Source organism: Penicillium vulpinum, assembly GCF_028829585.1.
Source record: "Penicillium vulpinum strain IBT 29486 chromosome Unknown utg000002l_segment0_segment0, whole genome shotgun sequence".
Classification (NCBI taxonomy): Eukaryota; Fungi; Ascomycota; class Eurotiomycetes; order Eurotiales; family Aspergillaceae; genus Penicillium; species Penicillium vulpinum.
Genome location: NW_026643242.1, coordinates 1,369,001 through 1,909,899, shown reverse-complemented (window position 1 = coordinate 1,909,899; position 540,899 = coordinate 1,369,001). Strand labels below are relative to the sequence as shown.

Sequence of the window (540,899 nt, the reverse complement as noted above, 5' to 3'; positions counted from 1 at the left end):
AATATTAGCAGGTAATATTGTAATGCAAGGGTCGTGAATCTGGGAGCGCTGTGCGACACCAAGTTTAAAATTGGCTGTTACGTACCTTTCCCTTCTGAGAATTTTCTACACAGGTCAGAAGGAAGGCGATGGCCTGCTCCTCGGGCGTATTGACAGAACTCATTCTGGTACAGTGTCGAAGTTTGAGTCGGACTTTGTTCGATGTAGTGAAGCACGTGGCAGTCGAAGTTGGATAGTTCGGATGTGAGAGGAGCGATGGAGGCAAGGACCTTCAGTTATCTTTAGATAGTCCTTCAACGCGTTTCGCTTGATATGCTCTCAACCAGCAGATATTGATTCCTGCTTGAGAACATCACTCATTTTGCCTACGCCTTTAGCTAATAAGGAAAATATTAACTAGCAGTGATGAAAGTACCTTGATTGATCTGCCCTTCATATAATTTGCAAGAAAACTTTGATATGTTTATATTTTCTAGAAGAATAGTCAACATAAAGAAGTTAAAAACGTTCATACCAAAGGAGTCAAAGTTCTTATGTACATATAGATCTTAATGCGACATGCCCACATTATCCATGGGCTATCAGTGCAAAATAATCCCAAACCAGCCTCAACATAGGGGTAGATATTGATGAATTTCATTCATAATGGTGCAAGCAAACAGTAGGATTGAAGTTAACAAAGGGGTATCCTATCGAATAAACAAGAAAAATACCCGCAAGCTGCATATCACAGATGGGTAGAAACAGGATGCTCAGATCTTGATATGAATCTAAGAGAAATATTCGGTTGACAAGCGTTATAGTATGTCTGCCATGACAGATTCCACGATCTTTCGCTTGTATTGCGATAAAGCCTGGTCCTTCTTCTGCATCTGAGCACGGAGTCTTGTGTAACGCTGCTTCCATGTTGCCTCGGAAACAGGCTGGCTGGGATCGTCATCATCAAAATCCAGATCCACCGTCTTATTGTTGTCAATATTTTCATGACTCGGACCTATAGTCGAGCTTGCGTGGTCAGACATAATAGTCCCCCCCACACTGGGATTGACATTTGCAAGTGTGATTTGGATCGAGAACTGGCTTGAAGTTTTGTATTCGTGGGAGATTGTATAATGAGCCCCATTGAACGATTCTTTAGAGGCAGGAGCACTCCTATTTCCATCACTGCTTGGGACGGCACGTTCAACCTTGACAACCAGTGGCCCTGGGGTAGCGCCTGTGAATCCAAAATGATGACCAACGCCAAGATGGAAGGCCAGCAGTAGTGAAGGAGTGCCAAGTCGGAATTGTGAATATAGTGAAGACAAATTGATCACCACCGCTGAGGCCAGCGCACCCGCCTCGTTGGGAGCGAGAGTCCCCGTCCGCCCTATCAACTTAGCACGAAGAAGGTCTGCAGAAAGTGCATGAACCATGTCATCCATGGAGGGATTCTGGGTAGTGATCGTATTGCTTTGCCCACTGGCGGGAGGTGCTTGAGTAGTGATACCATTCTTTGGGGTATCTGTGACGGGATAGTTTCTGGAACTATTGGGCCCTTCAGAGCCGGGAATGACAGCACCATTCACACCGTTAACTAATAGTCTCGGTGGGGTGGCAAGTCGAACTGGCGCCCCTGAATGTTGAGGAACCTGCAACTGAAGTTTGTTGGGCCTCCCCTGAGAGATAGATGTTGGAGGTGTATTTTGAGATGGCGTCGGAGGTTGATTGTGAGATGGGGTCTGAAATATTTGGGGTGTATTTCTGTTAAGGGAAGGAGCTTGAGTATTAGGATTGGGTGCCTGTGATGATTCCCGACTAGGATTGACCTGGAAGGTAGAAAAGGAACCCGATGATGACCCTTTATTTGGTGGCCTCCCGCGGCCTTTCCCGGCTGACAAGCCGTTGCTGTTCGGCCAAGCAGATGAAACTGCAGGGCCATGTCGCCTCCTAGAACGGCTCTTTTCGCCAGTTGATGGAGTGACTGCCGACCGTGGCTCTGCAGACATGAGGACCTCTGATGGTAGATGACTGCGGGGAATGATAGCAGACTGTGGATAATTAGCAGGAGAGGCATCCCGTTCAGCGAGTCTCCAGCGTAAATCTTGATTTTGCTGATCTGGCCCTGAACCATTTGGAAATGAGGAGGTAGCCGATATCCAGGGGTCATTTTGTTCCATATCATCAGGAAATGCACTGAATGGAATCGCACTCTGTGGGAATGTCACCGAGTGGGACTGGAAACTACCCTGCTGTAGGGCGCCCACAGATGTATCCAACTGGGGCCGCTTGATCGTTTTGTCTTCTTCACTGTACCTGTCCTCGACCCTTTTCCTTCCCCGCTTTGGCTTCCATTGTGGAACAAGTGCCCTGAGTGCGAGATCTTCTTCCAATAATACCCCATCACGGGATTCACTGACGAAAGGGCCAGATGGCGGTAGCTGTGTATAGTAAGAATGAGGCAGTCCCATACAATATTCAAAGAAAGCATCAATATGCATAGCACGCATCCAACGCTGGGCGAGATTAGTACGATAGATATGGACTAGAAGTTTAGGAACAGACATACTTTGAGCCGAACAGTGTACTGCTGCACCTTCTGAGTGCTTTGCTTCTTTTCAATGCAGGGTGGTTCGACACCCAGTTCAATTGCTAGTTGAATCCATGTCTTCAACTCTTCATTCTGTAGCCGTCTTCGAATGAGCCCGAATAGGGTAAAGATGTTGAAGCTTTTCCCATCACTCCGTGGTAGACACCGGAAGGTCTTTCGCAGATCTGATGTGTCAACCGAGGATGGAACATTAGGATTGCAGTACAAGATAAATGAAACATATGCATCATCAATCGTCTCGTCAGTGATATCCCGTGATGGAAGAACTCGGGAATCTGCGTGATCAGCAGGATCTTTCATCGGCTGATGGCGATGAGGGTCAAAGACTGGCGGAGACATGGACGTCCCGGAGCGATTGGCCGATGATGGGGGTATAGCAGAACGCATGCCCCTTGGGGAAGACTGTAAGCTCCTGGGAGTTTCTCTTCGTTGCAAGGGAGGCGATTTGTTGATATCTATTTGGCTGCGAGCACTTCCTAAGGAGGAAGCACTCTGTAGCGTCGATTCCAAGGCTGGAGGATATCGCGCATATTGTTGAATGACCATTTGCGGTCCGCCGAGCTCACCTCGGTTGGGGCGATCGGTGGAGTCCATCATAACAGGAAATGATGTTTCCATCCGAAACTTGGGGATTCGAAGAGACAGGCCTCTATATTTAATTGTAAATAGAGCTAGGAAAGCGATGCAGGCAAACAATCATGCGGATCCTGGGTCGCATAGGCAAGTCGTCATTATCGTCAGATCAGGAACCGCGGCATATATGTAGGCTATCTTCAACACAAGATGTTCGGTGTATGGATACAAAGAAAAAGAGAAGGAAATTAGATTCTGAACAGCAATGCGCCGATGGTGTAGGGTTCCAGGAGATTTCCCCTCGAGGTGGCTGGAAGCGCCCATCTTTAAAGCTCAAGCTGAGAATCTATTTTGGGGTCATCTAGTGCTCCCCAATAAGGACTAGTGTTGTAGCCTGAGGGCGGGGTTCCTGCCTCGCTATCACGTGTGCGCTAGCCCTCAATAAGCTTAGCGTCAATTGGCACATTCCGAAGGTGTGTTATCGATAAGTTTGTAGTCTTGGCATTCTTGGTGTCTTCGACCTCATCCGTCAAGAAACCGGACTCACCCGGACTGTTGCAAGGGTCAATTTGAACAACTTTGATTGCCAAGCTATTGCATCTGCTAGCCAGTGATAATTTTTTTCTGCTCATATTGCTGCACGCGCGAGTTCGTGCGTACAATGTGGCTCGGGTCTCTGCTACCCACTCTCTTATCCTAGCGCGATCTTATCCGTCATGGCGCCCTCCAGTTCGCGCTCAAGGTCCACTCGCCCTATGCGGTCCAGCCGCACGAAGGTGCAAACTTATCACGAGGAAAGCTCATCTCAAGATGAATCAAGAGGTTTGCCCGTCTCAAGGCGTGCCTCATTATCTCTTCGTTCGCGCAGCACCACTCGAATGCCAAGATCCTATCGCGAAGATTCGACAGATGCTAGTTTCGATGGAGTGGTGGAAGACCAAGAGTCCGAAGGTATGGTAGCTGCACCGGTCGACGCACAAAACCCGGATACTGAATCTGTGCCTACTCGCCCTTCCAAACCCTCACGTCCTCGACATGCTACAACCACCTCGAAGCCAAAACAGACTAAACGATCGAAACCTAGCAGTCAAGTTGGGAGAGCCTTGCACAAACGTGCCAAGGTAGATGAGGATGACCCGATATTCCTGGGATCGGGTGTCATTCCTCCCTGGCAAACTCTTCCCTACCAAATCCTTCTTGACATTTTCCTGCGCGCATCGCATCCACTACTCGACGAAAGCCGTTCCACCCGTAATGACTCCGTCAAGTGGCTTGTCAATGTTGCTCTGTTGTGTCGAAGCTTCCATGAGCCTGCGCTGGCCGCACTCTATCACTGCCCCCTCTTCTTCTTCCTGCCTACAAGAGCCATGTACTTCTCTCTTTGTTGGCACGCCCACAAGGGTCCCTCTCCATGAACTATGCTAGCAAGATCAAGCAACTCCATGTTGAGGTTGAACCAGTGCTCATTTACAAAAGTGGACCCTATGGCTACTTTGACCTTGCTCAATTGATCGAAAAGACGCCTCGTTTACACACGGTACGACTGTATCACAAAGATGATTACACGGTCGGAATACCCCCGTGGCATATTGTTCAATCAAAGTGGACCTATCCAGATGCTGTTTTTTCCGCCATAGAGAGCCGTGGAATTACCCTTCGTAGCTGGGATTGGAACAGCCGCTTTTTAGAAACTGGTGATCTTGTGGAAAAAATGGTGAAAATGCACTCGCAGCAGGCCTTTCAAGGTCTTAAAGAGCTGAAGTTGCTCCACTTCGACAATCCCAACGAAGAAACATCTGCCGTCAAAGAGGCTGGCCTCCTTGAAGCCCTTGATATGCTTTCTGAGCTTGAGCGACTGCATTTCATTGAAAGCTCATTGGTTAGCGGGGAAATTCTGATCAATCTACCAAATACTCTCCGTTCACTTACTCTGAACAACTGTGATCGATTGTGGTCATCAGATCTTACAGCCTATCTATCTTCACATGGCACCAATCTCCGAGAGCTCAGTCTAAGCCACAATCGCCATCTAAACATGTCTTTCATCCAAACGTTGGGTCAGTACTGTGAAAATCTTGAAATTTTCAAAATGGACCTTTCTATGCATGATGCGTCCAGCTATCACGATGTCGAACCGCACTTTGAAGATCTGCTTGTCCAAACTGAAGTTCCTACATGGCCAGTGAAGCTCCAAGAGATCGAGCTCACTCAGTTACGCAAATGGGATGATGTTACTGCGGAAGTCTTTTTCACTTCGCTAGTGAATGCGGCACCCAAGCTTCGCGATCTACGTCGATTGGTCATCAGTGCAATTCTGAAGATTGGCTGGCGTGACCGTGCCACTTTTCGTGAGCGATGGATCGGCCTGCTCGAAAAGGTTTTCCTGCGACGAAGTACGCCACCAAACCCCAACTTCCGCTCCCTTCAAAAGCGCTTGCTCAAACCCACCATATCAATGACAATGGATGAACTTGGTGCTAGAGTTCGTGATCCATATCCACGACCCTCCACGGCTGATAGTGGACCGTCGACTTCCTCCAAACGCCAAAGCACTCGATTGGCACATCAAAAATCCAACGAAACTGACGATGCTGCTAGCGGTTCTTCGTTAGTGGGGACTCCGCAGCCCGAAACTGGAAAGAGACAGGGTATGTGCGATATTGTGAACATTCGGATCGACAACCAACGACCAACTGAGTTGCAATTCAACGAAAATGATTTTCTTGACGATGAACTCAGCGGCGACGAAGACTGGGATGGCAACGATGATGACTTCTAGCTAACCCCATCTAGCTAACCACGGGATGTTCAAGGTAACAAGTTATGACGAAGTCCCAGCAGAAGTGCCTCTTTGTATGTATAATCATGTCGTTTCTCGGGGGTCTACCATGCGTCTGGACGGCTATGTTCATTTTTCTTCTTATGCCGATATGTTTTCAGGATCTGGCGCTGGGTTGCTTATTCATGTGGGAGGGGGGATAAACAGGAGCTAATATTCCAAGGTTTGATATTGTATTACAATAATACTCCGTGATTTATGAGAAGAATAGCCGACCAATAATGCGGTCTCTGTCCTTGACGATATATGTATATTTGACCCAAGCTGATATTTGGGACGTTAAATGTAAGAACACTCCGACGCCGTTATAGACGACCTTTTAGATCACAAATTGTGCAGACGACCTTTCTATGTATGACGTTTGCCAACAATTTGGCTCAACATTCCATATTCCATGATTCTATTGCCTGATATGTATGTATCTTATGTATTTTATGTGCATATACAACTTGTTGACTCGGTCTGTGCACGGCGATCAAAGGCCAACCTTGCCCCACAAGATCTTCTTATCGGCCCTCGTTGAACTTTGCTTCTGTTTATCCCACATCTTTGCCCCGTGTATATTTGCGTTTTATCAGATCCAGAATTTGGATGTCTTGTGCTCTTCCTTTTGTTATTCTGACATCGGTTGGATCCTGTTAGGTCCGACATGGCGCCTGAGGCCCCTGCGGACACCGCAGGCCCGTCCTCCCCACCACCTCAACTTCCAGAAGGCTGGTAAGTCACCCTGGAAATCAAAGAAACTACCCGCTACCTAGATGTATTCTAACAATAATATCCGACAGGCTCGCTCAGTGGGAAGGTGTCCGACGAAAATGGTATTACGTACAGCGGACGACCGGAAAGTCGCAATGGGAGATTCCGACCGAACCAATCGTCCTGACCCCGTCAACAACACCGACGCCGAGCGGAGCAGGGCCATCGCAAGAGCCAACGTCGCATCCGACAAGCAACAGCACTCGAGGGATGGAGTCCGTGGATACAATCGCAGGCGGGACGTACTCTGCGGCGGACAGTGCGAGAATTTCCGTAGGGAATCGCGCTCATTATGTCTGCGTAAGCATTGCAAGAATGGCACTGATGGTGGGATAGAACTCCCTTGGCTCCCAGATATATGGGCAGTCGGACAATCCAATTTATGGGTCTTCCGGGGTACCGGGTTGGTATTCGAATCAGACGGGTCAACATCTGCCCGGCGGATATCAGCAGCAGCTTGCTGCAAACGCAGCTGGATATGGCCCGGTATGTTCAAATGATCGACTCTCACAGATATTGATTGACTGTGGTGCTTATTTACCTCTAGAATTCGTTGCAGCAGGGTGTTGTTAGACAGATGAATGGTGGTCAGCCAGCATTTTATGGCAACCAGACACATCCAGGTTATCAAATCCCAGGTCCACACCACATGGGCCAAAGTATCTCCTCACCAGCATGGGGTAATAATCCAGGTACATATCAGGGACACTCAAGCGGTTACAACATACCACAACATGCACAACCCTTCCAAGGGGTTTCTACTGATCCTGCTGGATTGCATATCCACCAGCCACCAGCATCGTGGGGAATAACCAAAAATCCGCAGGGGCAAATGCAAATGACAAGGTCAGTGGGTGGAGATTCCGTTTCTCAGCCACAGTGGCAATTGGAGTCACAGCAAGGCCATTCGAACGCTCCTGGCGAAGGTGTCCCGATGAACTTACACCCATCAACCCTGCCTAAGCCCTTCTTTGGGTCGTACTCGCCTCACCAGGATGCAGAACCATCTTCGGGAGAATTTGTTCGCCGTGCCTCGAATCCTACTCTTGTCCGGGAAGGGCAAGCCTACCAAACTTCCATGGAGAGCTTCCCCAACCATTCACCACACGCCATAGCTGAACAAGGTAGATTCGGACAAGGCCAGCCGGGCACACGTTCCCACTCGCAGCATTCTTCCATGGACCCTTTATTGCAGGGATTCTCACCTCTGCAACATGTACAGAGTCAATATCAACAGCAGCACATGATACGAACACAGACAGGATCCCACCAAGTCAATCTTACCCAAGGCCATCAGCAATATCACAACCCGTTAGTTCAAGTCGGTGCCAACCAATACCTCTCGCAGCATCAATTTGGTCCTGGCAGTGGGCCGGCGGGGTTCCCTGAAACAGCGCAGGCTCACCAAGTTCCTTACCACCAGTCGAGTCATTATCCCGAGCATCGCGAACAGACCCAGGGGGAGACAGGAAGAAGTTCGGAGTCACACTTTGTCAGTGGGCCGTGGGCTTCAACACCGCCTTCTGCTGGACAGTTGTAAGCACCAATATGTTTATGTTCATCGCTATGGTCAAACGGAAGACGTGATATTATTTCTTTTTTTGAGCGGCTTCTATGGACATGTTTATCTTCCTGCGCTGTTTGTGTTTCAGTATAGATTCCCAGGTCGATAATTTGTTACTTGAATTGAGTTTTATACCAAACAACATTCGATCCAACTACCACAAATTCTGTTGCTCGAACGCGAGCTGTAAGCACTACACGCTCAGATGCTAGGGGCATCCTTGAATCTGGAAGTAAAGCGACATACATAAAATCCTATCATCTGCTGGGACGTCAAAGATAGGTCCCGCTTCTAGTTCTTATAATACTAATAGCTGATCTCAATGAGATATCTTTTAGTGACTTTCTAGCGTTATCTTCAATTTCTTTTCGAGTCACAAATAAGTCGATTGATGCTCAGGTGGAGGAAATCAATCAAACGACGTGGGAGGGTGATTTTCAAATTTCTGCTCATCTCCTCTCCTCTACTCCATACACCCCTTCTTCTTTCTGCAACACCACCATTATCTCTCAACTCTCTCGATTATTGCTCTTAGCCTCACAAACATTTCCAAGCATTTTATCAACATGGCTCATTCCTGGGATCACGAGAGAGACAAGCAGGTAAGTTTGCTGATTATATGAGGATAGCAGCGACAGCCCTGGGATGCTAGTACCCGGGCTGTTCTTACGCTAACTGACCCTTTGCTGCTCGTATTGGCAAGCTCATGGTATCAATGGTTGATGATTGGTAGTTGCTTGTAGCCATCTTGGCTGTCCATTCTCCACTGGATTTCGCTGCAATTGCTAAAGCGATGGGACCAGGTGAGTACATCCTACCAAATCTAAACCCACTTCTAGAATTCCTACACTTTCTCCTATATGAGCAAATTTACCCTGCATGATCATCATAAAAATTCATCTGACGGGGTGTAGGCGCCACCACTGCGGCTGTGAGACAGCATGTCCACGGACTGAAAGCCCGCCAAGGCTCGCAGTCTCCTACCAAGGACAAGGCCGACAAGCCCAGTCGTGGCCGCAAGACTACCAAGGCCGCCCCAAAGCGCAAGAGTGCCTCGCTCTCCAAGTCTGAGAACGATACCGCTGCCGATAATCAGGATCAGGATGAGGACAATGATGGTCACGAATCCAGCGGAAGTCCCACTAAGCAGCGCAAGCTCTAAGAGCTTCCGCTCCTGAGACCTGGTAGCGATTGGGGTGATAACTTTGATTCTGACATCTATGGAGTGGTTTATGCGGCATTGCAAGGGAAGAAATCATATTGCTCTTAGCTAGGTCTTTCAGATACCTTATCAACATGGTATTCTTGATTTTCAAGACAGCAGATTGTTCGTGAATGTGCTATTGTAAGAAAGATGTAGATTGCCATTGTTGCACTAGCTATGTTGAACCTACTATGTGACAGGACGCAAGCCTAAATCCCACATGTCCTGTAGTATTGGTTGGAATCGGTCTAATCAGCTTCCCACGGGACACGGGCAACTTAAGCACTCAGTTCTCTTATACCTACCCGTCCTTTCCAAAAGGTCGTGCTTCACATTACAAAAGCTAGCGCACATACTGCTGTATAACTTTTGTATATTTCTTGATAGATGACTCTAGAAATCTACCAAGGAAAGGGATATCCCTGCAAAATCTGTAGATACGTGAAAAGAGAGAAAGAGAGAGGAGAACTATCTACAGGAACTGGGACTTCAGCACGATTTCGTAAAAGGAAGACTAGTTGGCCCCATCTCCAGGTTGCATATACACATGTGTGGAATATGAAATCCCATCCGAAAGGTCATTGGTGATGCTTATCTCAATCCTGTTTGGTACGTTGGTAATCCTCCCCAAAGCTGTGCTACTGCCTTGTTGGAGTCCATGGAGCCAAATCGGCCATACTCTATTCTGATTAGGAAATCATCATAAGGCCTCTGCCATCCAAAAATAAGGACTGTAAGATATATTACGATGATGGAAACCACATAGGGCAGAGCGTCTCGTAAAGGTCCACCTTCGGAGAGCAATGATAGGATAACCATTGAGAATAGAATAGAATTATGGCCAGAAGATTAAAAAATGAGGACCGAATGAAATGACTACGCCGTAAATATGTTTTCGATCTTACATGCTTTGACAATCATGGATATGGTTTGCTTATTTTACCACACTTTCTCTACGCTAACATTTTGCCAACACTCCCTCAGCGTATTGATACATTACGTCTTTAAAGCTGCGTCAGTCATCTTCACCACTGTCTTAGAAGAAACATGGCATCGCTCTTGTGTGGAGAACCTTGAATGACTTCTTTTGGCTGTAAGGCGTTCTCACCCCTTGTATCACGAACTAGCTGCAAGCAGGCGATGTGTATTTGATGTGCAAGTTCTGCAATCGGCTTGTAGAAATTGCAGAAAATGCAATGCGATTATGGCTCTCCAGCTATTCAGTTTCCAAACACCCAGATATGACTTTTTTTCATTCTCAGAATGGCTAGACGGCAGACAGTCAGCCAGATAGGCTCTGCTAAGCCTATGTGGCCCCCTGACATTTCAATGATCTACAGAGGCCTGGGTGATCTTTCTCCATCTTCTTTTGCTGCATTTGAACACTTACAATGAGATTCTGACGATGAAAACGAGTAATGATGTTTCGAATTTCCTGGTTGTAATCTTCTGACGTGCTTTGCGTGTTCAAGCTCACCGCCAGGCCTTTCTCTTTATTTTCTGTCCTGTTTCTAAAACGATACTGTGAGCTTAGGAGCCAATGGTAATTATGTACCCTGCTTTAGCTTCGTTGGATCTCCATCTCTAATACTAAAGACCGAGAAATTCGCATAGTGTGGTTACTGTGACTGGTAATTCTCCAGGTAGTCATACTGCAATAAACAACGGCGTGATGGAGGGACATCAATACAAGTACTTCAAGAAACAATTGACAGCGAGCTGGGGAATTCTGCATGAAGTACCGCTAAGAAACAAAATTGGGGGAGTAATAACGGATCAGAGGAGCCAATGTGTGATTAGTACCCGACTACTCCTTGCTCCACCCTACAAAAACATACACATTGTAGTGGGGGACATGGTCTTCCACTACTATCCGCCTGCACCGATCCTCTCATTTGTGCAAAAGGGATAATTTATGTAAGCAGCTAGTGCAACTAGTGCTTTGGAGGTTACAAGTAGTAGATAGTTTACAGATTGACAATACACTCCTGCACCTCTCTTGGTCGACTTCTTGGTTTGCCGTCCCGGTTTGCTTTGTATGCCATGGGAGATATGAAGCTGAATTGCGAGTGCCGAATCGACCCGTATGCCAGAGAGCATACTGCCTTGAGCGTTCCCCTCTTCAACATGTAGGATATGGACAGAATATCAGTATAGAAGGATGAAGTATACAACAATGCTAACAGGGACAGAGGCAATACTTGATGGGACACAGACTAAATATTAGTATAGAAGGGCGAGGTATCTATTGAAGAGGGGAACGCTCAAGGCTGTGTGCTCTCAGGCATACGGGTCGATTCGGCACTCGCAATTCAGCCTCATACCCGACTAGCATACAGAGAGAACTGCGGGTACTCCCCAGGGGCTGCATTCCGAGAGTTGTAGGGGTGTGTTATTCTCAATCCGTATCTACTGGCTAGCCCTGGATGTTGGTTCAGGTCATTTCTAACTTGACACGCTTCTTCGGACCCTCGCATGCTAGATCCCCTAGGCTACTTCGTGTTGATAGAGTGTTGCATATGTGTGTTCATTAAATATTCAGTACTCAATATCTAGTACTAGTAGCCACACTTGAAATAAGGCAAATTGGTAATTACTAATAACGTATAGTGTCGGATAGTCGTCGAAAAAATAATATTAGAGGAAGAACGATAGACGAAGGACAGTTACGTGATTGTGCACCTGGGCAATGATAGTTGAGAGTTCAGACTTCGTCCGAGCATTCATCTTGATCTCTCTTCTCCAATTGTCATCGTCCTTCAGCTAGAAACATTTTACTGATTCCACCTCGTTTCGACTTGCACTCATCCCACCAAAGGTGCGTTCATTCCAACTTATGCTGGGGTAATTTTATGCTGCTGGTCTTCTCAGGATTCAATTTGCGTTCTTATTCTTTGTTCACAGATATACTAATATCGTTTGCTCTAGTTGACTCTGAAGGCATCATGGGTATTACGTGGAACGATAAAGCGGACGCCAAGGTACGTTCACACCTTTCTTCATCATCGATTTATCTATCATTCGTTTTATATACTTGAGTTTGGTAATTGGGGTTAGCCGCTGAGTCACTTGGTCGTCTTAAGGCCGGACATGGACGGGCTCGAGACTGACCAAGTGACGATGACCCATGACGGTGATTCCTTGCCTGCATGGTTTTGACATGTTTTCTGTTCCCAGAATTAGACAGCTGTCCCTCTATCTTTGTTTTTTTGTTTCAAGAGTTGACAATCTTTCTTTTTAGCTGCTGGCTGGCGTGCTTGCTCTTAGCCGCAGTCCCATCGACTTTGAAGCTCTTGCAAGATACATGGGCGAAGGTAAGTGCTGCGCTGAGAACCCTCCAGTCCTATACTGCAGTCTTTATTCATGAATCCTGGACGGTAGCGCCCATCCTTTTTGTTACGCATTTTATTTGTGGACGTCACCCACCTAATACACATACATTCCCTATGTATGCACATTTTCACACTCTTGATCGCACTATGCACTTGAGTTATGCGATCTTCATTTATTGTGCGCGCTCCACAATTTCGCCCATTTGTTTTTTTGCCGTGCACAATGTGATCAGGAAACCTAGCGTCAATCCTTCATATCCCCTTCCCTGCTTATTCACGCTGATACATGAACTGCGCTAAACCAGTCCTATAGGAGTCACCGTTAGTGCCGTCCGCCACCGCGTCACTCGCCTTAGGGCTAAGGCTGCGGAGATGGCTGGTGACAGCGGCAGCATCCCTGCTCCTGCTTCGCCTGTGAAAAAGCGCCAACGCACCCCAAAGAAGTCCGCCAAGGCCGCCGCCGCCCAGTCTAAGGATGTTGATACCGAGTCTGGTGGAGAAGGCCCGGCTCCTAAGGATGACGAAACCGATACCGAGGATGTGGAGGGCAAGAAGCGCAAGATCGAGCACGAGGACTCTGAAGAGTAAGTCCCTGCCAATTGTGAGGATGCCACCAACCTTTCAGAGGGCTAATTTCGTTTCACGCAGTGTTTCTTTCCTTGAGGATGATATTAAGGACAAAGAAGCTTCATTTGACTTCTAAGTGCCGCCATCGAGCTCGCGCTTTTTCACAACGGAGCCACTTTGCGTCGACATGGTGAAGGTGTTAGTATGCTGATGGTATCCGGGATTATCGGGGGGGGGGGGGGGGGGGGGGGGGGGGTTCAGAATATCACAACTAGGAGGAGCATATGCAATGGAACAACTTACAAGGGGTCATGATACGGTGGATTTACAGCGCATGGCAGTGGTCTCGGCTAGTCGGGTCATTTTGCTTGCAATACGAGGCGGTTACTGATCCCACTGATCTTCTTTTACCTTCCTACGGCAAGAATGCAATAAACGTAGATAAAAGGACGAAGAGAGAGACTCGATTCAACTGCGGGGCTTGGTGCACGTAAACAAATTGGCACCTTTCCATTTTCTTTTTTGGATCTTTTGGATTTTTTTCGTGGAAATCAATCGAGCCATATACCCCTTGTTGCGGAACGAAATGTCAAAGTTGATAAAGACAAGAGGTGAGGCGACAAAAGGCAAGGCAACCCCAGAAAAGGCATAGCGCAAGTTTGAAGATCGATGTTGGGGACTGAAGGCACCAGAACTTCGAACAACTGACATGAATCCTCGTTCCGACTGACAATTGGGCTACTTCGACACCCGGTCAGAGTAATTTTCATGATCCTAATTATTCTTCTCGGTCCAGTCCACATCCTTCCCGTTGTCGGAATCGAGTGGCTCTTCCTTCACCTTGGGGTCAAAAAGGCCCAGGTCCATGCTTTTATTGATGGGGGAAGCGGCAAGAGCCTCGTCCTCAGAAGGTACGTCTTCTCCCTTCTTGAACTTGGCTTGGCCGTGCTGAGCGGTAGCAGCCCTGGCGGTGCGCTTGCTCTTTCGGGAAGGGCCAGCAAAAGTGGAAGCTTCCTCAGTCTTTTTGCGTGGGGTAGGCTTCTTGGGAGTGACCGGGCTAGAAGTCCCGGAGGCAGTGGCACTGACGCTGTGACTGGAGCTTCGGAGGCGATTGTTCTCCTTGATCCGGGCGAGACGCTCCTTGATGGCACGGGGGGTAGGCTTGGGCTTGCCATCTTGGGCAGCTGAGGGAATGTTAGAAGGAACGTTTTTGGTAATATGAAAGATGATTGTGACTGCAGGATGAAGAACTTACGCCAGGCCTCGGCGACCTTGGCCGCATCAACTCTTAGTTGATGGGTCTCAAGGATGGTTGTAAGGAGCTGTATGAAGTGTGGCTTGTTAGTCACAGTTGTCAATACTAATGTGCATAGTCCATGAACATTGGACGAGAGATGACGAGAGAGGGGGGTTCCAGCAGAATTAGTAAATGAAAGTTGAAGGGGAAAACATAGCTCGAGATAATCAAATCGAAACTGAATCTGAAAGACAGCTTATATGGCTATACAAGAAAATCTGAACCTCTCAGGGGCAGGTTTGCCTGGCCAGACACAGTTCAAAATCCAAGGCCAACCAAGAAGATCAGCATAGACTGATCCTCTTGGCTTGGGCAATGAAATCAATCGATAAGTAATAGTAAAGTAAAGGATAAACTCACGGTTTGGTCGGCCACGGAATCCCATTTGACCTGAGGCATTTTGAATGCTGGGTTTGAAAAATGTGTTTAGAGATAAGATGAAAGGTTTTTTTCTTTGCTTAAGATGACTTGATGCGACTTGAGCCAGCTTCAGGTAGTGAACAGAAAACGTTGAAATGTGGAGGAGGAAAGAAAAAAGAAGAGAAAGAAAAGGAGACAAGCAGGCAATTAAAGGGTTCAGATTAATGCGTTCTATGGCCAAATTCTCTACGCTTAGTCGTTTACAAACGATACAAACGATCCTATCAGATGATAAGTCCACCTGAGTGAATAGCGACATGTGCTTAGTCGGCATATAAACTACCTAGGTAGAAGAAGAACTACATTGGAGGTCAGATCGTTCTTTCTTGATAACCGGGTTGAGACCTGTAGGTACATGCATACGCCTTCCTACTCATTCATAGAGTTCCTACGGCTTTTTGCTGCTACATCCGTTGGGATCGATCATCAATTTTGGCAAGATAACAAGGTCTCCCAAATTGAGATATGTCTCGACAGTGAAAGTACCACTATAGACTGGCTTGAGAAAGCCCTAACACTAGACCTGATTAGACAATAACTACATCGCTGAAGTGTATGACGATAAATGATCCACCAACGCGTCAGTGCAACCTCTGTGATTTGCGATACATTTAAGGATGACAGCAAGGAATTTCAAAGTGTTGCAGGAACCCAGATGATGGTTGAAGAGAGAAGAAAGCTGGACAGAGGGTGGGAGTATTGTCCGCCAGAATAGTACATATTTTTTTTCATCTCATTTAAAGCAGAACTATGCAGGTAGGCAATAAGACGGACGGACGATTTCATCCCTAATTACTCACGCATCACTCAAATCCCTAGTAAAATTATTCTAGGCGTTCCTCTGGGAATTTTAGGCCCATTCATTTTGAAACACGCCTTCTCGTAATCCGAGTTGGGGTCAGTGGTAAGTCATCTTGCTCGGATAAGTTAGGTGACGCAAGAAGATCATTGCTGACTTTATTCTCTCCACGCTTAGATCTTGTGAAACCGCGAGCATGGCTCTCCGGCCCGTCCTTTTCCACTGGCTCCCGGGCACGGTTGAGTTCAGGGGGAGTTCCTTTACTCGGATGACTGAGCTGCACGTTGTCATGAGCTGAAAACGAGCCGGACAAAGGGTTGTGGCTCGTCGCGATTGTCCCATCGGATGAAGAGGCTAGCTGGTGACGCAATTGTTTGGGGATAATTTTGGCGCGTCTCGTTGTTGAAGGAGATCGGCGACGATATCTAGGTTGCGATGCACGTTGGGGTGATCTTGATCGGGGGCGGGATGGAGACACGCGAGGGGATTTGAGATTCCTACTTGTGTCTTGGCTTGAATCCTTGACACTTGAAAGCGAATTGCGCTGTGACCAGTCGCCGACACCAGGGCTTCTTTCAAGTTGAGACAACTCGAGGGTGTTCGAATCCTGCAGGTGCGGAGAAGGCTTGCTCTGTGGCAGCACGGGGTGTTCGCTGTCGCGTAGACCCTGTCGTCGTGGGGATTCACGAACAGTGTCTTGATGACTAGGCTCAACTACCGAATCCTCAATTCCGAGCTCGCTCGCACGAGAGGCATCCAGTCGTCGCTCAATTTCCGGGGACTTCTGATGCCAACCTGCGGCCCGCCGCTTCACAGACGACCATGAATACTCACGACCAGTCTGTTGATGAAACTGCGATGCAAGCTTCACCCAGAACCCTTTCGCTTGAGGCTCATCATTGGACACAGAGGGCAATTCTTGTTCATAGAGTCTCCTCAGAAGACTCTCTTGGGCAAGGGTGAGTTTCTTGCCACGACCTGTGCTGGGGCGGTTATCAATTACTATATCGCTGATTTTGGTCCCACGGGCTGATGCAAGATCCATCGGGGGCATCGCTGGAGCAGAGGCCTGATTGTGGGGTTTGAGGTTTGATTGGCGATCATCTGGTCTTGTTTGGCATGGGGACGCCACGCTACCATCCAAGTCGGAATACTTGGCTTGAATATGAATGGGCAGTTCACGGTTAGACCCACAGATCAAGGAGATTAGGAATGTCAGTGGCTAGATTCTAGCCAAAAGTAGATCCCCTAGAAGTGGGTCGGAAAGGTCGGAGGCGCGTTGCGTCGCGTCTATCCCGCGTTTTCAGTGCTGACACGTGATTATCACGAATTGACTTGGTATCTATGCAGGTTTCGGGGTTCGGTCTTTCCCGTTATTTATATTGTTCCCACTATCAAAATACTTTGATCACGTTTACTTGAAATGCTTACAAAATCCCCTTGGGATGAATGAATCTAGGCACAATACTATCAGCGGTCCATGAGTGAATATTGCCAGTGGGAATTCGGGCAATCAATACATACAAGAGTTTGTTCATTTTGGCTCATTTGACAACCCGAACAGCGATTTAAAACATTTTGCAGAGTACCAACCTTGGAAGTTATTTGGATACACATATACAGCACGAAATTAGGGCAGAACAGCTGCAGTAGGGCAACCTTGCATGAAAGACCGACAGAGCACGTGAACCACGTGGTCACAGCTCTAAGTCGACTACAATGGAACCATCTGTTCCTATCTGCTATTTAAACTATTAGCGCTTCACTCAAGGACAACCTCGAGCACCTCTCCACTTGTGAAGAGGAGTGTTGCAGGACTTATGCTAGATATCGACTGGGGGCAATTGGCTTTGGGCCTAGAGACGAGGATACCTCAATGCTTCAGGTATAGAGCACATCCCAAGACAACACACGATATAGTAGATCTCGCCAAAAACTGGATCACTTCTGCACATAATGTGAAAGTATCCTTGATTAGCTGGATAACATGTAACAAACTTGGCACCTACTACTTTTTACGATTTTCTTCAAATCGGATATTCAAATTCAATATCAGGGGTATAAATAATAACATACATACATCAATCAAATAATTTGTCACTCAATAAATAATCTCTAGAATACCTCCACAAATGCCAAAGACGAGGAGAATTTCATTTCATGAGCATTCATCACCTCGAAGGTCAAGTCTAGCCAAGCCACCTAATGGCATAGCTGAATCCATTGCGCAATAATATCCTCCATATCATGTGCAATGCCCCACTGTGAAGATAAGCATCGGAAAAGCTTCTGCATAGAATTGAGCTCATAAAGCAGATTCCTGGCCGCACCACCAATTGGAAGCGGAAGCGAAGAAGCCTCATTTCCATTCTCGACAAAGCGCTTTGTATCGGAGCCAGATAGAGGTCGGATATCCTTGTGGTCTAGATTCAAATCTGAACGGGACAGCAAGGCGTCTTGCCAAATGATGTTGCGAGGCAAATTCACAGTGGCGGCTCCTGCAAGTGAAAGGACGACGTATATTGTCGCCGCTGCGAACAGCGAGCTGGGCATGTGCACAACATGCGCACGGCCACGTGGTAACTGCTCCACAATATCTTGGATAGCAACCGCATGGAGGACGGCTCGCCGTGCGTCTTCTGAATTAGCCCATTTGGCTAGATCGAAGCCTGGGCGGACGGTTCCGCTTCCACTGGAGATGTGTTGAACAATGTTGTAGCGCGAGCAGACATGATGGGCAAGGACGGTCGAGTTGACCATTGTATCTAGACAGACTGTGTGCCAACGCAATAGAATTTCGAGTCTCTCTGCCGCGGCGAAGTGGATGCTCATGGATATTGTCTCATGGACTTGAGCTAGAGCTCGCCGGACGTCTGATTTGGTAGGAACTCCTACAGCTAGTTCATTATCGTCAAAGTCGGAGATCAGAGACTGAAGCCCTTCTAACACAACACGCAATGCGAAGGCGGAGAAGTGGTACTCTAGAGAACGGAAGCTCCCAACTGGTGGGAAGAGGGAGCGGAAAATCATTCTAAACGAGGACTGATCCGGCTTTTGGGGGTGCATATGAGCTAACCATTCATCTGCAGTGTTGGCATCGAAGGCTTCTTCGCTACTCGGGAGACTGAGTGGGTTTGCCACATGACGAGAAGAGGCACCATCAGTCGGCGTTTGAGCCATGAGCCCGTCCAGGACATAGTAGGCTAACAGGGTGCGCTGCTGGATCTCCCGCGCAGACCAGATCCGCCACTGGTGTTCTTTTTCTGCAGCGGGGGCATCGATCGAGGGCAGGTTGTCCATTGAGTATGGCTCGCTGTCATACATGCCGCAATGTCTTGCCCATAAGAAGCCCAGCGGATGGAAGACCTGGCTGGTGGTTCGGATTGCGCGGTTCTTGGATAGCGCCCCGTAGATCTGACCCAACAGGGCAGTGATCATCAACTGGACACCCTTGCAGGCATCATATGGGCCATTATGTGTGATCAGGGACTGCCATGAAGTTGAGATTGCAGTATGTGCTAAGCGCCATAGGGCTTCGCCTTTTGCAACCGCGTCCTTGGGGCCTAGGTACAAAGAGCCGATGGCGATGGCATTAAGGAGGAGAGCATGCGTGCATTCTCGAAAAACGAAAGTAGCACGATGTAAAATTGGGAACGTGGGGATGAAGCGGACGAAGAACATGTGGAGACATTCATCAAGGAATACCGAGGTGATGGACGTGGCTTTGACGGCGGCAGTAACACTAGATGACTAGAGAAATGGATTGTCAGTTTCTATCAAATCTCGGTTAAAATTTGTCTTCATCGAGGGTGCTTGAACAGCCTGGCTTCCTCTGACAAAATACAACGCTCAACTCACCGAGCTCGTTACCATTTCTGTGACATCTCGCACTGCCTGGTGTCCTCCACCGGACGGTATTGTCCCGACAGAAGAGCCGGTGTCATCGAATAAATTCGGAGACCCAAAGTGCATACCATTCATATCCTGCACGACAGGTGGAAAAGGCAAGGTACCCAGCGGCATCTGCCATTGCTCTGCCGTATCCGAGGACATCAAGCTCTGAAACAAGTTTTCCGAATCAGGCCATACCAATGCATAGTCCAGCTCCGAGGGAAAATTCTGCATACTCGCATGATTCCCAGTATGAGACTCGTCCCAGGAGTGACTCGTTGCTGAGGTTGACGCCGGATCAGCAGTAGAAGCACTACTCGTATCCCAAGAAGCGAGAGAATCTAAAGAGATAGACTGTGGCGCCAAATGAAGCTCCAACGAGTCATTCTTTGTATTTAAAGCACGAGAGTGCAGCTTTTCATGGCGATTAAGAGCGTCTTGTCGGGCAAAGGGCCTTCGACACTCTTTACAGACATATGGTTTAGATCCCGTATCTAAGCCTTTCGGTTAGCTGTGTGTTTCTTTTTGGGCTTTATGTAGGGATCGACAAGGACTAGGGGGTCTGGTAGATAAGAACATACGGCAACGCTCATGTCTCTACGGGGACCCGTTAGCTATTGTGCATCACTTGGCGGTCCCTTTCCCGTGGGGAAGCTGGATTTGAAGCCAAATCTACTCACCCTCAAGTGTTCAGCCTTGGAGAATGCTTTTTGGCATACTCGACAAACCAGTTTCTTGCCTCCTAGCAGTGTAGATGGTGCCGTCATTATCTCCATCGAGGCCATTTTTTATGAGGAGAAGGAACAGCATGAGAGTGGATTGTGGAGAGATGATTGTGGGGTGTGGGACTGCTTATGCGATCACGGAAATTATATTCCAAGGGTACCAAGGGCTTGCCCCCTAAATTGTCTTGAATATTACAGAGATCGGGTTCAAATGTATATTTTACTGTACGTGAATAGGATTGGAGTGAAGCAAAATCAAGCAATTGAATTGTGTTTTGAATCAAAGCCAACTATCCCACCTTGGAAACGTTTAAGCGTTCAAGCGGAAATAAGGCGTCGTGACATTACAACTAAGAAAGTGTGGCTGCTGTACGGAGTAATTCCCCCAATTTCTCTTCAGACTCCGACGGATCAGCATAGTACTTACATAGATCAAGTCCTATTATTAGGACGTATCAGCGTTGCGCGGCTTGTGGGCAGGAATGAAAATTCTGTCCCGATTGGGGTTTCATCGGCTGAAAGGTGAATCAAGTGAAATATATCGCTCCGGCCTAATTGCACCAAAACGTCAAAATGCAGCGACTTTCGGTACTTGGTTCGGGATGAAAAACGGTACTACACAGTACAACCTTCATCGGCTAACCGTGTTCAAGTGCCATAGCGATGCATTTTGCACGAGCCCATGACCGCAATTTCTTTAGCGGCATCCTGACTCGCTAGTATTATAATTTCCAATCAGGAACTGTGGAGTGCCTCCGCGTTTCTCTCCATTTTCTCTCCATTTCCTCACTTCAAGACCCGCAACAGAGCCCGGTGAATGTAACCCAGGCGTAGGAGATCCGAGTTTGAGCAAACGCCGTAGGAGTTGTGTCTTTGTTGTGCACACTAACCCTAGCATTTTTCGAAGCATGTTGCTGGTTTCATATGCCCAGCAGAGGCTATTGTATAGTAGCCCCCAGATCGGCTATCATTATTGTTCCCCCCCCCCCCCCCCCCCCCCCCCCCCCCCAGTGCCCTCGACTAACTCACCGCGAGATATTACTTTCTGTATTTCTCTCACTCCCTCCGACTAGTCTCACGATCGTCAACACGCCAATTTGGATCATAGATAGAGGGTAATTTGAGCCTTTTGATGCTTCTCTGATTTCACTTTTTTCGTCGGGAACGTAAACAATATGACGCCCTTCGAATTGCGACCGACCTCGTGTCGACAAGACGAGGTCGACGTCGAGGACGTGCCAGGCAAGAAAGCCGACATTGGTTTTATCGAGAGCGCAGGAAATGGACGGACACTCACCTACATCGAGTCAAGGACTGATGGTCTGCCAAAAGCTCACCGAGACTATCTGATGAAGCGACATGGGACTCTGGAACTCGATCCTATTCCCGGAATGAGTTCAGCTGACCCTTATAACTGGCCCGAGTGGAAGGTAAGTCAATATTCTCTTTGGTATGAGATGACTTCGTTGCGAATGATCTTGAAACAAGTCAAACGCAAAAGATCCCGTCGGACAGAAGACTGATGTATCAACGCCTAGAAAATGATTAACCTCATCCTTGTGGCCTTCCACGCTTGCATGGGTACATTTACTGCTGCCGCCATTATCCCCGCCTATCTAGACATCTCCATAGAACTAGGCATCGGAATGCAGGATGTTGCTTACTTGACCTCTTTACAAATCGCCATCCTTGGAGTTGCGCCTCTGTTCTGGAAGCCGCTGTCCAATCGGTATGGACGCCGGCCTATCTTCCTCCTCTCTCTCATCTGCAGTCTCGTGTGTAATATTGGCTGTGCCAAGAGCGCCACATATGCCTCTATGGCTGCTTGTCGGGCCCTTGTGGCCTTTTTTATCTCGCCTGCCTCCGCCATTGGCAGTGCTATCGTGATGGAAACAACCTTTAAGAAAGACCGCGGCCGTTACATGGGTGTTTGGACACTGATGATCACACTGGGGGTCCCAGTTGGGCCTTTCATTTTCGGCTTCGTCACCTACCGCGCTGGTTATCAGTGGATCTTCTGGATCCTCGCAATGGTAAGTTCTCATCACTCAAGTGGTCAGTAACCTGTTCATGAGCTGATAAATCCAAAGATCAACGGTGGCCAGTTCATCTTGTATCTGTTCCTCGGGCCTGAAACCCGTTATCTGGGAGGCGGTATCGACAGCAAGGAGTCAGCTAGAAAGATCGAGTACATGTCACTGCGACGGATCGACCCCACACCATTCTCATGGTTCGAGTTCGTCCGCCCACTGACAATGGCTCGATACCCATCAATCCTCATCCCAGCATGTGCATACGCAATGGTCTTCCTCTTCGGCAGCGTTCTCACAACTGTTGAGGTACCCCAACTCCTGCAGGAGAAGTTTGGGCTCAACTCTGAGCAGCTAGGCATGCAGTTCCTAGGCGCAATCATAGGCTCCCTAATCGGCGAACAAATGGGCGGTGTGCTATCAGACTTCTGGATGAGCCGGCGCCGCCGGCGTATCGACCGCAAGGTCGAGCCAGAATTCCGCCTGTGGCTCAGCTACTTCGGTTTTGCGCTTTCCATCATCGGCGTGATTGTCTTCTTGGTCTGCACGCAGGAATCGCCAAGTGGACACTGGACCGTCTCACCCATTATCGGAACCGCTATTGCCGCTGTCGGGAACCAACTTGTCACCACGGTGATGATTACATATGCTGTCGACTGCTTCCCGCAGGAAGCTGGTAACATCGGTGTTTTTATCACCTTTGTCCGACAGATTTGGGGTTTCATTGGTCCTTTCTGGTATGTCTTCTTTCTCTCCATTTTGTTTTGCAAGGTCGTTTCTAACGTCGGCTTAGGTTCACTCCAATGTTCGAGAATGCCGGTGTTGCTCCCAGCGCGGGAATTGGGTCGGCGCTGATTGTCCTCGTCAGTGTGATTCCCACCATCTTCCTGCACTGGCGGGGTAAGGTTTGGCGTAGTGAGGAGTAAAAGCACTCGAACAGGAATTAGCTTTGGTTTCGGTGTTTCGAATTCAGATATTTTTTGGTCATTTCTTCAGGTCTGACTTTGAGAGCATCGGTGGGTATGATAAAGGGATTTGGTTCGCGTTCGCATTGGTTAAATTAGACTCGGCGTCGGCATTGAACATCGTACGGTGCTTCTAGACTATATATAGTTGGCCTATAAATTGCATCATTCTTCAAATAAATTCGGTAAGCGTGAAAATAAGTAACTATGGTCAATATAGAACAGTAACACCAAGGATACTGGTGAAATTCTGTTCAAAAAAAATATTTCATTGTCCGCATGGATGTGTATAGAGGCATCGGAGTCTGGTAGCGCCAGTAACGACAACATTAATGCAAAGAAATGAATAAATATTAGGCGGAGATTCAATGGCAATGGGAATCTAGCAAGTGTTCTTACCAAAAAAACACCCTCCCCATGGTAGACTGTATTTTAGGCAAATGATTCCGACCTGGTATAACTCTGTGGCGCGGAAAGCCATCGCGGGTCAACGAGGCCCTGTGACACCACTACTCCGTACCAGGTGAACATTTCGGCTTATGGCTCGGATGAAATATTTTCAGCTGAGCACTACGGAGTACATACATTAAAGCGCAGAAGTGCTAAGCACAGGACCCCTAGGGCGATGTGGCGGGAGAGATTTACTCCGCAGGGGGGAATTTATATCCGGTTGAGCTTTGTAATTGATTCAAGCTCCTTGGGCTTCTCGATACAGACTGTTCAAAGGCTCGCATTTTTGAGGAATCTCCTTGCCTTGTGGTTAAGAGCTAGGAATTAAATATGTTGTTTGGAGTCCGATGAATTTCATAGTAATTTGTAGTCGTATTGATCTATCCAAGGTGGCTTGGGAGCATACCTATGCATGGATATGCAGCAGATCACCTTGCCCAGAGTTTACTTGCTTGCAGTATGCATGGCATTTAACAGTTGTCAGAGTAATTGCAAGCTTCATTGAATATATCATATGTAAACAGAGAGCTATTGGCTTAATAAATCACATCTATCACTTTATATTCTGGGTTCGTTACTGGTTCTCGATCTTGTTGATAAGTGTTCCAACGTGGGGCAGCAGCTCAACAGCGAACTCGTCGCCAGCCTTGATGAATTCACTCGGCTTCTTGGCTGCGCCAACACCAGGTGGGGTACCTGTCAAAATGATTGTACCAGCAGGCAGGGTGGTGCCTTGGGAGAGGAAGGCGATCAACTGGGCGACATTGAAGACCAGGTCGCTGCAGTGAAATTGAATGTTAGTTGGTGTTATACTGTATACCAGAAGTAGCGCAAAGCAGATATAACGTACGTTAAGGGACAGTCTTGCATCACTCTGCTGTTCTTAAGACCACGGATATGGAGCTTGCTGGCATCGGGGACGAGAGCAGCGGAAACGAGGACGGGGCCTATAGATATCGAGTCAGTGCAAAGCTCTTCTGAATAGTACGCAGACTTGATTGACATACCAATTGGGCATGCGCCATCAAAACCCTTCGAAAAAGACCACTGGCTCTGATTCATCTGGGAAGTGCGGCTGGAAACATCGTTCGCAGCTGTGTAACCAAGAACGTAGTCGAGGGCGTCGGACTCTGGCACGTCCTTAGCATCACGACCAATGACAATAACCATCTCAGACTCGTAATCGCCGGTTTTGTCCTGCTGCGTAATCTTGGGCAGAACTGTTGGCGCAGGCCAAGGATCCGCCAGAGAGGCGGCCGGCTTCATGAACAATGTCGGGACTTCGGGGATCGGGAGAGACATCTCTTTCGCGTGGGAGGCATACTTTAGTGCGCATCAGTGACTTTGTTTACCTTGAATGTTCCTGATACCTTTGGAAACTCACGTTCAAGCCAATACAGCGAATAGTTCCAACTTCGCTCTGCGCCAAAGGGGACAGAATGCGCTCGATGGTCTCCGTCGCATCAGTCACTTGGCCAGGGCTCAGGACTGAAGTTCCAGAGAACGGGCGCACTGAAACCTCCTTGCCCTGATAGAGAGCCAAACCGACATCCAACTTGGGATCCACGGGCTCTCCGATTAGAACCTTGGTGGGGTTCGATTTGGGGACAAAGCGCACCAGGCCTATTTTCCGTCAGCCTGGGATCTGGTATCATATAGATAGTTCTTACGCGAGAAGGTAGATGCGATTTTGGACATGGCTGTATGAAATGGCGAATAGAAAGAGGATACAAGCAGATTAAAGCAAAAATCCCAGATATAATACAAGCTATCGAGACCGATCGCGGAGTAAGTCTACCCCGGCACTGTATAAGCCGGAGGGGCAGCCTCCCACAATGTGGGGAAGTGGGAGCACGCGGCCAATTTCAGTTTGGAGAATAAAACCCTGGCGATTGTCGCGTTTTTATCGCGCTTTTGTAATTTTTATTCCTATCTCGCCGGCATGTCTGCTCCTAAGGGTCCCTTCCACCTGGTTACTGTGAACACTGCGCCCGAGCGCGCCAAGCGCCTCATCGGCCGCGTCGCCGAGGCTCTGAGCGATCGGTATACTATCGTTCACGTCGACAACTGCGAGAGTAAGGATACTGAAAGCCACTGGGAGTGAATTTCGTTTGACAAAATATCACACAGAAATTGAGGACGTTGAGGCCAAGGTCAAGCAGCACAACCCCGAGGTTCTGGTAAGTCCGACTTCGGGATTTCGGAGCATCCCCGAGCTAGAATTTCACATTAACGTCCTAAATAGTTCAGCGCCTCTATGTGGTCCGCCGAGCAGGCTCAACAGATCCACGAGATTGCCCGCTCTGTTCGACCCAATATTAAGCTTCACGCCATTCCCGAGGGTTTACAGGTCGAGCGTGGCCCTGATGCTATTGTTGAATATTTGGTTGAGAAGGTGCCGGTGCTGCTGGACAGCTAGAAATTGTAAATATGAACAAGTATATATCTATACCACAATAAATGTTTCATGACTGGTCTTTCGGAGTTGTTTCAGTGACGGAGACAGAAGACCCTTGCTTTCGCTTCGCAATGTCCAAAACATGCAGTGCTTTTGGTTTGGCGCTCCTGTCTATGTAGTCTCAAATTGGGTTCCCTCCTCCCACTCACCCCCTCCCCCTTCCCTCCCAGTTCTATAAAACATTACTAGGTTCTCTGATGATGAGGCCTGAGACCAGGTACCCATTTATATCGACATAATGACTGCCAAAAGACAGTCATGTGAAAATCATCCAGTCCCGTGTAATCCTGTGCTCCCCTTAGGCCACTACATAGGTACTCCTAAGGAATTACACCAGAGCATTTACCCACTAAGCCAAAAGATTACAAGGATAAACAGAACATCTGTCTGTCATTGCAGCGGTATATATATCCCGCAACTGTATGACGTCGTCTTCGTCAGGAAGACATTGTTGGCATGGGCCCAAAAGCAAAGCACCAACTCGGGGTGCCTCAATGCATTGGTGATTCTAAGAGCTTTTTGAAAATTGAGCCAGCAAGTTGCAAAGCTTGATGCACAGCTTGGTGCACCCACCAAAACAGTGGCATAGGGATCATATTCTGTATGACTACTAACCACCTGGCACTCAGCCTCCTCAGCCTTCTCGGCCATACTTTGGCAATGCCGCACGCCGAGATCTCAGAAGCAACCATTTGTCACCTGAAATCGTGGATCCATCAAGCTAAACTCGAGCGACAACCCAAAATCCCCAAGCACTCGACCGATACCTGATCAATACGACCATTAAAGTTGTAGTTGCCCCAAGGATGGACATTTAATGGCTTTCTGTCCAATGGTTATCTGGTGAACACGAGAACCATCCCGCTTCAACCCCTTGGCACCTTGGCATTCAGGGTCAATTAGGTATAAATCCCGTGTTACCACTTCAGCAAAGTATAGAACGAATCCTTTTCATGGCCAAAGCGCGTGCTCATACACCCATGCCCAACCAGGGCAATACCTATTTTTTCTGCTTCTCTTGTTTCTTCTTGAGTACCTATTCAGAACGATGAGCTGACAATCTCTTTCTTTATACTCTATAAACTGATTCGTGATTTTGAGTGAAATGTTACTTCGCCACCCTTTTGTCACGGTTCTTGCCTTACTCGCTTTTCCAACGCGAGCATTATCACGAAAAGACGGTGGTGGCTCTAGCAGTGACACCGACAGTGACAGCACCAGCTACACCAATAGCCACAGTGACTCCAGTGACTCCAGTGATGGTGATGACATTTCTTCATCTACTTCATCATCCTCAAGCCCACTCAGCTGCACAGATTCCCACCGTCTGAACTTCGAAGATCTTCAACCTTCGCACTACGACCCATACAATCGGGACCCACGCCGGGGTCATGCTAGTGCTTACAGCGACTTTGATGGCGTCTTCTTCAAGGGCGAAGCCAATCTCGAGTACACAATCGTAACACCACCCACAAATTTTACCGAAGGCGACATTGTTAGTTCATCCTTGATCACATGTCCAGTTGGTAGACAATCCATGCGCATGCTAGGCGCTGCATGGGTTGCTGCCAAAGCTCCTACTCCTGCGGGGCCCGTCAATCCCATCACGCTGGGGTTCAAGGCTTGGAAGAGCAATATACGCGTCGAGGATATCGACTATTCGTACAGTGTGTGTAAGAATTTGGATCTCATACGGCTCATCACGACGGTAGACTTGATTACAGAATCTGGAGTCCAGGCCATGGATACAGTTGCATTGAACATCACTCAGGCGGCTGATAATAGCAATAAGATCATGTTCGATGGGGTCTATGATCTCAAAGACTGGGCAGATAGTAAGAGGGACCTTTTGCAACCAGAACGCTATGACAATGCCGGCCTTTATGATCAAATGATTACTCTTCCGGATAGTTTATGCTCCGAGCGGAAAAAATTGGGCAAGATCCTCATTGGATGGCCAACTGGAACACATATCAATGGGTCTATGACCAATGAAACCCTTGAGCTGAATTTCTCTGGCACGACAGTTACTGGGTTTGAACATATTTATCCCACATGGCAGGACACTGATACAAAGGTAAATGTGACTTTCGAGTTCACATTCAGGGGTAGCTTTGATGCCGCGAATTCCTCGCAGGTGGTTCTGGCAGGGGCATCGAGCCACAATGCGTCACTAGTCAGCTTTGAGAGGGCGACTGGTATTGCCACTGCCACAAGTCTTTCATTATACTGCGTACTGCTATCCTTTTTGGTTAGTTTTGGGATGATCGTTGTATGACCAAACGATTTTGGAGGAAATATGTCTCATCAAGTTCTCGCCAATAACAGTCATTTTTCGTTGCCATCGTGTAAATTCCACAAAGAATAACCGAATTTATCCTATCCCCGCCTTTCTACAAACATCTTTACATGCGAGTAAACCCGATATCAATTGGATACGTGCCCTACTATCAAATTGAAGACATCGCAAATCGCAATAAAAACCCTCACATGGTTAGTATCCATCTTTGCCGATAACAATCCCGTAGCAAGGACCATTCTTGCTAAACATGACCTGCAAGTCCTGGGTGATAAATTCGGGAACCTCCCAAGCGGCAAAATGACCTCCATGGTCATGTTCACTCTGCCGAGCGATCGGACCTAGGCCTGCAGCCCAAGAGCAAGGAATGACAGAAATTTCACGAGGGAGGTGCGCAATTCCTAGCTTCACATGCGGGACATATCCAACCAACGCCTTATAGGACTTCCCCTTGATCATTCCAGCATGCAAGGCCTCATAGTATATGCGGACAGTAGCCGCGGGTCCGGCTACAGAAAACCAGTAGATAGATATCCAAGTTAGGATCTCGTCATCAGTCCAAGGATATGAGTCTGTCCAGTCATGCAGCTTCTCGTAAATCCAGGCCAACAACGCAACAGGGCTATCTTCTAGTGCTGCGCCAATAGTCTGCGGCTTGGTGCTTTGGAGTTGGTTGTAACCAAAGCCTTCTTGTTCAAACCATTTGCTTCGTTCACGGCCTGCCTTTTCCCGGTCATTGTACGGCAGCAATGCGTGTTGCAGAGCTGCCCATGGGTTATCGGTAAATTTAGGGGGGTTGGCTAGCACCATGTTGATATGAGAAGCTTGGCAGTGCTCGGGGTATAGTAGACCAATGGTTCTGGTAATCCAGAATCCCCAATCTCCGCCCTGAGTCACTATGTACATAACCAAGTCAGTTTCGCGCATGGCTGGCCTATTCTGGTTCTGTTCAGGGCATACCATATTTATCATAGCCTAGCTTAATCATGAGTTTGTGTAGGACTTCGGCGTATTGTGCAAGGCCAAACCCACGACGAGTCACTCCTGAAGAGAAGCCGAAATTTGGCAACGATGGAGCCACAACGTGGAATGCGGGATTGTCGCCGTCGCCTTTCAGCATCGGCAACAGTTTTATGACTTCAATGAATGATCCCGGCCCTGTATGTAGAGATTTGAGACTGCACTGCAATGGGAGATTGATGAACGACATGTCAGAGGACATCAATACTTACATCCGTGGCTAAAAAGCAGCGGAATGGCGTTCTTGTTAGTGTTGATTTGGTGAACATCTACATGTTGAACCTGGTAAATATTGAACCTTTGAGAATCTGTATTGCTCAAAACTCACAGTGGATGTCCAAACTGCCAAATCCATTTACCTCGATCTGCGTTTGATACTGGGGCAGCTCATTTAATTCAGCTTCCGCCCTCCGCCAGTCAAAACCATCCTTCCAATATTTTGCGAGTCGCTGCACTTCCGTTACTGGAGTTCCAAAATCCCAAGGATCTTGCTCGGAGGACTCCAGCTGGGTTGGGAATTTGGAAAGTGCTAGACGCTGCTGAAGGTCTTGGAGACTCTTATTAGGAACAGAAATCTTGTACGGTTTCGGTTGGTCAGCCATGGTGATAATGTAATCTTATTTAATCGATGAAATTAGAAGCTGGTTGAGGGTGGCAGGTGGCATCTCTGAAGAGGGTTTTTGAATTTTGGTGAGATGACGTCGGACGCAGATCCAAGGCTGGTAGTTTTGAGCCGGGGCTCCCTAACGGGGTCTACACCGCTAGTCATGGTAAGTGGACGGATAATTTAGGCAGCTGCTGACGCCAGTTTTGGGGGTTAGTTAGGGTGCCCGGGGCCAACAGGCATACTTTTGTCCCCACAGCGGCATTAGAGATACCCCCCCAGGGCACTCCACTACAACGCCAAAGTGTGACATGTAAATTTTTGCTATCACTAACGGGTCATGAACGGGACGCTTAGGGGCCTAAAATGGTTGAAGCCTAGGCTGGGTGGATCCCCCCCCGTTAGGTAACCCCCAATCTTCCCTAGCTAGACCCCCGAACGTGGGGCCCCTGGAGCCCATCAAACTAGATTAGTCAGCAACCGGCTGGCGGGCATTTCCTTGGTTCCCCGGTCATTGATCTGACTCTTGATACTTCCAAGGTTCCCATTCCCAACCCAAAATCAGAACATGTTCTCTCTCCGGACGGTCACACGTGGTGTCCCAAGCCTCCGGGCTTTCTCCACAGTCCGTGTCCTGCAGTCTGAGCTAGCATACCAAGTCTTTGGCCCAGAAAACGGTCAGACTGTCCGAGACCCAATCCTGATTCTACATGGACTATTTGGATCAAAGCAGAATAACAGGAGTATCGGCAAGTATGTTTCATGACTAGATATCTAAACGAAACTTATTATCTTACATATCTCTCAGGGCTTTGGCACGGGATCTGAAATGTCAGATCTTTGCACTGGTAAGTTTCCGCTTGTCCCCGGAAAGACAGAGAAAAATGGCATCCCAGAATGCTAAACAAATCTCAACAGGATTTGCGTAACCATGGCCATTCTTTCCATGCTCCCGAGCATAACTACGGTGTCATGGCAGAGGATGTGCAGAAATTTATCAAACAGCAAAAACTAGACAAATGCGTCCTGATCGGGCATTCCATGTGCGTGATCATATTCCTTATGTTAAGTGCAGCTCAGGCGCACGAATTATCTATATTGTGTGCTCTTCTCATACTAATAATTGGTGAAGGGGTGCGAAAGCTGCAATGGCGGTAGCATTACGCGCACCCGAACGCGTGTCAGCTTTGATCCCCGTTGACAACGCACCGGTGAATGCAGCACTGCAGAGCGATTTCCCCAAATATGTTCGCGGCATGCAGAAAATCGAAGCTGAGAAGGTATCAAAGCAATCTGATGCTAACAAGATTCTCGAGGACTATGAAGAGGTAAGGTGTTCATCTTTTTGACGGATAGGGGAGAAAAGGTGGCCATGGGCCTGGCGCCCCATGGTAATGTTTTGCATGCTAACATTGCCCAGTCTCTTCCAATCCGTCAATTCCTTCTTACCAACTTGATACGTTCCGAGGAAGATAACACACTTAAGTTCCGAGTGCCGCTATCTGTCATTGGCAGTTCGTTGGATCATATGGCCGATTTCCCTTTCAGAGAATCTGATAACCTCCAATACAGCGGCCCGACACTCTTTATTCGCGGCACTAAGTCTAAGTATGTTTCGGATGACGCTGTGCCGGCCATTAAGAAGTTCTTCCCCAACGCGCAGATTGCGGACGTCGAAGCGGGCCACTGGCTCATTTCTGAGAATCCAGAAGCCTTCCGCCAAGGTAATTTCCTCTTCTCGATAATCACTAATAGTATTTCATGCTTACACGGTGATAATAGCGGTCGTGAAGTTTTTGGAGTCGACATAATCGGGTTATAGAGGTCACGTGATTTAGAGATTAGACGTATGTGTTTGTAGGGAATTCAATGTACAATAATAATATGTAATAATAATTCACCCAGTAGTGTGCTGGGTGATATCGATCTGAATAGTAAATCGTATCGCAGGCCAGGTTTTGAACCTATCGACCGAGTGGCGAAAACATATCTATCAATGCTTCCTCTAAAGCTGTCTCACGTGGGTATCGATGGTTCGTTCACATGGCAAGTCGTAATTCGAAGGTGAGGGAGGGGGAAGAAGCCCCGGAAAAGAGACCCACGGTCAGAGATGTGGAGAACATGAGATCCCTGAGATCAGATTTGGTGTAGCTCACTCATCCTGCTTGGTCCGCTTTCGCTTCTTGGCTGTTCTGTTTGGAGCTTTGGAATTCTCTTGTGCCTGTTCCGCTCTCTTCTTTGCCTTCTTCTTGTCCTTTTTGCTCAAGCCTGGAACAAAAGATGCCGGGGCAGAAGAGCTAGGAGCCGGCGAAGACTCAACTACCGAAGAAGATTCAGTTGTGTTTATTTCGTCGTCAGAGTCTGTTACAGAGGACACCCGCCGCCTTCCTTTCAAGTTTTGAACCTGACGAGGTTCGGCGGATTTGCCAGAATATGGCGATGGATGACTATTGCTTGGTCCACTGAGCGTGTGTGAGGGCTGTGGAGCGTGCATCACAGGGTAATTTGACCTCGAAACGCTTGTTGTGAAATTGTCGGTCTGACCCTTCCCGTTGAGCTGGATCGGATACCCACCTAGAGTAGGGCCCTTAGGGACTGTGCTGGGTGTTGCAACAGGCCTTGGAGTAAAAAGACGGTTGTTTGGTTGGAATGGAGGGGTTTCCTGTCCATGGATGCGCTGCTCCATTGGTTTATCGAGAGCATTGGAAGTGGGTTCTTCATTAAAATCGAGATTCGTTGTTGCTGCTCCAAGTGCCTTGAAGGTGTCCTCGGCGTTCCTCAAACGTTTGATGTACATATTCACCTTATCCCTTAGCTCAATGAATTCCTCTAATGATACTGGTGGTTTCCAATCTTCAAAGGCTTTCAGCTGTGTCCAGAGTTCATCAAGGTCCTGATCTTCGATTGAGTTTCGACCTTCCAGGTCTTTCAGTTGTGTCCGAAGTGCGTCAAGGCCTGCATTCTCCGCTGTGATTTGGCCTTCTAGGACTTTCAATCTTTTTCGGACTTCGTCAAGACCTGTGTCTTCCGTTGTATTCCGATTTTCCAAGTCCTGCAGCCGTCTCTGGAGTCGATCAAGATCTGTTATTGTATCGGTGCTGCTCACTCGCGCGGCTTTATTAAGCTTGTCGATCTCTTGTCGAACCTCTTGGAGTTGCGAGATGTGAGCATTAAGTTGGTTAATCAGTGGATCGATGTGACGCGTGTGCTGGGTGATTGTTTCAAGTTCTTCCACCTGCTCATCGGCCTTTTGAGCAATGCCTCCGATGGTGTCATCTTGAGCCGTGATTCTGTTGTGTAATTCGCTCCGCTGTTCAAGATTCTTCTGCAACTCAACACTGTGCTCATTGATAAGTGTCTCGATCGGTACAAGCTTGTCGAAAAGGTGCTTGACCTGTTGGAGCAAAGTCGGCAACTGACCCAGAGTCTGGAGTTGCTCAGGTGACACCTGTGCTGCTTGAGCTGCGCTATCCTGGGCGTTGCGTGCGTCTGCCTGAGCCTTTTCCGTATCCGCCTTAAATCGGTTCGTATCTTCCTTGAACACCTTCGTTTCCGCCTTGAACGCGTCTGCATCTGTCTTGAGCGCAGAGATTCTGGTTTCAATTTCGGCTCGGTAGGCTGTTAATTGTTGACTCAGTTGATCAATAGAGGGGTACATTTCCTGCATGGCACGTGCCATAAGACTGACCAAGTCGGCTGAGTGGATGTTGTTCCATCGTTGTTCTAGTGACCGAATGGCCGTGGAGTGAGCTTCGATTGTACCCTTGCAGTTTTTTACAGTCTCAGCAAGATCGGAAAGTGGAGTAAGGCGGGTTTCGAATCCATCAAGTCCACTTTTCAGATAGGTTCGGAGCTGCTCCAAGTGCCCTGGCAAGGAAAGTTTAAATTGGTGAACGCTGGTGACGAGTGTCGTTTGCTTTTTGAACATTTCCTCGGTTTTCGTAGCCAGGCCTTCCACTTTTTGTGAAGTATCATCGTATTTTTCTTCGAGTGTGTTTTGCCTTAACTCATGTTTCCGGCGGAGGGTATCCAACTCGGATAGACGCATGACGTCCACATCCTGATGAAGTTTCTTAATGTTGGTGAGAAGCTCCGCATGGCTTTGTATTTTCTTTTCCAGAGACACTACTCTTGTAAGTATCCCGCTATGGGGAGTTGGAGTCCTTTCTGATGAGAACTGGCCGCCGGTACCACCATTTTTTTGCTGGGTTATAAGCGAGGCCAGATGATTTTCTTGGGCAGTAATCTGCTCCGTGGCCTGCCTCATTTGAGCCTGCAATTCAATCTCAATTTGGGAAACTTGAGTCGATGCGCTATTATTGAGATCATGTTGCTTATCATTGAGAGATCTGAGATCGCTTTCAATGGCAGAGAACTTGACCTCAAGTTGTTCGTTCGTATTTTTCAATTTCCAACCCAGGTCCGAAATATCGATCTCTAGCTGCTTATTGGAAATATTCCGTTCTTCCTCGACAGTGTCCACCATCTGCTTGACGGCAACAACCTTGTCATCAAGCTTCTTGTCGGCAGCTTTCACTTCGTCCTCAAGGCTTGAGATTTGCGACGTGAACACACCGTTCCGTCTAGATTGATCAGCAACTGAGTTCGCAATTTTCTTGATATATTCTAGTGCATGATCCAATCCTTTGGGGTTATTGAGGGCCTGTTGCACTTCGTGTAGCCTTCCTTTGAGTTCGGCGATATCTTGGCCTTGCGTGTCCACCTGGACTGTTCCGATTTCGGCATTTCCTTTGTTTGAATCCTCGCTACCGGCGGTTGGGCAATGGCCTTGCACTATCCCTTCGACTGTAGATTCCAGACTCGCGACCCTCTCAGTTATCTTTTCGATCTGGGGCTGAGGCTTCGACTGCCGCAATGTCGAATTGATTTTGTCCTGCGCTTGGTTGGAGAGCGATCGATGCTGGGTGATCGATTTGACATGGTTGGCCAATTCATCTTTGGCCGCATCGAGCTGCTGCTGGAAGAGAGTGATGACGCTCGGATATTGCGGGGATTGCTTCGCCCTCTGTAGATTTTTGGAGATAGAAATTATTTCCTTCTCAAGTCTCTCTTTCTTTTCCTCGGATTGGTTCACTTTGATCAATGAATTGACCAAATCTGAGATGAACAATGCGCCTTGGTGACTAGGTGCACTTTGTTTTTCTGTCGATGTAGGGCCCGGGGCGCTGTCAGGGATCGAGAGTGGGGGCACATGTGGGAGCGAATCTCCAGCAGGTCTCTGGATGAAGGTAGGTTTTGCGGGAGTGGTTGGGTGTGTCTGTTGGGCGTTTGACGATTGAGAATCAGTAGATTGCCTAGGGATACCGACAAGCCGAGGATCCTGCGCCTTGGTTGGGAGTGGCACAGAGGGGAATCGGCCCGAGAGTCGCTTGCGAGGGTTAGGGTTAGGAGAGTCAACATCCATTCTGCTGGCCATATTCCCTGAAATGAATGTATTGCAAAATACTCATCGTATTTGCAACAGAGCTGAAGTGTGGTTACTGGGAGGTTGGCTCATAAGATGCAGTCTGTACCGAAGTCCTATGATGGGACACTGAAGGCACAATATTGATTTGTCGATGTACGATAAACCCGTGAAAAGATAACAGAAGGAGTTTGTAAAAGTGCAAACGCGTTCACCGCGCGAAAACCTATCGGTCAGGCACAGTCCTTGTAGGTATGGGTATTGTTGAAAATGGCTGGCTGGCTTCCCCTAAGTTGGTCAAGGGAACCAGAAAATTCTGATCAAAGACGCGATGAGTACCCAATTAATTCAAGTGACGCAGATACAACAATGAGAAATCAAGTCAAACGGGTTCTTGTTTCTTTGATGGATTATTCTGCCGGGCGGTGTGGACACTACGATCTGCGATCTGCCCTGACTCTCTCTTCTCTTTTGCTTTTCTAGAGCTCTAGCGCATTTTACCACCATAATCTTCCAGTTTAAGATACATTTCTACCTGGAAATTTCCAAGTATGGCTGTAGTGAGTTACAATACTTCTGTGATATTTCCACGGTTGCTGACACTAAAGCAGCCAATCTCAACTGTCGCCGAGAGCAAGGAGCTCCGGGGACTGAACCTCATCGCCGCCCATTCGCACATCAGAGGCCTCGGTGTCGATGCAGACACTCTTCAACCTCGGACATCATCCCAAGGTCTTGTGGGCCAGGAAAAGGCCCGGAAGGCCGCCGCAGTGATTCTGCAGATGGTGAGGGAAGGCAAGATTGCCGGTCGCGCCGTTCTGATCGCAGGACCTCCTAGCACTGGAAAGACAGCAATTGCAATGGGCATGGCACAATCCCTCGGACCAGACGTACCTTTCACCATGCTTGCTGCTTCTGAAATTTTCTCAATGGAGATGTCAAAGACAGAAGCCCTGACTCAAGCATTCCGGAAGTCCATCGGTGTGCGCATTAAAGAAGAGAGTGAAATCATTGAGGGTGAAGTTGTGGAGATTCAAATTGACCGGAGTGTTACTGGCGTAAGTGAATTCTTCACGCCGAAATCACTGAATGGCATTGGATACTGACTACCTGCAGGGCAATAAACAAGGAAAGCTCACGATCAAGACAACCGACATGGAAACAATTTACGATATGGGAACCAAGATGATTGATTCAATGACCAAGGAACGAGTAATGGCAGGAGATGTGATCTCGATCGACAAGTCATCCGGCAAAATCACCAAGCTCGGTCGGTCGTACGCACGCTCCCGAGACTACGACGCCATGGGCGCCGATACCAAGTTTGTTCAATGCCCTGAAGGCGAGCTTCAGGTTCGCAAGGAGATTGTTCACACCGTCAGCCTCCATGAGATCGATGTCATTAATTCGCGTTCACAAGGCTTCCTGGCCCTCTTCTCCGGCGATACGGGCGAGATTCGGAGTGAAGTTCGGGACCAGATCAATACCAAGGTAGCCGAATGGAAGGAAGAGGGCAAGGCAGAGATTATTCCTGGTGTCCTTTTCATTGATGAAGTTCACATGCTCGATATCGAGTGTTACTCCTACATCAACCGTGCTCTCGAGGCTGAGTTGGCCCCTATCGTGATCATGGCCAGCAATCGCGGCCAGTCACGCATCCGCGGAACAACCTACACCTCTCCCCACGGCCTACCCCTTGACTTCCTTGATCGGGTTGTTATCGTCAGCACACAGATGTACTCTGGTGATGAGATCCGTCAAATCCTCGCCATCCGAGCGCAGGAAGAAGAAATCGATCTTTCGCCTGATGCTCTCGCTCTTCTCACTAAGATTGGTCAGGAGTCGAATCTGCGTTATGCCAGCAACATTATTACTACTTCGCACCTCTTGAGTCAAAAACGCAAGGCGAAGGAGGTTAGTGTTGATGACGTCCAACGCAGCTTCCGATTGTTTTACGACCCCGCTCGGAGTGTGAAGTTCGTCAATCAATATGAACAGCGTTTCATTGGTGACCAAGGTGCCGTTAGCTTCATTGCTCCTACCAATGGCGACGCCATGGAGCTCTCTTAATTAGGTTGCATGTTTTAGTACTGGGCTATTCGGTGGGCAGTTAAGCGGGTCGAAAAAACTACACTGGATCTTGATTTTTATTTTATTTGTGTCGCATCAAAGGATGTATGATAGGACTGGCGCTTGTTAAGGTGATTTGGCCTTTGAAATTCAATTGCAGTCCTCTGTTCTGGAGGATCTGATATTAATATTTCATTCATGAATGGTATTTTGAGTAGCCAAAACAATATTGTAGCTGCCCAGGTGACATTGGGGAATTATGTTACAAGAAGGTGCCACTACCGCTCCATGGCCCTGGATCTCCAACTCGGCGGAACTCAACACCTTCGCCAAAGTAGCCTGCGTTCTTCCATGAGTCCATCATCGCACTGTCATATGGCCCGTGGGCATCCCCTCCATCTCTAGCATCAGACCACCGATACTCCCACATGGCCGGACCTTGCTCAGCCACTCCATTCGCAGGAGGGTCGACCCAGTCGTCGCCTGTGTCGTTGCGGTACTGCCGTGTGAGCATTTCGCGCTCTGTGTCGTAAATGTCTACTTGGCCACGGCCCATCAAGATATCAGCGGCGCCAGTAATAGAATCAATTGCCTTCTTCCGGGCCAATTCGTTGGGGTCCTCATCTGCCATCTCAATATCCTCGGCAGCGTTCTTCTTGTTCTTCTTGTTTTGCCACTTGGGCTTTCGGCGAAGGCCTTTGCCCAGTCGGGCCAGTGCCTCGAGTATTGTTTCGCCTCGTTCGAGGTGGGTGATGATCGTCTTCAGGACATCCCCTGTCAAAATGCTGTCGTCTATTCGATCCTTCTCTTTGCGCTCTGCGTCGCGTTGATCAGCAGCCTCTTTGGCCTTTTTGATATCCTTCTTGGAAACACCCTCCAGCCACGAGTCGTAGGCAGCGTCGGGGTCTATTGCTTTGCGGACATAATTTCCTTGGTCGTCGAATCGTCCTTCCTCTTGCTCTGCTCGCATATTGAAGGCATCCAGGAGAGGGGCGTGCTTTTTCTTCCCACCCGCGCCAAGTTCCTCGTCTACCTCTTCGTCGACTCGTGCGCGTTCCTCTTCCCCAACTTCACTGCCACTCTCATCTTCCTCGTCATCAATTTCATCTGCACCCTTCCTCATATCGACATGCAGCACTCCTCCACCTTTTGAAGAAGCGACTTGGCCCTCGATCTCATCGTCTCGTAGGAAGCGAACGGACTTCTTGTTTTTGTTGATAACCTCGTCACCGTCGACTTCCTCTTCACCGAAGTCTTCTTGTAGTTCCGCGAACATATCATCATCTTCTGCTTCCGTGGCTTGTTTGCGCTTGGGTTTCTCTTCTGTGCGCGCAGAAAACCCCTCGTTGTCGCTGTCCGAATCGTAGCCTTCGAGATTAACCGCCTTGCGTCTGATTCTCTGGCCACGTCTGCCAATCTCATCAGCGTCTAGCACTGCATCTTCTTCGGGCGCATCAGCTGCAAGAGCTGAGGGGTTGCGAAGGTCGAAGCGGGGCTTCTTGTGCTCTGAGGAATCCTCGCCGTCGTCATTGTAGTTGGTACTGGCAAAATCTTCGCCTGCGCGCTTGGGGCGTGGTAATGAGCTCGACATTGCGCTTTGATTGGGTATTTCAGTTGAAAAAAAAAATGAGATAAATTATCTTGCGCCAAATTGAAGTGTAAATTCACTTCCGAGAGAGCTGATTTCCTTGTCCGGGGTCGGAGCGGAAAATCATGGCGGAGCGAGCTGCGTCACTGATGGCGATCCAGAGAGCGGCATATGTACCTCAAATAAACCCGATCTTACTTACAACTTTCTCTTCCCATCTTGAGTCTTTTAAACTCTAAGAATTTGATATGGTGAGTCAACTTAAACTTAAACTCTCCGCCCTCTCCCAATCTTCACCCTCCTAACAAACAGCTTTAGTACCGAGCTGGTTATTGGTCCGACGACCCCATGGATGGGGTCCTAGGTGCCGGCATGGCGCGCCCGGGAGCTACATCCCGTCGCTTCGATGAATACTATCGCTGCTATCCAGTGGCGATGCTTCCTGGTCCCGAAAGAGAGAATGTCAACCATGGCGGCAAGGTCATCATGCCTCCCAGCGCATTGGACAAGCTTACCCGACTTCACATTACCTATCCAATGTTGTTCGAGCTTCACAATGGTGCAAAGGAAAAGATGACACATGCGGGTGTCCTTGAGTTTATTGCTGAGGAAGGAAAGATCTATTTGCCATTCTGGGTGAGAAAGACAGACTTCCCAATGTGCTTTGGCTGTACTAAGACTCCGTTCTCTACAGCTGATGCAAACATTACTACTGGAACCTGGCGATCTTCTTCAAATCAAATCGACAGACCTCCCTCCTGGCCAGTTTATCAAACTTCAAGCACAATCAACCTCCTTCCTTGATATTAGCGATCCCAAAGCCGTGCTAGAAAACGCCTTCCGGAATTTCTCATGCCTTTCCAAAGGAGATGTCTTCACTTTTTCATACAACGATCAAGTATATGAGATGGCAGTGCTAGAGACGAAGCCTTCCGGGGCTAAGAATGCTGTATCCGTTCTAGAGACCGACTTAGAGGTTGATTTCGCCGCTCCGGTTGGATTTGAAGAACCACAGCGGACTAGCGGGACCAGCACGCCCGGTAGCGTTATTAGCGGGGGAAAGCTTCCAGCTGGTGGACTATTGCACCCCCATGGCACCATGGCGCAATCGATCAACTACCCCGCCATTGCCCCCGAGGCCACCGATGCTGCCACAGGTGCCCGTGCAGCATCATCCAACTTTTTGTCTGGAGGACAGCGTTTGAATGCTAAAAAGGGCAGCAAGGCTCCCACTCCTAACCCTTCTACTCCTACCCCTGGTGCCTCAAGTTCCTCACATCTACCTGCAACCCGAAGAACCAATGGCCCGCAACCACTTCGACTCCCGCCCAATCAGCTATTCTTCGGGTATACCATTAAACCTGTCAAACCCCGTGATGAGAATGGACAGGTTGTCCCAGATGACCAGCCCAAGTTCCAAGGAATTGGACAGACTTTGCGTGGAAAGCGAAAGGATTTGTCCGACTCTACTACCCCCTTGGGAAGTGAGGCTGAAACCCAAAAGAGCAAGGAAAACACTAAAAAGTCCGACGGTGGCGGTCGAACTTTGGGGAAGCGCTAATGTCTGCAACGATCGATTCAACTACGCTTTCGTGATTTCTCCTGGGCTTTTAGACGGTGGAAATCTCTAGATTCCGCGGCCGGGATTTCCTTCGAGAGCATAGCAAGGTTCAATATGGCGTTGGGGGAGTCGTTTACTTTCGTTTGAATACATAAAAGGCCTTGCAATAAAATTCAATACCTTCATATTTCTCGTAGGCATTTCCATTCTCCGCGTTCTAACTTTGAGTTCAAGCCAGCGATAATTTTTTCAGTCCTTTTGACTCCAAATGCCGGAATGTCGGTAACTTTTACCACCCTCCGAGGATTGAGGATTTTCTCATGTCCCTACGAACAATCAAACATGCCGTCTGTACATCTCTGCACACGGGTTCAACTAGAAAGTAAGTCATGCTCGTGGTCAGAAACGGCATCTTATACTTCGGCTAGTGCACACGGCTCTTGGCAAGCCGAGGATCGCCGTCCACAGGCCTGAAACTCGACTACACTGTATCCCAGGCCATGTACCCGGGATTGCATCATGGCTACAACAGCTGGAAACCATTTGGCGGCATTTGTCAAACTGGCCCCGTCAGTCTATCTCCAAGACTCGCCCAGCCCAGGCGAGAAGGCTGATCGGCCGGTAATATTCCTTGCTTTTTGGATGAATGCACCCCCGCGCGCCCTAGCGAAATACGTAGTCGAGTACAGACGGCTAGTACCATCAGCGCGAATCATCTTCGTCAGAAGCTCGTCAAATGACTTCATATCCCTGAGGACCCAGACCCGCAGAGCCCGCCTCATCCCTGCCGTGGACGCAATGCGCGGTCTAGTGACACTTAAGAATCCAGTTTTTGTGCACTTCTTCTCGAATGGAGGCATGTCGAGCACGGCAAGCCTATTGCAAGCCTGGAAGAATGCGACGGGAGCCCCATTGCCTGTGTCCGCAATAATCCTAGATAGCGCACCGGGCAGTCCAAGCCTACGAGCGGGGCTCAAGGCTTTCTCCTTTGCACTTCCGCGGACATGGTTATTGCAGCTACTTGGCAAGAGCTTGCTTTTTGTTTGCTTGGTTCTCTTCAAGTTGATCCATTTCTTTTCCATGTTTCCGGAACCTATCTCCCTTGCCCGAAAGCTCATCAATGATACCTCTTTGGTGCAAGCGGCTAATCCGGACGAAAATCTCCGTCGTTGCTATATCTACTCAGATACGGATGATTTGGTGGACTACCGTGATGTGGAATCTCATGCGGTACACACCGAGGCTGAGGGTTGGGCGGTGCGCCGTGAACTGTTCAAGAACTCCCCTCACGTTGGACATATGAGAGCCGAGCCCGATAGGTATTGGGGCATTGTTAGAGAGTACTTGGGTGCTTTGGTATTGGTATAATTACCAATTCCTTTTCCCTTCGCCTTGCAGGCTTGCTTTGACCTTGGGAAGACTAGAGTGTTACATGATAGACAACCTGATGTGCGCCAACTATACATATCTGCTTGCCTTCATGCATAAACTCCATTCATTTAGGTCTTCTACCCGTAGCTATAAAGGCGGAAGGAACAGGAATTTGCTTCCATCGAAGCTTTGGAGGTCTTGACCACATAGCAAAATTTCGCAATTCCATGGTCATGGCGTTAAATCACTATGACTGATACCTCAAGAGCCCCTGTGAGTACGCCAATTATTAGAAACAAAGAGGGCTCAAAGGCCCGGAGCCAAGTTCCGCACTTTCCGTCTGGAGAGCATCAACCATTGCGATATACCCCTAAGAATCGAAGACGACGACACCCCTGCATCATTATTTTAGCTCTCGTTTTAAGTGTTCATGCCTTGATTTGTTCCATTATTTTCCCTTTCAACCATCACATTTCACTTATTTTGATGCCTGTGTCCGATATTGTGCAGGCCATTACAAGATAGATCTCGTTAAAGCAGGTTTGGGCACCCTTCATTGGCCCTATACTATTCTGACTGGGCAAGATAGATTATCCGATCATCATATCACTCTTAAAGACTTGCGTTGCTATATATTCTTGACTGAAGGCAACGATGTTCCAACACAAACCCAGCGAGGCGAACTTCCTCAACAGCCAGGCAGATAAAGACTACCGCTTCGCTCTTCCGGGATTCAACCGGCCGCTAGACTTTGCTCCGCTCGAGAAAAACATATATGGCGTTGAAAGTCGGAGTATGTTTCCATCTGCGCTGGATGATAGGGACATCGAAGCAGGATACGTGGAGTAAGTGGAGAGTCCCCAAGACCCGAAAGGTGCTCAATGCTGAAGATTCTCCTAGCCTACCCGTATTGACTCTCCGCGAGATCCATATGGTAGAGTTCATGGAGTACCTGACTGATATTCCTGAGTGGTGGAAAAAGGTCAGTTGTCCCCAATACAGCTGATACTGACCGTTCCGCTGAAATCGTTTCAGGTCTTTGACCCCAAAACACAAGAGGAGTGGAAAAAGGCCGCCTTGGACAGTGGCAAAGACATTACGCTCAACATGGCTGAATGGATTATTGACGAGCTTCAATTTAAAGCCATGATCTATGAGACCACAGATGTTGTCGCCCTGTACAGCGGCGATGTCACCAAGTCCGACACGAACTTGCCTGATTCACTCTTGCGCGATATGTGTACCCAGTTCAAAGTGCTAGAGTACGATTTTAAAGAAATGCAGTACTACCATCCAGGAGGTCTAGGCAAAGAGCGTGACCTCATTTCTATGGCATTGTACCCGCTTGTTTACGGCACGAGTCGCATTCTCACCGACAGGATCATTGGGCTTGATGACGCCCTCAAGTACGCCGGCAAGGGCGAGGTGATCCCATGTCCAAAAGATACTGGAATAACCAGAGAAGATATTGCCTGGCGCGTCTCGGCCCGGTCAGATATCAAGGTTCGACCTTACAGCCGAAATTACCAGATCCTTCCTTCAGACTGGGAACTTCGTGAGGATGGCCAATGGCATATAGCCACATACATCAACAACCTGCACCCAGTGAAACATAGGAACATCTACAAGCTCCTCGAGCAGGCTTTCAATTGCGTCATTCCGCAGTGGAACGCAACTTTGACTCCCCTCAAGGACATGCTTCATTCCCGAGCTCGAATCGAATACCACAAGGCAGAGTATTACCCAGTCCCAAAGGAAGTTACTGCCCAGGCACCTCAGATACAGCCAAGAGAGGCTCAAACTGAGTTCGACGAGCGCATGGACAAGTGGAGAATGGAAAACTACCGGGCTATCCAACCTGACGTAGGCAAGTTCATTCCCTGGGCAGTTCCACCCTGGTTGATGGACAAACTGCCCAAGGATCTGCCCAGCGCCGTTCGGATTGAACGAGGCGTTGATCTCAACCGGGACTACAAGGAGCGTGGATTGCAAGTGATCACACGTTTATTGGGTGTTGATCTAACTCCAGAAGACCCGTCTTTCGAGACAGACTGGCATGTCGAGGGCACGATGGTGAGTTCAAAAGCTCCAAGGATTCCGCAATATTCGGTAATAACAAAACATAAACCAGAACGAGCACATCTGCGCCGCAGCCATCATATCATACGACCACACCAACGTACTCGACCCATGCATGCAATTCCGCAACATGGTAGAATCCGACATGCTCTCAGAAATCGAGCACGAGCCAAACGACTTCATCTGGCTGCGACAAGTCTTTGGTTTGGAAAACGGCGAGCCGGCCATCCAATACCCAGGTTCGATCCAAGCTGGAGTAGGCCGGGTGATCATGTACCCGAGTACTATACAACACAAGTTCACACGCTTCGAGTTGAAGGACAAGGCTAAGCCTGGGCACGCACGCGCCATGGTGTTTTTCCTTGTCGATCCTAATATCCGTATTATCTCAACGGCCAATATCCCGCCGCAGCGTCTGGATTGGGCTAAGGACATACCGGAGACTAAGCAAGGGGTTAAGGCAGATTTGGCAAAGGCGGCCCTTGATAATATGAAGTCCAAGGGTGATATGCCGATGAGTTTGGAGGAAGCTATGGATACGAGGCTGAAGGTTTTACAGGAGGTCGAGGAGTTTACTCGCTATCAGCATGTGGCGTACGAATCGAATGTTTTGATGCTGTAATTTGGGTGTGCTTTCTTTTCTTTTCTTTTCTTTTCTTTTCTTCTTTTCCTCCAGTTTTTTTTTAAAAAAAAAAAGTTGAAATTTTCTTTCGTGTAGATTACTGCCGAGCTGTTTATGTCGATCCAAGGCGCTGTGGGTGAAGCTCCGGCTATGGTTTACAGAAAAGAATAATTGTGTAGGTAAAGATGATATTAAATCGCCGCGCTATGCCATTCATTCGTAAGACCAAGTATGCACATGTCCCATTTTGATATCCCAAACTCCAAGCGACCCCAAAGCCAAGTCCAGAGCTTAACGGCCCTTCATCTCAGGGAACTCATCATCAAGCTTCAGACGAGCCGTAACGTTCATACTCATCAGTTCTTGAATGAGAAGTTTGGCAGCATAGGGAATAACCATCTTCACAACGGAACGAGACGACTTGCATCCAGGGCACCAGTTCAAGTAGCCCATGAAACCACACTGTTCGCAGACATCCACCTCGTGACGATCAGACGAAATCATCAGACGCTCCAGCAGAAGCTGACTAGTACCGTACGCAATCAAACAATCACGTTCCATTTCACCGAGACGCAAACCTCCGTTACGCGAACGACCCTCTGTGGGCTGGCGGGTGAGAGTAGCAGTGGGACCCTTGGCACGTGAGTGCATCTTATCTTGAACCATGTGCTTCAGTTTCTGGTAGTAAATGGGACCAGTAAAGACGTAGAACGGCAGAGCCTCGCCAGTGATACCGGAAGTGAGGTAGTCCTTGCCACCATAACTGAAACCTTTCTCGATCAGGATCTGGGACATTTCTTCGACGGGACTGCCGCCGAAACAGGTACCGTAGCCGTGGTGGCCGTTCAGAACACCTGCTTTACCAGCAACCAGCTCCAGCATCTTTCCGACTGTCATTCGAGAGGGGAAACCGTGGGGGTTCATGATGATGTCAGGATTGATGCCTTGGTCAGAGAAGGGCATGTCCGCCTGGTCTGCAATAATTCCAACAACACCCTTCTGTCCGTGGCGAGAAGAGAACTTATCGCCGACCTCGGGGCGACGGGTTTGGCGGGTCAGAACCTTAATGAGTTGGGTCTCGCCTTCAGTGGCAGATACCAAGACCTTATCAATGTAGGAAGGATCCGCCAGCTTATAGGTCATGGATGCATCGATAACATCTCCACCACCAACGTCGGAGCCGGTGAATCCCATGGAATTCTGTACCCTAGGCGTGACCTTGTTGATGTAACTTTCGCCGCTATTGACCATTTCGCCGACTGCAGCCAGGCCATCGGACTCGAGAAGCGCATGCTTGCGGATTGGAACGCCATTCTCGTATGTTGGTGCTCTGAGGGAATCCTTGGCTCCGTTGGGGTAACTCTTCAGCGTCGTGACAAACTTGCGGAAGACTTGGCAACGTCCAAAGCCACGGTCCACAGATCCCTTGTTCAGGACCAGAGCATCCTCAATATCGTAGCCAGAATAACTCATCACGGCAACAGTCGCGTTCTGACCCGCAGGTAGTTGATCGTACTTTGTCAGCTCAATTGTTCGTGATTTAACCATTGGCTTTTGTGGGTAGACCATGAGGTAAAGAACAGAATCAATTCTCTGGAACTGATTGGAAGCAATGGCGCCAATGGCTTGCTTACCCATGGCACATTGGTAGGTATTACGCGGGGACTGGTTGTGGTGAGGATAGGGGATCAGGCCAGCAACAGCTCCAAGGACTGTGAATGGTTCAATCTCAAGATGGGTGTGAGTATTTGTGATATCCTTCTCGTAGATGGCGATGTAGGAGTCGTTCTCCTCGTTCACATCAAGATATTCAACGAGCCCTTGCGCAAGGAAGTCGTCGAACTCCATTTTTCCATCACGCAGCTGCTCGAGGTGGTGAGCATTGACAAGAGATTTGCCGTTCTCCACGACGATAAGCGGTCTGCAGATTCGTCCATCGTCGGTCGCGACATGCACGGCTCGCTGGTGATGATTGATGTAAATGCTGACAAATTCTGAAACCCGGCCCATGCGGCGCAGTCTTCGGAAAGCATTGAGGAAGGACTTAGGACGTCTGGTCAAACCAGTCGGTGTACCGTTGATAGAAATTGTGTAAGCACCCCGAGCATAGAGCTGCTGTCCACCAACGCTCGATATGTCTTCGATGCCGAGCATGAACATCAAGTTTCGCACCGGTCCTTCTTCATCGTTGGTCGTGATATGTGTCATGAGGGCCAAGTTCTTGACCAGACCACAGGCCTCACCTTCGGGGGTATCTGCAGGGCACAGCATTCCGAACTGGGACGGTTGCAATGCACGAGGACCACTGACCTTACGGGTCTTTTCGAACTGACTGCTAATACGGGTCATCATACCGAGAGCGGCAATGTAACTCAATCGGCTGAGAACGTGAGTTACACCGGCACGCTCCATGCGGAAACGCTTCAGGCTCCAGTTTCCTGTTGAGATGGCTCGGTTCATACCCTGAGTGATATGATTTCCATGCATAGTCACGATAGTCCAAGCATCAAATTGCTCGGCCCGATTGCGTTTGTTCAGGACTTTGTCGATGTTCATCTTGATATCAAAACAGAACTTCTTGAACAGATCTTCAAAAAGAAGGGCTAACATTTGACCTGCCAGCTCCAACCGCTTATTTCCAAGATAATCACGGTCATCCACTAGGGCTGGGTCGCTCTTTGCCATCAAAACGCGACGAGCCATGTGAGCAACGTAGATAGCCTTGGGCCGGAAGTTCATATCTTTGACCTCAATATGAGAAATAATGACAGACGCAATGGCCTCAACTGCCTCTTGTACGTGAGTCTTGCGATAAGCGGCTTGTTTGCGGTTGATCTTGATGCGACAACCGATCCACTCAAGGGCTTGTTGTTGGGTGTAAACCTCGACGTTGATGGCCTCTTCGAAATTTATGGCGAAATCATCTTGATACAGACTATCGTCACCAGTAACCATTTGCATCATTTCCTTGTCGGTGTGGATGCCCATAGCTTTGAGCAAAATGACGATCGGAATGTCTTCATTGAGCACGTTGTGCTTGACATAGAGTCTACCTTTTTTCGAGACAATGTAACTCTTGGATTTGCGCTCGTTGGAGGAACTGTAGATGTTAGTGATGGCAGAACAGAACAGTTCGGACATGGACATACCTGGTAACCGAGGCCTGGACGATATCTTTCTTTGGGTCGGTTTCGACAATAATTCTGTTTTTGCTCAATTGTTCTTGGACAAGAATGACCTTTTCTGTTCCGTTGACGACAAAGTAACCACCGGGGTCAAGAGGACATTCATTGAGGACGCTCATCTGAGCAGGCGTTTTATTCGACAGCACACACTTAGAACTGCGGAGCATGATCGGAATTCTTCCGATGGGGACCGCTCGTCGGATAACCCTTTGCCGGCCACGGACATATTCAAAGTCAACGAGAATGGGTGCAGCGTATGTAGTGTCTCGTAGCCTGCACTCTTGCGGTGTGATTGTGGATTCGAAATCAATTCCACCATCACCTTGCTCGTCAGCTCGTCGAGGCGAGGCAACGTAGATATCGGTAAACTTGATGTAGAAGTTGTGATCCACATCACTTCGAATTGTGGAGCTTGACTCGACAATCTTCTTCATTTGCACTTCCACGAAGTAGTTATAGGAGTCAAGGTGCTGCTTCACCAGCCCTTTGACCTTGAGGAAGGCTGGCAGCAGATTCCATTTGTCTCTGGCCGTATCAATCGGGTCTGTAAGTCCCTTATTGTAGTAAAATGGTTCCAAAAGCGCATCGAATGGATCTCTAGCCTTGAAATTCGAAGCCGGTTCAACCTTTCTGGGTGCGGAATGCTGGTGAGACTCAGGAACTGGGTTCGACTGGGACGAGCGCTTGCTTTTTGTGGGGTCAGTCGCCGATTGGTTTCCGGCCTAGTCAAGTAGCATAGCAGTCAGTATAATTATCAGAAGTATGGGACTTGCGACTGGAAAAAAGTTTTGTTACCTCTGAAGGACGTCGCGCTCGACTGGCCGCAGAGGGCTGTGGCCTCCTGCGCGGGGGCATTTTGATTAGACAGCTGAGGTGCAGAGAGATCGATCTAAAAAAAATATCCCAATCAAACTGCGCAGTTGTCCAAAGAGAAGCTCGCAAGAGGGATTCTCATGGAGGGGAGAGATTTGAGTAATTTGGAGATAGCTTAATAAGCCGCGGGAGCTGATAGTTGCCTGAGGCATCAATCGAGCTTCATACTTGATATTAAAGAAAAGAGTACTCCGTAGTTGGCCGCGTATACAGCCTCTGTCCTTGGCAATATAAGACTATAGAAATCTGATTTATCTGGCTCAAGATGTTATCATAGACGTTATATGCAAGATAGCAGCCGATGTATTTTTTAGCATGTTCTTTTTCAATTTCGTTTTCAACGATTTTTTTTAGAAGAGATTTCGTCTCAGTCTTATAACTAGAAGGATAATTATTAGCTATAGAAGTACCATCAGGAATGGGAGTAATAGCACGGAGTAGATATGCTGGACTTATTGCTCCACGATGTACAATATACCTTGACCGTATAGATAACCTTTCTATAGATAAGTAGGGATAGTCATTGGAATTCATGACTTGTTTGTTGGTTTGATCGAAGTAAGATTCGGAGCTCTCTTGTGTGTACCTTTTTGATAGAGATGCAACAACATTTCTGGGGGGAGAGGGGTTGTGTAGTAACAGGGCACGGAAAAAGGTTGACCGTCGTGATATATATTTCGAGCCGACGCTAGTACATCATTCCAGAATGAAAATCGAAAATAAAGATACTATAATAAAGGAGATAAATATTCCTAAGTACTCTCTTAGTTATCGCATACTCAGATGATCCGAATTTATAGTCAAATCCATCGCATTGTATTCTCAAGTAATAGGGCAAGACCGAAGGATCGGAGTATACTAGCCTTAACTCCGAGGCAGTAGGAGTCTCAAAAGAATAGACGAAGAAGTAGATTTTGGGCTAATCACCAAATGCAGGCTGATCTGAAGAATGGTTTATCATCATGTCAACTTTTCAGAATGTATAGAGCACTCCGTACAGGGTTGGATTTACGAGACCTTGACAGGTTGTCAAGGATTTGTCCATTGACATGGTAGTACATTTAGTGGGTCTTTGCACATGCAGGCCAGCCCCGGACGTTTTTGTCTGCACGGACGAAGTATTGATCAGAGTTGACTTGGTTCTGTTCGAGGAAGACGATCGACAATAGTGTAATTTGTATAAAGAACAACGTTAGGTAGTAAAGAAGCGGTCACGTATAAGACAACGAGCAAAAGAGGGCTTCCACCGCATATACCAAGCACAAGGCTTCCGTCCACAGAATAAGATTATTATTAGTAACCATAGCGGCACGGCTTGTGTGGCATATGATTTATCGAATATCGGTGACACTCGGTCCTTCATGTACGATTTTCTCCAGGGATGTTATCCTGTCTGTGGCGAAATAGGCTTGACCGCAACTTTTGAAATTGCCACCCTTTATGGAGTACTATATGGACACAGACTACACAAGATTGCATTTTTCCAGAAGGATTTCCCTATCTCCGATCGAATGCAGGGATACAGCACAATGAATGGTCCTTGTGTATCAGTCACACTACTCCGTACTTGAATATGGCATTGATCGCTGTAGCAATAGGAATTTAGAAAGTATGCAATGCCACCTACACGTGGTTGGTAAGACAGTCATCTTTGCCATTCGATATATACAGTATCCTCCGAGGAGAAAATTCAACCGAAAGCATTAGCAATCATTATCGACTAGGGTATGTCCGTTATCAATAATCCAGAAGGCCTATTGTACGGTTTTTTGCAGGGGTTGGTTGAAGGGGTGGAGACTAATACTAGGGAGTTTCAGGTATTATTTGCCAACGTAGGTTTTGGGGGAGCATAATCATAGCGATTCTAGTAAGTCCATTTTACGAATGACCTTGGATTATGATTCGTGATTTTAAAACTGAGGCAGCCAGTCAATTTCCGAGGCGTAAGTCAGGCGTTGGGCATGAAAGAAAGTAATTAAAATTGGTTCAATTTGGGCGTCAATAAGTGGGTTTTGAGTCCCATTATGTCTAGAATTATTATTGGTATTAGTGCGATCATAGCTATGTACGAAGTACTCCGTACTCCGTACTTTATAGGTAGATGATACACTAGTGCACAATCGGGGTTCAATGTACCGATGTACTCCGTACTATCACTTGGGGACCCGCGGACTTCCTGGGTTGAAAATCAGCACAGACCGTAGTGAGTACTCAGCTTAGATCGAAAATTATAATATATCAGAATTCTAATCAGATTGTAGTACAAATCGATATATAGAGGGGAAAAAAAAGTGGCCCATGATTGACGATCTCCGATGTGTGAATAAAATAATAAGGATGACTGGGGTTCAGAGGATCCCCGCTCTATTGGTATGCTTGTCATTCGGTGGATCAGGGGCTCCAAGCGACGCGGATCAGCACTTGGTGGCACTTACACCGCTTGTCCTGACGTTAGAGGGCCCAGATGGTGGGAAAAGTTGAAAATAGATAAGGTATGGGAAATTCCAGAAGTATAAAAGAATGTGATATGGGGAGAAGATTCTAGGGCTATAGGGACAAAATTGATGAGAGAAAGCTACTGGTACAGACCCGTGGAACTAGAACAAAGAAAAGAAAATATTCCATGGAACTATTTTTTATTGCAATTATTGGTTTGATATTGGGATATATAATCTTTATACGGAGTACGGAGTAATTCTCTCTAATGTATATATCTCTTTCTCTCTTTCAACATGGAATACGCATATCTAAGATTTCTAGGATTCAGGTACAGGCGCCTAACCACCCTAGAGGGGGATCAGTTGTCATATCTTCGGGCACTTTGGTCACTTTGGTCTCCACAAGTGGCTGCTACGAGGGGGGCCAGATGCACCTGCAGCTGCCACGCTCTGTTGACCAGCGCATTGAAAGCTCCCCCTTACCGGAGTCCTAGCACAATGGGTTCTCTCGTGTATAGCCCAGGTTGTCCCCAGTCGATCATGGAATTGACCATTCGTAGCATCTTCAGGACCTAGCAGGACCTATAGCCCATCGATTACCCCGGGCTCTTCCCGGGATAAAAGTGCTCAAGTCGTACAGACAACGGAGGCTCTCCAATCAATAGAACCCGATCAATTTCCGAGTAACTGCTGGCCGATCATCTGCTGTGGTCGTCAAGTTGTGTCGGTAATATACTATAGTAGAGAAGTACATATAAAAAGTAAAGTATATGGAACGTGTATTGTTTTTTGGCGCCTCACCCGAAGCGTGGAAGCAACGAATATTATATAACCCCAAGAATATCAGATCAAAAGATCATTGCCGCTTAACTAAATAAAAACAAAATAGGCCCAAAAAAAGCAGAAACAAATAGCGAAAAAAAAAAAAAAAAAAAAAAAAAGAGGGCACAGTCATTTCCTGAAAAAGGATCTCCCCGCTCTCTGATCTGGACTCCCCCAGCCATTTTCTCTTCCCCTCTTCCTCTTCCCTTTTTCTCCCTCTGGAACTCCATTTTGTACAACAGTTTTGTATCGTTCGTTTGGGTCATTGTTAGGTTGTATTTCCCCGCGCGACACGCTCTTTTCGCCCGCGCCTTGATCTCTCGGTGTTCGCTAAGTCGGAGCGGTAAGAGGGAGCTTTATCCCACTCTGCAACTCCCTGCTGATCTCCGCACCGTCAGGTACACACGATATTTGCTGTCAAAATTGCCCATAGATGACTTGCGCAACTTGAAATCATATAGCACTTCTCCCCTCGACCAGATTTGACACCTCTCGAGGCGTTCATTGTGTGAGTTAAGCCATTTTTTGCGAGCGCAGATCGTCTCCGCCTGGCCCCTCAGCCCCTCTCTCGATTTCCCCTTGCTTGAAACGCCGACGACAACACACCGCCAGCCCACCCTTTCTTCCCATTCGGATATTCCCCGGCCACCGGAGGTCCTGGCGCCACAACATCGGGGCTGGTCGTAATTGCTTCCCCGGAGAAGCTCTCCTAAAAATCCGTTTTTGGCGTCAACAAATCCCTATATTTGCTGACCGGACGTCGTTTTTGGTGCGTAGTTGAACAATTCAGCTGCGCTGCCCCATGATGGCCTTCAAGCATGGGCTGAGTGAACGCCTCGACGAGCTGCGATTCCCATCCCCACGATCCCCGCCCTCGGAGTCTGCGTTCCCTGGGTACACTTCTCTTTCCCCGGGTCATTCGAACTTTGGATCGGGGTTCTCGTCTCGCCCGGCTGGTGATGTTCGAGCGAACTTGCAACGTCGGTTTACCACCGATTCAAGCAAGTTCTCGTCATGGAATTATCTGAATCCAAGCTCGGGATCTGGCTCGAGCTCCGGTTCTGGTTCTGGCCAGATGCAAGATCCATTGGATTTGTTGTCTTCGGTAAGATTCATATTTCTTTTTTTTTGAGTTAGCAAATATCCCTCTGCATTGAAACCACGCACCTGTCGCGTCTCCGTTGGATTTGGGTTGGCGATGAGTGGAGTTGGATGAATTGGTGTCGTCTTGGATGCCGGGCTGCAATATTCTTTGAAATCATATGGAGATCTTTTGAAGTTCCGCCAGTTCCCAGCATATCACTCTGTGTGAAGCTTCAAGTTGACAAGACTGTCATCATTCATCCATCGCCATTCATTCGTCACCTCATCCATCACCATTCATCCATCACCATTCATCCATCACCATTGATCGTTCTTATTTCTTTTATCCAATTGTCCTATTGTTTTCTATCCATTGGTTCTATTTTCCGTTTCATCGGTCAGGCACACTCGTCGAAGTGATTGACGACGTTGACACCTATTGGTGCTTCAACCCTGTCCATTCTGAGCCTATTCAGACTTCAAATCCATTCTTGCCTGCTAGGCTGCAATCTGGTTCGGGTTGGTATAAAAACTAAAGCTCAGCACTTCTGCCCCCTGTTTCTTCTTTTATTTCCTTCCTCATAATTTGAGCAATTGTTTCATATCTCCGGATCCGAAGTTCACTACCTGTGTCGCTCTGCTCCATTTGCCGTTTATTTTGCGTTACATTACGTTGTTTCCCCGACTTAAAATCCTGCGTTCGGTTTGTGTTTCCTCATGAAAGTGATCGTGCTCGGGGTCTAAGAAGATATCTGTCTTTTTTTGTGTCTTTTTAAGTGTCTTTCCAGCCATCTCTTGTGCATCTCTGATGAGTTTTGTCGATTGAGTTGTTGAGACTTACACTTTTCTCTCACTTTGTTCAAACTGATATCTTTCCCAAACTTCCCTGACTCTTTTGCTTGACCATATCATTCTGAGAATCATATCTGACGTCTTCAGCAGTTTGAGAAAAAGAGACAACACATCGAGTACATGCGTGAACAGAAACGCCGTTTCGAAGAGGATATGAAAATCCTGGATCTTCAGCACGCTCGTGAGAAACTGGAGATGGACCAGCTCGCTCGGGACTTGGCGCAGGCTGGCATCTCTGGCCCAGTCAGCGAGCCCACCACCCCGCCTGAGTACCGTGATACTACTGTGTCGAGTGCCTTTAGCCGCCCCGCTCGTTTCTCCACCTCGAGTGTGACCTCTTCGCCCGGCTTCTTCAATGCTTTCGCTCCTTCAACCTTGACTTCGCCCCAGGCTGCCCCCCAGCCCTCTCAGCCGTCAATTGACCGATTTGCTGGACACTCTGTTCCCGGCTCGCGCCGAAACTCCGAGAAGGACGACTTCCTTGCTGATCCTACTTCTCCCTTCCGATCGGGCCCGTCGTGAGTTGAAGCCCCATTTCTCGAGTTCTGGCATCGACAGCCTAACTAATATCTATCTAGCGTTGCTCATCGATACTCGCTCCCCTCCGGCAATCCGAATGGCCAGTCTCATCGGTCCAGTATCTCCGGTTTGAATGGAACCCGCCTTGACAGCTTCAACGTTCCCAAGTATCTTTTCCCTAGTGATGAAGACAAGCCTCATAGCCATCTCAGGGAGCTAGAACGCCTTTCGACTCCTGACATCAAGAGTTACATCAAGTTAACCGAGCCTGATGATAAATTCCCAACCCTGTCCCGTCGTGGTGACTCCAACATGGTAAGTTTTCCGTCATCGAAGCGCAAACAATCCCAAATCCTAATTATTTGCTTAGTTATCGGCGAACCCTGATGCTCATGATCTCGCGAACCCTCGTGCCCCCAACTCTGACAATTATGCCAATCACAGTCGGCACCGGTCGTCTCACCAGAGCATGCCGCAGAACATTCACAACTTTGGGCGCTTGGATCAGGTGGGAAGCCAGAATAACGAAGATCACGGCAACCCTGTCCATACATCACGCCACAATGCTCGTCGCTCTATGGGAAGTCAGATCTCCTTCCACGATGACCACCACGATGACACATCAACCCATGTTTCCTCGAGCCGACCCAATGCCCTGCAGTCGTCATACTCAACTAACGATCTGCCTACTATTAAGGGCAATGGAGCTGGAAACGCTATTACTCCACCCAAGACTCACAATGAGCACATGCATCATCACAATGCAAGCATGGGACGGATTCCTCAGGCCGGTGTGAATAATCAGGTCAAGAACGAGTTCGATGAGTCCGAGTTCTATGGTAATCAATCAACTCTGCACGCGAGCGCTCCACCCTTCGGGCCTCAGCTCAGTTCGGCTGCATCTGCTACCCATGTTCCTAGTTCGGTTGTTCAAATGGGTTTGCCATTCCAAGTCCCTGCGGTTCCTGCCTTCAATTACGGAATCCAGCCCTATGTTGGCCAAACAGCTCCGATTAATGGTCACATGCAAAACTTCGGAGGAGCATCTGCTTACAACAATGCCTATGCCGGCTATGGTCCTGGGTTCCGCTTTAATGAGCCCGCAGCCCGAGGCAGTATGGCTCAGCGTCGCCAGGAGAACGATGCGACCCAGCTTACCCGTTTCGGGAACTACCCCTTGGAGCATTACAAGGGCGAGTTGTACAGCCTGTGCAAGGACCAGCATGGTTGCCGATACTTGCAGCGCAAGTTGGAGGAGCGTAATCCGGAGCACGTGCAGCTGATTTTCAGTGAGACGTACATGCATGTTATTGAACTCATGACTGGTATGAAACATGTACCTTCTACTATTTAACTCCATTGTCAGTACTAACCTTTCTCCTTGAACAGATCCGTTTGGCAATTATCTTTGCCAGAAGTTGCTAGAATACTCCAACGACGAACAACGGACTGCTTTGATTGATAATGCTGCCCCCGAGCTGGTTAAGATTGCCCTGAATCAGCATGGAACTCGCGCACTGCAGAAGATGATTGAATTCATCTCGACCTCCCAGCAGACCCAAACAGTCATCAATGCGTTGCAGTATCATGTCGTTGAACTGGTGCAGGATCTGAATGGTAATCACGTTATTCAGAAATGCCTCAACCGCCTCACTCCCGAGGATGCTGAGTTCATTTACGAGGCTGTCGGAGGCAATTGTGTAGTTGTTGGCACTCATCGCCATGGATGTTGTGTCCTTCAGCGTTGCATTGATCATGCTTCGGGTCATCAGAAGGCTCGTTTGATTTCGCAGATTACCTCGCACTCGTTCGCTTTGGTCCAGGATCCCTTCGGAAATTATGTTGTGCAATACATTCTGGACCTTGCGGAGCCTAGTTTCACCAACCCGCTGTGTGCTACCTTTGGAGGCAATATTCCTCAGCTGTCCAAGCAAAAGTTCAGCTCCAATGTGATCGAGAAGTGCCTTCGGACTGCTGATAATTACATGAAGCGTGAGATGATTGAAGAATTCCTCATGGGCAATGAGCTCGAAAAGATGCTACGTGATTCATTTGCAAACTATGTTGTTCAGACGGCTATGGACTTCTGTGATCTCGAAACTCGCAACCGCATTGTGGAGGCTGTTCGTCCTATTCTTCCGTCTATCCGTCAGACTCCTCATGGCCGTCGTATTGCTGGTAAGATCATGGCCGCGGATACCAACAGCCGCAGCAACGGTAGCAGCGCTCCTACCAGCGGGCAGGTTACCCCTAATGAGATGAGTGCCAGTGCACAGATCCCCAAGACCTTGCTGCAGAAGCCATTCAGCTACCACCAACCTGGCACTCAGTCTTCGAGCTCATCTGGTGGATACAGCAACCAGACCTATGTACCCCAGTCCTCCCAAAGCTCTGTCTCCAACACTCCTTCGGGGCAAAGTGACACCTCGTCTGTTTACACTGCCCCTACCTCTCAGCTGTCCTCTCAGCTGTCCGTGAAGCTTGGATCGCAGCAAATCCAGAACTACTTCTGATTGGGTCTGGGACACCCACATCAGTGCTTGTCTTTCACAACCCCAGTGTACCCATAGTGAGACGATGCGACGAACTCTTTTTTTTTTTTCTTTTCACGATTTTATGGTTGCTTTTTACACTGTCATCGAACTGGGCCTACATCAACTGCACATGCCATGATCATTTATCCTATGATTTACCACACTTGCGTTTTACTGCATACACCTTTGAAGCAATGTGCCAAGATCATTGCATTTGGCCCATGTTGCATACTGCATACCTCTCATGAAGCGACCCGTGCATGATGCAGATTTCGTTGGAACTAGGTTCCTCTGCTCCCTTTGTTTCCCAACATCTTGTATTTCTTGTTTCCCCACTCCCCCCCCCTTTTTTCCCTCCCCCAAATGCTTTGCATGTCTAGGTCCTGGCCTAAATCTTGGGGATATCAGCGATGGGTTTGGATCGTTCCTTGGAACAATCTGGTATACTATTGCCTTGATTTGAGGACTGGTTCGTCCAGTTTGGGATGTTTTTGCTTGTTTTTGCCTTTCTTTTTTCTTTTTCGCTTCCACATTGTGATTTTCCACATTTATTTTTACCCAATCATCGTTGTACTTTTGCGCCTTGCTTTTCTGCGCTTTGTGTTGTGCCCATTCATTCACATTGGTTCGTTGTTGCACGTGAGTTGAGCCGAGCATGGATATTGAGGCCCTGGAGCCAGTGTCCATTGATGACCTTGGTTATTTCATGGCTAGCTTGCTGCTTCTCAGGATTGATGATGGGTGCTATTTGGTCTTTGGACCAGGTCTTTGTCATGCATGACCCTGCACACACTTTTTGCATGTATTTTAGCAAAGAATTTAAGTTTTCATACAATTTTATCCATTTCTAACCCTCGTAGGTTTCCTTATTTGCTTTGTTTTCGTACTTTCTTCAGTTTTATCACGGCATTTAAAGCGCGACGCGTGATCACGTGCGTACTAAAGTAGCCGCCCTTCGGAGGTCCAGCAATATGCCCCAACTTGCTTCTTGCACCAATCCAACCTGCAAAGGCCCAAAATAAACCGACTGGGCCTCTCATGCTATCAACAGAGGTTGCCAGCTCATTGAGCACACAATGGCCTTGTCGTGATGTTCAGATGCGGCAGTTAGCCAGTCTTTTAAGCGTGAGTTCACTATCTGATAATATCTATTACATTCGTCAATCATCCTCGGAGAAAGTGACTGACCTCTAATGCTCTTTGAACAGCCTCACGTTCCTAGTCCTCCAACATTGGTCGTCCATGGTATATCCGCGACCTGCAAGTCGACTATCCTCCGAGCCGTCCTCGCTACCCTCGAAGTGCCATATGCCATTGTCAGAAGCTCGGAATGTATCACGGGACGACATCTCCTCACAAAAATTCTATGGAATACTCTGGAGGCACTGGACCAGAAGGAAGAATGGGAGAAATCTGGCAAGGGAAGATGCGAGCACGTCAGTGGCCTTTCAGTCTTGCTTGAGGAGTGCCTGGCAGCGAGATCCGCTGAGGACCCAGGCAAATTCGTGCTGGTGCTGGATGAGATAGACAGGCAAAGAGAGGCACCACATACTCTGCTGTCAGCATTGGCACGGCTAGGCGAGATCGTAAGTCCTGGCTTTGGACAGCTTTTACTGGGTGTAGAATGTTGCGGCTAACTCCATGATCTGTAGATTCCTTCTCTCTGTGTTGTTCTGGTTGTCAGCTCGACCCCACGGCCATTGTTCCTCCAATGTGCGGCGGTTCCACACATTAGCTTCCCTCCCTATACTCGCAGGGAGGCTATCCACATCATTCTCAGTTCGGATGCGCCGGTCGTGGATGGGTTGCCCGATGAAACCTCCTCACGTGTTTACCCATATTTTGTATCTACAGTCTACGACTCATTGGTTGGACCAACAGCAGGTTCCATACCGGACTTCCGATCCATATGTGAGAGATTGTGGTTTCGGTTTGTTGCGCCTGTGGTGAATGGCGAAACGCCCCCAGGCGGAAACAATGAGTGGGATTTCACCCGGCTGCTTGTCAAAAACAGAGCCATTTTCCGACACCAGGGCGAGTCTGCGCTGGTACATCGCATTGTACCCGATGAGACTCCTGCCACTACGAAACGGACCCCGCTGGCAAAAACCGCTTTGCCTTCGGCTCTCCCTTCCCTGCCGTATTTCTCGACCCTGATCCTCACATCCGCATATCTGGCCTCGCACACACCTCAACGACTGGACACAATCTTCTTCTCCAAATTCTCCTCATCATCCCTTTCAGCCCGGAACAAGCGTGCCCACCACCGCCGGCGTTTGAAAGTCCTCTCCCAAGCCCAGGCAGAAGATAGGCAAGCCGCGAACGACTGCCCTTCAACTCCCAACAAGAAAGGAAAGCGAACCAAAACACGTATCACAAAATCAACCCTCTCCTCCGCCTTCGCGACCTCCTCGGCCACCACGTCAGCCATTGGAGGTGGCGCAGGCATCGCTGGCCCGTCTACCATCCTCACGGCTCGTCCTTTCCCCCTAGAACGTCTCCTGGCCATCTACCATGCGATCGACCCGAACCCCCCAGCAACACCACTTCGAGTTGCAGCCGTTGCAGATCGTATCTATGCCGAACTGGCAACGCTGCGACGCCTGCGGCTTGTCGTCCCCGCTGCTAGCCATAACGGTATGGCGACTAGCAGCGGGAATACAACTGCTGATGCAGGAGATAAGTGGTGTGTCAATGTCTCCGGCGACTGGGTTGGCGAGTTGGCTAAGGGTATTGGTGTCGAAGTTGGTGAGTGGTTGGCTGGTGGTTTGGACTGATTCACCTTTACTTGAGGAGTACTGTCGGAGCTGGCTAGCCCTTGTACTGGTGATTCCTTCTTGCATTTTTCAACGGGAGTTCCTGGATTGTTGGCCCTCTAGGGCTGCATTGCATACTGGTTTTACTTGTGGTCAGGTCAATTATACCCATGTTATTATTTACTTGATCGTTTGCTATATCCGTATGGTAGTAAAATGCCTGGATATATTGTAGATTGTGGCGGTGCTACAACGCCCATGATTATCGTGCTAGAACAGTCAATTTCTACGACGTGTACATAGGAGTCGACGTACAGTATATATTTTGGAGATTCGATGTCACTAATCATTCAGTGTAACTACCACAATGCATGCTTGCATGCCTGCATACAGAGAACATTCACCCTACAGCATGAATAGACCTGCTGCGTCCGAACGCCGACCTCGCAGAAAAAAAAACACTTCAAACCAAATCGCCAAGAAACACCGAAGACCATGCGCAAAATCCCCTAACCAAAGAAGTTGAAATGACAAACAGAAACAATCAGCGCCGGAATTATGTCCTTCTTACCAGGTCCACTGCTCAACTACATCATCCGTGCCGACCAACAAAGTTGGTCCATGCGGTCCTCGCCACTCCGGAGTATCATTCCCATACTCGAATCGCACACAGCTAGGTGGTGAGGAATATTTATGCTCTGCGAGAGGCGAGGAGACCTGCAGTCCGGTTTGAAGAGAGAAGATCTGGATTTTGCAGTCCCGCGAGGCTAAAGCGAGGTGTATATTAGCATCGGACGAACTAAAAACAGATTTAATCTGATGTCCAAGGGAAACATACGATTAGCCAGCAGACCGAGCTCGGTGCTCACGTCGAAGGTTGGGAACGGAAGTGAGGTGAATCCAGGGAAAACGAGATAGGGCTTCGAGAAGTCATGATGTCTACCTGCCTCTGGCGCAAAACGGAGGTCGTACATTCGTAGCTGAGGTGGATGTGAGTGTCAGCTAACACCCGTGCCGTGTTGCATAGAGAAGAAAAGACGAAGGAGCAGACAGCACTACATACTGAGCTAGGTCCTGCTGCCACGAGCCGGTATTCATCTATCTGCTTGATTTCCATCACGGCGTCATTGTGTCGGAGGCGTGTAGCACTGCCACCACTGCGTAGGTCGTGAAGGAATATTTTGGAATTCTTCTGTCCCGCCGCAATCACGTCCGGAGACATCCATTCAACTGCATGCACACTAGTCTTGCTCGGGCTGTGCTCAGAGCGTCTTCTGCTACTCGAGGAAACAGTATTACCCTTGAATGGCTTCTTCGATAGGCTCCAATTGCTACTGGAACCCTCTAGAGTATGGAGCCCTTCTGAGGTTCCTATAGCGAAGTGGGCATTTGATCCTGTGGGCTGGGCTGCAGAGCACCAGAAGGACATCGGGTAGTGAGGTCTAATCCGAATCGGATGAGAGACTGAAAAATTTGGGTAAGCGTGGTGCTAGGGGAAGGATATACAAATGGAATCATACAGGTTGGCCAGACATAGTTGCCTCCTTCATCAGGCTCTGGGAGGAGATGGGCTGAAAGGAAGCAGTCACCTTGTGGTCCTTCGTTCATTGTTGCACTGGAGTTGTTAGCAATGAAACCTATCGAATATGATTTGTATGGAGACATACAGTAGGTATCCTGTGTGGCTCAAAGACATGGAACCTATCTAGAAGGGGTGTTAGAATATAGGTTCAATGGAAGGAAGAAATGCTGGGATGAATGTACTCACCCAGTACGGCTCTTTGAAAAGCACCCGTTCCATGGTGTGATCATATCTCCACTGTGACTCGTCAACGTCAGGGAAACAGACCCTATTCTCTGGTTAGTAATAATTGACATTCGACAGAGACAAGCCCGCCAACTTACGATACAGATGATTCATATCCGCGAGCCGATCCTTGTCATGTATGTCAGCCATATTTGGAGATAGTAAAATCCAATGAAACTCACCGGCAATCAATGTCCCAGAACGTGGGTTGCGCAAGACATGTTGAATGCTGTACGAGTTAGGCCATGGCTCGAAATGATGGAGTTCCCCACGGCGTAGTTGACTGGCCTGAATGCGAGCCTGCTGTTCTTGCCTGGCCCCGGAGGATTCAATAGCCCCAATCTCTCTTTGGATATTAATCAACGGGTGTTTCAATGACACAGCCTTTTGGATCGTCTCTTGACTCTCACGTTGTCTGAATCTTGCCTTTTTTTCACGTTCCTGTGATTGATTAGCGAATGGAATAATGCACATAAGTCCCTCTTGCTGACCGTCAGCTCAGACCGCTTTCGCTTCACAGATTGCTGTGAGTATTGTGCATTTGGAGGTGCGACATGGTTGGCCTGAATCTTGAAGTACTTCTTTTTCGCCTCGTCTGTGATACTCAATCAGTATGAGTGGACACAGGAGTTGAGGTATTGTCGCGGGGTAGTTGGCCATTGTACGCGTAGATACAACAGTAGCTCATGGGCTAGGCAATACGATACAGCTTGTGTGTATGACTGGCACACACCGGCACGCGTCTTTACGTACTGCCCTCGCGTACCCCGGCACAACGGAAGAAACACATCAAAACACGACTCACCGTAATAGTACCCTGGGATGTCTTGAGGCATGATTGCAGACGAGCCGCGAGGTTGCAAAGATAAAGATCAGCGAGAATGCACAAAGAGGAAAAAGAATCCAGCTATGTTCAAGTTATCGAAATGGTCATGAGACTTCCACTTTCGAGTGTCTAGCACAAACGAACAGCCATAGTGGATTTGACCGCCCACAGATCAACATGAACAAATACAAAAAAAGACAAGTCTATTTAATTATCATAGATGCGAGAGATGCGAGACATCTCGAATCGATTTCCACACGCAGTTAACAGTATTTCAAGGTGAAAGCTCGGGAGTGACGTGAGCTTATGTAATATCAAATGTCAGATTTATGCCTCAGGCCACAGTTTGATGTCAACTACTCCGTATGGTGGAAATGTATGGGTCCAATCAATCGTATTCAACTCTCCGTATTGCTGTATTGACTTCCTGGCAATTTATACTGTCCTGATTACATAAGAAATATTACTGCATACTTAGGATTAATAAATCCTCCGGTATCCTGGTGTATCTGCGCCGACACACCCCCTCAGCGGTCCCAGTATGCTTGCTGAGATCGCTGTATCATCTTGTAATTCCTAGTCTATAAGATGGCCTATATCAACCATGTTGAGCAGTCGCACGAAGCTCTCATGCTTTTGCCGAGTGAGCAATTTGGTGAGGCCATCAGCAACCATGCTTGCTGTAGGCACCCAGCGCACCCGTATTCGACCCTGTTGGACTTCCTGGCGGAGCCAATGGTGGTGAATATCGACATATCGAAGCTTCGTTTCAAAAGCTGTGTCCTCGCTTGTCAATAAGCTGATAGTCCTCTCGTTATCACAGTCGATTGTCAGGTGGTGTGACGGAGTAAAGGCGAGGTTTTGAAGCAATCGGCGCCACCATTGGAGCTGCTTTCCTGCCTCCGATAGGCCGAGTAGCTCTGCTTCTGTGGTTGACGTTGTCACTGTGGGTTGCTTGCTTACTTTCCAGTCAATTGGACCGCCGTATGCTTGATAGATATACCCAGCTGAGCTTTTTCTATCCGGGTGGTCTCTATACGAAGCGTCACTTGCAAACTGCACCGAGTCGGTCCCAGTATTGGCTGTTCCGTACTCAATCGCTAGGTTCCGGGTGGAGTAGAGGTAGGTGATGACTCGATCAGCTGCTTGCTGGTGCTGTGGACCGGGGTTCGTGAGAAATTGCGCGAGCTTCGCGGTCGCCTTTGCAGCGTCGGGCCTAGTGATAATGGTGGCATACCCTGCTGAGCCCACCTTTTGCTGGTATAGCAGGATTTCCTTTGGCGTTGCTACCCCCTGAAAAGGGGTCAATTCCTCAACCGGTAGTGGAGTATAGACTGGTGCCCTTTCTGTCAAGTGATATCGGGTAGCAATGCTTGTCACATAGCTATCTTGACATAACCAGAGCTTCTTTTATTGCCGGTCTCGAATGATTCGTATGTTTAGGAACCATACTGCTTCTCCATGATCGGTCAGTTCCCAGTGTGCTTCGAGATCTCGCTCTAATTGCTGTGCCTGCGCCTTTGCATTGGTATGACTGGCGATTAGGATATCATCTACATAGAAGAAAACCAGTAGTCCTTTTCCCATAAAAACGCATAGGTCTTCTAGCACTTACTGTAGACCTAGCTTGCGGAGCACGCTTGCTGCTTCTTGCTGCCAAAGTCGTGGTGAAATCCGTAGACCGTATAGCGCGCGACGTAACTTCCAGCATTTACCTAGGTTTTGAAATCCCTCAGGCATATGCGTATACGTCTCTTGGTCTAACTTGCTGTTTAGGAACGCGGTGACAGCATCTCTCTGTCTTAGGTCAAGATCAAAGGCAGCAACCAAGGCAAAAATCATCCTCGCTGTCCTTGCTGCTAGCGTAGCAGCTCTCTTTTCCTCGTAAGAGATGGTTTCAAGGTCTCCGCGCACACAGATACGGGCCTTAAGCTTCAAAAGGTACCCGTCCTGGTCAAATTTGTATAAGAACACCTATAAAAGAGGGAGAATCTGCTTCCCTCGGTCTCTTGGTTTCTTAATGACCTCAAAAGTCCCCTTTTCAGAGAGGGAGTTGATCTCCTTCCTCATCGCTGCGAGAAAACCTTCCTGAAATGGGTGGTTCATCATATCCTTCCAGTATTTTGGCGGTGGTGGGAGGTCGTCTCGGTGGCGGCGAGTGTCTGGTTTCTCAGCGTATAAGCCAGCGGCAAAAGCATAGAGTAGCGCCGGCGGTTCCACTTCTTAGGTGGTGCTTGTCGCGTAGGCGAAGTCTTTTTCCTGCCTTACTTAGCGTCTACGCCTACCACTGAGTATATTGCTGGTATCCATATCTCCGATTATCTCTCTTCTCGGAGCCAGTAGCTCTGCCTGAAGTTGCTTCTCTAGTTCGTCTTCAGTGGTTTCAAGATCCGCTTCTTCTTGCTGGATCTGGTCCCTTTGATCTCCCTCGGTATCCACCCCCTGACCAGAGCCAGTATACCTCTCTTGCTCCTGCGGTGGGGTGATTGGTAGTGGTGGTAGGGGCTGTTCAATCGGAAAGGAACCTGGTAGTGCTTGTGGTGGAGGGTCTGGGGTCGGCCAATATGACCTATCACCCACCCCCTGGACTGGGGTAGTCCCTCGTTGGTTGACTGTTATCTTTTGGACCTCTGCTTGTTGCGGAACCTCCTCTTGCTGCTGTACTTGCTGAGGCTCCTGTGCTTCCTGTAGATCCTGAGTCCTCTCTTCCATTGTACTAGTCTCCTCTTGACTAGTAATTTGGTGGTTTATCACCTATGCGACCTCCTTAACGGTGAGTTCCTGTGGTCCCGTTATAGCTGGTAGTGGGATAGGCTGATATTTCTTATAATCAGGGGTATATTTTCGTGTCTCGTCAATAACTGCATCCCTGATATGCCTCACTTTCCCACTATGTGGGAACCAGATCTTCCAGATATTCGAGGTAAGGTATCCCACCACGAAGCCAATCTCTGCACGTGGGTTCATCTTATCGGACTGTACTTGCTTCTCAATCCTGCAGTACGCCAAGCTTCTATATAACCTAATATTTGATAGGTTTATCCTCGGCGCCTGTGGTGCGACTTCCTTCCTCACTTCCTCCTATGGTACCACCCACCGATTCTCGGCGGCGATATACGTTGGTGTACGATTTAATAACCATACAGCGGCGCTTGCGAACTCCGGCCATAGCTCCTTTAGGAGGTTCCCTTCGAGGGCGAGTATACGCATCCGGGTGATAATCATTCCACCTGATCTCTCAGTATACCCATTCATCTCTGAGTGCCCTGGGGGGGAGTGATATATCAGGATACCATCGCTTGTGAGACTATACTCCGCTGCTCTGCCAGCTGCTGCTTTATTGTCGTAGTGGAAGGCCTTGATTGGCAGCTTCCACTGATTTCTTGTAAGTTGTACAAACTGGTTGATGGCCAATTGACATTCAGGTTTCACTTCGTGAGTCATGATCCAGTGGAATCTCGGTCCTTCTAGGTAGAAGTGGGATATCCAGCGGTGCTTATTGTAGGCTGGCTGCAGCTGAATTAGGTCGAAATACACCCTTCCAAAACGTCCAAAGGTACGTCCAACTTGTCGTCTTGAAATCTGCCTCGGAGCACTTCCTGTCTTACAGGTCTGATATAGAGATTCTTGCTCTGTGCTTGCTCCTCCTTTATCGTCAAGAACAACGCCGTCTACCATAGTGGCAAGCTTTGCTACGGTCCGCGGTTGAATGTGTGCTAGGCGTCGGTGCCAAATTTCAGAGGAAGCCCTTGATTCCTGTGGCTTCACTGATTTCCGTTGTGCTTACTGCACAGTATATGCTTGTTGTGGCGGAGCCTCGCCTGGCTTGTCAAAGATCCAGAGATTGAATTGATCCTATAGGTTCACACAGACGATAGGTCTATCATTTGGGTCCCGTATACAGTTTGTACGTTGGCACCAGAGGCCGCCTTTCTTCTTTAGTATCGCGTACGATACGAGACTCGTATAGAAACTTGGTGAGTATAGAGCGTCGCTTAAGGTGATCTCTATCCTTCCCTTTACCGGGTGTCTCCCTAAAAGTCTGACTTTGCCTCTCCCTAGCACCTGCGTGGTACTATCTCCGGTTGTTAGGTCAATTATATTAGGTGTGAAGTCGACGAATAGGGCTCGGTTATTGCAGACATACGCACTTAATCCGGTATCAAGAATCCACCGGTCACGGAGGGAGGGCTCGCCTGCCTTTGCCACAGAGAGCACGTGCTTGCTAATCTGTATAGCTTCACTTGGCTTGCTTCGAAAAGTGGTTGCAAAGCTGACTTGGTTAGCGGATTCGGCTGGTTTTTCCTGTGCTTGCTGAGCTTGCTGAGCTTCAGCTATCACTTTATCCACCTATTGCTTCTAAGCGTGGTCCTTTCCTAACTTCTTCTTTGCTTTCTCTAGTTTCCCTTCGTTTAGGGTATACCCTTCTGGCCGAATCGCTTCGTTTAGGAGCCAGCAAGTAGCAACTTTATGCTTCGGGTGTGAGCTACCACAAGGGCAGTGTCTCTTCTCAAACGGAAGCTTCTCTTGCTTTGTTTCCGGTTTCGCCTCTTGGTGACCTTACCAGGTCGAGAAAGCGCCTTTTGGAGGAGTGGTTGATGACACCACCTATGCTCCTATCTCGCGATTCATCGCGCGGAATGATTCAAGGAGATCTCGGGTATCGTACACCTTCTTTTCCATCACTATTTCCTGGTATTTGCCTTGCCACCATATAGGTAGAACTTCTTTCACGGCGTGCAGGAAGTCCCTATTGGTATCTCCGTCCTTGATACCAAGACTAACCGCTTGCTCCCTTAGCGAGTTCCACTTTTGGAGCCACTTGTCGATGTCTCCAGTCGGCTTCTGCATTGCAAACACTTTCTAACTCATTCGGATTTCCTCCTTATACGCGGTCGATCGAGCGAACCGAGACTTCAGATACACAAGTCTATCATACGGTGTACGATATATGATCAGTGCGAGGTGGTGTACTGGGTCAAGATAGGTGAGGATATATTCATTTACATCACTCAGTCCCTTTGCTTGCTTCTCCCATCGAGTATAGCTCATTTTATACACGTCTGCTTGGTCTCTCCATTTCCTTCGATCTGTTTCGGTGCCCTCTTCAGGATATTCTGGTTGTACCGGTTCCTTTAGAGTATCAGGTCGTTCAGTTGACGGGGTATCCGGGTTGCAGTGATCCCAGACATTTTTTTGCATTGCGTATAGCTGCACCTTCGCAAACCAGGTGAGCCATTGCGGTGCATCCTTCAGTTTATCGCCCTTCATGGCGGAGAGAATCGATGCTGTTTCCATTGCTGGATGCTGTGTTGTTTTGATGTGAAACAAGGGATGACTTTCTGCGGAGTGGCTTCGTGGAGGTTTATAAGACAGTTTCTAGCAAGTTGCTAGGTACTATATGCCGATATAGTAGTCTTATTCAGTGCGAACCGGGCTTATAACTGTCAACTACTCCGTATGGTGGAAATGTATGGGTCCAATCAATCGTATTCAACTCTCCGTATTGCTGTATTGACTTCCTGGCAATTTATACTGTCCTGATTACATAAGAAATATTACTGCATACTTAGGATTAATAAATCCTCCGGTATCCTGGTGTATCTGCGCCGACATTTGATATCTCGTCCGGGGCCGCGGCGGCGACGTAAGCGCGACCATCTTTTGTTTTTGTTTTTGTTTTGAATTTGCATTTGAGTTTGAAATTCATACTCTGCATTATAATTTCCTGCATTCATATCGTTATCAGAATGATCGCGCTTTCCAATTGCACCGGATACCACGGAATACCGCGGAGCGAATAGTCAAAACATGTATCTTCACGCAAGTCGGACTCAATTCAACATTTGAAGAACTGAATATCACTTGCGACCCCAATTTGATTGTAAGCCATGTCGCTGAATTTTCTCGTCTAGGCCGCGGCGTGTTTGACAGGCGACGCAACGTCTGTTGCGTCCTCACTTGACAAATCCAGATCATTTTCAGGCTCTGATACGCCGGTATGCCTACCTGGGTATCAGAAGATCCAGAGACTTCAAATTTCCCAGGCTCCGATGGCCTTATATGCTCTGGATTGCATCATGAGCAACACCGCTCCAGGGCTGTCACTCTTTGACCCCAGGCCGCGGAACGCGTGATCATGATACGACCATTGTCGCACCGTAGCCTGGCAACTCAAGTTCCAGGCTCCGATAACCTGGTATATCTCTCCAAACTGTGCGATTGGCCGATATCGCGAGTGTCATTGCTGCGGCTTCATTGAATCCCTATAGATGAGCCAACTGTACACAGTATTGGCTCGTTCTCTATAGGCCGAGAAACGACAGTGAATATCGGACAAAGCGCAGGCAGGCGTAGTCAGGCGTCTGCAATGAAACAAGTGCTGTCGGTCTTGGTTGGCGCCTACCTGGCGCCGGTCGTCGTCGTCGTCGTCGTCGTCGACGTCGAGGGTCGCTCCTTCGCCTTGACTCTCGGCGTCTCGGCGCTCCCTTCTCTTCTTCTCTTTTTTTTCTTCCAACACTCCCAACATCTGTATCAACTCTCCTCTTTCCATCACATCTTGCCATCATCTCATTTCAACCCTGAGCATCCATTAATAACATCTTTTAGGTAAGTGTGTTTCTGGGTTATGGTTCTTTCTTCCAACTGTTGATAGTTGGTCATGTTTGCCCGAACGGCAGGGTCATCCCTTGTGCCTTCCTGTCCATCTTTCATCCAATTTTATTGTATCAGATCAATGATGTATCCGCTCATTCCTCTTGCATGAACATCCTTTTGTTTGACAGCTCGAAAGTTTGACAGTTTGCTAATATCCTTCAGTTTTTTCTGCCGCCGTTTCGCCATCATGGCCAGACCCAAGTCTGACCTGATGGATGAACGAAACGTGCCGCTTAGGAGTCATCCGCCTGACAAATCTCTGACTCAAGACGGCGCTGAAGAGGAAGGTTCACGTTCCATTAATCTTCCGCCGCATCAAGATCTGCTTCAAAGCGAGAAACCCAGCCGTTCCCAGGAACGCAACCGGTCTCTCAGCCCTTTCAAGCGGCAAGAAGATTCTGAACTGCCACCCATCCAGGCCAGTAGCTCGACACCGTTCATTCCCAAGTCGTCAACTGGCCCGTTGGATAATCCGGACTCCGCTTTCAGTAGAGAGCGGCGTTTCCTGTCCAAGCTGCTTGACACATTCCATTCGAACAAAGCCGCCATTTCTGGAGAGGAAAGCCATGCCGACAGCTTTACGGACCAAGATCGTTTTCAAGAAGAAAGGGACAAGGCTGTATATGAAAAATTCCGCGACAGCCTGAACAGCAGCCTGGAGGACGATCCTTACAATGAACCGGAAAATCAAAGTGAACAATGCGACAGCTTGATAGCCGAGCAAAAGGATCAAGTCAGACTGTTTCGTTCCAGTTTGCTTGCTGGTACCAAGGCTCAGGAAGATCGACTTGGCCGTTCCCGTTCCCGACGGACTGCGGCGCTCTCTGAAGATCTTCAAGTTGCCCCCAACATAGCTTCCGGATCTGACACGCGCACTTCCATTATCAGCGAGAACAAATATTCTATGCTTGATGTTCAAGAAAATGACGAATTTTCTCTTCCCGACACTTTGAAGCCCCTTACCTCTTTCCAGGAAGAGAGTGAAGAATCTCTGGACTGCCTCATTGATGAACTGGAAGCTGAAGATGGAAAGGAACCTGACGTAGATGCAATCACTCTCCGAGCTGGGGAAATTCGTCCATTCCCTCCTGCTCTGCTGGAAACCGACGTCAAAGAGGGCCTCAACGACGCAGAGGTGGCCATGCGCCGCAAGAAGTATGGCTGGAATAGTATGGAGGAACAGAAACGGAACCATCTCATCAAGTTCCTTGCCTTTTTCAATGGCCCAGTCCAGTGGGTTATGGAGGTAAGCAAGACTATTCATCTTTGACCACTATAGTGTGGTTGGAAAATCATATGCTCACAATCTTTTCTCAATTCCAGGTTGCAATCTTGCTCGCCGGCGGCTTGCAAGATTGGATAGATTTCGGAATCATCTGTGCTTTGCTCCTATTGAATGCCGTGGTCGGATTTGCCCAGGAATACCAGGCCGGCAACATTGTCGAGAGCCTCAAGAAAACTCTTGCCCTGAGAGCACTGGTCGTTCGCAACGGGTCCATCGTGGAGATAAATGCTGAAGAGGTCGTGCTGGGCGATATCATCCACGTGGAAGATGTGAGTTCATGGCAATTCGAGAAGTAAAAAAACGAAAGAAAGACGTTGATACTAATATTCCTTATAGGGCACAATCATTGCGGCAGATGGCAGACTTGTAGGCGACGGCGCCTACCTTCAGGTCGATCAGTCTGGAATCACAGGGGAATCGCTCGCCGTGGATAAACACGAAGGTGATCCTCTATTTGCTTCGTCGGCTGTCAAGCGTGGGACTGCGATTATGATTGTGACTGCCACTGGTGATCATACCTTTGTCGGAAATGCAGCGGTCCTAGTTAATAAGGCTGGCAATACCAGTGGCCACTTCACTCGAGTCCTGCGTGAAATGGCACATATTCTTCTGATCCTGGTGGTTTTCACTCTGCTGGTCGTGTGGATCAGCAGCTATTACCGCTCGAATCCGATTGTCCAGATCCTTGAATTCACGCTGGCAATCACTGTGGTCGGAGTTCCCGTCGGTCTTCCCGTGGTTGTTACCACAACAATGGCCGTTGGCGCATCTTATCTGGCTAACCACCAGGCCATTGTGCAAAGGCTCTCAGCTATCGAGTCGCTGGCTGGAGTGGAAATCCTCTGTTCAGACAAAACGGGGACACTCACTCGTAACAGACTGACATTGGGAGAACCATACGTAGTCCCTGGCATGAGTGCAGAAGAGCTTATGCTGACTGCCTGTCTTGCAGCAACTCGAAAGAAGGGTGGCATAGATGCCATTGACAAGGTATTCCTCAAGGGTCTCCGCCAGTATCCGTGGGCCAAATCTCAGATCATCTCGTACAAGACTCTTGAGTTCACTCCATTCGATCCGGTGTCAAAGAAAGTTACCGCATACGTACAGGCTCTGGATGGGGAGAAGGTCATCTGTGTGAAAGGAGCTCCTATGACCATCCTGAGAACCGTGGAGAAGGAAACCAACCTGTGCGAGCCTTTCTTTGCTGAATATGAGGCAAAAGTCACCGAGTTTGCCAATCGAGGATTCCGTGCACTCGGGGTTGCCCGCAAGCGCCAAGGACGACCATGGGAGATTCTGGGAATCATGCCATGCTTGGATCCACCTCGCCATGATACTGCTAAGACAATTTCTGAAGCTCAGGGCCTGGGACTCTCTATCAAGATGCTCACCGGAGATGCAGTGGCTATCGCACGCGAAACGGCACGTCGGCTCGGTCTCGGAACCAACATTTACAACGCTGAACGACTTGGTGTCACTGGCGCCGGCTCTATGTCTGGCTCGGAGGTGAATGATTTTGTTGAGGCCGCTGACGGCTTCGCAGAAGTGTATCCCCAGCACAAGTACAGTGTTGTTGAGATTCTCCAGCGCCGAGGATATCTGGTTGCAATGACAGGCGACGGCGTGAACGACGCTGCTTCGTTGAAGAAGGCAGACACCGGAATTGCGGTCGAGGGTGCATCCGATGCGGCCCGCTCTGCTGCTGACATTGTCTTCTTGGCACCTGGCCTGTCCGCCATTATCGAGGCAATCAAGATCGCTCGCCGTATTTTCCATCGCATGTACTCGTATGTGGTGTTCCGAATTGCACTGTCCATTCACCTGGAGCTCTTCTTCGGACTGTGGATTATGATCAAGAACGAGACGCTCGACCTCCGCCTGGTTGTCCTTCTCGCCATCTTTGCCGACGTTGCTACCCTAGCCATTGCTTATGACAATGCCAATTATTCTCAATCTCCTGTGAAGTGGAACCAGCCAAGACTCTGGGGAGAATCGGTTGTCTTAGGGTTCATTCTGGCAGTCGGTACCTGGGTGACGCTGGGCACCATCCTGTTGCAAGGCGAAGATGGAGGTGTTATCGAAGGATGGGGCTCACGAGATGGGGTCTTGTTCCTGGAGATTGCTCTGACCCAGAGCTGGTTGATTCTGATAACTCGTATCAACGGATCGGGATCGGGATCGGGATCGTTCTGGGCCAATCTCCCATCGTTTTACCTTATCGCCGCCGTGGTTTCTGTCAATATGACTGCAACCTTGATGGCTGCATTCGGTGCCTTCGCTCAAGCCACATCCTGGCTAACTATCCTTCGCGTGTGGATTCTTTCCTTCGGTGTGACATGTGTGAACGCACTGGCTTACATCGTGATGCACAATTCGCAACGGTTTGACAACCTCATGCACGGCAAAGGTCCTCGAAAGAGGGACAGAGAACGCTCCTGGGAAGACTTCGGTAAGTTAGCAGAGGCTCAATTCTTTCTTATATCTTTGAGACGGAAAACTAACGCATCGTAGGTCTTGACATGCAGCGGATGGCGAAACAGCATGAGAAGAGCAGCTAGGGGTGGTTCCAAAGCCCCCGGTGCTACAATGAATGGGGATGAAATAGGGATGATGAATGCGGAAATGGCATTAATCGATGCATCTTAATGGTTTCATGATATTGAGGAGGAAAGATGGATGCATAACGGACGATGTCTTGTTTCTCATAAGAGACCATGCCCAAGCGCGAGGTCTCGGGAGATCTGACCTCTACGTTACATTCTCTATTATTATCCGGCGCTGAACTGTGATTTACAGACAGGCCTTAATTCTTATCAGATTTTATTGATTCTTTTCTTCCTATTGTATAGTCTCTGCTAAAGCTTTTGATACAGTCACAATCTTGGAATGGTGCTTGCGGCGATGAGAACACCTCGAAGCCTACATACACATTACCGAAGGAATTGGCATCTTCAACCTTGGAACAATCGAAGAGTCTCCGCGGCCTTGCTAGGCAGCGCAGGCGCGTTATATGAATATCCATATTTTGCGGGTATCGCCTCGAGTATTGGATATACTCAACAGCCACGGAAAAATTCGTCCCAGGCAACGATGAAGCCAAATCCAGATATAGCAAGCACTTTTCCAGGTATGGTTCTTTCACAAATATGGAACGTCCCAAAGCTTATGTGGCACGCGGAAAGTGAATGATTCGAAACGGGGATGCAATCTGGGCAGTCCTTTATAGCTATAGGTTGTATGATTCTTGCGGCGAGTGGTGCGAAATGAATACGACTGCGTTTAACGAACACTCCAGGAGGTACGACATTAGTTACTAATTATATGCAGCTAACATGACTAGTACTACTTCCATCCATATCTAGGTATGTAACCTACAAGACCACCCGCGGATGTGTACCTGCATATTTATCCTGGGACCGCAGCCTAGTCACCTTCACAGCCCTTAGGCATCGAATAATCGCCCCAGGTAGACCAATTGCAGATTACCCAAGTGCCTGGCAACTCTTCCAGAATCTTTCAGCGTTGCCCTAAAAGGACGCTGCCAACCTAAATATGGTCTCTGCGTGGCCTACCAAGATCGCACTGGAATGCCATGTGCATCTTTGAACGATAAATAGGTATGTCTAAAAGGATGGATTGGGAAATCCTTGGCTGATGCCTGAATATTTATTCTCAAATGTCTCCATTCCCTTTCTACCGAAACGACTTATCATCTGCTGACTAGAGGAATTTGAACAATGGGTCTATCATGGACTTTATCGAATGTGACGGAATTAGTCACACAAGTATTGGCAACCCTGTTACTGACGTTCATAAATGGACATACTATGTAGAAGATATTTGAAGTTGCTGGTCTTTAGATGCCTAGCCGATATGTAAGATGACTTACAATGATTAACCACAAAACAGAGTAGTGAATATCTGTTGGAACTAATATGATAATCAATTGGTTTTGGTGTTAGTCGTCACACAATTTGGAGTTTTTAATTGGATGGTTCTGTTTCAAACTTATTGAGAAGAATGTTCTAGAACAGTGGCCGTTTGGTCTTGGCTATCGGGATGAGCTGTGCGCTCCCGTCCACATCGGAGTTAGGGTTATATATTAATACATAATTCTAAGCAGAAAGGTCCCTTTGAGCATCAACCCCAAGACTTAGCTCTTATAACCCTCCAAGAAACATACGCTTTGGGACACTCTTCAACCCCAGTTCAAATACTCCCTTCATACAAGAAAAGAGCCAAATTTCAAGCTTAACTTTAAAAAGACTGAACAAAATATTCATACATTATGCAGCTGTCCTAAATGCCTATACAAATGAGTCAAAGTTCCCTTTCAACAGCACCAACAACCGGGACCCCCGATTTCACAGTGGCCATGCCAGAGTTGCCCTCCCCCTCCGCACTATCTACGCTCTGGCTTTGATATTGACGATGGTTTACCGATATATCATCCATAATATTGAACTCTTTTGCCTCGGTGTCAGCTTCTCTCTGGAAACCCTTCTGTCGGAGGTACATCCGCCAGAAGACAAGACTGCCATGAATCTGGGCCGCGGAGAACGCCACATGCAGGACTGGCGTGACAACCTTGAAAGCGAGTCGCCACCTGTCCCACGTGCTTGCAAACAACCACATCGTCACTACCGTTTCGGCGACTGTCCCCATTGCAGTTGAGAAACAGGAGATGAGGAAGACCCTGCTGAGGAATTGATGCCGTGTGGGGAAGGTACGGTAGAGGATTATCGCGACGTGGGGGAATAACTCGAAAACGGCGTCGAATGCGCCTAAAGCCCAATTTCATTAGTATTATTTTGGGGTTTTCTTTTCGCTGCAGGACCAGATCCCTGGATACTTACCCCAGACAGTACACAGGACAAACTCGATGTACGCATCGGGTTCCCGTAGCGGTCGAAGACTGATCGCTATGGCCGCTTGCCCAATGAAGATTGTCCCGATGTGATGCATCACGGCCACGGGCGACAACTTGACGCGATAGATGAGCTCGAAAATGTATATACCAATCAACATCTGGGATACAACAACTAGGATATCTCCCAGTGTCACCACCGAGCCTTTGACGAAGGGTGTGCTGAATGATGGTCCTTTGCAGAAAGCGACACTGACAAAGGGGTATGCGGCAACAATCAAAATGATTAATTTGGTGACTCCCGCGATATGGTGGTTTATGAAGCCGCGACGGTTTAGTTCACTCATATCTGTATAGACGGAGCCATATAGACGACGGATGAGGAATCCTTCGAGGATGTAGTAGCGAACGAGGAAGAATACGACCAACACGATGGAGATAATCAAGGCTGAAAATGGGGCCAGAGTTGAGATTGGCCCGAGATCTTTTGTACCCAGTGGAACTGAGTGAGGGTGTCGTGCGAGAAGCTCCATCGTGGTATATTTGATAAGCGAATGTATTTGAAAAGAGATGAGGGAGAAGTGATAGGATTCGATAATGAGTGATGATCTATCTCAGCAAAGTAAAGAATGAAAGACGAAGCTTGTGATGTGCGTTTCTTTGCGACATACGTTGGCCACCGTCGGTTGTAGGGGAGAAACGGGGGAAGGAGTGGTGGAAAGAGCAGTGAAGATCGGGTAGGGTAACTACTTCAGGGCCCCGTGTAGACAAAGTCGACTCCACATAGAAACTGCACCGGGCTAATATGCCAATGGAAATTCGAGTATAGACTCAGCCCCATAGAACATACGAAGTTACACTAAGCTCACTCTTTGCCTTTCGAGGCAACAGATTTTTTTTTGTCTTACATTGGAACAAATTCTACACAATGGGATCTCAACTATACATTAGATTTAAAACAATACAAGAGTCTCTTGTCTCTTTAAGTCAATTCATGAAAATCCAATCGAACCCTTTTTATTTACAAAAAAGCCAAGCTTTGCGTGGACGGCAGCAAAAGCTTATGTAGTGGATACTAATGATTCTAGATGATTGGCTGTGATTCTCCATGTCCGTGACTACTATGGAGTAGCATCGGTTGCAATATCCTCTTATTTAGGCAACAGGATAGATAATAGGGCTGCCTGCCCAACCCTGAATGTACTTCATATATAATATGGCTATATTTACCAGATCGGAAATAAGTGGAAATTAGGTTGCCTGGAACCTTTCTGGGGGAAAAGTCAATTGACGATTCTAAAATTATCGTCTACAACATACGGAGTACTAATATTATAACTTCTTTCCTAGTAAATGTAACTCATGCTATCATTCATGTCATGACTTTCACTTAAGCAACTACAAAGGCACCACTTGCGACTCTAGAGGTAGGACCCTTGGATTTCGATCATGGCCCCGTAGCTAGGGTCCCAGTCAGACTGGACTTTCAAGGCTCTCAAGGTCATGCCCACGTGCATACACTGAATATCAACTAACCTCATTAGCCTTAGTCTCAGTCATAACAGATGAGGGATAATACGAGAAAATAAACCTTAAATGTGTAAGGCTTGGAACAATTCTTTTTTATATTCAAATTGTACGAAATGTGACTTGAAAGGATGTACCGAAAAGCAATATTCGAGAAGAAATCTAACTGGCTCTGCGGATATTCAAAAAAGGAAGAGGACAACATCAGTGCACATGGTAAGATATGGTTGAACAGGTCCGGGTTCTATAACAGTCCAACGTACTTTGTAGGATTCACCCCACCTCTACAGTGGATCTATTAGCATCAAGATTTCCGTATTTCATGCAAGTTGATTCAATTACATATAAATGATGACATGTTGATATTAAATTATCCTCAGACATAAAAACTAGATACATATGGTATATGAGATTGCCATGGAATAATATATTTCATGTCAAAGCTTCATATCTATGGCAGTATCATAGATTATACTGCGGTGGAGAAATGGATCAGTGATACCTTACAAGTCAAATACACAGAGCCGCGACTGATTAGGAGGTGATATGATCATTTTGACCTTTTTCAGAATGGGAGAGTGAATATTTATATGGTAGCATGTTGTAAAGATCGCCCAAAGTGATCTAACTGAATGATTAGTCGGGTCACCGTTGATTATGCGTTATAATCTGCGAGTAGGCCTTATGCATAAAGTTATTGAGGCCCAAAACAAACTGCAATATCTTTACATCTTGTTTTCCCTCTTTGCCACTAGCTTAATGGGGAGTTGCCCACGCATCAGCTTGCCCGTCGGGTTTCTCGGCAGCTCATCAATGTGGTGCAGACCACCTCGAAGCTTCTTGTATGTTGCTACTTGACCCTCGAACCAAGCGTGAATTTCATCGAGAAGAGCCTGACGCTCATTCTCCGGAACTGAAGCAATGAGAGTCACGTAGCCAATTGGCCAATCTGTTTGGCGACTCTCATCAAAGTAGCCACAAACTGCTGCTTCTAGTACTTTGGGATGGGCGCTAAAAATGCCTTCGAGCTCTGAAGGAGCAACTTGGTTACTGTTCAAGATATGTGTTAGCGTAAATTGATCCTTCCCATTAGGAAATTGGAAAGATGGAAATCTTTACTCTTGGACTTTGATCAACTCCTTTTGGCGTTCATGGAACCAGAGAAACCCATCTGCATCCATAGAGAGAACGTCTCCAGTTCGAAGCCAGTCATTGTGGAAGGATTCATTTGTTGCTTCGGTATTGTTTCGGTATCCCCTATGGATTGTCAGTCATGCTCCCATATTGAGTTCAGGGCGATTGATAGGCATTTCTCACATGAAAACTGTTGGCGCTTTGGTCAGTACCTCGCCTGGAGTACCCGGCTCAACATCTTGAAGCTTTTCGTCGACAATGCGAATTTTCCTTCAAAACCTCATATTAGAATTGATAGGTTCATTCTCAAAAAGGGGTAATGATTCGGAAAACACAACTTACACCCCAGAGAGTAAACGGCTGACGCTGCCCACTTTCTCAATCGACTTGTTGTGAGGAAGTTTACAGATGATTGTCTCGCTCATTCTAGTTCCAATAGCGTTAGGTGATTGCCATCATCTTTGTGTGAGGGATTAGATATACATACCCGTACGTTTGCACGAAACATACGCCTTTGAGTAACTCCTGCATTTTTCGTACAACTTCCGGCTGGAGGGTAGCACCAGCACTGAGTATGTATTTAATACTGCTCAAGTCCAGTTCCTTCACAAGTGGATGCTGGGCAAACGCAACAGCAACACTCGGAACAACCTTCAGTGTCGTAGCCTTCACCTTTGCACATGCTTTGATGTAACTAGGAAGGGTGAAATTTCTCATTGCAGCAACGTAGGAACCCATGTAAGCGGGGAACAAAACGGCGCCCAAGGCACCGATCATATGTGGGACTAATAAAAAACAGTATCATGTCAGATGAGTTGGATATTGGGAGAAACAGGGGGACTCTTTTCAAAATGGTCCAGGCAGCTACCCAGCTGAAGCAGTACCATCCGTAAAGATTATGATCTTCATTGGATACTCACATGGTGCAAAGAAAACCTCGCGAGCGTCACAATTGTTGAGCCAGGCATCGGTGGTTTGGCTTGCCTATAAATGTGCGATGATATTGTGATGACTGAGGATAGCGGCCTTCGGATTTCCGGTCGTGCCAGAGCTGAATAGGATGAGACAAGGATATTTGCGGTTATCCTGCCCAGACAAATCGAACGGGGGGAGAGGCGTCAATTCGGAAGCTTGATCGATGTATGAACTTGTGAACTATGGAAAAGGAAATCACGAAGTCAGCAAACATTGCTTTTGCAACAGAGTGGAGTGAGATATTAAAAGCAGGGAGGTAGAACAAGTGTTCATTAACATACAGATCCATCGCGGTCCCCCAATTCCACAATTTGGGGCATGAATGGAGGGCCCTGTTTCATTTGTAGAGCCTCTTTTACCCGCCCAGTAAATTCAGCCTCACAAGCAATGATGGTCGGCTCAATAGTAGCTATCGCATGAGCAAGCTCTGCACCTGACTAGGCGGTGTTCACTCCATTATAGCATGTCCAGTTAGTTTTCTCGAATGCTGTTACCAAAGTCTCTGGAAGTAGACTTACCCAACAACCCCACCCATCCACATAACAGTTACCACGGGGGGTTGGGTCTTCAGCGATGCAGCCATGATGATCATGTTGAGAACTACTAACAAAAAAGAGAAATCTAGGAATTTAGGATGTTATGGGGAATACGTCATATCAGCTTTTCCCCACACTTTGTATACTCACCCGGCTGCAGAGCCGTACCGGTTCACTAAAGCAGCAGCGCCGACGGCAGCTTGAGCTCGAAGACCACCATATGTCAACTTCTTGTAAGGAAAGCCCAAATCCTCGAGAATGGGATTGTCTGCTGCAACCATGTCGGGATTGTACTGAGTCAAAAACTGATGAACAGACAATCCATCTGGTACCGGGGTATCAGGAAGCGTTAAATGAAAGATTAGTTCCATGTTTGAGGAGATTCGAGACCTTTGTGACGAAAGAAAATCGTTCGAGGAGGATGGATTTGAAGCTAGGAGCTTGAATGCTGGGTTTTCAACAAGTACTGGGCGTGAGAAGATTTTTGAGACCTTGTATCTCTCCAACTTTGCCTGAACTTCATGAAATGGTCAGCTATAGAAAGCGTTTAAATAACCGGAAAGCATAATCTTATGAAGATATACTACATAATTCTAGTTAGGCACTGGTCGGGTATCGTGTCCAGTTTGGAGCTCGGTCCGAGTAATTCAACATTGCTGATTTCACAGGTGGAGATATCATTATCTATCACTTACATAGATTTATGCAGCAAAGATACATGTATTTTTAAAACAGTGCCATGACAAGTTCACCTCAACTCCTTGGTGCCTCGGAGGAGTTGAGGTGAACTTGTAGCATCTGTCACTAATGCTGGAGGCTTGGGAGTTATTGGTGGCGTTCATTATACCCCTGAGGCTCTCCGTGAGGCCCTGGTAGATCTCAAAAACGACCTTGTTGATAAAAATGCGCCATTTGGCGTATATTTACTCATTCCCAAAGTAGGAGGTGCCGCAAGAAAGACCAAGTATGATTCTCACTCCACGGCGACTGATAATATGACAGCTAGCTAATATTTGACTTTCAGTCATGATTACTCACACGGAAAGCTCGACGAGCTTATTGAAATCATCATCGAAAGTGGAGCCAAGTTGTTTGTATCTGCAGTTGGATTGCCACCCAAACATGTCGTCAAAAGGTTTCACAAGGGTGGCGTTCTTTACATGAACATGGTGGGACACCCAGTTCACGCTCAGAAGGCAATCGAAAATGGCGCAGATCTGATTTGCGCCCAAGGAGGGGAGGGAGGTGGCCACACTGGTGACATTCCTACCGTGATCCTGATTCCAGCAATAGCCGAAGCAATTAAAGGCCAACGCAGCGCATTCACGGGCAAGGATGTTGTCTTAATTGTGGCTAGAGGTCTCTTCAACGGCCAGTCACTTGCTGCCTCCCTAATGCTTGGAGCATCGGAGGTCTGGATTGGAACTCGCTTCATTCTCGCGAAGGAGTCTGGCGCTTCAGCTTACCACCAAAAGATGCTGCAGGAGACAGGCTTTGACGACATTATTCGGACAATTATCTTTAGCGGGCGAACTATGCATGTCCGTGCCACGCCCTATATTCGTCGTTGGGAGCGAAGCCGTAGGCAGGAGTTGCTTGATCTTCAAAGCCAGGCATTTTGCTCGCCAGGTCACCAGGTCACCAGGTCGTGGTAATAACTGGTAAGCATTTATCAGTAATTACTAGTAGTTAGTAGTAAATAATAGGGATTCCCGAAGAGGTCAATTTCATGTGATAATTTCGACAGATGTACCTTTTAGCTGACCAGGTCACCAGGTCATCCCTGGGTCCTTTCCCAGATTCTACGTCCAAAATCCCCTGGTTATTACTAGTAGCCCAGTAATCACTAGGAACTACTAGAAAATAGTGGAATCGTATTTCTTTTTCTGACCTGGTGAGCTGCTCACCAGGTCAGACAATTTTATCCCCTCCCAAAACCCTCCTATGGTAGCCCCTATAAGCTACCATCAACTACTCGTAATTACTGGTAAATGCTTACCAGTTATTACCACGACCTGGTGACCTGGTGACCTGGCGAGCTCCCTATTCCTTCAAAGCCGGGGCGTTATCGCAAACCAGAATGATCTTGACACTAAGCAGGATGATAATGAGATACTTGAGAATGCTCATCCTGTCATTATGGGCAAGGTGGCAGCTGTGGTCAACGAAATCCTGCCCGCAAAGGATATTGTTGAGGGTATGGCGGAAGAAGCCTGTGAGCACCTGGAAAGTGGACATGCCATGAGGAGCAAGCTTTGAGGGAGGAATGTGGGCTATGTTCTATTTGAATTGAAAACATATATATTCAGAGGCTTTTAGCAGATTGCCAGATTTAGTCTCGAGTTTGGCTTCTCCGGCATGTTTGTACGCTGCGAGGCCTGATCGATCAATACACACTTACCACAATTACTTACCATCCGCGTCCTAGAATATAAACCGGTAGCAAATTCACGGTCTAGTATACCGCGATTAGTCGATAATGACAGGTTATCACAAATACGGCGGATTGATACTAACAGGCCGCGACATGCCAATGTTTCACAATATATATCCAATTCACAGGGTTTGAAAATGAATTTGACAAAAATTTGAATAACTACATAGACATTACTGTGGTAATTGGCTTTAAATTTCGACACAAAGAGAGCAAGTAGTAAAAGGCATAGACAAGGTAATAAAGTGAAGGGCATAATGGAAAAAATGCGGTAGGTTCTAATTTGCAGCTCCCTAGCTACGAAATCTACACACTACTGATGCAATCGGGCATATTGGTTGTAACTCCCAGATTCTTCCCACATCTAGGACAACAAACTGAAGAGATTGTTCAAATTTTAGACTCTGCCCATTGTGGTTGAACCTTCTTTGCAAATGCTTCCACGCCAATCTTAAAATTCTCCCCTTTGAGTACCTGGTCCACATACGCCTCACGAACTCGTGAGGTCGCGTGTTGGATACTCGATGTCTCCCATGCCTGCCTCAAGCCCTGTCGCGTGACCAAAATGGCGTCCGGAGAAAATTCAGTGATCCGCTTTGCAATGGCCAAAGTCTCCTCCAACAGAGACTCAGGCGTCTTGGAGATTCTGTTTATCAAGCGAAGGCTCAGAGCTTCTTGCGCGGGTAGGCGACGGCAGGTCAACGCCAACTCGGTGGCAATTTGCATACCACACACTCGTGCAAGGCGTGGCAGACCGCCGGCTGCGGCAAATAACCCAACTCCTGCTTCCGGAAGACCAAACTCGGCTGTGGGTGAGGCAACGACGATATCGCTAGATCAAACATTATATATTAGTATCAAATAGCATACGCCCAAGGCACATTGAAAGAATGGCCCAGACTGACCAATTGAGACAAATCTCGAATCCTCCGCCAAGGGCGAACCCGTTCACGGCGGCCAACACGGGCTTTAAGCCTTTCCTCTGGCTCAGTCCTGCGAATCCAGTGGGTGGGTGCATATAAACTGCTTTCTGGGCTGGAGAAATGTGTTGAGCCTGTTTCGAGTTCTGTTCCTGCAAATCTTGGCCCGCGCAGAAAGCCTTGTTCCCTGCGCCGGTGATTACGGCAACAAGCAGGGATGGCTCATGGTCAAACCAAGTAAAAAGCTCAAGGGCTTCCCAATGGGCGTCTGATGGTAGGGAATTTCGCTGCTTCTCACGGTTGATGGTGACCAGAAGTGTCCGGGGTTGAGGAAAGGATACAGTATAGTGCTTTACCACGGGGGGTTGGGTCTTCAACGATGCAGCCATGATGATTATGTTGAGAACTACTCACAAAAAAAAGTGAAATTTAGGAATTTAGGATGCTATGGGGAATACGTCATATCAACTTTTCCCCACACGTTGTATACCTTCCTTCACGGTGGACTTTGGTGAGGAGTATCGACCAACAATGTACCGCGGCCCTCGGTCTTTAGTGTGCCAAGACCACCACATTCACCTAGAATTAGATGCAGATTAATGCATTTATCAAGGCATGAATGCTAGAATCATAGGAAATGCAGGTGTCAGCTTTTGATTTTGCAGTCTCAACTTACTACTAGCCAAGGCGCACCGGTGGGTACTATCCGTTATGTCGGCTTCTGGGGTTAGGAACCCATCAAGGTCTTGACCCGGCATTAAACCTACAATTGTTGGGATCCGACATCAATAATGATATGTGAACCATCCTCGTTATGCTCACGCGGTCTTGGTTAGTGGCGATTGACTGTCCAATCAAATCCATCACCGAGGTTATTCGGCAAGTATTTGGGCCTGGGCTTGAGGAGATACTGAGCCAGTAGCGGCTATAGTATAGCCATATCACGACGATGGTAATCCCAGAGAGTTAATATCCTTGGACCTTATTTCTCACTCAATCATTGGGATAATCATCTGCGCTAATTCGAGAATGTCGCGCGCCGCCGATTTGACCCCCGTGGTCATCGGAGTCGGAGACATCAAGAACAACTCCTTGAAGCCCGAGCATGCCTATGAGCCACTCGAGCTTATGCTGCAATCCATTAACGCTGCCATAGATGACAGCTCAGCGGCGAGAACAAAGATACTTTCGGCCATTGATAGCATTGATGTCATTGCTAACTGGACCTGGCCATATCCTAACGTTGCAGATCTTTTGGCCGAGAAGCTCGGAGTGAAACTGGTGCACAAGCATGAAAGTGGGCACGGAGGAAATGCGCCTGCGAAATTGTTTGATGAGGCTGCTAGACGGGTATCGAAGGGCGAATCCCGTCTTGCTGTTGTGACTGGTGGTGAAGCGCTTGCAACCTGTTCGTTTGCTCCTGTATTTTGATTTGGTGTTCTGGGAAGAGGAAGATCTTAATGAAAGAAAAATATAGTGGCTGCATTAACTGCATCAAAGCAGTCCCCTCCTAAGAATTGGACTGAAATAAGCGACCATTCTTCTATATGGGAACGGTCACAGCGTGATGGTTCGTTTAACTCGAAGACAAAATAGGGGAGATTGCTGACTCGCATCAGATCTCGGAACACTGCATTCTATCGGACTTCCTATTCAAGTGTATCCCCTGTACGAAGCAGGACTTCGAGCCCATCGCAAACAGAGTTATGCCGAAAATCATCAGGAGTCGGCAGAGCTGTATGCCAACTTTGCTCAGATTGCGGAGAAGAATCCCGTCTCGTGGAACTATGGCAAGCCTGCTGCAACAGTCCATTCCATTGCCACAATAACGAAGAATAACAGAATAATTTGTTCCCCATGTAGGTCAAACTGTTGATATACCACAGGGTAGCATTAAGAATCCCCAGATCCCCTCTTGATGAACGCCTTCAACAATGTCAATCTGGCGGCTACGTGTATTTTGACTTCAGTGGAAGTTGCGCGTGATTTGGGAGTTCCAGAATCTCGCTGGATCTACCCCCTTGGAGGTGCAGGAACCAGCGACACCAGCAATTGTACGTGCATCACTCGTCTTCTTCATTTAGTGGAACTAACAAAGATGCACGCAGTCTGGGAACGCACCGACTTTCACTCCAGTCCAAGTATCTCAAACTCGCTCGATGAAGCTCTTAGAATATCTGGTTTGATTAAAGAGGACATCGACATTTATGACTTCTACTCGTATGCCTCCTTCCCGCGATTGCACCGTTCTACTGCTAACTTGTGAAGCTGCTTCCCTATCGTCCCCAAACTGGCCGCTCTACACCTCAATCTCCCTATCACCAGAAGAAACTGCCCCCTGACAGTACTTGGTGGGTTGACCTCCTTTGGCGGCGCAGGAAACAACTATTCTCTCCATGTACGACTCCCAGTTCGCCAAATGATATGCTTCTGACCAATTCAAAATAGGCCATAGCCCAAGTCGTTCGCGATCTACGCGCTCGCCGCGGTATACACGGACTCGTTCTCGCCAATGGTGGCGTTCTGTCCTACCATCACGCCGTGTGTCTCTCGGTTCGGCCACGCGCAGGTCGATCTTCGTACCCATCGCAAGCCCCTCTTCCAGAGTACTCGCGCGATATTACCTCACCACCGATTGCAGTTAAAGCAAATGGTCGCGCAATTATCGAGGTATGCGTATCTGAATCATTGAAGCGGCCCAGACTAACAAGTGCAGACGTACACGGTTGAGTTCCAGCGCAACGGTTCTCCTGGACAGGCATATGTGATAGGCCGGTTGGAGAACGGGGAGCGCTTCATAGCGAATGCTGCCAATGCTTCGACCCTGAAACAACTGTCTAGCAACACGGTTGAGCAAATCGGTTGTACTGGTTGGGTTGAGAACGACGCGAAATCATCGAAGAACCTGTTTTCGTTTGATCATTCACATGTCTAGTTCGTCTTATGTACAACCCCCTTGTTGTTTCAGCCAGAGGGAATGCTTTTGAGAATCACGATCCATTCTGTCAATTCAAGTGCTTCCCCCCTTGGTAAATTCTTATCCGATCATGTCGCTGTGCGAGAGACCAGCGTTTGGGGGACAGTGAAATGTTACTAGAACGTCGGAAATTACTGCGAAGGAGGTCGAAGTGGAGAATTCAAACCCCAAATGTGATCAAAGTCCCCAGTGGTCGCTAGCCCTGCGATTAACAGTCCGATAGAATTCTTGAAGGTCGCTCATTCGCAATCTCATTTACCCACACGGTACAATAGTTATCCCGGCTTGGCTTGTTTGATATTGCTGCGCCCTTGACCTGCAATCTTTTAGTTCTCGGCACAACTAACCTCGCGACAGCCAATCAAGGGCGCTGGCCAAAGCTGAATAATCCACCGAAGAACCGCTTCAGGTTATCCCGAAGCCCTAAGATCAGTAAGTGAAAAGACCATTTAGATGATATATATTTCCAGGACTTAGTTTCGGTTTCCTATTGCATTTAACCCCCCGGGAAATATTTTGAGAGGCATCGCTATATTCCCAGTGTCAAAGCCTCACCAATGCACAGTGTTTAGTGTTGGACATTTGTCTTCGTCTAACAATGTCTGAAACAGTGAGAAATGAGAAAGTCGACAATGAGCCCATTTTGTTGAGCGAGGCCTCCAAAGATGAATATCCTACGGGTTTGACCCTGTGGCTCCTTGTTGGGTCGGTCATGATGTCGGTCTTCCTGATCGCTCTGGACCAGGCGAGTACGCTCAAACCCTCCCATCTCTATTTGCTAGTTTCTAATATCAAATAGACCATTGTCGGTACTGCCATTCCAAAAATTACTGATGAATTCCATGGGCTTTCAGAGGTCTCTTGGTATGGATCAGCATACTTTATGTGTCTCGGCGGTTTCCAGTCCTCCTGGGGCAAAGCATACAAATTCTTCCCCTTGAAATCAACCTTTCTTGTAACCCTCTTTCTATTTGAACTCGGCAGTCTCATATGTGGTGTTGCACCAAACTCGAACACTCTAATCGTGGGTCGCGCCATCTCTGGCGTCGGCGGCGCTGGAATCGCGACTGGCGGAACTACTATTATTGCCTTCTGTGCTGAGCCAAAAAAGCGGCCGACTTTTATGGGGCTACTTGGCATCACCTACGATGTCGCTGCTGTGGCAGGCCCACTTCTCGGCGGTGCTTTTTTAGATAAAGCGACCTGGCGCTGGTGTTTCTATATCAATCTTTTAATCGGATTTGTCGTTGCGGTCATCATTGTGTTCTTTTTCCATCTTCCAAGTGCTGTGAAGGTTCAAGCGGCTACTTGGAAAGAGAAGGTGTTGCAGATAGATCCAGTGGGCATCGTCCTTGCGATGGCATGCATTATTTGCTTCATTCTCGCGCTCCAGTACGCGGGAACCACGCACGCCTGGAGAAGCAGCGAGGTGATAGGCCTCCTCGTTGGATTTGCCCTAATTTTTCTGGCTATGATTGCTTGGGAATCGTACCAGGGTGAATACGCGATGCTAGTGCCGAGACTATTGAAGCAGCGTGATCTCTGGGCTGCATCGCCTTACCAGTTCTTCTTCGCTGGCTCATTCCTTTTACTTCTTTACTACCTCCCTCAATACTTCCAGAGTGTTAAGGGAGCCGATCCCATTCAGTCCGGTGTGGATAATCTACCTATGGTGATTGCTATCGGAATCCTTGTTCTCGCAGGCGGTATTACCGTCACCGTCACCGGTCGTCCAGCGCCATTTATGGTTCTAGGCGCGGCTATTGCGACAGTCGCGAGCGGCCTTTTCTATTCAGTGGATATCCATACCTCTTCCGCAAAGTGGATCTGATACCAAATCCTCGCAGGAGCAGCTATTGCGTTTCCATATCAGAACTGCCTCAACATTGCCCACGCAAAGGTCGATGCTGAAGATATCTCCACCGTCACTGCAATTCTGTATTGTAAGATATTCCTCGGATTTCCACAGTCATTATCTGCCAGCTAACACAAACACAGTCTTTCAAACACTTGGGGGTGCGTTCAGCATCTCGGCGGCCCAGTCGGCATTTGTCAACCGGCTCATCACTACTTTGCCCTTGACTGCCCCTGGAGTCGATCCGCTAGCCGTTTATGTTACTGGTTCCACGGAGCTTCGAATTGTATTCCCTGCAGAAGATATCCCTGGTATCATACTTGCGTATATGCAAGGTATCAAGGCCGCATTTGCCGTTTCCATTGGAATGTTTGGAACCGCTATTGTGCTGGGTTTAATTCTTCCCTAGAAGAGAATCTACAGCAATGGAAATCAGGATGTCGTTGCTATAGCATAAAAGGCACGAATGGATAGTTCGAGCTAGTACATAGTAATTAGTGTACAACATAAGACAGCAATGTATTTTGGTGAAAGAGGGGTGCCTATTTTAGTTGACATGGAAGTCTGGAAATATACATATATTTTTTTAAAAATTACCCGAAGACCAGTACTCTTGTGATTATCTTACCTAGTCCTAGGCGTGATTAGTAAACGTGCATATGTCCACGGGCGACCTCATGCACATAATCTCTCCCGCATATCAACATGTGGCGCCTATATATTGCCCAGGTGTCGCCCCGCACCCCATTTAGGTGAGATTGAAAACTCACCCACAAGAGAGCGGTCTCTAAGCCCAGAAAGTCTTGGATCTTTTACCCTTTTACTCTTTTACTCTTCCAAACGATGCTACCTCGGACGGCGGAAACGCACATACGTCAGTCATGCGACCGTTGCCATAGAAGTTGCGATGTGTCCGTATGAGCTCCGAAAACACAGGCGGATGCATACGCTGCCTACGTAGACAAGCGCAATGTGTCTATAGCGTCTCCCTACCCAAGGGCCGACCGACCATATACAAACCCAAGGACATAGATGGTGATCCACCGTCAACTCCACTTCTAGGGTTAACTCCGCCTCCACCCGCACCTCTCGGCGCGACAGCCGGCCAATCGATTGTATATTCCATCAAACCTGCATGTATTTCTGGTATCCCAGGCCTCATTCTGGACTGGGATACTCCCACAAGGAATGCAGCGGAGGATCAAGACACTGGATCGGCTGGCCCCGTCCCAGTTGAACCCTCACCTCATGTACATGGACAATCTGAACATACCGACAGACGTCGTAGCATCATTAGTATGACAGACAGCGGAGCTAGCAGCAGCGGAGCTGGTCCTGACGTCGTTATCGGGCAACTTTCCAAACTCAGCTTTCGTCTCTCGGCATTGGGTCGCTTAGCCGACGAGTTCGCAAGACCATCACGATCATCAATTCAAACCTGGCGCGAACAGGCTCCCATTGATAGTAAGCTGGTCATAGATGCTACTGCTTTTGCATCGGTTGCCTTGTGGGTTGCACACGGCTCTGCTGGCTTCAATTCGTTTGATTCGACACGAAGTTCAAACAATCGCCCAACACCGGAGCCGGAGATGAAGACACCCGGCGGTATCCTTTACTATCTCTTCTCAGCCTCGCACTTTCTGCTACAAATTATAAGAGGCCAACACTTGCATGTCGAAGACAGTGCTCTCACGCCTTCTATGCCCACGACTCCGCCATCACTCGTGGAATCCAATCCATTCGACAACGCCATTCGCCATCTATGTATCGGCTGTTATTCCTCGCTTATTAATGCTTATATCTCGGTAATAAATATTCTTGGGCATGACGTAGAGCTAAGCAATCATGGGGAGAAGGCGATACTCGGTGATATTCGGCTCATCTCTATCGTGCAGATATGCTCTTACCTCACCGAACGACAAAACCAAGCGATAGGTTCATACCTATTCGCTGAAAGCTCTACTTCTGTCTCTCCTCCACATGAAGATTCGGGGGAGAACTCACATGAACCTGTCTTGCAATCCTCCAATATTGGTTTTAGGGAGGATACGAGATGTTTGAAAATGGAAGTCCAGGAGCGACTCTTGAGTCTACAACAAATTCTGACTTTTTGATCTCTGGGGCTTAGGATACAAAATATATTGGAAGGAAAGCCTAGCCTATTAGATCATTTAGTGTTGCGAGTCCCAATGAATTCCATTAATATGGAATTCAACCCTAATTTGGGCCTTTTAGTTCCAACCGTTGGAATATTCGAGGTTCCAAGCCCCTTAGCATTTTTTTAGTAGTCTTCTCAAATAATTCTTTCAGATGTCTTTGTTTTATAGTATTGAGTACTGTAGCTAGGATGATAAGAAGTATTTGGCCAGTAAAAAGGTACATGAACACAACAGCATACAGAAACCTTCTAGCTAGCAAAAGCAATTTATTTGTCACTTGACTCATTTTCTTCCAAGTTTGTTCAACAACTCGAGACTTTGGAAGTTCCAAATGCTACCACACAATAACATGCACTAGAATACGGATGAAAGTTTCATTTTCCGCTATGGCACCCCGGAACGAGATACATTGTTCCTGCGACCCCAGTCAAGATCCAATGAATGGTAGTTTCAATTGGGCAGTGACTGTTCAGTTTGAGGATGGTGTTGAGTAGATCATACGGTCACCTAGATCTGGCTCTGGTCGGTTTTCCGGGTGAATTGAGCAACTTCTTGCGAGTGAAGCTGCAACACTGAAGTCCCTCGGACGGGTTACGGATATCCCCATGCTAGAGTTTGACTCGTATATGTAGGATCATAGTTGGGCAACTTTGATCTATTCACTGATATATAAACAGTGCAATCTCCAAAAATACAATCGGCGTTCCCTATATTCTCATGAACAAGGCGAGGCGATGGTCTTTCCAAAAGCTCTGGACAACCAGTCTTTCAACGGACTAACTGAATCTAGCCGACAAATCAAAAGTCATATTCCGATTAGATCAAATTACATACAAACTTGCTCGGGTTTCTTTGAACCGCATTGGCTCGCTTTTCGAAGAGAATGATAATATCGAGTTACGGGAATGCATATGCCGGCGCCATATTCTCCACGAATGTTATTCTTTAGACGTGCTCACTCGTGGACTTTTCGCGACAGAGTCTGAGTTCTACAATAGTCTCACAACTGCCATGGTACACCATCAGAGTCTTTCCCTCTTACGACTCACTATTTCATTGCTCCCATACCTTCTCGCAAGGACTACGAAAAATATGTAGCCTATCAGGATGCCTGTAATCTTTGGAACGACTTTGTGGCTACCGGTGACAAGACTGATTCTGCGGAGAATTGGTTGGACTACATCCTTGTGGCGGATACTCTCAAACATCTTCGTTGTTCAATGCACAAACGACCACCTAACACACACTTTACCGGATTCATTTCCTCTCCATCACCCTGATTTGAACGTCAACAATATTTTTCCTAACCATGACTTTGACATCATATCAATACTTGATTGGTCATTTTGTTCTTCTGTCCCGTTTGCGGTCCTATTGGCTCCTCCTGGGCTGCCTCAATCCCGAAATGGACTTAGCAAGGATCTTATCAATGTCTTTTGAGAGGGATATAAGGAGGCATCAAGCCGAAATTTCCATAACGGAAGGCAGCCGTTTCTTTTTCTCGATACACTGCTATTCTAGAGCATACAAAGTTTTCCTAGTCCCTTATGAGACTTCTTACCTTTGATTCGACTCGTGATTTGCGTCTTTTTCGTACCCTCTGGAATACAGTTCACCCTGGCTACTATCTTGAGACTTTAATCATCTCACAGAGACAATTATCCCAATATGTGCAACTATACGAAGAGACGCAGGCAGAAGAAAGGCCTATGTCTGAGATTCGAAAATCGGAGAGAGATTGTTTTAGAAATACCATGAATCTCACTCTGGCGCAGAACCTCGCCGTGGTTTCAGATTGTGGGTTTAGCTATAAACCACAGTTGAATCGCTTTACAAATTCAATGACGTTTATTGTAAATCCAAAGCTATGGGCATGGATATCGAAAGCCCTAGAGTAGCGCGATTTATGATCGCACTTATCAGACCCACCAAGACATCAGATTCAACCAGCGAATTCTCACTGTTGTATGTTTTGTAGCTGTGCTAAGATATATGAAAATATTTAACTCAATTATGAATTATTGTAAACTACACTACACACGCAAAGAGACAATAAACAAAATGCTCGGTTCCAAGCCAATGGCATTTAGCAAGGAGCCGGATCAATGGGAGACCAATGTGGTCACAACATAAGGGAAAAAAATGAAGGGAAACGATATACATAGCGCTGGACAAACGGAGGGAAACATCGATGCAAAGGAAACTACTGATAGACCCGTCATCGATTCCAAGACTTCCAAGGTTCCATAAAGGAATGAGAGACATAGGCGCAAAAGCAAACAATATGTAGGAGATATGTGCAGTGAGAAAGGGAAGGTGGTCATAATCAAGTCTTTGAAGTCAGGTAGTCCGCAGCCTGGTCTTTAGTCAGTATAATGCAAAACAGAACGTGAAACAGAACTTACCTTGTCAAGGTTGTAGTCAAACTTCTCCAAGGCATCTAAGGAGTCATCCCGTGTGAAGCCCATACCGGTCAACCGCTTAAGGATCAGGTCATCTTCACCAGTGTCGTTGTCCAGAGCCCATCCAGGCTGCTTCGATGTCGCTCCGTTCGAGTCTTCGCCAGTGTGGGGCTTGGAGTTATCAAGAGGCGCAAAGAGCGCATCCCATTCGTTGGAAGCCGGCTTTGGTTCTCCCTCCTTAGGTGATCCGACAGGCGGGGCGGCAGCTGCATGGACGTTGTTGTCGAAAGCAAAGAACTGAGAGTTAGATTGAGAAGCATCGGCACCGGAGACAGCCTGCTGCTTCTGGGACGGAGAGTCGAAAGAGAAATCAAAGTCAGTTGTGTTCTTGGCTTCGTAGCTCTGTGGCTCGTCGTCGTCATCGTCATCTGCTTCGGCTGCGGGTGCAAGGTTCATTCCCGCGAAAGCTGCCTCAAAATCAGGTCCTCCCACCTTCGCTCCACCAGAAGGGATGGCAGCATCCGAGAGAGAATCCCGTTGGGTCTCATTGCTTACAACTGGCGCCCCAGTGGTGTGCTCCACTGAATGAGGCGCATCCGGTGCGACGGTAGGATCAGCACGCTCCGGCAAAAGGCCATCAAATTTAGGAGGAAGATGAAGGTTATCTTCTTTGGAGGCTTCATATCCTGGAGGGCTTTGTTGTGCCCCAGGGGACGGGGGTTTGTTTGAGTTTCCCGGGACAGGGAAAGCAGCCAATTGGGCAGCGTCGATGGAATCCTGCTGGGTCTCCTTTTTGGCATTTGGCGCGGGAGGTGTGAAATTGTCATCGAATCCAAACGCACCCTCGTCGTCAGAGCTCTCATCTTCATCTTCGTCGTGGTGTAGCTCTTGAATTGGGGGGAATTCGGATGCAGCAGCTGATGTAGCACCATTTGTCTGCCCAGCTCCAGCTACAGGCTTCATAGAAGCAAATGCCTCCTCGAAATCGTTACCTTGCTGAGATTCCGACCGTTTGTGTGCCTTGCTACCAAACAGCTCGTCGAAGCTCAAGTCTTTGTTGTCTTCGACCTGGCTCTCATTGACAATAGGGGATGTCACAGGTTCCGGCTGCTGAGCAGTTGCGGCTGGGACCTCGGGGAACTTGGCCGAGGCATCCTGTCCTTCTTCCTCAAATGGAGAACGTGCCAGGGTACCTCCAATAGTCGAGGTTAGTGCACGACTGTAGTCGCTAGATTCCGCCACTGATGTAGGTCCATAGTCACTGGTAGCCGCCTGAGAAAGTGCATCGAATCCAGAGGGCTCAGGGCCGCCGAATCGACTAGCAGGAGGCGAAACCATAGTAGAAGAAGTTACGGACTGATTATCGTTGAACTGCAGGAAGTTCGGAGTCAGTTGTCGGGACTGGCTCGGAGGCGGTGGCTCAGAGAAGGGCCCAGCAGGGAATGCGCCAGGCAAAGAGCCAGGGGGAGGAGAGACTGATGGGGTCGTGACAGCAGATGTAACAGGAGATGTGACCGCAACTTGTGGCGACTCGGCGCGGAACGAAGTGGGTGGTGGTCCGGCAGCAGGGGCAGCTGCGAATGACTGTCCGAAGAGACTGTCAAATGCTCTCTGCTGATCATTCGAGACATCAGGGGATCGAGCTTGTTCACTCGAGCTGCCTGTTCGACGGAAGAAAGGGTTTGTGTTTTGGCTTGCCGTAGAGGCAGCAGGGCTTATGACCTCGGGCACACTGCCAGCCGGTGTCGCAGACTCCTCGGAATACTGTGGAGTCTCACTAGCCAGACCGTCAATTTCACCCTGGAGCTTGTCCCGTTCGCCTTCGACAGTAACTAATTGCTTTTTGTTAATGGCAACAAGGCCCTTCTGTTGGCGCGCACTAGATCGCGCCTTCTCTAGCGTCGGCTTAAGCTGGGCAACTTCGGCATTGGCCTGGCGGATCTTCTCTTTCAGGCTGGCATTCTCCTGCTCATCGGTAGCCAAGGCTGTCGAAACTTGCGCGTATTGGTTTTGCAGATCCTGGCGGGTGGCTTCCAGCAATGCGTATTGCTGTTGTAGTTTCTGCGTCTCTGCCTTAGATGACTTGAGGCGCTCCTCAAGTGCCTTGAAATTGGTAACCTCTTGCTCATACATTGACCGTGCTTGGGCAAGACGTGCCTCAAAGTCACGTTTTTGTTGCGAAGTTTGCGTAATATTTTGTTCGGCAGTGGTCCTCTTCTCCTGCACGGTATGCATTTCCTTGGCCAGAGAACCGATTTGGTTGGACAAGTTCGCGAGTTCCGTAGTCTCATTCGTCAATTTGTTTGATTCTTCAGGATCATTGTCACCAAGGAGATCATCTGATGGAGGCGGGGGGGAGCGAACCGCTGTCGGAGGTCCCGCTGATGCACCAGTGATCTGTGGCTGCAAGCTCTGGCCGAAGGTAGAAGTTGGAACAAAAGGCTTGAAGGTGTGCGATGCTGTCTGAGGAGATGCCCTAGAGGAAGGCGAGCCTGGGGTTTGGAAAGCATTATTGGAGCCTCCAGTAGACTGAGGTATCTGGGGCTGGGTGAATGGCGGCGCGGGTGAGTCGAGACCGAACAGATCATCTGCAGCTGACCGCACAGCGGGGGCGGGGGCCGGGGGAGGAGTGGGGACTGCCATTGGTGCGGGGACTTGGCGACGCATGTTGGGCGGGATGAGCGCGCGCGGGACTACTTGTGGGAGCGGCTCCTTGCCGCTACGCTGCATTCTCACCAAGTACATAGCCACAGCAAATTCTTCCCGGCTTAGCTGGCCGTCTGCGTCGATATCCGCAAGGTCCCAGATTTGAGCAAGCGTTTCTTCAGGAAGCTGGGCCTTCATGAAGAAAGCGACAGCTTGGTCTCCGGTAATGAGTCCTAACTTGGCTGTATCAACAGTCTCAAAAATGCTATCAAACTGGGCCTTCTCTTGCGGGGTAATCAACCAGTCATTCCCGGTGGCCTGGGCGGAAAGAGAGCCAAAGGCTGAGCGATTGGCTTGGCTCAGAGGGCTTGCAGTTCGCTGAGGACCAGTAAATTGCTGGGGCATGGCCGGGACGGGGGGTACATCGGGTCTCGACGTGAAAGACGCCCGTGCGGGTCCCCTTCGAGCTGCCGCCTCATACAAACCAGGCGGGAGTGTCGCTGGAATGTTGCGCAAGGCACCGGATTTATATGACGTCAGGAGATGCATGGCAATCGTGAATTCGGTGGCATCCAAGGCACCTCGCTGCTTGGTGTCAGCCAAAAACCAGATACGACCCAAAACCTCATTTGGGAGCCGGGCGCGTTCGAAGATCTGTTTTGCGATTTCCCCTATACATCAAATAGCAAACACGTTAGATGCAGTGGCACTTTCTGGGCGGTGAAGAGCTATATACCTGAGATCATCCCATTCTTGACGTCCGACTTCTCGAACAGCGAAACGAATTTGTTAGCGTCATCCGGCTGAAGTGGAGGAACACGAATAGGTCCATTGGCTCCAGGTGGAGGGCTTTTGGCTCCTGATTCCGGGATGCTTGCCGTTGTGTCAACCACAATTCCGTCAAAACGAGGCAGAGGGCCAGCTATAAATCACATACGGTATCAGCATGCGTGCCACTTGTTTCAAGAAAATGTCACTCACATTGCAAAGCCAATTCGTCGGAGGGTGCACGGCCAGCTTGAGCATGTCCAATTAAGCGCAGAACAATACCGAAGCCAGACGGGGTTAGGAGACCCCTGTTCTCTTTATCCGCAATTTGCCATATCTACACCACCAATAATTAGCCATTACTCCCATTATCGCAGTAAAAGACCAATGGTATATTCACATACCAGGCCGAGGGTATCCGGGGATAGGTGAGTCTTCTCAAAGAATGGAACGGCAATTTCACCAGTGATGACGCCAAGGTTAGTGGTATCAGCAGCCTGAAAAAGCTGGAAGAAAACGCGCTTCTCTTCCGGGGTGAGGTGGAGATTCGGGTGTCGTTGTGCTGGAAGATTGTGATCCGTCAGTTCCGCTGGGTTGCGCATAAAGAACGTGGGTGTATGAAGGGAAGGGGGTTAGTGATGACGGAGGTCGGCGGGCCTTCTCCTTAGGTGCGCCGAAGCTCTCCTGCAATTATTTTTTGGGTCTGGCAAGAAGCATTAAGTGTCACTCACTGGTATCGGCCATTGCTGTGTCCTAGGAGGAGCTTAACTCCCCGCCTTCCAATGAGTTCACAATCGTTGGGGGCCTTGAGCGACAAGTTGGAGACACGGGATGCTGTCAGCTTAGTCTGAATATGAGACAAGCATGGGTGAAGCGCAGTGTTTGGTAGAGAGAAAGGACACGAGATATGAATAAATCTCGAGCTCCAGGGAAGAAAATAAACTTCGGGAGGAATGATAGAAAGTGGCTGGAGTCGATGTCGTAGGGGACGTTTCCTGGGGTTCTCAAGGCGGTCAGTCGGTCTAGCGCCCATCCGGATCTCAACACGTTGTTGTCTCGCCTTGAAAGGGGGAAGAAGATTATAACTACAAAGAAGAATTGAAACTCATTAATAAAGCTCGGAGCTTGCCAATTGTTCAAATTGCTCTCATCGCAGTTGATTTACGTGTATTAATTGCTACTGGGGTGCTTTCCGAACCTCAAGTAGCGTCTATATACATCAAGGACAGCGTCTTTGACAATATATATCAGCTAGAGAGAGAGAAAAAAAGGCCAAAAAAAAGATGATGGTAAGCAAGCCAAAGACATTTGGTGGATTTTTTTTAAAACATCACCCAAAACAGTGATCTAATTGATAAACTGAATATGGTAGACTAACTCGGAACTATAGACATCCATTGCAGAAAAGAAGGAGAGAAAAAAAGCGTAAAATGAAGACATTCTCTTCTATAAGAGCACCCATCAAGTCTATTATATTTACTCAATAGCAAGTCTCAGATCATGTTCCCTTAACAAGCTTCATTAATGAATGCTTCGACCTTCTGGGCCATGAACGAAATTAATATCGACAATAATCTTGGAAGTCTCGATATAGGTTTCAGTCGGAGGGTGGTGGTAGTAGTAGTACATGTCTTACTACCCCTGACACAGATGCAGCCAGTGCTATGGCGTGCAAATCCCTACAACCCCTAGGACAACTTACATACTAGTCACGACCAGACAATATACCAGACTTGATTAAGCTTGCTATGGCCATATTGGTTCGCATGCATCTCTTCTCTTAAGTCTCGAAATGCGCAACACAATAACCATATATCCTTCCAAGATTCCGTACAGTGTAAATCTAGGTGTATGCTGCATGATATTAATCAACTCAGGTGCCCAACCTTGGCCGGACTATGAGATAGGAGATTTCGCGAGTCAACCCAGCTATCTATAAATTGCACACTTTACGAGATCTAGTGAAACGAGAGGGAGTAATAACAATGGCATACGTATGTAGAAACCCGAAAGTTGGATGGAACGAGGGGAAATTTCATCGCTGCTTCAGGGATATTAAAGATATATCAAACAACAAAGCCAGAAAATCATTGGCAGCAAAACTTATGTTCCCTTCTATTTGCAAGAAGCCCAATAGACGCATGAGGACCGAACCTCTAGACTCGGCGTTGGTCCCCAAGCCAACCCGTAGAAGTGGAACAACCAAGAGTCCAGAAGACCGGTCACAAAACATGGCTAATCTAGTACTCGGGCTCCAGCTCCTCATCACCCTCGATGGAGTCGGAGGCGACCTCCTCGTAATCACGCTCCAGAGCAGCGAGATCCTCACGAGCCTCAGAGAACTCACCCTCCTCCATACCCTCACCAACGTACCAGTGAACGAAGGCACGCTTGGAGTACATGAGATCGAACTTGTGGTCGAGAGCGGACCAGGCCTCGGCGATGGCAGTGGTGTTGGACAGCATGCAGCTATATATCATAATTAGTATCAGGGTTGTAATCAGGTTCTAAGACCCAAGAGAATCATAAGAGAAACTTACACAGCACGGCTGAGGTTGGCAAGATCGCCGTTGGGGACCTGCTGGGGAGGCTGGTAGCAGATACCGAGCTTGAAGCCAGTAGGGCACCAATCGACGAACTGGATGGTGCGCTTGGTCTTGAGGGTAGCCACGGCACTGTGGGCATCCTTGGGGACAACATCACCGCGGTAGAGCAGACAGGTGGCCATGTACTTGCCGTTGCGGGGGTCACACTTGACCATCTGGTTGTGGGGCTCGAAGCAGTTGGAGGTGATCTCGGTGACCGAGTGAGCCTCGTGGGCGGCCTTGTCGGCGGAGATGATAGGAGAGTAGGCGACCAGAGGGAAGTGGATACGGGGGTAAGGCACCAAGTTGGTCTGGAACTCGTTCAGGTCGACGTTGAGGGAACCGTCGAAGCGCAGGGAAGCAGTGATGGAAGAAACAACCTGAGCGATCAGGCGGTTCAGGTTCTCGTAGCTGGGGCGCTCAATGCCGAGGTTGCGGCGGCAGATATCGTAGATAGCCTCGTTGTCGACCATGAAGGAGCAGTCGGAGTGCTCCAGGGTGGTGTGAGTGGTGAGGATAGAGTTGTAGGGCTCAACAACGGCGGTAGCATTCTGGGGAGCGGGGTAGACACAGAACTCCAGCTTGGACTTCTTGCCGTAGTCGACGGACAGACGCTCCATCAGGAGAGCACCGAATCCGGAACCGGTACCACCACCGAAGGAGTGGAAGACCAAGAAACCTTGGAGACCAGCACAGGCATCGGCAACACGACGCACACGGTCAAGGACCTCATCGATCATCTCCTTACCCACGGTGTAGTGACCACGGGCGTAGTTGTTGGAAGCATCCTCCTTACCAGTGATCATCTGTTCGGGGTGGAAGAGCGAGCGGTAGGTACCGGTGCGGACCTCATCGACGACATTGGGCTCGAGATCAGCGTAGATGGTACGAGGAACGTACTTGCCCTGGCCTGTGAAGTGGGGGAGAAAGAATGTTAGAAAGTCATGCTTTGGAATTTTGCACATCCAAGGCGGGGGGACACGATGGGAAAAATCGGGTTTTTCGTACCAGTCTCAGAGAAGAAGGTGCTGAATCCGTGGTCGGGGTCAGCCTTCTTGCGCTCCTCTGTGAGGTATCCATCGGGCTATCATTCATGTTAGTCGTGGGTGTTTACCTCTCGACCAGAAAATAGGGGGTAGGGGTGCCCGAGTCAAGGTCGGGCGCCATCTCGAGTTTGATTGGAATTTCAACGTACCTGGATGCCGTGCTCCAGACAGTAAAGCTAGAAAATCAATCTTGTTAGTTTACCGAAGATTTGTCCCGCAATGGATGTGGCTATTTACCTCCCAGCAGGAGTTGGCGATCTGGCAACCGGCCTGGCCGACTGTAGAGAGCGATCATGTCAGCGCGTCCATTGAAGAAAATATATCAATTCTATCTAGCAGGATAGATGGATGATGTTGACTTACCGTTCAAACTGATAATCTCTCTCATTGTGATCGAGTCGATGTTTTTTCAGGCTAAAAAATCAGGAGGGGAAAACGGAAACCCAAACAACAAACGCGGCGGTCTGAAACTCCGTCAGGTTCAAATCGACACGGAAATGCACGACGAAAGGGGGCGGGGGTGGTCTTCGTACCTGAAGAATGGAGAAATGGACGAGAAGATGAAAGGGAAAACAAACTCGACCAGAAATGTTGTGGAGGAGGAGACGTCTGTGCTGTACAGGGGGGAACTTCGTTGTTGATCCGTTCGTTGGGTCGCGTTGGGCCTTTTGATTGGCTCCTTCCCGGTGAGGAGCAGCGGTTACTGACCGCCTCGTAGGGATCCCGTGATTACACGTGATGGACAACAGATTAGAATATAGTATTGAAAAAGAGTATATTTCGAGCTTGAATAACTATACTGGAAAATTCGAAGGTCAAACATTCAAGAAGTGTATCCAGGGGTGCCCAAGTGGTGGACTTCCCTAAGGGGTAGCGTGGTGTGATAGTATTTTGGAGCTATCTCAATACTCGGTCAAGTTCGGATCCACTCGGGGAGGACCACCTCGAACCACCATTTGCCTATATCAAAGTCAAAGTACGGAGTAAGACACACACCTTGGTACTGTATGTACTTCCTTCAGTATTTCACATTTAATGCTAATTGAACTCTAGATTATTCTAGAGAAAAAAAGGGAAACACTGCCCCAGCCGCTTCATGAGCCAAGAATAAATCACTTAAAACATCATTCGTCCACCTAAAAATCTGCCTATATTGTACAACAGACTATCAACTCTCTCATCATGCACATCAAACTCATTCCAACACTGGGCCTCATTCTCCCCCTATTCACAGCAGTGGTACGAGCCAATGTGGAAAAGACTGTCTTCCTAGCACCAGCACCAGTGAGCGTGCCCTCTGAGGAGCCAGATCTCGACGACCTAGGTCTGGAGCGTCTATCACCACAGATGCCTGTGGTGCGCACTCGTCTCAATGCCTCATTTCCAACGAATGCCGCACCCGGCGGCACAGACTCGTGGTTCTTCCTTGAAAACCTGAACCCCGGCCAGCGGTATGAAGTACGAGTATGCTGGCTAGCCACAGTAAGACCATCCATCAATCCCTCCACTCCAATCAATCCTTTCTTTATTCATATATAATACCCATCGCTATACATAAATATGACTAACACCCTCCTTAGCAACCAACATCATTCACCCTCACCACCTACCCGCTCTCAAACGATTGGGACCAAAGCGTCCTGACTTCCATGAGCAACTACGCGGCAGCCCGACTCGCAACACTAGATCCAACACTCCAAACAAATGCTATCCCCCGCCGCGCCAGTCCACACAGTAGCAGAGACCCGCTCGATCCTGCACCGACCAGTGACTCAGTCCTGTTTCTGCATGTGCGCGCTGCAGCCGATTATTTCAGTACTGACCAGGCATTGATGGAAGATGTCCCACCAGTAGCAGTGGACTTAATTCTTGATCCATTCCTGTTTAATGTTTTCCCGCGGTCGTTGGTGCCGACTGCTGGGTGGATTGTACTTATTACTGTTCTTGCGGTGGTAATTGGGAGATGGGTTGTGATAGAGGTTGGGAGGGCTGTGAATGATGCTAGGAGGCAAAGTGTTTTAGAGGAAACGAAGAAGAAATGAAGTTGGTGTGGATTTTGCATATTTTGGAGATGTATTATTGAACTAAGCATGAACTGAGCGGAGAACCCCATTAATATATATATCTTTGTTCAGCCCGGCCATTGTGTAGATCACTCAACCCCAAGAAGTGGTACACATTGATGACGACAAGGTTAGTGAATTGTAAATGACCTAATGAAAGTGGAATGGATGGGAGTTATGGCTCATATAAGCGTCCTATAACATGGACTTTAACTACATGTTCATTATTTCCAAAGGCAAAATTGTGTAGCCGACTTAGAACTATAGACCCGGACAAACAAGGTCAAATGACGGAGATATAAAAAGCAAAATTCAGATAGCATAACAAGGAAGAGCAATTAAAGACCGAAGCTGCAAAATCAGGTACATGGCCCGGGGGTGCTGGATACAGGATGCGCAACGACAGGGGGAATAAGAAAAAAGAAACAGAAAACAAAGCTATGGGCAGTGTATATGAGAGCCAGTAGGCATAAGAATTAAAAACCAAAAAAACCAGAGTTAAGTCGACTCTCCCCTTCTTTCTTTTCTTCCTCTATGCGTCTCCCAGAATCTGATTGGCATCTGTGCCAGCCAGTCTATTCAAGATGAGCCCACGCGCTACCATCTAGGTCGAACAAGATTGCGCGAAACTCTCATTAAGTCGTAGCAACATGAATACCTGAGCCATTAACAGAAATCTTGATCTTAACCTTAATCTTCAAAGAAGTTCAAGATGGCGCGGATGCCCTTAGAGCCCAGGCCATGGGTCGGGTAGGAGATGTACAGCGGGTCCTCAGTAGCGCCGAGCTTAGCACGGAATTCACTCTTGCGCACAAGGTGGAACTGCTTAGCGAGGGCTTCGTAGGTGTGCTCCAGCATCTTGACCTTGGTTCCGTGCATGTTGTGACCAGCGGTGAGCTGGGAAGTGGCGCCAGCGCCAAATGTGAGGCCCTTAACGCCGCTCTTGGAGGCGGTCTGGATTGCATGCGTGACAATGTATTCAATAACACCATTGGGTGCACCGGGGAAATCAAGGCTGTATTTGACTTGCATACCGTGGGCAGGAGATAGCATAGCCAAAGCAACGAAAGCGCAGACGACGCCGTTCTTGTCCAGAGCATAGAAATACCAACGGTGCTCAGAGTCGCACCATGGGCGGATCTCGGACAGGTGCACCTGCGTGCCCTTGCGGTTGGCCAGCCACTCACTAACACGCTCGTCAATCTTCTTGCGAATGTCGTCTGGTACCATCTCGCCTTGATTCATCGAGACAAGTTTAATGCCCTCGTTTTCAGCGCGACGCAGCTTACGTGCAATCTCGCCGTCAGAGGCGGCCTGGTTGCGCGATGGGTCAACGCGCTCTTCAGCGATACAGGACAAACTGCGCCAGCCTAGCCGCTCGCCTAGGATAGTCTCGACCTCAGGCGAACATAGGATCCACACGGGCTTCAACTTTGTTTCGCGACGTAGCCACTGCAAGAATTGCGTGATTGTGCGCGTGTATTGCTTAGGGTCGCAGGCCGGATTACCGGGAATAATTGCGTAGTTGCTGGAGCTAGGCACGTAAGCCACGGCTGCGCCTGTGGCCATGTCACGCCAGATCTTGAAGCGCTCATCGAACCAGGAGGTCGATGTAGCATCGCCGTAGTTAGCGACCAGATGCTCCAAAGGCTGCAGCTCACTGGGGTCTAAAGCTACCCGAGCCTTGTGCTCACGGTGCCACGGCGGTTCCATGGTCGATGATTCTGGGTGGCGGAGCTGTTCAGAAACAGGCTTCGCTGGGAGACTCTTGGGATCGCGAGGGAACAGTGACGTCAGCCGGATGTTGCCTAGCTTGAGGATAAGCATCACGATACGTTCTAGGCCGACACCTGCGCCCGCGTGGGGTGGAGCACCCCAACGGAAGCCCTCAAGATACTCCTCCATATCATCCGGGTTGATGCCCACACGACGCATGTTTTCCTCAAGCATATGGGGATCGTGAATACGTTGACCACCTGAGACAATCTCTTGTCCACGAATAAACATGTCAAATGAGTTGGTGTACCTGTCATCTTCGGCATCGGGCATGGTGTAGAAGGGACGTGCACCGCGAGGGAATTTGTCAAGGACGTAGTAATCGGTGCCGTATTGCTCCTTGACAAGCTCACCCAGGCGAATCTCATCACGGGTACCCAGGTCCTCATCTAGAGGTAGCTGCTCGCCGTCTTCATTCAACCAACCCGAGTCGTTCAGCATCTTGATACCATCAACAAACCGAATGATTGGCGTATGTTCGAGCCATACGACATCCTCGGAGGGAAACTGGTACTTGACGAGCTCAACCTCGCGGCGGTACTTGGTGTAGATACCGTTGAGAATGTTCTTAATCACAGCATCAAGGGTCTCAAGCATCTCATGGTAATGCTCATCAATAGCCATCTCAATATCCAATCCAGTATATTCTGTAAGATGACGGTGAGTATTGGAGTTTTCGGCACGGAAAACAGCACCGATCTCGTAGACACGGCCGAAATCAGCAGCAATAGCCATCTGCTTTGCCAATTGAGGAGACTGAGCGAGGAATGCAGGGCGGCCGAAATAATTGACCTGGAAGACACTCGCTCCAGACTCGGTAGCTGCGCCTTGCAGTTTTGGGGTATGGATTTCAATAAATTCGCGGTCATCAAGAGCAGCACGGAAAAGATTACATGTTGCGGACTGAATACGGAAGACGGATTGCGAGTTTGCTGTGCGAAGGTCGAGGATTCGGTTGGCCAAACGTGTCCGGTCAGGAATATGATTGCGGCGGCCCTCGGCCTTGTCTTCTTCAGTGGTCCGAATCTCTGCCTCGTAGACGCTGAAGGGGACAGGTTCCTCGCGGCGAACCTGAAGGTGGACTGATTCAATGGCTAGCTCGACATCATGAATTGAGCAGCCCATCACCGGAACTTCGGGTCTCTGTATAGTGCCGCGAACCGTGACAAAAGAGCCCACCCGGAGGTGCTCCACCCACTGGACCATGGCGATAGACGAGATCCCCTCCCGCTCATGTAAAACACCCTGGAAGGTACCTAACTGTTGGCGGAATACCAGGAACACTAGCTTGGCACTCATTCGACGAATGACATGCAGCCGTGCGCTGAAAAGTACTTGCTGACCCTCCATGGCAATAGTTATGTCATCGAGCCGAGTCCGCAATTCTCGTGATCGAGTGGCCGACTGCATCAAGGGCAGCTCGCCGTATCGAGCTTTCATATCTGGCGTCTCCTCAGCTGCGGCTTTTGCAATCTCCTCATCCTTCCGGCGGCGGTCGGTCTCGGAGAACATCTCCTCGCTGAGACGACTGCGCTCGCTTCGACGGTGCTGACGCACCAACCTCTTTTGTTGGTTTTTGCTCATGGCACCGGTAGAAGAATCATCAGAGACATCATCAGATGAAGAGATATACTCATTCTTGTCACGTAGGAAGGTGCCTAGAATGCTGCGACGTGGGGATGCGGAGGGCGAACCGGACCGAGATGGAATGGAACGAACTTTAGGTGGCAGGGTAGAGCGAATATTGGAACCGGAGGAGTCATCTTCCCCTCCCAAGTGTCCTCTGATGGCCTTGGAAAGAGCCCGTTTAATCGACATAATGTCAGTGTATGGGGAGAAGGGAAAGAAAAAGTAGAGGGGCTTTGTATATATAAGGCAGGGTGGGGGAGGAAGGGCCCGGAACAGGGCGATCCAATGTTTCAAATTTTAGAAGGCTTGGAGATAAAGAGATCGACAACAAAACAGGAACTGCCCCGATGGAGGGTCAAATTGAATAGTCGAATAGTACTCCGTAGACCAGTAGACTACCTAGACAGAATTAAAAGAGTGAAGTCAATAAATATATAAAAACATTCTAAACCTAGCCAGGGCCAGGTGTGATGACATCATCCGATACCAAGAAACCCTGATTTTCTTGGTATCTTGGTATGGAGCCCTCGAAAACTGGCCGCTTTTGATCTTACGTTGTACTTTCTGTGAACTATTACTCCCACAATCCTGTCCAGCACTTTTGAGGCTATTCTTATTTCCCTCTTAACATCCTCTGCCCATTTTACTCTTCGTTATTCCCTCAATCGCAAATATTTCACCGATCTTCCGGTATTGGGGTTTAAGCCCATCTTATCATTCTCGGCTTCCGGGTAACTCCGATGCGCATGCCAGATCAGTAGGACAGAAGTTACTTCCCATTGCAGCATCATGGCTTCATCTCGTTGGTGGCTCTATGTGCAGGCCGTCTTTTGGCGGTTCCTGATGCGCATTGGCATGTTCCTACATGAGATCGGCGGATCACCACCTCGACCGTTATTCACCCGCACCGTTACCTCCGACTCCGATGGCCATCCCATCGTCCTCCACTTCTACTGTCCACCAGATTATCACGAGCAGCGAAGGCTAGGTCATCGCTTCCCTGTCGCTGTCAACTTCCATGGTGGTGGTTTCACACTTGGTGCCGCCACGGATGATTCTCGATGGGCGAAAATAGTGCTGGACAATGTCGGAGCCGTAATGGTTAGTGTCAGCTACCGACGGGCTCCGGAGCACCCATTTCCCGCGGCCGTAGATGATGGGGTTGAGGCGCTACTATATCTGGCAACACATGCGGGTGAATTGGGATTGGATGTGAGCCGTGTGGCGCTGAGCGGGTTCTCAGCGGGCGGCAATCTGGCTGTCACAGTGCCCTTGCGGCTGCGTGGCAGAATATCCACAGAAGTGAACGAACATCTAGGTCGAGCCGATTCCACACAAAATTTGCTCAATCAGGTCAGCGATCTCAACATCGTTGCTTTGTTCTGTTGGTACCCGATTCTGGACTTCGAAGAATCTCGCGACCACCGTCGTGCTATGAGTCTGATGCCGGACAAGACTCTCCCTGCATTTTTCACGACCCTCTTTGATGAATCCTATCTTCCTGATTTGGCTGAACGCGATTCCCCCTATGCCTCTCCAGTCCATGCATCTGACCGTATACTGTCTGAAGCTATTCCCCGCGATGTGTTTTTCTTTATCTGCGAGTGGGACATGTTGATGAAGGAGGGTCAAACTTTCGTTCGCCGCTTAGAGAGCCTTGGTAAACGCCCTCGTGCCATGCTCATCGAGAAAGCCAAACATGCATGGGATAAGTCACCCAATCCGTGGCGGGACCAACACAGCGTGGACGTTTTGTACCGCGATGCCTGTGCGGACATGAAGGCTATCTTCGACCGGTGATCGAATTGCTTGACTTTTCATGTATTATTCCCTTGGTTTCTTAGCACTGTAGGATTTGACTTTGGCGTTTGAACAACTGGCATTCACGGCGTTGGCTATTCATAGCGTTGTTTGATGTATTTATCCTACTGTCACTTTATCAGCCTGGTCATATTGTAAACCATAGATACATACATATGTTGATATAAGGATGTATGTATGTAGTATAGTTGTGGCTACAGCTGCCGTATCAGATTCAAAGTACATAGTTAACTAACGTATTGATATATACGTAATATACACCTCGGCTGTAATATCCCGAGGTCGAAAAGTCGAAAATCACACATGTAAGCGATCGGGACCTCGGGACATGGATACAACGCCGATATCTGAACAAAAGTACGATGTGCATATGTACGATGTACAAGATAATGAATAATGTCGGCCGGATCCTTTCCCTTTTTGGTTTAGTACTCGCCTCATGCCACCTTTTGATCACAGGTAAGATATCGACTGATTACAAATATACTTAGCGATAGTTACTATAGGCGTCCGTACGGGTATGCACAATAATATTGAGTTGACTCATATTTGCGCCAGCAAAGCTGCACACCGCTGAGAGGAGTTTTTCGTGCTTACAAAAGACACGCCGGGATGGTTATCAAGACCGATCTCAGCAAGGGTCAAAGCTAAAACAATGTTAAGGGACGAATCATCTTGATTGAATTTGTGTGAACTGACCTTCGGGATTATAACTTGGCCATCCCATAGCTCTTAGTCCGTTTTGGGGATCGGCGATAAATGTGCCCCAAGCCGAACGCATCTCCTCCTGCAGCTGGCGCTGCGTATCGGACTCGGCGATCCCGGTAACTTCGGCGGATTCTCCAAAAATCATGTTAAACTCGACGCCATGGTATGCGCCACTAGTGGGGTAAAGACGGGTATTATCCCAATCGGCGTTATATTGAAACCGCCAAACTGGTGTATGTCGACGACTTCGATGGGCAGCTTCGAAATTGGATGGGCAGAAGAACGTTTGCATATTGAAGTCATCCCACTGTTCATCTGTCAAGGTAGATCCCTGGGCGTAGGTCGCAATTTTGTAGAATCCCGCTTCATTGGCATTGTGTCCGACCAAGTAGGGCTGTTTGGGGAAGACGCTAGTTAGCAGCTACATTGACCAGTATATTTGAGATGTCGGAGAGCCCACTCACGATACGGGCGAATTTCCCTTGCTGCGAAAGAAGAGTATAATTCTCAAAAACGGTCACATCGTCCACAGTGGGCTGGAAAGCGGGGGCTTTCCTCGCAGGGTTCGTGGTCGGAACCTTGACCGCACTAGCAGCAGCGAGGATTGCACTCGCATTCTGCTTTCTCATGCACGGCAGGACATCCCCTGAAGACCCACAGCCTAACTGGTCAGACACGGTATACCAATGTTCTGCTGCGGTTGTCCTGTTATTTGTTGGGAAGCTGATGGCTGTGCCGGAATGCGAGATCAAACCGGCAACTAGGGGCTCGGACTGGTAGGCGTATGCCCAATAATCAACAGCAGCACTACCACAGGACTGGCCAGATATAGTAACACGGTTTGGGTCGCCCCCAAATCCATGAATGTTTTTCTTCACCCACTCAACTGCCAAACGTTGGTCTAGTAGACCAGGGTTAGGAGGATGCCCAGGCAGACCAGGAAATCCGAAGATGTTCATGCGGGAGTTGACCGTCACAACAATTACATCCTCTGCGTCAGCAAATCCGCCTCCATAATAAAAGGGAGTATTGGTCGTGCCACTTGTCCATCCTATACTATAGATCAGAAATATGAGGCAAGAAAAAAAGTACGAAGCAAAAACGTACTGCCACCGTAAAAATGGATATAGACGGGCTTGGGTTGCTTTGAGTCTTGCTTTGACCAAACATTCAAAGTCAAGCAATCTTCACTTTGGGTATTGTTATTAATAGCCGCAAAGGCCTCGAAGATGCTGCCAAATTGGGGAGTTTTGTCGGGATAGTCGACTAGCTTCGACACCGAGTACATGCAGTCTCTGTACATTTCTGTTAACTGAAGAATTAGAAAAGCATCAACCCAGATAATGCTCACTTCCCCTAGATCGTATTAATGTCAGAACTTCATACTAATATTGAGGGATAAGATGAGATCGTACGTATTCTGAAGCGATGTGAACACCTCTGGGCGTGTAGGGTTGGGGCGGTGCGAATCGCAATTGGTCGACCGGCGGCTGCGCGTAAGGAACCCCTAGCCATTCTGTGACTCCCGGATTCTTCGATGCTTCGTGGCCCTGGATAATTCCATTCGATCCGACATGGGCCTGTCGTGCTACGGCAACCGCCGCGAAAGCCAGCCAGGTTAGTCTCATGATTCCTTCAAAGAACTCCTTTGAATTGGATAAACAAAAGCAAAGGAAGACAGGCTGTTGGAGAAACTGGGCATTTGGAATGAATTAACGACCTAATATAGCATCAATAAGGCCAAGTGGGGCTAATATAGTCCGTACAAGCAGGCCATAGGCGTTTCGCAGTGGTTTAATTAAAAATTCTGTCTCGAGTTCATAACGAATCCATTATTTGGCCCCCATGGAGTCGTCCGGGGTCACATCGAATGCCCAGTAGTACGCAGGAATGCTTCATGGATTTTGATCTCATTAAAAAAAATATAGCTCTATTGCCCCTATATCCATTAAATGCACATACAAAATGATCTTTCTGATTCAATCCAACCTATTTGACTTGACAATGTTATCCAAAGTATGGTATTTTATGGCCAAACAATTGACGGTGTCCCAGATAGGGGCTATGTACTTTTCATTACCGCGCTGGTAATGGTGCTCACTGCGGCCATTTTTGTCACTATTCGACTGGCAACGAGGATTCATCTGAGGGAGTTCGGCTGGGATGACCTTTTTCTCGTTATCGCTCTAGCGGCATCGGCCATGACAACAGCTGCTATCAATTTAGGTAATTCAGAAGAATATAACTATATGGTTCAATGCGAATGTGGCGGTGTATTCAGTGACAAGCTGACCTTTAGTTGCCAGCTGTAGTGCATGGTTATGGTAGACACAAAGCGGATATGGGAGGGAGCATAAATGTAGCTCTCAAGGTATGTAGTGATATTGGGATACCTAATGCTCGTTCAAAACTCTCACAGTCCGACAAGTGGTTTTTCGTTGCTCAGATTCCCTATAAGATTGCCCTTGGCTTTACAAAAGCTTCTCTCGTCCTCCTTTACCTCCGAATATTTATTACAAAGTATTTCCAACGCGTTGGAAAGGGCTTTCTGGTCGTTATCGCCGCATGGACAGTCGTGTCAGTCCTCATCACGACTTTTTAATGTATCCCAATCGAAGCTTCTTGGAACAGTAAGATTAAGCCCAAGCAATGTGTGGATAAAGATAGGTGGTGGTATGCATTTGCGGCAATTAACACACTTACCGACGTTTTGATCGCCATTCTTCCTATCCCCCCAGTTTGCCGTCTGAAGCTTTCGAAACGCGACCGGATTGGGTTGTTCTGTGTTTTCAGTGTTGGAGCATTGTATGTTTTCAGCTCATGTCATCTGCTCTTTTCATTGACCAGAAGTCTAATGTGTGATAACGATGAATAGTGTCTGTGTCACTAGTATCATCCGTACGGTTGCAGTATCTCAAACATCTACTGGGCTAGACCAGAGCTGTGAGTATCCCGAAAGCCTTAAAAACGAAGGGCTCAGAGAAAAGCTGTTGATCGCTTCTCAATATAGGGGATTTCATCCCTCGCTCGGTGTGGACTCTCGTCGAGTGCAATACGGGAATAATTTTTGCATGTCTCCCTATGATGCGCCGGCCGCTAAGCTTTGTGTTTCCATGGCTTTTCAGGGGCTCTACTCAGAAGGAATCAGAAAGGCTTAGCTATTTTCCCATTGAGCTGAGATGTACAAAAAGCCAACTGCGTCCACGTGGGAGTCAAAGCCAAGAGGAAATTTTACAATCGGACGTGCGAAGTGGCTTTGGCCGAGATGCAAGATAATTACATTTCTGCTACGACAGACCTAGATAAAAAGAAGCAGTGAATAAAGCGAGCAAGAGAAAAACATATGAGTAGGCTGATCTAAAAAAAAATACAAAAATTGAGAATCTCAACCAGTACTCTGTGCCTAGGTCACGCCTATCCATTTGAAAGGATAGGTTAGCATATTTCTTTTTTTTAAAGAATTTTCATCGTGGACTGAAGGAAGCGAACTCCAGCTAGCGGGGGGGGGAGGGTGAATACTAGCAGAGGAACCCAATCAGCTACTGGTCGGATTGTCGATTGAAAGCACATCGTTTCTGTGACATTTATAGGAACATATGCTTCCGAAAAGGGAAAGTGGGTCTATATCACACGTTGGTGCCTGAACTTTTGCCTGCAGATCATATAGCTTGTGACTTGTAGGTATGTACGAAAAGCAGTTTAGAGCCAATATGAAATGTATGTTGAGAATCAATATTTTTTTGGAAAAAAAAAAGAAAGACAGAGGAGATTCAGCGAAACGTCGCGAACCTTGGGAATAGAAACTTGAAGGGACACGATAATATCTATTCCAGGATTTCCCCCAAACCCTACCATGGGTTTTCTGATTTATTCAAGCAATAAATGCCATTAGAGGTGATATTGCCGACAAGACACGAATTAAAGGTTAAAACCCATTCGTCATCCTACCAGGGCCGTCGCATTCTACCTTTCTTGGCAGCGCTGATGTCCCTGTTCTTGGTGTTATGTTCAAATTCTCAAGTCCAAGATATTGACAAGTGCATGGTCTTTACATGGATGTGCCCATGGGTGGCGCCTCATCATTGGCGGAACCACATCCATAGCCAAGGGACGTGAGGTAATCATCGCCACATGGTCATAGCCATACTTTGTAGATCTTGAATCTCGCTTCCACTCGGGTATCTCAAAAATCAAAAAGTCCACTTTCGCCTAGACCTTGTCATATTGTTTCCATTTGATTTACCCATCAAAGACTCATGGGTCTGTTGAATATATATAGACACAGCTGAGGATTGTATTGCATGTAGTCACAGTAAAAAGGAAGGGATTTAGTATGTACATAAATGGAAAATGTATAGAGGTCCAAAGTCTATACAGAGACGAAACAGACTCGCTTCACTAAGTACTATGCATTCTGTAATAATGGGAACACAACAGAAACCTTGGAATACTTGTGGAATAGCATCCACCAATCAACTGTATGCATAAAGGATCAACCTTTGTTTCCTTGGCATCTAGTAGTTTTCCCTGGCAACAGGAATGTTAGGTTGAAAATTTAAGAGTGACGAAAGAGTGGAGCTAGAACATCTTTTCTCCACTTCTGGGTTTGGAATCAAGCTTTTGACAGCTCGAGGCTCATTGAAAAATGAGGACATCTCAAGCCGGAGCGATTCTACACTTTTTCTAGGTTTCTTTAATTTGTAAGCCCTACGAAAGATTTTTTTTTCCCTTCATATTTCCGTTGTGATGGGATCCTCAAAGGAACCTGACCGGGGTGCCGGCGTCAAAGGTATGAAGTTTCAAGAGATCGCGGCGAAATGGTAATAACGCTAATACAAAGATAGACACCGTAGAAGTCCCCGAAAATGAGCAACCAGGAGGCACCCAAGAAGAAGGAAGCAAGAATGATGGCATGGGCAACAACCCATCATATAGCTTGGCGGGCTCTGGCGCGCAGAATCCAAACAACAACCGTGGATACACAGATGAAGAGTACGAGCAGTACAGTGCTCAGTATGAAAAAGGAGATGATGGCCCAACCTGGAGTTTGGCCGAGCCACTCCCTCATATTGTCCGGCCGGGTATGCGCCATGGTGCCTTGCCAGAGGATCGACAGGAGGATAAAGAAGGGATGCCAGAGAACGGCCAGGATCCAGTGCAGACGCATGGAGTACAGAAACAGCAGTCGGTGGAAAACCGAATGAAGAAAGTCAACGATCCCAAAGAAGACGGCTTTTTCAATACTTGGTCGAAAATTCGTCACTATCTTCGTGAGCCACTGGCTGAATGGCTTGGAGTGAGTTTTCGATATAGCCCCAAACAAGCAACACAATTGATATGCTAATAACGATATTTCGCAGACAACTATGGCAATGACGATTGGCCTTTGTGCCACCTTATCGAACTTCACTTCCTCCGGAGAGGCAGGATCATACCCTGCCCAAAGTGCCGCCTGGGGCTTTGGATTCATGGCCGCTATCTATACTACCGGAGGTATGTCTGGTGGCCACCTAAATCCAGCCGTCTCGATATCACTGTCTGTATTTCGTGGCTTTCCCGCACGTCGATGTGTGATTTACATTGCTGCACAACTCCTTGGTGCTATCACGGCAGGGGGTATATCATACGCGATCTACCACGATGCCATTATGGAAGTCGCCAACTTAGCCAAAGTGCATCCGAGTGCAAGCGCCGCCGCTCAGGCTCTTCTCACCTTACCGAAACCATTTGTCCAACCCGTGACTGCGTTCTTCACCGAGTTTTTGGGCAGCGCAATCCTAGTTGGCTCTATTCTCGCTCTGGGAGATGATACAAATGCACCACCAGGAGCGGGAATGCAGGCATTTATTATTGGGATTATCATTACCATTGTGATCCTTGCGCTTGGATATAATACCGGAGGGTATGTGTCCGATTGCATTTCCAATTTCAAGTACGTTTGAAGCTAATTGTCTAATTATAGTTGTTTTAACTGCGCACGAGACTTTGGCCCACGGCTTGTCGCTCTCATGGCTGGATGGGGTGGCAATATCTTCCGAGAATACCATGCATGGTGGGTTTGGGGTCCATGGGTCGCAGATATCACCGGTGCATTGTTTGGTGCCTTGTTATACGACATGGCTATCTTTACTGGTGGTGAGAGTCCAGTCAACTATCCCCCACGGAGGCGAAAGCGAGCATACCGTGTCAGAGCTTTGAATTTTCGGAAGAAACTTCGTATTGGGAAAAAGAAGGTTCCCGATCTTGAACAGCGTGTTAAGGAAACCGAGGATTGAACTATCGATTACTTAAATGTATATCTATCACTTTGTATAGTTATTGTAAATATGAAAAGTAAAGTTACCGAGCCTATGAATCCTTAGTTGCTTTATGTACATATCGTACTATTAAAAGGTTTCTTAAACCCTGCAACGGTGGCGGGGACTGAGGGAAAGTTGTGTGTAAGTCGCGATAGCACCGGGATCACGCTCGTGCTTTTTCTAATAGACTCGTGGCATAACAGGCACATCTGCTACGATAGGGAGACGAAATAACGAGTAGCCTACAGTGGTCCTCCTGTTGTCAGGTTGCCAGGTGAGCTTCAGGTAGTAATAGGTTAGTAGGCACTAGAAGTACTAGTAGTTACCAGTGGGAAATATCTTACTAGGAGAGGCAAAACTACAAAGCTCACTATACGTAAGACAAAGTACGTTATATTTACATCCCAAATCAAAATAGAACAGAACATACATGATGTATCCAAGTACCAGAAAGATCAAACCTTGAATTGACCCGTTTGCGTGAGAGTTAGTCGTCTAACCAGATATTGAGCATGCAATTTCATGTGGTTGTCGCCGTTCTTCCTCTCATAGACCAGGTTGCTAGCTGATTTCGGTGTTGGATCCACCAGGCAGCTTGTACAAAGTCCATACATGGCATATACCAGACTATGTTACCTTCATACTGAGATGCGTGAGAGTTGCATCCAAACATATGGGAATAGTTTCCTTGCCGAATTCAATGTGCGAGATGCTCTGGATGATAAGTCTTTTCTGAAATCGACATGTCACTCGGGTTTGATCGTCACTATCCAGTTCCAGCACGGCTACACAATGACTTGTGTCCGATGGAGCGATGGATTTGGGTAACAGTACATGGTCACATTCATAAGTACTGGGGTATCCCATTTCTTTTGCTTCATCATCTAGCCAAATGTCGGTGATCTTGTAAATCCGCTGCTGTGAGACATCATGGACTGCCCACACACTTTGCCTGTCAATAGTAGCCCTCTGGAAATTCAGAGTAAGGTATTGTGCCACCAGACCGCTAGGAGTGCAGACCCCGTCATATGCTGCAAACGGAATGCTAGATTCTTTTGCTCTCATGAAAGATCTAGGCGCCCAGGTAAATCCTTCCTGGGTTAGTTTGGGGCCGGAAAGAAAGATGATCCCAGCAGGAAGATGGTAAACTCTGTGCAGGAACCTGGCCATGCGCTCCGTAGCTGGGAGGTTGGCTAACTCCAAAGCATCCACGTTCAGAAGACCGGATATTGCGAGAGTTTCGTCCCCGGGCTTGCTGCTCGTACGCCAACAAAGACCCCGAGCCACATCACTGAGGGTAAGCTGTGTCTCTCTATGCTTTTTCAGCCGATATATCTCACTTGCTAAGTAAGATGTCACTCCGCTGAAAAGTTCTTCGCCGATGGGAACCAAATCCTCCAGGCTCACCAGGCCGTCTCTGAATTCAAACACTAACTTTTTAGCCAGCACCGCTTCTTGTAGGGTCCACAATCTTTGCATCCAACCTGAGCTCACCACCCTGAGTAATTTAGTCTCACGAGGGGCGGATATGGAGACCGATCGGATGCCAGAATCAATAACAAGCACGATGGCAGCATTCCTGTAGGTAAGAGCCATGAGCCGGATTGCTTCTTTGCGTACATCCCTATTCTCAGGAACGCAGAGCGAATCAATCCAGAAAGCCCCACCAGGCATTAGGCTTTCTACCAGGATGCTCAATCGTTTGACCTGGCAAGAGGGCAGGCCCTTTTCAGCCGTACTGCCAAGCCCGTCTGCCCACACATGAGATATGGCAACATACGGCATTCCTGAGGCATCGCCAAGATTTATCCTGATAGGACTCGAAGCCTGGCACTGGATGACTGGGACTTTCCCTTCAGAAAGATAATCAGCACTCCGTTTGGCATGCAAAATTTGACAATTGCAATTTTGTTCCGCGTGCTGTGGCTCATAGGTATTATAATCTAGTGTATTGATCACACAGCCCTTCTCACTACAGTTGCCATGGCCAGCTGATGACTCCCGAATGACTGGCTCCGTAACGCTCACATAGCCTAGCTCGGTTAAAGTATCCGAGAGCATCGGAACCGTAAATGGGCACCAGCCCCTGGAAAGCATATCTTTGTGTACCACATTCATCCGCGCCTGGAGAAAAGTCCACGAAAACCCCTGGCGCGGGATGTTGGTCGCAAAGACATAACTTGATGACACGAGTGCTTCGGCCAGGGAACCAATCTGGAGCAAAATTTGTGCAATATCCCTTTCATCCAGTCCCGCGGCTTGGAACAGGCTATATCGGGGATGCAGCGTCTCGAGCATCAAAAGCCCGTGGGCTTTTCTAAGTGTAGTCTGCATACGCTTCGCCATATGCCGAGCTTCGTCACCGGCCCCTAGACCTTGAATACGACGCCGCCATCGGGAAAGATGACTTGGGATATTTCGACTCCTTAACACTCGGGGTGGTAAAGCCGTCGGATCCAGTTGTCTTTCACACTCATCCTGCACATATACTAGCTCGGCTTCGGGGATTTTCTCTTCCAAAATGGCCTCCAAAAGACCAAAGGTAAGCAGTGCCTGAAATCTGGCTGCATCTAGCTGAACATTGCGGCCACCACTTGTCGTAGATTGCTGTGACCGATATTGACGAACTTTTAGGTAATTCTCAAATGATACCAAGGGATATCCGTCGTGGTCCCCACCAAGCCAGCGTGTTTCGGAGAATATAAAAGGTTCTAGTACCGCCTGGGTGGATGGAGGTTGAAGGCGAGATAGCATTCTGGCGTTCACTGCCCCAAACTTATGGTCTCAGGGCGGAGTCTGAGGTGAGATTCAGAACTCTGATAGACTGAGGAGCTGGGTGAGCACCACACTTGGGTGAATATGATTCGTCCACGCAACCACTAATGCAAGCCCCAACCCAATGGGGAGGACTAAGGCAATTACCCACAGTATCCTTGTACAAAGCATACGCTAAATCTTGGCACCGTATAGCTGCATTATTAGCATGCGGGCGCATCGAGATGACTGGCCAAGGAGCGAAAATCGCCCCCGTACGGGCGCTTTTTCAATTCGTATTCCTACTTTTCCTCTGTCCGTTTACTTTTTTTGGGGTGTTTTTTCTTTTCCTTCTTTTTTTGTTCTCCCCCCGCCACCCCCCTTCGTCTTTAGCTCTTTAGCTCTTTAGCTCTTTCGCGCATCCAAACATTCAAATCAGTTGGGGCAGACCATGTAACCATGCCCTCAACAGCTGCAGCTCTTCGTCAGCAGTGGGAGGAGCCTGCCGATATCTTCACCGTGCTCCTGATAATTGGTGGTGAGATCATTCAATGTGCCCTCGGCGCCGTATCAGGGGGGACTCTGACTCCCGTGACATTCTCCTATGGATGGGCCGCCTATGCGCTCTCTGCTCTCCTCTCTACCATGGGCGAATGTCAACTCATGCCGGGAAGCCCCATTCCTAATCTCCTGGTAATCAATGTCAATACCGGTTACCCACGTGTCAATCGGTCGTGGACGCTCGGGCGTCTATTCCAGACTTATAAATATTGGATGCCGCAGGAAGTCCGAACCCGTGTCGAACACCCTATACGTATCAACCTGGACGAGGAGACTGCTCTTCCATCTGAATTCCAGACACCGATCGGCACTGGCGATGAAGCACTTTTGTGTGTGGCACCCTTGTGTGTGGCTGTGTATGACTGGGATGTCGATATGACAGAGGAAACGAAGAAGAAGAAGAAGAACAAACCTGGCACCCAGGGTCATGACTGGGTCTGGGGGCTCGGACTAGTAGTCACCGTTATCCAGTTAGGAGTGAGTATCATTCCATTTGTTCTCTATGACGATTGGCGGGTGTTCCTAGTGACTGGTGGGGGCACAGTGCTCGCTTATCTGTACGGGGCACTTCCGCAGTGGCGCAAGGAGAAATGGGCCTGTCGTAAAGGATATCCCAAAAAGCATGTGGCTTTGACAATGGGGAATGGCACCCAGCATGTTGTCATTATCCGGGGACATTCCCAGGGGCTCGACCTGGAGGATCTGGCTGGGGGACAGGTTCGCGACGCTCCAGATCCTGGCTTGAGCCGAGTGACCAATCTTCTCAGGTCAGACCGGGCCACCCAAGTTCTGACGTTTGTGTTTGCCATTCTCTGGCTTTTGTTGCTCATTACTAGTACGGGTATTGAAACGCACACTTGGTATTTGCTTGCCGTTGGCGGGATGGGAACAATGCATAATCTCATTGTTGCTGGAGCACCACGCCGTCCTGACATGTTGGGCATCCCGATCAAACTGGCTACTTCAGAAGGAGAGAAATCTGGGATAGTGAATCAGATATCATCGGTGACTGAAGCGGGGGATGGGCAGGTGGTTAAAGGAGATGGACAGGTGGCCGCAGCAGCTGGACAAGCGGCCCAACAGGGCTCCCTGACTAATGTATTCGCAGAAGTCAAGATAATGTTCACACTGATGGAATTGGAACTGGCGTACAAAGGATTCGGAAAAGCGCTTTTGGGGGAGTTCTTCCCTGGGACTCTTCGGGACTGGGAGAAGGAGTGGTGGAAGAGTGATGACGCCAAGTTAAGAAAGGATGTTCTAAAAGCGAAAAGGTCCGCGGAGTACCAAAACCGAAGGAAAAGTGCGACGCATCATACAGTGGATCAACCTTTATGATAGCTGACAACTTGACGATATTTTGAGGCGAGTTGGTAGCCATCCCTGGCCTTCTGTTTCTACTTTTTGAGGGTATATTTTCTGGAAGTATCAAATACGAGCGATGTATGCATAAATTGTAAATTAGGTTTAGATCTCAGACAATTATCTAGAGATTAAGCTCTCAAGGGCTTCCTGAGGAGCAGCCCAACGAGCTAATGTTGCTTGAATGTCTCGATTTGATGGTGATTCAAGAGCATTCCATCGGGCAGTATTACAGTTGCGATTCGGCTCCATGGACTGGTCAGAGCCGTGATTGGAGGCCGCAGCAGGGCCACCGAGACAGAACTGGCGATTGATCCATGTCTTGACCCAACCTCGAAGTCGGTAATCCACGGCAGCATATGTTACCAAATGAAACTGGCCTGATCCATGCTCCTCGACTATCATCAGTTTGATCTTTGCTGGGTTATCCATTACTGTTGCGCCGGGATGATATTCGTCAAACCAGCCGAGGACCACTGCATAGGTGATAGGTAGAGAAGATGATTCGCCATTACCTTTCGCGATTTCTTCGTCTTCTTCCCATATGGTGTTATTGAGCGCTAGGATTTGCCGCGTGGTAGATGGATCCTCGTTAGCTTTCGGGTGTACCCGTACCACGGATATGCTTTTGGCAGTGAAATTCAGATAACCATGGCCATCCATCGTCCCTCGAGGCATCCCCATGCATAAGCCCAGCGTGTTTGGGTACTCATCATCAACCAACCCGGCGACATCCAACGTGACATCCTCTACCAGGATCATCGCACTACCTTGTACACTTGTCATGGGGAATATTGGAAACGTAGATAGGTCTTTAGAAGGTGGAACTCGGAAAGCAATTCCAAGCCAGCTTGCACAACGGCCACTATTAACGATCTCACGCGCTAAAGCAATGGTTGCTCCAGCACGATCATCATTGTGGAACGCCCCTGGGTCGAGGCTAATACCAAAGAGGCCCATGATACTGTAGACCATATCAACCGGCCTAGAGGAGGTGCGCTGAAAGGCGCTCTTCCAAATCGCATGGTCTCGAATCTCATCATCGGCAGCCAGATCCTCCGAGAGTAGCCCCGCCAGAGCTCTGGCATTTGGGGTCGAGGAACCAAATATTCGCACCTGCACGGGAAATCTAGACACTTGCATGGAATTACACGAGAACAGCATATAGCCTACTGCCGAGGCTTGTATCAAATCCCTCAGGGGTGCCCGGGCCGATTGTTTTGCCACAACTTCGGACAAGACGCCCGAGTGGTCAGCAGAAACGAAGGTGCCAGATCCAGCTTTCCAAGCAAACAAGACATCAACTTTGTCGGGAGCCAAGGCTTCTTGTAGAGTCCAACCTCGGTGGATCCACGCAGTCTCTTCGTCCAGACGCACGAGACGTCCCAGGCCACCGGGAAGCACAATACACGCCTTACACTCCTTGTATATCCGATACATCCTGCGGATCTGCCAGTGTTTATCCTGGGGGTTGGTTTGCATGATGCATACCCTGTCGAGCCAGAGATAACGGACTCCGAGAGAGGTTGAGGAAAATGTGCAAGCATGCATAAGGACATCCATGCTGACCGGGTCGCCATCTTCAGCGCCTGCCACAGAAAAGGTACCTCCTACTGACAGCGAAGTTGCATTACATTCATTTCCACGCCAGGGATACGAAATCGTCGAGTAGTCGACAGGGGGAACATCGCTGAATTCGGTGACTTGCAGGACTTGGTCGTGGAGGAAGCGCTCACAGTCCACGAGGCGAAATCTACATTCCGTTCCCAGAGCGGAAATATCGAGACAGCGATTTCTGAAGGCTACCAGTGGGATATCAAAACTGGAAGACATGCTGCTCGTGATTTATCGGTCTGAGCGGGATAGTCTTGACTGGATGTTCCGGTCTCTGAGGTTGTCGTTGTAATCGGGCGGGGTTTCGGGGGCCAACGTGACCTTGGGCCATGTTGGCTTGTGTAGTTTTTTTTTAAAGTCGTCATGTAGATAGGCAGCCCTTTTAGCTCAATTCTTACTCCAACATGGGATGATATTGGGCATTGAATTAGAAGTCTAGTATTGATCACTGGCAAGGATTGGAGCACCTACTAGGAGAGTTTACCATCAGACGACATGATTCTGCACTACGTAACTACCTATGTACAAGTCCAAGACGCTACCTAGGTAGGGCGCTTGGATTGATCTAAGTCCCCGCCCGTTCTGATCCCAACGAACTCCACTACATCGTTCCAAGGTTCCCCCCACTATTCAATCTAGCCAAGGTGCCTAGCCTGGCTGAAGGTACCACATTCCTTCGAGCATATAGCTGTACAATCCATCCTCAATTAACTGCCGCCTAGTACCTCATTACCATGGAGATATATCTGGTACGAGTGCGTGAACGGCCCGAGGGCTCTCTTTATATCGATCGCAAACCCCATGCGACTACTGACGATGACTATATCGCGATATCCCATGTGTGGGGATCCCCAGATACAGTCCAAAAAGCAAGGATAGACGGCGTCTCATGTGAGCTGATTTTCATACGGGATTTTGTGGTCTACATGGGAGGATCTTAATTGCCATCTATAGGGGAGGTGCCGCTGAGTCCGGGAAAACAAGATATCCTATCGCTACTTCGCCGAGATGATATCTGCGGCGACGGCTGGTTCTGGATGGATCTTTTTTGTATTGATCAGACGGAGTCGGCCTTCATCAGCATCTCTGATCAGATCATGGCTATACCTTCCGTATACAAGTCCAGCCGGTGTGTCAAGGTACTTCTGGAGAGCCCTGTGTGCAAAGAGTGGCATGAGGCTGCCATGCAATTCTTTGAAAATGGACCCATCAACCAAGATGGCTTCCAGGAGGAGGAGCTTATACATGGAAGATCATGCACGCACCACGCTTTCGCGGATCCTTGGTTTGAGAGGCTGTGGACGCGACAGGAAGGATTATACGCAAGTGTCTTGCATTTCATCGTCCTCAGACCGGTTCAGTGTGAACGCCGTCCTAAGGATGCAATGGATGCTTGGGTGGTGCACGGGACCCTGCTGGCACATCGCTTCCGGGTAAATACCTTCCTGGTGGATAAATTGGCCTACCATGGCCTCACGTCGGCGGCCGAGGACACTGTGTTCTCACTCTATTTCGACGTTATATACCGGCATCGCGTCAACATAACGCTGGCCTATGACTGTGAGCCAGGGCCCGCTCGCAGCTACAACCCGATCAGGGATGCATGGAGGAGTCAACGGAGTACAACCAAGCCTCGGGATTATGTCCTCGCGGTATTCCCGGACATTGAAGGATACAGGGTCCCAGCCAAACCACGGGAGATGAGCTTCCCACAACTCCTGCACGACGCTATCAATCAGCCCGCAGTCTCTGCAAAGCTACAGTTTGTGTCAAAAATCTCACAAGGAGTAGCCGGGCCATCCCGAAAGGCTAAGAAGAGTTTATTGCCCTGGCTGGTCGTTAATCCCGGCAACATCGGCGAGGCATACGACACATTCACTGCAGATGCCGTCGACGCTAGTGGTACGGGCTCTGGAATAGCGGAGGCTCGAATGTGGTCTCTCCCTGGAGGTATCCAGCTACAGGATGTTGATGCCACTGCTTCTGGGCTGGAAGCCCTCATCAAGGATAACTGGGGACGTACCGCCGATATCAATCGGCATGTGGCGCTTCTCTCTCCTGCCGGGCCCTGCACCGGGGTAACACGACGGGCTGTAAGCCGAAGTAGCAACAGCGACGAGGACGCAGTGCAATACAGTAGCCTCCTGCTGCAGCTTTCACGCAAGAATTTATGCACCTCGCCGTGTCCCAATGGATGCCGGAGCAGCAGATGAGCATGCTGGAGCCTCGCACCAAGGGAGTCCTCCCAGCTGTAGACAGCGCGATGACAGACAGGGTAGGCGAGGACGTCTTTGCGAATGAGCTCCGGCGTTTCCTCGTCTGCCTGATCTGCGGTGTATCGCTGCCCACTGCAGACAGAGTGCTCGAGTTAGCGGATGTCGTGCGCGTGATGACGCCCCACGGGCCTTTGTTAGGTGTCGTCCACCGGGCGACGAAACTCGAGGCCGGCCAGGACCAGTTAAGGCTTCTTTGCAGCGCGAGTTCGTATATGCAGGGGTTTTATATTGGTCTGCTAATCGAAGGCGGGGTCTCAGTCAGAGGTCGGACTGTTATTGCAAACAAGGGTGTTTGGGACTCTATTGAAAGTTTCCTGTCACTCGGTAGATGAATGCCTCTTGGCAAGGCGGGGACATGTTAAATGCGCTGCTATAGAATTTGGTTGAATGGCTTGTCTCGGCAGGATGTGGCCCTTATCTGATGGGGTATGAAATGGAAGGAAAGATTTAGAGAGCGTGCTTGAGAAGTCCGTTCTACTGTAATTCCTACTGGGATAGAACTAGATTTTACCGGCGACCCCTAGTCGATCCAACCATCAATTGATACAATAGGGCATCTGATTTCATGATTTCACTTATTTCTCATTGCTAACTTTCCCAGTATCACTTTTCTCTGCCTCCAGAGCTACATAGATAGGGCGGAAAGTGATATTCTACCATGAAAAAGAACATTCCCTATCTTGAGCAGCGTGTTCAGGAGACTGAGGGTTGAGCTATTAATTACTTTTCATTTATGATCATCACTTTTTATGGTTACTGTAAATATTAAATTCTAAATTACTAAGTCTACGATTATGTACATAGTTAGTTGCTGCACGTACACATAAAAGGTCTCTTAACTCCTGCGCTGATGGCGGGGACTAATGGAAAATTGTGTGCAAGGATACATAGTATACTGAAGAAGGGCAAAATGTTGGACTCATCCTAGGTACATCTCTAAAGGGAAATCGTGGTACATCTGGTAATTCAAGTCAACACTCCACTCCAAGACAAAGCACTTGACAAGAGCGATGACGGTCATCGGGTTAAGGATTGGAGAAGAAGATGTGGGAATTGTATCTCTCCAAAATCCCGTCTCATCAAGGTCTGAGATTGGACTGCCCGATGAAATCGCTGCTATTTCAGTCACGATTCTGACAACATCTCCTGAATTCCCCTGGCCTGCCATAACGGCACTTGCTGCCATATCTGCCATATCTTCCTTGACAAAGCGCGGATCCCACCCTCTGGCTTCCAATCTTTCCGGCCATTTTGCCACCGCAAGACGAAGTGTCTCTGCCAAGCGGTCTCGGTAGAAATCCATTCTTTCCCTTGCAAAAGCAACAAGAATATCACGTAGCCCTCGATGAATTGACCATGACAGGAATGTCCAAGGAAGTTTATCCAAGGCTTCATTGAGCACGGCCGATTCATGCTCTGCGATGTACAAAGTCACATCACAGACGCCAGAAACTTTGTTAGGCAAGGAAAGAACCACCATGTCTTCTGGTGATTCTATTTCCGTATTCATCGGCTTCATTTGCAAGAAGTCCACCTCGTTCACTTTACCACCGATCATGTTATAAAGATGTCTTCCACCATGCGCACCTCCGAATCCTTTGGGTGCATATTCAAGAATCCATTTACCGGATGATTTGCGTGCCGGAAAAGCACACTTAAATGTATTTGATGTGTGCGATTCAATCACCCCAGCCAGCATCTGAAGGCACTTGTCGACTCTTTGCTGAAACTTTGCCGGATATAAGTCTTTTGCTGAGGCGTGAAAATCATGCGCACAAAAGTAAACACGTGCAAGGTCTCCAATGGGCCATTCCACCCGCCATTGTCCGCAGTAGGATGCGTAAGCAGCTCGATGACCAGAAGCACTGCTATAACAGAGTACCGGTCGTGCATTTGTTAGGCAGAGTAGTGTCATGAACGTCGCGCGCGAAATCACGGTGCAAGTGGTCAGCTTATGCCTTACAAGAGGGTGAAGCGGCATGCCAGCCCAGCTTTCAGTTGAGGGGGTCTGGGAAGGCTCCTCTGTAATAGTTACTATGTGGTCAAACTTCACAGTGCCATCAATTGGAAGCTTTTTCAATAATTTGTGTTGGTTATTTATTTGAGAGCCTGGGTGGATGACTGCAAGTAAAACCGACCATGCTGCCTGGCCCACTTTGTGTTATGATGATGGCAATCGACCGAGATGCACCACATTGTTCCCGCAGAGCCCATGCAAGAGGTTTGCGCTGATAACAGGCCCAACAACGGGTGGGTTGACAATATGGTACCATGGTATATGCGGCTGTCGATACCACCAGCTGCCTAAATGCAGCACGTCTCGCAGGCCATGGAATTCATCTGCTCGATCCACGATAGCGCTGAACTGGCTAACGATAGAACCAAGACCGACAAATGTTACAGCCAAGGAAAGCCATGTAGCAATCGTGGATGACACATCCATCGCGATTTTGGCCAATCAAATTTGCCAGGGATGGACGAAAAATACATAAATTGAAGGTCAATTCGGTATTTTGAACCAAAGGGAATAGATTAATAGGACTTCATAAAATTGTTGCTGTTTTAGGTCGTTATGAATACTCGGCTTTTTGATGTCAACAGGCCTCTTATATTGAAATCAGCAAAGCAAGGAACTTAAATTTAGACCCGTTCATGCACGGTCACTGAATGAGGCAGTGCTGATCGAATGCAGGTATGCAAACAGAGATATCCAATCACTCCTTCTCCCCCTATTATACACAATGCATAGATATACATTGAGCCTAGCGGCGGCGGTTAAACACCCTTAGGTTTCAGGCTCGATGCACGCGAAGAGCCTGTAAACTCAGCTGATTTGGGGCTACGGGGGCTGATAACTCCCGTGATTTCACTTATTTCTCATTGGTAACTTTCCCATTACCATTTCTGTCTCCAGGGCTCTGTAGATAGGGCGGAGAGTGATTTTCTGCCGAGCAATTAAGTCCAAACATGGGGTTAATGGGTCGCTCTTATCTCCGTACGGACCGGCCCTTTCCGGTAAAGGTGACATGGCGCTTCAGCTCATAATAACACTGTTTGGAGAAGTCGATCTATTACTGGTAAGTCTACTTGATTGATCCATGAAAATGTAACGTGGCCTTCATTCATTGGATATGTTAGTTCTATACTAAGTATACCGAGGTGCTCCACTAGTACTCTCTCTTTGCCCCTCATTGGATAACCGATATCGGAGCGCTGAGGGGAACGTGGGTGCCTGCCCCTCGTTCACAAGCTTGGTCTGATTGTGTCATTCTCCACTAACTGTCAGTGCCTGCATTGCACGTTCCTTTCCTCGTATACCAAAGTACAACAGCTAATTCCAATCAGATGTGAGTTTCTTCTAATCTATATTGGCCATTCACAATCAAGCTAAAACAAAATGCAGTGTTAAAGCAATTGTCGAAATCATGGACGAGAACATCCCCAAGCCACATGCCACGAAAGGTACGGATCGACAGGCCAATTCAAAACTCCGCGATATCTTTCTGCAGTATAATAATGATCCTTAGTTTGGACCACGCTCATAACAAATACTGCGTACCTCTCTGGGCTTTTGACCCTTGACTACTCCCTCAAAAGAGTGGGCTCAAAGTACCCGCTTGTCGTTCTCTACACAGACTCATTCCCCGCCGAGGGCCACAAAGCTCTAGATTCCCGCAAGATCTTGAAGCGACATGTACCGTATCTACTTCCGTCAGCTCCCAAGGATTTCACCAACGATGTCCGATTTTACGATTGTTGGAGCAAACTCACACCGTTCTCACTCATTGAATATGACCGCGTTGTGCAACTTGATAGCGACATGCTCGTCCTTCAAAATATGGATGAGTTAATGGATCTCGAATTGGATTCGCCAGAAATGGCTGGGAGCGGAGATCGAGTCTTTGCCGCGAGCCATGCATGTACCTGCAATCCACTTCATAAGCCTCACTACCCAACAGACTGGTGAGATAACCCTTTTCTTTCCAAATTTCTGGAAGCATTCAACCGCGAATTACAGGGATAGCTAATTTGACAATTCTGACAGGACCCCGGCCAATTGTGCCTATACCATGCAGCATGAAACCCCCGATATCGCACAAACAGCAGGTGCTTCACCCATTTCAGGGTTGGGGATACCCAATGGAGGCCTACAAGTGGTGAATCCAGCCCAGGCAACCTATGACAAAATCACTCAACAGCTTGCTACTTCTACAACATCAAATTATGACTTCGCCGATCAGTCCCTTCTTGGTGATCTGTTTTATGGTCGCTGGGTTGCACTCCCATACATATACAACGCACTAAAAACATTGCGGTGGGAAGGCGTACATGACCCCATATGGCGCGATGAGAATGTTAAAAATGTACATTACATCCTCAGCCCGAAGCCGTGGGATGACCCCGCACAGAAACAGGACCAAGATCCATCGCACGCATGGTGGATAGAATTGAATGAAAAAAGGCTGAGTGAGGAACAGGAAGCAGGTATCAGAGACCAATTTTGAGCTGTCTGTTTGAAATTTCTGAGCCAATGCTCCTGATTTGTTGCCTCCGATATTCATATGCCCCAAATGCCTAGTTTGTTGGGCACCTTAAAGACCGAAACGCAGTTCTAAACAGTATAAATTCCTGGAGTGATATGTATATTTGTTTATTTACACTCGCTCTTCCTAGTAACGTGATATATAACCTATCACACTGTGACTACTTAGACCCTCGTGAAGATCAGTATTGCCTAAATTGTTGGTTTAATTCCAGAATCATCGCAGCGAAACACTCCATCCAGATGCCTCCACGAATCTCAGCACCGCTCCAAGGGTATCAACTCAGCTAGTGTTACTGGGCCACGCCTTGAAACCGATGCAACAATGTTTCTGTTGGCACCTTTGACTGTTTTTTGAACTGTTCCGCCAAGATACACTAGTCCATTCTTAAAATAGTCTGATATACCCCTGTAACCGAAGCTTATGGTGCAATGCCTACACCAGTAACACGCTTATTCATTTATGCCCCAGCAGTTCCTTGATCTCGTCCTCCCTTGACTTATTCCTGCCTACATGGCGCTATCACAAAATGCCTCTGCTTGATTTACCAAATGAACTTCTGCAAGTTATCGCAGAGGAGCTGGAGTTAGCAAGCGATATAAATGCTTTCGCACAAACAAACACCCGCCTTTACAGGCTCCTAAATACGTATCTTTATCTTTACGATGTCAATCAACTTGGAAGTTCCGCATTATATTGGGCTACAAAACATGGACAAGAGGCTACAACTCGCAAATCACTTCAACAGGGGGCTCATATTGAGAGTATGTTCGAATCAAATCGGACTCCACTAGCGCTAGCCGCAGAAAATGGACATGAGATCGTGGTCAAGCTGCTGCTCACCACAGAGGGCGTTAATCCAGACAGCAAGGATGTTTTCAAACGGACGCCGCTGTCATTAGCAGCTGAGAAGGGACATAACGCAGTGGTCAATCTACTGCTCCTCACAAGCGGGGTCGACCCGGACTCTAGAGATCATCAAGGACAAACGCCCCTATCGTGGGCAGCAGAATACGGAAGGGAGGCGGTGGTCAAGCTGCTGCTTAGTACAGAAGGTGTTAACCCAAACTCCAAGGATCAAAATAGAAGGACGCCTCTGCTGCACGCTGCAGAGAAGGGACGTGAGGCAGTGATCAAGTTATTTCTAGCCACAGATAGCGTTGACCCAGACTGCAGGGGTTCCCTCGGATGGACGCCACTAGCGTTGGCGGCACAACGTGGACATGAGGTAGTGGTCAAGCTGCTGCTCGATGTAAAGAGCGTTGACGCAGATTCCAACAACTATCTCAAGCGGACCCCGCTTTCGCTGGCAGCACAGAGCGGACATGATGCGGTAGTCAAGTTGTTGCTCGCTATGGCGGGTGTTAACCCAGACAGCAAAGATTCTGACGGACAGACGCCATTATCTCAAGCGGCAGAGAATGGGCGTGAGGCGGTGGTCAAACTGCTACTTGCCACGAGGGGTGTTAACCCAAATTCTAAGGACTTCTTCGAACGGACGCCACTGTCATTGGCGACGCGGAATGGGCATAAGACAATAGTTAAACTGTTTCAGATACATGGGCTAGCTGGTCGAGATATTGCCAACCATTAGACGACTGATGCGGAACATCCCATTGCCGGATTGGGCTCAGATATACTAGTAATAGTAGCAGAGTATGGAGCTAATCAATCAACAACTTTCTATCCCCATGGCTACGAGGTTATCGACCAACCGCCGTCTCTTTTTTTTTAGAAGGATTATGGCGGAGGTAAATCGATGTCTCCGGAAAATGTAATGGTACTTGACATGCTAAATCTGGCGACAGACTTCCTTTATTATGCCACTTCTATATAGCTTTGCCCGCTCTACTATCTATAAATGTAGTTATGGTCTAGACTTTACGGCATCAAAGTTCCCCCGAAGGCCTAGATTCCGAAACATGGGAACCGCGGGAGCCCACGGATGGCAAAATTATACACGAAAAATATATTTGTGCTGCACCATCTAAGCCTACATCAACTTAATGATTTCTACTTCAAGGTTCATAGCCTGTGTTCTGATACTCGAAATATAGAAAGTAAAGCGACCAAAGTCGGACAACTCGGACCTCCACAATCAGCCTCAAAACGCTAGTTGAATTGGATTCAGCTATCGGTGGAGATTAAGGTACAATTCCCTTAGATCCAGCCAATAGAAGCTAATACTATTACCGGTGTATAGTGATTTAATCGCTTAATTGGACTTAAGGGACTCCCGATAAAACAGGTCTCACTTCAAAAATAGGCTTGGTGTTTAAAAAAAAACACTCAGGGGAAAGCCATATCGTGATGGACATCTCACACTCTCAGTCTTAACCTCACGGCCTTTTTAGGCCTGTATATTATTCCCTCTCTTGGCCATTCTCTTCTCCTAGGCCGTCACCATGCTCTCCCAGGGTCCGGCATTCACCAAATTTTCAACCACAAGCATAGTGATCCTATCATGTCTCTTTTTCATCCTCTATTTCCACCCCATGAGGCTAGAAACACCAGAAACCCACTCCGCATATGATCCATCAAGAGAGGGCCTTCAATTAGCATCGCCGCTGATCCCAGAAAAGATCTGGTACAAAGTTGGACCTAAAGGGTTAAACGACCAGTCACACGAATGGATGGACGATTGTCTCCACAAAAACCCAGCTCATAGCGCGCGGATCATGACAGACCTCACGGGCGACCAGTTCGTCTCACAGAAGTTCGACTATCGTCCCGATATCGTCGAAGCCTACCTTGCTCTCACGGTGCCGATTCTGAAAGCGGATTTTCTACGCTATCTGCTTCTTTTCGCCGAAGGCGGCATCTGGTCTGATCTTGATGTCTCGTGTGGCGATGTACCCATTAGAGAATGGATCCCCGAGACAATGCGGGCTAAAGCTGGTCTCGTTGTTGGGTGGGAGTTTGATGTGGGCTGGGGGGATAGTTTCATCCGACAGTTTGAAAGTTGGATGATTATGGCGGCGCCGGGGTCGCCCCATATGTTGATGGTTATTGATGATATTATGCATGCGATTCATCAGAAGACGGAGGAGTACGGGGTTCCGGTTTCCGAGCTGACTTTGGATATGACGGGGGATGTGATCGATTTTACGGGGCCGAGGCGGCTGACTCGTGGGATTTTGAAGAGCTTGGAATTGGCTCGCAATGAGGTGGTCGATATGGCGAGTATCTCGAACCTCTTAGAGCCCGTTTTAATCGAGGATGTTTTGATTTTGCCGGGGTATTCGTTTGCTGCGACATCGAATAACTACGGGAATGAGACGACTGGTCCTTCATTAGTTCAGCATCATTATGCCGGCAGTTGGAAGAATCATAATGGTGGTGAGATGTGACCAGAGATGTGTACAGTTAATGAATAGAGCCATGTGATTTATCTCCGAGGCTGGGTTTATTAGACTAGATTCCACGAAATTTCATGTAATTATTTCCCATTGAGAGCTAGATTCAGCACTATGGTAGTACACGGGTCAGAAATTTCCCAAGGATTCCACCGGATAAGTTCCGTGCTCAAGAACGATATCATCAGTCATAAGGTATCGGAAACTTTTTGTGAAAGAAAAAGAAAAGATCAAAAGATCGCAAATATGGGTGGAAATCCCGGACGCCACGCTGAAGTAACAAAAAAAATCGAAAGATCAAGTCCTGATTCAAGATAAGAGGGATCGTACCCAATTCACTCATCATCAGTCTCAGTAATATCTCCGCCGTCTTCATCATCGGACTCCTCAGCTCCGCTATCTGAGTCGTTTGCGTCGTCGAGACCTGGGATACCGCGCCACTCGACGTAGTCGCCTTCTAGCCAGCGACGGCTGCGGGGAAGCTGATAAGGATCGAAAGGGAAGTATGCATCAAGTTGATAGCCGCTGTTATCGCCAGCGCGGATCTCGCGGCCGACATGATTGAAGCGAGAATCTGAGATATTGGAAAGGCCCCTGAAGGCAGTGACGCGGATGCGCTTGTTGGTCTCAAGGAGAGGGTAGACGTATAGGAATTGGAAGTGGTGGGCAATGCGGGCGAACTCGGAGACGATAGCCGGGGAGCACACTTTGAGTGGGTTCAGTCGCGAATATATACATTTGTGAAGGAATTCTTTGATGTTAGGAGGGAATGCGACCTGGCCCGGCTCAAGCTCGTCCACCTGGTCTGGAGTATCGCCATCAATTGCAGCGGTTGTCAGATCACGCCACCGGAAACAGAAGATGTACAGCAGGGCCTGTGCGGTGGAGTAGAAAGGTCCGAAGCGACGAAGATCGGGACCGCGGCAGTTGTCCTCGTAGTCCGTACGTAGACTGTTAAGGTGTGTGAGAAGGAGATCGAAGACGTCGCGAACGACTTCTCCAGAGATATGGGCACCACGTGCAACAAAGCTGGCCAAGTATGCAGCTGCTGATTGGCGTATGATGCCAGGCTGCAGCTTGTTGAAGATAAGCTGTACAAATGTGGAGGCGAAGCGATCGATGAGCACGGGCGAGACCTGAGAGAAATGGAACAAGAGGAACTGCGAGTGACGGGATCGGTATGTAGGAAGGATGATTGTTTGAAAGTGGCTGAGGAGCAGATCCAACGCATTCTCCTTGTCATCCAGAGTGCCCGAGGTGAACGGGGGCGAAAAGTACTCAAAGAGGATATCAATCATCCCATCCACTTTAGAAATATTATCCTTGATCTTCTTGGCCCCCTTGGTGTCGTCATCTTCCGAGTCATCGCTGGCGACCGAGGCATCATCATCATCATCAGCCTCGTCGTCAACCTCATCGTCAACTTCGTCATCAACTTCATGCAAGATTGCATCGCCGACCTCCTCTTCAAAGTCCTCCATATCAACCTGAATTTCAACATCGACCTTAACAAGCTTCTCAGTGATAAGAGCCAGGATATCGGACTGAAGCTCTGGGGCATACGTGATGATTTGGATGAGATTGCGGGTGTAGGCGATGTTCGCGCTAGCTAGGTCTGAATCGATGGGGAACTGGGTAGACAAGATCGGAGAGAGTGATCCACTAGCGGCGGGGATGAGCCGCAGCACGTGGCGCATTGCCATATGAGCTCGAGTGTGCATTTCGGATGGTGAGATAACTGCGTAACCTGGCAGTCGACCGTGTCCTCGAGGGATAGACCCGAAATAGGTGGCTAACATCTTCAAGACAGGACCGAGGTAGGTACCGTGCGCCGCGGCAAGGTTGCCCAGGAACCGGATGTAGAGCTTTACGTAGGCTTCGTCTCGTCCGAGCCACTCGCTGTTGATGATGGCATGGACCAACCCGCTGCAGGAACGGTCCAAGGACGCGACATGCGAAACAAGACCAAGAAGGTGGTTCCTCAAAGATGCGTGTGTTGGCGATTCATATGCAAGCAGGCTGTCATCGCCTTGTTTTTTCGGATCGGCAGAAAAAATCCCCTTGACTCGGTCGTAGCCCTCACTCTCTGACATAGTGACATGTCGGTGGATAGCCCCGCGGACCTCCTCCCGAATGACTGCCAAGCTCTTATCTGATGAGTTGTCTTCATGTATCTTCACGTCTTGATCAAACTGAACGCGGGGTCGCTTCTTGGTGGGAGGAAGGGATTCCGACGCGTCGTCGACCTGGGATGAGGACGGAGAGAGGGGTATTTCCAGTTCACTCATTTTCCGTTTCGAGCCGGCGACCACGGAAGGACGTTTGGAGGTTTTGAGAATCGGGACTGGAGAGGAAGCCGGAAGCATTTTGGATCGAGTTAGCGTCGGTGTGGCCGGTAGCGCCGATTTGCGTGAAGTCGTGGCGGCAAGGGAGACCATGGCCGAATGTGAGGATGAATGGACGAATGGACGTAGGACGAGTTCTAGGCAGAAACCAGTATCGACATTTGCTTCTCTGCACTCTGGCAGAAATCAAACCCGGTTGGCTTTCAATTCAGTATTGGAGCTTATCAAGGACTTGTCCAAGCACACGACACTTCTTCGCGTCGATATCTTGGGGCTTATGCTACAGATTGGAATAGGAGAAAAGAGCAACAATCTGTCTGCATCCGTGGAAGTCCAGTTGTTTGAGATAAATAAAATTGGATGCAGACAGAATGGTCGAGTTGCTGAATGCAAAGCAAAGCAAAGCGAAATTTTTCCTTCTTTTCCTTCTGGCACTTGTGGAGCCCGGCGGAGCCCGTGACCGTGTCGGCGAGCCCTACGCTATTCCTAATTGGGTAATATTGAATTATGTCATCGTGTGTTCATTCCAAAAATATCGGATTTTATACATCATTGCTCTACATCTGAAGGCTTTTTGGACATGTCTAGTGGAATATATTTCAGACTCCGTATGAAACATCAATAAAACTCCATTAGACGCCTTATCAGACCCCCTGAAATTCCCCTGAAATTCCCCTGAAAGTCCCAGAATCCTCCACAAAAGACTTTGTAGGTTTCGTCAAAGGATCATATCAAGCGGTTGAACCCAAATGAGACAGGGATGAACGATAAAATGAGACCATATATTACGGGAAGAAAGGAGTAAATTCAGAAATCAGGATTGAGCGCGAGAACAAAAGGTCCTCCCATGGTATCGTGTAAAACAAGGGGCAATAGTCGTAAATGAAAGAATAATAGTTGGTGGTCGTGGCGGGCCAAGCAAGGAATATCCAGTCCTTGCAAGTCCGCAATCTCGTGTAGTTGATGACCCCGGGTCAACCGGGGTGGGGGCAGCAATTAAGTTAGAACCAAGATGTGGAAATAGGACCACGTGTGTCCTCGAAAATGCTGCCATACAGTTCTTCAACTTCCACGAGATAATCTTCGACAGAGAACTTCTTGAGCCCCTTGGAATAGAGAATTCGCTCTTCGTCATCGAGCATATTGAAGCCACCAAATTCCTCTGCAACCTCGTTCACCTGCTCTAGCTCTTTGCCGAATGGATGTGGCTCAGCCTGGAAGAATTCCTGTGATGCACGAATGGTCGGCGTGCTGCGCGTTGCGTTCAGCGGAGGCGGGGACATTCTGGAGACCGAGCGCTGGCGAGCGAGCTCCTGGTGTGACCGCTTAGTGTGGGACAGAGCTCGCTTTGGCACCAGCGGAGCATCCGTAGTTGATGAAGAAGAGGTGGAGGAGCGCTGGTGACTTGTCACCGTGGCGGTGCGCTTTGGGAAATACGACGTCATTGGATTTGCGTCAATGGGAGAGCTCCCATAAGGAGAGATGTCGGGCGAGGACATCGAAGATGCGTAGCTTTGTGGGGAGAAAGCGGTGTCGGAGTCGTCGCGCGATCCTAGTGATGAGGCAGATGAAGAGCCAGCTGATTTGACTGGGTGGATATCGGGTGCGTTGTAGGCTAGCATGTTTGTCGTGGACAACAACTGGACCGGTCCAGATATATTGCTGCGCTTTATGCTTCCTGAGTTGAGTCGCACATGCCCTTCACCACGATATGGCATAGGCGCAGACACTTCTGGGCGCTTATTGCGCCGGGTGAATGCTCTTGTGATGTTTGACATGGCGAATTCGGAGATTTAGTCAAGTTCAAAATAGGGCAACTGTGCGTTTCGACGCGGTCGGAAAGGGATTTATAAATTTACACATGCACTGTGTAAGATTTTGTTTGTGGTATCTGGTCGCGCTTTTGCGATCGGATCCGTATTTGAGTCTCGCGTGGTGAGACGATCGCGGGGATGAAAGAATGTCAGATCAACTGGAATGTCCAGTATCAGATCGTTGAATTTCAAATTCTATTGCAAGGATGCATAAAATGAATGTTGAGTTCTCTTTTGGATTTTGCGCAGCAAAACGTAGAGGGAAATAACAATCTCTTTTGTCCTTAAGGAATGGTGGCACACAAGAGGTCGGGGGAAAAATAGAAGGATAAAAAGAGTCCAGGATCTCAGATCACTTTGTATATCACGGACTTAAAGAATAGAATAAGGAGAGAATGAAGGAACAAAGACACACACAATCCCTAGGAGGTTGGAAAAAGAAAGAGAGAGAGAGGGGGGGCGGCCTGTCCCTTACGGGGTTTTCGGGCGCTACACCAGTGTTTGACTACTTTTGACTGGTAGGCCAAAGGAAGTGGATGTACGGAGTAGCCCAACAATCAGCTCTAGAATTCCCCTGGCTATCAAGGGCCCAGCTTAATCAGAGTGGTTCATCCAAACTTTGGCTATTTGCCTCATTCCACAGTATATGAATTACGCCTTTATTCTGTAGGGGGATGTACAGTCCCGTATCCCCGAGTTGATTCCAAGCCCTTCTTCCATGTCATCTTCCAGGGTTTCCGGATATGTGCCTGGGTATGGAGGGGTCATCGGGGCAAGTGGTCATCGGGGCAAGTCAGACGAGACGTGTACTTGTTCGACGTGTCCCATCTGTGTTGTCATTCCAGATCCCCCGCGGATTCTTTAAGTCTGCAGGTACACGTGAATATCGAATACCTATCCCTCCTATAAAGTGACCCCGTACTCCGTACAGCGTGATGCGATAATGCCCCGAGCATAATCTAATTGAAACGGATGCAGGTCCGGGCTCTTAGCCTAAAGGCACGGACGTTTCATCAACCACTTGTATCCGTTCCTCGCTCAAAGTAGTCTGTGGCCCGTGGTTTTTTTTTCTTTTTCAAACAGTGAAGGATCCAATCAGGGGAGTCCAACTGGAAAAACTCGGGAGGGGGCTTATTGCGAGCGCTTGCAGCTGATCGAGTTCGGGGGAATAGGAGAACTTCAAGATCGCCGAGATGGTGTGGTGTTCGTTATCTCTGGTGGATTTTCTGTGGAGTATTGGTGTTTAAATCTTTAAAGTGCTTCATCTCAGACTCCACCGGGAAAATTGTGTGGAGTGGAGTGAACCCCGCTAGGGTCCTACAACAAAATGGTTTATACGATGTATTGTACATCGTATGTTAGAAATCGCTCTTTGCTGTATTTGAATTCGGCTTTGCTTTCGCTCGACAAAGCCATTCTTGTGTTTTGATCCCTGAAATTACGGCAGTGGACACGTGATGTGGTAACTACAAATTGAAAGCCTCAGGCATTACTCTTCCGTACTAGCCCGTTACAGATAAGGAGCCCAGGTTTCATGAAGAAAGAGACGAAGTTTCAATATCAATGATGGTATTGTACTCCGTACTTTGTACATGGTTGGAACGCGTTTAAAAATAAAGACTCGGATTATGGTGTGACAGCTCCTCAGCTTTACTCAACCCCGTCTCCACTCCAGCTCCTGCTGATGCATCCACCGAAACACTGACCGCACCCTCGATGCCAGTTATTCCGTCTCGGGAACTACCTGGAGACGGCACGGGTTCAGGTTCCACCATCTGGTATCCAAAATATACTGGCGAATCCATTGCCCTGGGGTTAGGTTGATAAGCATCGTATGCATTCCCAGTACTGACCCTATTTTCCCTAGGTTGCCATGCATATGAAACTAGTCTGGAATGGGGCTGCTCTCCCAATGTCTGTGGTTTATCGTGAACAGGAGTCATAGGAATCGCGTAGCCACCTCCTGGTGTGTCTGAAACCACGTCACTTGGTTGCCCAATGGTAAACCGGTCCGACATAACTGTCAGCCAACGCTCCATATCGGGCCATTCTCGAAGAGGCAGCTGTGACCACTCTTCCATGCGAGCTTCCTTGTGTTTGAGGGCACCATCCGTCTTTGCTGGGATTTGTACTGCTGTGGGTTGTCCCATTGAACGCATCGTCATCAAAGCCCTGTAAAGGGCTGACTCGGTCGCTGCCAGCCTCTGTTCCAATTGGTTAAGGTATCCCAACGGTAAGCCTCTGGGCCTATCTGTTAGCTTCCTTCGGGTACCTGCATATATGCCTGGGTACTTGCCTTTTGCCACTCTCGGGGTAGATACATTTCGATACTTCCCCTGCGCATTGAGAACAGAACGGACTTAAAAAGATGTCAATGATTAGAAATAAGACCAGCTATTGAAATAAACGGTGAAACCGTTTTCGATTTTTGATCTTACAGTTTGCGATCACACTATTTTGCTGGTCAGCACTTGTTTTGCTGTTATAAAAGAATATCCTACTTTGCATTTTCGTTGTCTGCATGGCTCACAGGAAATCGGATTCAGGTTCTCTTCTGATGACATATCGAGTCAGTCTATACATGTGCTTTTTGTGTGGGGGGTATTCAGGTCACACCTAACGTGGTGGCAACAGGTGCCTTCCGCTTCGATCGCAATTGCCCCATTTGTTGATTACAGGGTTATGCAATGCAAAATGCAGTGTAACTTCCGATATGCAAGATGTCAGGCATAAAATCATGTGCATGGGTGGTGGTGCTTGGTAAAAGTTCCGGAGTAAGAAACCTCCGGGTATAATTGGCAGGCACGTGATACTGACCATATTTATGGTCTACTACAAAATGCAGGAAGACAACACTAAGGAATAAGGATAAAAAGATGTATTAGTACTTTTGGTTTAACTAAAATGCAACGCCATGTCATTCAAAATCCCTGCGAATTGGTTGTGATGATGCATCCGACTATTGGTCCTGTTGATATGAGACGTTTATGCGAGTCGTTGTCATGATTCTACCACCAACATCTGCCTTGTAAGTCTCTGAGTTCACCATTTCCATGCCATCATCCTGCCATAAATCATCGTGGGTGAGGTTTCTTTCAGACCCACTCGGAAGGGGCGTATGACGCGTCGCGTGTTTACTATATGGATTGGTGGTTGGTTGTGAGGAGTTGAAGAGACGCGGGAATAAGAACTGGAGTGGATGTCTGAAGACCGGTAGACAGGTGCAAATAATACCAGTGTTTGCTTCAACCACGCTCCAGATGGTGGCTGGAATAGGACCGCCTGTTGTTGTGTTAGTTTATATATATTGTGTGAATTGGATTTCGGGAAGCAAAACTCACTGGTCGGATCCGTGTCATTGGCAGATTGAACAAGGGTGGTGATTCGGATGATTGTTGTGACACAAACACTAGATGTATGAGCAGTTTGTTGGAGAGATACAAAAGGAACATGCACTTACAATGCTCCCATTCCGAAGACCACGAGGAGACCAATCTTCTTCGACCGTTGCAGCCGTAGTTGGCTCAAGGGGTATAAAGGCAGGGCGAGAATTACCAGGTCAAATATGAGATTGATGACCGAATAAGACATCCACATCCCCTCTTTATCCAGACATTGCGGGCTTTTTATAGTGATATCCCAGAACGAAGCGATGGGCTTGCATTGGAAGATGGTTAGGAAGACGTATGCCGTGCCCCAAACAGTGATCACCCCCAACCCATAAAAGCAAACTTGCCGGAAGACGCGCTGGGGAAATATTCGAAGGTATAGGCATAGGAAGGAGAGTTTGTTGACCGCAATGACAATCTTGTATACGAGCTGGGCGCCAAAGAACCACTTAAGTGCGGTTACTCGGTTGTTTTGCGTGAGGTCCTTGGAGTGTTTTCCGTATCCGTAGTGTACCGCTAGTTTTGAATGAATAACAGTTCCGCAGACTAGCATGAACGGGAGTATAGCATACCGGAGCACTCTGTCACTGTGAGAACAATTGAGCATATCTGCCATCTGTCAATGTCTTGATTCTGGTCCCGAATGCTTCAAGAACCACCCACCAGCGATGCCAAAATCATCCAATCATCTGATCCTAGATGGCTATGATGGTATCGAATAGCCAGTCTAGACAGAACAAATAAACCTGCTATAATGACCATCACAACACTACATATCCACAGCGGAAACCCCCGGTTAGGCACATCAGGTGTGCTCAATCCAATTTCGTAGGCCATGGCACATTTAGTTGGCTAGTGCAAATTTTGCGAAAGGAAAGTGAACAGGCATGATTCTTTAACATAACTTAGAAGCCATGGTACACCCCGACGATCACATCGCCCGATGGAGTTCCCACGAGATTTGAGGCAAATCATCGCTTAGATAGTATATTGGTCTTAGCCCCATAAATGCGGACCTCAGGAGAGAGTAAGAGAAAGATATGAATTTGGTTTCTGTATTAGATTAGGAGCAATATAACTATGCACAGCATCCATATTAATGGTCTCAGCCCTGAAACCAATCAAAAACTTTTAGTCCCAACTTGACAGGAATTGGAGAAATGTGATTATGGAGAATGTTCCTTTTTTGTGGATATGAACATGTATGATGTAGATCGTGTATATATTTGGTTAGGGCACTATGGAGTAGCCAATCTATTCACAAGGCAGCAATGCATTGGCTACGTGAAAATGTACAAAAAAATATCCCCAAAGCAACTAAAGAACCTATGTTGGTGTTCAAATTGGTTTTAATATATAGTAATATTTAAACTCTCCACATGGTTTGCAGGGATGTCGAAATAGTTTGTGGATGAGAGTCCCCATACCCTATAAATCTGGCGATATGACTTGACAAGAGATCTCTTGGCAAAGCAGAATCTAATATACAACATACTTCACACTTGATTATGGTATACCGAATATGAAATAGCGCTTCGTCTAGTAGGTCTACATGAAGATCGTCAGGACAACATTCCACATTGGTCGCCAAGAATTCTTGTGGCCCCATCTCTTAAGCCACCCAGCTTGTGTAGACTGTCAATGCACTCCCCTGTTCGCCCAATTTAAGCCACGATCGGCGATCCCATCGTAACTAAGCGAACTCGGAACGTTCGGATTCCCCGACAATATAGATGGTCCCGCTATGTGAGACATGCGCGAACGTTATATGTCTCTGAACTTCCGCAGTCGTTGCCCTCCTCCTTCAGGCTCATTGATAATTTCTAAAAATGAAGGCTGGTTGGAATCCAATTGGATCTGCACTGTTGCTGGCTACGTGCCTTCCCGCAGTCTGGGGACAGCAATGTCCAGACCACCCAGAAAATCACATTGGTGACTCTGTAGAGACCAGCAGTGGACTGGTTGAGGGGCACGCTGCGCCTCGCAGGCCTGCAGTCTCTGAATACTTGGGTATTCCCTATGCTTCAGCACCAATTGGAGATCTCCGATTTGAGGCTCCGGTGGCTTATGAAGCCAATGGCACTATCCACGCAACTGCCTATGTAAGATCTCTCCATTCGTTCCGTGGAATATATAGCTAACTATATCACCAACAGAGCCCGTGCGTATACTATGCCGTTACTATGATGTAGATATCTGACCAAAATTAGTGATTGTCCTGCAAATGCCGGCTCAGTTCCAGATTACCCTGGATTTACTCCACAGGCTCCCAAGATCGTCAAGTCGTTTACCCAAGCCCTTGGTACTTCACAAAGTGAAGACTGTCTTTTCTTGAATGTGTGGACCCGTCCCACAGTCTCCAAGTTGAAACCAGTCCTGCTATGGTTCCATGGTGGTCGTATGTTTATTTTGACTGTTTTGTTTTCAAATGATTGACATTTCTTGAAGGTTTCACTGGAGGCGGCGCTAACAATCCATACTATGATGGACAAGCCTTGGCTGATGAGCATGAGGTGGTGGTGGTGACCATCAAGTCAGTACTATTCATCCTACATTTATACACAATTACTAATTAATAACAGCTACCGATTGAACATTTTTGGTTTCTCTGGCGCACCTAATCTTCCCCAAAATGTCGGACTGCTGGATCAACGCATGGCAGTGGAATGGGCCCATCGCAATATCGCCGCCTTTGGTGGAGACCCGGAGCGCATCTCAATCTTTGGCCAGTCTGCTGGCGGCGCTGCCGTTGACTATTATTCGCAAGCTTGGGCAGACGAGCCCCTAGTTGCCGGTCTCATCTCGCACTCCGGAACGTCGCTCAGCTTTGTGCCCAATACCGCCGAGGAATCCGCCAGTTACTTTTACACTGCTTCCAAGCTTCTTGGTTGTGGGGATCAAACCAGCGACCCCGAAGAAGTTGTCAAGTGCGTTCGCCAGAAGCCGTTCACCGATGTCGTCAAGGCGGGTGGCAAGGTCCCGCCAGCACCTTCACCAGCCCTTCCACAGGCAGTGTTCCATCCGACAGTGGATGGAGTTACCGTGTTTGGCAACTACGCCGAGCGAGCTGCCGCTGGCCAATTCGCACGTCTGGTAAGTAAAAATCATATAGTTTAGTTCATTTTCAAAAAGAATACTAACATGCCGTAGCCATATTTGATCAACAGCAATCATTACGAACCCGGCTACTATCGCATCAGCGCGTTCAACGCAAATATATCTCTCAGTGACGCAGCATGGCAAACTTTCAATGATGCGGCTTTCACTTGCCCTAGTGGTGCGTCCGCAAGATATCGAGCTGACAACGATGTTCCAGTCTGGCAATCTCACTACTTCGGTGACTGGGACAACCTACGTCTGCATCCTAACAGTGGAAGCTACCACGGTGCCGACCTGCCTATGATATTCGGAACTGGAGAGCAAGTCAGTGGAATTCCTAACAGTGACCGTGAGAATGAATTTGCCCGGTACATGGCTTCCGCTTGGGTTGCATTCGCAAGTGATCCTCAAGAAGGCCTGACTAAATTCGGATGGCCCCGATATGATCCTAATAGTAGGTTCCTGATCAAATCCCCTAAACTCTTTATATCTAACAATTTAACAGAGAAAACACTGGTTGGACTTGCCTACAACGATGGCTCCAATGCCCAGTTGCTCCTACCCGAGGAGGTCGAGCAGGAATGTGCTGCTTTGAATGGGGATAGCACTCCCGGAAAAGGTGCCTTTTAGAAAACCTGGGGATTTGCGATTCATAGAAGTAGAAATTAATGTATATATCTCAAAAGATGTTTATAAAATAATATAGTCGAACATTCTTCAATTTTATAGATCTGACGATGCCTCGGTCGCTGACGTAATACATAACCACCCGGCTCCGGGGGCGTGGAGCGATTTCTTCCAAGAAAACTTGACTTTCAATATCTCATTTTCGAAAAATGTAATGCGTAAATCACAGCGATGATGGCTTCGCCTTCACCTGCTAGCATGCGGTTCGAGGAAAATAAGTCTGCATGGCCATATTCTTCTCGTCCAACCAAGAGACACAAGCGCACCTCCGGCGGGAATACCTCAGGACCATCACCCCGCGAAATTGGATTTATGAGAGAGTCTCAAAACGATGGATCCGCCACTTTCTTAGGAAGTTCAAGCGGGATCCATTTTATCCGTCATGTTTACCATGCCTTTGCACGTCGTTCAGCAGATCTGGACCAATCACGAGCCCGTGACAGAACCTCGGTGCCAGGCGAAGACGACCGGCTACAGCGAAATGCAGGAAGTATTCAAAGCTCGGATGAGATTTGGACAAGGGAGGAATTGAATCATGCACCAAATATCTCATTTACTTTCGACGATCTTGTTATATGGACACGCAGTTACTTCGAGAATTGGCATATGATCTTCCCGTGTCTCCACGCTCCGACAGTCTTGAAAACCATGGAGACAGTCAGTCAAAAAGGGACAGGATCAGTCAACCGATCAGAATTGATGATTATCCGCTCCATAATGTCCATTTCTCTCGGCGATAATCGACAGAAAACGTCGTCTAGATCGAAGCTCAGTCCCGTTCCTTCGGTCTTAGTCTTTCGATCCATTCAACATGTGATACAAGATGTACAAAGCCTCCTTGAAGATCCAACTAGCTTGCCATTGCTACAAGCAGCCTTTACCGCCCAACTTGCACTCACTTCTCTTCTGCGCCTGAATGCCGCCTCGCGGGTAGGAGGTGTCATCACCCGCACTGCATTCCACCTCGGGTTGCATCGGTGCCCAAGACGCTTCTCTTGCTTTAGTAGTGAAGAAGCCGATATCCGTTGTCGATTATTCTGGTCGATCTATTCCCTTGAAAGATATCTTTCTCAGGCCCTTGGCATTCCGCTCTCTATTCGAGATGACGACATCGACGTGTGCTACCCTGGTGCCGAGAGACATTCTTCAATCATTAAATTCCCCGATGATCGCAGATTGCGCTTACTGTGCCATCTTGCGAAATTTGCACGGATTCGAGGTCTGATAGTTGAACTTCGTAATAAATCTATTCTCCACTGTCACGCCAGCCAGGCCGAAGCGACTCATGTTACTGGAGAACTGGCGCAATGGTGGAATGAAGTTTATGACGATGCCAACCCCATTGATGAACCCCCAGAAGATGATCTAGAACAAGAGCCGGTCTTGCGGCGATATCACCGGCTACTCCTAATGATACTGAGACACGAAGCTATCATCTCGCTCAACCGACCCCTTTTAGCCTCTGAAAAGCCCAGTGCGGATTACAAGAATGCTTTGCAGACTTGTATTGGATCTTCTAGATCTATACTTGCGGCATTAAAAAAGCATATGTCATCTGAACCGCAATCTCCGCTCTCCTGGCCATGCTTTACATGGTCAACCTGGATGGCCTGTCTCATTTTGATGTATGCTGCATGGGAAGAGGAGTTCTCCACGCCCACTGCTCTCAAATATGCGAGAATGGGGATTGCTATTTTGGAAAACCTATCATTGCGCGGTAGCAGCTGGCCAGAAACCTGTATTGAGGCGATCAAAGGCATGCAATCTGCTTTCCAGACACAAGCATCTAGTGTCCAGAAGGCCAAGGCTAGTGCTGCTACAGTTAACGGCGCCGAGAGATTAACTCAATCTCCTGCGCAAGCTACGCCATTGACAAATAAACGGATCTCACGAATGCTGCCGGTTCAGGATGGAAATGATGAGATTGGAGATGCAGGTCTCACGCCAATTCGACCTCGAGCTTTAACGCCGAATGGATACGAAGGCCATCCAGTCCCTACTGGAATTCATCCTTTCCAATCATCAATTCGCTCTCCTATTCAAGGCCTTAGCTCCACAGAGAATTACGACTCTGCCGTTTTTTCACCCTCTGACAACATCGGTAACTTTGCCGAGACATTAGATCCTGCTGAGAACTATCTCAGTGGACACTCTTCAGCTGGTCTTGTTTTTGGCAACATGGCTGACGGAAACCCTGCTTTTAATCCGAGTTTTTCTGGTCAAGACTCTTTGCCATTTTCATCATCTATGCCCATGAACGATTTATGGAGTGTGGCTGATGGCCCATGGATGATTCACAATAACTTCTTGTGATTCCCGATACATAATTCCAAAGAAGCTATGTATAATAGTGAAGTTCGGCGCAAAAAAGTTTCCCAACGCTTTCAGTTCAGCTGGTATACATCGGGTTGTCCGCCACGCGGACATGTCTTACTCCGAGTGGGGCCCTTCATATAGTTCAACACGGGCATTTGAATCTCCGCCTGCACCCCGCGACCATTTTAGTCGAATGAGCTCGCGATGATCGGTTATGCGATAGGTTTATAGGTAGATTGCATGTGGAGACTGAAATCTGAGGATTTGAACCCGATTTCCTTTAAAGGCTCTCCACGCGCCGAGTTTGTCTTCTGCGGTCTCCAAACTAAATCCCTCGAACAACAAGTTCACCCCCAACATCATCATGTCGTCTTCAGTCGATAGTCAAAAGACCTACAGCATCGCATCCATTCCAGCCGATGGAATTGGCCCAGAGGTAATCAGTGCCGGTATCACAGCTCTGAATGCCTTGACAGATACTCTCAAGACCTTCAAGTTGGAGTTCAAGAACTATGACTGGAGCTCCGAGACCTACAAGAAGACCGGTAAATACATCCCCGATGGTGGACTCGAGGAGCTCAAGAAGCACGACGCGATTTTCTTCGGCGCCGTCGGCGCTCCTGGTAAGCAGACACACCCAATGGCTTGAAGAATATCATACTAAACACGAGAGAAGACGTCCCCGATCATATTTCCCTGTGGGGTCTGAGACTTGCCATCTGCCAGCCGTTCCAGCAATATGCGAACGTGCGCCCAACACGAGTGTTCCGCGGCACCGAGTCCCCGTTGCGCAAGTGCGGGCCCAACGATCTTGACTGGGTGATTATCCGTGAAAACAGCGAGGGAGAGTATGCGGGCCAGGGTGGACGTTCCCACGCCGGAAAGCCGTGGGAAGTTGCGACTGAAGTTTCTATCTTCTCCCGTCACGGTGTGGAGAGGATTATGCGGTTTGCCTTTGAGACTGCCCAGAAGCGACCGCGCAAGCTGTTGACTGTGGTCACTAAGAGTAATGCGCAGCGCAATGGAATGGTTCTCTGGGATGAAGTCGCGAAAATTGTTGCAGCCGATTTCCCCGATGTCACTGTGGACAAGATGCTTGTTGATGCTATGACTACTCGCATGGTTCTGAAGCCTGAGAGTCTGGATACCATCGTTGCTACCAATTTGGTGAGTTGTCCAAATGAGAAATAATTCATAACTAGGTCTGTGGACTGACGATCAATTAGCACGCTGATATTCTCTCTGATCTCGCTGCCTCTTTGGCTGGATCTATTGGTATCGCACCTACTTCTAACCTCGACCCTACACGAGAGTATCCTAGCATGTTTGAGCCCATTCATGGCTCCGCTTTTGATATTACTGGCATGGGTATCTCCAACCCCGTGGCTACATTCTGGACGGCCGCGGAGATGCTTGCTTGGCTTGGCGAGGAGGAGGCTTCCAAGCAGCTGTTGGCTTGTGTTGAGAATGTCTGCGAGCAGGGAGTTCTGACTCGCGACTTGGGTGGTAATGCCACAACAGAGCAGGTTACTGATGCGGTTGTGGCAGAGATCAAGAAACTTGCGGTTAGCAAGTAAGTTGTGTCAGGGTAGGAAATTTCGTATGAGGATGTATAAATTGAACAATCAGTGAGCAATAATTTGAGACTCAAAAGCAGCTAGTATAATGAAAATTATGAGAAATGCAGATATATTATGCTTTTCCATGTATAATCTTGGATGTAAACATTTTCCTGTCTCTCGTGATCGCCCATCTCGACCTCGACCGCCTTTCAACCTCCATCAACTCAACCTCAACCACCACAGAGAGACGTTTGAATGGAGCGCCCCGTCAAAAGAGCCAGAATCACATCAGATTCCGGTGATGGCTCAGTGTCTACGCCTCTAACGTCTTTACATAGGGCCATTAGCCCACCATTACCCCGAGGCAGTCCCGGGCTGACCGATGGTAAATTGACTTCTGGCCCTGGAGGTACTGCTCACCCTACCAAGGTCATGCATTCGCCAGTTCAACTTACGCATATTCGAGACTTACCGGATGGCAACAATGTCGACGCCATTCGACTGCGCGACATTCTCGGAGATCCCATGATCCGCGAATGTTGGCAATTCAATTTCCTGTTTGATGTGGATTTTCTCATGTCGCAGTTTGACGAGGATGTCCGGGGTCTGGTACAAGTCAAGGTTGTGCATGGATCATGGCGAAGAGAGGATACGAATCGGCTTCGTGTTGAGGTAAGTTTGCACTGACGAGACTTCTTTCAACCGGATGGACTTCATCTGTTTGACTACAAATTGTCACTGATCAAGGGCTGGGAATGGCCTGAGACTAATCTACTACTAGGAAGCTTGTGGGCGATATCCTAATGTTGAGCCTATTGTAGCCTATATGCCGGAGCCTTTCGGGACACATCATTCCAAGATGATGATTCTTCTTCGGCATGATGACCTAGCTCAGTAAGCTTTTTCTAGGCATTACTGACTGCTATGGCCTAATATATGTCTGACCAATTACATACAGGGTTATTATACACACAGCGAACATGATCCATATGGATTGGACTAATATGACACAAGCCGCCTGGCTCTCTCCACTGCTTCCCCTGCAAAAGGCAAGCTCAGTAGGATCTCAGACAGACGCAAAAATAGGCTCGGGCGCACGGTTCAAAAGGGATCTCCTCGCTTATCTGAAAGCGTATGGACCTAAGAAGACCGGCCCGCTGGTCCAGCAATTGGATAAATACGACTTTGGCGCCATTCGCGCTGCCCTCATTGCTAGTGTCCCTTCCAAAAAGCACGCCAGTGACTCCAGCTCAGAGGAGGACACACTATGGGGCTGGCCTGCTCTGAAAGACTTGATGAGCCAAATACCCATCCATCAGAAAACTACAAGCAAGAAACCACACATAGTAATCCAGGTACGTATCTCCAAAAAAAACTATCATGTAACAAACCCCCAACAAATCCCAAGATCTCTTCAATAGCAACCCTCGGCCAAACAAATAAATGGCTCAAAGACGTCTTCTTCAAAGCCCTCGCCCCAACCCCACAACCAACAACCTACTCAATAATCTTCCCAACCTCAGACGAGATCCGCCGCTCCTTAAACGGCTACAACTCCGGCGGCTCAATCCACATGAAAACCCAAAGCGCAACGCAACAAAAACAACTCCAATATATGCGTCCGTACCTCTGCCAATGGGGAGGTGATACCCTCGCCCCGGGCCAATGCATCGACCTATCCGAAGATAATCCCCCAAGGCGCGAGGCAGGCCGTGCCCGCGCAGCCCCACACATCAAGACTTACATCCGCTTCGCAGACTCAGACATGAAGACTATCGACTGGGCGATGGTGTCGTCGGCGAATCTGTCCACGCAGGCGTGGGGCGCGGCGACGAATGCGAGTGGCGAGGTGCGCATTTGTAGCTGGGAGATTGGTGTAGTTGTTTGGCCGGAGCTTTTCCGAGATGAGGGTAGTGGTGATGCTACATCTGCTTCTGCTTCTGAATCCCTAGCCGAAGGGGAATCCCCTGTGCCTGACGCTCTGATGGTTCCTTGCTTTAGGCGGGATCGTCCTGTTGTGTCTGAGGGGGTCGAGACAGCTTCACTGGTTGTCGGATTTCGGATGCCTTATGATCTTCCATTAACGCCGTATGGTGCAGCTGATGAGCCGTGGTGTGCGACTGCTTCGCATTCTCTGCCGGACTGGCGGGGGCAGAGCTGGATTGTTTGAGTCTGCGGTCTCTGAATTTAGCGTACTGGTTAGGTTTTATCTCATCCGTTCACGAGTGTGAGTCGCATCGTTATCTCGGTATTTAGTATACGTGATTGTGAGATACACGAGTACTGGGTCATGGAAAGTAGCATGTATTTGTATTCGTTGAATTCATCCTGAGAGTTCTGAGAACATCCGATTATCTCTTCTGTTTTAGATAACCCTCCCTTCCAAAACCTCACCCGAGAATATCTTCTTCGGTAGATCGCGAATCATTCTCCAAGACCAGTCCTTCTAATTGGTATTATTTATTCGTCGCGGGTACCGTACTTGGAAATATAGGTGTTGACGTAGCCGATGTAGAGCTGGTGGGCCTTAGCAGGGCTGTAGTCCTTGACCTTTTCCCAAGCGCCGTAAAGCTGCTTCTTCTATAGGTTGCAAAGAATGAACTGTCAGCTACCGGCCTTGTTTCCGAGCTCACAAATAATCTGGAATCAAACATACCTGGATATCGAACATGCCGGGCTTCTCCATAACCTCACCCTTGCCAACCTTGAAGTAGATGTAGAGGTCCTTCTTCTCCAAAAGACCGGGGGAAGTCTTCAGCATCATAACAGCCTTGGCGGCGAACTCGAAGGCCTTGCGGAGGGTCTCGGCCTCGGCGGCATCATCGAGCTTCTCAAACTCTCCCTGCTCAGAGACCTTCTCGAAGATCTCCTTCAGGGACGCGATGTCGATGCCGGCGGCGGCATCTTGGACCTCGGAGGTGAACTTTTCTTTCTTCTGGGCGGCCTCGAGGGCGGTGATGAAGGGGGTGATATCAGACATTTTGGATTTGAGGAGATTTTATTTGGGTATAAGGAGAGGTAAAAGTCAGATACGGAGGCTTTATATGTTGAGGATATTGGAGACGGTTGAGGGCGGGGTCCACGGGTATAGGTGGGGTAGCTGACACACTCACCAGTTGAACGTTTTTAAGGTCATGCCATATTAATGTACTCTGTATGTTTTGCATGCTATGTAGGCTGTAAAGCAATAGCTACATGTAGATTAAATCAGAATTGTCTTCAACGCCTCAGAAACTTGCAAGAACCACGCCACATGCAACCACTGTGGAAATCACTCGCTATGCACCAGAAGAAAGAAAAGGAATTACCCTATGTACAAATTCGAGGAATTCCAAGAGAGAGAGAGAGCGATCACCAGTCCACCGCCCATCCGTTGTTCTTGAGGAATTCCTCGCAGGCCGACTTGAGCGCATAATTGTTCCGCAGATCATGGACACTGACAGGGGCCCGAGTCAAAGGATCAACGCCCGACTTCTCAATATACTTAGTGATACCCAAGCGATCGAAACTGACTCCAGATGGTGTAATAACAGGGTCATGCATGATCTCAAATGTGATACCATCAATGAGATAGTCAGGCACAACCTAAAATCAAACCCAAACGTCAACAAACACCCAACCTCAGAAAACCCAAGTTCAAAACATACCCTTTCCTGAACCTCTCCCTTCGAAGCAATACGAAATGCCTCCCTCAAATTGTTAATCTTATTCTCCGCATCCTCCCGCAGCGCCTTCTGATCCTCCCCAAACCCGATCTCTCCGATCTCCCCGCGCTCCAAACGACCCTGCAGCTCCGCCAGCGCACGTGTCACATCAGCCTCAACGAGTGCCTCGACAGAACCCAGAGTTTGATTCAGCTCGCGTATTCGGGCAGTCTCGCGCGCAGCCCAGATCTGCTGCTTCGCGCGCAGGACTATCCGCGACAGATTCTCCGACTGGGCATTCTTCGTTGCGAGACTCTGTTGATATGCTTCGGACGCGACGTCGTGCGCTTCCTGTGGGCGCTGTAGGCCTAGGAGTGCCTGCGCGAGGTAGAAGTGGCTCTTTAGGGCGACGGGGTTCTTAAGACCGTAGAGTTCGATCGCGGCGCGGGCGTCATGTTCGACGTCGGCCCACTTGGCGAGCCTGATTCGGGTTATCGCGCGGTTTGAGAAGAAGGTTGCATCGCGGGGGTTCTTTTGGATTCTATTCCATGGTGAGGTTGTTAGTTTTGGGGGATTTGAATGATGGGTTTACGACTTTGGTTTGGGTAGTGAGGGGTGGTTGGGGAGTCGGAAGCGTCGGAGGGGTCGGATGTGATAGCTCACGCTTGGGAAAAGAAGTCTTCAGCACCGCTGTAGTCTCCTGCTTTGAAGAGCTCATTGCCCTTGGCTTTGAGTTCTTGGGCCATGATTTATGTGTGAGTGAGGCCTTAGGTTTCCCCCCGTGTCAGTGATCTATTCCCCAATGTGGGGCGGTCCACCATATAGACCTCAGCAGTGATAGGAGTGGATATAATTGTAGTTTGTGAAAGCTGATGGGAATTTAAGGACTTTTTGATCTGCAATCGCTGAGTCTAGGTACCTTTATGGTGTCTTTGTGAGTTCATCCAAATCGCATGAAACAATTGCATATGGAAACTCATAGATCCCCGCAGAAGGTCTGAGTCAGCTTGATGGACTGCACAGTCATGGATATAGTTATTCTACAGCGTATTATTTTCAGATGAAGTTGAATATAGCTATTTCATTCACTATGTACATATCTATGTGATCTTCTAATCCAATCTGGAAGCGGAAGTAACATAAGGTTCGTGGTATCATGCGCTGTGAGAAAGAAAGACATAACAATCGTACAGACAAGTCGATGGAATTTGACAGGTCATGCTCTGTCGAAAGGTTGGCAAGTTTGCAGAAAAAAACCAGTCGGGTCTTCAACACATCCAAAGCGGTTCGGGTATCGATAAGACAAGACGTAAGAGAAAGACAGTCTAAGCAGCAGCGCGGAACTGGGTCTCATAGTCGGTGATAGCCTGGATCTTGGCAGCAGAGGCAGACTTAGGATCGAAGCGGTAGTTGAGCCAATCGGTAGCGAGCTTCTTAGCCAATTCGACACCGATGACACGCTGACCCATGCACAGGACTTGAGCGTCGTTGCTCAGGATGGAACGCTCAACAGAGAAGGGATCGTGGGCAGTCACAGCTCGGATACCGGGCACCTTGTTGGCAGCGATAGCAACACCCAGACCAGTGCCGCAGATGAAGAGGCCACGGTCAGCCTTGCCCTCCGTGATGAGCTTAGCACCCTCGACGGCAGGGTGAGGATAGGCGGTCTTATCAGAGGATGAGTTGACACCGACATCAATGATTTCAGCGACAAGAGGGTTCTTCTCGAGAGTGGCCTTGATAGCATCCTTGTATGGGACACCGGCCTCGTCGCAGGCCATGACAATGCGGAAGGGAGTAGACATGATGAAGGTATAGACAAGGGTATGAAGAATGTACAAAGAAGAGTATGAATTGAATCAGATAGATGATAGAGATAGAGGAATTGTTATACAGAAAAGAAATCCTAATTTGAGAGTACACCAAGGGGTCTTTATATCTTTTGTTTTCAGCTCTTCCCCTCTCTCCTTTGCAAAGGCCCCGGCCAATCCTTGCATTTGACAGAATCATCTATCTAACACAGCCGTTCTCCACCAGTAAACTCGAATTGTCTTCCGGGCTTGATATTGTTACGCGTATTTCCTGTGTCCGGGGTGGCCCGCCTCAGCATCATAGCACCGAATAACGTGCTATGAGTGGTCAGCTCCAAAACGAGGTTAAACCGAGGTCGGATACTTTAGGAGCCTTGTTTTGGGCCATACAGGTCTCTTACCTCGTATTACACGGGATGTTTTTATTAAACCTCGCCGGCGCTGGCTTAGATTACAGCCCCAAGCTTTCACTTTCTGCTAAACCCTCAAGCCATCGATGTCAGTGGTGAACACTATTGTAGGCAAGACGGCTGTGGCTTTTTTTTGCACAGACATGTCGGTTTAACTTCCTTTTCAAATACTGGTGCCTCACGGCCAAGGGCCGGAGGTCTTGGTTTAATCTTTTTTATCTCGCCAGGATTGGTTTCTATGGCTAAGGCCTGGGCATACCTCGTATGTCTAGGAATACACTATGGCATTTATGGCCTTGGCCGCATTTCACCCACAGACGGGAAGAGGGGAATTGTCGCATTATGGAATTATTGGATTATCGAATTGACCTCATAACCCGAAACCGGGTTCAATGGCATTCTTCAAACTCGGCATTGGATATGGTAGATATAAGAGATATGAGAAAATACTCCATATAGGATATTCTATCTCCACTGAACCTCTACACTTGATTTCCCAAAGGTCGAAATGTAAATAAGTACGGGTTGTCGTGCTATCGTCCCCCGACGCTAAACCCCCATAATTGATGTGCATTGCCTCATTGCCTTATCCACTTTCCAACTCCACTATCTCCTTGTTGGTCCCCGGCAACTCCCCGGTTCTTCTGGATTGTATGTACTCCGGATTTTCCTTTTGGATCTACACTGTATGATGCTATACATTGCACATCGTGCTTTAATAATAGACACATGGGATATAGCAGACACTTTATGATCTATGTGTATGCAAAGTTCCAAGTAGAATACCAGGATCGGATTTTCATTTCTATGATTGGGGTTCTGTATGTGATAAATACTACATTGGATTTGATTGGTCTATCATGGTCTTGTCAACATTGGATTCCGGTATTGAGTACTAATGGTCTCTTACATCCCTGAACTAATTGGACGAATGTGACATCACATACTCCGTACGCAATAGTGTACTCTGAATAATGCCTCCATGTATTGTGCACTAACCTGATGGGACATCGGAGTACAGAAATGCCGCTAATGCGGCGCATTGACACCTATATGTATTACCTTCCAAGATGGTAAAAACTTGGAAATCCTTGGAAATACTTGGAATTGCTAGCATTTCACTTTCTAAAGCAACTTTTCCGAGACTCGGACGGGAACGCTAAGCCTATCCCCCCCTCCCGAGAGTTAATCCATAAACAAAACAATCACTCAACTTTTGCAACACCCCCTCATCACCATCACTATGGCGTCAACTTACCCAATTCTCCCAGAGAAGCTCCTCCTCATCTCCCTGAAGATGTACTTCACCCCAGAACGTACACTCACCTATCTTCGCGAACTTCTCAACCCATCCAACGAGATCGTCCACCCAGAAAACCGTGACAAACTCCTCCTCGCTCTAATTCCAGACTTCCTAACCATCTGGCCCTGCGCCGAGATCATCAAAGAGTACGAAGCCAAACTCACCAGCAGCGGGATTTCCCCATCCCCCTCCCCCTTCCTCCTCGGCGCGCAGGACTGCTTCTGGGAACCCCAAGGCGCATACACAGGCGAAGTCTCACCAGCCTCGATCCACGCACTAGGCTGCTCAATCGTCGAACTAGGCCACGCCGAACGCCGGTCCATCTTCAACGAGTCAGATGAGCAAACCGCCCGCAAGGCCGCCGCAACCTGTGCGCAGCATATGGTTCCGCTTGTCTGCGTCGGCGAGGTGACCGCCCCGGGCCCCGTCGCCTCGGAAGCAGTCGGTCAGGCTGTGACCGAGTGCGCGGTGCTGGTGCGCGCAGTGCTGAGTGCCATCCCGGACGACGCGCCCGTTATCTTTGCTTACGAGCCTGTCTGGGCTATTGGTCAGCCGAAGCCGGCGGGCGTTGATCACGTTGCTGCTGTTGTGCAGGGCATCCGGGCTGTTATTGGTGCCCGGCAGGGTACGGCTCGTGTCTTGTACGGGGGCAGTGCGGGGCCTGGTCTTTGGGGAAAGGGCGGCCTCGGTCAAGCTGTTGATGGGATGTTTTTGGGCAGATTTGCGCATCAAATTGACGGTGTGCGTGAAGTTGTCCGTGAGGTGGAGGAGACGCTGGCTGTCGCGTGATGATGCTGTTGGCTTTATACGGCCACATTATGCATTCCAGGTATTGTTCTTCGACACCTTGACACCTTAACATTGTGTCTTTGAATTATACAGGTGCATTGTTTACGGTATTGTGTTTCACACTATACGGTTCCTCGTCTTGGTTATACGGAAAATTACATAACACATAAACCGAAAGAACCTTGGAAAAAGCCCAAAAAAACCACAGATCTAGACAATACCAGTTATCAGAACAAAAAGTGGGCATCTCGAGAGTTCGAGCTCTCACGGAAGCTCTCACGGCAGCTCTCGGGAAGCCCATCTAGGGAAAGCCGAAGACGGGCAACCCCACACCAAATGGAGAACTTCCCCGGTTTTCTCGATTTAACCTGTCACGCGGCCGATCGAGATTTTACCTCTCAGATGACTTTTAAGGCTGTTTTTAGCTTCGACAGCTTCCATAGGCTTGCAATGTCGTGAAGCTAACTATCGGTCCACCTCCGTGCTCCATGTGGGTTTTACTGTGGACTCTGGTTTTGCACTGATCGAGTAATCCGGGTTAATTATATAACTCTAGGTATGCCGCTTACATCCCCTTTTTCATTTCTTTCCCGGTACTGCCTGACTAGGTTATTCCACTCATAATTCCAGTCAATTGAATCTCTCGGACGAGAAAATCATATCAAATGACCAACGTGGAATATTACGTACTTTTCTTATTCATATCCATGTTATTTACAGGATCTATCAAAGACCAAATGAGAATAATAAGAGACAAGAATCATAGTTCACACCGCTTATTTCTTTTGCAGCTCCTGACGCAACTCCTGCTTGACCCGAGTGACAGTGCCAACACCACCGTAGGTAAGGCCGGTGTACATCATAGCGACCGAAGCGCCGGCATTGAGAGCCTCGCGCGCCTCCTTACCCGTAGTGATACCGCCGGAAGCGAAAATAACCTTCCGCGGAAGCTCAAACTTATCTGAGTCCGTCGCAGGCGACGGGGGTCCCTGGTCAAGCAGGGCGCGGTAGCGGGCGACAAGCGCAACGGTACCACTAAACAGTTGGGGACCGGAGTAACCGCCGGTTTCCTTCAGGGTCTTCTGTTCCTCGGCAGGGAGGACGAAGCCCCGGGGCACGGGGTCGGGCCGACGGTTGGTGGTGTTGCCGACGATGACACCGTCAACGCCGGAGTTCCAGACCGCCTCGCAGATGCCGGAGATCTGCTCGTCAGAGTCCTCATCCGGGCTTACCTTGACCATCACGTAGGGCTTGGTCTTGCGCTCGACGCTCTTAGCGGATGCCACGACCGCAGTCAGGATTGCTGTGAGGGGTGCGGCGGCTTGGAGGTCACGTAGGCCGGGAGTGTTGGGGCTAGAGACGTTCACGACGAGGATGTCGGCGTACGGTGCCACTCGGTCCACACAGTAGACGTAGTCGCGCTTGATGGCTTCGATGTCTCCGTCGGGTGTGAGCTTGTTCTTGGCAACTTGCACGGCGAGAAGCTTGCCCGGGACCAGACTTCCGGGTGGGACGTTGGCTTCGCCGTCCAAGACGCGCTGCACAGATTGTTCGTGCAGGCCAAATCCGGCAGCGTAGGCGAAGTCAGATACACGCTGCTTCAGCACCTTGGCCATGTGGTCGGCGCCCTTGGAGTTGAGGCCGTAGCGGTTGATCATGCCATGTTGCGAGGGCAGACGGAATACTCGGGGCTTCGGGTTGCCTTCCTGTGGCAGAGGGGTGGTGCCACCTACCTCAACGATGGCGGGACCGATGTCGAGAAGCGCATCGGGGACGTCGGCGTGCTTGTCCAGACCAGCGGAGATACCGATAGGGTTGGAGAGGGTGTAGCCAAAGACCTGGAGACGGATATCGTCAGTGGTAGGCAATCGATGGAGTTTGGAATGCCATTACCTCAGTTGCCAGGACACCGTCACGATCCGGGTCGCCACGCTCGCGCGGGTGAAGACCATACCGGTAGAGCGTCTTCAGGTATTCCACGCCAATGTGGTGCGCATCCTCCGCATCGGGCCACAAGAGGCGGATCAAGGGCACAGCAGCGTATCTGTGGATACTGGCTCTGGTATCGGTTCCATAGATGTAGCCCACTAGCAAGGTCAAGGCCAACGAGGTACCGTACAAGGCCTTCTTAGAGCTACGGCCCGCTTTGCGAGGGATCTCCTTGGCGGCCTCTTGTGTAGCTTCCTTCGCTGTCTCCTTAGCTGCGGCTGAATCCGAGGCATATCGTGAAGCACCGGGGTAGCGCTGGGCCCGCTTTGATAGCAATGCCGACGGCCGTTGGGTGAAGCGGGAGGTAGGAAGGGCACGAGCCCGGACGCTAGCTCTCCAGGCCATTGTTGCGGAGTTACAAGCCATTTTAATTGTATACGGATCTAATTCTCTTCGCAGGCGGAGCAACGCCCGATCGAACCTACATGGCGGTTAGTACTTGCGATTGAAAGAGGATTGTCACTGTGGAGCTAGTAAAGCTTCAATCATTTTGTATTGTAAGCTAGCCAATTGGGACAGTACATACAGGTCAATATGCACCTGATAAATCACTTACAATTGTAATTGAGCACGATCCGAGGTTCTCGCACGTCCCTTACGGTTCTCGAGGATGGGTGCGGGTTCTTTGCTGCACAATCCGGGCGGTGGCTATAGGGCCTGCAGAATCTCTAGAGCGGTAGCCTTATGCTGCTGCAGTTGTTCACTTTCTCTACCCCGTACTTTTCTTCAGTTATGACTTTAGTGATTGTTGGCGACTGCAAGGTGCTTCAAAATAATTTTAATCCGTATATCTTGAAAAAAAAAAAAAAAATCCAACCTTTCTATGTAGAATGAATGAAATATATTCACTGACGATCCTAGCTTCAATTATCACGAGCTCGTATCGGGCAACGCCCAGTTATGACCAACTCAACTTCTACCTCCCACCTATTGTGAATTTTAGCTTTCCCCAATATCTGAGCAGAGACTCATCTCAAGTCTTCGTCTTGTTGGTTACTCTCAACACAGAATCGTGCGCCGAAAACCCCAGCCAGAATGAGCACACAAGGAAGAACAACCAACTCTTCAGCGGTGGGGTTTGACCATGTCTGTTTCGACGAGGAAGATGACTTCTCTGCTCGAGAAAGTGCTATTCCAGAAGCAGCGTCTCAACTACATCGTGCGAAGGAGCCCTACCGTTCATTCAACGTTTTCAAAGATGTATGTTAGCAGCCTGGTATGGATGCATTTCTATCTGGCCATAACCCTCATAAATTCAGATAATGCTCATCAATTCATGCAGGTAGCACTCGGTACAAATGCCTTCAGCTTTTGCCTTCAGATTCACCCTTCTGGGGGACTTGCTCAATCTCCAAGCCCAGTATATCACACCTTGCGCATCCCCTGGTATCGCCAAGGCCTGTATCTACCAGCCTCGTTTGATCTTTACTCTGGTGGCAATGTCGTACGTAGCCGAAAAGACCCTTCTCCTAAACCTCAAGACCACCGCGCGCACATTCACTACCGTGGCTTTGAGGGTCTGTTAAGTCTCCATGTGACGGTAGACATATTCCGCCAAGTAAGCCCTAATGCACTTCAAAATGAGCTTCTAGGCTCCGAGGAAGGTTTCCCAGGCCTTTTCAAGCACTGCTCGCTGGACATCGTTCGGGAGGGAGTTGGTAGGACTTACCGTGTTAGTATTACTAATGGTGAGCCTGTCAAAACATTCTACTGGAAAGGATCCAAGACTGCATTGTCTCTCCTTGAAACTGAAGGGAAGGCCTCCGCCCCTAGTGATGGAAACGGCAATCTTAAGTTCTTTGCTGCGGATAAACCAGATGATATTCTTGCGGTGTGGCAGAATAGAACTGATCGACAAATTTTCGGTTCCCTGAATGTTATCGCTGAGCTTGATGCTGATTCGGATGGGATTCTTGAAGGGTTAATGGTGAGTTGCCTGGCAGTGGTCATTGCAGAAAGGGTTTCCGGGCGAGGGTGGATAGGGGGTCTGGGGAAGTCTAGGAATTGATTCGAAATGATCATATATGAGAGGTATAGCAAGAGCAATTCTATACAATGAGTTTCTATTATTGAATCGACTGTATCTCCATATCGTGAAAGACCTGACATGAAGGCCTAAAATCTATGGCTACCTTGTAACTAGATGGCAAGCAACGAATCTGCCTAGTCTGAGGCACGACAGTGAATGGCCTCGTCTTCCATATGAAAGGTATCAGTATGCTACTGAGAGCGGGATGTTCTATGTAGAATTATTCCTATAATATTCCAATCCTCTTGTACTAGACGATGTGTCTTGGTCTTTACGCCAATGTGCTCACCTATCTAGAAACTAGATAATGACGGGCCGAAGCACTGTCCAAAAAACACATATCATGCCTTCCCAGCCTTGCTAAACAGCACAATCCAAAATTACAATGGTGAGATACAGGTACAAGCATATCCTTACAAAAAATTGCGCTGGTTGCTTCATTTTTACTTCGCTTTATAATCCCGTCCATGAAGAGAGAAATTGTCAACAATTATGCACCAGTCATTCATTTCACTTCTTTCGAAATAAGTATAATTCCTCATGAGTGTTTGAGTGACGTGCCTATACTAAAAAACCCTCGTTCTTCTTTTCCGTCAATTTATGTAACAAAAGTAGGGCAGTGTGTGAATATCAGTCTGTAGCAAAAAGGCGAATGCCCAGGAGCCCTAGGAATCGACCGATTACGGTTCTAGAGGGGGTTGAATTGTGTTATTTTTTATTTTTTATTATTTTTGGGTTATAGTATTGACAGCCTCTATAACCAACCAACAAACGCCGCACACTAAATGAAAATAATGATATTTCCTTCATTGTCAAGACCAAAAATATCTTAGGACTATGCCATACATACATAAGAAGTATGTCAGCCATCGCACCTACTGAGGGATTCTCAAGACCACTCTGCCATTAATCTCCGAGCGCTCCATAGAGTCCAACACATCGTTGATATCGTCTAACTCGAAGACTTCAATGTGTGCCTTCACATCGCCAGCTACAGCCATAGCCATCATCTCCTCCATCTCATCCGCTGTTCCTGCAGAGTTCCCGACAATAGTGAGACCTGTATCGGTTGGTCAGACTGGTTCATGTTTTGAATTGAATAAATAGTAGAGAAAACCCACCTTTGACAATCATATCAAATGGAGTAGCTGGAAGGTTGAATGGCTTGTTGGGAATACCGACGCAGACCAGTGTGCCAAAAGGACGCAACATATGCATACTCTGTTCGTATGATCGCTCACCGTTGGCAGTGCAGATCACAGCGTGTACACCAAAGGTTGTCTTTTGTTTGACTGCCTGGACAATGTCGACTTCGCGGTAGTCCAGGAATTCCTGAGCCCCAAGCGAAAGGCATAGTTCCTTTTTCTTACCTCCGCTTCAGAAGCACCAGGATGTTAGTTTGTTATCAAGGTGATAGAAAATGTCCAACTTGAGATATCACATACCTGTCAATCGCAATGACCTTGAGACCCTTTTTAACGGCAATTTGAATTCCCCTACAGAAAGTATCTTTGTCAGAAAACAAAGCATGTGGTCATTAAAAGCTGGGGAATATACATATGACCAAGGCCACCTCCAGCACCAAGAATGGCAAGGTAGTCCCCTGGGCGAGTCTTGGTCTTCATAATGGAAGAGTACATCGCAATTCCAGCTGTGAACGGTGATGAGCGTTTGTATCGGCGAAATACCAATGGGAAAAACATACCACACAGAAGAGGTGCTGCACTATCTGGTGAAAGCTGCTCCGGAATCCTTGTCACATGGAGTGCTGGACTGACAATATACTCTGAGGCATGATATTAGAAGTGTTCCAATGGAATCGATGACCACACGGAAAGATCAAAGACTTACGCTGGAAGGTTCCAGGTACATTCTGTAAACCATCAATGTAATCAGTAACAGAGACGATGGTGGGAGACACATGATTTGCGGTGATTAACAACTTACTGCACCAGAGTTCTTCTGATACGGGCATACGGTATGGTTGACCTCACAAATCTCGCACTGGCGACACGAGCTGTAGAGCCATCTAATAGTGAAAATGACTTCAGCGTCAGCATAACCTCAGCCAATTGGCGACAAAGGAGACAGACCTGATACCAACCCGCGTTCCAATCCACTGCTCCTCATCAACTTCTGGTCCGACTAGATGAATGTTAGTATGTATACTTCTGGACTGCGTTCAACCCGATGCAACGATAGTTCTTACCTTTGACTACTTTTCCAATACCCTCATGACCCGCGACATCAGTCAACATGGGCGTGTCACCGCGGATGCTATGAAGATCCGAGTGGCATACCCCAGAAAATTCGAGCTTGACGAGGATTTCGCCTTTTCCTGGAGTTGGCACCGGACGATTGCTCTTGATCCCCACCTTTGCGGAGACAGTGGTACTTTTGGGTGCGATAACCGCAGCGATTTGAATTGGGGGGATTGGAGCGATCGACATATTGATCTATGAATATTCAAGATCACGTCCTTAAGAAATACTGCGATGTTTAGGATGCTTGGTTTAAATAGTTCGGTAATTGAGGTCTGATCCGATAGGCGGCATTAGTCGTATCGCAGATGCGGGGGTTCGAGGAAGGATTCAAAGATAAGCAGAATCAGTTAGCAAATACAAAGGTATATTTGGAAGGATCTCGAATTTGAGCAGATTAGGCAGTTTAGGTAGGAGATGAAGATGAGAATCCAATTTATGTATCGTTCTGTAGGTAAAATATGAACTTCGCCTCTCTGGATCGAGGTCTGATTAGGCGAGGAGGAACATCGCAATCCTTGGATCGTGGCGCCCATGAGGGCGGTACATTTATTCTCTGTTGAGTCTGGTATGTAGTTGATGGTTGTTGGATCGTGGTTGATGAGGAGATTCCCCATATTGAGTTGACCATGGATTGCAGCAATGATCAATGGTACAGGACCATCCATGCTAAGCATCGCAGAAGCCAGGCCTTAACTCCCCCTTTCACACACCCATCTCAAATTGGAGTCAACTTCAGCCCCCTTAGTTCGGTCGTAAAGTCTCGTTCGGAGAATAGTAACCATACAGGGATGGCATCTCATCAAGGCAGAGAAATCGGCTTGCGTGGGAAGATGTTGCTCGATCATAAGGGATTAGCTCGATGAGAAGGTCCAGCAACCCCATTTTGGAAATCAAGGGAAGGCGTCCATCCACTGTGTGAATGTAGGTTGCAAGATTAAGAGTTGTGATTGTGGCGAGCATGTGCTATCAAATGCGAGGACGAAGAAGAAGAAGCAGGTGATAGTGAAACACTACTTTGGTTGAAGAGGAGACTTGGCAGAAAGAAAGAGGTGACAAGTACAGGATAAGAGGAAAAAGAGACCATTGAGTGAAGTTTGAATAGGAGGGAAAGACCAAGCCTCAATATCGTCTGTCATTGACCACAGTGTGCTTATAGGGAAGACCATTTCCTGAAACCATGAGGCATGGAGGCAAATATATGCAGTACCAGCCCTGTATTCCCGGCCTCTGGCTCGACATTGCAGATATACATATGAAGCACTCTTGTCATTTATTTAATATATATCAGTTAACAAGAAGAGAAGATAAGAGAAGAGAAGAGAAAAAAAAAGAATTATAGCAAAATAAGCTAATATGAATGAAAAGCGCTCTTCGTTCGCATATATAGGTATAGAGCATATATATGAATTTAATATACCAATAATAGATTATGCTTAAGTATAAGAGAAAGGCCGCTTGATCATTTATGAGTAAACGGAAGATGAATTTGATGCCCGAGGAGGACAACAAGACTGAGTACGGTCTAAACTTTTTATAGCTTTATATACTCGTAAAGTGACAATCCCGGCGTGTCTATGTCATCCGTAATCTATAGCTATAACGCCGAAAAGAAAACGACATCCAAAAAAGACATTCCTACGGGCCAGATATATACCAGCTTATTAAGTCCATTGTCGTTCAGGGCGGAGGTGGCATATGCAGCCGACTCCTCTTGTATTCGATGATATACAACTATATTTACAAATTCATGAGAGGATTAATTGTGTACATGACTACTCCGTACGTTGATAAGCGATGGACTATACAAAACGCCATTTTCCATTGCTCGGACGCCAGACCCATGGGAAACTACCTAGGCAGAAACTTCAAGATTGTAATGTTCAAAGAAAGATCCATAATACATAATAGAAAGCCGTGAACATCTACTCGTCATCGCTCATGCGAGTATCCTCATCGGCCGGCCTCTCTGCATCCTCGTTCTCCAATGGTTGCTCCTCTTCTTGAGCAACAGGCTCGGGTGGCATGCTGCTTGCAAACTTCGGATCGATGCGCAGACGGGTCAAAGCACGCTTGTAGATCTCAGCCTCATTGGGGTCACGCATCACCACCTGCATCTGGTCAACCCGTTCCTCGTGCTCTTCTTGCTGGGTAGAAGTGGGGGCGAGACCAGCCTGGGCAATGGTGCGGGAACGCTCAGGCTTGAGGCGAGCCTTGCCGGAGATTGGGTAGTAGTAAGCGGCCAATTGTCTGGTGTCACCATCCTTGGGTTTGAAGAGCGTCAAAGCGATGTCCTTTTGCTCAGTGTTGAATACCTGGGCACTGGTGGCATAAGTGCGAATACGATCATAACGGTGGAACTTGTTGCCCTCAGCGCCCTCGTTGGTGTAGAGGTCTTCGCTGTCTCTGTTTGGGTTGGACAAGTTCATGCTTGCATCAATTTTCTTGACAGATTGGGGCTTCTCTGGAAGGAAGAGCTGGTAGTCATAAGGAACTGGGCCCGGGTGGGCATAGAGAGCAGGATTTGTGTTGTGAAGGTGCACTTTAGATTCATGCTCCTGGCAAACGCGCTGCTCGGGCGCGACTGGTGTCAAAATACCAACATCCATACGCCTGTCCCGCTTGCCTGAGATGGCTGTCAAAGGCGCCTTATCAAACTTGAATTGAAGGTAACCACCAGGATCTGGGAACCCTTCCAGGTCAGGCATCACAGGGAAGAAACCGACTGGCTTCAGCTTCGGATTTTCAGGGTGAACGGGATTAGCCCAAGCATTAAGTTCTGCCTTTGTGGGGGGGAGACCACGGATATGGCTATCGGTGTCGTCTCCAGTGTGCTTGCTCTGGGGGTAGGCAATATCGAATCCTTTTTGGATGAACTTCTTAACATGCTTCGGGTCATCCACGGGAGGCTTTCCTTTCTTCGCAGTGCGTGACTGTGCTTTGATGGGTGCAGGGCGCGATCCATCTCCGGCACTGCGATCAACACCGATGTGCTGTGTACGGCGGAGGAAACTGACATTCGTATTCCTTGGGGCAGGGTTTCGGAGTTGGTCAATAGTCATGAGAAGGGGAAGGTCCGCGGGGTCCATAGGCTGAGGGTTCTCAGGTGCCATAATAGCTAGTGGGATGTTAGTTGCAGTCATGCAATTGTAGGAGATTCTGCGTTGACATACCACTCTCATCGCCCAAATGTAATCCCGGAATACCGACAAGGTCAATTGGCATTCCACCTTCGGCATCGACTTCAATGTTGGGCTCCTCACGGCGTGCCAGGTTTGATGCGAAACCGGGAGTGAGGAAGCGACTTAGTCCCTCGTGTGGGATATCGAGGAACTTGGGGGGCATGTCCGGGGGAGGGAGATCATTGCGATAACGGAGGGACGCAATGTATTCCTGGTGAAAGCCACCGGATGACTGATCCTTCTTGGATTTGGAAGACATCTTGTCGTATTATTTGCTCGCGCAGTCGACTGGCAGATTAATTGCGCATTAGCAACTCAGCGTACACCTGGACTGAGGGGACGAAAGCTTACTATAATAGACTGGAATAGGCTGCAATGAACTGGGATGTTGTCGCCTCTATATTATTGGCAAACAGCAATGGTGCCACGACTTTACAGTAGCCAGTTAGTATAAGAGCTCGATTCAGAATGGATGCGAGGGAATTGGTCGCAAACCTACCGCGAGAGGAAAGTCAATGGCTTGTAGAAAGGCAAGGACAGCAGTAGTGAGAAAAAGTGGCAATATTACCAGAATCCGGTGGTTCAGCTCGCCAGTAGAAGAGGATTATCCAGACTGACCACAAATGGAGCTGAAGGAATTGGCAAAAGCTGCCCATACAGACCAACTCCGGAGCTGAGCCTGAGAACCATTATTCTGCCTACACTTACCGCTTATCCACTGTATTGAAGGCGATATGCGTGGAATTACAGAAATGATCACGTGGAAAAGCGAAAAAATTATAGGAAGGAGAACGTTGGAAGAGGAAGTGCGTGCATTTTATCCAACCTCAGGACAACACTTGTATCTGATCCCGGGCTTTTCAGGTTCTTTCCAAGGTTCCTTTTAGCGCATGTAATTATCGATTACGATATTCAAGGTACTCCATTGTATTAGGGGAAAAAATTGAAACTCCTTTTGACAGTAATCAAAAACATGCAACTCCCACGCCGAATTCTCATAATACCATAAATAAATCTGCCAAAGTGCACTCAGTAGGCCCACATGCACTTGTACGCCATTAACCGGGGACCAAGTCGGTCATACTCCAGTCTTCCAATCCAACTATCGTTTGTACCGCTCAGTTTGCCGAAAATACTGGCTCCCTTCCACACAACGACCTGGGGATCAAGGTCTCTGGGTGGAGTCCCGATCATGATCTCCTTTGAGAAGCCAGGGCGGAGAGCCTGTAGTCGCTCCTCTAGGAAGAGATGGAACCCGCTAGTCAAGCTGCCGCCACCGACTACCATGATACCACCGATGAAATCTCGCATCTTCTTCTCGTCCGAGCGAGCCGCGTGGGCAATAGAGGTCAGGATAGCGTTGTCCAGAGCAAACACAGGCATGATATCATCTCGATCTTCCACCGCAGGAGGGCGGGGAGCCTGGGCTGCAGCAGCCGTGGCAGCGGGCGTGCTTGTGCCTCCTGCTTGGGAGGTCCCTGTATTCTCGGGTGCTGGCGAACCAGCGACCGAGGATCGAGGTGTGCCCTCCAGATCTTGAACTTTGCTTAAAGCATGAGGGTGTTGAGGCCGGCTTGGTGTGGTCTGGACATCCGGCACTGCCAAGTGAGAGTCGCCATTTGTCTTGCTATGAGAGGGGAGGGGAGGGGCCATGGCGGTCAAAATCTCTGACTGGGCCGCGGAAGTAGGATCATTGGGCGATCCATCGTAGATGTCAACAGAACGATCAATCAAGGTCCGTCTTCCAATAATTTTGTCAGAGTTGTCGAAAATAACAGGCTCAAAAACACCCATTGGCGCAAGGTGAACTTCGTCAAAAGCCTTGAAAGTATACTTTCGTGTATCTTGGCCTGCCACACGAAGGTGGAAGTCAAAGACTTGTGGAGAAACGCTAGCTTCGTTCATTGTGCAGATGTTCTTCTTAAGCTCTTCAGCCAGAAGGAAGTCGTGTCTACGCCGTAGGTTGATGTCGGCGTAGGGGAAATGATCGTGCAGCATCATCTTGACGAACGTTTCGGTCACGTCTTGGCCACCAAACTTCAAGTTCACTCGGGAGTTCTCAATACACATGCCTTCTTCCACACAACAGATCGAAGTCTTCTGCGCTCCAATATCGACAACACATGCCGAGGTGAAGCCGGCACCAAAGGTGGCTGCCAAACTCTCTTGGATGAAACATACCCGAGCGAATGCAAATTCTCGCATCAACATGTCCAAGATTTGGGTGACATAGGACTTATCGTAGAGATCCGGGATGACGAACACACACGAATACTGTGTCCAATCCTTCTTGCTCGTCAAGTGAAGCTGGTTCTTGATCGCGTCTTCGACAATCAATGAGATATCCAGGAAGAGAGACCTCTTGCTTGTATAATCCTTCTCGTTGCACCAACCATTCCGGATTGGCCAGTACAGTTTGTATCGAGGTTTTGAAGAATCTGGTACCCGCAGGGCCGGCTGTCCGACGATATACTCTGGTGGGGGATTAGAGATCTCGGTCCATTCAGCACGCATTGGATCATTGTGTTCAGAGATAATTTCTGGCACGGTTCTGCGGTTATAGTTAACAACCATCTCCTTAGAGTTTGGAAGCATTCTTCGCTTGTTCTGTCGCATGTGCACCTTCAAATCTGCAGACATGCGATTGAAATGAGACGACCACTAGCAGGAAAATTAGTACACAGCCATCTCAATAGAATTGCACTAGACATACTTCAGATCCAAAGGCCTTCTCGGGCTCCATTTCAGAGCCATCATCGTGTTTAAACCTCTTGGGTTTAGGTTCATCATGGTCTTCGGACTCGCTAGTGGCTGCTTTTCTCGCAATCACCATTGGCAAGGTCTTCGGCAGTGCGTCGCTAGCAAGTCCAATCCGGAGATTCTGACTGCCCATATGGATGATAATAACCTTGGAGCCAGCCATCTCGGTCGGGGTCTCCTCCGCATCCTCCATGTGGGCGTCGCCATCTCCTTCTCCCTCGCCTTCCGCGGTCTCAGTCTTGGCCATAGCGAGGGCACGGTCGTGATCCTTCGCTTTCTTGGTCATTTTTGTCCTTGCTTCCTCGTTTTGGAGTCGGAACGCGAGGTTTTGATCATCTCGTTTCAGGTAGTCACTATATAGCGCAATCAGCATTGAATCCATGCGGCAGATATCGGCTCAGGTATATGTACGTGTAGTAGTTCTTCTGGTTGATTGCTGGGATCTGCGGCCAGCTGGATAGTTCCATGTTATTGTCAGTCCGCTCCAGGCCTATGTCAAGTATTAGCTACTCTGTTGCTGACAGGCATATTCCACCACCTCAGTCGGGTTATCTTACCCTCATCTCGGAGGGCCTTGCCCGACTTTTTTCCAACCATGATGGTATCGGTCTGTGGTCGGCTGTCTTCAATTGAGACTAATCGCGGCAAATCTAGGGAGTGCGCCGGATGTGATTGGAGTTCCCTACTCGCACTTGAGATATTGAGAGGTAGCCGTGTAGAAGGCGATAAAGGTAAACAAGTCCAGAATATGACAGAGAGAAAAAGACAATGGGGTTTTCTAAATGAGGAGAGCTCAATCCCGCAAGATGATGATCCCCCGGTTGACCGCCCACGCCGCACAGGCCGATCGGCCAAAGAACATCCAGTGCGGTTGCCACCAGTACCTTCTTCTCTTTCATCTTTATCTTCTCTACTTATATCGTAACCTCATAGCGAGTTTCTAAGGTTGCCTCGTTTCAATCCATACGACTTGCGCGCCCCTCAACCTATCATCCTTGGCTCCATACTTGCCCGGACAGCCTGTGAACTGGACAACATTGAACAACCCGCCCACTGATTAATCATACACAACATGGGAGGTTCACTATCGCGTATCTGGTCTCTTCTCTGGTCCAAGAAGGAAATCCGGATCCTGATTCTAGGGCTTGTACGTTGTGTCTCGATGTGTTCCACGCGGGGAAAGCAGGGCCTCATTAGTGTGACAAGGAAACTAACCAACATTATTTTGATGATTTAGGATAACGCTGGAAAGACTACTTTGCTGTACAGACTCAAAGTAAGATATTGTGGCTTTGGGACTTTGGTTCTCTGGCACATTTGAATGAGATTCGTGGAGCTGACAACTTACGCCCACAGATTGGTGAGGTCGTCACCACGATACCTACAATCGGTTTCAACGTCGAATCAGTCACATATAAGAATCTCAATCTTAATGTCTGGGTATGTTTTATCTGTCCATAACCTCGTGTCAGGTCGGGTCATAACTAACATTCCTGGCTTTTAGGATCTTGGTGGCCAGACTTCTATCCGCCCATACTGGCGATGCTACTACGCCAACACCGCCGCTGTGGTCTTCGTCATCGACTCCACAGATATTGAGCGGTTAGGGACCGCGGCAGATGAATTAGCCGCCATGTTGAATGAGGAGGAACTTCACGACGCGGCATTGCTAGTGTTTGCCAACAAACAGGATCAACCCGGTGCCAAGGGTGCAGGCGAGATCTCGGAGGCTTTGAAACTGGGAGAGCTGCGAGACCGAAACTGGAGTATTGTCGCTTGCTCTGCCATTGATGGCAAGGGTATTAATGAGGGAATGGATTGGCTGGTGGTTCGTTTCTTTCCTCAACTTAACCTGCTGGTTTCCCAAACTAACTATGTCTCTACTCGCAGCAAACAATCCAGTCAGAGGATGCATAATTTTCTGGCGTTTCTATGTCGGGTTTAGAATTTCATCTTTGATACCTTGGTATTCGAGTTTCTCGCACGACTCGAAGGCCTTCTGCTGCATTTGGAGTGCTGTAACACTTCTTCCCTTCGACTCTACCTAACAGAGTCCTTGTCTTATATTCCTTCACGATTCCCGATGTCAGACCTGCAGCTTACACATAATTGTTTAATTGAATTGTTGACGCTGAACTGTGTAGAAGAGCAGTGTCAGATTCATTCCATCTGAGTTTGTAATTGGTTATTAGTATTTTGATATCTCTATCTCCATCCACCAAGCTCTTTACGACGGAAATAAGGAGCTAGCTCAGATTCTACTTGCAGACACTCGCGTGGAACTGGATTCTTTCAGTTTGATTGCGGCTGCCCGAGGGGGCTACGAATATATGGCCAGGCTCTGTTTACTACAATATCCGCAAAAGTTTGACCCGAACAAGAATCGCTACTTGTCATTGCCATCCGAGGCAACAACACCGATCTGGTCAAATTATTACGAGAGGTGGCAAACGATACTTCTGATATGGTGTGGGAAATAGATGGAAAGACGTCTCCCATCAGTGTAGCGAATCGAAAAAGGCCGACTCCCGAGAAATCACTTCTCGCGAGAAATAACATCAGCGTTAAAGCCACCGTTAATGATGGCAAAAGTCCACTCACCTCTTCTGCATGTCATGGCAATGTGGAGACGATAGGGATGCTTCTTGATACTGAGAAAATTGATGTTGACTTGCCAAACTCGTACGGTCGAACGCCATTGTCAATTTTCACTAATATCTGAGGATACCGAAACAAGGAAGCAATTATGTTCTTACTCTCTTTTGAAGCAACATCCCAAAATGAAGGATTATAACGATCGACGACGATTATATCTTGCTTAATAGATAGCATTTCTAGCAATATGAAGTTCTTTCAAATGAGTTATCTAAAAATGGAATATATAGGATAACAGAAAAGCGAAATTGAAGACTATTATTGAGCCATAGCAAGTGCCAGCTAATAAGTATCTATCCCCCAATTTTGAGTTGAGATGTTTTCTTTAGCCCACTCAAAATTTGTGGTTGCATGCTTGACATAAACTGATGCATCGGTATAAAACCTGGGTTCTCACATAATGACTGGATTTAATCAATTTCCTCTTGTAATTTCGGTGGTTGGGTTGACTTGAAGTGCCGAGCTGCTATTGTCAATGGGAAAGGAAAGGGACGAGGCATTGACGAAAGGCACCGATAGATGGGTGTAGGAATGACTGGACACAGCGTATTATATTGCGACAGCAATCGTCCTGACCAACACCGACAGAATCATATACTTCATCGGAAATGGTGCACGAGATCCCGTAAGCGATGATACTCGATGCCCAGTAGAGTGTCAGTATGTGTCCGTTTGCGATTTCAGTTGTCGCCATGTTACTTGGGAATTGACACTTAGGTCTTTTCCTGTCTTTGGGTGATAAATCCAAGGATAAGTCATCCACACTGGCTCACTGAAAACGTGTTTTTTTCGTTCCTTGAGTGCACATATTACCTGTACATGTATTAGTGCTACACAATATCGTCGAGGTATAGATTAAATACATGGGGAAGCCACCCATCAACAAACAGTCTGTGAGCAGGACCGGTAGCGTAGAATGATGGTGGATTGGAAAGGATAAGCGCAAGATCTCCAGAATGATGAATCTCTCCAGAATGATGAATCATTTAGCTGCGGGATTGTACATCTTGGGTCTGCTAGTCACCTCCTTATATAGCCTGAATAAACCACATTAGCCAACAGTTGATTTTTTAAAAAGATCTGTCTCTCAATAGCGGAGATCAAATAAGATGTTTTCGTAGAGACTGAATACTCGTGTAGCACCGAGAAGTTCCAGACTAGGCTTCTTGCCGGAGCTTAATGCTTTTCGCATTTTCTACAAGGCAGTAATATGCAGTTTTGCTCCCTGCTATTTCATCCAGTGTTGGTTGCTGTTATTATTTGCTGCCGCTGCAGTACTGAGTGCCATTGCGCCGAGAGCAGTGCGTATAATGTTCTTTTCCAGTAGGAAATTTTGAAGTATACAGAGAGAGCCACCTAGATCGCGCTGGGTATTGTTAAAAATCGAGAAAGACTGACTGTTTGGGATGTAAGATGTCCAAAAGTTCCCTTCGAGACAAGACTCGCGGGCAGTCTGGGAAAGAGCGACAGAGGTAGCCAGGTCAGCCAAAAGAGACGAATGGCTTGGACTAGTGTCAACAGAAGTGCTATTTTCCAATGCACAACGAGTATTTTTGATTATATGCATAAATAATACTTACGCCCTTTTTGCGCCGCCGGCAGGTACGGCATGCCTTCGAATGCCCCGGGACACCAAGCATTGGAAACTGGGCTGGGTGATATGTAGTGAAAGTAGGCATGCTCCACTAATTCCTTTTCTATCCAGGAAGAGTATATGGTGTAGTATCGCCATATGTCCTATGCCTTCTGTTGCTGACCAGTATTGGAGTTACGTCAGACTCGCACGGTTCCAAGGATCAGCCCTATAACTTTAAATTGGTCGGGCCGCAAGAGTCCTCGGGCTAAACCGAACAGGGAACATTATGCGCAGCATCGGAGTTGTCATCTCTTTCAGGGTCTAAAATATTCTTTTGATCCAATCACTCTAAAAAAAAAGCTTTGCATTGCCTCACCATCGGTTATTCTGCGATAACACACCCACAGGTATACATATCCCATCCTCCATATACTGGAAGTGGTGTTTCAGCCTTCGTATTTCGAGATCCACCTAGACACCTGCTCGATGATGTGGCAGTGTATTCGAACAGGTATACAAAGACGGAAAATTCCAAGCGCAACTCAACCAGAAGATAAAACAGAACAATGCTCTGAAACAACAATCCAGCTTCCACCAATACTTTCACAATGAAGTTTAGTCTCATCTGGAACTTTGCTCTCTACTCTATGCTGGGCTACTCAGGGGCTCTTGCTGGATCGTTGTGCTACGGGCCCGATATCACCAGCCGTGCTTACCATGGTTACCATGACTGTTTTTTTAGATAATTACATCACCGTTTGGGGCGGAAGTCTGTTGCTCATTGACACTAGCTTCCACCCGGATGTTGTTCTCTTTGTTGACAGCTTCCCATCAGCAAGTGGCAATGGAAGCTCGGCCACCAACGTGACAAACAGAAATGAGTTTACTGCCTTTGTTGAAAGATCGCGAAGTAGATGGAAGGAATATATATTACTTCGAACCCATTCAAGCGGTTGCAGCCGATCATTCTGTTGCTGTTCGGTGGATAATGCATGGTGTCCTCGGATCGAACTTCAAACTCTTTCCAACGTAAGTTCAAACCACTAAGACTTTTATTACGAGCTGATCTCAAAAGTTGTAAAGACCATTGGAAGCCGGTACTCCTGTCACCTATAACGGAACAGAATTCCTTGTCCAGGATGACTGTACAGGACATATTAGGGAAGCGTATATTGCCGCAGATAGTATTTCATACATCCATGCGATGGACTTGGAGGCTGTCACTGTTCAAGGATACCAGAACAGTTACAAAATTGGCACCATAATCGCCCTGGGATCGCCAACTGGTAGACTGGACCTTGGTAACCTAGGGTCACATTAGTCAATTCATGCAGCATTCATTCACTTGCCCTTTTTTCCCTCCTGCATATCAGTCAAGCTCTCTCGAAGTATAGCCGTCATGACGCGCATTCATTGACAACACGTTCGGGATAGATAGCTTCACCAGCTTTCGACTAGACGGCCACTATTGGATATTTTAGTATCAAGGTGCAATTCATTCAACCGAGCATCATACTCTCCGTGATTTGTTGTTTTGTATCTTAAGACGAGGTATAAGCAACAAAAATATAGCAAGAGAAGCTAATGTCATACACGACTACTTAATATATAAGATTTCAACAAGAACTGAAATATCGGTCTGAGAGTACAGAGTAGTGATTCTAAATATAGTTGATTTACAAACGGAATTGACAAAAATACTCCGTACTTTGTGCTTTGTACTTTATATATGATCGCGATATATTCCGGTGCTCAGGATTTACTTTATCCTCAATTGTGGTGACACTGAGATCCCATCAAATCTGGGGAACTCTCAGTGTGCTGGCAAACAAGGAGTTGATTGGCGCCCGTGGGCCGTCGAGTTTGGCCTTGGTGGCGTCCCTATAGAGGGGACAGTATACCCCACGGGCCAAGTCGATGGGACCCCAGCCGTCAATGCCAAGACTTTCGGGGGACCACATGGGAAGTGGCCGGGATGTGAGTGGCTCAGATCTCGATTATATGCTACTGCAGGAACCCAATTGTCCTTAGAGTTGTATTGGAATTACAACAAGTTGGTTTATACTACTTTCGGATGATCGACTCTTGCAATTCAAAGAGCTATAATGGATCATGTACAAGTTACTTTCTTAATGCCCGTTAATATACTTGCAATTCATGTCCATTGTACCTTCCCTCGCCCCTCCACTCCCTCTTATCATCTGCCACCTCCCATGTGTTGCCCTGATAGGACATGGTACACGCTGCCGTCTCCTCGTGAGCGGCGCGTGTGGTCAATTAGAGCTTAGAGCCAATTCAGTTTGTATTTGAATCCCTCACTCGCTTTTCTCACTCTTTGTTCCTTGCATTGCTTTTTACATATTGAACATGGACTGGATGCACGTCTACATTATCGGGGCCGCCTTATTGGTGTTTGCTCTCATCTCCCTCGTTCTTCTCGTCTCTACTCAGCATATCAAGGTCGCTAGCACTGGAGTTGGCCCTTACTTGAAATTTATCTGGGCGAACTTCCTCAAACCGCACGATAAGAAGGCTGGGGGACAGCAAGATGCGTTGGAGAGCTTCTACAAGACACAGGTGGGATCAAATGATCACCATCTTAGATATGGTTCCAAGCTGACTGTGTCAGGCCGCAATTTACGATGCCACACGTCGTCGTCTGCTCTGTGGTCGTGAGGACATGCTTGGTCTTGTCGCTGCACAGCTAAAGTACAAGGTTGACAACAAAGAAGTCAAGACAGGAAAGGCTGTCTGGGTGGATGTAAGTAATTGAAATGTTATTTTTTCGGAGTGGGCGCTAATGTATTCCAGGTTGGTGGTGGTACTGGGTAGGCATGAGAGAAACCCCGACGTGATACCGACCGAACATCTGACTTGCGACAGATACAACATCGAAGCCATGGCGGCCTTTCTTCCAGTGGATACATTTTTTAAACATGTTTACCTAGTCGACCTCTCCCCGTCCCTCTGCGAAGTTGCCCGCAAGCGATTTGAGCGTCTTGGCTGGAAGAATGTTACCGTTCTCTGCCAGGATGCCCGGTCTTTTCAGTTGCCCGATAAGGAGTTCGATCCGCGATCTAAAAATGCAGCAAGTGCTGGCGTGGACTTGATTACTATGAGCTACAGTCTATCAATGATCCCTGGTGAGTATTGAAAAGATCTACGCAACAATGATGATGTTGATTTTTTTTAGACTATTACAGTGTTGTGGACTCATTGACCTCCCGCTTGAAGTCAACTGGAATGTTGGGTGTGTGTGATTTTTATGGTAAGAAATACTCGAAGTTTTGCATGAATTTTACTCATTCAAATGTAGTTCAAAGCATTGTGGATGTGTCCTGCCGTAACTATACTGGCGGCGCTTTCAACCGCCATGTCAACTGGCTTGGACGTGTATTCTGGAGAGCCTGGTTCGATTTTGACCGGGTCAGTCTCGAAGCCGCCCGAAGAGACTACCTGGAATACAAGTTTGGTACTGTCATCTCCGCCAGCGAACGAAACTATTTGCTTGGTGGTATTCCTTACTACATATTCGTTGGTTGCCCAAAGGAAATCGAATCCACTCCATCAAGTCAATCAATTGAGAAGCTGGATGCGTCTTTCACCGAGTCTCCTTACCTACTTCCTGCCAATCACAAGCAAGAGATGGATAATGCAGTGGTGAAAAGCACACTTGAGATTCGCTCAAAGGCGTATGAGTCTGCAGTGATTAATCTGAGTGCGAACTTGCCACTTCCATCATCCTTTTACCAGAACCACCACTATCGCATTCATTACAACGACATGCTACCCAAACATACTCAATTCCAGAACGAATATATCTACGCGTTCACATGGGAAGACCCGCGAGTTGACCACCGTCTCCTGAACATCGGCAAAGACGATGTGATCCTGGCTATCACTAGCGCTGGTGACAACATTCTTGATTATCTGCAAAAGGGCCCCCGCCGAGTGCACGCAGTGGACTTGAACCCTACCCAGAACCATCTCCTCGAGCTGAAGGTTGCCTGTTATTCAGCGTTGGGTCACCGGGATATGTGGAAAATCTTCGGCGATGGCAAGCACGCACAGTTCCGTGAACTGCTAATTTCGAAACTCAGCCCTCACCTGTCCAGCCAGGCTTTCCAATACTGGCTCGAGCATAGCCAGACCTTCACCTCTACCTCTGGCTATGGCTTGTATGAGACTGGTGGATCTCGCCACGCTATCCGCATGGTGCGATGGCTTTTCAATATCTTCGGGCTCCAGGGCGAAGTTCGCAAACTGTGTGAAGCGCAGAGTATTGCAGAGCAGCGCGAAATCTGGCCTCGCATTCGAAGTGTGCTAATGAGCCGACCACTTCACTGGGCTATTGTGAGCACCGAATGGTTCGCCTGGAAGGCTGCCGGAGTGCCACGCAACCAGCGAAATATGATTGTCGACGACTTCTTCCGCCGCAACGGCTTGACTGAAGATATGAAAAAGGGGAAGGACGTTAGCGGCCAATCAATTTGGGAATATGTTGTCAATACTCTTGACCCTGTGATCAACGATACTCTGATCAGCAACGACAACTATTTCTACTACCTTTGCGTACAGGGCAAATTCTCACGGAGGTTCGTTTCGCTTTTGTGTGCCTTTCAATTTCACGTGCTAACTGCAATCATAGATGCCACCCCACTTATCTCTCTCCTCAAGCACATGTCAAGCTTTCCACACCTGGTGCATTTGATGGCCTTCGTATCCACACTGATGAGATCAACGAGGTGATCAATCGTATTACACCGGGTACTCTGACTATCGCCGTGGTAAGCATCACAATACTTTTTAGAAATATTCCTTATGCTAAATTGACATCAGGTCATGGACTCAATGGACTGGTTCGATCCTGCAGGAGACTCAGCCCCTGTCCAAGCCCGAACTTTCAACAAAGCCTTGAAGAAGGGTGGTCGCATCCTCCTCCGCTCTGCCAGTATCAATCCTTGGTACATCAAGCACTTTGAGGAGAACGGCTTCTCTGCTCGTCGCGTGGGAGCTCGTTTCCCGGGTTCATGTATTGACCGGTAAGTTTTGGAATTCTTGTTCTTGACTATTATGGACAAAGCTTATATATCTGCTTTAGCGTGAATATGTACGCATCGACATGGATCTGTACTAAAACCAAGGACATGTCCCGGCCCAATCCAGACCGCAAAATGTCCGCTCTCTCATTGACCGATAGCGCTATTCCCGCAGGCAAGATGTCGAGCAGTGTGGAGAATCTGTTGATCTAAGTATGGCGATAATTGTTTTTTGTTTCCCTTGATGTGGTTCTTTCAAATCACGCCACTTATGATACCTATGATTCGGAGTTAGATGGAGTGTTTCGTATGCTTGCCTTCAAAAGCGCAGGTGTCAAAAGTATGATCCAGACTATATGGAATTGCAATAACTGCCAACAACTTGTCCTAATAGTATCCGTCAACTTTATCTTGTAGATTCAACTATCCTTCTTTCAAAATAATTTCAGATCTATCTAGGTCGGAGAATATCTTAAGATGCGAACTCTGATCTTTAACACATACCTCTACATCTTCATATATAGTGCTATTTATGTTTCGCTAGGGCTATAAGGGCTCTATGGATCCAGACAACAGACAATCCGCCTCTGATCTTTTGAAAGATTCTTAGCTTAATACCCTTTAAATCCTAGCTAAATGTTTATATATATGCAATCAAGTTGTTATCATCATGCGATCGGGGATACATTTTCGATAAAACACAGGTTAAACAAGACTTTTGGCAAGGTTCATTATAGCGTACAGCCGGCAACTTTGTAGATCACTACAGATCACGTCCCAAGAACAGGGTATATAGCGGCCGATCCTCCAGCGCCGATTTAAGCATATTTTGGCAAGTCTAAATCGTAAAATATGTGGGCTATGTTTCAATATTTAATGAATAGATCCAATATTCACTCTTTTTCGGGCCCCAGTAGATATTGACACACTTGTTATTGCACCCAGGTATATTCGAACCAGAAAATCCCCAAATACGCCATGTCAAGATGATAAATGGCCTTGGTGAGACATCTCCTGGCGTACTTAGATCTATACCAGATTGTAGAAAAACATACTCACAGCCCCTACAAAGTGGATGCTGTATTCGAGGCCACCGCTCGTCCAAATACACAAATTATAATCCACCAATGAAGAGAGTTCCCAAGGCTGGACGTTCGTTGGCAAATGTGTTCACACCTCAATAGCATTGACTGTACTTGTCGGGAGGTTTGGGCAATCACGGTTCCGCTTGCTCCAGGTACGTCATGTCAGAGGAATGGACTTGGTAATTTGCGTTGGACATAGAGTTTTAGTGACATTTGTTATTTCAAATAAGGTCGACAGTTTGCAGGCCAGAATTCAACACTCAGCCGGTACAGCAGCAGCACATCGATCATGTTTACACTGAGGGTAGATCCTTGTTTGGGTTATATCGATGGGCATTGTTTTACGGGGCGTTAAGTAGATAATGAAGCATGATTGTATTGCCACGTCCGCATCGATAGCCCTAATAGCCCCTCTCAATCAACACCTAGGCAGCCCACAAAGTCGCCTTTGTGGAACATCGCACAGGGTTGCACAGGGCAAATGAAGCCCAGCAGAGAGTCGAATCCCCAATCATCCACCATGACAACACCATTCCTTCCAGCCAGGAGTTCTCTAAGAGAATCTTCCAAGAATCAGTTCGCCCACAAGGACTCCGAAAAGCACAGCAGAAATGACACCGACGTTGAAGGTCATCACGGATAGCATCCTATCAATTCCAATAGTTAGTAGATCATTCAACACATGATAATACACGGACACCCGCGGAGATAACCACGCACAAGAGATATCCAATCAAAGCCCTAATGCACTCGAGCAACGCACGTGTTCCGTCTTTTCGGAGACACCAACTTCCACTGGCCTTCCAAGACGGAAGCAAGTGTCTCAGGGAAGTCTTATTCCGAGAGCCACCCATTTCGAGACGTCTCATTAATGCGCTTCGTGAATACTCCTTATTTGAAGCCGGCAAAGTCTCTCCGGGATCCTCGCCCCCGGGCACACGTGCGGAGCCTGGAAGAGGGCTGGTATTTGCTTTTCGGATGCTTCGTCGTCGTATCAATGGAGCAGGAAGTAGAGGTCGAAGGTTAGATAGATCCTGAGACCAGGATTTCTCGAGTTGGAATTTGACAGCGCCGAGAAATCGGTCGAAGATGGCGAGGAAGAATACAAAGGCCAATGCGAAGACAGATTGGGTTGTGGTTGAGGTTGTCCAGCCTGTAAAGAGGATTGTGATTTGAGTGGATATTGAAAATACTGCTGGTATGATCATGTCCATGATGGCCCTAGATTGTTCACTCGCGTGCGAGTGCTAGTTGGAGTCTAGGGTCAAGTTCATGGGAATTCTCAAGAGAAGAAAGTCTGTAGGAAAGGCTACAGTGGAAGATTTGACAGTCTTCTTCACGTGGCTTTACATCATCTAACAAACTGCATATGTAAACAATGCTCTTCTCAAGATCACGGGCGCGAATCCGCTAACCTACACGTGAAATGTCTCAAAAAATAATGTTAATGTTACCTACCCACTTGAAGAAACTGTAAGTCTTTTGAAAAAAAAAAATATATTGCAAGTCAATTCATTCATTGACTTCAGGTCTAATCATATTTCACAGGTGAAGAAGACTGGAACACGCCAAAACAGCGGTCCTCTAAGCAAACAGTGATTAAAAAAAGAGTCTGGGAAAATTCATAAATGGACCATTAGCCCAGCGCTTTCACCTCTTTTATCATATCATGTCTGTCCGTTGCTCACCAAGCCAAAGTGCACATACAGATACAGGACATGCACATGCGAACTGTCATGGATATAGAGACAGAGACAGAAAAGAAGTTCAAAAACCGAAGATCTCATGAGCGGCCGTAGCGCGTCTTTCCGAAGGTGAAAGGCACGTAGCGGTACTTAATCATGTGCTGGATTTGTCGTCGCACTGAAGAGCCAAGTTAGACATATGTTTACAATAAAAATGGAATAGGGATCGTATCGGATTGCGAAAGGGGAAAACATACTCGTCAACACAAACAGAATGATCCAGTAAACAACAAGCACCGGCCAGAAGACGGGGATATCGAAGATAGCCAGCCAAGAGCAAACGAAGCCGATGGCGATGGCGCGAGTGGCCGAGTGCCAGAACTTGAACTCCGGCAGACGGCGGATGAAGGGCCGGAACTCCTCGTCCTTCTTAGTGGGGAGGCTGGGGGATCCCGCGTCACCGTCCTCAAGACCCTCGTCCTGGGTGAGAGAGGGGTCGAACTTGGGAGTTAGGAAAGCGAGGAAGAGGTTCAGGAGATAGATTCCGAGTGTGTAGGCAACTGTGATTTAAGATTCCAGTGTTAGCGGTTTGTTTATACAGATGTGCCCAGCGTCATGGATTTTCATGTGTTAGGGTTGGGGGCGCATCATATTCGCTCTGTATATTCAATTTACAGGGGCGCAATGGAGTCATACCGATATACCAGCCCTGCGCGATGAAAATGCGCAGGAAGAAGAAGAACAGGAGGACGCCAGAACCAACCCAGCGGTAAGTTGTGTAGGGGGTCGAGGCATCGAGGTAGGCTTGGTAGTGCTGCGATAGACGTATTAGCATATTGATCAGACTTTTTCATTTTCAGGAATGAGGGATCCAAAGGCTTTGCGCAATGCCATTTGCCCCCCATAAGGCACTCACTCGAGTCAGTTTAGATGTGTGCGCAGACACGGCCATGAACGGCGACTGATCGGGCTCAGGGACATCCATGATGGCGATATCAGGGAGGATGGACAAAGCACAGGGCTAGAACACCGAAAGAAAGAAAGAAAAGAGGTAAGCAAAAGAGAAGCAGTGATTAAGATAAGCTGCTGAAACCAGACATTCCAGGACAGGCACTGCGCCTTTAGGCCAGAAAAGTGTCCACCGCACACAGGCCAATCATATCAGAGATGAGTGACCAGCCACTTATACACACGTGATAGGTGGCACAAAAGAATATGTGGCGGTGTGGTGACCTAATATCTGCTAAAAGGGTTTAGCCTATTCACGTGTACCTCGGGACGGTTAACTTCGGCGTTTAGTTGGTCGCGGGGAAACCGGTCATCTATAATGTTACCGTGTAGCTTCTCTCTCCTTGCTCCGCATCATTCAATCTTAATTATCTGAACAAAAGTAATTGCCTTGTTCTTTACACATCACAATGTTTGCCCGTCAATGCACTCGTCTGGCCACTTCTCGGACATCGGTCCCCTTGACTTCTTACCTAGCCCGATTCCGCGGTTATTCTTCAGCTGCCGGTAGCTACGAGCACATCCTGACTTCGACCCCCAAGCCCGGCGTGGGATTGAGTATGCAACATCAGTCAATATAATACAGGATCGATTCTCATAGCTATAATAGTTACCCTTAACCGGCCCAAGGCCCTCAACGCACTATGCAGTCCCTTGTTCAAGGAGCTCAATGAAGCTCTGAGCAACTACGATAATGACAAGAGCATTGGTGCAATCATTATCACTGGAAGCGAGAAGGCTTTTGCCGGTATGTACATGCCCTATTTCCATTTTTCATGCCCCATATATTTCCCCCTCATCCCTTGATCCCAATGTAGATCAATCAACAATATAGTAAACTAACAACCCCACCACAGCCGGCGCCGACATCAAAGAAATGGCCCCTCTAAGCTTCTCAGCCGCCTATAGTGAGAACTTCATCGCGCCCTGGTCCCATCTCGCCACCTCCATCCGCACCCCGGTCATTGCCGCCGTCTCCGGCTACGCCCTCGGCGGCGGCTGCGAGCTAGCTCTGATGTGCGACATCTTGTACTGCACTGAGACCGCTACCTTCGGCCAGCCAGAGATCAAGCTAGGCACAATCCCCGGCGCAGGTGGCTCTCAGCGTCTGACCCGTGCGGTTGGCAAGAGCAAGGCCATGGAACTTATCCTCACTGGAAAGAACTTCAGCGGTAAGGAGGCTGGTGAGTGGGGTGTCGCGGCCAAGGTTGTGTCGGGTGGTAAGGAGGAGTTGCTTGAGCAGGCGTATAAGACGGCTGAGACTATTGCCAGCTATAGCCGTGTGGCTGTCATTGCTGGTAAGGAGGTTGTTAATAAGAGCCAGGAATTGTCGCTCAAGGAGGGCGTTGAGTATGAGAGACGGTTGTTCCACGCGCTCTTTGGAAGCAAGGATCAGAAAATTGGTGAGTTTACACCCTGCTGAGTGAGTGGGGTTGAGTGGCGGTTTGCTAACGATTATTCTAGGTATGACTGCCTTTGCGGAAAAGAAGAAGGCCGAGTGGTCCCATGAATAGATGATGGAACGACCTCATCTGGAATGAAGAAGCTGGCATTTTTCATCGCTTGTGTGTAATTCACAATGCAGGAGCTGTAGAAAAGAATACTCGTTTATAGGACAGAGCAGTATCATCTAACTCACTTCTGCCTATGCTTGTCTGCAGCCCCATCGCCTCATCCACACTCGTCCCATTTTCCGGATGCTCAAAGCGTTGCTGGTTGGTTAGCCCCAAGGAACCTTTGAAGAAGTATGCAGGAAATTAAGCTTTCATGGCATCAAAAGAGAAATCAAGATATCCTTATTTCCATCAGGGTAGCGTGTGACTTCATATGAAGATATTAGATTAATGCTACTTGCTGAAAAATACTAAATATATATATATATATCCAAGAGCCTATCAATTTGGGCCCAGAAACAGGATTAGTCGTAAACGTAAGACACATCGCATCATATCGAGTCGTGATTTTTCTCCAATTGGCTTGGATCGGTTCGGTTGTTCTTTTCCGCCCGGTAATCATCAACGACACGGCCCTCGATGGTCTCACCAAACACGTCCACCTCAGTCGTCGCAAACTTGCGAGCGCTTACACCACGCTCAAAGAGCATGTCAAGCTCGGCGAACGAGCGGCCGCGAGGCTCGGGGACACGGAAATACGTGTAAATGATGCAAAGGAAGCAGATGCCACCCCAGAAGAAGCCAGCGTAGTTTCCCCAGTCCCAAGCGCCCGGGTTCAGCATGTAAGGGGTCAGAACACCGCAGATGATAGCGACAATGTTGTACAAGTTGCGGCCAAGCACGATTGTCTTAATTTGCAGTCGGCGGGTGGAGAGTTCGGCTACAAGGGAGAAGCAGACCGTACCGACGGTCAGCTGATAGAATAGGGCCCAGATCAGCATCATGGAACCTGTGGCCAGAGAGGCTTGGTCTTTATGCTCTTTGGGGACGAGACCGAGGAAACCCATGACCAAAAGCATGGTACACAGACCACAAAGACCATACAGATACAATGTCCGTCGGCCGATTCCGAGTGTCATAAGGAACCATGCTCCGAAAACACCAACCATGTTGATGCCATATTGACCCATGGCAAAGGAGTAGGAGTTGGAGGAGCTCAACCCAGCCTGTTCCAAAAAGTAGGTCGAGTAGTTGGAAAAGGAGTTTCCACTAAGATTTTGAATAGCCCAGACCATACACACAATCTCTGTGCGGCGAAGATCGGTACCCCGGAAGCAGTCTAGATAGCTAGCACCTTTAGTGATTTTTTCCTCCAGAGCGGTAGTGTGAACCATCATAGCGACAGTCTCATCAGGGTTGAAATCTCCCTCTTTGTTGCTGGTCAACCGCACAAGGGCCCGTTTCGCATCTTCGGTGCGGCCTTTCCGAACTAACCACCACGGGGACTCGGGCGCAAGCCAAATACCAAGGAAGAGCGGCGCTGGCCACATCCATTGTAGGGCGTATGGAATTCGGTAGGCCCATTCGTCCGTCCGGCTCAACATGCTCTTAATCACACCGATGCCAATAAGCTGGCCGAGACCCCAGCAGAAATTGACATAGGTCGTCAGGTACCCTCGTAGTGCCACGGGGCACACCTCCGAAGCATAGGTAATCGTCAAAGTCTGGAAGACACCCCAGGGGATACCGCAGAGAATCTCCGCTGCGAGCAGGGCTTGCACATTCTGGGCCGTGAAGAAGATTGTAGTCCACGCACTAACAAGTATGAGGCAGGTCATAATCGTGTACCGATAACCGAATCGTTCCGAAGCCCAGCCGTTGATGAATAGACCGATGATCTCGCCGCAGTAGGCACCGTTGCTCAGACCTGCTTGCCACTGTACATCCAGATAATTGTCAGTTCCTTCATCTCTCAAAGAGGTAAATCCACGGAATTGATTGAACTTACCGCTGCGGATACTTCATATTTGTCATTGCCTATTAGTTCACCGTACTTGCGCTTGAATTGCGGGAATGCATAGAAGTTGTTGACCAAACTAATATCGTAGCCCTCCATAGCAATGCAAGTGGAGATGAGCACGCTCCAAAGAACGGCCTTAGGGTACAACCGAATACCCTGTATCAAGGTCATAGACTGCTCCTTCTCAGTGGCTGCTTTTGCATTTTGAATGACCTTAGTCATGGAGGAGTCCGAGCCCGGTCCTGCGGTCGAAGAGTAGTCATATTCGAGAGGGCCATCCACCGGCGTGATGACATCTGAGGCCTTTGGTTCAGCCATATTATATTGAATGGACGGAATGACCGAAGATAGGAGGGAATGGGGTGGAATGGAGGCTTAGAGTATGGGTTTAAAAGTTGATCCAGATGTCTGGTTCGGATGTCAGGGGGTAAAAAAAAATCAGAGTACCCACAATGCTGAAAACATTGCACGGGAGCACTGTAGGGCGGCGAAAAGTCCCTTTAACTTCCCGAGGGTAAAAGTGAATCCCGTGGCAAGAGCGAAGGACTAGACAGAATGAGGATAAAAGCCAAAGATTCGAATTGGCGGGGAACGGGGGATTTCACGGGCTGGATGCCTTCAAGCGCAAATTTTGGCGGGATGAGAAGCTTGGCGATGACCGGATGGGGCAAATGATGGGCCGTTGGCCAGAGCCTTCTTGAACCTCGTGACTAGTAACGGAGTATCTTATTTTACTTTATATACTCCGTATGGAGTAGTTGGATATTTATGTAGTACGTTTCGGTTTTGATTACTATTGGGAGGTTATAGTTTGACCATATAATTTTTTCAGAGATATTTGACACCATTTAGATAGAAAATATAGTACTGCATGTCTCACAACGCCACGTGTAATAACTATAATTCTCCGGAACCCTTGCAGCAACAAGAATGTACAAACCTTGGAAGTACTATATCATACTCTATGTAAATTGGAGTATTCTTCCAAGGTTATCATTTGCATATATTCGTATATAGTTTATATACATCATACTTCATCGGTAACAAATGCACTCAAACATATATCTACATATACGTACTTTTCTTTTTTTTTTTTTTTTTTCCAAAAAAGCCTTCAAACCCCCAAAGTTAAGGTTTTCTACTATGTAGTAAAGATGCCTGTATAATCGCCTATGTTGTACTTACATGTATGAAATAGCAATTATAAGCAATTATAAATTGTATAGATGCAAAGATCGGAAACTCAACTATAACGACATAATATAATATGTTTTTTATTTGGCCTTCTTTCTTTAGATGCGCTTCGAAATCCCATTGCTACTCTACTATAAACCAGAGAGAAAAGACTACCTTTGACTCTAGATTCTATATTTAATTCTACATCGATCCAAAATGTTCACAAATATAGATGCTTGCCACTTGCGCTTGGACGACTTCATTTCTTTGACCAACAATGCTATTCAAACTTCAGGGCTTGGTTCAAGTATGTCCACATCTCTATCATGGAATTCTTTCATAAATCTTCTTTGATCAACCCGATTGATTATAGTCTCTTTGGACAATGTGTATTGATCCAATTTGTCTTTCGAGGGTTGCTTTGAACATCTATATTTGTCTCTTTGGCGACTCGATCCATTGTAGTTTATTTACATATCTCAAAGGTTCCTTGATTGCTATGATGAAGCATTTTCTTTCAGTTTCATGGTTTCGTTAATTATTAGCCTCTAAGAACTACGAATATATAAGATACAATGCGTTTCTCGCACAATATACTCAACATTTCAGTATCAACAACAATCAGTTCAACAACACTCAGTTCTCTAACATCATCCAGTTTAATAGCGACCAATCTATCACCACCACCCAATCCATCAACAACAGCCAGTAAGTTAAAAAATAGTCCCTACAGTTGAATAATCTCAAGAGCTAACCCTACATACAGAAATGCCACGAACTCTTCGTTCCAATAAGGTATACCCTGATTATACTCCCTCTTCTGGTGCCAATAATGTTACAATAAATCAGAGGTATGAGCTCATAGATGAGAATCCGATTCCAAAGGGCCTCTTAAGCAAGGTGATTGATGATTGTCACCTCGAGTTTATAGATGTCGGGGCGAGAAGCGATGAAGACCCCAATGATCCAGAGAGAAATAACCATGCCATTCTCCGATTCACGTTCCTACGCGAGCTGACAAAGGACACCCCATACGCACCTAGTGCCACTCGGGGAGTTATCCTGGACTTGGAAGGTGAGCTCGCATACGACGAGAATACTAGTGAAGGTGTGCTTAGGATGAGGACCTTCCGATACGCAGGCGCGCACCAAGACGCGCTTCGCCAGCTACGCTTACGTGTGGTGAGTGGGAGCAAACTTGGGGATGTGATTAATATCATCCGAGACAGTCGTATGATTCTTTGTTACTTTGATGCCGCAGCCTCAACTAACTACTTGACTGGCTGTAGAGATTTTGTGTGAGTTTCCCTTTCCGATATACTTTGGGACATCAATGTGCTAACCTAAGACATTAACAGATCGCAACTGATTTATCAACTGCATAGGAACGCATTTTTGAATCTTCCGACTGGTCCTGACATTCCAGGTTACCCCGGCTCTACAACAGTTGCCCAGAGTTTCAATTGGAGATATAATAGGACTATAGCCAACGTTGCCAGTCCTGTGGTGTATGCTGTCTTTAACCCAGTATACGTGCATGTGCCCGTTCCCGGGATCAATTATACTGGAACGCGTGAGTTGCCCAGAATATATTTCCCCCTGCGCTTTGGAAGTGATTACTAACTAGGTACTGATAGGTCGTGTCATCATCTAAGAGAAGAAGGTTACCCAGTTTTCATTGTAAGTGTTACCCGTGAACTATTTACAACTATTTACAGCATTACGTTCAAGCCATCCGTTGTCTTCATTTGATTTAGAGAATATATTCATTTTAAAGTTTCTTCGTTTGGAAGTCTTCCCTTGTAAGATACCAGAGGTTAGTACGAGATTACCTCCCTATTACGCAGTCTTGCGCGGCGAGGCAGTTTTCCCCAATTCAAAAGTTAAGAGAAAAATCAAGAGATAGTTCTGAGGACTTACAATCATAGAAGGAGCATTCAGACTTCCTCAGAGGTTGATATCTCACTGCTCAATTATGAATCTACAAAGAAACCAGTAAGCTCCTATATTAAGAACCCCAAGGTGATATCAAGGTGTAATACAATAATTCGTAAATCGTATTCGAGTTGCTCAGATATCTATGCAGTGATGTGGAGTGAATCCACGATTATTTCTAGTATGAAAACAAAAGCAATGAAAAGCACTCTTACAAGCGCGCCGGCGGGGCACCAGTAACATGAGCCTCTGTGGCAGACTGGATGCGAGCACCAAGATCCGGGTTAACACGACGGAACATCTCGTAAGTGGCCTTGCGAACACGCTCATCGGCGCCACACAGGTGACCGGAGATGTTACCAACAAAGTTCTCCTGCTGGCCGGAGGTCCGGCCAAGGACCTGCCACAGGCCGTTAGCCTGGACATAGTCCTCGGAGGTCACAGGATACTGCTCGGCGATGACAGCACCGGACCACTTCTCGTGTTCCTGGCTAGCCTTGACGGGCTTGTGGGCGAGCGGACGGAATGTAGAAGGGTAGTTAGGGTTGGCGCCGTAGTTGCCGTTGACGTTCATGTAGCCATCGCGGTGTGAGGGGTTGAAGGCTTTGAGCGGGCAGTTGACGGGGATCTGCTCGTAGTTGCCGCCCAGGCGGTGGCGGTGCGTGTCGGGGTAGGAGAAGAGACGAGACTGAAGGACAGGGTCGGCGGAGGGCTCGACACCGGGGACCATGTGGGAGGGTGAGAAGGCGGCTTGTTCGATCTCTGCGAAGTAGTTCTCTGGGTTCTTGTTTAGGGTGAAGCGGCCAAAACGGCGCAGCGGCACCTCATTCTGGGGCCAGACTTTGGTCAGATCGAAGACATTCCAGCGGAATTTCTCAGCCTGCTCGGGGCTCAGGACTTGCACGTAACAGGTCCAGGAGGGGTTCTCGCCGCGCTGAATGGCCTCAAATAGGTCCTGGGTGTGCCAGTCGGGGTTTTCTGCGGAAAGCTTGGTCGCCTCGTCGTTGGTGAAGGTTTTGTTGCCCTGGTCGGTCTTGCAGTGGATCTGGACGTAGTTGAAGGTGCCATCTGGCTTGATCCACTTGTATGTGTGGCCAGAATAGCCGTTCATGTGACGGTAGGAGTATGGGGTACCGCGGTCACTAAACAGGTGCATCACCTGGTGGACAGCCTCGTGGTGGGTGGAGAGGTAATCCCAGAACATGGTGGCATCCTTCAAGTTTGTCTGCGGATTACGCTTCTGGGTGTGGATGAAGACGGGGAATTTAGCAGGGTCGCGTAGGAAGAAAACCGGTGTGTTGTTGAACACCCAATCCCAGTTGCCCTCCTCAGTGTAGAACTTCATGGCAAATCCGCGGGGATCACGGGCACTGTCTGGTGATCCCTTCTCACCACCGACGGTCGAGAAGCGAGTGAGCATCTTGGTTTTCTTGCCAACACCCTTGAGCATATCAATGATGGTCTATACATCATTAGCCTAGTGTTCCCTGCGGAATCATATAAAATGCCTAGGTAGTACATACGAGATCGCTAATATCATCAGTGACCTCAAACTCGCCGTAGGCACCAGCACCCTTGGCGTGAACCACACGCTCAGGAATGCGCTCACGGTCGAAGTGTGCCAGCAGATCGATCAGGTGGAAATCCTGCATCAAAAGAGGGCCGTTGGGGCCAATACGCTGGGCAGCCTGAGGATCCATGACCTAGATATATGGTTAGAATTTGCGATTGAGGAGGACGTGAGCTTGGCATACTGGACAGCCATTGGAGGCCGTGTAGACCGGAGTCTCATTGTAACGGTAGGTTTCTGCGAAGGAGAGGGCATTAGCTGGGTGTTCTAGGGCTGGAGTATAAAACTTACTAGGCTCGTTATCTTGACCCATGATGGCGGAGGTTGTCTATGGAGAGAGAAAAATCTTGGGTGCACTAGTGGTTTATATAGGGGAAAAAAAGGGCGTTGTGGGGGAGCCATGGAAAAGTCCAAATAAATCCCATGGCCCCACTGAATGTTGATATGGAAATCATCCACTTGTCTACGGAGTACAATCTAATGCCTCTCGATATCAATAACACGTACTATATTGATGTACAATCTATATCTGCAAATGCCACTGTGCAGAATGATCCATATCCAATCGCAAACGGGCCGATGTCATCCGATCGGGTCCACTCCCCGGGATTAGAGCAGGGAAAAATAGGTTTGTAAGTGGACTGTGGCTAGACCGACAAACACTTGGTATTCCGGGGAGGTCAAGCCATTCTCCCAATTTAGCAGTTAGATCCGACTTCCATGTCACCTGGGCAACTCAATGTGTCTCTTCTGTCGGCACAATCCGAGGTCGGCAAGCCCCGGCTTCCGACCCCGGAGATATATTCTCATATCCAACGAAATTCATTGAAATCATCTAATTCTCGTGTGAGAGCAATCCAAAATCTCCCAAAGGTCAGTCCCTCCAAGATGTTGCGCGAGGCATTAGCTGGCTGAATCCCACCTGTGCCTTGGCAAAGAGCCTGAATAGTGCTTCCCTTGGAATTGGTGCAGGAAATAACCGAAAATATCTCAAATCGTGCTAACAAAGAGCCGTTCAAAAAATAACAAAAAAAAAAAAGAAAACTCGCTCAATGCGCCAATCGCATGTCTTGTATATCGCAGGGAAGGGAGAATCAAAGCAATTTGATACCTGAGTAAATCATAAGAGTGAGTGGGTATATCTAGCACTTGAAGCTTCTCAAGAGCCTACAGATCAACTGAAATCAAGGGCTACCAAGAGTAGCTGCAAGAGTATGCATGGGGAGGAATGGGGTTTAGCTGGTAGGAGTAGGCGCCGATGTGATCGTAGGCGTGTCACTGGACTCATCCCAACATCCCCACACCTTTCCCGGGCTATGACAGGTCATAGAAGTGGGCAGGGCAGAAATAACGGTAGTCGTGGCTACAGTGCTCGTTTCGTCACGACAGCCAAACCACCCTGGGTCGTGACAAGTGGTTGTTGAAGTCACCGTGGGCAAAGTGGTGGTCAATATGGGTGCTGGAGTGGCTGTTGTGGTAGGATCATTGCACCCGAACCAACCAGGAGTCATACATGTTGTAGTAGTGGCAGTGCTCGTAAGTGATGTCGTAGTGGTGGTCGTAGTGGTAGCGGTAGTGCTTTCATCCAGACAGCCCCACCACCCGGGGGTCTTGCACGTAGAAGTTCTGGTAGCAGATGTGGTAGTGCTGGTGGTTGTAGTGGTTGTGGCCTCAGAGCCGTTGCTTCGGAAGAACTTCCAGAGTTCACAGTCGAAGCATTCTTCCTCTGCGACACACGAGGGAACACTGTCGTATTTCAAAATAACATCAGATATCACGTTCTCAATCTTGTGCGTACCAATACCGACACGCCAGCCCTTGTCTGCCACGGTGTCATACGTGCACATCTGTCCGGTGTGACATGCCGACTCCAGCGCATAGCCACCCCATGTACAAACAGAGTTGATTCCATTGCAGGTCCCCATATAGATTGGGTCTGCTGTGTGTCCAAAGTGATAGGCTCCAGTGAACTGTCGCGACTGTGGAAATCGGGAGTCATAGCCTGGCGGACTTGGCAGGCCAAGTCGAGCTGCGGGCAATGCTTCTGGGACAGCCTCAAAAGTAACCACAGGCAACCCGAACGTCAATCCAACCAGACTTGTCATTGCGCCACCCAGCGAATGACCGGTCATCCAAATATTCGCATCCGGGTAGATATCGGTAACGTTAGAGTATAGGTCCATCGCTGCCTGGTAATAACGGTTTTCGTCAGTCATAGACTCGACGATGCATGTCAAATTTGCCGTGAATGTAGCACTCTGACAATCACAGGATTGTCTCCATAGGTACGAGCCTCCTTGGCCGCAGCAACAACTGAAGAATAGATTATCGTTGACTTTATCGTTTGTCGTGGTACCGGTACCATCAAAAAGTGCGGGTGAAGTACCCTTCAGAGAAATGACAACAGTGCCATTTGTCTTATCGGAGTAGATATGTCCTCGCAAACCATCCTTTTGCCAGCCGAAGCTCCCGGAATAGTTGAATCTGCCATTGATAGTGTGCCACTGTCCTGTTCCAGGATCCTCAATGTAATCATTTGCAGTCATTTGTGCAAATGTCAAGACGGTCTTCTTGTCTGTAATATTTGGTCCAGGCACCGTGTCCATAACCCATTCTAATGGAGACAAGGCAGCCGCAAATCCCGAAGACCGCGCAGCTGCCAAGTGACCTTGAATCACGGGGAGTCGCCGGTCAGCTAACCGTTGTATTGTGAGGGGATTGGATGAAGCAAGCAAATTCGTCTCTGATGCAATATATTCTTCTTCGTGGCCATCTTCGGATACAGCTCGAAGGCGAGTGTCTGGATTGACGTCGAGTCTAACATGAAGGTCGGGCTGTTCATAGGTACCTCGGTGGAAGATATGACGCAGGGACTATTAGCAGTTATTACGGGTCAGCTAGGGTGTTACAATTTGCGTAAGACATCTTACAAACTCATGGGTGTCTGGTGTAGCTCCGGCCCCATTCAAAGGTATCTGGGGCGGGATGATGGGAACTTGTTGAGAGGGTGGATAATAGCCTGAGGCGGAGGCAGCACCTGATAATACTGCAGCCGATAATAATAGGCTATGGATGCTGAGTGTAAAACATGATTGTTTTCGAAGCATGATGGAGGTGATGATGAGGATCAATATCAAGGAGACGTGAGTCTATCGCGGTTATCGGCGAGTCATTTATCCAGTGACGCAGTGCGGAGAGCGATCGGCACGTGATGAGTACCCCCGTGACGTGACGCGATATCGCGTGAATTCAATTACTCGTCAGCTTTGGTGTCTTCTAAAATGATCAGGAAATTAATGCACTGCTTCTGATTAGCTACAATATACTTCGTGTTTGGTACGGAGTACGGAGTACTTCCGATCGCTTTACTTGATAACAGGCTCAGGCTAGAACTGGGGGGGTTCTCGGACGCGGATCGGCACAGACCTATCAGCTGCATCTGTGAGCGGAGACACGCAATTAGTGCCTTGTAGGACCCCATCGCCCCTGGCTCTAAAATGTCTGGCCCCTCTGGAAATACTAGCACTCAGCCTCATTTACATTCAGCACGGTCATTCACCAGAATGGAGGGCTCGGACATGAAATCCCCCACGCTTGAGCAAGATTCCAAAACAACACCGCTGCCGTCACCTGTCCATAACGAGGGGCAGGAAAATGGACCTGACGTATTTGAAAGACGAGACTCCGCAGACTCTGGCACCGCAGGCGATGCCCAGACAGATGATGGCTTTGTGCTTTCGCGAAGCGTACAAGACCCTTCGGAGGAGCTACCAATCGAACTAATCAGCCTGGCAGATCGGTAAGTGTGGTCGTATTGGCGTACATGCTTCAACGTTTTTTTCTGACATCCATTGCCCCAATAGCTTTGTGAATTCCCTCAGCGCCAGAGTACATAACTCGCCTCCCACCATCGAGAAGATCTCTGAGCTCTTCCAAGTTTTCTACAGCCGCGCCGAGTCCCACATTGCCACTCATATATCTGCTCTCATAACTCGTATCAATCGGGATCTTTCGCCTCAGGTTCCTACAAAAGCTATACGGGGCAGCGCACTGTCGAAACTGAGCAGCAAACGCTCCCAAGATGATGTCAGACAAGGGGCTTCAGGTCGCCAAATGTTGACAGCGTCCGAAGTAGCTGAAAGGCGAAAAGCTCGTAGAGCCCTTGAAAACAAACGAAGTGCATTAGAAGAGGCTGCCGAACGGAGGGTCTGCGAGCTGGTTTATGATAAACTCTGGAGGCACAAGAGTACATTGGATGATGTGCGAGATGAAAAGTTGCGTTCCAAGACTGCAGCTTTGCTGCTGGTCGGCATTAATCTTAAGGACCTTGGGATCGATATAGACCTTGAAGCAATCGATGAGCAGAAACAGGACGAGGCGAACGAATTCCTTTGTCAAGCCCGAGAGTATCTCGCGAAGATGAACGATTACAAATATCCCCTTGGGAAGCTTCAGCAGCTGGCAGCAGCGCACAAGGCCATCGTCGATGCTCTTACTAAACTCTTACCATCTTCCTCTTCTGCAGACGAGATTCTACCCACATTAATCTATTCACTTGTGACTTGCCCTCCTGAAGGGATCAATATTGTCAGCAACTTGGTTTTCATTCAGCGTTTCAGGTCTTCAAACAAAATTGACGGAGAAACAGCATACTGCTTGACCAACCTAGAGGCCGCGATAAGCTTTTTGGAAAACGTCGATCTTTCTACACTGCGTGCAGATGAGCTGCAAGATGGCCCTCTCAAGCCCCCTAGTGAGACGACAACACCATCCGCAGACCATATTGATCCCTTCCGGCCCACCAAGGAGACTACAACCTCGGCTGTGACGACTGTATCTGCATCGCCAGAATTGTCAAAGCCAGAAATCAAAGAACCCGTCTCCTCTACGTTACCCAAGCCTCGCCCCTCTGCCACACCACAGCAACGACGCCTCAGCAACCTTTTCCAACCGCCTTCTAAAGTCCTCGGGGCTGCAAATGATGCTGTGCGCACCACTGCCGACCAAAGCTTGAAGAACATTGGTGCTACATTGGACAGCAGTTTCAATTTTCTGTTTGGTCGTCTGAAGGAAATGCAAAACATCCAAGGACCCGGCCCCGATGGTAGCGGACCAATACTGCCAAAGACACTTGCCGAAGCTCGCCGTCTAGTGACCTTGCAGCCAGCGTCTGCCGCCAACCAAAACCTGACCCAAGGGGAGCTCGAAGCAATCAACTCCGTTTCCGTGGATGAAAGCACACCCCCGCGCAGTAGTTCAAGACTCATGGACCTCTCCAGCGGTGGCCCTACCTCTCGAGACCGAAGTGTGGACAGCACCCGAACCCAGGAGAGCGGTAAAAAGTCCATCACGACATCACTACGTGAAGACTTTGCATCAAATTCAGCCGTCAGCGCACCTACTCCGTTAGAATCAATGCGAAACTTTGGCAACACACTCAATCCTTTAAACCACATCCCGGGTATGATGAAGAACTTTGGCCGCACCGCACCAGAAACTCCTAGCGGCAGGTCTGTATCTCCATCCGGACTGGACAGGTTCAAGCCATCACCTGCCTCGGTAGACAGTACTAGTGGCCTGGTTAGCCCATCGCCCACCTCTTCATTGAAAATTGATCCTCCGATCCAGCGGTTCCTTGACACACAGGATGCGCGCGATCTCCGGATTGGGGACATAACTGTTCTACTAGAAGACTATAAGAGACTCGCTGCTGTGCTTTATAAACCAGGTGCCGAGTCTCGATAAGTTACTTAACGTCGGATTACGGTTTTTTTTGGTTTTCATTTCATCTCCTCGTTGATTGTATTGAGAGATGGGGTATTCTTGCATCGTGGATCGATGGCGTTATTATATCTGGTATTTCATTTCATTTGGGCGAATACACCTTGAGTTAAATAGCATAACTTTGGCGGGCAAGCTACGCATTGTCCATATCATACATCATTTTGGCAAAAGAATCAACTCTTCAGATCGACATATCAATGTGAACTCGATAAGCCCCCACGCAGTACCCCAGAGAAAGAATAGCTAAGAAATAGTTAAAAGCGTGAAAGGTAAAGGGGGTATTGAACATGCATAAATCAAGCCCTGTGGTGGGTAGTTTAGGGCATAACACAATCATTTCAAGCAAAATAAGGGTCAACGACAAGCCATGACGAGCAAGGCTATTTCTCACTTATGATTGGCGTCCACGCAGAACCTCTGCACCGCCGGTTCTCATCTCGGTCAATTTATTCGTCAACTCCGAATTTTGTGTTTCAACTTGGTCATGGCGGCGCTTGACTTCGCCTTCAAACACAGCAGCTGTGCGGCGGCGGGCACGTCGTAGGTTCTTCATTTCTGAGAGGAGATGGGTGAAACGGTCGATTATTTGGTCTCCGCAGTCTTCCCACTCATCCATTGACATGTGTGATAAACAAGTCTGGCGTTCTTCGTCCGCCAGAGCCAACATATGAGAGACGGCGTTTCTGGGCTCCTCCGTATCTGGAACAAAAGGTGGGTTTGGTGGCAAGGAGGGCGATTTTATAACAGGTGGAGGGGGGGTGGGGGATTTGTCAAAGGGTTCAGCTTGCAGCTCGGAGAAAGATTTTTGGAAAAGCACTTCTGGGGGGTAGTCCGCTTCAAGTGATCGCTTTCTAGAATGGATGACAGTGTTGCGACGGCTACGATGCGACGGCTCATGCAATTCATGGGAATCATGGGAATCATGCATAAAAAACGGATCCAGCATGGTGTGGTCGGCGTCTAAATCGGTTAGACTGGTCATATCAAAAGCGTTGATTGAATGCCCGCTGCTTTCCCGTCGTCCATCTGCGCGTATGGTGTGGTCCATGCCATCATCGCTTCCGCCGTCACTGTCAGTATGATCTTGAAACGATGCAATGCTGAGTGGCCGGCCAACATCTGGTGGAGGTTGAGAGTTGTGACGAGTAGGTGATCCATCGAGTTTTTGGTCAAGCTGTTCAAGAAGTGAGGGCTTTGGTGGACTGAAGCGTGTCCTGGGTGTTACCGACGAGCTGTGAGGGAGAAGTATCTTCCTGGGCCCAGTAGGAGGAAGCATTTGGCCCAATTTCCGCGGCTTAGACTTAGGTTGTGGTTGAGTCTGAGGCTCAGGGTCAGAGTCTATAGTGACAGGCTGCCGCGAAGAAGTTCTCTTTCTGCTGGCGGACCAGAAATTCTCCAGTCGCTTGCTCAATGGCTCCTCGGTTGTACGTGGTTTGTGCGACACATGCCAGTTGTGTGCTTCGTCGGGCTTTTCGTTATCCCCGCCATCCCCGCCAAGAGACGAAGTCATTGGGCTTCCAAAGCTATCAAAATCATCGGAATCAAAGCCGGCCTTCTTCATGGCTTGGTCGCCCAGGCCTTCATACCAGTTAGTCCCGTAATTATGCCGTGAAGGCCGGGGCTGGTACATCGATTTTGGATCGGGGACGGTGTAGACAGCATTGGTACTTGACGATGGCTGAGCTTTGTTGTCATCAAATCCGTAGACGCTAGTCCCTGCCACAGTTGAATCATCAATCGCCTCCACATCTGTGTCAAACACATCTCTGTCTCGCTGCATCTCATGCGTAGGAAGATTGTGGGGCTGATTTGGGAATTGAGATGCACCATGTAATTCTAGCGAGCCACCTCTACCATTGACACCCGGAACATTTGGATCGACTAGCTGGGTGATTGGTACCTCAACTCTGGCTTGTTCCGCGCGTTGCTGGCGCGACTGGATGGCTTGGTCGGGGGTTCCACGAGCCTGGCCACCTTCTTTAGAGTGGACATAATCGCCAACCCCCATGATAATTTTGGTGGCTAGCTATGTTAGGCGGAATAAAGAAAATTGTTTTTTTTTTTTTTTGATGACACTGAAAGACGATGAGGATCAGTCTATGGTAAGGTTGTCGGGGCAAACGCGATATCACCGCGTGGTCACGTGTCGACCATTTCAAACGTCTTCAAGCCTCATCGACGGTAATTGGGGCTTAGAGCGGCGGTGATCTCCCGGCATAAATGCCAACAACCTTGAACTTGCTTGCTTGGCTACATTGTGAATGCCACAACCACCTAAGGCTACATGAAGGTGTAACTCGTATCTTGTACAACTTATACAACGAATTCTACTATACTGAAAGAGAGATCTTCAGTTATAAATAAGATGCAATCTATTAGGGGTATATTAAATAAAAGTTTACACGAGAAACTCCACGGTATATGAACATCAAAACCATCTCAGCCAGAACCTCAATCAGCAGAGTCATCATCAATATGAAGACTCTCCAGATTGTATGCGACACTCCTGCCTCGTTTCTTGGCCTTCTCGAAGAGCTCGATCGATTTTTGGATCTCGGCTGCTCTCTTTTCAGTTGCAAGCCTGTGTTCAAGTCTCGCTTCGAGAGAGCCTGGGGTTTCATCCATAAGCATCCGGTCGGGGTTGTCATCTGCTTCAAAGCCAACCGGTAATGACAGCGAAGACAGCAACAGATCACCGATCCACAAAGAGATCATGCCTCTGAGCTCCAGCAATTCAGGCGAGTCAGAGTATGGAGGAGACCCTAGAAGCTGGTCCATACGTGTAGCAATCTGCTGCGCCTGTTCCAACTCCCGTGCCCTAGTTGCTGTGATGGCAGCACCTGTCTTGTCTCGTGATTTCCCACGATGACCAAATTCAAACTCTGAATTTTCATCCTCAGAAAACTCATCAGAGTCTTCTTCTTGGCGAAGAACAATATCTTTCCTAGTCGCCTTGCTTTCTTGCTGGGTGCTATACACCCAAAGCCCAAACATTGCAGGATAGAAGTGCAAGGAGGAAATAGACTGTGGTGAAGATTTCATGAACGGATGGTTGAGAATGAGTCGTTCATAATATTCCTTGGCTGTAGCAAAGCCCTTGGCGGTAAAATTTATGGGTGTGCTATCCATTGCATTCGACACCTTTGTATCAGGATTGGCTGTAGTTTCCTGTTGGTCACGCCGCAGCAAGATTTCAGCGCCAATGCCCCACCTTGCTTCGTTGCGGACGTCCATTCGAAAGCCTCTGTAGTCTTCGCGCAAGATCAAACCCCAAGCTCGTCCGGCTCGAACATAATCACCTTGGAGCATGCATCGATGTAAAATGGCAGTCAATGCACCCAGATGTTGGAAGCGAATGTTGCCTTGCTGGGCCGACTGAGGAGGGTAGATTGGAGGTGATAATGCTGCCAAGTCTTTGAGGTGGCGTGCGGTAGTCTCTCTTCTGATTTTCTCATCCTTTTCTGGCTTATGAGGGAAATGGCCTTGGGGCAATTCTTGGTTGAATGGGAAACCCGCGATTCGGTATTGATGGGATTCATTCGGCGTCAATATCAATGGAGCACCAGCGGGCTCGGATTCCGTAGCCGAGGCGATATCAGTTGTTTCTTCGCCATCCAGATCGCTTTCACTCCACCCCACACTCTTCTTGCGTTTCCGGCGGTCATATTGAGATACGCGAGTGCCGGGCGGCTGGAGCCAAGACGGTAGTGGTAGAGAAAAAACCGAAGAAGACGGCGCAGCCATATGCTCAAAAGGGGGCGTATTCCATGCGCCACCAAAAAAGGCAAGAGCCGTAGCAGTCTGTACTAGAGCCTAGGCTGTGATTGCGCGAATTGGTGTTCGCGCATTTGTCAGAGAAACGGGTCGTGGAAGATGACGGAATGAATATATTGTGCCTCAGGCACCCGAGTCGAAGCAAAGAAGGCAAACATCATCACTTATCGTCCTCTATCAATTGCTTGCTTTGATATGACTCCTCTACTCCTCCCTTTTCCTCTATTTGCCCCTTTTCATTTTTGCCCGGCGATCTTTTACCTCCGTTTCGCGTTTGCCAGTCGCTGGCTGTTCTTCTCTGAGCGTTGTTACCATAGCTCCCCGAGATTCAAGGGTCGGCGGTTATACCACTCGGAGTGGGCTGTGCCTGGATACGTTAAGACAGTTTGAAACTTGAGACCTCTGGCCGCTGTTGCTCGTATTGGGCAGTGAAATTGTCTTACGCGTTTTGTACCTATCGCAAATAACCCGATAACCGCTAACTCCCTGTCCGCTCTCCACTCCTTTGTTCCAAAAGCCCGACACACACGGCCTCTTCAGAACCATTCCCGAGAATCAACTGCATCCACCCTGTCAGCTTGAGCAAGAAATCAACATCTGTTTCATACATCACTCTAAACCCTTTTGCACCCGATATCCATCTCCTAGGTTCAACCCAAGATCGATACGGTCGCCACCACTAGCCATATGTTCCTCGCGTGGCAATGAACAGTCGTTGACACTCTCTGCATTATTCCCAACGGCCACAACTTTATTACTATGGGACAGTCCGCTTCTACGCAACGTGATCCATCCAACACTGGCTACCCGGCACACCTTGCACCTTTCCCGATACAGCGTGGCGGCCCTAACACAAGGGATGAAGATATGAATCATAGACAGGCGGCCGAACACAACGGAGAGGGTAGTTTTTCACCCCGGACAGACATGAACACACACAGCAGGAGCGATCAAGATATGGCATCCGACCAGCCAAGCCGGTTCTCCGCCGGGGGTTCGCAACCCATGCGGAGCATCGAGGAGGAGGACGGACCTGAGTATGAACTTCCACCTCGCGAATACCGCACTGCGGCATTTGCTCGAATGGCAGCACGAAGACAATCGACCATGTCAAGGCTAGGATCTAGGCTTCTTCCCAATTCAGTGATTCGCGGACTTCTCAATAGTCAAGAAGAGACCCCGGCAGAGGGACATGCGCATCGATATGGCCTAGTTCCTATGCCCATCCCAAGATCTGAGACTGCCCACACATCCGGTCGGTTTAGTGCGTTCAACTCACTCAGCCCCAGAGGAATCACTCGGCGCCGATCTGCTCGCGCGCCATATTTTATTCCACCCCGCGCGGAGTCTGCTGGGATTCCAGATGCACCAGCAAACCCGCCATATATCGACTCTCCATCTCAAATACCCGAGCCCACAAGAGCCTCCTGGCGTCGCAGTGTCAGGCTACAACGCATGCGTCACTCGATCTCATCTCCCATTTCTCACATGTTCGGTCAGCCACACTCGGATTTGCGGCCTCACGAAAGCCCAGAATATCCAATGTCAGATCCCTTATTTGATGATAGAGCCATGGACACGAGTCTGGATTTCGGTGAACCGCCTCATGAACTTGATTCTGTAGAACCAGCAATCCAGTCCGGGAGGCCAATAACTGATTCATCTCCTACCGAGCCAAGTCCTGCTTTGATGCGCCGATTGCCTGGGATCATCCGAGCGAGATCATCCAGAGTACTGCGACGAGAAGAGCAAACGCCTCTGTCAAGGGTTCTTCAGCTCGCCGCATCCGCAATTGCAGCTCAGCTATCTGGCACTGCTGGTCCTGCGTTGCCTAATATCCAGGCATTGGGTAATGATGGGTTAGATGGCTCTTTGGAGAATTTCATCCAGAGTTTGCAGCACGCAACTTCTGCGCAGACTCAGCCAAGTGCAACAGGGGATGGGCCAAGCGATAGTGCAACTGAAGCACCCTCACATCCCGTCAATTTCTTGCGTGTGTTCCGATTTGCCAATTCAGAATCTCCCACAGGCCCAGGCGCTTCAGGGCAGAGCGCGAATGGTGTCGGCGGCCGTGGGACCCAAACCAATGGTATGAATGTTGATGAGCCTGCCGAAGGTGAAGGACGAACAGTCACACTGGTCGTCGTTGGAGTTCGATCCGTCCCATCCGGAAATGGAGGTAATCCTGAGCAGCAACAGCCTGCAGGCCCGGGCCCCGCTCTAGATGCTCTGCTCGGCCTACCATTTTTGCCACCTAATACTATCCCTCGGCCTCAAGATTCCACTGGTGAACCTACCCAGCGGGGTGACGTGCGATCCAGATTACACCTTCCTCGGCACCCAGGCCATGCAGGACTACAGGCCCCCGCCGGGGCCACGGAATTCCCACGCCCATCAGTGCCCAATGCTTTTAGAAGAATGTCTGACAGTGGGCCCCGTGCTGCATTCCCGTCCTACCACCCCTCTGGTTTCTCTGACAGCCCCCCGGGACCGCACCCGCCTCCATCAACCCCAGCTGAACAGGGGGTGTCTGCTTTGTCCTCCGGCACTTCTACCCCAAGCCGTAGACCATCCTCTGCTTCAGCAATTCCTCCAGATATCCTACCCAATCTCCATGAAGATCGGGCAATGCAACCGACGGCGGAAACTTTGGAAGAGCCTATGACATTCAATACCGCCCGTCAGCGACGCCGAAGCGATTCTGAGTATGCTCGTCATCGGGCCCTCGGATCTGGTGCTGTTCGACGTAATGGCATGGTTGAGCCCGATCAACCCCCACCAAGCGGAGGTCGAAGTTGGCTAATCTATGTTGTTGGAACCAACCTCTCTGAAAACCACCCAGCTTTGACGACACCAAGCCTTTTTACTGATGTAAGAATGCCCTACTGACCTTCATCAGGAACCTGGTTGCTAACACTTCTCGAACAGAACCCAACTTACGAGGATATGATCCTACTTTCATCACTGTTGGGTCCAGCCAAACCCCCTGTCGCTTCTCAAACCGACATCAACTCCGCCGGCGGACTGTTCCGTCTTGTGGAGTATGCAGGCTCATTGGTCGCCGAAGCCGTCGAAGGCGCTGGCGCCATTCAAATCCAAGACGGCGAGCGCTGCTTGATCTGCTTGAGTGATTATGAGGTGGCCGAGGAAGTTCGAGAGCTGAATAAATGCAAACATGTCTTCCACAAGGACTGCATAGACCAGGTTTGTTATCTTGTCCATCTATCATTATGTTCGGTTGCTGACTATATGTTGTAGTGGTTAACCACCGGGAGAAACTCGTGTCCTTTGTGCCGAGGTCAAGGCGTCAACGAAACTACAGGCAACGACTCCAACACTAACAACCCGGCACCCAATCCTGCTCCTGCCCCAGTTCCAGCTCCAGATGGTACAGCCGTCTGATCCCTTCCACCTCCTAGCAAGCATGGTCATATCACCCATGTGAGCAACTCCCAACTCTGACTTTTAAATTCTTCTTCCCTTTTAGCTTTAGCATGCAGCGTGTGCTTAGAACCTTTTAACGATTTTTCCCATGGATATCCCCTTTGCATTTCATTTCTGTGCATCCACTTTAGGTGCTTTTATCATGTTGGGTTATTGAATATTTGCTCTCGGGGCCTCGAAACAAGGAACCCTCTTGGAAGATAACTCGGACTTTCACCCCGAGAATGTTAGTCTTTACGTCTATCAATTCTAGGTCTTTATTCGGTCTACTACGTAGATTTACACCGTGGCTGGCCATACTCCATGGCTCCAACTAGCCAGGAAATGTTTAACATATTAAAATACATGTAAAAACACCCATGCAGCTATGCAGCCGGCCTTGGATACTTTTGTTATAATAATTATTGCCGTTGATGGTCCTCGTATACCTACATAGTATGTAGGTAATATCTCATCTACAGTCTTGGAAGGCCCGTTGCCCCGCGCGGCTGAATTAGGTAATCCAAAAAATCGCCTGGGCCATATCCCCAACTCCATTGCTAGCTTGCGCCAGCGAGATTGTGCTATTTCGTTATTCTCTAAACTTTGAGAGTAGCATCTGCAGTATCAATATCTACGGGGGTACTCAATTGACCCCACCGCGGCCGAAAAAAAGTTTCAACCGTGCACTCTATCCTTTCCATCTCCGAAGTCTGCAATTTCACGAAAACCCCGCCATACAACCCACCAGAGACCTATAAATCTACAATCTACCATGGCCGCCCCAATTCGCGTCACGGTCCTCATATCTGGCAATGGTACAAATCTACAAGCTGTTATCGATAAAGTGGCCGCAGGACAGTTAAAGGCAACAATCGTCCGCGTGATCTCCAATCGCAAAACCGCATTCGGTCTTGAGCGCGCCAGCAAAGCCAACATCCCAACCGAATACCATAATCTCGTCAAGTACAAGAAGCAGCACCCCGCGACGCCGGAAGGTGTTCAGCTTGCGCGCGAGGAATACGATGCTGATCTTGCAAAGCTGATCCTTGCCGACACGCCGGAGCTGGTCGTGTGTCTCGGCTTCATGCACATTCTCTCGCCGCAGTTCTTGGAGCCCCTGGAGGCTGCTAAGACAAGAATCATCAACTTGCACCCCGCGCTGCCGGGTGCGTTCAACGGCGTTGTAAGTCACAAAGCTCCTTTTTTGAATTGTACCTTTTTAGCTGGGATGATATGCTGATATCTCTTTTCCCCTGGTCATTAGAATGCGATCGAACGTGCTCATGCTGCGTGGTTGGAGGGCCAAATTGATAAGACCGGTGTTATGATGCACGATGTCATTTCTGAGGTGGATATGGGTACACCAATTCTGGTGCGGGAGATCCCTTTCCAGAAGGGCCAGGATGAGAACCTCGAGACCTTTGAAACTCGGGTCCATGAGACCGAGTGGGGAGTCGTCGTTGAAGGAGTGGATAAAGTGGTGAAGGAATTGATGGCCCAAAAACAAAAAGGCTCAACTGCATGAATACCCATTTGTCTTGGATGACACTACTCATAGAAGGGACAAGGCGCTTCCCGGATCGACCCAGGACTACCAATCCCGAATGATGCAATCGTCGGGGCTGTTGACGATTTATGACTATATACTCCGTATACCTTGTATGATTGCAGAAAAATAAAAAGACACATATGATCATATTGCAAGCTAGTGTATATTCCATGTGTTCTAGAGTGTCAATTTGGATGTTAGAGCCGCGGAACCGCAGCCCGTAAATTGGAACCATATCAAGAAAAGGAAAATCATAGCAAAAGAGGAAAGGTGTGGTCCATGCAAAGACAAGAAAGTGGGCAATCAGAAGCGCGTTGTAACGCTGAACTCGCCGTTGGGCCTATGATCGTGGCGCCAGCGTGACAGATCAAACCCAATTCCCAACACCTTGGTTCTCTTATTCGGGCTCCACCGTTTCCCCATTCAGATGTTGGGCTGGTAGATTACTTCGTACGTGGGTTATTTTTGGCCCCCAAATTCACCGGCGTCAACTCAATTACTCCCGTCACTTGAGATCGGCGAATATCATAACCATTTCGGGCACGGGCTAGTATGGGAGCCAGTGATTCTTTGCTTCTTTAGAATATAGTGAACCCTTGCACAACGTGTAGAGTAATATGTTATATATGTAATTCACCTCCAAGTCAACACCATTATATTGATATGCTATATTGAGATTCGGGGTAATAAGCTCTCGCTGCCATTAGACATGAGAAAATCTACAAAGTAACAGGACTTTTAATCAGTACATATTCTAATTTCAGCCACTTTATATCCACAATACTAGTACTCCGTACAATATAGGTAGATGCAGGGCCATTAATATTAAGAAAAAAAATCATGCAAGTACTTTTGGTAGCCAATACAAGGCTGTAAACTACCGGGCCGATATATTTTTGCCTATTAAGAAACACACTTTTCTTCGTGGGGCACAATATAAATCGATAATCTAGCTAAACTCTATTATTCTCTATTCAAATTAACCAAATCAGACCAAATCAGATCAAATCAACCAAAAATCAAATGCAGAGTTGTATAAAAATCCCGTTTCATATTCAGCGCACGCACCTTGCAAATCACAACGCCATATGATCTCCAAAGAGTCCACTAGAGAACCACACTTTGCTGCTGATCTCACAGTCCCCGGAACCTTAGTACTCTCAGGATGATACTCAATTAGGTATAGTGCTAAATGGGTCGGTGGGGATATCAACTTATGCCACAAGCGCAGGATCTATGATCTATATCTCACAGATACATCAATATCAACTTTATGCATGTACAATTTAACTACTTTATAGGGGAGTTGGGAGCCAAACCCTCCCAAAGATCCCCCCAAAGCTGGAAAAAAAAATCACTCTACGGAGTATGAAGCAGTCTCAGAGCTCGTGAGGTAATATGTACTCACATCTGTCATGGAGCTGGGTCCCCTAGCGTTGTCTTAGCTTATATGTATGCACATATTTCACTGATATTATGTACGGAGTGTATGGAGACTAAATGCTCGTGCACGGCCTAGACATTTGTTACTTTGAAATATTGAAATATTGGGATTATCACCTGGGTATAATTTCCGACCGTTTAATGGGGTTTTGCAATCTACATCGTGCATTTCCATTTGATATTCCTAACCCCCTTCCCCTTACTATATCTTGATCCTTGGAGTAATATTGCAAGTTAAATTAGGGAGTACGCGTCTAAGATCTCGGGGCTCCCAACTGAATTAAGATACGTAAGCCGATATTGGAGTCGATCCAAGACTTCGAAGAGTGTTACTAGTGTCATTTTCTTCGATCTACCAGGCCCACCTTCTCTGTCAACCCATCGTCGATCAGGCACATGGCCGGTTGAAACCCCGGACATGCATGTCTTAGCCCCTCGAATCGGAAAGCTAGAAGGGCGGGATGAGGTAGCAACAGCTTACAGCTGTATTTTGTGATGGCACACCGATAGTTTGACTAGAACCAGTCAAGAAAGAGAAGAGACAGAAAAAGAAAAAAAAAGAACCAGAAATCCCCCCACATTTCCCAGAGAGACCGTGAATCATAGTGCAGACTATTGTTTCTCCCATTCTCGAATCAGGACCTCCAGATTCCCACAATCAACTCTAGCCGCATCCACTTAGAACCGATCTCCGTCAACAGAGCGTTTTCGGCAATTTTCTTTTTTTTTTCTCCCTTGGCCTCGAAGGTTTTACATTTGCCGAATTTAGCCTTTTTGATGCGGGACTCGCCGTTCGAACATTATCTACTCCGTACGGAGTACAGTCCGACTGGTACTGATCATCAGCTTACTAGTAGGGAGTACGAAGTACGAAGTACATAAGTATAGAACTTCACAACTGATAATCGCTCAATATCCAGGACCCTTGTTGATTTTAACTTAGATCCACTAGTAGTCAATATGCAAATAGGAAAAAAAAGGCGAAAGCCAAAAGCCAAGAGAGAGAGAAAATCCCCGGGGATCCGTCTTCTCCTTCGGTCAAAGCCCGAAAAAAAAAAGAACAAAGGAAATTGATTCCAAAATATACCATGACTAGTACATCTCTCCGAGTACCATAAACCGAAAAGGGCTCGGGGGACCGGGACAGATCCTTAGGCGCTATGATCATGATCCTCTGCATAGACCCGGCCAAGCCCTAATACCAGAATTGCTTGGATTTATCTCTGTGGCTTGGGATCGTCGTTCTCACCCCCCTTTTTTTTCCTTCCCTTTTTTTTTCCCCTTCTTTTTCTCTGTCAATTTTTGTTTTTTGATACGCCGAGACCCGAGGCTCGTCCGTGTAGATCTGCTTTTTATTCTGTTTATGTTCAAGATGTTCTTGATCTTCAAGGAATAGGGGCTAAAGTAGTAATGATATTCAAAGTATCAAGTACTTTGTATGTAGTATTTAGAAGGTAACTTGGAACTTTTGCCTACATCCAAAAAGAATGGAATACATAATACATAATTAGAATATATATATATATTTTTTTAAAAAAAAACTAGTAGATTGTTATCAAACTAGTATGTACATATGTAGTACTCCGTAAATTGTTCTGTATATGGCCTTGAAGGGCAATACCTATACTAAGGCCCATCTGTGGCTCCGCTGTCCAGCTTTAGCCGGAGGGGAGCTCTCCTGGATCAGCCCATAGTATATCCACATATTCCATATTCTATATTTCATCATCTACTCTGTACTCTTTGTTAGAGTCCAGAATACAACGTACTATGAACTTCGTACACATCGTATTAGATACATGAATCGGTCGCAGATCAGGCTTTAGCTAGTCTAGAGGCTGGGCACTAAAATAGAATTATGAGAAACACTAATGAGAAATAAGTTAATTCATTAAATATTGAATCTGTTCGAAATGGTCATTTTTATAGCTAACTGATCTTTTTTCTCCCTCCCATCCTTTCTAATCTCCGCACGTCCCCGGTTCCAAGGTTAGTTTGGGTTACTTACAACCCCCACCAACTTCAACCTCCCCCCTTCTGGCTTCTTTCATATCTTGAAATTATTAAGATGATTTCATCTTGCTGACTTGGATGGAACTAAGGGAATCAAGGGAATTAAGGGGAAATTAAGGGGAGTCTAGATGGGCTTTGCGATACGATGACGCATTCACATCAGTCGCCCGAGACGGCCATGTCGGGCTTCCTCGACTCAATGAAACAGGAATCAAGTGCTTCTGCATATTCCCTGTTTGGCCCGACACAGTATCCTGAGAGTGTTGCGTTCTGGCACGATCCCTCCGCGGCACCGACGATGATAGTGCCCCCTTCATATACAACCTCCCAGAAACAAGCCCTCTTCCAACCTCTCTCGGACCAGAAGAAGCATAAGCGCACCCGGAGCGGGTGCTTTACCTGCCGTTCGCGCCGTATCAAGTGCGATGAGAACCGTCCAGTTTGTGAACGTTGTAGGAAAGGGAGTCGTGATTGTGTCTATCCATCACCCTCCGCATCATCGTCCACATCCTCTAAGGCTAGCTCGCGTACTACAGCCAAGTCGCGTGCTGGTCGCCCGCCGTCGCACGGCAGCGATTCATCTGGGAGGGTAGACCCCGAGACTCTCAGCCCCTTGCAGCCCATTATCGACGAAGAGGAACCCGACAGTTCTGTATCCGAATACCGACCGTCCCCAGCAAGCGGCACAACCACATCACAGCCGGACCTGCGTAAGAGTGAAAGTGCACAATCTCTTCGGAAGCACAGCACAAGACCCACTTCTGATGCTAGTCCTTATATCAAAGAACATAGTAGTTCGCCATCGGCTGAGTCGCGCTTTGAGTCGATGAGCGTGCGCTCGGGCAGCCTTGGACATTCCACAACAGAATTGCTCAACAACGCGCGCCTACCGGACGATTTGCGATTTTATTTAAATTTCCAGCAGGATTTTATGACTCCTCCGCATTTCTTCTTGAGACAGGGTTGCTCTCATTTCATCCATCACAGCCTTATCGAACTTGCTTTGCACTATGAGCCTCTCCTCTACGCCCTAGTGGGACTTTCGGCTTACCATCATTCTTTAAACAACCCTGGGGGAAAGCTCTACACATTCTTGAAATACTATAATAAAGCCTTGATTCTCCTGCGAACATCATTGGGCTCTGGAGAGGAGCACACTGAGGCTACACTGTGTACTGTTCTTGTCTTGACAACATTTGAGGTATGTTGCTCTTTTCTCCCCATGACTATCGTACCGCCTCTTTTCTAACTTTTTTTTTTTTTTTTGCACTGCTAGGAATACATCGGCGATTGGATGAACCTGATAGATCACCACCAGGCGGCACATGCATTCATGCGAAAGCTAATTACGCCAGAGTCCGCCAACACGAACGAGCTACACACCAGTATCTTCTTATGGTACGCACGTTTCGATGTAGTCGTGGGGATTTTGGCTGGCACCGAAACAGTTCTCGGCCGAGACTGGTATCTTGCAAAGGAGCAGTATGACGCCGAGCAAGCCGCTATCTATCCGGATGATCCATCTAAACAACTTGCGCTTGTCGCATCCATCAACCGACGCTTCGGCTTGGATATGGCTTCCCTCTATGCGAAGTTATCTCGCCGCATGATATCAATGGAACAATTCGCTATCCAGAATGAACATCTGGGCCAGTGGCTCGAGCAGGCCAAGACGATTCTAAGGACATTCGATGATTACGACTACAAAGTGCAAAAGTATCCGCAGAAGCAGCCCTTGACAGAAGATGACGTTACCGATCCATACGTGCCCGGTGTCTTGTATCGTGGTGCCTTGTGGGATTTCAATTATGCTTGGGTCGATGTTCTCTCCACCGAGATAATGTACAAGTTCCAGACTATGCAAGTCCTACAGCAGCCTTTGCTTCAAGACTTGCAAGAATTGTCCAAGGAGCTATGCCGCCTAATCGAGACTATGATTCGCTGGCCTCAGAAGGAAAACGGATATTGTCTCGCGTTTAAAAACACTATTGGCATGCTTGGCATGTTTCTTCCCAGGGAGCATAAGTATCAAATGTGGGCACGACGCAGGTTAGCCTTGTTGGAGCAAAATGGGTAAGATGCCACTACCGGCTTATCTGCCTTCTAGAGTTGAAAGACCAAGCGCAAAGCTAACCAGGAGCCATCTATACGGATAGGTATATCATCCCCCCTAGTTTCCGCACCGGGCTCGCTGCCATCTGGCAAGTTCCAGAGGTTAACCATTGGTGGCTCCCTAATGATGAAGGATATACAAACATTGTCCGCGAGATTCGTTCCTTGACGGAGGAACGTTCATTACAGCCACGTGATGAGATGCGCGAGAATGTCCGTGATATGAAGTCTCTGTTGGGGAGATTGAATCTGGATGAAACCGACAACAACCGGAGCCATTCATAGTGGTATTCAGTGAATGGGGGTTTTGTCTTGGCATCATCTATTCTGGGTTCTCATGATCTACGAGTTCAGCCTCCGCATCACTTTTTTGAACCTGACTCCCTATTACATTGACATTTCCACGTCGAAACACACAAAACATACGTGCTCACTACATACTACCCTTACCCTAACAACATCAGGCAACCAAATTCTCTCACATCCTGCGACTGGATGACACAATTACCACGTTCCCGTTGAACAGCTTACCATTATCCAATGCAAATCGACCCACGTCTTCATCCTTCGATCTGCTCTTTCCATCTTCTCACGCCTTCCCATCTTGTTTCCGCCCTCTCTTCAATTATCCTTACTATGTGGTGTCTCATCCAAACCTTCCCTATCATTATCACATATCATCCTTTCTCGCCCTATCTTCCTTGTCACACTACTATTCCTCCTTTCATCTGGACCTGAAGACATCTTTCTCGGTCATGACTTGATGTACATTTATTATACCCAACTTCTATAGGATCATTGATTGATACCGTTCATTATACCTCATTTATTCATCCAAGCTTCCAAGGTTTCTTTTATTTTTTTTTATTTTTTTACACGAGCGGAACGGCAGGGCCCGAATCGAATCATTCAACTGCTCCACGGCTACAAATATGACAGTCGTCCATGAGCTCTTCCGTGGGTTCAACCTTGGAAGGTTTGACAGACTTGGCATAAAAGAAAACAGAGTGTGAAGGTTACATTGAGATTTTACGAACGGCATGGAATGGAACTTCAGACCCCTTGAATCTCAAAGCAATACTCAACCACTACATACTCTCTCATACTGAGTCTCATGCCTGTATAAGATTTGGAAACAGCCGGCGGAGGCAATTAAGTATATACATACGGAGTCTAGGGAGCTAGCTTTCCATGCGATGTGGATTTCCTACATCTCATAGCTGCACCGGGTTTCAGCTGGATACCTCATGACAGAAATCGGCACAACTTGATAGTGATCCGAACTATAATAGCTCTCAACAACCAGCCCGACACCCAGCCTTCCACGGCACCTCCTCGGCCATTACGACAGTCTCTAACCCGCCAGCCAACTCCCCAGTAGCTCCAACTCCAAACTCAGTCCCCTCCACTTCCTCCCCCCATGGCAAGGCATCAATATCAACCTCCCACCCCAGCAAACACCGCAGTATAACCCCAGCGCCAGCCTTACTCATAACAATATTCATCTCCTTACATCGCTCATCACAAACACACTCCACACAGCCCTGCGGGGAAAGACAAGAACAAGCCTCGATGCGTGCAACCGCCCGCCGGAGAAGCAACCCAATAAACTCAAACGCCTTACTAGCAATCCCAGAACCACACGACCCACCCTTCGCATCGTAGAAGGTAAGCCGAGCAGGCCTCTGCCGTGAAGGCGGTTTAAGCTTTTCCTCAAACTCACTCGGTACATTTGCACGACGTAGCGGCCGACCAAGCTCTTTCTTCGCCACTTTACATTCTGTACGGACGTCTCCAGGCGAGGAGACTACGAAGGAGGGCAGGAGGGATAGCACGGCGTGCTCAGCCGCGTGAATGGCGGCGGCTATGTTCAACCGGTGCGATTGCAGGATGTCGATAGCGCGCGTTGGGACATCGAGCCACATGCCCCTGGTAAGGCGGTCTATTGGTGGGTTATCGACGGCGACAGCGTCGAGGACTCGGCCGCGCTTGTCGACTTTGAAAAAGCCATAGACTACGGCGTGGATTTGGATTGCGCCGAAGAAGGCGCGAGAGGCTGCGGGGTCGTTGCTGACCAGACGCATTGCTTCGGTTTCTATGGGGTCGATGTCGGTGAAGTCTCGTTGTGTGGTGTTCCAGTCGACGTGAACGCGGACGACGCGCGCTAGGAAGGATTCGGTGTTTATTTCTTTGACGAGGTAGGTTGTGCCTTGGTGGAGGAAGATCCCGCCTTCGTATATTGTGAAGAAGGCGCGTGAGGCTTCGACTTCTTCGAGGACTATGTTGCGGTTGTTTGTTGTGTCTATGACGGCGAAGTGTTGGTCTTCTGTGTCGCGGATTGATACGTTGCGGGAGGGCTGCGGGCGGAAGCGTGGGTGGCAGTGGTAGAAACCGAGGGGATCTTTTATTAGGCGGGTTGGAGCTAGGGCAAGGAGCTGTTGCCCGAAGTAGATGCTGTCTTCTTCGGGGCGGATAGGCATCTCAAATGCAGCACATTGGACGTGGCCTTCGAGGATGAGCTCGTTGGATAGATCGATCTGCAGCTCGCAATTTGGCCGTGTGAATATTTCATCTGGATTCTGCATGTAGTGTTGGTCGGTTGGGTATCTGTCCCCGACTAGGACCGAGAGGGAGTCCTTATTACGTCGTCCGGCGCGACCGCTTTGCTGGCGTAGATTGGAGATAGAGTATGGGAAACCCATGGTAATGACTGCATCCAGGGAGCCAATATCGACGCCCAGTTCCAGAGCGTTGGTAGCCACGATTCCCATCAATTTCCCCTCGAACATTTCCTTTTCAATTTGGCGCCGATCTTGAGGGCTATACCCGCCTCGATAGCCCATTACTAGCTTGCCGATCTCTGTTCGTTCGAGTCTAGCAAACTCGGTGTGCACGCCTTGTAAGAGAATCTCACATAGCTTTCTGATTCGGCAGAAGGCAATGACTCTCACGCCCCTGAGGATCAACTGGCAAAACAGCCTCGCAGTCTCAGTGACAGTGTCAGCGCGCCCAGAGGTAGGATCTTTGGGGTCTTTGAATGGCGTATTCCAGCAAACAAACTCCTTACGACCAGAGGGGGATCCATCGAAATCGACGAGTTTCACATCCTGCACCCCAAAGACAGACTTCATGTGATCCTCCGGGTTCGCGACAGTAGCAGAGCAAGATATGAACTTGACATGCTGGTTACCCACCGCAGCACAGATCCTGCGGAGGCGTCGCATGATAAAAGCAACATGAGATCCAAACAGGCCGTTGTAGACGTGCAGCTCGTCGACAACCACGAACTTGAGATTCTTCAAAAAGGTGCGCCAGGAACTTTCCTGTGGTAGAATTGTAATATGGAGCATGTCAGGATTGGTGAAAATGATCCGCGCCTCGTCACGAATCATGTTCCGGCTCCCCATTGGTGTGTCCCCATCAAAGGTTTCAACCATTGTGTGTTGTAGCCCGTTCATATACTGAAGTAGATCCATCATGCTGCGGCGCTGATCTTGTGCCAGAGCTTTAGTGGGGAAGATATACATTCCCCTGCTATCTGGGTCCTTTTCTAGCTCGTGCAGCATGGGGACTTGATAGATAAGGGATTTTCCTGAGCTCGTAGAAGTCGACACAATCACATTATGGCCCTCGTACAGGTGGTTAATGGCCTCTGTTTGATGAGCATACATTTGGGTGATTCCTTTTGTGTTATACAGAGCATTGACTAGATCTTGCGAGAGCTGGAATGTCAAATCTCCGTAGACAGGAGACTGGGCTTCAAATACTCGATGGCCTTCCGGCACAATCTGTGCATGATACCAATCCATCTCCCGGATCTCTGCAATGATTTCCTCAATGGATTTTCGCTCTTTGGGAATCGTTGCTGGCGGTTTCGCAGTAAGAGGGGTGTTTGTCCCGCTGCTTGGAAGGGTGGGCAGGAAAGAATTCTTCTGTTGTTCAAGAGACTCCACTGGATCAGTATTATTGTCCTCACATTGAACTAAAAACACATTCAAAGCGTCTGAGAACTTGGCATTTCGTTTTTCAATCAAAGCCAGCATCTGCTTTTGGCTGTAGACGGGCATTTTCAGATCCTCATCTTTCATTCGACGTATAGGTTTCATGGGTTCGCCAGTCTTCGGGTTCAGTACTTCCCGCTTCAGATCTCCATCCATAAACTCAAATAAGAGAACTTGCTTTGTATCGTCTGCATAGTCAAGATCGCCACTTCTGGCATCTTCGGCTGTGTTCATGTCTGCCGTAAATGGCAGAATAGGTCGCTTGTGTAACCCATACTGAGTCATTTCTTCATCTCCGGCCGTCATGACTTCCAACTTGGCTTCGTTCACATATTCGAACCGGAGTGATCCAGGAACTATGACTTTCACACGTGCGACATCCTCAACAGTGAGTTCTCGCCCTTGACCAAGTTGAGCCTGTACTGCCTTTTTTATGTTGTCAAATGTAGTGGCAAAGTGCTTTCGTGTACAGCAAAATGTATAAACTAGATTCAAGGCGCGATGAGTTTGTGAGAGGCGCTTAAAGGCATCTGGCAATGGCGCAGATGGAGTTCGCTTCGAGGGCTTAGGTGGTTTCGAGGTAACTTTCTTCCCCTTGCCTGTTTTTTTGGTGGCTGTAGTTTCGATAGCTCTAGTTCCTTGCGCATCAGATTCATTGGGAGGAGGATCCGCTGTAGTCGAGGGCGTTTTACCGGCAGGGTCTTTAGGCGACGCGTTCGGGGGTGGAGGCACATTGGATTCGAGGCCGCGATCGTCTTCGTGGCTTCGTTTCCGTTTTAGTAATGGAGTTCGTGATGGCATTGACAAGGATCCCGCCATGTCGAAGCCCCATAATGCTCTATGTTGGAGATGAAGTCGACAAAACTCGCGAGTTGACGGGAAACGCGAGGTCACGTGTATTAATATCATCTAAAATGGCCATTCGTTCCGAGGTTCTAAGGTTGGTCAATATGTTCAGTCTCCCTTAAGGTTAATTGGTTATGTTTAATTTTTACTTGACATTTTGAGAATATTTAGCCTATAGGATGCAACGATGTTTGAAAGGCTCATGCAATCTTGCCATCAGGCCAGCTCTGCCTCGATCAAACTCTCCGCAACGCCGGGACAGGTGTAGATATTGACCACTTTCAATCCAGCTTGAGCCAGAATATTTCTCCAATCAGCCTCCGTTCTTTCTCTCACAGCAAAATGCGCCAACATCATCATATCCATATTGGTCGCTGCAAGTGTGGGTTTTCCTTCATTAATCACAATCTCATTGAACAGGACCCGTGAATAACCCTTCTTCAAAGCGGGCACAAGATTCTCCAGGATCTTAATGCCATCTTCATCGCTCCAATCGTGGAGAATCGAATGAAGAGAGTATGCGCGTGCACCCTTGATGGGCTGTGGTGTAAAAAAGTCGTGAGCTTGCACTTCAAAAGCTCGCTCCATGCCACTAGCTACAACACTTGCGATGACAGGCTCTCGATCCTGGAGCACAACTCTACCCGGGCAAGGGCTACAATGCGCGGTAAAGGTAGCCACGTCGTGACCCTTTCCGCCACCGACATCGACGAGGAGAACATCGCTAATAGAAGCATCGAAGCCCGTGGTTAATCGCTCAGCCACGGGATAGAACTCATGCCAGTTTGGCTTACCCGCGCGGTAGGCGCTCATGAAAGAGTCAAAGTGCTGGAGATGCGGTGGTGTCGCAACAATCCATTCAAAGAACGGCAGGTTGGTTTTGTGCGCCTCTTGAAATAGGCCATCAGTTCCACCTGTTGTCGGGGACTTATATTCGGACTTCTTGAAATATTCCGGGAATCCATTAAATGAAGGGCGCGATACATCATAGCAGAAACTGATGCTGTGTTGATAGTTCTCCTCTGCTAGACCATTACTCAGTTTCGTGGCGTGGAATGCTCCATCGTGGAATGACAGAAGGTTCATCGCCACGAGATGTCTTGTTAAACGTTGCAGGAGAGCACTGTCGACCTGGGTTTTCTGGGAAAAGTCCGATGGGGTGAGTCCTGCATCTCCCGCATCCTTGAGGCACTGGAAAAGTTTAACATCGACGGCGAGACGGATAATGGCGCTTTGAGCTGGCTATCGTAGAAGTCCAGTTAGCATTGCGAGCAAAGCAAGCTTTCAATGATGTTGCATTTTCTAACCTCGGCCCAGAAAGTACGCTGGACGAACTCGCTTGGAATTTCTAACGCTGCAATCAGCGCGCGGCTTTGGTCAATTAGCGTTTCTCTTGAGCCTGCTTCGTTCTTGTCGAATGCCACGCGCGAAGTGGCAATTCCATCCAGAATTTCGGAGACAGATGGGGAAGCCATGATGATACTTGGTGTCGAGAGTGTGACAATTGATACTCAAGTGTCAAGGGGTGTCGAGAGTGTGACAATTGATACTTAAGTGTCAAGGGGTGTCGACCACTTAAAAGGGAAAATAATTCATGCTAGGGGACATGCTTGCCCCTCCCCCTTCCCCCCTCCCTCGTCGTCCTATTTTCCTAGTTTAGTCTGGGGCTAGTACGAGTAGGGGCACGGATGAAGTTCTGAGCCACCCGTGGATCCCTAAGAGCTGCCTTTAACCAACCAATTTTTCGACTTATCTTAGAGTTACTATAAAGTAGTAAGAGGGCATGCGCTCCTTTGGAGTTGAAACGAGGTAATATCGGGCCATTTTCGCCTCAATACGTAGATGCCAGGGAGTACGCCGTAGAGGCACGGGGAGTAATTTAAGGGTAGGGAGCCGATTACTCATGTCAAGTCTTTTTATGGAGTATAATGGGATTAAATGAATCATGTTTATTGGTCTAGACGTTTGAAAGATTCTCTAATCCTAGGTACAAAAGTACCTACACAATCGGAACAGGAGCTAAGAGATGAGCCGACCGTTTAGCTTGCTAAGCAGGGGTTCCACATGATTTAATTTAGGAAAATATTATTAAATGACTCTACTCCGTACTAGTATTATACATAGTCCTGGGCTCCACTCGTTGAGCTGTGCCTATGTTGTAAAGTGCATAAAACTTCACAGTTTGTGCCCTTATAAGATAGTCCCCCATTACTTCCAACGTTGTGGGTTTATCCACAATTTTCCTACTATCGTATGTCGCCCTTCAGGTGTGTTAACAAGTATCACAATTATGCTCAAACGGAACGCAGGTGGAGATTATGTACTCCGTAATTAATAAGGGTACCCGTCGTGGACGCACGGTCAGCGCTTCAATCATCCCATGCTGTCAAGGTTATACAGAATATATGGAGGAAAATGCCGATATCATCAAGACTGCTTCTGGATCACCGGAAGTGATAGGTAAAAATTATCGATAAAGAATCAAGTGAAACATTTGACCTCGGGAAGTGATTTGAGCAAGCTACAATAATCGAATCCTTCGCGATTGTGGAATACTAGTCGATACACTCACACCGGCTAGTATGTACTGCAATACTCTGTACGGATTATACTACGTAGGCATGCGTCAAGTTATACAAGGGTTCTTTCGGGGTTTAGTTTAACTAATTTGCTACGCAGAATCGTTTTCAACTCCCTTTTATTCTAGAAACCCGCTATTTGAGAGTCTCTTTTCGTTCAATTCCCATACATCAAATGCATAACATGGACTAAACCCCCTTATTATGGCCTCCTTCGACACAAATGTTGATCATAGTGAGACCCGAGGGGCGGAGATCAATGTCATTGGGTGGGTCTTCACTGGCATTGCGATCGTAGCGGTTGCTTTGAAGCTATTCGCCCGGATTGATAGTAAACGCTTTGGCTGGGATGATTTTTTTATTTTTTTCTCGCTGGTAAGGAAAACACTCCCCTTAAACTTCCATAGGCATGACTGACATTGTGAATATTGTTATCTAGGCTCTCAGCATCATTGCCACCGCACTCGTCTCATATTCGGTCACTCTTGGTCTAGGCCGACACACTGCAACTGTAGTTGCCGAATATGGCATTGAGAGATACGAAAAATCAGCCTACTGGCAGATTATTGGATTCCCTTTCAATATTGGTGTGTCTTACCTATGCAATTAGTGGAACAAAACTAGGTACTAAATCCAAGGTCAATATCTAGGGGCGTTTAGCTTTCCCAATATCTCGATTGCCATCCTAATCGTTCACCTACTTGACCCCAACCCACTTCGTGCAAGACTCTTGTATACCATGGTCACTTTCCAGGTTATATTAGCTATGATCTCCGTATTCATTGTCTTTTTTCAATGCAAACCCACAGCAAAAATGTGGAACTCTTCCATTGATGGCACATGTTGGAGCTCGGATATTTTCGATGGCTTCTCCTATTTGGTCAGCGCATATACAACCATGACGGATATCATTTTGGCTGTTGTGCCAATTTCTGCATTTTGGAAACTGCAAATGCCATTTTCGACAAGACTGGGTGTTTGCATTATGATGGGATTGACACTGCTTTCCGCGATTGTCACGATTGTCAAAGCGACATATTTGAAACTATTCACTGACCACACTGATCCTCGTTAGTGCACCTCTCTCTGTTTGTTACTCAACTCAGCAGCTAATATTTAGCAGTTTTCAAGGTGGTACCATTGGTTCTTTGGGGGCTGTAAGTCTCCACCACCCGCACCTGTTTACTCACTGCGCTAACATCCAGCTTAGGATCGAGCAAAATGTTGTCATTGTCGCTGCTTGTATCCCGACACTCCGTCCCTTATTCCGCAAGGCATTCAAGTCTACCACTGACTCTTCTGACGAAGTCACCCCACGCAGAGAAACGGGCTCCGGCCTCAAGCTCTCATACAATTCCGTACAACCTCGCTCTAAGCGCACACTTTCTCTCACGGAATTACCCTTGAAGGATATAAACCAGAAATCATGTGATGTCGAGAGCAGTACGAGCCAATTGAGCATATGGCGAACGAGAGAAGCTACAGGGGGGAGTGACGACGATAAATCTCTTGAAGGCGGGGTTGGAAGGCCATATATGTAAGATAGACTAAATTTGTCAAAACCAAATCCCTTTACGACATTACCCAGCAAGGATTACACCTGAAGTAGTGAAAGAGAAATTTAGGAGGTTTTGTAACCTAACCCATTAGAAGCTCGGGATCAGCCCGCAAGTCGTACAGGCTAAGATATGTTTATTTATACCAGTACATATCAAATTCATCCATGGATAGTCTAGGGAACTAGCAAATACAGGTGATTCACGTCATTAGAATCCAAAAGATCTTAGCTAATATGCATTTGCCTTGTTATTTGATTACTCGCCTTAAGTTTAGAAGTAGGTCGACCTGGAACGATTTATATTAAAGATTAGAACAATTGGGGGCGGAAGGATTAGCTTGGTAATTCCTAGTATCAATTCAATAAAACAAAGATTCGCTCGAATTCTTGGAAAATTCGATGTGAAGCTATACACCTCGTTTTCCTTCGATTTCTAGGTAAAATCACAAATATTGACACTATAAATTTTCATTTATACTACCTGAACGGGAACGGAACGCCCCTCCCATATAGCCCAGATCTATTGTTTAGAACCGGAGACACCTACTCCATTCCTACAAAAATTAAATAACATCGAGGGCTCGAAACACCCATCATCTAACCCTAGTATTCCACTATGCTAGTTCTAGCTAGCTTAAGCTGGGCTAGATTACTGCGTGATACTAGTTTACAAGGTGGACCTGCTTTGGTGAGCACGGTTCACACAACGGGAACCCTAGGCCCATATTTGCCGAAGAGCCTGTTGTTCCCCTGTAAATTTGGCGTTCAGGTACAGAACAATTTAAAAACTTGAATATGTCGTTTCGGAGAATCCTGGAAGTTCTGTGGCACTACGGAGTACAAAACGATTCACCATGACCAATAAGGACATATCCCTCTCGTCGCAGATCGCTGCTTTGGCCGGTAGCGTGCAGACCCAAACCTCGATAAGCAAGCACGTTCAGAAGCACTGAATGCTGCTCGAGCGTTATTTACTGTCCTAGAGTCACCTGTTGAGAGGGTTATTCAGGATGTAGTGATGGTATGTTCTCCGTCCAAGACTTCCGATTTTTTTATTGTATTCCTTCGAATATCGCAACTAATTTTGAATTGACAGCACTCCCCAGCTTTAATGGCTCTTCGTAAGGCGTTCAACTGGGCATTTTTACTCAAATCGGCCAAAACCCAGAATGTGGCGCTTCCTCTCCAGAGATTGCGGAGAAGTCTGGTGCAAGCTTGATCCTTGTTGGTAAGATTTGCTATCTAACCATTGTTCACTAGCAGCATTCTCCTCTGTTGATTAGAAGAATATTATCATATTTAGCATAAAAATTAAAATTGTAATAGGCCATATGGAGCTAATATATGAATTTCCCAAGACCAGATTACACGGCTTCTCGCCGCGACAGGATATATGAAGCAGGTTGCAACACTTCAAGCCCTCACCTCTTAACATGGTGATGGCAGACCCAACAATGGAAGCAACCACTCGAGCCTGGTCAGTGCAGTGTCTTCATCTACATTTCTAATTAGTGAAGCTTTCATTAACCGTACGTAGCTTTGAGATCTGAGCATCGTGATGATGGTCCAGGTTGCGGCGTTTGAAAGCTCCGAGAAGCAGTGGCGGGATCTTCTTGCGTCCGTGGGACTAACGAAAATTAGCTTCTACCAGCCCCCTGGAAGTGGTAAGGGTATTGTTGAGGCTATCAAATGATCCGGTGGGAGGCCTGGCCTACGAGCATATCTAAATGTATTTCTTTTGTGATAGAAGTAATGGCCACAATAAAGAACGACCGGCATGGAATACATTATGAATTGAACCCAAAATTTTGGCAGTGACATGTCATACACTTCATCTTCAGCACACACCTTGGCAGTCTCGACACCTATCCTCCGTCATTTCCTCCGTATCGTCAAGAAAATGGAATTCGCACTCAAAGTCAGAATCCGTCCAAACAAATTTCGTCTTGAGAAATCTGGCTACGGCCATGTGTCCATTGACACTTGCCAATCTCACAGCTCGAAGAAACTGCCTACTACATTCAGCTTCGACCGCAACTCCTTCATTCAGCAGGAGCTGCAAACAGTCAATACGGCCCCATTCAGCCGCACCTTCGAGCGCTGTTCTTCCATTTATTGAAGCTCCTAGTGCATTGACGTCTGCACCTGCATCCAATAGCATACGAGCAATGCCAATATAACCTTGGATAACAGCAAACTGTAAAGCTGTAGCTCCACCATTGTGAGCAGGTGCTTGGTTGACATCCGCACCCTCTCGCAGGAGCAGATCGACAAGATTCAAATCACCTTGTTTTACCGCCAACTGCAAGGCCGTGGCACCACGAAAGGGACTAGGTGGCCTGTTCACATTTGCTCCGGCCTGAAGCAAAAGTCTAACGAGCTTGTTGTTTCCAGTTTTGATGGCAAGATGCAAAGGGCACTCGTCTTTATTGTTCAAGGCGTTTAGCGGAGCATTAACATCCGCGTGGGCTCTCACAAGCATTTGTGTAATCTTTATATCTTTGAGTTGCACCGCAATCTGCAACGCAGTCATTCCATTGTGACATATTGCTGGGCTATTGACATCTCCTCCGGCAGCCAGGAGCATTTGAATATGCTTCATATTTCCACACTTGACTGCCCGTTGTACAGCAGTGAGATGTCCACCACTGGAACGATTCGGATCTAATCCAGCAGCAATCAAATCCTGTAGCAGTCGAGTGTCGCCCTCTGTCAAAGCAATCTCCACGGGATATCGCCCATGTTTTGAGTCTTCTCGGCCGAAACGGAGACCGAATTGGTGTACATCTCCACCAGAAGCCAGCAAATCTCTTGCAATTTCACGGTCTCCGTGTTGCAGGCTGGTGGCGAAAGCACGACCTATTTCATATTTTGTCCAGTCTCCACATGCAACTAGACTTTGCACGACAGATAGTTCCTCCCAGATTATATCGTCGCCCTGACAGATGATTGCTAATTCTAGCACCGATTTAGGATCTGATAGAAGAAGATGGTATCGCGGATAATACCAACCCTTATAGTCCCATAATTCCATTTTGATTGGATCACGGTAGTGAGACCGTACCTCTGGAGTTCCATTGAGTTTGATACCGGCGTTGAGGAGGAGATCGATGGTTCTGTAATTGTCGAATAACAGAGCTATTGCAAATGCAGTAGGAGACGGTAGAGAGAAGGTGGGGAACGTGTCGAGGAAAGAGCGAAGAACAACAATGTCATGCAATACTGACGCTCTCCACACAATTGTGATGATCTCTGCTTCACCAATGCAGGAGCCTCGTTGAACAAGCCTCTCAACTAGACGAAGATTTCCTCGACATAGAGCTGCCTCTAGCACAGTTCTACGGAGATACTTTGGTATTTCAAATTCCGGAAAGACTGCAGGCAGTGATTTATCGACTCCCCAATCGAGTAGGAACATTATCAAGTCATCATCTTCTGCAAGTATTGCTGATACAAGAATGGTATAGCCGTCTGTAGATAGAACCTCAGGTAAAAGTCCCATGTGGAGCAGAAACAACGCGATCTCAACATTAGCAATATATCCTATAGCACAACCGGCAACCGTAGCCCCAGCTGCTTGGAGCAAGGATATTATGTTCGAGTCTCCATTTCTGATGGCAAGCACAAGTGCATTATGTCCGTATTTGGCATCATAAGTGGTTACCCGGGCGCCAAAACTGAGAAATAAAAAGACAGCTTCAGCATCACGACGTATCACGGCATCAAATAATTGAAGAGTGTTGAAGTCTTCCATCTCCCGCTGACTTGCTATCCCTCCCTTGGCTAGTAAATTGCGGCACAATTTGATGCGGTCCATCGCTTCGTCATCTCTTGTTAAAGCCCTTTCAATGAGTGATTTTCCGACGCTCTCTTGGGGCGCTATGAACCCGTCTGCGAGAGAGACGTCGGATCCCGCACGGAGAAGTAAAGTGACAATATCTGTTCTCCCTCTGTGGACTGCCAGCACTAGAGGTGGAACGCAAAGACCAGATCTGGGCTCTGGATTGACTTCTGCACGGGCTAAGAGGAGGGTTTGTACCAATTCGACGTTTCCACTTGCGGCTGCTAGGCCTATTAAAGTTGTTCCGAGACCGTTGAACTGATCGTGAGAATGGATAGGCTGTATCGCATTGATGTTGGCATTTCGTGACAATAGTGCCTTCACCGTTTGAACCCGGTTTGCTGCGGTTACTAGAATCGTGCCTTCTGGGAAAACATGGTCTATTAGACTCTCTGGGCCATAATCCAAAAGATAGTCAATAATCTGCATGTCCCAACCCTGCTTTACGGCAGAATGTAATGACTTTGGCGTGATATGGGCGCCGTTTGACGCGAGAGTTTTCACCATAATTTGATTGGAGTGTTTAACAGCAATGTCGAGTGCGGACTCCCCGTTATGATAGAGATCTATACTAGCCTTATGCTGTAGTAATAAGCTAGAAATCACTTGGGCGGATATTTCACGTTTCGTAGCTATAAATCCAAGGGGTGTGGCCGTTCTCGTGAGAGGGAATCCAACGTCAATGATGAGTGTGTCGGGATCCATGCCGGCCTCTAGCATCAACTTTATGACCTGGGTGTCAAGGCATTTGATTGCAGTTCCGAAGAGACTCTCTGCGATTGCTCCAGCTGACATGTCGTTTTCCCTAGATATCAAACCGCGCAAGCTCACAATATTGTCGAGTCCAGACATGCGAAAGATCTTTAACATAAGTTCCTCTTTTCCAGAAGGGCCTGTGTCCTCGATGACCATTTTGTTAGACAGGAGATAGAGAGATATTCGAATAAACTCCCTTAACTTCGAGTCACTGCGGCTGGAAAGCTCCCGGGAGGTAACAATATGTTGGCCATTGTATTCCTCTGGCATGACAATGCTCATCGCGGCAGCCATTCGGGAACCAACTTGTAACTCTCTTTGGCTATGTGGTGCTACCCAGGCAAATATTGAGTCTAAAGTGAGAAACCAATCCTCTTCAACATGGTGACTGGGCTGAATCATAACCAGAGAAGCGGGAAGATCTATCTCTGATTGGAAATGAAAACTTCCTAGAAATGGTCAAGTCTTTAGTTAGCAGACAGGAATCTAAAGACTATCAATTTCAGAAAGAATCCTCACCTTTGGCGTTGTGTGGGAAAGCATATTGTGAGAACTTGAACCAGGGGAGATTTGAGGGCCATTGTAACTCTAACGCAGACGGTGCCGGGGAGTATACCAGAACACCTTCTGGCATTTTAGGAGAAGCCCCTATGTCGTGTTAGATGATTGCAAGCCCACTCTTTCTCTTGTTAAAGAGACCTTACTTGAAGTGAGCTTCTCGACTTCTTTCTGAATTGTTGTCTGAAAGGCCTGCCGACCAAGCTCGCGCTTGACTCTCTTGGGCTCAAGTAAAACTCCATTGACATAGACCTCCTGGTCAGCACCTCGTTTTTTTAGGTTCTGGTCGAGGAGCCTCCAGTTCTTGGACCCCATGTGGTACTTTTTGAATCTCCACTTCGCGAACTGCGTTTCATACTGGCTCTTGCTATATAACGGTTATTTAAGCCTAGTACATGAAAACGATAGGTCCTAGAGAAATAAATATACCTTTTCCAAAATCCGTGTACCACTCTCATGATTTGAATCATCTCCTTCAACGATTTGCCTTCGTGGATATAGAGGCGCTCGATTTCAGCCTTGTGGGCCTCCCAATCTAGGTTTGCCATGATTTTTCACCTATAATTCTAAAGACGAAAAGCTTCTCATTCAATGTCAGTGAATAATTGCGCACAAGGCTTTGCTCGGGCATTAGACATTATATAAATGTTAGTCTGAGGTGAGACTGAACACTAACCCATGCGCCACTTCTTGCACCCTGTGCTATTTCGTACTTCTTATTCGACGATGGCAGTGCTCGTATTGTGATTGGGGAATAACCAAATCCGACTGCATAATTCTCCACTAAGATCATAAAAGCAAGTAACCCCCTGACACTTAGGGACTGAGTCGCGCTGATTGGTTTTATCCCAAATCCGACTGCACGATCTCCCCGCTCATCTATACTTATCCGCAGCTACTGTTAGAACCTCACTGAAAAATGCCTAAATTTAAATAATCGGATCCGTTGGCTGGGTGCAAGATGGGCGATTTCATACTGAATATCGTTGCCTCTTCAGATATTTAATCCCCTTCAACCCCCGGGGAAACTCAGTCCTTCTCAACCTCGGCCTTCACTTCATCAATATTTCCTTCAAGCAAACCTACAAGGCAGAAAATTTATATATGACTTCTGAATATCGAAGCCTTCCTCTCATAATGACCTGGTCTCTCGACGAAACTGTATCACATGATTCATCCATCGTCAATGAGCGATGCTGGGAAACTGGGTATCTCGACGATCTCAATGAGAGCCCGTTTTCGCACTCGCAATACTCCTTTCTCGCTACGAACCAGAACATGCCTCATCCAACTCAAGATCAAGCAAGAAGTGCTAGCAATACCAAGTACACCTCGCAATATTCTGTCGCCGAGGGTATTGCCGCGGATATCCAGCTCATGGGCCACAGCACCCCAACCCCTTGACCAGCCCACGTCTCCGCCTCTGCAGCATGCTCATGCTATGCAAAGCACACCGCAGCGCATGCCAAATCGTGGCACCCAGGCCAGAACCCAGAGATCTCGAGTTTGTCCTAGGCCTCGCAAGGCCGAGTAAGTCTCGATGATGAACCATGTCAGATATTTCATTCATTTTCTAATAGTCATTCTCTTACAGAGCACCGGTGGAGCCGTTTCAATGCGAATGGAATGATTGTCAATCCAAAAAATCGTTTGGTCGGTTACATGTCCTTTGGCGACATATCGAGACGCAGCATCTCTTCCCCGGCGCTTATAAGTGCCACAGAGAAGGATGCGGTAGATCCTTTAATCGCAAGGATAATTTGGGAGAACATGCTCTTCGAGTTCATGGGGAAAGAAAGGCTTGAATGCAGGCTGTGATACTTGGACATGGCGCTAAGGGGGTAGAAAGAGCATGCTAGACTTTGTTGAGATGGGACTAGGTGAGAAGGTGAAGGAAGACTCCTTGGTAGTGAAGCAATACCATTCTAAAGATATAAACCATACGGGACTTTCATGCAAAAATAGCAATTAAAACAGCTTAGATCAGAGACCCTCTGTATATATACGCATACTTCGTGAAGTGATGTGAAGTGCGAACCTATAGGTAAAGAAAAAGAAATGCGCAAAGACTAGAGGAAGAAGATTCAATATTCACACAAATGTATTAAAGATCGCTAATAATCTGCACTAATAAGAACCCTAAGCTGCCCCCACGAGAGGGGTGGTTCTTTTTTTTTGGTTTTTGGGGTTTTTTTGCTTATTTACAACATGTAGTAACTTCAATGCTTAGATCTTCTCCAGGATGTCATTTAAGACATCGTACAATTCACCGGCTGGCTTTTCACTGCCGAGCTGTATTGATTCATTAGCATATAATTCCATCAAATGCGAAAAAGCAACAAGAACTTGGAAGATAAGACTTACCCGAAGAAGAAGGCTCACAACCCTCTCATCTTCCGTGCTGGCAAGGTAGATATCCCGGGTGGTGGGGCGAGCACCCCTGCTATCACCAAATGGCATGCTATGCCAAATAGCACTGTTCAACATAACACGCAAGGCACCATCAGCGCGCATGATGATGCGGCCGGACTTCTTTCCGTTTGACTCCGTCTTGAGGTTAACCTTGAAGGTGCCAATACCACGCTCCTTCCATTTTTTGTCGTCGAAGTAGTACAACTTGCCCTTGGCTGTGAACTTGGTGGTCTCGTTTTCTTCGCCGGTTTCAACTTTTTCACGTCCGCATGAGTCACTAGCCATCTTTGGGATCCTGGGGGGAGGCAGCAGGGAGGGGTCCATACCGGGTTGTTCGTGGAAACGCTCATCGGTCTTCTCAGCAACAAAGGTGTCATCGCGTTCACCCGCTACTTCGTTGTCACTCTCTTCGTCATCGGATTGTTTTGCACCGAGGGTCTTGTCACTAGGTTCGCCAAAGGAAACGGGAGCATTAGGAGATGCGAAGCTGGTTAGTTTACCAGTTGTTCCAGCGAAACTGGTGGGGGCGTTGGCAGATGCGAAGCTGGTCAGTTTACCAGCTGTTCCAGAGAAAGCGCCGGGGGCATTAGGAGACGCGAAACTGGTAAGTTTACCAGATGTACCAGGGAAAGCACTTCCAAAGGCAGAGAAGCCGGATCCGAGAGCACCGAAACCAGTAGTCGAGGCACCGGTGGTTGCGAAAGGCGAGGCATCAGAGGTCGATTTAGTTGCAGGCATTGCGAAAGGTGAGGTGGCAGCAGCCTTTCCGAATGCACTCGCAGTGAAAGTCTATCAGAAACAAGCATGAGTGGAAGATGGGGGGAAAAGGTTAGGGAAATCGAGGCAGCAAACTTACCTGTTCTATCTTGGCCTTGCGCTCCTCCGAATTATCGCGAGGTCTCTTCTTCTCGGGTTGTCCTTCGGCGGTAGATTTTTCATCTGATGAAGTTGTCTCTGTCAAACCAGGCGTGGGGCCAGTCGCAGCGTGGGAATTCTTCGAGGCATCATCTTCAAGCTGTTCTCGGCTCCGTTTCTTCTTGAGGTTTTGTGAAGAATCATCCTCATTTCCGTAGGCGGTCGCTTCAAGATTCTGTGGGTATTGATAGTAGTTAGAATCAGGGGCTTCAACCGTGGGTATGGGGTGATCGGGGTGTATTGAATTGTATGGGACATAAGGCGAAGAGGACGGGTAATCAGCTAAACAGGAATCTGAACAGTAATCAGGTAGAGAGTCTTCAGATGAGGAATCTTCAATTGGCTCAGGCTCTTCATAAATGTGGAATGAAGGGTCATCATGTTCGTAGTAGTCAGAGGCAAGGTACGCAGATGAAGGATTTTCAAGAGAAGGATTTCCAGGGGAAGTGGTCCTAGGGGAAGGGGTCCTAGAGAAGGGACTTCCAGGGGATGGGCTTCCAGGGGAGGGGCTTCCGGGTGGAGGAATAGGCTGAGAAGCCTCTCCGGGTGGAGGAATGGGCTTCTCAGAAGGGATGGTGATATGGGGTTTGGATGGGTTGACTTCAGCAGATCCCGAAGTCGAGGAAGCCAAGGAGACCGTTCCAGCAGTCACCTTAACATCAATCTCAACAGGAATAGTCAAATGGCTAATTTGTTCCGATCCACAAATTGAGACCTTGATCTCAATGTCCAGGGGAAACTGGACCTTCTTGGTATTGGGAAATGAAGCGTGCGCGAGTGCTGTGGCCACATCATCACTCACATTTTTGCTAGTGGCAGATTCGGGGATTCCAGCATGATTGGTATTGTCTTCCGTGAAAGCATTTCGAATATCCGCCATGTCCGGGGTGCACTCGCGGGATCGCTTGGTTGGGGGTGTGTCGGCTGCCCCATCTGTATTGTCAAGGGAGCGCTTTCGGTTTGCACGAGCAGGACCGCTGTTTTCGCCAACAGAGTCGAGGTTAGTCTCCTTGAGCTGTTGTCGCACGGGGCGTTCGCCGCTGTCATTATCAGAGGGCGGCGACTGCGCGGTGACTGTCAAGACGATATTGTCAGATCACATGAACGTCGGGGAAAACCGTAGGGTAGGAAGTGGTGATAAAGATATAAGGGAAAGCTGCAGGGCGGAGCAAAGATAGATCACTGGATTAAAACGCACCGCTATGGTCCATTTTCAGTTGCTCTGTTTCCGGAGCTTTTGAGGTTGTTAGCGAAACTGCCCAACTATGTGGGGGATTTTGAGGCTATGCGCCCAAGCACTGATGACATACCACCTGCCGAGGAGTTCTGCTCACGGGAAGCAGAAACCATACTGTCGCGTCTTGAGAACGAGCTTGTCAAAGATATTGAGTATTTTTCAGATATCTGGTCCGAGATTGGGTTGAGCGGAGCTTCAACAGGTCACGATAACCGCAGATGGAGGGATATCAGATCGATTGGGACCAGCCGAATCGACGAAGAATGGAAGATTTGAACTTTGCAGAGTTTGCGAACAGGAGAACAAGAGGATGGAAGGGTGGAAAAGGTGAGAGAAGAAGGAAAAGCTAGCTTGCCGGTTCTTATAACTTGACCGCCGGGTGCGGGGCCCAACAAACGGGTTCTCTGAATAGCAAAAGCGTCAATGGGAATGGGAATGGGAACAAAGCATATTCATCTGAACAATCATCTATTGTTGCCTAAATGCCTCGGTAGAACAATAAAATTTGCATAAATTCAATTCAAGTGTGGATATACCGGTATCCGCGCTATTCTAATATAATCCAATGTTGTTATTGAGTTGCGCCGATGCCTATCAGAAGCATGTAACGGCGCATTTTCTCAACTATTGAGCACAATATCACAATATGACAATAGAGAGCCCTAACTGATGAAACAGAGACACCCGATCGCAATGTAGAACACAAACAGTGGGTACACTGCGATTCCGACTCGGTTCCGCACCACTCCCGAGCCTCCTAGAATGCTTACTCCAGCTGCTAAAGACCATGCGACTAACACAAGATATACCGGTATCCGTGCAATAGTAGGAAGCCCCAGTGCACTCAGCATTGCCGCAATGACCAATGGGAATAGCGTATAACCGATAATGCAAACCGACTGGAAGAAAGAACTAAAAGGCGACAATGTTAGTAAACTGCAATATTGTGGGATCATACAACACTTACATCTTGCCGCCAAGTAGCTTGATCTGAAGAGTCACAGCTGCCTCTCCGATCCAGACTAGACAGAAAACACCCGAGAAGACCACTGATGCTTGATCTCCCTTTGCGACAGACAAGAACAAACTCAGCACCAGGCAAAAGACAAGCGGTCCCCTAGAGTAAGTCCTTCGTTAGTTTATATGCAGAGTTTGGATGTATAGGGTAGCTTACCAAAGATCCCAGTCCCGCAGCCCATCGCTCATACCGCCCTGCAAGACCACGTCGGCATCCGGCCAGCGTCCGACGAGTCCTCGAATGTTACCACCAAATCCAGACAATCCGCCTTGCTCAGGATCAGCGATACCACTGCCTCCCCGCTGCATCATTCCTCCAAGCAAGTATTTCGGCCAAAGCACCTGGCGCATCTTCTCCCACACGGCAATCAAGTCGCGTGACAATGTCTCCCAAACACTCTCATCGATGGTATTTTGTGTCGCACGGCGGTCTTCACCACCGATGGAGGATGACAGGTAATTGCCGTAGCTAGAGGTATTTCCTCGGTTACTTGAGCTAGATTCGATGTTGCCTCGCAGAGGGGCCGTATCGGAGGTATCGCGCAGGGGGTCATCAGCGTCGATGGCTAGAATTACACCGCATTAGGATCTTGATAATACTCCGATAGTCAAGAGGGACAAATAAAAGGACTCACCATCATCGGCTTCGATCAAATCATCACCAAGAAGAGAGTCGTCATCATGGGGGTCGCCATGGGGGTGGCCTTGGTGTATGGTAGCCATGGTTCGCGTGTTATGGTCGTGACGGTCAAAAGACTAGCGCGGAAATGGCACCTCTTTCAGTCCTCTCAGAGGCGAAGTTCGACAGCAAAGGTCAAGGTAATCGAGGAGTATGAATGTGAGTTGGCCAAGCTGTCCCGGAAAGGCTAGAGTGGCATTACGTACTGGGTCACGGGTAATGTTACCAGGCACGTTTTGTTTCACCTTTCACTTCAAACTACGATGCACGTCTTGCATGCATATTATACATAGGTTTTCTAGTTCTGAATCATCCTAAGGTCTTCTATCTTTATATATAAATTGAATTATCATCCGATGGCATTAATTTGACATTCAGTTTTCCCCGGTACCTGTACCGTCAACATAAGGCTCATCCTCCTGATACACATCGTACTTGTACTTGCTTCCAGTATGATCAGCCCTCAGCTCTTTCTGTCCCTTTCCAAATACCTTCTCACGAGCCGTGAGAGGTGGCTCTGAGGGATCTGGAAGCTCAGGATAAATACCACGTCGTCTCAGCTCTGGAATGAGCAGGTCAACCACCTCCTCAAAGGTGCCAGGCGTAGTAACATAGGCAAGATTAAACCCATCGAGATCAGCCTCTCGCACCCAACGCTCCATCTCATCAGCAACAGTGGCAGGGCTTCCAATAGCCACCGGGCCAAGACCACCGATTGCGGCCTTCTCAGCAACCACGCGAGGCGTCCAGCGCGGGATATCCTTGCTGGTCGTGAGCAATGAGTCGAGCAAGCTAGTGATTTTGTTTGCCTCTAAAGAGTCTGCAGCCGTGATATCTTGGTCTAGTGGGATTTTGGAAATGTCGATGCCCGTCCATCCACTGAAAAGAACCAGTCCTCCAACCACCGATGCGTATTTCTTCAGTTCCTCGTATTTCGCCCACGCCTCTTCGTCAGTCTCGCCTATAATGGGTGTGAGGGTACCAAAGAATTTGATTGACTGTGGATCACGGCCTCGTTCTGCAGCTAGCTTGCGGATGTTTGCGATCTTCGGCTTCAACACCTCTGGCGAATGGGAAGAGACAAAGATTGCCTCAGCATGAGTCGAAGCAAATTCCGATCCCGCAGGTGAAGTCCCTGCCTGGAAAAGGAATGGCGTGCGCTGCGGAGACGGGTCGACGATGTGCCGTGTGCTCAATGAGAAGTACTTCCCCTTGTGGTTGATCTGGCGGACTTTATCCGGGTCTACGTATGTGTCTGCTTCAGGGTTTGGGGACAGCGCATCAGGAGCCCAGGAGCCCTCCCACAATCTATGATCAAAAGCCGCCGAGTCAGTCCTCAAAAACATCACTCTAACAGAGCTGTGGGCATGCAACTCACTTATAGAGCACTCTTAGATATTCATCTGCCTGGCGGTACCGTTCGTCATGCTCAATTGGAGTATCCAGACCAATAGCTTTGAAAGCCGCTTTCTTATATGAAGTCACGATGTTCCAACCCAGTCGACCATTGGTCAAATGGTCCAAGGTTGAGAAGCGCTTAGCCAGCAAAAAGGGCTGCTCAAATGAAGTCGAGGCCGTGATGCCAAACGCTAGGTTCTTTGTCACTGCAGCCATTGCCGAAATGGGCTAACCAGAAAGTCAGACTATAGTTGCAACGTTCGTTTATTAACACTCACAATAGTCGGGTCTGTCACTGGCCATTGTGCCGCACGCCGAATACACTCGTCCAGTTTGCCCTCATAGGTATCATAACCTCCAGTTGTATCTGCCAGGAACAATGCGTTGATTCCACCGCGCTCTAGCAGCTTCGCCAACTCTATCCAGTATCCGAGTGTTCGCTTGGTCGCAGACTTGTCTTTGGGATTCTGTGAAGCTGTCAGCATTTCGGCCCTTCAATTCCAATTCCTATACCAACCTTCCATTGTCCAGGGGCCAGATGTCCCACAGTTGACATGTCGAAAGCATTAAGCAATATTTGTTTCTTGCCATTGCCGACGGCTGAGCCATTCTGGCTAGCAGTTGCACTGTCTCCCATAATCCGCGGTTTTCAAGGTACAGGATCCTTCTCGCGCAAGGTTCAAAAAGATCTAGCGATAGTCTATAAGAGTAACACAACCCCTCATGTCCCAACCCACGGCATTTTGTCTAGGTGTACTACCCCCGCACTATCCCAACTCAGAATTTGCCCATCGCACACTCATCTCGCGCCATCGACAATATAAAAAGAGGGGAACGGCAAACTTCCGAGTTCTGTGAAATGAATAAAATGTATATGGCGTGCCGTGAACAAAACATTCGCCATCATCCCCACACTAATCACATTATCTTGTGGATATCTACATCCGAACACCAATGCCGGCATAAGTGAAAATCCACCGAATCATCTGTCTTGGCTCAATAGAGGGTATTACTGAGAAGCTAGCACTTAATAGGAACACATTTCATCATCGGCTGTCAGATTGCGTGACGCTTTCCTCGTCAACAACCCGACTCGGTAGATTATTATATGCGGTATTCCTCTCAACTGATTTACATGATAACAGCAATGAGATTTCAATATCTTATAACCTGGCAGTTGATACAGAGCATATAAAAGCTTGGCATTTTCATACATAGATCCAAGTTGACAGCGACATCAAATTCCTTTAGAATCTTGATTATTGTTTCATTTAGAAGTAGAGAATGTACCAAATGGTATTATGTACATAATGCAAATATGCAACGCCATCTATAGCCCCCAATGTGTGATATACAAACATAATACAATCGAGACCTCACCGGGTCTCGTATCAAAGCTCACGAAATTGATTAAGCCTCAATCCGTGCTTCTCGCTCCTCTTGCTGATCCGAGCCTTTTTGATCCCGAGAATTCCTAGCCTCCGACTGGAACTTTCTAATACGGTTCCGGGCATCCTCCTTCTGCTGAATCGTCGGGTATACCTTCTGTTTCCTGAAAGCCGCAATGACATCCTTATCAGAATACTTCTTCAGCATCTTCGAGTCAGCCTCAAGCGCCTTGCGCTCAGCCTTCGAAACATGAGACTTATAGTCAAGCTTGAGGGTATCGTCAACCACCAGCCGAACCCGCGCCATGATCTTCACAGCCGCCGGACCGGCAACAGCATCCGACATTGTATTCTGGATGGCGCTCCAACGAGTCTTCGACTCGGGTTTACCGTTCTCCATCGCTTCGTGAAGCTGATGGATATATGGTCGTAAGGTGGCGATGGCAACTAGTCGCAGCTTCGCTTGTAGTTTCCGGCCCATGTCATGCAGTTTAGTGGGTCTAGAGGTTGTGGATTTTTCGGTAGTGTCGAGTCCTCTGAGGTGCAGGAGGACGGACGGGTTGGTGGAAAGGATCTGGATCGTTTCCAGATAGCCTTCGAGGACGCGGATGTCGGGTAGGATCAATGCTTTATCCATTAGACCGACTAGCTCGTTCGCATGTTGGAGCATTGAGTGGTTGCGGCGATCACGGCGACAGACGCTGAGAGCAACGTGGAATGCGGTTCCGTTTGCTTGGCCGGAGGGAACCATCTGCTCGCGCATGGTTTTGACGCTGATTTTGCTGGAGCGGGAGATGCGGAGGAGGCGGAAATATTGGATGTAGGTGAAGGTGTCGGGGTCAATGCGGTAATCGTGGTCTTCCAAAGTCATATGTTTCCAGTAGGCCTGTCCACCCTCGGATCCTTGGGTCATGGTGAAACAAGCATTCAGGATAAGAGTCAGTTCCTTGCTGTCTGGTTTAAGGAATGAGAGCTCCTCCGCCTGGGGAACGACAGGTTTGAAGAGTTCTGTAAAGTCTTCCTCTTCCTCCTCTTCAACTTCTTCCTCTTTCTCCTCCACTTCTTCCACTTCTTCTCTCAAGCGTTGCTCAACTTCCTCGGCCGATTCCAAGCTTTCAATCGGTCGATTATTTTCGTCTACGAACGGAACATCTTCCATATTTGATTGCCGCACAGCCTCTTGGACTTCGAGTGCTTGAGTTTGCTCGGGAGTGATCCTGCGGCGCGTCGTCGTCTCGTTCTCAGTGGGTCGCTTTTGTAATATGGGGATCCCCATAGTTTGCTTGTACAATTCCATGACATTGTAGCAGTCAATATCACTACCTCCTTCCAGAAGTAAGCTGGCCATGGCGTTAACAAGTTCATTGTCAATTTGCAAGGTTTGGTTCTTCCACCGCCAGATGACATCGGCCCAAATCCGCTTGCCTTCGGCAATAACCTGGGTCTTTCGTTCGAGAATCTTTTCAATCTCATCAGGAGACCTTCTCTGCATATCTCTGCGAGCTGCGAATTGGACAGCGTTCAAGATAATGGTGTAGGTGGTAGCATCCGGGGCACCTGGTCCTTCTTCAGGTAGGTCACCGGCAATTTTCCACAGCCGATCCATATCCCAATGGCGGTGGCAAACGGTAAGCATAGCATTGGTGTGGATGATATCAAGTTTGACTCCAGAGTTCGGTGAATCAATCGAGCGGTAGACAGAGGCGGCAGTTTTCGCGATACTCAATGACCTCGGGGCTGAGCTGAAGCCCTTCAACATGATCGTATACGTTCGGGGGGTTGGTCTTCTGCCACGCTTTTTCATCTATGAGAGAACATCTGTCAGCATACAAGTCTAAAACCCAATCTCGGGCAACTCCCTAGATGGCAGCACCACGGAACAACAAAACTCACATCATTGTAGAATTTAAACGCAGCCTGCGGGTGATTTTGATCCATGCAGTATTGCAGGAGATGGTTCCAAGCAACATCACATCTCAAGCCCTGCTTTGTTCCAGCGCGAACCAAGGCCGCCGCCAGGGCCGGATTGCCACTGTGCAAAATGCGCGCGACGCGATCCGCCATTTTGCGAGGGTCATTCAACCATTTCAACTCCTCATTGATAATCTTAGGTGTGAGCTTGGGCATTGTTGAAAGGGGGCGACGATAGGTGTCGTTCTCGGAAGCCTCGCCATCGGCGGCCTCGGCCTCAACCTCTTGTTCTTCGGATGTCTGATCATCAGAGACCTCATTCTCCTGCGCCTCACTTCCACCCTCCTCGTAGTTATAGGGATCATTCTCCAAGTCCTCGCGTACAGCAGCCTCGGAGTCCAGAGCGTCACTTTCAGAAGTTTCGCGCTCATTGCTATAACGCCCAGTAAACGACCCCGACGCAATAGCCATCAAAATCTCGTGATTCTCCTTAGATACGACATCCTGAACCCCCTGTCTATCTCTATGCCGGTTCTTAAAATGGTTCTCACCAACCCTCTCGGAGCGTTCTGGGCCATATCCTCTGCGGCGAGAATCTCTATCTCTATTTTTATCGGGAAAGCGGTTGGGGGAGGAGTAGGAGGAGGAATAGCGGTGGTAGTTGCTTGAGGCGATCCATGTCTGCGGTAGTCGTTGGGAGGCAGTAGTAGCACGGTATTGCTGCGCTGTAAGAAGTCGGCTGCGCAAAGCTCTGTTCACGAGCGATCCCGGAAACCGGAATGTCATGACCGGATTACTTGTGATCTCCAGGCGTTAAGCTTGTGTCCTGCACAATGCTAGAAGGGAGACACGTGTTCGACAATGGCAAAGCACCAAAAGAAAAAAGAAGAAAAAAACAGGCAGAACAGACTGTTATTTCCTCAATGCCTGCCGGAGACGGACCGCGAAACAATTTCGCAGATTGCACCGGACGCTAGTTCATATCGGGTCTATATTGGTGCCAGTATATTCAGGCAGTAATATATTCAGGCATCAATATTCTTGCCTGAGGCTACCTCCCTTGTGAGGTCCAACTAGACTACAAGTGGTTTAGTTCCCATTCCACCAACCCGCGTTCCCTGCGGGCCTTGACGGGAGCGCTAGAGCAGATTTCCAAGAGTCTTCTGTGCGTTTAAGTACTTTACTAGTTTACTAGTTCCCTTGGGGTCTCTGGATCTGCGTTACACTTAGCTTATGTATTGATCCGTGGATGAAGACGTACTTTCCTACTTTAAATCAACCTATGTTGAAGTGAACAGAAAAGTTCAAACAAACACTTATATCACTTTCTCTATCTCATTGATTTTCTATTAATAGATCCTCAACGTCTAGCCGAGGCCATAAGTTCCAGAACATTCATTATACCCAAGTATTCCCATAATTCAATCCCAAGTATAACACAATTATCAAACCATACTCTAAAAAAATCCAAGACCCTATATAGCTACATAAGCTAAGCATATCTCATTTATCTACTCGTATACCCATGCAGATCACACTACATTCCGCCTAGCTAGCGTCCTCCCTAGCCCAACCGGGACTATACTTTGTACCACATGCACAGCCTACCTAGAGTAGCACACGACACTAGCCCGAAGCTAAGGAGCAGCCAGTGGAGTACAAAGGAAACAGACTAAGCACTAAGCAATGTGACATATGCACGGCTAGCTAGGAAGAGGAAACAAGCTAGAAATGATTAGGAATAACTCTAAAAAGGAAAATTACCACCAGTCTCCCCACGATGATATCGGTGGCTGATACTAATGTCCAACACGTGGAGACGCTTTACTGTACTAGCTTCCTGTCTTATGTATGATGTACAGCCCACATATACATCCTGCTGCGCTTGTTCTTATTTGGTTCTAGTCAGGTACATACGCATATGTACCTTGTGCAGTAGTTTCCAGTGCGTACGCACATCAGATGGCATTCGATGCATGGTATTATGCTCAGTTCATGGTAGGTGCCGGTAACTACTTAGTGCTGATTTTTTTGGTTAGACGTGGCTTGCCTTAGAATGATTCTAAGGTTTTTTGCCAAATTTGATTGATTCCTGTAATAATGAGATCTGTTCGATTGTCTCTAGTTCAGTTATCTATGCCTTTTCCAATGGCATGCTTAAATCAAGCTGGCACATAGCAGATAGGAAGATACATACATACCTCGGTGCTTTTTCTTCCCTTTCTCTTTTTTCTTAGGCCATGATATCACTATCCTGCAATTTGACAGATTCTACATACTTCCTATTTTCTTGCCTATATGTTATTGAAATTGCAGCATCCTTTGCATACTCAACTTTTGGGTATATAGTACACCACATCAGTAAGACAACCAATAGCCAAAATTCAAGCTCATTGCAGGTGATGCACTAAAAAGAAAATGAATAGTACACGTAATCAGATTGGAGCATCACCGTGGAGCATAATGTACGTTATAGAAAGAAAATAGGAGAACAGAGAGAGTAGAGAGAGGATAACACACTTGCATGTAGCAAAGTTAAGACAGATAAGAGGAACAAGACAAAACAAAACTAAAACAAAGAACCCCCAGGGGAAACGATTTTGGGAGAAAATGCTGTCAATAATAAACAGATGCAAATAATCCGCCGCCCAACCATCCTTGGAGCCACAACCCTGGCAAACGGGCAAACAAAGATAAGACATACACCACTTCTGCCTCGAATTTAAGTGGGAAGCAGAACAAAGAAGAAGGTGCAGAAGGGCAGCACACCCTCCCAGCTCGATGCACTCTAACACAAAAAGGGATGACAGGTATAGAACAAAGCTGGAAAAGCCACTCTTAGACAGATCAAGATTAAAAGCCGCAGAGGTTGGTATCATAGCACGAAAGACTTGGAGAGCGGAAAGGATGTGATTGTGTTGAGGGGAATGGGAATCAGAATCCAGGACGAGAACATTAGTCAAGGACAGGGGGATATCGTGATAAGAAAGAAAAAGCAAGATGCATTTCCGTTCCGTGTAGGTCCATAGCGGAAGAGGGGTGATTATGTGGGGGAAGATTATTGCGGATAGTTGGCGGATTGAGTCTCTGGAAGCCGTAGCGAATTTATGAATCAGTGGACGGGTCGGGGCGAAGATGACCTTGTCGAAGAGATAATTCCAGAGGAGATCGATCCTGGTATAGAAAACAAGGCGGCGACATTACTCACGTTGCGGGTACACGGGTCCGCTCTGGTAGGGAGAGTGAGGGTAGTTGGGAGGGTATGCCATCTGTCCATTGTTCTGATAGACCATACCACTGCCAGGAGGGCCACCATATTGGCCGGGGACCTGACTATCCGCGGGCTGGTATCCGATCGGAGGAAGTTGAGGACGGACTCCGCCGGCATAGGCAGGCGGCTGTCCATGGGATGGGTCAGATGGGTTGGGAGGTTCGACCTGGTTGGCCTGGGCAGCCTGAGCGGCAGCACGCTCACGCTCCTCAATAGCCTTGCGCTGAGCCTCTTCCTCCTTCTTGCGAGCCTTCCATTCCTTGCGGATTTCCTTGAATTCTAGAATAAGAAAAGTCAGCAGTGAACTTGGGAGTAAATAAATAATAATAAAATAAAATAAGCCAGTTGCCAAAATGGGAAATAGGATGGGACGTATGGGTGCTAGTGAAGGGAACGGCAGAAAGGGATAAGAGGCAAGCTTAAACCTCCGCCGTCGGCCACGCTACTGCGGGCCCCGCGACATCTAGTGTAACTCACTAGCGTCCAACGGCCGGCGCTAACCCGATCCAGCCATTTGCGACAAAAAAGATACAAGATCTCAGTCGCATAGGTGATTTAAAAATCTAAAAGCAAAGAAAATGAGATGAACCTACCCTCAGGAGTGCGCTTTGCACCGTGTGATTGCATAGTCACGTGTGCATTCAAATGGTTTAGAGTACCATATGCTTTCTCACATCCATTCCATCCACACTTATACATGCGCTCAATTTCCTCATAACGACGACGAGGACGCTTATGCTGTTGTGCACCAGGAATTGGGACAAATGAATAGACCTAGATTTAACAAGAGATTGGGAATTAGCTTTGATCAGACCCAACTTTTTAAAAAAAAAAACCACCCAATCACATCTCCATTTGACAAAAGAGGAAGCAGGTGAGAAGGATGGGGGATGGCAAGAGGCAGGCTGTTTTTGATAATCCCTAGGACAGTGACCCTGTGGACCAAATAGTCAACCCCTAGAGGCAATCCAAGACAACAATGATTTGAATATCAAGTAGAAAGCCTTAAGAAATACCCCCAGGGAATCATCAAAAACATACCTTTGGAGCTCGCCCTAGTGCAGCAACAGGAGAGGTAGAACCAACCGTTGTGGCCGGGGAAGCATAAGGTCCCGGCAATCCATGATGTTGCTGTCCATAGCTGTGAGGCCAATCCGGACGCGCGTACATGTGTTGAGGCGGAGGGGGGTGACCCTGATACTGCGCCATCTCATGCCCCTGAGGCTGATAAGGAGAATAAGGGGGAGGATAGGTGGGGCTGTTGGCCGGGAGCGAAGGATCTATAGGAACGGGCGCGTCAGACTTGGAGTGCGGACTGCGCGGGCCCGCAGGCAAGGTGTTGAACGGACTTGTTGCTTGAGCCATACCTGCCGCACCACCGGGTTGGGAGTTGGGGGCGTAGGATTGAGGAGGACGGTGAAGGTAGTCCTGATAGGCAGGCGAGCGGGCGGTCGGAGGATTCAGACCGTAATCCGATTGAGGGGTGTTGGCCGCGGGAAGATTAGGTCGGACCTCAGGTTGCGGCGTATACTGCGGCGTAGGACGAGCCTCAGGTTGCGGGGTGTAGTGAGCAGCAGCAGCAGAAGTTTGGTCTGCAGGTTTTTGTTCAGAAGGTGCGTCGGTCACGGTGTTTGGGTGGTGGTTCGAACCTGGCTGTGCGTACTCGGAAGCGGGCCGGTTGTCCATAAAAGAGAAGATTCGCGCGCAAGGATGCCGACGAATCTATTGCAAAGTGTTTTTTTTTTCGTGTTGGACCTGTATGAAGACGCGTCGACACAACAATGAGCCTTGGGTAAAAAAAAAAGTAAAAAAAAAAAGGTCGGGGAAATTGACGAGTCGGTCCGACACGTTTCAAGCAAGGGACGGGGAGACTAGGTTGCCACGTTGGAATCGTGGCTGACCTCTTCTCTCTCTAGATCTCTAGAGTTTGGGATATTTTTCTTTGTTAAGCGTACCTTGGTTTGGGAGGGGTTCAATTCCTAGGGAATTGATGATTGGAGGAGCAAGTTGAATCGCGAAACACTGATCAAACAGGTTTGGCGTACAGATTCCAGGTAAGAGAGATATGGAGGAATTCAACAACAAGATGTTGTAGATTTGAAAAGAAAAAGTAATAAAAAAAGAATGAAGTACCAAGATGCTAAGATGCTTAGATGCTTAATCTTAGTTCGAGGATGCCTTGCAGGTGGCGGTAAGCACGAGGCACCGGAGACGGAAAAATAGCCACGGGGGAAGATACTAAGAACTAAAGACTAAAAGAAAAAAAAAAGTCAGGAGTCAACGCGACTTGGACGGACCTAAAAGGTAATTAGGAAAGGGAAAAAGTAGTCCTCGTGGGATCCGAGGATGCTGTGGATCCTTTTCTTTTTGGATCAGGTAATTTTGGTTTTATCGTTGGCCGGGGGGGAAAATTACATTGTTTTTTTTTATATTTTTCTTTTTACATTTTGGATTCTTTTCTTTTTCTATTTTTTTTACAATATACAGTATATATATAATATATAAATATATATACAATATGCATGGAATATGCATATATGTACAATCTCTGTATATATTGCGTATACTATGCTATGTTATGTATTGAGGAACATATAAATCACTAGTAAAATTAAAATTATATACACTATAAATACAGTAATCAAGGAGAAATTGAAAATTAATCATTTTATATAAAAAAAGAAAGTAGATTTCACTGATCTCGGGCCATTCCCTATTTCCACATAAAACTCCGACATTTAACTGGTTTGGCCCCCTTTTTCCCCTCAGTGTCTTTGTTACCGGCTAAGCTTTCCATGTCCGTGTGATAACACTTTTTTTTTTCTTTTCCAGTTTTCACTTTAAAGGGAAAGGAGAAAAAAAAAAAGCGGAACCATCCAGGGAGAAAAGTGGCAACATATTTTATCTCGAATTCCTTGATAAAATATACTAGGGGAAATATCATGAATGAGGTATACAGATGTGGTTGTTTTTTACTAAGAACTACTGGTTAGGTTCCCAACTGGAGGTCTCTTAGTCTACCCGTGTGAGGGAGAACCTAGCGTATAAAAAGGTCCGTGTGGTACCAAGATGTCAGAGGAGGAGCCAGGGGATGGCTTGAGAGACGCTAAAAGAAATGGCGTGCCCGAAAGAACCGAGGCTGAAAGGGGTATAGAGGGAAGATTACTATAATCGTGGATGTTGTAAAGGGGAAACTAAGGTAGACTAAGGTAGAAATAGGAGTAGCGCAAGTCGGGGGAAGAAAGAAGCGATGGGACTCGGGAAGACCAGGGCTAGTGTGGACGCGAAAAAAAAGGGCACTCCCCATTGAACCAATAGGAGAAAAGTAGTGGACTCTTCAGTGGAGAATGGAGTAACTCGGTGGATAGGCCTGACTCATTGCAGTTTAGGGTCAAAGTCTGAAAAAGGTTCAAAGCCGAGGCGGTTGAAGCCGGTTGATAGCTTCTTTTCCTGAAAAGGGTTTCTTTTTAGCGTTGCACTTTAATTACAGGTATTCGGAACATACAGAATATATGTGCTTATGCGGAGAACACCCTACATTGTTGATGTACTCCCGTACACATACGCTATATAAAATATATCTAAGAGGCTTAAACCGGAATACCGAGCGGGTATACCATAGACTATATTCTAACACATGTTATAGGTTATACATATACATACTAGTCGTGATCGCTTTCTTCAGAAAACCGAGTCATATCTGGTCGCGTAACCGTCACAATACCTACAGACGCGTAAGTGGAGACATAACAACTCCCGGTGATCGGAGTCTACCTATCTCCTGACATCTGGACTCTTTAAAAAAGAATATGTTCAATATCAATTCATAATATCCATAATATAAAATGAGTCAAGTTTACTCCGTAGAGAGTTCCGATTCCTATTGCGATCTTCAAACCTATATCACTCCGAGTACGGAGTACTCCGTACTCCGTCCACTGAGTTCAAATGTTATGGTTATTATCTTTGATATTGACCATATGATAATTATAGTAAAAGCACATACCACTCCAATCTCCGTACCAAGGAAGAAAAGAGGAGAAAGGGGGCCCATTTCCCTAGCGGGATTTCCTTGGGAAGCCTGTGTATTATCACCGTCAATTGGTCACCCTCATCAAATCACGAGCGGACATATTCGGCGGCTCTCCAGTATCAGCGTACTTTGTTCAGTACTCAATCCATATTATGTACTCCGTACTCCGTAGTGAAGGACAGTATATGGCCCTTTTTGTAATTATATTTCTTATTTACTTTTCAGTCTCTCCACAGAAAATGGACTGTATATGCTATGTATCGTCAAATCCCTCCTGGATACAAATCAAGTCTGATAGGAAGATCCCCCCCCCCCCCCCAAAAAAAAAAAAAAGGAATTGATGCAAGGCTCTCAGCTCGGTAAACTGACAACTCCCCTCTTAATTGATTGGTGTTCTCAGGGGGGGCTGGATCTCTCACCCCGCAGGCGGAACTTGTTCCTCCACTGCCGGTGAGGAAAAAGCAACTTTTTCTTTTTGTTTTTTTATTCTTCGCAGGATCATTTGCATCTGATACGGGCGAGTCATATATTGTCTAGTCCATAAAACAAAAGTACGAACTTCTTTTTTTTACATCAGGGATAAATAACAATCCATATCTAGTGGGACCAGACTCCGAACACACAAGTGTCCAGTGCGGGATATCCGGAGAGTCGAGGGCAGAACGGGATGATCAATATCAAATTCATATGGCGCGTCAATCATTGGACGCCGCAGCCGCTCCTGTATCCAGTTCGCGCTGTAAGTACTCCGTACGAATACGGAGACCAAATCAATAATACCTTGGCCTGTACCTTCACTTCCGGGACGATCAACCCGCTCCAATCCCCGGTTTTCATGCATTCCCAAACCTCTACTCCGTACGGTATATTTTGTTTACAAGATTTTCCTAGATAGCTTGGTATCTTGGTATTCTTATTTTTTTTTTCTTGGTTACATTCAATAATCTAGGGTGATATAAGGCGCCTTTTGCGGCTGTGGCTTATTTGATTTCGAGAAGAATCTTCAAGAATTAAATGTCTCAACCCCAAAAGCAGGACCTGCAGACGTTCATCCATGTCAATGCACGTGGGCCCATTTCTGCATGTTACTTCTATATTGCATATTATATATTGTCAAATTACGTTTGTATGGGAATATCAAAATGATACCCACTTCGCATATTCGTGCTAAATGAGGTTAAACGAGCTGGCTAATCGACGGGTAGGGAGTGCGGAAAACCTCCTCCGTCCCCACAAGAGGTCTGGTCGAGCCTATGTGCAATCTACGGATATTCTCCGGTCATTTCCCAAGCTCTGATCGCTTAGGCGATCATTAAAGAAGTGGCTTGGTTCTGTATATTGTATTTTCTGTTCTCCAGAACAGAATCCGTGACTTATAATTATGTTAGTTTGCAATTTAGTCTTTTAACTCCTCGCCTACATCCAAATCCAAGAGGGAAAAAAAAGAAGAAAAAAGAGCTCCTACGGTTGATTGAGAAACAAGAGCCTAAAGTCAACGAACTTGCCGAGTTCCTATCAGAGGAATTAGTGTCTGTGCACTCAGATTGGAAAAACGCAATTTCCCTCAACTCCACAGTTGGCCAGTGCGGTGATGAGTTAGACTACGCCAGACACAGTAAGTCTTACCCGCTAATGCTTCGGCAGATCGCGTTAGAGAGACCTGTGCGGATCAGCACCACCCCGGATGATGATCATTGAGTCTACGGAATATCCTGAGGGATTTCTTTTTACTTTCTAAATTTTTTTAAATTTTTTTTTTTGGAGGGATATGAAAATACATGGATAAAAAGCTCGGTTAAAAGACATGACGTTGGCCTTGACCTTGATATTGAAATCTTGAATTGGTAGGAGACAAGCATGGTTCCGCCAATAAATGAGACTGATTCTTGCAGGGATTCAGATCCCGGGACAGGGATCTAGGACAAAAATATAATGGCCAATAGATTTACTTTTTGAGAAGAAAGTGACACATTGTCATGTCTACCATACCATGACATGTGAAAATACTATATCGTTGCCACTGTATAGATATAATTTGATCTATTGTTTTCATTCCCAATACTGCAATTCAAAGTGGTAGATATGCTAATTAGTCCAAACCGAAACCCTAAGACCAACCCGAATCTGCCGAGCAGAGTTACATTTCCATGCATGTTCTACGTCTGCTCTAGACAACACCAAAAAAAAAGGTAAGGTAAACACAAGTACATATTGATTAATTTTATCTTTTTCTTTTTTTTTGGCCCTAGGTGGCGCACTATCGCCTGATACAGCCAACGTTGTCTTACTAGTGTATCCCGATGCCCGGCCGGGGCCCCTGTTGGCCACAGACAAGTCTGGGCGACGCGGCTGGTGAATTTTCCAGGATTCGGTTTGGATCTGGACCGAAAGCGTGAGTCCCCCCCTCTTGGTCTCCGACGTGCATCGTCGGATGGGAATTCTCTATTGCGATTGGCATGGCGTCTTCAGGGCGTGGGAGGCGCTTATGCATACAGCGGGAATTGAGCCCTCGTCTTACTTTTACAATCTTTAACCCTAGCTTGCTGGCCGCACTACTGCATGTCGCTGTCTTGGGAATCTTTTCAATCATGTAATGTGTTTTGTGTATTTTTGTAAGGTTGCTTCAAGATCCTGTGGACGTTGTATGCATGCACGCGCGGGATGTAGTTACCAGACTGTGTACAGAGTACCCCGTCTGAAGTACGAAAGACACACATGGTTATGTATGCAGGTCTCTTTTTGGCATGTTTCTGATGGGATTCTCACTTTTGGGTGTTGTGGTCAAAGTCTTGGGGTGAATACTGTGCCCCCAGGATGATGGGATATTGGTACCCGTGCCAACTAACCACGAGAAACTATCCTGGCATTGGTATGCACGTGGCTCTGCATTTTTGTGCATTGCATCCTGCAATAGTCTGTGAATATATGTGGCTAGCACGAAAGCAGTATTCATTGCATTTCTAATTCCAGAGACGCAAGTGCAAGAATATATACAAATATATACAAAACTAAAACCTAAAAAAAGCAGTCGCTGACCCCCAACTAATCTTCATCTAGCTTTACATATCTGTATTTCAGAGTTTGTCATGTTGTGAACCGCTAAAGGAAACCCACAACATAACCTCCTTGTGGGCCGATTAAGCATAAAGCTTGAATGTCGAGCTATGCACAAGCGGAAATCTCGGCGGGTTTGAAATCGACGCCCTAGTATAATAGTATACGTAAGTAATGTTGGTTTCCTAGTGTAGACTCTAGTGTAGATTCTAGTGTAGATTCTAGTGTAACTTCCAGGGTTGATCCTAGATTCATCACACTTGTGTCAAATGAGGTAAGGCCTATAATGGTGAGGCAGATATCTAGGGCAAAGTCGCCCCACCCCAGTAAATACCTATACTTGCTTCTTCTGTCTTCACTTGATTTCGGGGTTCTTGGAGTTCGTTCGCTGCTGACAAGCGCTCTTCTTTAGGCAACATGAAGCACTAAGGCTTATGTGGCTGGCATGTGGCTATCATATAAGGCCGCCTGTAGTCGGACCTCGGATAATGATTCGAGGCGCTGAAACAACTTAGTGTGCTGGTCAGGGTGCAATTGTTGGGATCTTTCAGTAGTCACATGATTATATGTCCCATAGTAGACTCTTACAGCCTTTCTTTTCATCCCTATGTTGTACACATACATAGTTTCTACAACACACAATACAATACATTGTGTCTTATATTCCTTCTACTACTCGTATATTTAAACGGCAACTTTTCAGAGATTGAAGATAAACCTATCTGAGAGTTTGATATGTGAGAGCTACCCAGCAGATCGGGTAGACTGATATATCCTTTCATAGGGTTTCTTGCTATGCTGTTTTATGCTCTAAGTAAAGGAACATATTTGATGTCATTCCGTGAGTATCACAAGTTCGGGATTTTATTTCCCTTCCATTCCCCCATAATTCCTCCCTTCCCCCCACAATTCACACTGGGGTAATCATTCAAGAAGCGCCGAGTAAAATAACTGATGGAAAAATATATTCCGTCAACTCTGCAGCATTAGCCCGGATCCCGACATTTGCGGGGTTGGACTAACTAGATCATCTACTCGGAGATCTATAAATTCTATACTACCGACAAGGATGTCATAGTACCTAGGCAATTGTAGCTTCTTGTATACTGAGGCTACCAATTCAATTGCTACAATGCTTCTTCTCTCAACATGCGTTCTAGCCATTGCCTCTGGTAGTACTTTCGCCAGGGCAAGTCCTCTATCAAGACCAGCCAAATTCGACTGGTCATCAACCAAGGCCCTGTAAGTGCATTCACACTTCCAGTTTGCAAGCTGCACTAACCGCAGACGAAAGAATTGCCTTCGGTGACTCCTATACTTATGTCCAGGGAACCCATGGGCATCAAAATTATAGTTTCATTGGCGACCAATTCAACCTCGCCTATGATGCTAAGACTCTTCTTTCCAACAAGATAGTCCAAAACCAAGTAAGCCTGTACCCTGACACGATTGAGTCAAACATAGTCTTGGATATTGACCTTCTACACTTAGACCGCAACCGCAGAAGGCGGCCCTAACTGGGTCGAATATCTCACGAATTGCGGCGTCCGCAAAGGCCTCACCTCACCCCAAACCTGCAAAAAGCAACTCTGGGACTTTGCATTTGGAGGCGCCGACATATCAACCGAATAGTAAGTACAAACATAAAAAACATCCAGCCCTAATTCACAAACAACTCCAACTAACCGAACCCAAGCACACCCCTTCACCACAACTTTACAGTCTCTTTAGTCGACCAAATAAACCAATTCAAGCAATACGGCCACCCAGCCCTGACGCACCACCTACCAGGCTTCAAACGAGACAAAACCCTAATTGCCGTCTGGATCGGCATCAACGATATGGGCGACAGCGCCAAATACGCCGTCGACTTCCCAACCTTCTACAAAAGCCTCATGGATACACTCTTCGCATCTGTAGAGACCCTCTACAGCCTGGGCTACAAAAACTATCTCTTCATGAATCTGCCGCCGCTAGACCGCACGCCAGGGAACCAAGCAAAGGTTAACCCGAGTCCGAACGCTACACAGGTCGGGTGGTACAATGACGCGCTGGCAGGCCATGCGGCTGCATTTGCGAAGAAGCATAAGGAGGCGGAGGTCATGCTTTTTGATGCCCATGCGAGACTGGCGGCTATGCTTGATGAGCCCCATAAATATGGCATCGTGAATACAACGAACTTCTGTGCTGGGTATGATCAGCCTGATATTGCGGATGAGTATGAGAAGTATGGGTGTCCGACATCGTTGGAGCAGTATTTCTGGTTCAATTCGGGTCATATGACAAGCCATGTGCATGAGGTTTTGGCAGGGGGGTAGGAAGATGGTTGCAAGGATAGTATAAGGGTTGCGGATAGAAAATAGTTATACTACTACTGGGGTACATGCCGGCACATTCTCAGGCTTATCTATAAAAATACATTTGTTACAGATTCGAGGCTATTGGGGAAACACTGAAATGAATGTATGAAGGTAAAGAATAATCATTATTGCAGATTGAGATCAGAGACTTCAGTGAACGCTCTGAGACATGGAACTTTTTGAAACTAATCAACATGTATGGATTCGCCGTCAGAATTCAACCTCTAGAATCCCACTAGAACTGATGAATCGAAATCCGAGACCGTGAAAAATCCCCTGTAACATAGGGACGAAAGAAAGAAAAATAAGTGAAAACTATCTATGACATCAAAGATAACGCCGTCCTGCCTGAGTTACGCATGAAGCCAAAGAAATGAGAAAGGGTCTACCGGAATAGCACAATACAAGGCGTGGTAGCTGACTGCACGGGGAGCAGTAGCGACACATCTACCAACGACGGTTACCGCCGACGGGAGCAGCGTTAGAAGCAGTGAAACCACCGCCACCGCCGCCGTAGCCGCCGCGGCCACGGCCACCACCACGGCCACGGCCACCCCAGCGACCACCGCCGCCACCGCCGCCGCCGTAGCGAACCATCTCGGCAAGACGGGGATCAACCTGCTGCTTAGCTTCGGTGAGGATGGTAACCAAGTCACGAGCCTGCTTTGAGTCTAGAGAAAGGAAGTTAGTACATCTGGCTGATGTTCAAGACACGGATGGTGAACTCACTGTCAGTGGTGAAGAAGGTAATGGCGGTACCCTTGGCACCGGCACGAGCAGTACGACCAATACGGTGGACATAGTCCTCCGAGTTGTTGGGGTAGTCATAGTTGAGCACGTGAGTAATGTCGCGCACATCTTTTAAGAATTTCGTTAGCAAATAGAACATTAGTGGGGGGTATGAGGAGTGTGGCCATGAAGGACCCTTTCTCCGTCGTGCAGGACTTGATGCATCACTGCTCTCTTGATAGGTTTCTTTGAAAGAAAATCCAAAATCCCAAGGAAAGCGAATCCATGGGATGGCGGTGTTATCGTGGTCCTAGAGCAACCTTGGAAATACAGCCTTCAACAGTTCAACAGTTCAAGAACAACGCTGTGTGAGAAAACTTCGACTCTCGTACGAGTCTGTCACACAAGAGATGGAGAATCAAAGTCAGGCTAGAATGCCTGCTGCTGTGCTGCACTGTGAGTCCAAGGTCCTCTTGGCATGTGAACCATTTAGGATGACCAGATGCGCCTGAACGTGGCGTATACACCGACGCGCTTCGAGAGAGTTGAGCACCGTGCCATTGTAGAACACAACGTCAACACGGGTGAGTGTTTTTCAAGGGCCCCTTAAGGGGGGACAAGAAGGAGGGAGGGGGAGAGGGAGGGGGGATGTAATTTGTTCATACCAATACCACGCGAGGCCACATCGGTGGCCACCATGATGGGGCTCTTGCCCTGTTTAAACTCGTTCAGGACCCAGTCACGCTCGTTTTGCTGCTTGTCACCGTGAATAGCTGGAGAATATGTTAGTGCCACGAACATTTGCCAGTGGAAACCTATCGAAAACTTACAAAGCGCAGGCCATCCGTCTTGACGGAGGAATCGGGTAATCTCATCTGCGACACGCTTGGTGCCAGTGAAAATAATGCACTTATTAGAGCGGTCCTCCATGATCTTCTCAAGATGCTTGATCATCTTGTCACGCTTCTCAAAGTCAGAGACGACCTCAACAATTTGTGTAATGCGGTGGTTGGCGGAAAGATCGGTGGAACCGACGTTGACTTGAATGTAGTCGGTGAGGAAATCAGAAGCGAGCTGACGGACGTCCTTGGGCCAGGTAGCGGACCACATGCAGGTCTGACGATCGGGACGAATCTGGCCGATGATCTTGCGAATTTGAGGCTCGAAACCCATGTCAAGCATACGATCAGCCTCGTCAAGAACGAGGTAAGTGACACGGCGAAGGTTGGTGCGGCCAGCCTCGAGCATATCAATCAAACGACCGGGAGTGGCAATGCAAACCTCAACACCGCGAGACAGGTCACGAATTTGAGGACCCTTGGGAACACCACCGTAGACACAGGTGTTGCGAATGCGGGAAGACTTTCCGAACTTGGTAATCTCAGCCTGAATCTGGACAGCCAACTCACGAGTAGGAGCCAAAACAAGAACGATGGGACCATCGCCAGGGGCGAGGAGAGGCTGGGCGTTGATGTGAACAATAGCGGGGAGACAGTAACTCAGAGTCTTGCCGGAACCAGTCTCGGCAATACCGACGACATCGCGACCGGACAGAGCCATGGGCCAGCCCTGGGACTGAATGGCAGTAGGAGCGTCGAAGCCCTGGGCCTTGACTTCAGACAGAACGTACGCGGGGAAACCAGCCTCGTCAAAGCTCTGGACAGGACGGGGCACGTTGGTACCCTGAATGGCCATCTCCTTCTCCTTACGGAAGGCTTGAACATCTTCCTCGGAGCGCGCAGTGACATCAGGGTGCTCCTTGTAGAAAGACTTCTCGAACTTGGGCATAGTGCTGGGATCTAAGTGGAAATGAAGTTAGTATTGCGCAAACGAACGGTCAAGTTCACCGTTGGAATGAACTTACCCCAGTCCTGAGTCTTCAGGCCAGCGCCGAGGTTGCTCATGCGGTCACCACCGGCGGCACCACCACCACCGTAACCACCACCGCCACCGCCGTAGCCACCACCGTAACCACCGCTGCTACCACCTCCACGGCCACCACCGTAACCACCACCACCACCGCCATAACCACCACCGCCGGAGCCACCGTTAGAGTAGCCGCCGTCACCACCGCGGGAGCTAGATTACCAAAGTTAGCACAAATTCTTCCTTTATGTGTCTATTCGTATTGGGAAATCAGGACATCAGGATACCGATGCCCAGTACCATCACGAACTGCAAGCTCGCGGCTTTTGCCAGAAGACCATGCATTTGATGAGGTAGACAGAATAAGACAAAGAAAAGTGTCTGTGACAATGAACTTACCGGTAGGAATCACCGCCGCCGCCGCCGCCGCGAGAGTAGCCACCTCCGTACGACATAATCAAGTCTGTGAAAGGGTTGGAGGGGAGAAAGAGAGAGAGATAAATAGAGGTATTAGATGGGAAGAGTAGAGAGAATGAAGAGAAAGAAAGACAAGTTCAAGAAAAAGGTAAGAAAAGGTCGGGAACTTGAAAGAAAAAGAAGGAGAGAAAAAAAAAATAAAAAAACTGCCAGGGGAGGAAGGCGCGAGTAAAAATTCAATTAGGTTTAGCGTCTCTTTGTATTTTTTCCTTTCTTCCTTGTATCATCACATGACAAGAGCCTGGAACAAGGTACCTTTCAAACCGCCTGCCTAAGTAGGGTTAGTCGGTACTCGCCGCTTTCATCCTTCTTGTCTATTTTGATTTTGATTGGCTGACTGTTATCGAGACCTCAGGCAGAACCTTCAGGAAAACTTTTAGGATGGATGGTCCATGGATATTAAAGGAGGCAAATACCTATGTAGGTAATAACATACAGGGGATGGCAAAATAGTCTCTTTCGCGAACTTGCCAGTGGCGACAAAATCTGAAGGAATGCTATCTAGATTTTGGAGAATCGTCTATTGAGGCGAATACATTGGGGAATTCAACGTTGATAGTTCAGTGATGTTATATGTGTAGAATATTTGAATGTACATCATTCTAGAAGCAGATAACGCGAAGTGTGGTTATTCTCAATGTACGGAGTAATAAGTAATTGCACCCCGCCTCCAGCACCATATATAATATTCTGCCGGACAAAAAAAAACTCCATATGTAGTGTATTATGTTCATCTCTACAAGGATAGTAGGCCGCTTAAACGCTATATGATGCATTTTCCTCGGCAGTCTTTGTGATGTTCTTCTTTTTCTAAATGTCTTTTCCTTTAGATATTTTCTTCTACTGCTCAGTTTTATAACTCGAAGGCAGAAAAAGGCGGTGGGAGGCTTGATTCTGAAAACCACGTTTCTATGTGTAACCTTTGACAGATATGGCATATGTAAAAGCACTAGTTTTGAAGGTCTAGGAGTGAATGATACAGCCTTTTACTCGCGGAAAAAGCAGCTTCGCGTACTTCTTAGGGCGATTTGATTTATGGATACTACGCGTTTTTAGAAAGGCGGTATGGCGGTGAACTAGATATGGCCAAAGGGGATGCAATTACTTATATCCAGTCACTGTAAATCAACCAAGCTGCAACCAGCAAAGGTCACAAAGGTGGTCACTGCAATTTTAAAATTGAAAACGCAATCTATTTTCGTGATGAGTGTAAATAACAGACAGAGATCTTGAAGGTCTATTGCGCATTGTCTCCGAGGCCCATATCCCAGAAACGAATCTCCAATTCCGTAGCCCGAATAAATATCTTAATCAGTTCTTCCATGCGACTAGGGGATACGTGTTGCATGTGATCCTCCAGCAATGCTATAACACGAGTCAATTAGATATTCCACTTGCTTTTCATGGTCCTTGACTTACCTGAACCCAGTTGTACAGCCTTCGTGTAGTCGTCAGCAACATAATTCTCGATCCATTTCCAGTACGTGTTCCCCTCGCGGAGAGTTGCCTCTCCGGTATGAAGCCGCTTTGCAATGGCGCCATATCCGATCAAGCATGGTGCGAGGGCCATTTGGAGGGCTAGCCAATCCTCTGATTGGCCTATATCCAGAATGTATCGGCTGTATGCGGTGCAAGCTGTACATATTGAGATTAGCATATTTGTCGATTTTATAAAAAAATATGACTGGCCTACCAAGAGTTTCGGGTGTATCTTCCATTTCCTGCCTGGTAAGGCCAAATGAGGCACAGTAGTCGGTGTGCAATGCCATTTCCCGTTGGATGTGAAGGACAATCTGGGCCGACTGGAGTAATTGCGTTAGATTATTATTATTGAAAACAAGTATAGTTAGCACTAACCGCTGCTATTGAATCCATGCTTTTGGCCTTGTATGATGCAAGTGCATTGCTTCGGGCAAATTGTACCTGCAGATTGAATTTTGATAAGTTGAATGTCTTCTCCCAACCGCCTTGAAGATGGCTGTCTCACCAGGTAGAGATAATCTTGTACAAGGTACCCCTTGAAGCGTTCAACAGGCAGTGTACCTTGGCCCATGCCTTCGACAAACTCATGGTGGGTGAACTCCTGCCATACTTGCTGCACATCTTGGCGGTCCAAGATGTACTCAAAAAAGCGGCCACTGAATAGTATACTGTTAGGACGAAGAAAACCAAAAGATCCAGGTGTTGAGTCACATACGGTGCAAAGGGCATGCTGTGCGTGGAGTGGAAATGATTGATCGGCCCACTCCCTTTACCTAGGTCAATGCTTGTCTTGATTCCTACCTCAACAAATCGTACAGCGCTCCGGACCGCTCTGATCATGTCCTTGCCAGAAGCAAGGTTTGCAGCAATTGCCGAAGCAAGTGAGCAGCCTGTGCCGTGAGTATTCTTGGATACCAAGAACTCTGTCTCGAACAAAGTGGCCGTCATTCCGTCAAAGAGGACATCCACGACCAAGGTTCTTTCTTTGGGGTCTGGAGATATCTTGTGGTCTTTCGTCAAAGGAAGGTGACCTCCCTTGAGGAGAACTGCCTTGGGACCCAATGAGCAAATCTTCTTAGCAAGCTCAATCATTCCCTCTAAGTCCTTCGGTTCCGGGGTCTCTGCTCCAGCATCTTTCAATAAGAGAAGAGCTTCAGGGATGTTTGGTGTCAAGATTGTGGTCAAAGGAAGCAACTTCGTCCGTAATTCCTTGACTGCCTTTTCAGGTAGCAACTGAGAGCCACTAGTAGAGACCATGACCTGTTGATGCTTATTAGAGTGACAGCCCGAGAATAGGAATAAATAAATGAGCATACCGGATCCAAAACGATCACAGGGACTTTGTGAGCTTGTAGTGTTTCTGCAATGACATCAATGGTCTCAGCAGATGAGAGCATGCCTAGGGAGTCATCAGTTCTGTTAAAAAAATGACAAATCATGAAATCCAAATGATTTACCCAGTTTTACTACATCAGCACCAACATCTTCCAGTCCAGCATTGATCTGCTTTCTGACAAATTCTGAGGGCACGACAAAGATGTCTTGTACACCTAGTGTATTTTGTGCCGTCAACCCAGTGGTGGCAGTGAGAGCATAACATCCATGGACCGCAAGGACCCTTTGATCAGCTTCAAGACCCCTAAGATGTGTTAGATATTTTTCTAGAAACCACAATATAGCAAAAATGATAGGGATACAAGGTCAATTATCACTTTGGAGATAAGTTGATGTGGTACAGCTTTTTTCCCCCCTCTAGCCGGTTTTGCGGGGTGGGATATTTGAACTTACGCTCCACCTGAGCTGTCTGATCCTGCAATGACCAAAACTCTTTTGACAGACATGATCGAAAGAGCCAATCAGAAACTGAGCAGGGATATTTGCTCTGCACTAGCGATCAAGATCAAGCTGAGGGGAGGAATGACGGAGTGGGGTGGCCGGAGAACAATTGGGGGGTTGTGATAAGATAAGACAGATGTTGATATTCGGGACCTCGGGAAAACACTCAACATCCACTTGAGATAGTTGAAGACCCTAAAATATGCAATTCGATTTGATCATGATTATGCTAACATTCCCAGACTCCAATTTCCATAGGTATTTACAAACATCCAAAATCATACGCCACCTGGGCATCTATTGTAACATGAAGCGGAAGAGACCATCCATTTCAACCCATTGACGACCACACTTCTTCAGGTAGCTGTCGACCACCCCCTTGATCGTACCAAATCTCGCGCGGTTGAACTCCGCGAGAGCAGCAACACTATCCTTCTTTTCTCCTGTCTCTTTCTCGGCAGCGAGCTTAGCTTTCTCCACATCCCAGAGACCAGCAAAGTAAAGAAGCTGGTTGTATATCTCCTTTTCTGAGTACTCGTACGACATGCGTCCTAGACAGCCTTCTGCGCGACCTCGGGGACCCAGGCAGCGGTGTCCGTAAACACTAATTTGCCGTGTGCGGTTGCCACATGATGAATCGTCGCATACCAACCAGGCTTCGTAGTATCGCGAGGTCTGTTCACGGATTTGGTTCTCCAGTTGGGCGACAATTGTCATGACTGAGAAGGGTTTCTGGCAGCTCTGGTTCGGGCAAACAATTCCATGAGCAGTGCACATATGCGATGAAGTCACTAGACCCTCATACACAGATTGTTCTTTGCAGTATCGGCATCTTAGGGACAGTCGCGTGGAATTGGCAAACCGGACAGAGTCCGGGATTTGGGACTCGAGAGGGGTGACCTCGGCATTTTGCTGAGTGCTGGAGCTAGAAGTGTTGATCTGATATTTGCGAGTATCAAGACCCAAGCACTCAGCGAGACGGACAGCATCGGTACCAGGAATTGGGGCGCAGAGACGCTCAATGGGAGGGAAGATCTGCTTGAGAATGTAGAATTCAACATCCGGCTTGAGACCTGAATCGGACTTCAGCACATCCTGCGGGGTGTATGATCGCTTCGCAGGAGGCAGAGATGAGGTTTCCGAGTCTCCGTTAGTCACAATATATGAGATAACGTCGTTCGGTCTAACTGTTTTGCCCCGGGCAATTTCGCGGAGAGCGACTTGTGCTGGTGGCATGCTATCTTTATTAGGGTATTCCTGGGGTCGTTTTGAAAGTTTCTGAAAAAGCGTTAGCAAGATAATCTAGAAATTTCATCGTGTTCATCACATACAGTGTAGATCACGTATTTCTGCACAGGGATTGTGTATTCTTTCATCCTCTCTGCAAGCTCACGCAAGTACTCGTGAATCTTGTTGAGCACAACTTCTTGATCTTCACCGGACAGAATTTCGTTGAGCAACTTCGATGATACCTCCTTGGAGAGAGCACAGTATTCACGACGCTTCATGTCAAGACCCTTGACCTCCAGTTTCTCCACGTACTTGCCATCCACCTCGGTAAGGTTGACAGCAGCGTACTTCTTCTTGGCGTGCAGTAAAAGCCGACGGAAGATATTGTCGATATCAATCTCTAGAAGTCGGTAACGCTCGTTGACCGATTTCTTGAACTCTTCGCCAACCTTGATGGCGTCGCTCATGTTGTCCATATTTGTGTTGATCATAACTGAATCAGTGTCACCATAAATGACTCGCAATTGCTGACTTTCGGCCAATTCCTTGGTGTTCCTCAGAATCTCACGTCCCTTGAAGGTGGTGAGCATTGCCAGAGGTCGAGCATAAAATCGGCTCTGCGTGTATCCCAAGCACCCGTACATGGAATTGGCAGTGAGCTTCAAGGCCAATTGTTTCGTGTCCCATAGGGCCAGTTGTTCGGGGGTGGCACGCTTGTCTTTCATCAACTTCTTTACTTCGCGTCGACGATTGACCAACGTTGCGATCAGCCGAGGTAAAACACCTTGTTCTTGGTCAGATGAGGGGACATCTGGCACTTTTTCTTCATTCTCATTCTCGGCCTAGTTGCATGTTAGAACAAAAGAACTGAGACGGGGGCTTTGTTTGGGTCAATTACCGTGGCTGTTCGATCCACCGTTGTGAAGCAGATGTTATATTCCTGGATGATACTGGGATACAGACTGTTGAAGTCCATAACAAGGACGAAGCGGTCATAAAGACCCTTTTCGGGCTCAAAAACAAGACCACCCTTGTATTTATCCTTCTTCTTCTTGTCGACTGCCTCGTCATCGTCGCCATCTTGCATTTTCTCCTCTGCCTTTTGAAGACGTGACGAGTACTTGTCCGGACAGATGTATTTGCTGCGATGGAATTCATGTAGCAAAATATACTCATTTCGCTCGGCACGCGTACCACTAAGTGTGCGTGCCCACGAATTACCAGCAGTATTGGTCAAGACCTTTGTGAGCGGCAGCATCTGAAGACGTAGAACCAATGCTGCAATGAAGTACGTGTCTGTATCACAATGATTGACAAAATTCATAAGACCTTCTTTGGTGGTTGCCCAAGTCTTCAATGCGGCTTCAGTATCTAGTTCCTGGCGGACATTGCCTTGGCCGAGGTAGAGTTGGCACATCTCAGTCAAACTCCACGATTGGCATTTCATCATAAGAGACTAGTGGCTGTCAGTATCGTCACACACCCACTTTGAGGAGAACATTACCTTGCCCATGTCGTTAGCAATATCACACATCAGTCTTCCAGCAATCAACTGCCTCTCAGCAAAGAAGTTACCACCCTTGTTGAAATTCTTAGGCCAATCTCCGCGCCTGAGTCGGCCAATGCGATGCCAGCCAGGCGTCTTCTTTTCGCGCATCCGGCTGAGTAGAATACCCAGGTCAACATCCTGCAACTGGTGGCCCATGATCACATCGGGGTCCATCTTCTCGAACATAGCCAGGAACTTGCTGAGCAAGAACTGTTCGCTTCTTTCGAGCATGATAGTCCCCAGCTGGTTCTGTGCTAATGCTTCGAAATGCATTGGGTATGATCCACCAGCAGGGCGCATGACGGTGAATGTCTTGCACGGAAGCTTCTCTGGTGGGGTGGTATCAGTTAGGGAAACGTCCTCATAGACTCGAGCACTCGCTATTAGGATCTCCTGTTTGTTCTCTTTGACATTGAGCTGTGTACGGAAAGAAAGACTCATCAAGGTCAAGGGCGGAGCATCCAGGTTCTCAGAATCTGGGACAAGGCTGATGAGTGCAGGTTTTGCGACCTGGCATTCGAACTTGCACCAGGATGCGTTGGTTACTGCAGCAAAGTCTGCCTGGTCGATCTTGAGCCAGCAAGGGCCCATTATATTTTTCCAGAGAACAAACTGTTCAAATAGGGAGGTATTGGTACCGAAAACGTTCGAGAAAGTCTCTCCCTTAGTTTCCATTGGCAATACAGCCTTATCGTAGGGGTACAGTAGTTTGAGATACTCTGCCTCCTTTGGAACCCCGGGCATTTCAAATGCGTACTTCCGTTCGCACGGTTTCATCTTGTGCATACCGACCTTGAGTTTTGACATCATCTCGTCGACCTCCGAGTAAACATCTTGCATGTCAACCTCCTCTTCAGTTGCTCGTCCATGCTTGTATCGATATTCACGTGGAAGGAAATAAAGCTTCCGCAAGATATTGTCAACCTTAACGAATGCACTAGTATAGGATCCATTCTGCTTGTTTTTCACTTTTCCGAACAGACAAAGACTGCCGTTGACTTCCGTGTAATCTAGCCAGAATATGCGCAGACTGCCGTCCTCTTCGACAACATCTTGGGCGCGCAGTTTTCCAAAGGATCGCATTTCCGGGACTGGACTGTTGAGAACATTCAATTTGCTCCTAACGTCATTCCAAGAAGCATCCATCACTTCTGGCATTGACTTGATTGGGGAAGAGCTTGCTGGTGTAGGAGCAATTTCATGCTTGATCTTGGGTGGCGGCCGACTGCCGGTCATGTTGATGGTTTTCGTCTTGAGGCCAGAGTCTCCAGTAACTTCTGCGACGTCCATAAGGTCAACATCATCGTCCTCGGGCTCTTCAGCTTTGACCGGTACTGTGTTCCTCCGCTCCACTGCTTTGCTAATTGGAGATGAGGGCAAGATATCACTCATGGGAACATCATCATCGTCTGGCATCGGCAGAGGGCCATCATCGAGATCGTCGGAGTGGAGTGCGTGATCCTTCATTGGCGAGCTTGGCATATCGTTTTCATCTCTTGTGTAAAGTTTCTCGGGGCGATGCTTCTCGGACAACGGTGGGGAGAGAACGCGAACTTTGCGTCGGGCCTCTGACTTAACAATGTTTCGTGTCGGGGCGTGATTCAATACAACGTTGGTGTCAACCTCTCCGAGTAGATCGGCCATGAATGCATGGTCCTCAGCAGTGGCAGCGGGCTTATGAAACAGATTGTCAAAACGAGGTTAGATTCCATGATCAAAAAGCACTCACCTTGGGCTTGGGAGCAGAAGCCGCAGTCTGTCCTTTGTTAAAGTACTTAGATATGCCATTGTTCATTTTCTCCTTTCGCTGTTGGTCCTCTTCCCTCTTCCGTTTGGCAGCCTTGCCTCGTGTGGGTAGTTCGTCACTTTCGTCGCTGTCGTATTCTGCTGTCTGTTCGTTCCATACTTCGCGGCCATCGTCCGCGTAACCGGCACCGTTATCATCGACGACGAAATCATCCTGGTCAAGACGGTTTCGGATAACCTTTTTATAGCCGTCATCATCAACCTCATCGTAGATATCGCCCTGGTCTTCGACTTCGTATGTGGAAATTCGTTTCTTTCCTGAGGCACGGAGGGCCCTCAGCTCGGCCAATCTTTCGCGAGCCGTAGGCATTATGAATTTTTTCAGAGAGCACTACCCATTAAATAGAGTTGAGTGTGTAAAGAAGAGTAGATCAAGTTGACGATTGTTGCGGGGAAAGGGAGGATGAAAGGAGCGTCGCGCAATTCATCTAAGCACGCGAACACCACGCGTTAGGTCGCGTTCCTGGATTGCTCTCCACCTGGCAGGGCTGCTACGGAGATTATGTCAGCAACTTAATGCCTCAGGCGAGTATCTCCGCATATACCCGCATATACCCGTCCGAGGTCAGGCGATCATACGTGCCCTAATATGAGTACTTTAAATAAATATCAAGACTAGGTTGCTTTATACCTAGCTTTCAGGTTCAGAATTCAAATTCTTCAAAGATGAAAATGCAAACGTGGATTATGTTAGTGTAACAGGCACCATAAATGGCTCGGATAGAGGCATCTGGTTGATGAAGTGTTTAAAAACCAGCCAAAAAGCCCAAAAGGAGAAAAGACCATTGCATTTTTACATCTACAAAGGGTAGCCCAAGTATTCCTCTCATCAAATGTAGACTATGTGTATACATAGGATGAAGAACTAAACTATATATGTAATTATGTACATAGTCCCTATTGTTAAAATTACCGGGCGTACTCTACTTCGTCTCGTTTCTACTTCGTCTCGTTTCTACTTCGTCTCGTTTCTACTTCGTCTCGTTTCTACTTCGTCTCGTTTCTACTCCGTCTCGTTTCTATGTAATCCGTCTCGTTTCTACTTCGTCTCGTTTCTATATATCACGTCTCGTTTATACTTCATGATCTGTCTATCATCAAGCATGTCTCGCCTCACCCCCTTTCCTTTATGCATGAATTATCATGTCCCATCTCGTTTATACTTTGTGATCTGTTTATTATCAAGTGTGTCTCGTCCTAACCTCCTTTTTGTCTCGTGTCGCATCTCGTTTATGCGTCGCTGTTCATTTACCCCCAGGAAGTTTTTTTGGTGAGTCTTCTACCTTGCAACATGCGATTGCAACTTGCCTTGATAAATCACTTCGACTAATCCTACTTCGATGCAGGGAACTCCTCAATACCGTCACCAGATTTCCAGTAAAGCCGCAGTCGCATATGCCGAAACATCCATTGATCTAATGCAAAAGGAAACAGAACAACCCTATCCATCACAGCATTTCCATGAGATATTTGAACAGCTTGGTTAATACTTCTGCCGATCTATATAGGATACCATGCCGCTACGGTTGAGTGTGACTCGAGCCTCGAGTTAAATCCCCCGAATTGATACAAGCAATGGCTCCATCTCAGCGCTGAGAGCTTAGCTGTTGATTCAATGTGGGCCAAAACACTGGTTTCCCCGATCGGTGATACGGTAATTGTTACTTATACTGTATATTGGCGATGCCGCTAACACCTAGGAAATGTATATAGTATGCATCCCATCGACATGCACACACATGAAGATGCCAACATATTGGAAGCCCGCAATTCCAATTGGTATTTAGGATTTGAAACTCGCAAATTACGGCTACTGGAGCTACAGAGGCTGGTGGGCTTACGGCAAACTTGGGATGGAATCGAAAAGATCAAGTTGGTCGAGTCAAGACAAAAAATTGTTTGGTTTGATCCAACTATTCGTACCTTGAAACAGTGTTCTAATATTTTTGCTAACGCTCTCAAAATACCTAGGTATGCATCATATGTTCGCCCTTTAGCCTGACTCGATATGAACCCCGTCGCATAAGTATAATGGATATTGGGGGAACCAGAAATCGCATGTTATGATGAGAACACACATTTTGAAAGGGACTGTGGCCTGTCGAATCAATTGTGTCACTGTACGCATTGAGAAAACAAAAAGAAAAGCTCTGATGCGATTCGAAACAAAGGGTATCTTCTTTCCTCGATTAATCTATGGCACTCTATTGTGATATTGGAAGCTTCCACTAACAGTCTTGAGATACTACCGGTCTCCATACTGTACGCTTAAGTATGATCCTTCCAACCCCACAAGCACGTTCTATGATGACCAAAATGTACTACATTTAGAGAAACCGTGGGTCACTGGATCCAATGGTCTCAGTGATAGGATCAAGAGATCTGATACAAGGCGAAAAGAAATAGCCGATTTCCTGGATTGATCATGTAGCCCATCTACTTGCTACCTTGGTATCGTTCTTGCTAACACTCGAGATATCTAGATTATTCTATATCCACTCAGACATGATTCGGTATCAGATGACGATGACTACAAGTTGAAGGCGAACCTAATTCTTCAAAAGGTCAATGGACACAATTGAAGATGGGATTGAACACCGGTACGATTTGAAGAAACAAGCCCTGGTAATCGAATTTATGACTGATCCGTTGTTAGGGTGCAACTCCACATTGGGTCTTTTAGTTCACACTTCCAGGTCAGAAGATTTCGTCTCTATTATTTGTTGCTATGCACACGTATGGCCTGATATAGATACTTCGGAGCTCTACAAACTAATATCTCAGAGGTTTGAGAACTCGGAAATGAGACCGTGAACATCCCACGGCTTGAAATGGCCTGAGGGGCTACACAACTCTATCTGAGACGCAACAAATCGAAACGACGAGTAGGACAAAACTCCGAGCAGCTCTGTTTAACTTTCTCGATCCCAACTCCCTGTGCTAATATGAGATCAAAGATGAAAATACTAATATTCTCAATGCATGACACAATTCCCTTCACGCTGATATTGGAGCTTCTCGCTTGCTCATTCCAATGTATCGGTTTGGTGTGGGATTTTCTTATTCAGGTACGACTTGGCCTAACCCTTTATCCATGAACAATTGAAGCCCGCAAAAATGATGAAACCCTTTTACTACACCCTACGAGCTACCCTAGTCTACACTGTGGACATTGAGGGCAATATCTGAAAAGAATTCTGACGCGAGACCAATTACCCTAACCGAACTATCGCACTACTTATTATTGGGGGTTCTCTGCTAATTTTCTAATGTATCGCTTTAGATTCCGAGTTTCTTATTCAGGTATGACTTGGCCCAACCATTCATCCATGAACAATTGAAGCCCGCAAAAATGATGAAACCCTTTCACTACACCCTACGAGCTACCCTAGTCTACACTGTGAACATCGAGGGCAACATATGGAAAGAACATCTGATACGAGGCCAATTACCCTACTCAAACACTCACGTTGCTATTGAGATTTCGCTAATTTTCTAATTTATCGCTTTAGATTGTCGACCTCATTTAGGTAAGACTTGACATAGCCCTGCATCATCTAAGAACAATTGAAGCCCGCAAACATGATGACATTCCTTTACTACAAAAATAAAAACCCCAGTCTGCACGTTCACTGCAGACTTTGAGGATAATAAATGTGAAGAACAGTCTGATGCGAGGCCAATTGTCCCAATCGAGAGGCACTGCAACACTCTGGCCTCTCATTTGCCGGTTGCCCGGTCCTGAAATTCAAATTCGGGTTGATACAAAGCCAAAGAAGAGAACTCGTTTTCCCAATTGACTCCCGAGCCCACGTTGAATTGGACCTTTGTCGCTGATTTTCCCAATTATTTAGATAGGTTTCGCACTTCTCGCTTCTCATTCTTTGTGGGGGTGACTCGACATGGTCATGCAGCCACCATAGGTGCATTGATGGACAGACCTAAAAGCTCACGAATGGTGATTTTCTATGCCTTTTCTATTCAATAATCTTCTTCGGCAAGACAATGAACAGAGAAAGCTTACCTGATACCTCATGCGAGGAAGTTGAGGCTCACGAATACAGAGGTTTGATCAAGGTACGTCTACGATCTTCCTTGTGATTTAGTACCACATTTCAGATCAAAACAAATGTATGATTCAGGAATTGCTGAGACAAAAGGAGAAAGGCAAGCTTTCTATTCCCCTGATCATTAACCCTGACGTTTTAGAGAAGTCCTCCCAAACTCATACTTGTATGAGATCACTCCTATGCTTCAGTGGTAGCTGAGACAAGTACCGAAAGGTAAGTTTTCCTATCCTCCATTTTTATGAATTTTGATTGTGAATTTTGAGATGACCTGCCGAAGTGGATAAACCTTCAAAGCTCCTAAGTGATGACTCCTCATTCCAAGTTCAAGGATGGCTATGTATTGGCATGGGCTCCAATGAAATAAAAAAAACGTCTGATACGAGCTACAGAAGGTTTCCACTACACAGGATTGATCTCTCGAGGGATACGTCTCCAATTGGCCTATATTTTGGCTGCCGTGGAGCTTGATGACACCCAAGGTGAGAACGCACCTCCAGTGGTTGTTGGGATAAATAATGAGTTTTCAATTCCCTGCATTTTTTTTTTTTGGATACTTATGAGCTTTTAGATGAACTCACATCGAGTGAATGAATCCTTATCAAGTGGGTGAACCTCAAAACTCATACATGATGACTGTCGAATTGTTCAAGACCTATGCATCGACATGGTCATAATGAGAAAAGAAATTTTGTCTGAGAGGAGTTGATACAGGGTCTCAGCCACAGAGGGTTGATCAGACAGGTGATTTTGCGGGGTCTGTTTATACTTTGCTAACGGTTGTGTTTCACGGCCCTTCTAAGTACTAGGAACACATTTACAGTCCACCCTCTCAGCTCACAGGTGAGCTTACACTGACCTCGTATCTCCCTTTTGAAGCTACCCCTCACGTGGGGAGCAAAGAATATTTGTTCCAAGGGGAATTGAGTTTCATGGCTAAAGAGGGTTTTCTGAGAGAATATTACAGTTGCCTTCTTTGGCCATGACTGGGATCTTATGCACTTCAGATGAAATGGTACCCTAACTACCCGAGGTTATCAATGATATTACAAGGCCATATCTGACTGATGACTACCTAGATAATTCCGGGCTGTTATATTGAGACAAGACCTCTGCCGAAGACCTATTGGAAATGTTATAGAAGAGCTGTTGCTGGAAGGTCGAAAGAGAGCTATAGCGCATGCTGCAAGTGCCAAAATTGTTTTTCTCTTGTATGCAAAGGTTCATGTGGCCGACCTCGGGACACCATCTGGGAATGACAAGAAATTGAAAATTGTCCAATCGGATTGATCCTTGGCGGTAAACCCGAGTGGTAGATATATACATATGATGAATATGTATACACAACATATCGATCTATATAGCCAATGTTCGGGGTAAACATGCTACAAGTACGCAGATCCATGAATCATAGACGTGGTCAAGTATGGTAGAGTGAGGCGCGAATACCTCAGTGGTTTACCTTTAGCATATACCTGTTCAAGTTTGGCGTATGGAGAACATAACTCTGGGAAAAAGTGAGACCAATGTTAGAACACCATAGCTAAAATAACCCAAAAGACCCCAAAAACAAAGATTTGAACAAGATAAAACCCAGTATCATTGAGTAGATTTTCCTGGCTATGCTAGGTATTTTTTTCCAGCCGTGCAGGACAGCGCCAGTGAAAAACATATCAACAAGGCACCGGAATAACAACCAGAGGTCATTTTCCCAAATTCCTCTAGCCCGGTCCTCTGATCTCATGCAAGAGCGGTTAAACCGAACAAAAACCGCTCAAACATCCCCGAATCCTCCCAAGTCCCCAGTCCACCAAGAAGTCATGGAAATAAGTCGTGATAGAAAAAACATATGAAGACAGACATATTCCATTTCCCCGTTGCCGTAAACTTTTCTTTTCCCTTTCGCCGCGTAACAAGTGAGGAAGAAAAATTTAACGGTAGGACTTCTGGTAACGGGAGCGGGCACCGCGACCACCGAACTTCTTGGGCTCGGCACGACGGTTGTCGGCAACCAGGAGTGTGCGGTCGTACTGAGCAAGAGCCTGCTTCAGCTGGTTCTTGGAGTGCTCATCAACGTACTTCTGGTAGTAGGCGACAATGGACTTGGCGATGGCCTGACGGATGGCGTAGACCTGCGAGGTGTGACCACCACCGGTAACGCGGACACGGATGTCGACACCGGCGAACTTGTCAACGCCGACGATGAGGAGGGGCTCGTAGACCTAAAAATTCGAGCATGAATTGTCAGAAACCGATTTCGGAGACGTTTTCCCATTGCCATTGTCGTTTGCGATTCGTGTGAATCCCTTTTTGTGTGGCGCGCGGGAGTTGGTTGAGCGAATGTATTGTGCGTACCTTGAAACGGAGGATCTCGGGCTGGACCAGGGAGAGGGGCTGGCCGTTAACCTTGACGAGGCCCTTGCCTTGCTGTAAAGAGTCTCAGCATCTTGTCCAGTTCAATGTGTATATAACCCATAATCGCGCAACAGGTTGTTTCGTATATCCTTCCAAAAATCCAATCCCAGTTCTTCAATTCGTGCACAATTCCTTTTCCGACTGTTTTTCTTTCCAGATATTTCGAAACAACGTATTGGGAGCGATAGGAGTAGAGGCGTCATCATACCTTGCAGTGGGCGACAGCGGTGGCTATCAAAAATTGAATATGTCAGTGCACGGGTTCATTCACACTGATCTTCGATCGGAAAAAAAGGGAGCTTACCCGTCTTCTTCTTGCCGAAGCATTGCACACTCGGGACGGAAGCCATGGTGGATTGTCGTGGGGGAGGGAGTGTGTTGTCGAGGGAGATGGAAAAAGAGTCACTTGAATTCCCATACACAGTGATTTGCCCTTCCGTGCGGGTTTCGCTTAGTGTGCGACGCTAATTCTACTTTGGGACTAGCGTTGCACGAGACTTAGGGCTTGGTCACATGACCCGGAGAACTTCAGTTGGGGCGGGTTAGAGGCTACAAGCAATACAGGGAACGCTGAGATCATCATTAACTCGGACTCTTAGGCGCTGGGTCTGTTTTTGTTGCTTGGATCTTCAATTGGACTTCCCCACCTTTCATTAATTGTTTAATTGACCTTCACTCCGGCACCTATACTACCCTCCGCCGCATCAACAAGATGTCGCAACTCATTGGCAAGGTAAATAGCTTCAATGCGGAGCCTTCCGGGCCAACCGCGTGAACCCTGCATTCAAGAAAGCACCCCGATTCTAACCCTTGAGGCCATCAGACCCGTCTCGCCTACTCTCGCACATGGCACCATGTCGACGCCGGCACTGATGAACGATCCCTCGGTCGCCTCGCCTCGTCGATCGCCCTTGTCTTGATGGGCAAGAACAAGCCCATCTACGACCCCTCAACAGATTGTGGTGACTACGTGGTGGTTGTGGGATGTCATGACCTCAAGACAACAGGAAAGAAGCGATTCCAGAAGAAGTACTACACGCACACGACGCGACCCGGTAGCTTGAAGAGCATGACGATGGATCAGATGTTCGCCAAATGGGGTGGTGGTGAAGTCTTGCGCCGCGCTGTCAGGGGCATGCTTCCCAAGAACCGACTGAGGGATATCCGCCTCGCTCGATTGAAGAGTAAGTGCTACGCGATTGCTGCTCCTGATATCCTGGATGGGTTACTTGATGGAGATATACATGGGTCCATTTTCAAGGAACAACAAGGACCCCATCAATCCAGCCCATCTACTTTCTTCCATCTTTGACCCCATTCTAACCCAATATCGCGCAGCTTTTGAGGGTGTCGCCCACCCCTACAAGGAGAATATCGTCAAGTTCGGCAACCAATCGATGATCGGAAATCTGCCCGAAGTGCAGGAAGCATTCAAAGCAGCCGCCGATAAGCCAAGCGCATAAAGCAACCTTTTTTTACATTTCCTTCTTTCGTCATTTTACAACACTGACCTAAACCGGGTCTGTGTCTGCCTGTATTCTATTCTCCTGCGATGTTATGATCCAACCGCAAAAGCGCATGGGTGTGGAGTCCATTTGGGATATTGCTTTTGATTATCTACTCCGTTGACTTGGCCTCGGACTTTTCAACTTTCGAGCCTGCGGTTCTTTCGAAATGTACTTATAGCACATACTATCACAATACCACGTACTATACAATGATTTTCTAACTTGTCTATGATATTGCATCATGGGAGGAAAAGTGTCGGATTTGATTCGAGATATAGGGAGTCTGATCCCAGAGGTATAGGAAATGGATATATGTACAAGAAAAGGGGGGGGAACAAGCTAGCACCCATATCGGAGCTCGCCGACAATCCTCTAGAAAACATTTACAGCTTAGCCTTTTGGCCAGCACGGCCAACGGTGCACTTGATAAGGCCATTGGGGTTTGATTGGGGGGCATAAACCTCGGCATCCTTGCCGGTGTTCTTGATGCCCTTGTGCCAGCTGAGATCTATAAGCACAGATATTAGCCGACGTCCAACATTCGCAGGAGGAAAAGGTCAAACGTACCAACTTCGAAGAAGTGATTATTGGGCAACGCATACCCAACGGTATCCAGCAAAGGCGCAGCAGCAAGAATCTGGTCTCCCATCTTGTACATCGTCGCCTGGACAGAGGCACTATTATCCTCAGCAAAGGTCTTGAGGGTAATAGCGCGGGCCGCATCCCAAGTAGAATTGAACTTCTCCGAGTGCTCCTTGACCTCAGTTAGGCCAGTGAAGCGGCGCCACTGCCAGTTTGCGGCGACATCGGTGCTGAGGAGACGGTCCCAGGTCTCCTTAAGGGTGGTGTACTCGTCGCGGACGAAGCCCCAGAACTGGGAACCAGTGCTCTTCAGCACGGTCAGGCCGTTGATAGCAGAATTGATTTCGATGCCCTTGCCCTCAATAACGTCGACTTGTACGTCGCGCGTCTCCGAGCCCGGCTTGATGAACGAGTGCGGGTGCGGCTTGCCGTCGATATCCATGCGCACCCAGCGGTGGGTCACGATATTTACGTGCGCTGCGTGGATGTGGCTGTACTTCTCAATAAAGTGTGTGCCCAGGATTGCGCCAAACAGTTCCGGTGGGTTTACAGGGTTCTGCTTGGCTGTGATGAAAATGGTGTTCTTGATCGAGTCGGTTGCGACAACGACGCTGTTGTCAGCTTTGGTGTAACTGTGGGGACCTTTGGGTTAGCTTCCATTTTCTTTTGGGGAGAGATAAGGGATATCGCTAGACTAACGAGGTTTCAATGTCGCCCTCTAGGAGAACACAGACGGTCATCTCCACGACAGTCTGGATACCGGTCTTCTCATCGCGGTCCACCTTGCACACGCGGACATTGTCCTTGCCGTAGCGGGCGGCTGCCAATGCGCTCATCTTGAATCAGTGAAATAGAAGAGAAAGGGGGGATAGATGAGAATTTTGAGAGGTAGATTATTGAATTATACAGCAGACCAAACCAGTATTTATTCTATCTGGAATATGCCAAATTGGCTGATCAAGAGAGCATCGGGCACCTCCGATGGCCGCGAGTGGCCGGTCTCCCCCCAAATCCCGATCTTATCAGTTGGCGATTAGACTGATTTTTTTCTCTCTCTATGTACGTATGGCATGATACTTCCATAGTGTTAGCATTTCCAACCTCACATCACCAATCATACAGAGAAAGGGGAACATAATTCCTTGTTCCCCAGACTTTCGGGCCAAGAGCCGAGTGCAATACAGTGGAGATCATCTTATATTCCAATCCCGAAATTCCGACATCCGTGCTTGCAATCAATTGCAGACCCCTAGATTATTATATTTCAAATCCCTTACGATTTGTACTACGATGACTCGTGGAATCGCTGTGCCGGGGAGATCCCGGGCATAAATCAGCCCGGAGACCTCCACTACTGGACTCGCGGCGAGCTGCGAGCCGTGAAAGACGTGGAAGTCCAAGTGATAGACACTCAGCGCTGACCTGACCAATTCTCTGCTGACAATTGCCATAATAGGCATGCGCAGTGATCTGACGGCTGGTGGTACAGTGCGGGGAGGAAAACGTCACGGTCTGTACGTTGACTCGCCTTGATGACGAGATATTATGGCTTTCTTGTTCTTTCTGGTTCATTTTTGTACTTTCTACACCGAGGCTGGTTCGGGGCTCAGGATGTCCTACTTCGATCGTTCACGATAGATTGTATCGACGTATATCCTCCTTGGCGGCGCATACCAAGTTGCTCGTGCAAATCAGGTGGGTATCTATAAGGCCTATGAGATGCAGTATATCTCCCCAAACAACTTGCAAGGAAGACAAACTCCATCAGGGTGCTTATTTTAGTTTAACAACGCCCGGAATCAATGCTGACGTCTTCGCCGAAACTCGGTAGTGAAAGACCCTCAATACTTACAGAGCACAGGATACATAGTACCTACCGTAAAGGGAAAACGCGTGGCCTACGCATCCTGTCACAGCATGTGCAAACTTCAAACACACCAATCTAGCGGTCAACAACGATTGCTATGGTAGAGCTGATTTGCCTCTATAGGAGTGACAATATTACCCGAGACCGATCATGTGCTCAGCCACGCTGCCGACCAAGCTGCTCGGAGGAATCATCGCAAAGTTTCATATTTGGGCAGGGAATAACCAAGATATTTGAAAATGCCCCAGCCTTTATACCGGGCCCCAAATACTCGTTCAAGTTGCAGTGGGAACAGCCCCGAGATGCATGCCTCAGAACGAAACAGTATGTAAGATGTATGTCAGATCCAGATAGCAGATTGAATTCTTTTTTTTGGAATAAATAATCCATGGAGTGCATAGAAACAAACGTCAGTCGTTAGTTCAGATTGTAATCCTCGAATCGGAGAGTGTGGTTGGTTGATAGCAGTATGCCTGCAACGTCGATCTGACCAATCTTGCATGCAGTGTACATGTCCAAGCCCTATGAATCAATGTAATATCCAGCGATTGGATGCAGTGTCTATGAGTAAGAAGCGGGTGAGAGCCATCCGGTTCTCGGTCGAGGCTGGGCTGACGGATTTCTTTGGCTCTTCTTTGTTCAACAAAGAGTGTTGACCTTCCTATTATGTATGGTATTTATCGACTAATTTCTGGCTTTGCTCAACTCTCACCTTTTGACTGCTTTTGGGTTATCCGAAACCCATATTAGTGATTCCAATTAGCGAGGAGACACGTACTCGTTTCCTCCCCCCCCTCCAGATAATCATGAGTATAGGTGCGCTATCAAGCCTCAAGAGGGAGGCAGGGGGGAAGCGTATCCCCTGGCTGTTGAAGTTTCGTTCCTCGACAAGTTTTATCATCAGTGCAGTCTGGATGTCCACCTTCACGGTATGTGAGAGCCTAGTTGCCTAGTATTATAACCGCAACTGACCGAGACCCAATTGGAATAAGGAATTCCTCCTATATGCCATGGTAAGCAAAACCCCACTTCCATACTATCAATTGGACCCATAATCAACGAATGACAGATAGTCCCTGTGATGCCAACAGCCCTCATGACCCGAGCCGGAGTCGAGTTTGACCACCGTACGTCCTGCTTCTTCCTTCACTAACAGCTTTTCCTCACAGATTATCACATACTCACATTTAAACAGGAGAATACTGGGTCAGCGTTCTTCTCATGTGCGAAGCAGGCACAGCTCTGTTGATGTGTCCCATATTCGGCTACCTGGTCGACCGTGGACGCACACGTCGACTGCCCTTCATCGGTGCCCTAGTCATATTAACTGGTTGCATGATGGTCTTGCAGCTGGCACATTCCATCGCTGCGTTTGTCGCGGCTCGTGTACTCCAAGGTATCGCAGCCGCTTTAGTAGTGGTATCGTCATTCGCTCTCATCGGCGATGCCGTGTCTCAGGATCGTCTTGGTCAAACGATAGGGTATCTTGGCGCCGCAATTGCCTCGGGCTTCTTGTTGGGTCCGTTCCTCGGAGGCGTTGTGTATAATTCTGGCGGGTACAATGCTGTGTTCTGGTTTGCGTATCCTGTTATTGCACTTGATATGGTTATGCGGCTGTTTTTGATCGAGAAGAAGGTCGCTGCTCAATGGACCGGAGAATCAAACGGAGACTTGGAGTCGGATCTGGAGACGGCGCAACGCATTACCTCTGTCGGTTCGCACGAGCCACAGGTCATCCAAAGAAGGAAGGGGTTCGTTGTCTTCCGGATGCTCAAGCAGCGCCGAGTGTTGATTTCTTCGTGGGCGCTTCTTGCCCAGGGAATCTTACTTTCTGCTTTTGATGCGGTATGTACCAGGTTCAATGCCTTTAAGATGAAGAATTGGCTAATCATCTCAAGACCCTCCCCATCTTCGTCGAAACGACGTTCGGTTGGAACGCCCTCGGTATGGGACTAATATTTCTTCCAATGGCTGTCCCGGCCTTCTTTGAGCCGCTGTTCGGCAGCTTCACCGACAGGTTCGGTGCCCGCTTCGTCGCCTTCGGCTGTTTCGTTTCGCTCTCGCCCACCCTCATTTGTCTCCGGTTCGTTCACACGAAGTCGAACGAGCAGATCGGTTTATTAGTATCATTGCTCTTCCTTACAGGGATTTTCATCCACGCCTGCGCGCCAGCCATGTATGTTGAGACGCAACGCGCGCTCACGGCGATGGAACTCAAGAATCCAGGAATACTTGGACCCAAGGGCGCCGTGGCGCAGGGATTCGGATTGCAGAGCATGTGCCAATTTGCAGGTGTGTTCTTTGGACCGCTTTGGGGTGGGTTTGTCGAGTATCGTTTTGGGTGGGGCGCGATGACGGGCACTTTGGGAGTCTTGGTAGCGCTCACTGCAATTCCGATGTTGTGGTTAGGAGAAAATGAGGAGGAAAGAGCTTTAATGAGTTGAATGAGGGTTACGCAGTTAGGCAGCACTATTTTTTATTTTTTTTTCGAGAGCAAGTATCAGTTCTGCCTATTCCTCTACATCATACATCATGGAGGTAGGCTACCTCGGAACTATACACAGCTTCTATGAGGCACACTTATCTGTGATATACTTGTATACCTGGAATATTTGGCGTAGTTTGTATTTAATCCTCAATTCTAGCTGCAACATGAACAGATAAGCCTAAGTAGTCATTGATTATTGCCGTTTGTATTTCTCGATTTGTCAAGGCCGGGAATACAGGCAGACCAAGTACATAGTGCTACTGCTACGCAATGAAACATCTCTGTGCAGAGAAAAGATTTCTGCATATACTATTGAACTAAGTGGACCAGGGGAGGGAAAGAAGAGAAGGGACCTGGAGATCTGACTGACTACGGGGTGGCCTAAGGACCCCAACACAAAGTCCCTCAGTGGATGCTCTTAGTATGTGGCTTGAGAGTTGAGGCATTTCATTCTATGCTTTTATGGAAAAGATAATCAATGAATTTATACAGTGTTAGCCTTACCTAGATCCAGGAGCATTTGATGATTCCCAATAGAAATGAAGTTCAAAAAGGGTTAGATCCATATAAGAAGCTCCACTATGATGTTAAGCTTATCGCCTGGACTATCCCAAAACGGCAGATTCCATGGTTGCAACCTGTTTAGGCTCATCTTTGACATTTCCAATGTTGTCTCCTCATAGTGACCAGATTGGGATCTTACCTTCAACATAAATAACCCCCCAGCCTGCCCTGGGGCAATCTTCTATGCCACTTCTTCAATCCATACAAAACCCAAGACTTGCAGCTATCACTGTTAGTATATCATTCTATCAATTCCATCACATCCTGTACCACACAACATGTGATCTAACACGGCAATACAGATATCAATAGCCCGAGCTCACATACCAGGCATCTGTAGCTACCACTCCAATCCCCTATTCCAACCAACCCACCCTACAACAACAACCATGCCCCCAACCAACAAAACCTGGCACATCCAGCATCACGCCCTCGCGCACCAACCACCAGACAAAACAAAGCAATACATCTGCCCATCAGAAACACGCCCCCACCGAGCAACCCTATTGAGCTTCCCCTCACGATGCTCCACCCTACCAGAACTGCACGCCCAAACAAGGAACGAGGTAATATCCCTCGCAGCAACAATCGCAGCCTTCGAGCCCGTCCGCCTCCACGCCCGACCAGAAGACATCCCGCAAGCCCAAGCCCTCCTCGACAAACAAGCTACCCTTCTCCCACCCCATCACCGCGTCAACATAACCCTAATTCCAGCCCCAACAAACCACTGCTGGATCCGCGACACAGGACCCGTCTACATCCGCAGCACCGACACGGCAGATAAATCCCGCTATGCAATTGACTTCCGCTTCTGCGAATGGGGCCACAAAACAACAGGACGAATCTACGGCCCCCGCGTCTCGTCTGCACTAGAGGCCCTAGAAACGTCCCCGCAGTACGCGGAGTGGCCGGTAATGGACGATGAAGCCATGCACGAGAACACGGATTTCGCGCGTACTGTGCTAGATCTCGAGAATGCGAATGCAGATACTGTGATGGATGTCGTCATGCGCGTGCAGACGGATATCAGGCTTGAAGGTGGGGGAATTGAAGTTGACGGCGAGGGGACGTTTATGGCGACAGAGAGTAGTATTGTTGGGGATGCGAGGAATCCTGGAGTCGGGAAGGCGGAGATTGAGGCTGAGCTTGGCCGGTTGCTGGGTGTTAGTACGTTCATCTGGTTTCCTGGACGGGTTGGGTATGACGTTACGGATGTGCATGTTGATGCTGAGGCAAGGTTTGTCAGGCCTGGTGTTGTTGTTGTCTGTCGCCCGCATGAAAAGGCGGATAAGGTGCATTGGGAGATCTACTGGGAGATTCGGGGTGTCTTGGAGAAGTCTACTGATGCGCGTGGAAGGCGCTTCGAGATTCATGATGTTGTTGAGCCGGATCCGAGCTGCGTCAAGGGTGATGTTGATGGGGAGGAGGAGGCGCCGGCGGCTTCGTATGTTAACTTTTATTTCGTTAACGGAGGGCTGGTTATGCCGGCATTTGGAGACGCTGAGGCTGATGCGAAGGCCTTTGAGTTATTGAAGAGTCTGGTTCCTGAGAGGGAGGTTCGTCAGGTTGAGGTTAATGCCTTGCCTAGGACTGGGGGTGTGCTGCATTGTGTTACGCAGCAGGTAGTGTGAGGGGGCTATGTAGCTAGCTGCACAGATAGACTATACAGAAACTCATCTTTTACTTGGCAGGGGTCAATACCTTATTTGTGCATATGCATGTATTCTATAGGAAAATATCGATCCCAAGTATGATATTGATAATAGTGATGTTGATATCAAAAAGTCATGTTTTTGACCAACAAGTATCCAAGATAGAGAGAACGAAAAGAGAGGAGAGAGAAAAGCCAAACTAGAGACTAAACAAACCCTCATCCCCACGCAGATCATAACTCATGTAGAATAGTGTAAGATGTATGTCTTTTTTGGGCTCCTTTTGAACCAGCAAGAAACCAAGATCCCCAGTTGGAGCCTGATATCTTTCCCCCAAGTCCAGATTCCAGACCTAGACAGATATCAGAGAACCCAGGGAAGAAACGAAATAGGGGGGAAAGACAAGAATCGCAGAAGAACACCGTTCCAGGACGCCTAGTAATGCCGCACCAGATAATAGGCCACGGGCGAGAAAAGGCCAAAAAGAAAAGAAACCCGCATAGACCTCGTGATTGAGCAGGGCCAGTAATCAATCTGATCAAGCATCCGATTGCAGTCCCAGGATAATAGCCACAGACATCCGAGCCAGGGCCATCGTCAATCCAAAACTGAACAAAACCCAAGACCAGACCAAAAACCAAATCAAACTCCATAAACCCCTCCTGGGACCCCCATTCCCCCCACATCGTGTCTCAAAGACTCAACTGATCAATACTCCCCACCCGCCCGCTCCCGCCAAGCCGCCCCCCACCCTTCGTAACCATCCCGAGCCGATAAAAGCGCTCTTCGCCAGCTGGCGTTCTCCCACCAATATACCACTTCTCAGGACCGATGGCATCGCGGAATCCGCCCGAACCACTGGATGAGTCACTCCCACGACGCTGGCGGTCTGCGGTGCCACGGTTGATTGGGATGGGTGTTGAGGTTGATGATGGTGGTGTGGAGGCGAGGGATGATTGGTCGTGGTGGTAGTGGTGTGAAGGAGCTGGGTTTGGTCCTTGGACTGGGCCAGCTGGTGCTGTACTTGCTGAGGTGGGAGAGGATGTGTGGGTGTGGTGGTTATGGTGGTTGTGATTATGATGAGAGTGGTGAGCTGTGGCGGAAGCGGATGATGGTGCTGAGGAGCCTTGCGCAGTGTTGGCGGCTTTTGTAGCGATGGCGCGAGCGCTCTGGGAGATTTGGGCGGAGGAGATGGTTGAAGTTGTGCCAACTTGCTGGGTGGTGGTTTTGTAAGTCGACTGGGCGCGGAAGGCGGCCAGGAAGTTGGCGAGGAATGGACGGTTGCTAGACATGGTGAGACAGAGTGTTCATCTGCTGTATAAACTGTATAGAATAGAAGTAAATATGTAGAAATGAAGAGAAGTGTGAGATGGCTGATTTCAACGAGATTTCCCGATCTCTGTAGGCGCTCCAATCACGGGCGCTGGATTATGGGCATGACGTTACGTAGGGAGTTCCCGGTCTTTATATCCATTTCTCCGCTACTCCATTACTCCGCTACATCGATGTACATCTTACAATAGTATAAATCAGCTGATACTAGTAGTACACTAGTAGTACCTTTGATATTCTTCCCCGAGGGTTCCCCCGGGTTTCCCCAGATACTTACTTGCAGGTAAATCGAATGGATCGTAAGTCTATTTCTAGCTGCTTTTCTAGTAAACCCGAATAAAACACCTTAAAATCACACCTCAAGAAATTCCCGAAGCACACATATGTCCTGCCATGCCGACTTTACACGAGAAAAGAGGCGATGCGATGCAGAAAAAGACGAGAAAGGAAAGAAGATAAAAGCACATGGTGAAAACAAAATGAACTGCAAGAATGAAAAGAAATGTAGAAATTCGACAACAACCATCCCATAAAAGATAATATAAAAAAAAAAGCTTTTCTTCTTTCTGATGTCGAACACTCGCGCAAAAGATGAATACATGCCCATGTCTATGTTGTGGACGCCGAACAAACCACCCACCATACCATCTGCCCCTCTCATCGGGGGTTCAAGATAAAATATAACCAGATTCGCAAACCACTTGTGTAAGAATGCACACCCACACCGGATGGGATCAGAATATAAAAGAAAAAGATCGAGGACAAACGATACTAAAAGCAAAACCAGAACGGGGACGCTAGGAGCACGAAACGCCGCAAGCTTAAGAGCCAGAAGCGAACGGATCAAAGGACTAATCGTAAACGGGTTTGCTGAGACATTGTGACTAGTGGATTTGTACCAGCAGAGAAGCCAAGGACGAAGGCCTAGAAACAATAGAAGAGAGGGTTGGAGAGCAATAGTCCTACCCACGGCGTGAAGAAGAAAAACCTTGTATGGTTCCTTGCTTCGTCAAAAACGCTTTTTCAATCTCATGCATCGTAGTCATCATCTTGCTTTCCGATCGAATTCACCATCTACTGTCTCGCGGGCTGCACAGTACCTGCAGATGTATTGTCAGAACAATTCCATGCCATAATAAGCAAAAGAGAGAAAAAGGTAAGAAAAGGTAAGAGAAGGTAGGAACTAACCATCTCCACTCATCGTAGTCGAAGCGAGGTACAGTCCGTTCATACCGCTCTCAGGACCGGTCGAGGCGGGGTAGAACTTGCGGTCGTGGTCGACGGGAGCGTGAATCGGCTCCTGGCCCGCGGCCATGGAGTGAGGGAAAACGGGGTTAATGTAACCGTCGGAAGAACCGTGCTGAAACATCGAATTCCAGTCAACACCCGGGTGATGTGAATGGGGACCGGGCATGACCGGTTTGTGGTCATGATAGATCGGGGGCTTTACCTGTTCAAGAGGACGATCACCCGTCAGCTGCTGGCCATGGGCATCGACACCAGGCTGCATGAGATACGGATTCTGCTTGGGTGCAGCCATCCACGAGGCTCTCGCGTGCGCCTGGCCAGCGGAGAACGCGTCGTCACCAGGACCACGGTTCATGCCATTGACAGACTGCATCGTGAAGCCTAGCGGCTGTTGCTCCGTGTAGCCAGGACGGCCTGTGGCCATTCCATTGCCATTCACGGCCCCATCGAATTGCGTACCCATAACGCCATTAGAGTGAGGGACGGGATTACTGACTTCATCCTGGAGAGGCTTTGGGGGGTTGGCCGCGGCAGCTGCAGCTGCTTGCTGCTGAGACCGCTTCAGATGGGCCTGGGGATGGGACAAGTGGGTCGCACCGGTCGGGTTACCCCGTCGGATTGAGCACTTTTGGAAGTGACGCTTCAAGATATCACTGCGGGAGAACGTATCCTTGCACAAAACACACATGTAGGGACGGTCACCGGTGTCTATAAAAATCAGAAGGAAAAAAATTATACGTTAGCAAATCTCATCATTTCTAGGAAAATTTTATGTTTTTTCCTTCGGTCTGGTTTCCAAAACTCACGTCTCAACAGATGGCGCTTGAGGTGCTTGGCGTGGAGGTAAGTCTTGTTACAGTGCGGGCAGGGGAATTTTCCATCCGCATCCTTAGCAGGAATAGTCGTGCTCTTAGCTGTACCGTTGACACCGTTGGTAACCGGAGTCGCGCGGCCCGGGACACTGGGCAAAATTCCACGGCGGCCCTGAGAGCCCACAACCTGCGTCCGTGGCGGTTCCTTGGCGTAGGGGGAGCCGTTCGCGCCATTCACATCAGGAGTCATACCCCAACCCTTGCCATCGGAGTAACTAAAGGCACCGGAGGGAAGACCATTGAAATCAGGGCGACGGTCGCGGGGGGTGCCGGAGCAATCGGCTGAGGATAGCTCTGAGTGGTGGATGCGGGCGGAAGAACACTCGGAGGTGGGGGGTACTGCTGATGCGCCTGTGTTTGAGGGTTAGGAAGGTTCAACAGAGACGATGGCGGAAGGCTACCGACAGTCGTGTGCGGCATCATAGGGGCCTGGGAAGCCCCGTAGACATCGTGAGTTGACGGGGGGTACCGCGACAAGTCCGGACGGTAAGGCTGTCCCATGTAATGGTGAGGCGCGGGCGACTGAGGGTGGTGAGGCTGCAACGGGGGCAGAGTATGCGGCTGCGAAACCGGATACTGCGGCTGCATCGAGTATTGTGGCATATGCATGCTCGAGATGGGAGTCGAAGACATGGGCGTGGAGCCTGGAGGCAGGCTGGTGGATGGAGGACGGGAAGGGTGAGATCTGGGATCCATTGTGGACAGAGGAGAGATCGTGTAGGAAAAAGAAGAAAGTTGTTCACGGTAACTCAATCATCAAACCTGCACTCTGGATAAATTTTTTTTTTCTTTGAAGCAAAGGAAGCTCCTTGTTTGAAAATTTTCCTGCGAGCAGAAAGAGATAGGCAAACGGTCACAGGGTCTCACGGGCTCACGGGTTCACACAAGTTGACTCCACACGAACGAGAGAAGAGAGAAAGAAAGAGATGCTTAATTGAAGAAGATTCCCCACGGTCACCCACCAGAAGAAAAAAATAGGATGGTGATTTATCCGCACGTTGTCACCGTCGATGGTTCTGTATCCACCGAAGAAGCGGGCGTGCAAGTGGGTCTCTCGCAGCAAAAACAACTAGTCCGAGATCTGCTTCGCGTCAAGATAATCCTTGAGATCGAGGAATTGACTCGGAAAATAGCCGATAGAGAGGAAATATTTCAAATGAAATGAAGAAATTGAAGTTTAGGGAATTGGATGGAAGATTGAGAATTGGGGGAAATTGGGGGGGGAGAAGAGGAAGAAAATGGGGGATAAGTTTCTTGGTAAAGACGAAAAGGAAAATTCTAAGGAAGACCGGTTCGAAATAAAAAAAAAATAGAAAAAGACTGAAAAAAGACTGAAAAAAGACTGAAAAGACGAAAAAAGACGATCGTTCCTCGGGGAGGCAAGAGGCGAAGAAGAAAAAAAAAAATTGAAAAATAAAAAAGACAGGTAATTACTGTATTTTCAATTCACATGTTACAAATTTTACACGGCCGTCTTCCGAACTATGGCCGATAGCGGTAGCAACGACGTATTAGGATTGTTGGGATTATTGGAATTAGATTTTACTTAGATTTACATTGTACATTTTACTTACATTTGCATTGATTTGAATTGAATATATAGAAAAGAAATACCAAAAAAAAAAGGGGTGAATGTAAATATTCGATTGGATATATGTATGGACACATAGTCACCATAGTCTAATCTCAAGGATTTCTCTCCCTACGCGTCCGGACATGATGACGCACCCAAGGTATATCCTACCTAGGCACCCGTGGACGGATGATAATAAAGCTCCGAAACCATAGTAAAAACAATATATGATGTGCTCCTATACCAAATATATCTGATATATATCATATGTAATCTGATTATTCCCCAGGACATATCATGTATACTCTGTAGTAACGTATAGAAACAAAACATAAGACCTTATTACTTTGTACTACTGTAATCAGGGCCCAATTCTTGGATATCTCCGATCACGGCGGGTACCAGACTGCTATTGGGCAGTGACCACTGAAACTACCATGCCGTTGTACAAAGTAGTATCTGATATTGAAGTAGATCTTATAATTGGAGATGGAGCCTTCTCCCCCGTCCCCGAAGGTGGGTTATGGGTGACCCTGGCACTTCTTTGTTTTGGGCTCCGCAGTGGCTGACAGCCCCGCAAGTGTGACATGGAGCTGAGATCTGATATGTATTTCAACCCATTCCTCGGCTACCCCCTTATGTACCTTTGAATGACTCCGTACTATAGGATAATTTTATTGATTGTAGATAGATAAGATCTCAGCCCACATAGGATGCTCCCACTCTGCACTGATCTCTTGAAGCACGTCATCTTGGGAGGGGGGAGTCCCGGGAGGCCCGGGGGGAGGCCCGAGGAAAGATGACCTCGGGAGCTTCATTGAGCTTGACCATAGAAGACCTCATCATGCATCCCAACTCACTCAGCGTACAGGGATAGATTTGGATCCTGCATGCAGCCCGGATGTACATAGCACATATCCAGAAGAGGGGGCATGCATTGTCAGACCTCTTGTTCGGGAGGGAAGACTGGGGGGGATGTCCGACCGGAGGCTTCTGTAACGGCCATGCAGTGTTGCCCTACTTTAGTGGATGCGCCGTAGCCGCCTACTGTTCCGCACTTGGTTTCCGCACCTACCTTCACGGACTCGAACCGAAACTTGACCTGATCTATACCGTAAAAACAAGACTAAGTGTATTGCTATTAATATATGGTATAAGTTTAATTATTTCACTGGGACACTAATACTATTGCTGCCTAGGTGACTTCAATATAGAGAAATAATATGTAATATATATAGAGAGAGAGGTGGGTGTTTCTCCTGGGTTCAGCCACACAGGAATGCTCTAGACAAAATTGGCATTCAGGGGGTTCCCCTTATTGGACGTGGCTACCTCCGTGGCCTGACATAGGTACATGTAGGCTGCGGTTCGCGTACTTTTGCTCAGATTTCTTATTCTATTATTAAGCCGAGATCTCGACCGAGTAACTTAGGACCTAAAGTTTCAGATCCTGCGCGCCATTCGAGTTCCGTGTGACCTACGTGGTTCATCACATTGAAACTTGGACCTCGGGCTATATACTTCATACTCAACACAATATCACGATATCACGATAAACTCTCTACTATAATAAACTAAAACATAAGCCCCATATCTGTAAATTGTTTGACTCCGTACAATATGCCGGAGAGGATCTGTATTCCGGAACATCCCTGCCCCTCCTTCTCCACCCCTTCGCAAGAGCTTCTCCCGCTTCGATTGTGGACCTGGGAGGCTTCGACCAGGGTTCTGCAGAAATATTGAGCTGACCACCTGATCTGAACTTTTTTTTTTTTGGCACTATATTACATTTGAGCTATTATTGTTATACCCCCGTACGGAGTACTCCGTACTCATTTTTATTATTACTATTGCTTTATGAATGCAGATTCCGCCAAGGGATGAGAATACATATGTAATTATAAGCTACGACATAAAAGGAAGCTCGCCTGACCTTCCACTTTGTTTCACCTCGGTATGTGTATGTGTATGTGTACGACAGGTACAGCCACTGGAGTATCGCAATATACTCTGTAGGGTTGGAACATAGTAACAGGGTGTGCCTAATTAAGTGCAGATATTGTACTCCGTACAGACTACTATATCTCTTTGTGTTGCCTAAAAGGATATATTCAATCTCGGGAAAAGAATTAGTTCTTGGTGGCTTGATAACTATCAAACGCGGTGTATTGAAGTGGCAGGTGGCTTTTTCTACTTTTGTTTTGCAAAATACACTCGGCATCAATGCCGGGAGTTAACGGACTCCACCGCACTCCCCGAAACGGTTCGCAAAGTACGGTGAGGCTTTTCCTGAGTTAAATCCGATTAGGGGGGCTGTCATATCAAATTTGTTACTAATATTTTCCTATTTCGTTATTGAGACCTAGGGATTGTTCTCGTGTTTGACTACATATAGTTTGTACAAATAAATCTGGGATCACTTAAGTTTTGGTTTTTTTTTTTTTTCCCTGTGGGTGAAGAGCTTGACCGCATTCGAATAATAGTGCAACATACCCACTACCGACAGAAATGGGGCCGCCATTAGGGCTAAATTTCCCGGATGCTTAAGGTACTGGCAGTAGGTATCAACCGGGATAGGAGAGAATAGCGCGCGCGAGACGTAGATCCCGCCCCAGTCCCCATCGCTGCCGAATAGGATATCACGTGGCGGGATATACGTTATAGAGTTTATATATTATAAAAGTTCAGCCATCTTTTTTTTGAAAACAGAAAATATAGGGTGAAAGCCAACTACAACATACGTGGCTAACGTAGTTGACGTGGTCGACATGATTTATACACACATCCGAGAGCGCTCCTATCCGATCGTCAACATCCGATATGTACACATAAAAAAGGCTAGTCTTGTTTCCCCGGCACAGGCCGGAAAACACTGTTAAAGCCAAGTCCGGATCACCAAGTTTCAGGAATCTATCCAACCAATCAAAGATCACCATCTACTCCAGCGGACGAGAGGATCGTGCCGCCACCGACCTCATAGGTTGCCAGTGTCTGTAGTCGAAGCCCAGATAGGAGTAGCGTAATTTTTTTTTTTCACCAAGGTCCTCGGGGGATCTGACTTGCATTTTTTTATTATTTTTAAAAGTGAGATTTTGGTATTGCAATTCAAAAAGGTAGGTTATGATGACTTTGAAATTGACTTTTGAGTGTATCTGTCAAAAATAGTGGTTACAGTCCCATTCTTTCAATTCTCCATCTTTCTCCATTCTCCCATGTGTTCTGTGGATCGGAATCCATTCTGTATAACATGGTTTTTATGGGGGTTACGGGGGGGGCTCTTGATAGCTTACAAAGTAGGAAATATCTCTTCCATTCTTTATTGTTCTATGTAATTGTCAGAATCAGGATGCAACGTGTACCGGAATTTCTCCAATTTCTCCCCTGGCCGCGTCACGGGTTTCGGATATAAGTCGATTTTAGCATGGCAACGCATAGATATATGATTCGCCTCCTATTAATATCTAATACCTCGCTACCATATTCTTCTTAAGAAGGCAAGTCCATACTTCCAAGGTTCTTCAAAGTAATATTGGATTCTTCTATCAGACCATGGGACGAAACATCTATTTTGCAGTGTAACCTTCAGGAATGCTTGAACAAACCCGACCATTTTATTAGAACTTGCATAAATTGAAAGCGCCCTAAAATGCAGCCCATCGGACCGAAGCATCAAAAAAAAAAACATATTAATATACTAGTTCGCAATGGAAAAAAGGCAAAATGTAACATACAATACGGCGGTAGACTCGGCTCACCCCCGATCCCAAAACAGCCACTTGGCAGCCTCTCTCTTTTAATACTTGGTAATCCAAGGTAATCCATGGTTCAGACCGCCAGATCTGTCAAACCCAGAACCCAAAAGAGGAATTCCAAACGGTCCAATTCAGGAACTTTAGAAATACCACATTGTACAAATCTAACAATATATAGAGAAATACATATGTACTCTAATCCTGAAGTTTAAGAGATTCATGACGTAGATACCAATTGCCGATCTGAGACTGTTCCTGGATCTCTTTGAATTCAACCCCTGACAGTGACGATCGGGACTGCGTGCAATCCGGACGGGAGCGGGCGTGGACAAGGGCTGTACAACAAGGGGGCCCCCTAAACACGTTTTTTGTTCTAACTTTTCGCATTCTTGTCCCGCTTCTTGTGGTTGGAGACGTTTTGGGGTTTTTCATTTGAGAAGATTTTGACTTTCAACAAAATGATATACCATAACCTACTCTAGTTGATAATAAGGTTAATTATTAGACACTAACTAGTTAACTAGTTAGTTATAGAAGTTCATATGGAGAATCCAAGAAATTGTCAAAATAGTAGTATACAAGTGGGCCTATTGTTAGGCTCGTGTTGGGGTGGGTTCACCCTCTGGAGTCAGATTAAGCATATCTCTGTTCCAATCCATTTTTTTGTTTTTCTTGCATCCATGTTCAGTGTCCACCACCGCCGGTGGGGTCTCAGGGGTGGGTGGTGGAGCTTACAGGATTCTTCCCGGGGATCCCAGCGCAAGACAAGTTGTACAAAGTACTTTAGCCGTGGAAGGAGGTGCTTGCTCAGTTTTTGTACTTTTGGGGGATTGAGTTGGGTTTTAAACAACTGACCTTTGTACTTGGGCTTGCTCCTAGGGTTTAGATATTGACTGGCTTGTTTGGTACTTTCTTTAAAAGGCAAATGGTGTAGGTTCTCCCTTCGCGTGAAGGTACCTTGTACGAAGTGCGACGATCAGCAATTTACATGGGTTGTTCTGCGGTGTATATTTCCTGCATACTACCTGAACTCTTGCTTTTTTATTGAATACAAATGACCATAAATCATATCTGTGGTGAAATACGATGTGCTCTATACCCATCATTAACCCTAATGCATTTGCATATATGCAAGAGTACCAGGTATTCTTCAGCCCCTTTGATAGAATACATGTATAAAATCTCCAATCGTTTTCATCCCCAGTAGAAGGGCTTACCGATCCCACACAGTCAACCTTAGCTTAGCCATATGGAACTGGTGGAGCGGTGGGTTTACTCCATTTTCTCCATCATCAACCACATGGCCATCACATCCCTAAATCGGGCTAGGAGGGGCACTGGGTCCAGAAGGCTGAAGGCTCCATATGACTCTGTGTCAGATCGATCCATATTTATGGAGCCAGATCTATGTTGTGCTTTCTGACATGCAGGTGGCGAATGCTTACATTCTTATCTATGGATTCATCTACTCCTAATCACTACTATTTACAGATAGAAGTCTCTGTGGGGAGATGGAAGATATTTTCATCTTGCATACATTGGATCGCAAGATTCCAAGGTTCTTTGGTTGGTCGTCTCTATTTTCTCCCATTTAGGAGATTGAAGATAGTTATCAAAGAAAGACGCACAAAATAATAATTTAGAAATGTAATAACGTGCGACAGGTCTCCAAGAGGGGGTTGTGATCCTCTTGTATAATATTAGATTATGTAGTACCAACATGAATATCAAATCTTAAATCCCAAACTCATGCAATGACTGCTCCACAGTCTGGGATATCTAGATGGGTTTATCTGGATGATCCGCCTTGCGGGAGAGAGCAGTCACCTCGGTCTCTCGAAGCTCAGGCTCGATGCCCTCACTGACGATCGGGTCCTGCACAATCGCATGAATAGCATGCTCGACATTGACGACAGGACCTTTGAACCAGCGATGCGCATCAACAACCCACCAAATCGAGACCGCCACCATCGGCGCACCCCAAACAAGGCAAGTCCAATTCATGTCATCGACCGTCAAGTTGGCACCAGTAACACTAGGCAAACACAAGATCGGGACCATCAAAAGCACAAATACAACACCAACGGCACCGATATACGGGCCAAACGGACCCAGATGCCAGGGGCCCCTGCGGAACCGATTACCGACAAAGAACACCCGAATAGTGATAGGAATGATAAAGGCAAAGAACTGCGCAATACCACCAATAGAGAACAGAGCACCAATCGCCACATCCCCAGCCAGAATAAGAAGGCACATCAAGATGCCGAGGACGGCATTCAGCACAACCGCATTAACTGGTGTCTGCGTATACGGATGCACCTGTTTCCAGTAATTCGAGAACGGAAAGCAGTCGTCACGCGCATAGGCATACGTAACCCGCGACGCAGCAACCATACACCCCTGACCCATGGAGAACCCACAGACAATCGTCAAAGCCAAGATAGCCGTAGTGGTCTTCTTCGGCACGACCTGCAGCAAATACGACGCCCAGGGCTGTCCCAGATCGGAATCGATAACGGCCTCGATATCCAGCACCGTGTATGCAACGACCAGCTGTAGGAACCAGCCCATCAGCCCGCCCACGCCGGAGGTGAGCACGATTGCGCGCGGTGAGGCAATGTTCGCGTTCGAGCACTCCTCGCTCAGATGGAAGGGCGAGTCGTAGCCGGACATCGTCCAGATCACGCCGACGAAAGTCATGAGCACAGCGACGCCGTCGGGGAAGTCAGTTAGGTTTGTAATGTCGCCCCAGACTTGTTTGGAGGGGGTGAATTTCGGGCTGTTTGTTGTATTGGCAGGGATTATGATGAGCACTGCGATCAGTGCGATGAAGTTGAATGTTGAGCCCCATGAGTTGATCTGCGCTACGCGCTTGGTGGGCATGCTACTGATTCCAGCGTGCAGGATCATTATTAGTGTTGTCAGCAGGAAGGTCTGCCATGTTGTTGGAACGTAGTCTGGATTGTGGATTGATACTGCTGCGAGGATCATTGCACTGAGCGAGTAGTCTACCGATGGCGCTGCGGTTATCTGTCCGATCCAGTTGGACCAGCCCGTGATCCAGGCGGCGAAGGGTCCATAGCCCGGGGGTGCAAGGACTGCTGCAGCGTAGTATAGTCCACCGCTGTATAAAATATTAGCTTTCCCTCAAACTTCTCGGATGTGGTATCGGGCAGTGCTTTCATACCTAGTCGGCATTGCTGAACATAGCTCTGCCATTGACATTGCAATGCACTGGATAAATATCATCGCAATGAGCCAGCCCCAGACCATACCCGCTGTTCCGGCATATCCCATTCCTTTAATCCAATGTCAGCTCCACCTTAACCCCAATCTTACAATTACGGATCTGTGAGTACTCACCATAATACAGGGTACTCGCAAACGACGGCAGCAGACCCAGCACAGCAAAACTGAGGCAGAAAGTCGTCCATAGCGAGAACTCGCGCTTGAACTCTTGCTTGTAACCCAGCGCCGTGATCACCCTCTCATCAGCATCCATATCATGATCTGTATAGGGCACATCGCCATCTGGGAGCACAGAAGTCACGAGTGCATTGTCAAGTTTCTGATGCCCTTTGGATATGTCCGAACCAGCAGTTTTGGTCTCCATGCTTGCGCCCATGACCAAAATAAACAGGCGTGCCGGTATTAATGTATGCGATATATATCTCGACGAAATCAAATGACAACCATGCAAGGGGTAAATAAAAATGTTTTCACCTTTAAACAACAGCCAAGGGAAGCTGGAGTGTAATAAAATAGCCCAGAGTTAGGCCGACAGGGGGTAGCATGATGTTATGTTATCTATGGCATAGCACGGGGCATTTTGGCTTCAGCCCCGCGCACTGGCGATCGCAAGAACCAACTAGACATGTGTTTCTAAACGAGCCAGGATAGAGCCAGTCCGAACTGGGAATAATAGATATCGGACGACTAGACACAGTTGCGCAACGAAAACTGGTAGATATGTGAGGGGAAACGCCTCATGGGAACCGGGCTCTCTTCCCAATGTACTCCGTACGAAGAGGAGCGATAAGAGCAAATGACATGAGTGTTGATAAATTAAAAAAGATATAATCTGCAGAATAAATAGATATCTTATTCGAGCATGCGAACAGCATTACTCCGCAAGATTGTGATTTGCAGAGACGGGAGATACCACCGCTCATTCGAGGCACAGGGCTTCGGCGATCGGTGCTATGAGCTTGGCAGAGAGGAATCCAGTCCCAGCAAGGAAGCTCTAGGCGTAATATCTCACGGGATTTCGGTCCTAAGAGAAGGTTAGCGTGGTACTTGTAGTCCATGCACATGTAGTTATCATCGTGATAACAGAGATAAGGGCTGGACTTGTGTCAATCGTGCTGATTAGGTGTCTACTCGGCTTTCTGAAACCCCCTAGGGCTGCTATTATCCTTTAGGACTTGTTATCTAAGGATGGACCTGCCTTGTTGGGGAAAGAGGCTTTAGATTCAGTGCTGGATAACTCCTGTTCAAGGTTTGTTGCACAATATATGTATGTCATTGGTATGTCATCAATGTCGAGTCCACCATGACAAGTACTATCTATAGTGGCCTCGGGATACTCCCTTGGCTAGCTCGGAAACCATCCCATAAAACCTCCGGATCTCCGAGGTATATAAGAGTCCTAGAGTTCCGAAGAGGTCTAGGTTTCTCTGCTTTATGATTCAAGGGAAGGGAGCGCATCGATAGTGTACAATGACACATACGGACCATATGAAATACATATTTACTTTGAAACAACTGTTTCTATGTGGTATTAAAAACAGAAAAGACTTTCATCGCTATTCTACACAGTCCAGCCTCAGCCTGCCGCCCGAAAGTACCAATTCATATCGGTCAAGAAGGAAGACAGGTATATACCCTGGCGAATAATTTAGAAGGGCTATAATAAAGTCAGCATCGAATCCAAGCCTCCAAATCAACTGTAATTGACTCACGTTGTCCTCGGGGGCGATGGTGCGGTCGTAGTAGGTATCGAGGAAAGGAAGCTTGCGGAGGATGTCGTTGCGCACACGGGGAACCTCGCCGAAGATGAAGAGGGCACCGGAACCAATGGCGACACCGAAGCTGGCAGCGAGGGTACCACTGTTTACAGCGCAGTTAGACACTGTATTTTGTCCAACATAGGAGAGTAGAATGCGGGATGTACTCACGCCTGGATGGCTGTGCCAAGGGTCATACCGCCGGCGGTGCGGGGGATGGTGTACCTTCAGATTAGTGAGGCGTTAGCTTAGTGCTCTCTTTGCTTCTTTGATCTGCTTTCTTCCTTCAATATCCAGTTCTTTTGCCAAAGCACACAAGTCTTGTAATGCCCGCTCCCCACAGATGTCAGACACACACCCGTCAAGCTCCGCCATGAGAGAGAACAAACGGGCATCCAGTCAATTAGACAAGCTGCATTGGCATGTGCAAATCCATGCTTTGTTTGCTCCATCCAACATGCCAATTACCGACCAACGTGTACTGTCCGGGGTTCGAGGGGAGAGAATATGGGGGAGTCTCACTTGGGCGCATAAGCGGAGGCCTGGGCCGCGGCGCGGCGAGCAGTAGAGGCGAACTATAGAATATGTGTTAGCAATTAATGTGCTATTTTCAACCTCCTCTCATCCCACAGCTCGGAAGCCAGTCGTGATACTCATGGCCCGATCGGATCGTCCTCTGCCCGGAGCGTGGCGGAGTGGGTTATGGACTTCGGAACAGAACACGAGGTTTCCTCATCTGCAGTGTATGAAATCACTTACCATTTTGAATGACACCGGAGTGATTTGGTGGGACAATTGCTAGGAGACAGGAGCTGGCGCTTGGTGGTCGACGAAAACCGGGAGTGCCCGAGTTTGGCACGTGACTTCATACTCAATGGCCAATCAGAGGAGTCGTAATTGTTTTCGTTCAAGTATGAGTTTATATCAAGTTCATGATGAAATAGGATATTTATTAGAGAAAGTCTAGCATTCAACTTATTCATTTTTCTTCTAATATATCATGTACATAAAAAAGGTGCCTGTGATGCATACGTCGTTTGTAAACAGATGCGTTATATCTTATATCAAGTTGCACTCGTGAACAAAACAAGATGCCAAAATCGAGCAAATATATCGGGGATTGGATACGAATTTGAAGGGGAACGAGGGGGGGTTAATACATGCAGGTGGGGACACGCACCTTCCAGAAAATGATTTCAATTGCTTCATTAGGCTATCTGTTTACGCGGAGAGACGCAGATTAGGAAAGAACGACACCGGAAGGTTCTGATCTCGGGGAGGAGAGGCACTCGACGTCCGCAACTACATGTCAACCAGAGAAATAAAAAGATAATGATGCGGGTAAAGAGTTAATACAAGGAAGCCTTGTCGGCTTTCGAGAACCTGATACGTCTAGAATCCAAGACTTCGTATGATGACTGAAAAAAAAATGGAATAAGAAGATATGTGCTCAAAACCCCTCGGTCCGACATGCAAAAAAAAATTCAATTGAGACAGGGTTGATCGAACAGACGCATGAGAGGAAAGCAGCATCAATCAAATACAGTGGAAACAAAATATTATAAGAACCGCGTAGCCAAACACCCTAACTGTACATTTGTCTCATTAGTCGACTTTGTCGGTCGAGTTTCCATTCAGGAAACTCTCCTTGCCGTCCAGGTGGAAGAAGCCACCACTGTTGCTGTTGGAGTTGCCAATAATACCGCCGCGTGCAGCACTACGCCTAAGGCGTCCACGTCCGAAGGTGGCGGCCACAGCGATCACGGCACCCAAGATGATGAAGAAAAGGATAGGATGGCTGCCGAGGAGAGATCGAGTGAAGAAGAAGATAGACTCAAAGGTGCCAATGGTAGATTTGGGTGACAACTTCGAAGGGGAAGCGATGACGAGAGGAATGGTCTCGAGAATGGAGGTCCGCGAAGCCATAATAGGAGCTCCGCTGGAAGCAGTATCCCAGTACCGGCGGTTCTATAGTAAGTCAGTTGTAGTCTCGGACAAATCTAATGAGGGGTGACTTACATCTTGATCATTGATAATAACGCGGTCACTATTTTCCACATCGATGCCGTAGGTTGTGCGCAGCCAGCGCTCCCAAAAGTCACCATCGACCCAAGCGAATGCGACTTGCTTCTTGTCGTCCTCGCGGATCGTAATACGCATGTTCTTAGCAGCCCGCAGTGCACGCTGATCATTGCGATCATCGGCTTCTTCGATGCGCAGTTGCTTAGAATCACGAAGTTCAGCTCGCTCAAGGCGGAACAGTTGAATCTGCTTGTCCATCCATTCAAGGGCAGCTTCCTTCAGCTCGCGCTTGGACTGCTTGAAGTCATCGCTACGGCGGCGGCTAAGGAGTCCCAGAACCACGAACTTTCCGTCCATGATTTCTTGGGCATTGGATGCGGTGAGTTCAGGTACGATCGGCAGCCACACAGTCTGCATCCACGATAGGATTTGACGGAAATCTCTCATGTCCTTAGGAGCAAGGGCATTGTAGTAGTTAGGACGTCCGTCACGAACGACCAGAAGACGAGGCCAGGTAGAGATCTTAAACCGCTCGGAAAGAGGAGCGCTATTACTCTTGACGATGCGAGCGTGTCCCACAAGACTGAGGGTGAGGCGATTCATGGCCTCAAAATCTTCAGATGTCGTCGCGTGGTCGTAGAGATACAGGAACAAAACCTCTTCGGTTTCTTCCAACTTCTTAAAAGTAGCGGCGTCAACATCCTGAATGCTTGAGCCCACACCGACGGCTTTGTTGGTATATGAGATCAGATCTCCCAAGCCACGAAGACCAGTATATTCGACTCTTTCGCCACCACGGAAGAAGTAGATCGTCGGGTAGGCATTCACGCGGGCATCTTCGCACAGCCGCTTCTCAAGTTCGCAGTTCACTTCGCCAACATTGAGAGTATCCTTCATCTCCTTGGCCATCGAGTTCCAGTTCGGGGCCAGAGCTTGGCAATGATGGCACCAAGGAACGTAGAACTTGATGATCCAAGGATCATGGGTAGTGGTAACAAGGCTTTGGAAACTCTCCGCAGTGAGTGGGATAGAAACGCCTTGGGGATTAGCAGGCCGTCCTTGGAGCTTGGCTTTGACAGACTCAGGGCTAACGCCTTCCAACTCTGCAGTCTCGATGCTCTGCTTCTCGACAGCTGTTTTCGCATAAGGGTTTACGACTTCGGGCTTAGCAGTCATTTCCATGCTCTTGGCGCCGGCCTTTGGGACTTGAACGCCTTGTGAAGGTCTAGACCCAGGCTTGAGCGTCTCGAGCTTGGTTTCAATCATAGCGCCAATCTCTGACATCGTTTTGGCACCAGCTGGGGGTGCGCTCTGAACGCCCATATCATAGAATGCCCACGCGGGGTAATATGCGACCTTCAGCTTCTTGCAGAAATCGGCGAAGGCCTGGCAGTTTATGGATCCGAAATGGAGATTGTAGTAGCCGGTGAAGGAGTCCAGAGAGGAGAGCGCATCGGGCTTCAGCCCGGAGAGGAATAAAGGATTCGAGGTCTGTCATTAATCAGATTCGAGCCCAAAAGGTTCAGAACAATAGAATAGATACTCACGTAGTAGTACTCATACAGGGTCTGGTACATTGGGGCCGCCGTCCGGCAATGTGGGCAGGAGGGGGAATAATGTTTGACCATCCTATAATGGTTAGAGTCTCGAACAGTTCATTGATTCCGTTAATTGGGGTTCTCACCAGTAACCATCTTTAGTCACTTCCTCGAAATTATCCGGGGTCAGCTGCGTCAACGGGGGCACTTCAATACCATTGAATATTGTGGGCGTATCAGGATCCACTCCCCGAGCCCTCCTGACAAGTGTAGATTCCTGTTCGAAGGAAGCATCTGAAGGTGTACCCAAAACAGGCGCTGCCAACAGTGAGAGGAGGGACCACCCCAGCCAGGATGATTTCATTTTGGCGATAGAGAAAGGCGAACAAATTGGATAGCAGTTTAAAGGAGAGTATAAGTGGTTTCAAGATGTCACCACTGGGCAAAACGAAGGACTCTAGTCGAAGTAGGGAGGATAATCGCGAAATGTCACAGGTGGCACATTGAATGGGGGCGAAGACTGGCGACTCGGGTGGGCACTGGTCACGTCGCAAAAAGAAACAGCACTTAGCGACTATAGCGCCAGTAGCTGAGAGCAAAGTAGAACTGCACACAGCCCAAACAAAGAACTAGATGTGAGGCTTTGATGGTATCGGAAAAGGTGAGTTCCCTTTCCCCTTGCCGCTTGAGGGTGGAACATCGGGTTAATCCGCTCCGGGCCGGCCGACTTCAACACTTCATCTCCCTAGAACAGAGCGACTTCAATATCACCAAATCCATTAACAATGCGCTCTACACTTCGGCTACTGGCCAATGTCAAGCCCCGGTATTTGGAGCCCTTTGCTCCTACCGGATTGACGGGCCTTTTCACTCACCCCAGCCCTCGCCCTACTTTAATCTACCTTTACTCGACTACTCTGCAGAAGTTGCAGGCGTTCCCCGAATCCTCCGCCTACCGCCAATCCGTTGAAGCTTTGACCCGCCACCGTCTCCAGGTCATTGAATCCCAAAAGCCCGCCGGATTCGATGCCTGGTTGGAGCGTGTGCGGAAGACCGTGGGAGCCGAACCTGAGCGGTTCGCCAAGCTCTCCCGCGCTGACGGCGCCTACACCCATGCCGCTGCTCAGCAGAGGGATGGATCCGACAATTCTCGTGGTGAAGAATGGGATGGCGAAAGCCTGTCCGCCACAACTGAGGGTCCCGCCCGTACCCCGCAACAAGAAGCGGAGTGGGCTAAAATTATGAACGAGGCCAGCGAGACCACCGACAAGGCTGAGTTTGACTTCTACCACCAAGATATGAAATGGGAGAGCGAGCCTGCCCTCGATGCCGACCAGTACGTGTACCTGCATCTTTGAATTGTTCCCAAACAACCAAGCAATATAACGCTAACCTCTTGCGCAGGATCTCTCACGTTGAGCAGCAAATCGGCGCCGGCCTTATTGAGGAGGTCATCCAGGTCGCAGAGGCAGAGCTCAAGCTTGTGGATGAGTTGGCTAAAGCCAAGGTGTAAGTGAAAATTCCAAGTTTGGGGCCTAGACTCACTGCTGACGTTTTACAGGTGGGAGGAACTCGAGGAGAAGCCCCAACCCGGCCAGTGGACTTACTTCGAGCGTGGTAACTAAACAGCAGTGCTGAAATAGGTGTGAATTTTAATCTCTGTAACTACTACTAGAGGTCTCTTTGTTTGAATACATGTTTTGAGGGTTCAATCATCTGAAGTTTACCTTAGTAGAGCTGGTTGTATAGCTACTGGGCTATGATTTATGTATTCGATCAACAAAACAGAATCAATAGCTTTTCTTAAGAAATCATCCATGCAACTGAGGAATATCTCTAGTATAGAGGCCGGTGGTCTTCTAGTTTCAAGTTTATACATCTGGACGATGATTACATATATATATATATATAGTTACAGAGTAGCATATCGAAAGTATTTGAGCTATTATTTTTTTGTCTAGACTTTACTTGGAATCTAAGCTTATATCCCACCAATCTTACACAGCAAATTAGTATATCTTTCGTCAATGCCAATGGATTTGTAGGGCATTTGTATAGCGGATAGACTGACTGGAAGGCGGTGAGCCAACGCGGGAATCCCTTGTGGACACATACATTGCTGTCCCTGAATGAAGCGCTCTCCCTCTAGCTCTTCTTCATTTCAATCCTTTCTTAATTTCTCCAATTAATAACTTGCTCCGAGGATCGTTCCCCCCTATCATCGGGCTGTCTGAGCGGCTCGCGGAATACCCGATCGCTGTCACAGGCCCAACGCCGCATCACACAAACACTCGTCTCATCCCCCACACAACATGCGGCTCGATGTCAAGGTACGCAAATGCAGATGATGAAATGCTTCATATAGTTGCAGATATACCATCTAGCGGATATGACGATACAATTTTGCAGGCGGACACCACAATTGGAGGGATTGCTGACGAGAAATGTTACAGAGGCAGCTGTTTGCCCGCTCGGAGCGGGTAAAGGGGATCGATTTCCACCCTACAGAACCCTGGGTAAGCTTTTACAATTCACTCGGTAGCTTTGCTCAAACTAATTTCTTTCTTAGATCTTGACGACCTTGTATAGCGGTATGTTGGGGGAGCGGCAGTATGCGAGATGTCCAATGCGCTAATTACTTTCCTGTCCAGGCCATGTCTACATCTGGTCTTATGAATCGCAGGTAAGACTCGACACAAGCTCACACTCCCTAATCTCATCTAAATTGCCTGCCCTCTAGTCCATCATTAAGACTTTCGAACTCACCGATGTCCCCGTTCGTGCCGGTCGATTCATTGCGCGGAAGAACTGGATTGTTTGCGGTTCAGATGACTTCCAGCTCCGGGTCTACAACTACAACACATCCGAAAAAATCACCTCCTTTGAAGCACACCCGGATTACATCCGTTCGATTGCCGTCCATCCCACTCAGCCATTTGTGCTCACAGCCTCCGATGACATGACAATTAAGCTCTGGGACTGGGAGAAGGGCTGGAAGTGCGTGCAAGTGTTTGAGGGCCACAGCCACTATGTTATGGGCATGGCGATCAACCCAAAGGATACGAACACTTTCGCCTCCGCATGTTTGGACCGGACCGTGAAGATCTGGAACCTCGGTTCCCCCCATGCCAACTTCACACTTGAGGCTCACGAGACCAAAGGTGTCAACCATGTCGACTACTACCCACAGGCAGATAAGCCATACCTCCTCACCACCTCCGACGACAAGACCGTCAAGATTTGGGACTACACCACGAAGGCACTCATTGCAACCCTCGAGGGCCACACAAGCAATGTCTCATTTGCTTGCTACCACCCCGAACTGCCTGTGATTATCTCAGGCTCTGAAGATGGAACCGTTAAGATTTGGCACGCAAATACCTACCGCCTGGAGCAATCATTAAGCTATGGTCTAGAACGAGCGTGGTGTGTTTCCTACCAGCGGGGGAGACAGGGAATTGCGATGGGTTTCGACGATGGTGCTGTCGTGGTGAAGATGGGCCGGGAAGAGCCCGCCGTCTCAATGGATGGATCTGGTAAGCTTATCTGGGCGAGACATAATGAGGTCGTGTCGTCAGTGATCAAGGGTGGCGATGCTGCTGTCAAGGACGGCGAGCCCCTTTCTCTACCAACAAAGGATTTGGGACAGTGCGAGGTGTACCCGCAGACTCTGTCGCACTCTGCCAATGGACGTTTTGTTTCTGTGTGTGGTGATGGAGAATACATCATCTACACCGCGTTGGCGTGGAGAAACAAGGCCTTTGGACAGGCTCTCGATTTTGCCTGGGGTGCGAAGGACAACAGTAACGACTATGCTATCCGCGAGTCATCGACAAGTGTCAAGATATTCAAGAACTTCAAGGAGCAAAGCGCCGGTCTTGATGTTGGGTTCCAAGCTGAAGGCCTGTCTGATGGTGTTCTTCTGGGTGTGAAGGGTCAAGGTGGCATTGGCTTCTTTGATTGGGAGACTGGTAGCTTGGTTCGGAGAATTGAAGCTGACCCGAAATCCGTAAGTTATTTGCTCCGCCGTGATACGTGGAACCAATGCTAATTGATACGCACAGGTCTACTGGTCTGAATCTGGCGAACTGGTTACTCTTGCCTGTGAAGATGATTTCTACGTTCTCCGCTACTCTCGCGAGGAATATATCAACGGCCTGAACGCCGGTGAAGCCGATGAGGATGGAGTTGAGGCAGCTGTTGAGTTGGTTGCCACAATCAATGAGACCGTTCGGACTGGACAGTGGGTTGGAGATTGCTTCATCTACACCAACTCTACAAACCGCCTGAACTACCTTGTTGGTGACCAGACCTACACAATCTCTCACTTCGACCAGCCGATGTATGTTCTTGGCTATCTGCCCCGGGATGGCCGTATCTACCTTGCGGACAAGGACGTGAACGCCGTCTCCTTCAGCCTTTCTCTCAGCATGCTTGAATATCAAACAGTGGTGCTGCGCGGTGATATGGACATGGCTTCTGAGCTCCTCAAGGATGTGCCCCAAGACCAGATGAATAAGGTCGCCCGCTTCCTTGAAGGTCAAGGATATAAGGAAATGGCCCTTGAAGTCGCCACGGACCCCGAGCACCGCTTCGAGCTGGCCCTTGCACTGAGCGATCTCGAAACCGCACTCACGATTGCCCGCGAGGCAAACGTCGAGCACAAGTGGAAGATCGTCGGTGATGCTGCTCTGGCTGGCTGGAATCTTGCTCTGGCCCAAGAGTGCTTTACCAACGCCAAGGACGTCAGCTCTTTGCTACTGTTGCATACTGCTAGCAACAATCGTGAAGGCCTCAAGGCCCTGGCTGCTCAGGCTTCGGTGTCAGGCCTTCACAATATCGCCTTCTCCACTCTGTGGTCTCTGGGAGATATCGATGGCTGCATCGCTCTCCTTATTCAAACCAACCGCATCGCTGAGGCAGTCCTCCTCGCCCAGACCTACAAGCCCTCGAGCGCCCCTAAACTCGTTGTCCAATGGAAGGAATCCCTAGAGAAATCTGGCAAGACTAAGGTTGCCCGCCTCATCGGTGTCCCGCCCGGTGCCCCCGACGTCGCCTCAACCGATGACGATCTCTTCCCTGAGTGGGATGAGTACATTCGCCTAGAGAAGGAGGGTATCGTCCCCGAGCCCATTTCCTCAGAGTCCCTGATTGATGTCAATGGCAATGAAGAGGAAGAGCCCGTGAGCACGACCAATGGCGTAACCGAGGCAGATGAGGAGGTAGAGAAGACCGAGAAGGCCGAAAAGGCTGCAGTGGACGAGGCCGATGCTGCCGAAGCCGAGTGAACGACCAAAAAGCACCGGGTTCTATTTGGCGACTTCCCAGGAGAGTTAGGTTGATCGTTTGTTTTCTGGCTGACCAGTCAGTTGCTTCTTGATTGCGAGCGGCGTCTTAACGTGTGTCCGACTTTTTTTTTCATTTTCATATTTGTAATTTCGCTGTCATGTGTCTCTAGAGCAAATTACATGCCTAGATACAAGCAATATGTTTCCCTCAGTTTCCAGTGGTTCCATTGATTTACTAGATTATTGTATATGCATACTATGCTGGATCTCCCCTGGCGCTTGCCTATGTACCTGGCTTGTATGAGCCAAATCGCTGCGTGAACGTTAATAAAGGCTTTTGTAAAGTAGACATACGAAGAATCGGCACATACGTCTAGATAAGAATACAAAATATTGCCTAAGTGGGCCATTGTTTGCGGGTACCCGGAAGCTACCAAGATTCGTCTTCGACAGTAGCAGTCGCTGAGGTTGGGTCATACCTATGAATCGAATTTATAACTTTGTATCTGAAAACTACTTAGAGGCGTGAATTAAATTGCATAGTCGTTCTAGAGGAAGCTCTGGATGCCCCTTCCTGCTTATACAATCATTCCTACGATATTGAGTAACTACATATTGAGGGTTTTAGTTATATTGGTACATATTGACTAGTTATACTAAGTACATACTATGAACATGAACATGAACCCTAGTTGGAGATTCCCTCGCTCATCCTTCCAAACCGCAATTTTCCGTTGGCGAAACCAGAATATATTCCTGTCTCGACTTCCATCCACATCAAAGACCAGCCGTTGCCGCAGAGTTTCCCCATTACTACACCCATTTCGATGCCTTCATACCATGGCTGACTCGTCAATGGAAGATATTTACCACCCTGAGGTAGATGTTGAATACATTGAGGACTATTTACCTGGTGGATACCATCCAACTCTCATCGGAGACACCTTTTCTAGTGGCCGGTACACCGTCGTTCACAAGCTTGGGTTTGGTGGATATTCAACAATTTGGCTCGCCCGGGATCAGCAATGCCGGCGCTACGTATCGCTGAAGATACTGACTGCGAGAGCGTCAGTAGATAGCCATGAGGGGGAAATTCTTAATTACCTGATGAAGAGTGACCTTAATCATGCGGGAAAGCGATTTATTCCGCCGCTACTTGACCAATTCTCGTTTCATAGTCCAAATGGATATCATCAGTGCTTAGTCGGAGAGCCTGCTGGCGGTAGTATCGCTAAGTCAAAGGAGGACAGCACAAACTTCATGTTCCCAACGGATGCTGCTAGATCTACTGCCGCGCAGCTCCTTTTAGGATTGTCCTATTTGCATGCAAACGGAATATGCCATGGAGGTGAGCACACTTAGGCTGTGAATTTCTGTTTACCGATCCTGCATACTAATCGCAGAAAAAGATCTCCATTTGCGCAACTTTCTCTTACGCATACCACACTTCGACGGCCTAAGTACAGCTGAGCTATACAAGCGTTTCGACAGACCCTATGAGATTCCTATCCGGCGAGTGGATGGAACACCCAGTGAACCCCACGCACCGACACATGCCATCTATCCCATGGCTTTGTGCATGCCTGCCAACGAGCTGGGCGACCCGGAAATCATTATCTCGGACTATGGAATATCCTTTATTATGTCACAGACGCCCTCGCCGACCCTCCACACCCCAGCCCTTTACTCTCCACCAGAAGACTTTTTCCACGAACCGATAATTCAGCCCGCCGCAGCTGATATATGGACCCTAGGTGTCAACTTGTACGAAGTCTTGGGTGAGCGGCCGCTCTTTGAAACATTTGCCTGAGACCGTGATGATATTGTCGCCGAGATAGTCAATACACTGGGCCAACCGCCCTTGAGATGGTGGAACTCTTGGGATAAACGCCCCGACTTCTTTGAGCAAGATGGGCCGTGGGTCGCTGACTTCCGCTGTATCAGCACTCCTGTCTTCCGACGTCTATGTCAGCGTATTTGGGATATGGCCCGTGATGAGACGGAGCAGACGTGCGAGTGGGACATTGCAGGTGGTGAAGTTCGTGCGTTGGAGGACTTGCTCAGAGCTATTATGGCGTTCGAACCTGCAGATCGACCTACAGCAGACTCACACCTGAGGTCTGAGTATATGATGAAGTGGGCGTTGCCTGCGTGGGAGAGACAGCAAAGGCAGAAAAGTGCTCACTCTAAAGATGAGAAGCATCAAGCCTGTCTGCGCACAAGTAGACTAGAAGAAGGGCTGGGTGATGCGTTATCCTACTCCAGCGGCTAAGTTAGGGTATAAAATATTTCAACCGTAATACAGCGATAATCTGGCCTATGCATGATGCAGATCTGTTTTGGCATTGGCCATTGTAAAGTTTTATCGAGAATACAGAACAAGGGTGCAGACGATGACCGCTTGAGAAAAAGCAACGCAAACAAGGGTAAGAAAGGAACCTGCCTGGAGAGAATGAACACTTGAAATGGAAGGGAGATAACCGAACAAGACAATAAAATCAAATCAAAGCGCTCAACAGGCGTATGAAACGAGAAGAAACAATGTCGTCTCGAAGATCAGGAGCGACTCCGATATCAAGATGCCACGGACTCCGAATTTGTGATGGGAAAACGAACAATATGAGGAAGAACAGAGCGAAGGAAAAAAAAGATCAAGATTGGTGGATATGTTAATGAAAGACATATACGCAGTTAAAAAAGGAAATGGTCTCTATGAACCTCCTATTCACTCTTTCTTGCACCGGAAATGCTCGATCTAATTTGACGCGGCTAAAAACTCTATTCCGGGATGCTACCGAAGGACGGGTCTTTAACGCTGCCGCCTGCATCACCGAGGCCAGCCACAGGTCGGTTGTATGACCATCCGGCGAACTGTTGCTGCATGGTTTGCGATAGGACGGGGCCATCAACATATGAGTCCTGGGGTGCCTCCCTGGTGAATTCAACATCGAAGTTTTCAGTATCGCGGGCGTCCACCTGTATCAAGTTAGCCACATGTTGATTCAATACATGATCAGGGGCAAAGAATACATACCACGTTTGGTCGGAAGCTGGGTTCATACTTCCTCTGGAGAAGCTTGCGCCAGTCAATGTTGGCAAAGAAGTGGTGAGACTTGATCTCCGCAGCACCATTGGCACCCAGTCGGCGCACGGGGTCACGGTCCAACAATCGAGTGAGAAGATCTCGGGCAGCAGGTGGGACGATGTCGCTGCTGGGGAAGGTCAGAGGCTCTTGCAGGATCTTACGATACATTTCGTTCGTGTTTTCATCGTAGAATGGAGGCAGGCCTGTCAACATCTCGTAGAGCAAGACGCCGAGAGTCCACCAATCCACGGTCTTGGTGTAGCCGTTGCCGAGCAGAAGTTCTGGAGCGAGATATTCAGGAGTTCCACAGAACGCTAAGTTTGGTTAGCTATGTAAGGCCTATCATGAGTGACGAGGAGATCTTACTATTGGTTCGGTCTTCGTCCTTCATATCCAGCTTGCAGAGACCGAAATCGCAAAGAGCGATATGCCCGGTGTAATCGAGCAGAATGTTCTCAGGCTTCAGATCTCGGTAGATAACCTTGAAGCCGTGCAGACACTCGAGAGCGCACAGCAACTCTGCAGTGTAGAAACGAGCTCGGTTGATATCAAATCGTTGCTCCCTTTGCAAATGGTGGAACAACTCTCCGCCGTTGACAAATGCCAGCACGAAGTACAACTTCTCAGGTGACTGGAACGAAAACTTGAGTGGAACAATAAATGGGTTGTTGATCTGTGCAAGAACCGATCGTTCGGCAAGTGTGTGTGTGACTTCCGATCGCGAGATAATGTGAGCCTTGCGAATTGTCTTCAGGGCGTAGATCCGACCAGTATCCTTCTTCCTGTAATTCCCCAACTGTTAGCATTTTGAAACCTAATAATGAAATGTTGAGTGTGTAACACGTACATGACCTGCATGACCTTGCCGAAACTACCCTTGCCCACAACCTTGAGCAAATCAAAGTCTTCTAACTTGAGACTCCGCTGCTTGTTCTCCACAAATGAAATACCAATCTTGACTGAACCAACACCGAATTGGAGATCCAGCCACTCAGCACCCTGCTGGCCTAGTTGACGCCCTTGCTCATCATGAGCTGCGGCAGCCTTCTGGTTGTCTTTCTTGCTGAGTTTCGGATCGTCCACATACGGCTGGCTCTCTTCGAAGCGGGGGTTGACCTTGCATGCGCCCAAGAAGATGTCCTCACTTCGTCCAGCACCAGGCCGGGCTGCAGGGTTGCGCAGATACAACTGTACACTCAACTCGGTCTTCCGGGACACATCGAACTTGAAGGCTGTGTTGTCTCCAGCCCACAATGGGCTCTCTGGAGTTCCCGACACAGCATCCACGAAGACCTGGTTCTTTTCGAAATCAAGGAGAGCATATGGAAGGTATTTTGTGGAATAGCGACCGTGGATAGTGGGGGCCGCATTGATTCCCCCACTTGTGGACTGCGGTCGGCCGGACTGCACAAAGGAACCCGCTTGGTTTTGAGTTGAATGTGATGAAGAAGAAGTGCTTGGGCGTAGAGAAGAAGGCGAGTAAGAGTTATTTTGGAAATGCGAATTGAAGATCTGTTGGAAGTGAGGTGACAGCGAAAAATTGCGTCCTTCGTGGAGGGTGACAATGAGAATTCCTGGGGGCACAGTGGCCACAGGGGGGAGACAAGAGACTCGGAGGCCGCTATCAAAGCGATGAAATGATTAATTATTGTGAAAGGTACCAATAGTAGGAGAACATACCGATGCCGTTCGTTGAGGGGGTGGCGGAGGCAATACTGGGCGGGTTGGAGGCCACAGGTGTCACAGCCTCATCACCATTCGAGTCACCCTTGATCGTCGAAGTAGACGACGACCGGCCAAATGATGAGGTCAAGGGTGCCAGGTGCGTCTCCTTCAACTCTTAAGATGAGTTGTATCATTAGCGACTGCCCATGGCATTCACTGCAAGCGCAGAGAGGGGTATTGAGGGGGGGGGAGAGAGGGAGACCAACTGCCAGTAAACATACTTTTAGTGAGCTTCCAGGACATAGTGGCGGTTGTTGTAAAGAGATCAAGGAGAAGAATAGATCAAAGTCTAAGAGACCGCAATGCGTGTGCAGGGTGCTAAGAATCACCCAATAATCAACATGCGAATGGCCCCCAAAGTAAATCTGGAGAGCCACACAAGGACACAGATCACACACACGCAAAAGGAGAGAAGTCAAGACAAAAACAACCACCACTATCTTTTGAAATCCGTTGGAAGCACAACTAAGGATAAGAAAGAGTCGGAGAGATTGAAGATCAAATGAGAATGAGAGAGGGGAAGTGCCCCCCTGTAATCGGAATACGTAGCTTACTATAGGTTACCTAGTATTACCAGTTTGATTGGTCAAATTTGTCACATGCCAGTTATATAAAGGTACAGTAATTAATCAGCCTCAGCCACTGCTCCGCCACAAGGGTCAACGACGCATCAACTTCCACGCCATTAACAATCAAGGCAGTTGACTCCACAGAGCGAAGGAGAGTCTGAGATTCAGCTTGGATCATAGCTGTATCGTTTTACCTCAAGATCCTTGCGAAGCTTCGGAATATTCCCCGCTCCGAAGTGCGGAGACACCTACCCCAGAAGATCTCACCTCACCTTGTCAACTGCAACTTTAGTATTTTCAGACATTTGAGTCTAGTTAGTCTCTCAATACAACAGCTGACAAGGCGGGCGATGAAAGGGGTAGTGGGATAATGGGTGTGATACGCAAAAAGACCGCCTCGCGCGGCACCGAAGCCGGCACCAAGTTCCACTGCGATGTGTGCTCTATTGATGTTACATCAACAGTAAGTATCAACGCCATTGTGTCATGACTATTTGGAAGTCTATTGTTTCACTCAGAGACTGACGCGATTACATCGCATAGGTTCGCATTTCGTGTTCTCATCCCACTTGCCCCGAATACGACCTCTGTGTCCCCTGCTTCTCAGCCGGAAAGAGCTCCAAAAACCATGACCCCGCCACACATCCATTCCAAGTGATTGAACAAAACTCAGTCCCCATCTTCCAGGGGGATTGGGGTGCCGACGAAGAATTGTTATTGCTAGAAGGCGCCGAAATCTATGGGTTGGGTTCCTGGGCAGACATCGCAGACCACATTGGTGGCTACCGCAGCAAGGATGAAGTGCGAGATCACTACTACGACACATATATTAAGAGCGCAAACTTCCCGCTCGCGGATCGCGCCGATCCAGACGATAGGAGCTTACCGGAGTCGATCTCCAAAGAAGAGTTCCAATCGCGCAAGAAGAGACGCATCGAAGAGCGCAAAGATGCAGCTAAGGCAGCACCTCCAACCACACCAAAGCAGAAGCCGACCGCCAGTGTGCCGGCATGCCACGAAGTGCAGGGGTACATGCCGGGACGACTGGAGTTTGAGACTGAGTTCTTGAACGATGCCGAAGAAGCGGTGCAGCACATGACCTTTGAGCCTGGGGCTGGACTCAATGAAAACGGCGAACCAGATGCAGAGACCGAGCTCAAGATGACTGTCGTTGACATCTACAATTCCCGCCTGACAGCTCGTACAGAGCGCAAGAAAATCCTTTTCGAGCACAACCTCCTCGAATACCGAAAGAACACCGCCTTAGATAAGAAACGGTCTAAGGAAGAGCGAGAATTGTTGAACAAAGCAAAGCCACTAGCACGTATGATGAATTGCAAGGACTTTGAAGACGTCAATAAGGGTCTGGAGTACGAGCACAACCTCCGCTTAGCTATCGCCCAGCTTCAAGAATGGCGACAGATGGGCATCGGTGACCTGAAAGCAGGCGAGAAATACGAGCAGGATAAGCAACAGCGCGTGCAACGACTGCTTCCTCAAGGGTCATTTGACCGTTTTGCCAGTAATCGCCCTAAGCAGACACAGCTCACAGAGACACCAGCGGCAGCAATCCAGCTTACAACGCCCGAACTGCCGCTGCGACTGCAAAAAGCCGCCAATCCTCATGCGCCGGCGGATTCTGCCGACGAACCATTGAATGATTTCGATCGCGCCTTCGCTGTCGATGGGGATGCCCCTCCCCCACAGCCGGTAAAGACGAAATACGTGGTGCCTCCGCTAAGCGGTATGCCACCGTGGAAGCTGGACAATGAAACTGCTGCCGACCTGCACCTCCTGACGAAGGAAGAAGCAGAGGTATGCAATGTTCTACGTCTGATGCCGAAGCCATATCTGGTCATCAAGGAGACACTCTTGAAGGAAGCAATGAAGCAGGGCGGCAACTTGAAGAAGAAAGATGCACGGATAATTTGCAAGGTATGTTTCTCACTCGAATTTTGAAATGCACATTTCTTACTGACTCGGTTAGATTGAGGGCACCAAAACCAGCCGAATTTATGATTTCATGGTACACAGCGGTTGGATCAACAAGGCGTAGGTGCGCCAGATCCATTACATGCTGTAATCACTTCTTAGTTTATTGATATCCAAATCTAATTGTGATTTTGTTCGGGGGCGTTTCTTTTCTGGCGTCCATAGGGAACTTGGGAGACGGGGCGGACAGTTGATCTTGGAACTTGTCAACATAAGTCACAGGTAGAATAACACCTGTAATTCGTATAATTGTACAATGGCAGTAACCTACAGACTTATCATCTACCTGGTCTCAAGAAAAGAGTCAATAAATATCACTCCCAAAGCCATTCTCCACCAAAGTGAGATATGTAGTACATATGTACGGAGTATAGTAATCATCCCCACACTCATCGGCCCTCGGCATCTATGCCCAGGATAGCTTCTCCGCATTTACGAGCAACCCCAACTCCTGAGGATCACCTGTTGTTTTTTATATCATTTCCTTCATTCCTTCGTACTCATCCTCTCTCCTAGCTCAACCCCAATATCCCAGCAAAATCCTCACCCAATAAAATCAAAATGCCACCCTTCACAATCCAACCCCCAATACCAGTCCACGCAACCCTCACGTTCCCAGCCCCCCACATCCTCCTCGTCACGCTAAACCGACCCCGCGAGCTGAACTGCATAAATGCCCAAGGCCACGCAGAGCTCCACGCAGTCTGGGAATGGCTCGACGAAGAGCCGAGCCTGCGCGTGGGCATCCTAACCGGAAAGGGACGGGCGTTTTGCGCCGGCGCTGATCTAAAAGGTAAGCCAACAAGCCATTCATTCATAAATATGCATCAATATAAAAAAAAAAAGCATACTAATCCAATCCCCAATCCCCGAAAACAAATACCCCAATCCATCCGTTGACCCCGCTAACCCCACTTCCAGAATGGAACAACCGCACCTCATCAGCAGCAACCAGCTCTTCCTCCATAACCCCTGTTCCAAATAGCGGGTTCGGCGGGCTAGCCCGACGAAAAGGCAAGAAACCCGTGATCTGCGCGGTGAACGGACTCTGTCTCGGCGGCGGCACGGAGATGATCATCAACAGCGATATAGTGATTGCGTCTTCGCGGGCGGTATTTGCGTTGCCGGAGGTGAAGCGTGGAGTTGTTGCTCTTGCGGGTGCGTTACCGCGATTGGTGCGAACTGTCGGGAAGCAGCGGGCTATGGAGATGGTTCTTACGGGGCGGACGGTTGGGGCTGCGGAAGCGGAGAGGTGGGGCCTTGTTAATTCTGTGGTGGGGGTTAGCGAGACGGATCGGGAGGAGGAGGTCGGTAGGGCTGTTTTGGAGAAGGCTTTGGGGGTTGCTGGTGAGATTGCGGGGAATAGTCCTGATTCGGTGCTTGTTAGTCGCGAAGGAGTTAAGTTGGGGTGGGAAGGGATTGGGGCGGATGAGGCTACAGTGATGTTGAATGACACTTGGGTTAAGAGGTTGTATGAAGGAGAGAATATTAAGGAGGGTCTTAGGGCTTTTGTGGAGAAGAGGAAGCCTGTTTGGGTTGATAGTAAGTTGTGAGGTTACTTTTTAGAGAGGAAAGGATTGAAAATATTTAATTGTCCATTCGCTATTCATACTACAATTCGTGAAGTCATATTAAAAGCACTGATCCCATTTCTCCATCGCGCCGTGTACCTGGTATTCGCCATATCCCATGCAAGTTGAATTTCAGTCAAAGCGAAATCAAATGCGCGGTTGCCCTGCCTCTCTGAAAAAAAAAAAAAGAAATCGGAGTTAGGATGTTGTTTTGAGGCTGGTATGAGGAGGAAGACGCCTACTTTGTGTCGGATTGTACGACGTCCACGACCTTGACCACATGGGGGAAGAGAGGGTGATCCCGCTCCAAGCCGGTTAATTGGGCAGCAGCATCGGCAGGCGAATTCTCCTTGAGGACCTTGGCCAGCTCCTCACTCTCCTCGTCACCTTCCACATTTTGGAACCGCAGAGCCATTTCCAAGGAGCCCATCAGTGACTGGAACTTTCCGCCACGCTCGGCCAGCTGGGAAGCCGGGCCGATGAAGCGCTCCTTACGGGACACTTTACGAATTGGGGCACGACCCACACGCTCCACGCTGTCCTCGAGGTAGGGGTTCGAGATTCGGGTGATAATGGTCTCGACATACTCCTGCTGCTCGGCAGCGCTGATTTCATGTTTGTCGACGATGAGGGAGGCAGTCTCTTGAAGCACATCACGGACAATGTCGCGGATGCGCGAGTCCTTGAGGGCTTCGGCAATAGTCTTCTTGCCGGCATTGTAGCCATAGTAGGCTGCAGTCGCGTGACCGGTGTTGACGGTGAACAGCTTGCGCTCAATGTAGGGCTCTAGGTTGCTAACCCAGTGGATAGCTGGGATATCTGGGTGACCATACTCGCCGAAGGGTGTCGACTCCACGACCCATTCGTAGAACTTCTCGATGCGCACGTTGAGACCGCTGTCAGGGGCCTGAGCGGGTACAATACGGTCGATGGCCGAGTTGGCAAACCGGGCTCGGTCTGACATAGAGTCGAGACGGTCCTGATCGGTGTTGTTCTTGATGAATTGGTGTAGTGTGTCAGTGGCGCCGATGGCGTTCTCACAGGCAACGACGGCTAGCGGCGTGGCGTTGGTGCGGGCATCGATTCCCTTGGCAATGACGGGAGCAATGAACTTGAGGATGTTCGGGCCCACGGCGCAGGTTACAATGTCGGCGGTTGCGATCTCGTTAATCACATCGCTTTCATTGGTCTTGGAGTTGATTGCACGGTAGTTGGTGATGGTCTTGGTAGTCTCACCCTTATCACTGACTTCGGTAACCTGATAGGACTTCGTGTTTTGTAGGGAATTGATGATGGCATCCATGACATCAACAAAGACGACCTCATAGCCAGCAGCGTGAAGGAACTCGGCGACGAAGCCACGGCCGATGTTACCACCACCGAAATGAATAGCTTTCTTCTCCATCATGTTTGTAGGGTATTAAAAGTGGAAGAGTAGTAGTGGAAGTGGGAGTAGAAGAGGGAAGTAGAGGTAAGAGGTAGAGAGGTAGAGAGAGGTAAGAGGTAAGAGGTAGAAGTAGAAGTAGTAGATAAAGTGTATATCGCTTAAGTTGCTCTTTCCAATCGAAGGGGGAAAATGCAGGTATTTAAGTAAGAGGGGGAAAGGAAGGAAGTATCCAAGCCCTATGTATATACTTGGAATATCCTAGAAATATGACGATGACTTCATAGATATTTGGGCTACGGGACTGGTCTCCGCCTTGTTTGGAACATGAGAGCATCATGAATATAATTCGATTATTTTGGGATAATTTCATTATATTCTAATTATTTGTTTCTATAATTCCCTCTATTATTGTAAACGAGAGGGTTATTGACCCGAGAGATGTTACACTTCCTCTTTCCCTCCCCTCCTTTAGTGTCTGTGCAACCCCATATACTCCCAATTACCGCGCAGTAGAGGCATATTAGAACATACACTATACCTTTTTGAGTGCCTTATAGACTTCATTGCATGCGCATTCCTAAGAGCCTGAACCACTCACCGGCGAACAAAGAAATGAAATCACCGGGAAAACCCGCTCAGATTCGTCAATACCTCTCGCGCTTTGACAGGAATCTTGGCAAATGTAGGCTTCGGAGAAACCAAGCCGACAAACCGGGAAAAAGCAACGGAGTACAGTGGTCCTCGGAGTCTGAGCCATATACGGGGATAATTATTGAGTATATTGGTTTGAGGTATAATGATTTCTTTAAGGATATTCAAGGATATTTCATGACATTTCAAGACTATTCTGGATCCTCATAGAAAACCAACTGATATATCCACATGTGGTGACGTCGGATGAACGGTTGACAGCCCCCCGACCCAGTTTTTTTTTTCCCTTCCCATTATGTAGTCCCGGACCCCCCTATCAAAGCCAGGGTGGATTCGAAGTGTATCCATTGTCTTCTATGCTCTAGCCCCCCTACAAAGTACGGAGTACGGGATACTTAGACGGAGATGGCTGCCTGGTTGCACTGCCCGATATCCCTTAGCCCCTGGAAGTTAGGGGGAACCTAACCCTCGCGGTACCTCCGGGGCTCGGCCATTGGCCCAATACCATAACCCTCAGATATCCCGCAAAAAGCAAGTGGCCGGATTGGCAACTTCTGCAAATTAGCTTGAAACAGTTAGTCAGATTGGCTAGATTGAATATTCTCTATTGGTTGCGCGATATATCGTCCTAAGTTAGCATCGTTTGATTCATTATTCTCTATGGAATGGAATTGGTATATTCAAAATATTGTGCGAGTTTCCCCGACCTCCGTCCCCCGTCTGAAACCTGCGCTCTCTGACTGGCTAACATCACCGCTCCCTTGTAAGTTTTCTTTTTTGGGGGGATTCGCTGATTACCCCTCTATATCCTTTTCGACGGGCGCAGGCGCATACGCAGTCCGTTCGTGAATAAAGACATTCACAAAACAACCAACGCTACCGGTGAATAACAGCCCCACCGCGGCCCAAGTCATCCCGAGAAATTTCTCTCCGTAATGGGCTGACACGTTCGAGCCCTTGCCGTGAGCATTAATCAAAGCGACGAATTCAAATGCGATGACAGTTGCGATTATGGATGCGATGCTGATGGTGATGGATCCGAGCTAATGATTCCCATGTTAGTCACCGATCGCATGTTGGGGAATGCGATATCCGAAAATGCACCACGCTGAACTAGGAAGTATACTTCCTGCACAGAGTTTATGTAGGGGGGTCAATCCCACAATCAGATCGTGTTCAGGTAACTCACTATGAAAAACAAAAATTCACACGGGCCCTGGCCTGGTCGTGGAGCGAGACCTGTCCATGCACGTACGAGAATGGCAGCACCCATTGCTCCAATCCCCATACAGTACAGGACGCCCATGACTTTGCTTGTCAGTCTTAAAGCGTGGAAGTCATCGCTGATCACGCGCGGCCACTCCAGTCCCCAGCTGGTGATATCCTTCGCCCAGGCCTCTGTCGGGTCAAAGGGGGATAGAAGCGTGCGGTTCGAGCATTTGGTCACGTTGCGTGAGATTTCTACACCGGTCTCGGTCGTTCCCAATGTTCCTTGGCAGTGAGACAAGATGTGGATGGAATAGAAATCGTGGACTCCAATGCCGATGCTGCCCGTAGGTGTGCGAAGCTAAATGGATAGGGCCAGGTCAGTCTTCTGCATCTATCTGCCACTTATATATAGAGTAGTTCGAGGCGATCGCACTTACTGTCAATATATCCACATCATAGAGGAAGTTTCTCTGCGTCCCTGCGAAGAGACATAGGATGGTGATTATAAATGCGATAAACACTGTCACCGTCGGGAATAGACTCTTGAGGTCCGACATGATGGTGAATTGGGTGTGTGTGTTGGTCTAATGCTAGATTCCTGCAAGATGTAATTGGATCCAGTATGCAGTATGTTAAAGGAAGGTGATATTGTTGTTGGTAATGGTATAACCTCAGCAGATGATGTAACTCGATATTCAATGAGACTCCGAATCTGCGATTCTTGCCCTCTTCACGATCCTTATATACATACCGTACTGGAAATTGGGACATTTGGGATGATCGGGATCTGGATTTCTCACGATGGCTTCATTCCGGACGTGGGCTGTTAGAAAGGGCGGAGGCACAGTTCTGCATAGTATCGAAATTTGATTCCCCATGGAATGCATGCATCACACATGATCGGGTAGAAGGCCTCGCTGACTATTGAAAAATGTAAGTAAACTACGGAGTAGCCCAGGCATGATGGCTGGGCGGGAAGGGAATGGGTATGGTCCTGCCCGCTTCAGGAATGTTCAGAATGTTGCCAGCCACGAAGGATCTTGTAGGTCGACATCGCCCTTGTTTTTTATTGACATTGCACATGTGTTTTATTCGTGAGATTTGGGCTTGATGAATTGGTTTAAATATGAATCTTTATCTATGGGCTGATTTAAAGGGATAAATCTCAGAGAAGAAGGGGTCTGTCAGGGTTATATATAGTAGGTCCCAAGAACTTTGACGTCAGCGGCAGGGGGAGGTTCATTCTTATCCATTGCACTGGCCACTTCCCAGATTGGCGCCTTTTGCACGTGCTCTTTTGCCAATTCCTAGAATGGTTCGATATCTCTGGAAATGCCGTTGTGCCTCGACACAAAATCCTTAAATTCTCAAGCCGTTTACTAGATTCTTCGGCTCAATAGGCTCGAAACGCACCTGGGCAGTCTGACACCCACTAAGCCCTTTAATGTCCTCATCAACACGAACAATATTTAGTTATTATGATAAATACCGAAGAATAAGGAGCCTTTATCACTATGATCCGACCTATTTGCGTACGTAGGTATGTTCCTGTACGGAGGGATATAGCGGCACTTTGGACAACTAGTAGTTGATTGGTTCTCACATGGCAGAAAATCTTGGAATAATTTCGGCAAATCAGATTAGCAAAGGGTAAGGATTACTCCGTAGGTAATGGCAGCTCAATACGAAAGGCACTTCAACACGACATAATCATAATCTCAATTTTCTTAATACTCAAAAGGTAGCTAGGGAGGATATAGGAAGATATCTAGTGTAAATGAAGTTTCAATTGCCTAGTATCAATCTTTATAAAAATTAGTAACTACATGTCTGCTTGAAGCAAACAGAATGATTAGGGTTTTGAATACTATATTTATGTGGGGTGTTTTTCAGGATTCTTTACATGTTTACATCATATATTCAGAATTAACATATTAAACAACTTGTAACGCATCTTTCTTTTCTTTCCCTTCAAGCTGATTTGATAGTAGGCAGAAATCGGTGTTAGGCTTACATGTATATATATGTCAGGTATAGCCCTCTTGTATGAAGCTACATATTCTCTACGGACAATGTCGATATCGTACAATTTGCTATTAGTACCACACTGGGTATTTGCCACAATTATGGCAAGACTAAATTATATTAAAGAATGGTAAGAACCTTGGCAGAAAACCAAAAGTATCCATCCGTGGATATTATTCTCATGGAAACCGGGAGGCGCGGAAACCAGGCGGAGGCCTCGGGAAGAACCTCGGCACCCCGGGCGGTGAATTAGTCAGTACGTCTAGCCAATCAAATGCCAGTGGTTCGATGTGCCGCTATATCCGCCCGTAGGTATTCGCGAACAATGTAAATGTGAGGTGGAGGAGATCCATCGATATCATCTCCACCTAGACATCTTTAATTGTATTACATCTCTTAAACGTCTATAACAGGCTATATAGACGTTCGTCAAAGGGTGAAGTCACATAACAACTATTGTCATTTTCGGATTATTGATATATACTGGAAGCAACAAGAAATATATATGTCATAGAAACACCCAGAGATGTTCTATTTTATGAGCATATAATTCCACTACTGTCAGCTCAAAGTGTCTCATTTTAGTTATCCTACCATTATCTACCATCTATCACGTAGAATAACTCACTTCATTCTGGAAATACGACCCCAAAGCCTTAAGAGTACAGCTTGGCCAGCTCACTGTTATTGGGAATAGGGAACATGAGTAATTAAAGATAATTTACCACCGTGGGTTGCTCTATAGATGCTGCCAAGGTGGGGAGAATGGATCAACGTGTAAACAGGAGCAGTACACAAAGACAAGTCATCTTCCTAATTCTCTTGGTTTGTTATCCGTGTAACACTCGAAGCTCATAAAATGTTGCCTCCCGTGACGGAATTATAGAGTTCCCGGTTGTGTAGTTGGACAAGCGATAGTGCGTGATAGTTCTCGTGTTATTTCCCGTAGCCTCATAGGTTCTTGCTTCTTCAGCTATTCAATTTATCTCACATTGCAACCCTTCAGCTCAACGTGGCCCTCTCATTATACCTCGGTAGACCTAGGTAGACCTATTTAGGATATCGGAGATGACATTAAGGTTGTCGGTGCATTAGTCACAGGAAGTTGTACACCTCCAGGGCTACCTACCTAGGTATATGGTCAACTTTAAATGTCGAGTTGAAATTCAGGGCTGATATGTCGGATACTTATGTACTTTATTTACCTATCACCTGTTGGGTAAAAGATAAGCATGCATATGTAGGATATTACACAAAAAGAAGATGTAATACAACATAGATCAGACGACGTCGATAATGGCACAGTAGGATGATCTCCATTAAATATCTCAATATCCCTTCCAATCACATCGCTAGAACGCCACTTACTAGGCCATCAACGTAGCTTTTCGGCCCTATAGGGGGAAGTAAGACAACCACGTGAACCTAATATGCAACCTCGAAAAGTAAGAGACATGCGAGAAATGAAACCAAAGTCAAACATTGGTAGTGGCTTCATCAACACCCAAATTTGGAAAGTGCCTAGTTCTGATGTGTTAGAACACCAACGTATGTTGTACTTTGGTGGAATTCTTCCAATACATTTCAGATCTAGTAGCTGCAGGGCGTTATGCCCCGGTCTAGACGCGCCACGAGATGGGAAGGAGAAAACAAGCACTGTGGGATCTGACCACTAAGCTTCTGAAGTATTTTGAACGCCCACGGGTTCGTTTGAGTGGATTTATTGGTGAAGATACTAAAACACTATATACCTTCCTACTTAGTCAAGTGTCTAAATATGTATAATGCAGTGCCGTGTACCCGTGAAACCATACGATCCACAACATCTGGAGACAAATTCCTGCAAAACATGCATTTCATACGTCGTGGAAACAGGATGACAACAAAGGTTCTTCTAGAAGACATTTAGCGTATGCAGCATGCAAGGGACGTAATATCGTGCGTTGTAGGGCGGAATTCCAGAGCAGTTAACAATAAAATAATCCAAGTCATCGGGACTTTGAGATATCCCAATCCAGGAGATCCAGGTATCCACACCAAATATGCCCATATACTCTGTACCTACAAAGTAGAGAATGCGCCCCTGAAAAACCAAAGTGGAAATAGGGGGAAAACCACCCCAATTGGTCTGCAGGGCATATATCATGGCGTATATCATACAGCTTGAGTGGAGTACAAAAGTTTCCTCGGGGTTCGCCCACCAAAAAAAAAGAGAAATGATTTTTGCGACAGACCATAGATATGAGCACGTGCGTGCTATAAGCAAATCCCATGCAGGACCAAGCATTGTAGAAGCTGACTTGGCAACGCCTTTGCCCGGGCGCTTATTGCTTGACAAGCCTTCCAAATTGCTTGGGGGTAATCCTGGGCTGATCTTGAACTAAAGCAAGCTTTAGCCAAGAATCCTTGAAGCTCTTAAGATAGCCATGCTTGCATGGGTCGATCTTGGACGCGTTAATTGGTCGTATATGGTCGATAGTAGACAATTTTGGATTCAATCGAAGCAGTTTTCGCTGGGTAACTCGCATCGATGATAAATCATTTCATCTCTCAGTCAAATATGTCGGATAGATCGGAATGTAGGACAGTGACACGCAACGTGATAACACGTGTTGTAGGTAAGGGTGCAGGTTTCGAGGGAAGGTGCGGAGAATGGAGTTGCACATGGTCGAATGCTGCTCTCTGATTGGTCAGAGATCCCTGCATAGAACGGGATGCCGGGGGTCGGTTTAGCGGATTTTCTCTCGACTACGTCAAATGGGGCCAGATGCGGTCCGTACTATGTCCCATATGGAGTTGTTGTTCGACTTTTTGTAGGAAAAGGGAAAATAATTACCTCGGAAAGTCTGCTGTGAAAGTGGGATAAAAGGATATACCTTTGGATAGAGGTTTTTAGAAAGTAGCCACTTTTTGTCCGGCATCCCATTGGTATTGCATAGTCTAGTAATGCATAGATGCTATATATATCTATGGATATATACGGAGTACAGTTCATAATTGTCCATACTATTCACATCATGTAATATGTATATAAATTAATGTACACATATCCTACTACTTTGTATGTACAAAAGGAATATTCAATTCGCCCCCGCGAAAAAAAAGCGAAGATCTACTATAAACTGCAGGCGGTGACAATCACAAATGAGATACTGCCCCCACGTGCTCAGTTGATTGGTTACCGGGATCTCCATCAATACTCCACCTGATCCACTTAGACCCACTTAAAATGTCCAAAATCCGCTTCCGGAAAACCAAAAATCAGTAAAAAAGAGAGACCCATCGTTGTGAGGGCCCTGACCCCAAGATAGAGTGGTTCTTCGCCTTCTGACTTTTTTTTTTTTTTAAATCCTTGGCTTAGTGGAGAGACGCCACTCATTGTTGCATGTCTCTCGCTTTTCCTCGTTTCTCACTTTTTCTTCTTCCCTTCTTCCTTTCTAAATACATAAGAGAGTCACATCGCCACCTTCTTGGGTCGAAGTCACTCTCTCCAAACCATTGTGGTCAATTTGACTCTGCCCTTCCTCCACAATTGAGTCTGTTACTAGTCAATTACTTTGCTCACGCGACCACTTTTTTGACTGAATATCTCCCACAACTCTCACCATGACCGACTTTGGTCCTCGTGCCCCTCATGGGCCCGACATGTCCGGGGACCACAACCCTCTTGAGGACATGGATATCCATGAGAAGGGTGCTTTCGACTCTCTCATTCGTCCCGATGACAGCTACACCCCCGAGGGCACATACTGGGCTGATCTCCCTCTGTGGAAGAAGATCACCTTCGTTACTTCCTACAACAACAAGGAGGCAAAGCGAGAGCTGAGTGATATCTGGTCTATGATCAAGGTGGACCCTCTCTCCCCCGTCTCTTACTACTTCCGCAACATGGTCCTGCCTGGTGCTGGTCTCGGTCTCGAGGGTTACGTGCTCTTCTCTATCGGCAACGTCAAGCCTCTCTTCCAATCCGCCTTCCCTGATTGCTGGAAACACGCAAAGACCTGTAACCAGCAGTGGATTTACGCCATCGACTACCTCGAGATCATCGGTATCATCGTGGGTCAGATCTTGGTTGGAGTCTTGGGTGACTGGTAAGCTACAATTATATTAACCCATGGGGTAATGAGAGGTCGTATACTAACACACTGGGACTAGGATTGGCCGTCGCTGGGGTTTGATTCAGGATGCTGTGATCATGCTTCTCGGTTTGGTCATGTTGACTGCCGCTTGGGGTGTGACCCAGAATGGCTGGATCATCTGTTATGCTTGGTGTCTCTTCATCTACGGTATCGGTGTTGGTGGTGAATACCCCATGACTGCCACTAGTGGTATGGAAAACGCTATCGGCTCTGGAAAGGTCTCGACCAAAGAGGATCGCCTGCACCGTGGCCGCAAGGTCACCAGCGCCTTCCTGATGCAGGGCTGGGGTCAGTTCTTCAACCAGGTTATTCTGATTATCCTCCTGCTCTGCTTCCACCACGGTAGTGGCAACAACCCTTACTCCGCCGTCTCCGTTCAGTGGACGTACCGAGTTTCCTTCGCTATTCCTGCCGTCGGTACCTTGTGGCTTGTGTACTACCGTGCCTACCACATGAAGGCTGCTAGCAAGCAACTTACCGCTGCCAAGAAGAAGGCGTCCGTCACTGGTTATGATGCCCAGTCCCTGAAGCTGACCTTCAAGTACTTCGGATTCCGGATGTTCGCAACTGCTGGCGGTTGGTTCGCCAATGATGTTTTCTTCTACGGCAACAAGCTCTTCCAGAGCGAGTTCATCAAGGTCATCAGCCCCGCATCCAACTCCGTCATGCCTACCTGGCTGTGGAACTTGGTCAATGTCGGCGTGTCTCTGTGCGGATACTACCTGGCCTCTTTCATGATCGACAACAAGCTGTACGGTCGCAAGTGGATGCAGATCATTGGTTTCATGCTCTGCTTCATTCTGTTTATCGTTCCCGCCTTCAACTTCGAGTACTACCGTCGCCCCGAGAACATCAAGTCCTTCCAGACCATGTACTTCCTCAGCTCTTTCTTCAACCAGTTCGGTCCCAATTCCGTCTCCTTCCTGGTCGCTGCCGAGGTTTTCCCCACCCCCATTCGTGCCTCCGCTCACGGTATGTCCGCTGCCTGGGGTAAGGCCGGTGCCCTTCTTGCTGCCGTCCTGTACAACTACATCGATACCCAGACCAAGTTCTACGTTGTGCCTTGGTTTGGTCTGGCCGGTGCTGTGATCACCGCCTTCTTCCTTCCCGACACCACTGGTCTGGACTTGAAGGAGCAGGAGCGCCGATGGCAATACCTTCGCCAGGGCCGTGAGGAAGATTACCACGGTCCTGCCGTGCACCCCAAGCACCTGTCCTGGTACGAGCGCTACGTCTTGCGCAAGAGCCGTTACTACGATGCCGAGCTCGACTATCAACAGAAGGTTGAGGAGTACCGCATCGAGTGGGAGACAGCTATGGCCGCCAAGTCTGCCGAAAAGGATGCTGCTGACGCTCTTGACACCGATGATTCGCTTCTCGAGGGCCACGTGCACACATACTTCCACCGTACCAGCCCCATGTTTAAGGGTATGGAGAAGAATGCGTCTTCTGCCAAACAGGATACCTTCACCTTACCCCCACCTGCTGAGAGCGAGGCTGAAGATTCTTTTAATGAGAAGCACTAAGCGATTCGTTTGCTCGGTCCTCGGGTTATTGCCTGTCATGCGACCATGATTGTCTTTTTTTTTAGCTAGCCATGAATAATTTTTTCTTCTTTTCAACTTTTTCTTTTAAAAGTTATCATGCATATACACTAAGTCCCTTTTTGTTTGGAAACCTTCATGTTCGCTATATGAATTAGCTTGAGTTTTGTTTGATGCGCGAAGCGGACCCCTCGATTGCAATTGCGATTAGATATTGATACCACTTTTTGGACTGGCAAATGCACATATATTGCTCATCTTTTAAGACCGTTTATTAAATTTTGGACTTGTAGTCAACCTTTGAAGAGACTGGATTTTGCAACTTTAGCCTGAGACAGGAATTGATCTTTACACTTTATCTTATTTTGATTGAAATCTCAAGTCCTCCCTTCGCACTGACTACCAGCCTACTTCGACCAGCGATTTTGGTAGCTAGGACTGAAGAATCATGCCTCTTGGAGCTTCGACCCAATCATATTTTGCGGCCATAGTCAAGAGAGAGCGCGGAAATCCCTCCATATTGATCGATAATGCGGCAACCGGGACAGTTCAAACGATACTAAGTGAGAGCGAATCTGAACGTCGGCGAGTGTTCGAAATCAACACACTGTGCTATTTTACACTGGTACACCAATTTCTTCTGGCTATTATAGAGATGAATCACGCCCACATAATGAGAATAGCGAGCACAGGAAGTTGCTACTCTCAAGCCTCAACTGAATAATGTCTACTCTGTATTGTGTAGATAAACAAAGGAACTTGGAGAAGTTTCAGCCGAAGGTTGTATCATCTATGCTTCTAGGTTTTGTAACCTCAACATGGCAAAATAACGCCCTCGTATTCGTACGAGCTCGGCGTGTGTTCCAGATTCAACAACCACGCCGTCCTCCAGCAACCAGATGAGGTCCGCATTCTGGACAGCACTCAAGCGATGGGCGATGGCAACTGTCGTGCGCTGCTTTGCAGCTTGGTCGAGTGCAGCTTGGACTGAGTTTTGGGATTCCGAGTCCAGCGCCGACGCGACTTCGTCTAGTAACAGGGCACTGGGCCGTCTCAAAAGGGCCCGGGCAATTGCTAGTTGCTGTTTCTGACCGCCGGAAAAGTTGTTTTCCTTTCCTTAACACATAGTATCAAATTCGAGACTGCATGATAAAGTCAGTTGTTACTAGTGATGTGATTTTGGGAATTGCTTACGGGAGTGAATGGTTAAAATCAAGGATATGTGCGTCCTTGCAGCTCGTCTCCAGTCCGAGGAGGAAATTATCTCGGATGGGACCCTGGAATAGTGTGGGCTCTTGATTCACGAGTGCTACTTGATCACGGTATACGTTCATATCCATTGAGGAGAGATCCAGGCCGTCCATTGTGACAAGGCCGGCAAGGGGATGGTAGAAACGCTCTGAGAGTCAAAAGGCGAACAAGGCGAACAAGGCGAACATAGAGAGAATCAAATGCGAGAGGGGATGTGATGATCAGTGATCTATCGCCTCCACGATCTGCTAAGGTAACATGATTCACACTTGTAGTCGTCGCATAGCTCTTCGGGCCTTATGGGGTAATTCATTCAAAATACATACATATGTATGTTGTTGTGTAAAGCTATATATTATTCAGAACAAGATTCTAAACCGTATATCTATAAAATTTCCCTATAAGGTCTGTTCACCACTCTCAAAGAACAAAAACTACGGAGTATAAAACGCCAGTTACGCCCCCGGGCCCACATAGAGCCGTGTGGATAGCGCCAGCCAAAATTACAGCCACATTTCCTGGCGGATGTTGACCTTTTGATTTCAGCTTTCAATTCCTGTACGTAGCTAAGATAGAGGACAAGAGCCAATGGAAAAGCATTGAATCGTTTGCTATGTCGTCATGCGTGTACCCTTGTTCGAACCATCAGGAATTACTGAGAACTACTGCTGGTACTCCCTCTGTGACATGACACGTCACACTATTTCGAATTTGGGACTCGAGAGGTCTTGATATTGCCCAAATCAAATATGTTGTACGCAGTGTGTACATCTTGAATCAGAGCTGTAATGAATCAGGCAGCTTCTATAAATAATATTGGGAGCTAAAAATTTACTTAGCATTAATGCCAATTTAGAGGCTAGAGATAACTTTTGGCCAACTATAGGTGATACACTCTAGCTACCTCGAATCCTTTGCCTCCACGGTACGTCATTCACCATACAGTTGAACCGGTTGAATGGTGTACCAATCTCGTGGTATATATATTTTTTTAAATCTAACAATGACCTAGGGGTTGGCTCGAACGCGGGTGTGTTGTTTCTTCAGACGCAAGTTTTCCGCGAAAGGTTATCCTCGTCCTTTCGCTTTGTCTTGCCAACGGTCCTTTCTTCTGTGAAGCCGGGCCGGGAATGCTACTCGTCTATGGAAGCGCTGATCCCTTTCGATGATGATTTCGATGGTCTCCCTCACATCGGGTACTCAAGCCAAAGTACCACATAGAAGCGACCCGAAGGTGCCTTGAAGATGCAATGGCCGAAGACGATGGATCTGGTGGGTGTAGACCATGGGTTGGTCTTTTAGGCTTCAGTTAAGGGGCAAGACTAAGCGCCTCTGTCCTGTTTGAGTCTCAGAGACGCCAAAAAATTCAAGAAAAGGGCGAAAAAATAGAGAGCTACGAGGGTATTTTGGATTCTATGCTCTGGAGCCAACACTGGCAATTCGCAGTACTTTTCTCTGGTCCCGCACCGCTCTTTGGACTCTCGCCTGGTATTGCCGATTTGCCATTGCAAAGTCCGACGGAATTAGATCTTTCTCTCAAAGAGCTAGACAAGCTAGATCCCACGGGGAAATTATCGATTCATAGACCGACACTCAGCGTGATAGGCGTTCAGGACGAATGAGCCCCTTCAAAAAGGAGACTATACGATACATATACTGCTCAGAAGAGTCGAAAAGTCTACTCGAATGGGATGGAGATCACCGAATTCCCATCTAGTCACCAGAAATGGACCAAATCCACGAAATAATTAGCAGGCAACCAAATAGAATATCTTGTTGTAAATAGAGGAGGAGGCAGATCAGGAAAAACAATCAGTCTCTGGATAGATGGATGCCAAGGATGAAAAGCTAGAGCAAACAAACGAGTCACGTGACAAATCACATAGCAATTCCGCCCTGTAATCCAATTTTAGCCTAATTAATTTCAAGCATGAAAACCCCCTGAATTTCGGACCGGTCCTGCTTAAATACTCCGTACAGGAGGATCAAATAATATGACGTGTTGTGTCTACAGCATCTGGAGGCCACCAGTAGCGCTAATAGACTGTCCTGTTACCCATTGGCTGGCTACACACAATGATTAGATAATACTTAGTGATCATCTGTACCCAAGAACGTGCTCAGTTTTACTCATCAAAAAGCGGCAGGAGGTGAGCACTCAAATGGGTTCTAGTGTCAGACATTACTATTCGGTATATCTACCCATATGCACCACACACTTGATCAAATTCGATGATATCCCAAACATAAAACCCCAGAAAAAGAAAGAAAAAAAAAACCATGAGACTTTATGCCTTCGGCTCTAATGGATCAGGCCAACTCGGCATCGGCCACGAAGAAGACGTCTCCACGCCAACGCAATGTCTCTTCGAGCAGCCACAAGAATCACAAACAACCACCATTAATACCAATCTGACAGATGAATCCGAAATCGTCACCATCGCAGCAGGTGGAAACCACACCCTCCTCCTAACAACCAGCGGCTCCATCTACGCCGCCGGCTGTAATACAGACGGACGGTGCGGGCCGCACAGGCCAACCAAAAACGGGCACGAGTCCGACAACAATGAAGGAAAAATCCTGCGCTTTCGTCAAATAATTCTCTCAGACGCAACCTCCGACACAGAAGTATCCAAGTTCAAACATGTTTCCGCGACGTGGGAGGGCACGATTGCTGTAGCTTCTGTGCCAAGAAGCAGTAACAGTAACGTCGCTCACCATGGAGACAAACCCGATACAGAAGATCGGGTCTTCGTATTCGGCTCCTCGCCTAAGGGTGAACTAGGTCTAGGACAAAGCACATCCACTCCCGTCCCGGGGACATGTATCCCCTCCTTCCCGCCAGCTGGTTTGAAGATCACAGCGCTGGCAAGCGGGATGGCTCACTCGGTTGCTGTGCTCTCTAATGGAGATGTTTATGGTTGGGGCGGGGCGCGGAAGGGCCAGCTCGGGAGGGAAAATCGAGAGGCTAGGATTGCTTATTCGCCTGTGAAGATTTGTGTGCCGTTTTTTGCGGAGGCTGTTGCTTGCGGGAGGGAATTTACGGTTGTCTCGGGGCGGGGGCAGTTTGTTGTTCTTGGGGATAAGGGGAATCGGTGGGGAGTGGTGGGTGTGCCGGAGAGTTTATCTTTGCGTGCGGGGCGGGGTCATGGGGATGGAGGTTTAGAGGAATATGGAGGGTGCAGAGGTACTATCTGTTATTGCTATAGTGGTATTGCGGCTAGTTGGCATGGAGTTTATGTACATGCTGCGCCTGGGCTGGGACGGGCGGGGCCGTCGGCCGAAGCCTCATGGACTAGGTCTCAATCGGATGCACAGACAAACTCTGATTCTGATTCTGATTCTGTTGGTGGTTCCATTGTTGCTTGGGGGCGCAATGATCGCGGCCAACTTCCACCGCCGGATCTTCCACCTCCCGCTAAACTCGCTGTTGGTAGTGAGCATGCCCTTGCTCTCCTAGGAGATGGTCGAGTGGCGGCGTTTGGATGGGGCGAGCATGGGAACTGTGGGCCCGATACTGATTCCCAGGGGAATGTATCGGGTACATATAATGTGATTTCGCTCCCCAAGGCTGTGGGGGAGGATGGGAAGGTTGTCGGGGTTGGAGCAGGGTGTGCGACTAGCTGGATGATTGTGACATGATCGGCTTTGGGATCTAGGAGTGCCGAAAGTTGGTGACAACTGCACTAACCCTAACATGGCTCTTTGCTCAGTCGAAAAGACCATATTGGCGAACCTATCACCTATCAGCATGCGTGCATCAAAGTTTCGCAAGAGCCGGAATTCACATACCTGAGACAAACGCTGTGTCGGCGGGAGACCCATCTCATCGTCCGGCTCATCCTGCTTCGAGAAGGAAGGCTCTGCGTCGCGAATAGATGCCCCGAATGCGTCCTGGGCATTTGGTTAGCCACCCATCCATACCGACCAGAGGTGCAAAAAACAACCACATACCTGTGTTCCCGACGCATCCCATCCAAGAATATCCTGTGGTTCCTCTTCTTCATTCATCTCATCCCACTGCCGGTCATCATCAGCAGGCACAAACAGGCTATCGAATTCCATCGAAAGTCCAGATGCCGCCGGTCGATCTACACTAGCCCTCTGGCTCAGATTCTCCTGTGTAGATGATCCATTTAGAGGGCGGATCGATCTGCTTCGCGGTGGCGGCGGGGGCATCTGTGCACTTGGTATCACCGATGGGCGAGTATCGCGTGGCCTAACCGCTGAAATTGGAACAGTAGGCGTTTGCCGTGGGATCGTCGCTCGGGTTGACATGGGGACGTCTTCGCTGTCTGCCTGGCCGCGGGTCATGACTGTGAATTCTGCGCTGATGCCTTCGAAACGGTATTCCAGTTGCAGAGGCTTGCAGGGCCGGGTGTAACGTGCTGTTACCGTGGCGTTTGCCGTTTCGGCGTGCGCAACTACGGCTTTGAAGTCTTTCAGGTTGATCGCGACATGCATGTTCTCTTCGACCAAGTACTCTTGGAAGTCACGATTGTCTGCTGCTACAGAAGTGTGAACTGGGTGTTTGAGTATTTCTGTTGGGTTGTTAGTCAGCTAGACCTTTGAGCTTTGATGGCGAACTTATACCCTTGCCCTCGGTGATCTTTGTTGTAAAGCTTGTGAACACCGCCCTGCCGGAATCGGAGTACATGTCCAGCTGCTCGGCAGATAAGCTAAAGTGCTCAATGAGTTGCTTGAGGAACCGTGGATCGGCAGCCCACATGCTGGTAGCTTTGGATTTGTCAAAGACAGCATGCTGAATTGCCGCTGGTTCGTAGGTCAACTTGTATGACTTGATCACGCCTAGACATAGCGTTAGAGATATGTAATATAACCAAGAAAGATAGCTCTATACGAGGGTGTCTTACCTAGTCCACATATCATCTTCACAGTCAGTCTACATTCAGTTTGTTGTAGATCTTCATGCAATTCCATGTCACAGCGTTCAACGGCCGTGTCCTTGTTTTTATCAACCCTCCCACGGAATATGGAGAGAAGTGCCTGGATTCGATATCAGCATAAAGCAAGGAAGATAATCACCCGTAGACATGCCGTGAGATAGGCATCCAAGGGAGAAAAGAAAAACCGAGGTACTCACTTTTATGTAGATCTGGCAGAAGAATCGGTTCAGCGGGGCACTGCCACTCCTGCCATCATTGCTGGAGTTAAAATAATACGCTTCAAAGAATTCCTCCTTCTCGAACGTGAAGGAGGCAAACCCCGTCTTGGTGGAATTGAGCGCACTGAGACGGAGCTGGGGTACAGTTAGCTAGAACATTTATTTGCTGGTTTTCGGAATTTGGACCGAACTGATCCACCCCCAAGAAAGCGAGAAGAAAAAAAAAACCTACGATTTCAGGTTCTGCTTCGATGGCGACTGTTTCGCTGAATTTGGACAGGCATATCAAGGCGTCGTGGAGTCGGACTAAGGTTGGCGGGCCTAGCGATAATGAGAGCGACGTCATCGGTGTGTTAGTGCTGTTTAGCCTCTTGATAAGGGTCAAATAGGTTTAAGTATAGGATTGATATGTAGATATCAATTTATCTATCTCATTGAACTTATGGCGCGCTATTGGCTGTTCGGGATTCGATCGATGAAGAAGACGCGGAGACAAAATACACATATTACATAAGCTATACAAAGTGGGCAGCCCTCCTAGAGCCGCAATAATAATACTAGCAGCACTTTCATATTCCAACCTTGGGAGTTTTTTTATTCTCACTCCAGGTGCCTAGGTGTTACCTATAGCTCCCATACATTGAATGTAAAGCAGGCGCGCCTTAATATGCAAAACTCCACGGAGTTTTGGCGGAGTTCCGGCCATTCGGGGACTCGGATTCTCAAGTTCCTCAGCGTTACGTCCAATTATTCAAATCAAGTCATACACGATACACGCCAAGCTAAAATGAAGCCCTGAACAGTTAGGTACGCTCTTTCCTTAGATTCTCAAATTTCCTTTCTCGGAGTATGCCATTGAAGAAGATATAGAAATCAACATGTTGAGCCTCGATGAAGGCTTCTATGTACAACAATCCTGGATAAAGTGACAGATAGACAAAGAAAAAGAAAAACAGAAATATCGTAAAGCTTCGTCAAGGGGGGGGGTATATTGCTTGTGAGTAGCAGATGCTAGAAGTATTAGGACCAAATTGGGGTAAATTTTGGATATTGGACATGTCGGATCCCACTATCCAACACCAGGAGCGTTTCCTGTGACGGGGCGTGCCTCCCCATCATCTTGTGCACTTTCCTCTGCGGTACTCGTATTGTTCTCAGGCTCTCTATTCAAGCCAGGGTCTTGTTCCTGATGCCGCTGTGGCAGGGGTTGTGGAAACTGCATTTCCAGAAACCGTCGTCTGCGTCTTCCGGTTCGAACGGCATACAGAAAGTTAAACCCAACCTGAGCGAGGAAGATCACTAGGAATGCACCAATCACAAATCCTTGATGGACATACACTTCATCTTTCTGCTGTTGCTGGCCAATGTCGCGCGTTTGATCACCTTCATTAGATATTTGCGAGCTAATATCAGGGAACGAAGTCCCAGAGCCGCCAAAGGAGACCGAGACCGAGAAAGAAAACGGTGTTAACGAGGTGAATACATTCGGCGATATCGAGGTGAAGACCCCCGATAATGGTCTCAATAATAGAGGGATGATGCAGAAGATGAGGAGAGGGACGGATAGTCATAAGACAGAGAAGAGTGATGAGCGAGTAGACCTGATCGAAAATATCAGAATAGCAATCAACAGGGAGAAAATATGTTGTACCTACCAGTCTCGAGCTTCGAGTTGTCTCGCCCATTTTGCCGAGATCTTCAGTCTCGCTCGAACACTTGTAGCGGCGATTATGGGATATTTCTCTTCTTCGGATATGGGCAAAATGCTTGCAAACCACCATGGGAAGCGGGCTGCGTCTGTGGGGACGGGCCCATATGCTAGCATGACGCGCGGGTGCAACCAAGGGGCCCCAGCTCTGCGCTGATTGTTGATGAACTCTTGTGCCGAAAGGAGTAGCTGTTGAGTTGGCATTGAGCCCAAAGGAGGACCGGATCCATTCTCTTCTAGCAGAGCATTTACACCATGTGTTGAGGTCTCGATCGACTCAAGCCTCTCCTCTTCTGCGAGCGAAATATCATCTACACGCTCTGTTTTGGCAACATAATAGCCATCTAGCATTCCCGAATCAATGATCTTGAACCGCGACACACCTGTAGCCACCACAAGACTGCGGCCATCTGGAAGCAGCTCAAATCGCTCGATCTTCAAAAGCGTTCCGTGTGGCATAAAGGGTGCGTCACCCAGCCGACCTATCTGCACCCGCCCTTGCCGGTTGTACATGACCATGCCGAACTTCCCATTTCCACTTGCAAGAACTCGCCGAATCATAAGTCGGTATCTGGGCTCAAAGATATGGAGGAAAGTCGGCATTGTCGGGAATGCTAGAGTGCATACAAAAAGTGGCAAGTTCTTCTCGTAATCCGGGCCTATCTCATCCTGGGCACTGGTCTCCCGCCTGATTGAGATCTGGTCGGGGAAAAAGAAGTCGATGAGCTGAGCCACAGCCTGATTTATGGGCTCCGACTGTAGATCGTTCGGCATGCCTAGCTTCCGGCGACAAATGGGACACAGATCGGTATGGTCCAAGACCCGCGAGACACATTTTCGGCAGAAAGTGTGGCCACAGGGCGTGGTCATCGGATCCAGAACGAGTGAATAGCAAACCTGACAGTCTAACTCAGCGCGGAGACTGTCTCGCAGTGTCTGGAAGTGAATAATATCCTGCGCTTCTATTATTTCGGCTGGGGTTGTAGAATCTCCATAGATAACCTCACATGCGTCAGACGGGAGCCGGCCTTCCAGTGCCAGGTTATAGATCCCTCCGAGCAACCCATGCCGCTGCAACTGTTCACTTCCGTTTTGATTCTGCCTCTCGGTTTTCCACCGCAGTACTAGTCCGTCATCCTGAGACCAATCTTGAGGCAAGTTGTTTGCCTCTGACCCCAGTATCTCTCCAAAAAGACCAACCAGCTTTCCAAGCAGCACATCAGCGCCACAATCTCCAACACAATGCTCCCCAGCACACGCCTTGTTTCCTTTCCAAAAACATGTAAATTCCTGGTCCCTCCCCTCAGTCACGGGGTAAGTAATACCAGTCCGCGGCCGAAAGGCGGGTAAACATTCCCGACACACCGAATTCCCGCATGGTAGGCGGAGCGGACTTCGCAAGGGGCGGGAGCACTGTTGGCATTGGATCAACTGAATGACGAGATGAGGTAGATATGGCGTATCGCTAGATTTATACTCTTCCGAGCTTAAGACATCTGAGCTCTCCATTACGGTCGGGATTAGTTCAGCGTTGGTCAAGTGAAGCTCGGGGTTGGGGGGGATGCGCTATCTGCACGTGCCCAGATGCGGGTCAACTTTAGATAATGAGGTGATCTCGGGACCATCCATAGTTCCCCTGGTGTCACGGTACATCGTTTAGCCGGTGAGATACTGCTATACTTTTATACCAGCTCAGCCTAAGATTGTCCAGGAAATACAATCATAATTTAGATATTTTTACCTCTCAAATTTACTTTTGCAACACCTTTAATTATTTTCGAACGGATGAAAAGCACAACACCATAACCGAAATGACAACGCTTGGCCCAATTTAGTTAGCATTAAATTAACCGTGTACATACATACCACAAGCTCGTCAAATACATGGTGAATTTAGAGATTTGATTGTTGAAGAAACTAGGTTCTAGATTATGGAATTTACGGCTGCATTGAAGACATATATACCTATCTACTAAACCCACGCGGTCTCAACGTCCCAAGACCCCTCACTCCTACTACCCGCCAACATGCTCTCCGCGCGATGCAAAAACTGACCATAGCCTCGACTACCCACAACACCTCCATCTTCCCGGTCCCAAACTACTTGTCCACGAAGTACAGTGTAGCGCGGCCACTGCTTTACCTTGTGTCCCTCAAATGGAGTGTGGTCAACGTCGTGGTGAAGGATGTCGTTGGTGATAGTCATATCAAGATCCCCTTCGGGGTACCAGATGACGAAGTCGGCATCACTGACCGAGGGGATAAGAGCGCCTTTCTTCGGGTACATGCCATACAATTTGGCCGGGTTGGTCGATGTCAGCTCCACATATCTTTGTATCTTAAGTCGATCGGCCGAAAGGACCAATGGCATTCGGGTCTCGACTCCAGATAATCCATTGGGAACCAGGTGAAATTGCCCATCAGGGTGTTCTGCGGTTACACTCGATCCTTTGCCAGCGGCATCGAAGTTAAACGGGCAGTGGTCGGACGAAAGAATGGTAAATGTCCCGTCCTCGAGACCCGCCCAAATAGCCTCTTGGTCAGATTTGTTGCGCAGCGGTGGACTGCAAACACATTTTGCCCCCTCGAGCCCAGGCAAATCCACGTTTTCGTTGCTGAGAAATAGATATTGAGGACAAGTTTCGGCATAAATTGGAAGCCCGTTTGCCTGGGCTTGTCGAATGTTCTCGACAGCTCGAGGATTAGAAACATGTACGATTAAGATAGGAGTATCAATAAACTCGGAAAGACAGATTGCACGGTAGCTTGCCTCAATTTCGGCGGCAGCGGGGTGAGAAGCAGTAAAGTACCTTGGTGCGTACAAATTGCGCTCATGTAGTTTCTTGGTCATCCACGAAATCACAGAGTCATTCTCGGCATGCACCATAGTTGTGACCTTGTGTAGACGGGATTGGAACAAGACATCCAAAAATTGCTCGTCGTTGAGGCGCAAAGCTTCGTAGGTCATGTATATCTTGACGGAGGAGATACCCAACTTTCGGAAGGCTGGAAACTCTGCAAGCGTGTTTGCGCATGGGTTGGAGATGATAAGATGGAACGAGTAGTCGCTGTAGCACTGTTCATGAGCGCGCTCTTGAGCGCTAGCTAGGGTTGCGAGAACACTCTCTTCATGCTTCCGTTGAGGTGCAAATGCTACAATGGTTGTTGTACCTCCCGCAATCGCGGAGCGGGTGCCTAGGATGTGTCAAATTGATGAACATGTCAATCATCGCCTCTGTACTGACCAGACTCGAAGCCATCTGCAGTGGAGCCGAGTCCAAAGAGAGGCGGCTCCTGAAGGTGAACATGGGCATCGATTCCTCCTGGCTTCAAAGAAAGTCAGCACACGGCCATGGGTTCACTCGTGATAGGGGGAAAAGCCAACCGTAACCAGAGCTCCCTTGGCATCAATGATTTTTTTGGCCTTTGAGCCAGTCAATGATCCTTGTGGGACAATTGAGTGAATCTTCTCGTCTTTGACACTAATGTCGCATTGCACAATTTCTTCAACAGTGGCCAAAGTGCAGTTCAGCACAATAAGATCTAGCTCCAGATTCAATTCGGGCATATTGAAGAGAAATAAGGCAAGAATGTCAAAATGAATCTCGATATTTTTTTGGACTATCAAGCCATTAAGAGGGGCCACTCCAAAACGTCGGCATTGTTATCGAAAAGGCGGGGGCATCGGCGAACAATGATACGCTAATTCGATGCACCTAGTATGTTGTTGGAAATGTTATCCACACATGGATGCTCAGTAGATAAGCTATCTGATGACTACATCAATTGATACCAGGTGGACCTGTGTACATCCATATTCACATGGATCTATATTGTACATCGGATTTCAGGCCGAGATGGCTTTCTCTTTCCATTTTAGTCACCTCTTGCCGTTTTTTGATCCTGCTCCACCAAGTCAATTGAGCTGTTTACCCACTCCCTACAGATTCAACTACTAAACGGCACCGCTTCAATTTCGCAATTTGATAAGGATTCTGATAGAATCCACGATGAGGCTGTGAAATGTTGACTTTGTCGGGCTGGGCCGGAGCCATCAATCCTTATGGCCCTAGCACGGGTTGGATAAGATAAAACGCACTTGTGCTCGGTTCAAGTGCTCATTTTTGTATAAGATTTCAAATACTTAACGATATAAATGAATATGAGACATGAGAGATCCGATCATTTAAAAACTGGCCTCTAAGGGTATACATTGAGAAATCGGCCGCCAAGTGCTGCTTTCCTTGTCGTATTGATTTCTTGAAAACCCCAAATATAGTTGGTTTGAACCGTGGGGAAACGGTGCGAGATCTTCCTCAGTGATCCACGAAGGTTGCCATTCATTCAATCTGAAGATACCATAGTCATGTATACGAGCCTCTTCGGGGATGAGGGCTGCTTGTGACCTGTTTGTCTCATCCGTTGTTATGGCGACTGGTAGGCCGATTAAAACATTGTTGTCGGTAATTTTGTGCGAAGGTGCTACTGTGTTCTCCTGCCTCAGAGCAAGGCTATAGCCCTCTTCCAGTTTCATCAATACTTCTGACAAAAGAGCCACAGGGGCGCATTTGAAAAATCCTTGTATTGGAGGTGATAGTCGCAATAGATCCAAAGCCCTTCGCCGTATGTTTGGGTCCCGACATCTCATCACAGTCATAGCGAGAGGGACACCCACACTCATCTCAAATGTAAATGGTGGTTGGGTGCCATTAGGACCTGCTGAGGCATTGAGAATCAACCTAGACTGCTCGACGATAGTGACAAAGTCTTCAAAATGGAAATCGAAAACGGTTTCCTGTTGCCTTAGGCATCCTGTCACTAGAATCAACGCAGCAGCATGGTATGTAAGCAGGATAGGCTCTGGGTACATGGGGACAGCGGGTGCAGAGCTGTTGCTTTGGCAAATATTGGTGTATTCCCGATGCCATTCAGCGAGACGGGCTTGGAGCGCTTCTTTTTTCGCGGCCATTTCTGGGCTTACAGCGGAATCTGCACCAACTTCCTTGAGGTGTAAGTTTGCCTCACGCTCAAAGAGGATAGCCTCCGCAGCCAGGGCAGAGATAGTGGTCCTTGCGGAATCGACGGATGCAAAGCCAGCACTCATGTTTGTTTCTACAAAGGCAAAAGGTTCCATAGAAAACTGAGCCCCTGAAATGGTCAGGGAACTTGTGCCTAGCCGTAGGAATAATGGAGCAATGCTGCGTTTTAACAGAACAGCCTTACTGGTGGATACTCCTCCATGAGCGATTTGGGCATGGAGGTCAAGCATCAAAATGATACCCTGTCGGTAAAGCTCCAAGGCCTTCTCCATACGTCCTTGGATTGTCTCGACGCAGATAAATAGTGCGCAGCTGATGAGTGCAATGTAAGGATCTGTATTTCCTCGCTGGATCTGCGAGGAAACACCAGATATCGATCGCGAATACCATATCAATGCTTCCTGCTGGGCATGATTAAGCAAATATGCCTCATTTCGGCGACCCCTCAAAAAATGAAAGTCCACACACTGCCTCGGATTTTCGTACAATGCGCTAATTGTAATCACTGCGTCCCACACAACGGGTTCACTGCGGCAGATCTGCGGAACAACTCCCGTCCAGAAATCTACATCTGATCCACCTGCAAGATGTTGAGACACGTGTTGAAAGTAATATTCAAATGCGCGACATTCTCGCCGCGCTGCATTTTGAGACAATGATAGTGCGTGTCTGGGAGCGGAGGTAATCCAAGGCGATGCCTCTCTATCCTCATATTCACATTTCCGTCCTGTGCTAGAGCAGCGAAGGCAACTTGGCTTCTCCTCGCCACATTTGACTCTTCGGATTCTGGGGGCGGTCAGAGCTCAAGGACTCTGAAAACGGCAGCGGAAACATACTTGCAGGTTTTGCACCCGAGTCGAGATTTGACAGCCCCTATACGGCGGCTCATACCTGAAAGCAGATGGGTTCATGAAGACATAGAAGTCTGGATCCTATGCCTGGATGTGGTTAGAGATGTGGAATACTTGGTAGGAGTTTGACCGCCCTCATAAAGCGGCATAACGTGGGCACCCGATCGGGAAAGTGAGGCTAATTAGTGTACGGAGGACCTAACCTACATCTAGTTATAGGAAGGAGCAAACCCATTGGAAACTAAAACTTCATCCTATATATGTACCAGGCATGAGCATGGCCGAGCTCAAACATCCTTATGTATCCCCGCTATATGAGGACCTTCAGGCACTGGTTGCGGCCTCTCCCGTTGGATCGTTGCCCCCCTGTGCGGGACAGAGGATCGCTTGCTTGATCACACGATCTCGATGAGTTCTAAGTGGAGGATCGCCGGTGGTGAGGCTATAGTCAAGATATACCCTGGTGCCGCCCATGGTTTTACTGTGTTTCCCGGTCTGCCTGTGGCAGATGAGGCACATGCGGTGATCCTGGAGTTTATGCAAGAGAGATTGAGCGACTTAACATGATCAATGAAAATTCCAGATGTTCACAAAAGGAAGTTTATATCAACCAGGAAGTTACCCAGTAGCATTATCTTAGCCCTATTAAAGGACGATCAACCATAGAGGTGAGTTGAAGTTGAAAAGTAAAGGGTTCAAGGCCGTATAAACGAGACGAACTATGATGCTCAAAAGGATACCCTGTCTGATCTACGTGCTAATTTCTGAAGGTCAAGATTTTTGTCGGCATCTATTTGAGAATTTTGTACTCCGACATACTGCGTTATGAGGCATCCAAAAAAATTTAGAGTCATAGATTGAACATGCATAAATCGTCGCTCAGAATACAAAAAGCCAAAGACCCAATCAGCCGTCTTGCAGGGTATATTGGCAAGACAGGATAGTTCAAAATGAGAGGAAATGATCAAGGAATTTATTCTGACTGAGAAGTACCTGACGAGTCCGATTCCGAGTCGGAATCTTCATCGAGGACGATTCGTCGCATGACACTCTTGTCGAATAAGTCCAAGGCAAAACGTCGAGCTGGGAGTCTGTAGTGATGACTCTCTAGGATGCATAGAGTCTTGCGGAATAGATGGGTTTGATGGAATCGCTCGGGTTGTTTGGATTTTAGGCTGTGGTTGAAAATTGTGAGAAAATGTGAGAAATCGCAGAATGAAAACAGAGAGCCTTACATGTGAAGATCAGAAGCGGCTCGTTTGGAGAGCACTGTGTTCCCCATATCAACGATCAACTTCAAGATGCGTTGATTGCCGGGATCGGAGTCCGTGGTGGCTTCCTTGAGTTTCTCCTTGGGAGTTCGCTTCAATCTATGATCAAAGCCAGGGAATGAAATCTAGATGGATGAGCATAATGAGACGAAGGTGAAGGGACGGAAGATACTCACCAAGAACAATTTTCGGAAATCAGTAGGGAGACAAAGTCCTAGTGAGTCTCCCTTTTGATCAACACCGGAATCCCAGCCCAAACCCCGCAGGACTTTAAGTCCATGTCGACTGCGAGAGATCAGGCCCAAAACGAAGAAAGCAGTGCCTCGCATGGTGAGAACTCCTGCACTGGTTGCTATCTGCACGATCCGTTGGATGATCTCAGCATCTAAGAATGGTGCGCCAAGCTCCATTGAGCCGACATTACCAACAGCCCAAAGACATCCTTTAGCCTTGAGAAGCATTTCATTATCTTCTTCATCCAGCCTGAAATCACGAATCGTCCAGGCAAATTCATTGAAATGACCCGACTGCTCCAGCAGCTTACACCCCTCGGCAGTTCGAGCAAGTTCTCGATAGAAATGTGGTGGTACCAGCCCAATATCCTGGAGATCTACGAGATCCTCGGGGACAAGGCTGCTACGTCGTGGTTGCTCGACGTAAGCTCGGGAAAGAGCAGCCTCAACAAGACCAACATAGCTATCGTTGCGGCCAAGGAACCAGTCATCCATCTCTTGGGTGATGTAATCAAGACCATCTAGATAGTGATATCCCACAGAAGTCGACAGGAATCGGAGAAGTAGCGGTGCACCAATTTCACCTAGATGATCAAGGGAGGGTCGACATTTGACCACGAACTCGAGATAATCCCGTTGATTGCATGCCTCTTCCAGGATTTTTACCGCAACCTGGCAGACCGTGACCTCGGGATCGTACAACTGGGTGACAAGAAGTTTGACCACCCACTCTGCATTTCCAATCGCCACGTGAGGCGAAAGAATTAGATCTCCAACGGCATATTTGCGCAGGAGTCTCGTCGCAAAGATCCGGATTTCCTTGGAACCAATTGTCAGAGCCTTGGAAAGCATGACCCGGAGGTGACTTGCGCGGCTGTAATCCATATTTCCTAACAAAGTCTGAATGAGGTCATTCCGGTCTTGCAGCTCAATGATGTGGTAAAACATGTTGAGCATATGCCATCGTTCCATCATGAGCAGCCCGTTGACATCGCCACTTAGTGATCCTAGCATTGCGAAGTAGCCTCCACTTAGAGTAGTGGCCATCTGCTCTTTGGAGAAAAGCGGGGACGCAGAAGTTAGCCCACTCATGCGGTCTAGCTGCGCCAGACATTCCGCAACCTGGCGAAGGAATTTGTTCTCAGCCAAATACTTGGTGCCCTCGGGGGTCATAACGAGAGTGCGCATAAGAACACAGCCTGTTCGAACATATCGTTGATTTGCCTTTGAGTTTGAGACCATGGAGAAGCGATACTTGAAAGGCCGGTAAAACCCAATGAGACGTTTCATGAACTTAGAGCCTTTGATTGCCTCGTCCATTCTTTTTGGATTTGTGAGAGGACCCTCCACTAGGCGATGGATAATTTCCCACTTCCACTTGTTAAAGTTGACGGTGTTCAGGACATGAGTCTCCAGGATGGCATTACGGAACTGGGTCTCGTCCATGGAAGGACTCATCTTGTCTTTCCCTTGCTCAACGGGAAGGAGAGAAACCGATAAATCAGTCTCCATGTTGTATCGGCCCTGCCCACTGGGATATCCACCAGAACGAGCCAATGTCCGATTGATACTATCGATTTGGAAGATAGTTGAGGTTGAAAGGTCATGATTCTCAGTTTCAAAGTCGATTGCAGGTGGGATTAGGTGTGGAAGCACTTGAAGCTTTGCGCTGACAGCTTGGGGTAAGGAATGATGGGCGAGCTTGAGAACCTCGGTCAACAGCAGAGTTGCTTTACGTCTGAGAGAGAGATCCGCTTCGTCCTCAATGACGTCGGAGAGAACCTACATTTCGTCAACTATTGCACTAAGCCAGATCTAGGAAAAACAATGCATACCTTTGGGAGCCCTGCCTCGACCAAACCGGCCAATATGAGAGTAGAGAAATGAGCAGTCAGATCAAATTTGTTGCTATTAGTGTCGTTGAAAGCGCGGTTGGCTCTTGATGTTTCAAGATCAGAACGAAGATTCGAGACTCTACCATAAGTTGTGAGTCGTCTGCCCGCGAGGAAAGATGATGACCAGGAGGGGGGTTTTATTCGCAGAGCGTCGAATAATAGCTCCATAATCAAGTCTCGGGCTATGGGATCATTGTAATGAAGCGAATCAAGGAGAGAACGCAACGGTTGTGAGTCATGCCTGGCAAGTATAACCAACCCGGGCCAAGTCTTTAGCATCGCAGAAATTGCCCGCGCTGCAGACTTTAACCGCCCGTTGCGTAGTGTGTCGGATAATGAATCCGTGAAAGGCGTGAGAACGGCTTCAAGTTCGGACCCTTGGAGAAACTTTCGACTGCGAGGAGTGTCCACAACATGCAGGAAACTCGATATCAAAGACTCTGAGGCGCCGAACGTCCCTTCTGCGAGCGCATCATGCAACGCAGCAAATCCACCGGCAGAAGCAACCAGCTCGGGATCTTTGACCAACATCTCAGCCAGGGTCATGATTGAAATGTTCCGAAGACGATCCTCATGATGTTCAGCAACAGCGACGATGGTCCGCGCAACAGCGCGTGATATCTCTCGGACACCATCTTTGACATCCAGGAAGCTTCTCACAAACTTCAATGCCTGTTCCCTCTCAATGCTTGCCTTGGTTTCTTTAACCAGTGACAATATCACGAGCTCATCGGTATGTAGTGTTCGGATGATTTGTAAGGATTTGCGATCGGCGATGGCATAGCGTGTTAGTCGATAACCCGCAGCTACCACCTCTTTACTGTCGCTCAAAAGCATGACCTGGACCCTTAAGCCAAAAACAGGCCATGCGAGGTCATACTTCAATGTGGGATGCCGTTTGAACAATTCAACCAAGCTGTTGGCGCGCTCGACATAGAAATCAGGGGACATGCCCTCTATCTCCAACGCCTGCAACGTTTCCGAGAGGACATAGGTTGGCGACTCCACGTCACCCTCGCCGCCTTCTTCCCCATCGCCATTGACAGATCCAACGGGATCATTGTTTCGAGTTGGTGAGCGCATAGGGCTGGCTCGAAAAATGCTCGAAAGGCGGCTGCTGCGTGGAGGAGTCGAGGCCGGCGCCTGCGCACGTAATATTTCTTCTTCCAGTTTATGCTGCAATTCGACCAGCTTGCGGTTTGATGAGCTCAATTCTGACTCCACCTTGAGACGCTGCTCTTTGGTTTGCTTCGGTGGTTTCGCTAGTAGTGCCTCCAGCATATTCTCTGTTCCGCTCTTGATCTTCAGTTCCCTCGCGATCCTGTCTCGAAGGAAAGCCTGTCGTTGCTCGGTTGTGTGGAAATCTTCCTCGTCAATCGATCTGCTAGCACGTCTGTTATATTGGCCGTCCGCTCGGGGCGTGGCACTGCGTGAAGTCGAACTTTTGAGCTCCGCACTGAAGCTACCTTGTCCACCAATGGATGGTGCCAATGAGGGAGCTAATGAGGGCGCGAATGATCCTCCCCGTCCGCCCATGTTGCTGCTCCCTCCAGACTCGGACCGCCTGTTCCTCCCAATATTGGGGATATTATCCTGCCAGCTCCCATCGGCGGAGCCGCCATCTTGACTGAGCGAAGAGCGTCCATCACCCAGTGCACGATGCTGAGTCGACGCGGAGTATGCTGAGTTGTGCCCGGAAGCCATAGAGCTCCATCTAGCCTTGCTGGCTTCGCTATCATCTATCACAAGTGTTCTAAGTATCGGATGGCTGCATTGAGGTCGCTTGTTTTAGCGGGAGGGTCGAGCGGAGCGGAGCAAGGGCAGTATGGGGAAGCGTAAGGGAGGGGCGCAGTCACAAGTCGCTTGATGATTAAAGGGAGATGCTAGTGGCCATATCCACCTGTCAAATCGGTCATCAACTGTTAACTTGAACACAGCGTTGATCGTCAAACTGCTCTTGTGCCACTACAAGGTACGTACTTGATTCAAGCAGATCTGGAGCTGGCCCTGAGAAACAAACCGCTGACTAAGGATCTTATCGCTCCAGCTTTGCCACTCGTGGACCTGTACCTGGGCACCATGCCACACGTGAAGCGCAATGAGAGTTTTCATTTCTTATTGAATAATGGTGTGATCATTCCAGTGATCTTCATTTAATTTATCATAGAATTCCAAGATCATACATTCTGATAAAACTACTTGGTACTCCGCCCGTTCTTCCCAGTCTTGCTCATACTGATAAAATGCACTCACAGGAATACCGAGGTATTTTATACCGTTACCAGTTCATTAGTTATTGGAGGTAGTCTTCTCCAGAATGGTCTTCATCATCTCATTACCGAGCGTGGCAGCTTCGGGGAAACGGGGCGCGAAGTATTCTGCAATCCGCTCAAATCGGTGACGGTAAGACTCGAAGTCACCGAAAGAAACACAGTCGGACCATGCCTGGTGAAAGTATCGTGTTAGTATAAACTGTCGAATCTAGCATGGCTCGGACAGGCTCCGGGGATATTGTTCAAAACATACCCTAGCAGCAAATGTGAATTCTAAATCATCCGAGCGGAAAGTGTTGTCATCAATCGCGGTGTCTAATGCCTCCTCGAGGAGATCCTCGTTGCGGAACAAGTATTCGGTCACGCCCAACCAGAGACGGAAAAGCTGCAGGGTATTAATATAACCGCAATTTGGTGATATACTCTCCATGACTGGATACATACCGGCGTGGAACAGATCATATGATCATAAGGAACAATGCCGAGTTTCGACCAACAGTCAACAATAGCAAGTAGACTGAGATGGCTGTTCGGCGGCGCCTTCTCGCGCGGCCGATTAGACAGAGAGAACCGATCCAGTACCTCATCCTTCAATAACAAATCTTGTCCTTCAGAGCCAGGTTTGAAAACTGACGCACCTGCAGCCTTCACTCGAAGCTTGAGCTCTTCTCTTTGTCCTCCAATCATCAGTTTGTACAAGTCCGTGACCGACTCGGCGTACTGGCGAATCTGCTGCTTCGCCGCTGGGTTGAGGATGGCGAGCCCGGCATAGACGTGCCATTTGTTCGAGTAGATTCGCAAGGTGATATTGATCTTGACATTCTCGATGCCGCCCACCCATCGTCCATGCTCCCAGGGGAACTGATTGTTGGCCTGCCAAGCGGTTCCCATGCTCAGGAAAGCAGCATGTGTTACAGCCTGTGTATCGGCGGTGATTCGGTCGTGCATCTCACCGGTGAGATAGACATGTTTGGAGCCGAACGAGGAGAGAATGGTTTCAACGAATTTGAGGCTTTCGTCCGAGGCTCTGTGTTGGATGAGGACCTAGATCGCTGCGTTACTAATGCATGTCCGAGATAGTATAGAATTCAGGCTTGAAGTTGACCATACCAGAGGCTGGCCTTGTGTATTCACTTTAGGCCCGTGTAGCGAATGGCAAGATACAATCTCTACATCGGGGGGCAGATGTTTTTCGAATGCGGCGAGCTCCGGGGCCTTGCAGGACGTTTGACCACCGACGATGGCACCAACCTTAGTAGCTTGAATCCGAGTTAGAATGTACTTGGGTTAGAAGCAGACTAGCGGCTTTGGTTGGACACATACATAATCCGTACTGTGCCACGACCTTGTCAATGGCTCCAGCCTCTACACTGTACAGGATGTAATCGCTAATTCTTGACACAAGATGTCCATTGGGAAATATGGTGACTCCATTCTATATATACAATGAGCTTCTTGAGCTATGGGTGGCATAATCCCAGCCGGGGGACGTACTTGAGAAGCGAATTCTTGTTTTAAAGATTCAAAATTCTCAGGTTTATCACATGCGTTTATCCTTGATATCAAAATGCGAAGTTAGTTATGCCAGGTCTAAAGAATTAGTTATTATGAGGCCCGATGCGAATCTAGAAAATCTTTTCACTTGTTAGTTCATGTTTTCACACAGCAAAGTGAAGGTGTATAAAGTGAGATTAAACAGGATCAGACAAAAAAAATTAAGGTAGCGTGGGTGTAACATCACCGACAGCCAGCTGGTTAGCCATCAACCAGAATGGTGTGACAGCGCCAACCAAACCGTACTCGAGCCAAATGCACTCATGTCATCATTCGAGGGGGTGGGCAAAGAAAGAAAGACAGGATAGAAAGCTTACCATTTAAAGCATCTTGGGCCCATGCTGTCGAAGAACGGGGAACGGCCAATTACCTCCATCCTGCATCGCTCAGGCGTTGGGCATACATTTTGCCCATATCGCCCATACCAATGATGCCAATCGAGGCATCTTCTTTGGTGCGACCCATCGAGACAAGCGCGCTTGCAACTTCTGGGGGAAAGGTGTAGCCCTTGAAACTAGTGACACTGATAACCACTAAAGTTTATCTTGATCTGTTTGGAGTAACAACCCGAAAGCTGCTGAAGTCTGGGAAGATCAATATGTTGGAAAGAAATGAGTTAGGCAAACGAAAAACTTAAATACTGCACGGAGCTAATGAGTTCACCGCCCACCGGGCCGACTAGAATCCGAGTATCACATTTCGTAAATGTATGACAGTTGACAGCCTGAGGCATCAAGCTCGCTTGAGGCTATGAACCAATCATATGGCTTGATTTCGCCTAGGGCACACACCCACTTTTTCAACCTCCAAGTGGGATCTGGATCCGACTTTTTCTTCCTTTCTGTATTCCATCCACACTAACCACCAACAACAGTCGCAATGGCCCCCAAGACCAAGGCTCCCGCCGCCGCTAAGGAGAACGTCTCCCTCGGCCCCCTCGCCGGTGATGGTATGTTTGAACGAAATTGGAGTTGAAGAAATTGAGAAACAGTCGATCTGACTATTTACACAGGCAAGCTCGTTTTCGGCGTTGCCCGCATCTTCGCTTCCTTCAACGATACCTTCGTTCACGTTACCGATCTTTCGTGAGTCGCCCTCCAACCACAATTCTCTCGCGTTCGAATCAGCCAATTGGAATTCGAATCGAACACAGTTGGGACGAACACAACACCAAGGATAATGTTGGCTGACGAATTATTGATTACAGTGGTCGCGAAACCATCTGCCGTGTTACCGGTGGTATGAAGGTCAAGGCTGATCGTGACGAGTCCTCCCCCTACGCCGCCATGTTGGCTGCTCAGGACGTCGCTGTCCGCTGCAAGGAGCTCGGCATCAACGCCCTCCACATCAAGATCCGTGCCACTGGTGGTAACGGCACCAAGACCCCCGGTCCCGGTGCCCAGTCTGCTCTCCGTGCTCTTGCCCGTTCCGGCATGCGCATCGGTCGCATTGAGGACGTCACCCCCACCCCCTCCGACTCTACTCGTCGCAAGGGTGGTCGCCGTGGTCGCCGTCTCTGAGCGTATGCGGCTTGGTCTTTCCCTTCCCCTTGCAAGTTATTGCATGGCTGGATTGGAGGCTATTTGCGGGCTTCTCCTGCATCTGTGGATGGAATAAACGCGAGGAACGGCATTGATCGCCTGGTCTTCAATTTTTTTCATACGCTGAAAATTACACACCTGGGTTTTGCTGTTGGATTAGGTAGTGCTAAATCAACAAATTGACCTATATATCCTTGTTATCGTAAGCTCCTGGTGGGGTCAATCGTAAAATGACGGTTATCGCACATCTAGATTGTTGATTTTTCCGCCGCCCTGCAGGAAAGCTCTAAGCACCTACATAGGAAAGTAATCACCCTTCGATCTGTCAGTACTCTGTACACTGAATTGTTAATTCTACTTCTAATAAAGCCTCTTGTTTTTCTACCCACCTCATGCTTTCCCCCCTTTTCTATATCTCTATGCCCTCAGTATTCACCTATTCTGTTCAAAGTATAGTTGCCTGAGTCCTTAGATTCTTCCAGTTTTTTCCCTCGGATTTGGTGCTTATAATGCTGAAGAATTATCATAGCTTAGAAGTTACAAGTAGTGCAATTCTGTGATGTTCTGAGGATGTAACTAGCGAAAATCAAAGTCAGGTTCAGTTATTAAACACCGAAAAAATTGCCTCCCGTTGATAAAAGATAGAGCTGCGTTTATCCGACAGCTCAGATCGCGGGCTTTTCATCCCTCTTCAAAGCTCCCCCATGCACAATGTCCACTCATCAGCCAACCCCAACAATCCTCCTCCCGAATCTTCCTCCAAAAACCCTCGTCGGCATCGATCTCATAACCTTCACATCAACCCCGAACTTCCACGGCATCCGCGACCTTTCCCCAGGATGGCACTTCCTTTACACCGGCGCAACAGAGACACTCTCCCTACGCAGTGGCGCATGGTTCTATATCGGTGACATCAGCATCGCAGGGAAAGGGAGCAGTGACACAGCGCTCGTCGCGCAAGGTCGAAACAAAAATCAAACCCAAAGCGCACCGAGGTCAGAGATCTATATTTGGAAATGGAGTGCGGATACAGAGATATTAGTAGTGCTGGATAGTGATAGCGACTCCGCTCGCCAGGAGAGCATGCGCTACAAGGCGAACCTGGGTTCTGTGTGGCAAGGTGGAGGGTTATTCAAGTATCGCAGCCGGATTGCGCCTTCAATGCTTGTTAAGCCCGTGAGGGAATCAGAACCTGGCGAAAAGAATGAGGAAGACCAACCTGAACAGCCCGAAATCGAAGCTCGCATCCAAACTGAAGACGATGCGCAGACTGAAGAGAGTGGCCGGAGGGATTGGTCTGGTCTGACCGATCGGATCTCACCGAACCTTCTGGGTCGCGTTATTGGAAGTCCGGAGGTTGATGTCGACAGTCATCCGCGGTGGGTGTTGTCCTCTGCTTCAACAGCCAACCGTGACGCGGATCATATCCCAGGCGTTGACTCGCCAGCTGAAGGGCCGGAAACAAGCGAGGAGCCGGAACGCGAGTTCGGATTCATCCCGGTTAATTTGAAGCAGACGTGGAGAGAAGGCGCTGTCGGGCGCGAAAGGACTGAAGCTGCTCAAGATCGATCTTGGGCTCTTGGAGACTTGCTCGATCGGTACGCTGGGGAGGCTTCTGGTGAGAATCAGTTGCTTGGAGAACTACAGTTTACGTTCCTTATGGTGTTGACTATGATGAACTACTCGTGTTTGCAGCAGTGGAAGCGGCTTCTTGAGCTTATTCTTACGTCCCGGACAGCAATCCTGGAAAGGGAGGCTTTCATGAGTGAGGCTCTTCGGATACTCTCGTTGCAGCTGCAGCGATGCGATGATGTTGATGGTGGACTGTTTGAGATTGATGGTGACGAGGGCGGCACATTCTTGCTCAGTCTACTTATGAAGCTGCGTCAGTCAGTCGATGACCTTGTTGGCGATTCTGACTCCAAAGTCAAATTGGAGCTTGACAAGCTTGAAGAATGGGTGAAGGCAGAATTTGACTGGGAACTGCGTCGCGGAACTGTCGTTCGCCACGGTATGCTCCAATTGGAGGACGGCGAGCAGGTCGAAATGGACTGGGATGGCAATGACGAAGACGATGAAACTGGAGAGTATGCTCCGATGATTGTTGAGTGAGATGCAAGATTAGGGCATCGGATTTAGTTCTACCTCTGCGCACTCAGGAAATTTGTAAAATAATGATGATTTCTTTTTGATATCCAGTCTCGGGTGCATTTACTGGCGTCTTGCTACATTTTCCAAATCCATTCATATCCAAATGACAAAAATTGAATTTTTTGAATGAAACAGGCCGATATTCTATGAAAATGCGGTTTAAAATCTATGTACAGTCCAACTCTAGCATCAAAGATACCGATCATGATGCTAAGCTTCATAAGCCCGCCCAAGAGACATCAACCAAACTTGCGGGTCTAAATCTAAAATCATCTATGAGTTTTCTCCATCTATTGTTCCTCATTCTCGATGGTGTAAGCCCATTCATGTTCGACCTTGCCGAACATGATGGCCTCAAGCCACGACTTGATCTGCGCAGCATATCCAGCAGGCTCGCCGTTCACACCCAGGGTGCTGATATCAGTGTCCTCGTTGCGGATCATGGCAACAGGGGTAATGAAGTACTGAGAGATGTGATGTTAGCATATCAACTCCCGATAAAGAAATAGAAAAATTCTCCAACTTACAGCAGTGCCAGAAACAAAGGACTCAACAATGCGGCCCTCCTTGGAAGCCTTCGCAATTTCATCAATGGTCAAAGTGCGCTCCACAGCCTCGAGCGGCGCAAGCTTGCCAACAAAGTTCTGCGACAGACGCTCGCGCACGAGCTCCAGAACACTGCGACGGGTAACACCGGGCAGAATGAGCTGGTTGTCAAGAGGAGCAGTAACAAGCTCCAGCTTGCCTTCGGTGTTGTGCCAGACAATGAAAAAGTTACTGGCGCCAGCCTCGGTAACCTGGCGGTCCTCACCGAACAGCCAGAGGATCTGGTCGAATCCCAGAGCCTGGGCCTTACCGTGGGACTGCAGGGAAGGGCCGTAGTTCGCACCGAGCTTGGCATAGCCGAAGCCGCCGGGCCAGGCACGGATAGAATCTGGGTTAGAGGCATAGAGCTTAAGGCCCTTGCGGGGCTCGGCATTGGGGTCCTTCTTCATTTTGGTGAAGTCGGGCCAAGGGACAGCAATAATGAAAAGGAGGGCTTCCTTGGGCACTTGAACGCCCAGATGAGGACCATTGCCGATAACGGTAGGACGGATGTAGAGGAAAGAACCGGGGTTAGGGAGCCAGCCTGTATATAATTATTAGGGAATAGCTCCGATATATACTGGGATGTAATGATATTGAAACTTACGAGGGCCATCAATCTGCAGCAACTTGGCGACAAGCTTCTTAACCTCATCGTACTTGAATCCGGGCAGCGAGGACCGCTGCGAGCTGGAGTTCAGACGCTCGCCGTTGCAATCAGGGCGGAACAGGCGCAGCTTGCCGTCATATCCGCGGTACACCTTCATTCCCTCGAAACATTCAGTGGCATAGTGCAGGACGGAGGCTGTGGGGGGAATGCTGAGATTTTGGTAGGGCTTGACCTCGGGGGTTTCCCAGCCCTTTTCTGCGGTCCATTTCACGGTGACCATGTGGTCAGTGCAGTGAGAGTGGCTCAATTCCTCTGGGGAGCCGGGCAAGGGCACATCGCGCAGGTTGGTTGAGCGAGTGATATTGAACTTAGAGCCATCCAGCTCAGCAACATTAGGAGCGACAGAACCCATGATGAAATGGTTGTATTATCAAGGTTCTTCTTTCCTTAAATATAAGGGGGGCGAGTCTATGAGTCACAAGACGGTCAACAAATAAGCTTACAGGGGAAAACGAAGAATGCGAGAATGAACCTATATGTACCTTTTTTTTGAAATATGTATTTCACAGAAAATTCCAAATGTTCTTAATTGTTCTTTATAACAAGCGGTTTGCCCCGGGAACGCCCCTCTTAACCATATTCGACCCAAAAAAAAAAGTTTTCAACGCCGAACAGTCCCCGGGGAAATCGCCTCTCTCTATTTGCCACAGAAAATATTTCATGTTGCACACCCTGATACAGCATAGATCTATTGAAAATGCATTGGTTTCTCTGAAATTCTAATCCAAATCCGAGTTGAACTCGCCGTACACTCTACAAAGTACTATAAGCATACTATGACGAGTCAAATATTGACTATCTTCAGGCCCACTTTTAGAATCTCCGAGGCTAACCGCGTCGATATTGATATAATTCAATTTTCCAATGTTTCAAAGAGACCTTCATACTCATTAGTTTGATCTTGCTGGTTCGTGTAACTACAGTGTTGAAGTCTTAGCTCTTCGGTCTGCCCAATTCTTGTATCCGTCACAGTGTCAAGCTTTGATTTGTGTGATGACTAGGTATATACGGAGCATATTACCTTCTACGGAACATACTATTAGTTATCTGCACACCGTTGCCTAGGTGAATCAAAGTAAACTAAGGCATCACCGAACACCCTCACGGTGATGATATCTTTATACACCAATCTACACCAATCATGATAGCTGAATGGTAGCTGAATGGTAGCTGAATGATATTTCCAACTACATCGCAGGACGAACGTGAAAACAATCACCTATCTTGAAACTCGGTCAATTGCCACAATAAATAGAGGGAATGCTATCTAAGTGGGTTCACAAACAATCGGCCATGCAGCTCAATGGTGAGTAGCGTGTATATCTCATAGCATGCTCTAGCTTTCTAGTTCAAAATTGAGACAAAATATTCTACATATTCACTATAGCCATTGTGCCCACCAAGCTGCAGCTGGTCAAATTCTCTAAGCTCTCTAAGGAGCAAAAAATTATTAGTCCCCTTTCTCTTTATGGGCAAGTGGTGAATTCAAAGAGTTCCGGCCTTATTCTAAAGTCCCCGAAAAGCTCCGACCCTAAAGGGCTGATGACATGCCCTGAATTTTCGCTGGGCGGAGAAAATATCCGTGCCACCGTTGGTATTCAATGAAACTAACAGCAAAATATTGGTTATTATCATGTACTGAACAGATGACATCTACAATCACCAAGGTGTCATCCACGGTGTTTTGCTAGCAACATTGCTAGACAAGACTTTTGGGTCATATTGCTCCCTCAATTTCCTAAGCAAATCGGGGTAATGGCAACTATGATCTTCGACTATCGACATCTAGCATTGAAGCATTCCTATCCTGGTATGAAGGTGAAGGTCATTAAAGTGGAAGATCGTAAGGCATGGCAGACTATCATATCCAGACGGTGGAAATTTTTGGCACGGAACACTGGTCGCCGAGGCTCAAGCGATATATATAGAACCAAACCAGGTCTCTGTAGGTTTACAATCTCTGGAATGTGGACTGACTCTTCAGGATATTCTCAAGTGGTAGTATTAGAGTGCAATTTATAGCATTCAGGTTCTCGGCGCGGTGGATAGAAAGGTGTTCTGACCTCAGGAGTACCTAGTTATTATTTCGGGTGTTTTGATGTAGAAGGCTTTGTTTAACGTGTGATTTGACTTGAGATTTAAAAAATTACCATTGTGCCTTGTTGAAGAACTCACAAAGCAATATTAGCATTAACTAAGAATACAACTGGGTCACAAGTGATCCAAACAAGATCAAATGCAAATCGTCGATATATTTCTTCTTTGTGTATTGTATAACTTGAATATACTGACGACAGTGTTGAAGTTGCTAGAAAAGTCTTCGATACCTGCACGTGCAGGCTTTTTTTTAGTTCACCGGAGGTTTCAAAAGACAGCACAGCCCTAGTATCGATAACAAAGAACTAAGAAGAGAGAAGTTCCATACTTCACTCTGTTGAGAATACTATTATAAAACTAGAGGAGGTAGGATTATGAAATGGGTAGTGCATGAAGCAAGAACTACTGACTATACATCTATCTCGAGGTCTATCCATCGCTCTATCCTATAGACACCTCATTTGTTGTGCTTAACCGAGGGGTGCAAATGCCTACTGACCTTTATAACCTCACAGCCAATAGACCCATGGGACATCGACTAAATCATGCCTTGGGGGCTGACTGACCTTTTTTTTCACAGAGGGCAAAGACGAGGAACATGACATGAACCATGGCTACATGAATGAGAGTTTACACCAAGAAGACAAGCAGCCTATAAATTTGGGAGATAAAAAAACCCGTGAGTAATGGTGGTGATATTGTGTTCATTATTCAAGGCGTCTACAACATACTCGTGCATGGCTTCTCTACAGAGTATGTGGTTAACGATAACTATGAAATTAGGTATCTTTTGTAAGACTTACCCATATAACAGGCACGCAAGGGACAATATCCATAACCATGTTCTCAACCCTCCAATCAACCGAAGGAGAAATAGGAATACTAATATATAATGTATGTGTAGTTAGATTATTACAATAAGACTGATTTTAAATATTTAATGTAGAAGTGTAAAAGGCACCTTAGAAAACACCCTGCGTATAGATTGCAGGTAGAATTCAGCTACTTTATCACGTTCAGTAACTTGTCATTTCTTAACTCCATTTACATAACATGTATCGAATTAATTATAACTTTCCTACACAGCTATCTATATACAACAAGGGGGTTGAGAAAAATGGACATTACGTATTTTGTACATTTTGTATGGGAATGCCATACAAAAGACACTTAGTAGTTTCCAACATCGTTGGGTAAGTGGTGTTGGGCGCTCGGACGATTAATATCCAACAAAAAAAAGAATAGTGCATCTGTCAGGAACCTTGATAGGAGCGAGACCGTAGTGATTGGTCGCTGGGTATCACCGACCACGAGGTTTAGGTATGGCATTTGAAGATCACAACGGAGTGATCTACAATATACCAATTTCAAGGATGGCACTGCTGTAAGCACTGAAAGCAAAGGGGAAGGTAAAGATGATGTATTCAGCTACTATCCTGCACCGCTAAGAGGGGGGCACTCGTCAGGTGATATCACCTGACAGTGACATCACGGTGACAACTGCTTTAATATGTGACGTATCTCAAGCCAATTACGCAAACTGGATGCTAACATGTGCATACGCCATAAGCATCCCTGGTATCCGCTGATTAAATACAGAACCGACCAGGTCAAAATCGAGGGGTTTGCCTCAGGAACTAAAGGCCTAAGACCGAGAGGAACGATATCGTGCCAAGCAGGCTACCAACTACCCGGATAGCAAACTGTAAGGATTAGGTATCTTTTGTACATTAACTCCATACAAAAGGTACATAAACACAACATAGCCATAGCCTCGATTTTATCGACTCTCAGACTAGCGTAAGGGAAACGAAAATATAAAAATAGGGGATTGTTAATGGGACCCCCCCCTTGCTAATGGGACCCCCCCCTGCCTGAAAATGCCTGATTTTTCAGTACCGCCTTCCCAATTGGGTGCGACCAGTAATTCTGCCGTATTTTCTGCCGCTTCATTTTATACTGCCATATATTCTGCCACCACCATAGTAATTCTGATTTACATAGTAAAAAATGCACCATTTTAATCAGAAAAAATTGTACAATTCATTCATTTCTGCATTGAACTACTTTACAAATTGATTATGCTAGTCATCAGGTACCTCCCCGTGCGCGTCTTCCTCTACGACCCCGTCCTCGACTACCACTGCCAGCTTCACCACTGCTAGTTTCTCCCTGTCCTCGACCGCGTCCTCGTCCCCGCGGTTGTCCCCGCGGTCGTCCTCGTCCTCGTCCTCGTTCCTGTGATAGTACGTGCTCGAATGCTGATGGTTCTCGCCGGGTAGATCGATCCTGAGTAAGAGGATTAGGTGAAGATCGCTGGGTACTGCTTGGCTGGGTACTGCTTGGCTGGGTGGCGGTTTGCTGGGTAGCTGACTGGCTGATAAAGTTTCTTGCTCCTCGGGGACGTCCTCGTCGTCGAACTTAGAGAGGATCCTGTACAAGAAGGAGGGGATTGATTGGGGGGGGCAGCGCCGACACTATATAAGTGCCATTGTTGATAGAAAAGATCCGGTTCTAAGTGTCGCTCTTCATCATCGTATACCTTGAGGATATAGATACATAGAAAACCACTTGTTTCTTTGGAATTGCAATTGCACACTGGAGGAATCTATGGCTTATTATCTGCCTCGGGTAGGAATCGAGAATATATATCCTTAGTGAATTGGATCGCTCGTACTGAGATTTAGCCGTAAAGTAGCTGGTAAAGTCTTTCACGCTGTTTCGGAGTACGTATCTTCTGGTTATCAAGCTTACACTTGATCTTTGAGAATTGCCCATTGACACTATAGTCAAAACTGCGGAGGACAACGAGTAAATCGTTATTTAAGACTAGTAGACCCTGCTTGACTAGCCAATGTGCACTCTCTGTACGAGAGGTAGCGATCTTATTGAGATAGAGATACTTTGCAGTGTGGATATGAAGGAAACGTTCAGGACAGTTATCTAGCCACTCCTCCTGGATATAATCGAGTAATAGCGTAAATAGCGAGTCAGCGTAGCGGTCCTTAAATGCCTGCTATTGACACTGAAACTCCGGAACAGTAGTGGCGTATACTACTCGATTCCAGCGTTTAAGCATCTTCTTCTATCCAGCCTCAACTTTCTCACGATCTTCCTTAGCCTGAGTAGGTATACGGCGCTGGGGTTGAGAGGGAGTAGAGCTAGGTTCAACTTCGGAGAGACCAAGCCGGGCCAATATAACCTGATCACTAAGAAGGGGGCGAGCAACCTTTATAATATTTATATTGATGTGCCAGATACAGATCATATACTTTGTATTGGGGAAAACGGTCTCAATTGCGTTGTAAAGTGCTTTCTCCTTATCTGTAAGAATAGTACGAGGGTAAGGAAGACCAAGTGAACTGTATACTTCGGCAAGACATACAAGTATCACTTCGTATATATCCTCTTGTTTATCACGTATAAATACAAAGCCAAGATAGTAAGTTTACCCAGTAGCTGCAAAGCCGACGATATCCAGTAAGGGGAGACCGTAACGGTTGGTCTTGTAAGTACAGTCTATAGAGATTAACCAAGGGTTTTGCTTCAGCATTGCGACACTTGTCTTGTGTATACAGAACAAAGCAGTAATATAAGACTGATCATCAAGCTCGTACTTGAAAATCCATAATCTATCCTTCGGGAGTTCTGTAAGTAACGCCTGAATCGGTGTACGCCCCGCGAGAAACACTTCATTCAGCTTGAACCGGGTATTGTAGATATCACGCGAGATAAGAGCACTCTCAGGATCAGCTTCACGTATCTCAATAAGCATTTGACGGGTTGGACGGCCTAGCTGAAGCCTAGTCTCGACCTGAACCTTCTTATATTTAAGTTCGAGGGCGCGCTGGGTAGGATAGGTCGATGCCGGCGATAGCTGATAATTGTGGGATAGGTTCTCAATTGTAAGACGCCAAAGATTTATTTCGAGATCTAGGCGAAGAGCTATAGAGAAGGGGCATTCACACGCGATTGTTGTAGTATTTGGTCGTTTTTTTGCAGGAGACCGATCCCCGTAAGCGTCGAGCTTCCGGCCATGGTCACAGATAAGTCGTACTGTCTTTTTGACCCCTTTCTTTGTCTTCTTTGACCGGCGTGATGTGACTGCATAGCCGTGGGGGCGCGCAAAATCATTGATAGCATCCTTGCCCTCTTCAGCTGTGTTGTACGTACAGTCGATTGGAGGAAGTGGAAATATAAAGGTCTCGGTGCTTGGCGTCTCGGTGCTTGGCGTCTCGGTACTTAGCATAGCAGGGGGGGACTCGGGAACGATCTCTTGGTCGGAATCTGGATCCGATTCCAGATATTCAAGGCCTAGGGAGGCCATATTGTCTGTTTTGGTGATAAAATCGATAGAATTGACAAAGAAATTGATGAAAAAATTGGGTAGAAAGATGGTAGGTTAATGGGTGTAAACCAGAATTGGAGTATCAATTTGTTTGATCTAGTCTATATGACAAAAGTGACTTAATTTTGTATAGGGTTTACATACAAATTGTAGGTACCTGCTGTCTACTACTATTGTATAGGAGTTTGCTAGGAAGGCGGTGTATAAAATCGGAAGGCGGTGTAGAAAGCGGTAGGCAGATCTAGGCGGCGAGGCCAAAGCGGTACCCAATTGGGAAGGCGGTACTGAAATTTCAGGCAGGGGGGGGGTCCCATTAGCAAGGGGGGGGGTCCCATTAGCAAGGGGGGGGTCCCATTAACAATCCCCTAAAAATAAAGATCTAATACAACTTTGAAGTTTGGTTCAATAGATCTACTAAGATTAACTCTAAATATATGATATAGCAGTGTAGAAAGCACCATAGAAAATGCAACATGTAAATATTGTACGTCAAAGATAGATCTAGCCCTTCTCTTACTTGGAGCACACTTCATAATTCTTACTAAGGCTGATACTAATAATTATGAATTCACTTACACTATATCTGTCCTCCTATATCCTCTCCGTATCTATAGAGTAGTTTAAGGGTTAAAATTTTTACGCTTTGACTATGTTATGCTCATGTACTCTTCGTATACTCCGTAGAGTTGCCACGCCTACCAACAACACCGGGTAGTGGCGTTGGTGGGCTTGACACAATTATATGATCAGTCGTTGATTTTTTGGCCCATAATCTCATAATACTTACTGGAATTGGCGTCTCTTACCCCAAATATGATAAATGACTCAAAAAGAAAAAGAAAATAAAAGAGCAAACATGGCTTGCGTATGTAAGTAGAATGGCAGGTGTCAGAATAATGCACTTAAGAGGCTCGAGCAATATAAAAAGCAAATACATCGAGAAAGCTTGGGATTAAAATCGGGGAAGTTTTAAAAGGGGATATATACAAAGTACCCCGCTACACGGACCTGCAATGCACTAACGGGCCGTGGCTCTCTGAAAGTGAAAAACAGGGAACTCTAAATTATAAAAGGCTAAAAAGGGACCATCTAGATACATCTACTTACGGAGTACTCCGTCCATATACAGAGTGGATATACATATTATAACATCCATGTAAATATCAGATCGGCAGACCTCAAAGTACAATATAACTAGAATATAGGGCAAGATAGGCGACGGTAAGCACATCCAACCAACCAAAGCGACCTGGCTATTTTATCCGGGGGCGATAAGAAGTAAATGACATCAACCCTTTTTACATAGTTACATTGTACATGTGCAAAGTAGGGGATCCAAAAGTCCCGAATATCTACGACCACATGCAAATATCAAATGGATTAAAATCTAAAAAAAACTACCGAGCATATGCAATGTTATAGGGTAACCGCGTTTTATTGTTCTGTTTCGCGCTAGGTCTACTTTTGGCAGGAGTCTTGTCTCCTAGAAAAGCGAGGGGGCTTCCATCACACATGCAGGTGATAAAAATCCGCAACTCGCGTTACATTGCAGGCAAAATCTACTCAGTACATTGTAAAACTTCATGGACTGTACTTTGATTGCAGGAATTTCTGGGAAAGGATTGGGGGAAGGCGATACCTAAGACACGGGAAAAAAAAAGGAGGGGATCTCAGCCGCATAGTCGATCTCACTGGCTCCTAATCCCGGCATTTGCTTTGTACATGGCTTGAACCTGTCATGCGGGGCGGGGGCCAAGTACTCCATCTCCGTACGGAGTACTCTGTATGGAGTACATACCACATATCTGTCGTGTTATACTTTCTAACCACCCTAAACGATAGGATGTAGATGAATATAGCCTGCGATCCGGCATTGTGTATATCCTTGAATTTCAGTATAACGGGCGCGTAAGCGGCAGTGCGCGACACTAACGTGTGTAGTTCATTTAGGCCAAGAATCCTAAACTTTGTTTTCGATTTTTGTTTCTCTTTCTTTTCGCCTTTTTTCTGGGAGGAAAAAAACCAGTTTTCTCTGTGGATCCCACACTATATGACCAGACTAATTGGAATGGCTCGGAAATTTACTACGTCCACTGGTGAATAGTGCCAGATGAATAATATATGTATATCCTCGAAGTAGTTACTCCGTACTCCGTACTATGTAATGGGAAAAATATTCCATGGCATATTAGGAGTGGGGCATACACAATATACAAGAGACGATTTAGCTGCACGGAGTACTTTGTACAATATATATATATATATATATGTAGTAAAGCATATATATTCAAGCCTTCAAATGTTGCTCAAGTGCCCATATGCAACTACACGACTGACAGCACCCCCAGTGTAGTGTCGCCAGAGAGAATGAAAACCAGGCCAGTTGCTTGATATTCAAAGTAGCTGATGGGATGCCAAGAAATAGAATGTATTTTCTCTGGTGGTTCCGATTGGCTGTTGTTCTAACAGCCAATAAAAAACGCTGGAAGAAGTTATGTGGATGTACCAACTGAAAGGTGACCAAGGGGCGGGAGGAGGTTGTCTAAAACGTGAGCAAGAGCCTCACGAATCATAAGGATTGGAAAATCCAAGGATTCAACAAGTATAAATAAAGTACGGAGTGGCAAGTTATAATTTAGGTCTAACATTGGGATCGGTCGATCCAGTTATGAGGTGGAGGTTTACAAAGTAAGATATGCCTTTCATTCCCCTGCAATCCCGATCCGATCCACAGCGGAAAAGACTTTGGGACGGGACAAAGTTCCAATATTTATAGCCGGATCGTACAGCTATGGGTGGAATATCGTGAAGGCCACTTCAAATGTCCCCGTATCACAACCTTGGTAGTAGCACATCTCGTGGTCCCATCAATCCATCAACCAATGTGTTGGAATTTTTGACGGCCTCGTGTGAAATCTACTCTTTGAATTATTGCCCCGTCCAGGTTGACATCCTAATTCTATCTTAGAGCGAAGGCTACAGGTTATGGTTAGTAAAGTGATATTCCCCACAAATTCTTACTAGAGTACAAAGTACAGTATTGACATAGGAGAATCTGCTATCATTGATTCATGGAGAAATAGTGGAGGTTGTGGAAGCCCAGATATGTGATTGACATATGAGTTTCCTATACAAGGCCACAATCATTGCATAATCCATCAGACCCCTAAAACCGGCATCAGGATTTGAAGTGGCGACATTGTCTGGATAACAGCATAGATCTCCGAGGGATCAAAAGATGTATATGTTGTAAATCTTAGAGATTAGCGTACTTATTTCCGGTTAAAGTCTCTTTTAGTACTCCGTACTCCGTACTGATACATCCCTTTAGGGTGGAGGTGGTTTTTTTTTCATTTTTCATTTTTCATTTTCATGTTTTTAATTTTCTTCCTTTCTTTTTTACCATGCGTCCTTTATTTTTTTTCTGAAGGGTGGGGAGAGATATTTAGTATCTCGTGCTCTGGTTCAAGCTAGAGGATTTCCATATTCGGTTGTTCTCGATCTCCCCAAATCTCACAAAATCTCAGGCTAGTCTCGACTCAATGGCCCCTTCACCATCTGCTGCATACCGTCGGCTTATATTGACAAGCTGCTGGATTTGTTAGCTCTCCAATCACTGCTGAATTCGAGCTTGGGCTACCGGGTTACCCCGGTTGTGTGACGGGCGTCGAACCTCCCCTTCTGTTTGCTAACGCGACCCCCCTCGCTTTTGGCGTCTTGTCACCTGCAGGTGGACTTTGATCACTTCAACCGATTCCAGAATAGTTTCTTTTCGTTGTGTCCCACCTTCATGCGTAAATAACGCACACCGTGACGCCCGTATCATTACGACATGACACTTGCCCCCTTTCTGACATCGAGCTGGTGAGACGTTGGAGACGTCGATTTCAATGGCCCATAAGAGGAAGCGTTAGGACCGTGGTTCAGTGCTGTATAGATCGTCTGCCTGCACTTTTCGCAAAATCAGTTAGCGTGGCTTCAGCAGATTCGCATTGCCTGCCGAAGCTTCAACCGCAGTATATTTCGGTCAGCAATCTCGAGACACAACCTTTCGGAATTCATACTCCGCAGGACTGATCTTTTCAAAATGAAGATGGGCCATCACGAGAACACGAAACAATTTCCTGCGTTGGCTCCGGGACCGCCGCGCATGTTCGCTCCACAGACCTCGACTGCTGTCAGTAGGCCGAAGAAGAATTCCACAGCTTGCCTGGCATGCAAAGCAGCAAAGAGGAAGGTCAGTCGGTGCATCGGTTAATTCCAATTCCCCCTTTTCTGTCTATTTGACTTGTCCCAGAATTTGGGGACCAGAAATTCAAAATGAAGCTTCCGGCTAATTTTTGTGTTCTGCTCAATATAGTGTTCTGGACCGGATGCCCCATGTAAGGCTTGTCGGTCTACCAATACCGAATGCCACTTTGATCCAACTCGAGACCTCAGACGAAAGGTTGCTGTCAAGCGGACGATCCAGGAACTCACAAACCACAAAGATCTACTGGAGTCTTTGCTAAGCACCCTTGCGTCGGCTGATCAGCTTCAGCTTGATGAAGTGATGGACTTGATACGGAATAAGGCTTCGTTCCACGATATCGCCCATGTTGTTGGAGGCCCCACCACGACGTTCGGAGACCCCCAAGAGCTGTCGAATGCCAGCAAATTGGCAATTTTAGAGTATTCAGAGCATCCCGTAGAAACCCCGAGGAACGGCCTGAGACGACCGTCGGACCCCAGCAGCAATGCAGCAAGCTCGCCAGAAGAGATTCCAAATATGAAACCTCCACAATGGCCAACAGTCAGCCCCTATGCCCGAGTCACGCTGGAGAGCCTTTGCGACATACCTCTCTTCAAGGTGCCGGCAAAGCCGTGGACAACTGTCACAGATGATGACTATCTGGTCTCTCATCTAGTCTCGCTTTACTTTACCTGGGACCACCCATGCTCACAATTCCTTGATCAACGCATCTTCCTCGAACATATGAGACGTGGTGATCGAAGATCGGAATTCTGCACGCCACTTCTCGTCAATAGCCTATTGTCAATGGCTAGCGTATGAATCCCTCAAGTGCCCCCGACCCTGCGAACCCATTAGCTAACCCCGACAGGCCTATTCTGATAGCCCTGATGTTCTTTCCACCCCCGAGAACGTGTTCTCGCGGGGCCAGAACTTTTTCCATGAGGCACAAAGATTGTGGGAAGTTGAAGATGATGACCACGACCTGCCTAACATCCAGGCTCTCCTCTTGATGTGTTGTGTGTATGTTGCCCACTGTTTTATAGCCAAATAGGTTTGTTCATAAGGTTAATTTCTTGCAGATTTAAATGCCAGGGACGAGTCAGGAAAAGCTGGATGATGCTTAGCCAAGCAGTTCAGCTAGCAAGAGATATAGGACTTTTTGATAGCCCAGCAGTGTTGAAGAACAAGATACTGCCAGAGATGGAACGGGTTCGCACGATCACTGCCTGGGGTGTCTTCAATATGAGCTCGTAAGCACCGCCAATCCTCACATGAAGAAGCAATGTCTAACCAATTGGAGTAGACAAATGTCGATTGAGCTGCAGAAGATTGCCCCCTTACCAAATCCCATGTCTGATGTGAAGCTGTGTGGCAACGAAGACTTTGACTGGACCCCGTACCCTCGATCAAACAAAATCACATATGATAAAAAGCCAGCCCGTCTCCCTGAAGTTAGGGAGGGACTGGCTGAGATCACCGGAATCTTGGTTGATGTTCAGAAGCTCGTTTCTGAAAAAGGTCAGGGTGCCAGCTTTGATGAGATGTGGAGAAAAGCCCAAGACCCATTCGATCGCTTGAATGCTTGGCTGCAACACTGGCCGAGTGTGCCCGAGATACAACACAATCCGGTCCCACAAGTCCTTCTCTTGCGGTAAGCATGACTGCCTTTCTGTTGCGTGCACCCCAGTGATTGTCTTTGTGCTGATACCACGTGAAGAATTAAATGTCTTCAGGCCATCATATACCTGTTTGAAATTTTGAATGACCCTCATCAGCCACAAGTCGTTCGACAGGCCCAGTTCTATCAGGTTAAGGCAGCCGAGGAAATGGCGCAATGCCTTCGCATTCATCGTCAATCGTATGGCCTCAAGCATATACCCAGCCAGATAGTCGATGCTGTCCAAACAGGTCTTCGGATCTTAGTACATCAATTGGAAGAAAGTGAGGAATCAAGACAGGCATTTGCTGAGCTCTGTCGGTTTGGAACAGCTCTTAGTCACAGGTTTAAGCAAACAGCCGACGCGATTCATGAGATCAGGAAGAACGCGCTGCACTTAAATATCCAATTGCCACCTGAGGCTATCGCAATCTTTGATGACCCTGAACAGTGGAAGAGTCTTGAGCCCTGAGACTCAGCATGGCGCCTGTTTTTGTGACTGTATGAATGCATCAATGCCGCTACCAGATGAACTATGCTGGAAGAGTTCATCCTGTTCCAGACTTACGTGAAACAGAGGTGGAAATGCGGCGTGGAGCGTTACGACGAATAGGACTGGGATGAAGGTGTTGGGGAAAAGCTGCAGTACCATAAAAGTCGTCACGGCAGAGTGAAGACTGATACTGGCCTGCCCTACCCAACTCTTTGGGAATGGCCAGTACAAGCTCTGCCTTCCTGGCACTTGGGTCAGACACGAGGATATGCAGTGTCATCGTCTGTACGGAGTAGTTTGAGGGGGAAATAAGGGGCAAAGTTGACTGAGGGGAAGGGCAGGGGTTGTCGTCTGCACGCAGAAGAGTGCTAGCTGATCGATCGAAGGGGACCAGTTGCTGGTCTCCGATCCACCGGCAGTTTTTTCCCTACATATTCCACGCCTACTCCGTACATACTCCGTATTTCACACCCAGCTAGCTAATTGAACTATATACTGGGGAAATATTGTTTCTCTCTCGTGAACTTCCCAGCATTCCTCTATAACAGACCTGGTAATGCGCTCAAACCAACTGTCTGTCTGCTGTGCCACCATTGGGCCCTGTACGTCTGTATGTTAGGCTCGTTAGGCTTTCATACCTGGAATAGGGAGATACATGTAAATATTTTTAGTAATTACACACCTAGTGCGCCGGGGCAGTATTTAAGCACGCGTTCGAAATTAAGAGCGTGTACATACATGATACCGTCACTTTTTATATCTACATAGCCAGAGAGAAGTAAACAAGCTCAAGTCCATTTAAGATGTATAGAGCCTCTTGCATTAGCATGTTGCACTAAAAAATGTTCACTCCTTCATTTAATTTATTAATTTTCTTTTTTACATATGTATGCATCTAAGTGTTTCGAAGCCATATGTAGCATGGCAAAATTATATTAGAAATGGAAGTACGGAGTACTCCGTAGACAGTACAAGAATCGCCAACCAAACGACAACTCTGGTTGTACTTGCATCATTGAGTGGACCGTGCACAAAATCCGCACAGCTGAGTCATTCATGATTATTATGCGCAGATAAGATAAGCACAAACACCCAAGCGAAAACCCTCAAAATTCGACTTCTTTGGCAAATCGCACACGCCGACGCTATCCCACCCCCTCCCCACCTCGCCCCTTCCGCTCCCTCACTGCCGTTTCATCCCGGCATCTTGCTACATTTTTAATTCTTTTCTTTCTCCCCTCCCACTCAACATGTCCTACGAAGACCGCGCCAATGCGCGCCCCAACTTGAACGATGAGTCCGATAATGAGGAGGAGACCATGGTTAACGACTACCGCGAGCAGGTCAACTACGACGATGGAATGAGCGAGCTGGACCAGACCCTATCGCACGGTGCATCGCAGGCCCAAGACCTTCAGGCCCAGCTGGCCGCCGCCGCCACCCCGCTGGAGTACCAGGCTACTCTTGAAACCAAATTCGCTAGCTACGACAACTACTGCAGTCTCTTCCACTACATCCTGAACTCCGATGGCCCCGTGGACTTGGAGGTTCCCAATGTAGGTGTCCCATTTCGCCGACCGATTGTTGAACGCCATGAATGAAAAGGAAAAAAAGCTTGGCATTCGTGAAATCAACAGGTCGATTCACCCCTCAAAAAACGATGCAGAAAACTAACAATACTTTTCTCTACAATCAGTACTACTGGGCTTGGGAAGTTATTGACGAGTTCATCTACCAATTCGAATCCTTTTGCCGTTACCGCAACCGCGTTGCTCGCACTGGATCCAACGAGGAGGAGAGCCAGCTGCTCCGCGAGAACCCGAACACATGGGGCTGCTACTCAGTGCTGAACGTGCTTTACTCCCTCATCCAGCGCTCTCAGATCAGTGAGCAATTGAACGCCACCAAGCGGGGAGAGGACCCTATGGCCGTTGCCGGCGAGTACGGCTCGCGCCCCTTGTACAAGATGCTCGGCTACTTCTCGATCATCGGACTGTTGCGCGTGCACTGCCTGCTCGGTGACTTCAGTCTTGCCCTGAAGATCCTCGACGATGTCGAGATGAACAAGAAGGCCATGTTCGCCCGTGTGATGGCCGCCCACTTCACCACCTACTACTACGTGGGCTTCTCCTACATGATGATGCGCCGCTACGGTGACGCCATCCGCATGTTCAGCCACATCCTCGTGTATGTGTCCCGGACAAAGAACTTCCAGAAGGGTGGCAACAACTACGAGGCCATCGCCAAGAAGAACGACCAGATGTACGCCCTGATCGCCATCTGTGTCGCTCTCCACCCCACCCGTCTGGATGACACCATCCACTCCGCCGTTCGCGAGAAGTACGGCGAGCAGTTCTACCGCATGCAGAAGGGTGGCCCCGAGGCCCTGCCCGTCTTCGAGGAGCTCTTCCGCTCTTCTTGCCCTAAGTTCATCAACCCCACTCCTCCCGACTTCGACAACCCAGCCTCCAACGTCGACCCCGTCGACCACCACACTGCCATCTTCATGGATGAGGTCAAGAACACCCTGTTCAACCCAACCATCCGCTCCTACCTCAAGCTCTACACCACCATGGACCTCAAGAAACTTGCAGGTTTCCTCGAGGTGTCTCCCGAGCAACTCCGCTCGTGGTTGCTCGTTAACAAGCAGCGCAGCCGCCAGATCCGCTGGGTCGATGGTGGCCTCCTGGATGGCGAGCCTGCCATCGCCAACGATCTCGACTACGCTCTTGAGGACGACCTGATCCACGTCAGCGAGACCAAGGCCGGCCGCCGTCTGGTCGACTGGTACCTTCGTAACCTCGCTCGCGTCTACTAAGCGAGCCTGTGTCTCATAAGTGTGCCGAGAGTTGAAAAGAAAAAAAAAGCGAAGAGTGGTGGGAGTCTTCTGCTTATAAGAAGAGGAACGGACATGACTTGAGATGAATTTTCTTTCTTTTTCTCTGCCTACTTTGTTTTTTATTTTCCATATTATACACATTGCTCTCCCCCTTTCCCCCTCACGTTTCTTGTTTCCGGTTCTTGTTTTCCTTTTTTTATTTTTCGAGTGTTCACCGTCCATGGATCATGGAAGCTCAAGGCTTCCTGGTCCGTTCAAAATCAAGTTCAAGTTGGATTATCGCGATTTCTTTGGTGGGCGTCCGCTGTTTCATGTGTCTCCTGGTATGCTGTCGCTGCTTCTTTGAAGGCAGATGGTTAACACAGCATGGAGAGTATTTGTGTCAGGTAGAAGAAAATCAGTTACTTGATGAAAGCATTAGATCAACGAGAAATACTCTACATATTTCAAATCTTTCATGGGCGCTGTGTTCAAACAAAAGTTGGAGTTGCTCCGGGGTAGGGATTTTTAATATTAGACATGGATAAAAGAAACCCTAGAAGCTTCAAATTCAAAGCATGAAAATATTTGGTAATTACTACCCGCAGGCCGCACGAGAAACGCTTTCTATTTACATGTACAAGTATCCCCCTCTCCAAATTGAATTATAACAATAATAGCTCGCCTGTGGCAGCGCCACCAGCCAGCTGTGGTTGATACACCTGCTGCTGATTTTGGGTGACAACGTACTGTGTCTGAGGCGCACCTCCACCACCGGTACCATCAAGGTCCAGGGAAGCCATTTGCTGGGAGCCGATACCACTGAAGTAAGCGTCTGCTGCATCTGCTGCCTCGTTCATGTTGCTGGGGCCTGTGTTTGCGGAGTTGGGGCCCGGGCCGACGGGAAGAGAAGGTGAAGGCCCAGTATACCTTGGTGTGACTGGATCGCCTGTGGTAATGATTGTGGCTAAACCGCTATTACTGGTGGAGGCGGAGGCCATGCTTGCGGAGGGAGGGTTGTATTCAAGCATATTGCCTGTACCGTCGTCGATGGGGGCACGTTGCAAGGCCGGGCTGGGCAGGAGGCGCCGAGGGCGGGCAGCGCGGAAGACTTGGTGGATGGGCTTGAGGTAGACGGTGGCTAGAGTGCCGACATTTAGACACAGTTCCTCAAGAGTGCGCGGGTCTAGCTTTTCGCTCTCGGCGGTGATTGGCGGCTTTTGTCCCATGACAACCTGCTTCGCGGTTGCTGGGTCTGTCGACAGCAAGCGCCAGTACATGTAACCACGGTCACGAAGGTCAGGGTCATCTGTTTCTTCGGTGCACCATTTCAGGACCTGTGGTACAAGCTTCTGGCCCTTGGTGGGACGTTGGATGAAAAGTTTGACGGTAGCCGTGAGCAGGGCCAGCTGCACTTCGACTGTTTCGTCGTGGAATGTGGCCAAGTAATCTTGAAGGAGGCCATCTGAGTTATCGATGCGGTCCGCATACTGGCCAATGATCCAAATGACGGCTGCCTTAGCTTCAGGCTCGTCCAGATCGTCAATGTTTCGAATAACATGGCTGATTATACTTTCGTACTGGTTGGGGTATTTGCGGAAAATGTTGCGAATCACCACTGTTGCCTCTTGAACAATGTATGGGATCTTGGCATCGACCAGTTCTAAGAGCGTGTCGATACACTGCTTTGCAGCAGATTCAATCTTGATTGCCAATTTGCCAATGGCCCGGACGGCCTTGCGCACAAAGTGAACATCAATTTCAGTGGCGTATCTGCAGATGATGTCAGTATACGTTTAATATAGTCAATCTGACATGTTCTTACTCTCGGAGCTCTGCCAACACGATGGAGATGTTCTCTTTTGTGGTTAGCATGAACATTAATTCCAGCTTGGTGACTTTGACGTAGATTGGGTCGTTGTAATTGCAGAAGAACACTCGGATGTCATTCCGCAGGACCTCCGGCCTCTTCTGAATAATTAAGATAGCATTGCGCAGTGCCAGGTATTGGACCTCAGGAGGCTTGGAAAGCAATGTGACGAGGGGTGGAGATAATTTCTTGCATAATGAGGTGATATGCTTTTCACCCGCAATGTAGTTCATGAGATAGAGGATGACACGAGTTGAGGTCAGGACGACTGCAGAATTTGAATGTGATAGTCGCGGGGCAACTCGCTCTGCTAACAGAAGCGCCTCCGCGGTATCCTGTGGCACATATGACATTAATGCCTCGAGGATGTAAGTTTGACACCATCTATTTGAAGAGTTAGCACAACGTCCCTAGACATGGAACCAAAGATTCTTACTCAGAACAGTCTGCCAGAATTGAAACCAATTTCGAGGCGCTGACATAGTCGATAGTGAGTGAAATCGATTCACTACGGCCCCAGATATCCACCAGCGAAGCTAAGACGCTGGAAACTACAGTCGGGTTCTCATCCTTCAACATACGGTTGAGCCTGTCAATCAGATCTGAGTTCTCAACCATCTTTTTATCATGCTCATAGAGCTTTGCAACGCAGAAAGCAGCCGTCTTGCGGACATATGGATCATTGTCTTGCATCAGGCGCTTGACAGGTTGGAAGGTTGCTTCGACAAATTCGCGAACATGCACATATGAAATGGTCCGCAGTGCAAGCGCGCGGACAAGGGGGTTGTTATCTGTCATATCCTATAAAGAAAAAGTCAGATCAACTCGAATCTTCTTCAGTAACAGCGGGTCCATACATCAACCAATATAGGTAGCGCCTTCAATGCGACCTCTGGTTTCATCCTAGAGTAGTTGACCAGGAACAAGAAGCACCTAGACATCATGTTAGCAAGGGAGCTCTACCCCGCATGGCACGCCATACGCATCATTGCTAGGTGAATGGATGGAGCATACATCTTCTTGATCTCTAAGCTCGGCAGATTCATACAACCAATAACGTCCGGAAACAGCGCAACCATGTCGTTGTTACTCATAGTCATATTGGCGACGATCTTCTTAAGGGCAATCTTTTTTGCAGAATAGTTCTTGTCTTTCTTGCCGCCGCTATTGAGCTCTTGCCGTAGCTCAGCAACTTTCCCCTGTGTATTTTGCGAGCGTGAGCCATGGAATGGGGCATAAGGAGTAATAGCAATAAACATGAGGGTAGATACGATGTGGTGGTTCAGAAAGATGTGAGAGTACAGCAAATAGTCTATGTCAAATGCAAGGGAACCAAGCAAATGCAAAAGGCCTAGAGTACAGAGCTCACCAAAGCGAGGGGAACTGAATGTATGGAAATAGAATGCGGGGAAGGGGGGCAGGGCCAGGATATGACATGGGAGAAATCATGCGATCAAATAATGGGCTGGGCAAGCTAACGTACCCTGGCGAATAACTTCGCATCTCCTCCAGAACTCATAGCTGTGGTATGCACGAATAGCGATTAGGCACTTCTAGGCGTGATTTCTTGGAATGCGAACTTCGGCAAGCTCTATCTGCTGACCGTGCGATCAACCACAGACGAGATTGGCTGGAGGATCGACAGTGATAAGATGAAAGTAAAAGAGCGCGATATCGAGTCCAAAGGGTTCCGGCCGTCGGGGAGTTTGAGAGAGGAAAAGGGTGAGACCGAAGACGTGTTCACCTGTGGCGCATTCGGGATAATCGGAAACAAATTAAATCAGCGATTGGACATTGTCCTTTCTCAAACAATAGATTGAAAAGAATTAGAAAGATTAATGAAGTTGGAAATAAAGAGAGAGAAAGAGGGAAAGGAGAATTGAAGGCGGAGTAGCCACTGCGGAGGGAACCTCCCTACTCAGCAACTTTCCTCCTCCCCCCGTCGTTTGAGTCTTCTAAGATCATCTCCCCCCACACCACATTTACTATCTAAATTATGTCACAAGCCCGTCTACCACCACCTCCTCCTCCGCAATGGGTTGTTTCACTGAACTCCCCGATGCCGTGCCTCTCAAAGGCCGCATCCAGCATCCCTGACCCTCCAGGCTTCTCGAGTAGTCGGGGAGGCAAGCAGGTGAGTTCCATCACAAATCATAACACCATACAAAAATACTAATGCGATATTTTTTTAGCGCCAGCAACAGCAGCAACAATCTACCACGAAGAGGCCTGACGAGACCGACACGATTAAGATGAAGAAAGCGTGGGAGATTGCCATCGCCCCGTCCAAGCAGATCCCAATGAATGCCATTATGATGTACATGTCTGGCAACAGTCTTCAGATTTTCAGCATCATGATGGTCCTCATGTTGTTTAAGGGTCCCATCCAGGGTATGATCAATATCAATGCGGCGTTCGCCAAGTACGACACCCCGTCGACACATTCGCGTATGCTTGGAGTCAAAGTGGTCTACATGTTGATGCAGCTGGTATTATTGTGTTTGGGTGTCTGGAAGGTCAATGCGATGGGCCTATTGCCGTAAGTCTTGCTCTCCAGCTTTGACAGTGCTGATTTTGCTAACATGTGTCCAGAACTACGAGATCGGATTGGTTGGCATGGGAGTCGGAACGACAGCCTTTGGAGCGGGCTTATTTTGCTTTCAGCTGATGCGATAGGCTTGGAGCACGGTTAAATGTTGGAAAGACACTGTTAGAATGCGTCCGTTGACGATAATGCAATTTGGAACATGAGCTTATCATGGCAGCGAATACGTTGGCTATCATTGATTGAAGAGTTCAATAATTGTGCATTTCTTGGACGCAGGTTTCTCAAAGGGCATCATCAGGAAAAATGTAGTGTATGACGGTCATTAATATCTAAGGGAATAACCCTTGGTCACTTCTGACTTCTTGAGGCGTTCCTGTCCTCGGCGTTCTTAGCTTCCTCTTTCAGACGACGCTCTTCACGCCAAGCTGGCCCCTTTCGAATCACTATCAAGAGCAGTGGTGTCGTAGCCATCATCACCAATGCGATGAATGTGAAACACCAGCCCCGGCCCATGGTAGAAAGCATAGGATCGATGAGTGCCGTCGCGCCAGCTCCCAGTAAACAACGCCCGAAATTATTGGCAGCGGTGGCTTTGGCTGCTTGTGTTGGATATAGGTCTACCAGGAGTGTACTGATGGTATTAAATGCCCCCGTCAATGTCAATCCCATGAGGAACAGAATACAGGTTGGAGCAGCAAGATGAATTCCATAGTTCAAGAACCAGCCAAAAACGAGGACAGAGATGCTTCCTAATGCGAGAAGAGGGAATGCGATCTGAAGACGAGCTTTTTCAATAGGGAAGTTTCGCAAGTCAGTTTCGCGGTTCTTGGTTAGTGGGAAGTTCAATTGCTTTGCGAGCCGGCGGTAATTGAAGTCCAAGAACTTGCCGTTGACAACGGAAGCAATGGTCGCACCGAGGCCAAACGGAATATAGCAGAGACCGACCTGGAGATCGTCTAGCCCGTAGAGCTCATTGAAGATGGAAGGAATGCTTGCGCTCACGTCGTAGAACCCAGCAAAAAGAATAGCATTACAGAAGAGAATGAGACTGGTATCCTTCTGGAATACAATGGCAAGCGTCTGGAAAGGATTGGGAAACTTGAGTTTCTGTTTGGATGCAATTCCCGTAGATATGACGCCTTCCTTGCAAGCCTTTCGGAACTTCAGGTAGCTGATCAGGGACATATTCCATTTTTGAGGAGGCAGTGAACCATCACCGACAACCCCACGAGCAGTTTCCGGGAAGAAAACCAGGAAAGGAACCATGAAAGCTGCTGCAAAAATGGTCAGAAACCAGAAGATCGCCCGCCAGCCCAAATATTGAGACAATAGGCCTCCAATTACTGGGCCGACTGAAGGGCCCATGAGAGATCCTGCCGTAACGAATCCCATATAGGAACCTCGTTGTGATGCAGTGGCTACATCGGATACCACCCCCGATGAGAGGGCAATGGTAGTACTGCTCCCTGCACTTTGCAAGCACCGGAGAACGAAAAGAGCTGCATAGTTGTTTTGCAGGGCAAGGCCGATATTGGCTGCGATATAGATGGTGAAGCACACGATATATGCTGGTCGTCGGCCAGCTTTGTCCGCAAAGTCACCAATGAACATGGGCGACAGCCCTTGAAAAATCTGTATTCCCATTAGTCAAGTTATAAAACGAAATGTGCTCTAAAAATATAAGAAGCCTTACCATATAGCTCGTCAAAGTCAGATTGATCAACGAATTTGATACATGCAGATCTTTCGCCAAGGTGTTCAATGCGGGGAAGTATATCTGGGAAGAGACAGGCGAGAAGAACCCAGCCCAAGAGGCCATGAAAACGATATACCTACGCTGACTGACTGTGAAGACTGAATAGTCGACATCAGCAAGATCCCCGTTTCTCGTTCCCGCATTCACATCTTGACGGGATTCTGGGTGCGAAACAGATGATTGTTTTATTCCCTTTTCCGCCATCTAGGCTGTCAGGGTCCAAACCAAAAAGGATAATTAAAAGGCCTTGGAGACAGAAAAACAACCATGACTCCATTTTTTCCCTCGCTAGCCCGTAAGCGGGATATCGCCATTTGCGGAGATAACACTTGATGGCGTGCCGAGAAGCCGAAGCTTCTGTTAAGGTTGATCCCTACCTTTTACGGAATACATCTATACGAAGTAGGATTACCCAACTCTAGAGTGATATAACCAAATATATATTCAAAGCAAGAAATGATTATTCAGTTTGACTTCCCCGTAGATGAATCTAAATATATGCAGTTAAAACAATACAATAGTACACAACAGACCGGTCAACGCGCCTTGACAGCCTCTTTGCACGCCTGTAAAAAGATCTGACAGAACTCCCACACTTCTGTGTAAGTGTTATACAATGGTGCAGGGGCGATGCGAATCACATCGGGTTTCCTCTCGTCAATGACAACTCCATTCTCCTCCAGGCAGTGTAGAACATGATCTAGCAATCCTGGCTGAAGGCGTAGACTGAGTTGAGCACCTCGCTCGGCTGGGTTTGATGGCGTGATGAGAGTGAATGGTTTGTCTTCTGGGGCTGCATCTAGAGGATACTTTATCAAAAGATGTTCTAGATATCCCGTGATGTGAAGGGATTTCTGTCGAATTTCCTTCATGGTTGCCCGGTTGAATATTTCGAGAGATGCGACAACTGCGTTAATGTCTAAAACAGAGGGATTCGACAGCTGGAATCCAGCTGCACCAGGTTGTGGCAGAAATTCTATATTCGTTAGTATCGCATACTTTATGTATACATTAGAATCGGATACTCACTGTTTTCCATGTTGAAGCGCGTTTTGATATCTCCACCCCACCAGCCTGAGAGTCGAGGCCGGAATGTCTCGTCATTTTCGGGCTGTTTCTCATCTACAGAGCCGTGACGTTCATGGACAAATAGTCCTGCTATTCCACCCGGTCCGCTGTTGAGATACTTGTAATTGCACCAGGCTGCAAAATCCACATTCCAATCGTGAAGTCGCAAATCCACATTGCCGGCAGCATGAGCGCAGTCCAACCCGATTAGTATGCCTTGAGAGTGGGCGTGAGCCGTGATCCGCTCAATATCGAAGTACTGCCCTGTGTAGAATTGAATAGCTGAGAGAAGGATGAGTGCGGTGCTGGAAGCGTTGTCATCGATCACTTTGATGATTTGTTCTGTGCTCAGAGTAGGATGGTCTGAATCCTTAGGTTCAATCAAAACCATGCCGTCCTTTGGATCGAAGTTATGATGGCGGAGCTGCGACTCAACCGCATACTGAATTGCACCCAGGTTAGTGCCAGGAACGAAGTCCAAATTTGAAGCACACAACTAAAATGACGTACATGGTCACTGGGAAAAGCCTTGCCCTCCAGTATGATCTTATACTTCTCTTTAGTCGGGCGATAAAAGCTTGCCATTAACAGGTGCAAATTGGCAGTCAAGGTGCCCATAACCGCCACTTCACTTTGAGAGGCACCGACAACTGGAGCCATAAGCTTGGAGGCTGCAGTGTCAACATCGACAAAGGGAGGTAGCAATTGATCATCATGCGGCACAAAATGCCCGGTTACACCTTTCGTTGCCCAAGTTCTTAGGTACTGCTCGATATATTTCTGGGTGCTACGAGGTTGGACACCCAGTGAGTTACCACAGAAGTAGATGCATTTTGCATCAGACGCTTCATTGCCTAATGAGAAGAAAGAAATCCAAAGATTAGAACGGACTTCTGGGTATATAAGAGATTCCGGTACACACTCTCGTCTACTGCCAGAGACTTCCGCTTGAGATCATTCTTAGATGGAATGATGAACTCATCCCGGAAATTCCGAAGGGGATCTTGCACATCAAGAGCTTCCGCATACTCCTTCTTGTAAGCCCTGATGTCATCCATATAGTGAAGCGGAGAGCCGCTTTTGATGTCCCGAATATGCTGTCGGGAACCCATGATGACAGAACCAGGCTGAGATAGTGCTTGAAATGCGGTAGTCTGATTCAAAAATCCGAAAACTTTATGAAATTAGAACCTCAACTGTCTCATACAAGGTTGATACATTTATCTGCAGTCCCCCACCATGCAGTCATTATTCTGCCCTTACCTTCCGACTTTGTTTGACCAATGGATGGCATTACTGGTGAACTGACTAACCCAATGTAATCGGAATCGGAATGATTTGATACCAAGGATTCTTCATCTCTCTGATATCTCTTCTTGAAGGATTTTATTTTTTTACACATCAGTCATGTCACGCCATTTAGCCTCATCGACGGCTGCCCGCTGGTTATCCCAAACACAGACGTGTCGGCTCTTCTCAACTTCCCGACCTGTTTTGCGCCTCTCCGCATTCTCCGGCGGCGAAGTCGTTCCTCGACGGCCAAGCATTATCGCAAGTGGTACGCCTCTCCTCAAACGCTCAGCACCTCAACCTTCAAAGTCTTGCTATATCCGCCAACAACGTGCATGTTTTTCGTCCTCGTCCGTCCACCAGGCGACCAAGGTGACACAAAACCCGAGAACCGGAGATGATGGACAATTCCTCAAGATTAATATTTCGTCACGGGCTGTGGAGGTGAGTTGATAATGGATTATTTTGCTATCGATTTGCCTTTTTTTGCTTCGCTCTTCTATCTGGCTTGTGCTGGGACGGATGGGAACTGTCTGGGCTGCATGCGCGTCATGTGCCGGGGTCTGCCTTGGTGTCAGCTTGCTTTCAGCCAAGCAGAGGACGGCCGTAGGCCGCGCTATGACCCTTTCAGATGCCCTTCCAAGTACATGCGACCATAGGGTGTGGAAAACAGGGCTTCCCGTCCGCTCAGCCGTACTTAAGCCACACGCCGGTGAGTTAGTAGTTGGGTGGGTGACCACCAGCGAATCCTCACTGTTGCATGTTTTTTTTTTATTTGTTTTTGCTTCCCCTTCCTTTCGGGAGGTTTTCTATTTTTTTGAATCGTCAAGCTAACTCAGCGCAGCGTCTCCGTGAGATCACAGATCCGACATCCTCTCCCTCTGCCATCAAGGAAGAGAATCCATACCACCATCTTCGCATCACAGTCACCAGCGGCGGATGCCATGGTTTCCAATATATGATGTCCCTAGAGGGGGCTTCCAAAATTGACCCAGAAGAGGATACTGTGTTTGAAGGAGAAGTGGATGCTTCGGAAGCTGCAACAGAGTCAGCCGGCGAAGCCAAGGTCGTTATGGATGAGCCCTCGCTCGAGCTGCTGCACGGCAGCACTGTGGACTATACCACCGAATTGATCGGGAGCCAGTTCAAGATTGTGGATAATCCCCGCGCCACAAGTAACTGCGGCTGCGGAACAAGTTTCGATGTCAGTGATTGAGCGATTTGTCCCTTGGGGGAATAGAAAAGATGGTATTTACTATTACTTACTTTTCTTCTATAATTATTTTATGTACATCATCATATTGCATTCTGCACACTGGAAAAATAGATAATTGCATGCTATACCCCTCTTTTCTTACATTGACCAGACTGTCAAAACCATCGATTTACGATAAAGAGTAACGCCATGCGTTTTAAAAGACCGATCTAAACCTTGATAGGGTTATTTTAGGGGAAAGGCACTGTCCATCCTCTTCAAATTAGTGGGTACGAGGCGGTTGCAGCTTTCTGTAGAGAGGTGCCTATGCAGTCTTATACCTAGGTAGCACTCATGAATATATACATAAGCAGCTTGTTGACGTACATACTAGGGGATGTAGCTCCCGACGTCTAGCTCCTTACAGCAGATAAGCCTGATGCAATTTCCAGGCAGAAAAAGAAAAGCTCATGGCTATTCTCATTCAGCCACTTGAGTAAATACTGTATGCAGAAATTCCCAATGTAAGCTCTATATTCCCGAAATCCCGAAGTCCCGACCTCTTGTTGTATCCACTTGCCAGGCGTGAAGTGTATGAAGATTGCTTTGGGTCTATATTGCACTTTTTCCTTAATCTAATGACGTCGTAGCATGTCATTTTGGAAGTCTGTACGCCACTATCATGTCGGAAATTAGTGACTCGCCATGCAGGCGTAAAATTTGCACTTGCACCAACTCATAATGGAGGCCACAAAAGGGAATATATAACAGGCTTTAGTTTCTCTATATGCAAGAAGATCATCTTCTATCACTATTGAACAATTTTTCTTAAATTCACCATTTATCTGTCCTTGGATATCTTGATTCTCTATATGATCCTAGCTGGCTATGCAAACGCCCTTCCAAACTTCACTCGACCACTCGCAACTTACAAATGGCCAAGCCAGCTCGTTCGCACCGACCAAGCCAACATCCAAGTCCTAGTCCAAGCTGCCGGAAGCACGGTGGTACTACTCCCTTCATACGGAAGAGATGGCGGAGACGACTACAACTATTTCACGAACCAGCTAGTATCCGCCGGGTACCTCGTATTACGTCCTCAACCACGGGGAACCTTCGAGTCAACTGACCCCATGACCAATGTCAATTTGGCAGATCTAGCAGCCGACATCGCAGCCGTGATCGACAATCTAGGTGGTGGAAAAGCAGTCGTGATCGGTCATGCGTTCGGCACATTTCTTGCAAAAGTGAGCTCGGTACTTTACCCGGAGAAAATTCCTGCCATTGTCATCGCAGCTCCGGGAGGCATTGATTTACCCACTGATGTTGCTCAACTTCCCTTCGTCGCGGGTAATACCTCGCTGCCTCTTTCTGAGCGGCTTAAGGCTTTGCAATCTGCTTTCTTTGCTCCGGGTCACGACGCCCATGTCTGGTTGAACGGGTGGTATCCTGATGTTCTTGCCATGGAGCACGCTGCTGTAGAGGAATATGGCAGCTTGAAGGAATACTGGACTGGCGGGAATAATACACAGGTTCTGGAGTTGATCCCCGCGGAGGATCCGTTTCAGCCTAGCAATCAGTGGAATGTAACTTCCACATTGTACCCGGAGCGAGCAACTTCTGTTGTTATTACTGATGCTGCTCATGCACTTTTCCCTGAGCAGCCAAGAGCTGTCGTTGAAGCTGTTTTGCCATGGTTGAAACAACAGAGCTCGAAGTTGTGATAAAATGACAAAGAGTGCTAGAAAAGATGAATGTTGAGTTGAGGAGTTGACTAGTACGTTAAATATGAATTATATTATGTTCATTAAAATTCACCTTGTGAATTTGCTACTGAAGTTCCCTCAGCATTCCTCTAACACATCGCATCATCTCATCCTGATAGATCTGCTCTTTGATAATCAACGGGTTACCAGAATTCGTGGACTTTTCCATATAGGCTTTCTCGCTCAATATCGGGCGCCCATTTTCTAAAAAGTGAGTTGCGAGATAATACAAAGAAAGGCTATTAGTGATCAAAAACATCTCCGGTTCAAGCTCAGAATTCCAAACAAACTGTCCCTGAGACTCTTCCCATAAACCATGCCAGGCTCGAAGAGCTTGATGGAGAGCCGAGAGGTCCACGGGAAGTATTGAAGTTTGGGCTTCAAGAAGCAGGGCATGAACAGCTAAAATAAGCAGATTCATACCGAAGGCTGTCATATTTACCAAGGACGGAGATTGTCCAAGCAATAGACTCTTGATCGAGCTCAAGAAACAGCTAGAAGGGTCTTGTGCGGGTAAAGCAGCCCAGGATGATGCAGAATAGGCATCCCAGCTTGAATTGTTGCAAGGAAAAGAAGCGCGGGTTTCCGATGGCGAGAGAAGTGGCCGGCTACCACAAAGAATTGATTGATAGCAGTCTACTGCATAGACACCCCAAAGAACCCGCTTTTGTGATTCTTTCTGGATCCAGGTTTCCCATGAGCTTGCACTCCGTGTGGCTTTCGTACACTCCCCGTGGATCTTTAAGAGCCCAGCCTGACGCACAGCAGTAATAAGTAGTGGGTGTAACATTCGTGATGCGGCTCGTTCGGCAATTCCTCCATTTGCCATGCTGGCAAATTGGAACAATACAAGTGCTTGCAATTCTTCAAAACTTAGCATTGCTCTGTCAGAATGAAGACATCCCTTTGCAAACATTGACGGGAGAGATCCATAGAAAGCCCCTGCATCTGAAAATGATATAGGGTCGGTGTCGAGCCTGGCTCCGATCAGACATATTGCACGGACAAGTACTGCTGGAGCTAATGCCAAGGAAAATGTGGGGACGTGTATTATAGGCAACAAAGCTTGAAAATGCGTAAAGAATAGCCGCGAGTACTTTTCAAGTCTCTCCAACGGGATGGTAGTATTGCTTTCAAGTGCGAGTATGTATCCACTCGGTAATCGGAAAGCGTCAGGATACAACACTCGTTCGGGAATGGCGGTATATGGGGCCATCAGTGGATAGGTCGCACCGGTCATAGTGCTACTGTCATCCCCAGAGACCGAGAGCATATCTGGTCTCCACATCCAAGATGTCATGTCAACAGAATTCTCAATATCGGCTAATTGAGTCAAGAAGTCTAGCTCATCTGGGAAAATATCCACATTCGTGAATGATAGTTCGATAGGCTCCAAAGTCTGAACGATTTCTTGGGGCTCCTCATTTTCCGTTGAAGACAGGGTGTGTGGGGTTGATGTAGCTCTTTTGGGGCGCTTCTTTCGTTCAGCCCGAGTGCATGTTTGTCCTTTGTGTGCACATCTCACACAAGACCGACCATTGCTTGGCATCTTGCACCGAAGCTTGGCTTCCGCACAAGTAGTGCAACTTTTGTTCATTCTCGAGTATGTCAACAGGTATGGTTTCGGGATATTGAGAAGGAAGGAATACGAGACTCCGATGCCGTGTTCCCGTCAGGAGCCAACGCCCCGATGCTTGTGGCGCTTTTTTTCTGAACACGAATTACCTAGGTGGCTGCTTTCGGCTTTTCTCCGAATCATCTTTTGTTCTTATCAGTATAGGGCTGATTTGAATCTCAAATTCCTAAATTCCCGAATTCCCGATCTCTTGATTTTTCTACGCCAACTAACTTTGAAATTCACATATATAAGAGGAAAAGCATGTATACAAAAGGTATCAAACAATTCCATTTCATTTCTTTCATACAAAAGTTCAATCCTGAGCTTTCGGAATACTACTACGTACAGCCATGTCAGAATCCAAATCTCACATTATTCCGAGTAGATCGTGGTTCGATCACTTTTGTTTTGCTCAACGACACGATGATCCAAAAACCCATTCAGCATGGCAAAAGAATAGCATCGTCATGATCATCACCCTCTCAGCATTCACAGCGCCGTTTGCCTCCTGCATTCTTTTTCCATCCTTCACCACCCTAGTGGACCATTTCCATACAACAGAGCCCAAAGTAGCTCTAACTACAACAGTCTTCCTCATTGGTTTAGCCATTGCGCCTTTATGGTGGAGCTCGTTGAGCCAAGAATATGGACGTCGACCAGTTCTGGTTTTCAGCTTCCTCATTTCAGCCATTGCTGTCATTATCTGCGCAGTGTCAAATTCACTGCCTCTGATCACTGTCTTTCGATTGATCGAGGCGCTGGGATGCTCATCTGCTCAAAGTGTCGGGGCCGGTGTCATCAGCGACATCTATATCTCAACCGACCGTGGATCTGCCTTAGGATGGTTCTACCTCGGCACTCTAATCGGGCCTCTAGTTGCCCCGATTGTAGGAGGCGCTCTTCAAATATGGCTTGGATGGCGATCAAACTTATATTTCATGGCTATATTCACATTCTCCATGGCGATACTCATCTTGTTGGCTTTGCCCGAGACCTTGGTGAAGACACCCACCGAAAAAAGTGCCGAACCATCGCTATCCTGGCCTGAAAAGGTTCAACGCGATGTTGTTGCCCCATTACCTAAACTCAAACTCCTCCTTGTTCCATCGATCGCACTATCTGTATGCTATGTCAGCATTTGCTTTGCAAGTCTGTACTGCTTCAACACCACTCTCCCATACGCATACTCCGCGCCTCCATATAACTTCTCCTCCATTGAAGTTGGCCTTTGCTATATCAGCAATTGTCTTGGTTATGCAATTGGCAGCGTTGCAGGTGGTCAGCTCAGCGATGCGAAGTTGCGCAAGTACCAGCTTACCCATGACGGAGAGGTCAACCCCGTGGAAAGACTCAAGACCGTGTGGTATGGAGTTGGTTTTGTCCCGGTTGGCCTTCTCCTCTATGGCTGGTTGGTTGAATACCAACTTTTCTGGTTTGCACCCTTAGTAGGAGCGTTCCTCTTTGGGTTGGGACTCATGCTTATCACTTCAACAATCATGCCCTTCCTTGTTGATGTCAGGCCTGGGGTGGGCGCTTCTGTCGTGGCTGATTTGAACTTAGTTCGAAATATACTTGCGGCTATTGGCACTATTGTCTCGCCTATTGCAGTGGCAAGCATCGGGTATGGGTGGTGGATGACAATTCTGGCAATTTTTTGCTCCTTGGGAGTTACCTGTATGGTTGTAGTTGTTTGGAGAGAGAGGGCCATGAAGAGGGAACGTTCTCCAGAAATACTGGCGTAGGTATGCCGTCGTCTCCGGATGAGTGATCAACGTGTGTATGTTTTCCTTTTGGTCCCTTTTTGTCGCATATAGATTAAGCCACGCAGGCCTAGTGGAGTTAATATCCTAAGTAAATAATATTTAATGAAACATCAAGCTAGAATGGTCACTCGTACTTCATGGACTGTATGTCATATATGGTCATATATGATGTGGGTCGTGCCTGCCCCATATAGATATGTAAACATTGAGCTTCGTAGGAAGGAGCGTCTGTATATATACATTTGAAAACTTGAGTTGCCTCTCATCGTCCACTCTCATATCACAAAATTTTGTATACACCATTCGGGATCGAGAATCCAGAGGTTCTCTGGCAAGAGACAGGCTAGAACCTCATACGGATAATCTACGACAAGAATGGTCGTGGGTGCCCTTTCCGTGAGTCAGACCAGATCAACATTGAAGAAATATATTCTGACTTGACTTCATAGACGTCTGATTGTCTTAGAAGACAATCATGATATTTCCCTGACACTGGCCCCCTATGAGCCCGAGTATGTCTAGTGCTCGAAAGGCAAACCTTCTGAAAGCTCGAATTTTGACGACCAAGCCATTCCTCCTACAACCTACAAGCCGATGGCTAATCCGAGCGAGCCAAATAGATGGCCAAAATCACAACTTCGACAACGGAAAGGATATCGGTGAAATTGTTGAGTCAAGCGCCAAAGAACCGACGGAGACCGTTTGTTGAACTTTGTCGCGGGGATAGCTACTGTGCTGAAGAGTCCCTAGAAGAGAAACGCAGTCAGAAGGCACCAAGCTATCGGGGAATCCTAAGAGATCTTCGGGTTAGCGCGCTTCAGTATGCTGGCTGTTTGAACGTGTGCCTAAGAACTTGGGTCTCACAGGCTGGAAGGATGACCCCCCCCCTTTTGCTCGAAACGAAATACAGTGAGCTGCGCGGTCCACAATGATGGCTCTTTCAAAGCTCCTCATATCCCCAGAAGAGTAAGGGGATTAGATGCTATAACACACATGCAGGTATGTAGGCATTTGCTGTGACCGGTTTCTATATTCACAAATTCTTGTTTTACTTTTAGCGTTACCAGCAATTTTAATACATAAGTCATTGATATCCATTCATTATTCGAGCCTTTTAGTCCTCTAGTCCTATTTAGAAACCAAAACAGTCTTAATCCTGTTCCAGCTTCGCGAGTCCACCACGGCTACGCCGAATACGTTCATCAAGTGTATCTTCCTGTACTCGCTTATTGACATCAGACATGAACCTGCCCCGGTCTGAACGTTGCTGATCGTCAGCCTCCCGTTGTACTTCCTCCTTGGCAGATATCTCCGCAATTCGCCGAAGTCGCTCTGATTCAATTTCTGCGGCGTTAGATTGCATTTCTTCCAACTTGCGGCGGCGTTCTTCTTCCAGTTCCTTGGTATCGGGCTTGTTTGTTGGTGTACGGGTCGAGGGTGGCCCCATAGCCCTGCCAGAGTCACGCCGATTATTGTACTCGCGCCGGGAGAAGTCACGGCGGCGATCTTCGTCAGCGGCAGGGCGTTCTTTGCGATCGCTGGATGGGCGAGGAGATCGGGAGTTCCGGGACAGTGAACGGTCTCGCCGGGAACCTCTGTCTTCGCGATCGTGGTGTCGACCGGAGTGGGAGTCTCTCTTGTCTTGATAATCGCGACGGTCTCGGCCCCGGTCCCTATCATCTCGGCGAGATCTGTGCTCATCGCTCCTCCGATCACGGTTGTCTGGGCGGTAGTTATCGTCGCGAGGTTCACGATCGCGATCACTTCGGTGTTTGCGGGTAGATCGATCGGGCGAACCGGGTGATCTAGATCGGTGTCGTCGAGGTGAAGATCTTCGGTGGGGGCGGTCACGGCGCTCATCGCCAGCATCATCACTATAGCGCCTGCGCTTTGAGTCTTGGGTGCGATGACGACGGTCACGATCCTTTCCCCGATCACGATCTCCACGTTCCTTCTCTTTTTCCTTGCGTCTGAGCGTCTCTTTCACCATCGCCTCGTAAGCCGCCTGTTCTCTCTTCTTCACTTCAAGTAGAGGGTCCGCCATAACCTTCGACATGGTGTCGCGCGCCGAGACAATAGATGGGCCAGCCGCGGTACCATTGCCCACAACCTCCGAACCCTTCTCCAGCTTCTTAGTATCGGGGTCATTCTTCAGGAGGACTCCGTCGATGCGTCGCTTGCCCAGCAGATATCCCTCCATCTCCTCTGAGTAGTGACCGGTCTCGGTCGAGGGTGCCTGGTACATCCAGTCGACTCGGCTGACTTGCTTTGTCTTTCCGGAAGCTTCTTGGAGGCGTTGAATCTCTTCCATTTGGCGCTCCTCCTCTCGTTCACGTCGTAACTGCGCGATCTGTTTGCGCTCGTCGAGAGCGCGCTTCTCTTCCAGCCATACGCGCTCCTGGTTTTTGATCAAGCCTGGGTGCCATGACCTGGTTGGCGGTTGTTAGTTACGCTTCTCTCTCGGAGCAGATGTTGGAGCCGGAACTTGGTACTTACTTCTTCAGGTTCAAGTCTCCACCCATGATGCTTGAAAATGCGAAGAATCAAAAAAAAAAGTTGGTATGAGGAAGTTGGTATGTCCAAAGGTAAATCCCCGTCAGGACCTAAAGCTCAATTGCCACCGATCACGTGTTCTCATTATCTGAGAACTGACTACTCCGTACAGAGTAGGTATACACTCTTTTTTGATATGCAATGTGTTAGGTGAATATATTGAATAAACTACAATAACAAAAAAGGGTTTTCCCTTTGTCTCCTTTAACTTGCAAAGGTGTCATAGCCAAGATAACCATACAATCTCACACAACTACCGAGGGAGCAGAATTAACCATAAAGCAGAAGAAGCATTAGAGTTGTGGTAGGAGAAGTTAGAAATAAAAACGAGAAAATAGCAAATGACGGGGTTTAACTCTAAGTACAAGGTGAGGAATCGAAACAAAACGCATCATATCATATCATCATTGCCATGGAACCCCAAGAGCAAAGCCAGATTACCAGAAACTACACCATCCAATCCAGTGTTGACAGATATTCTCAACATTGGTTGCCTGCGCAATGAGCTTGTCCACCTGGTCGCTGACACTCAGCTCTTCGGTATTTCTGAAGTCTCGTCCAGTGAGCTTCTCCTTGACTCGGGCGAGAACCTGGAGAGCACGGGCATTCTGTGCCTCGCGGGCTTCTTGTGGAACGCCTTCTGGAGCATCGAGAATACCACCCTCCAGCATGGACGGGCGGCGGCGGCGAGAGAAATCAGCTGGTTGATTGCCGGGTTCGAAATTGACACCGTCCATGATGGACCCGCGACGATCTGCGGGGAGGGAGACTCGGTCGGGGGAGGAATCTTGTGTACCCAGACGCCAGTTGATTAGAGGGTCGTGAATGAACTAGAAAAGTAAAAGTTAGTGGTTGCGGTTCTAACACGCCAAAAAATCAGGTCACTTACAGCCTCCAAAACTGCCATCAAGGAATCCTTATGCTCTCGTAGAACACGCATGACAGCCTCGCAAGTGATACGGTAGCTACCCTCAATGTTGCTGACTTCCATGGCGAATGTCAACATGCGAGTAAGTCGGAACGGAACTCGCTCGGGGTACTTCTCTCGGTGCATTGCGATCTCGAAACAATCACCAAAGTCGATATGAACCACACGTCCATTACCACGATCCAGCAACAAGTTCGATGGATGTCTGTCGCCCAGACCAAGGATGTAGCCGACCATAGACATAACACCAAGCGATCGAGTGTAGTTCGTACGACGTTCGAGCCATGCCTCGGAGCTCTTGCTCTTGAGCCATAGCACCCGGTACAGATCTTTGCCGGTCGTATTGTCCATGGCGTAACCGAAGACTTCGACCTTTTGCATGAGAGTGAGGCTATCATAATCGGGTGCCATTTGAAGCATGATCCGGTGCTCGATGTTGAGTAGGATCCGACGGCTTTCACGATATTCCTTGATCAAGGCATGCAACGTATCACTGTTTGACACCCATCCCAGCAGACCAGAGCTCTGAGACAATGGAATAGCAGGGAAGCGCTGGACTGACAAGTGTCGCTTGAAGCTCTCGCCATCATTATCCAGCAGGGTATTGCACAAGCCGAAAAGTTGCATGACTCGCTCATCTTGTCGGATGTCTTCATGGCCCTTGACAAGGTACATATAAGAGCTTCCGTTGCTGCCCTTGAGCGTCATGCGACGCGGTCGTTTCTTTGTCTGCAACACATGCAAGATCGGGTCAAAGCTCATGATCCGAATAACTGGCTTACCGCTCTGGTATGTTCCTGGAACCGCAAGGTCAAGATCTGAACAATCCTTGAGTCGAGGAGATACGTATTTAAGATCGAGAGTCGATAGCTGTGGCAGTTGTCGACTGATCTTGCGGAACACAGTGTAATATAAATCCCAAGCTTGGTTGAGATCGCCAATTTCCTCCGACTCGCGATACATCATACAGTAGTGCTTCGCTTCAGCTAGATCACGACCAAACGCTTGCGCAAATGACACCTCACGAAGGGTCTCAGCGCCCTTGTCTAGCATATCATGGAAGGGAGCAAGTGTTGAAAACATGCCTTCAACATTGTGATCACCGAAATAGAGACGAGAGGCTTCTTCCAGACCTTCATGCCAGAGTTCATGCCACAAGACCGCAACTCGGATAAGCTCATGACTCACAAGATCTGCTTGCTCAACAAGCTTGGCGCTATGTTGCCGCATACTTTCCATGATGTTGCTAGCAGATTGAGAGCGTCGAGTCACATTTGATTTCATTGCCACCGTCAGTGGATACACAAGGGCTTGAGGATGCGCTTTGCCAACCTCGGCAAGCAACCTATGAACCGCACCCCGCACCCTGATGTTGGGTTGGTTGATTCGAGCGATCAGTTGAGGAGTAACAGCAAGCCAAGTGTCAATATTGACAGTCGTAAATCCTTCCGTGACGACAGTATTCACGTCATGATCTCCGCCATGATTAAACCACAAAGTGAGTAATCTTAATGTGTCTTGCAACGACGATGTCAAGGACAAAGCGATTGAGCGAATGAATCCGCGAACGGCAGGAATTACATGCTCTGTAACGATATGAGGAGGAACCGGTGCAGGCATGCCCTCACGACTAGCCTGGTTGGCAATCGTTGTAACAACTTCGAAATTTGCAAGTGCCCAGGAGTGCCACGCCTTGTATGAATCGCGGTTGTATTGGGTTGCCGCCGAATAAGCGTTGAGGACATCTCGAACGTTCTCCGGCCTCCAATCACCCCTCTGTAAGGTTGTCTGCCATTCTCCCTGCCTCAGATAGCTCTTAGAAAGCAGTTTTCTGAATTTGCTGGGATCATCACCAATCCGTTCTTTCAGTCTGATAACATCTGGGTGGTTCTGATCGGCGACCCCGTTGACTCCATTCACGCCGTGGTGATCAGCATTTGATACCATGAATGTGTTGTATCTGGAAAAATCATCGGTCAGACCAGAGGTGAACTCTTTCATCATTTCAAGAGATTCTAGTTGTTGGCCATTTGCCCAACTGAATTTCAGCCTGGCATATGTGACCTCGGGTGGTATTATAGTGCGCATTCCATTGGCATCGGCCACCATTGTCTCTAAAGATGCAAGGGACCGCTCCGCAAGACCCATGCGATTGGACTTGCGACAAAGATTGGCGAACTTGATAGACATGTCAAGGTTCTCACGTGGGGCTGTGACAAGAGCTCTGACCTTGAGCATACGCTGCCACACTTCCACGTTTTGCTGGCACCCAAGCAATCTTTGATTCCACGTTTTACGCATGGCATCTTGCTTTTCAGGGTCGCCGATGTTTTGCTTGTATGTGATGATCTCTTCTAGCTCAGCGAGCATTTGCACCCGGACAACAACATTGTACGCGCGGTTATATGACTCTCCAAGAAGAGCAGACAATTCTGTATCGAGACCATTGCGAGCTTTCTCGATGTACATGTTGGCCTCCTCGAATTGGTTACGATGGATTGCCAGAATGGCACCGAAGAATGAGCGGTCTGGAGTCTGCTCTTTCATGACACCAAGGTAAGAGTCCATCAACTCCCACTGGCCCCGACCCCAGGCAGCGGCAGCAGCAAGAGGTGCAATAGCTCGGCGATGCTCCAGTGATGCTTGGTTCCACTTTTCTTGAGCGAGGTCCGAGAGAACCTTCCATTCGCCAAGAGCGTGCAAACATCGCATCTTACCCATTGTGATGCCAAATGAGTCTGGGTCCGTCTTTTCGCGTCGCTTGTAAGCAGCAAGGGCTTCGTCCCACCGCTGAAGCTTCTCGAACCACGTTTCCTTGAGCTCCACATCACGATACGCCTGCGCTTTGCGAAGAATACCAATGGCAGCGTCGGACTGCTGGAGCTGGTTGTTGATGGTAATCAAGGCTTCAACAGCACCCGAGTTCTGGTCTTGCTCAAACTCGAGTTCTTTGTAGTGAAGAGCTTTAGCAAAAGCATGGCATTTTGCTGCATATTTTCCAAGAGTGCGGATGTCGATGGGGAGAGCCTTGTCATCGTGTTCCATGAATTCGGCCAGATTGAGGAGAATTTGCAAAATCTCTGGGGAGATATTCTGAGAAGTAAGCGCCTTTTCAATTGAGCGAACGAGCTCTTCTTGGTATTGATCATACAACTCAGTCCAGCATGAGACAAAAGCAGCATTGAAAAGGTCCCTTGATAGTGGCTGGTAGATTCCTGCCAAACTAGCACATGCACGCAATGCCGGGGATGGGGATTCCTTTAACAGCTCAATGCTGAAACGGCGTATCCATTCCTGCCAATCCTCACGAGTGGACTTTTGGGAAGCATCCCAAGCATTCTTGAGATGCTGCTGGTTTACAACAATCTTCTTCTGTCCAATTTCGGAAAAGTTGGTGTCATCGGTAGGGAAAGCATAAACCTCTTCTGGATTGAGGTCCTGCGGGAGGGGATCGCCCTTCTGGAGTTTCGTCACCAGGATTTGGTAGTTGACATGCGTGATCTGATGAGTTTTGAGGACTTTGTTTAGAAGATGAATGTAATGCGTGAAGTCCTGTCCAAGTTGGAAAATGAGAGCACAAATGCAATCCATCGCCGCTTGACGCAACACGCGATCGCCGCTAGCCACGACTCGTGACAGGGAGTGAATCATTAGAGATGCAAAGTCGGAGACATTGACTTGCCGCGATAGTTTTGTCAAGCTATCGATAGCAGACTTGCGGATGCTCTGAGGGTTTTGTGGTCGATCAAACAGACGAACAATGGAAGGAATGATGAGATGCATGTATTCTTCTCCACTTGTGCCGAAAATCAAAAGGGCATGAAGAATCTTCTCGGAGGGCTGGCGACGAGGCGAAGTGTCTTTATCGAGTGTATCGAGCATCAAAGGAATCAGGCCAGCAAGATACTTCCTGAATTCTCCCTCCAACGACCTAGCAATCGCTTCGACCAAGGATATAATCGTACCCTGGATTTGATATGAAGCATCCCAGAAATCTCTAATGACCTCGATTATCTCTGGCAAGAAAGTGCGAATATGCTGTCGCACGATATTCACCAAGATCGCCATCTGATTGAAATAGGACTCAAGACGGCTAGCAGGAGCGCTTCTGATAACCAAGATGAACCCCGGAATTATTTGTCCAAGGAATGGGACACATTTCAGGCCCAGAGTCTTGAAGATTGTGACGATCGCATCAATGACAGCTGAGTGATATTGCGCCAGGGAATTTTCTCGTAGAATGTTCTGCATCAAAGTATGGATAACCACCGTGGGATAATACTCCTCATTGGAGGGAGTGAGACCCTGCATAATGAGAGCAACATCAGAAACATTCTGTATTTCGTTGATATGGTGGACATCAGGTTCAATCTCGCTGATCTGTTGGTACTTGTAGGGATCAAGGGCGCCCAGAACTCCGAGAAGCTTGATGGTCTCCTTGCGCAGAGAGCCTGTCTGTTCCGTTTTGATGATATTAATGAGCACAGCGAGGAGATGGGGGTATTCCATGTATGGCTCGATGACGTAACCTGAATTGCTCGCCAACTGCCCCAATGTCCGAAGCGCAGCTTCACGTTTGGTATGTGACGAGAGGTCCTGGAGTGAGTCCAGGATAATGGGCATAATCTGCGGTAAATATTGTCTCATCTCATGGCCACCGACGTTAGCTAGCTCACCAACAGCCTTCAAAGTAGTGGCAGCGACGCCAGGATTAATGTCTGTTGATTTAGGCAGCAATGCAGTCACCATAGGATCAACGTATGACCTGATCAATTTCGTCGCATTAGAGACAAACAAGCTGATGAGTTGAGCTGTTTCCTCCTTTTGGCGGGCGGTATTCGCAAAGCCAAGGCCAGTGAGAAGATTGACCAGCAGTTTTCGTAGTGGCGGGAAGACATACGCAGGGTTGACGCTGGAGAGTCGACCGATAATGCAGATCGCAGCTTCTTTGACATCGAAAACCTCGTCATTGACTGCTAAGAACAAACATCGAATATTCTCTGGTCGTGCCAAGTGACGATCGAATTTGCGGTCCAACGACCACAAAACGGTGCGTCGGATTTCAGGGTCAGGGTCTCCGATACCCACAGTCAAGAGCTTGTCAATAACTTCGCTGACAACTTGAATGGAGTGTCCGCTGGTTTGATTGATGATCGGATCGTGAACGAACAGCTGACAGCATGTAAGAGCTGACGCTTTTCGAATTTCAGGATTATCATTTTCCACATAGTTGATAGCAACATCACGTACGAACTCGTTCAGTATGTGCCCAGAGAAGTCAAAGCTACCCAACGTATGGAGTGCTAATGCGATATCGGAATCGGAATGAAGCTCGTGGGGTGCAAAGTCTTTTGCAAATGATGGCATAGGAGGTAGTCGGTTTTCAGGACACCCGAGGGGGCGGAAGGGGGTTCCACAAAGGATGATACTCAGCATATCAAGAAGCTTTTCCTGGATCATAGGTTTGATGGGAGGAATGTAATGGGCCATGTCGACCAGAGCCTGTGTTAATGACTTGCTCAGTCCGCAGGCAAAAATGGGATCCAGAAGAGCCTCCATGTATTTGCTGAGCGCCTGTCCCACTGCGAGGGCGAGCATGCTGATGCACTCGAACATTGGCGCCTCATTAACTCCCGACCGATTCCTCGCCTTCATTGCAAGTCCCTCTCGAATGTAGATAATGATGCCATCGAGATATTGGCTGATAGCGGTGCCCACTGCATTGGCAATCTTTCCAATGGCAATGAAGGCGGAGTTCCTCTCTTTGTCTCTCTTAAGTTGTGCTTGGAGATAGACCATGAATTTGTGTAGATAGATCTCAATGAAATCGGTGGGGGCATATGAGGCGAGGATGGGGATGGTGAGGACGACTTCGGTGCGAATCTTTGGGTCACGATGGTCCTTGAGACGGAGGATGATTTCACAGGCATTGCGATAATGTTCTTTCATGAACATTGTACCTTTCAAGATCAACTCTTTGATGATCAAAATGGAGCCATGAATCCAATCGATGTTATGGGACTTCAATCCCAGAAGCGCTTCATCGTATATCCGTGCAAACCATGATTGACGGACTTGAGAATCACGAGCCACGATTATTTCAAAACATTCACCTACGGCCTCGGCGGCGGTCTCACGAATGAGGACTTTCGGATCTCGAAGGGCAACCCAGACAAGCTCAAACACCTGTGGAACAAAGCCATAGAGGAGTGTGGGTGAGCCCTTAGCAAGTTCCCGGATCACAAGCACTGCTGCAAACCGCCGACTTTCCTGACGCTCCGATTGTAGCCATTCTAATGCGGATTGTATTTCGCTTTCCACCAGTTCTGCGGTTAAAGCCCCGCCGGGCTTCGCGAGGCGGCCCAGCGATCGGGCCGCATACACCAAAACCACGTTATCATTGCTGCGAAGGGCGCTGCGCAAGTAACTGGCAAATCTCGTCGTTTTCTGGGCCGCATCGACACCGTCAAAGTCAATGAGCCGATCGAGTGCTAACAAGCCACCGATTCTTTCGTTTGCATCGCTGCCGTTGACCACGAGTTGGGCGATGCGTTGGCTAACTGCGTTGTAAAATTCCACGAACTTCTCCGATGGCCAATCTGTAGAAGGACTTATGTCAGCTAGCTAATTAGAGGCCTCGGAGTTCAACTGTCGGTACCTCTAGACACAGATAGGACATTATCATAGAGCTCGTAGGCAGCTCTGGCCCTGGCCTCCTCATTCTTTGACTTGAGCTCCACGAACAACCTTTGGGTCACGTCTGTGATTGCACCTGCTTGGGCCATATTTTCGAATCACACCCCAGGGTGGACATTGGAATACAAGGTCTAGGCCATAAAATAAAAAGACGCGGAGCGCATCAAGTTGGATGGTAGAGGGAGGGTCATGTGTGAGGCTTGGAGAAGGTCAAGGGGTGCACGGACCAGTTTGGAGTTCCCGACTCCGTGCGACCCTGACACTCTCAACCATCTACGGAGTACCTACTAGGTACAACCGTACATAATCACTAACTACATACTACATAGGTACCTATGTAGGTCTCTTCTTTATTTTGTCCTGAGTGTTGAGTATATTGTAGATAACCCCCTAGTTTTTGAACTTCATTCAAATTCTGGTGTCTGAGAGTTGAATTATATTCCCCTCAATACTAAATACATCACCCAAAGGATTAGTTGGCATTGATGATTTAGGTAGTCTAATATTCGTTCATACAAATGTATCAAAGACATCTAAGAATGGATATATTGTAGCGCTTATCTTAATAAAAATAACCTCAAGGATAGGTTTGCCTGCATACATAATATATATCAGTGGGATAAGTCCTGAACAGTTTGTTTTTGCTACAATGAATTCATCCTCGCACTAGGCCAAGTATTTAGGTGCCTGATATTTGTGAATAAGGTCACTTGCATCAAGCTTTTAGCATATCCTAAGGGAAGCTTTGTGGAATAGCCTCATAGGCTATAGTGGTTAACATAGTATATGAAGATCCTTTCTGTCAAGCCAACTAATGTTGGTTATCTCCAAGCAACACCGGCTAAATTTTGACAGGGTCCTAGGATCGCTTTCAATGCCGCTTGCTGTCGCTTTTAAGACCGCCTTTGAGACCGCTATTGGGACCGCTTTCTTGAATGACATCTGTAATTTACATGAAATTCTCTTACGGATGTCAAACCATCGGTTGAGCTCTTCCGACATGCACCAGGCGCCTAAAAATTCCACAAATTCGGATCGCTGCTGGCAATCTACAGATGCGAAGGCTATCTGTTTTTTCGACATCAAGTTATGCATCTGCAACGATGGAAGAAGTTTAAATAACGCCGAACCATTATCAGACTCAACCACCGTCGCATTCAGTATTATGGGATCTAAAATGAACTCTTGAAAAGTGAAGTTATTTCCGGTTCTTTCGCCAAATTATTGACTGCAATGAGACAAATGATTCTTAGAACTTTTGTGCATTTTCTGGAGCTCTCATCTCAAGATGTTCGAAGCAGAGACATTCAGCGTCGAGAGCTTGCGACACAGAAAGCTTCTATGATGCTTGCCTATTCCCCTTAAGTCGACTTTCAAATGCTAGCTTTAGGTAACTCATTCCTCGGCCTTGACTCCGAGCCATTCAAACGTCTTTCAATAGGAATGTGATAATAAAACTCCTAGAGATATTGTGCATACTCTTGTACGCTTTGATCCGTTTAGCGAAAGGCACAATATACCAATTGGTCTTCTGAAAGTGGCCAGCTCTGAAATGGGGGTCATGATGTATATCTGGCCAGTTTTCTTCGTGCAAAGGACGCGGTGAATGTCTGCAGTACATTCAGAAGAATATGTTCACGCTGTTTTTCGCACAGCGTTTCTCTTCTTCTTTGCGCTCTTTGGTGACTGCGTTTACCATGTTCATTTACGACTTGAAGTGAGCGCTCATTTAGAGAGATAATATTCGAACACCCGCACTAGCGAAGGCAGCAGGACTTTGTTAGGAGGTGTTTTCTATCGAGATTCGAGAGACATAACGGTCCTGTAATGTAGATCGAATTTGGAATTTTTAAAATCCTCAAAGTGAAATAATTGACAGCAGCAATATTCAAAGACTCACACGCCTAGCAGCTGAGGATATATGTCTGTTTCGCTTAATTGATCGCCAAAAGGCACCCTAAGTCGACACAAGCCCTCAATTATCTGAAATAGCGCGCCATAGGCTCACCAGCGATCAATCAACGGTGTTCATATCTACGAACTTTTCCAATCAATTACCAGAATCACTAAATTCATCGAAACGTATATATAGATACTGATTTGGCTCTTCAAGCGATTCAGATCTCAAATTAACAGCCGTAAGTCGTTTCCAGTCGTAGCGGATAACTTCAAGGCAAGAACTTCGAGCAACAATTCCTAAATCGCATCAACTTTTTATTCACAATGATCTAAATAAAAATAGTGTTGTGGCTTGCGTTGTATTTTATAGAAATCAATGATTTCCTCGTATTCCAAATTATTTGGCCTCTACGTAAGACCACAATCGGTCAAGTGGTACACGAATAATTTATTATAGTGAATATCGACCGAGTCTACTACCCCTACAATGCTCTTTAAATACTTTCTACTATTAGAGATAATCGTCTTACGGGTTGTCAGCCCTGGAGCGGGTATCTGATTATGATATCGCCTGAGCCCTACAGTAAGAAAACTCTCAACAACTCTCCTCTTGCTTACAACGGTAGTGACTTCCCCTGCAAGCTACGCACAGATACTTTTCTGGTCCCTATGGAAGAGACTGTGCACAGGATCGGCGTTGTAAACACAATAAGATTCAAAGGAGGTTTGACCCACGGCGGTGGATCGTACCAATTGAGCCTCACTGAAGACCTGCGCTATCCTGCTTTGGAAGTTCGTACGTATTTTCAAGAGTCTAGGCCAGCTCAAATTTTACCGAACCCGACTGACTAGCCGGAGTATAAGATCTAGGAAAGGAAGGCGCTACCCCAAAAGGCCGGAGAGCCTAGAAAGGAACACCCGACGTAAGAAACCGCGCCATCTCCCTTATACCTAGGATTACTTTCAGCTATACATAAGACCATATCTATAGGTGGATCCGTATATATTAGTACGAAGGAACTAATTTCGCTAAGTAGATGGCTGTCCCGCTTCCAATGTCCATCATTTGGAATAGTGAAAGCAATCAAGTTCATGAAACTTCAACACAGCTTGGATTCAGTTTTGATTCACCTCAGAAAGGCAGAGATATCAAGATTGAGGATATTGAAACCTTCACCAATCGAGGGTCTATAAGAAATAGTAATTTTTGTAAGGGCCAGTTATTTAGTATCGTAAAACTAATGATTCTATTTAGTAAAACGCAGGAATAAAATTATCCCTGTTCAAGTACTTTAGTCCACTTAAATGGGCTCGGAGAGTACGAAGTACGAGTACAGTGCAGGCGACCGCTCGGGGCGTGACGTATGGGCGGTGGGACGCTCACCCGGCCGCGCTTTATCTGGCCAGTACAGACAGCCTCCCGAATACCCTGCAATAATATATTGGGTAGGATAATAGGGTTAGACTTCCGCAAAGCTCGAAAAGCCCGAAACCCGACCCGACCCGACCCTCAAAAGGGTCGGGTTTCGAGCCTAAGGTCAAAGCCCACAGCGAGTTTCGGGCTTTAGGCTTGGGCCCACAGCTCGAAGGGGGGGGGCCCCCGAGCCCCCCCCCCTACGACTAAACAGTGCAAACATGCCAATTTCTCGTGACTGCACAAATAATGCAGGAATTCCCAGTAATTTTGAGTATTTCGATTACATCGTTCACTTCAAATTCAATAAATCGTTGATTCGTTCACGCATATATCAATGTATTATGATTAAATCCAGTGTAAACTAATGAGACTGATACATATCATCCTCTATATGCTTCCTTTTCCTCCCTGACATACGTGGCTGAGTACTATAAATTGGCAATGGAGGATCGCCAGCATCATCATCACCAGTATTATCATCATCAACATCAATCAAACCCCCCGAGCTCTCAGGCTGTTCTTCTGTATCACTAATCTGTTCAAATTCAACATTATTAAGCTTATCGTCCTTTTCCTCTCTTAATACTTCGATCTTATTCAAAGAGAAGAATCGTTCAAGCTCTTTTGCCTCATGTAATTCAAGGTCAAATCTTGAAGAACAAAGAAATAGCATCAACTCTTCAATAGTCTCAGACTTTATACGACCGCGGCGATAATGGCAAATATCGCGAGCAGTGTTGAATAATCGTTCTACACCTGCACCAGTTGCTGGAATTGTAAGAATATCCCGCGCAAGCGAAGCAATCGCAGGAAAGCGACCGTGGTTCTCTCGCCAAAAGGGCAGCGGCTCAGAATCAACAATATCTATATAGAATTAGTAACGAATATTCATCGAAATAAGATCAGAAGAAGAGTATAACTTACCACTATCAAGATACTGGGTTATCTCGTCACCAACCGGCTTCGCTTTAGGTTTCTTTGGGCGAAGCAGATTATAAAGAGCTGTGCTTGGCCTTAATCCAGGAGAGGAGACTGGTAGGCCTTAACTAGTAGCATAACGCTCTTGGTAAGGTAAGAGAGTATCTTGGAATAAGGCTCGATATTTATCACGCCATTCCTTCGTCCAATCATCGGAGAGAAAGAATTGGAACCTGTTATCTGGCGCCAGCATAGTACTAATCGCATAAAGGTGATCACGATCATGATCTGTCTGCGAATAGTACTTATCAAGCTTCAATCGGCCAGCCTCAAGGGAGGAAAGTATCTGTTGTTTCCATGGGACACGCTTTCGTTGAAGCTGCTTGATAGACTTCTCAAGGTGCTTAAACAACATGTTGTAGATCTGGAATACTAGATGTGCAGTCACATCTCGAGTCTTTAAAAGCGCAAGAGTGTATTCGTAGAATGGCTTTGTAAGACAAAGAAGGTAATCGATCTGACGCCATTCGTCGTTGTTAAGTGCCATCTCCTCGCAGTTGTAGTCTGTACAGAATATACCAAGGAAATCACGGAGCCTCTTTGCCCGGCGAAGTATAAGAAACGTTGAGTTCCACCTAGTCTTTATATCCTGAAGTGGTATAAGTGCCTGCTCTGAGGGCTGAAGACTGACAAAAGCTTCGCGACGTTGGGGACTAGCCCGGATATAAACAGCAAGATACCGTACCTTGTTCAAAGTATAAGATATACTGCGATTTTTGCTTTGGGCATTTGCTTTCGCGAGTATTGATTGGCGATCAGACCATTTGGTCTCAGCAGTATCATTTAGAGGGACTGCTTTCAAGCGATCAAGAAGTTGGTTCAGACTCAATTGGATAACATATGCAAGACAGGGTATTCGGATAATATAAATATCGCTCGACAATGCCTGTTGTAGCGAGTCAACAAGGGTCTTGTTATTCGATGTATTATCCGTGGTTAACCCAAACACACGATCCTGGATGTTGTGATCAGTAAGTATCTCTAAGAGGACACCACTTAGATTAGCACTAGTGTGAGCACCTTCGAGGGGTTTAAACCCAAGAAGTACCTCCCGGTAGGACCAATCAATATCAATAAAATAGCCAGTGATAGCTATAAATGCTTGTCCGAATGGTGAAGTCCAGCAATCCAATGCAATTGAAATTTTTGCATCTACTGGAAGTAGTTTGAGTGTAGAGTGTTGACGTTCTTTCACACGAGCAGATAGTCGACGTCGAACTGTATCAGCAGAGGGGATAGATGGTAGGCTTAGGGCCGAGTGTGCTTGTGATATTATCCGTCGAAACGTTGGATGTTCGATAAGGTGAAAGGGAAGTCGATTGATCGTGATAAACTGTAACAGATTGTCCTCCTAAGCTACCTCGGAGAATGGCTCTCGGATGGTATTTTCCTATTTTAATTATATTAGTGGTACGAACCGTACTAGAGGGATATCTATACTGTTGACTGAATAAACTTATCGAGTCGCCCTCGTTGCTGATCTCCACTTATAGCCCTTTTACAGGTAGAAGTCCGAAGATGCCTAGTCATAGTAGTTGTACCATGACGCGTATCCTTCCCGTTCGCATCTTTTTTGGCTGTATAAGGATGCTCAAGGATCGCAGAGCAATACTTACACATAACCTTTGGGCTGCCATCGCTGCTATGGGCTACCTGGGTAAAGTGCTCCCAGACATATAAAAGATGATTTGAGTGCTATACGACCTTACCCTTTGATCTATAATCAGTTTGTAACCACCACTCTACCCATTCTTGGTGATTCATTCTATTATACAAGAAGTATAACCTTTTCCGATCGGGTCCGACACGTTCAAATCGTTTAAGCTGGGGGAGTAAGGGAGGGTCGTCTGGTCGAAGAAAAGCCGGTACGGAGACATCAAAAGTCTGTTGGCTTGTCGATAGCGTAGCTGGATAATTAGAGGGTATAAGGTAGGATAAGTTATCGTAGTCACCTCCGAATTGGGATGATGTAAACTCGGACTGCTGACTTTGGGACATCGCAGAGTTAATAAAACCTATAACTGTAAGGGCTTTTGAGAATCTATGAAGGAGTGTTGATACGTTACAAGAAGCTCGACCACCTAGAAGTGTTACTTGGCTAGTTAAATCAATAATCGATAGATCAAAATAGAGGGTGATAACAGTAATAGATGATTAGTTAAATTGTCTACAATAAGTGGGACCGGCTCGAAGAAAGCCTATAAAGCTCGAAAAAAGCCCACAAAGCTCGAAAAAGAGCCCGTAAAGCTCGAGAAAAGCTCGTAAAGCCCACTAATAACCCGTAAAAAGCCCATTCCCGGCCTATTCCTAGCTCGTTAGAAGTTGATTTTCCTCAAAATATTTCAACTGATTAGCCATAAGAAATTGTTAAACATAGGTAGCTTATCCAGAACTATTAGGACTAGCAATCTAAAATGTTCCTAGAAATCATAAAGGTATAGACTTTCTTTTCATATAAAATTTGAATAAGTCAAGCCACTTATAATTGGTATTGATCTGAGATTGATACTCGACCATAAAGATATACATGGTTCCCAGTACAGAATATATATCTCAGTATGTATCAACTCATAAGCGTAGAACATTTCTAACAAATTGATCTATATAGTTATAAAGCTTAGTTATTATGCTAATATATCAAAGATAAACATCTATTCACTAGAATTTCCAAATATTTCACCTTCCTGATTATGATAATGGAGTAGAATTCCATGTTTGAACCAAAACATGGGTAAAAGACTGTCATTTATTTGGGTGATTCAGCCATTTTATGAACGCCAAGACCATGGTTTATGCAATTTCGAGCCCAGGGGGGGGGCCCGACGAGCCCCCCCCCTTCGAGCCGGGGTCCGGGTCGAGCCCAAAAAGTTCGACCCCCAGCTCGTTGAGGGTCGGGTTTCGAGCCCGGACCTTGGGCCCAAAGTTGGGCTTTGCGGAAGTCTAAATAGGGTACGATTGAATCAAGGCATTAAGATCTATCAGCGCAGACACTGAATCCAGTGTTCATGATAATTTGCCACTATTCCAGGCCAATAACAATAGGTGCTGCGGAGGTTGCAGTTATCATTCGGAGTTTTCATTGAGTGTTCGCAAGTATGACCATGGGTATGAAATCCACTGTGGACAATGTATTTTTTAGAATGGGGAAAGGAAGAAGGGATCGGCAGAATGTAGTAAAACCCTGTTATAACGATATATTCTGCTCCGTAGGTAGACACAGCAAAAATATCGTTAAACCCAGGTAATCGGTATATCAAGATACCATATGTTAAATATACATTTCTGGTCTACATACACATCTACACTCCAAAACTTCAAAAAAAGCTTCTAATATTGCTCTGCTTCTCTACCCCCAATTTTCTGGTTTCCACTAACCTTCTATATCTATTAAGCACCCCAATTAACTACTCTTATAGAGCCACTTTAGCATCGATCGGCGAGGCATTTGAATTGGTTGAAAGGGGTCACATGTCACGTGACTAACTAACCAGGTATTTAATTGGTTAAAATTAGTTAACTAACTAATTACGGACAAACCCCTCAATAGTTAACGTATTTCACTACCGAGTGGGCCACCACTACCGAGTGGGCCACCCCATCTAACCTACCAATTTTAAATGCATTTATCTCAACCAAAACGCCATTAAATTAATTCAACTAACTAAGTGGTCTATCTGGACATGTTTCTCTTCTATGCCCTGGCAATCTGCATATTCCACACCCCCGGGGGGCCGCGTACGTGGCTGAATAGTTGATTCTCTAGGCATGCCGGGGCCGGGGGGAGGTGCTTCAATTGCTTCTTGTTGCTGCATAATTAATGCAGAGGCTTCTTGAACTGAAAGGCCTTCTTCGGCGGGTATCTGCTTTCGGGATCGAGTACGCTTTTGCTTCTGCTTCTCGTTGGCGGCGCGTAATTCCTTGTTTTCTTTGGCGAGTAAGATAGCACCTTGCATTGTAAGACGGAAGCCTTTCACAAGCTGGTTTAATGCACGATCTGATGGGCTAGGCGGGCTTCGAGATCTTGTACGAAGTAAAGCTTTGATTGATGAAGCCTGACGACGTAGATCTTTCTCTGTAAAAGGGGTTTTTGGTGTAAAATTCCGGCTTGATTCACTACCCCGGCTAGCTGGGGGGGTTGGAGTTCGAAGCCGAATATTGAGCTTTGAAATCACTCTCTCCGGTAAAAAGGGGACTAAACCGGCTGCTCCGAAGCTATTTTTAATAGTCTCCGATTTAAAAGCTTCAATTCGTGCGAGGGGGTATGCTTCGAGGAAGTCAAGCTTATCGATATGGTTGATCCCGTTCCGCATTTTGGTTTCAACCATCCGACCGTACGATCGTTTTAATACCGCAAAACAGCCAATATCCAGAGGTTGTAAAAGATGAGATGAATGTGCTGGCATACAGATTGGTATCACCTTATTTTGCTCACAAATTTCGTCAAATTTAGGCGTTAAATGACTTCCGTGGCCGTCAAGTACTAGAAGCCGATACCCCCCTTCGTACGCGCAGAAGTACTAGGAATAAAGAGCTTTTCTAGCCAACGGAGTCCAATTTCATCAGAGGTCCAGCCGTTAGGGCTTACTTCGAAACGCCAGTTCTCCGGAAGGCCTTCGAACCATAATTCAAGAAAGACTTTGCCTTTGAAAATCACACACGGAGGGAGGGCCCAACCTGAAGCATTCGTACACTCAATTGTAGTCACCCATTCACGATTTCCAGGTTGTAAAACTCCTCTTCGACTAGGTAAATCACTTCTCGTAATAACCTTTATAGTTGAAACCACTCCTATAGCGAAACCGGTCTCATCGAAGTTATAGACATCGTCGGGGTCGATTCCAAATTGAAGGATTGTCTTTTGAACCAGATTAAACCACTCTTGAATGATTTTCGGGTCTTCGCATTTCGCACGCTCGTAGTTATACCGTTTTGAGAATCGGGAGGAGAGGAGAGGATGCCGTTGTATAAATTTCGTAACCCAGTTTTCGCCGACCGAAAGAACCGGGGTAGTTCCACGCTTTTGAAGAAGAAGATCCGCCATTTCTCGTACCATAGAGTGCCGGGGGGCCCCTCCACGAGAATCCATAGAGAGTATCCATTTTTGAAGAGATTCCTCCTCGAGTTCTGTTAATATATGACTATTGGCGCGTGTTTCAGGACGAAAGGTATCACCAGCGAGGCGGCGTTGTAAGGTAGAGCGGGGGACTTCGAAACGGCGCGCCACTTCACGAATTGAAGAGATTTCTTGATTCTTAAAAGCCTGGATAGCTAGTAAGATCCTACCCTCTTGCTCTATTGAATTTCTAGAGCGTTGAGAGCGAATTGGTGGCATGGTGGGTGGTTGAAGAAGAAGGGGTTAAATTAATTGACGCGTTTTGGATAGGTGGCCCACTCGGTAGTGGTGGCCCACTCGGTAGTGAAATACGTTAACTAACTATAACGATTTTTGTATGGCAAATGAATTCAAGCACCGGATTTTGATCGTTATATCCGGCATATAACCGGGTTTTAGGTCAAATTTTGTACGGAGTAATTTCTGTATCAATAGTTATTTTCAGACCAACCCAACAAATACTTTGAAATCTGAATCATCTTATTTCCTATCCGTTTACGCGTTTTCCGAGTCCTCTGCGGAAGCGTGTGTGTTCTTGGAGATAGTCAATAGTATCTTCCAGTGCTACAACGAAGAGACTAGATACAGGCCAGTAAGGACGACTGAACTACACATGACAGCTACCATAGTATTTTTTTCCCCCGCAAACTCCGCCTCTTAGATCCGACCCTAGTGAAGTGCACTGGGACAGAATCAGAGGATCCACCGACAGGCCTTCAAATATTTGATATTAATCTCGAGGCCCTAGCTGGGATGACTACATACGATATTTACAGACGATTTGTTGATTGGTTTCCAGCATGCCTATCCCTGCCGGACAACAGTTGACTCACGACACCCGAATGAAGAGTATCAGGCGTTCCCCCATCCCCCGACAAGAATAATTATAACTGTGCAGGATGACCCGTTTTGCCATTCACCCACGGTTCCATGCCATTTACCACCCACATCAATAATGCCGCAACCACGAAACAGGTGGAATTATACCGAGGATAACCTACTTCGAAGAGAAGTGTTTACCCAATGTATGTCCAGAAAATTTGACGGTAGAAATGCAGTCTAGTTGACAGAGGGCGCGATTTGCTAATCGTTAGTGATTCATTGCCCCAGTGGTGGCGGAGGGAGCGGTGAAAGACTGGCAGTGCATTGCGACCAAGCTTCCAGGCCGCACTAACAAAGATTGCAGAAAGCGGTGGTATAATGTTGTCTCTGGCGGAGTGAATAAAGGCCACTGGGCGCAAAATGAGGACAAATTACTGACGGAAGCGGTCAAAACCTGTGGTAAAAGGTGAGGAGCTCATCAGGCGTCGACGAATTGTGTTTGAGAATATCTGCAAGCTGACTTTTCAATGTTATCGAATTCAGCTGGACGGTCGTTGCAACCGCTGTTAAGTCTCGAAACGCGGACCGTGTGTTGCCATTCTACTTAGAGATGTGTATGAAATACAGTTCTATGGCTAACCGTGAGATGAGCCAGAATGCGCCAAGCGGTGGAAGCAATTTCTCGATCCTGAATTGGACCGCAGTCAGTGGACAGATAAGGAGGTGAGTCTACGTGGCTATGATACACGTCACAGATATACTTCTGGACCAACATTGACTCCATGTTTCTGTATTCAGAACAAGCTTCTCCAGGAGGCGCACAAGAAATACGGCAGACGATGGAAAGAGATTCAGGCCAAGTACTTCCCTACGCGGTCAAGAAATGCAATAAAAAATCAGTATATATTGTCTTACTGAAAAACCAAGGGAAAGCTATGATTGCTGATATTCCGAGCAGATACACCATCCTTATCCGAAAACGGAAACAAGCGCAAAGTAATGGCATTGAAGACAATGAAGAAGCTTTGGGTAAGTCAGACAGTGAAGAGACTGGCCCGGTGGAAGCACAGGCGACAACTGTCATGGATTTGTCACACGGACAATCATATGATAATCTGAGTGGTGGTGATGCCATGATCGACGGGGGTGATTCTGCAGGGGAACAAGAGCCCCCTCCCAATGAAATCGATACCTGGGATTCCCACTTCTGCAGCACCTATAGTCACACCTATAGTCACTTATTCAGTGATTCAACTCTCGCAGACCATATGGCACTGGACCCTGCAACCAATGCAAACCAGGTGTTCTCGCAGTGCTTTCCAGCCGGAGAAGTGTATTGCTGGGATATACCAGGGCCACAGGCAGTCCAGACAGGCTCTGACAATTTTGATAGCAACACTTATGATCCGCCTGAGGACTCCGAGCTCTTGGCACTGGGATTGTTCCCGACTCCGGCCGCTGGCCCGGAGTCTATTGGTCAGAATCCTAACTTGGTTGATTGGCACCCGACGTCAGGCCTTGCCCCTGACGAGGCCGGTTCTTCTCCCAGGAAGATCACCTTTACGGTGCAATCTCCGTGCCCAGACACCGTTGAGTCCCCTATGCGTATTGCGTTGAAACCTGGATCCTCGTTTAGCTTTGAGAGAGAATAAAGCATTCAGACGATGCCAATCCCTTGCAGTAAGCCTACCTCAAACGCCCAGAACTGAACCGTGGGGGCAGCTGGTATGGGGTGAGGTCCATACAAGTCCTTAATGAACTCAATACAGAGCTATGATTGAAGAGAAACCGTCCGTGAATTTGAGACATTTAATCATAGAATCGTGTACGGGGGCCAATTGTGATTTCATTAGTCAAGCAGTTATTGTATCGTGAAGGCCCAGGAACAGTTATCGAAAATAGATCAAACATATCCTCAATTTGCAAGCTCTCATAATAAAGAAAATGTGCACCATTTACCATTATCTTCTCCAAGAGATACCCGGTAACGTTGACGATGGCATCGATGAACCCGTGTTGGTGGATCAACGGGGCGAGAGCATCTTGAATCACGGCGAAGGAACTGGTAAAATCGAGCTCTAGGGTCTGGTAGCCAGCTGTGCCCACCGTCTGCAGCCTGGATTTATTCCTTCCCGCTGCGATGACGGTGGCGTGCGACTGGGCTTACAGGGCGATTTCCTGGCCGATTCCTGACCTCGGGACGAGGTCCCTATGACTAACCACACCGGACGTCGACCTGCACAGGATTTGGGGATGTCGTGGGTCATCTTTTTTTCCCTTTGCTTTCGATTGCAAATGGTTCCTCACGAATCACAATATAGCGGGAACTGCGAGACCAGAAGGAACTTTCGTTGGTGTTGGAAGGGGAAATGATATCAAAATGAAAGAGGAAGTCAGAGAGGCTGTGGTCCAGGTATGTACCTATTTACGCCGGCCCAGCATCTGGTGTGTAGTTAAGTCAATGGATAACTAGGGTTTTCCCTCATTCCTAAGCAGAAGTATTAGCAGAACGCTCTAACTAAACAGTAGGAATGATAATTTGGTTTTTCGGTGACTGTCCTCACGGCGTCCGGGAAACAGCGCTGCTTGATGTATGACATCGACCTACGCTAAGCTAGGAATCTCCTTGAGAAAGCCTTTCCTCAAGCAGCCATCGCTGTGAAGGATTACTGCGCCAGAGGTACCCAGGCCCACAGGCATTACACCTCAATGTCGGCAATGATGTTTATCCCATTTTTTCAAGAGGATATCACATCCTCTTGGGGGTTTTAAGATACTTGAGCTTTCACGTTGATTCTGTCTAATCTAATTCATTAGTTTGGATACCAGCCGATATACATGCATCCTTCGCGCCGATACTATACAACAAACACTGTATAGTGTATAGGTCTTCGTCCAGTTGCCACAGGGCTGCTGGCGGGGCTTACTGTAAACTGGCGACCCCTCATTTACGCAGGTCCGCACTGGATGACATCAGAGTACATACCTACAGGACTTATATAGATGTCCTCCTTCCCTCCGACTAGCAGCACATACCCTCCATACCATCCTTTAAGAACACACCATCCATCCATCCATCCATCCATCATGGCTACTACCTCCCGGATCTGGCTTATAACTGGCACCTCGTCCGGATTTGGCCTAGAGTTGGCTAAAGTGGCCGCCCAGCGTGGGGATCGCGTGTTAGCCGCCACACGTAGTCCGCATAAATTAGCCAAGCTCGAGTCAACCAACCCTAATATCAAGGCTGTCTACCTAGACCACAACGAGACCCCAGCCCAGATCCAGGCAGCGGTCAAGACTATCCTAGCTATCCATGGTACGGTCGATATTGTCGTCAACAATGCCGCCTACGTGCAGACAGGCATGCTTGAAGAGGCCACCCCAGAAGAGACTCAGCGTCAGTTCCAAGCTAATACCTTTGGCCCTCTTAACCTTTACCGCGCCCTACTGCCACACCTACGCGCTAAGGGGTCGGGCACTTTGGTTACTATCGGCTCTATGGCCGCCTGGTACCCTATGGCTGGCTGCAATCTCTATAACGCCTCTAAGGCCGCTCTGCGCTGGCTCGGACTTGGGCTGGCGGGTGAAATCTCCCAGTTCGGTATCCGCCACTGTTTAGTCGAACCGGGCTTCTTTCGTACCAATTTACTGAATCCGACAGCCAATATTACTATGACTGCGAAGTCCTCGCGTCTATCGGCCTACCAAGAGGTAAACGACACCATCGACTCCAATTTCGCCGCATTTAACGGCGCCCAGCTGGGTGACCCCGTGAAGGGCGCGCAAGTTATCTACGACGTCACCACCTCCACGGGAGTCGCCGAGGGGAAACCCCTACCTGTTTTCTTGCCCTTAGGGAGTGATGCCAGCGAGGAGATTAGCAAGGCTGCGTCTGAGACCTTGGCAGCGATTGAGGAATGGCGAGAGATTAGTTCCTTGACGGACTTTCCAAAAGGTTCATAATTATGTACCTGGTGTCTCGGGCCTTTCAGAAAGGTGCTTGCCCGTCAGCGCTCTTTGCAGCCCGAGACAACGCGCTTGACCATCGCTGCTGTCCGAGATAACGCACACGTGCTTGTCCGAGGTTGCGCAAGCGTTTGTCTGGTTTGTGGGCAAGGATGAGTGTTTACAGGATCTATGCAACATTGCACCTTGCCCTGTCCTTTGCTCTTCTATATAGAGGCTAGACTTGCCGCTGCTTCTTCTTCTCCCATCAATCAATTATGAATTGCTTGGATCTTCTCTCTCGCTTGTAGCCTCCGATAGGGCCAGATGGCTATGTTTTTCTGTGTTAGCTGGCCTATGCCGCCGATTCTTGTTAACTATGTATGTTCTCTTGTGGTCTGCTGTCCATTGGCCACCTCACTGAGATCTCCCCATAGTCTTCCGCATAAACCCGTTTTGGGTCGAAGGTCTCGACCCAGAACCCAACCCAGACCCAGTGACTGGGGCCCCAGAAAACCCAGTATAGGCCCAGTTCGACTCAAGGTCTTGGCAGTCACAAACCAGCTAAATCAGCAGAATTATACACATCATTAGCGTGTTCGCTTAGTTTGTAACCCAATTTGGGGCCCCAGACCCAGTGCTGGGTTACCTAGTCCGACCCAGACTGGGTTGGGTCTGCGTTTTACTGGGTCGTGCTAACAAGGACACCGGAAGGGAGGGAATACGAAGACGAAGCATTTTATAGGCGGTCAAATGAACTAGGCGAAAAGGGAGGGGACTTAGCTGAAGGGGAGCCATTCTCGGCGTCGTTTTAGTCGCCAGTGGAAACGAGGGGAACAACTGTGTAAGTCGAGTGTCAACATCAGGATCGGAGGAAGACTAGAAGTGCTAGGCGGGTGCAGAATAGTGGTATTACAGGGTAGTGAGCGGTCAAGGGGCGGCTGGACGTCCAAAGTTACGGGTGGAAAGGCAGCCGTTTCTGGCGTCAAAAGCGGTCATTTTCGGCGTTAATCCCATAGGTCCTCATATTCTAGTTATGAAATAGGAGAAGAGATGGGAGAAGCAAGCACGACTATATTCAATATAGCGCTTTGCTCCCAACGTCTAATATAGATACTTAATTAGTTACTGGATCTTCAATGTCGAATCAAGAAACAGTACGTGTATCAAACCTTTGAACCACCGAATTCTACTAGACATATAACCTGCTCTAACTATCAATATATAACATGCCATTCCCATGCAGGGTTTATTAGTGGCGCAAGAAGATAGGCTGGTCATTGGTCAAAACTCTTTTCTCCGAGGATACGGATTTTTTTAGGCACTAACTCCATTAAACACCGATTCCTCCTGGGAGATATGTTATATTTATAATCGTTGGCCAAACTCTCTAGGCCGTAATAGGCCGTAATAGGCCGTTGTGGGGGATGACGGGATCGAGGGGAACCATAAAAGCCAAGCTCCTCGCTCTTTTGAATTCCTACTCTCATACATCTATAGCTCCATAATTTATCATAATGGTTAAAGTTCTATTGACTGGTATGCGGTTTTAATCTACTCTCGGTTCTAATCTAACTATCTGTTTTAGGAGGCAGTGGCTTCATCGCCGCCCACATTATCGACATTCTGCTACAGCATGGGTATGATTTTAGCTATCATAATTATATACATCAAGAGTTGACAGTTTTACTCTAGTTTTGATACAGTTGTTACTGTTAGATCAGAGGAGAAGGGCAACCGTATTATTGAGGCTCACCCCGAAGTGTCGAAGAAGAATCTCTCCTATGTGGTTGTCAAGGATGTTGCCAAGGAAGGTGCATTTGATAAGGTTATCACTATCCTTCCTCTAACAATATACAACTAACGAAAATACAACAGGCCATCAAATCAAGCCCTCCCTTTGACTATGTGATCCATACCGCATCTCCTTTCCATTATAACGTCCAGGACCCTGTGAAGGATTTCCTTGACCCGGCTATCAAGGGAACAACTGGTATTTTGAAGGCAATCAAAGAATATGCCCCCACCGTGAAGCGAGTGGTAATTACGTCATCTTACGCTGCGATGGTGAACGGCAAGCAGCACCCTAAGGTCTACAGTGAGAAAGAATGGAATCCGGTGACATGGGAGGAGGCGATGGACCACTCGCAAGTTTACCGTGCCAGCAAGGTAGGTTATACATGATTCCCGGGTACATGCATGCGCTAAATCACTTTCATATTAGACATTTGCGGAGAAAGCAGCCTGGGCCTTCGTTGAGAAGGAGAAGCCGAATTTCGATATTGCTACCATCAATCCACCACTAGTATTTGGCCCAATCGTTCATTACCTCAACTCTCTTGAGACTATCAACACCTCAAATCAGCGCACAAGAAACCTCATCCAGGGTCAAATGAAGGAGAAACTAGCCCCAACGGGCAATTTCCTGTGGGTGGATGTGCGTGATGTGGCCCTCGCACATGTCAAAGCCATCGAAGTTCCTGAAGCAGGAGGCGAGAGATTCTTCGTCACCGCTGGCTTCTTCTCAAACAAAGAGCTTGCTGATATTGCTCGCGAGACCCACCCCCAGTTAGAGTCTAAGTTGCCCCCTGCAGATTCTCCCAGCGACTTCCCGGAAAACATCTTTGGTATTGACAACACCAAATCGCAAAAGATCCTTGGACTTGACTATCGCCCACTAAAGCAAACAATCTCAGACACCATTGATTCCCTTCTAGCTGTTGGTGTTTAAACTCGGAGTTGCCTTCAAATTTCCTTTCATAGATGGGATCTCTTTATAACTAGATCTAGATTGAATCGATCAATACATTATGAAAAAAAAAAAACGAATCAAATATTCATCTTTTACTACCATATACATCAGATTAATTTAAGCAACAGGTTTCATCAAGACCTAGCTGCATCTTACGTATTATAAAAAAGATAATTCACTTATGGAGGGTCTTCGGTACATTGTATAGATACAAAACCGCGGGTTGAGTCGCTATGGCTTACCGTACCGCTTTAGCCCGTGTTCTCCGGTCAACTTTTCTCGCGCCAGCTACCTATCCAAGATCACATAGTCAATCCATTGAACAAGATGGCCTCCACCAGGCTATCGCCAACGGCGAACTTGCTACGAAAGTCGCGTTTGTTCGCACTCCCTAAAACTCTGAATAGCCCCAGCGACCAAACATTGAGAGAATCCGGCACCGCAACTCTGCCTCACCCCATTCGAGCCTCCATCGTTACACCACAATCATCACTAGCCCGAGGCGATTGGGGATTGAAACGACCTTTACCGGCTAAGTCGACGTCGGAGAAATCATCGAGACCTGTCGTCAGACTGCACGCCCTCGATACCTATGAACATGTCACCGACTTCGAATCCGCCGCAGATCACACTGTGACCCTCGAGAAGTTCCAGGAGCTGCACATGCCTATGTCTCTCCCCTCTAAAGTCAACTATGCTACAAGTGTTGTGCCAAGGCACCAAAGTCCGTTCGAAACGCACCTCGATAATACCGAGACTAGCCAGGGTCTCCAGGAACCTGGTGCCAAACAATTCAGACACACCGGTCCTTGGCTTGCTGGACAGACGGAGGCAGAGTTCGTAGCGTACTTGAAGCAAGTGACTCGCAAGAAGCCTGAGCTCCTGCAGAAGCTTCGCGAACAGTTTGTTGCTAAGCGGTCTGCCGAGATCCGAAAACTGGCACAGGATAATGGAGAGGACTTGGACGCCCATCCCGCAACTGTCACTGATGCGGAGTTCAATGCCTACATTAAGACTCTGCGGAATGATCCATTCGCTCTTGGACCTGTAGTCTTTGATCTACTTGACCTCGCTTCCCCCCTGCCGTTCCCAGCGAGCGTATCGGGCGCAAGTACTATCAATCTCCTGGAACCAAATTGTCCTCATTCGAATACGCCGTGTCAGGACCCCCGAAGACACACCCGTCTGGCGGTCTGTCATACACACGATCGCACGCTCTGATTCAGAATCATGCCCAATTTGGTCCACAAGCCCACCAACGCCCGGTGGAGGCTCGCATCTTGCGCCCTAAGGGCCGCTTTAAGGGACGCATGGCCCGGGCCCTCGCAGGTATCGGTGGTATTGCCGTCGAAGATTTGAATGCCATGACCTTTGTGGAGCAAGGCACACCCCCCGGTCTGACTTTCTTCGATGCGTCCATCCCTGGTGGAGGTAAATACTGGGTCACTCCTATTCGGGCTTCGGTTGACTCCGACGGCCGTATTGGTCTTTCGTCTTATCGCGCGAGTGCAACCGCCAAGGCTCCTTATGGAATCGAAGACCACCACAAGCCGAGTACCTTGACAATCTCCGATGTTGCCACTGCTCCATCCCCGCTGGTCCCAAGATTGGACAGACAGTCATTCGGCCAGCCTCGGTTCCAGCCTTCTACGGAGAACCGTCCCCGGAGGCAACCCACGAGGGGGACAGAGGACGTTGCACGAAGCCTTCTCAATAACCTCAACTCTAGGTCATAGGCAAAAGGGAAGTATGGGTGGACGTGCAAGGGATTGTACCATGTATGATAGATTTGGTGCTTGTGTAAAGCTACTTTCATTTTCTTTTCTGACTATGTATGTCATATAAATCGGATGCATCAATATCAAGTTATTTTCACAGCGATCATTGAAAAAAGGCCCGTTCTCCACCGAATAATGAAAAATACCAGATCAAACTAAGTTCAATTCGTACACTTGGGGATGTACTTTGTATGTACATACTACTACTACTACTACTACTATATATGAAGTAGTTTTGATGTGTTTGCTACCTTCCTGAAACAGCAAGCGGACCCATCCATTGGCCCCGATAATATTATTACATAATTGAATAGAACATTTAACATCACGTGAATTTTGATTAGGGTCTAGGGCAAGGACCCACACAGGACTAAGCGAAAGCCGGCTCTCAAACTCATCCAAATCGGCACGACGACACTCGATCTTTCGAACATTCATTCCGCCAGCCAACAACCGCCAAAATGGGTCGCGTCCGTACCAAGACAGTCAAGCGCTCCGCTAAGGTCATCATCGAGCGTTACTACCCTAAGTTGACCCTCGACTTCGAGACCAACAAGCGCATCTGTGATGAGATCGCCATCATTGCCTCCAAGCGTCTTCGCAACAAGGTGAGATTTTATACATTAGCAGCGACATTCGGGACGTCCGATTCTAATTCGCAATTTCTTTAGATCGCTGGTTACACTACCCACTTGATGAAGCGCATCCAGCGTGGTCCCGTACGCGGTATCTCCTTCAAGCTTCAGGAGGAGGAGCGTGAGCGCAAGGATCAGTACGTTCCTGAGGTTTCTGCTCTCGACGTCTCCCAGACCGAGTCCGGTCAGCTCGACGTTGACGCCGACACCAAGGACCTTCTTAAGTCCATGGGCGTAAGTTTTCACTGTATACTGCAATATTTTGGCATATACCTAATATATCTTTATAGTTCGACAACCTCAAGGTCAACGTTGTTGCTGTCAGCCAGCAGCAGCAGGCCGAGCGCCCCCGCCGTTTCGGTCCCCGCTAAATCCAGCGCCCGGAATAACGAAAAAAAAAAGTTCATACCTGGCCTTCGGTCGACCCTTGGCGGTACCCCCGACAATGTCTGTTCTGGCTGGCTTTTCGCTTGGCTAGCATGGTTTAGCTTAGTGTGGAAGGCTATTCCTGGATGAGGAATGAATAAACATGATTCTCTTTGAGAAAGGTGTCGCTGATTTTCCGAAAGGAGATGACGCTTGATTGCCAGTTTCCCCCTCGTGTCCACCCATGAGTTTACTCTCTGGGTTGGACTATGTAGGAGTTCTTGAACTAGGGTTACCTCAGTTCAGGAGACTCGAGACCTTCGGTGCCGTCAAGTCGGATTTATACCTACATATATATGTACGTCTGAGTCCTGCTGGCCAGCCTATAGCCATTCATATGGTCTCTGCGTAGATTGTTCATTACTCATGTATCAATGTCAACATTGATCGGGTATTTAAAAAGTAAAACGCCGAAAACCCCTTGGAGTCTAATAGCAACCTTGCTATATCAGATCTGATCGAGCAAATCTATGTCTCCGTCTTGATCAATGGTTTGTCGCTCCCTAGGCATGTATCCTTCAATGGAACCGCCATTTGCATCCTCCGGACGCATCTGTGGGGCGCTAGCAACCTGCCGAGAACCACGTTCGTTCTCCCTGATATCGACGTTAATACGTCCATCCGGACGAATCAAGCTGGTATCACCGCGTTCCAATGCAAGCTCCCGGGATCGATCGCGATTTCCAAGTCCCATGCTCTGCAAATCATCCACAACGGAGGAGACACTGCTAGTAGCCGCTGGTGCCTTCAAGCGCTTGGCGCGAGCTTCCTCGAGCAGTAGAATGGACGTGCCCTGCGTATCACCCGCCCGTCGTTCCCACACGGGCTTCTCGGAAAGCTGCACCCGGATCCAAAGAGCACGCTCTGCACATGCATCTGAGCACCACTTTTCGACGCGGTCCTCGGAAACGATATCGACGCTGCGTCCGCGCCCTCCTGGCCCGCTCCCTTTGGGGCCGTATTTAAATTGGAATCCACCTCCCGGGCCTCTATCTTGCTTGCGGTATTTGCGAGGACATAGAGCATATCCGCACGAGTCTTCAAAGTTTCGCTCCAGGATCAAATTGTCGTAATCGCTGGGGCGGAATGGGGCTAGCGCGTATTTGAGTTTTATGGTATCTTCTTGAGACGGTCTAGCAGGATCGGCTGTCGGGGAGGAGGGGAGCTCAAGGAGCTCAAGTATACGGTTTAAGATGACATCTTCGGCGTCTTTTTGGCTCTGGATCTGCTGTGCGTGTTGCAGAGCCACTTCAAGGTGCTGCTGAGTTGCACCGGGCCTGCCTTGTAGGTATTTGTCTTGTTCTTCTTGTGTAGGGTATTGGTATGAAGGTGGGGGTTGCTGGGCATTGACGGCAGCATATGTCTCGGGAAGAGATGTCTTGAGAGTGTGACTTGGTCCTTGCTGTGCCATAATTAGAATTGCGGCCCTGGAATATACCCTGCAAGATAATTTGAATTGCAAATGGGATGAGTTGTGAGGTGAGACGTAATTGAAAAAAAAAATTAAACTAGCAGAATTCAGTTCCAAAGCGGAAGAGGCAAACCCCCGGATTGACCCCCAATGGAAAAGGGACATATCACTGCTGACGTAGGCTTTGGGCATCCAGCCATTTTATGGGAGATGTAATTGACACTACTTACATGTAGAATCAAATAGCTTGTACATATTGTATAGGATGTACCAAGTACAATTTATGTAGGGTATGTCTACTTCTTTTCACCTATATAAGTTCGACATCCATAGCCGTCCAGCTACTTACATGTAACTCCACAGGTCTAGCTGCCTAGTGACTTAATACACTTCATACATTTCACCTTCAAAGGAAATTGACTAACTGTATATATCTAAAAATCAGTATAAAACACAAAATCCCTTGAACACATTTCACCCCCCATGTGCGTGTTCCCTGGTTGATGTTAGCCGCCGATCGCCCAGTGGAGCCCATTTCCCTCACTCATCCCGCCAAGTGACGACCACCTCACTACATCCTCCTCTCCCTTACTACTTTTTTTTTGTCTTTCCCACTCTGTTCTTTTTTTTCCCATCTTGCATCGATTCTTTGCTGGCCCTGGATAGGGTGTTCGGTTCTCCACGCCGTGAGTCCTTCCGCAGTTCCCCTCCCCCCTCATGTCCATGGGTAGGCACCCGTGGACTCATTGACGCCCGTTTCATCTAAGCTGACACGCATTTTTACCACAAAGGAATTGATTTGTTTCGCCTTAAATATCGCTGCATGCCAAACGTATTGAAGCTAGCGATTCGCTCTGTACAGATATTCTAGCGCCATTGCGTCACAGACTCGATCAGCATTCCTCGCTCCATATCGATTGTCCTAGGGTCTGAACCTCAGATTTGAATTGCCAGATGTCAGGTCCACCCTTTACGGTCCGCTCGGTCTTCGAGTATACTTCGGGCCACGATGACGATCTCAACTTCCCGATCGGTCAAATCGTGACTGTCACCGCCCTGGAGGACGACGATTGGTACTACGGTGAATACTCAGACGCCCAGGGGGTCAAGCAGGAGGGCATATTCCCGAAGAACTTCGTTGAGAAATATGAGCCCCCAGCCCCTCCGAGACCATCCCGGCCCAGACCTAAAAAAGAGCCCGAGCCGGTGCCAGCGGAGTCCCCCGTGGTCGAAAGCAAGCAGACTGAGCCGGAGTCCGAGCCAGAGTTGCAGCCCACGGAGGTAGACTATGAGATTACATCCCCGAAGGCACCTCTTCCACAGTCCCCTCCTCTACATGCGAGTACCCCTATAGCAGAAATTGCATCCTCGCCCCCGCAGCGGGCAAAGGCGCCCGCTCCCGCCCCTCCCGTGGCCCCAACTGAACCCGCAGCCAAGGCATCCCCGAAACCCGCGCCTCCAGCTGTTGCGGAGAAGCCTTCGGGGTCATCATTCAGGGATCGCATCGCTGCCTTCAACAAACCCGCAGCAGCACCAGTTACGCCATTCAAACCGGGTGGTTCCCAGCCATCCTTCATCAAGAAGCCTTTCGTTGCGCCACCTCCTAGCAGGGATGCCTACAAGCCTCCACCAAGGGAACCTGCACCCAAAATCTACAAAAGAGAGGAGGATCCCGATGTCAAGGAGCAAATCGCCCGCGAACCTCCGGTTTCTGAAAGCCGGCCTGCTCCCATTGAAGGTGGCGAAGAGAGCGCTGAGGACCAGCCCAAGCCAACTAGTCTGAAAGAGCGAATTGCTTTGCTCCAGAAGCAGCAATTGGAGCAAGCTCAACGTCATGCAGAAGCAGCTCAGAAGAAAGAAAAACCCTCCCGTCCTCACCCTAAGAAGTCTGTGGATGAACCTGTGGCCCCCGCAGTCCTTAATGAGGAACAGGAGCATCCCTCTCTCGAAGAATCCCCGGCTGCTCGGGATCCTAGTGTTGATACATTGAGGGCTGCAGCGCCTCCTCCACAGCCGCCTGCCCCATTTTCACCCACCCAAGAAACTGCGAGTGACGCCAATGACGCAGACTACTCTGCTGCTGCAGACTCTGAGGATGCAGGCGAAACATCCACCAGTAAGGATGATGAGGAAGATCAACCTCAGCCTCGTCCAGTCTCCCAGCGTCAGCAGTCGACTCGTACAGTCGAGCAAACGGCTGAAGCAGATGTTGAGGACGAGGGTGAAGCAGAAGAAGAGGAAGAGGAGGAAATGGACCCCGAAACCAAGCGCAGAATGGAACTGCGTGAGCGGATGGCTAAGATGAGCGGTGGCATGGGTATGATGGGTCTCTTCGGCCCGCCTGCCGGAGGTATGCCGGGCATGTCCGGTCCAGGTGTTGCTCGCAAGCCCAAGACCCCCGCCGAGTCAGACAAGAGGCTTGGAGAGCTCGAGCCTGAGCCGACTTCCCCTGCCAATGCGCCCCCAGTTCCTATGATTCCCCTTCCTGGAATGAACGTGGCTAGCAAGCCGGTACCTTCTTCCATTGAAGTGGAGAAGGAAGAGGAGGAGCTTTTGGCGACTCCTCTCACGGAACAACACTCTGCACGCGAGGTGCCAGACGTCGAGGAGGTCGTTCACGAAGGTGCGCAGCCTCGTGCCTCTATTGATCGTCCAGTTCCGGCTCCTCCATCTCAAGGTAAGATATTCCCGGCAGTCTAATGCATGGTTTCAATTCCTGATAGTCGCAGATCGTTCGGCACCTCCTCCACCTCGTCGGGAGTCAAGACCCGTCCCGACTGTGCCAGATGAGCCACCGGCTTCCCCTCCGCCAGTTCCTAGAGGTCAGTACCCAGATCCTGAAACAATTTACTTGACGTGGGTGTTAACAATAAGATACAGGCCGGCCGGTTCCTCTATCACGGCCCACAACTGCTGACCAGGGTGACGAGTCTGATGATGAATTGTCTGTGCACACATCTAATCTGTCGTTGAATACCTCGGCTTCCCCACCTGTCGTGCCTGCACCTGCGATACCTGATCAGATTGACTCTCGCCGTGGCGAAACATATGACCCCGTGTCCTCTCCAGTTTCGACCCCTGCAGCCGAAAAGAGAGCTAGTCGTCTACCACCCCCTATTCCAGTCAATCCACCCATGCCACCGTCATCGCAGGGCCGCGCTCCCCCACCCCCACCTCCGGATCAACTTCGTCGCCAATCTACCGCTGATAGTCGCACAAGTGCATTATCCCCTCCTCGACAGGCCGGAGAAGAAGCGGAAGGAGAGGTGACCGAATATGACGGTGACTACGACACTGATATCGCATCGGGAGTCAAACACAAGGATGCTCTGAAAGCTCACGAGCGGGAATCCAGCTTTGACGAGGGTATTACCACCGACGACCATTCCATTCAGTCCCCGCGCAGTCCCCAGGAATCCCGACATCCCCCACCTCCACCACCAACGGCTCCCAGAGCAGTTCCCCCTCCACCCCCAAGCCAGCCGCCCCGGAATGCCCGTGCGTCTATTGACACACCTAGGGGACCGCCGCCTCCTCCTCCTCCACCGCACAGAGAGGAGCCACTCAGTGATGATGAAGATGATGTTGAATATGACCCTTTTAACTATTCCGCTCCCCGGCATGGTCTCCCTACCTCTCCGCCCCTCCCACTAGGTCGCCCAGAGGCTCCCCCTCCTTTCCCACCTAAACAAGGAGCTGATGAATACGACGATCTGTATGATGCACCTCCTGTGCAGAGCCCAGTGAAAGAAAGACCATCTCCTTTGCATGAGAAGCGTCTCTCACTGGCACCTATGCCCCCCCTTAGCCAGGTTTCGGGTCTGCCATCCCCGTCCGCAGCCCGAACCCAGCGCGCATCTATGGATCTTCTCAGAAACCAGTCTAACGTTCGTCGGTCCATGGATATTTCTCGCCCATCTATCGACCAAGGCTACATCGCTACGGATGTTGATTTCGCCGAGTATACCCTCTGGTGGACTAAACCCAACACCCCGCCTCCGGCGTTCCAGAACCGCACTGATCTGCTGTTCGAGGTCGAAGAGACATCATCCACGAACCGTGGTGGCAAAACAACAGTCTCGAAGGATGTTTACATCCTGTTCCTCGATTACTCCCAGACAATCTTGAATGTCCAATTCGACCCCAAGAACCCCGCGGATGCTTCTTTCGAGCAGCGCCATGAACCCCCGCCGCTTCCGCTTCGTCAAGACCAGCTGGAACAGGCTCATATTCAGCTCGGAACCCGAATCTCGGAAGCCGTCAACTCGATCCAAAACTCTACTGTTGGAGATGGCACGCCGTTCGGGCTGGTTCAACACCTGCTCAATCCTCTTTCCGACGCGTTGCTTCCTGTGGGGACCCGCGGATACGGTGCTTCGGTTTACTCAAACCTGGCAAATGCCTCTGTATCTCAGAATGATGAAATCCGCGCCGGTGACATCGTCAGCTTCCGCAATGCCCGATTCCAGGGCCACCGCGGCACCATGCACCAGAAGTACAGTGCCGAGGTCGGAAAGCCCGACCATGTCGGCATCGTAGTGGATTGGGATGGCACGAAGAAGAAGATCCGAGCCTGGGAGCAAGGCCGCGAGAGCAAGAAGGTCAAAATGGAGAGCTTTAAGCTAAATGACCTCCGCAGTGGCGAATGCAAGGTCTGGCGAGTGATGCCCCGTAGCTGGGTAGGCTGGGAAACCAGTAGGTAACTGGACGAAAGGATTCTGGTTTGAGAATTCGACCTTTTTGTTGCAGTTTTTGCGCTATGAGCAGACGACCTTTTTTTTCCCCCCTAAGTGTTTTTGCTTGCCCCTTCTAGATTGGGTGGGATCATGTATGAATGAAAAGGAGCCTCCTTTCTCCCCTGTCTTCTATATTCTTCTCCCTTTTCTTTTCTTTTCTTTTCTCTTTTCTTGTCCTGCTCCCTTCTCATGAATCATCTGGACTTGGTGTGGTAATGTGAGATGGGGAATGGTGGTCCCTATTTGATGGAGAGTTGAACGTGCAGCTTTTCTTTTTTTCTTATGTCAATGGTACATTTTGCATGATTCTATCCCCGAGCAAACTATAAGACTATTCTCAACCTTTCAGTCTACCTACGTTTTTAAGTTGTTACAGGTTTGTAGATAATTTTGCAAGTTTGGAAAGTGTTGTATATATTCCTAGGCCAAGACAATTTATCTTTTGGTACCACAATGATAGTGCAATTCATTAAATAATAGTCAAGTCTTTCAAGGTTGTAATTATTAGGGCTTATTCTGTACACGAAGATAGAATATTGAGGGGGCTAAGCCACTACGCCCCAATTCCTATTGTGTGTTCCAGAACCCAACGCCTCGTCTGAAATAAATTAACATCCCAAGATTCTAAGGCGAAAGTTTTCTATGGAATTCGAACAAAACTACTCCGTACTCCACACCAATTCGTAGTGGTTTTACCATTTTTTACCTTCAGCTGGGTAAACCAGCGCCTCAAACTCGAACCCACAATTACATAGGAACTCACACAAACCACATACCCAGTGCTAAAGAATCACTTCTCCATATGGAGCAGGCAATAAGCGAACCCGCATTAGCCACACGACACTGTTGAGAGACCGGGGTCTCAGCAATCTCAGTAATCTTACCCCTCATCACCGACAGCGGAGAGCAGCTCCAATTATAAACGTTGGTTCGTTTTTTTTTGTTGAGTTTCTACTCGGTGCACTATGTTATTAGAAGCCCCTGGATTTCCGGCTCGTACTCCGGATATTGATATTCGCGATCGGTTCCTAAATTCCGAGCTGATCAGAAATATCGGAGATCAGATTTTCGTTTCTACCCCGTATGCATTCTCGAGGTATAGACCAACGCAAGGTAGCAATACTATGTATACTTCCGGTAGTTAGTGTATGGCATTTCAAATTTAGGAATTTTAAGGCCACAGATCCACGGACATTTTGATTTTGATTTTTTTTAGAAAAAATGAAACGGGTTTTTTTTTTTTTGGCCACGAGGATTGGTCCTGCGGAGTGCTCCGTTCGTCAAGCCCCTTGGCGGATGCTTTCCGGTACGTTGGTTCTTTTTTTTTTTTTTTTTTTCTTTTCAATGCTCCAGTCTGTTGCACATGGGCTTTGATGACATCAAAGCATTTGAGGTCTCATTTTTATACGAAATGCCTAAAACTTGGAAGCGCATAGGAAAAAAAAGCCTTCCAATGTCTAACCTAAAAAAGGCACTCGAAGCGTTTAAATTGCCATCCACATTGGGACTAGTCAGGGGTATACCAGTTTACCATTTCTTGGACTCTCCAGTCCTAGGGCATAGTACGGAGTACTACGGAGTACATATATGAATACTAATTCTATTAGTACTCCGTAGAACACCCAGCTCTTTCTGACGTTTCAAAAGCTTGGGCACTTCCCCCAAACGGCTGTCAAGTCTACGCTGATGTAATTAATGTTCCTTTTCACTTTTATGTTAGAAATATATAGGTTTTTGGGCTTGATATTTCTCCATTCCGTTATATAAGTCTCAAAGATCGGAGAAATTCGCAAAGCTTTTTAATAAAGTACTCACACTCCACAGAGTAGGGCTAGTATATTCCAGGTCGAGTGGAGAGACTCTATCGGGGTATCTACCATGGTTCAGCTTCATTCTGTGGATCTAACTATTTGGGAAATCGGAAGTTCCAAGCTACATAGCCTCATCAGATGTCTTCTGCAGGTGTCGGAACATTCATGAATCCAGGTTGCCGATTGGGCTATTGCGGTCTTACAACAGACACAATGTTGTATACTTTGTATTGTGTCCTATACGCCATTGATCACTCAAATACTTTCAACATATTGTTCTATATGGAACATATATTCTAAGTTTATTGCATATTGCAGTATCGCATGTCTGATTAACCTAGTATGTTATACCCTAGGGTTACAATGAATTTCCCTTGCAGCTTACTATGAAGCAAGGAGCCCACTGGGCTATATTATGTGTGACCCTACTTTCCAAGGTTGTACTGCTTGATTCTGATATGAGAGATTAGATGAACTACTACCGTGGACACCACCAAATCTTGTTCCGATCTGTGGAAGGAAGTAATAGACGATCTTGGTGTTTCCTGTGTCCCCCGGAGCTACCGTAACAAATGAGTGTTTTCTTTTTTTCCCGCCCCTTTGCTTCATTACGGAGTACCCCGGTTTCATCTGAGAAAACAGCTCACATGTCACCAAATTGCATTGTCTCGAAGGGAATTGGGCTCATTGACATGTCCGACCTATCCCGCAGTCATTAGAGTGGCGCTCAGCCCCAGGTTCCACCTACGGGAAGCGAGTAGAGAGGGAGGAGAGGGGGGATGTGATCCTTAAACCATTTTATTTTATTTTACCCAAGGGGTGAAATGGATTACAGTAATTTTATTAAATGGATACTTTCTTCATAGAGAAATTTAAACTCTCAGGTTAAGTAGCCTTACCATACCATACATGCCTTGGACCATGGATGTAGCCTCGGGAAGCCCCCTTTGCCTCATGGACATAATAATGTAACAGTACGGAGTATACATCAACAGAAACACATATATATACATCTATACTAGGTACTCTGTACTAGGTATGTTATATTAATATAATGAGCAGCTGATATATAAGAAGTTTTTATATAAAATAAAGAACAGTAAAAGGGATTCAATATTGATCGACCCGGTGGACACCAATTTGAGACGATCATCTAGATCCCTTTTTTTTTTACAATTTTTTTTTCCCTTGGTATGGTATGCCGCTAAGAGAGCCTTGGAGAGAGGGAGAGAGAGTTACAGTTCTGGATCCATTCCAAATCTCCCCTCCCATCGCATTCTTCGCGTCAATTTCTCCAATCACTCTTTTTTTGACCTATTTCCTTCTCGACCGACTCTGTAGCATATTGATTTCTCTTATTTATCTCATACTGTGACCTGTCTCTCCCCGCTAAATACTTTGATTGGCCTTCAATCCGGGCCATTCACGGTACACAACGTGAACTTGGCATTCCTTGCGCCTCTTATCTTCAGGAGACATCCCTCTCCCTGACTTCAATCTACACTTGTTGTTGCACCTCAAGGTCATGCCGCTCATTTCATTCTCTGGATAAGGAAATCCAGTGAGTCACGTTAAAGGCATTGAGCCTAAATCGGACACTGATCAATCGACTGTTAACGCAATTACTACACACTCGCTGAATTTATCGACATTCAAGTCAATCTTAAAAAAAATTACACAATCGCATTCATTCCTTTCCTATTACGAGGTGGCCCCTGAGCGCCTCAAATCTACCATCCATGATGAATCGATTCCGCAAACACAAGAAGGGGAAGGAGGTCGTGGAGGATCAAGAGGGTATCTCATCAGGATCAGCATTCAGTCTCAAGCCGAAGAAGAAGGAGGCACCCGAACCCAAACTAGATTTCGACCTATCAGCTGCACTGCCCTCGACAGACAACTTCCGTACCAGTCTACTAATGCCCAAGTTGTCCGCTCGATTTAGCATGCTGAAGGAACAGGACGACCCACAATCAATGCTAGGAAAGGCCAGTGATGATAGTGTTTTGTTTCCTAAACGCGCTTCGCGACTCAATTTGTTCGGCCACAACCCAGGCACGCTGGCAGATATTGATGAAGTTTGCTCCAATGACGGTAACCGGCCCTCTCTTGCACTCGACCGCACTGGTTCTTTCGCTTCCGGTGGAGATGGTTATGGTACGGATGATGACCGATCCCAGGGGGGCAGTATGATGAGTAGAGCCCGTCGCGCTGAGGGCAATAATCTGTTTGGAGGTCGCCAAAAGGTTTACAAGATCCCGGTCAGATCGCCAGTGGGAACAACCAACGATACGTCAGAGGCTGGTCGCCGAGGCATGGGAAAGCCGATCTATGAACACGACCTGAACCTATCTGCCTTTCAGCGGTTGCGCCTCAAGGAGAAGGAAGAACGAACGGCAGAGGCTGCCCGGGAATCTGGATACGCTGCCTCAACCGCCTCATCTAACAGCCGGGCCACATACTCCTCCACCGCATCTGGGCCTCTGTCAACAGTTCCAACATCAAATGGGGCCGCCTCGGCCGATGAGTCACCGTTCAACACGTCCCAATCTCCTGTGGCCGGTTATCCGTTCCCGGAAACTCATGCTGAAGCCCCTCGAGTTGGTCCTATGTCTAACCCACGCAATGGTTCAATCCGCAACCGTCGTCTCTATGGGCAAGGATTAACCCAGGCTGCGCAGAACCAGCAGACCTCGACCTTGAACCGCCTGGAGAGTCTGAGTCGCCAGCGTGCCGGCACTCAAGACCTCCCCTCTTTGAACCGCAACTACTCCAAAAGTGCCACTAACCTACGAGACCGCCTGCAAAATCTTGCAATTGTTGAGCCGGCCTCTGACTTACAACCGACTAGCCCTCCTTCATCCGCAACGTCACCGAAGACCCGCAGGTCTGGAGAACCCGCGTTCAAAGACCGTCTTTCGCCCACAGCACCAACGGTTGGGGCTCCTCCCCTGAGCCCGCCCACAAGCGAGAACGACGAGGTTTCCTCGCTGTTGGCTGCGTCACTTCACCCAGAAGATCATGGAAAGGCTACCGCTATGGGCTTGTTCAACCGGCCTGTCACTGGTTTCGACGAACAGGCATTCTCCCGCCGTCAACTTCAAATGCACCAGGAACGAGAGACCCCGCTCCCGCGCCGTGCATCACCCCCGCGCCGACCTTTACCTGCAGACCCTGCGGGCCGTGCCCGGGGACTATCGAAGTCCAGCTATCGTTCCCGAGCAGAGTCCGCCTCGTCTCACTATAGTAGTGATGCGCACCGCGGCATCGATCATTCTGGTGTATCTAGTGTTGAGGCTTCTCCCTTTAGACCTGGAGTGAGAACTTTCTATGCCAACTCAACTCCTAGCGAGTCTGGCGACGAAGGAGAAACCCCTCCTTCGCACGAACTTTCAGCGACTTCGCTGGCCACCGAGTATGGCCCGCCGCTTCAAAACTCCAACGTAGCATCCAATAAGCCATCAAATCCCACGACAGATCACCTCGAAACGCTGCCTGAAGTGAGATATTCCGAACTAGGCGATCTTAGACCCATTGACGAGAATGGCCTTGATTTCACAACTTCCTTTCCCGAAATCAGCGACAACACGCCGAAGAGACCTGACTCGCCAACTCTGCAACCGGACCAAGGCCTTAGTGGAATGGGGGGGATGGTTAGATCTCACCTGCGCCAGGAAAGTGACAGATCTTCCATCTTCCCTCCTCCTTCACCTCGTTTCTTGCGGCCACAGAATGATAGCTATCCCCCTCAGAATGAGGCCAAGGGCTCAATCCCCCAGCCACCGGCCTTTCTTCCCGCAATAGCAGAACCCCGCGAAGCGAGTCGGCCACCGTCGACAACCCGCCCGGGAACCTCGACCTCGCGATCTCCTTCTAGACATTCTGCAGAAGGCACTGGCCCTCGAAACAGCGAAGAGTCATCCGCACCTGGAACTATTCCAGATACAGCTTCTGTGTCGAATGGCTCGTCCTGGAGGGAGGAATTAGAGCTTCATCATCGCCGTCATGGGAGTACTGAGACCCAAAAGGAGCGAGAGGAGTTTGCCATTGAGCTGGCGGAGAGGCGTAGGAAGGTGCAGGAGAAGCTACGAAGTGTCGCTGAGAACGAAAGCCGATCCAGCAGCCCCACCCCAGGCCGGTCAACTCCGGACTTGTCCCGGGCTGGTAACGCATTTGCCATGTTGAAGCAAAAGACTAGCAAACAGGCTAGCGCAAAGCCGGATCAGAAGAAGTTGTTCGGTTATGTCGGTGGCAATTCGTCTACGCCTGCTCTTCCTTCAGATGATTCGTTGCCTGAGGAGGAGCGGCCCTCTTTCAGCTTCGGCCGCCATTCCAACTCTAGCTCTCCCCATATTGGATCAGAGCGCTCGCTCAGGTCTCGTATGCCATCTGTCAGCCGCGACAACAGCTACGAGGACTCCCGTGAGTCCAGCCGCAGCCGTGGCCACTCGCCTTTCCGAGACCAGAGAGATCGTGCCGGCTCGGATGCATCAGGCCGGTCCAAGAGTCGAACCAGACTTCGCGAACGGGATGACCTTGAAACTGTGGACGAGGGTTCAAGCATTGCACATGGGAAGCTTGTTGCTCCTGAGGGCTATGAGCCTCCCATGCCTGCCTCGCGCCCTACATCCAGTCGCCCATCAGCAGAAATTTCTGACCCTGCGAACTTCGACCGCACTCCTTCTGTCGCTTCGGGCAGACACCGCAGTACCAGCCGATCCGGTACACCAAGCTTCCAATACGAACGGCCATTCCAGTTCTCGCAGACAAACACCTCCTCGATCATCGGTGCTTCGCCCCGACCCCCACCCGCCGCCCCGGCCTACTCTGCCAATGCCACCCCTCCACTGAATGAAATGCCGTCATATGGCTCATCTACATCCCTGGCCTCTGCATCCAGCAGCTCACCGATTCCCCAACGTGGTCTGGGACAAGGCTCTCTCCTGAAGCGCCCTGTGAACAAGAAGCAGATCTCCGAGCCTACCTTTGTCTCATCTACATCAGATGTCCCTCTCGTCGGCCTCCCACCTGGATCCTCGCTGCCTTCACCCACCACCGCACCTCCACTGCCACCTATGAACCCCCGCCGTCGCCGCGGAACTGCCACCCAAACCATCTTGAGTGCCTTCAAGAGCGACAAGAGCGACTCGTCGCGGGTCACTTCTCCCGTTCCGAGCGCCATGGATGAACAAAGCTTCTTCCCAGAACAAAGTGGCTTCATAGATGACGAAAAACGCCCACGCTCCCGAAACCGTCTCCGCAAAACGACTTCAAGCGAGGGCGGTAACCTGACCGGGCGTTCGCGCCAGGGATCCATGACTGGCACTCCGCCAGCTGTTCCTCAGTACCCGCCTCCTGCTATCCCCATCAATGGAGGCATGTTCTAAAACACAACTTCCCATCCAGCTCTTTATATATCCACCTTGCCTTGACCTTGGCTTTCCTTATTCCTTTACTGTTTCATTTACCTACACCTACTCTCACTCTCTCTGCCACTCCTCACACACCCCCTTTCCGGGCCTTTTCTTCTCTTCTCTGAATTCTCTTATCATTTCTACTATTGACGACTAGATACCACTCGGTGCATTTGAGCGTCTCATGTCTACTTTCGATCTTTTCGATCTTTTCTTTTTTTGTTACAAACATCTTTTGAGCTGGATTTTCGTCTTACACGTATGTACTCTATTTTGTCAATTTCAATGGATACACCACTCGCCATACAACTGTTTTGTTTCCTGTAGACTACTTGAAATATCTTCATACTCCCAAATAAACCCGCTTCGAGGACCTATCATGGTACAGGGTGTGGTATATTGCCGACGTAATCATGCCTAACTGGAGACTGGTTATAGCCGACCTCGAAGATCAACGATTCGGAATTTATCCACCTTGTATTCAACACCGTTAAAAAGGAATGCGGAATTCATAGTATTGAATTGCTTCATTTAATCTAGAGTTATTTTTCGTTCTAATTCGTTCAAGGTTTCTCCACGACCGTCTTGAGGTATCCCAAGACCCTCTCAACAAGGAACTTCCGCGGCTCAGCTTGGTCATCGTTACTCAAAGCATGAGAAGCATTGGGAATAATGCCAGTGTACTTTTCATCCCAGATCTGATATTTGCCATCATGATCAGTAGCTTTCTGCCACCTAGCCAGAATCTTGTTCATATCAACCCAATCAGGAATCGACTGATCCTTCCCAGAGATCAAGACCATGAGCTTATGATTCAACAGTCCCCGCTCCTGAATCATACCAAAGGTGGTTCTGAAGTGTTCATCGCTCAGATCCGAGCTGAACAAATCATCCTCCTGAGGTGTCTGGGGACTCTCAGGACTAACAAGACTCAAGAATCTCCGACAGCTAATTGGGGTATTGGCAGGATAAATCATCGAAGTCAATGAGAGGGGCAGCATGGTATCATGGGGCTTGCCTTCAGCAACAGCCGCCAGCGCCAGCGCCTCCATCTCATCATATACAGCACGAGCCTTCTCAGGCGTCGTTTCACCAATTCCGCCCTTCAAGACGCAGAAGATGGCCTCGCGATCAGAAACAGGCGCTTGCATGATCGCGCCGTCCAGCACGGGCCGCGTGATGTGTTCGATACCGGCGTCGAAGGCGGGGATTTTTGTGTGCGGGTTCGATTGGGACAGGTAGTGCAGGACGCACTGGCTGCCCGTGGAATGACCCATCAGGGCGATCTTGCCACCGCCGAATTTATCGGCCTTGTAGCTTCTGATGTATTCCAGACATTGGGCGATCTCGTTCGTGTCGCGGTCGAGATGTCCAAGACCCCAGGATTGGTAGGAGGATGTGAGGTTTAGTGTGAAGAGGGACCATTCTGTGTGCTGTAGTGCGCGCGCCAGATCGGCCATGTAGGAGGTTGTCGCGAGGCCGTCGCCGAGTCCTCCTACGAAGAGGATACTGTGCGGTTGGCGGACTTTGCTGGAGGCATATTCGAATGTGACGAGGGTCTCGGTCTACAAGTTTGCGCGATCAATTGTTAGTTGCAATTGCAGTGTTTTATTGATAGCGGGGCAGAAACGTACGTAGTGGTGCAGAATACCGGGAAGACCTCCCTTAGGCCAGAACTTAGACATGTTGGTGTGTGTGTGGTGGGGGTAGTGTATCTGTCAATTGAAGTGGGAAAACTTTCTAGGAGCTAGAGAGGGTCTCTGGGATAGGATGTTTTCTTTAATCTAACAATTTGCCGAGATCGGCTATGTGTCTTTCTGCCATGACGGAATGTGGGCATGTGGACAATTTACCTATGTCGGTTAGTTTGAACCAAAGAGTTCGATCCAATGGGTTCACTGTTTCATGCCATCTTATCAATCTGATTAAACCGAGGCAAGCCGAAATATTAGGTAACAAGTCTCACATTCATGGGATTTTTCAGCGCCAAGGTCAAAGGGTACAAAGTACGGAGGGGGTGGAAAAGACTGATTTTTTGAGGAAATTATATGGATATCTTGAACCGGGTATTTCAGTATACCCGTTTAGGTAATACGGTGTATCATGGAATACCAAGTATGTTATTGAATACATCTGGATGTATTTCACTTGAACGGTAAATACCACTATCAGTCCATTGTTTTGCCTAGTAATAATTACACGAAGCTTGGACGATAAAACTCCACCATTGAGACTAAAGCTGTGGTACACATGCAGGCTAGTCGGTACTAGCCGTTACAGGTAAGATCAACGGATCTGATTAGATTGATTGGCTGGAAGCAGAAGAATCTGATTAGATTGCCCCCGCTGTGAAAATTCTACCCAACGTGCGGGCTAAAGGAAATTCGTCAACACCTGCATCTCAATACAAGACTTTTCTGAGATGCTTAGAAATCCTTGGTCACTCAACAGTCAGCCTTACCCGACTTCATGCTCGAGTATCTTTACCTGAAGAGGTGCTGTGTCCTATCTCGTTTGATGCACTGTGATTAGAGGCCAGGGATTGAACAAACCGAGACCAAGTTTTGTACTCCGTTTTCTGTATGCAACATTGCCCTTGTCAGACGAGTGGGTAGGCGTTTTGTGGCGTTTGGAATTCATCTAAAGCTTTTTACAAGCGAGCCAAGAAATCAATTATGGAACGTGCGCGCTAGAGTGAGGCCTTTTCCTTTGATGTTTTTTTATATTGTTATCGCGTGTTCCGCCAGGGTCCAAGCGGATACATTATTACTTATTATTTATTCTGCATAGTTGTATTCAGATCTCTCTCCTATATTGTATACTGTACATTGCGAAAAGTGTACAACATACTCCGTACTCCGTACATACATGACACATGCGTGTGCGTGGGATCTTAAAAAGTGGGTCTCGGAATGACAGACTATCGCATCCCTCATTCCTCGCTTTCATCATCCATCGGGCTTTTCCGCTTGAGAGGCACAATCATGGGTCCCCTGAGCGATTGGCCTCCGAAACCTCGGAGAACAATGCCTTTTCAGATTGGAGTTAGCCATGATGTGTTTCAGAATAGGTCGATCATATTCACACTGCCTTCTTCAATTTCCATCTTAGTGATGAGCGATAGTCTAACTAAACTAGGGTCTTCGTCCATTGAAGCAGCCTTAGCGTAGCATTTCTTTTTATTTCACGTTTTTCCCTTTCTTTTCTCTCATGTGGAGCCTGTGGATACCTTTTGTATCATACAGTATTGTATGTATATCGCTGTGAGATCTGTAATCACATACACGTATGGATCCAAAATGGCTCAGGAAAGATGAAACCCAACGGCCACATGCTTCGGCTTGGTATCATGTTGCCTTCCAGAACGGGTGTGTGTGTCGAATAATCCACATCCCACCCCGCAATAGCCGATCTCGGTGATGATATGCAAAATACTTGCAGGGTACAGTCAGGATACTTCGGAACTTTTCAAGCCTTGAGGTGGAGCATGATGCAACGGAACCGTGGCTAGGTTACCTATATAGTGACACACTTCCGTCAAATCGACCCGCGCAAAGGCTCCAGATTTAATAGTCGAGTTCCAATTCCTTCCTCACATCAACTCGAGGGAACTAAGACCAGCTGTGCTGGTCTGCCGTCAGAATGGGCTTCATACCTCTCGAAGATGTCTATGCTGCCAATGCGCCAAATGGAATTGATAAAGCGCCAGCAGATGCAAATGGCGACTTTAGCTCATTCAAAATCGCGGATCTTGTCTCTGAACAAGCTGTCACTCCGACCGGTATGAAGGAAGAGATTGTGCTGTTGTCCTGGCTCATGGTGCTGTTGCGCAGCCGGGAAGACAGCCAAATATCATACGACTGGTCCTACAAAAATTCCGAAAATGGCGTTGAGCCCCAGTCAGTGAACAAACTATTGATGAATGAAGTAATGAAAGGATTGCAAAGTAATGTGGGAGAGGTTGCGACTGCGATCTCTCGGAATATCACCACGGGAGCGTCGAGTCCCGCATCACTCGTTTTGAGCACCAGCTCTCTTTCGCGAACATCTGAAGAAGCCAAAGACGAAGTAAGTGGAAGGTTAAAATCATAGCCAGTCAGCCATAACTAACTGTAATCGAAAAGGGTATACTTCACCTTGAAGTTCGCTACAATAATACCCACTTCGAGGTCCGCCCATTGTGGCACACCGACAACATGCTGCCGTACACAGTGAACCACCATGTCGAGGCACTTGCCGACACTATCAAAGTATGCCTCACAAATCCCGAAGCGACTGTTGAACAGTGCCTTCGCCCGACTGAAAGCGACCTGAACGATATATGGGGGTGGAACCACGAATTGCCTCCCACATACAACTTTTGCATGCAAGATATGGTCGCCGAAAGAGCTCGCGAATACCCAGACAAAGTAGCCATTGATTCCTGGGATGGCACCCTGACATATAGCCAAATCGACCAGTGGTCCACTTTCGTGGCGTTCTCGCTCAAAGAAATGGGTGTTGAGCTGCACGATGTCGTCCCCGTGTGCTTTGAGAAGTCTAGGTGGACGATCGTAGCGGTTCTCGGAGTGATGAAAGCAGGTGCAACTCTTGCACTCATGGACCCGACTCTTCCGCTTGCCCGTCTTCAAAACATGGGAGTACAGGTCGGCGCAAAGTCCATGGTTTCGTCCCGTCAGCAGTATGAGCTGTCACTGACAATCATGCCAACTGGAAATCACTTTGTTGTTGAAGAAGATGCTTTCACAAATTCATCAAATTCCTTATCAATCTCCGATTTACCCGCTGTACCATCCTCCGCCCTTATGTACATCATCTTCACCTCTGGCAGCACGGGCACACCGAAGGGAGTGAAGATTTCTCATGAAACCTACACGAGCAGTGCCATCCCTCGAGCAAAGGCTGTTGGATACACGCCAGAGTCCAGAGTTCTTGATTTTGCATCCTACGCCTTCGATGTCAGTATCGACAGTATGCTTTTAACACTTGGAAACGGTGGCTGTCTTTGCATTCCCTCTGACGAGGATCGACTGAATGATATCAACGAAGTTATCCGCAAAATGCGAATTAACTATGCAGGTCTGACCCCCTCAGTGGGCCGAATTCTGGACGCGGATGTCATCGCATCCCTTAGCGGTCTCGGTCTCGGAGGTGAAGCAGTCTCAGCAAGAGACGCTAACAACTGGGGCAAAGAAACCAGAATCATCATTGGTTACGGTCCCTGCGAATGCACTATTGGATGCACAGTCAACGCCAGCGCTGCTACTGGCCGAGATTACCTTTCCATTGGCCCAGGCAATGGCGCAGCAATGTGGATTGCTAACCCGAATGATCACAACGAGCTTGTACCAGTCGGCGCGGTAGGCGAGTTGCTCGTCGAGGGCCCGATTGTCGGACAGGGCTACCTGAATGACCCCGAGAAGACTGCTGCTGCTTTCATTAATGATCCACCTTGGTTGGTCGCAGGCCACAAAGGCTATGCTGGCCGTCAAGGCCGTCTCTACAAGACTGGTGATCTCGGAAGATACGACCCCGACGGTCTTGGCGGGATCGTTTTCGTTGGACGAAAGGATACTCAAGTCAAGCTGCGCGGACAGCGTGTCGAATTGGGCGAAATTGAGAGTCAGCTAAAGGCTGTTCTGCCCTCAGAAGCTAATGTCATTGCTGAGGTGATTAAGCCCAAGGATTATGGAGGCCAGCCTATGCTCGTCGCGTTCGTTGCCTTCCAACCAAAGGGTCATGGACAGGCCGAGCTTGCCTTGGACGACATCTCAAGCGAGTTGAGCAGCATATTGACAAAGGCCAATGCTGACGTGGCAAAAACTTTGCCACGATACATGGTGCCGACTACATATATCCCGGTTAATCTTATGCCAGTGTTGATTTCAGGCAAGACTGATCGCAAACAACTCCGAGCCTTTGGTGCAACAGTTGATTTGCGCCAGCTGGACCAAGGAGCCGCAAGCACCGCTTCTCGGGAACTCAATGAGGTTGAAAAAAGCCTGCGACAGGCCTGGGCTGAGACACTCAAACTTGACGCAGAAGCCATTCGCCCCGATGACAACTTCTTTGCGCTGGGTGGTGATTCCTTGGCAGCAATGAGACTCGTGTCTGTCTGCAGAGCGCAAGACCTCGATCTTTCCGTCATCAGCACTTTCGGAAACCCTACCCTCTCGGCGATGGCTACCGTCGTTCAGCCTTGCAGCTCTCAAGCACAGGAGGAGATCCCGGCATTCTCTTTGATCTCCCAATCTGTCGAGAGCGCCCGCCTTGAAGCAGCACAAGCTTGTGGAGTAGAACAAGAAGATGTGCAAGATATCTACCTTTGCACACCCACGCAGGAGTCATTGTTCACCTTCTCGCTCAAATCGACCAAGGCGTACATTGCTCAGAGAGTCGCATGTATTCCGTCACATATCAACCTGGATGCTTGGAAGAAGGCTTGGGAAGATGTCGTTGCAGCAAGCCCTATCCTGCGATCTCGTCTGGCACCGCTCCAAGACCCGGGTCTTCAGCAAATTGTTGTGAAGGAAGGCGTCTCCTGGAGGTACTCCACCGACCTGGAACAATATCTCGAGAATGACCGCAGTGAAAGGATGAACCTTGGACAAAGTCTGGCCCGATACGGCCTCGTCAGTAATGCAAATGACGACAAGCGGTATATGATCTGGACTGTCCACCACGTTCTCTACGACGGATGGTCAGAGCCAATCGTTCTCAAGCAAGTTAGCGAGGCTTTGCAGAACCAGTCTGTCGAGATCCAGACACAGATGCGGAACTTTGTCAAGTACGTACGCGATACAGACGAGACTGCTATGCATGACTTCTGGCGACGGGAGTTGAAAGGCGCTGTTGGGCCTCAGTTCCCCCGCCTTCCCTCTCGCGACTTTATGCCAACTCCTAATGGCATGATCGAGCATCAGATTTCCCTTGAGACAGGTGCCGGATCACCTTTCACGATGGCTACATTGATCCGCGGTGCATGGGCCCTCGTTGCATCCCAATACACCGGAAGCGACGATGTCGTGTTTGGTGAAACACTTACTGGTCGTGATATTTCGCTGCCAGGCGTGGAAAGCATTGTCGGCCCACTGATCGCAACAATCCCCATCCGCATCCAGGTCCGCCGTACCAGCTCAGTCGAATCGTACTTGCAGATGGTACAGCAAACCATCTTGGCCCGTACACCCTACCAACACATGGGAATGCAGAACATCAGAAAGGTCAGCCAAGACGCGCAGTATGCATGCGAAGCCGGCACCGGACTGGTTATCCAACCCGACCCTGAGTATGTGGGCAGCGACCTTGGATTTGAGCTTGGAGATGTTGTCCGTGAGGCGCTTCATTTCAACCCGTACCCGCTCATGGTAGCCTTTGGAATCCGCAAGGGTGGTCTCAGAGTTTGCGCCAGTTTCGACAGCAGCCTGATCGAGGGTTCGCAGATGCAGCGGATCCTTGCGCAATTGGAAACCGCTTGCGTGCAATTGTCCAAGGGTCTCAGCAAGCGCGTTGATGAGATCTCTTGTCTTCCCGAGGCAGAATTGAACCAAATCTGGCAATGGAACCAGGCTCCTCCTCTTTCCGTGGACGAAACATCTGGCAACCTTCGCGCCCATGCGAGCACCAAACAAGGATCAGTCTATCCCCGTGTTGTGGTTCCTTGGGTGTGTAATGCTCGCAACCCGGATTTGTTGTCGCCCATCGGCAGTGTTGGCGAGCTCTGGCTTGAAGGAGCTTGCCTCTCTGGAGAAACGGTCGAGTCACCTGCCTGGCTTTCGAACGGAAGCTCTGAATGCGCTGGCCGATTAGGAAAGGTGCAGCCTACAGGTGACATGGTTCAGCTTCGCGATGATGGAAGTCTGGTATTTGTTGGCCGCAAGGAGAATGTCGTACCCCTTCAAGGACATGCAGTTGATATTGCAGACCTTGAGTCACATTTTGCAGTACACCTCCCATCAGGAACTCGCGCTGCTGCATCTGTGTTCCAGCCGTTTAGAGAAGGCACCCAGAAAGCGACAGAGCAAGAGCTGGCTGTCTTCATCGAGAACCAACCTTCTGAGGAAGACAGTGTACGAGTGATGCAAGCGAATTACCGGATGGTTGGCGATGATACGACTATCTGTGACACTATTTCCGTCACACTTGCTGTGTCATTGAAGAAGCTTGACAAATTCATCCGAGACTCACTGCCATCCTACATGGCCCCCTCTGCATACATTGTGATTGATAAGTTGCCAGCTGGACTGGAGCAACTCGATCATTCGTCACTCAACAAATTGGCCTCGAAGATTCCTCAAAGCATTCTCGAACAGCTTCGTGGGGGCTTCAAAGAGGCATGGACGAAGGGCTTGGCGCAGACCAAGGTATCGCCAACAGAGAAGATCCTGCAATCCGCTTGGGCGAAGATCCTTCGATTGACCCCGGAGCAGATTGACGTTGACGATAACTTCTTCCGCCTTGGAGGTGACTCTGTCCTGGCAATGAAATTGGTCTCAAGTCTCCGCACACAGGGACACAGCTTGTCAGTCGCCGATATCTTCCAGCACATGCGTCTTGGCGATGCAGCCAAGGTGTTGAAGGTAGACCAAGTGAAGGAAAATGCTCAGGTATACAAACCCTTCTCTGCTCTGAGCAATCTAGACGTCAAGATGTTCTTGGCCTCAACTGTCCGGCCCAAGCTTGCCAACCCAGGCTGGCCCATCGTGGATGTGTCTCCGGTCACAGATTCGCAAGCACTCGACATCAGAGCAACCATTGGAGCGCCACGCACTTCCATCCAATACACCATGCTGTACTTCGACCAGAACATCAATGGCGAGCAATTGCTACGCGCCTGCAATGACCTCGTCAAGACCCACGAAATTCTGCGGACCGTGTTCATCGAGCATGAATCCTCCTTCCTTCAAGTTGTCCTCCAAGACGCACCTGTCCCCGTGGTCATGCACCAGGCTGACAAGGAGATTGAAAAATACGTCACCGAGCTCTGCACCGCAGATATTGAATCTAACTACGAGCTTGGATCGCCATTCCTAAAGATCTTCCACGTCCAAGGCACTGACGGAAAACACTGCCTCGTCCTAGGTCTTTCACATGCCCAGTATGATGGTGTCTCTCTCCCCAGACTGCTTCAAGACTTGGAGACTCTATACGCCGGAGGCAAGGTTGTGGACTTTGAGCCATTCGCCTCATACATGGCACGAGTTTCCGATGGAAGCCTTCAAACCCAGGCAGTCAACTACTGGGGCAATCTGCTCAAAGACTCGACACTGTCTATCCTCGACGGAGCCTCAGTCCAGCCCACAGACAAAGCTATCTTCCACGAGAAGGCGGTTGAAGAATTCCAGCTCATCCCGGAGATCACGACGGCAAACATTCTCACTGCAGCATGGGCACTGGTACTCGCCCGTCGTCTGGGCAAACCCGATGTGACATTCGGTACAGTAACCTCAGGCCGAACGATCGATCTAGCAAACGTGGAGAACGTCATGGGTCCATGCTACCAACTCACTCCTGTCAGAGTGAAGTTCGAGTCGCAGTGGACGGCTATGGATCTGTTGCGCTTTGTGCAGAACCAGAGCGCTGAGTCTGCCGCGCACGATTTCCTCGGATTCGAGAAGATCTCCAAGCAGTGCGCGCAGTGGTCTCCGGAAGCACGGTCCTTTGACTCGATTGTCCATCACCAGGACTGGGACGATTTCGATGATATGCCATTCGCTGGATCTTCTTGCAAGGTTGATATTTCAAACCCACATGGCGATGCCGCTTACCCCTTGAAGGCTGTCTCGTTTGTGCGCGGTGGGAAGATGCATGTTGGATTTGTTGGAAGTGAAAGGGACGCGACGTTCGTGGATGCCACTCTTGATGAGTTGGCTGCTGCTGTTCAGGAGTTGTCGGGTTGTCGCTCTGATCCCCTGGTGCTTGATGCCTGAATATGATATATGATTTTTTTTTGTGAAGCAGATAGAATGCAAATGTTGTTTTTGTTATTATTTCTAGTGATATTCCATGTCCCGTCTACAGAACTTGATGGAGAGGAGAGGAGATCAGCAGGATCTGATTCCCTGTAGTTGAACAAACAGCAGCTAGTTAGCTAACTTTCAAAACCTGACAAACAAGGCACCTATGCATATTGTCTGAACAGAACTGAAGGACTAAGATCCTCTTACGAATACTCTCAACTCCTGGATTTATGATTCTTAATGTTTATATCGGGTTCTAATGTTATTCATATTTTGAATTCTAAAAGATCCCAGGCGTTTCTACTACTAATGTTAAAAAAACATTTACTTCTGTACAAGCTAAAGCCATAGAATCGCATAAGCACACTATTATAATGGAATAGAAATTGGAGTATATATTAAAAAAACGCTAGAAATGTAAATCGCATCTATGTATTTTTTGTTCAAGTCGCCACTGTCTGGTGCATGACATTTGCCCGGTAGCTGTCGGACCGCTCGAGCAATTCCTCATGAGATCCAGAATCAGTGCATACACCACCATCGATCAAGAAAATCACATCGGCTTTCCGGATAGTGTGAAGACGGTGAGCAATAGCAATGACAGTGATTCCCCGGGCGGCCTTCTCCAGACCATCCTGCAAAAGCTTCTCGGACTCAGCATCCAAAGCACTAGTCGATTCATCAAGAATCAGAAGCTTGGGCTTGCGAACGAGAGCACGAGCGATGGACAATCTCTGCTTCTGGCCTCCAGAGAACTGGTTACCACCTGGTCCACAGAGGGTCTGGTAACCATCCGGCAATGCAGTGATGACATCGTGGATATTTGCAAGCTTGCAAGCCTCTTGAATTTCTTCAATGGTCACATTGTGGCCGGGACGGGCACCGAGACCAACATTGAACTCGATGCTTCCCTCGAAGAGGACGCTATCTTGAGGCACCAGAGAAATCCAATCACGGAAGGAGACGTCCGAGGTCTTGGTCACATCGACACCGTCGATCACGATAGAGCCGTTTTCGGGTGTGTACAGGCGTTCGACTAGGGAGATGATGGTCGATTTACCAGCGCCACTGGGGCCAACTAGCGCACAGAACTTGCCGGGGCGAATATCAACATTCAAGCCCTTCAGCACCTGCATGTCCGGCCGGGCAGGGTAAGAGAAGTGGACATCACGGAGCTGCACGCTCGAGGCTGTGCTGCCGGAGTTGTAGGTGGGCTTCTCCTGAGTTGCCTCAATGTCATTTTCATCGGGTGGTGTGAGCCGGGCATTCATCTTGTCCTGGCCGATCTCGATCAGGCCAAGAATTCTGGACATTGCCGACCGCGCAGCAGAAAGCTCGGGTGCGAGCGCGAACATCTGACTCCAAAGTAGGGCACTGACCAGGAGAGAGAAGACAACAATCAGGAACTGGGTCTGAGTGTAGTTGCCGTTGACGATCTGCTTGGAACCCCACCAGTATGCCAGTGCATTCACCATGTTACCCAAGAAGTAGGTCATGGCTTGCCAGAAACTTGCCTGTACGGTAACCTTGAATGTCTCCTTGCGAGGTCCTTGCAGGGATCTTCGGTAGGTTTGAAGGGTGTTTTCTTCAAGAGAAAGAGAAGCGACTGTCTTGATGGAAGTGACTGCTTCCACGCCGATATCGACAGACTTGGTGTAGGCGTTTTCATGACGCTCCTCGAATTTACCGAGGATCATCAGCTCCATTAAACCAGCTCCGAGTAGGAGGGGGACAAGGGCCAGGCAGACCAAGGCAATTCTCCATGCAATAATGTGGGTCAAGATAATGGCGGCAACGAGGTTAACAGAGATGGAGAACAGAGTACCAATGACAGATCCACTTATACCGGCAAGGGCATTGCCATCTCTGGTGATATAGGACAGAAGTAGGGCAGGCGATCGGCCCTTAGACTGATGCCACTGAAGATCTTGTTCGAACAGTGACCGGAACGACAAGACTCGCACTTTGTAGACTATCTTTTCAGAGATGAGGCCGAATCCTCCCCAGCTGACGATATTTGCAAAGAACTCAATGATTGCAAGAACGAAGAACATCAGACCATAGAAGTTACCCCGGTCGCTGATACTCTCTGCACTATGGCAAGGGTTCAAACTTCCAACCGTGTTTCCGAAAATGACGGCTTCACCAGAGAAGGCACCGCCGACCATGCTGGAACCGAAAAGAGCAGCGAAAATGACGAGCAAATGAGGCTTGAGAGCTGGTGCGTAACCCTTGCAAAGAGCCCACACGGATTTGACCGGGGTCTCGAGCTCTTCCTCTTCTTCACCAGAGTTACTGGGGGGTGCTCCAGTGGTCGAGACAGTTGTGACACGGGTTGCCTTTGTAGGTTCAAGGTCATTTGAAATACTACCCTTCTCATTTTCGACGTCGGTAACAGAGGTATCATCGGACTTGCTGATGCTATCAATGCTGGCAGTAGTCGCACTCTTGCCAGATGCAGCTGCAGCTCCGAGAGTCTGCAATTTAACCAGCTCAGAGTAAGGTCCATTTCCAGCCATCAACTCTGCGTGAGTTCCCTCTTCCAAGATATCTCCCTTGTGCATACAGACAATCTTATCCGCATTTGTGATTGTTGACAGACGATGAGCAATAGTGATGACAGTTCGGCCGGTTGAAATGTTGTTGATAGCCCGCTGGATACGCTGTTCACTGCGCGAATCCAGAGCAGCTGTGGCTTCGTCCAAAATGAGAACCGCGGGGTCTTTGATCAGAGCACGGGCAAGAGAGACACGTTGCTTTTGACCACCACTGATGAGTCGACCACTGGAGCCAACCATTGTGGCGTATCCATACTGTAAAGCTTCGATAAAGCCATCCGCATCAGCAAGCGCAGCAGCGTGGCGAGCCAATTGGACGATCTCGACGATTTCAGGGCCGCGTTTCTCTGCTGCAGCCATAAGATCCTGACCATCTCTGACTTCGGTGGCCAGATCACTGAGGTCGGTTCCGAGGAGTGCGGTCTTCAGATGTGCATGGGCCGGTTTGCTCGAGTTCATCAAGCCATGTGCGATGTTCTCCAAAAGGGAGCGGTCGAGAAGGGATGGTTCCTGCTGCACAAGACTGAGGAATCCTCGCAAGTCGCGGGTATTGAGATCACGGAGATTATGGCCATCGAAAGTGATCTCACCTTCAGTGGCATCATACAAGCGGATAACTAAACCTGCGATGGTGGACTTTCCACTTCCAGAAAGACCAACAATGGCTGTATGTTTCTTAGGAGCAATGGAGAGGTTGATCTTGTTAAGAACAGTGATCTCAGGCCTGGAGGGGTAAATGAAAGAGACATTCTTCAATTCAAATCCGCCCTCCGCCTCGGTGAGACGAATGCCCTCCTCAGAATATCCATCAATCAAGGATTGACGATCCATGTCGTCACGCAGCTTATGGTAACAAGCAACAGCCTGTGTAAACAAGTGGATGAAAGGTGCAACTTGACTCAGAAGCAGGGTAGCTGTCGTTGAGGTTAGTAAAATAGTCCACAGTAAGACATCAATGAAACTGACCTTCGACCAAGACAAAAATAACGGTGAAAACAGCTCCGACAGTGGCACCCGCGGACTCAGTGCGCACTGCATTAGCGATCTGCTTACTTCCTTGCCAGAACGCAAGACCGTTCGCACCATATGCAACGAAATATAAGACACCAGCTTGGATACCAGTGGCATTGGCCTTTTTCAATCCTTCGGTTTCTGAGTCCTTCAGTGCCTTGGAGAACTTCTTCTCCAGACGGCCGTTCGCACCGAAGGCATGCACGACAACAATGTTGTTGAGCGCTTCAGAAGCAATGGATGCAGCGGAAGCAGCATAGTCCGACATGCGCCCGGTGTATTTCTCGATATAATAACTTCCAACAAATGACATGATGAAGTATGCGGGGATCAAGGAAAGCAGCATCGCGGCAAGAATGGAGTCTTTGATAAATGCAACGATGTATGCTGTAACGAAGAAGGAGAAACTTGAGATACAGATTCCGACTTTCTCGGCTGTACCGGAGCGAATTGTTTGGATATCGGTGTTGAGGCGAGAGGCAACTTCTCCGGCGGGCAGGTTGTCAAAGAAAGAGGGTTCTTGTCGGAGTAGATTCTGGAGATATTTTTCGCGGAGTCGCTGCGCCAGGCGCGCACCGGTCATCGTCCAGCATAGCAGGTGAAGGTAGATTAAAACGAATTGAGCAATGCCCAGGTACACGATCATCAGAATTTTGCTGTTCATGTCCGACTGATCACTGGAGTCCCCTCCCGAGGAGTTCTCGGATTCCGCGCAGCTCACTGCGTTGAAATCATCGATCAGTTGGCCGAAAATGATACCAATGATGGGAAAAGGGACACCCGATCCAATTGCAGACGCCAGGCCAACAAAGAGGGTTCCCAATTCGAGTCGTGAGGGGTTGGCAGCCACCAGCAGCCTGGGGTAATCCGCAAGATTCCCGAAACCCATGATGACTCGAAAATGGCGTTCAACACTGGGATTGTCGTTTGAGTGTTGAAGAAGCTAAGTTCTGGCAAGCGATCGATTTTTTTTTTATCGCTTTGCTAGCTTGACAGTGGCGTCACCATGAAAATTGCACCCACTCCTTAGCGTGAATCCATTCGGTGAAGCGACTTTAGCTGTGGGTTACGATGAAGACCCAAAGAAGGATATGTATATGCCAAGTGTGAAGATGGAAATTTCAAGGGGTTTCCGGGTGTTTAACATGCCGAGCTAGTTTTTTAATCAGCCGACATCGGTTTTGAGGAGTTGGATCCCAAGATGCAACCCACCAGGGAGGGTACTATGAAGAATTTCAATTATACGAGGGGAGTTATCAGATCAAAGTGGGGCCCATGTATCAAGGTTCCATACTATCGTCCATACGTGTATTCCCCGGTGGATACGGCTGTATTTTGTCTGTCAATTCAACAGGGCTGTATTTTACATTCATAAGATACACTGTGTATGTATTTTAAATGCGGAACTTTCGGGCTGTTCTTGTTGTGTTGTTTTTTTTTTTTTTTTTTGGGCTGGCTGTGGTGGATAGATGGGAAATTACAAGTGCCTCAATGAATTATCTCTAAAATTATCTCTCTCAGAGGTAAGTATGTAGATATATCCTATTAAGTATATAGTATTTTATTTTAGTCTTTCCTAGTGCTATGCATGTATATTCTAAGGTTGACATTTTGCATATTAAATATCCGAAAAGAATATTCTACAAGAATACAAAATGTACATATATGTATGTACTCCGTATTATTGCTACTATACACAAAATCAATATTGAACTACAGTATTTAAGACAAGTGGACCCCGTCACAACATGCAATTTAGAAAACCCTGAAAGATTATCTGATTGATTGGGGCAAAGCGGAGTAGACCAACACGTTGCTGAGAGTAACTGACCCAATAAGGAAGAGGGTGGAGCAACACGAGCTACCCCCACTTGTCTCGGGAAGATGACGGCAAATGGAAAAAAAAGTCCTCAAGAATGTGTCATGAAATTTTTGTACATTGAATATTGTAATTTTTGCCGATCCAAGTGAAGGAAAGCCAAGCAAATTTTTACAGCTTAGCATTCCACGCGGCGCGATCTGCAGATTCTAAAGGCCGTTCGCGTCCGTCCCAGAATAGAGGACACAACTGGAACCACTTTTCACGACTGCAAACCGAGTGCACCGATCGCTTATGTCCGAGATCGACGTACTTGCCAATTGTGAGTCCCTGCGCATTCTCGTAGGATAGGATAATACCGCCGGTGGCCTTGGGCTCACCGACAGCGTTACCGGTCCGAGGATCGTCCAAGAAGACATAGTGGATGCAACTCGAGTACCAGGCGTTCACGCGGTGTGCACCTCGGAAGCTGGCATCGCCAACGAGAGAGTGACGGCCGCGATCATAGTCTCCAGCATCGTAGTGAGCACCGTAGTGATCCTCCTATAGACGAGGTGTTAGTGTCAATGCCAGGCTAAAGCGCGATTGAATTGGGGAATTTACCTTTGACCAATACAGCTCATAGTATGAGAAGCGGGTATCATCGAAACGTCCGAACAAGCACAGCACATGGGGATCGAAGTGCAGTTTGCGCAAATACTCGGTGTGCTCTTCAATAGTTCCAGTCTCATTCCAGCCTGCGGCAACACGCGGGTCATTTTGCCACTTGTTAAACAGCTCGACATGCTCCGAACTTTGCCAGTCAACGACTTCGAGTGAGAAGTGCTCGTTAATCTCTGGGATGTAACGACTGTAGGCAATAGATCCGGGGTGCGGCTTGGGGCGACGAGTCGGGTGGCGGGTGTATACAGGCTCCTCGGGGAACTTGTTTGTGACCTGGTAGTTCTCGGGCATGATTGGATACTGAGACAAAGGCTCCCGCATAGGGCCATCTGTGCCATCTCCCACCACCCAGATGGGACGAGGGCCCATTGGAGAAGCAGCACCTTGCCAGAAGGCGCTTCGGAGGATCAGCAAATCATCGAATTGCAGAGCCTTGTTTTCTCTGTCCCGCAGATTCCTCGGGTGCGTGATTGCCAATCCGGTGGTAAGAAGCTCATTGCGGATGACTTCCTGCCCTGCGCCAGACAGAGTAAGTCTGAAATACTCGATTGTTGGGTGACCGAGGTAAATGGCGTGAACCACGTTCCAAATTTGGCCCAAAGAAGGGGCGCTGCTCCCTGACCACTCGAAGACAGTCTGGGGGCTGCGACGTGCGCGACCCCAGGGAGTGTTATCTGAGATAGGTGGCTGCTCAGTTTTGGGAATGAATGTCAAATCCAGCCATGAAAGCGAGTCTGAGTGTAGTTGTTCTGGCAAAGGCCGTCCATTTGCGGGCTGCTTATCAAGTGTCAAGTTGCGCTTCGCTGGTGTCGATCCAGCGACTGTGTTCACACGATATGCGGTCAGATAAGGGTGTGGTAGCTTGACCAGAGGATATTGGTGTGATTTTGAGGCCATTGTCGCGGATTTCACGATCTTCAATGGTGGGATCAAGAATTTCGAAGGAATTGGAGTTTTGGGGTAGGGAAAAAAAAGAAAGTACCCCCGCCCTGCGCAATCAGATTATATGTACGGAGTTACAGAGTAGGTGAAACCTCCAAAAGGTAAAGGATGATCAAGCAAGGATATAGTAACCGAGACCGAATCTCTTTCCCATCTGTAACAGGTATGGGGCTGTTATTTTTCAAATATATACTTACAATAACAATATTGGTATATTGTACGGGGAGAATACCGACATCGCCTTGTTATGGAGTTACTTAAATCAGTCCCGAGGTTCCGTGGAACCATTCTGCGACCGAGCTCCCCTACGAATGACAATACATAATCCATAGCCCAGCCCAGGGGGAAAAGATTGTAAAGTCAAAACATAGACAACACAAAGCTGAATTAGTCACAATACTCTGCATATTCTTCACAATTCATCATGTCTTTACGATCAGGACCCTTGAATTATGAGAATTTCTATATCTCTTTTCCGCATGAGCGAGTTGTCCAGGTCACAATCAATAGACCACAAAAGCTAAATTGCATCGACAAAGCTACAAGTCAAGAGATCGCCAAGATTTGGGAGTTATTTGATGAAGATGAAAGCCTATGGGTTGCCATAATCACCGGTGTTGGACGAGCCTTCTGTACAGGGGCTGATTTGGGAGGTGGGTTTCTTGTCTTCTGGCACCTGAAATATCGAAGACAAAGACTGACTCTAAATTCAATAGAATGGAACGCGATGAACAAGGCTGGTGTTGTCAATGACATGTCCGCACCAGGTCTGGCTGGATTGCCTCGCCGGTCCGGCAAGAAACCGATTATCGCCGCCGTCAACGGCATCTGCATGGGTGGAGGCTTCGAGATGGTGGCGAATTGCGATCTTATCTTGGCTTCATCCTCAGCTATTTTCTCCCTTCCGGAAGTGAAGCGAGGGATTGTGCCAGTGGCCGGATGTTTGCCGCGGCTGACCCGCACCATTGGGCTACAACGCACGATGGATCTCGTGCTTACTGGCAGGAATGTGAGCGCCACCACACTACATGACTGGGGTCTCATCACTCAGGTAGTGGATTCACCTGCCGATGTCGTCCGAGCAGCGGTCGAAGTTGCCGAAGTCATGTGCAAAAATAGCCCCGATGCTCTTATTGTTGGTCGTCTGGGTGTTCGAATGAGCTGGGAAGCTGGCAGTGTGGAGGATACCGTATCTGATCTGGCGGATCAGTGGTATCCTCGGTTGGTTGGTGGTCCTAACTTTGCCGAAGGCATCCAGGCATTTGTGGAGAAGCGGTCACCGAGCTGGAAAAATTCGAAGTTGTGAGAAAACAAAAAGTCCACATGGCCCCCACTACTCTGTAATCAGATTGGGTGGCGCAACTAGTTTCCACCATCATACGGCCGTGCCATGGTTAGTAGTGGGGCATAGACTTATCTGATTAAACCGTAACACGATGTAATTAATGGGACGTTTTCTTGGAATTCTTGGAATTCTTGGAATGTTTCAAATATTTCAATGTTGGGTCTAACACAATATGCAGTTGTAAGCACTCTAAGCTAGAGAAAGAGATATTTTTTTCTCATACCTGTTAATATCCCACAAAAATCTTGGAAATCTGTACGGAGTATAATATCTCTAAATACATATGTTACATACCGCTATTACCTACAAACATTATACTACGGAGTACTTTATATTGACCGGGTTAATCCGCATGGATCTCGCGTTTAGGGCATAGATAGCTTTTAGCAATGGCCCCCAACGCTCAAACACGTCGAACCAATCTCTCATCTATTAATTCTTTTTCTTAATTCTTTTTCCGGCTCCTGTCGCGACAGCTCCAGTATGAGTGCCAAGCTATGCCAAGCTCGTCTCACATATTAATTATTTCCTAAACAGGAAGTATTTACGAGGTGATTGAAGCTAGAAAGGGTTCTATCCCCGGTTGGCATTGCCTTCCCAGCACCATCCGGTATGAAACCCATAGTTTGTGCAATCTGATTAGATTCTGCCTTCGGAATGTCCCATTCTGTGCCAACGCTTTCAGTGGGGTGAGCACACATGGCCTGTGCAAAGAGACCCTATGGGAGAGAAAAACAAATCTCGGTTACTTGATTACCCAGCAAAGAAACCCTGGGACATCGCCAAGGATTTTTCTACTGGTTCATTCTCACAGTGTGGCGTGGATTAGTCTTTCGAGATTGTACCAAGCTGCCGAGTTCGGTGTTTTTTTTTTTTTTTTTAAAAAAAAAAAGCGCTGGACCTGGAGCGCCAATAACTAGAGATTATATTTGCTATAAGGGCAAGGGTTTCCCTTGGGCTCTGTGGTTTTTTTGAGTTCCTCCAACCTATTTTTTTTTTATCTCCAGATCAACAACATGGGGTTCCGATCTGCCTTCCGGCGGTCATCGACCCACGAAGAGTCTATTACTCAAGTCGCTGTGAGCACTGATGGCGAAAGAAAGAGCGAACTGACCACCGAGGGTGCTGCTGCTGTTGAAGCCGATGAGAAAAACCCTGAACTTCCCACCGAAGATGCACAGCAGGGTGTCAAAGAGCTCGAGGCCGTGACTTTGAGCTGGACGAAGGGCATGCTAATTGCGGTCTTTGCGAAGTAAGTTCTTGTCTTTTTACCTCGACAGGCAATCGACCTGTGCAAACCAGATTGTTTACTAACATGAATATTCAATAGCATCTGGTTCTTGTACTTCGTCAATGCTATGCAATCCACGATTAACTACAGTTTGCTCGGCTTTGTCACCAGTGAATTCGAAAGCCACTCCCTACTCAATGTCATCTACATTGTCGCAGACGCCATGACAGCCGCTGTGTACATCCCTACTGCCAAGGTTATGGACGTTTTTGGCCGTGCAGAAGGTTTCCTGGTTATGACCGTTTTTGCTACCCTCGGTCTGGTTCTCATGGCTGTATGCAACAACCTTCCCACCTTCTGCGCTGCGTACGTCTTCTACAGCATTGGATTCGGAGGTATGACATACTGTGTGGATGTCATCACCGCCGACATCTCCAAGCTCAAGAACCGAGGTTTGGCTTACGCTTTTACCTCCTCGCCATATATCATCACGGCATTTGCTGGCCCCAAGGCTGCCGAGGGCTTCTACGAGGACATCAGCTGGCGGTGGGCCTTTGGCGCATTCTCCATTATCTTCCCTATTGTTGCTTCCCCTCTTTACTTCATATTGAAGGCCAATCTTAAGAAGGCCCACCAGAACGGTCTTGCAGTCAGGGAGCCTAGCGGCCGGACCTTGCTCCAAAGCGTTTGGTTCTATATCAAGGAGTTCGATTGTGAGTGAACAGCTTTCTAAAGCGTTGAATATAGTGAAATACTAACTTGCGTAGTTGTTGGTGTTTTGGTGTTCTCTGCCGGCCTTACAGTCTTCCTCCTTCCATTCAGCATTGCTAGTTATGCCCCTAAGGGCTGGGCATCAGACTATATCATTGCCATGATCGTGGTCGGATTTGTCATGCTTGGTGTCTTCCTTGTTTGGGAATTACGCTTTGCCCCCACCCCAATGTTCAACTTCAGCCTGTTGACCGATCGAACTATCATTGGTGCATGTTTGCTCAACGTGAACTACCAGATATCTTACTACTGCTGGAACAACTATTATACATCTTTCTTGCAGGTAGTCAACAACCTCAGCATCTCTGAGGCAGGCTACGTTAGCAACACTTTCGACGTCGTCTCCGGCTTCCTTTTGCTCGGAGTTGGTTTCGTCATTCGCAGGACTGGTCGCTTCAAGTGGACTCTCTACATTGCGGTGCCACTTTACATCTTTGCCCAGGGATTGATGATTTACTTCCGTCGCCCTAACCAATCTGTCGGCTATCTTGTCATGTGTCAGATTTTCATCTCTATTGGCGGGTCTGTCTTCATCCTTGTTGAGCAGGTTGCTATCTTGGCTGCCGCTGATCACCAGCACGTCGCAACTGTTCTTGCTCTGCTCAACGTCGTGGGCACTGTCGGTAATGCTGCTGGTTCTACTATTTGCGCCGCAATCTGGACTCACACATTCCACAAAGCCCTGGCAGTGCGGCTTCCAGAGCTTGTGATGCCAGATATCGAGTTGATTTACGAGGATCTTGCACAGCAGCTGTCTTATCCCGTTGGATCCGCCGCGAGACTGGCTATTCAGGAAGCGTATGGGTATTCTCAGACAAGAATGCTTGCTGTTGGCACTGGTCTAATGGGTCTTTGTGTCTTCTGGGCCCTCATGATCAGAGACATTGACCTGCGGAAGGTCGCTCAAGTCAAGGGTACCGTCTTCTAAGGCGTTTATCTTCGTCTTTGGGAATAATATTCGTCAAATACCCTGGTGATGAACCATTTCCTCTTATATCCAAAACACGACTAGCTGCTCCCAGGCAGTTATCGGCCAGCTTTGCTCTTTGTACCTTATTATCTAATCATATTTACATGACGATCTGAATGCAGAATGTCATGACTATCCGAACCAATGTTTTTGATCTTGTAATCTGTAGAGCCGTCCACGGGTATTCGAAACTTGACAATGAGCTTCGAGGCATATTCCATAATAACAGAGGCATTTTGGACAGCTAGCTTGGTTATCATTATGCCTAACATCCAACTTCAACATGTAAGGTTTATTTTGTACATCGCCCTCGACACTGGATGCCAAGAATCGCATATGAGCCCATGCCGAGTTTTCAGCGACTAGTACATAGCTCACCTGTTATTTACTTCCGCTTACCGGGAGAACGGCGGTATCGTATGTAATAAATAATATGGTACTCTAAGTAAGTTACAAAAGGATACCGCTAGTATGTATGCAAGTAATCTATATGTGAAACAAATACTGTATGTTGCGGAATGAATTATATGGGGCTTGAGCAACAGTATGCTTTGTACTCCATACTCCGTACCTTCCATACATACCTGGCAGTTCAAAAAATCCTTCATTTGAATGGATCCACGTATGACTAGAGCCCATCCACTCTGTGGAGCCAGGGACCGAAAGGATCTGATAACTTTTTTTCTCTAGAAGGCGGCATCCGAGAAAACCCCCCTTCCTTTCGGCTCAACCCGGTCTGATCACACATGGCTGAAATCTAGATCCACAGTTTTCCAATTAGCAAAGCAATAACAGCCAGGCAGCTAGGCTCAGACTGATCTCCCTGGAACATTTCCCCCTATGGAAAAAAAACCGAGCTTCTACCACGTTGCTAAGTGGGTATGACCGCGTACTGCAGGCGCAGTCGGATGCTACTCGGGTTCATTTTCCTGGAAATGTCCCGAATGCTATCGAATCTGATAATTTCTCTGATCATCTGATTAGATTGGGCTGCTGGCCTGGGTTCTTTCCAAGGTTTAGCGTACTGTGGCGCTTTTATCTGATCCGAAGGCCCTCCTTCCAAGGTTGGATAGTGAGAGACATGACCCGCCGAATGGTAGCCTATGGTCCCCTTGTGGATATCCGCACTCGGCCGGCTTCATCTCAAGCCATCTCCTACAAAGTAGCCATTACGTACTTCAAAAAGAAGCAACTTTGTAGCATGCCTTCGACTGCCTGGCATAAAGAGTAAAGCCTTGCTGATGACTTTACAGATGATTCTTGCCACTAAGCTTGAAATCTGTTAGATATCAGTCAGTTTGGTTTCATCAGAAACAGGAATACAAAATACACGAATAACATTTGAAAACAACGTTGTAGAACTAGATATCAGTATATCCAACTAAGGAGACATCTGAAAAGACTGCCAAAATAACTATCGAACTGACTTAACAAGGCCAAGTCTGTACAAGCGGTCAACTATTCTTGTAGTGATATATGTAGGTACCCGTGGCCACACGTGATGATCTCGCTCTTGAGAGGAAAGCAACAATGCATATCCAGTCACCATAACAGTCCACAATCGACAGGTTCCTTGCGTTTCTAAATCTTCTTCAATCACATCCTGCTCTTATTCCAAGGGACTGTTGCCCTACTTCCCATACATTTTGCACCACAACCTGGTCATACCATCCCTCAGATCTCATTTTGACTCCCCAAGCTAGAACTATGAGAGCCAGACGGACACCTGAAGACCTAGTCTAAATGCCCAATTTGGACTACTGTTTGTGCTCATCGCACGGGGAGGAATCCCTTTGATCGGCCACGAACACGCCCCAAAGCAATGAAACTTGAATTTGAAAACGGACTCAAACGTTAAAGTCCAACCAGCTTTTTACTATCGGTCCCGTGGTGGAATCGCCATCCTCTGTGAACTTGCAGCGAGCTGCCAGTCGCTAGTATAAGAAGGTCCAACAACATAGGACCTATAACTTGATATAGCGGTGGATGTCGTGGCCTCTGATCATCGGGACATGGTTGTCCCACTTCGCGATACCGAGAAGTGCACCAAGAGTAAGCTGGTGCGGCTGGTCAACATCAAAGGACATCAGATTGCGTGTGCGGAACGAACACACAAAGCGAAGAAAATATGTTATTCCTTACGGCCTCTTCAAAAAGCACGGCATCACGTTTGATTACGAAGCAGCCAAGCACAAGCCGTATCGGAACAATAGGGAGCCAAAGTCAACTGCAGCAGCCTGGGAAAGCCGACTCGCTGACCAAATCCTCTGGTGCAGCGGATTCGATGTTATCACAGTGTTTGGGTGCCGGGAGTGGCAACGACAGCAGAGCAGATGCTCGGGTACAGACATTCCGTGTTTCAGATGCAAAATTTGGTTTTTCCACAAAATATCTGATGTATGCTTGATCGGAGCAACCCTGGCGCACGAAAAGTCATGATTGTCACCTCCTGCGAAACACATATCAAAATAAGATCTAGAGTGGAGACCAGAGATGACTAGGAGTACTGGGCCAGCCGCCATGATAATCGCATCGGAGAGCAGAAAGCTGGAATTGAAGCAACTGCACAAAATATCCCCGGTCCACTTGATGCTACTTGATCCTGCAGTCTCGCGTGATCTGATGTGTGCCATCGGGAGACCCTCTAGATAGTGGCCGATTACTTCGGACTAGGTTTTGACCTGATTAAGATTCAAAGATCTCCAGGGTCATCTTTGCCAAATTCCTTAGGCCCTTTCATTGCCATACAAGATATGTTCAAACCCATCGATTTCAGAACAGCAGACATAGAGCTTTCCGCAGAGGAAAAAATGTTGTATCAGTTTCAACACGATTCGAGTTTAGTAACCGGACCAAACTTGCCTAGCTGACAAATACTCCAACCATTCCACGTGTGATAGATGTGGTCCGTATGAAGAGGCACTTCTAGGCCGGCCGGTCTTCATGCGCCGCTACAATATCGGAATGGGGAGCTGGTTTACCTACCAAGGCTATGGGATAACAATCCAAGCCTAGGTGTCTATCATCCGTAGCACCTAGTACAGCTAGGAGGAAAGAACACGGGCACATAGTACAGCTTTATTATGGAGGACAATTAGAGACACTAATGCCGTTGAGCAGGCATCAGGTAGTGTCTTATGCTTAGGCAAGCGATAGGACGAGACAGCTAGGGCACTCCTCTTTCGGAACTTTGAGGGACCACAAATGGCTACTAAACATGTGGAAATCTCTAAGAACGAGAATGATCAGCGTCGAGAACTGCTCCGTCGTAGAGTCCAAAATACCCCTGGCACAGAGAGCATACCCAGAGCGAACTTCTCCCTTTTGTCTCCCTTTTGCAGTTCGCGGATGAGGAAGTCCTTGAACATTTCGTAAGAAAGAAAACCTGAGTCGATGTACTGTCTTTTAAAGCTCTATTAAGCTCCATCGACCCCGACAATATCCCTGGAACTTGGAAGTAGCCCATCTATTGTCTGTGCGCAACACCAGAATAACAATTTTTGCTTAGAATATTTGCTTTGCGAAAGAAGAACACTTTTTTGAAGGAGTCAATCCAAGAGTCCACTGAGGAGACTGAAAAGCGCGAAATCAAGCGATGTGTTACAACCTGCCCCTAGACTAGCGAGTTACAACATGCTAAGCCAAAAAGACCACTATATCTAAGCATTACGCTCAGATATTCCAGGCTCCGAGATATATAGTGCGACATGACATGATGCCTGTCTAAAGCTTCTACAAAGAAGCCGTCTTCAAAACATACGCGCCGGATTTCACAGATACTGAGACATTCTACACGTATTGAGCTAGGATTTGGATAGCTTGATGGATGGAAGAATTTCTATATCCACGGAGTAGAGAGTCCATGTAATAAGTGATAGAAACACGGCCGTTCTATAGTTCAAGTAAACAGTATCACTCATGAAATCATAAATCTTCCATTTTGGTATCTATTTCATAAAACGAAAACGCACCGCTCCTTTATATACGTGTAGCAAGTGTATCGACCATTTTTTCGGGTACCAAGAAAGCTTACTGCTTATCGGGGAAGCCAAAGTTGACACCGAACGGAGGGTAGACAAAGCGCTGGAGTTTGCCCTCAGCCTGGAGACCATCGCTGTACTTGCGAAGGGTGGCCACATCTTCGGCGTCCAAGTGGATCAAGTCGGTACGGTTGGCCTCGATACGGGCAGGGGTGACGGACTTAGCCAGGACAGAAGAGCCACGGGCGACTAGGACAATCAATTAGTACGCTGTATCCGGCCTCAGGTGCAGAATATTGAGAAATACTTACTGTGCCAGCTAAGCAGAACAGTAGCCGGACTAACTCCGCGCTTCTCGGCGACGGCCACGATGGGCTCGGCAGTGAACAGCGGGCTACCGGTGCTGCCCAGAGGGCTGTAAGCGGTGATGTGAATGCCAGCCTTGTTGCAGAAGTCGACAATCTCTTGCTGGGGGAGCAAGGGGTGGTTTTCGATCTGGTTGGCAGCGGGGACAATGGTGGCCTGGGGCAGGAGTTCCTCTAGGTATTTGACACTGTAGTTGGAAACACCGATGGCCTTGACCTTGCCGGTGCCGACAAGCTTCTCCATGCTCTTCCAGGTAGTGACGTGAGAGTGGCTGTGGATAATGTCCCGCGAGCCATCAGCGAGCTTAGGGAAGATGTTGTGGTTGCCTGCAGTGGAAATGGTCAATACCTCAAATCTGAATGTTTGAAGAAGTTCAACTCACCCTTAGGGTTCATCGCCAGAGGCCAGTGCATCAGATAAAGGTCGACATAGTCGAGTCCGAGATCTGTCAAGCTCTGCTGGAGGCCCTCCTCAACACGGGCATGGTAGGAGCACCACAACTTGGTAGTTACAAAAAGCTCCTCGCGCTTGACAATGCCATTGTCAATGGCCTCTTTAATACCCTGGCCGACTTCATTCTCATTACCGTAGCAAAGAGCGGCATCAATGTGACGGTATCCCACCTTGATGGCGTGGAAAACGGCGCGGGCAACCTCGCCGGGCTGGGATTGCCATGTTCCCAAGCCGAGTGCGGGGATCTCCGCGCCGGTGTTAAGCTTGAAACGAGTATCACAGGCAGCCATTGTGGATTTGTGAATTTAGGGTATCAAAAGACAAGGGTTATTTACAGTATAGAATAAGGAATATAAACAGATTGAAGTTGAAATGTTTTTTAAGAAATCTAAAGGCGGGGGGAGGTTTACATACGACAAACCCCCACGCCATCGCGGCTATTCCATTTCTGGCCAAGAAAGTCGAGGATTTTTCCATCAATCACCGTGTTGATCGTCTAGGATATTCAATGTTCTCTAGAATATTCTCTAGAATATCCTCTTGGGGGGGGGTTTTATATCATCTGCGTCATCTTAAAAAGAATGAACATTCCCACACAATAACCGTCAGAACAAAATCCAGAAGATAAGTCAGCAGATCAGCGGAAACCGTCTTCCAGTTCGAATGATTCCTCTCCACTTGACATCACAATCACTCCACATGGTTAGCTTGGGGTCGTGGGGTCGTTGTGGCTGCCAATCATTGTCGTCCCATTGGAGAACAACCCAGATCTTCATCGGTGCGGAAGCCAGAATCCGTGATGTTTCACGATGATTTTCTATCCCGCATATGTACATCGATGCGATGGCAAATCAGGCGAATGCGCTGGGGAGAATCCTCGCGAAACCGCTGACATCGGAAATCTACACGCGATATCCTCCATACTGGCTTTTCCTGGCATCAACACTATATATACGCTTGCCGTCCTAGGGTCTATTTCTCTTTCACCTCCAGGCTTTTTCAATTGATTATTTCAATCTCATTTGGCATATCCTAAAGTTCAATCTTACATCTCATAAGAACCTGAGGGACGCTACTCCTCCCACACGGTCAAAATGGCACCAGTCGCCGTCTCCCCACAGGCCTCCCCTGTCTTTAAGAAGCGGGATGGCCACGCTCTCGAAGAGCTATCGGACGCTATTGACGAAGTCAATATTCTCAAAGACATGAAGAAGCGCGAGGCTGAAAGGAAAGAGGCCGTAGAGAAAGGTCTATATGAAGAATCCGAGTTCGACAAGGAGAAAGACAAGTCCAATTTCCGCCAGTACGAAGACGCTAGCGACCGAGTCAAGAACTTCTACCAGGAACAACATACCAAGCAGACTGTTGCATACAACCTGAAGGCTCGCCATGACTTCCACGCCAAGACGCGCGCCGAGATGACCATATGGGAAGCCATGGAGAAACTCAACACACTGATCGACGAGTCAGATCCCGACACCAGCCTTTCTCAGATCGACCACCTCCTCCAGTCTGCCGAGGCTATTCGCCGGGACGGCAAACCCCGCTGGATGCAGCTGACCGGTCTTATCCACGACCTGGGCAAGCTCCTGTTTTTCTTCGATGCCGATGGCCAATGGGATGTTGTCGGTGACACTTTCCCCGTTGGTTGTGCCTTCGACGATAGAATCGTTTATGGCCGCGACTCATTCCGCAATAACGAAGATTTTGGTCACAAGATTTACGATACTAAGTTTGGTATCTACTCACCCGGCTGTGGTCTCGATAAGGTCATGCTCTCCTGGGGACACGATGAGTACCTCTACCACCTTGTTAAGGATCAGTCGACTCTTCCCGACGAGGCTCTCGCTATGATCCGCTATCACTCTTTCTATCCTTGGCACAACGCCGGTGCATACCACGAGTTGATGAATGAGCACGACCGCGATATGCTGCGCGCTGTCAAGGCTTTCAATCCTTATGACTTGTACAGCAAAAGTGATGGCATTCCTAGTGCTGAGGAGTTGAAGGTATGTTTTATTTCTGCTAATGATATACGAATTTGAGGCTGACTTGTTCCTTTCTAGCCATATTATATGGAGCTCATCGATGAGTACTTCCCCACTAAGGTCCTGAAGTGGTAGACGACTTGCTCTTCATGCATCTCTATCCTACACTCTTTGCTCCACAATTCCCCTTTTTTGACTTTCCAATTCTGTGAAAATAGCCATGATACATGTCATCACGTTCAATTAGCGTTATAAATCCTACTTTTCAACCTCGGAATCATTCCAGGCAATCAGATCCAGAAATTAAATTGATAGCAACGAAAGTAATCCGCTTTCAGATCTTCATAGTCTATATCTCCTGCCTTTCTCAATTATTCAACTATATCATCCCACATTCACCGTGCACCTAGGCATCTCCGTAGACCTCTCCTGACATGGCCCTTCAACGCACTATTTTATACGCTAGAAATCAAAGGCACATGCTTGATTGCAAATTGTAGTAAGAGTCACTAACAGATTAATGTGCAAAGGACAGCGCGCTTATCTACATGCATGCGTATAATGAAGTTGGATTATTTCTCGTCGATATTGCCGTATGTGAAATTAGATGAGTTTACATTGAACCAAAATACAAGATTGCATCCATATTGGAAGTCATATATCGTCTCATTTTGAAAGGGTATTCATGAAAGCATTGAACATATATGGTCTATACAAAATCCCAAGGCACATCACACATTATTCACAGATGAGCCACCTCCGACCGGTTTCCATTCTCATCGAAGAAAATCTTCTTCTCTGTAATCATCGACTCCTGCAGCGCAGCACCAATTCTCACGGCCTTGACAGCATTGTTAAGATCAATAGGCAGCGCAGTATCATCAAGACAAGCAGCTGAGAACTCATTGGCTTCTGTAACAAACGCATACTCAAAGCGATCATAGTAGTTCTGCGGGATCTCCCTCCTGATGCCGGACTCGTCATAGATATTAACATGGTTAAGCGCAGGCTGAGTATTCACCGCCAGCTTTCCCTTTGTCCCGATAATCTCTGTAACATCCTCCTGGCCAGCGGCCATCATGCGGGAAGCATAGAAGAATGCAATACGGCCGTCGTAGAACTCGACCAAACCGACGGCGTTGTCGCGGTCCTTGTGCTTACGCAGATCGGGCTCGACCGCTGTGTTGCCTACCGCTGACACGGACTTCACTTTGCAGTCGTCGCCAAAGAACCAGAGCGTCAGATCAATGTCGTGAATGGAGCAGTCGACAAAGATTCCGCCGGAGAACTCTGCGTATACGACGAAGAATCCGCTCGGGTCGAGTTTGTCACAGGTTTGGCTGCGGAGAACAGATGCAGTGCCGATTGCTCCTGACTGCATCTTCTGGTAGGCGTCTCGGTAGGACTTGTCGAAGCGTCGGGAGAAGCCGCACATCACTTTGAGATGTGGCTTCTTGGCTGCTGCATCGACGACGGATTGGGACTGTATAATAGGTGGATTGTCAGTTGTCTGTCCCAATGTTTTGTTCTTTGGATCTGATAGGCTGGACTAATTGGGATTGAGACGGATTCAAAATGCAACTAACTTACCACTTCGACACTTGTAGAGATAGGCTTCTCGCAAAGAACGTGCTTGTCTGCTTCGATTGCCTTGATTGCCTGCTCGGCATGCACTGCAGTTGCCGATGCAACCACTACGGCAACTAGACCTTCATGCTTGAGCATGTCGTCGTAGTTCTGGTACAGTCGTACGCCAAAGGGTTCGAGGTGAACCTTGGCCCATTCGAGTTCGACAGGGTCAGGGGAGCTAGCAGCGACAAGCTCAGCTCGGGGAGTGCGCTCCAGGAAGTTCAAGGCATGGCGCTTGCCCATACGGCCTAGACCGGCACAGCCAATCTTCAATCTTTGGGCAGTCATTGTGAAAATTGTAGAGGTCAAGGAGGTGTAGAAAGTCAAGGAGATCAAGCAGACAAAGAATTTCAAGAATTTCAAGGGAAAATAAAAATCAATTGCTAATAAATGGAGAATTATGAAACTGGGCTGGGAATTATAAAGCTCACTAAATGCGGAGGCCAGTCTCCGATGATCATCTCCGCAAACGTGGGGTCGGAAAGTGAATTCCACACCGACGAACTCCAACAATATGACCTCGCCGCATGAAAAAGAGTCAATTAGTAACTAATTTGCCAATTCACTTCCGTCGGGTTTCTTCGATTCCCGTCGCAATTTGCGTTTCGCAATATCCACCGGATCTGCAAATCCATCCCCCCTCAACCAGGTCAGAGCCTTGCGCAGTCCACCACCCTGCACGGCCTCAGGGTTCGCCTCGAGGATCGACCCCATAAGCGCCCAAGATAGAACAAACATTAATAGCTCACCGCTTCTTCGGCCCTTCCATAATCCACGCTTGACCCCGGTCTTATACGCCGAATCAACAGCGGCCCGGAAGAACCAGAGGAATGTGCTACGGCTGTTGCCCAGGAACAAAAATGGCAGGCCGCCTAATGCTCCACTAAGGAAGAATCGTTTGGTAGGAAGCGTTGTTCGGGGCAAGTTGTTGTTCAGGAGACAGACACTACCCCAGGCTGAGCCAATTGCGGCAGAGAGAACTGCTGTCATGGTGATAATGCGCTTCGAGATAGTGTTCACCGATGAAATAGGCTGAAGCAAAATGCTCTTAAGTTTGGGGATTGAAAGTGCCAGAGTGACGGTCGTGAGGAACCGCACAAGTAGCGGCACAGATAGGAGAATGTGATGCAAGAACGCCGTGCTACAATTCGGGAGGTTCGGGTGTAAGAGAGCGCATGATAGACTTGCGATTGCAGGGTGTGCTGGTCCAGTGATTGGGGAGATGGAAGCCACTGATGACGGTAATGTGTTCGGGTCGCCCGGGTGTAGAATTGGAGAAACGAATGCCCTGTGTCATATTAACAACTGCTATCCTCTTTTAACAGACTCAATTTCAAACATACGGCCAGCGGAGATCAGCGATAGAGGCAAGAGAATTCACAATCTCTTCCTTCTCGGGCCAGGCGATGTTGACTGGGAGCGACTCCGGTCGGCCTTGGATGTAGCTCGGCGAGAGCCTCAGAATGACTTTCCCAAACCACTATGGCATCAAATCAGCGACCGTGACTTAAGCAAAAGAATTCCGGACCACAAACATTAGGGGTAGTCTCGCGATCAAACACAAAAGCATGGAAGAGCTGCGCAAAGGAGATGGGCATCAACAGCCAGCTGCCAAACCACCATGGCCGCTTGTCCAGCCAGCCTTTAGAGTCCAGGGCATTGAACAAGAACTCCAAACTCCTGGTGCCTGTGTAAATCGCCGCAGTCAATCGAAGCTGGTCCTGTGGGCAGATTCCCAAGGCGAAACCTGCCAGACTTGCGCCGATCGCTGGCGCAAAACGCGAGGTCAGCGCTCGCGAGACACGCGGGTTGCGCTCTCTGAACGGCTTTGCATCTTCAGTTCGGAGGTTGGCTCGTAATCGGATGAGGAAGCGGTAGAGGAGGCGATGAATGAGAAGGAGGAGGGATAGGGAGATTGAGAGACGGAATTTGGGAGACCGGAGGAGGGGGGTTCGGGTCTTTTTCCTGTAGTTAAAGCTGGCGTTAGTGCTTAGTCCTAAAAGAGGCGTCTCCTTAGTATATTAAATTGATCTTACTGTGGAGCGCCTTGGAACCGAGTAATCAACAGATCCGCCAACTTCAACGCGATTCCGGAGCCCACGAAGACTCGCAGCGATGAGCGAATAGCGGCTTCACTGTGTCGATTCTTCGAGCGGGCAATAGCATCATAGCGAGATGGAGATGGGAGCTTGTTTTGGACGGCAGGGGCGCGTTTAATGACTGCTTCATGAAGGAATCGGTATTCTTTGGCGCTAAGGCACACGCGGAGGACGTCACGCAAGGCGTGGGGTGGGAGGTCCAGCGCATCCCCTGGGACTGGAGGGTTGTCCGCAGCGGACATGTTGGGTTTTTTTTGATGCAACTAAGTTAAAGCATAACTTCCTGGGTGAAGTCCGGGGGTGGGAAGGGGGTCGATGGGGTTCCGCTTCAGACGCGGAGAAACCCGACCTCGGCAATTCTCACCAACACATGGCATGTTCTTGGCTGGGCGTTTCCTTTTCGCGTTATACTAAGTGTTTTTCATACTTATTCATTATATACTCTTACTCGCCATGGCAGTAGCTGAGTGTCTTGGGGGATTCAGAGGCCCCAACGACCCCGTAGTATTTTGTTTCCCCCGGTATCATCTAGTTACCGCGACAATGATCAAGTCTACCAAGGGCTTTTCCACGCACAATATTCTTCCAGAAAGGAGGTGAAGATCGGAGGCTTATACCATGACTTTGGTTCTCACGGAGAATATCTATCCGAATTTCGAACATTCGTTGAGCGCTTGTGACATCTTGCCGTTTTGGTACACAAGACGGCAACGGCTGTCAAATTATAACATTCCAAAACATTCAGAACCAGTTTTAAGGACCAAATACTCAACGTGGCCCGTGTATGTGAGAATTCGAGGCAAAGCCCTATCTGAATTTCACTGAAGTTTGGGGATGAGAAAGGAGTCGACCCGATTCCCAAGCCATGGTGTTGGAGCTGAATCGAATAACATAAATATTTTTCTTCGATATATCTCGGAATACAATCTACTTGTATGCTACCCTGAATTGGGAACCGGCATAAAGGCATTTTTCGCCCAAAAGGTCCTCGATATCCATGAGCCGGTTATACTTGGCAACTCTCTCACCCCGGCAAGGTGCCCCAGATTTAAGATGGCCCGTCCTCAAGCCCACTGCCAAATCTGCAATGAAGTCATCGGTCGTCTCACCAGATCGGTGGGATACGAAAACACTCCAGTCAAAACTATAGGCCAAGTTCGCCCTATGAACAATTAGATTGTTTCTATCGCAAGAGGAAATGGGGACAAATGAGGGGAAACGCACGCCTCAATCGCTTCCGATATGGTGCCTATTTGGTTGATTTTGAGCAGCATAGAATTACACGCTTTCTTATCATTTGCCTTCTGCACATATTTCATATTCGTGACCAGTAAATCATCCCCAACCAGTTCGACTGGACATTCTTTGTTGAATTTGGTCCAACTGTCCCAATCAGCTTCGGCAAACGGATCCTCCAGTAGAACGATGGGATAATTTTGCAGCAATGAGCGATACAGCTCTGTAAGCTGCTCTGAGCTGTGCAAGTTCGGTTTGTCGTCTTTAAGCCCAATATCGTAGTTTCCGTCCCTGAAGAATTCGCTTGATGCAGGGTCAATGGCGAATTTAATTCTGCCGCTATATCTAGCAAGAGAGACGGCTTCAACCAGAAGGTCTAATGCCTCATGAGGCTGGGAAATCGGTGGTGCAAATCCCCCTTCATCTCCAATACCGATAGCTTGAAATTATCAGTAATGGCTACATAGGATATTATGAAATGGTACACTAACCAGATGGTCCAAACTTCTCAATGATGATCTTCTTCAGCTGCTGGTAAACTTCGCTACCCATTTTTACTGCTTCCGTGAAAGAGGACGCTCCAACAGGAGCAATCATAGTTTCTTGGAAAGCCATCTTGTTACCCGAATGCACACCTCCATTCAGGACGTTGAAGAACGGCACTGGCATCACGAATGGTCTTTTTGCTCCAGACTCACGTTGCAGAAACTCGTACAGCGGTATCCCCTACGTATATTAGCCATAATGTTCGATCATTAATCTTAATTCTGACCTACTGAATGGGCTGCACCTGCTCTGGCACATGCCATACTAACGCCCAAGATGGCGTTCGCCCCAAGCTTCGCCTTGTTTTTCGTACCATCCAGATTCTTAAGAAGAGAATCAATCATTTTCTGTTCGGTATCAACCTTAAGCCCACTATCTACTAGAGCAGGACCAATGACCAGTCTGACGTTCGAAATAGCTTTCTGGACGTCCTTGCCGCCATATGCAGAAACACCTCCATCTCGCAGCTCAATGGCTTCATTCGCACCTGTGGATGCACCAGAAGGAACGATAGCTCGAAAGACACCTACATCAGTGTAAGAAGCGAGTTCATTGATTATTGGTGCTCTCTTACCTCTATCTGTAGTGAGATCAACTTGAACAGTTGGGTATCCCCGCGAATCCAAGCGCGGAGCAGCTTGGACCGACCTGATCATCATGAATTCAAGGTGATTTAGGGTGGATATTTGGTATTTTAAAATCTGGGATAATCATCGTTGCTATTTATTAACCATTAAACTGGGTGTTCAAGATATAGGGGATACAAGAAGAGCAAGGGATGACGTAGATGGATTATAGACTAGACAAGTGATGCCCAGGTGATGTCAAGCGGATGATGCTTGATCCCCATAGTTAGATCTAGTCTAGATCAACACCTTTCTCCATTGTATGCTTCTGAACATATCGCGACGACTGATCGTGAAATGACTTGATAAGCAGAAGATGGTTGTAGTTTCTAGACATTTTATGGTATTGCCTTATAGTAAATTGTACTAGGCCTGTATCACAGAAGTTTTTACCGCGCCTTTTGAATATTCTATGTAGTATTAACCCTTAGAAAGGGGAAAAATAAAAGAAAATAGACGAAAATAGTTGCAGTGCTATTCCCGTGGCCTATATTGTTTGACAACTCTCGAGCGTCCATACTGGGTTCTTCGCAGCTAAAGCAATTCCAGATCGCATCACAACCATGGACCCTGTAAGAAATCCTCCGCAACTGCAAGATTTCACATATTGCAGTTTTGCCAAACTTGTTGAAAGTATCAAGGTCTACTGGTTTCTATCAAGATCAACCTTGTAATGCATAAATCTCCGAAGCGAACCATGACAGGACTGTCTCGCTTTCTTGGTTGTTCTAATAGTTTATATCAAATCGATTGCAGTAGCCCTAGAGAGTCACAAGCTCCCATGTTGGTTCTACTACGTAAACTAAAGCGGGGAATATCCGTACGGGCCTGGATGTAAGGAGTAAGGAGCAATTCCCGAAAGCAACCATCGCATTGTTACCTCATCGCAAAGAAAAAGTATTTTCCGCCTATAATAATCAAGTGCGATGTGCCTGGATAGAATACGTATGCATGATCACACGCTCAGCTTAGGGGTAATGTAGATAATACCACCTGGAGACAAGGTTTAGTTAGGCATCTGAATTTATAATGCATTTAATGCGTTTTTCATATCCATGGGCATACAACATAGGACAGCTATCAACAAAAACACCACATGTTAAACAGAGTGGATTTTGGTTTCAGCGCCACAAAATCTTTAATGGGTCTACATATATTATTTTGAGCCCTAAACCGAGAAATTCGTAAAATTAAGTGTTTGGCGTGAAACACAAGCTTGACGGGGCTCCACAAGGCTTTCAACGGCGCGTAAGCGTAACATAATCACAATATTGTCTGCAAATATCAGTTCCGTGTCCCAATTGGACAATCACTAGTTCACTCCAGACTGAAACAAACATGTCTCGGTCCATTTACCCGATGATATTCCGAGTATTAATTATTCCGGCTTCGTTTCGACAGGGCTGTAGATTGGTGGATCTACAAATTTCGGAGAATTGTCAACTTGGGGGTGGCTAACCCTAATAGATTAATTCAATGTAGCTCTGGACCTCCTGACTTGATCCAACGAGCCCTCCGACTGAGAACAGGGGTCAACAATCGTGGCAGCTGGTGAGGGTCCCGTTTCATAAGGATACTAGCGTAGGAGGCTACGGTGTAGATCAAGCATTTAAATATCAAGGCCAAGGTCGATGGAATAGCTTATTCAAACTCATTCATTCTTTCCTCATCTCCTCTTCCATCCAACTAGCTAGTGCTGAACATATATACTCTCTTTACTTGTCTGTTGATCGGACATTTGCTTCAATATGCGTACATCTTTCGTGTCAATGCTGGCCCTCGGCGCCGCCGTTGTGTCCGCTGCCCCAGCTCCTTCTCGTGTTTCCGAGCTCGTTGAGCGGTCATCCGCGACCTGTACCTTTACCTCGGCCGCCAGCGCCAGCGCTAGCAAGAAGTCCTGTTCCACCATCGTCTTGGACAACATTGAGGTTCCTGCTGGTGAGACTCTCGACCTTTCCAGCCTGAAGGATGGTACAAAGGTAGATATATCTATTATCCAAGCACCAAGAACTGAAGATCTAATCGCCACTGTATAGGTCATCTTCAAGGGTGCAACTACCTTCGGATATGAAGAGTGGAAGGGTCCCCTCATCCGCTTCTCCGGCTCAAACATTGAAATCACTGGTGAAGAAGGCCATGTTATCAACGCCGATGGAGCCAGATGGTGGGATACCAAGGGAACAAACGGTGGAAAGACCAAGCCCAAGTTCTTCTATGCCCACTCCATGGAAGACTCCTCCATCACCGGCCTGAACGTCAAGAATACCCCCGTCCAGGCTTTCAGTGTCCAGGCCGACAACCTGGTCCTCGACAGCATCACTATCGATAACTCAGACGGTGATGCCAACGGCGGCCACAACACCGATGCATTCGACGTTGGCGAGAGTACCTACATCACCATCAGCAACGCCAACATCAAGAACCAGGACGACTGCCTAGCTGTCAACTCTGGCGAGGTAAGCAAACCAAAGAAGACTTCTATCCTAACAAACAAATCAATTAACCCCATTGTCTCCCCAGAACATCGTGTTCACCGGCGGATATTGCTCTGGCGGCCACGGTATCTCCATCGGTTCCGTTGGCGGACGTGACGACAACGACGTGAAGAATGTGACCATCTCCGACTCGACCGTAACCAACTCCGCCAACGGCGTGCGCATCAAGACCGTCTCTGGGGCTACCGGTTCAGTCGCCGATGTGACCTTCTCCAACATCGAGTTGTCCAAGATCACTTCCTACGGTATCGTTATCGAGCAGGATTACGAGAACGGCAGCCCTACCGGTGAACCCACTACTGGTGTCCCCATCACCGGCCTAACTGTTAAGAAGGTTACCGGCACTGTTGAGAGCAGTGCTACTAATATCCTCATTCTTTGCGGCGAGGGTAGCTGCTCTGACTGGACCTGGTCTGGAAACTCTGTCAGTGGTGGTAAGACTAGCAGTAAATGCGAGAATGTGCCTACTGGTGCTTCTTGCTAGATTGTTGGGGGTCAAGTAGTGATCAATAGATAGTTAGTATAACACTAACCAGTTGAAAACCGGGCCATCTTCAAGACAAATTTGACTAGATGACCTAGGGGATGACGAGGTGAAATATATTGTTAATCGCATTTCGTCTTTTGGCCGTCATTGTACTTACAGTCATCCATAGGTAGTTTAAATACAACTGGTTCTAGCTACCTAATGTTAGCTTATGATAACTATACTGTAAAATACACCTGTAATTAGCGCAATTTTAAGTCATGGGTTCAATTTCTATCTACAATCTTAGGTATTGTTTGCAATTATAAATCAACGCCAAGCTCGCCGTTTGGAGGAATCTATTCCGATGACGCAACAACATTTCCTTTCCCCAATCAACTAATAATCACAGAATAACCCTCCCATGTGTATCTTTTTTTCATACACACTCAAAGCTATACCCAAATCATACATATCCAAAATGCGTGTTCTTCTACTCGGTGGTCACGGCAAAGTCGCCCTCCACCTTACTCCGCTCCTGCTCAACCGAGGCTGGAGCGTAACCAGCGTCATCCGCAACCCCGAGCACGAAAGTGAGATCCTAGATCTGGGTCATGGCCTCAAGGGCACTGTCAATGTGTTACTTTCAAGTCTCGAGGATGTGAAGAGTCCCTCAGACGCCCAAAAGATCATCGACACGGTTACGCCGGACTATGTCGTCTGGTCGGCTGGTATGGCACCCCTCACCCCTCACCCCGCACCCACTTAGATTCGTTATATGGGCATACCAACACACAACACACGCGATATAAACCATCCCCGAACAAGAAAAGATAAACCATAGACCTCTATAGCCCACCCTGCAAAATCTCCAAATCCCCAAATCACAAACTAACATCGAAACACAGGCGCCGGCGGTAAAGGCGGGCCAGCACGCACAATCGCGATCGACCAAGAAGCAGCGAAGCACTTCATGACCGCATCCTTCGCCGCACCAGGCATTAGTAAATTCCTCATGGTATCATACCTCGGTAGTCGACGCAACCAGCCGAGCTGGATGCCCAGCGAGGAATGGGCGGGAATGGTAAAGACCAACACTGAGGTACTTCCAACGTACGCAAAAGCCAAGCTAGAGGCCGACGAGTACATGACAGCACTGGCTGCGCAGCGTAAGCGCGCGCCTGGATCAGCACCACCTTTCCAGGCTATTAACCTGCGGCCTGGGATTCTGACTGACCAGCCTGCAACGCGGAAGGTCGATCTGGGAATCACGCCTAAGGCTCGGGGAAGTGTTACTCGGGAGGATGTGGCTATTGTAGCAGATCAGTTGCTTGCTAGGGCTGATACGGAGGGATGGATTGATCTTGTTAATGGGGAGGAGGTAGTTGAGGAGGCTGTTGGGAGGGTTGCGAGGGAAAAGGTTGATGCTGTTGCTGGGGAGGATGTTGAGGCTATGATCAAGAGGTTTTTCCCTTAAAGTGCTATTGGGTCAGGGCTCGAATCTCTAGTTACTATACGAGAAAAGGACTTGGGGTTGGATATGGCACAGAGTCCACGAGATACTTTCGGGTCTAACACATTCAAGTATGGAAATGAATAGATCTAAAGTGTATGTTGTGTGCCTATCTAACAAACCCCATTTATAGCTTGGCTTTGGGTGCCTCAGTCACCCCCTTGAACTTCTGCTTCAGAATCCGACGTAGGATCTTCCCACTGGGATTCTTGGGGATCTCATCCACAAACTGCACACCACCACGCAGACGCTTGTGGCTGGCGACCTTGCTATCCAACCATTTGATGATTCTTGCTGCTTCATCCTTCTCGCTTATTCCAGAGGACTTGCTCGTCGCGCTGCGAACGACACAAGCCATGGGAACCTCGGAACCGTGTGTCTCACTCTCAATACCGATGACAGCAACATCATCGATAGCACCGTTGTCAACCAGATATCCTTCCAGCTCAGCAGGAGGCACCTGGAAACCCTTATACTTGATAAGCTCCTTAACGCGATCGGTAATGTAGAAATTACCCTTAGCGTCCTGGTACCCAACGTCACCAGTCTGGAACCACCCGTCCTCGGACAAACAGCCCCTAGTAGCCTCTGGGTTCTCGTGATAGCCCAGGAAAACGTTAGGTCCCTTCACGTACAATTCGCCAACCTGGCCCACGGCAACCTCCTTAGGTTCAGATCCATCCTCAGGCATAGTCATATACTTGGCTTCCATATTAGGCATCAAGCGGCCAACGGAACCAATGGCCTCGCGCCAGTCCTCCCAGCGCTGGGAGTGTGTAGTTGGACTAGTCTCGCTGAGTCCGTAGCCCTGCTTGATGCCAACCTTGATGCGGGAGTAAACCGCCTCTACCAACTCTTGTGTGAGCGGTGCAGCGCCGGAGTTCATCATGCGAAGACTTGAAAGGTCATATTTGTCGACCACTGGGTGCTTGCCTAGCAATAGCACCACAGGAGGGACGATGTAACTGAACGTGCAGCGGTAGTTCTGCACGTGGGCGCACCACTTTTCAATGTCGAATTTCGACATGACAATCAAATGATAACCCTTGTACAAAGCCTGAGTAATTAAGCAGGTCAATCCTAGAGGCTCGTAGTCAGTATATTGTTCATCTGAGCATCTGCGCGATTGAAAGCCATACCATAGATATGATAGAACGGCAAAAATGCGAGGACCCGATCACCCTTTCCATCATGACCACCATCCCAACTCAACATTCCACCCTCGCCAATAAACTGCTGTCTAATATTGGCAACGATATTCCGATGCGACAGCATGACACCCTTAGGCACACCCGTAGTCCCAGACGAATAAACCAAAAACGCTACATCTTTCGCAGGATTGACTTTCTGCTTACGGTAGCGGGTAGCACCAGAGATATTGCGCACTGAGGTGAAATGCTTGATCCGCGCATTTGGGTCCCGTTGGTCCCCAATCAGAATAATGCGGTCCTCGGACATACCGACTCTCTTCGCAGCTTCCTTTGCAACAGGTAACAACGAGGCTTGTGTTACAAGTCCCTTGGCACCGGAGTTCTTGAGCTGGAAGGCCAGCTCGTCAACCGTGTAACCTGGGTTCGCAGGCGAGAGAATTCCGCCAGCCCAAAGTGTGCCCCATACTACCACAGGCATGTCAATGCTATTTGGCGTGAAGAGGGCCAGTACATCGGCCTTGCGCCACTCATATAGGGCTTTCAAGCCCTTACCAAAATCTAACGAGGCATCGCGCAGTGTTTGGTATGTGTAATGGCGTTGAGTATCAGCATCTTGGTAGAGAACTGGTGGGGGTCAGTTTTAAGAAAACTCGAGAGAAAAGCGGTGATCAACAGCGCAGCATTGGGGTTCTCATTGGATATCACGCACTCTTATCATCTGGGTAAGCTCTATCCTTGCGCTCAAATAGAAAGGTCCAGAGGTCCACGTCTGGTATGTCAACCAGAGGGTAGTTGGAGGGGACGGGCATTGTGGGGAAATAAAGCCAAGCCGATGGGAAAATGGAGGCTCAAAAAGGATCAGGTGAAAGATGGCAGGAGTGGGCACGAGCAAAGTACTTAAAGCTGTTTCTCCGCACTCTCGGCTCGCGGCTTGCCTCGGCGTTAACTGTGCATAGTGCTCTTCTGCCGGGGCCCACCCGGATTTAAAACTGCTTGTTTCTTCTAAGGCTTTTCTGAAATAGATCGAGGAATCTAATCTCATACTATGCAGGGCATAGCTCGGATAACTATCTACTGAGTTGAGGTTCATGCAGACCCGTTGAGACCGTTGAGATTGTTGGGATCGGCACACCGGAGAGATTTGATGGGCTCCGTATATATATGTAACGCGTTTTCACCGAGTGCCGAATGAAAGGCAAAAATCTGAGCCGAAGCAGAATACATTTTGTAAGATCTCAAAAAACATCGATGCGCGAAGTATAAGATCTAGCGAATCAGAATCGCGGGAAACAACGCGACATACGAAGCCATATAGGACTCAGGGTTCAAAACATCTTTATAGATGGCTTGATGCCTGAATGCCTGACTTTGGAACGGTAAAAAAATTATAATACCTGAATTTCTATTACAACAGCCTTACTCCGTACTAGTAATCATAGTACCCTTATCCTGTCCAAAAATATGGAGATACTACGATTTGTATGAGATGAAAAGCTTCATTTTTGACAGCTGTAGTATTAATAAATTTACTATACACTGTATAGAGCGGCGTAAAAAGCGGTGCTAAATAAGGCACTCAGGCATCAATTCCCTGTTAGACTACTCCGTATGGTGGAAATGTATGGGTCCAATCAATGGTCTTCAACTCTCCGTATTGCTGTATTGACTTCCTGGCAATTTATACTGTCCTGATTACATAAGAAATATTACTGTATACTTAGGATTAATAAATCCTCCGGTATCCTGGTGTATCTGCGCCGACACACCCCCTCAGCGGTCCTAGTATGCTTGCTGAGATCGCTGTATCATCTTGTAATTCCTAGTCTATAAGATGGCCTATATCAACTATATTGAGCAGTCGCACGAAGCTCTTATACTTTTGCCGAGTGAGCAATTTGGTGAGGCCATCAGTAACCATGCTTGCTGTAGGTACCCAGCGCACCCGTATTCGACCCTATTGGACTTCCTAGCGGAGCCAATGGTGGTGAATATCGATATATCGAAGCTTCGTTTCAAAAGCTGTATCCTCGCTTGTCAATAAGCTGATAGTCCTCTCGTTATCACAGTCGATTGTTAGGTGGTGTGACGGAGTAAAGGCGAGGTTTTGAAGTAATCGGCGCTACTATTAGAGCTGCTTTCCTACCTCCGATAGGCCGAGTAGCTCTGCTTCTATAGTTAACGTTGTCACTGTAGGTTGCTTACTTACTTTCCAGTCAATTAGACCGCCGTATACTTAACAGATATACCCAGCTGAGCTTTTTCTATCCGGGTGGTCTCTATACGAAGCGTCACTTATAAACTGCACCGAGTCGGTCCTAGTATTGGCTGTTCTGTACTCAATCGCTAGGTTCCGGGTGGAGTAGAGGTAGGTGATAACTCGATCAGCTGCTTACTGGTGCTGTAGACCGGGGTTCGTAAGAAATTGCGCGAGCTTCGCGGTCGCCTTTGCAGCGTCGGGCCTAGTGATAATAGTGGTATACCCTGCTAAGCCCACCTTTTGCTGGTATAGTAGGATTTCCTTTAGCGTTACTACCCCCTAAAAAGGGGTCAATTCCTTAACCGGCAGTGGAGTATAGACTGGTACCCTTTCTGTCAAGTGATATCGGGTAGCAATGCTTATTATATAGCTATCTTGATATAACTAGAGCTTCTTTTGTTACCGGTCTCGAATGATTCGTATATTTAGGAACTATACTGCTTCTCTATAATCGGTCAGTTCCTAGTGTACTTCGAGATCTCGCTCTAATTGCTATACCTACGCCTTTGTATTAGTATAACTAGCGATTAGGATATTATCTATATAGAAGAAAACTAGTAGTCCTTTTCCTATAAAAATGTATAGGTCTTCTGGTACTTACTGTAGACCTAGCTTACGGAGCACGCTTACTGCTTCTTACTGCTAAAGTTGTGGTGAAATCCGTAGACTGTATAGCGCGCGACGTAACTTCCAGTATTTACCTAGGTTTTGAAATCCCTTAGGTATATATATATATATCTCTTAGTCTAACTTACTGTTTAGGAACGCGGTGACAGTATCTCTCTGTCTTAGGTCAAGATCAAAGGCAGTAACTAAGGTAAAAATCATCCTCGCTGTCCTTACTGCTAGCGTAGCAGCTCTCTTTTCCTCGTAAGAGATAGTTTTAAGGTCTCTGTGTATACAGATACGGGCCTTAAGCTTTAAAAGGTACCTATCCTAGTCAAATTTGTATAAGAACACCTATAAAAGAGGGAGAATCTGCTTCCCTCGGTCTCTTGGTTTCTTAATAACCTTAAAAGTCCCCTTTTTAGAGAGGGAGTTAATCTCCTTCCTTATCGCTGCGAGAAAACCTTCCTGAAATAGGTAGTTTATTATATCCTTCCAGTATTTTAGCGGTGGTGGGAGGTTATCTCGGTAGCGGCGAGTGTCTGGTTTCTTAGCGTATAAGCCAGCGGTAAAAGTATAGAGTAGCGCCGGCGGTTCCACTTCTTAGGTAGTGCTTATCGCGTAGGCGAAGTCTTTTTCCTACCTTACTTAGCGTCTACGCCTACTACTGAGTATATTGCTGGTATCTATATCTCCGATTATCTCTCTTCTCGGAGCCAGTAGCTCTACCTAAAGTTACTTCTCTAGTTCGTCTTCAGTGGTTTTAAGATCCGCTTCTTCTTGCTGGATCTAGTCCCTTTAATCTCCCTCGGTATCCACCCCCTAACTAGAGCTAGTATACCTCTCTTACTCCTGCGGTGGGGTGATTAGTAGTGGTGGTAGGGGCTGTTCAATCGGAAAGGAACCTAGTAGTGCTTATAGTAGAGGGTCTAGGGTCGGCCAATATAACCTATCACCTACCCCCTGGACTAGGGTAGTCCCTCGTTAGTTAACTATTATCTTTTGGACCTCTGCTTACTGCGGAACCTCCTCTTACTGCTGTACTTACTGAGGCTCCTATACTTCCTATAGATCCTAAGTCCTCTCTTCTATCGTACTAGTCTCCTCTTAACTAGTAATTTAGTGGTTTATCACCTGTGCGACCTCCTTAACGGTGAGTTCCTGTAGTCCCGTTATAGCTGGTAGTGGGATAGGCTGATATTTCTTATAATTAGGGGTATATTTTTGTGTCTCGTCAATAACTGTATCCCTGATATACCTCACTTTCCCACTATATAGGAACTAGATCTTCCAGATATTCGAGGTAAGGTATCCCACCACAAAGCCAATCTCTGCACGTGGGTTTATCTTATCGGACTGTACTTACTTCTTAATCCTACAGTACGCTAAGCTTCTATATAACCTAATATTTGATAGGTTTATCCTCGGCGCCTATAGTGCGACTTCCTTCCTTACTTCCTCCTATAGTACTACCCACCGATTCTCGGCGGCGATATACGTTAGTGTACGATTTAATAACTATACAGCGGCGCTTACGAACTCCGGCTATAGCTCCTTTAGGAGGTTCCCTTCGAGGGCGAGTATACGTATCCGGGTGATAATTATTCTACCTAATCTCTCAGTATACCTATTTATCTCTAAGTACCCTAGGGGGGAGTGATATATCAGGATACTATCGCTTATAAGACTATACTCCGCTGCTCTGCCAGCTACTGCTTTATTATTATAGTGGAAGGCCTTAATTGGTAGCTTCCACTAATTTCTTACAAGTTATATAAACTGGTTGATAGCCAATTAATATTTAGGTTTCACTTCGTGAGTTATAATCTAGTGGAATCTCAGTCCTTCTAGGTAGAAGTGGGATATCCAGCGGTGCTTATTGTAGGCTGGCTGCAGCTGAATTAGGTCGAAATATACCCTTCTAAAACGTCTAAAGGTACGTCTAACTTATTGTCTTGAAATCTACCTCGGAGTACTTCCTGTCTTACAGGTCTGATATAGAGATTCTTGCTCTGTGCTTACTCCTCCTTTATCGTTAAGAATAACGCTGTCTACTATAGTAGTAAGCTTTACTACGGTCCGCGGTTAAATATATACTAGGTGTCGGTGCTTAGTCTTCCGCACGACCCAGTAAAACCCAGACCCAACCCAGACCCAACCCAGTCTGGGTTGGGTTTTGGGTCGAACCCTTCGACCCAGTACTGGGTCTGGGGCCCCAAACTGGGTTACAAACTAAACAAACATGCTAAGGATTCTAAATGTATAACTTATGTATTTATTCGCGGTAATTTTGAGTATTTGCTTTACTTGATTATATCTAATTTTATTTGTAAAAAGGGTAAAAGAGATGCGTATAATTGAGGATTCTTTGTCAAGTAAGCTAATGGTATTCAAATAAATCATCTTCCCTGCTTTTACGTTTTCTCCCTGATGCTCGTGTCTGTGTATAGGTTGGTGGTAATGATGGCGAGCAAGGACGACCATATTCACTTGTAGGTAAGGGCCTCTCCTCCGGTATATCCTCTGGTCTATCCTTAATTACAACCTCAATTGTATCCCCTGGTTTATCTTCCGGTTTATCCTCCTGCTCCTCTGTATCACTAATTGGATCAACCTCAATCTCACTAAGCTTCTCTTCCCTCTCCTCTTTTGCCGCCTTAAGCTTATCCTGGGAGAAGAATTTCTCAAGAAGTGTTGCTTCCTACTCCTCTATATCAAATTTCGTTGTACAAAGAAATATTATTAATACCTCGACAGTCTCACTCTTTATTCTACCACGACGATAGTAACAAATATCTCGAGCGGTATTAAAGAGGCGTTTAACTCCTGCGCCAGTTACTGGAAATAAGAGTGTATCTCGCGCAAGGGCAGCAATGGCCGGAAAGCGAGCCTAGTGCTCTTTCCAGAAAGTAAGCGGCCTAACAGAAACAGTATCTATATATATATTAGTATTATTATTGTATATACTCTTTGTATTTACTTACCGCTATCAAGATATTGACTGATTTTATCAGTAATGGCTTGTGGTTGTATATCCCTTCTATCAAGTATCTCTTCTAGCCTTAAGCTTGGATAGGCTATCGTTAGATAGCTTTGTAGATCACGACTGCTTGTTCTAACTTGTGCTTGATATAGAATAAGGGCTTGTTTAAAAGTAAGTCGATAGGTATCTCGCTATTTCTGATCCCAATCACTGGAGAGGAAGAATTTGAATTTGTTTACCGGTGTAAGTATTGTACTGATTGTATAGATATTCCCTCGAAGATCATTAGCTTAGGAGTAATACTTATCAAGCTTAGACCGACTAGCTTTAAGGGCCTCTAGTATCTATTTCTTCTATAGGACACGCTTTCGGCGTAGCTGTGCCTATAATCGCTCAAGATAATCGAATAGTTTGTTGTAGATCTTAAATATATAGTGGGTAGTGATATCTCGAGTCTTTGATAGCTGTGTTGTATAATCAAAGAAGGGCTCGGTGATACAAAGAAGATAGTCGATCTAACGCCACTCTTGCTCGCTGAGTAGCATCTCCTCACAATCATACTCTGTACAGAATAAAGAGAAGATAGCACGTAGCCTCTTTACCCGGCGAAGTATAAGGAACGTAGAATTCCATTGTATCTTTATATCTTGGATTGGAACGATCTTGATATTAGTTGTCTGAAGATTGTAAAAGGTCTCTCTGCGCTGGGGACTTGTATTGACGTAAATCGCAAGATAACGGACTTTGTTCAGTGTGGAGGAGATCTAACTTTGCTTCGTATTTTCTTGGGCTAGCCTTAACTGCTTCTCTGTCTACCTTGTCTCGGCTGATTTATTTAATGGAACTACCTTGATCCGAGTAAGAAGCTGATTTAGGCTGAGCTGGATAACGTAGGTAAGACATAGTATTCGGGTGATAATAGTATTATCTGACAAAGCCTGTTAGAGAGCAGTAGCTAATGTCTTGTTATTTGATGTATTATCTGTTGTTAACCCGAATACTTTATCTTCAATATTGTGCTCCACTAGGGTTTCTATAAGAACACTACTTAGGTAAGAGCCGGTATATATACTATGAAGCGGCTTAAACCCAAGTAGTACCTCACGATATACCCAATCACTGTCAATAAAATAGCCAGTAATAGCTATAAATACCTACGAGAATAGAGATATCCAGCAGTTAAGCGCAATGGATATCTTTGAGCCAGAAGGCAGCGTACAAAGGATACGCTGCTGCCGGTCTTTGACTAGACTACCTAATCGGCGACGGATAGTATCGGCAGATAGGATCACTGGAGGGGATAGGGCGGAACGAGCTTTATTGATAATACGTTTGAATAATAGATGCTCGATCAGATGGAATAGGAGCCGGTTGAGAGTAAGAAATTAGAGGAGATCCTCCTCCCAATCTTCTTGTAAGAAGGGTATACTTACTGAAACCTCTCCCTAGAATAATAATAAATTAGTATAGTTACTTAGTTTTATAATATAAAATATACCTCTCTTTGTAGGAAGTTTGTAATCTCTACTTTCTTCCCCTTTTCCGACCGTAAACAACCAGCCGTTTTCCGATGTTTCTGGATAGTTGATATACTATAATACTGCGCTTTGCCTGTACTGTTCGGGCTTAGTGTATAAGGATACTCTAGGATCTTCCCACAGCGCTTGTATATAACCTTTGGTGCGCTATCAATACCCTGAGCTACCTAATAGTAGCTATTCTAGATCTCTGTATAGCGGTTCGAATCCTATTTAAGCTTACTTTTCCTCCTGTAGTCAGTCTCTAACCACTAGTCCACAAAATCGTTATATAACATTGTATCGTATAGAATAAACCCTTTCCTACGGTCGGGTCTAACGCGTTTTAATAAAGGGGGGATTAGGAGGGGATCATCTAGTCTTCGGAAGTTTAAGTCGATTGTATGTTGACTTGCGGATAGTGTGACTTATCCAGTTGAAATATATAAGAGATCGTCAAGATCACCACTATAGAGCGACGATGTAAAGTCGGAAAGTTAGCTTTGAGATATAATATAAGAATGATATATAATATATACAAAGGGATATAAGGGGAGAAATTCTTTAACGTACAAAGGAAGAAATACACTAAAGTTGTAGAAGTGTCTAGGAATATTGATATATCAAATATAGTAAATTATCCTACTCTTGTTGATTGGTCTATTATACTAAAATTATATAGGTCTAAAGAAATACCCCTGAGATAACCTAGTCAAGACCTAGTTATAACCTATTTAACCCAGTAAGAACCCAGTAAGAACCTATTTAACCCGGTAAGAACCTAGTAAACCCAGTAAAACCCCAGTTAAACCCTAATTCCCACCCTAGTTCTATTAATCCTTCTCAAAATATTTCTTCCTACCCTCCCTTTAAGTCGTATATACCAAGTAGATTAAGAGGTAGTAAGTAGTTTTGAATATAAAGGTTTACTAGATATCTATCTATAGTTATATAAGCTCTAAAATTAAACAGAAGAAGAGAAATAAATGAATTCAAAAATTATTTTACTCTATAGATGAAAATATTTATTATATTGATATATATTGAATATATATATCTACAACTTGGGGTATACTTTGTATTTTAAATGGAATGCTATCGTACGCTTGAGAAAACCAGCAGCCAATATATACCACCTTTCTATATGAAATAAAGTATTTGAAGAAGTAATTAATCTTGAACCAGATATATTGCTTTGAAGAACGAGGTAATTTCTTAAAATTTCCTTTCCCTTGTTGGTAGAGAGTGTAGTATTTCGATGTAGAAACCATAACAGGGGAAAATGACAGTATGTTATTTAAATATTTATGCCATAATTTATGCAGAAACTGGGTCGAACTGGGGCTATACTGGGTTTTCTGGGGCCCCAGTCACTGGGTCTGGGTTGGGCCTAGGTTATGAGGTTTCGACCTAGACCCAGACTGGGTTGGGTTCTGGGTCGAGACCTTCGACCCAAACTGGGTCGTGCGGAAGTCTATCGGTGCTAAATTTCAGAGGAAGCCCTTGATTCCTATAGCTTTACTGATTTCCGTTATGCTTACTATATAGTATATACTTATTGTAGCGGAGCCTCGCCTAGCTTGTTAAAGATCCAGAGATTGAATTAATCCTATAGGTTCACACAGACAATAGGTCTATTATTTGGGTCCTGTATACAGTTTATACGTTAGTACTAGAGGCCGCCTTTCTTCTTTAGTATCGCGTACGACACGAGACTCGTATAGAAACTTAGTAAGTATAGAGTGTCGCTTAAGGTGATCTCTATCCTTCCCTTTACTGGGTGTCTCCCTAAAAGTCTGACTTTACCTCTCCCTAGTACCTACGTGGTACTATCTCTAGTTATTAGGTTAATTATATTAGGTGTAAAGTCGACGAATAGGGCTCGGTTATTGTAGATATACGCACTTGATCCGGTATCAAGAATCCACCGGTCACGGAGAGAGGGCTCGCCTACCTTTACTACAGAGAGTATATACTTACTAATCTATATAGCTTCACTTAGCTTACTTCGAAAAGTGGTTGCAAAGCTAACTTAGTTAGCGGATTCGGCTGGTTTTTCCTATACTTACTGAGCTTACTAAGCTTCAGCTATCACTTTATCCACCTATTGCTTCTAAGCGTAGTCCTTTCCTAACTTCTTCTTTGCTTTCTCTAGTTTCCCTTCGTTTAGGGTATACCCTTCTGGCCGAATCGCTTTGTTTAGGAGCTAGTAAGTAGCAACTTTATACTTCGGGTGTAAGCTACTATAAGGGTAGTGTCTCTTCTTAAACGGAAGTTTCTCTTACTTTGTTTCCGGTTTCGCCTCTTAGTGACCTTACTAGGTCGAGAAAGCGCCTTTTAGAGGAGTGGTTGATAACACTACCTATACTCCTATCTCGCGATTTATCGCGCGGAATAATTCAAGGAGATCTCGGGTATTGTACACCTTCTTTTCTATCACTATTTCCTGGTATTTACCTTACCACTATATAGGTAGAACTTCTTTTACGGTGTACAGGAAGTCCCTATTGGTATCTCTGTCCTTAATACTAAGACTAACCGCTTACTCCCTTAGCGAGTTCCACTTTTAGAGCTACTTATCGATGTCTCTAGTCGGCTTCTGTATTGCAAATACTTTCTAACTTATTCGGATTTCCTCCTTATACGCGGTCGATCGAGCGAACCGAGACTTCAGATATATAAGTCTATTATACGGTGTACGATATATAATCAGTGCGAGGTGGTATACTAGGTTAAGATAGGTGAGGATATATTTATTTATATCACTCAGTCCCTTTGCTTACTTCTCCTATCGAGTATAGCTTATTTTATATACGTCTGCTTAGTCTCTCTATTTCCTTCGATCTGTTTCGGTGCCCTCTTCAGGATATTCTGGTTGTACCGGTTCCTTTAGAGTATCAGGTCGTTCAGTTAACGGGGTATCCGGGTTGCAGTGATCCTAGACATTTTTTTGCATTGCGTATAGCTGCACCTTCGCAAACCAGGTGAGCCATTGCGGTGTATCCTTCAGTTTATCGCCCTTTATAGCGGAGAGAATCGATGCTGTTTCTATTGCTGGATACTGTGTTATTTTGATGTGAAACAAGGGATGACTTTCTGCGGAGTGGCTTCGTGGAGGTTTATAAGACAGTTTCTAGCAAGTTGCTAGGTACTATATGCCGATATAGTAGTCTTATTCAGTGCGAACCGGGCTTATAACTGTTGGACTACTCCGTATAGTGGAAATGTATGGGTCCAATCAATGGTCTTTAACTCTCCGTATTGCTGTATTGACTTCCTGGCAATTTATACTGTCCTGATTACATAAGAAATATTACTGCATACTTAGGATTAATAAATCCTCCGGTATCCTGGTGTATCTGCGCCGACATTCCCACCTACAGAAGGGGGTTTGAACCCCGAGTCCTATATGGCTTCGTACGTGATATTACGATGTGTCATGATCAACCTTGGAAGGTTAGTTAGTTAGTTAGTTAGAAGCCACAAATTGGTAAGCATCGAGCTCCTGACACCTGAGGTCCAGGGCCGGGCAGCCTTACGAGTCAAGTAATCCTGTAGTAGCATGAAACGGATTCGAGGTCAGAATTGAAATAGATCTAACAAGAAATGGTTGCTGGAAGGGACCTTTATGAAATGTAGCTGTAGATAATAATGTGTTCCGTCCATGGCCATGGTCAATATAGAAATAAAATACACATGAAATAGCATTTTACTGGAGATGTGCTATTAATTCTTGCTCATGTACCTATAATTATGTATGTACTAGCTTGAATGACACTATCCCACTTCCCCAGAGTAAACGGAGCGGAGATCAATCTGTGGAGCACTTCGCAAAATACGACGTGATAGCACCAATAAATCTTAGGACCTAGACTTAGGACTATGAGACAAGGTTGACTAGTGCTGCCTAGTGTGCCCCTTTGGGATATTGGCCTACAACATACGATGTGTCTGGTAGTGAAATTTGTAGTGTCGTTAGATTTAGACTCCTTCCCCGATGACACAAGGTGAGACGAGGGAAGGAGTATCTTCTTTTTAACTCGTCAGATTCGACGAGGGACTAAATCCATATCCCAATATGATTTCATGCCGACAAGATCTTAAATTGAGTTGGAAACAGCTGACCCGCACTGGAAATACATGCTGAAAAAAAGAGCCCAGTTGAGAGTTTTGCTGAATTCCATTTTTGCTTTTCCAGCACCATTTCCTCCACACGCCACTCCGAGGGGAATCGTTTGAAATCGTTTACTTGAGGGGAATGAAACGGGAAGAGTGGGTGGCACCGATACCGGGACGACCGTGCTTGACGGGCTTGCTGGGAGGTTGTTAGTGCTCTGTTATTAACGGTCATGGGAGAAAATCTCGGAAGCACATACTAAGAGATAGAGAACTCAGCCAGGTAGTGGCCAACCATCTCGGGCTTGATCTCAACCTGGTTGAACTCCTTGCCGGAGTAGATACCGACGACGGAACCGATCATCTCGGGGACGACGATCATGTCACGGAGGTGGGTCTTGACGAGATCGGGCTTCTCGTTGGGCTTGGCCTCCTGCTTGGCCTTGCGGAGCTTCTTGATGAGACCCATGGGCTTGCGCTTCAGACCGCGGTTGAAACGTCTGCGGGCACGGGCGTGGACGACATCACGGAGCTGCTCGGAGGAAAGGTCAAGGAGCCTATAAAAGAATTCAGTCAGACCAACGTCCGTGCAAACTTATAGTCCTTGGTGTTCATCCGCAATGCAGCGCCCCGGAGATAGGAACAAAAATGCCACCTGCAGTTCATCCCATAATGGTTGTTGGCATGGCAGATGACCACCTTCGATTCCGTCTCACGAAGCACTGGCTGCGAATGGATATCCAAGAGTTCGATGATTGACAATGGGAACGTACTGGTCGAGGTCAATACCGCGGTAAGAGAACTTGCGGAACTGTCTTCTCTTCTTGATCTCTGTTTGGCGAAGGTTCAGTCAGCGTCTGCGATCTTGTTGCGGTGTGTCTCCCTGCATCCCAGGTCTTGTCGTTCCCCGCTAACATGTATTTCTTCTTCCTTGATCATCGTATAGTCGATCGTAATGCGCGCCTTCTCCTTTCCTTCGATTCTTTTGTTCATGGGCGATGGGTAGGGGTGGGTTTGATTCTTCATAACGTACCGGCAGCCTCCTCGGCGTTCTAGATGAAACTCCATGTTAGTGTATTGCACGGGCTTCAAGGGCAAGAGCAAAAAAAAACTCACGTAATCGATGTCAGCCATTTTTGCAGATTCCTGTAAACCGCCTTTCGACCGTATCTCGAAAAGCGAAGGAAGATGAGTTGTCGGAAATTGTCGTGTCGCTGAGCGGTCGGGCTGCTAGCACACAGGCTCTACGAGGTGGGCAGCGCTCGTTAAGCGACGGGTAGGTTCCAAGCCCTAGACACTATACCGCTTTGGGATACGGGTAATCTATTTCGAAACATTGGTTTTTGATTTGTAATCAAATTCTTTGTAACCTTTATTTACTTGGCTTTGCCTGGGGAGGTCTCTGAAATGCTTGTACCCATAAATGTAATTTATTTGTATCATGATTACCAATTGTCTTCCCAGGGACGAGATGCCTGTCGTATCAGATGGGTTGTTGTTGACGGCCCTTATCTGAATATACAGACCTACATGTAGTAGTTCTATGGCGTGCCTGTTTAAATCTTTACATCGCTCTACAAGAGATTTTGGCTATACCCTATGGCTTGGAATGCCCAGCGGGTCCCGCCGATCTTTCAACAAGTACGTATTGGAAAAAAAAAAGGTTGTAGTGTGAAGGTCAGATGAATTGTACTGGCTAGTAGGAGCTTATTCCAGCTCACATGCAAAGTCGCAACTGTATCAAAACAGTCTTAAACAGAACACACTTGAGAAGCCAACCGGCGCAAATCTTGCCCGGACTGACGAACCAACCAAACATCTGTTCCCCAGAACCAGAATTTTTAGGCCTTGGATTAAATCGCTTAATCGAAGAGACCGAATCCCATATCCTCGTCGGACTCCTCCTCCTTCTCCTCCTCCTTCTCCTCAGCGGGAGCGGCGGCGGCGGCACCGCCGGCAGCGGCAGGGGCAGCAGCACCACCAGCACCGCCGGAGGGAACGGAAGCGAGCTTGGTAGAGCCCTCAGCAATCAGCTTTATAAAAAGTTAGCATGTAGTTCAGGTGAGATATGTGCGCGTACGAGTGTCACTAACCTGCTGGAGGTCCTTGCCCTGGAGCTCGGAGATGACCTTGTCGAGACGGTCACCCTCAGCGTCGATACCGACGGAGGAGAGAACAGCCTTGATATCGGCGGCGGAGGGAGCCTCGTTGCCAGCAAGGGCGAGGAGGAGGTAGGCAGCGAGATACTTCATTTTGAAAGGACTAGACCAAAAAAATCTTCATTAGCATCGCGAATTCGAGATTGAATTTCGATCGCACTTTTCAAGCCGCAAAATCGGCTGATAGACACGGAAACGAGTTGTACATACCGTTGATGATTATTATCTGAACAAGAGAAACAATCGATTTAACCGCGAATTGGGCGGAGACTGCAACGTCGAGTTCTGGTGGAAGAGGTTGGTTGACGAAGGATTAACCGAGTGCTCAAAATCTTGGAAAAAAGGTGGTGCGAGTGGGTGTGGCTAGTGTTGGCGGGACTTCTAAGCGAGTGCTGTGGCGCGTGTGTTTGCTACCACGTGACTATCTCATATCCGGCCTTGATAATTGCATGCTGGCCCAGAAACCTGTCTGCCTTCTCTACTCGTCTACACAGTCTATATATCTCACTTGGAAAGTTCTTGGGCCAAGTCAGGCGTGTCCTTTGCCTGTGCCAGTTCTGTTATATTGGAATAACAGAAAATCCGGAGCGAGCTAAGCCAGAGATCTATTCTCATGGTATCGGGCTCGGAGTCATGAAGTTACTTAGTCGTACCAAATATCGACGGTGAGCGACTTCTTCTCTGTATCACTCTTCGACTTTACACCCTTCGGGATATTCTTCCCACAAGTTTACAATGAGTGTATGGCTACCTATCTCCTCGTTTCACATCAGTGTTGACTGACATACAATAGTTCCTTGATTCTGTTCTCTCGTCTCTTCAGACGGGTAAGCCCTCCCAGCTCCCACCGCCTCAGGCGCCTACCTCGCCTGCGCCTGTTTTGATCCCCAAAAAAGAGGATCGAAAACCGATCGCTGTGCGACAGGCAGCTCCGATCAGTGGGAATGTCAGTGGAGGGACCAAGCGCAAAGCTGAGGACCAGCTGCCTCGCCTACCAAAACCTGAAAGCAAGGTGACAAATAACCCAGCTGCAATAAACCCGACACTTGCCACGAGACCAGCTGTACCATCCACAGCAACAAAAGTTGCGCCAAAGCCAGCCTCGACCTCCATCTCCAGGCAAGCCCTGTCAAAGCCCGGCCCCAAACCTAGCGTGTCTGCGGCCCCCAAAGTGGCAGCCCCACAGAAGGCGCCAACCCCCAAACCCACCGTGTCAACTGCTGCCACACAATCGAAGCCGCCACCAAAGGGATCATTTGCGGAGATTATGGCGCAGGCAAAAGCTAAGCAAGAGACGGCGCCTGTGGGAGTAGGCCTACTACGTCACCAAGCCGGCCCCAAAGAAAGACTTACCAAGGTGGAGCGCAAGCGGCGCATGATGGAAATGCAGGCCAAAGAAAAAGAAGCGCGCTTAGGAAGGAAGGCTGGATCGGGTGTTTCTGCCAAGGATAGGCCTGCCGTCCGGCAGCGTGATTCCCAGGGGCTCTCATACAAGGGCACAGCCAAACCGACGCAAACTCCCGAGCCGCCGACCTACCGTGGAACTGCTGGCTTGCCATCAAGCCGTGGTAGAAATGACCGTCGATACCAGTCTCGGAACTCCCGACAAAACGAATATCTCGGAACTGACGAGGAAGACGAGGGTGATCTCGGCGGCTACGACGATTACTACTCCGATGCATCGTCTGACATGGAGGCTGGAATAGACGACGTGGACCGCGAAGAGGCAGCTGCACTGGAATATGCCAAGCGGGAGGACGAGAAAGAGCTGCGACAAGAAATGGCGGCTAAGAAAGAGAAGCTGGAGCGCCAGCGGAAGTTGGCTGCTCTTGCCTCTAAGAGCAAGCGTTGAAGTTTGGACGTTTTTAAACTGTCATTTTTTTTCTTTTTTATCTTCAACTATTTTCTTTCATCTATCTCGTTTTGGGTACTAAATATTTACTCCGCATTATGAGCGTTCGGGGCGGGGGGTGTCCATAGACGGGGGTGCCTTCATTTTTGTTTTTGGAGCACCATCAATAGCGAGAGCTATTTCAATACCAAATTTCATATCTTGGAATATCCTTCTATATATTGTAGTCAACTTTGTAACACTTCATATTGAAGTCATCGGCTTTATATCATCTTGGAACTCTGAACAGGCTTGTCTAGGGCCCCACTTCGCGGGTGACATCACCCGCGTTCACCTCTAGCATAAGCTATCTTCTACTATCTTCTACTACAATTTTGCATAAATCTTCAACTATAAATCCACATACTTACCATGGAGTCCGTTCATCATGTCTCGGTCTCATCCAAGATCCTCTTCGGCAAGGTACGCAAGATTGTACCTCCAATGCTTGAAAAGTTCCACAAAGGTATGTTGGACAGGTCGATTGGAGTAATCGATGCTACCCACCACGCAATGAACAACCCTGCTGACCATTAGTTTAGGACAGCTCGGCCGTGTAGCCGTTATTGGAGGCTGTGTCGAGTAGGTTTTCTGCCTAGTGATACTGGTATCCTACTAACTGGCATAAGCTACACCGGAGCTCCATACTTTTCAGCAATGGCCTCTGCAAGACTTGGTACGTCCCCTAAATAGGCCCTTGCACTCTCCAAATATATTGACCCTCGAATTGTAGGATGTGACATGGTATGTGAGAAAGATGGCATGCCTTCTGCAAACGACTAACGACCACCAGAGCCACGTACTCTGCGAACGATCCGCAGCACCAGTAAGCTAACATCCGGTTTATATTGAGCCCGCTCTGAACATACAATGCATAGGTCATCAAGGGGTATTCTCCCAATTTGATGGTACACCCGTTGCTCCCAAGCAGCGACACTGTCAAGGATCCCAATTCAATTGATGCGCCATCACTAGCAGGTCCGATTATTGCGATGCTATCTCGCCTCCATGCACTTGTGATTGGACCTGGTCTCGGCCGCGACGGTGTGACGCTAAAGGTAGTCGCAGAAGTGATCAGAGAGGCACGGTCACAATCGATCCCATTTGTGTTGGATGCAGATGGATTGCTGATTGTGACGGAAGACCCGAGTCTGGTTAAAGGCTACAAGGAGTGCATTCTCACGCCAAATGTGGTGGAGTTTGGCCGTCTAGCCAAAGCTATGGGTATCAAGGTTGCCAGCCAAGCGGAGATTGCGCAAGGCGGAAACGGTGATACCACCAGCAAAGCATCAGATGCGTGTGAGCAGCTATCTCAAGCCCTCGGCGGCGTGACAATTCTCCAAAAAGGTCCTCAAGATGTGATCTCCAACGGGGTTACTAGTATTATCTCTGATACCAAGGGTGGCCTGAAGCGTAGTGGCGGTCAAGGAGACACTCTGACCGGATCACTGGGCACATTCCTTGCCTGGCGAGCGGCTTACCACGACAAATTGTGGGACTCTGGCGAGCAGGACAACAAGAAGGAGGCGCAAAGCAAGGAAGAAGTGCAGGCAGAGCTCGATTCTGAGAATAAGCGCATGTCCCCAACAACGACTCTGCTATTGGCAGCTTGGGCGGGAAGTAGCATTACACGAGAGTGTTCGCGACGAGCCTTTGCGGCCAAGGGCCGGAGCATGCAGGCCAGTGATCTGACCGATGAGGTTCACGGGGCGTTTTTGAGGTTGATCGGAGAGCCAGACGGGTCTAAGACACACCTCTAAGCTACAATGTCAATTCCTACTAGTTAGTCATGCCACTATCTAAAAAAGACTGTGTAGCTCTTGACACTAGAGCATGTCTTCATGTATGTAAGTCTTAGCTGCACGTAAACACCAATGAATGTCTTGTCCACTTTGTTATAGTCCTTACAAGCGGTGTATATAGTTATTAAAGGAAGAGTCTCGAACCCTGCTTTTCATACTCAGAAATCCCGATCCAATATTGTAATCTCAACTGCACTGAATTTGTACGGTGTTGTATAGTAACATAGAGCATCTTGTATGCACTTCATGCACTTCACTCGAAATAAAGAAACAGGTATATGTAAATATCGGCTTTCAAGGATCCATTGGCCAGCATGGTTAAACCCCGTCTTTCGGTGTTGATCCTAGAGATTCGGGGGCCTGTGACTGGTCCCGACTGCCGACGATCAGGTGAGAATATAATTTTACTGGCCAATAAATATCATTTGACAACACGATAACATTATGCTGACTCGGATTATTGGGATTGAACGGGCCTAACAGCCAAAAGCATATGTCCTGAATTGGTATCTTAGACCCCTAACCTTGATGAAATGCAGAGCAAAAGACCAAAAACAATGTGTCACAACCCCTGCCTCAGTCTCGAGTAGCTAGTGCCCAATATTCGCTGTCTCACTTGTTTTTTTGCCTGCCTTTTGTCATGTTCCAAAAGCTCGCAGAAGAGGAAGTCATTTGTATAAGTCTGACCAGATCAAACAATACCCAGCGTGACCATAAAGCTTCAAGCGATATGAGACATCTACCTTGGCAAGCTAAAATCCCTGCATCTCTATATGGCTGTTGACGTCGAGATCTGAATGTGGCCAAAGGAATGGCCCGAGACATGCACCCACCTTAGGTCTTCCATTGAATCGACATCCCCAAACCTGAATAGTCTTAAGTGTGCTGTTCAAAGGCATTGAGTTAAGAGGCTATCGATGCCACATTGACCGATAAACATTGATAGTGTTTTAAGATATTGTTCCAGATCTCGTATTAACAGCCCAACCCCAGTTGCTTTTGCCTCCCTCTACCTGATCATACCATAGGACACCAGACAGAGAGAATATATAGGATTGTAAAGGTCATCCGGTAACATTTTCAATAATTCAACCGTTGTACCCCATACGGGTATCATCTCCTTCGTAGACTAGCCTACACAGTATACTAGGAAACCCAGGCTAGAAGCGACCTCGTGATGCGTGACGCAGGACTGATGGGCTCCGTAGGGAACAGGGCGAGCAACATTTTCCACAACAAAGGAACACCGAGCCTAATGATCCACATCAGTAGGTATATCCTTGGAGAGGAGTATATAAGATGGGGAATCTCCCAGCAGAAGATAGCGCCCTCATAAGTCAATCCCCATACACAAGTCACCAGATCTACAACACATATATACATCTTCGAATCCAACCATTCATCACGATGCATTTCTCTATTATCCCCTTGATAATCGCCACCACCTCTCTTGTGGCCGCCGACTCAATAACATGGTGGCCCACCTGTGGCACCTGTAACCCCATCTCAGGCGAGAACGGGTGTGACCCCTCGACCTCGTGCATCAACACGGGAACATCCTTCCACTGCGCCTGTCGTGCTGGCTTCAAGGCATCCGAGTACAATAGCGATATGCACCATCAGTTCCGCTTACCGATGCCGAACTATGAGTTCCTTGTTTTCGTTCCTGAGTACACGGCTTGCAACATCCCGTGTGATGATTTGTACGCTGCTCCTTCCGATCTTTGCAAGGAGGTGGAGCTTCAATGGCAGTGCACAGCTTAGAATAATTGTGGGTTTACGGGAGGGAGAAGGGGGGTTTTCCAAACAAGGTATGGGTGGTATGGGGGTAGTGCAGTAGGCTCAAAGGACTGAGTCCTAGCGCAAGGTATTCTAGTGGATTGCATGTGTACATGTGTCACTAAATAAAATTACTTTGCTAGAAATTTAGGGATGTAAATGTAGATTAAACAAGTAGATTGGAAGGATCTTCTTAATTGACCCTACGAAATCATAAGAACCGACTCCATTTCCCTAATACACCCAAACACCAGTCGCCTTAATTCCAGCCAGTTTCACATGCATATTCAACACGCATAAAAAGCCCGATCGACATTGAAGAGAAAAACAGAACGGAAAGCTTTCACAATTACATGTCCATGTCGCCGTCTACTTCAGTGAAGAGCAGACGCGTACCGTTGCCAGTGACTTGCCAAAGCTATAGAGAATGTTAGTAAAAAAGGTACAGTGAGCGGCTGGAATTATCAAAACTTACGTTCATCTCGGCATATTCATCAATAGTCATGGTGAGGTTATCCTCAGTGAAGCCTCGGGCCAACACACGCTCACGGATACGTCTCATGCTCATCTCACCTTCCTCCCCATCTCCGACTGCAGCGGCACCACTCTCCTTCATACTGCGGATCAAGTTGTAGATCTTGCTGGATGGGGTGTTGTCGGCACCATGCTCGCCATCATTGTACAGAGAAGCCTTGCTGATCTCAATGAGACGCAGAGCCTCATCGACATCCTCGCGAACAACCTCCTCACTGAAGCGAAGACGAGCAAGTGCCTGCGAAAGACGAACGATACCGAGCAGAGTACGGGGACTGACGTGAGAGAACTGTCTCTTCTTGGACTCATCGATCTTTTGTCTCTTGCGCATGGCCACATAAGCACCAACCATGTAGTCAGAAACGTTGGTGGGCACAATAGGACGGAATGTGCGCGCCTTGGCAACGTACTGACGGACCTCATGAGGAGTGAACAGTACGCCGGAATCTTCATTCTCCGGGTGCTTGTTGTGCATGTGGACGTAGGTGACGTGGTGGGCCAGCTCCTCATCACCCTCACGGGACGGGGTATCCAGAAGCAGGAACATGACATCGAAACGAGAGAGCAAAGCAGCGGGAAGGTTGATGTTCTCCACGGGTGACACACGAGGGTTATAGCGACCATATACCGGGTTGGCCGCTGCCAGGATGGAAGTACGGGCATTAAGAGTAGTTGTGATACCGGCCTTTGAGATGGAGATAGTCTGCTGCTCCATCACTTCGTGAATAGCTGTCCGATCCGAGTCCTCCATCTTGTCAAACTCATCAATACAGCAGATACCGTTGTCTGCAAGAACAAGGGCACCTCCCTCCAGCACCATCTCGTCTGTGACAGGATCTCTCATGACTGCAGCGGTGAGACCAACGCCACTGCTTCCGCGTCCGGTGGTGTAGACTCCACGGGGAGCAACCTTGGTAATGTATCGGAGAAGCTGGGACTTGGCCACACCAGGGTCACCCATCAAGCAAATGTTGATGTCTCCACGAATGTGCATGCCGTCACCCATCTCTTTCGTGACACCGCCAATCAAGAGCAATAGCAATGCCTTCTTGACATCAAGGTGCCCATAGATTTCGGGTGCAATTGACCGTGAAAGGTACTCATACATATTACCAGAACGCTGGTGCTGCTCGATCTTGCGAAGAGTATGGCTGTCCATACCCATCTCATTGTAGGACTTCTTGTGCTGGGTGATGTGCTGGGCCTCCAAGTATGTGTCAGTCAGCAGTCCAGCGCGAATAGCCCGGAAACCAGTATAGGGAGTGGGCAAAAAGATGCCTGCCACGTCGACAACATCACCGGGATTCAGCTGGCGAGCCAGAGCGCCGTGGCAGTGAATAGTCAAACTGCGAGGAATATGGCCCACGGGGACCTGGTCGGCCATTTCCTGGATCTTCACCTCCTGGAAGGGAACAAACTTCGATGCACGAGTTGACAGGAAGAGCTGACCCTTCGAGTTGTTCTTCTTACATTCTTCTGACAAACACTCGGACAAGGGGAGGAATTGCTTGGTGGTGATGGGCTGGAACACTTCACAGCCACAACGGTCGCAAGTGTAGGCATTGATCTGTACAGCCGGCTTGACATCTGAGACACGGGTGGTGATGCCGCGGACTGTAATCAAGCTACCCAGGTGCTCACCGCGCACATAACGGACGGCAAGGGCTTTAGAACTGCGCTCGGCGCTAGACCCTGAAGGTGTGATGGGCTTGAAGTTGAGGGTATATCTGCGGGTGAGCTCCGGAGGGAACATAGATGGGGCAGTCGCAGCGGCTTCCATGTCGGCCTCCATTGCAGTTTCCATTGTCTCATTTCGCTTCTCGCGCTGAGACATGATTACATCAAGCACATCATCTTTGAATCTGTACAATAATTAGTTCCGCAGCCTGCGCATTCACATAGAGACAAGTTTGGCATACGTGACATCCTTCGTCTCCCTGGGCATAACTTCATCGACCGCTTGAGAGATAACATCGATGTAGCGTTTTGTGTTCTTTTCGATAGATTCAACAAGCTTCAGGTCTTCTCCCTCTGGAAGTGATTTCTCGAACTATTACAGCCATTGTGAGCTATAATCCACTCAGAGGGGCTGATATCCGATACTCACAATTGACAGGTCATCTAGCTCAATCAAGATATTAGATTTATCCCGGTTTGCGATATCCTGCAGAATTTGCATGTACTTGAGCTTCGGCTCCCGGTGCCTCCTTGCTCCTCGGGCGTTTGCCCCATTCGTCTCATCGGCATCATCCATGAAATCATATTCATCGCTAGTTTGTCCGTCATCGATGTTCAGATCCTCCAACGCCTCGGTCGCAGCGGCTTCTGAGGACGATTGGAAGGTCTTGAACCCCTTCAAGAAATCCTTGAAGCCATTCAGTTGCGCGGAATAATCCACAGGCGGGGGATATTGAAGGAGAGACATGATAACAAAGTGCGCTCGATTGAAAGCACAAAGAATCGATAGTGGGATCGGGAGAGAAATAGAGAAGAGGGTCCAGCGGCTATCCGAGCCCCTACCAAATTCGTTGGTAAAACGCGAACGCGAGGTCAATACGCGCTGAGAAATGGCACTAACCTGATTAGGAAAGGTGTCAATGATGGCGGATTATTAGTTAATCCAGCTATCAGTTACAGATCACATGACTCTTCATCGGGCCGAGGCGAAAGAGAGATAGTGTGGAGTCCGGGGTCGTGTCTCTCCCGAGTTCATGATTCCCCCTCCTCCTTGTCTTTCCGGCATTCACGATAATTCAGCGCTTGAAAATGGCGCCCAAGAAGCCTGCTGCAACGGCTGAAGTCGCCCTCATCCCTCTCAAGAACTGCCTTGTTAATCTACCGCCGTCGCTGGTCGCTCTGCTGGTCAATGCAAACACGGTCAGTCTACTAGTTGTTCTGTTTTTGTGGATATTTCTGGCTAACATCTAGCTGTACCAGACTGCTCAGAACGTTATTATCGAATTACAATATAAATCGGGCTCCGGAAAGGCCAATGGAGCTCCTCCGCAGCAATCATGCTTCCTCGGTTGGACGGGTATGCCGAGCAAGCGCAGGCTTGCGCCTGTTGTTGGGAGAGAGGGTATCAACAGCGGATATTCTAGGGAACAGGAAACATCCACTGTTGAGCTTGATACTACTTTCGGGCGGCTCCTTGGTCTTACAGAAGGTCAGAAGGTATACAATACTCCCCGTGCGTCATTACCCACGTGAGGCGCTAACACTTGCAGGTCGGATTGTTTATTCACCTCGATCCACCCGTTGCCCATACGATAAACATTGAGCCATTGACACCAGAAGACTGGGAGAGTATGTTCAAATCGTAAACAGCTATAATTGAACTGACACTAATTTGACACTAGTCATTGAACTCCACGCCACATTCCTGGAACTTAACCTCTTGTCACAAATTCGCGCTTTACCCAATCCTACATACAATGCAGCGCAATCGGTCCATATGCACCCACTTGCATTGCATCTCTCTCCCACATCTACCGCCAATATTGTCGTGACTTCTCTTACACCCGCTCCCTCAGAAACCTCCCCGTTCGTCAAGATTGCGCCGGATGCAGAAGTCATAGTGGCTCCTAAAGTTCGATCCAAGACAAGCAAAAGCTCTCGGGCTGATAGCCGCAGTGCTACGGGTAGTAGCAGGAAGAGTGCTGGGGGCAGGAGTGCTTCGAGCACTGTGCGCCCGAAGAGTAGTCGGTCCGACACTAGCACACGAAGCTCTCTCTACTTGAGAGGTGTGGACCGCTCAGCGACCACTCAATACTTTGATGGGGAAATAGAAGATGATGCAAATGAGGGCCTCCGTATTTGGGTTGATCCGGACCTGTTGACTAGTCATGAGCTGCGCGGAGCGACTTGGGCATGCGTGTCAGTTGTCCAGCCATCAGGTCTTAAACCCCCACCAGATCCCCAACAGCAACTTGCTCAAGCTGAACAGCAAAAGTCTAATGATGCCGGTGCCATTACAACCAAGCTCGTGGCTAAATTGCTTCCGTGGGAGGAGGCTCCAGACAATCAGCATGCAGCGATGTCCACCTTGTTGTGCACGGCGCTTGGTGCGGAGAACATGGTTGGAGGAATCATCCGAGTCGAAGCAGCACCCCCACAGCTGCATCGCTCGGCAGTCAAGACCCTTAAAGTCTATCCTTTCATAGGCGATGCTTTAAAGAAGAAAGACGGGCTGAAGTTCGGCGCTGACACTGCGGCATCTCGGGATGCCCTGGCCGAGCGCCTCAAAGTCATCTACGGCAGCACTGGGTCCGATACCGGGCTGTTCTCGGGGCCTTTGACTGATGGAATGATTCTCCCCAAATCCGAGTATCACCCTTCAGTCTCTTCGTTCGACGGTGCTATTATTCGCTTTGATCCCCCTTTGAAGGGGGCTCCGGATGAAACAAAGTCAATGTTCGGGTGGTTACTGGGCTCAGAAGCTAAGCTGAATCTTGAAGTCCAAGCCGAAATCCCCAAGCCATTTGACTCTAGTTCATCGGTGCTACCTATGGAGGATCTTCTCCCAGAAACTGCTCCTCAATTGGTAGGGATTGATTCTATCATTGAACAGTCATTGAACAACCTAACAAAGTCTTCGTCTATCTTGCTTACCGGTGGTCTTGGCGCTGGTAAAACAGCTCTTGCCCATCTACTGGCCCATCGCCTGAGACGAGACCATCTCTTCAATGTCAAGTATTTCTCCTGCCGCAAGCTCGTCACGGATGAAACCCGTATTTCCAACATCAAAGAGACCCTAAACCGCCTCTTCATGTCTGCATCATGGTGTGCGCGCCTTGGTGGCCGGTCAGTCGTGATCCTTGAAGATCTAGACAAGCTTTGCCCAGCAGAGACTGAATTGCAAGTGGGTGGAGAAAATGGCCGCAGTCGCCAGAGCAGCGAGGTTATCTGCTCTATGGTCCGAGAATATTGCGCGCTGAATTCCTCTGTTGTGCTACTTGCCACTGCCCAGGCTAAGGAGTCCCTAAATAATGTCATCATTGGCGGCCACGTTGTCCGTGAGATCATCAATATGAGAGCTCCTGACAAGGAAGGACGCCGAAGGGTATTGGAAAAACTTACTAGCGAAGATAAACCTACAGAAAGCTCAAACGGGCATGTGAGAGCCACAAGCTCCTCAACGCAAGACTCATGGTTAGATCCTTCAAATCCAGGGAGCCGACCAAGCTCTTCTGCGGGTGATGGCTTTGTTATTGGAAGGGATGTCGAATATCTAGAGCTGGCCGGCAAAACCGATGGGTATATGCCCGGTGATCTTGTGCTACTTGTTGCTCGTGCGCGCAATGAAGCCCTCATTCGCTCTGTCTCGGATCTGACAGCAACATCAAAGATGATTACCCTTGGGCTAGAGGACTTTGAAAGTGCATTGAAGGATTTTACCCCGGCGTCTCTACGCAACGTCACTCTTACCTCGTCAACAACGACATTTTCCTCTGTTGGTGGTTTGTTCGAAACTCGTAAGATGCTGTTGGAAACTTTGCAGTATCCTACAAAGTATGCCCCAATCTTCGCACAGTGCCCATTGCGACTGCGGTCTGGTTTGCTTCTCTATGGATTCCCTGGCTGCGGTAAGACAATGCTGGCCAGCGCAGTGGCTGGCGAGTGTGGATTGAACTTTATCAGTGTCAAGGGTCCCGAGATTTTGAACAAATACATCGGAGCCAGCGAAAAGAGCGTTCGTGATTTGTTCGAGAGAGCCCAAGCCGCTCGTCCTTGCGTCCTCTTCTTCGATGAGTTCGATAGTATTGCACCCAAGCGGGGTCATGACTCTACCGGTGTCACAGACCGTGTGGTCAACCAGCTTTTAACACAAATGGACGGCGCAGAAGGCCTCTCGGGCGTTTATGTGCTAGCAGCAACGTCACGGCCGGACTTGATCGATCCTGCCCTTCTTCGCCCCGGCCGTCTCGATAAGTCCTTGCTTTGTGGGATGCCCAACCATGAAGACCGCATTGATATCATCCGCTCAGTAAGTGCCAAGCTCAAGATGAGCGACGAGGTCACGTCTCGTTTCGGTGATATTGCCGCCGAGACCGATGGATTTTCTGGTGCAGATCTACAGGCTGTCGTGTACAACGCCCACCTAGAAGCAGTCCACGACGCGCTGGGTGACCGTTCTACCGATACAGCGAAGTCTGGTGCTAAGTCAAACTCCACCAATGCTTCTAGCAAATCGTTTATCCAGTTCCTCTATTCCTCTTCGGAAGAAGCATCCGGGTCTGTCTCGATGCCAGCCCCAGCAGTGATTGCAGCCAAACTGGAGGCAATCAAAAACTCGCGTCGCCGCCAACGCCAGCTCGAACAGGGACCTTCCGGTGCGAACAATGCCGCGGCCCCGGTGGCTAACGGCACCGAGCCTGATGCAGATGAGCTTCGCGAGGATATCATTGTCCGCTGGGAGCATGTTGAGCGCTCATTGGCTACCACGCGTGGTTCCCTCCCCCCTGCAGAGCGTAGACGCCTACAGGGAATTTACCGTGAGTTTATCGCAGGTCGAAATGGTGAAATGCCTAATGGCGAGGCCGCCAATGAAATTGGAGGTCGAACAAGTCTGATGTGATATCTTTTCACTCTGTGACTTGTTTTGTACACTGTATATATCAACATTCTTGTATGCTCGATTGATTATTTAGCTTCTATTCTTGTATTTATCAATATTGGTAAATGGGCATGCTATTATACATTTGAATGCTGTCGTGTGACTTTCTACCCTTCCAACTCTACTAGTCACTGTGGAATACGTATTACCTCTCGGCATTTTTACCTAGCTGCATGGTGCTGTGAGGACTAATTGGCTTGGTGCCATCTTATTTTTTCTCCTTTAGTTTGTTATGTATAGCGTGCGTATATTATTGAATCTGCTGTATCTGGATCTATTGTGAAGGAGCGAAGTTGTCTTCTCAAGGGAAATATCATTGTTTTATTATCTAGTTAATTTTTCCCTTGTTTGTGACTGTTTCTTTTACTTTCATACAGCAATATCAAAACACGGAGATGAGCCATAGAATACTGAAACCAAGATCCCGGTAATTGCATTGAAGTTGATAAGGATAGTTGCAATCATGTGGATGGATGTGGATGGATGTGGGAAAGAAGTAGGAGCTGGTGAGGGGGACATCAAAAAGCTTTTTGATCGAGATCATTCAATATCTCAATGACGGTGTTGTGTTGTATGCCTTCCATTTTACAATCCACTCCTTGCATGCTGTGGAAATTTCACTCCGAGTCGTGCTTTTCTCGATTGGCGGTGGTGAAATAAGCATTGGACGTCAGCCAGGAAGTTGAACAATCGAATTATGCGAAGATTTTGATTGAGAGCGGCATTGGCTCTAGCCTGAGTGTAGGAAATATCGTAATATGTCGTAAGGGCAGATTCCCATTTATACGCCCTTTCTTCTTCTTCGTCAAACATGCGGGGAATAGCTTGACTATCCATGGGCAATTGTGTTCTGATCCTGCTTCTCACTGAAATTGACGGGGTAATTAGACTATCCGTCTGGGATGGGACGACGTAATTCGAAAAACAACTGCGCAGTTTGCCCTTTTAACGACGAGATCTCCTGTGATAGGCTGTCTAACTGTTCAAGCACAGAAAGACCCATACTATTTCCAACCCTTGGTTTGGAATAGTGAAGGGTAAGCTCCCTGGCTGGGATCATATACAGGATGTGATCCATTTGTGCTGGTGAAACCAAGTGGCTGTACGGGGCTTTATTCGTAGAGGGGTGGAATCGGTTGTGTCCAGAGGCATCAAATTTGGTTCGTCGAGGATATCCAAGCTGCATCTTGTGGCGGCATCATAGTCCTCGGTGATCCCATATGTGAACTGCTGCGGGGCGTAGAAGGATGGAGCGCCGAAAAGAGATAGTGCATGCGCACTAGCTCCTGCGAATGCTGGCAATATCGGAAGAAGACATCATAAAGTGGCGAGAGGATCTCGGGCTTTGACAATCAGAGCCTGAAAAGCAGACGGGCAGGGTCTAGACTTACCATTCCACGTACAGCTCGTACCGGAGACCAGCCCAAATCTTGGAGATAAGATACAACAAACTCCAACTGTATATCAATGAATTAACATTTGGAATCGAGCTATAGGCGGAAGAGATGAAGTTACCACTTGATGAGCCCATACCCAGGATTCAAACCCTGGGAGCAGAACTTAAAGTAATCATACCTGTATGTCATATTGTTAGCATTCAGAACCGATGCATGAATAACACAGAAATAAGTCTCACCAATGGGCAGCCAACCCCTCGAGAACCAACCCCCACACTACAGAACCCCCTCTTACCATCTTCACCGAAAGCAACAACAGAAAGCTCCCCCAGACAAAGTCCAAGTTCGCTCATTGGCTAGCTGCTGAGCTCTGGCTCCGGCAAAGGCACCAGCACAAACGGCACCCAAGGACCCTATTCGAATCAAAAGTCAGCGAAGTCCAATCCAAATGAAGTAAACAAATTTCATCTCAGATAGAACATGTAAAGTGAATATAAAGTGAGGAAGCAGTGAGGATAAACCAAGAACAAACTGAAGCCAAGGCAAGGTTGGAAGGAATAAGAATGAAATGTAATTTACTTACCAACGTCGTCGATGCGACAGAAGACTAGGTGCCTCACCATGGATCAAGATTCGGGCGGGGGTAGGCTTACCCCGGCGCTCCGCAATCGATCCCATGAGCGCGCGAGCCTCTTGTCGCTGACGGTGGGCTTCGTACCCTGGGATCTGCTGATAACCTGGGGGAATCACCGGAGTCCTAATGGCGGCAATCCGGGGGGACGCAGCCCGACGGCTGGCCCCGTAGCGGGGAGAGCTACTGGTCTCGAGAGTGGCACGAACCTCATTGGAGCGGCGAGTTGGTGGTCCATTCTCCATGGACCACCGAGAAGAGAACGCAGCCATCTCAAAGGCATTCATTTTTGTGTTGTTTGCGGTATCGAATTGCCTTTGTAATAGAAAAAGGATGGCGAACTTGAGGGAGAAGAAGCGAGAAGAAAAGAAAAGGATCTGGGGTTTGTTTATATAGTCCCAAACCAGCCCGAAGAGGAAGGGTCGACCGGCTTTGGAGGGGAATTGGCTGACCTACAACCGGGCATCGACTTCGGGTCGTTCCTGCTCTCTCGGGTTATAAGAGGCGAGACCATAGGTAAAGACTTATTGTTTTATTATATAAGGTGCTCAATCCATTCCAGCAATGCTGGTCATGTTGTTGCAGTTTCATCGAATTTGAGTAAAATAAACAAAAGGCCTCAAAAGTACGTTATTCTTTCTCTAGAGCCGTTTTGACAAGACGTTCAAGCTTGTTCCACTCAGCGGAGAGAACAGCTTTCGTCTTGCTAGGATCAAGGCCATTGGCTTTGAACTCATTATGAACCTGCACAAACTGATTTCCAACAAGCTTCCTGAAGCTGGGCACAGTACAGCTCTCCGACTGTGTGCTAGTAAGCTCGGCGAGAACATACCAAATCAAGTAGTGGAAGTTCAGCTTGAAGTCCTGAATCTGGACGGGGTCTTTGGGATCAGGCTGAAAGCCCTCCTGGGATATGAAGACAGTGAGCCTGACCAAGCTCCATGCATGGATGTGTCTGATGGGGTGGGCCTTTTCGTAGACAACAGGATCAATTCGCAGGTATCGAATGGCAGCGTGGATGAACGCCCGGGTGAAATTACCAGCCGTTAGCAGAGATATGATCAGCTTGTCGCGGAGAGAAGCATATGGCTGACGGGTGATAGGCCATAGTGCAGTTTCATGGAGCTTGTGCATAGCGGCTTCCAGCTTCGCGATTGCGTCTGCTGGCTCCGTGCTAGTTGCAGTTGCAGTCTGCATGAGCTCTAGGGCTTCACGCTCTGCTGTCTCTAGGGGTGTCATGTCTTCAGGTGTAGACAAGAACCGGTCTTCGACAGTATCCGCTCCCTTCTGGCATTTTGTGCACTGGCAGTCGAAGAAGTAACGTTCTTTCAGTTCGTTGCGACGAATGTCGTATGGTGTTGTGGTATCAATATAGGATATGAAGATTTGCTCGCCCTTTTTGATGGGATGCATAGCCTTGACGTACAGTTCTTCACCGTCAAATCCAACGGTGGAGTTGTAGTCGCAGCTGTGGTTAATCAACCCGGCATATGGATGCATGTAGAGGCCAATGCGGTCATACATGTGGGTGGTAAGGTTGAAGGAGTTGAGATCCAGCTATAAAGGATAGTCAGATGAAAATTATGTGAAGTAAGAGATGTAAGGCTGAAAACAATTACCTTGGCCGCATAAGTAGCGACAGTCCCTTCATCCATATCTGTCGCTGAGTAATTCTTGACAGCTCTTGCCGTCAGGTTGATCCTATCGAGCTGGCCTTGGCTCTCCGAGATCTCATTGATGTGAGTCTCCAAATTTTCGAAGACCTTTAACTCTTCAGAATCGTACTTGCTGCGTGCTGTGCGCAGCACTATGCGTAGAAGGGCACGGGCATTGTTGGGCAGCACCATAGGCTTGACGTTTTTGAAGATGGAGCATTCAAGAGAATGCGCAAACTTCCAGTCTTTAGATTGGCATGCCTAGTAGTCATGTTTTAGAAGACTCAACCAAACATAATCTTTTGTAGGATGAGAAATATGAAACAGCAAACGCTATATCGCCATAGCAACTCACCCTATCACAATACTTCACAACACGACATCCTGTGCAAGCTTTCAACTCGTTTCCAGTTTCCATCTGTCTCTTTCCAAAGCAGCCAGCACATGTGTCTTCTAAACGTGGAGAATCAAGAACGGCCACAAATGGTGTTTTGATGTGCAAAACATCTTCACCGGGGTTGATGTTTGTTGTCGCAAATAGACCGTTGCCCATGCCATTGGGCGCAGGCTGTGGGACCGTCCTGGTCATCACTGAAGGTAGTGCAGTTCTTGATGCCATTTTGGGTGATATGAATATAGGAATAAGAATTATTTGAGGACTTATCGATCAAAGCGGATAGTCGTCCACGTGGGCAGGGCGGTGAATTCATTATATTTGAATATCTTGGCATTTATAGAAGAAGATTGATAGAATCTCTCACATGGCGCCCACTACGGGCGACGAAGTATGCCACCCAGGACTTAATTCTCATTAGGTGATATTGCTATGCAGAGATGTCTGTTGTATACATAATAATTTATGCCAAATAATATGATATATGTATACGGAGTAGAGTTATAGTAGATAACCAATATTATCGGCAAAATGAATAAGGGCGCGAAGATATAACTAATGGTCTAAAGCCGAATGCCCAATTTTCAGAGTTAATACTGCGTCACAATGTACATATGTGTAAGTTAGAATAGTTAGCCGATTTATATAGCCTTATGTGGTCTTTTTAGTGGTCTTTTGTAGTATTTTTTCTCAATTATTCTTTTTAGAGCTGTTTTTCTAGATATTTTCTCCCCCTTCTCAGTTTTGTAATTAGATGATGCTTCGAAAAACGGTGATAAATTCAGTCTGGTAGTATTAACCAGTGAGAATTAAGTCCCAGATATGAAGGCAGAGAGAGAGGAAAGAGAACATCAGCCTAAACTCCTAGGAAAACTAGAGACTGGCTCTATATATATGCAAAATGGGTATGAATGCAGATAACCAGACACCGCGTATGTGCTGAAGACGGAAAAACAAAGATGATTCTACGCAGAAATCCACACTTCGTCAAAATTCAAAAATTTAGAGCTGAAATAAATCAGTTTCGAGATATATTTTAGGCAAGAATTACTATGTACACATATGGAATAGCTCGTTAAAACCGTATAGACCCAGGGACTCAAGTCCCAGGCAACAAAATATCATACATAAAAGGAACCACACTCAAGACCTAGAACATAGCCGCAAAAGCAGCAACAGCAGCAACACCCAGCGGTGCAGCAGTAATCAAAGGCTTTGCACCACCGGCAGCAGCACCAGTAGAAGCAGTAGAAGTAGTAGAGGCAGTTGAGGCAGTTGAGGCAGCAGAGGCAGTGCGAGTCACCTTCACTGGGGAAGCCGAACCCGTCGCATCAGCCGTCAAAGCGTAGGCACCGTCAGTGACAGTAAGAATGTGATAGCTAATCGAATACTCTGGGATCGATTGGGTGCTAGTTGCGGAAGAGGAAGTGGTGATATCCTCATAGACGGCAGTGAATGCAAGACTCCACGTGCACACAGCAGATTCAGAAACTCGGGTGAAACTGCATCCCTCAACACCGGTTGCAATGGCTGTAGCACCGGAAGAAATAACAGTCGCTTCGATAGAGGCGCTGTAGGTGGTAGGGCCCTGGACAATGGTTGCGGGATGCTTCAATGCGCACTCGGAGGCACCTTTCATGCAGGCAACCTCGTAGGTCGTGGCATACTTGCCAATGGCAACAACGCGGGCTGCGGTGCTAGTGTAGGCGTTGATATCGATGCCATTGCTATTTTGGTCGACTCCAAAAAAGCTGATAGTTGTTGTGCCGGGCTCAGCAGCTGCGGCCAGAGCTGCTAGGGCAGAAACGAGGAAGTAAGTTGAGCGCATGTTTGCAAGGTTTGAAGATGAGAGTTTTCGGAGTGGTAGAAGCAGAAAGAATTGGGGTTAGGCAGAAGAAAAGAAGTCAGGAAGCAGGGGGGGGGGGCCTTAAAATACTAGAACGACAATGTCTGTCGTGTGACTAGCGTGCTCAACTTGGACCCCGAAAAGAACCACGGAGTTCCGGGAGCGCCAAGCAAGTAGCGCTCGAACACTACCGCTATATTATAGTATGGCAAAACGTGGAGCCTCGCGCTGATAGGTCATTTTAATTGAAGAGTCACGAAGAAAAGCTAAAGCCAGGTTGGTGCACGGAGTAGACCCCAGAGGGGCTAGGGTTCTGACTCATATGCATCGTTCAAGCCCAAGGCTATCTATGTTGAAAGTGAAGAAGTTGAAGGTAATAAAAAAGAAGGGACAGTAGAAGCCATTATTGGTCGCAAGGGTCGGCCAAAATTGCTGTCATCAGTGAGAAAAACTGAGGCAAAAGATCAGACATTCTTGTGATTGGGTGCCCATAAGGAGGCTCAAGCCCCACTGGCCGGCCCCAAGGCTATTATTTATTGTGGCTGAACCCCTGAAAATAAATACCCATGCACATTGTGTGGTAGGGCTAGTTATACGCACATGTACGGACTACAGATAAAAGATTTTTCAAGGCACAGTTAATTCGTATACAGGAAGCACACCACTGTGCCCGACCTCGATTCGCCGCAAGTAGAGTAGAGAGTAGAGATGGGGAACAATTCAATGATTCATAAGGAAAAGACAACATTCCAATCCGAGAGTACAATAATTAAAAAGGCCGAAAAGACAATGCACGCCATCTATCAACAAGATTGCCCTGCCCACTACACCATACAGGAAGTTAAGATCCTGTCCTATACTGGAAAATCATGACGGGAGGACCTGGGAAGGTCATAGGGGATATCGAGCGGAGAGAGGTGTTTACTTCCTGTCTCTCTTGGCGTCGACATAGTAGGGCTTTTTTTTTCTCTCTCTCTTCTTCTGTCACTTTGTGCAAAAAAAATTTTAAAAAAAATAGAGATTTACAGCGCCTTGCCGCCGACGAAGTTGGACCAGGTGCGGACCTCGGAAGGAATTTCCTCGGTACGGGGGAGCTTCTCACTCATGCACTGAGCGAAGAGCTGGGCAGTCTGTAGAGAAGATCAATTAGTAACTTAAATCATTATGGGTATCGGCACTTTGAACATACCTTAGCCTCCATGAAGAGGGGAACGTTGAAATCGACAGCGTTGCGACGCATGACATAGTCATCATCAAGCTGGGTCTTGCCACGGGTCTTGGCAAGGTTGAAGCAGCCACGGATGTCGTACTTCTGGAACACCTCGCGGAGAGCACGCTTGTCCTTCTTGGGGAACTCAATCAGCTGCACGGAGACATTGTCCTTGGTGGTGGACTCGATGTGAGCCTTGACCTCGGAGTTAACAGCGAAGAACTTGTAGCCAAGAGGATTCAGGTACTCGACAATGTTGGTCAGGTAGGGCTGAGTGATATCACCGCCGAGCAAGATACCCTCACCGGGCTCGGGCATGCGGAAGTTCATGGTGGACTGGAGGGAAGCCCAGTAGGCCTCGATCAGATCCTTACCGAAGCAAGCAATTTCACCGGTGGAGGACATCTCAACACCCAGGAAGGGGTCAGCACCAGCCAGACGGGTCCAAGAGAACTGGGGAACCTTGGTGGCGAGGTAGTCACGCTTCACCTTCATGAGATCAACGGGCTCAGGGACATCACGGCCGACGAGAGCCTTGGTGGCGACGTCGATGAAGTTGGTACCCAGGACCTTGCTGACGAAGGGGAAGGAGCGGGAGGCGCGCAGGTTGCACTCAATAACCTTGAGAGCGGGCTCGGCACCCTCCTGATCGGCCTTGATGATCTGCATGTTGAAGGGGCCAGTGATGTTCCAGGCCTTGGCGACCTTCTCGGCGATCTCCTTGACGCGGGCCATGATGGGCTCCTCGAGGTTGGCGGGGGGAGGACAAGGGTGGCATCACCGGAGTGAACACCAGCAGGCTCGACGTGCTCAGAGACAGCGTGAACAAGCAGCTTACCGTTGGAAGCGACAGCATCCACATCGATCTCCTCGGCACCCTCAATGAACTTGGTGATGACAACGGGGTGATCAGGGGAAACGGCAGCGGCGTTCAGGAGCTTCTCCTTGAGCTCATCCACGCCGTAGATGACGTTCATAGCGGCACCGGACAGGACGTAACTGGGACGAACCAGAACGGGGTAACCAACAGTGTCGGCGAAGGCCTCGGCATCAGCGACAGAGGTCAGTTCCTTCCAGGCGGGCTGGTCGACACCAATGCTGTCGAGAATCGAAGAGAACTTGTGACGATCCTCGGCCTTGTCAATATCCAGAGGATTAGTGCCCAGAATAGTAGCACCACCGGACTCTTGCAGGCGGAGGGCAATGTTCTGAGGCAGCTGACCACCGACAGAGACAACAACACCGCTAGCGGACTCGAGCTCGTAAATATCCATGACACGCTCGTAGCTGAGCTCCTCGAAGTACAGCTTGTCAGCGGTATCGAAGTCAGTAGAGTAGGTCTCGGGGTTGTAGTTGATCATAACAGTCTTCTTGCCCATCTCGCGGAGGGAGAGAGTGGCGTTAACAGCGCACCAATCGAACTCGACGGAGCTACCAATACGGTACACACCGCTACCCAGAATGATAGTTCCGTGGTCATCGAAGGTAACGTCGTGGGAAGAAGCGTTGTAGGTGGTGTAGAGGTAGTTGGTATCGGCAGGGAACTCGGCAGCAAGGGTATCGATCTTCTTAACCCAAGGGGTGATACCGAAAGACTTACGGCGGGCACGGACATCATCCTCGGTGGCTCCGACAAGGAGAGAGATCTGCTTATCAGAGAAACCGAGCTTCTTGGCCTTCATCAGGATTTCCTGCTTAAGGCCGAAGAGGCTGCCGATCTCCTTCAGTTCGTTGTTGCAATCCACGATGTTCTGGATCTTGTACAAGAACCACTTGTCGATCTTTGTCAGCTCGTGGACCTTCTCAACCGAGTAATTCTCGTGGAGCATAGCCTGGCCAACGGCCAACCAGCGGCGATCAGTAGGGTTACGGAGAGTCTCATCAAGGTCATCGAACTTATCACCCTGGAGACCAAGGTATTGAGGGTCAACCTGACGGATAGCCTTCTGCAGGGACTCCTCCCAGGTACGGCCAATAGCCATAACCTCACCAACCGACTTCATGGCAGAGCCAATGTCGCGGTTGACGTGCTGGAACTTGCTCAAATCCCAGCGGGGAATCTTAGTGACAACGTAGTCCAGACTGGGCTCAAAGTTGGCGGTAGTGGTCTTGGTAACGGCGTTAGGGAGCTCGGGAAGAGTGTGTCCCAAACCAATCTTAGCCGCGGTATAAGCAAGCGGGTAGCCGGTGGCCTTGGAAGCCAGAGCGGACGAACGCGAAAGACGAGCATTGACCTCAATAACACGGTAGTCGAGTCCATCGGGCTGCAGAGCGTACTGGACATTGCACTCGCCAACGACGCCCAAGTGACGGACAATCTTGATAGCAGCAGTGCGGAGCATATGATACTCCTCATCAGACAGAGTCTGACTAGGGGCAACAACGATACTGTCACCGGTGTGAATTCCGAGAGGATCGAAGTTCTCCATGTTGCAAACGGTAATACAGTTGTTATCAGCGTCACGGACAACCTCGTACTCAACCTCCTTCCAGCCCTTGAGGGACTTCTCAACCAGGATCTGGGGAGAGAGAGACAGAGAGCGGGAGGACAAGTCACGGAGCTCATCGGGGTTGGAAGCGAAGCCAGAACCCAGACCACCGAGGGCGTAAGCAGATCGGACAATGATGGGGTAGCCAACCTCCTCGGCAGCCTTGAGAGCGTCCTCGACAGTCTCGACGGCGGTCGATTCGGCAATAGGAATATCAATCTCGTTCAAGGCCTGGGCAAAGAGGTCACGGTCCTCACTGGTCTCTAGGGTCTTGATAGGGGTACCGAGAACCTTGACACCGTAGCGTTCAAAGGTGCCCATACGGTTCATCTGCACACCCAAGTTTAGGGCAGTCTGACCACCGAAGGTGAGGAGAATACCATCGGGGCGCTCGCGCTCAATGACGTGGGTAACATATTCAGGGGTGACGGGGAGATAGTAGACTTCGTCCGCAAGTTTGTGGTCGGTCTGGATGGTCGCGATGTTGGGGTTGATCAAGATTGAGTGGACGCCAGCTTCCTTCAGGGCCTTGAGAGCTTGAGAACCTGTTGTATCACAAGATCAAGAGATTAGTTGCTGCTTTCATTTGAATTGATTTTGTAGGTGTCATTTTTAAGCTCTCTGTATTCCCCGCAGAAAGCCTCCCCGTGCAGACCCTACGGGGGACTGACGGGGCAATTAAATCGGCACGGAAATTGCATTTCCAAATTATTCCAACTTACCAGAATAGTCGAATTCTCCGGCCTGTCCAATACTTAGACCACCACTACCAATGACGAGGACCTTCTTCACATCAACAAGCTTGCTACCAGTCGCCACGGCACCGCTAGCGAGGTAGGACTCGGCGGCCGGGGGCTTCTGAGCATTCAAGCGGTTCAAAGTGCTGGAGAGAGAACGGAGCTGCTGAGACCGAGCCGTGGGGATCTTCTGTAGGCGTAGAGTCGAGGTCGCCGAACGAACGGACTGAGATGAGAATGCACGTAGAGAGAGTGCCGGGCGGGTTTCAGCGATGCAGCGCTGGCGCAGCAGGGCGGCCGCCTGCCCACATCGAGCAGCAAGAACCATTGCGCACCGAAGGTAATGTTTCAATTGCTGAGAGATGTGTTGAGGATGAGTCTGCTTTTCTGGGATTCTTTTTTTTCCGCCACTCAGTCGCTAATTGGCTCGTGCCCTTCACCGTATACGGCTCCACTTTTGAAGAACAACGAGGGAAAGCCGGGGGGATATGTTGTGGGATAATTGGGATTATGTATATAAATCTGGAAGATCTAATAATTAATGTTAATATTTTAATATAGACGAAGTCGATTTTTGTTCTTATACTTTTTTTTTCCCCCTGCTTTAATTTTCTTTTACCGATGAGTCAAAACCTGGATGTGGAGACGGGGTTCTCTCGGCAACCTCGTTTGTACACAAATAGACCCCCTATGTATACTAAGTAGAGTCACCAGCAGATATTCTACGGTTATCTACATTGTCATTCATAAAGAAGTTATAGAATGCATAGCAGGCAATCAGTGGCTTCCAGCAAGAACACCACTCTGTGATATTATACATGCCGATGTCGGACCCTAACCCTATCTCTTATCTCTCGACTTCACGTACAACCTTTCACCACAACTATTCTCGTTACCTACGTACGACAATGTCTAGTTCATATGTATCAACATAGCAGAGAGCTAGCCACGTTAAATGATGAATCCGGTGCATAGATATGGGATGAATGCGGGTGTAAGACCTGGGAGTTGATCGAACAAGTAATATGAATTTAGGCTAGGGGATGGAAAGGCAGAATATTGACTATTGTGCTTCGGTGTATGGTCAATTTGAATGTATTTTGAGATTCAGGGTGTGATTATTAGATGAAGCAAACTGATGATTGGCAGTAGCTTCTAAGTGCAGCTGGTTGGAGTTCCAGGACCAAAAAGATTAGTCGGAAAATAAACTAAGTATACGGAGTAGATGACCACAGCATTCTCGAAGATGACTAGTTTTGCAAATTACTAGGGATCTTCGTGTCGATCTTAATATTTGGTGAGTGAAATACCCAATTCCGCTAATGAATATTTTGTCGACCTACGAATTTAGCTGATTTTCGATCGCACATTATGATGTCCAAACCACGTCCTTGAGGACTATCGAGCTCCCTTGTTTAACAAAAATAGGTAAGGATGCTCAAAATAATGGAGCATTGTGGGTTTTAATATGGAGAATGTAAATCTCACACACGAGAGAATTCGGCATTTTTGATGTTCAATCTCAAGTTTGTGGTGAGCCTAACATACACAATAAAGGGCAAATAAAGATGGTACCTCTATATATATATATATAGGAAATTCATTATAAGATTGCATTCTGATGTTAGGTCGAAAGCTTCTCTGCTTGTTCCTTTTGTTGTTGTGTCTCTCTCGTGGATATCGCAAGGAGTTTATCTTTCTACTTTGAAGGTAAATAATATACAAGAAAAGAAGTCAGAATACAGAAGAAGGGTTGAAACAATGATAGCGATATGAAGCAGTATCACAATGCCAACGGGAGATAGGATAAACCACCATATAAGGAGATGCATAAAGACAAAGCATGGTCTTCACCACGCGACCTCGGGACCTCCAGGGCTCGGGAATTGGCTTATATAAGAGCACCATTAAGCCTTTGAACAAATAAAAGCCCCATGGATCCAACCATATTAACTAGCTGTATCCACAAGGAGCATATTGTCCAATCACAAGCCTCTACATATTTTCCCCTTCACCAAGGTCGTATATAATATCTACTCACTAGGCATGGTTCTCAGATCCCGAGCGTGATAAATTGAGACATAGACAGAAATATTTCTCGGCTTTTGACAACCGCTGCCTGCCTTCAAAAAGTATTGGTAATATCCATATCCGACACAGGACGACGGAATTTTTTCTTAGGACACAGGTACCGTAGATATTACACAGTAGATCTGATGCAATTACACAGTATCCTGGGCTATATACATGTATGTGAATGTCAGAGACTTTGTGATTATATATCCTCCCAATCTGGGTAGGGGGATACAAGAGATAGAAAAAACTAAAATGGTATAATCGAGGTACTCCTTTGTGTATATATATTTAACTGCCACCTGCCACAGCCGTCCAATCACTGTGCTGAAAACAACTTATGAAATTCACTGGATACGGCGGGCTTCCAATATGTTACCTGAATGACAACTTACTACAGAGTACTAAGCAGAATATCCCGCTAAAACAGAATCGAGTGTAATGTACGGAGTACTGAATTTGAGGTCATGATCCTCTACACCGTCAGAAAGTAGACAAACCCCAACAAACTCAGACTTACAACCAAATACCAACATGGCTGGATTGAGCCGAAATGAACAGGGTAAATTAAAATACAAACTATTATAATATATACAACACAGTAAAATTATTCTACAACACCCACTCTCCCATTCAGACCTGACCAAGGACCACTCGGTTGTTTTTCAATGCGAGACCCACCTCTCGACACCCCCTTTGCGGAGCGATTCTCTCGACTCTCTAGCATGACTTCATCAAGGTCTTGATTGAGGGTCTTATATACATCAGCCAGGGTCTTTCGGGCGTCCTGCGCAACCTCAGTACCCAATGCGATCTTTTGCTGAACAAAGTCTCGTTCGTTGGCAGCTGCAGCCTTAGAAGCAAATGCCCATGCTTCAGCAAGACCAACAACCTCATCTGGGATCTGATCGGAGGTCTGGATCTGGTTTCGCAAGTCGAGAGTAGCAGCCGTATGTTTAAAGCGCGGCTGGCGGGCGGGTGTGGGGTATTCAGGGAGTAGGTGGGATTCGTCGCTCAGACGATTGAGGGCACGGAGGGTCGTGGATTTTTCTTTCGAGAGTAAGCCGGATAAATAGGATTTTTGGAGAGCCAGCGACTTTTGACTCTTGATTAGCGGAATCAGGTTTTCGTTTGTGTATGACAGAACGTCGATTGGGTTGGGTGGTGGCATTTCTGCTATGACAAGTTCGTTTTTGATGATTGGTCGTGACGGAGGCTTCTGAGCCACATTAATTGGCTGACAAGCTCTGGAGGCGGCGTCAAGGAGCTCTTGCCGGGCTCGCACATATGCGGCATATTGCTCCATAATCTGTATCTTGCCATTCTCTAGCCCTTGCTGGGCCTCCTCGATTTCCTCCGGAGGAAGTTCTTGGAGCAAACTCTCATCTGGATCTCCTTGACCAACCAGCCGTTCCTCCACCCATTGTACTAGCTCATCCCGTGTCTTTTGTAACGCTTGTATTTTGGCATCTGAAGTCTCGGCTCGGGGGTCATGCTGTGCCTTGGCTTTCTCAAATAATTGCTTTTGGTGATCTAATTGAGTTCGTGCGCGGACAACTGCTCTCTCGAGGCTATGCACTAGTTCATCCAAGTCTGTTTCCGTGCCATTGCGCCCAGTCTCTGCATCTACCTCCGGCAACAGCAGATGCTCCCCATCGTTCCTAACGTCCTCCAAGCTGCCCGCATCCCGCGTTTTAATTTCTTCAAGATAATTCTGAAACACCTGCAGTTTGGTATAGCGACGTCGATCGCGTAGGAGGGCAAGGTATTCACGAAGTTCGGTGCCGGGCTCTTGCAGATCAGCATCGTCAGAAGTGCGATTCGGGGACGTCCTCTGGCGCCTCAACGAGGCGATATTCTCAGAAGTTAAGGTGAACTCTTTGCGGGCTGCAACATTGGCCGCCAATGCCTTCAGATAATCCTTTCTCAGCCCAGGGAGGTCGGTAGGGATACGTTTAACATTGGTAACAGCATCGGTCGACGCACACAGGGAGAGGTGGGATTGAGAAAGATCGCTTGGCTGATCGTCGAATTCAATAAACGAGCACAGATAAGATGTCAGTGCCTGGCGGATATGAAGGGTTTCCTGGCGCGACTTGATGTAAGGAGCTAGCGGTTTCAACACGGGTGGAATGTGGGTAGCGTCAGGGGAGTTGGGTCGGGCCATGGTTTGTTTCATTGGGCGGGGGTTTGGGGTACTATGCAAACTTAGATATTTGGAAGAGAGACAACCTGAGACCCTGACAGGCCTTGGAAGTCTTCACTGCCACAGTCCACTTGTGATACCCCTTGAGATCGAAGTTGTTTTTCAAGGTTGGCTCTTTGGATTACAGGCTTATGTAATATGCAGATCCCGACCTGCTCCCCCGGTCCTGAAGTGGAGCTTATTGTTAGGGGAGTTGAAGCATCGATGATATGTTGAGTATGACGTTTCTTGGGGCTTATATGAACTTGAACATGCTGTTCAATGATAAATTAACTCTATTATTACTCAATTTACTGGATAACTCCAATTGAGACATCTAATATGCCTCAAAAAGGGGCCCGAGCAACATGTGTACTCTGTACAATCTCCATTATTTGTACAATGTAAATAGACCAACAGAGATAGATATTCATAAATTATGCCATGAGACAGCTGCCAAATAGCCCATTTAGTGTGTCAGCTTTTTTCTTCTCAGGTGAATAGTGTAGATTTTCCTACAAGATGCCTGGAATGTCACTATTTTATTAGAGCTATGATGTATGGAGTACATGTGCCTACATTCAGTAGATGCAGATTACGTGCACGGCCCAATCAAAGCGACAAAGGATAAAACATCTCACGGCAAGAGAGAAGCCCAACTTTTCATATCTCTATCTCTCTCTTCCTGCCTTTCTCAATTTCTTTCACTGTTGAAAAGGAGGGCTCTGGACCCCCTCCATAACTGGTATGTTTCAAAAGTCTCCCTGGAATTTGCATCAAGGGGTGTTTTGATTCATAATGCTGGTCCCAAAATCTGGCTTATTCCAAGGCTGAAACACTTATAGTTCAGTCCTCTCGACTCACATGCCGACTACAGGTGCAGAAAATTAAACTTACTGTTAAGCAATATCATCGAATATACCTGATGGCCATGGCTCCTGACTTGAGTGCCGATTCCAACTCTAATATGTCACGACCTCATGCGGCAACAACGGCACCCGCTATGGCGTCGCAGTCTCCAACACCCCGGCAGCCAACACACAGCCCTCATACCGCTGCAGCATTCCTGCCCCCAGGAAGTCCACCACTGGGAACGGGAGATTATGGCATCACACGTACTGCCCAGGGTAAGTCCACAGTGCCTAGGTGGCGTCACTTTCACAAGCTTGCCGACTAACAGAACAAGGGCCATTGCGTCATCCTCAGCCGCTGACACCTTCGGATCTCCATCTAGTGCTTGAGAAAGAGCAAGAAGCAATGGTAAGTTGGATTCCATATACCTGCCCCCCCTCAACCGCTGACGCATCAAAACACTCTAGGTAAATCGATTGACCCGAGAACTATCTATTATCCGCCAGCAGACAGCATCTGTGGCATCGACAGCATCCTCAACCTCGACATTTAATGAGGCAGATGGCGCACGAGCATCACCTACCCTCAGCAGTTCAACCCGATCTCACTCCGCCCGACGAAACCGTTCCAATTCGAGCCTCAGCTCAAACCAGGGCCCGCAGTCTGCAAGTGTCACTGGGATTGCTCCCTCACGAGAGATTCCATATCGCCCAGCAGACCATTCTCGAACGGCTCGCAGTCGCGAGCCGTCCATTACATCTCGCCGACCCTCTATCGGGTCATCCTCGTTTCCCCACAATAACAGCAGCATATACCCACATCGAAGCTCAGTATCACAGACCCAGTTAGGAAATTCACCTGGAAGCTCGCTGTCGCGGTTTGAAGAGGCCACACATCACAGGTTGGAGGTGGAATATATGAAGCGGGAGAACGAACAGCTCAGGAGGCGGGTGCGGGATCTGGAGCAGATTTTAAAGAGGCAAAAGGAGGAATCGGCAGGTGAGGCTTCTGCCACATCATCTGAAAGAATCATCGATGCCTGATTCAACTTCTATTCCAACTCATTTCATTCTTTCGTATTGCCACCGTGGAGGCAGTGCCCAACATTTTCATATCGGGGAGGTTTGCAGGCAAACACATTCAACGAAATCCCTAGCTTTCACATGTAAATCAATTTTCTAGGCAGCTCCAATGAAAATCATGTAATCCAATCAAACAGAAACAAAACTAGATGAAAGCGTCAAAATGAAATTAGCTACGCGAGGCGGTGCAACAGCCCCGCCATACGTCATAACGTCACTTGTGGCGCAGTAGGCCTCATTAGATAAATAGTCGCATCTCACCTGGGAAATGATGTGACTTTTGGATTCCTCTTTACAAGATTCTTTTCTCCTCTATCTAACATAATGTCTCACTCTACTGTTCACGTTTCTGGCATCTCGTCAACAACCTCCGAGAAGGAGGTTCGTGACTTCTTCAGCTTCTGGTACATTGTCGCAATTCCAAAGTGCTTTGACTGACATCTTGCTAACTTCAACAGTGGAAAAATTGTCACTCTCTCTATCACCCCAGTTTCTGGCGAACCCGACGCTCAGAAGTCTGCCACTGTGACTTTTGAGAAGGAAGCGTAAGTTACCCCGCACCCAGTTGAACTTCATTTCCCGCAGCCCACACGAAATACAAACTAACTCAATTCCCTAAAAACAGCGCTGCCAAAACTGCCCTTCTCCTTGATCAGACACAGCTTGGCACCTCTGCCGTGCACGTCGAAGCAGCACACAACATTGAAGACATCGCCGGAGCGCAAGCCACTGGCGCAGGAGGCGAGACCACTAAGGAAGAAGAGCACCACATCGCACAAGAAGACAAGCCCCGCTCACGCATTGTCGCAGAGTACCTGGCGCACGGGTATGTGGTGAGCGACAATGCGATCATGAAGGCAATCGCGCTGGACAAGAAGCACGGAGTCTCAAACCGCTTCACGTCGGCGCTTAACAACTTCGATAAGAAGTACAATGCCACTGAGCGCGCTAAGGGTATTGATGATAGCTACCAAATCTCCACTAAGGCGGCCACTGGCTGGCGCGGCCTAAGCTCGTACTTCGAGAAGGCCCTGGAGCACCCCTCCGGCCAGAAGCTGCGTGACTTTTATGTTCAGACCGATAAGCAGGTGCGCGATATCCACGCCGAGGCTCGTCGCCTGGCAGATCTGAAGCAGGGTAAGAGTGGCGAGGCTACGCCTGCTGCTGCTGAGCCCGTTGCTGCTGCTCCTCAGCCTGAAGCTGCTGCTGCCCCTTCTGAGAAGGCGTAAGGGAATCTTTGGGGATGATGTCTTAACCTAATGCGGAGATGAATAATTGTGTTAGGCGTTTTTCTTTATGTCTATCACTTTATCCTTTCCCTTCTTATGATGCCATGCCATGTCCATAGTTTATTCTTTTCTTTCTGCCTGTCTGATAACTTTATTTTTGGGCTCTTGCTACAAGCGAGCCTTTGATAACTAGCAAAGCAAATGGACATAAATGTTGATTTTACTCCAGATATTGAATGTATTGTTTCCATGTATTGTTTTACTAAGTACATAGCTCAAAGAAGGATGAGGATGAGCTTATTCTTCATGATATCATTATCCCAAATTCAAAAACAGGAATCTTCAAAGTACACGCAACCATCTCAGTGTTGTCTTCACTTGGCAAACTTCTCTGCCACAACTTTCTCTAGCGGGTGTTCGGGGTTGCTAGTCAGCACATTGTCCCTAAATTCCTCTGACGATTGCTGCGAGGGCTCGTGTGCTGGGGGTTTTCCAACATTGGTCCTGCCGGAGCCGGGGGTATCCTGCTGCTGGGCACCAGATTGGCGTTCCGGAGAGGGGGATTGGCGGCCAGGGTATGGAGCAGACATTGTTGTGGATATTCCAGAGGTGGATTTTATTTGCTAAAGATAAGGATAAGTGTTAGTTTCTTACCGATTGAAGAGGGGGAATGAAGTAAGAGATTATCTGGTGATATCTTCATACTAACCTTCAGTCAATGATGTAGTCTGAGTGCTGGCTGATGTGGAATGTTTGTGTTTAAAGTGTACAAAATAGGATTTGAGAAGGAATTGTACTCTTTTTATTATAGTCTCGAAATTAACTGACGTTACCAGCTAAACCGGTCTGGGGCTCATCATAATGACGTGTGGAGTGGCTCTTGAAACAGTATCTCTCCATTCCAACTACAACTACCAACCTAAGATGGATATTGGCAACTTTCTGATTATACTAACGAGATGTGTGTCCTGAGGCTGTTCTGTACAAAAAAAGCCTTTTTTTACTAATTGTACAGCGAGGCTGTATGACCATAGATCCACTATAGGCACGTTGGCACTGGAACATTTTCTTATTCATTTGATACTGTGATATTGAAATACAAGATCGAGGGACTACAGCAAAATGGACATCGAAATGCGTTTAGCTTGCAAGTGCCTTATTGTATAACATTAATACATGCGGGTCTTCTAGTTGACTTTAAACCTCTCAAGATATATGGCCATGACGTCATTCACCTTGTTTTGACCTCACATCTGCTTCCTTCTACACTCCTACACTCCTACAGTTGAAGAAGAGAATTTCGAAAGCGGACCGCATTAGGAAGCTCAGTTAATGGTGAACTCCGCGCTGGGAGTAATTGGAGTAATTGGAGTAATTGGAGGGATTATCTTTTTTGTTCTTTCTTTTAAGCTTGACTAGCTAAGACCACTAATGTAAGACTAATATACTATAGTAAGCCCAGCTAAGAGAGTAGTATAAGACTATTATCCTATAGGGCAGTTATATACTATTAGCAGAGAGTTAAAGTAAAATGTATATGATAAATAGTGGGATCCGGTCTATTTGAATATGGTTCAAGGTTGGTTGCTAATAATCCTTCCATCGCTGAGTGGGTGAGAGACACAAGGCCATCTGATTGATGGGTAGAACAGTGAGCACGGGTGATACCGCATTGGGAACCTCAGTTAATGGTGAAACTGGTGAGGATCGATCCTGCACTGGAAGTAGTTGGAAGGGTTATCTTTTTTTGGCCCGACCAGGTAAGAGACCAACCAACTAGCAGGACTTTTATCCCATCACTCCTTCCTTTTAATAACCCCCTATTCCTGCCGAGGCATGGTGTATGCAGTGTGTCAACTCGATTGCGAACATCCCGGCTGGCCTGTGTCAGACTCCGCGGCTGGTATCAAGTGTCACCACTGCCATTTGCAACATCAGACCAGCATTAATGCGCTGTCCAAGAGCATTACGAGGACTCTTAAACGCTGTCAAAGCAGCGCGCCGAGCAGCAGGAGCCACGGCAAGGATGACTGCATTCGCTTGGGCGTCTAACCGGGGGTCCACCATGATGCAAGTCTGATGCTGCAAATAGCAGTACTGACACTTGATCCCAGCCGCGGATTCTGACACAGGCCAGCCGGGATGTTCGCGATCGAGTTGACACACCGCATACACCATGCCTCGGCAGGAGTAGCGGGCGCAGCCACCGAAACAAAGTTGGAAACACCACCGTTGAAGGACATGGCAGGAAGAAGAGCATGAGGGCATACTCCTAAAAAGAGGGGGACACACTGCCTTTAAAAACCTCAAAGAAATCTTGACACTACGACTCGGCAACTATGACAGACAAAGAACAACGCCACAGGACTCCACCAAAGCCGTCAAACAAAGCGAGAAGCAGGACGGCCTGCCATGTCAAAGGTAGGAGAGCATGCCAAGTGCGACATGCATAAAAGAAGGGAGGTAATGTCACGACCTCTTCCAATGAAGATGGACTTGAAGTAGATCTATACTTCCCTCGGAAGTGGGTGCGGAGAGTTATATGATCTCGCTTATCCGCGCACAACTATACAAAGTACTAGAACTCGGAGCAAGTATTAGAAGCGCAGAGTTCAGTTTGAATACAAGCGGTACTAGTGTCATGCATTCGCAGTAGTATCGTAGAACTCCTCTCACTCTGATCGATCTATCTAAGACCCTAGATAGTGGGGTCTTCACATTCTGAACTCTTAAAGGATAGCAACTTCCTCATCACAATATCATTTTTGATTCTAACACTTGGTATATCAATGTAGGTTGATGCGGGCGATTCCTGATCCCATTATCAGGCAGGTGAGCTGCAGCTTTTAGACCTTGACTCAAGACATTACATACTACGCCAACCAAAGAACACAGTGAGAGTTCTTAGTCCCGCTACCCTTAGAATAGTAGATTTTAGTTCCTGCTTTTGTGGCTTTCTGGGAGACCGGTTTTGGGCCTTGTTGGGTGTCAGCGCTTGGATACCTACATGAGTAAATCTTGAAATGTACTTGTGACAATGTGGATTCGGTTCCAAGTCCACCTATGTGGCTGGTATCTACGGTACTACAGATTCCAGAACTGGAATCCAACATTTGTAGCATGGCTGATGTACTATATCATGAGAAAACAAGGGTGTCTTCAGGGGAATCTGTGCATCGAAGAGGATTAGGAAGGGGAGGGGGAGGGAGAATACCCTCGAGCAGAATGTCCACGGGTAGGACTTTTAAGAGTACATCAGCGAGAGCATGGCAGAAAAAAAGACACGACGAAAGAAACACGGAGGTACAGAGCAGATGGGACATGATCTAGAGAAGCGGGAAAGACATGAAATGGGCATATGGTCTCGTCAGGAAAATGTGGAAGGGGGAAATAGAGACTAGACGTCCGAGGCATTGGAAATTCGAAGCTTTTTTTTTTTTTTTGTTTTTCTCAATCCATCTCGGTTATAGTCTCTTAGTTGCCGTTGGACTGCATGCTCGCTGCGGCGGCTGCCTCTGCGTTGGCTGCGGCGACCATCGCCTTGGCGTCAGCTTCGTGGAAGACACCTTGAATGACCTGCTGCTCTTCGGGGCCGAGAACCTTGGTCAGACTCTCGTAGAGCTGGGGCTGTTCTTGCTGAAGGCCTAAAATTGAGGTTAGCGGTTGATACACAAGGAAGATATTCTCATAGGGGTCACTTACTCAGCAGGACATGCTTGAACATGCCATATGGCTCCACCTTGTCCAGAGGGGTCTCCAGAAGGCTTTCCTCGTCCATGTCATCATCGTCATCGTCAGTGTAGGAGCCGAACTTTTGAGCCTCCTGGTTGAGGAAGTCGAGGTAAGCGGCACTCTCGTCGGGCACATCTTCCTCATCGAGAGCTGCTTCAATCTCATTTTCGTCCCACTCAACATCTCCATCCCAGTCATTATCTTCGTCGTCCTCGTCGTCCTCGTCATCGAGAGTGAAATCGGACTCCTTGGTAGCATCCTCACGTTCTGAATAAATTCTTAGCTTTGGGGGAACACGATGGGAGATTTAGGGAAACGTACGCTTGAGAGCAGCAGGTAGGGTCTGGAAGAGTCTGGTCACACCCTGCAACAGTCTTGGCCATCCCTGCTGGACACTGACCGGAACATCGGTAGCTTTCAGAGTGAGCAGCGAGCTGATTGCAGCAATTGATAATTTCTTGTCGTGCACACGTCTGAAGTTGTCAATGTTAGCGAACCAAGTGCTGAAGAACTTGTTTGTCCAACCCTTGGCCTCCATAACCTGTAGACTGAGAGTTGAGTTGTAGTAGATTGCGTTGATCACCATCTCCATCAAGTGGATGCGGTACGACTTGGTGTGTGCCTCGCCGGCGTCGAGAACCCGCATAGCCATCTCGATGAACATGGGGATATACTGGTCAATGTGTCCCCGAAGGTTGAGCATCAGGGTCTCAGCAAGCTTGCACCCGCAGATGCGGTCAACGCCGCCAACCTTGTCGTCAGCGAAGATGTCCTGCACCATACCGACCATAGCATCCAGGTAAGCTGGGTTCTGAACCAGCATATCAGAGCCATAAGCGACATAGTTGTCAAGGGCGGGGAGCATGTCTGCACACAGAATAGTCAATATAAATTTAAAACCGCGTGAATTGATGTCAACCTCTTACCTTCGAGATACAGCTCAGCACCAGCCTTGAAAGTCTTGTGAATCAGCTCGAAAGCTTGCCACATGGACGGGGAAATGGTCTTGGATGCGAATGTGCAGCTGTCAATGATCTCAAAAATTTCGTTATAGAGATCTAGAATATCCAATTAGACCTGGACATGCGCTTAATATATTTCAAAACTTACCATAAAGCTTGTTCTCCAGGGTGATGCTGATGACGGGCATCAGGATGGTCTCAAGGTGCAGAAGCACATCAGGGGTGCTCTCGAGTGTAAGAATGAGGGTGCCGATGGTTTGCAACACACCCAGAGCGGTGATGCTCTTGTCGTCCAGGAAATCACCGTAGCCATCTTCGTCACCGCCCTTGGAGGCGTTGCGCTCCAGGAGCTCACCAACAATACGCATGTAAGTATCGCGGAGCTGCTCACTCAGCGCCACAGCGAAGGGAGTAAGTTCAGCAGAGAAGACCTCAACAAAGTCCTCCATGACGTTGGCCAGGGCATCGACATCGACCTCATTGGCCAACTTGAGAAGCTGCTGCATAATCTGGGGGATGTTCTGCTGCATTGATGTACGGATGACATCGTGGCGGATAAGGGGCTGCAGAGCAAGGGCGGCCTCAACTCGCACGGGAAGTTCGGAATCGGTCATGGACTCGAGTATGTTTCGGTAGATAACCATGAGGTTGTTCGGGTCCTTGAAATCGAGCTGCTCGAACTTCTCCAAGGTGTCGCAAGCACGAGCACGGAGGAAGCCGTGCGGACTGCGGAATTCGGGGAAAACATGACGGACGAAGAAGTATTCGACTTGATCAGCAATCGGGCTCTTCTTGCCTAGAATAACGGAAGCAAGGGAGCCAATCATTCTCAAAGCGCCCTCCTTCTCCCTGGGCTGCTTCTGCTCATCTGGTGCAGACTCATACTTGCTAACAATACTGTTCACGAATGTGAGAATCGAGAAGGTCTGCTTCTTGCGGTTCTTAGTGAGGGAAACCAAGAAGTTTGTGGCGGCAACATCAGGAGCAGACACTTCCTCATAGAAGTTCAACTTGCGGTGGAGATACTCAGATGGGTCATCTTCGAAAAGCTCAATGTCCTCATCGGACTGGCACAAGATAGGGAAAACAAAGTGAGCGATCAGGTTATCCATGTGTGGCTTCAAGTGGTCCCACATGGCCTTTGGCTTGACACACTCCTCCATAAAGACCAAAGTATATGAAAGTGCAGAGTTGCTGAGCCACTGCGTCTTAGACACCCACTTGTCAATCTCGGTCAGGTATCCCTTGAGGATTTCGGGGGCGAAAGTGCTGATAAAAGTCTTCGCATACGGTGTGTAGTCGGGGGTCGAGGATTTTGTGATCGTGGTCGGGTTGCCATATCTGATGAATAGGCGGTTGAGGTTGGCATATGACCACTTCTTGCACTTCCACCAGTGATTCATCTCCCTCTCCTCCTTCGAATCTCCCATTGAGCTTGCAGGGGGTGTCTTCGAGACAATGCGCAGGAATAGTGTACACCAGTCCACAGTTGCCTGGTGGGTTTGTAGGCATGGAGAAAGCTCGAACTAAATTCGCAACCAGTCAGTATAAATGGCCTAGCCAGGCGCAGACTAGAATCAGGGCAACTGACGTAAATTGCGTGCTTGAAAGCCTTCACCACAATACGGAGCATCTCAGCAGCCTCTAGACTTTCCTCATCAACAAGCTTCGATCCGATGCTGAGCAGCTGGGGGAATGAATGCTCCACAATCTTATCGAACTCCTCTCTCTTCTCGCCGGCTTTGAACCTGTAAACCCGGCAGACTGCCAAAAGACACTGCAGACCTGCATAGACCGTACTTGCGTCATTGGTGCCTAGGAGCTGCAGAGTAAGATCCAAGAATCCGGGCCACTGCTCGGGGAAGTCGTTTTGGAGAATCTTCTGGAGGAGGGGAACCAGTTGATTGCGAACATTGGGAGGCGTCGAGGCCAAGGCAGGGATAAGTCTCTCCCTGAAACTGGGCTTCTCAACTTCGGGGATTGGCGTACGCTGCGGGCTATCTTCGACGGGGGCCCATCCACGGGTAATACGGTTCTTCAGGTAAACACCAGCTATAAGAAAGAGCGGGGTCAGTAAGAGACAAAAGTCTTTTTTTTTCGCAGACCAATATAGACACCTGAAAACTTACCAGAGAGCTGGACTGCGTTGTTCTGTTCGCCTTGCAAGATATCCAAGAGTCCATTGATAAATCCGGGTTGCGTCTCGGCCTAGATATATCAACCACGTGAGCCTGACGTTTGGTGCCCCGCCAGTCGATCTAGCACGTACATATTTTAAATCAAGCTCCGCTTGTCGGCGAATATCCGCATTCGCATCTAGAGTAGACTGAATGCGGTCTCGGAGGGCTGTGACATCCATCGCGCAACAATCCCCAACACCAGAAAGTCAAAAAAATCTCCAAGTAAACAGAGAACCCCGGGGGGAGACGCGGACCGGCGCCGATTGAAGATGGGCGAGGGGAATGAGTCAAGGATTGCAAGGACGTTAATGTCCTAAATAGATCGTATGGATCTTGACGAGAAGGGGAGAGAAGTGGTGTTCTTCAAGAGGAGGGGGATTTTTTTCGATTTTCCAGACTTCTCGGGAGGCGGTCGCCCCGCAGCTAATCAGAGGCCGCACACACGGATTTTCTAAGAACTATGGGCTATACTATGGACTAGACTGCTATGGACTTGAGGTTGATTTATTACTTTATTACTTTCTATAAAATATTACCAATGTGGATATTTCATATGTTTCGTGTTCATTTCTTCGTCTTGATTTACATACATTGTGGTGAACCATCAGTGGGAAGGTTCATGACTACCCAATAGGGGCTCAGGCATTAAACCATATACCACCCCTAAGAATTGAGTATCTTCACATGTAAAGAGAGGCCGCGAAGATGACATCCCGTTTGATCAACTCCTGAGCTTGCTGCATCTTAGTGTAAAGTGTTGGGTCACCGACCAATTTGGCCGCATTCTTTACTTCGCGACAAGTCTCGTCCAGTCGGGTGATCACCCGAACAATAGTACCCTCCATCACGTCCGTGAGGTCTGTGATGCGATTGAAAGACATCCCCTTGGCCCACTCATAAACAACTTCAGCGAGACCAAAACGTGGCTTGCTGGCGAAGTCGTTGGAATCTTCACTGGACTGAATGACTTGATGCAGGATCTGGAAATCATTCACTTTCTCAGCGATACGAATGATTTCCTTCTGACCCTTCTCCAGACGAGGAGTGAGGGTGGGTGTGCTTTCTGTCTTCTCCTGGAAGACAAATGCGGATAGGAGTGCAACAATCTCCTCCGGCTCGTATTCAGCAAGAACGTTCTCGAGAACCAATTCGGTCAGTACCAGCTCGTCGGCGGAGTGAATCTCGCATGCCACTTTGCCCTTCAGCTGTACACGAGAGTGTTCGTCAACAAAGCCGAGCTCCCTCAGCACGTGAATGCGCTGCTCATAATCCGGAAGTAGTTGAAGGTTTTGGTCGGACATCAGTTGCTTCAGCTCCGAGATGTTTTCTTTAACTTGCCATTCGTCGTGTTGCATCTCAAACTATCAGGCATCAGTACGGGGTCCAGATGAATATTGATGAAGTACTCACATGATTCACGAAATCAGGGCATTGTAGACAGTGGCATGACTGAGAAATTTCTGCTTGGATTTGTCTTTTGTCAAGGATATCGCGGATTTCCATCTCTTTGATACGTTGCCAGTCAATTTCGTCCCAGGCAGTATCGATCCAAGAGGTAGTGAATTGGCACAATTCTCTTTCTGCCCACTTGACGGACTCTATTCCTGAATTAGTCTTTTTTTGATAACCGTGTTTGCAAAAAGAGGCAAATATGCTCTTACCTTTCTTAATGTTCAAATACCACATTGGTTTTGTGATCTTAACCTGGGTGTTTGTCACGCACTCGAGATCGGATAGTGGGACCTTGCACACTCGAAGGCTCATGTCATCGACGCGCGTGGGAAGTGACTGGAAATAGGGTCGGAACATAGGAAGGAATGGAAGAATATCGGTAGGGTGTCGTTTGCTACTCAGTGTTCCGATCTCAAGCACTTGAATACAGGGCACGGCCCCAACAATCCCCGCGGAAACTCCGTCGCGCGTAATAACACCAGCAGTACGGATCCCATCCTATATCTCAGGTTAGTATTTTACCAAACACGTACTATCAGAACGAAGCATGTGAACTCACCTTGCGGTACACAACCAGCCTCTTCATTGTGAAAAGACGCTTGCCGACAGGCGATGATAGCAGTTCGGTATGGAATTCAGCTGTGAGTTTTCGATACTCCATGGCGGCGTTATGGCACGCCAGCAAATCCAGGTCACAGATCTCACATGGTGCCCGTTTGATTTTTGCAAGACTGGCCTCAGATACCTGAACTTGCTTCTCGTGTTCAGGTAAGAGAGCTTGTGTTGCATTTTCACTGAAACTTCGCTTGATCATTTCCTCGATTTTCAGGGCTTCCACACGCAACAGATTTAGTATCATATTGTATGTGAGTCGGAATTGAGACCTGAGTTTTGTTGGGTCTCCAAGTATCATCTGTTTGAGCGACGCAGCAGATGGGGCCTCATCTTTCCCGCTGTTTGTCACGATAACATATCCCACCGTGTCAAGACCTCTACGACCAGCACGTCCAGCCATTTGCGTATATTCACCAGGCAGGAGGTCACGGAAGTTTTTGCCGTCGTGCTTACGGAACCCAGAGAATACCACAGTTCGGGTGGGAAGATTCAGACCCATCGCGAAGGTTTCTGTGGCGAACAGAACCTTCACCAGAGACCTAGCAAAGAGAATCTCAACCACTTCCTTCATAATGGGAAGGAGACCGCCATGATGTACAGCGATGCCTCTGCTTAGTAGCTCGCGAAGGCGAAGAATTTGCGGTAGCGTGCGGTCCTCAGGCTTCAACCGGGTGAGTGATTTCTCGATGAACATGTGGGTCAAACTCTTTTCGTTAGCATTGCTAAAATCTTGGTTTGACAGCGAATCTGCGTTCTCCTCGCATCGTTTCTTGGAGAAAACGAAGACACATCCCGGCAGCAAATCTTCTTTGCGAAGATGCGAGACGAGGTGCACCCAGGTGTTTTTGTCTTGAGCAGCACTTGTACGACCACCACCACGACCCGTACGAGCAATGTTGCCCGTTCCTCGGTTGGAATACTGACCGCCGCTCTGTCCCCGACCTCTTTGCGGACCTCCACGCTGTGGGCCGCCGCGGCCGCCGCGGCCACCTCTGTTATTCGCTGGCTGACCGCGTCCTCGAGGGCCTGTTGGTGCTCTAGCTTGCGCCGACTGTGCCTGAGCTTCAGCCTCCTTTTTGGCCTTGGCCTTATCTTTGCCGGACAGAATATCATCTGCTTCCTTCCAGCCGATCTCCAGGAATCTCTTGTTAGAATCAACAATCTTGTGTTTGCTCTTCCCGGCCCAGAGATAGTGCTCCAGCGGGACAGGTCGCTTATGGGTTGAAATCACATAAATGTCCTTTTTCTTTGTACGGCCCACCCAGGATGCAAACTCCCGGGTATTGGGCACAGTGGCAGAGAGAAGAATCAACGTGACATGCTCTGGAAGCATAATGATGACTTCTTCCCATACCACTCCTCGTTCGAGATCGTTCACATAATGCACCTCGTCAAAAATGACGAATTCAACGTCCCGGATGAGATCGGCGCCTCGGTACAGCATACTTCGCAAGATCTCAGTGGTCATGATGAGACAGCTGGCTTCCGGGTTGATTTGAACATCACCGGTCAAAATACCGACATCATCGAATTCAGCTCTGAAATCACGGTATTTCTGGTTGCTCAGCGCTTTGATGGGAGATGTATAAATCGCTTTGGTCATGTGTTTAGCAGCCAAGGCGATTGCATATTCGGCCACAACTGTCTTGCCTGCCGAGGTATGGGCCGCAACAAACACGGAATCGCCATTCTCAAGATGGTAAACAGCCTCCTTCTGGAAAGTGTCGAGCTCGAAAGGCCACTCTCTGGCCATGTCGGGTACCAATTCATTGAAGTTTGGAATATCCTTGTTGACGTCGACAACGTGGGCCCATTCTCTACCTTTTTGCTTGCGGACGCCTGAAAGCAACTGGCTACGTGGTTCCAATGCTGGGAACTCAACTGGTAGCAAAGCATCGATGTCTTCTTCATCTTCGTCGTCGCTAACATAATCAAGGTCCGCCTTTGCTCCTGTGTCGACATCCGCAGTTTCCTCAGGTCGGTCTAATTTCAGGTCGCTTTCCTCTTGAAGAAGGGCGGTTTCGACCTCTTGAGCACCCTCAGTGGCGTCTTTGGATTTGGCTTCATCGAAATCGATCCCGTTATCGAAACCAGGGGGTATCTTTAGAAGGCCTCCTTCACTGCCAAAGTTGATGATGCGATCAAGCCCAGATTGCTTCCCATTGCTCGTTTGCTCGGTGGACTGAGCATCGGCCTCCATTGCTGCCAAGGCCTCGATAGCATCCAAACCCCCGGGAGCGAACGGGAAAAAGCCTGCAGCACCTCTGACAAAGTCAGCACGGCCAGCAGGTCGGCGGAGAAGCGATGTGGAATTCTTGGCTGTTGCGCTTGCAGCAGGGACCGTGACTTCCTGGTATCCAGTAACTCGTCCTTCCAATCCCTCTCGCGTGAACCGGGTCACCGTCCGTGTTTGGGTTGGGGCGAGTTGGAAAAGGTCTGCATAATCCGTCGAAACGTCCCATCGTCTGCCAAAACTGTTAAAAGCTGCCCCGCAAACGAAAACAAGACACTTACTTCTGGAGAGTGTTCAACCATTTCGTGCTAAATTGGTCTGATGGAGTTAAAAACTCATTTTCAAGCTCTGTTAGCAACTCTTGGGCACTCTGAGGAGCTTGTTTCCGAGGTTGGAAGTTCTCCATCTTGCCATCCTCTTCGTCTGCGAGGAGAGCATCGAAGGTTGCAGGGCCAAAGTTTTTGCCTTCTAGGTCTAACTTCTTCATCGGGGAATCGAGCGAGTCCGCCATGGTGTTAAGAGATGTATCGGAGAGTCAACCGGTGAGTGAAATTATGTCGATGTTTGACTCGGCAGTAGCCGAACCCCACACCGATATGTGTTATCGATTTCAAGTTCGGGCAGAAATCCGGTAGGAATTGTTCTTTGACGTGAAGAAAAGAGATGCGAAGGATGAAATTGGCTTTGCGGGTGAGTCGTACGGAGTGTTTCGAAGTTATTTCATGCAAGTTTATGTAGCAACAAGTCTGCTTGGTAAACTTCGCTGAAAGACACTGAGGCGGTATTTTCGGGCAGTATCCATGACGTCGGTGTGGGGTTGTACGCTTAGGGCTACATGTACATATTGTAGAGAGATTTAGAAGAATAACCAATCCTTTCTCCTACAGACTACCCCTGGGTTTCCTTCTCCTATCTTCTGCTATTCTACAACCTGCCCTGGTTTTGTCTGCTTCGCAGACAGGCATTACCCGCATCTATGACAGGGCACCCCACTTCAATATGTACTTCGTAGTATGCATGCTTACATCTTGACGCGGTTTGATTCATATATTGATAGCAAGAGACCTCTAGAGCTTGTGGATTGGTTCTAGCCTTGATTACCCGCTACTTGGACCGCAGTTTGCCAACCAAAACTGTCCTAATTTGTGACGGCTAAAAGACGGTTAGCCGAATGGTAAAAACAGCAAGTTCTAATGCTAGCGAAATTTAGAGATAAATGCCTCGCTGTATTTGATATGCAAGTATATTTTACTGAGATCCTAACTGAATACATCATTAAACAACGCCAGGACATCGTCTTGAACGATGCACGTCGACTGTGGCCCGCCTCGATAGCTTGAATATTGTTTAATCTTTGTTAACAGGGCAAGTGGTCTCTTATATAGGATTGAAATAGTTCAAACTGGGCTTGCGAGAAGACCTATATGTAGGCGGTTATTATAAAAGAGTTATTGGCTTTGCCGCGCATAAAAGGTCAACACTGTTGGCGCATAAAAATACTGTCGAAACATACTAGGCCTACCTGAATTACAGGTCTACTCAGCCACTTTGGGGATCAGTATGGTACGATATCTCTCATTTCAATACCTCTTAATTGGGCCATTAACAGTATATCACGCTGTTATACATTCTACTTCAAGCAGCACAAGCATGACATCCAACGCGGCATGCTAATACCCGTTCAAGGTATTTTTTTCTTGTTTGTTGACCTGTTAATTTGTTTTGTTTGTCTGTTTGCCTGTTTTTTAAAATTTTTTATTCCAATTCGGACAAAATTGTGTTGGCAAAAAGAAAATATATGTATGAGCTAACTTTTTGCACTTCAATCAGTCATACAAAGAATTATAGATATAGCATAAAAAGACAAATGGGATAGTGATAAGATAATGTACGCCCCTAAGCGCCAGGAGGGTATGTAGCGTGAGAATGATTCCATATGAAAAAAAAGGATTGGGTTTGTTAGCACGATAAGAACGGGTTTTGCTCAGAGAGATCTGGAACATTTGTAGAATCCGCCTGACCAGAAGCAAAAGAAAATGACGAAGGGGGGGAAGTAAATGGGACCTGATGACTTTGAATAGAAAATTACCTGTAACGCCAGACATAGGACTTTAACGGCAAGAGAATATAGGGAATGTTTTTCGATCATGAATGTTCAGTGTAAATTCGAAAATTCCCTCCAGTGTAGCAATGTACCTGTAAACATTAGTCAAATTCAACAAAGTTGTTATTTTATACACTCACAATGTGCGTCCATCGGTGCCCCAGCCAACACCAGCAGTAGAATCTGGTTCCTCGGCGCCGGGGCCATGCATTGAATTTCGATCAGGGAGTTCATTGATTATGTTTCTGATCCAGCGGGGGGAATGTGTCTGCTCAAACCCGAGAAGCTGTTGGCGATGCCGTTGTTCTCTTTCAAAGGAGCGGTTGTGTACCTCATTGGCAATCTGGCGCTGGCGTCGAAGCCGTTCAGCAGCGACATTGGCACGAATCTCATATGTGGTGAGACGTGAAGTATCATATCTTCTTTCTGCTCCGGTTTGTGGCCGTTCAATGCGCCGGGGGATAGAGCTTGGTTGCTGGGATCGGTGAGTCAAGCCATGGATGTCGAGACTTGGATTAGAAGATCTAGTCGCTTCAGTTGGAATGATAGTTTCGTTGTTGACTACTTCAGGATTGGCACCAGCCCGAGAGGTAATTTCTGACCGGAGTGGTGTAAGCTCCGAATGCGAGGTGGAATAACTAAGGGTGATGCCCGATTGGCGATCATGGGGAGAGGACGTCGCTTCCGAAGGTCGACTCCCTTGAGATACCACCACCGAGCTCCGACGTCTTGGATTAGATAGAGTGCGGCCCAAATGGCTATCTCGGGAGAAATCAGAAGAATCATAGTGATGCAGGGGTGGCGTAGTAGGACGATGAGTGCGAGTGGCACTATCTGTGGAACCGTGATTCCGCGGCCGAGCCACTGGTTGGGGTTGAAGGCTTGTCCTAGCTGGGCGTTCTGGTCGTTCAGTAAGTCCTTCTTCCAGTCGCGATGTCCAGCGCGCCGTGTTCAAAAACTCCATAATCAACCGTTCCCTCTCGGTAAGATCTTGAATCAAAGATTCTCGCAGAGACGACTGCTCTGTGCCCTCTCCGTTCCGTTCAATCTGGAAATCTTCGTGATCAAGTCTGTCGCGGGGACTTGTCTCCAAAAGGTCATCGTTCAGGGGATGTCGCTCGAGATTCTCCGTCGAAAGATCCGTGTACACTTCCTGCAATTGCGAGTCATTGGAATCTAAAGAGAGTATTTGCCTGCGCATAAAATGTTGGCGAACGTCGGCCACACCGGCTCTGCCGTGGCCCTCCAGCCATACAAGAAGGTCCCATGGCTCGGGTGAAAAGGCCATACAACGAACTGCACCACCCTCAGCACATGATCTTGACGCCGGGAATTGACAAAGAATAGCGGAGTCGTCTTCAGAATCGCCAAAATTTTTGTAGATAGACTCAAGGTCGATAATCGTGATGATCCCAGATTGTGATCCAATGGCGCACAAGCGACTGGATGGCGAGAAAGCGACAGTGAAGCAGCACGCATCATCCGCCCGGAGACCAATGTTCATCTCCAAGCGATTGATAAGCTCCCATTCCCACCCGGTGAGCTTTTCTCCAGATGCAGTTGTCCCAGAAGATTCAAGGTCACGAGTGATTTCATAAAAATAGGCGTGATTCTCATCTCCTACTGCCGTGAGTAGTTTAGAATCCGGGGAAACCGTTGCATAGTTCATACAAGTCGGATGATGAAGGACCTTCAATACTTTCGCGCGAGTCAGCGAATATACCGTGACTGTCCGATCATTATTGCTATTCAAATTGGGTTAGCATAAGCAGTACACACATTTTCCGACCAGCGCGCACCTCAGAACCACGACATCTTCATCTGCCAAGTCCTCGTTGCCACCATAAAAACGATGGATAGCCACTGAATTGACAATGCTCCCACCAAACCTGTGGAGCTCTACTTCGGGGGATGCTCTGTTGCTTCGATACCGGGTTGATGCAGATTCCCCATTGAAATCACCCGGCGAAGTCATGCTTGACGGTGGGTCGAGATCGAGCGGGAGCGCACTATCCACATCGGTTTGGAAGGGCGCATCGTCATAGACTTGCATTCCATGATCACCGATGCGAATGAAAGCACATTCACCATTTTCTGGCCCCCCCACTACTATCCAACCATGCGCAGCGACCAGACAGCGAGGCTCAAATGGGATCACCGCTAGACTCTCACGCTTCTGTGCCGATATGTGTATTGACCATACGGTTCTCTCGACCACGACATAAATGCGATCGGAATCAGCAGTGCTAATGTAGTTGCGAAGCTGTGTGTGACTAAAACAGAGCTCTCTTAGGTTAGGTTGCGCACGGAAGATGAGTCGGATTGATCAACGAACAAGTTGGGGATCTTGAACGGGAAGAAGCGTCGCTTGGTCGGGAGGATAAGAGCCTCGGTTGGGCGATGTCTAAGATAAGCTACGTTAGAGCTATTCCGATAGTAGGATGCACCATGCTCACAGCAGAGTCGAATCCGAGGTCATGGTGGATAGAGCTAAGCCAGAGATGACATTGTTCGAGCGGGGAAGTTTTAAAGACAAGATAAACGGGGTGCCCCCGTTGGAGTATTGTCAACTTGGCAAGTTGTTTAGGCGGCGATGGCTTTGTTTTTTTTTGTTCTTTTGAATAAATTTCCTTTAGAACAGTCTGTGCTCTGCAGTTCAGAGTCAAACTGAGTGCCCTTTTCATGGATGACGTAAGACATGGGACTGGGACAAAAAGCCGGGGAACTGCAAATTCCAACGAATGCGGTTTGACTGTCACTCCGGAACCGGCCTTGATCATTCATAATGATGCACTACACTGTTTTGGTGGTTTTTGCACACGGATATGATTTTTTCGCTTTGCATTAGTACATTCTTAAAAATCCTATATACTCACCTGCGCATTGTGTGCACAAGATTCGCCGTGTTGCCACCCAAGTCTCGTCAGTTCCAACGATCTGGACCAGGCATTGTTCCCCCCCCAAAGTACATGGATTGTCATTGACCATCTAGATCCAGGCGAATTTTTAGCTCTGTTCTCAATCTTGTCTCAGGTTCAGCTAAATCATCGGCGAAGGGGAGTTTGCCGATCAGGTCACACGACGCGTTAAGAGTATGACTGGTTCACCCACTGGAGATACACGATCGTCGTAATTTCGATGAAGAAAATGCTTATTGCGACAGCGCTTTTGCATACTATTGTATAAATATAACCCCAGATCATATATATAGACCTCGGGAGTAGCTCGGAGGTTTAGTCTTTGCCACAGCGGAATGATATGCCATTGAACTGCCACTTGATAGAATATGTTGAATATGTTGGATACTCAGTACGGAGTAAATCGTACGGAACATATAGTTAACACTCTATATAGCTATCCCAATGAATCCCAGTATGTCTCAATACATCTCAATTCATCCTAGTTACCCCATTCTCCAAGCATATCGCAATGTATAGCCGCATATACGGCACCCACAAGGCGGTGAGCTCGGTTACCAGGAGGCTGTCGACCGCAACTCCCGTCCTGATTGGTCCAATCCCGTGATTCTACCAAGTTCGACGGGCCGAAGCTCTCCGTGCAATTTCTATTTCCTTTTCCCCTTCTTTTCGATTCCATCTCTCCATCTCCATATCTTCCACCCCTTCTTCTGTCCTTTTATCACTTCACGATTGAGTCGTTGGAGTGTCTCTTTTTCTCTTTTCTTTATTAATTAATTTATCACAATGCTTCCTCGCACAATTACTCGCGCAGTAAGCTTTAACTCTTCCCCGAGGAAAAATCCTACGCGTCACACGTCACTGACTAAAAGTTTTTCACAGCTTCCGCGCGCTGCTTTCGCTCGCACTCCTGCCTCCAGACTCCCTGCCTCATTCCGGAGATGGAACTCCACAGAGGGTGGTGAGGAGAAGGTAAAGGGCCAGGTCATCGGTATTGATCTCGGTAAGTTCTGGCGCGAGATTAAGATCAACTTTCAATCCCGACAGTATTCTGATATGCCCCGATATAGGTACCACCAACTCCGCCGTTGCTGTTATGGAAGGCAAGGCCGCCAAGATCATTGAGAATGCCGAAGGTACGTGACGAGAAATTTCAGACAAGTGGTCAGAGCTTCGGAGATCGAATCCAGGAGACTTCCACTACGGTCTTATGGGCTGAAATGGAAATCGGGAATTAACTCAATGTTTCAATAGGTGCTCGCACTACTCCCTCCGTTATTGGTTTCGCCCAGGATGGCGAGCGTTTGGTCGGTATTGCCGCTAAGCGTCAGGCCGTTGTCAACCCCGAGAACACTCTGTTCGCTACTAAGCGTCTGATCGGTCGCAAGTACACCGATATTGAGGTTCAGCGTGACATTAAGGAGGTTCCCTACAAGATCGTCCAGCACACCAACGGCGACGCCTGGGTTGAGGCCCGTGGCCAGAAGTACTCTCCTTCCCAGGTTGGTGGCTTCGTCCTCAACAAGATGAAGGAGACCGCCGAGGCCTACCTCGGCAAGCCCGTTAAGAACGCCGTTGTTACCGTGCCCGCGTACTTCAACGACTCACAGCGTCAGGCTACCAAGGATGCTGGTCAGATTGCCGGCCTGAACGTTCTCCGTGTTGTGAACGAGCCCACCGCTGCTGCTCTTGCCTACGGTATGGAGAAGGAGGCTGACCGTGTCGTCGCTGTCTACGATCTCGGTGGTGGTACCTTCGATATCTCCGTCCTTGAGATCCAGAAGGGTGTCTTCGAGGTCAAGTCCACCAACGGTGACACTCACCTTGGTGGTGAGGATTTCGATATTCACCTTGTCCGCAACATCGTTGCTGAGTTCAAGAAGGAGACCGGCGTCGACCTTACCGGCGACCGTATGGCCATCCAGCGTATCCGTGAAGCCGCCGAGAAGGCCAAGATTGAGCTGTCCTCTTCCCTCCAGACTGAGATCAGTCTTCCCTTCATCACTGCCGGCGCCAGCGGAGCTCTGCACATCACCCAAAAGATGACCCGTTCTCAGCTCGAGGCTCTGGTTGAGCCCCTTATCTCCCGCACCACTGAGCCCGTCCGCAAGGCCCTGAAGGATGCCAACCTCCAGTCTGGCGACATCCAGGACATCATCCTTGTCGGTGGTATGACTCGTATGCCCAAGGTCACTGAGTCCGTCAAGGCCATCTTCGGCCGTGAGCCCTCCAAGTCCGTCAACCCTGATGAGGCTGTTGCCATCGGTGCCGCCATTCAGGGTGCCGTCCTGGCTGGTGAGGTCACTGATGTCCTCCTGCTCGATGTCACTCCCCTTTCCCTCGGTATTGAGACCCTCGGCGGTGTCTTCACCCGTCTGATCAACCGCAACACCACCATCCCCACCAAGAAGTCCCAGACCTTCTCTACCGCTGCTGACATGCAGACCGCTGTCGAGATCAAGGTCTACCAGGGTGAGCGTGAGCTCGTCCGTGACAACAAGATGCTGGGTAACTTCCAGCTTGTTGGCATTCCCCCCGCTCACCGCGGTGTTCCCCAGATTGAGGTCACCTTCGACATTGACGCTGATTCTATCGTCCACGTCAACGCCAAGGATAAATCCACCAACAAGGACCAGTCCATCACCATTGCTTCCGGTTCCGGTCTTTCCGATGCTGAGATCCAGTCCATGGTCGAGGAGTCCGAGAAGTACGCTGAGACTGATAAGGAGCGCAAGGCTGCCATTGAGGCCGCCAACCGCGCCGACAGCGTCCTGAACGATACCGAGAAGGCCCTCAAGGACTTCGAGGACCGTCTTGACAAGGCTGAGGCCGAGGCTATCAAGGAGAAGATCGCCACTCTCCGTGAGTTCGTTGTCAAGAGCCAGTCTGGCGAGAGCACCACCACTGCTGAGGAGCTCAAGGAGAAGGTCGACGATCTTCAGACTGCCAGCTTGACCCTCTTCGACAAGATGCACAAGGCCAACAACGAGCAGCAGCAACAGCAGCAGCAGCAGGGTGGTGAGCAGCAGGGTGAGAACAAGCAGTAAATGCTTTTTCCCTCTTATAACTGCCACACCTGAACCGTAAATGGTTCCTGTATTTTTCTATCAATTTCCTTTTTCTTTTTTCCTTTTGTGCTCAGAGACTCCCTGATTTTTGCATCTCCTTTCCTCGCATTTACCTGTACACATACTTTCAAGGCCCTTTTTACCCCTTTCGTGTTTCCCGGTGTATCGGTGTTAAAACTACCACACCCATGTATGATTCTATATTCTTTTCTCTTCTGCCCTCGCTCCACTATTCAGGTTAATTGCCTGAGAGTGGTCATACCGGGATTGTCTACAATTGTATCTAATGACATTACGGCAGGGGGGCCACAAAAAAGGATGTGGTAGGCTTTGGCTTTCATGGGCATGTGACAATAGAAATCGGACAATTCTCCTCTCGCTTCACAATTATTTTCTTCCAATTTTCAACTGTATGTGTATCAACGCTATCAAGCAATGTCCATGTGTACATATGCGCGGTGTACTTTTTTTGCGCCTATCTGCTAGTGACACGGGCAACTGGGACATTTGCTGCCTCGCGGATGCAGCCGTATTTACTTCCAGCCTATCAGCTTCCAATTCTATGCATATGTACATGTACATAGGTACTTGATACCGGCCCATCCAGACTTCATAGGCACAGAGACAAACAACACACTGCTCGAATCCTCACTGCAATATGATACGCTTTCTCGCTTTGCAGCATGTACGGAGTACGCCGTTTCCATTCACAGTTTGCATATCCATGGATGGCATAATGATATGGGATTGGTAATCATTCGTGTTGTACAAGAAAAGCCGGCCATTTATGCGGCCTCTGTCCTTGACTTGACAATTTAAGATTAACACTACGATATATAACTAAGGATATAGCAACCAATGAAAGCAATAGCGGCCTGGCCAGTAGTAGCAGTAGCTATTATTATCCAGAATACGGAGTACGGAGTATAATTTAACGCGGTCAATAACAAGAATATTACTGGACTCAACAATATGTCCGCAAAACTCAAATATCTGGAGCGATGACAACGATGATAGGCCAGAAGCTTCCAACTGGCGCATGGATTTGGAACCTTAGCTTTGCCAGAGCACACACGTTGGAGCCAGTCACCTGAAACTGTATGGCTTTCAATTGCACCAATCTGATAATTTGATTATGGCGTCTGCGCATCCACTTTGTTATCATCATACTTTGTACTCCGTACAAGGTTTGAACTGCAGCCCGTTTGGCTGGACCAAATCTTCTCTATGCGGAAAAGTCTCCTCATCTTTGCATGATCCACAAAGGATCAAGGCTCACTCTTGCTAGTGAATGATAGGAACTCGGTCGAGAGGCGCTAGAGTGATAGAAGGCATGATAGGGGGGTGCATAACAGAGTAGGAGTAGCTAGATACAGTACACATCAATGTAAGTAAAAGGTAAGTTTCTGCAAGCTTCTATTGTCTATCTCCTTATGTCCCCCCTTAACTTAAACAATACATGCTTACTCTTAGAACAATTGCTTTTGCTCTTGATATATCGCATCTTCGTATGAATCAACGAGAAACAAGATTTGGCCCGACATTAAAACAAGGACACGAGAAAAGCAACGTCTTACTATCAGGCCAATCTGGACTGGAGCTGGTGACAGAGCGAAGCAATCATGCAGGCTTCCCTGCAGCGGTGCGGTCAAGTAGCAAATCATCGTTGTACACACCAGTTGGGCTGCTACAGTGGGTCCTTTGCAGATGATGTTTGTATGGAGTAAATAATTATTTCTAATAAGATTATGTAGGCTTTGGTTTAACGCAGAACATTTGAAATAGACAGGGGAGAAGAGAGACATGTGGTACCTACCCCGGGTACTTCCTATATTGGTAAATATACAGAGAGTACCACTAGAATGGATCTAAGTACGGAGTAGTAGTATTAACATCTCTAGATGACTCTTAAGTCCCGGGCTTACTACTGTACTCCGTAGAAATTTTTCAAACGCCCACATAAGTTTCGCTCTCGCCCATTCGTCGATCACTTCTTGTATGAGACCATGTGCCTTAGCGTGCCCCTAGTACGTATGATTATTTCCATTTCCCCACTATGTTGACATGTTTTTTTCTTTATTATTTTATTACTCCAGACTCAATTTTCCCTTTTTACCTTTGCTTTTCCTTTGCAAGCTAAGCCATGGCGTTTGCTGCAGACCCATAATCATACCTTAGAGAAAATGCTCCGTACGGTGTACATCCAAGTCACTTGAGCAAAAAAAAAGCCCCCCCCCCCCCATACCACAGACCCATATCCTAGCTATAGTTTTGGAGGTTCTACGGAGTAAATATGTGGGTTATGTTAATATTTCCTTTGATTTCTAATCCTCTGGCCTTTCCAAGGTTGATAATAGGTATAATGTGTTGTGGTTCTTATATGTTGTATGGAGAGTACTCCGTATATAGGGAATAGTTGGGACACTACGTACTAAAAGAGAGAAACTTGGAATGAGGTACATAACAAATCAAATAGATTGATGCCACCAGACAATAATATGTGGAGAGTAATGTACAGGAATGATGTACTATTTACTCCGTACAAGGGAACACATGAGGACATCAAAAGTTCAAACGATTGTGATTCTTCCCGCTTCTATGGCTACCATGGAACTTTTCAGGAACAAATTCCCCCCTGTGTTACATAATGATCTCCAGGATAAGTGTACTCTTGGCAGTAATGGGGGTAGATCTGTTGCTTATTATTGGACGATTCACGCTGGAATTATGTGCAAAGTACTTGGAAAAATTCAATCGGGGAGGCTCTGATTCGAGGCTTTGACTATCGAATTTAACTTCCAAGGTTTGTTTTTAGGGCGATATACTTTGTAGATAAAATCCATAATATATACACTATACTAATCCTACAATATGATAATACTATAGTAATACTATGATACACTATATACTATAATCAACTCCTAATTTCTCCGGCGAAAGGAGCTAAAATTGGAAGAATTATTGAAACTTGAATTACCCTTATATTACTTTAAAATTATAGTCTGTTTGGACCAATGATGCTCATGGGGGTAACTGCAGTCAGAATTTTTTAGACTTGTCATGTTCAGACCCCTGAAGGAAGATGTCAAGTGACTTGGATTTTTTTTCAATGTTTTTATTTGGGGATGCCGATCATTGGTGCAATAGATTAGTGATCCATTTCTGATCCATTCTGATCCAAAGGGAAAATGAGACTAGAGGAATGGATTAAATGGACTAAATGGACTAAATGGATCAAATGGATTAGGGCTAAGGGTTGATAAATTGTGATTTGCTTACATTTTAGCGTCGAGTCAATCCCATGGATATGAGTTGTTGTCATTTCAGGTCTCCATTAGGGAAATTAAAAAACATTCTACTGTGTACAATTTATATGTTTGTATATACATGTTATATTCTATGTTCCTAATTACCCTACCAATATCCTATTCAATAATCTATGTCTACGATCAATCACAAGTATCCCCTGAGAAGATCCCCTTACGCCGTTACGGGAATTTTCAAGATAACGGGGGTGCAGAAGGGTCGCGCTAGTGGAAGTCATTTCTTATTTTCTATTATTATATATTATATATATATTATATTTGGCATATTATATATGTATTTTCTTTTTTTTTTGAATATTTTTTATCTATTTTTTTCCCTTTTTCACACATTTCTATAAAAAATATAGGGATATTAGTATAGTTAGCTCCAAAAGGTCTGAATGTCAATCCTTTTTCTAAACCGTCGACCCATAGATCGGAAATGGGTCTTTCCTTTCGATCCTTGTCTCATCCTGTTTTCTTTTTCTTCTTCTTTTTTCTGTTTCTATTCCTTTTTTGACTTCTTCCCTTCAACTTTTGGTGGAGGGTTCTAAACTGTACTCTAGTCTCCAAAGTCCATAACAATGACAACTGCACCGCCGGTACATCACGGCCCTGATAGTGGTATACCCGCCCATCTCGTCAATCATCTCCCTCGCTATCATCCTATTGCCATGAATCCGAATCCACCTCCACACCAAATGCCACCTCCGGAGCAGATGGTACAGAGCCACCATTTCCGTCATTTCGCGCCGCCCATGCATGAACATCATCCCCAAGGAATACCACCAGTACACAGTCCAGCTTCGTTGGAACATATTGAAGCTAGACTCCGCCATCTAGAGCACGAGGAAATGGCCCGGAATGCAACCCGTAGCCGCATTCTGGCAATGCGGAAGCATGAAGATGAGGAATTTCGGTCCATGACGGAGCGAGCCGAGGCAGAGGAAGAGGTAATGCCGAATCGTTTTGATATTCATGTGGAGGATTGGAATGCTAAAACAAAGCTTCACAGGACCTTCGAAGACAACGCAAGAAGTTAAAGAGAGAGTCCATGGGCTTGGGGCTCAACGCTGCGAGTGACTCGCCACCTCTACGGCCTACACCACCTCGCCGATTATCAGAGACTAGTGCAGCAACAACGTTGGCTTTCTTCAAGCAACAGAGTCCCCCCGAGCCCCGTCAACCACCCATTCCACCATCATCTCAGGCACCGCCTCCCTCAATGCCGCCACCCCATATGCACTCTCAACCTCATCATCAAGCTCCCCAACCTCCCCCACCATCTCAGCATCAACACCCAATGCTTCCCCATGACTCAATACACAGCGCTGGCTCTATTCGCCGCAAGCAAAAATACACCATCAAAAATGTAGAGGCATGGGGCGAACGCCACGGCCGACCAGCAGCTCACGACCCATCCGGGCGAGCATTGTGGAAGCGACCCTCCGATGGAAGTCTAGTATATCTCACCTGCCCGATTCACGGCTGCGGGAAATCCGACTTCGTCACCCTCCACGGCTTCATGTGCCATCTCACCAAGAAACACAAAGACCGCACACTGGGCAGCCAGTCTCGTGCCCTCGAAGTCTGCGGTGTAGTCTTCGACCCGAATGCTCCCCTCCCGCCAGTCATGAACAGCCACCGGGCCTCGGCAGAAGGAAGTCCCCTGGGCTCTATTCCCTTGGACCACGACGGCGACCAGCACTACGATGACATGGACTCCGAGTCCGAGGGCGAGCTCGAACGCGAGGGCTCCTACCGAGTCAAAACCGAAGTTCTCGATCGATTCATGCCCGAGGCCGAGGGCACTCCTATGGACTCCACTGCGGCAACACCCCCAAGCACACAACCAACGGATCAACCAAGCAGTCCATTTCATCCATTATCGACCGCACTCCCGAAACAGATTCCAGAGAGGCGTTGGCGACCCTTCCACCGTCAGAATCTGGTATCCAGGGTCCATCCCCTACACCAACCGAGTCGTCTGTGCCGTCGAAGCGCAAGTACGAATTCTCGCCGTCAGCAGCGGAAAAAGAAAACGCGGAGCCTTAAGATGGTATCCGTGCGGAGTAATGTTTATCTTCACTGTCGATTTCCGCCGGCAATACATATATACACCATACATAATTCTTTCTTGAGCGTCTGGCGGATATCAGGGCTCTCGATATGATAATCAATTGCATCATGTTACTACTACATCTCTTGGCAGTATCTTTTTCTAGATACCCTTTCGTTATACCTGGGTGGTGCGAGTGTCTTTCATTTCGTTTGAATTGAGCAGCTTGATGTTGCGCGTGATTGTCATATAATGCATCCATAGCTAATTGCATACATATTTAGCATAACTGAGTTCATCCATATATGTCTACTGCAGTAAAATCCCCCTATATATATAACACATGGTATGATCTAATGAACCTTATAGATATTGATATGAACATATCTGTATATATGGGGTTCAGACTTCTGCTATAGAAGTTGTTTAATCGAGGTATCGGAATTTTAGGCGGACGCTTGATTTGCGCAAGCTTTGTAGGTAAGTATGTACGATATTGCAAGGATGTTGCGAGTGTCTCGAACCAGTTACAGTTATATCAATCTGCTCATTTCCCGACTTGTCAGTAAAGAGCCCGAACCATACCGTCGAGCAGGTAAGGCTCTCAATGTGTAGTCTGATTGAAGTGTCTCTTTCAAAAAAGAAAGAAGATGAAAGAAAGGGAAAGAAGGGCCCCGGGGTGGGGGGGGGGGTTTATAGTGGGTGATCCTCCTAATCAGGAAGGAAGTGATCTTGGTTTCCAAATGGCAACTGCGAATTGAATTGTGGCAGAGGGGATATTCCAAGGTGCAATCTGCATCCGCCAGGGAAATTCCCGACGACCGCTCATGGAAAGTTTTGCTAGAAAATATCCCTCGTGTCAGTCTCGCTAGTTTGCAGCCATCTGAGAGTACGGTTGACCCGATCATTTTGATAGGAGGGGAGCTTGAGCATCTAAATTAGCTATATACAGTACCTAAACAGCATATATGCCCCAAATACATATGAGCAAGCCAATCATACCTATATACAGATGTTGTATCTACAGCTGTACTTGTCTATTAGGAATCCTTCACCAATAATAAATGTACCAAATATCCAGATCCACTCCGCAGTCCCTCCCCAAGCACATCATCACTCAACCTCCAAACCCGAAACTCCTGCATCGTCTCCCTAAGCCAAGTCTCAAACACATCCGGCGACCGCTGCTGCTGCGCGACAATACAAACCGTCGGCTTGCGGTGCGAACGAGTTTCCTCAGAACCGGGCACATATGCCGGCCGCAGTCGACAGATATCGGCGCAGGTGCGCACGAACGGTGCCACAAGTGCTTCATTATATATGCAGTCGCAGGAAAGGAGGAGATCGAAGCCTTTATCTTCCTCTCCTTCTTCCTCTCCATGTTTGCCATGAGTCTCATCGGGATCCATACATTCCTTCAATGAGGCGGCCTGGTCAGTCTCCCAGTCCAGGGTTGTGAATGAGATATTATCGACGGGCTTGGTGATCGAGCTTGGCTTTGATTTGGATTTGGATCCCTTACTCTTGCCCTTTGCTTTGCTGTTGCTGTTGCTAGAGGATACAGGGACGGATGCATTTGCGTCAAGATTCGTTCGGAATAACTTGCGTACGTATTCCTGGTCTGTGGCGATGTAGTGGCGCACTGAAGGCGCCAGTACGAGCGCGACTAGTGCTGAAATCCCGGTCCCGAGTTCGACTACTGTTGAGCTCTGGCTGAGGAGGGCGTTTTTCCAGAGCGGATTTGAGGGATTGGTAACCCATTCTGCGAATAGGGGGGTAATTTTCCATAGAACTGGGGTTGCTGGGTTAGTACTGATTTAATTCTGGGATGGTTATTGATGGCAGTGGTCATGAAAATGAAGGAGCCAAGATATCCCAAGCTATGGATAAGTAGCAGGTGACGATTAAACCTCGTGTTGAGGGGACAAAAGTACAAGGTGACAGTATTAGGGCCCAAGACCAAAAAGAGAGACATTCACCCCGAGAGCCGAGGCACAGCCAGGCGGCAAGGACGACTCGACGCCTCGACTCTCGGGCCTGGTCTGGGCACACTTCGGTCTCGGATAAGAGTCCTGCGGAGTAGTCCGTGCTTGACTTTTACGTCTCTGGGGGATTCTGGGGCAAATCATAAAGGACTTGGTGCAGATCATGCGAGCTCTTCGAGTATGTGTTGTACTCTGTACTCACCGGCGCCTGTAGTCCCCCCTGCTCGATGGGAGGAGAGTAATGATGGTGACTGATGGATTATGTATTCATTTCCATTGATAGAGATTTCTACTGATGGTGCACGGGGATTGAGCATCCCTAAGTTGTTGCTTGGGATGTCTTGTGCGAAAAGGAGAAATGATTCTATAGAGAGTTCAGTGGCTCAGTGGATGTACCTGGGATACTCGTAGGGGGGTGGCGTACCCTCATCCACGTCGATGACCTCTTCACCATTGGCGAATAAGTCGATGAGTTGGTCCATGAGTGGCTATGCATGGATGCTTTATGTTTTATGCGGAATACTATTTTATTTTTACAGTTTTTTTTAGGGATCACGGGACCAGGGTATACAATGGCATTTCATGAGTATTTGCACCCAGGTACCTCGATTTTTGACCGCTCCTTCACACCGCCTGCCTATTTATACTAGTATAACCCCACGCAGCGCGCGCGCTACGCGTAGTATACCTACTTATACTGCGTATATTGTTCAAGAACTACTACGTGAGATAAATATCAATATTATAGACTGGCCTCTATATTCACCTGATCTAAACCTAATTGAGAACCTTTGGGCGTTGTTGAAGGCTGATATCTTGAAACTAAGGCCTTGGTTACGCGAGATACCGAATAATAATGAGACCTAGGCTGAGCTGGTGGATACAACGCAGTACATATAGGAGAACCTTACAATTCACCACTTTGTAAATTTAGCAGAGACTATGCCTCACCGAGTGGAGGAGGTTATCAAATATAAAGGGTGGCATACTAGTTACTAGGGAGTTTTGAATATGAAGTTTTGAATCGGCAGAAAAAAAGCGGGTCCCGGGCCTTCCAAGGTACCGGGGTGCAAATACTCATGAAATATGACTGTATATGGACATAGTACGGAGTATGTAACGTGTGACTAGGGTATGAAATATAAACCTCGGAAGCATCCTCGGAAGTATATCAGACATATAATTTATACTTAGCGTATGAATATATGCTCTGTATAAAGATAAAATAATTGTTGGGAATTCAACAGAAAGGAAACCCGGAACTGATCTGCCGGTTAATAATGGTCAAATCAAATAGGAACAAGTTCATGAACTCAGTAGGCTACATATTTCTTGATTTCGAGCTATGTATCAAATGTTTACTCCGTACATTTGAAGAGAAATAGATTAAATTGTTTTTCCAAAAAAAAGGGCTCGTGCCTGTTGCATGTAATCGACCTAAACCCAAAAAAAAAAAAACTACCAAGGCCGAAAAACCTTGGACCTCCTGCGTCATTTGCCGAAAGACCAGCCACAGATATCCAACCTCAAGACCAACTTTGGAACTTTCTCCTCTTCTCTCCTGTGAATGCTCAATCATACTATAATACCCCCTTTTCTTTCTCGACTTGGTAATTTCCATTCCATTCCAGCTCCTGCTGTAGCTTCCTACAGCTCTCGTGTTTTTCCCCTTTACAGGGTTACTCCGCGCTATTCGTGCACTAGCTAACCTACGGCCCCTCGAGTAGAGGAACTTTTCTTCGAGTAACCCGCTCGATCCCCCGGCTTCTTCCGCACTCACTCTGAGCGAGCAATACAGCAAACATGACGCAAAATCTTGTCCTCCAGCCGCGCATGTCCAAGAAGGGCCCCTTCTCGGTCGAGGCGTCCGGGTACGAGCGCGTCCCCGGTGAGACAATCCCCCGTCGGCACCCCAAGGCCAAGGATGGCCTCATTACGACACTCCAGGATGTTACTACTACCTACGAAAATATGCGCCGATCCGCTCGCGTCTTTGGAAACTCCAAAGCTGTTGGCAGTCGCAAGCTAATCAAGACCCATGTGGAGAACAAGAAGGTCAAGAAGGTCGTGGATGGTGTCGAGCAGGAGGTTGACAAGCAGTGGACCTATTTTGAAATGAGTGGTTATACCTACAAGACCTTCCTAGAATATGAGAAGCTCTGCCTGGAGCTTGGTAGTGGTCTCCGCAAGCTGGGTTTCGAGAAAGACGGTAAAATTCACCTCTATGGTGCAACGAGGTAAGAGACACATTGTGCCTCGGAAGAGATTCGGTGCAGGATGACTGACTTGATTGCCCTTGATAGCGCAAACTGGCTGGCCATGTCGCACGGTTCGTTTACCCTTTTTACCCCCTCTCCATGATTTGCGAACGAATTTACTAACTTACCATTACAGGCGCTTCCTCTCAATCCGTGACCATCGTGACCGCATATGATACCCTAGGCGAGGAGGGCCTACAGCACTCTATCGTTCAGACCGGCAGCACTGCCATCTTCCTCGACCCCGGCCTGCTGAAGTCGCTCATTAGCATCCTCCGGAACGTGCCCTTAATCAAGCACATTATCTACAATACCGACACGGAAATGGACCAGAAGCTTCTTGATCAGTTACACAGCGAGTTCATTCACATCAATGTGATGAGCATTGAGGAATTGCGCAAGCAGGGCGAGGAAAACCCCGTGGAGCCTGTTCCCCCCAAGCCAGAGGACCTGTGCTGCATCATGTACACCTCGGGCACAACAGGCCCACCGAAGGGTGTGCCATTGACCCACGCCAACGTGATTGCTGCTAGTAAGCCGAACAGAACCCATGGAACCGCTATCTATTAAGCTAACGTCTCGCAACAGCTGCTGGTGTTCACGCCGTGATCGGTCCCTGTGTTAACCACACGGACTCCCTCCTGACCTATCTCCCTCAATCTCATATTCTAGAATTCATGTTTGAGAACATGTGCTTGTTCTGGGGTGGTACCATGGGATACGGTAACCCCCGAACATTGTCCGATGCTTCTATGCGGAACTGCCTGGGCGACATCAAGGAATTCAAGCCTACTGTTCTGGTTGGTGTTCCGGCCGTGTGGGAGTCAGTCAAGAAGGGTGTCTTGGCCAACCTAAACAAGGCCAGCTTTGTGGTCAAAGGCTTGTTCTGGGGTGCCCTGTCGGCCAAGAGTTTCCTCATGACCACCGGCTTCCCTGGCTCAAGCCTGGGCGCATCGATTTTGGACAGCATTGTCTTTAAAAAACTGAAGGAGGCAACCGGAGGCAGACTCCGTATCGTCATGAACGGTGGTGGCCCTATCTCCAAGGACACCCAGAAGTTCTTGTCGTTGGCTATCGCCCCTATGATTAGCGGCTACGGTCTAACCGAGACCTCTGCCATGGGTGCCCTGAACGACCCCTTGGCCTGGAATCCTGATGCCCTGGGTGAGGTTCCCGCCTCGATCGAGGTCAAGCTTGTTGACTTCCCCGATGCTGGATACCTGACCTCGAACAACCCCCCTCAGGGCGAGATTTTCATCCGCGGTGGCAGTGTTACCAAGGGCTACTACGATAATGAGGAGGAGACTAAGGCTGCGATCACCGAGGATGGCTGGTTTATGACCGGCGACATTGGCGAGTTCGACCGCAACGGCCACCTGAACATCATTGACCGCAAGAAGAACCTGGTCAAGACCCTGAATGGTGAATATATCGCTCTGGAGAAGCTCGAGTCCGTCTACCGCTCGTCTCCCGTGGTTGGCAACATCTGTGTCTACGCCGCCCAGGACCAAGACAAGCCCGTCGCAATCATTGTCCCCGTTGAGGTAGCACTAAAGAAGATTGCCAAAGACAATGGCATCAAGGGCGACACCATCGAGACCCTTGTTCACGACGAAAAGCTCAACAAGATCGTCTTGCAGCAGTTGCAGGCCGCTGGCCGCGCGGGTGGTTTGAGGGGCATTGAGATTATTAGCGGTGTCGTGCTGTCCGACGACGAGTGGACTCCGCAAAACGTAAGTGACACTTATTCTCAAGTTATCTGGAGCCTGAACTTTGCTAACAAGGACATTAGGGTTTTATGACCGCTGCGCAGAAACTCCAGCGCAAGAAGATTCTCGCCCGATACGAGTCCGAAATCAACAAGGCGTACGGCAAGAAATAAAAGAAGCGTGTCAAGCTGCTTCACTTGGATTTCATAGCTTCACCCTTGTTTTTCTCTTTCCTATTTTTTCTTTCTCTCCTGTTGTATTTGCTTGCGCTTTGAGACCCTCTCTGTTTTTTTTTTTTTTTTTTAACATTCTGCGCAATTTATCTTTACATTTCTCTGACTCTTGCCCTTATTGATATTGTTTTATTTCATTTCTGCCACGATGTAGACAATATAGTAATCAATGTGGACATGAACTGACCGGCATCGCGACGGATTTGGTTTCTATGATAACCCAAATATTTACCTAACCTCATCTTGTTCTACACAAAGCTTCTTTGGTTGGCTATGAACCTCTCATATACACAAAAGTACAAGTACCTAAATGTATGTATATGTAGCCAGTGCCTTTGTCCAAACTACCTCGGTACCTCACTTGTCAGCCACGGTTACACCGACCCCCCAGTAATCCGAAAGTACCCGGGGGGGTTGTCCATGTACCTGAAAGGACCTAGCAGCAGACAAAAAGACACATGTTCGAGCACGTTGCACTGGTACAGATTGAAGTATATAAAGTTCGCTAGCCTCAGGTACCAAAATCCCGTGACTGAAAGTGTAGATATCTCCACGTGACTCTCCCCTGTCAAAGTAGCATACTGAAAGCCAAGTCACACATTGCCCCATTATCATTTGCCTTCAAGATTAGAATACTTTCATTCCCAGTCCAAATGTCTCTTTGGAGGTACGTGACACAGCCGTGAACCGACCAACCCCACACACACCAACACCCAGACCGCGAACCGAGGCAAGAAAGACAGAAACTAACAAGCCTCACAGCTCCTACCGTGGCCTCACGCCCAAAACCCGGGCCCTGTTCGGTATCGGTGTCATGGCCTGGGCAGGCATCGGACTCTGGATCACACCCCAGGTAGAAAACGCATTGGGCATGCAGCCCTCGAAGGAAGAGCAGGATGCGCTGGATCGGAAGTTGACAGTGCGCGTGTCGCGTGTCGGAGGAGACGAAGGAAATACATCGGATAGCCGGGCGAACTGAGTAATTGAGTAGTCGACGGGACAAGGCGCGAGAACGGACTCTGGGAACTCATGTGATCGATCCGTGAGCTGGTGATGGCGATGCACTACGGGGCGTGCTTGTGGTTGGCTGTGATTATCTACGGGAGTCATGGGTGCAGTTCTCACGGAACCTTGGGCTTGAATGCGACTGGTCGGTAAAGGGAGAGAGGAGGGAAGTCAGTTTGTTGCAGGCTGCCGGGCTGGTATGGAAGGGGAAATCTTTCCCTGGATATCTTGTTGAGTCAACCTTCCCCCGAAAACTCAATTGCAATATTGTGATTGCAATGCTGCATTGCTGCATTTTCCTGTGCCCGTGCCCGTGCCCAATGTCTAAACATTCAACTGCCTACCTACATACTGCACCTGTCTATCCATCCCCTACGCATCGGGACTCCGGGATTGAAAAGAGGACCCGGTCCGTCGGAGCCGAGAGGTACACTTACTATGTACCTACACTGGGAAAGCGGTCATAGCGACCACCCTGTCACTCCAAGGCTGTTTGTCTTGCCTTCGCGCATGCTGCCAAGACCAAAAAAACAAACAAACAAGCAGTGGTCAATGGCCAGTGGCTGACGCCCTGTTCTGTGTCTGAGAGTCTTGATCTGCGTATGCACGTCCCCATCGGAAAGTCCACAGGGAGTGAGTGGACTGACCATTCTTGCTTTACCCTGTCTTTTCCCATGCTCACGCCCACGCCTGTCCGTGCGGCTGCAACGATCCCGGCTCCAACCGCCCTGTTTTGCAGTGCAGGGAAGTATTGGACTGCTGCAGTCAGCGGCGGCCTTTCCCGCCTAGCCTCACCTCGCGCGGACGTTTTTTTTATTATCCTGGCTGGGGATTGGGTTGGGAAATCCTGTGGCTCGGAAGAATTGCTGCGGCTGAGAGGGTGGATCGTTGCTTAGCCTGGTCCAGATTGTGACATTGGATCTTGTGCCGATGGGCCAATTAGTGTTGATTTTAATTTCCGATATTTCTCTTTCGTCTGATTGGGAAAGTGATGCGAGGGGTAGTTGGTCTGGCTGGGATTGGAATTTGCTACTGATTCTTTGTTTGAGATGTTGGATGTCTTGCTTTGTATTTTTGATCATGGGGTCATATCGTAAGGGATATTTGGAATATGTGTGTCTAGGTTAGCTTCTATTCTAGTCATCTTGAATATTTGAATTAGTGACTGAGATTGCATTGCCTATACAGAATATTGGATGCTAGCTCGAACATCTTTAGAGAAGTCACATTCTTCCAAGGTGATGTACAATAATCTTACTAAGGCACTTTCTGTCGAGAATACGGCTATTGGAACAAGAAGGCCCCAAATGGATATACAATAAGTGAGGCTCTCTAAGAGCATTTTTTCGGAACTTAGTTTATGATATCACTCACAGTGTAGCATGAGGGACCCTTTTACCCTTGAGAGATATCTTGTGCATCCCAAAGATCGACGCTGATCAATTGGGTAATCGAAGATCTAATCCATATGTACGGACTCTTCATCATGCGAGCCTCGATCGATTTTTCTCCTTCTATTCTATTCGTAGATCCCATGATCTCACACTTGTAGCTGTCCGAAAAAGCTATTTTGTTTACAGAAGATCACACAGATCTATAGACTGGTCATGTGCTTTTATTCCGGGTGAGACAACCCTAGCACCATGCTCGGAGGCCGTTGATGTGGAACACGGAGATAGAGACCCTCCTCCCTGGATGGCTGATAGCATTGCAAGGCCCGGGGTGAACATTTGGGCTGATCCAGATCGGGGAAAGAGCTAGAACATAGCCAACTGTAAATGAGAGCTATCCTCAAGCTCTTGATGTGCTCAAGACAGCGGCGAGGGTTTATGTTTGAGCAGCATGGACAGGGGTTATTTGGTCTAATGCGGAAGCAAAGGGATAGATCGCGGAGATCTCCATGCAGATATCACTGTCCATGTCTCTTAGGTAGAGACAGATATCTCACTTGGGGTAGTTGGGCTAAATGTAAAGTTTTAAGAGCACAGATTGTCTTTCGGGCGTCTTGGCTTGATGTCGGATAGGGTTGATTATCGTCGTACTGACAACCCAGGGTCCATTACTTCAGGCTTATGCCTTGCTGTTATATCACATAGTCTCCTTGGTATTCATGCTTGAGCTTTGAGCTGTATTTCCCGAAATTCACTAGCGCGTTTTTATTAGATAGTAATTTCTGCAGTGGGTATTTGATGCTACTAAACTAATTTGGGCTGCGTGGAGTTATTTGGGGCTCCAAGCCAGTCTCAGCAATGTGCAATCTGTACATAATTTGAAGAAAGGAAAATTGAGTGTAAAAAGTGACTACGGTAGCCAAAGATGTGTTTTAGAGATATTAATACTCAATGAAATGAAGGTCGGTAGATGAAATACGCAAGGAAAGGGCTTATATACCATGGGAAGAGTGGATAAGCAGGGAGTTGTCAAGAGCGCAGCGACAGCGGCAGGCGCCGGAAGGATAATCTGACATCTAAACTTCTTAGAGACATTTCCTAGAGCGAAATAAAGTGAGGGTACTACATATTGCATTGGGTATCTTATAGGATTATCAGCGCAGGAGAAGGGGTAGACAGGACAGAGACCAAAATGATAGCAATGTGACCTACTTGACTGTAACTATAGAAAGGACAGTCGTCATACTATAGCACGTCACTTCTTGCGTTCTAATGATCATATTATACCATATCACCTGTACAGCATTTTGGAAAAGTTGTTTTTAATGCCTACCTGTATTAGTATTCTCATTGGTCAACTAGAGAATAGTAGAGAATGAGATGAATAATCGAGTCAAAGCCTTTCAAATCGACATGATTACTTGCCATAAAAGAGTAATTGTATAATACTGCGAAGTAATATGTATAATAGAGTACATATACTTTAAAGTGGAAATACCAATGCGTGCAGTATAAAGTATAAAAGAGTGGGAACACACCACCAGTCTATCAAAATGCCAGCATGAGCAGGGACTAAATTAGTGTCAATTCAAGATGTCGAATAAGAAATAAGAAACCTCGGCGCGCCTAGGATTATCCTTTAGCCTGACGTCCCTTGTACGACGTGCAGAAGTACCTATCCAACTGGTTTATGTACAAATGAAACAACCAATGATATTGCATTTGCTCCCAAAAGATACATGTACAAAGTATATGGTGTTACTTGGGCATTTTTCTTGTCAGTAAGGATACATGTCGACGTGTTTGTTTCTTTTCGGAACGGGATATATATCCCATTTCCGGTGGCAAACACAATATATACCAATGAAACTGGGAACAAGCTGGACTTGAATCCAATTGTTTCAGATTAAAGTCAAAAATAGCCTGGTTGTAACAATAAAACACATACATCCGTATATATCTTAAATCTCTTACCGCATCCGGATGTTACTACCCCGGCACATCACAGGGGATGTAATGACAAGGATCAGAGTGTTTAAAACATCGGAATATGCCGAGGTGCAGGTAAGTTTAGATGATACGAAGATTTCTTAATTCATCTAACCTGACACATGAGCAGGTTTGGAGAGATTGGATCAACAGCACATACATCTACTCTTTTACCAAGCATATCAAGAATCAAGTTAAATAGTCACACCAAAGCCTGCTTTTGCTTCATTTTGATATACATAGGTTGTTGAATATTGTACATATGTTGAGATTTATCGCAGGAACCAAACAGAGCTAAGCTGACATGTACATCGATGTACGTTGTAATGATCAGCTGCACTACTGCCGATCAGGATCTGCAGAGAACGACTTCTTACAGTTAATACACATAAGTAGTATTCATACTAACAGCTGATAAACCTAAAATCATTGGATTACATTGCTTTCCTTTTCCGAAATTAACAATCCATAAGGCGGATCTCTGCTGCCTAGCACAAAAGCAAGATATAGCCCAAACTAGCCTCTAGACTCTTACAAACAGGCGGCTACTCAAATCTCTGATTGGCTTCTCCTTCTTGATCCTTTTCCTGCACCTTGCCGTGCCCATCCATCTGTCTGCACGGAGGTTCACATTACGGAAATAGTACCCACCTTGCTTCGTTTAGTTTCCAGACCGCGGAGCCTCCCCCCAAAAAAGCAAAAGAAAACAGGAAAGTGGGCAGTAAGAAATGGATTAATAGCGCCACACTAAGCCCTTTAATCTTGCATGGCATTTGAATGGACTCAACCCAATCATTCCCGCAGACGGCCAACCCATGCCGCTTATCTCGGCGGCATCAGTCTATGTAGTCATCAGACACGGAGAGAGTCCTTGAAGCAAATTAGCGTAGGTCCTTGCTTCATGTTTTTATTGGATAGTCGAGCGAAAAGAAAAGCAAGCAAACAGAATAGGAAAATTAAATGGGGAAACGGCAAAAGCAATAAGGCAAGACCGCATAAGCCTATGTCTATTGTAAATAGGCCTGGTAGCCCTGCTATAGATGAGGACTAGGACCGGGACCGCAGCAAATAACGGTTCCTGGCTATCGAACAGAGCAAATCGGGGAGTTTGATGGTTAGACTGTGTTTCCTGTATGAAATAGAGGGGGTTTGATGTTTTGTTCTGGAAGATTTACTTTTCGTGATTTGACATGTATCTACTATGTAGTGAACGTGATATGACCTTTGTACAAATACTTCGACAAAAATACTGCCCAATTCAGCCATGACTACCGAGATACTACCTATGATCTAGTCAAGTCCAGATCTTAATTAATCGATCGGTTCTACTCGATAGGAAATTCCGCCACTTGCAAAGAGAGAGTCTTCAATGGCATTCTGTATGCTTCTTTTTTTTCCCACCCAAGGCAAACACACATGATAGAAATGGCACCATATCTTGAGAGTAAAAAGTTGGAGCTGGAGGCGAGTCAAAAGGGATAAAGAATAGAATCACAATGAAATAAACCAAGGCCACGAAGTCCACTAACACTCAGACAAAATAAAAAATAGGATAAAATAAAACAGCGAATAGAAATGGCCTCGTGATCCACCCCACGCCGTCCTGCACCAGTGCATAAACCCCTTCCCATTTGATCGTATCGAGCAAGATAAAAAGATAAAACACGAGAAGAAAGAGAGATATTTCAGTAGAGCAAGGGAAGAAAAACAAAAGGCACAGCCTAAGTACACAGACTATGCGAATTCTGGATAGGATCGTAGCGACTATAAGCTGTTGAGTAAACGGGGTCATATCCGCCAGTATTAGACTGGCGGTGTTGGTGACTGGGAACCCCTGTATAGGTATTATTCTGATAGGGATCTGATTTGAGATAAAGGTCGGACTTGATCGTATCCATGGGGTCCATGGTGTCAATCATTGAGTACTCAAAACCAGAAGAAGAGGAAGAGGAGATCAGAGGACTATCGCTGATAGGGGAATGGTCTGCAACATTCATTTTCCGGTGATCCGATCTGCCGTAAGAAAGACCACTTCGATGAGAAGTGTCGTACATGAGCATGTGGGAACGGCCATTTTGGCTCAGTCCATGGGGAAGGACACCACAGGTGTTATCTCCACCAGCCACATCCGGCCCCATACTGCCAGTACTGCCACGGCGTCCATCCTTGTAGTGACCGGGGGACCGTCCGCGAACAACCAGGGGGTGGGAGTGGCGCCGGGCGATTTGTACCCACTCAGTTTCACCTGGGACTGAGCTAGCAACCTCAGCGTACAGCTCGACGACCAAATTGTAATATTGTTGCTGGGCACGGCGCTTGCCATTGTTGGCGGTAGCTTTTTGGAATTGGATACGTTCGAATACGTGGGATGTTGGGGGCTGGCACGGCTGAGGTGTTCCTGCGAAGGAAGAGTTGTAGTCCATAGATTGCGAGCCAAGGGAGAACCCAGAAAGACTCCCATTAACTGTTGAGGCTGCTGTGAAGGAAGATGGAGGTGCAGGCTGAAGAACGACACGACCTGGTTTGCGTTCGGATTGCTTGTCTCGCTTTGGGGTATGTTGAACAAGTTCTCGGGTTTCTCCATATTGACCGTTCACGATAGCAGAAATGGCCATCGAAAATCCACGGATTGGTTCAAGGGTCTGGTCAGGATAGCGGATGTATAGAGGAACAGTGGGAGGCCAAGGATGAAGTCCAAAGCCACATGTCACTGCGAAGTAGTTGCGTCGATAGCAAGTCCACTTCCCCTCAGCTGGGAAGGGCCCTCGACCCATTTTTGCTTGAACATCTGGTTTCACTGTCTGATATTGGCCACCAAACTCTGCAACAACTGTATGAAGGATAGTAGTGTCATCGAAAGGCGGAGCCTCAACTTGAGGATGAGAGCGTTGTGAGGACTCCACTATCGGTTGCTGATACATGTTATTCTGCGATCGATCCATCCCGCTATCTAAAGCGCGAGGAGTGCCTGTATACCCATGGTTACGGGAGAGATCATTCATCCCTCCCAAGGGCAAGCCGATATTTCCAATTCCACGCTGTAAAGCGTATGAGCCGTAGGAATTATTGCGTCCCATGAGTGCAGGAATGGAGCTCAGCCCATGCCCTGAACTCTGCATACCGGCTGGCATACCAGTTGGTGGTTGACTAGACAAACAAAGATCAGTCATGAACCTCATCCACCTTTTTTTATTTCAATATAGTAAAGCTTACAGCGCTGGCACCCGTTGATAGTCTGCCATTCTATCAAAGGGATGCTGAAGCCGAGAGATATGAGGGAAGAGAGGACCAGATGTGGGCGAAAATGAGTCTTTACAACACCACAATTTATCAGTCAAAGGAAGTCTCTTAAGGGGAATTGATAAGTATAAGAAAAAGGGCTTACCGGGACAAGAATCTGGTGGAGTCATTGCAAGAGAACCAGAATATCTAAAGCAAGGAATGGCTCAGTAAAAGCTCACCATGAAAAGATCCACGTGCGATCGCCCTGGAATTAAAACAGTCGAGAAGATATGATATGAGTCCGGGCGCAGCACGGAAACCATGATGCGGTAAAAGACAATCGAAACGGGGGCGAAAGAGGCAAGGACCTCAAGACACGGCACGAGCTCAGATAAAAAGGACAAAACATCGGAAGAAAGACATGCAGGCGGCAGATTGGTATGGAAGGTACAGAAACAGGCCGGACTGAAGTTCAAGCTGCCCGGACCCGGAGGAAGCGCAGCGACAAGGGGGTCGAGAGGCTGACCGAGTGGAGCGCAAGGGCAAGTCCGGATTGAAAGAATAGGAGAAAAAAAATAACTTACTGTAAATCCTGCATCACAGGCTGCTGTGCGTGGTACCTCACGCCGTTGGTGTCAGGTATGGAGACGAGACCTCCGACTCGCTGGCTGTTGTCGTCTTCATCCGTTCCAAACCCTGTCAAATGGGAGTTGATATAGTCACCCTCCGAAGTAACAGGATCAGTCAATGAGAATACTTCCGAGAGAAGTGCTGAGGAATTCATAAGTTAGATAGACAGGGAAGATATATGAGGGAAAAAAAGAAAAGAAAAAAGGGTAAAAAAAAGACAACGATGTTGAATCAACCGCATGACGGAATGAACAGGGAAAGGGAAAAGAGAGGAAGCTTACAGGGATTCATCCTGAGCGTGCTGATGACAGGTGCCTCGAAGACCCTGATGGTTTTTTTTGGTTAATTGGGGATGTAACACCGGGCGATACGCCAAAGCCGTCTAGCCCTTGAGGTCTTGGGTGGCAAGAACTCAATGTCTAAAATAGCATCATAAGAAAAAAACAGTTAGGTAAGGTCGAAAAGAGACTCTGCATAGTGAAATTCCCTCACAGTACTCGATTGATACCTCTGGATCACTCAAAATATGCCTGTGCTTCGAACCTATAAGAAGCACAGAGGGAAAAAAAGCCAGTAGAAGGGTTCGTCCGGTTAGTGATATAAACCAAAACACAATCCTCACAGGAAAGAAGTAGGTGATAAGAAAAGGTAGGAGTGAAGAGAGTAGAGTTGAAGTGGGTGATAAAAAGAGCAAAGAAGTATGTAAAGTATGTATGAAGATAGAAAAGGGTTTCAGGGTTATAAAGATGAATGTGAAGAGTAATACATATGTAGTATGCTCAATAAAACGGGTGCCCTTTTGGACAGGCGTTGACAAGAGGTTGAATGCCCTGTGCGTCACTTATAGACATGATTCCTAATTAGGACATCTCCAACTTAAAAGTCATAAGTACAAAAGTACACACAAGAGAGAGAATAGATCGGGCTAGAATGTATATTCTTTGCAAACCACGATCTAAGAAAGGGGGGGGGGTATGAAGAAAGAGGATTGGGGGTAAAAAAGAAAGATAAAAAGAGAATTAACCAAAAATTCACCAAAAACAACAAAAAAAACAAAAAACAAAAAACACCAGTAATAATAGCAATCAACAGAGTGTTCACGGAGGGGCAAAATAATAAAAAAAAATTGTAAAATGTAAATAAAAAAGAGATCCAGAAAGGGAAATGGGAAAAGAAGTACTGAAGTACTGTAATCCGGTGTGACAACCCTAGAATAACAAGACTCTCTTTAAAAGTATGGTATTGCAGAAGAATGCTTCTAATTCTCTGCAACCCTAACTTGGTATTTAAGAACATCAAATCAGAGATTATTTTCTTTTGACAGGTTGCATGAAGTAGATCTGTGGCTTACCTGAAGTTGAATAAGTGTGAGGTGTTAAGATCAGATGTATGCAATTGATATAAATCCTCGAAAATGAGCTTGCAATTGATATGTTTCTACTGAGAACATTCTAATCCTTTTTGTCTAACGCCCATTCTCGGGATTGTTTACTCAGGATCATTAGTCTACTCTAGTAAGTCTAGTAAGTCCTAGTAAGCCTCTATAAGGCCCAGTGATGTACTTTGTAGCCGAGAGGCGACCATAACCACGAGTTGGGATCTGCCAGGGACAGTGAAATACGTTGTATTCGGTAAGGCTCCAATGGGTGGCAGCAGGTGGGTTTGCATAGGGGTCCAACCATAATCCAAAGATATCCTGAATTTATCATTTATCTGTGTGATCTACTTGGGGTAAAAAAAAAAAAAAAAAAAAACAAGGAATCATATTGCTTAGTTTCTTTTTTTTTTTTCCTTTTTGTTCTCTTTTCCCCAATGATTTGTATTTTGAAGTTCTAGATTTGGAATCTTGGTCCGGGCAAATGGTCTGTCGTATCTCCATAGAGTAGTATCGAATCATCTCTAGATAGTTTGTTTCCAAGGCAGGGAAGTATGATCAAAACACCCATGTTGCTGGACCCGATGCCGGCTGCACGGACGGTGATGGGTAAGGATATGAAGTACACGTTGTGTTTTCCATTACAGATAATTCCCGATGGGATCAGATGTTCTAGTGTGAATACCCGACAGACGGGTTACTGCAGGAGAGCGAAATAAGATGAAACTAGAAAGGATAGAGGAGATGATCGACCCCCAGGATATGTACCTATGCAGACCCATGACAGAGGTGGTTGATGTATCAGACTTGGAGGGGGGATCCACCAATAACAAAAAGAAAAAGAATACGTGAAAAAAGAATTACCCAAATCTGGCAGAAAAAACCATGCCCGATTTCCGTAATGTTTCGTTGGCTGGAAAGTAGTTCCCTGGTCAGATTCACTTTTTCAGTTCGATACCTTTAGGCTGTAAGAGGCTCGAGGCATGGACAACGGTTTTTGCATGGTGAGCAAAAAAATAATCATGAGATCGACAAATTCCATTCAGCACGTTGCATTTGTCTATGTTGGCGGTGTTCACACCGACAGACTCGAGACAGCAATAGGAATAGCACGTTCGAGATGATGCACACCTCAGCTAGGTTCCCCACTCCGAAAAGCCCTAGAACCAGATAGCTTTATTTTGGGTAAAAACCTGGCCTGGCGCAAAACCACCGTAAATATGCCCTAAACTGCAAATGGGATCTTCAGTCTCCACTAGAGAGGCTAAAGCATCTGCAGCGGGGTATACAATGATTGCGGTCCGTACCCGGGAGCTTTTCCAGAACAGAGCGGCACTAGTTCCACCGTTCCATTGAAGGAAAGGGGGGGGGAACTCATATATTCAAAAGATCCCTGAGTGGACCGTCCTGATCGATCGTGTCGACAGAAACCGCATTAGTGGCTAGAAGATCGACCATCCTGCAGGATGGAATGGCAAGATGGAAAAGCACCCGTAAGCTGATGATTGGTTGGATAAGCCTAGATTCGATTTCTCAGTGGTTATGGCGGGTATGTTGTGCAGCTATTCGCCCCCACAAGCCCATAAGGCCACACACACATAACGACCGTGCTACCGAAATGAGTATTAGATTTCGGTACTAGGTGCCTAGTTGCATTGATTAACCGTATCAGGCTAAAGGAATAACGATCAACGTCTTTAACTTTGAACAAAATCAAAAGTTATAGGATGGTGTGAAGGGTGGGCAGCAATGACATAGTTGCTGTTCTTTCTTTCTTTTTCTTTTTACGATCGGGGGGATCACCCCCCTTCTCGGATTGACGGTCATGGGATTGACACGTGCAGGGGGGCGGTGAACTTGGACACGAAATTTACATGTAGGGGAAATGTATCGGGTACATTTAGTTAGTATATTTGGTTGTTAGAGAGATTATGTACATGGTACTTATATATCTGGTCTTGGGTATATCTTTAGATGTTCACAGATGTTCACATTCTTAAATTTATATTACAGATATTTCACACATTCGAATGTTAGGCAACCAACTCTAAATTTTTTAAAAAAAAAAACAAAATCATGTCAAATCACCTGCAGTTATGAGGCGACTAACAATGCACCTGAAAGACACTATCAGATCCATCGCTCCACTTATCCCCGACACCGTGAACCTTCCACATGTGACTTTTTCGATATATCAACTCTACTTCTCAGGTACGGAGTACTCCGTACTCTAACACTATTCTGTACGGAATATATGAGATACAGAGAAAACAGCTCAGAAATTGTCCGATACGTGGGTACATTCAGGGCTCACTGCAGGTACCTCGAAGCTGCCAATAATAATTTGACTTTGAGAAAAATGCATGAACCCATGGACTTTCTCGACATGGATTAATAGAACCCTAGAAGCCGGAAAAACTCTGAAAAGTCTGAGGTTGCAACTGTGTCTCAGCCAATCTGTCTACCTTTGGAGTCTGTTTCGGGCACGTGCCATCTGAGTCTGTTTCCACATAACGTCTCGAAAATAATATATTCCCCGTGCAACGATTCTGCACTGCAAATGGCGAAGCCCGTGGCCAAGGCCATGCCCTTTATTTCTGGTTACATTCGGGTGCTCGATCTTTGGACAAGGGGGCGCAAAGCTACAGCTCGGCCAACGGTAGTGAGCTATAACGAGATCCCGGAGTCGGCATTGCTGACTTAACCGTGTGTTTTTAGAGTATTTGTGATTTTCAGATCGACAACAGCAATTTCAAACTAAGAGAAAGAAAAAAAAAGACTATTGGTCAACAAATTTACCTTGGTATCGATCTAGAGTGTCATTCTAGACTGTTAATGCCCTTGTCTTGTTGCTTCAGCCCCATATGCTTGTTGTGCCAGGATCTTAGAATGCGACACGCCCGGTGGACCCAGATGCTATATTCTATGCGCCAATCCTGGTCGATTGGGTCTAGAGTCCACATCCTCGCATGTCGGGGAAGATATACCTGGACGATGACTACCGCGTAGGGAAAGAGTCGGACCACATCCTCACATCCGAAGACAATATCGTGAGTTTTTTCCTGCTTTTCTTCTTTTCTGCCTTGAATTGAGCATTAAAGTTTTACTTTACTAACGGCCGAGGCCTCCAGGGCTTCCATCCCGAGACATCCACCGGCCTTGACCGGGGCAAAGAATTGATCTACCTAAATTTCTACCAGCTTATACC

General features: G+C 47.8%; 186 protein-coding genes across 186 annotated transcripts in view, besides 3 other annotated features; 90 read left to right on the top strand and 96 right to left on the bottom strand.

Moving 5' to 3' along the window:
- N7479_003793 (uncharacterized protein) overlaps positions 1-163 on the bottom strand; it is a gene marked incomplete at both ends in the record, with an annotated part of 447 nt that extends 284 nt beyond the window's left edge. The window contains one exon of the mRNA XM_057251490.1: positions 86-163. Within this exon, the coding sequence (XP_057110815.1) occupies positions 86-163 (78 nt within the window). The remainder of the gene's footprint in view (positions 1-85) is intronic.
- A 634-nt stretch (positions 164-797) lies between these two features.
- Positions 798-3,184, bottom strand: abp2 (putative ARS binding protein Abp2; the record flags this gene model as incomplete). The annotated part of the gene is made up of 2 exons (XM_057251489.1): positions 798-2,495; positions 2,549-3,184. The coding sequence occupies 2 exons, from the start codon at positions 3,182-3,184 to the stop codon at positions 798-800; spliced, it is 2,334 nt and encodes a 777-aa protein (XP_057110814.1).
- Positions 3,185-3,879: 695 nt separating this feature from the next.
- Positions 3,880-5,942, top strand: N7479_003791 (uncharacterized protein; the record flags this gene model as incomplete). Its single annotated transcript, XM_057251488.1, has 2 exons — positions 3,880-4,532; positions 4,589-5,942. 2 exons carry the CDS (start codon positions 3,880-3,882, stop codon positions 5,940-5,942), a joined length of 2,007 nt encoding a protein of 668 aa, XP_057110813.1.
- A 709-nt stretch (positions 5,943-6,651) lies between these two features.
- Positions 6,652-8,298, top strand: N7479_003790 (WW domain-containing protein; the record flags this gene model as incomplete). Its single annotated transcript, XM_057251487.1, has 4 exons — positions 6,652-6,719; positions 6,788-7,031; positions 7,095-7,244; positions 7,306-8,298. 4 exons carry the CDS (start codon positions 6,652-6,654, stop codon positions 8,296-8,298), a joined length of 1,455 nt encoding a protein of 484 aa, XP_057110812.1.
- A 560-nt stretch (positions 8,299-8,858) lies between these two features.
- N7479_003789 (uncharacterized protein) lies at positions 8,859-9,484 on the top strand (the record flags this gene model as incomplete). The annotated part of the gene is made up of 3 exons (XM_057251486.1): positions 8,859-8,924; positions 9,056-9,125; positions 9,237-9,484. Coding segments are annotated over 3 exons (384 nt in total), but the record flags the coding sequence as incomplete, so codon positions are not given.
- Positions 9,485-12,471: 2,987 nt separating this feature from the next.
- Positions 12,472-13,561, top strand: N7479_003788 (uncharacterized protein; the record flags this gene model as incomplete). The annotated part of the gene is made up of 4 exons (XM_057251485.1): positions 12,472-12,507; positions 12,768-12,840; positions 13,172-13,442; positions 13,507-13,561. The coding sequence occupies 4 exons, from the start codon at positions 12,472-12,474 to the stop codon at positions 13,559-13,561; spliced, it is 435 nt and encodes a 144-aa protein (XP_057110810.1).
- A 638-nt stretch (positions 13,562-14,199) lies between these two features.
- On the bottom strand, positions 14,200-15,121 carry N7479_003787 (uncharacterized protein; the record flags this gene model as incomplete). The annotated part of the gene is made up of 3 exons (XM_057251484.1): positions 14,200-14,609; positions 14,681-14,747; positions 15,083-15,121. 3 exons carry the CDS (start codon positions 15,119-15,121, stop codon positions 14,200-14,202), a joined length of 516 nt encoding a protein of 171 aa, XP_057110809.1.
- An 881-nt stretch (positions 15,122-16,002) lies between these two features.
- Positions 16,003-16,995, bottom strand: N7479_003786 (uncharacterized protein; the record flags this gene model as incomplete). Its single annotated transcript, XM_057251483.1, has 1 exon — positions 16,003-16,995. The coding sequence occupies one exon, from the start codon at positions 16,993-16,995 to the stop codon at positions 16,003-16,005; it is 993 nt and encodes a 330-aa protein (XP_057110808.1).
- Positions 16,996-18,143: 1,148 nt separating this feature from the next.
- Positions 18,144-20,617, bottom strand: N7479_003785 (uncharacterized protein; the record flags this gene model as incomplete). Its single annotated transcript, XM_057251482.1, has 4 exons — positions 18,144-19,691; positions 19,800-20,326; positions 20,414-20,429; positions 20,513-20,617. 4 exons carry the CDS (start codon positions 20,615-20,617, stop codon positions 18,144-18,146), a joined length of 2,196 nt encoding a protein of 731 aa, XP_057110807.1.
- A 1,115-nt stretch (positions 20,618-21,732) lies between these two features.
- N7479_003784 (uncharacterized protein) lies at positions 21,733-23,513 on the top strand (the record flags this gene model as incomplete). The annotated part of the gene is made up of 4 exons (XM_057251481.1): positions 21,733-21,987; positions 22,096-22,590; positions 22,648-23,324; positions 23,381-23,513. 4 exons carry the CDS (start codon positions 21,733-21,735, stop codon positions 23,511-23,513), a joined length of 1,560 nt encoding a protein of 519 aa, XP_057110806.1.
- Positions 23,514-24,576: 1,063 nt separating this feature from the next.
- Positions 24,577-25,700, bottom strand: N7479_003783 (fumarylacetoacetate hydrolase family protein; the record flags this gene model as incomplete). Its single annotated transcript, XM_057251480.1, has 5 exons — positions 24,577-24,781; positions 24,853-24,949; positions 25,010-25,325; positions 25,387-25,625; positions 25,673-25,700. 5 exons carry the CDS (start codon positions 25,698-25,700, stop codon positions 24,577-24,579), a joined length of 885 nt encoding a protein of 294 aa, XP_057110805.1.
- Positions 25,701-25,944: 244 nt separating this feature from the next.
- N7479_003782 (uncharacterized protein) lies at positions 25,945-26,421 on the top strand (the record flags this gene model as incomplete). Its single annotated transcript, XM_057251479.1, has 3 exons — positions 25,945-26,077; positions 26,133-26,182; positions 26,248-26,421. The coding sequence occupies 3 exons, from the start codon at positions 25,945-25,947 to the stop codon at positions 26,419-26,421; spliced, it is 357 nt and encodes a 118-aa protein (XP_057110804.1).
- A 1,144-nt stretch (positions 26,422-27,565) lies between these two features.
- Positions 27,566-28,738, top strand: N7479_003781 (uncharacterized protein; the record flags this gene model as incomplete). Its single annotated transcript, XM_057251478.1, has 1 exon — positions 27,566-28,738. The coding sequence occupies one exon, from the start codon at positions 27,566-27,568 to the stop codon at positions 28,736-28,738; it is 1,173 nt and encodes a 390-aa protein (XP_057110803.1).
- A 216-nt stretch (positions 28,739-28,954) lies between these two features.
- On the bottom strand, positions 28,955-30,381 carry N7479_003780 (epoxide hydrolase family protein; the record flags this gene model as incomplete). The annotated part of the gene is made up of 4 exons (XM_057251477.1): positions 28,955-29,655; positions 29,720-29,917; positions 29,992-30,048; positions 30,108-30,381. The coding sequence occupies 4 exons, from the start codon at positions 30,379-30,381 to the stop codon at positions 28,955-28,957; spliced, it is 1,230 nt and encodes a 409-aa protein (XP_057110802.1).
- Positions 30,382-30,951: 570 nt separating this feature from the next.
- Positions 30,952-32,194, top strand: N7479_003779 (uncharacterized protein; the record flags this gene model as incomplete). The annotated part of the gene is made up of 6 exons (XM_057251476.1): positions 30,952-31,136; positions 31,192-31,231; positions 31,302-31,426; positions 31,516-31,711; positions 31,804-32,107; positions 32,166-32,194. The coding sequence occupies 6 exons, from the start codon at positions 30,952-30,954 to the stop codon at positions 32,192-32,194; spliced, it is 879 nt and encodes a 292-aa protein (XP_057110801.1).
- A 341-nt stretch (positions 32,195-32,535) lies between these two features.
- N7479_003778 (uncharacterized protein) lies at positions 32,536-35,820 on the bottom strand (the record flags this gene model as incomplete). Its single annotated transcript, XM_057251475.1, has 1 exon — positions 32,536-35,820. The coding sequence occupies one exon, from the start codon at positions 35,818-35,820 to the stop codon at positions 32,536-32,538; it is 3,285 nt and encodes a 1,094-aa protein (XP_057110800.1).
- Positions 35,821-36,359: 539 nt separating this feature from the next.
- On the top strand, positions 36,360-37,878 carry rvb2 (RuvB family ATP-dependent DNA helicase reptin; the record flags this gene model as incomplete). Its single annotated transcript, XM_057251474.1, has 3 exons — positions 36,360-36,368; positions 36,420-36,866; positions 36,925-37,878. 3 exons carry the CDS (start codon positions 36,360-36,362, stop codon positions 37,876-37,878), a joined length of 1,410 nt encoding a protein of 469 aa, XP_057110799.1.
- Positions 37,879-38,140: 262 nt separating this feature from the next.
- Positions 38,141-39,469, bottom strand: N7479_003776 (GYF domain-containing protein; the record flags this gene model as incomplete). Its single annotated transcript, XM_057251473.1, has 1 exon — positions 38,141-39,469. The coding sequence occupies one exon, from the start codon at positions 39,467-39,469 to the stop codon at positions 38,141-38,143; it is 1,329 nt and encodes a 442-aa protein (XP_057110798.1).
- A 245-nt stretch (positions 39,470-39,714) lies between these two features.
- Positions 39,715-41,027, top strand: N7479_003775 (polyubiquitin-binding protein UFD1; the record flags this gene model as incomplete). The annotated part of the gene is made up of 3 exons (XM_057251472.1): positions 39,715-39,717; positions 39,785-40,102; positions 40,161-41,027. The coding sequence occupies 3 exons, from the start codon at positions 39,715-39,717 to the stop codon at positions 41,025-41,027; spliced, it is 1,188 nt and encodes a 395-aa protein (XP_057110797.1).
- A 519-nt stretch (positions 41,028-41,546) lies between these two features.
- Positions 41,547-42,395, top strand: N7479_003774 (TMEM53 family protein; the record flags this gene model as incomplete). The annotated part of the gene is made up of 1 exon (XM_057251471.1): positions 41,547-42,395. One exon carries the CDS (start codon positions 41,547-41,549, stop codon positions 42,393-42,395), a length of 849 nt encoding a protein of 282 aa, XP_057110796.1.
- A 657-nt stretch (positions 42,396-43,052) lies between these two features.
- N7479_003773 (DUF4246 domain-containing protein) lies at positions 43,053-45,099 on the top strand (the record flags this gene model as incomplete). The annotated part of the gene is made up of 4 exons (XM_057251470.1): positions 43,053-43,243; positions 43,299-43,380; positions 43,434-44,471; positions 44,530-45,099. 4 exons carry the CDS (start codon positions 43,053-43,055, stop codon positions 45,097-45,099), a joined length of 1,881 nt encoding a protein of 626 aa, XP_057110795.1.
- A 291-nt stretch (positions 45,100-45,390) lies between these two features.
- Positions 45,391-49,139, bottom strand: N7479_003772 (DNA-directed RNA polymerase III core subunit RET1; the record flags this gene model as incomplete). Its single annotated transcript, XM_057251469.1, has 3 exons — positions 45,391-48,199; positions 48,249-49,006; positions 49,080-49,139. 3 exons carry the CDS (start codon positions 49,137-49,139, stop codon positions 45,391-45,393), a joined length of 3,627 nt encoding a protein of 1,208 aa, XP_057110794.1.
- A 3,398-nt stretch (positions 49,140-52,537) lies between these two features.
- On the top strand, positions 52,538-52,929 carry N7479_003771 (uncharacterized protein; the record flags this gene model as incomplete). Its single annotated transcript, XM_057251468.1, has 2 exons — positions 52,538-52,760; positions 52,898-52,929. Coding segments are annotated over 2 exons (255 nt in total), but the record flags the coding sequence as incomplete, so codon positions are not given.
- A 293-nt stretch (positions 52,930-53,222) lies between these two features.
- On the top strand, positions 53,223-57,384 carry N7479_003770 (uncharacterized protein; the record flags this gene model as incomplete). Its single annotated transcript, XM_057251467.1, has 5 exons — positions 53,223-53,522; positions 54,440-54,870; positions 54,931-55,186; positions 55,242-56,196; positions 56,261-57,384. The coding sequence occupies 5 exons, from the start codon at positions 53,223-53,225 to the stop codon at positions 57,382-57,384; spliced, it is 3,066 nt and encodes a 1,021-aa protein (XP_057110792.1).
- Positions 57,385-58,443: 1,059 nt separating this feature from the next.
- N7479_003769 (origin of replication complex subunit 5 family protein) lies at positions 58,444-60,182 on the top strand (the record flags this gene model as incomplete). Its single annotated transcript, XM_057251466.1, has 3 exons — positions 58,444-58,530; positions 58,614-58,991; positions 59,058-60,182. The coding sequence occupies 3 exons, from the start codon at positions 58,444-58,446 to the stop codon at positions 60,180-60,182; spliced, it is 1,590 nt and encodes a 529-aa protein (XP_057110791.1).
- Positions 60,183-60,728: 546 nt separating this feature from the next.
- N7479_003768 (uncharacterized protein) lies at positions 60,729-62,804 on the bottom strand (the record flags this gene model as incomplete). Its single annotated transcript, XM_057251465.1, has 10 exons — positions 60,729-60,928; positions 61,000-61,141; positions 61,225-61,625; positions 61,682-61,776; positions 61,829-61,866; positions 61,930-62,011; positions 62,067-62,097; positions 62,151-62,409; positions 62,460-62,563; positions 62,774-62,804. 10 exons carry the CDS (start codon positions 62,802-62,804, stop codon positions 60,729-60,731), a joined length of 1,383 nt encoding a protein of 460 aa, XP_057110790.1.
- A 6,834-nt stretch (positions 62,805-69,638) lies between these two features.
- Positions 69,639-73,294, top strand: N7479_003767 (plasma-membrane proton-efflux P-type ATPase; the record flags this gene model as incomplete). Its single annotated transcript, XM_057251464.1, has 4 exons — positions 69,639-70,697; positions 70,775-71,005; positions 71,073-73,185; positions 73,248-73,294. 4 exons carry the CDS (start codon positions 69,639-69,641, stop codon positions 73,292-73,294), a joined length of 3,450 nt encoding a protein of 1,149 aa, XP_057110789.1.
- Positions 73,295-75,056: 1,762 nt separating this feature from the next.
- N7479_003766 (uncharacterized protein) lies at positions 75,057-76,136 on the bottom strand (the record flags this gene model as incomplete). Its single annotated transcript, XM_057251463.1, has 2 exons — positions 75,057-75,520; positions 75,593-76,136. The coding sequence occupies 2 exons, from the start codon at positions 76,134-76,136 to the stop codon at positions 75,057-75,059; spliced, it is 1,008 nt and encodes a 335-aa protein (XP_057110788.1).
- Positions 76,137-77,855: 1,719 nt separating this feature from the next.
- On the bottom strand, positions 77,856-80,146 carry N7479_003765 (uncharacterized protein; the record flags this gene model as incomplete). The annotated part of the gene is made up of 9 exons (XM_057251462.1): positions 77,856-78,180; positions 78,250-78,387; positions 78,448-78,534; positions 78,607-78,690; positions 78,752-79,049; positions 79,185-79,248; positions 79,521-79,676; positions 79,758-79,860; positions 79,926-80,146. The coding sequence occupies 9 exons, from the start codon at positions 80,144-80,146 to the stop codon at positions 77,856-77,858; spliced, it is 1,476 nt and encodes a 491-aa protein (XP_057110787.1).
- A 228-nt stretch (positions 80,147-80,374) lies between these two features.
- Positions 80,375-82,034, top strand: N7479_003764 (NAD(P)H-dependent flavin oxidoreductase; the record flags this gene model as incomplete). The annotated part of the gene is made up of 4 exons (XM_057251461.1): positions 80,375-80,417; positions 80,571-80,739; positions 80,800-81,412; positions 81,855-82,034. Coding segments are annotated over 4 exons (1,005 nt in total), but the record flags the coding sequence as incomplete, so codon positions are not given.
- A 565-nt stretch (positions 82,035-82,599) lies between these two features.
- N7479_003763 (Crotonase core) lies at positions 82,600-83,518 on the bottom strand (the record flags this gene model as incomplete). The annotated part of the gene is made up of 2 exons (XM_057251460.1): positions 82,600-83,041; positions 83,115-83,518. 2 exons carry the CDS (start codon positions 83,516-83,518, stop codon positions 82,600-82,602), a joined length of 846 nt encoding a protein of 281 aa, XP_057110785.1.
- A 640-nt stretch (positions 83,519-84,158) lies between these two features.
- Positions 84,159-86,064, top strand: N7479_003762 (Thiolase; the record flags this gene model as incomplete). Its single annotated transcript, XM_057251459.1, has 8 exons — positions 84,159-84,551; positions 84,633-84,699; positions 84,749-84,988; positions 85,037-85,183; positions 85,238-85,349; positions 85,398-85,527; positions 85,578-85,799; positions 85,846-86,064. The coding sequence occupies 8 exons, from the start codon at positions 84,159-84,161 to the stop codon at positions 86,062-86,064; spliced, it is 1,530 nt and encodes a 509-aa protein (XP_057110784.1).
- A 640-nt stretch (positions 86,065-86,704) lies between these two features.
- On the top strand, positions 86,705-88,370 carry N7479_003761 (Major facilitator superfamily domain general substrate transporter; the record flags this gene model as incomplete). The annotated part of the gene is made up of 4 exons (XM_057251458.1): positions 86,705-86,851; positions 86,906-87,884; positions 87,954-88,049; positions 88,105-88,370. 4 exons carry the CDS (start codon positions 86,705-86,707, stop codon positions 88,368-88,370), a joined length of 1,488 nt encoding a protein of 495 aa, XP_057110783.1.
- Positions 88,371-88,666: 296 nt separating this feature from the next.
- On the top strand, positions 88,667-90,075 carry N7479_003760 (uncharacterized protein; the record flags this gene model as incomplete). Its single annotated transcript, XM_057251457.1, has 2 exons — positions 88,667-88,713; positions 88,944-90,075. 2 exons carry the CDS (start codon positions 88,667-88,669, stop codon positions 90,073-90,075), a joined length of 1,179 nt encoding a protein of 392 aa, XP_057110782.1.
- Positions 90,076-92,446: 2,371 nt separating this feature from the next.
- N7479_003759 (EF hand domain protein) lies at positions 92,447-96,538 on the bottom strand (the record flags this gene model as incomplete). The annotated part of the gene is made up of 5 exons (XM_057251456.1): positions 92,447-92,476; positions 92,526-95,839; positions 95,905-96,090; positions 96,150-96,273; positions 96,341-96,538. 5 exons carry the CDS (start codon positions 96,536-96,538, stop codon positions 92,447-92,449), a joined length of 3,852 nt encoding a protein of 1,283 aa, XP_057110781.1.
- A 1,638-nt stretch (positions 96,539-98,176) lies between these two features.
- N7479_003758 (tubulin alpha chain) lies at positions 98,177-99,955 on the bottom strand (the record flags this gene model as incomplete). Its single annotated transcript, XM_057251455.1, has 6 exons — positions 98,177-98,405; positions 98,477-99,431; positions 99,530-99,605; positions 99,717-99,743; positions 99,805-99,845; positions 99,931-99,955. 6 exons carry the CDS (start codon positions 99,953-99,955, stop codon positions 98,177-98,179), a joined length of 1,353 nt encoding a protein of 450 aa, XP_057110780.1.
- A 794-nt stretch (positions 99,956-100,749) lies between these two features.
- N7479_003757 (uncharacterized protein) lies at positions 100,750-101,609 on the top strand (the record flags this gene model as incomplete). Its single annotated transcript, XM_057251454.1, has 2 exons — positions 100,750-101,049; positions 101,148-101,609. 2 exons carry the CDS (start codon positions 100,750-100,752, stop codon positions 101,607-101,609), a joined length of 762 nt encoding a protein of 253 aa, XP_057110779.1.
- A 711-nt stretch (positions 101,610-102,320) lies between these two features.
- erdS (aspartyl-tRNA synthetase, cytoplasmic) lies at positions 102,321-105,224 on the bottom strand (the record flags this gene model as incomplete). The annotated part of the gene is made up of 1 exon (XM_057251453.1): positions 102,321-105,224. The coding sequence occupies one exon, from the start codon at positions 105,222-105,224 to the stop codon at positions 102,321-102,323; it is 2,904 nt and encodes a 967-aa protein (XP_057110778.1).
- A 600-nt stretch (positions 105,225-105,824) lies between these two features.
- N7479_003755 (Alpha/beta hydrolase fold-3) lies at positions 105,825-106,835 on the top strand (the record flags this gene model as incomplete). The annotated part of the gene is made up of 1 exon (XM_057251452.1): positions 105,825-106,835. The coding sequence occupies one exon, from the start codon at positions 105,825-105,827 to the stop codon at positions 106,833-106,835; it is 1,011 nt and encodes a 336-aa protein (XP_057110777.1).
- Positions 106,836-107,399: 564 nt separating this feature from the next.
- Positions 107,400-109,192, bottom strand: N7479_003754 (CAZyme family CE10; the record flags this gene model as incomplete). Its single annotated transcript, XM_057251451.1, has 6 exons — positions 107,400-107,503; positions 107,556-107,958; positions 108,029-108,615; positions 108,672-108,859; positions 108,916-108,920; positions 108,980-109,192. The coding sequence occupies 6 exons, from the start codon at positions 109,190-109,192 to the stop codon at positions 107,400-107,402; spliced, it is 1,500 nt and encodes a 499-aa protein (XP_057110776.1).
- A 390-nt stretch (positions 109,193-109,582) lies between these two features.
- Positions 109,583-110,439, top strand: N7479_003753 (uncharacterized protein; the record flags this gene model as incomplete). Its single annotated transcript, XM_057251450.1, has 4 exons — positions 109,583-109,790; positions 109,871-110,141; positions 110,196-110,369; positions 110,412-110,439. The coding sequence occupies 4 exons, from the start codon at positions 109,583-109,585 to the stop codon at positions 110,437-110,439; spliced, it is 681 nt and encodes a 226-aa protein (XP_057110775.1).
- Positions 110,440-112,310: 1,871 nt separating this feature from the next.
- Positions 112,311-113,839, top strand: N7479_003752 (MIP/aquaporin family protein; the record flags this gene model as incomplete). The annotated part of the gene is made up of 4 exons (XM_057251449.1): positions 112,311-112,353; positions 112,409-112,860; positions 112,925-113,466; positions 113,527-113,839. 4 exons carry the CDS (start codon positions 112,311-112,313, stop codon positions 113,837-113,839), a joined length of 1,350 nt encoding a protein of 449 aa, XP_057110774.1.
- Positions 113,840-114,490: 651 nt separating this feature from the next.
- On the bottom strand, positions 114,491-116,617 carry N7479_003751 (uncharacterized protein; the record flags this gene model as incomplete). The annotated part of the gene is made up of 1 exon (XM_057251448.1): positions 114,491-116,617. The coding sequence occupies one exon, from the start codon at positions 116,615-116,617 to the stop codon at positions 114,491-114,493; it is 2,127 nt and encodes a 708-aa protein (XP_057110773.1).
- Positions 116,618-117,076: 459 nt separating this feature from the next.
- On the top strand, positions 117,077-118,513 carry N7479_003750 (uncharacterized protein; the record flags this gene model as incomplete). The annotated part of the gene is made up of 1 exon (XM_057251447.1): positions 117,077-118,513. The coding sequence occupies one exon, from the start codon at positions 117,077-117,079 to the stop codon at positions 118,511-118,513; it is 1,437 nt and encodes a 478-aa protein (XP_057110772.1).
- Positions 118,514-118,657: 144 nt separating this feature from the next.
- On the bottom strand, positions 118,658-120,370 carry N7479_003749 (uncharacterized protein; the record flags this gene model as incomplete). The annotated part of the gene is made up of 1 exon (XM_057251446.1): positions 118,658-120,370. One exon carries the CDS (start codon positions 120,368-120,370, stop codon positions 118,658-118,660), a length of 1,713 nt encoding a protein of 570 aa, XP_057110771.1.
- Positions 120,371-120,885: 515 nt separating this feature from the next.
- On the top strand, positions 120,886-122,759 carry N7479_003748 (uncharacterized protein; the record flags this gene model as incomplete). The annotated part of the gene is made up of 3 exons (XM_057251445.1): positions 120,886-121,042; positions 121,106-122,244; positions 122,292-122,759. The coding sequence occupies 3 exons, from the start codon at positions 120,886-120,888 to the stop codon at positions 122,757-122,759; spliced, it is 1,764 nt and encodes a 587-aa protein (XP_057110770.1).
- A 587-nt stretch (positions 122,760-123,346) lies between these two features.
- On the bottom strand, positions 123,347-124,870 carry N7479_003747 (uncharacterized protein; the record flags this gene model as incomplete). The annotated part of the gene is made up of 2 exons (XM_057251444.1): positions 123,347-124,573; positions 124,619-124,870. 2 exons carry the CDS (start codon positions 124,868-124,870, stop codon positions 123,347-123,349), a joined length of 1,479 nt encoding a protein of 492 aa, XP_057110769.1.
- Positions 124,871-125,852: 982 nt separating this feature from the next.
- Positions 125,853-126,932, top strand: N7479_003746 (glycosyltransferase family 8 protein; the record flags this gene model as incomplete). Its single annotated transcript, XM_057251443.1, has 3 exons — positions 125,853-125,889; positions 125,955-126,390; positions 126,473-126,932. The coding sequence occupies 3 exons, from the start codon at positions 125,853-125,855 to the stop codon at positions 126,930-126,932; spliced, it is 933 nt and encodes a 310-aa protein (XP_057110768.1).
- Positions 126,933-127,500: 568 nt separating this feature from the next.
- Positions 127,501-128,565, top strand: N7479_003745 (ankyrin repeat domain-containing protein; the record flags this gene model as incomplete). The annotated part of the gene is made up of 1 exon (XM_057251442.1): positions 127,501-128,565. The coding sequence occupies one exon, from the start codon at positions 127,501-127,503 to the stop codon at positions 128,563-128,565; it is 1,065 nt and encodes a 354-aa protein (XP_057110767.1).
- Positions 128,566-129,376: 811 nt separating this feature from the next.
- N7479_003744 (uncharacterized protein) lies at positions 129,377-130,321 on the top strand (the record flags this gene model as incomplete). The annotated part of the gene is made up of 1 exon (XM_057251441.1): positions 129,377-130,321. The coding sequence occupies one exon, from the start codon at positions 129,377-129,379 to the stop codon at positions 130,319-130,321; it is 945 nt and encodes a 314-aa protein (XP_057110766.1).
- Positions 130,322-130,662: 341 nt separating this feature from the next.
- On the bottom strand, positions 130,663-132,765 carry N7479_003743 (rDNA-binding RNA polymerase I transcriptional factor; the record flags this gene model as incomplete). The annotated part of the gene is made up of 1 exon (XM_057251440.1): positions 130,663-132,765. One exon carries the CDS (start codon positions 132,763-132,765, stop codon positions 130,663-130,665), a length of 2,103 nt encoding a protein of 700 aa, XP_057110765.1.
- A 908-nt stretch (positions 132,766-133,673) lies between these two features.
- N7479_003742 (uncharacterized protein) lies at positions 133,674-134,450 on the bottom strand (the record flags this gene model as incomplete). Its single annotated transcript, XM_057251439.1, has 1 exon — positions 133,674-134,450. One exon carries the CDS (start codon positions 134,448-134,450, stop codon positions 133,674-133,676), a length of 777 nt encoding a protein of 258 aa, XP_057110764.1.
- Positions 134,451-136,093: 1,643 nt separating this feature from the next.
- On the bottom strand, positions 136,094-136,645 carry N7479_003741 (uncharacterized protein; the record flags this gene model as incomplete). Its single annotated transcript, XM_057251438.1, has 1 exon — positions 136,094-136,645. One exon carries the CDS (start codon positions 136,643-136,645, stop codon positions 136,094-136,096), a length of 552 nt encoding a protein of 183 aa, XP_057110763.1.
- Positions 136,646-137,445: 800 nt separating this feature from the next.
- On the bottom strand, positions 137,446-138,428 carry N7479_003740 (uncharacterized protein; the record flags this gene model as incomplete). The annotated part of the gene is made up of 3 exons (XM_057251437.1): positions 137,446-137,768; positions 137,828-137,895; positions 137,947-138,428. 3 exons carry the CDS (start codon positions 138,426-138,428, stop codon positions 137,446-137,448), a joined length of 873 nt encoding a protein of 290 aa, XP_057110762.1.
- Positions 138,429-139,704: 1,276 nt separating this feature from the next.
- On the top strand, positions 139,705-141,604 carry N7479_003739 (Carboxylesterase type B; the record flags this gene model as incomplete). The annotated part of the gene is made up of 5 exons (XM_057251436.1): positions 139,705-139,977; positions 140,141-140,273; positions 140,324-140,408; positions 140,458-140,968; positions 141,026-141,604. 5 exons carry the CDS (start codon positions 139,705-139,707, stop codon positions 141,602-141,604), a joined length of 1,581 nt encoding a protein of 526 aa, XP_057110761.1.
- Positions 141,605-141,832: 228 nt separating this feature from the next.
- N7479_003738 (CeGAL family transcription factor) lies at positions 141,833-143,974 on the top strand (the record flags this gene model as incomplete). Its single annotated transcript, XM_057251435.1, has 1 exon — positions 141,833-143,974. The coding sequence occupies one exon, from the start codon at positions 141,833-141,835 to the stop codon at positions 143,972-143,974; it is 2,142 nt and encodes a 713-aa protein (XP_057110760.1).
- A 367-nt stretch (positions 143,975-144,341) lies between these two features.
- Positions 144,342-147,709, top strand: N7479_003737 (tyrosyl-DNA phosphodiesterase 1; the record flags this gene model as incomplete). The annotated part of the gene is made up of 7 exons (XM_057251434.1): positions 144,342-144,600; positions 144,654-145,144; positions 145,204-145,550; positions 145,815-146,211; positions 146,321-146,433; positions 146,498-146,894; positions 146,948-147,709. 7 exons carry the CDS (start codon positions 144,342-144,344, stop codon positions 147,707-147,709), a joined length of 2,766 nt encoding a protein of 921 aa, XP_057110759.1.
- Positions 147,710-147,999: 290 nt separating this feature from the next.
- Positions 148,000-148,519, bottom strand: N7479_003736 (acyl-CoA-binding domain-containing protein; the record flags this gene model as incomplete). The annotated part of the gene is made up of 2 exons (XM_057251433.1): positions 148,000-148,119; positions 148,196-148,519. The coding sequence occupies 2 exons, from the start codon at positions 148,517-148,519 to the stop codon at positions 148,000-148,002; spliced, it is 444 nt and encodes a 147-aa protein (XP_057110758.1).
- A 371-nt stretch (positions 148,520-148,890) lies between these two features.
- N7479_003735 (putative U-box domain protein) lies at positions 148,891-149,929 on the bottom strand (the record flags this gene model as incomplete). Its single annotated transcript, XM_057251432.1, has 3 exons — positions 148,891-149,124; positions 149,187-149,724; positions 149,847-149,929. 3 exons carry the CDS (start codon positions 149,927-149,929, stop codon positions 148,891-148,893), a joined length of 855 nt encoding a protein of 284 aa, XP_057110757.1.
- A 579-nt stretch (positions 149,930-150,508) lies between these two features.
- On the bottom strand, positions 150,509-150,988 carry N7479_003734 (RpiB/LacA/LacB family sugar-phosphate isomerase; the record flags this gene model as incomplete). The annotated part of the gene is made up of 1 exon (XM_057251431.1): positions 150,509-150,988. The coding sequence occupies one exon, from the start codon at positions 150,986-150,988 to the stop codon at positions 150,509-150,511; it is 480 nt and encodes a 159-aa protein (XP_057110756.1).
- Positions 150,989-152,647: 1,659 nt separating this feature from the next.
- N7479_003733 (triose-phosphate isomerase) lies at positions 152,648-153,496 on the top strand (the record flags this gene model as incomplete). The annotated part of the gene is made up of 1 exon (XM_057251430.1): positions 152,648-153,496. The coding sequence occupies one exon, from the start codon at positions 152,648-152,650 to the stop codon at positions 153,494-153,496; it is 849 nt and encodes a 282-aa protein (XP_057110755.1).
- A 776-nt stretch (positions 153,497-154,272) lies between these two features.
- On the bottom strand, positions 154,273-155,851 carry N7479_003732 (dihydroorotate dehydrogenase 2; the record flags this gene model as incomplete). Its single annotated transcript, XM_057251429.1, has 2 exons — positions 154,273-155,334; positions 155,390-155,851. The coding sequence occupies 2 exons, from the start codon at positions 155,849-155,851 to the stop codon at positions 154,273-154,275; spliced, it is 1,524 nt and encodes a 507-aa protein (XP_057110754.1).
- Positions 155,852-156,451: 600 nt separating this feature from the next.
- N7479_003731 (uncharacterized protein) lies at positions 156,452-157,493 on the top strand (the record flags this gene model as incomplete). The annotated part of the gene is made up of 2 exons (XM_057251428.1): positions 156,452-156,685; positions 156,768-157,493. Coding segments are annotated over 2 exons (960 nt in total), but the record flags the coding sequence as incomplete, so codon positions are not given.
- An 896-nt stretch (positions 157,494-158,389) lies between these two features.
- N7479_003730 (zinc-dependent alcohol dehydrogenase) lies at positions 158,390-159,964 on the bottom strand (the record flags this gene model as incomplete). The annotated part of the gene is made up of 9 exons (XM_057251427.1): positions 158,390-158,574; positions 158,636-158,889; positions 158,960-159,010; positions 159,072-159,165; positions 159,220-159,300; positions 159,366-159,387; positions 159,462-159,543; positions 159,608-159,659; positions 159,724-159,964. 9 exons carry the CDS (start codon positions 159,962-159,964, stop codon positions 158,390-158,392), a joined length of 1,062 nt encoding a protein of 353 aa, XP_057110752.1.
- Positions 159,965-161,700: 1,736 nt separating this feature from the next.
- N7479_003729 (uncharacterized protein) lies at positions 161,701-163,216 on the bottom strand (the record flags this gene model as incomplete). The annotated part of the gene is made up of 2 exons (XM_057251426.1): positions 161,701-162,893; positions 162,949-163,216. 2 exons carry the CDS (start codon positions 163,214-163,216, stop codon positions 161,701-161,703), a joined length of 1,461 nt encoding a protein of 486 aa, XP_057110751.1.
- Positions 163,217-163,986: 770 nt separating this feature from the next.
- N7479_003728 (putative chromatin remodeling complex subunit (Arp8)) lies at positions 163,987-166,314 on the bottom strand (the record flags this gene model as incomplete). The annotated part of the gene is made up of 4 exons (XM_057251425.1): positions 163,987-165,618; positions 165,671-166,070; positions 166,129-166,207; positions 166,275-166,314. 4 exons carry the CDS (start codon positions 166,312-166,314, stop codon positions 163,987-163,989), a joined length of 2,151 nt encoding a protein of 716 aa, XP_057110750.1.
- A 475-nt stretch (positions 166,315-166,789) lies between these two features.
- On the top strand, positions 166,790-167,634 carry N7479_003727 (ADP-ribosylation factor family protein; the record flags this gene model as incomplete). The annotated part of the gene is made up of 5 exons (XM_057251424.1): positions 166,790-166,864; positions 166,955-166,993; positions 167,074-167,157; positions 167,222-167,545; positions 167,608-167,634. The coding sequence occupies 5 exons, from the start codon at positions 166,790-166,792 to the stop codon at positions 167,632-167,634; spliced, it is 549 nt and encodes a 182-aa protein (XP_057110749.1).
- A 2,922-nt stretch (positions 167,635-170,556) lies between these two features.
- On the top strand, positions 170,557-171,269 carry N7479_003726 (uncharacterized protein; the record flags this gene model as incomplete). The annotated part of the gene is made up of 4 exons (XM_057251423.1): positions 170,557-170,668; positions 170,691-170,858; positions 170,899-170,977; positions 171,032-171,269. The coding sequence occupies 4 exons, from the start codon at positions 170,557-170,559 to the stop codon at positions 171,267-171,269; spliced, it is 597 nt and encodes a 198-aa protein (XP_057110748.1).
- A 1,046-nt stretch (positions 171,270-172,315) lies between these two features.
- On the top strand, positions 172,316-175,200 carry N7479_003725 (class I SAM-dependent methyltransferase; the record flags this gene model as incomplete). Its single annotated transcript, XM_057251422.1, has 9 exons — positions 172,316-172,525; positions 172,578-172,709; positions 172,760-172,776; positions 172,832-173,091; positions 173,142-173,216; positions 173,265-174,543; positions 174,597-174,735; positions 174,788-174,990; positions 175,050-175,200. 9 exons carry the CDS (start codon positions 172,316-172,318, stop codon positions 175,198-175,200), a joined length of 2,466 nt encoding a protein of 821 aa, XP_057110747.1.
- A 1,543-nt stretch (positions 175,201-176,743) lies between these two features.
- On the bottom strand, positions 176,744-177,286 carry N7479_003724 (copper transporter family protein; the record flags this gene model as incomplete). The annotated part of the gene is made up of 1 exon (XM_057251421.1): positions 176,744-177,286. The coding sequence occupies one exon, from the start codon at positions 177,284-177,286 to the stop codon at positions 176,744-176,746; it is 543 nt and encodes a 180-aa protein (XP_057110746.1).
- Positions 177,287-177,855: 569 nt separating this feature from the next.
- N7479_003723 (Rer1 family protein) lies at positions 177,856-178,742 on the bottom strand (the record flags this gene model as incomplete). The annotated part of the gene is made up of 4 exons (XM_057251420.1): positions 177,856-177,935; positions 178,015-178,317; positions 178,454-178,571; positions 178,674-178,742. The coding sequence occupies 4 exons, from the start codon at positions 178,740-178,742 to the stop codon at positions 177,856-177,858; spliced, it is 570 nt and encodes a 189-aa protein (XP_057110745.1).
- Positions 178,743-179,175: 433 nt separating this feature from the next.
- Positions 179,176-180,279, top strand: echA (enoyl-CoA hydratase echA; the record flags this gene model as incomplete). The annotated part of the gene is made up of 4 exons (XM_057251419.1): positions 179,176-179,323; positions 179,376-179,513; positions 179,623-180,168; positions 180,230-180,279. The coding sequence occupies 4 exons, from the start codon at positions 179,176-179,178 to the stop codon at positions 180,277-180,279; spliced, it is 882 nt and encodes a 293-aa protein (XP_057110744.1).
- A 431-nt stretch (positions 180,280-180,710) lies between these two features.
- N7479_003721 (putative MFS alpha-glucoside transporter) lies at positions 180,711-182,497 on the bottom strand (the record flags this gene model as incomplete). Its single annotated transcript, XM_057251418.1, has 2 exons — positions 180,711-182,096; positions 182,168-182,497. 2 exons carry the CDS (start codon positions 182,495-182,497, stop codon positions 180,711-180,713), a joined length of 1,716 nt encoding a protein of 571 aa, XP_057110743.1.
- A 1,433-nt stretch (positions 182,498-183,930) lies between these two features.
- Positions 183,931-185,009, top strand: N7479_003720 (uncharacterized protein; the record flags this gene model as incomplete). Its single annotated transcript, XM_057251417.1, has 4 exons — positions 183,931-184,063; positions 184,122-184,653; positions 184,714-184,928; positions 184,993-185,009. The coding sequence occupies 4 exons, from the start codon at positions 183,931-183,933 to the stop codon at positions 185,007-185,009; spliced, it is 897 nt and encodes a 298-aa protein (XP_057110742.1).
- A 492-nt stretch (positions 185,010-185,501) lies between these two features.
- fgaCat (catalase easC) lies at positions 185,502-187,173 on the bottom strand (the record flags this gene model as incomplete). Its single annotated transcript, XM_057251416.1, has 4 exons — positions 185,502-186,752; positions 186,814-186,993; positions 187,045-187,097; positions 187,152-187,173. 4 exons carry the CDS (start codon positions 187,171-187,173, stop codon positions 185,502-185,504), a joined length of 1,506 nt encoding a protein of 501 aa, XP_057110741.1.
- A 922-nt stretch (positions 187,174-188,095) lies between these two features.
- On the bottom strand, positions 188,096-189,967 carry atg15 (triglyceride lipase ATG15; the record flags this gene model as incomplete). The annotated part of the gene is made up of 2 exons (XM_057251415.1): positions 188,096-189,733; positions 189,791-189,967. The coding sequence occupies 2 exons, from the start codon at positions 189,965-189,967 to the stop codon at positions 188,096-188,098; spliced, it is 1,815 nt and encodes a 604-aa protein (XP_057110740.1).
- A 390-nt stretch (positions 189,968-190,357) lies between these two features.
- N7479_003717 (VPS9 domain-containing protein) lies at positions 190,358-192,605 on the top strand (the record flags this gene model as incomplete). The annotated part of the gene is made up of 2 exons (XM_057251414.1): positions 190,358-190,659; positions 190,724-192,605. The coding sequence occupies 2 exons, from the start codon at positions 190,358-190,360 to the stop codon at positions 192,603-192,605; spliced, it is 2,184 nt and encodes a 727-aa protein (XP_057110739.1).
- Positions 192,606-193,035: 430 nt separating this feature from the next.
- N7479_003716 (uncharacterized protein) lies at positions 193,036-194,652 on the bottom strand (the record flags this gene model as incomplete). Its single annotated transcript, XM_057251413.1, has 1 exon — positions 193,036-194,652. One exon carries the CDS (start codon positions 194,650-194,652, stop codon positions 193,036-193,038), a length of 1,617 nt encoding a protein of 538 aa, XP_057110738.1.
- Positions 194,653-195,095: 443 nt separating this feature from the next.
- N7479_003715 (uncharacterized protein) lies at positions 195,096-196,388 on the bottom strand (the record flags this gene model as incomplete). The annotated part of the gene is made up of 1 exon (XM_057251412.1): positions 195,096-196,388. The coding sequence occupies one exon, from the start codon at positions 196,386-196,388 to the stop codon at positions 195,096-195,098; it is 1,293 nt and encodes a 430-aa protein (XP_057110737.1).
- A 789-nt stretch (positions 196,389-197,177) lies between these two features.
- On the top strand, positions 197,178-199,820 carry N7479_003714 (RING-H2 finger protein; the record flags this gene model as incomplete). The annotated part of the gene is made up of 3 exons (XM_057251411.1): positions 197,178-199,289; positions 199,347-199,622; positions 199,677-199,820. The coding sequence occupies 3 exons, from the start codon at positions 197,178-197,180 to the stop codon at positions 199,818-199,820; spliced, it is 2,532 nt and encodes an 843-aa protein (XP_057110736.1).
- Positions 199,821-200,616: 796 nt separating this feature from the next.
- N7479_003713 (phosphoribosylglycinamide formyltransferase) lies at positions 200,617-201,369 on the top strand (the record flags this gene model as incomplete). Its single annotated transcript, XM_057251410.1, has 2 exons — positions 200,617-201,027; positions 201,109-201,369. 2 exons carry the CDS (start codon positions 200,617-200,619, stop codon positions 201,367-201,369), a joined length of 672 nt encoding a protein of 223 aa, XP_057110735.1.
- A 3,625-nt stretch (positions 201,370-204,994) lies between these two features.
- On the top strand, positions 204,995-207,246 carry N7479_003712 (Zn(II)2Cys6 transcription factor; the record flags this gene model as incomplete). Its single annotated transcript, XM_057251409.1, has 3 exons — positions 204,995-206,050; positions 206,126-206,922; positions 207,024-207,246. 3 exons carry the CDS (start codon positions 204,995-204,997, stop codon positions 207,244-207,246), a joined length of 2,076 nt encoding a protein of 691 aa, XP_057110734.1.
- Positions 207,247-208,256: 1,010 nt separating this feature from the next.
- N7479_003711 (ATP-dependent 3'-5' DNA helicase) lies at positions 208,257-211,781 on the bottom strand (the record flags this gene model as incomplete). Its single annotated transcript, XM_057251408.1, has 1 exon — positions 208,257-211,781. The coding sequence occupies one exon, from the start codon at positions 211,779-211,781 to the stop codon at positions 208,257-208,259; it is 3,525 nt and encodes a 1,174-aa protein (XP_057110733.1).
- Positions 211,782-212,024: 243 nt separating this feature from the next.
- On the bottom strand, positions 212,025-213,283 carry N7479_003710 (uncharacterized protein; the record flags this gene model as incomplete). Its single annotated transcript, XM_057251407.1, has 2 exons — positions 212,025-213,050; positions 213,116-213,283. 2 exons carry the CDS (start codon positions 213,281-213,283, stop codon positions 212,025-212,027), a joined length of 1,194 nt encoding a protein of 397 aa, XP_057110732.1.
- Positions 213,284-214,591: 1,308 nt separating this feature from the next.
- N7479_003709 (uncharacterized protein) lies at positions 214,592-215,928 on the top strand (the record flags this gene model as incomplete). The annotated part of the gene is made up of 5 exons (XM_057251406.1): positions 214,592-214,762; positions 214,827-214,974; positions 215,038-215,457; positions 215,519-215,544; positions 215,593-215,928. The coding sequence occupies 5 exons, from the start codon at positions 214,592-214,594 to the stop codon at positions 215,926-215,928; spliced, it is 1,101 nt and encodes a 366-aa protein (XP_057110731.1).
- A 1,854-nt stretch (positions 215,929-217,782) lies between these two features.
- On the bottom strand, positions 217,783-221,648 carry N7479_003708 (uncharacterized protein; the record flags this gene model as incomplete). The annotated part of the gene is made up of 4 exons (XM_057251405.1): positions 217,783-220,964; positions 221,062-221,190; positions 221,247-221,467; positions 221,530-221,648. The coding sequence occupies 4 exons, from the start codon at positions 221,646-221,648 to the stop codon at positions 217,783-217,785; spliced, it is 3,651 nt and encodes a 1,216-aa protein (XP_057110730.1).
- A 589-nt stretch (positions 221,649-222,237) lies between these two features.
- Positions 222,238-222,504, top strand: N7479_003707 (uncharacterized protein; the record flags this gene model as incomplete). The annotated part of the gene is made up of 1 exon (XM_057251404.1): positions 222,238-222,504. The coding sequence occupies one exon, from the start codon at positions 222,238-222,240 to the stop codon at positions 222,502-222,504; it is 267 nt and encodes an 88-aa protein (XP_057110729.1).
- A 26-nt stretch (positions 222,505-222,530) lies between these two features.
- N7479_003706 (uncharacterized protein) lies at positions 222,531-222,918 on the top strand (the record flags this gene model as incomplete). The annotated part of the gene is made up of 2 exons (XM_057251403.1): positions 222,531-222,630; positions 222,695-222,918. 2 exons carry the CDS (start codon positions 222,531-222,533, stop codon positions 222,916-222,918), a joined length of 324 nt encoding a protein of 107 aa, XP_057110728.1.
- A 408-nt stretch (positions 222,919-223,326) lies between these two features.
- On the bottom strand, positions 223,327-225,777 carry N7479_003705 (uncharacterized protein; the record flags this gene model as incomplete). The annotated part of the gene is made up of 5 exons (XM_057251402.1): positions 223,327-223,392; positions 223,465-224,301; positions 224,369-225,501; positions 225,626-225,661; positions 225,738-225,777. The coding sequence occupies 5 exons, from the start codon at positions 225,775-225,777 to the stop codon at positions 223,327-223,329; spliced, it is 2,112 nt and encodes a 703-aa protein (XP_057110727.1).
- Positions 225,778-226,326: 549 nt separating this feature from the next.
- N7479_003704 (Yip1 domain protein) lies at positions 226,327-227,404 on the bottom strand (the record flags this gene model as incomplete). The annotated part of the gene is made up of 4 exons (XM_057251401.1): positions 226,327-226,576; positions 226,632-226,781; positions 226,839-227,247; positions 227,317-227,404. The coding sequence occupies 4 exons, from the start codon at positions 227,402-227,404 to the stop codon at positions 226,327-226,329; spliced, it is 897 nt and encodes a 298-aa protein (XP_057110726.1).
- A 330-nt stretch (positions 227,405-227,734) lies between these two features.
- On the bottom strand, positions 227,735-229,395 carry N7479_003703 (xenobiotic compound monooxygenase, DszA family; the record flags this gene model as incomplete). Its single annotated transcript, XM_057251400.1, has 4 exons — positions 227,735-228,668; positions 228,739-228,986; positions 229,037-229,225; positions 229,276-229,395. 4 exons carry the CDS (start codon positions 229,393-229,395, stop codon positions 227,735-227,737), a joined length of 1,491 nt encoding a protein of 496 aa, XP_057110725.1.
- Positions 229,396-230,168: 773 nt separating this feature from the next.
- On the bottom strand, positions 230,169-232,843 carry N7479_003702 (pentatricopeptide repeat-containing protein; the record flags this gene model as incomplete). The annotated part of the gene is made up of 2 exons (XM_057251399.1): positions 230,169-231,950; positions 232,040-232,843. 2 exons carry the CDS (start codon positions 232,841-232,843, stop codon positions 230,169-230,171), a joined length of 2,586 nt encoding a protein of 861 aa, XP_057110724.1.
- Positions 232,844-235,257: 2,414 nt separating this feature from the next.
- Positions 235,258-237,014, bottom strand: N7479_003701 (putative C2H2 transcription factor (Con7); the record flags this gene model as incomplete). Its single annotated transcript, XM_057251398.1, has 3 exons — positions 235,258-235,607; positions 235,922-236,102; positions 236,370-237,014. The coding sequence occupies 3 exons, from the start codon at positions 237,012-237,014 to the stop codon at positions 235,258-235,260; spliced, it is 1,176 nt and encodes a 391-aa protein (XP_057110723.1).
- A 6,533-nt stretch (positions 237,015-243,547) lies between these two features.
- Positions 243,548-244,733, top strand: N7479_003700 (SGNH/GDSL hydrolase family protein; the record flags this gene model as incomplete). The annotated part of the gene is made up of 4 exons (XM_057251397.1): positions 243,548-243,657; positions 243,680-243,842; positions 243,907-244,046; positions 244,112-244,733. 4 exons carry the CDS (start codon positions 243,548-243,550, stop codon positions 244,731-244,733), a joined length of 1,035 nt encoding a protein of 344 aa, XP_057110722.1.
- Positions 244,734-245,222: 489 nt separating this feature from the next.
- Positions 245,223-247,825, bottom strand: N7479_003699 (DEAD-box ATP-dependent RNA helicase DBP2; the record flags this gene model as incomplete). The annotated part of the gene is made up of 6 exons (XM_057251396.1): positions 245,223-245,446; positions 245,505-245,633; positions 246,170-246,277; positions 246,335-247,303; positions 247,369-247,583; positions 247,770-247,825. The coding sequence occupies 6 exons, from the start codon at positions 247,823-247,825 to the stop codon at positions 245,223-245,225; spliced, it is 1,701 nt and encodes a 566-aa protein (XP_057110721.1).
- Positions 247,826-249,084: 1,259 nt separating this feature from the next.
- On the bottom strand, positions 249,085-251,170 carry N7479_003698 (uncharacterized protein; the record flags this gene model as incomplete). The annotated part of the gene is made up of 9 exons (XM_057251395.1): positions 249,085-249,212; positions 249,267-249,482; positions 249,541-249,649; positions 249,705-249,770; positions 249,835-249,985; positions 250,045-250,589; positions 250,646-250,728; positions 250,787-250,968; positions 251,118-251,170. The coding sequence occupies 9 exons, from the start codon at positions 251,168-251,170 to the stop codon at positions 249,085-249,087; spliced, it is 1,533 nt and encodes a 510-aa protein (XP_057110720.1).
- Positions 251,171-251,462: 292 nt separating this feature from the next.
- Positions 251,463-256,060, bottom strand: N7479_003697 (DNA-directed DNA polymerase alpha catalytic subunit POL1; the record flags this gene model as incomplete). Its single annotated transcript, XM_057251394.1, has 5 exons — positions 251,463-252,443; positions 252,497-253,237; positions 253,294-253,851; positions 253,900-255,618; positions 255,674-256,060. The coding sequence occupies 5 exons, from the start codon at positions 256,058-256,060 to the stop codon at positions 251,463-251,465; spliced, it is 4,386 nt and encodes a 1,461-aa protein (XP_057110719.1).
- Positions 256,061-261,748: 5,688 nt separating this feature from the next.
- Positions 261,749-262,582, bottom strand: N7479_003696 (40S ribosomal protein uS9; the record flags this gene model as incomplete). Its single annotated transcript, XM_057251393.1, has 4 exons — positions 261,749-262,039; positions 262,173-262,244; positions 262,441-262,463; positions 262,537-262,582. 4 exons carry the CDS (start codon positions 262,580-262,582, stop codon positions 261,749-261,751), a joined length of 432 nt encoding a protein of 143 aa, XP_057110718.1.
- A 362-nt stretch (positions 262,583-262,944) lies between these two features.
- On the top strand, positions 262,945-263,695 carry N7479_003695 (mitochondrial 54S ribosomal protein uL13m; the record flags this gene model as incomplete). Its single annotated transcript, XM_057251392.1, has 3 exons — positions 262,945-262,965; positions 263,056-263,416; positions 263,571-263,695. The coding sequence occupies 3 exons, from the start codon at positions 262,945-262,947 to the stop codon at positions 263,693-263,695; spliced, it is 507 nt and encodes a 168-aa protein (XP_057110717.1).
- A 428-nt stretch (positions 263,696-264,123) lies between these two features.
- N7479_003694 (urate oxidase) lies at positions 264,124-265,158 on the bottom strand (the record flags this gene model as incomplete). Its single annotated transcript, XM_057251391.1, has 3 exons — positions 264,124-264,248; positions 264,308-264,954; positions 265,022-265,158. The coding sequence occupies 3 exons, from the start codon at positions 265,156-265,158 to the stop codon at positions 264,124-264,126; spliced, it is 909 nt and encodes a 302-aa protein (XP_057110716.1).
- A 1,837-nt stretch (positions 265,159-266,995) lies between these two features.
- N7479_003693 (MFS transporter) lies at positions 266,996-268,633 on the top strand (the record flags this gene model as incomplete). The annotated part of the gene is made up of 5 exons (XM_057251390.1): positions 266,996-267,118; positions 267,182-267,202; positions 267,259-267,316; positions 267,385-268,034; positions 268,088-268,633. The coding sequence occupies 5 exons, from the start codon at positions 266,996-266,998 to the stop codon at positions 268,631-268,633; spliced, it is 1,398 nt and encodes a 465-aa protein (XP_057110715.1).
- Positions 268,634-269,630: 997 nt separating this feature from the next.
- Positions 269,631-270,872, top strand: N7479_003692 (agmatine deiminase family protein; the record flags this gene model as incomplete). Its single annotated transcript, XM_057251389.1, has 1 exon — positions 269,631-270,872. One exon carries the CDS (start codon positions 269,631-269,633, stop codon positions 270,870-270,872), a length of 1,242 nt encoding a protein of 413 aa, XP_057110714.1.
- A 713-nt stretch (positions 270,873-271,585) lies between these two features.
- N7479_003691 (uncharacterized protein) lies at positions 271,586-272,185 on the bottom strand (the record flags this gene model as incomplete). The annotated part of the gene is made up of 1 exon (XM_057251388.1): positions 271,586-272,185. One exon carries the CDS (start codon positions 272,183-272,185, stop codon positions 271,586-271,588), a length of 600 nt encoding a protein of 199 aa, XP_057110713.1.
- A 1,114-nt stretch (positions 272,186-273,299) lies between these two features.
- Positions 273,300-275,041, bottom strand: N7479_003690 (C2H2-type zinc finger protein; the record flags this gene model as incomplete). Its single annotated transcript, XM_057251387.1, has 5 exons — positions 273,300-273,325; positions 273,414-273,585; positions 273,676-274,181; positions 274,280-274,696; positions 274,747-275,041. The coding sequence occupies 5 exons, from the start codon at positions 275,039-275,041 to the stop codon at positions 273,300-273,302; spliced, it is 1,416 nt and encodes a 471-aa protein (XP_057110712.1).
- Positions 275,042-281,449: 6,408 nt separating this feature from the next.
- N7479_003689 (amino acid permease) lies at positions 281,450-283,298 on the bottom strand (the record flags this gene model as incomplete). The annotated part of the gene is made up of 3 exons (XM_057251386.1): positions 281,450-282,797; positions 282,861-282,972; positions 283,037-283,298. 3 exons carry the CDS (start codon positions 283,296-283,298, stop codon positions 281,450-281,452), a joined length of 1,722 nt encoding a protein of 573 aa, XP_057110711.1.
- A 1,272-nt stretch (positions 283,299-284,570) lies between these two features.
- On the bottom strand, positions 284,571-285,441 carry N7479_003688 (cytochrome b-c1 complex subunit 10; the record flags this gene model as incomplete). Its single annotated transcript, XM_057251385.1, has 5 exons — positions 284,571-284,579; positions 284,635-284,782; positions 284,851-284,904; positions 285,202-285,254; positions 285,439-285,441. 5 exons carry the CDS (start codon positions 285,439-285,441, stop codon positions 284,571-284,573), a joined length of 267 nt encoding a protein of 88 aa, XP_057110710.1.
- An 843-nt stretch (positions 285,442-286,284) lies between these two features.
- N7479_003687 (putative disulfide isomerase) lies at positions 286,285-288,603 on the bottom strand (the record flags this gene model as incomplete). Its single annotated transcript, XM_057251384.1, has 4 exons — positions 286,285-286,647; positions 286,699-288,192; positions 288,249-288,330; positions 288,386-288,603. The coding sequence occupies 4 exons, from the start codon at positions 288,601-288,603 to the stop codon at positions 286,285-286,287; spliced, it is 2,157 nt and encodes a 718-aa protein (XP_057110709.1).
- Positions 288,604-289,024: 421 nt separating this feature from the next.
- On the top strand, positions 289,025-289,864 carry N7479_003686 (complex I NDUFA5 subunit family protein; the record flags this gene model as incomplete). Its single annotated transcript, XM_057251383.1, has 3 exons — positions 289,025-289,575; positions 289,644-289,748; positions 289,801-289,864. The coding sequence occupies 3 exons, from the start codon at positions 289,025-289,027 to the stop codon at positions 289,862-289,864; spliced, it is 720 nt and encodes a 239-aa protein (XP_057110708.1).
- A 687-nt stretch (positions 289,865-290,551) lies between these two features.
- On the top strand, positions 290,552-293,527 carry N7479_003685 (coatomer subunit beta'; the record flags this gene model as incomplete). Its single annotated transcript, XM_057251382.1, has 6 exons — positions 290,552-290,569; positions 290,693-290,755; positions 290,809-290,830; positions 290,891-290,922; positions 290,980-292,248; positions 292,304-293,527. The coding sequence occupies 6 exons, from the start codon at positions 290,552-290,554 to the stop codon at positions 293,525-293,527; spliced, it is 2,628 nt and encodes an 875-aa protein (XP_057110707.1).
- An 840-nt stretch (positions 293,528-294,367) lies between these two features.
- Positions 294,368-295,799, top strand: N7479_003684 (kinase domain-containing protein; the record flags this gene model as incomplete). The annotated part of the gene is made up of 3 exons (XM_057251381.1): positions 294,368-294,875; positions 294,937-295,305; positions 295,366-295,799. 3 exons carry the CDS (start codon positions 294,368-294,370, stop codon positions 295,797-295,799), a joined length of 1,311 nt encoding a protein of 436 aa, XP_057110706.1.
- A 506-nt stretch (positions 295,800-296,305) lies between these two features.
- N7479_003683 (serine/threonine-protein kinase) lies at positions 296,306-298,580 on the bottom strand (the record flags this gene model as incomplete). Its single annotated transcript, XM_057251380.1, has 6 exons — positions 296,306-296,503; positions 296,562-296,926; positions 296,979-297,394; positions 297,460-298,186; positions 298,293-298,451; positions 298,559-298,580. 6 exons carry the CDS (start codon positions 298,578-298,580, stop codon positions 296,306-296,308), a joined length of 1,887 nt encoding a protein of 628 aa, XP_057110705.1.
- Positions 298,581-299,276: 696 nt separating this feature from the next.
- Positions 299,277-300,962, top strand: adaB (chromatin-binding transcription regulator ADA2; the record flags this gene model as incomplete). The annotated part of the gene is made up of 3 exons (XM_057251379.1): positions 299,277-299,369; positions 299,450-300,841; positions 300,894-300,962. The coding sequence occupies 3 exons, from the start codon at positions 299,277-299,279 to the stop codon at positions 300,960-300,962; spliced, it is 1,554 nt and encodes a 517-aa protein (XP_057110704.1).
- Positions 300,963-301,459: 497 nt separating this feature from the next.
- Positions 301,460-302,451, top strand: N7479_003681 (enoyl-CoA hydratase/isomerase family protein; the record flags this gene model as incomplete). Its single annotated transcript, XM_057251378.1, has 2 exons — positions 301,460-301,691; positions 301,820-302,451. 2 exons carry the CDS (start codon positions 301,460-301,462, stop codon positions 302,449-302,451), a joined length of 864 nt encoding a protein of 287 aa, XP_057110703.1.
- Positions 302,452-302,707: 256 nt separating this feature from the next.
- N7479_003680 (mannitol-1-phosphate 5-dehydrogenase) lies at positions 302,708-303,874 on the bottom strand (the record flags this gene model as incomplete). The annotated part of the gene is made up of 1 exon (XM_057251377.1): positions 302,708-303,874. The coding sequence occupies one exon, from the start codon at positions 303,872-303,874 to the stop codon at positions 302,708-302,710; it is 1,167 nt and encodes a 388-aa protein (XP_057110702.1).
- A 1,427-nt stretch (positions 303,875-305,301) lies between these two features.
- N7479_003679 (Actin cortical patch SUR7/pH-response regulator PalI) lies at positions 305,302-306,273 on the bottom strand (the record flags this gene model as incomplete). The annotated part of the gene is made up of 3 exons (XM_057251376.1): positions 305,302-305,550; positions 305,697-306,074; positions 306,154-306,273. The coding sequence occupies 3 exons, from the start codon at positions 306,271-306,273 to the stop codon at positions 305,302-305,304; spliced, it is 747 nt and encodes a 248-aa protein (XP_057110701.1).
- A 5,074-nt stretch (positions 306,274-311,347) lies between these two features.
- Positions 311,348-313,406, top strand: N7479_003678 (putative MFS phosphate transporter; the record flags this gene model as incomplete). The annotated part of the gene is made up of 2 exons (XM_057251375.1): positions 311,348-311,832; positions 311,897-313,406. 2 exons carry the CDS (start codon positions 311,348-311,350, stop codon positions 313,404-313,406), a joined length of 1,995 nt encoding a protein of 664 aa, XP_057110700.1.
- Positions 313,407-316,955: 3,549 nt separating this feature from the next.
- Positions 316,956-318,317, top strand: N7479_003677 (uncharacterized protein; the record flags this gene model as incomplete). The annotated part of the gene is made up of 1 exon (XM_057251374.1): positions 316,956-318,317. The coding sequence occupies one exon, from the start codon at positions 316,956-316,958 to the stop codon at positions 318,315-318,317; it is 1,362 nt and encodes a 453-aa protein (XP_057110699.1).
- Positions 318,318-318,384: 67 nt separating this feature from the next.
- N7479_003676 (uncharacterized protein) lies at positions 318,385-320,146 on the bottom strand (the record flags this gene model as incomplete). The annotated part of the gene is made up of 7 exons (XM_057251373.1): positions 318,385-318,411; positions 318,468-318,569; positions 318,630-319,216; positions 319,269-319,484; positions 319,550-319,682; positions 319,780-319,935; positions 320,033-320,146. The coding sequence occupies 7 exons, from the start codon at positions 320,144-320,146 to the stop codon at positions 318,385-318,387; spliced, it is 1,335 nt and encodes a 444-aa protein (XP_057110698.1).
- A 723-nt stretch (positions 320,147-320,869) lies between these two features.
- On the bottom strand, positions 320,870-323,017 carry N7479_003675 (uncharacterized protein; the record flags this gene model as incomplete). The annotated part of the gene is made up of 2 exons (XM_057251372.1): positions 320,870-321,203; positions 321,456-323,017. 2 exons carry the CDS (start codon positions 323,015-323,017, stop codon positions 320,870-320,872), a joined length of 1,896 nt encoding a protein of 631 aa, XP_057110697.1.
- A 463-nt stretch (positions 323,018-323,480) lies between these two features.
- N7479_003674 (Hydantoinase/dihydropyrimidinase) lies at positions 323,481-325,076 on the bottom strand (the record flags this gene model as incomplete). Its single annotated transcript, XM_057251371.1, has 3 exons — positions 323,481-324,703; positions 324,754-324,835; positions 324,894-325,076. 3 exons carry the CDS (start codon positions 325,074-325,076, stop codon positions 323,481-323,483), a joined length of 1,488 nt encoding a protein of 495 aa, XP_057110696.1.
- Positions 325,077-325,694: 618 nt separating this feature from the next.
- Positions 325,695-327,436, bottom strand: N7479_003673 (Zn(II)2Cys6 transcription factor domain-containing protein; the record flags this gene model as incomplete). Its single annotated transcript, XM_057251370.1, has 2 exons — positions 325,695-327,333; positions 327,384-327,436. 2 exons carry the CDS (start codon positions 327,434-327,436, stop codon positions 325,695-325,697), a joined length of 1,692 nt encoding a protein of 563 aa, XP_057110695.1.
- A 935-nt stretch (positions 327,437-328,371) lies between these two features.
- N7479_003672 (putative cytosolic regulator Pianissimo) lies at positions 328,372-332,501 on the bottom strand (the record flags this gene model as incomplete). Its single annotated transcript, XM_057251369.1, has 4 exons — positions 328,372-328,573; positions 328,634-328,794; positions 328,846-330,684; positions 330,738-332,501. 4 exons carry the CDS (start codon positions 332,499-332,501, stop codon positions 328,372-328,374), a joined length of 3,966 nt encoding a protein of 1,321 aa, XP_057110694.1.
- Positions 332,502-333,086: 585 nt separating this feature from the next.
- Positions 333,087-335,089, bottom strand: N7479_003671 (prephenate dehydrogenase (NADP(+)); the record flags this gene model as incomplete). Its single annotated transcript, XM_057251368.1, has 7 exons — positions 333,087-333,242; positions 333,324-333,455; positions 333,515-334,114; positions 334,181-334,329; positions 334,394-334,505; positions 334,565-334,625; positions 334,995-335,089. The coding sequence occupies 7 exons, from the start codon at positions 335,087-335,089 to the stop codon at positions 333,087-333,089; spliced, it is 1,305 nt and encodes a 434-aa protein (XP_057110693.1).
- Positions 335,090-335,503: 414 nt separating this feature from the next.
- On the top strand, positions 335,504-336,144 carry N7479_003670 (40S ribosomal protein uS11; the record flags this gene model as incomplete). Its single annotated transcript, XM_057251367.1, has 3 exons — positions 335,504-335,573; positions 335,637-335,709; positions 335,832-336,144. 3 exons carry the CDS (start codon positions 335,504-335,506, stop codon positions 336,142-336,144), a joined length of 456 nt encoding a protein of 151 aa, XP_057110692.1.
- A 732-nt stretch (positions 336,145-336,876) lies between these two features.
- Positions 336,877-338,277, top strand: N7479_003669 (AAR2 splicing factor family protein; the record flags this gene model as incomplete). The annotated part of the gene is made up of 1 exon (XM_057251366.1): positions 336,877-338,277. One exon carries the CDS (start codon positions 336,877-336,879, stop codon positions 338,275-338,277), a length of 1,401 nt encoding a protein of 466 aa, XP_057110691.1.
- Positions 338,278-338,606: 329 nt separating this feature from the next.
- On the bottom strand, positions 338,607-339,923 carry N7479_003668 (branched-chain amino acid aminotransferase, cytosolic; the record flags this gene model as incomplete). Its single annotated transcript, XM_057251365.1, has 3 exons — positions 338,607-338,780; positions 338,844-339,445; positions 339,509-339,923. The coding sequence occupies 3 exons, from the start codon at positions 339,921-339,923 to the stop codon at positions 338,607-338,609; spliced, it is 1,191 nt and encodes a 396-aa protein (XP_057110690.1).
- Positions 339,924-340,864: 941 nt separating this feature from the next.
- N7479_003667 (uncharacterized protein) lies at positions 340,865-341,176 on the top strand (the record flags this gene model as incomplete). Its single annotated transcript, XM_057251364.1, has 2 exons — positions 340,865-340,877; positions 340,959-341,176. The coding sequence occupies 2 exons, from the start codon at positions 340,865-340,867 to the stop codon at positions 341,174-341,176; spliced, it is 231 nt and encodes a 76-aa protein (XP_057110689.1).
- Positions 341,177-350,103: 8,927 nt separating this feature from the next.
- On the top strand, positions 350,104-352,379 carry N7479_003666 (putative C6 transcription factor; the record flags this gene model as incomplete). Its single annotated transcript, XM_057251363.1, has 6 exons — positions 350,104-350,253; positions 350,377-351,063; positions 351,119-351,270; positions 351,330-351,500; positions 351,554-351,901; positions 351,968-352,379. 6 exons carry the CDS (start codon positions 350,104-350,106, stop codon positions 352,377-352,379), a joined length of 1,920 nt encoding a protein of 639 aa, XP_057110688.1.
- Positions 352,380-353,650: 1,271 nt separating this feature from the next.
- Positions 353,651-355,218, top strand: N7479_003665 (putative eukaryotic translation initiation factor 3 subunit EifCl; the record flags this gene model as incomplete). The annotated part of the gene is made up of 2 exons (XM_057251362.1): positions 353,651-353,956; positions 354,097-355,218. The coding sequence occupies 2 exons, from the start codon at positions 353,651-353,653 to the stop codon at positions 355,216-355,218; spliced, it is 1,428 nt and encodes a 475-aa protein (XP_057110687.1).
- Positions 355,219-355,883: 665 nt separating this feature from the next.
- N7479_003664 (putative AP-2 adaptor complex subunit beta) lies at positions 355,884-358,347 on the bottom strand (the record flags this gene model as incomplete). Its single annotated transcript, XM_057251361.1, has 5 exons — positions 355,884-356,991; positions 357,044-357,472; positions 357,525-357,889; positions 357,946-358,021; positions 358,103-358,347. 5 exons carry the CDS (start codon positions 358,345-358,347, stop codon positions 355,884-355,886), a joined length of 2,223 nt encoding a protein of 740 aa, XP_057110686.1.
- A 737-nt stretch (positions 358,348-359,084) lies between these two features.
- Positions 359,085-359,756, top strand: N7479_003663 (ER membrane protein complex subunit 4; the record flags this gene model as incomplete). Its single annotated transcript, XM_057251360.1, has 3 exons — positions 359,085-359,222; positions 359,281-359,627; positions 359,681-359,756. 3 exons carry the CDS (start codon positions 359,085-359,087, stop codon positions 359,754-359,756), a joined length of 561 nt encoding a protein of 186 aa, XP_057110685.1.
- A 228-nt stretch (positions 359,757-359,984) lies between these two features.
- N7479_003662 (MFS transporter) lies at positions 359,985-361,596 on the bottom strand (the record flags this gene model as incomplete). Its single annotated transcript, XM_057251359.1, has 2 exons — positions 359,985-361,268; positions 361,330-361,596. The coding sequence occupies 2 exons, from the start codon at positions 361,594-361,596 to the stop codon at positions 359,985-359,987; spliced, it is 1,551 nt and encodes a 516-aa protein (XP_057110684.1).
- A 332-nt stretch (positions 361,597-361,928) lies between these two features.
- Positions 361,929-363,572, bottom strand: bna5-1 (kynureninase; the record flags this gene model as incomplete). Its single annotated transcript, XM_057251358.1, has 4 exons — positions 361,929-362,368; positions 362,422-362,902; positions 362,971-363,314; positions 363,383-363,572. The coding sequence occupies 4 exons, from the start codon at positions 363,570-363,572 to the stop codon at positions 361,929-361,931; spliced, it is 1,455 nt and encodes a 484-aa protein (XP_057110683.1).
- A 295-nt stretch (positions 363,573-363,867) lies between these two features.
- Positions 363,868-364,194: a sequence feature (Protein overlapping with rRNA (N7479_003660, KAJ5963784.1) was converted to a misc_feature.).
- A 187-nt stretch (positions 364,195-364,381) lies between these two features.
- Positions 364,382-364,462: a sequence feature (Protein overlapping with rRNA (N7479_003660, KAJ5963784.1) was converted to a misc_feature.).
- A 132-nt stretch (positions 364,463-364,594) lies between these two features.
- Positions 364,595-364,966: a sequence feature (Protein overlapping with rRNA (N7479_003660, KAJ5963784.1) was converted to a misc_feature.).
- Positions 364,967-365,817: 851 nt separating this feature from the next.
- Positions 365,818-366,669, top strand: N7479_003659 (alpha/beta fold hydrolase; the record flags this gene model as incomplete). The annotated part of the gene is made up of 1 exon (XM_057251356.1): positions 365,818-366,669. The coding sequence occupies one exon, from the start codon at positions 365,818-365,820 to the stop codon at positions 366,667-366,669; it is 852 nt and encodes a 283-aa protein (XP_057110681.1).
- Positions 366,670-366,775: 106 nt separating this feature from the next.
- N7479_003658 (Zn(II)2Cys6 transcription factor) lies at positions 366,776-368,308 on the bottom strand (the record flags this gene model as incomplete). Its single annotated transcript, XM_057251355.1, has 1 exon — positions 366,776-368,308. The coding sequence occupies one exon, from the start codon at positions 368,306-368,308 to the stop codon at positions 366,776-366,778; it is 1,533 nt and encodes a 510-aa protein (XP_057110680.1).
- Positions 368,309-368,796: 488 nt separating this feature from the next.
- On the top strand, positions 368,797-370,071 carry N7479_003657 (MFS transporter; the record flags this gene model as incomplete). Its single annotated transcript, XM_057251354.1, has 1 exon — positions 368,797-370,071. One exon carries the CDS (start codon positions 368,797-368,799, stop codon positions 370,069-370,071), a length of 1,275 nt encoding a protein of 424 aa, XP_057110679.1.
- A 535-nt stretch (positions 370,072-370,606) lies between these two features.
- On the top strand, positions 370,607-370,801 carry N7479_003656 (uncharacterized protein; the record flags this gene model as incomplete). Its single annotated transcript, XM_057251353.1, has 1 exon — positions 370,607-370,801. The coding sequence occupies one exon, from the start codon at positions 370,607-370,609 to the stop codon at positions 370,799-370,801; it is 195 nt and encodes a 64-aa protein (XP_057110678.1).
- Positions 370,802-371,242: 441 nt separating this feature from the next.
- tor (putative TOR pathway phosphatidylinositol 3-kinase TorA) lies at positions 371,243-380,431 on the bottom strand (the record flags this gene model as incomplete). The annotated part of the gene is made up of 5 exons (XM_057251352.1): positions 380,232-380,431; positions 373,535-380,172; positions 373,087-373,475; positions 372,589-372,618; positions 371,243-372,521 (listed from the first exon to the last, which is right to left on the bottom strand). Exons 1-5 carry the CDS (start codon positions 380,356-380,358, stop codon positions 371,243-371,245), a joined length of 8,463 nt encoding a protein of 2,820 aa, XP_057110677.1. The 5' UTR covers positions 380,359-380,431.
- A 10,200-nt stretch (positions 380,432-390,631) lies between these two features.
- Positions 390,632-392,150, top strand: N7479_003654 (Myb transcription factor; the record flags this gene model as incomplete). The annotated part of the gene is made up of 6 exons (XM_057251351.1): positions 390,632-390,701; positions 390,787-390,964; positions 391,042-391,085; positions 391,154-391,221; positions 391,297-391,397; positions 391,457-392,150. 6 exons carry the CDS (start codon positions 390,632-390,634, stop codon positions 392,148-392,150), a joined length of 1,155 nt encoding a protein of 384 aa, XP_057110676.1.
- A 292-nt stretch (positions 392,151-392,442) lies between these two features.
- Positions 392,443-392,691, top strand: N7479_003653 (uncharacterized protein; the record flags this gene model as incomplete). The annotated part of the gene is made up of 2 exons (XM_057251350.1): positions 392,443-392,563; positions 392,591-392,691. 2 exons carry the CDS (start codon positions 392,443-392,445, stop codon positions 392,689-392,691), a joined length of 222 nt encoding a protein of 73 aa, XP_057110675.1.
- An 894-nt stretch (positions 392,692-393,585) lies between these two features.
- Positions 393,586-394,464, top strand: N7479_003652 (SDR family oxidoreductase; the record flags this gene model as incomplete). Its single annotated transcript, XM_057251349.1, has 1 exon — positions 393,586-394,464. The coding sequence occupies one exon, from the start codon at positions 393,586-393,588 to the stop codon at positions 394,462-394,464; it is 879 nt and encodes a 292-aa protein (XP_057110674.1).
- A 1,499-nt stretch (positions 394,465-395,963) lies between these two features.
- On the top strand, positions 395,964-397,177 carry N7479_003651 (SDR family oxidoreductase; the record flags this gene model as incomplete). Its single annotated transcript, XM_057251348.1, has 5 exons — positions 395,964-395,985; positions 396,035-396,086; positions 396,142-396,274; positions 396,325-396,615; positions 396,671-397,177. 5 exons carry the CDS (start codon positions 395,964-395,966, stop codon positions 397,175-397,177), a joined length of 1,005 nt encoding a protein of 334 aa, XP_057110673.1.
- A 348-nt stretch (positions 397,178-397,525) lies between these two features.
- N7479_003650 (mitochondrial 37S ribosomal protein bS1m) lies at positions 397,526-398,934 on the top strand (the record flags this gene model as incomplete). Its single annotated transcript, XM_057251347.1, has 2 exons — positions 397,526-398,309; positions 398,363-398,934. 2 exons carry the CDS (start codon positions 397,526-397,528, stop codon positions 398,932-398,934), a joined length of 1,356 nt encoding a protein of 451 aa, XP_057110672.1.
- A 503-nt stretch (positions 398,935-399,437) lies between these two features.
- N7479_003649 (40S ribosomal protein eS17) lies at positions 399,438-399,982 on the top strand (the record flags this gene model as incomplete). Its single annotated transcript, XM_057251346.1, has 3 exons — positions 399,438-399,584; positions 399,648-399,845; positions 399,902-399,982. 3 exons carry the CDS (start codon positions 399,438-399,440, stop codon positions 399,980-399,982), a joined length of 426 nt encoding a protein of 141 aa, XP_057110671.1.
- A 503-nt stretch (positions 399,983-400,485) lies between these two features.
- Positions 400,486-401,448, bottom strand: N7479_003648 (Rtr1/RPAP2 family protein phosphatase; the record flags this gene model as incomplete). Its single annotated transcript, XM_057251345.1, has 1 exon — positions 400,486-401,448. The coding sequence occupies one exon, from the start codon at positions 401,446-401,448 to the stop codon at positions 400,486-400,488; it is 963 nt and encodes a 320-aa protein (XP_057110670.1).
- A 954-nt stretch (positions 401,449-402,402) lies between these two features.
- N7479_003647 (SH3 domain protein) lies at positions 402,403-406,151 on the top strand (the record flags this gene model as incomplete). Its single annotated transcript, XM_057251344.1, has 3 exons — positions 402,403-404,125; positions 404,178-404,270; positions 404,329-406,151. 3 exons carry the CDS (start codon positions 402,403-402,405, stop codon positions 406,149-406,151), a joined length of 3,639 nt encoding a protein of 1,212 aa, XP_057110669.1.
- Positions 406,152-409,734: 3,583 nt separating this feature from the next.
- Positions 409,735-413,382, top strand: N7479_003646 (uncharacterized protein; the record flags this gene model as incomplete). The annotated part of the gene is made up of 1 exon (XM_057251343.1): positions 409,735-413,382. The coding sequence occupies one exon, from the start codon at positions 409,735-409,737 to the stop codon at positions 413,380-413,382; it is 3,648 nt and encodes a 1,215-aa protein (XP_057110668.1).
- Positions 413,383-413,972: 590 nt separating this feature from the next.
- Positions 413,973-415,094, bottom strand: sidJ (putative siderophore biosynthesis lipase/esterase; the record flags this gene model as incomplete). Its single annotated transcript, XM_057251342.1, has 2 exons — positions 413,973-414,974; positions 415,044-415,094. 2 exons carry the CDS (start codon positions 415,092-415,094, stop codon positions 413,973-413,975), a joined length of 1,053 nt encoding a protein of 350 aa, XP_057110667.1.
- A 1,957-nt stretch (positions 415,095-417,051) lies between these two features.
- sidD (nonribosomal peptide synthase SidD) lies at positions 417,052-423,338 on the top strand (the record flags this gene model as incomplete). Its single annotated transcript, XM_057251341.1, has 2 exons — positions 417,052-417,477; positions 417,534-423,338. The coding sequence occupies 2 exons, from the start codon at positions 417,052-417,054 to the stop codon at positions 423,336-423,338; spliced, it is 6,231 nt and encodes a 2,076-aa protein (XP_057110666.1).
- Positions 423,339-423,811: 473 nt separating this feature from the next.
- On the bottom strand, positions 423,812-427,826 carry N7479_003643 (ABC transporter ATP-binding protein; the record flags this gene model as incomplete). Its single annotated transcript, XM_057251340.1, has 2 exons — positions 423,812-426,840; positions 426,893-427,826. 2 exons carry the CDS (start codon positions 427,824-427,826, stop codon positions 423,812-423,814), a joined length of 3,963 nt encoding a protein of 1,320 aa, XP_057110665.1.
- Positions 427,827-428,927: 1,101 nt separating this feature from the next.
- N7479_003642 (GNAT family N-acetyltransferase) lies at positions 428,928-430,316 on the bottom strand (the record flags this gene model as incomplete). The annotated part of the gene is made up of 2 exons (XM_057251339.1): positions 428,928-429,299; positions 429,360-430,316. 2 exons carry the CDS (start codon positions 430,314-430,316, stop codon positions 428,928-428,930), a joined length of 1,329 nt encoding a protein of 442 aa, XP_057110664.1.
- A 469-nt stretch (positions 430,317-430,785) lies between these two features.
- On the top strand, positions 430,786-431,667 carry sidH (enoyl-CoA hydratase/isomerase family protein; the record flags this gene model as incomplete). The annotated part of the gene is made up of 2 exons (XM_057251338.1): positions 430,786-431,014; positions 431,078-431,667. 2 exons carry the CDS (start codon positions 430,786-430,788, stop codon positions 431,665-431,667), a joined length of 819 nt encoding a protein of 272 aa, XP_057110663.1.
- A 1,055-nt stretch (positions 431,668-432,722) lies between these two features.
- mirD (putative MFS siderophore iron transporter) lies at positions 432,723-434,636 on the top strand (the record flags this gene model as incomplete). The annotated part of the gene is made up of 3 exons (XM_057251337.1): positions 432,723-432,958; positions 433,037-433,650; positions 433,705-434,636. 3 exons carry the CDS (start codon positions 432,723-432,725, stop codon positions 434,634-434,636), a joined length of 1,782 nt encoding a protein of 593 aa, XP_057110662.1.
- Positions 434,637-438,707: 4,071 nt separating this feature from the next.
- On the bottom strand, positions 438,708-439,767 carry N7479_003639 (putative glycerol dehydrogenase; the record flags this gene model as incomplete). The annotated part of the gene is made up of 3 exons (XM_057251336.1): positions 438,708-438,907; positions 438,970-439,350; positions 439,407-439,767. 3 exons carry the CDS (start codon positions 439,765-439,767, stop codon positions 438,708-438,710), a joined length of 942 nt encoding a protein of 313 aa, XP_057110661.1.
- An 804-nt stretch (positions 439,768-440,571) lies between these two features.
- N7479_003638 (inositol oxygenase) lies at positions 440,572-441,600 on the top strand (the record flags this gene model as incomplete). Its single annotated transcript, XM_057251335.1, has 2 exons — positions 440,572-441,486; positions 441,544-441,600. 2 exons carry the CDS (start codon positions 440,572-440,574, stop codon positions 441,598-441,600), a joined length of 972 nt encoding a protein of 323 aa, XP_057110660.1.
- A 607-nt stretch (positions 441,601-442,207) lies between these two features.
- N7479_003637 (putative NAD binding Rossmann fold oxidoreductase) lies at positions 442,208-443,382 on the bottom strand (the record flags this gene model as incomplete). Its single annotated transcript, XM_057251334.1, has 2 exons — positions 442,208-442,948; positions 443,056-443,382. The coding sequence occupies 2 exons, from the start codon at positions 443,380-443,382 to the stop codon at positions 442,208-442,210; spliced, it is 1,068 nt and encodes a 355-aa protein (XP_057110659.1).
- A 261-nt stretch (positions 443,383-443,643) lies between these two features.
- On the bottom strand, positions 443,644-445,435 carry N7479_003636 (uncharacterized protein; the record flags this gene model as incomplete). Its single annotated transcript, XM_057251333.1, has 4 exons — positions 443,644-444,382; positions 444,438-444,574; positions 444,630-445,059; positions 445,131-445,435. 4 exons carry the CDS (start codon positions 445,433-445,435, stop codon positions 443,644-443,646), a joined length of 1,611 nt encoding a protein of 536 aa, XP_057110658.1.
- A 685-nt stretch (positions 445,436-446,120) lies between these two features.
- N7479_003635 (enolase) lies at positions 446,121-447,634 on the bottom strand (the record flags this gene model as incomplete). Its single annotated transcript, XM_057251332.1, has 5 exons — positions 446,121-446,355; positions 446,418-446,868; positions 446,921-447,155; positions 447,206-447,501; positions 447,550-447,634. 5 exons carry the CDS (start codon positions 447,632-447,634, stop codon positions 446,121-446,123), a joined length of 1,302 nt encoding a protein of 433 aa, XP_057110657.1.
- Positions 447,635-449,349: 1,715 nt separating this feature from the next.
- N7479_003634 (glycoside hydrolase family 28 protein) lies at positions 449,350-450,580 on the top strand (the record flags this gene model as incomplete). Its single annotated transcript, XM_057251331.1, has 3 exons — positions 449,350-449,580; positions 449,638-450,057; positions 450,122-450,580. The coding sequence occupies 3 exons, from the start codon at positions 449,350-449,352 to the stop codon at positions 450,578-450,580; spliced, it is 1,110 nt and encodes a 369-aa protein (XP_057110656.1).
- A 463-nt stretch (positions 450,581-451,043) lies between these two features.
- N7479_003633 (uncharacterized protein) lies at positions 451,044-452,039 on the top strand (the record flags this gene model as incomplete). The annotated part of the gene is made up of 2 exons (XM_057251330.1): positions 451,044-451,293; positions 451,471-452,039. 2 exons carry the CDS (start codon positions 451,044-451,046, stop codon positions 452,037-452,039), a joined length of 819 nt encoding a protein of 272 aa, XP_057110655.1.
- Positions 452,040-452,202: 163 nt separating this feature from the next.
- N7479_003632 (acyl--CoA ligase) lies at positions 452,203-454,035 on the bottom strand (the record flags this gene model as incomplete). The annotated part of the gene is made up of 3 exons (XM_057251329.1): positions 452,203-453,155; positions 453,215-453,850; positions 453,936-454,035. The coding sequence occupies 3 exons, from the start codon at positions 454,033-454,035 to the stop codon at positions 452,203-452,205; spliced, it is 1,689 nt and encodes a 562-aa protein (XP_057110654.1).
- A 10,799-nt stretch (positions 454,036-464,834) lies between these two features.
- N7479_003631 (40S ribosomal protein uS19) lies at positions 464,835-465,839 on the bottom strand (the record flags this gene model as incomplete). The annotated part of the gene is made up of 5 exons (XM_057251328.1): positions 464,835-464,904; positions 464,966-465,262; positions 465,479-465,536; positions 465,739-465,757; positions 465,822-465,839. The coding sequence occupies 5 exons, from the start codon at positions 465,837-465,839 to the stop codon at positions 464,835-464,837; spliced, it is 462 nt and encodes a 153-aa protein (XP_057110653.1).
- Positions 465,840-466,567: 728 nt separating this feature from the next.
- aspf8 (ribosomal protein P2) lies at positions 466,568-466,957 on the bottom strand (the record flags this gene model as incomplete). The annotated part of the gene is made up of 2 exons (XM_057251327.1): positions 466,568-466,738; positions 466,799-466,957. The coding sequence occupies 2 exons, from the start codon at positions 466,955-466,957 to the stop codon at positions 466,568-466,570; spliced, it is 330 nt and encodes a 109-aa protein (XP_057110652.1).
- Positions 466,958-467,599: 642 nt separating this feature from the next.
- N7479_003629 (uncharacterized protein) lies at positions 467,600-468,716 on the top strand (the record flags this gene model as incomplete). Its single annotated transcript, XM_057251326.1, has 2 exons — positions 467,600-467,605; positions 467,658-468,716. The coding sequence occupies 2 exons, from the start codon at positions 467,600-467,602 to the stop codon at positions 468,714-468,716; spliced, it is 1,065 nt and encodes a 354-aa protein (XP_057110651.1).
- Positions 468,717-469,127: 411 nt separating this feature from the next.
- Positions 469,128-470,515, top strand: N7479_003628 (ATP-dependent (S)-NAD(P)H-hydrate dehydratase; the record flags this gene model as incomplete). The annotated part of the gene is given in 5 exon segments (XM_057251325.1): positions 469,128-469,221; positions 469,385-469,431; positions 469,449-469,499; positions 469,513-469,581; positions 469,634-470,515. The coding sequence occupies 5 exon segments, from the start codon at positions 469,128-469,130 to the stop codon at positions 470,513-470,515; spliced, it is 1,143 nt and encodes a 380-aa protein (XP_057110650.1).
- A 1,449-nt stretch (positions 470,516-471,964) lies between these two features.
- On the top strand, positions 471,965-472,321 carry N7479_003627 (putative adhesin; the record flags this gene model as incomplete). Its single annotated transcript, XM_057251324.1, has 1 exon — positions 471,965-472,321. One exon carries the CDS (start codon positions 471,965-471,967, stop codon positions 472,319-472,321), a length of 357 nt encoding a protein of 118 aa, XP_057110649.1.
- Positions 472,322-472,685: 364 nt separating this feature from the next.
- N7479_003626 (DNA replication licensing factor MCM7) lies at positions 472,686-475,295 on the bottom strand (the record flags this gene model as incomplete). The annotated part of the gene is made up of 4 exons (XM_057251323.1): positions 472,686-472,754; positions 472,812-474,732; positions 474,790-474,920; positions 474,978-475,295. 4 exons carry the CDS (start codon positions 475,293-475,295, stop codon positions 472,686-472,688), a joined length of 2,439 nt encoding a protein of 812 aa, XP_057110648.1.
- A 341-nt stretch (positions 475,296-475,636) lies between these two features.
- pex1 (AAA family ATPase peroxin 1) lies at positions 475,637-479,447 on the top strand (the record flags this gene model as incomplete). The annotated part of the gene is made up of 4 exons (XM_057251322.1): positions 475,637-475,747; positions 475,799-476,044; positions 476,098-476,176; positions 476,230-479,447. The coding sequence occupies 4 exons, from the start codon at positions 475,637-475,639 to the stop codon at positions 479,445-479,447; spliced, it is 3,654 nt and encodes a 1,217-aa protein (XP_057110647.1).
- A 2,015-nt stretch (positions 479,448-481,462) lies between these two features.
- On the bottom strand, positions 481,463-481,801 carry N7479_003624 (uncharacterized protein; the record flags this gene model as incomplete). The annotated part of the gene is made up of 1 exon (XM_057251321.1): positions 481,463-481,801. One exon carries the CDS (start codon positions 481,799-481,801, stop codon positions 481,463-481,465), a length of 339 nt encoding a protein of 112 aa, XP_057110646.1.
- A 343-nt stretch (positions 481,802-482,144) lies between these two features.
- N7479_003623 (S-adenosylmethionine-dependent methyltransferase) lies at positions 482,145-483,788 on the bottom strand (the record flags this gene model as incomplete). Its single annotated transcript, XM_057251320.1, has 3 exons — positions 482,145-483,071; positions 483,134-483,430; positions 483,525-483,788. 3 exons carry the CDS (start codon positions 483,786-483,788, stop codon positions 482,145-482,147), a joined length of 1,488 nt encoding a protein of 495 aa, XP_057110645.1.
- Positions 483,789-484,713: 925 nt separating this feature from the next.
- N7479_003622 (uncharacterized protein) lies at positions 484,714-485,391 on the bottom strand (the record flags this gene model as incomplete). The annotated part of the gene is made up of 1 exon (XM_057251319.1): positions 484,714-485,391. The coding sequence occupies one exon, from the start codon at positions 485,389-485,391 to the stop codon at positions 484,714-484,716; it is 678 nt and encodes a 225-aa protein (XP_057110644.1).
- Positions 485,392-486,431: 1,040 nt separating this feature from the next.
- On the bottom strand, positions 486,432-490,173 carry N7479_003621 (carbamoyl-phosphate synthase (glutamine-hydrolyzing) CPA2; the record flags this gene model as incomplete). The annotated part of the gene is made up of 4 exons (XM_057251318.1): positions 486,432-486,539; positions 486,599-487,363; positions 487,387-489,653; positions 489,831-490,173. 4 exons carry the CDS (start codon positions 490,171-490,173, stop codon positions 486,432-486,434), a joined length of 3,483 nt encoding a protein of 1,160 aa, XP_057110643.1.
- Positions 490,174-492,525: 2,352 nt separating this feature from the next.
- Positions 492,526-494,097, bottom strand: N7479_003620 (uncharacterized protein; the record flags this gene model as incomplete). Its single annotated transcript, XM_057251317.1, has 1 exon — positions 492,526-494,097. One exon carries the CDS (start codon positions 494,095-494,097, stop codon positions 492,526-492,528), a length of 1,572 nt encoding a protein of 523 aa, XP_057110642.1.
- Positions 494,098-495,028: 931 nt separating this feature from the next.
- Positions 495,029-495,998, top strand: N7479_003619 (uncharacterized protein; the record flags this gene model as incomplete). Its single annotated transcript, XM_057251316.1, has 3 exons — positions 495,029-495,230; positions 495,284-495,363; positions 495,423-495,998. 3 exons carry the CDS (start codon positions 495,029-495,031, stop codon positions 495,996-495,998), a joined length of 858 nt encoding a protein of 285 aa, XP_057110641.1.
- A 363-nt stretch (positions 495,999-496,361) lies between these two features.
- On the top strand, positions 496,362-497,266 carry vip1 (putative actin cytoskeleton protein (VIP1); the record flags this gene model as incomplete). The annotated part of the gene is made up of 3 exons (XM_057251315.1): positions 496,362-496,441; positions 496,496-496,582; positions 496,663-497,266. 3 exons carry the CDS (start codon positions 496,362-496,364, stop codon positions 497,264-497,266), a joined length of 771 nt encoding a protein of 256 aa, XP_057110640.1.
- Positions 497,267-497,640: 374 nt separating this feature from the next.
- N7479_003617 (uncharacterized protein) lies at positions 497,641-497,856 on the bottom strand (the record flags this gene model as incomplete). The annotated part of the gene is made up of 1 exon (XM_057251314.1): positions 497,641-497,856. One exon carries the CDS (start codon positions 497,854-497,856, stop codon positions 497,641-497,643), a length of 216 nt encoding a protein of 71 aa, XP_057110639.1.
- A 1,297-nt stretch (positions 497,857-499,153) lies between these two features.
- On the bottom strand, positions 499,154-499,509 carry N7479_003616 (uncharacterized protein; the record flags this gene model as incomplete). Its single annotated transcript, XM_057251313.1, has 2 exons — positions 499,154-499,314; positions 499,440-499,509. 2 exons carry the CDS (start codon positions 499,507-499,509, stop codon positions 499,154-499,156), a joined length of 231 nt encoding a protein of 76 aa, XP_057110638.1.
- A 1,231-nt stretch (positions 499,510-500,740) lies between these two features.
- Positions 500,741-504,319, bottom strand: N7479_003615 (putative nonsense-mediated mRNA decay protein (Nmd5); the record flags this gene model as incomplete). The annotated part of the gene is made up of 8 exons (XM_057251312.1): positions 500,741-500,910; positions 500,969-501,265; positions 501,320-501,865; positions 501,925-502,056; positions 502,109-503,486; positions 503,552-504,012; positions 504,090-504,168; positions 504,230-504,319. 8 exons carry the CDS (start codon positions 504,317-504,319, stop codon positions 500,741-500,743), a joined length of 3,153 nt encoding a protein of 1,050 aa, XP_057110637.1.
- Positions 504,320-504,820: 501 nt separating this feature from the next.
- Positions 504,821-508,951, bottom strand: N7479_003614 (SKI complex RNA helicase subunit SKI2; the record flags this gene model as incomplete). Its single annotated transcript, XM_057251311.1, has 5 exons — positions 504,821-505,501; positions 505,551-505,738; positions 505,802-506,090; positions 506,152-508,672; positions 508,722-508,951. 5 exons carry the CDS (start codon positions 508,949-508,951, stop codon positions 504,821-504,823), a joined length of 3,909 nt encoding a protein of 1,302 aa, XP_057110636.1.
- A 1,600-nt stretch (positions 508,952-510,551) lies between these two features.
- N7479_003613 (uncharacterized protein) lies at positions 510,552-513,023 on the bottom strand (the record flags this gene model as incomplete). Its single annotated transcript, XM_057251310.1, has 5 exons — positions 510,552-510,636; positions 510,685-512,289; positions 512,344-512,807; positions 512,852-512,948; positions 513,001-513,023. The coding sequence occupies 5 exons, from the start codon at positions 513,021-513,023 to the stop codon at positions 510,552-510,554; spliced, it is 2,274 nt and encodes a 757-aa protein (XP_057110635.1).
- Positions 513,024-514,185: 1,162 nt separating this feature from the next.
- N7479_003612 (Hsp70 family protein) lies at positions 514,186-516,509 on the top strand (the record flags this gene model as incomplete). Its single annotated transcript, XM_057251309.1, has 4 exons — positions 514,186-514,275; positions 514,345-514,465; positions 514,533-514,598; positions 514,717-516,509. The coding sequence occupies exons 1-4, from the start codon at positions 514,249-514,251 to the stop codon at positions 516,507-516,509; spliced, it is 2,007 nt and encodes a 668-aa protein (XP_057110634.1). The 5' UTR covers positions 514,186-514,248.
- Positions 516,510-520,419: 3,910 nt separating this feature from the next.
- On the top strand, positions 520,420-521,890 carry N7479_003611 (uncharacterized protein; the record flags this gene model as incomplete). The annotated part of the gene is made up of 3 exons (XM_057251308.1): positions 520,420-520,788; positions 520,851-521,706; positions 521,745-521,890. 3 exons carry the CDS (start codon positions 520,420-520,422, stop codon positions 521,888-521,890), a joined length of 1,371 nt encoding a protein of 456 aa, XP_057110633.1.
- A 1,044-nt stretch (positions 521,891-522,934) lies between these two features.
- On the bottom strand, positions 522,935-524,361 carry N7479_003610 (S-adenosylmethionine-dependent methyltransferase; the record flags this gene model as incomplete). Its single annotated transcript, XM_057251307.1, has 3 exons — positions 522,935-523,686; positions 524,082-524,243; positions 524,304-524,361. The coding sequence occupies 3 exons, from the start codon at positions 524,359-524,361 to the stop codon at positions 522,935-522,937; spliced, it is 972 nt and encodes a 323-aa protein (XP_057110632.1).
- Positions 524,362-525,682: 1,321 nt separating this feature from the next.
- On the top strand, positions 525,683-528,019 carry faa4 (long-chain fatty acid-CoA ligase FAA1; the record flags this gene model as incomplete). The annotated part of the gene is made up of 5 exons (XM_057251306.1): positions 525,683-526,116; positions 526,183-526,208; positions 526,274-526,669; positions 526,726-527,870; positions 527,930-528,019. 5 exons carry the CDS (start codon positions 525,683-525,685, stop codon positions 528,017-528,019), a joined length of 2,091 nt encoding a protein of 696 aa, XP_057110631.1.
- A 713-nt stretch (positions 528,020-528,732) lies between these two features.
- Positions 528,733-529,058, top strand: N7479_003608 (uncharacterized protein; the record flags this gene model as incomplete). Its single annotated transcript, XM_057251305.1, has 2 exons — positions 528,733-528,746; positions 528,842-529,058. 2 exons carry the CDS (start codon positions 528,733-528,735, stop codon positions 529,056-529,058), a joined length of 231 nt encoding a protein of 76 aa, XP_057110630.1.
- A 5,127-nt stretch (positions 529,059-534,185) lies between these two features.
- Positions 534,186-536,470, bottom strand: N7479_003607 (uncharacterized protein; the record flags this gene model as incomplete). The annotated part of the gene is made up of 3 exons (XM_057251304.1): positions 534,186-535,611; positions 535,678-535,893; positions 536,271-536,470. The coding sequence occupies 3 exons, from the start codon at positions 536,468-536,470 to the stop codon at positions 534,186-534,188; spliced, it is 1,842 nt and encodes a 613-aa protein (XP_057110629.1).
- Between the last annotated feature and the right edge of the window lie 4,429 nt (positions 536,471-540,899).